The sequence below is a fragment of the Ambystoma mexicanum genome, chromosome 8, assembly GCF_040938575.1.
Source record: "Ambystoma mexicanum isolate Mex_15411 chromosome 8, UKY_AmexF1_1, whole genome shotgun sequence".
NCBI classification, from domain to species: Eukaryota; Metazoa; Chordata; class Amphibia; order Caudata; family Ambystomatidae; genus Ambystoma; species Ambystoma mexicanum.
The window spans coordinates 25,004,923-25,570,575 of record NC_090929.1 but is presented as its reverse complement, the minus strand read 5'-3'; the positions used below and the strand labels follow the sequence as shown (position 1 = coordinate 25,570,575).

The following is a 565,653-nucleotide window of genomic DNA, read 5'->3' as shown; positions in this document are numbered from 1 at the left end:
AGGGTATGAAGGAGTAAATCCGCAAATATGTGATCAACAAAACGTTGAAAGACTGAAGGGGCATTTGCTAGCCCAAAAGGCATCACCCGATACTCATAATGTCCGAAAGGCGTGCGGAAGGCTGTTTTCCACTCATCTCCACTTTTAATTCTGATCAGATGATATGCCCCTCTAAGGTCGAGTTTTGTAAAGATAGTTGCTCCTCGGACTGCTTCCAGAATGTCCTGGATAAGGGGCAGTGGGTATCGATCTTTGTATGTAACTTTGTTTAGGCCTCTATAATCGATGCAAGGGCGGAGCTCTTTACAATCTTTTTTGGGTATAAAGAAGAGTGAAGCACCTGCAGAACCTCTAGACTCTGTGATGAGACCATGACACAAGTTAGTTTGTAGGTATTCCTTTAAGGCAACCTTCTCGGAAATAGAAAGAGTGTACATGCGACCAAAGGGTACTTGCGCATCTGGTAGTAATTCGATAGAACAATCGTCTTTTCTGTGGGGTGGTAATTCCTTGTATTCATCATTTGAGAAAACAGAGCTGTACTTGTGGTAACATTCCGGTAGTAGATTCAGGTGGGATATGGTAGATAATACCGGGCTTTTGTCTGGGGATGCAGTTGTAGTATACAACCCCACCACCTCTTTGGGTAGGCAAGAATGCAAGCAGTGTTCGGAACCCAAAAATAATGTTCCTGCAGTCCAATTAATGAATGGGTTATGTTTAACAAGCCATGGGAGACCCAGTATGATTGGATAGTGAGCGGCTTTTATCAAATCGAATGATAATTCTTCTTCATGAGTAGAAATCTTCATGGTGAGAAAAGTTGTGTTTTCTTTAATGGGTCCTGATGATAAAGGATTTCCATCTACTCCTTCCACTGGCAGACTCAGGGTTTTAGTCACCCGGGGTATGTTGTTTCTGAATGCCCATTCGGAATCCATAAACAATCCCGCTGCACCACAATCTACTAAGGCAGGTATTTGTTGGATATGATTGTCTAGAAATTGTAGAGACACATTGATTACCACCATCTTATGGTGAGTTGAGGTTGTTTCCTGGGAACTTTGTACCAAAGACCCACTCATGGTTCCCTTCATGGGTGGGAGTTGTCGTTTCCCTGACGTCTAGGAGTAGTCAGGTGACAATCTTTTAGAACATGTTTACCGGAACCACAATACATGCATAAACCTAATGTTCTTCTTCTTTGTCTTTCTTCCGGTGTTAATGGTCCTCGAGCTATTCCCAATTGCATAGGTTCCCCTGATTCTTGGTTTTTACTGGTCCTTGTAATATCCGACTTGTAAGGTCCTAACAGTGGACGTGATTTCCCTTTCTTTCTTTCTAGATTTCTTTCTTGTATCCGGTAATCCATCTGGAGTACTAATGTAACCATTTCTGCAAAGTTATGAGGTCTAGGAACTCTAGAGACTTCATCTTTGAGTTCTTCACATAGGTTCCGACGAAATATGGTCAGGAGAGCATCATCAGCCCATGCCGTCTCATTGGCTAATTGTTTAAACTGTGTGATGAAAGTTAGGATATCAGTATTCCCTTGCTTCAGATCCAAGAGATTTTCTTGTGCTGAGACCACTAATTCTTTTCTCCCAAACATGGCTTGCAGACTATTGGTAAATCCGGCGTAAGAATCCATTAGCTGATTGTTGGTGGTGACTAATGGTGTGGCCCAGGCCAGGGCGCTGCCGGCGAGATTAGATATCAGAAAACTTACTTTAGCTCTATCGTTTGGGAAAAAAGAGGCTTTCAAAGTTATTTGCACCAAACAAGAATCCAAGAATTCTTTTAGTTTTTTAGGGTTGCCATCGTATTTTCCCATGGGTAATGATCCTGGAGGGATCTCTGCCCTGTTTGCAACCATTTGTCTCAATGTAGCATTTTCGTTTCTTAACATCTGTACTTCAGTACTGAGACTCTGCATGGCTGCCATTACTTGTTGCATCTGCTGTTCCATCTTTTGGGCGTCGCTTTCTGTTACAATTAGGTACTCACGAATGTCCGGAAACAGCAGAGGAGTAGAATAGCTCTGAGGTATATAGGTAATTCCCCCAAAGTGTTCAGAGGCCAGAGAACTGGACTCAGTGCACTCTGGGGGCAGTACCCTTGGGAAACCCTCGTGGGGAAGAAAACCCAATTGTGTCTCGTAGAGGATGGTGTCTTCCGAGTAGCTGTGGAAGAATGGTAAGTACTGCAGGCTGAAGGAGGAACGATTCCAGGAATCCGCTCGGGAAGAAGGGTCGAGGAGCAATGTAGAGGAAGTCGAGTGCAGCAGGCTTGTGGACGGAACGGTTCAGGAATCCGCTCGGCGAAAAGGAACTTGAGCAGCAACGTGGAAGGAAGTCCGGTCGAGCTCTATGTAGTAGGCAAGGAGAAAAGTAAGGAAGGAAGCGAGGAAGGAAGTAGAGTAGAAATGAACCGCACACGAGTGCACGGGGAACGAAGGCAAGAGGAGAAACGGAGAGAAAGTAAGGTAAGGAAAAGTAGAATAAGTTGAGACGGAACTCAGACAAAGTGCGCAGAGTGCAAAAGAGAGGATGAGAGGCTTAGAAAACCTCAGCGGTAGTATTGCAGAAAGTTAGAAAAAGCACCAGCGCGAAGCGAGGTGAAGCGAACAGAAGCGACGCGTCTGGCCCAACCATAGAGAGGAAGATATAGAATGGGCAGACGCGGTCGTCATGTTGGAAACAACTAGAACGGTAATCGTCGTGTGGTAATAGCGCTGATGAGCCGCCATCTTGAGTTCCATTGTTGGTATCTTGAATGACTCATTCTCCATTTCCGCCATGTGTGTCGAGTTGAATTCCTGACACCTTCTAACATAAAAGGGATTATTACTAATCAGTGCTCTGAGAAGGGTTAGGCGGCTGTAACATCTGTACAAAATGCCTGTTTGGCGAATGAAGACCCGTTGGTAGGTCCGTCAGGCCTAAATTCTAACGCCACTCTTCAACAAGGTGGGGAAAAGCAGACTAAGAAGACCAACAATATAAAGAAGTGTAATATCCATATAATTTGACTATACAGGAATCTTTATACAGGTGTGCCAGTCTTCTAGGGAATTGTATTAAGGACTTCTGCACCGACTCAACCAGGGGAAAATGCCTGATAGAGGTGCTTCAAACACACACATATTCTTTCCAATTATTACGCCTAGTCCTGTGGATGAAAAAGTAGACACAAGGGTTGAGGCTAAGGCCGCAGCGTTTGGATTGTCCAACGTTACGTATACACTGATCACAGATAATATTCAAACTGATTTATCATCATCAAGGGTCACTGACCAAAAGATTAGTATACCACGAGTTGACCAGTCCGAACTCTTGAAATTTGTCGTATAAATAGGAGAAAAGGCCAAACTTCTTAAGTAGGATGATAACATTATTGCCACTGAGAATGTCAACTAGTGCACAAACTGAAGAGATTAATACTGTACCTCTGGCACTCCCCAGTTGGTTATGCAGAGCCAGGATAGAGAAAGTCAAATATACACCAAGTTTGTTTACTAGTAGGACTCCCCCGATGCAGTCTGTCAATACTCAATGAGGGGAGATTTTATCCTCCTAATTTGACCTTTCTAAGTGGGATGACACAGAGAAATATGGGTCTAATCTCGCAGCTGTAGTTATCTACCCTGAAAGTTGAGGACAAATTGAACACTGAGGTCTCATCAGTAAGACATCAGTTGGCATACAAATAAAGGCCTGCTCCTTTTTCCCCTGGTGTGTCCAAACTGAATTTTAGGAGAAAGATCTGACCGAGCTGATAGGTATTCAATTGGGATTGCCAACAAGGGCTGATCAGCCCCTTATGAGGACAGTAAAGGAAGGGATGAGGATGAGCTCATTACAGTACGAAGTTCCCATGCTGGAAAGGTTGATTAAGAATCAAAATGTACTAACCCATAATTCTCAACTCTAAGTAAGTTAGGTAAGAGACATGGCCCCCTTAGAGATGGGAGGGGGGATATTCTGGGAGAAGATTATATTAGGGGCAAGAGATCAAACCACACAGATTTACCTTGCGCCTTGAAACACTTGTGTATAGGCGCGTTATAAATGCCATATCATATCGACTACAGGGGGAGTTGTAGAGAAAATGCTCCAAAGACTATGAAGGGGTGTTCGGACTCCTGATCCTCTGATTAAAAGCCCTGGGTTAAGTGTCTCTAAAGCGATGAATTCCGAGAGTAAAATCTATGGGTACACAACTGCTTTAGCTGGTGTGCCCATTGTACCACGCAAGTCTCATACAATGGTCTGAACCTTACAAGGCGATAAGTGTGGCAGTGTGTACATTTGAGGGAAAAAATAATTGTGTTTTGGGTTGTACTTTTTATTTATTGCTCTGATTTACCTATAACCTTTGCAGTAGATTGTCGTGTAATAGCATTACCACTTTGATTTATTTGTATTATGGACTGAAATAAATCTTTTTAAATAGAAGAAAACTGCATATATCATAGTGCTAAGAAAAAACGAGAGAACTGAGGCTTCACACGTGATATGAAAGAAAGAGACGGGAAAGGAGAGAGAGAGAAACCGAGAGGCACATAGTGAAACACTGACTTTAAGCAAGGTTGCACTTCATTATAAACTTCATGTGACTTGGAGGGTGTTGTGATAAGCTTCTAGGCGCTTGCAGTAACCTGCACTTGCACTAACCTACTGAGCTATCTTGTGTATATTAGAGCTTATTCGAAGCGTGGAGGAAAATGCTGAAATCAGCCAGGCCTCTCGAACTGGGTGAGCCCACATGCTTGTAAGGGGTTAACTGTGAAGGTCCTTCATGAAGACAAACATCTAGCCTTTGCAAGAGGCTCTACGCAGCCCTTGGGAGCCAGGCACAGCTTTGCACAGCTCTGCTCGTCTTCGCTCTGAGTCAGGTGCACTGATAACACAAGAATGCCAGGCCTTCCCCAAAACAACGTGCACAAAGCCTGTGAGCCGAGACTGGCTGTTTCCAGTCTTGTAACTTTCCAGGCGAAAACATGTTTACTGCCCGGAAGGATGAGCCCAGAAGCTTCTCGAAGAGCTGGTACGTCATAGTGATTGACATGCAGCCCCTAATAAGAGAACTATACCTGGGCCAGTGAGGGAGGGACTCATCTTGGGCTGTTGGTGAGACGCGTGGACGAAGAGTAACAGTGCCTGGACGACCAGCTGTGCACTTTCTGGGCCGAGACTCCTAGCATCACATCCCCGCTCTGGTGTAGGACTGTGGGGGGGGGCTTGGCCAGTCCTCCCCTCCTCTCTCGAGGATTGCCGGGCACCTGTAACGGCGAGATTTCCGGGTGTGATCTGATTGTAACGTCATCTACATTTTATAGGAGCGTAAGATAATAATTGCATATTCATCTCTGGCTGACAATTGATATTATCAGCTTGCACTTTTATTTCCATATTACTGTAAATTGCTGCTTAGTTCTCATTAGAAGCTATAGAAATAAATGCAAGCATCATGTATTCTGTGTGATTGGCTTTCTTCCAGACTGAGTTCATTGTGCTTCGTATAACCTTACTTGTGTGGGAAGGTGATTAGGAGTGATTTATTTGCACTAAGGGCTGATCCCAGGGGGGTGCGGATTCTCCTTTTTCACTACATTTGGTGTAGTCGGCAGGATTAACGAGCACAATGCCTTTCTGGAAAAAACAAGCAAAAGATTAATGCATTGTGGGAGATAGTGCACTCTGTCACATTCCAGGATGGCTGGCATCAAATGCTTGGTCGGGTTTGGCAGACATTTTGCATCGGTACTCGGCACCGAGGGCATGGGACATGCTTGAAAATGATGTTTCCCCGGTGGTAATTAGTGAGTGCTTGGAGAGTTTGCAGACGGGAGCTTAAAGCAGCAGGAAACATAGGCTGGTTATTCCTGCAGGCGCTCAGGAAGTTGCATGAGAATTAATTGCTTAAAGATGCGCAGATTCACAAATTAACTGATGAGATTTCCCTGCTCCAGGAGCAACAAATAATTATGAGAGAGACCCTTGAATCATCCGTTAAGCGGGCTGATCAGATGGAGGACAGATGTGCCTCCTTAGCTGTGCGTGTAGCCACGCACAAGCGCAGACAATGGCGGGGCAATCTGTCAAAGATAAGGATTCGCGCACTTATTGGGAAAGATGACTGGGACCCAAATTTATGGTCGGGTGAAGTTAGTGACAGCGAAACTGAACAAACATGTGACTGGGATAAATCTGTTGAAGTCAGGCTTGCAGAGTTAGACTGCTCTGACGAAGAGGAGCTGGAATGTGCTCCAAAGAAATGTGTTTATCCAGCGCGGCTGTTAATCACTAACAAGTCAAAAGGCCAAGCTGGCGGTGGAAACATTCAGAATACTAGAATTGTTCGTGATTATACACAGACTGAACTTTTAGATGTTGCCAAATTATTCAGACAGAAGGCAGGTGAAGCACTTCTGAAGTGGTATCTTCGTTTGTGGGATACGGGTGCCTATGCGATCTTCTTAACCCCTGAAGAACTTTTAAAGGTAGGTTCACTCACTACTAATATAATGCTGGGGCAGATAGTGCGCGGTGCTCTCGGGCAGCAAGGCTCGCATTCCTTGTTTAATTGGCTTCAGACTGCCCTATTGAATTTGTATGGGAGTCCGATGGATATGGAAGAGAATTGGGGCATTTGGGGATCAATAACAGAAGCAACAGATCAGCTTAGAGAGATGGGTTTACAGTGTGCACTGTACAGATTTTGCAAGGCCTGACATGGAGTTATTTACAGCTGGAATGCGTGCTCGCTTGCTGGGAAACGCTCCGAGCCATATGAAGGGAGCATTGCTTTCATTGCTGGGTCCAGCGTAAGGCAAACCCATTGGTGAAGTGGCACTTCTGTTAGGGCAATTAGAAGGGCTGGATGGGCGCAAAGTGGCACGCCTAGTGGCTGCGAGTAATGAACTGATACCATCAAGGTCACACGCATACAAATGTGGGTGGACCTGCTAAAAGCGGGAATTCCAAGGGAAGAGATAGACGGTAAACCCACACCTGTGCTGCTTGAGAAATGGAAGAAATTGAGAAAACAAGGATCAGGAAAAACTAAGCCCTCTGCACCCCCTGAAGAAGAGGTGTTGAAGCCCAAAGTGCGAGCAAAAGGTTACCCTGATTTAGCAAAGGACAAGTGGGAGGTCCCAGACCCCATTTTTGATTAAAGAGCTTGCTCTGTCTTTGATGTACGGTTAATAAAGAGAACCAGTCCCAGAGACAGACGCCCTTTTGTGCACTTACATTGTATTTGGATGAGAAAGTAAAACACGTCTTGGCTCTATTAGACACGGGAGCTGAGGTAACCATTTTGAATGGCAATCCCAGTAAATTATCTGGTCCCAGAGTCTTAGTCAATGGGTATGGGGGAGCAGAAACTGTTGCAAAAGCTTTTAATGTAAAAATGTCAATTGGCGAGGGATTGCCTTCAACAGCAAATGTCTTGATTGCAGATATACCGGAATATATCCATGGCATGGATGTGTTGTTGGGCAAAAGTGTGACTACAGATTTAGGTGAATTTGTTTTTGGCAATCGGAAGGTCCATGTGAGAGTTGTTAACCCTGTAGTGGTTGGGCCAAATGGTCCCCCTTGCATTTACTTCCTCCTGCTGAGCCAGTGTGCGTGAAACAGTACAGGTTGCCAGGAAGACATAAAGAGATCGGTGAAACTATTGAATCATTGGTAAAAGCTGGCATAATGAGGCCAGCAGTCAGTCCATTCAACTCGCCTGTCTGCCGCCCAGTTGGGGCGTGGCGTCTGACAATTGATTACCGCATTTTGAATAAGAAGGTGCCGCCCTTAGCTGCGGCGGTGCCAGACATCATTACTCTGATTGAAAACCTTACGAAAGAAGTGGGTGAATGGCATGTGGTCCTTGACCTGGCCAATGCATTTTTCTCCATTGATATTGACACTGAATCACAAGACCAATTTGCTATCACCTGGGGAGACAGACAATTTACCTTTACTAAATTGCCCCAGGGGTATTTGCATAGTCCCACTCTGTGTCATGGATTGATTGCCAGAGACTTAAAGATGGTGCAGTTGGATGATGTGTATGTTGCTCATTACATTGATGACATCATGCTGACCAGTGCTGAGAAAGAACATGTAGAAAAAGCTGCTGAAAAGTTGATCACACACATGCAAGACCAGGGGTGGGCCATAAATCGCAAAAAGGTACAGGGGCCCGCTCAAGAGGTGAAATATTTAGGTGCAATCTGGTCTGGGTCAGTAAAGAAAATTCCCGACCCTGTAATTGACATGGGTCAGCAGAAGGCTACACCATCAGATAAAAAAAGAGGCACAAAGATTTATTGGGTTAATGGGTTTCTGGAGAAACACATACCTCAATTAAGCCTGATACTGAAACCCATCTACAAAGTCACCAGAAAGAAAGATGATTTTACATGGGTCCTAGAGCAACAGTCTGTCTTTCAGCAGGCTAAGGACGCTTTGCAGAATTACATCACGCTGGGCCCCATGACAAAAACTGATCATTTTGAACTGGAAATTCTTGTCTACAATGATGTTGCTGTGTGGAGCTTGTGGCAAAAGCAAGGACAGAAAAGAGTGCCGCAAGGGTTCTGGTCAAGAAAGCTCACAGATCCTATGGCAAGATACACTCCGCTTGAGAAACAAGTTGCTGCAGTGTACTGGGCTCTAATTGAGACTGAAAGAATCACAGGGGAGCAACCAGTGACAATTTGCACAGAAATTCCGATCATGGGCTGGGTGCGCGACACTGCTGCAAGCGGAAAAAGTGGCAGAGCACAAGACGCCACTCATGTCAAGTGGAAATGGTATTTACAGCAACGTGCGAAAGCTGGCCGCACAGAGGTTTCCAGACTACAAGAACAAATGCTGGAGGCAGTGGATCTGGATGCGATGCCTGAACCAAACACCCCTGTGGCGTTGCCAGAATCTCCCTTCAAAGTCGCACCCGCCTATGATACAGAGGAAGAACAAAAATATGCATGGTTCACGGACGGCACCGCAAAGTATGATAAAGGGCAAAGACACTGGCAAGCTGTTGCATTCCAGCCACACCGAGAAACACTGCTGATGAGAGAAGATGTGGGAGGATCCAGTCAATATGCTGAACTGCAGGCGGTGGCCTCCGTGATTGAACAGGTGAAAGAGACAGAGACTGCATACATATACACGGACAGTTGGGCCACGTATCAAGGCCTGACGCATTGGGCACCGGTATGGAGAAGAGACGGCTGGCAGATCAAGAACACTTCAATCTGGGGAAGGCCGGACCTCTGGGAAGAGATGTGGTGCAAAGGTGAGAGGTGCAAAATCTGCATTGGGCATGTCGATGCACACATGCCCCCTGACACCTCACTGGCTGCCCTGTTCAACAACGAAGTGGATCAAATGGCAAAGATTTGCCCAGTGACAACACCTGAAGACGCTGAGGTATTGCAAGGAATGGCGGACTGGGCACACCAAACCTCAGGGCATCTAGGGCAAACAGGAACATATCAATGGGCTAAAAGGAAACAATTGCCCATTACCATGGATCAAGCCAGACAAGCTGCCTCACAATGTTCCGTGTGCTGCGAAGTGAAGCACTACCCTCTGGAGAGGAAGCCTCAAGGCCCTTTGAGAAGAGGTGAAAGAGCTGCTAGCGTATGGCAGTTTGACTACATTGGCCCTTTACCGCTCGAGAATGGAAAGCACTATGTGTTGACCATGGTAGACACATACTCTGGACTGCTGTTAGCTTATCCAGTCGCCCATGCAGATCAACGGGCTACCTTACAAGGCATGGAATACCTCATCAGACACTATGGCATCCCGGATGAAATCCAATCAGACCAAGGCAGCCATTTTGCTGGACACAATGTGCAAGACTGGGCGTTAGAACAAGGCATCAAATGCACACTGCACATCAGCCGGTACCCAGAATCCTCTGCTCTGGTGGAACGCAGCAATGGGCTGCTCAAGCAACAAATAAAGAAGCTAAGACTCATACTCTCAAGGGGTGGTCCAAACACCTGGCACAAGCGCTGTTTGAACTGAACAATCGTCCACTGGGAAACCACCAAACACCCTTTGTGAGACTGACAAGTGAGAAGGTAGAATCCACAAAGACTCTTATTGTGTGGAAAACCGACAAAGAAGCAAAGCTACCTGTGCAAGCCACTGCAGGCAGCATTGGGCTTGATCTATCTATCTGTGAGGATGATGTTATACCAGCGGGGCAAACCAAATCCATCTCGCTGGGTATTGGCATCAAATTGCCGGCTGGCGCTTATGGACGCATTGCTGCACGTTCCAGCCTGGCGAAAAAAGGCATTGACATTTTGGGAGGTGTGATTGATCCTGACTATAGAGAGACTGTTTCGGTACTCTTACATAACACTGGTACATCTGCAGTACCATTAACCAAATATGACCGAATTGCACAATTGATTTGCGAGCAAGCAGTTGTTCCCCTAGTGGTTGAAAGTAAGCAATCCCCAGACACTACACTGAGGGGGGAAGGAGGCTTCGGTAGCACGGGGAAAAGGGTGCGGGTTCACCATCCTAACAAAAAGCCTGAGGCTGGGGAAGTGTTAAGTCAAGGTGCTGGAAGTACTTATGTTGTACTTTTGCAAAATTCTGACATGCCTGTTTATATTCCCGCTACTAGGCTCACACCACAAACGTAGAGCAGTATGAAGGGGATCGGACTTACCTTGCTGTGGGTGCTCCTGGCCTGCCAAGCAAACGCTTTCTCTGTAAAGAATGGGTTGATGCAAGACGCTACATGGACTCTGAGAATCGCATGCACTACACCTGATGCTCCAGTCCTGCCTGTTAACTACAACCGCACCGTAACCTGTGAGAAAAGCGCTACAAATGAGTATCCACATGGAACTGCAAAAGTGATAACTTGGCATATTGTCGGACATCTTTTGTCACTGACCCATATGACTGGTGCTTATGGAATCTTAGGCCCAAACGTTTCAGTGAATGGATCCAATAATTTGTTTGATGTTTCATGTTTCTTCTGTCCCAAGAACTGCAGCGAGTGTACTCGCCAAGATTTTTTGGACTATAACTTGACTAAATGCATTTCATACCATTGTACTTTGAAACAGCCACTGCCGGTTGGTAGTATGGTGTTTGTATCTAAAACTGATATTGATATGGCAGGCATCCTACTTGGAGAATGGTTTTCTTCAAGTCACACAAAGTAGAAACTGTAAACATGCTAGATTTTCCAGTAGTTAGACAACATTTAAATTGCAAACACGTAATGCACGCCTCTATCATTACAGAGGTACACTTAGACATAGATTTATCACAAGGCAATGTTTCCTTAGTACTACCAAGCTGCTACAAATGGAGTCAATTTCTATGGCCCATCGCCAAATTGCGCGTAGCTAGGGGGTTAGATTCATTGATTGCGGGGGCAGCAGGAGTGAGGACGGGAGCTTTAAATGCTTTTGACATAGAAACTGTGCGCAATAAGTTTGCCACTATGGGTTCTGATACCAGCACCGCTATAAAACTCCTGGCCCAGTGGGGCCCATTGATAAGCCCTACCGCACAACACTGCTACAAGTATTGGCAATCAATGGAAATGGCAGAAATGTAGCTATGAATACATTTTTTCTGCCATAGGGCAGGTCAACAAGACTGCTAAAGACACGATGCATTTTATGGCAAACTTTGTTAAATCAGCAGGTGTTGGCTTTCCGCTCCGAATGGGGGCGACTATCCTCAACCCACTGGCACACAGAGCTACAGTTACCAGCAAACATATGGATTAAACCGCTTGCTTTTCATTGCATGAATAACACATGCCATGCTTTAATGCAAGTTAGTAGAACCGCTTATGCTTTAGAAATATGGTGTCCTTTTATAGTATTGCCTATAAAAATCAATGGTTCTTGGTGGGTGCCGCAAATACGAGGGGAATGGTTAGACAGCCAAAACTACACCATCCACAGTCACACCTGCATGCCCTGGGATCAGGGGTGGGTGTGTCCCCAAACTGGAAGGATTCCGGACCCATGCATGCATCCGTAGCAGGGGAGTGCACCTGGATGCAATACCACATTAATGGGACTGACATTTTCCAGATAGAGCAGCATAAAGCTTGCATAGTTACTAATCATTCCTTGCTTATTAACAATTACAGGTTATTAGGGAATCCTCAAGTATTTTCGTAGATCAGGTTGTAACTATCTTAGACATTGTTACTCACACCTTATATTCATTAACCCAGTGGTCTCACACTACTTTGCATGCCGAGTTCACGCATTTGCTTGACTGGACTCTACCCTATGGGGTGATTACTGCCCGGCTTCAAGCTATTAGACAATTTGCCCAAACTGCTTGGAAAGATTTCCAGACGCCAGCTACCTCAGTTATCTCTGCAGACTGCAAGCTGATGATAGACAGGAACCAATTAATCAAAACTGACCATCTGCAATCAGTTACTACTCACCACTGGTGGGATGTATTCACTGGATGGTCTCCCTCCTCCACTAAGCTGCTTAATATAATGCTGCATCCATTGCTGTGGCTGCTGATTTCCCAAACATTAATTCTTATCATTTTCATTGGGCTCTTGCGCAGAATGTCTTTCCTTTATACTAGAATGACTGCGCTAGAAAAACGCTTAATCGGCCTACAGCACACCATACATGCTTCTAAATCATGGAACTAAGTCAGCATTTTCAGGCCTCACTTCGAAAGGGGTGGAATGTCATGATAAGCTTCTAGGCGCTTGCAGTAACCTGCACTTGCACTAACCTACTGAGCTATCTTGTGTATATTAGAGCTTATTCGAAGCGTGGAGGAAAATGCTGAAATTTGCCAGGCCTCTCGAACTGGGTGAGTCCACATGCTTGTAAGGGGTTTACTGCGAAGGCCCTTCATGAAGACATAAACATCTAGCCTTTGCAAGAGGCTCTACGCAGCCCTTGGGAGCCAGGCACAGCTTTGCACAGCTCTGCTCGTCTTCGCTCTGTGAGTCAGGTGCACTGATAACACAAGAATGCCAGGCCTTCCCCAAAACAACGTGCACAAAGCCTGGGAGCCGAGACTGACTGTTTCCAGTCTTGTAATTTTCCAGACGAAACATGTTTACTGCCCGGAAGGATGAGCCCAGAAGCTTCTCGAAGAGCTGGTACGTCATAGTGATTGACGTGCAGCCCCTAATAAGAGAACTATACCTGGGCCAGTGAGGGAGGGACTCGTACCGTGCTGTTGGTGAGATGCGTGGACGAAGAACAGTGCCTGGACGACCAGCTGTGCACTACCTGGGCCGAGACTCCTAGCATCACATCCCCGCTCTGGTGTAGGACTGTGGGGGGCTTGGCCAGTCCTCCCCTCCTCTCTCGAGGAGTGCCGGGCACCTGTAGCGGTGAGGGTCCCGGGTGTGATCTGATCGTACCGTCATCTACATTTTATAGGAGTGTAAGATAATAATTGCATATTCATCTATGACTGACAATTGATATTATCAGCTTGCACTTTTACTCCCATATTACTGTAAATTGCTGCTTAGTTCCCATTAGACACTATAGAAATAAATGCAAGCATCATGTATTCTGTGTGATTGGGTTTCTTCCAGACTGAGTTCATTGTGCTTCGTATAACCTTACTTGTGTGGGAAGGTGATTAGGAGTGATTTATTTGCATTAAGGGCTGGTCCCAGGGGGGTGCTGGTTCTCCTTTTTCACTACAGAGGGTCATAAATAATGTCATAGAGGGCCGCATGTTGTGCACCAGTGATCTAAGCAATCAAGATCAACCAAATGTAAAAATTAACAAGATTGTTATCTCTAGTCTCTATGGTGACCGTTTGATGCTGTGTTTGAAAACGTTTTAGCAATTTTTGCAAACATTTCTAATTTGTAGCTGATTAGCTACGAGGATATAAAAAGGATAGAGTTTATTGATGATAGTAAAGTTGACAAAGTAATTCTATATGTCTCTCCTACGATCGTGGGTGATCTTATATTAAGAGAGGGCTCTTCACGGAGGCAATTGGGGTTTGAATTTTTTGAATATATCGATTCAAATCCTTTAACTAGGTTAGTTCCCTACGGTAAAGTACTCATGGAAATTACTACGACAATCAATAAAGGTGGCTCTAGTAACATTGTGGCCTTAACTACAACATGCGGAGCCATTGGCTATCTGTCTTTTATTAGTGGCCATAGAATTGTTATGTAACAGGAGAAATAGCTGTTGGAACAACCATTTCTCAATGGCTGTACCATTTCCGTTTAGGGGATCACCCGGATTGCAGGGAGTCCAGCAGGCGGTCTTTTGATAGCCATCGGTATGGGCCAAGCTTTGGAGACTAAGTTGGTGAATGCTGCCACTTATGGCATTTTAATGGTGGAACTCTCGTCGGGGAAGGAATCAGTATTACTCCTACGTCCCATCCCCTTTCCTCCATACTTGTGGGACATTCCGTCAATCGGGAAGGGACCAGAGCACTTTTAAAGCATCATAAAATTAACTAATTTGCCCTTTCATTTTTACGCGGGCCCGCCACACATGACCGCAGCCCCGCCTTCCTGAGCTCCGCCCAGTGTATCGCCCTTCAGTCCTTTTCTCCACGCGGTTGGGGTTGGATGCACTTGCATTTTAGGGAATAGTTTTCTTTTCGTTCCCTTATCCTTCATTTTCCTGCTCCGGTTCCACTGTCTTCTTTCTTCCGTCTATGGCGGAGAGTCTTTGATTCATGTCCTGTTCTTGGTGCGAACATTGTTTCGTGAGGGCGGATCCCGACTCTCTCTGCCTGGAGTGCTTGGGCCCAGAACACCGGTGGGACTCGTGCTTCTATTGCGACACAGCGTCGGCTTGTAAGGTGGGAGGAGGTGTTCCAGCGGATTCCTCCTCCACATTTACATTAGTTCTTTGAAGAAAAAGGAAGGAGTCGGTAAGTTTGTTCCTTTTTAGGGCACCTGGGCCAGGGGACTCCATCCCAGGGTCTTCAGGGTCCGGGAGGGCCCAGGTGGCTCTGGTACCAAGTATCACCCTGAAGTTGGCCGAAAGGGATCTAAACCGCACTCCAGAGTTTCCTCCGAGGTTCCCTGCGAAGTGGCTGCCAGGACCGGATATTCATCTGAGGTTCCCCTTTTGGGGGCTAAAGTTAAGCCCAGTACTTCTGGGGCTGTTGTCACTGGGGTCATTCCCTAGGTTTCCACATCTGGAACTGAATGTACTGAGCCTCGAGGTTCCTGTTAAGGTGACTAAATGTACCAGGGTTACCCCTGAGGAACCCCGTCTTGGGGCTATATCGAAGACCAACAAGATTGAGGTGCCCCCTTCGAGGGCTCTGGCTTCAGGGGGTGACCCTAAGCCTTCCCAGAGTCAGGCCTGTAGTCAAACCAATCTGGCTGAGGGTGCAAGAAGCCGGTTAAACACCTTTATTCTTCGATTAACGGCTCTGCCGATGTTCCCCCACTGGGGGCTAATTCATCAGCAGTCTGTAAGGGGTCACAGAAGCACTCTAGATCTGCTAGCACCGGCTCTGCCGAGGTTCCTTGTCATAAGGCTAAAATGGAACATAAGTCCCCTGAATCCCTTGAGGTGACCATGGCCTCACTGACACCTGTGACGCAGTTCACCTCAGGCGTTAACAAAATGGCGGTCCAACCCCCGGGGTCCATTGTGGCCATTTTGTCTACCTCTCTCACACCAACATTCACAACAGCTGGTACTGAGGGGCCTGTTTTTGGGGCTGAGAAACCTTTTCCACGTTTTGTGCATAATAACCTGTTCCGCCCTCCAATGGATTGGCGTGCTCAGTCTCCACTGCTGCACACAGTCTTGCTCACTCTTACGTCTGCTCCCTTGGTTAACGTGGATCCAGTTGGTGGAGGACCATCCTGAGGACCATCCTGGCAACCTTCCTGCAACCATCCTCTTCGCTATCCTGAGGATATGCCCCTTCAGAGCGGCCTCTACCGACTCCAGTACCTAAGCCTTCATCTGATGATGCGTATTTTGGCAAGTTTCAGATGCTTAGGCTCTCTGATCCATTGAAGGCATACTTTAAGGATTTATTCAAGGAAATTAATCCTAAGCCACCTGAACTGCCCCTGCTCTGGCAATACCTCTGCAGGTCCCGGTAGTGCCTCCTCCTCCACCACTTCCAGTGGAGCCCCCTCCTCCACTGCCTCCACTACCACATGTGCTAAAGGCTCCCCTTGCGCAGTCAACCCTGCCCTCAGGGCCTGAGTTTCCATGTGCGGTAGATCAGGATTCTATTCCCGCCGCATTGGATGAGGATCAAGCGGACCAGGATAGCGATGACCCGCCCTGCTCTATTAGAGCCTTTCACTACCGTTTTTTTATTCTGATGGCGTTGCTAGACATCCCAATACCCGAGCCTCCAGCTCCACAAGAAGGTGTACTTTCTGAAGCTTTCACTCTGTCTATACAGGAGCGCACTGGCCTGTTCCTTCAAAAGGATGTCCTGGCTGAAGCCCGCAAGGTCTGGGGAAAACCTCGTTCCAGGCAACACCTAATCAAGAAAATTGACGGTCGTTACAAGCTAAACACGTCTGAAGACATATCCTTGACTGCATGTCCACTCCCTTCATCAACGGTGGTGGCAACAGCTATGCTCCAGTCTAAGCCGTCCTCTACATCCTCCATTGCAGCGTCTAGGACCCTTTCCCAAGGAGGACAAGGTTTTTAACAACATTGAGGATAAAAGTATTTTCCAATTCAGCTCTCAGCTGTGTCAGGCTAATACCAAGCTTATCCGGTGGCTGCTAATGTGAAGCTGTGGAAGGAGCTTGCAGAGTTTCAGGAATATATTCCTTCTGATAGGCTCGAAGATTTTAACGGCGGCTTATCTGATGCCAGAGTTCTGGCGCAGGACCTGCTGGAGACTGCGGCCCATCATGTTGTCACTTCCGCTCTGGGCCTTATGGTTGGAGTAGACCTCTTTCGCCAAGCATGGCTGCATGCTACAAGTTCTCGATGGAGGTTCAGGACAAAGTACTTGATCTTCCTTTTGAAGTGAAGGAATTATTCCACTCCTCCACTGGTGAGGAACTCACCAAAACCAAGGCAAGCATGCAAACTGCTAAGTCACTGTCGGTCCTGGCCAAAACCCCAGCTAAGGCACCTTATACTGAGAGGTCGGGGTCTCAAACGAGGTCCTTCTCTGGTTTCAGAGGTTTTCAGGACTGCCGTGCGCTCCGGGCAGATGCTCCGGCTGGTGGCCCTCACAGCAAAGGCAAGGTGGCCAGTTTTTCTCTTGGTCAACAGCCTCCTCAGCAACGGGTGGTCTCCCCACCGATAAACCATCTAAATTATGATTTTCATCGGTCACACAAGACTCCGGTGGGAGGATGACTTTCGTCTCCTCTGGAGGCATAGCAGACCATCAAACAAGACCAATGTGTTTTGTCTGTCGGCGGTGGGCTTTCACTTGTCCCTCCACCCGCCCCACCCCTTCACCCTCCTCTTCAGCAGACTGGGTCGCCCTCCCTAGAACAGAGGTAGAGAAACTTCTAGACCTCAGAGCAGTGGAGCCTTTTCCCTTATGGAAGCAAGGGGAGGGCTATTACTCCCATCTGTTTACAGTGCCCAAACCTAACCAGGCTGGCCTGTGCACTATCCTCGACCTCTCCAATTTCAATCTCTTTCTACTCCAAGAGAAATTCTAGATGATTAAGCCCAGCCAGATAAAGTTCTCTCACTGGAAGGGTGATTGGCTAAGTGTGATAGACCTTCGGTATGCCTACATGCATATCCTCATCTGGAGCCCATATCTGCGGTTCTCTGTGGGAACGGAACACTTCCAGTATCGTGTGCTACCGTTTGGTCTCAGCTCAGCACCGTGTGTCTTTACGTAGAAGATGGTAGTCATCGCAGCATTCCTGCAGGGAGTTCATGTATATCCATACTTGGTTGATGGGCTCCTGCGCAGTCCTTGCCCACAAGCTGCTACGGCCAATCTTCAGTCACTCCTTCAGCTCCTGTTCCATCGTGGGCTGTCGATGACGGTCGCTAAAGACCTCCTCTTTCTGGGTACCTGACAAATGATGGGATTGCGGACCTTTCAACCACGTGCCAGTTCTTCCTGCAGCCCTCCCACATTTCAGCCTGGTGGTTCCAGAGACTCCTGGGCCTCATGGCCTCTTGCATGTTAGCTCTACCTCTTGCACACCTGAAAATGAGGCACACTCGGCTTGTTCCTCGGGGCTGCTGGTTCCAGGCTACGGATTCGGACTCCAAGATGATTCCAGTCCCATCCTGTCATGCGCCCCTTTTTTGTCAGACATTGGGACCGATGGAAACTTGGCCGCCATGGATTGTCCCACTATGTTTGGTACGTATTCTGGGTTGCGGTCTAGTCTTTTTTCAATATGGCCGCCCCCAGCATATTAGCATTCAGTTGCTGCCGGCTCGCTGCATTGCAACTGAAGTTTTTCGCTACCCTGCTGTTGTTACGCTCCTGGTCATTTCTCTTGGCTCTGCTGAGCCCTTCCTTTCCTTCTGGGCTCTCTCCGCCCCCCGCTACGTTCCTTCTCTTTCTCGTTCTCCTGTATGGCTCGCCGGGCTTGCTTGGCGCTTTCTCTCTGTCCCGCTCTCCCCTCGCTTTCTCTCCTCGCTTCGCTTTCTCCCTGGAAGGCCGCTGCGTTCTCGACTCTCCTCTCTGGTCGGACCGCTTCCTTTTTTGGCACTTTCTTCGCGCCCCCCTCTAGAGTCACAGCGCTTTCTCCCGGATTCCCTCCTTCAGTCCTTGCCCTCATGGTACACCGGCACTTACCTGTTCTGGGCCTTCGTGTTACTCACCAATCTTCAGGGTCTGCAGGATACCTTCTCTTCGGCAAGACGTCCGGTTTTTTTTTTGCCTGCTTGGCTTTTTCCCCGTTGTTCTATCATGGTTCCGGGGCCACTGGTTTACGGAAATTTCCGCAACCATTGTGGCGTCGTTCCGTGGTAGACTATCTCCTGAAAAAGAAATCATCCATCAAAGAAAGAAGGAAGAAGCTTCCCAAAGATATTTCCTCAGGTGAGGAGGAGGGGGAGGAGACAGAAGTGGGAAGTGACTTGGACATTACAGATGAATCCGAAATCTGTGACACATCCTGCATGATGGCGGATCTTCAGTTGTGGTCGTCCACCAGCAACCTTTCAGTGGGGGACCTCTTTCCAGGAGCCCTGCTCACAAGTAATGGTAATGGTTACTACAGACTCTTCCCTTCTGGGGTGGGGAGTGACACTGCGTCACCTCGAGGTGTACGTTGTGTGGACACCCCAAGACAGGCGGTCCCAGATCAATTACCTAGAGCTCCTGGCAGTTGTTCTGGCGCTCAAGGCTTTTCAACCCTCGATTACCAACAGTGTGGATCGAATTCGTACAGACAGTTCCATAGTGGTGGTAAACAGGGGGGCACCAAGTCGCCTCCTCTGGTGGACCTAGCTATCCAAATTTGGAATTGGCTATCCAGCACAATGTCTGGCTTCAAGCACTGCACATTCCAGGTCACATCAATGTGGTCGTAGGGAGGCGTGGCTAAGAAGCCATGCAGTAGGACACACTTCTAGGAGGCTCCTGCTGATCCAACATAAATCTGAGCAATAACTGAGCCAATACAGTGCGTTGTTGCACCTAAATGGAGACCTGCATCGATAAAGTAGCCAAGCATACAATGATCCAGGTTGCAGGTCTGAAAAAGGACGTCTGACCGAGAGCGGGCACCGGAGAGTCCGCTAGAAGCTTGCTCCCATCTTAGATTTAGGTTTAGATTAGGCGTTTTTCCAACCTACCTTTACAGTTTAATAAACATCCTTGAACTTGTGTCTGTCTTTACTGTTGCCACCATGAATTCCTTACAGTATCCAAATCTTTGTCACCCCCCTCAGGGTGCTTGCATTTCTGATGTATTCGTCCACACTCTAGGTCATGTAATTACATTCTCCCCTTGGGGTACAGAAGACCCAACGTCCCACATAATTCTTATGATCTCTTAGGTACAGGAATTTTGTTGCTTCAGGTGCCACAATACTTGCTTTCATGTGATTTCTAATGGTACTTTCAGTCTGTGCGTTGTCTTCTGTTTCATCCTTCACATCAATCATGATCTTCATTCCCACTGCTTTCTTTGTTGTTTTCTGGCATTGTCCAATAATTATCCTCATAACACAGAATCCAAACATTATCATCACCAATATTGCTCCAAGCAACCTGAACACATTTGTCATTCAGTCGGGAATCCATGCAAACAGAAATGAGAACCAATCGTCATCTCCAATAGCCTCTGTCTCTTCCATTTTCTTGTCCAGTTCTGTCAGCATTAATCACAGTCCCGTTCCCACCGTCATGGCATGGTGTGAAAGTACAAGCAAGAAGGCCAGACATTGGCGCGAACACCTCCTTCCATTGCTGTAAACATGTCGAGGACATACCTGTTCTGGAGGGTCATTAACCTTACGGCCCTCAACTCTTCCTTTATGCTGTTAAATCCTTTTATAGTGGCATTGAATGTCTGTAACAGCTCCCATCTGGTCTGGTTATCTGCAACCACTTGGCATTCACTACTTCTCATGACCCCGTATAGGCGCTGGTCATAGTTGCGCTGTCGGGGTATGCCCTGTGTATCTCACCTGCAGCAATACCCTCCCAAGATGGCCGTCCGTTCTATCCACTCCTTCAGGACATAAACCTCATCATTCAATGACAATGTCTCACCCTGGCTGATTTAGAATGCGGTATATCAGTAGTGTAAACTTGCTGCTCTACACGTCGCTACTCCTGTAACTGATGCTCCGAAGTTTATATTTAGGTACCTTTTTGTCTTGCTCTTACTCATTCTGATTCCCTTGTTCTGTGCTAACTTAGACTTATCATGCACGTCTCTCACGCTTCCCCGTCTTCAGGATTTCAACCTCGCCCTTCTGAACGGATCCAGCATCACGCCGTCGGAAAACTACCTTCCAAAGCTTCGTACTTCCAAGCCTCTGCAGAAGTCTCGCTTTCACCTGCGGGATGGTAAGTGTCCTCTGCGCAAGCCTTCCAATCTCCTCCCTGCATTTAGATCCCCACTGACTGTTTCCTTTCCTTTAGCCTCTGCCTCCTTCACGTGTGAGCACTCGCAATACCGCCTTCCTTCGGCTCAGAGAATTCACAGCAAACCAAACCGTGGAAGCAGTAAACAAACCTTAGCACAGGTTAGGACCCGATTTCTCCCATACATTCTGTCATTCTTATTCCTTCCCTACGTTAACCACATCTGTCTCTGCCTTGTAGTCCTTCAGACACCGCCTGCTTTGATGCCTATTGCGCAGCACCTTCTCACTATACCATCCATCTGAAGAAGCAGAGGAGACCCCAGACAACATTCAACTTACCTGAAGAGCTGCAACACACATCGCTCTCAATTCCTGACATCAGGGTTTTATACCCCAGAGGGTTTCCCTGGGTCCTCCGCTCCCCTCAGATCCTGTCACTCAGGCTGAGGGGCTCTGAGTTCCCGGGGGGATTGCTCTTACACAGCTGCTTCATTTGACCAGGTTAGTTTCATTTTCCATATGTCAGTATAATCTCAGAGCAAACTTTAACCCTCATGACACTACTGCTTGGAGTCCAGGCATAAATATAGATGTCATTATCATAGCAGTCTTGCTGAACAACTTGTGCTCATCCGGAATCTCACTGTAAGCTTCTATTGATTTAGCTGAGAAATAATTCTCTCTTCATTCGCTGGAGTGCAAGTGACCGTATTTTTCTTAAGTGCTCATCTACTTTTGCAAATCCATCGATATGCAGGTCGATCTGGGGAATCCCAGGGCTGGAACATGGATGAGTACAATAGAACACACTCTTCCCCAGTTTCTGGGCAACTTCATATGTGCTCTGGATCCATAGGCCCAATGTCGCTCCATTAGGACAGCAGTCCCTCTCCTCATTCCTGGGATATCAATTATGTTCTTGCAACCTATTCTCTCCAGCTCTGACTTTACCTTTGCCTCGAAAGCACATAGTTGCATTATTCAATGAGACTACAGCCACTGGTCCTGATTCATCATCCACCCATGTCAGGAGTTTAGAGTTTCTGTCCCATGACTTAGGCAGTCATCATTCACTTTCTGCACCTTGTGCATTGTTTCCTTCCTCAGTAGATGAGCTGCACAGGACAGCATCCCATCTTCCCATCCTTTGTTCATAATCACTTGTCCATAGATTAACAGCTGTGAGCGCTCGCAGCAGCCAGGCATTCCAGTCTTTTCAGTTTTGTCTGAGAAATGAATCCTCTTAATTTCTTCAACTATTACTTTGCCTTGTTCCACAGAAGGATACACAGGCATCTTGTCTGTCCATCCAGGTTCTTTTTCCATTTGCTTTGTCTTGATATAATCATCCTGGTATGGGAACGTCTGTCTTGATCGCCATGGCAGGTTTGTCCAGATCCCTTGGAACTGTCCTCTGGTAGTACATGCTGCTAGAAGGCTGAGGAACTTTGCATCATGTGCCGGTATCTCTTTTGAAATTAATGTTCTTACTGTACTCATGGCATAGGGGATGAGAGAGCAGGCATGACATAGCTCTCATCAGATGCTCTCTTACCCACCTTTTTCATATGCTGGTACCACATATTATTCCCCAAGTGAGCCGAATTATCAAGATAGGTATTTATCCCCTGGTTATCTTCTTCTGCGTCCCTCTTATGTCATGTGACATGGCCAAACAGGTCAAAGGAATGATCATCATTTGTATTTATACTGGGGAAAATCACATGTGTTGTGTTTTCAATTGAACCATCAAAATGATAAAGACTTTGGAATGTAAGATACAAAAAGAAGATAAGAAAGCACCTGCATATGTATATCAGGCATAAGAATCTAGACAAACATGTTGTGTGCCAGGCCATTTCTTGCTGATTTGCTAGCCTTCTTGCAACTGCAGTCTTTACTCCCGGAATCATTTTTAATACAAGTTTTCAAATCACATTCATAGTTGCACAATCTGCTTGATTATTGAAATCAAAAGCCTTCTTACAACTGTGTTGTTCTTTGGTTTTTGGAGAAAGGTGAGAATATGTTGTTATATAGACTTATAAAGCGCACGTACGCCTGAGGGCATTTTGGCGCTGATGAGGCAAAGATGGGGCAGACACAAATTAGAAGAGAAGAGTCTTCAGGGCTCGCCGGAATGCACAAAGTGACCATGGCAGTTGGTTCCATGCTTTTGCGGCTGCCACAGAAAAGGCACGACCGCCGGTCCGAGTCAGTCTAACCCGGGCGACCGATAGTAATAAAGCAGCCTGGGCCCGAAGGGGCGAGCAGGAACATTGTGAACCCATTTGTCCTGAATATATTCAGCTCCTACCTTGTAGAAGGCTTGGTGCACTAGGCACATAGATTTAAACAGGTTCCGTTTTTCAATCAGGAGTCAGTGTAGTTGTTTCAAGAGCGGTGACATATGAGTGCGAGCCGGAGGGTGCATGCCTACTCTGGCTGCTGCATTCTGAAGCATTTGAATGCGATTTATCAGATATTGTTGTTGGCCATAGTACAGCGAGTTACAATAGTCAGCCGTACTAAGAACCAATGTTGCTACCACAGGGGCATGAAAGTGACCAGGAATGAAGGGGAGAACCTTCCACAAAGTGCGCAATTTAAAATGACCGTATTTGCAGACTGCACCAACCTGCTCAGTCATAGCCAGAGAAGATGAAAACTTAACCCCCAGATTTCTCACTGCAGGGGACGGAGACGGAAACGGACCAAGAGAAGCCGGACAGAAATCGGGAGTCCAGTAAGTGAGAGGACTAGTCTTTCTGACCATCAGGACCTTTGTTTTGCTGCCGTTAAGTTTTAGTGAGTTGTTTGCCATCCAGGCACCCAAGTCCTCCAGACAGCTCCTGAGCCGGGCTGCGGTTGCAAGGCGGGAAAGATCCAATCAAACCAGGATCTGCGCATCATCCGCGTAGGAATAGAAGCGGAAGCCATGTGACATAATAAGGAGAAAGGGGTGAATATAAACGTTAAAAAGGATTGGTGACAGCGCAGATCCCTGCGGAACTCTGCAAGACAGTGCGATAGATTCAGAGCAAAAATGTGGCAGGAAGACTGACTGGGACCGGTTAGACAGAAAGGCTGCGAACCAGTTCAGTACCTGGCCTGGGAGAATATTAACATCTCTCTTAACGAGGGTAGGGTATGAATGAAGTATGAACATAAAAACTGCACCCACAACTCTGTGTGTCCTATTGGTTGGTGTCATATGTTATTTTTGCAATATATTGTCTCAAAATGAATCTGGGTATTTATCTCTCTTCCAGTTCTGAACGAAGGTTTGGCGCTTGGGCATAGTGCCGATGTGATTTTACTTTTTCAAAGAATCTGTAAAAAGTAAGTTTATGCTCTGGAATTCTCTGCAAGTCCATGCACTTCCTGCTACTATTTTAAGGAGTGTCCAATGAATTCCAGTCCAAAAGAAATGTTTTTTTTATCCCACACTGCTTTATCGTCCTTCTTGGCCATCAATCGAGTCTGCACACAGGGCAATTCTTCTTGTCTTGGTTCCCAGTCAGCAGGTACTAGAGGGAGGGTCTCGACTTTTTAGATTTTTACGTCACCCAAATGTAACCACGCTCTTCTTCCAGATACCTTAACTGCAGTAGGGTCAACGTCCTCAATTTGATATGGACCATTGAACCTTGGATCATGCCATCTGCGTGTAAAGCTTTTGATAAGCACTTGATTTCCAACATACAACTTTGGTGGTGGCAATAATTTGCTTGGATCAGTTGCTGGGCCACCCCCTTCCACGTTCCTCAACCCCTCCCTTCGATGCTTGACGTGATCTGAAATGAAACACTAGTAGTCATACATGTCAAATAATCGGGCATCTTGTCACCTAGAGTCTGCGCTACACATCACTTCTAACTCTAGACAGCTGCGTGAGGGGTGTCCCTGTTACTAATTCATGGGGCTTAAGGTGATGGTCTGAACCTGGCTGATAGAGCATACAAGGCTAGGGGTAGGCAGTATAGCCATCCCTTTTTCAAAGTTAATCTGATCTTTGCTATGCTTTCCCTGAGGAGCCTGCTGTGCCTCTCAAATATTGCGCTTGCCTCTGGGTGATATCAGTATCAGCAGAATACTTACCAGGTGCACAGAATATAGTAGCAGATTGGAATTCTCAATATCTGGTAGAATCCAGTGACTGGAGGCTACTCCCAGACGTCTTCGCGCAGATTCGGGAAATCTGGGGACCCATAGACACTGATCTATCCGCATCCAGGCTCAACACTCAGACTCCCAAGTTCTTCTGTTGGAGGATAGATCCAGCAGCAGCGGGGACGGTTGTATTCCTGCAACAGTGGACGGGAGTAGTCCACTACGCGTTCCTCCGTTCGTCATGCTGACAAGGGTACTAGCGAAAGTCTGCAGAGAACAGGCAGAGTTGGTGCTAGTAGTTCCGATATGGATGTCCCAGCCATGGTTTCCACTAGTGATGGAACTTTCCACAGATTTCCAGAGAGTGCTTGCCCACAGGAGCGACATTCTTCAGGGCCCGAGCAGCCAGCTTCACCCTCTAGTAGTAGAGGGCATCCTACACCTGATGGCATGCCGGGTTTCAGGCAACAATGGCAGCTGCCAGGCATTTTGCAACTTGTTGCCGACTGTATTGGGTACTCCTGGACGCCTTCCACCATCAGGAGCTATGGGCCGCGTGGAAGTGTTGGTTCATCTACTGCTCAAGTTTCGGTACTAATCCTGATTCGGCCCCTTTAGTACATGTACTGAACTTCTTTGCAGAGTGGTTCGGAGATGGTTGCACCTACAGGGTGATAGGCGTTTACAGGTCTGCTATCTCAGCAGGCCACGACAAAACAGAAGGGAGACCGATAGGGGAGTACCCAGCGGTCCTATGTATGCTAAAGGGAGTAAAAATACAGAAACCCCCAGAGCCCAAATACTCAGTACTCTGGGATGTGCAAGTAGTCTTTCAACTATTGCTAGCCTAGTTGGAAAATAGGGATCTTTCGCAGTCTCAGTTATCTGGGAAATTAGCCATGCTTCTATGTCTAATGGCTTGCAGAAGGGTATCGGACGTGAAAGCGCTGGAGATGGACAGAAAAATCTTCTTTCCGGAGGGAGTAGCCTTAAACGTGGCGAACAAGACTAAGTCGATTCAACGATTATTTCCTACCCATATTTCCCGAATAATAGCTAGCTGTGCGTAGGGCAATGTATTAAAGACTATGAGGTAGCCACACCACAGGTGAGGCCAAGAGGGGGCTCACCCAGCTTTTAATTGTGCGCAGGAAGCCTTTTCACGTAGTTGCAACAGCCACAGTTGCGAGATGGGTTAGAGAAGTGATGCACTGGGCAGTTTGACTTATCTCTGTTTGGTGTGCATTCACTGTGGGGTGCAATGGCATCTAGAGCTCTTTCTGCAGGGCTACCTTTGCAAGATATCATGAAGTCACCGATTGGTCTAACGAATCAACATTTAAGACATGTTATTTCAAGCCTGTCTCTCAGATAGCAAATAGAGTGATTGACAGCTTTGAACAAGCATAATGCTCGCGTCCTGTCTCGACATAGAATGAAGATTGCCCAGGCTTATAGCGCAGGATAGTCTTGATTCTATTAAAGACAAGGAGGCAAGCATTATAAGTCACCCCGATTACACAAGGGGTCGTATTGCAAAACTGTAATGATGAAGTTATGTATACACATGACCCACCCTTATGATAGCGTCTACGTTTGTTTCAGGAGATAAGCAGAAGGCAACCTGAGTGAGACCAGGGAGGAAGATCGTGATTAAGATCTGAGAGGATAACTCTTTGTCATTAGCTGGACAGAGTATCGGCACAGTGGAATGTTCAAGTTGATGAGTTGGTTCAAGTTGACTCTTTGGCTGCTAACTCCACTTTAACCGAACACCAACAAAGCAGAGTTGAGCTTACAAGGGGTCTTACTTATAGGCCAGGACACAGCCGGACTGGGCAGATGGGACAGCCCAGAACTACTCACGGCCCGAGGATTATGGGGATTGGTAGTTCCTAGAGACATTTTACCTTGGGATTAAAACTCTACTCCCTTTTTTGTGTTTTAGCCTCCAGAGGGGCTCATAGGAAACAAAAAATATGTTGTCTTAAAGATAAAATGTTATGAAGTTGAAATGCTGTGAGAGCAGTAATAAAGAAGAATAAGCATAATGCTTGCCTCATTGTCTTTAATAGAATCAAGACTACCCTGCGCTATAAGCCTGGGTAATCTTCATTGTGATTTCTGGATTTTTTTTGTGATAGGTATTTTGGTGCAGTTTTGCTTATGCATTTGTGGGTGATGGCCAGGGTTTTGAATAGGATGCGTTGTTTGATGGGTAGCCAATGGACCTTTCTTCTGGCGGCTGAGATCTGTTCATGTTTTGGGATGTGAAGCACTGCCCCGAGAGAGTCGTTTTGGATTACCTATAGTTTTTTAGGTTTTGAGCTGAGGTGCCTGCAAATAGAGCATTAAAGTAATCAAGTCTACACCCTATGAGGGTGCTGGCAATTGTGAGGCAGCTGGGATAGCTGTGGTCTACAGGGGTATCCCTACATATTTTCCCCACCAAAATTATTGCCGTACATATGGTCGTTTGTCTCGCCATAGGTGATATTTTTGGGGGGGATCATTTGTGGGAGCAGGGGTTGTGGGGGTGTCCCCCGCACATTTAATAATAATGCAGGGGTTGAAGCGTGTCGCACGCAGGGTCCACAGCTCAATATCGCTGCAAAAATATGGCAATATTTTTGCAGGGATATTAACAGATGGAACCCCTAAAGGCGTGGAGGAGTTCTGTTGTGTATGCAGCTGAGGAGGCAATGGCGCTGACCTGTCTGGAGACAGGATGGAGTCTAAATAGACGCCCAAGGTTTTTACAACAATGGACACTGGAATGGTGATTCCATCAATTGTGAATGTTTTGTAGTTAGCAACAAGTTTATTGAGGCTGGTCTGGGTGCCTATTAGTAGGATCTCAGTTTTCTCATCATTTAGGCATAGCATGTTGGAGGCCATCCATGCTTGGATTGTGTGGCAGATGGAGTTCAGTGTGGTGGGGTCAGCAGTGTGGTTGCATGTAATGGGGAAAGGATTTGTGTGTCGTCCGTGTTAGTATATGAAATTCCTAGGCTGTGCAGGATGTCAAAGAGGGGTTTGTGAATTTATTGTACAATGTTGGTGCGACACAAGATCCTTGGGGTACTTCGCACGAGATTGGAGTGGGTGGATCAGAGGCTAGGCCAGAGAAGACTCTGAACGATCTGTTGGGCACAATGTAATCCAGGACGTGCCTTGGTCTGAGAAGTGTGCTGCCGTGGTGAGGTGTTCGCAGAGTATGCAATGGTCTACCAGGTCGAATGCGGCCAACAGGTCCAGTAGGAGTATGAGGGAGATGTTGCCAGTGCCTTTGGCCTCATCGATCTGGTTTTCTAAGTGCAGGAGTGCTGATTCTATGCTGTGTCCTGGTCTCAAGCCAGATTGCCTTAGTCCTAAATAGGTTGTTGGTTTCCAGGAAGGATTGGATTTGGGTATATGCTACTCTGTAGAGTATTTTGAGGAGGAATGGGACGGTGGTGAGCGGGCAGTAATTAGTGGGGATGTCTGGAACTAGAGAGTTTTTTTTTTAGTAGGGTAAGGACCCATGCATCTTTGAGGATGGTGGGGACTTTGCAGGTAGCGAATGAGGTAATGATTAGGGCGCTGATTAATGGAACCAGTTCTGAGGCGCAATCTTTGATCAAAGTCGCTGGACATGTGTCTCATTGGCATCTTGTGGGTTTTAGGCTTTGGATAATGCAGAGGGTTTCTTGTACTGAGATGGGTTTGAAGTGGGAGGGTGGTGATGTCGGGAGTGAGCATGTTGTGTGAGAGGTGAGAGAGTTTTAAGCGTAAACCTTTTCTGGAGGGAGGTTATGTTTCCTAGCATAGCATTTTGGATGCTTATGCACCAAGACTTGTCTTTGGGGGTTGTGGGTGTTTCCAGTTCACATAGGATAGCAAACAGTTCTTGCCTTTTTGTAGGTTTTAGTTTTTAAACCTTTATTTAACATGCTTGACATTACAACAAGGAACGACGAGCATTCTTATACACACCATTCACCACTATCAACAGCATAGGTTCCGACAGTGTGACCACGCAGGGTCCTGAAAATAGGACTTGCATATTTTACAACATGGGGCTAGAGCTAGGAGACAGTTACAAGTTTACTGACAATGTTAATAATCAGGGGGTGGCAGAGTATCGCTACCTCCATCCTCGGCAGCAGATAAGTCTGAAAGGGGGCCCAAATGTTCCTAGGCCTACTCTTTGCCGGCCAACACAAATGAGGGGGGAGGTGTCCCAAAAGCAGTGATGGAGAGGAACTGTGAACTAGACCAAAACAATAGGGACCACACTGCTGTAGATTCAATTAAGAAATGACTTGGATGGCAACTTATTTAATGAGTGTACCAAAACGGTATCACTGAACCAACAAATTTAGGCTGCAGCAGACTCTGAAAGCAATCAGGATAGTCTCATAGTAAAAAAGTAAACGTATTTATTTTACAAAAAACATCATAGAGAATAAATAAATAAAGTCTTGTAAACAAATAAATAAACTGTTCTGTAGTTAAACAGTTGGACATTAACACATAAAAACAAAAGCAATGAACCTACTTCAGATAATAACAAACAATATAGACTGAAACGAAACAAAATGCCAAAGCTTGTATTCAGCCAGCACTCAAATTATTCAGGATACATTTTACAAAAATTTCGGGTTGGCAAGGTTTGCTTATTATTTTTAATTCCTTTGGTTGACAGGTCTGCCTACGTGTGCGTGTCATTACATAGAAAGTGACAAAAACATCAAACTAAATAGACATCTTCAACACGTTTCGGCAAAAGAGCCATCTGTCTGGCAAATGATTACAAGAAAGGATTTAAGTTGCCTTCCTCAGGGCGAGAAAACGCACAACTACTGGACCCTACTGTGCCCTCCACTATTAACACCGCAAATCGCAAGTAAAACATGATTCGATGGACAAAGGCCTGATACACTAGCAGCAGCATAAGATCTGCGATTTGCGGTGTTAATAGTGGAGGGCACAGTAGGGTCCAGTTGTTGTGCGTTTTCTCGCCCTGAGGAAGGCAACTTAAATCCTTTCTTGGAATCATTTGCCAGACAGGTGGCTCTTTTGCCGAAACGTGTTGAAGATGTCTATTTAGTTTGATGTTTTTGTCACTTTCTATGTAATGACACGCACACGTAGGCAGACCTGTCAACCAAAGGAATTAAAAAGAATAGAAACTTAGAGTGCTGGCTGAATATAAGCCAAAACTTAGAGTTGGCATTTTGTTTCTTTTCAGTCTATATAGTTTGTTATTATCTGAAGTAGGATCATTGTTTTTGTTTTTCTGTGTTAATGTCCAACTGTTTAACTACAGACTAGTTTATTTATTTGTTTACAAGACTGTCTTCTTTATTTATTTATTCTCTATGTTGTTTTCTGTAAAATAAATAAGTTCACTTTTTTACTATGAGACTATCCTGATTGCTTTCAGAGTCTGCTGCAGCCTAAATTTGTTGGTTCAGTGATACCGTTTTGGTACACTCATTAAATAGGTCATCGTCAAAGTAATTTCTTAATTGAATCTACAGCAGTGTGGACCCTATTGTTTTTGTCTACTCGTTGCCGGCTGCATGGTGGACCACCGCTCCTCAACATCTGAAGCCCAAGTTACAGCATGAAGCCAATGTTCCAAGGTGGGAGCCACAGGGCGCAACTATAATCGCAATATACGAGTTGCTAGCAACATACAGAGACCAGCCAACTTCCTGTAGCTCCGGCAAGTATGGGGAAACTCATGAAACAAGCATGACATTGGGGTCAGTGCAATAGTACTAGGAAGCATCCGTGATATAGCCTCACAAACTCCCTCCCAGAAGAAAGCAATTCTTGGACAAGACCAAAGCATGTGAATGTACCCCACACTGTCGGTGTTGCATCTAGGGCACTCAGAGGGCCGCCCTCCAGACATACGGTGCAGCCTAGCCGGGGTGTAGCAGTATATGTGTAACACTTGATCAACCGGAATCTTGAATTAAAGGATACCTCACGAGTGTGGGCGCACATGGATTCCCAGATCTCGTCAGATATGTCAATACCCAAATTTCTACTCCATGCTCCGCAGATCCTATATAGTGGTTGGCAAGCCCGTTCCTGAAGAAGTTGGTGGGGATTATTTCTAAGTGGTTTCTGCTTCTCGTACCAGGAGTTGCGGTGCAAGAGGGATTTGGTTTTCCGCTGAGTGAGCGGTGCCACAGTGTTAATGGCTGCCAGGATGGTTGTGTTATAGGTTTCCGCTGAGGTTGTAGTGTTGCCCGATACGTTTGCAGAAAGGGCAGTGATTTCTGATAGAAGAGATAGGATCTTAGTGGCTGTAATGTTTTGTATGTTGTGAGAGAAGCTGGGGAGCTTGATGTTGCTAGTGTTGGGGGGGTTCTTCTGAGTGGGTAGGGTGAATCTTATTACGTTGTGGTCTGAGATTATGCTGATAGGGCAGTTCATTGCGGCAATCGAGTCTAGTATCCATCCTTTGTGTGTTGAGCTGTGAAGGCATTGGATGAGCCCTGGTGCAGTCAATGCTTAGGGGATGGAGTGAGCATTGTTGTCATTGGTGTCATTGACACCCAGGTTCAGGTCGCCTAGGAGGAGAATTTGTGAGCCTGATTTGGTTTGAGTCGGTAGCAAGGATTTGCAGGATGTCCTCTTCAAAGGTGGAAATGGGGCCCGTAGCTCAAGAGATTATGTGAATAGATAGTGTTGAGGTGGGTGAGAGCGTGACATTGAGGGATAGTAGTTTGCTAGATGTGGGTGAGTCATTATTCATCTCCCTAAAGGTTAATGAGTGTTTGGCGATCAAGGCTATCCCTCCTCCTTTGGATTGGGTTCCATCTTTCCTGAATATTGCGTAATTCGGGTGGATGGCCAGTGATAGGGCTGGGCCGACGGCTGGGTGTAGCCAGGTCTCTGATATTGCTAGGAGATCGAGGTCTTTTGAGACGAGGTCTGCGATGGCTACGGCATATGCGGATAGAGATCTAGCATTGACTAAAGCACCTTTCAGAGAGGTGGTAGGTGCTGCTCTTTTTTTGGCATTTGGTTGCTGGTCTTTGTGGTTGTGTATATATAGGAAGTTGATGTGGGTGGGGGTTGTGTGATTGCACATGGGGAGATTGGTGACATTTCGGGGGCACTGTATAGAGTAGCTGATGTAAGATCAGGGGCGTCACGTAGGGTGACTGGCAGCATTTCAGTGGCATCACAAGGAACAGTTGGAACAATTGGCAGCATTACCGTTGCATCATATGGGACAGTTGGAACAAGTGGCAGCATTCCAGGGACATCACATGGAGCAGTTGGAACACTTTGCAGCATTACAGGGCATCATATGGAACAATTGGCAGCATTACAGGGGATTTTCATGGAGCAATTGACAGTATGTTTGACGCATCACATGGAGTATTTGGCAGTAATCCAGGGGTATCACATGGGGCGGTTGTCTGCATTTCAGGAGGATAGCATGGAGCAGATGGTAGTAATCCAGCGGCATCATGTATTGGGGTTGGCATGAAGTCAGGGGTGTCCCAGACGGTAGGCTTCATTTCTGGGGTGGTATATAGTGTAATTGGCATAATCTTGCACAAGGCATTTGCAGTCCCTTTGGGGGCATCATGCGGCGTAGTTTCAGTGGCGTCATATGAGGGGGTGTTCTCTTTACATCAAGTAGTGTGGGTGGGCGTGTGGCGTTGTGGTCATATTTGCTGCATGCGTTTTGGGTTGGTGGTTGAGTGGTATAGTGATAGAGGGTATAATCTCGTGCGTGCGTGAACGTGTGCCTTCCTTAGCCCAAGTGATGGTGCCCTGGTGCTGGGTGGCTGCTTGTGCGTAGCGTCAAGGCTTGCCCTTTGTAGAGGGTAGCATAATTTGGTGGTTGAGGGTTTGTAGGCTTGGCAGTAAGTCTCTTGGTATTACCCGGCAGAAGGCAGATGATGTGTTGTGTTTCAGGTGGTGTGAAAGGGCGGGTGGCAGGAAAGGGGTGATCAATGTAAGTACTGCAAAGAGTTTCAACACTAGAAAGCAGAGTGCCCACATCGGCCTCAGTATGACGGCCGAGGCAGAGAGCCAAGCAGAACAACAAGGTCCCTGCCTCCACTTCAGACCGATGGTTAGGATTGCCAAGAGGTCTCTGAACGTGCTGCATCACTTAAATCGACTGATCCTACTGTCATGTATGTTGATTATGTTGTTGCTGGTCAAAAGATTTAATGTTTGGTTGACACTGGAGCATCACGCGCCACACTAAAAGCCTCCGATTTTCTGCAAATGATGCATTCAGATGATGTTGTAAATGCTGTAGGTATAGGGGGGTACTCCAATCTTGAATTTCCTATCTTGTGTCCACTCTGCTTATAGTCACGACAGCTCCAATTTCTGCCCAACATTAATTTCTGCTGAATGCCTGCTGCCCTGTGAATTGGTTTGGGTTACATTTTTGTGCAGGCTAAGTTGTTCTATTTGCTTTTTTCCTGATGGTGTATACCTGGATAGTCCTGCTCACAGGGAACACAAGTTTCTGGCAGTATTACAGGAAATTACCCATTTGAACCCAGGAGAACGGACCAACACCCGTTTTCTGCAGGAACTGTTGGACCGAATCCCAGTCAAATTATGGTCCAGCCATGCAAATGACACTATGTATAAGGTTAATGCTAAGCCAACAAAACTACCCTAAATTCTACCAAGAAAAAGACTCTAGTTGCCCATGCAACCGAAATCTCTGACATTTTATTAACAGACAACTTAGACTTCTTGGCCATCTCAGAATCTTGGCTACATGACGCAGCAGGCCCTGCCCTATCGCTTGCAGTCCCTGAAAACTACACTATCCTGCGAGTAGATAGACACACCTCTCGAGGTGGAGGAATAGCAATTATAGCCAAGACCAACTTAGATTTGAGAATTGTGACAGCACCAACCATGAAATCCTGTGAATGCCTGTCGGTCAAAGTCGCCACGGCCAACTCACAAACGGTAAACATCTTCCTTATCTATAGGCCACCAGGTCCCATTGGAACCTTCTCGGAAGACATCTCTACGGCCTTGTCTAACAACCTAAAAAATATTACCCAAACACTAGTGTTAGGCGACTTCAATCTAGGCTATAATGATACCAAGGATACCCACTCTACTGTTATTGCTATGACTCTGCAAGAGCTTGGCTTCTCACAGAAAGTCAACTCACCTACACACAACAAAGGTTGAATCCTCGACTGGATTGCAGAATATAACTGAGGTAAATATCACGGCTATCCTTCTGCAGATCTGGACAGACCACCATCTCCTAGTATTCACACTAGCGACTAACCTAGCCACGGCCCTGCCCTCGATTACCCCTCCATCACTTACGATGAATAAAAAACTAATGACAGCTGAAAAACTACTGCCCCATATTATACCTAAACTCAATTCTATACTGGATAATATAGACCCTAACGCTCTAGTCGAACGTTACAACGAAGTCATGAATTCAGCCCTTGATAATATTGCAGCGCTGAAACTAAGGAATAGTAAACCTAAAAAACACCTTAACTCTTGGTTTACCCCACACTTAAAAAACCTGAGACTACTCAAAAGAAAGCTGGAAACGGCTTGGAGACTATCCCCATCAGCAGAAAATAAACTAAACCTTACCAAAGTCTCATCTCAATACAAGAAAGACATCCTCTTAGCCAAACAGGCAACTTATAACAACAGAATATCCCAATCCAAGTCTAGTGTTAAAGAACTGTTCATTATCCTGAAAGAACTGGAAACACCCATTGTACCACAAGAAAACTGTATCAAAGACAAAAAGTGGTGTTCCAGTATCCAACACGCCCTAACCAACAAAGTAGCCAACCTACAGACCAAAATTGCCCACAAGAAAGCCTCTCTAGCACCCCAAACGCCTCAGAGCATAGCTCCCCACCACATTACAAACAAGAAACACGTTTCAGCTTCTCAAAAGTATCGACCACCGAGGTGGAGAAGGTCATACTGGGACTTAAACCGTCCAATTGCAAAGGAGACCAATATCCGGCGCAACTTATCAAGGATGCCGCGAGAGAACTCTCTCCCTTCATAACCAAACTTATCAACTCGTCATTCACCACCGGTACTCTCCCGAATAACCTGAAAGAATCCTGGGTTCTGCCTCTACTGAAAAAGCAAACCCTTGACCCTGCCATTCCCACGAACTTCAGACCTATCGCAACTGTGCCATTTCTTCTAAAAATCTTAGATAAAGTGGCTTATATTCAAATACAGAATTTCTTGGAGTCTAACCTCCTCCTAGGATCTCGTCAATCTGGATTCCGCCCTCAACATGGCACCGAGACGGCCTTAATTGACCTTAAGGCCCAAATAGACGAGTTTAGAGACAAAGGCCAAGCAGCACTACTCCTCCTTCTAGACCTCTCGGCTGCATTCGACCTGGTCGACCATAAAGTCCTATGTAGTCACCTAGATTCCGCAGCCCACTTCTCTAAGGAGGCCATAACCTGGATCGAGTCTTTTCTGAATAACCGGACCATGAGAGTCTTCTCTCCCTCTGCCTCAGCAGACCCTATACCCATAACCTGTGGCGTTCCACAGGGATCCTGTTGGTCACCCACACTATACAACGTATTCACCAAGCCCCTCTTCGACGAAATGGACCATTTGGATATCGCCTATACTAACTATGCAGACGATACCCAAATCCTCCTTCCGCTTTCAGGAGATTACGCCGTTGATCTGGCTTTGGTGAATAGAATTTACAATATCGTTCAGGCATGGATGGCAACTCATGGTCTATGTCTGAACGATGACAAAACCGAGCTCATTATCCTAGACACCCCTACCCACTTAGCCAAATTTAGCCCAGATTATGCCAACTTCGCTATTGATGGTAATAACATAAAAGTAGCAAAGGAAGTGAAGACCCTAGGCTTCTACCTAGACACCACCATGAACTTCACTAAACAAGTTAACTCCCTTGCATCGGCTACTGCATATACATGCAAACTCATCAGAGCCAGTAAACCATTCCTCTCCACTGACAGTTGCCTCACGCTGGCTAGAGCCCTCATACTTTCCAAATTGGATTATTGTAATGCACTCTACATCGGAGCGAATAAACAAACCATCCATAAAATACAGGTTCTCTAGAACAATGCTGAGAGCAGCATTGAAGATCAATAGAAGTGAGCATATCTCCTCTACTAGAAGAGAATACAAATGGTTATCTACCCTTGATAAAATCAAACTCAAGACTGCCTCCCTTACCCACAAGTGCCTCAATAATAATGCACCACCCTACCTTACAGACAGAATTTGCAAACAAACATCCTCCAGACCGACGAGAATAGCTAACTCAGATTTTGACCAACTGGCTAAAAGAAAATGACAAATAAACTCAGACTAACACCCTCTCGATGCTCTGCTTCCTATCCTCTGCCTATGGAATCACCTACTTTGCACCAAGTCCACCTGGACAACTCTCCTAATGTACTGCGTCCACCTTACTCTATGCCACCTAACCATGCAACCTACATTGTATATATTGATATGCCACTGTCTAGTTTGTCCTGTATTTCTTGTACCCATGTAATCTCAGTGCATTCTCTTGCGATTATGTAATTTACTCTGTTTATACTGATGTGTTATTATATATGTAGGCCTGTTGGCCATGTAACTAAGTTTAATATATCCTTTCTGCTGCGCTCTGATGCTCGTGGATCTGGTGCGCATTATAAATAAATAAACAAACAAACAAACACTGCCATATGTACCTCTGCATCCTATCCTATTCCTCGACATGCTGAAAAAGGTATTTGCCCTGTAATAGAATCCCTACTCCAACAAAGTATTATTGTACCAACCCACAGTCCATGCAATATCCCTAGTTTGCCCACTAAGAAGCCAGGTAAAGAGGTTTATGGTTTCATTAAGGATTTGCGTGCAGTTACTGCTGCTGTGTGAAGTTTTTCCAGTTGTACCCAACTCAGCTACCCTTTTGTCATGCATTCCCTACTCAGCAAAGTACTTCACTGTTGTAGATTTGTGTGCAACATTTTTCTCCATACCCATACATCCCGACAGTCAGTACCTGTTTGCATTTAAGCTTAAATCCACTCAGTATACATTCAATAGGCTTCCAATGGGATACGTAGAAAGTCCTACTCTTGTTTCCCAAATTTTAAAGAAAGATATTGATTTGTTTCAGTTTCCAGCAGGGTTGAGGCTGCTGCAGTATGTAGAACTGCTCCTAGCCTCCCCCCTCCTTAGAAACCTGTGAGCAAGACTCACTTATTCGGTTGAAAGCGCTTGCTGAAAATGGTCATACGGCATAAAAAGACAAATTACAGTCATGCTGCCCTGTGTGCGATACCTGGGCCATGCGATTACTGGCGGGGGGGGGGGGGGGGAAGACATTTGGGCCCAGTATCAGATTGCAGCAATCCAGAAGGTCCTTAACCCCAGATCATGAAGCAGATGGAGGGGCTCCTTGGTATGGTAAGTTTCTGTAGGCAGTGGGTCCTGGGATCTGTATCCATACTTCAGCCCCTTCAGAATCTCACATGATTTAACACCAAAGTCTCTGCCATGGTCCCAGGAAGCAGAAGAGGCCTTTGTCCCCATTAAGCAAGCACTCGCAATGGCTGTGGCTATAGTTTTGCCGGATTATAGTAAACCCTTTGTGCTGTATTGCAACGGGTTTGCTCAAGGTATGTTGACTCAGTTACATGGTGATATGCACTGGCCAGAATCATACCACATCATCGCTTTAGATCCAGTATCTGTGGGACTCCCAGCTTGTCTGGTCCAGGGTCATCCTGTAACAACTGCGGTTCCCCTGCTGTGTTGTCATTATTGCTTAAAGGGAAGACACAGCATGTGTCAAATTCCTGTCTCACCCAATATGAAATGTTACTAATTTCTGCTGCCAATGTAACTTTGAATCGATGCACCGTTCTCCTCTTTGCTACCAACCCCAGAGGATAGGGGGATGCATGACTGTATGGTTGCCATGACGACACTCTTGTCACCCTGTGTTGATTTGTCTGATGTACCGCCGCAAAACTAGCCTATTTACAGGCTAACACAATCTATCGCATTGCAATAAAAAAAAGCTAAAACTTGTTATTTTGCGGAGCGCATTCTTCAGTCTCCTGCTCTACTAGAGAACTGTTTCGAGTTACGAAGGAGCTGACTACTCCTGGCTCCCTGAGACCGACTTTACCAACGCATTGGCTTCCCATCAGGAGCAAATCAAGTTTAAGGTTCTCTATCTCATTCACCGGTCTACTCACGACGTCAGGGCGAAATATTTACGTTCCAAACTAGTGCCCTATATTCCTGGCAGCCTACTACGCTCGAGAGGTCCATCTCTGCTATGTGTTCCTAAGTTTCGTCATGCTGAGTGGGAGGAAGATCTTTTACAGTCCTTGCCCCTATGCTATTTGATCTTTGAAATCTTTCTGAATATCTCGCTTTCTGAAAAGCTTTAAAATCTGTTTTAGTCCTTGCTGGTTAGTGGCTTCTCTCTTACCCTAGCACCTTGATGCCTCACGGTCTTTGTTGCGCTTTATAAATTGCCTATACAATACAATACAACCCTGACCTGATTGTTTTTGTTGCTGGATCTTGTAACCGTGTTCCAGAAACTGGGGAATGGGTTTCTGGGTATTCTGTGCCCCCCCCTCCCAATGCTGTTCTAGTAGCATATCGATTACCTATGGCAAAATCAGTGCAGGTCGCTGAACTCGTGGCTCGCACCCGTGCCTATACTCTGGCCTGAGATGGATCGGCTACGATCTACACCGACTCCAGGTACTCCCATGGGGTGGTCCACAACTAAATATGTACCCATTTTATTGAATGCATTGTTACTTCCTGCAGCTGTAGCTATTGTTAAATGCAGGGGACATGATCCCTCTCAGTCATTCATGGCTCAAGGAAATACAATAGCAGAGGGCGCAGCTCACTCAGCTGCCTTAAAAGGGTCTCTGCCTCCGAATGAATTTCTTGTTTGTGTGGCAGTTCCACTGTCACCTATCCCTTCCCTTGGCAGTCTTGCAATCCTCCAAGACCAAGTCCCAGAAGCTAAAAGGGTGACCTGGACTCAACAAGAATGCAAGGTGGGCCTAGAGTCCCAGTGGCATTCCCCAGATGGCCCCGTGGTGGCACCCAAAGTTCTCTTCCCCTACCTGCTGCATGAAGCTCACAGTTTAGCTCATTCAGGTAAAAATGCTATGATCACTTTATTGTATCAAGATTGGATGGCTCCTGGTTTAGCCTCTATGGTTTAGAGTTATTGTGAAAATTGTGTCATATGTCTAACATACAATGTTGGGAGCACGGAGCCCACAAACATAACTGCACATTCTGTACTGGAAGATCAATTTTTTTATGGTCAGACTTCATACAGCTCCTGGCCTGCATGACCAACGTTTACTGTTTGGTCCTTGTTGATGTGTTTTCTGGGAGGGTGGAGGCCTAACCTGTAGAAAACCAGACTCTGTTACAGTGGCTAAAAAGTTGTTTGCAGAGTTTATACCTTGGTTTGGATTGTCCCCTCAGTACTGACAGCGACTGAAGTACCCATTATACTGGAGAAGTGAGCAAAGCTTTAGGAATAACAAACAGTTCTGTTGCGCTTATCAACTGCCTTCTAGCACGCATGTAGAACGCCGGAATGGGGACCTTAAGTTGAGGCTGTCTAAAGTGTGTAAAGAGACGGGTTTGAAATGGCACTAAGCCTTGCCCCTGGATCTGTTTGCCATGTGCAACAACCCACAGTGTAAACACAAAATGTCTGCTCATGAAATCCTCACATGTCGTCTCATGTGAATGGGAACTGCACCTCCAGCAGTTCCTCATATTCAAAGCCTACCATTAGAGGATGATACTCTGATCCAATATTGTTGCATGTTAATTAAAACGGTCTGATCTCTCCATGCTTAGGTCCGTGAAGCACTGCTTGAACCGGCTACTGAACCCTGCCACCCTCTGCAGCCAGGGGATTGGGTCCTGGTGAAGGTTCACCAGCAGAAGTCTGTACTCCAGCTTAGGTGGTGTGGATCGTGCCAGGTCCTCCTAACCACAAACTCTGCAGTATAGTGTTCTGGGATCCGGGCTTGGATCCATGCAGCACACTGTTGCAAAGTCACCACGCCAGTTGATATCACCTCTGCAACAACTGCTCTTCCTAGGCTTGGCTTCACTCCATCACACTCTCCTCCACCAGTGACTCCCCAACCGTTTGCCAATGTCAGACTCTTCCTGTGTTGCTGTAACAGAACAGTCAGTACCAGAAGGCGCGGGTGCGACCCTCGATCAGCTAATATGCTCACATGCTGAACCAGGATATGCAGCTTCTGAATCTCTTCCACACAGTAAGGTCCTTGCGGGAGCTATTGCTAAGGCTCCTTTGTCACACAGTCGAAGTTCTGGAAGAAACAACCCCAATTCAGACCTCACTGTTGGCGTACCATCTCCAGTGTCTGACCTCTCTAGACCTCATAACGCAACCTGCAAAAAGTATGCTTTGCGATCCCCTGGAAAAGGACCCTTAGAGTCAATAGCTCTGAACAAAGGGGCAATTGGCAAGTCACTTGACCCTGGATTTGTCCCCTCAATGATGATGATTCCCCCCCCTGAGGTGGCGGTGTACTGGCAGCTACTAACCTGCAAGTTATGGCCCCTCCTGGTTTCATCTGTTGGCCATATTGTTTGTTATAAAGACCCTCATATGCACGCGACTCTGGTACCTTGGATAATTGCAGTTTGGACTTTTTAACCTTTGATCATAAACTGTGGGCCATGGATTTCCTTGCCCAGTAACTGATTCTTGGTGGAACATTTGAATGGTGATATTGTAAAGGAAAAATTGGGAAATGAAAATTGTATGTACTCCCTGTACCTGGCACTGTAATATTTTAGTGACTAGGCCCTGTAACCTAGCATGTATAAAGTGTGTTTCTTGCTTATGCAAGGCAGAGAGACTGTTGGATGTACTGTGCATGTCCTTGTAATGAAAGCCTTTAGCTTAGCTTGTTTGAATGCTTGCTTTCTCATCTCTCGCTTCTGTCAGATTTCCCTTTTGGCATAGGCAAGCAGGATCTAGGCTCTCGCTTTCTTAAGAATAGCGGCACAGGGGAGCAGAAGTTGTCATATTGCTAATGCTCTAACTTACCGCAAAGCATATGGGAACGGTGTGGGCACCTTGGCTGAGTTCCAACAGGCTAACCCCACGGATAATGGTACAGCGTCCTTTCATCGACAGACTTTGATTCAATGGGGTTTTTTACAAAAATCTTTCAATGAAAAAAAATAATCAGAAATTAGTAGGGGGTGGGAAAGTGCATATAGCAGGTGGAGGTCAGGAATAGAGAAAAAAACAATAGGGGACCTATGCATTCTGCTGAGGTAGTTAACGCGGCGGGCATAGGAAGGACTCTAACACCTCATCCGGTGTCCACTCTGCTTAAAGGTTACGATGGGTCCCATTTTCAACCAACATGCTTTTCTGCTGAGCCCTTGCTCCTCTGTGAATTTGTTTGGATTAGACTTGATACATAAGCTGAGTTGCTCTATTTACTGTTCCCCAGATGGTGTGTATCTTAACATTCTTGCACACAAGGTGCTTGTAGTATTACAGGAGATGAATCAGCCGGGCTCTGAGGACTGGCCTGCTACCTCCTGTCCACAGCTGGGGTTGTTAGAGAGGGTTCCCATCAAATGATGTCCATCCCATGCAACTGGTACTAGATATCTGGTGAATGCTGAACTAGTAAAAATCACCCTGAACCCTGCCAAGCCCTTGCCCTGTGTACCGCAGCATCCCATGTCCCAAAAGGCTGAAGAGAGTATTTGTCCTGTGATAGAATCCCTTCTCCAGCAAGGTATTATTGTCCCAACCCGCAGCCCCTGTAATACTCCTATTTTGCCTAATAAGAAACCAGGTAAAGAGGTTCATCATTTTATTCAGGACCTGCAAGCAGTTAACGTAACAGAACTGCCAGCTTTTTCCGGTTGTCCTCAATCCAGCTATGATTTCCGTATACAGTAATATATTTTACTGTTGTGGATTTGTGTTCAGCATTTTTATCTATACTTATACACCCCGACACTCAGTTTCTTCTCGCATTCACCAATAAATCAACTCTGTACACGCTCGAGGCTTCCAGTGGGGTACATGGAAAGCCCTACATTGGGCTCCCGGATTTTGAAGAAGAACCTGGATTCTGTACAGATTCTATGAGGGTGAATGCTGGTGAAATATGTAGATCATTTGCTCACTGGCTTCCCCTTCCTTCGAAGCATGTGAGGAAGAGACACTGGTTCTGTTGACCGCGCTTGCTGAAAAAGGTCACAAACATCTAAGGACAAATTACAGTGATGTCTGCCTCGGGCGCGGTATCTGGGCTGTGAGATTTCTGCAGGGGAAAGGAAAGTGTCCCAGGATCGTACAGCAACGTAGAAGGTCCGTAAGCCCCAAAGCAAGAAGCAGATGAGAGAGTTTCTTGGGATGGAATGTTTCTATAGAAAATGGGCCCTGGGTTTTATGTCCATAGTTAAGACCCTCCTAAACCTCACACATTCTTCGATCCTCGAACCCCTGCCATTGTCTCAGGAAGCCGAAGATGCCCTTTTCACCATTAAGCAACCACTCGCAATGGGTCCGGCTTTAGGTTTGCTGGATTATAGCAAGCCCTTTGTCTTGTTTTGTGACAAATGCAAGGGGTTTGCTCACAGTGACAAGCACCAGCCTGTATCTTAGCATAGTGTATCATTAGATCCAGTAGCCACAGGACTCCCAGCATGTCTGCGAACTGTAGCTGCTGCAGCACTATTGGTGGAGAACACAGACTCCTTGGTACAGGGCCATCTTTTGACAGTTTCTGTTTCTCATGCAGTATTGTCACTGTTACTTAAGGGAAAGGCACAGCATGTATCAAATTCCCACCGCACACACTATGGAAGTTGCTCATCTCTGCTGCCATTGTCACCATGAATCGTTGCTCCTTTCTGAACATTGCTTCACCGTTACCTACCCTGGAGGATGGGGAGCCCCATGACTGTCAGGTTGTTGTGGAAACACTTGTCTACCTGTGCGGACTTAACTGATGTAAGCTTGCTTAATCCTGATTCGATTCCGTTTGTGTGCCGAAAACAGGGGAATTGGTTTCAGGGTATTTTGTATGTAGCCCCCTGACGCCCCTGCTGTACTAGAAACATTCCGATTGCCCGTGGCTGTCAGCTGAAGTGGCCAGCACGTGGCTCTAACCCGTGTGTGTACTCTGGCACAGTGCAGATCAGCCACCATCTATACCGATTCCAGGTACGCCTGCGGGTGGTCCACGACTTCAGAGTTTTGTGGAACAGCATGGGTATTTAACATCCACAAGGACCTCAATGCTTAATGGAAAATATGTGTCAGCATTATTAGAGGCATTGTTACTCCACGCAGCATTAGCTATTGTGAAGTGTAAAGGGCATGATTCCTCAGTCATTTACAGCCCATGGAAATGACTTGGCCAATGGTGCAGTTCATTCAGCAGCCTTGAGGGGGCCCCTGGCTCCTAATGAATGTGTTGCAGTTCCACTGTCACCTATACCTTCCCTTGCCAGTCTGGCAATACACCAGGTTCAAGCCCCTGAAGCTGAAAAGGTGACTTGGACGCAATGTAAGTGTGTACTGGGAAAAGATTCCCTTTGGTTTTCCTCAGATTGCCTCCTGGTGGCACCCACGTTATCTCGCCCCTACTTAGTCTGTGAAGCTCGTGGTGCAATGATTGTACATTTACAAGGTTTAATGGCTCCTGGGTTAGCAACTATGGTTCAGAATCATTGCGAGAAGTGTATTATATGTTTTAACCACAATGTTTGGAGAGCTGTGACTACAAAGCGGTCTGCATGGCCTGTACCGGAGGGTCCATATTTTGTACACGTGCAGACAGACTTCATACAGCATCCCACATGCATGTATGTATTGTCTGGTCATAGTGTATGTGTTTTGTGGGTGGGTGGGTGGAGGCATATCTTTGTAGGAAAGCAGACGCATTCACTGTGGCCAAGAAATGATTAGCCGTATTTATCTCTCCCTTTGGATTGTCTTAGCGAGGTACTCACTTTATGGATCGTGTCATCAGGGAGGTGTGTAAAGCTTTAGGGAGAAGACAACACTTCCATTGTGCTTATGATCCTTGTCCCAGCACACATGTAGAACACCAAAATGGCAACCTTAAATTACAGCTGTCTAAACTGTGTAAGGAGACTGGGTTGAAATAATCCCATGCTCTGCCTCTGGTTTTGTTTGCTATGACAAACAATCCACAGCGTAAACATAGGTTGTCTTATTGGTCGCCGTATGAGAATTGGAACTGCACTCCCAGCAGTCCCCCATATTCAAAGTCTCTCACTACAGGATGACACCTTGATAAAATATTGTAGCACATTCATTAAAATTGTTCGATCTCTTCATGCTCCAGTTCGTGAAGCTCTCCCTGAGCTGGCTACCAGACCCTGCCACCCTCTGCTCCTAGGACACTGGGTCCTGGTGAAAGTTCATCAAAGAAAGTCTGCACTTCAGCAGAGGTGGCATGGCCCCTTTCAAGTTTTGTTAACTACCATCTCACTAGTGAAGTGCACCAGCATTCCAGCCTGGACTCGCACGGCAAATTGCTGCAAGGTCACCACCTCAGCTGATGACATCATCTCAACGATCTTCCATAGACTGGCTCCAGCTTCCCTGTGACCACTGCCACCAAGTGTCAGACATTTCGAGGGTTTCCTGGAACAGTGATAAGTATCGCACAGTGAGGGCATGGGTCCTCGATCAGATAGTATGTACAGTTACTAAACCAGGATCTGCAGCTGCTGAATCTTTTTTGCACAGGAAGGTCTCAGAGGGAGCTATTGATACAGCTCCTCCAGCAGGCAGTGGCTATTGATACAGCTCCTCCAGCAGGCGGTCGAGGCACGACACATAGGAACGAACGACACCGAGCCAGTTTCCTCTGTTGGCATACAACCTCCAGCAGCCGCTTCTGCTGGGCTTCACTACACAACCATCCAGAGGTATGCACTGTGATCCTGCAGAAGGATATCCAAGTCAGTAGTTCTGATCGAAGTCACAACTGGCCGATTTACTCACCTCTGGATTTGTCTTTCCAACGACGATGAGTCCCTCTGAGGAGGTAGTGCAATGGCGGAGAGCAGACCCAACTGCTGCTACGTCCCCAGCATGTGCAGGTTATGGACCTTGCTCCTATCACATTTGTCATGCATTTCGTTACCAGGACTCTGATATGTGTGTGGCTCTGCTATTATCATTGGTTGTAGTTTGGACAGGTAGGTGAATCTGCCGACCATAACCTGTGAGCCGTGGATTTCACTGCTATACGTAATAAGGAAGGTGGAACCCTGGAACATTGGTACTCACGGTGCTGCAGAGCATACAAATGTTGGACTGAAGGGCTGATCCAGAGAACAGTTTCAGCCTGGGTGTTGTACCTGATCAACCTCAATGAACTAGGAAAGGAACTTTGTATGCATCCCACAAACTATTGTCCCGAGGATGTGGCTCAAAGCCTGAAGAGGAAAATCGACAAATAGCAGCAGTGGTACGATGTTGTAGTAGAGTTCTGTTAGTATGTCTTTGGAATGTTGATATATATGCATTTTACGGTTATCAAGGCTTTTCTAACAACATGTCACAAGATGGACTGGCCTGCAGCCTAACCCTGGGTACACAGTGAAAACACATATTTGCACCTCCCCTGGCAGTATGCGTGTATCTTTAATGTGACTGACTATTGGTGTGTGCTCACGTGCCCCATCAGTTGTCACACCAATTCCCTATTGCACCAATCCCCTTTCAATGGGCGGGAACCTAAGCTTGGATCTCAAGTTGGTCTCTCAGTCGCAAGGCCGAAAACCATGTAGGGAGGCTCAGTCCCCCTTGGGATTCACGTGTTGTCCAAATTTCCCTGAGCCGAACTTGGTATACCGAAAACCCACAGCCCTTCACCTATCATCTATGGCTGTGGGTCTCCGATGTTATACTAACCAAGGGTCCGTGTTTATTGGAACCAGCAGATGCAATATTACTTGCCCATCAACCCTAGTGTGGTCATCAATTATGTTACGTTTGCCTTTAACTGGAATTTCACCTTTTCCCAGGCTGGATATGCTACTTATCCCAGAACATATTTCATCTGTGGATATAAGGCATACGGAACAAGTTACTTACCTGTAACTGTTGTTCTCCAGCATGGGTCTGGCATAGATTCACATGCTCATGAATATTCCCCGACGTCAGGCCGGGAATCCTCGGTAAAGAAAAAAATCAGTATCAGTTTTGTTTCTGATCTGTCTTTCTCAGCAGTAACCAATCACTGATCTCTCGGTCATACTGCCCCCAGCCAATGACTGCCCTCTACCTAAGTCCCTCCCCTGGCAGCCATCCTCAGATTTGGTAGCACGTAAAGTGGCAGTATGACCAAGTGAAGATCCGCATAGGGAAGGAGGGAGGGTTCGCATGTGAATCCATGCCAGACCCATGCTGGAGAACAACAGTTACAGGTAAGTAACTTGTTCCTTCTCCAGCATGGGGTCTGCCATGGATTCACATGCTCATGAATAGAAGAATACATAGCAGTATACACATGCACAACCACGGCGGGTGGCAACAGGCTCAACATTAAGCATCTCTTACCTCCTCACCAGGCTCACCTTAAGCGAACAGGTTGCGCAGCACTGCTTGGCCGACCCTGGACTCCTCCCTGGAGACCCGATCGACGCAGTAGATCCAGCAGGGGCACACCAGACAGGAAGGCCGTGGTAGCAGCGATCGCTCTGGTCGAATGGGCTCTCGGACGGCCGGGCAGCGGTCGGTTTGCCAACCGGTGACAGTGCATGATGCAGCCAGAGAGCCATCTGGAAATGGAAGCCTTCGAGAGAGCCTTCCCTTGATTCACAGGTCCAAAGTTCACAAACAGCTGTGATGTCTTCCGAAAACTCTTCGTGCGGTCCGCGTAGAACTTCAGCGCTCTAGCCACATCCAGTGAGTGCAAAGTCCTCTCAGCCGGAGACGAAGGCGACGGGAAGAAAACTGGCAACACCAAGGGCTCGTTGAGGTGGAAGTCCGACGGCACCTTGGGCATAAAGGAGGGGTGCGTCCTCAGCACCACTCTTGTGTCGTGAAAAGTCAAGTATGGAGGCTTGCAAGATAGGGCCTGGATCTCTCCCACTTGTCGTGCGGAGGTGATGGCCACAAGAAATGCTGTCTTCCACGACAGGAACTTCAACGGCACCGAATGCATAGGCTGGAATGGGGCCCCCATGAGCCTGGTCAGCACCACGTTGAGCTCCCACGCCGGGGCAGGGGCCTTCACCGGCGGGAACGATCGGAATAGTCCATTCATAAATTCCTTCACCAGGCGATGGGACCACAAGGATGCCCGTCCTGTAGTTCTGGTGTATCGGGAAATGGCAGCCAGATGTATCTTGATGGAGGCGTGAGCCAGTCCAGCTTTGGCCAGCGACAGTAGGTACGGCAATACTTGAGGGCCGTAATCCGCAGAGGGTTAATCTTCTGTGCACGGCACCAGACAGACAGAGAACCTCCTCCACTTATGTACATAGCATTTGAGAGTTGAGGACGCCCTTGCTTTTGCAAGAACCTCTCTGCAGTCAGCCGGGATATCGTATCCTCCAAACTCCAGTGCTGCAGGAGCCAAGCCTGCAAGTTCAGCGACTCCGGGTCGTGATGGAGAATGGCGCCTCCTTCTCTGGAGAGAAGATCCGCGTCCGTCGCCAGCTTGATAGGTGGGGACGCTGACAAGTCCAGAAGGTCCGGGAACCAGATCTGTCTCGGCCACGCCGGTGCAACGAGGATCATCCTGCACCTGGACCTCTTGAGCTGGTTGATGAGACGGAGCAGCAACGGCAACGGAGGGAACGCTTACAGGAACAGGCCGTCCCAAGGGAATGAGAAAGCATCGCCCATGCTCCTCGGTTGTGCGAACCTGCTGGCGAACCTCTGGCACTTGGAGTTCGTCGCCGTCGCGAACATGTCGATCTGGGGTTTGCCCGACCGTTGAAAGAGCCGATCCACCTGGTCCTGGCGTAGTTCCCACTTGTAGCACGAGCGCAGCCCCCTGCTGAGTGAGTCGGCAATGGTGTTTTTTATTCCTGCCAGGTGGAAGGGAACCAGAAACATCCCCTGGGCGACGGCCCAGTGCCACAGATCCTGGGCCTCCTTGGATAGGGCTGGGGATCTGGTGCCTCCCTCCTTCCGGATGTAGAACATCGTAGTGGTGTTGTCGGTGAAGATCCTCACCGCTTTGTCCTTGAGGGACGGAAGGAACGATTTGAGCGCCCAGAACACGGCTCGTAGCTCCAGGATGTTGATGTGAAGAGACCTCTCCTCCAGGTCCAGTGACGATAGGAAGTCACCCTCCTCCAGCTGTCCCAGCATGTGCTGGAGGGTGACCATCCTGAATTTCTGTGCCTTGATGTACCTGTTCAACCGACGCAGGTCCAGGATGGGGCGCCAACCGCCTGTCTTCTTTCTGACGAAGAAGTATCTTGAGTATACTCTGGAGCCCCAGAGCCTCTTGGGGACAAGCTCGATGGCACCCTTCTTGAGCATCACCCTTACCTCCAACAGCAGTTGAGGGATGTGATTCTCCTTCCTGGCCACGGGAGGAATGCGAGGACACTTCTTTTGAAATTCCAGCGAGTGTCCGCGGGCCAGGGTGTCTGTTAGGAAAGATTTCGTAATTGTAGGTAATTTTCCTTCCATGTGGCAACCCCTAAACTTTTTGCTGTTGTTTTCACCTTGTTCTTGACTTTGCCAGAGAAGTGCAGCCTTCTGCCGCACTCCTCTGGGCTTTCGCTCCTTTCTTACGGGGAAACTGACATGCCCTTAAGACAGTCAGTACCGGGGAACGCTGTTTCCCGTAGTTTCTTCTATCATGTTGCGGCTTTAGTGCAACATGACACAAGAGGGCACTGTAAGCTAAGTTACAGCTCTCTTGGGTCTCTAGCCTTCTACAGGCCCTAGATACTCTTTTAGGATGGTATTTGATCGGTGCAAGTCATTCAGGGACTCGAATGGTGGCAGCGATCGTTTTGTTTATTTTGAGCTCCTTTTGGCGTTCTGAGCACGTTTTTCGCACTGAACCCAAAATGGTGGCCTGGCTCCCAAAATGGCCAGACCACGAGGCTCCTTTGTCCTGTCCACTGACCGTCTTGCTCCCTTCACCTTCCCCAGGTCGAGCGACCCGGGGCCTTCCTTATTTGGGCATGTACTTTCCCGCGAAACGTGGTTGCTTTCGCGGGCTTCTACATGTCGTTTGTGTGCCTCCAGGGTGTGGGCTGGGATGTCTGGTCCCAATACACATCCTGGGTGCCAGAGAGTCTAGGGTGGTGTGAATGCCTGGGACCACCGTGGTCCGTGATTGGTCCACGTATGGTATGTGTGTTGATGAGCGGATCTCCCATTGGCTCCCCTCCGTTTTGGCGCGAAGGGAACCGTGGATAAGAGGGAGCTGGAAACACCACTACCATGTCGATCTCCTGAGTTCTCACGAACGAAGGAATACAGGAGCCAAGTATCCTGCAACCAAGAGGCTGGACCGAGGAATCGCTGGTGACCCGCTAAAGGAATCCTCCTTTGCACTGCTGTCGTCCTGTGAAACCCTTTCCTCCTTTGATCGAACCAGAAGGCCTGTACTGGTGCTTCGACCTTTGGAATAGCAGGAACAGCTATTCCCGGCGACTTCATCATCTCCTGCCAAGTAAGCCTTCGGAAGTGTCTCTGGGCCATCCAGTTGACTGACCAGCTTACAAGGGAGTCCTGCTCTGTAACTGCCGCCAGGTTGTGTTGTATTTCGAGTCCTTGTCACTCTCCCACGCTTCGTACACTTGGCGTTCCCAAGTCTGAAGGGAGGAGTGTACATTTGGCTCGAATACACACGGCCGCTCCGTTGTCCTGCTGCGGCAACAAACTGTGCTGGTTTCGTCGATTGGGACGTCTTTTTGCTCTACACGACTACGAGGCGTTCCCTGCTCTTCTGAACCTGCCAGCTGCTGAAACTAACGTGGAGAAGCCTGGGTCTGCTTGCTTCGGGGACCGGTGAGTAGTTTAGCTAGGAACTGGTCACCCTCCTGCAGTAGCCCATTGCTTTTCCCTGCTGTGTAAAAACAGCACCCTTTTGGCCGTACTCGCGCTCTGCTTCTGCCCGCTGTGGAGGCTGCGCTTGAGTTGCGGAACCTGTTCTCCTTCTGCTGTGCACTAACCCGAACTGCCTGACTTCCTCCGAAGAGCTTCTCCTTTTGCCCGTGGGCACCGGCGTGGCAGGTACTTTGAGCACAAGGCTCCACTCTTCGCAGGGCTCGGACTTCCATCTAGTTAGGTGCCTCTGAAGGCGAACTGAGTCTAAAGCGTTATCGCACTGCCTGTTTTCCTTCCCTTGCAGGTGGACTACACATTTCGTGCTTATAACGCTAGCGACTGTTGTATTTGTATATATATTGTGTTGATATGGTATGTGTTGGCTTAGTATTGTGATATTGTGATTTTCTCGCTACGGTCATTATTTTAAAGGCCTTAAAATAAATGTGTATCTATTTTTGATATAACAACTGTTTGGAGTAGTTTGTAAGCGCTCTTGCTTTGTGTGCTCATTGCGGGCTTTCAGTCACCCTCACCCCTCTTGAGACCTAGTCTTGACCGCCGCGATCGCTACCTTGATTGGTCTGGCTCGTCCAGAGGTTACCCTGTTCCAAGTAATTAGGTTGGCCTTCTGAACTTCTGCGCCACCAGGACAGAGTTCAGAAATCCGTCTTAACAGTGTCCAGCACCCAACCGTCGGTGGAGATGGACTCCCACACGCTGACGAACTTCGTCAGCCGGCCTCCCACCGGGGTGCTTCAGCGGGGGCCCGACACTACGGCCGGTTCAGTCCTGCTTGGAAGAGGCCTTGCCGCCTTGGCCTCCTTGCCGACGGCGGCGAGACCCTCCTTGCTTGCCGTGGCCTCTGTAGGCCTCCTGGGATGAGAAGCGACCGCCTGGCGGTAAGTAGAAGAGCCGCCGCTGGATCCCTTGGAGGCTCCCTGTCTGCCACCAGAGTTCCGAAAGGGCTGCCGTTGCTGAAGGACTCCTAGGGCACGGGCTGTTTCCGTGTCTGTCTTGATGGCCTGGAGGGACTCATCCACTGTCTTTCCAAACAGGTTGTTGCCGTCGAACGGCATGTCCAACACTCTGGTCTAGACGTCCTGGCGAAAGTCTGTTGCCTTGAGCCATCCTCTTCGTCGGAGGCAAACCCTGTTGCCCAGTTGGCGAAATCCAGTATCGGCAATGTCCGTTGCCACTGTTATGGCGTGATTCGACGCCACCTCTCCTTCCTGCAGAATCTGTAGGGCCTCCGCCCTCTTGTCGTCCGGTAGGAAGTCTAGCAGAGGAGCTATCTTGAACCAAAGCTCCCTGTCGTAACGGGTCACAATCGCTATGGCATTGGCCAACTTAATCATCGTCGCTGCCGCCGACGAGATGACTCGTCGTCCCATGGAGTCCAACTTCTTGCTTTCGCTGTCCGGCGGGGAAGTGGAAGTTGAAGCCGCCACACCCGCTGCTTTCTTCTTGGCCGCTGCCGAGACGACAGAGTCCGGCGTAGGCTGGGCCCTGAAGCACATGGGGGCGGCATCGGGGACCCGGTACTTCTTCTCGTAACTGACCCTCTTGGCGGGTGTCGTGGAAGGGTTCTTGAGGATAGCCAGCCCCTCGTCCGAGATGTCGTCGAGCAACGGCACCGCGAGGACCGTCTTTCTCTTGGCCTCTCGTCGTTGGTAAAGAAAACCTTCCTTTTTCTGTTCCTCAGGGCAGAGCTGGAAGAGCTCGGATGCCCTGGCTATCATGGCGTGAAAAGAGCCAATTTCGTCGGGCGGAGAGGTCAGAGGAGGGGGGGGGGGGATGATGACGGGATGTCCGTTGTGTCATCGCCGCCGCCGCCGTCGTCCGTCGCTGTATCCGTCGCCGTATCCTCCCGAGGGTCCGGCGAGGGGGATGAGGGGTCCACAGGCCTCGCGGGTACGAAGGGCGGAGCGGGGTGGACTCTCCTCCGCTTGTTCAGAGGGCTTCCCGACGGGCCTGGTTCTGGATCCTCCGTCGGAGTCCGTGGTAACCTCGTCCTTATCTCAGTACATAAGGATTGGATCACCAACAATATGGCCGCCGAGCTATCCTGGGGCTTGGGTAATGGCTGCGACGGACGGGATGGCTGCTCCACTGGGCCCTCGTCGTCACCATTGTCGCTATCTTCGATCACATCAGTGGGAACCTTCCCCTGGGATCGAACCTTCTCGAACCTCTCGTTGAGGCCTATGAACCTCTCGTTGAGGCCTTTCACGGTTTCCACCGGATCCTCCTCGGAGGCTGAATCCCGAGTCCGTAATGGCCACCGCCCCCCCCTCTTTTTCTGCCGGGGTCTTCACGGGGGTTTTAACGATGGTCTGGAAAGAGGATTCCCTCCACGGCGGCAGGGAAACACCAGGGCCGCTGCGACAACCTCGATAGAGGCCTTTGCCGGGTGGATCAAGGCCCTCACCACCTTAGTTGCGCTCACCGCCTTCGCTTTGGGGGGGGTGGGGTCATCGCCTCGCTCCCCCTCGGCTCCCTTCGAGATCGACCGGGGCCTCTTCAGGAGCTTACCCGGGTTCTCGGACTTCCTCTTCCCCGAACCAGAGTGCTGGCTCATGGTTGATCGTGCCGGGGAAGTCGCGCCCTGCCTGGCAGCCGAGGAGCCCGACCTTTCGGCGCTCCCGGTGCCCGCGGACTCGCGGTTCTTGGCCTTCTGTTGGGCCCCCGTCGCCGGGGCACCCTCACAGGACTTAGAAGACCGCTCAGACTTTTTCTTTGCCTTCTCACCTGCTGTGCCCTTCTCCAGCCAGGCGGCGAGGCGGGAACGACGATCTTGCTTGGTCCGTTCCGACAGGTTCTTGCAGAACGCACAGTCCTTCTCCACGTGCGTCTTGTCCTCATGAAGGCAGTAGAGACATCTAGAAGGATCGTCCTCCTTGAAAAGATTTTGCAATCCGCATCCTGGGCAGCTCCTGAACAGCTTGGATCCGGGCATCGAGCTTCCCTTGTCCTGGGCTATGTCCGTTGAGGTAGGCCACCGATCTTATGGAATCTTCCAAGAAGCGTAACTCGACGAAAACCTCACCCTTGAGGGGCGTAGAAGAATTCCAAAATGGGTCCCCATTATCGGAAGTAGAAACGGTGGAGCTTGAGGCTCGAATGACCGAAAAAATGAGAAGAATCACCTGAAAAAGCGCGAAAACACAGTAAAAGCTCGAGAGCTAAAACACGAGGACTCCCAACACTTGAACGTGCGGTAAAAATCTGAGGATGGCTGCCAGGGGAGGGGCTTAGGTAGAGGGCAGTCATTGGCTGGGGGCAGTATGACCCAGAAATCAGTGATTGGTTACTACTAAGAAAGACAGATCAGAAACGAAACTGATTTTTTCTTTACCGAGGATTCCCGGCCTGACGACAGGGAATATTCATGAGCATGTGAATCCATGCCAGACCCCATGCTGGAGAACTGTGGTTACCCATCAATTGGGGAGGGAGTTGCTACATGGGGTATGTTCTGCTTGTAGTGCGTCACACCCCTACACTCCCCACACCGGCTAGCCATAAGCAAAGCTTTTCATGGGAAGACTTGAAAGCAGGCCAGGGTTACCGGATACCAGCTCTAGAGATTAAAATAAATAGAAATCCGTTAACGCAGATCTCATTGTTGGTGGAGGATATCACCACTGTGACAGCCTCCTCCTAGTCTAGGCTGTCCCAGGAACAGGTAGCCCTCTGAACCATGGTTCTTCAGAACCGTATGGTGTTAGACATGGTTATGGACTCCGAGGGAGGCATCTGTGCAGCCGTAAAGCATGAGTGCTGCACTTTTATATCAGATTACATAAGCAATATCTCTGACATCATTACTCACATTTGGCACACTGTAAGCCTCCTGCACACTAGGCCGGAGGCGTCCTGGTCCTTTTGGACATGGATCAAGGGGCAACTGGGATCCATGAGTGCATTTAGCGGACAGATCCTGCCCGTAGGGGCTGTCTTGTCGGTCAATGTTGGGCAAAAGCCATTACTATTGGTTAAGCAACACCTGTTCTGAAGTGTCACAACCTGTTTCAAGTTATTTACTGTCATGTTGAAGAAGATAGAAAGTGTTACGACCTGATGGAATGTGATGTTTGCTCTTCTAGAGATGATTGTAATTCGACTAGAGTTAAGGTCTCATAGGAGGGGACTGTGGAGGTAAATTAAAATTGTATGAACTCCCCTTCCTGGCACTGCAGTATTATAGTGACTAGGCCCTGCAACCTACCATGTTTAAACAGTGTTTCTTGTACGAGGTAGAGACTGTAGTATATACTAGGCATGTCTTTGCCATGAACGCCTCTCGCCTCGTTTGTTGGAATGCCGCTTTCTCATCTCTTTCTTCTGACACATTTGGCTTCTGGCATAGGCAAGCGCGATTTAAGCATGTGCTCTGTTGGGCATATAGGTGACTTGGAGGGAAGGGGACACTCGGAATTTGTGTCTCGTCTGGCTGTTGGGTTCATGCTGTCACCACTTTCTACTAATCATGTTCACCAATCTACCAGAGTCATGAGTGTTCCCTTTTCCCTGACAATATGTACTTTTCTGCATCTTCACAGAGCCTACAAACTTTGAGCGGGAAGGTTTGGTCTGGTATACCTACTTTGCGCCGTACCTGCCTTAATGAACTAAATCGAACTTTGTCTTCTAGCCCCAAACCTTTGTGCTGATGGTACAACCGGTTTCCTGAACTTGGACATTCGAGGATTGCACTTAGTGCACATGATGTCGGAGTACATTTCTGTTATCATAGTCAGAATGTATTATTGCTTCACTGCAACTGTTGCCTTTCGCACCACCGGTCATGAAAATGACAGTCCCCCTGCACATCCCGGAGTTCACAATGAAAACACTTGCATCTCTCCTGGAGTATGTCTGTATTTTCTATCTCACTGATTGCTGGGTGTGTGCCAATTTGCCAAATGATTTATCCTCCAGGTTCCCCTATTGCACCCATCCCCTTTCATCGGGGGGATGTCTGTTTGGATATCAAGTTAGTTACCCAGTCGCAGGACCCTATAGGGACGTTCACTCCCCAGCAGTTGGTCTCCTATGCTTATACCAATTCAGGTCTTCTGTTCATGGCAGCTAGCAAATGTCATTATCTGTACGCCAACTCCAGTGTAGTGATCAATAAGGTTACATTTGCCTATGAATTTTTCATTCTCCCACTCCGGGTACGCTACATATTCCGGAACATATTTCATCTGTGGGGACAAAGCTTATTCCTGGCTACCCATTAATTGCGGAGGGAGTTGCTTTATGGGGTATATTCTGTCTGCAGTGCGTCATACTCCTACATTTCCTGCTCATTTCCATTTTAGGAGTAGCACCACCTAGGAAAACTAAAACTTTGTTGCAGGATGGGATATCTTATACCAGCCTACGGGATTAAGACAGAGACCATCCAACCCATTTTTCACGGTTAGTGGAGGATATTGTAAATGAAACTGCATCCTCAATGACTCTATCCTGAGAACAAGTAGCCATCTGAAATATAGTGCTTCAGAATCGTATGGCTCTAGACATTGTGGCCTTACAAGGAGGCATCTGCACAATCATGAGGAGCGAGTGCTGTACTTTCATACCAAGTTATTCAAGCAATTCTACGGATATCGTCACCCACGTTTGTGACACTAATCCTCCTTCACCCCAGTCCAGAGTCTTCCTGGACCTTTGGGTCCTGGATTGAAGGTCTATTGGGACCCCTGGCTGCATCTATTGGTCAGATCTTACTCATACCACTGGACATAATTCAAAGTCTGTCCCGTCTGTCAATGGTTTGTAAGTGTCTCCATTATCGGCTATACTGGGATGTGATATTTGTTCACCTAGAGATGTATGTAATGAGACTGGAGTGAAGGTCTCCTAGGAGGGGGCTGTGGGGAAAAGTTTGGGAATTTAAAATGCAATGTACTCCACTTGCACATTACTGCATTATAATATTGAGCAGACACTGCAAACTACCGTGTTTAAACCACTGTTTCTTGCTTGTGCGAGTCAAGGCTTTAGACTTTGCTGCACAGGTATTTGCAACAAAGGATCTTCGCTTAGTGTGTAGCTATGCATGCCTTCACATCTCTCACTTCTCTCTTTCGGCACATGTAAGTGTGTTTTAGGCTTTAATTTCCTAGGAAAAACAGAATTAGTAGCATTCTCGCCAGCATCGCAGCGGTGCAGATCTATACTCACCTTCACTAAATGTATCACAATATGCTGTCCTCCCTGATAACACTAACATGAAAGAACGCAGCTGGTATCAAAGGCTTGTATAGTGGGGCTTTGTTACCTGCTAGCAACATTGGTTCAGTACGAGTCCTTCCCCTATCTGGACCACCCCTTCCATTGAAATGCATGTGTTCCTTTGTGTATCGGAGAACGGTGCATAGAGGGAGAGTGATCTCACTTGCGCCGAAGTCTCGTACTGCCGTTGGTTTGTTTTTGTCCCGTTTTGCTTTTACGAATAAATTGTTAACTAATCCACCAGGATCGCCTCATTCTTTCAACCAAAGAATAGAATCGAAAGGACTGACCCTTCCATCTCTGAGAGGCCGAATGGAATCGCTGTGGTTGCCAAATCACTGCTCCCAACCATTTTGCAGCTGCTTCAAAACTCTGCAGCTTTTCCAAAATCTCATCAGCCTTTGAACCGAACAACTGTGAGACATCAAAAGGCATATCCACCAGCCTCGCCTCAACAGCCTGGGGCAAAACCAGGCATCTGCAGCCACGCAAACCTGCTTGTTACAGCGCTCGTCGCCATAGCACGACTAACACAATCTGAGGTGTCCAAACCAGCCTGCAGAGACTGGCACAAAGCATCTTTGCCATACTGCACAGTAGAGCCTTACCTTTCCTCACCCTCAGGAATGTGCTCTGCAGCCATTGCCACAACTTCCCACAAAGTTTATGAATACTTTGCTAGGGCGCAAGTAGCATTAACAGCTTTGAGTGCTATGCTACCTGCTGAAAAAACACCCTTTGCCCCAGGGCATCAAATCTTTTCTCATTACTATCTGGCGGGATTGTGGGATAACTGCCTTTGAGGTTGATGGGGCTGCCTGAACAACCAGACTTTCTGGAGATGAAAGTCTCAGCAGAAATTCTGGATCTACAGCCAAGGGCCTATACTTCTTAGTCAAGTTCTTATTTACTGCTGAGTAGCATCAGGCTTTTTTGCTCAGTGTCGTATGGAAAGGTAGAATAGGATCCTTTGGAGGGCCTTTATAAAGGAGGTTAGTAAGATCATCCTTCTCATATTCTGCAACCGGCCTGCTCCAGCCTAAATACAAGTCTGTCATGGCAAACTCCACTTCTGGAGAAGTATCCAGGTCACTGGTATCCTTCAAGATGTCCACCAGATATCCTAATCTTGACTCCACAGAGATTAACTTCTGGGAAATTTGGAGTGCCATATTCGAAACCAAACAGAGGGCTTCTCTCCTCCTCCACCTCAAATACAGCTTATCGACTTTAAAAAGTCCTTTTTTGATAAGGGCTTCTAAAACTTCAATTAATTGTTGTAAATCGATAGTTGTAGTGTAGGCTAGAACACAGTGCACCTGTGGAGCTGGGGTTCGGTACCAGGAATCTTTGACAGTTGTATAAACATATGTACAGCTCCAGTTATTCTTAGTGGTATATACAGTTGTACAGGGCTGGGACTGGACAAGGGGAGGGGGCACACCCACCGGCCATCCTCACATACCCACAGCTTGGCTCCAACTGTCACTCTTAGAACACTCACCAGAAGCACACACCAACATTCCACAAGCTGTCAGTCATTCCACTCCTGGATATTCTACAGTAGCACAGATGGCTGGAGAACGGACAAGACCACATAAACATCACAACCATAATCCATAGAGGATGTCGATGGCTTTGGCATCAAAGAACCAGATACCGATTCCTTCAACGGAGCAGAAGAGGAAGAAAGAGGAAGATGATGGCTTGAGTTGTCGAATCACTTGCCCCCCTCGAGGAAGTTTAGAAGACTTACTGCTTGGGCTCTAAAGGCACACAAGCAGAAGATTTTGTTGACGGCCTGTCGGCCTCACGAGGCACAATGGGGTCGGAAGCGTTTTTCAGTTCAGTGGAGGGGGTGGATGGTGCTGCCTTAGTGAACACATCTAACATTTTCAGGCGCAATTCCTCCGACTCAGCCTTTAAAGCAGATTTACCAGTTTCCTATCGGGTGAGGAGTCGGAGGAAGACGATCAGGACAGATTGTGATGCTTTCTAGATTTCTTATGTAAGAAGGATGAAGAGTGTCGGGATCTCGACCTATCACGGTTAGCATGTTTACTGCGGTTTTTAGCCCTGTGAGGTGAAACCTCCCTCCAGCTCATCGTCAGACGATCTCATCTTTGATGGGATAGTGGAAGGGGATTTGGACAAGGGCCTATCTAGGGCAAGTTTCCCCCTCTTCTCCTTTACGGTCATTGAAAGGCATGTGCCACAGTTGTCAACCTTATGGTCTACTCCTTAATTTGTCATGTCATCTTTGATATCCTGGGTGTTAGTCTTAGCAGTGCACGGTGGTGGCGCGAGTTATGGTTGCTTAGCTGACATAAAAGAAAGGGGCTAAAGGTGTGATGGCATCAATGACATGTGTGGTGGCATCTGTTATGGTCGGGGTGGTAGTGGTAGCAGTGGAGAGTGCTGATGGGAAAAATGGTTGATTAGCCTACCATAACTCCCGAATTTCAGGGGTCTTTAGATTTTACTTGTAATCATAACGTCCTTTTTACAATGTTTTTGTACAGAATGGCATAGGTTTTTAATAGGGCAACTTAACCATAACCTCCCTTTAACAAAGTTTTTTATGTAGTGAAAATATATATATATTATCTCAGGCACTTAAAGGCTGGCATGCAGATTCGGGCAGGGCATTGGAAACCTTCAGGAACTGGCAGAGTCCAAACCTCATACACTTAGTTAACCAGATACTGGTGAACTCCAGCAACTCAGACAGATACAATAGACAGTAACTTTCAAACTTCAGCCCTTTCAGAGATTTCCAATGCTCTTTTCTTTTGGTGCCAATAATGTATGCCTTCTCCACCCATTATTAATAACAGTATTTTGTAAGTAAGAGGCAGGTATGTGATTAAGTTGTAAGGCGATAGGTGGTTGTTTCCACTACCCTTTGTACAGTAACTTCACTAATCTCTTCATTTTATTTTTTTTATCATAGCCCTGCCACCTGCTCTGCAGTGCTGCCGGGGCAGAGCGAGTCCAATTGCTGTGCTTTTGATCCTCAATGGTACTTTGTACTTGTGGTGTATTCCAAATAGGCAGGAATGACTGCCCTGGAAGAGGGCCATCCAGGCCTGCAATAGCAGGTCATTGCTGGAAAGGGGGCCTGGAAGAGGGCCATCCAGGCCTGCAATAGCAGGTCATTGCTGGAAAGGGGGCCTGGAAGAGGGCCATCCAGGCCTGCAATAGCAGGTCATTGCTGGAAAGGGGGCCTGGAAGAGGGCCATCCAGGCCTGCAATAGCAGGTCATTGCTGGAAAGGGGGCCTGGAAGAGGGCAATCCAGGCCTGCAATAGCAGGTCATTGCTGGAAAGGGGGCCTGGAAGAGGGCCATCCAGGCCTGCAATAGCAGGTCATTGCTGGAAAGGGGGCCCGGAAGAGGGCAATCCAGGCCTGCAATAGCAGGTCATTGCTGGAAAGGGGTCTTGGAAAATCACTGCTTCCCAGAGTCTTTCTTGCACGCAAAGGTGCACACATCCAGGGCATCTAAGCGCACAGGTACACCTCATAGGCATTAGAACACTCACCTTTATAAGTGAGCAACCATGGGTGCTGGGTTTGAACCTCATATTGGATGTAATGATGTAAACCTTTAATCTTTGTTTAAACATTTTTATTTTGCCCATTTAAGGAAATAAGGGTATATATCACAGTGTAAAGCAAAACGGTTAATGCAGTTTGTAAGTGTATAAACACTTCAATATAGGCATTTACAACTTGGTGGCCAGGGTGTTGGTAGTCTATGGGATCTCAGACGTTTACCCTTTTGGGGCCCTTGTAGGGGAACATCATTAGTCACAATTCATAAATGTGCCCGACTCATCCTCCCCAGATAACCATGGCTTTTTTCCTTTTCATTTTCTCTGAAAGTGCATTTATCATGCGTTTGTTAAGCTAGACACTACTCTAACCGTGACTGTCTATTTTATGGTTTTTTTTAAAATGTATTTTTATTGTTTTTACAGTATAAAACATAATATACCTTAACCCACCCCCCTCCGGATGACATGCTCCTTGTTCCAATTGTTCTCGGGAGTGTCTGTGAGCTAAATATGTCTGTGATTCTGATGTTGTGCGGGCACCATTGTTCCATATAGTCTGATTGTAATATTCCAACCCCCCCCATGCCTTCAAGAAGGATCCATTCGAGCCCTGTACGTGGTGTGTGATCTTTTCCATGGCCATTTGTGATCAGACCTTCTGCAGCCACGTGTATATTAGTGGTGGGTCGTGCTTCTCCCAGTTTTGGGCGATCGTTGCCCACGCCGCTATGACCAGGCACATGAAAGTTCTCCATTGTGCCTTATTGTATTTCTTGGCCTGTTGCTCTTTCATTCTGAATAACCACATATTCTCCCCCAACTGGTCCGCCTCTGGGAACATCTTTTTCATTTCCGTTATCATTTCCGACCAGAATCCTTTGACCCCTCGGCAGTCCCACCATATGTGCCTCCACGTACCGGCTTCTGGGCAGCCCCTCCAGCAGCGGTCAGACGTTTCCGGGTACATGTTGTTAAGCCTCTCCGGTGTGTAGTGCCATTGGGTGACTATTTTTAATCCACATTTCCCTGGTCTGCACTGCTCGTGTTAGTTTAGGAATGCCAGCCCACAACGCCAGCCACTGGTGTTTGGGATTTCTTCCCCTAGTGTCCTTTCCCATCTTTTCATGTAAGCCCATTTTATTTCTTCACCTTGTGTATTGATAAAGTTGTAGAGTGAAGAGACTAGTTTCTTGGCTCCTGAGTTGGTTAGGATGTATTTTTCGAATGGCGTTAACTCCCTTGTGGCCGCCTGCGCAATCTCTGGCATTGTTAACCAATGTCTGAGTTGTTCGTATTTGTACCTGTCCGCCTTTTTCAGGTTCCACATGGTTTTACATTCTGTAAATGATCTTTCCCCAATTTTTTTGCATCCTGCATCTTACCATTTCTCGAAGGCCCCGTGCTCTTGTCCCGGTGGGAATTGAGGGTTCCTTCAGATGGCCGTGAATGGGGCGGTCACAGAGGTCATGATGCCCTTCCGTGTTTGTTCGTCCCAGGCGTTCAGTGTGGATTTCATGATTTCACTAATGCAGAGATTTGGGTGTCTATGTTGTTTGAGTTTCCATAGGACGTCTTCTAGCGGGGTTCTGGCGACCGCCCTGTCTTGGGTTACCCAGATCGTTTGTTGGTCATCCCCCAGCCATTCTTTCAGCACCCACAGTTGCGCTGCTTGGTAATATTTTCTGAAGTGTGGGAGTGACATTCCCCCCACTCTGACGTTTGTCGTGAGGACGGATCTTGCGACCCTTGGGGGCTTCTTATTCCAGATAAAGGACGATATTGTCTTTGACAGTGCCTTAAAGAATGAGTTTGGAATTGTTATTGGGAGGGCTTGGAAGTAGTACAACAGCTTGGGGAGAGTGTTAATTTTCACCGATTGGATTCTACCCCACCCATCAGCGGACACCATCGTTCCAGGTCCTTTTTCACTTTGGCAAGTAGTGGGGGGTAGTTTCCCTTGTATAGTAAGTCCACCCTGTGTGTGAGCGTAATACCCAGATACTTGATTCCCTCTTCCGCAATTGTTAGACCTAATGATCATGCCTCCCTTTCCAGTGCCTCTCTTTCCCCCGCTAAATGTAGTATTTCCGAGTTTTTCCTATTAATTTTTAGGCCCGAGATCTCCCCAAATGCCTCTAGCTCTTGTAAAGTATGTGGCAATGTCTTCCCCGGGTCCTCTAGGGCCAATAGCATATCGTCTGCATAGGCTATTACCTTGTGTTGTGTGCCTGCCATCGCTATCCCCCTTATTTGGGTAGTTTCCCTTATTTTGATTAATAGCAGCTCCATAAAGATGGCATATAGGAGGGGGGATAGCGGGCATCCCTGTTTAGTTCCCCTGGTGATCCTTACCCCATCTGTGACTTCCCCATTAATCGCTATTCTTATTGATGGGGAGGTGTAGTTGGCTTTAACCATATTTATGTAGTGGTCTCCAAATCCCATGTGCTCTAGTGTTTTAAATAGTATGGACCATTCCACCCGGTCAAAAGTTTTTTCGGCGTCTAGTGAGAGTAGTATTGCTGGCGTATGTGTAATGCCAACTTTTTCTATTAAGTGTATTAGTCTTCTTAGATTGTCATGCGTTTGCCTGCGGACAGTAGCGGGGATAACCTATCGGCCAGGATTCTCGTGTATATCTTAAGAGTCCAGATTTATCAATGCTATGGGATGTTATGAGCCAGGGAGAGAGGGGTCTTTGCCAGGTTTGTGGAATACCAGGACCTTTGCCTCATTCATGGATGGGGTTACGTTTCCGCTTTCCTTGAAGGTGTTTAATAGTCTTGTTAGAATTGGGGTGAGGATGTCCGCATATTTTTTTATAGAAGGGGTCCGTGAAGCCATCTAGGCCGGGTGCCTTGTTATATGGGCGTCCTGCTATTGCCTTCTTCACTTCTTCCGTTATCTGGGTTTCCAATGCTAATTTGTCCTCCTCTGATATTTTTAGGATGGGGAGAGAATGCAGGAATCTGTCTTGGTCACCCTCGTCCGGGTGGTCTGTCGCATATAATTTTTGCTAGAATGCCTTAAATGCCTCCCCTATATCCTTGGTGCGTGTTAGTGTCTCTCCTTGTGCGTTTTTGATGTTTCGAATGGTCATTGATTTTTGTTTTGCGGAGAGTTGTCTTGCTAGGTATCCGTCTGCCTTGTTGGCTTTGATATAGTATCTTTGCTTGAGGTAGAGGAGGGATTTCTACACCTTTTTGTTGCAGAGCAGTTCCATTTGCCCTTGCGAATGTCTCAACGCCTTCTTAAGGCTTCTGGTGGGGTGAGTCAATAGATCCAAGTTCTCTTTCCCAGCCATACCTCTGTTTGTCCTTAGTGGCTTTCAGAGCTATCAAATGTCCCCGGATTACTGCCTTGAACGCCTCCCATACTGTTCCCAGTGGTACGTCCCCTGTGTCGTTTTGTTCAAAATACTCTGTTATTTTGTCCCTTATTGCTTCTCCAGTCAGCGGGTCTAAGAGAAGATCCTGTGGTAGCCTCCACCGCCAGAGCCCTCCCCCCTTCCCTGGGGTCGATATATCCAGCCATAGCGGGGCGTGATCCGACAGTGCAATGAGACCTAGTTCCATTCCTTGAACCTTGTCCATCATCCCCACCGACACCCAGAAATAATCTATTCTCGACATCATGTTGTGTACATGTGAGTAGTATGTGAAGACGTTGTTTTGACCCTTCAGTTTCCTCCATGCATCGCACAGCGCCATCTGATCCATCTTTTGCTTGAGATGCTTGGACAGAGCACCCTGGCTTTGGGGTCCCCCCGCGCTCCTGTCTAGTCGTGGTGCCATGCCATATTCATATCACCCCCCAGTATTATCTCTCCCTTCGCAAACCCCTCCAATTTCCCCATCGTATCCCACAGGAGATCATCTTAGCCCGTGTTCAGTGCATATATTGATGCCAAAGTGAGCCTGATGGCGTCTAGCATAACATTAGCCAACGCGAGCCTGCCTTCCCTGTCTGTCTGTTTGTCTAAGAGTGTTGCGTCCACTCCCCCCTTTATTGCTATCATTACCCCTGCTCTTTTTTCCGTTGCATTTGATTGTGCCACTACATTGTGCCCTCTGAGACATACCTTCCTTCTATCCTGGGCTCTTATGTGTGTTTCCTGGAGGAACAGGATTTCCGCCTTCTCCCTCCTGAGCATATTCTCTACTTTTTTCCTCTTCACAGGGGAGTTCAGGCCCCTTACATTTAATGTTAATATTCCGATCTTCACCATTTCATCTAGTCCAGATTGGATGCCATATGAACCCGAGTGCAGTGATCCCAGCTATCTTCTGGAGTACCCCCCCCCCCACCATTCCCCCCCGAACACCCTAACTTCCCCCCCCCCCCAACCTTAAACGATAAACCAACTTTGATCCTGAGGAGGGCCCGGGTACCTATGGATGCTAGGGGTTGCGCCTATCGCTCCCTGCCCTCTGTGAGCTTGGGTTGAACTTTGCAGGGGGTCCTATACCCCGCATCTTCTTCAGACCTTAGTGCGTGTCCGTTCCTGAGCCCCAGCAGGGCCGCTGGGAGTTGCTATTTCCGAGTTCCTTCATTGAGTACCTCTCCAGGTTTCTGTGGTTGGAGACTGTCCCCTGCCGTCGCCTTGCATGGGTGTTTTCTCTACTCCACTGTTGCCGGTTTAGTGCTTCCCATTCCATTTAGTTTCTTTTTCTGCCGAGCCACTTCCCAACCTCTCTGCCTGTTTTGCTGTTCCCCCTTTGCCTTGGTGCCCCTGCTTACTGCCTCCTCTGCCTGTATGTCCATTATTTGGAGCCCTTCTTCACAGGTTGTCACTCTCCTTTGCTTTCCTTCCCACTCGAATAGCAGACCGAATGGGAATGTCCATTTGTAGCTTATTTCTTTTGTGACCAGCTCCCTTACCAGTGGGGCCATTTCTCTCCTCTTTAGAAGTGTCACTGATGCCAGGTCCTGGTATAGCTGAATGTCCACCCCATTCATTCTTATGTGGTCTACCTGCCTTGCTCGCCTTAGGATATGTTCTTTCTGTGGGTACGAGGAGAGGGCTACCAGCACGTCTCTAGGTCTTTCCCCAGGGGCGTCTGTTCTTTTTGGGCCCACTCTATGTACTCGGTCGATCCCTATGATGTCCGCTTCTTGTGCTTCAATTATGTCTCTGAACACTTCCTGTACCGCATTCTTAAGATCCTTATCCAAAACGGTCTCGAGCATATTTTTAATGCGGATATTAGATCTGCGGGACCTATTGGATTTCTAAGTTGTGGGTTAATCGCACTGTGTTCTTGCGTTTTGCTGTTCTGTAGTGCTTCGTCTTCTGCATTTTGTACAATTCTCTCAAGGGTGTCTGTCCTTTCTTCCAATTAGGCTACATCAAGTTTCAGATCTTGGATTACCTGCTTCATGTTGTTCCTCATTGTGGCAAATTGGTCTTGTAACATCGACATGAATTTGTCCTGCAGCTCCACGAACCAGGCGTGCATGTCGTCCCTTGACGGGGGTAGGTTGCACGAGTTGGGGGGGATCGAGTCAGTTGTGGGGTCTTCCTGTGTCCTTCCCCTGGTGGATACCGGGGTATCCGACGACCACATTTGAAGTATGCTCGAGTCTTGTTTGGCCAATTGTGGGTTCGGCTGGGTAACGCCCCCTTTCCCCTTCGCCTTGGACATTGCCCCAGTATCGTGGTGGTCTTGCAGGGTTTCTTCCACTCCTTTGTGGGGCGGCTGTGTTGTGCCTTCGAGGTAGTGCCTCTGCAGACCACTTCCTGTTTTGGTGAGTTGGACCTGCTTGGTGGTAAGCCTTTTGGCTTTATTGCCTTCTGTCTTGTGGAGGGCTAATATTCCCTCCAGCCTCCTGGGGGCCCCTGGCTTGAAAATCTATTCTGTTGGTAGTGGATCTGGGGGCATAGATTTTGTCTGGCTCTTCCCCTCTTATCCGCCCTGCCCCTCCTCTGCTTGAGGGTTCGGTGACTGGAGTGGGGGGAAAGGGGTATTTCCCCTGTTAGTGGCCTCCGTGGCCTTATGTGGTTCCACGGCGGGGATGGGGGGTATCTCCCACCCTGATTAGGTACTCCAGTGTTTTCTTTGCAGGGAGAGGGGGCTCTCACGTGTGGCTCCGCCTGAGCCTGTCGCTGGAGTCTCTCTGGATCTTGGTGTAATGCCCTGCTTCCTCCGCCTGCGCTTCTCCGCCTGCGCTCCTGGCCCCGTCCGCGGTGCCAGAGCGGGGTCTCCTTAGCCCCGAAGTGCTGTGTGTTGCTCCTTGTGGCAGCTCCTTGTTACTGGGGTCCCCACCTCGGGTTCCCCTGCACCTTCTGTCGCCCTCCTCCTCGGCGCGGGCCGCGCTTTTCTCGATGGGGGAGGGGCGGATCGTACGGAGTGTGTGCGCGGCCTCCTGTGCCTTCAGTTGGGCACCTTCACGGCCGCTGCATCCCCACAACCCTGTTGGGTTGTATGCCGCTTCACGATTGTGCCGATCCGTGTCCTCTGCTGAAGGGGTCCCAGTCACGGCCTCCTCATTCACCCTTGCCGCATGGGACAAGCTGCGATCCTCGGAGGTGGAGGGGTGTCTTGCTGGGGCAGCTCTGCCTCTGTTCGCTCCCCGGGGGCGATTTCTCTTTTCTACTGCGCCGGCAGCCTCTGGGGAGGATCAGCTGCAGTTTTTGGAGCAGGTACCATCGGAATCGGTGCTCCGTGTGGTGCTTCAGTGCGGCCCGACAGGAGCGAGACTCAAACACGTCTCCCTGCTCCGGCGGCCATCTTGGAATCCATCCATATATGTCTTTTTAAACTGTTAGATACACTGTAGCCAGCAGGCCTGATGAAATTACTTGCCGCCATGAAACAAGTCAACTCATTCCAAACTATTGAGGGGTTCTCTTATTACTGCCTCTGGTTGGACTACACAGTAAAGTACTCGGAATACACATATCTACTTACTTAACCATTCAACATAGTTTGCCAAGTAGGTATCATAGGACTAGTTTATACACTGTGCCTGAATAGTGTTCATTCTTGCACAACTCTAAAAATTTTACTACACATTGGAAGTATTTGACAGTAGCTTGGGAGCGTGTAGCCACTGAACATCAGTCCCCTCAACCATTTGCATTTAAGTGGAGGCAAGTGGTAAACCAAAGCTTCAGTAAAAGTCACTGGTCCCTAACCATAAAGGCCTCTTTGCAGTTGAGGTGGGGGCAGTGACAACCCTAAGTGGAGTGAGAGGCCAGCAAGCTGGGCTGAAAGTTTCTTGCTATGTTTTTGGGCGTACATCATTGCCAGTGCGCCGGCAAAGCAGAGTTTAGAAGCATTGCCTGGGAGCTGAGCAGCTGCACGAGCTGTATTGTTCAATCTTATCCACCAATGATCTCATATTTTTCCTCCCCATTATTCATTGTATTTTTGTGCAATGTCCGTCAGTATGTCCTCATTATTTCTGAGAAAGGTGGGCAAAGAAAACCCCACAAGACTCCTAGCATTATGTCACAGCAGGAAAATGAACATTTGCAAGATAATGATCATTCTTTTTGTATGAGGCATGACTAAGTTGTAAGGCATGGTACGTTGTCTATGGACAACTGCACAGTGTCCCCTCCACAAAGACCACAGCAAAGCCTACGGCTTTAAATGGTTGACCTGTACTTCGTGTAAGATGTAAAATGCTATTTTGTACACATGTTTACACAACTATTATGACTAAATGTAAAATAAAATAAAGATAATACAGAGTGCTGGTGGAGCTGCAGAACTAGCAACCAGGCTTGCTCCCGATTTTCCAAAGTGAAGTATCCAATCCTACACACTATCAATGCTGTGGTTGGGTTCCACGTGCTTAATCATATCCCTGCACTATTACCATCTTGGAGATGGCAATGGGTAGCCACACCACGTGACAGTAGATAATGCAACATGCTAGGCATTGATGAAAGCTTTCCCGGGCACTGTCGTTTGCATTTGGTGCCAGGAGAGGTGCAGTTACATTTCTTTCAGGGGTATATATAGAGTATGGGGGGATAAAGAAGAAATAAATGTTTGGGTGACGGCTCTCCAAGATGCAGGGTTTTCCATCATTGCAAAGGGTATATATTGCATGTTGGTCAATATCACTAATGTTGATCAATAATGTATGATCATCCAGTTGACACAATTACAGAAACCAGGATTGGGTGGGAACATTAAAGTAGGCTAAACCTAAACAACACAGTGCATACTAGCAGATCAATTTCTTATGAATTATTTATACACCCCCCCACCTCCACTTTCGCAGCAACTCCTTCTAGGGGTTGGCCGGCCACAACACATTAGCCTAGCCTAGTCTAATCTAGTCCTGGTTATTGGTTCCCTTTCTCTACCACCAATGCCCTATGTTGTGCAATAGAACATTTCTTGAAATACCCATTTTGCATTTCCCATGCCCACAGGTTGGGTACCATGCCCTTTAATTAAACATGTCCATACTGAGGCTATGCGTGGAGTGTTAAAGCCCACACTGGCATATCCAAGTATGGGATGGGATCGTTGTCCGCATACCCTTCCACCAATGCCTTTGTTATGTGGTGATCGGTTACACCATGTTTCACAGGGGGCCATCCCAGTGTGGGTTTACAACACCCTCTGCAATGTAGTAAACAACGGTACGAAAACTATTTGCAGGTCAGGAACAGTGGATTTGTTGCACGATCTCCTGGCGGAGAACAAGAGCCCAAACCACTACCCTTCAAACATACCCTGACAAGTCATTGCTGATGGGCATCAAATTTCAAATTCCTGTAAGAAGCTTGAGGGAGGAAAAAGCTGAATATAGCACAGTAAGGGAGAGTGTCCAGCAGATACAGGAGGATAGGTGATACGCCAGACTATGAGGGAGGAAAAAGCTGAATATAGCACAGTAAGGGAGAGTGTCCAGCAGATACAGGAGGATAGGTGATAAGCCAGACTAGAACCAAAGGCATTGAACAGAAAAGGGCAGGGAATGCAACTAGGAAACACATTTAGTTCCCAATTAGGGTGTACACAGAAGGAATGCATGGCTTCCTGTGTCGTCATGGGGAGTTCTAGCCTTCTGAGCAAGTTAGTATTACATTGCCTCACTCTGAATGCTCATGGGAAGGAGCAGCAGGTGTGGACCTCTGTGTCTGGACCCTAAAACACAACAAAGGGAAAAATGCTCACGACAGATGTTTGTATGAGTTCAGCAGTGCCTGCATTCTAAAACAGGAATCGGCACACCGATACCAAATACGGCACGACGGACAACACAGAAACATGGCAAAGGAAAGAGACAGAGCTTGCCCGCTGAGAACGCAGCAGCCAAACTCTGGACACAAGACCTAAGCACACATGAGGACAAGAACAATTATACAAACCTTCACAGAATGTCTCAGGAAAAGATCAGGAATGTTAGGAAGCAGAGTATTAGCAAGAGTACTGTAGACTAAGAACAAGAACAGTGTGTACTGAATGGCCTGGAATCAAAGAATTGTTAAATAGAAATGCAGGCTACAATCAAGTAAACGGCAGACAAACTGCGGAATAGAACCGAGGAAAGTAAGGACTGAAATGATGGACTAGAATATAAAGGACTGCAGCCAGGGAGCAAAGAGGCTGTAGGGCAGGGAACCGAGGCTCTGGAGCTGGAGCAAATGTTACAAATGCAGCACAATGGACAACACAAACACAACTAAGGAAAGGGGCAGACGGCCTACTGGGTACCCAGCAGCCAAACACTGGACCAAGGACTTTCACAGGAACAAATGAGGACAATATTACAAAAGTTCACAGAATATCTCAGGAAAAGACCAGGAAGGTGAAGTAAGGAACTAGTTACTTACCTGTAACTCCTGTTCTCCAGCATTGGTATCTTTCATACATTCACAGGCTGTTAATATTCCCCGTCGTTACACTGCGAACCCTCAGTAACAGAGAAGTTTATATTTAAACTGAAAACTTCGGTCACTTTAGTGCTCTATTGTAGTCTTTTTGGGTCATACAGCCCACAGCTAATTGTAAAGACCCCCATAGCCCCGCCCCTGGAGGCCATCTTCAGATGATTTTGGCATAGCGTACGTAACGTGGCAGTATGAGCCAAAGAAGAGCCAGCGGGGCAGGCGGGAGGGTACCAAGTGAATCTATGAAAGATACCAATGCCGAAGAACAGGAGTTACAGGTAAGTAACTGGCTCCTTTTCCAGCATTGGATCTTTCATAGGTTCAGATGCTGTGAATAGATAACAAAGCAGTACCATATTAATGGGTAGAGGCAAGCTCCATGAAGTAACACACACCACAGGAAACACTAACGTAACACATATAGATTACGCAGTACCACCCATCTGACATTCGATTCTGCGGCAGAATCCCTATTGATGCAGTAGAACTTAGTAAACATGTGCACCGACCTCCATGTCGCTGCCCTGCAGATGCCCAGCAGTGGGACACCAGAAAGGAAATCTGTAGTGGCGTCCATCGATCTGGTGGATTGAGCCCTGGGCCTGCCAGAGAGAGGCCTGCCAGCTTGTTGATGGTAGAAGGAAATGCGGGAGGAAATCCATCTGGCAATAGAAGGTTTAGACAGTGCTTTCCCAATGCCAGACGGACCAATCATCATGAAAAGCTGTCAAGTCTGCAATGACTAAGGTGTGCAAAGAGCCCTCCACCGGGGTAACCAGGACTCCAAAGAACACTGGCAACACAATAAACAGGTTCTTTAGAATGAAACGCAGATGGCACTGTGGGTACACATGAGGGGGTGTCTGTAGAACCACCTTGAATTTGTGGTACATTACATAGGGTGCTTTGCATGAGAGTGCTTGTAGTTCTCCCACCCGATGGGCAGAGGTGATGGCCACCAGGAAAGCGGTCTTCCAGGATAGGAATTTGAGTGCGCCCTTGTGCAATGGTTCAAAGGATGGCTTCATTGGGATGGAAAAGACCACGGTGAGCTCCCAATGCCAGCGTTGGTTGTTTGATTGGTGGAAAGAAATGAAAGAGCCCCTTGAAAAAAACTTTGATCAATCGCTGAGACCACAGTGAATGTAATGCAGGAGAACACGTGTATCTAGAGATTGCTGCTAAATGCCCCTTAAGGGAGGAGTGAGCCAAACCGGCGCGTGCCAGAGACAACAGATACGGCAGGATGTAGGCCGGTTGAATGGTTAAAGGATCCAGCTTCTTGGATTTGCACCATATTTTAAACCTCCTCCATTTGCTGCCGTAACAAGCAAACGTAGAGGGAGCGAAAGCCCCTGCTAGAACGTCCCTGCAGTCCTGAGGTAGCGGGATACAGCCACATTCTAGGAACACAGGAGCCAGGCCGTCAGGTTGTGGGAGGCTGGATCGTTGCGCTGAATTTCCCCTCTGTTCTTGGACAGTAGGTTGTGATGTGGGTAGAGTTTCATCGGGGGTGTGTGGAGGGGAGGGCAGAGGAGAGCTCCAGGAGGTTGGAGTACCAGAATTTCCTCGGCCATGCAGGGGCCACTAAGATCAGTTTGCACTGATGTTGTCTGAAGACACTTTGGATCTGTGCCACCAAAGGAATTGGTGGGAACTGTGATGAGCCAGGAATGAGACGCAGACACAGTGAGCTCATAGTTCTGGCTATAAATGGTTATTCAAGGGGGTTGCAAAAAGGCCTCACTATCCCTACTCTAGGAGGCATTTCCCTACCTCAACCAAAACTAAGGGTCTGCCTGTGTCCGAAATCCTCTCCTTGCCCTCACATTCTATAAAGAAACTTTAATATGTGAAGGATAATGTTGTTGGTGTGATAAGTGCCCAAACATTCAAGTGAAATGTATAACTCCACACAAATGTTCCCAATGGATAACGGTCACAGTTTCAGGGGACAACTCCTTTCCACAGGTTTCTCTTCAAGTCTCAACCCTGTAGCTCACCTGGCGTACTCCCATGCCAGGTTCTTTTCCACTTTGTCTAACTTTTTGCTTTCTGTCTTGATTTTGACTGCTGTATTCTCCTGCCAGGACTTCTTTATGCGATTTGTTTTGCACACTTGCAAACTTGACTTTGGCCTGGTGAACTTCCAGACCAGCCCTTTTCATATGTTTTACTTCATACAATTGCAAACTTGCTTTCACCTAGTTTACTCTCCTGTGCCAAGGCTTTTCATCTGATTTACTTTATACAACTGAGAATGTGCTTTTCTGTTGCATTCATCTGGTTTACTTTGCAAACTTGCTTTTCTCTCACATTTATTTGGCAAACTCTTTTGGGGTAATATTGGGTTTCACATTCCTTTTCATTCACTCCATAAATGTCTATCGTTCTTCGACAGGGCCCCAGTGTCCCATTCGGTCTCTAGGACTCACCAGTGTCGTGTGGCGACCATCGGTTCCTTCGCGGTAGACAGGAGGCAGCACTCAGATGTCCCATCTCCACCTCGTAAGCTCCCAGGCTTCACTGCACATCTACCACATCCTTTGCGGCTCCTGTTTCCCTCTGGGCTTTGGCACTGTTTGGGTGGCGGCGAGACTGCGTCCAAGTTCCTGTGGCCACTAGGAAGTTTCGTATTCCTTCCATCTCGTGTTTACTGCACAGCAGTCCTCGTTATCTTGTCTTCCTCCTGAGCCTGCCGACTCCACAGTTATCTTGACGTCCTTACAGTCCCTCGGTCAACACCGAAAGTGTTCGACTTTCCCAGGCAGTGTTCTCTCACTCCATGCTGGGTAATGCTTTTAAATGTCCTGGCACCTATCACACGCTCACAAATACTAGTGCGTCTCTGGTGCTTCTCATCCCTGGTGCTCTACATTACTCTAGTCAGCCTCCTCATCCCTGTATTTTTAGGTGTATGGGAATTGTAGGCAGTTCTTGCTGTCTTGTGTATATAGTATTGGAAGGTGTTACCAGTAGGTCTTATGGATGGTGGAGTTGAATCAACAAAATATGCCATCAAGGCCTGCAGAATGGAGGGGGGTATCCCTAAAAGGAAAAGGGGAACACCATGTCTCATCCAATGATGTATCACCCCTCTGACGAAACCCCCCCCGCCATATGATCCTCCCTCATATAGCCACCCCCAGGGTTAGGATCAGGTAGCAGCTGCCGTTCCCTGGCCACATGGGGAGAGGTTTCCCAAGGAGAAGAACAAGTTACTCTCTTACCTGGTAACGTTCTTTCGATGGGATGGTCCGACGACATATTCCATATCTATGACAGTAATCACCACAGCTGTGCTGCTTCGGAAAATCTTTCGGCGTCTGCGTCCTGCGTCGATGACGTCGTCCTCGAGGACCTCCTCCGACGGCCGACGTCACCAGATGTTATAAGTAGGACGCACGACGCCCGTAGCCTCAGTTGTAGTTTTTTCCCAGAACGCGTGGTACCAGTCTTCTGCCAGTCTGATACACAAAGCCTTGGGGAAACGTAAGCTGCAATCGCATAAGAAATTCTGTAGCGGGGTAGGCAGGGAGGGAGCGATATGGAATACGTCGTCGGACCATCCCATCGAAAGAACCTTACCAGGTAAGAGAGTAACTTGTTCTTCGAGGGGATTGGGTCCTCCGACGTATTCCATATCTATGACAGACTCCCAAAGCAGTACCAATGCAAGGAGGTGGGAAAAGAATTTAGAAAACAGAAATTTAGAATGCCCAATCAAATTGCGGGGTAAAGGACCGCCTTGCCAAAGGCCAGATCCTGCCCACGAATGGAATGGAGGGAGTAGTGACGTACAAAAGTATGTACCGAAGCCCAGGTAGCTGCATCACAGATGTTACGAATAGGAACACCCCTCTGTAGGGCAGTAGAGGCAGCCATACCCCTGGTAGAATGGGCCCGCAAGCCGACTGGTGGGTCCTTACCCGCCAAGCGGTAACACTCAGAGATAGCCAAAATAATCCAGCGAGACAAAGTCTGTTTCGTCACAGCTTGTCCCAAACGCTTTCCAGCGGAACCAATGAAGAGTTGATCGTCCACTCTGACCCGGGACATGCGTGAAATATAAAAGCTTGACGCTCTCCTAGGATCAAGCCTATGGAGCCTCTCCTCTTCCTTACCAGGATGTGGAGGAGGATAAAACGCCGGAAGAACAACCTTCTGGCCTAAATGAAATTCCAACACCACCTTCGGAAGAAAAGAAGGACGAACTCTAAGGACAACCCTGTCCTTATGAAACACAGTGAAGGGTGGCTTAACTGAAAGTGCCTGTAACTCACTCACTCTGCGAGCAGAAGTGACCGCAACCAAAAATACAGTTTTAAGAGTTAACAGTCTCAAAGGGCACGAATGCAGAGGCTCAAACGGAGCACCCATCAAAAACTTGAGAACAAGGTTCAAATCCCAACCGGGCACCAGGAAAGGTGACGGAGGGAACACATTAGTGAGCCCTTTCAGAAACTGAGAAATTAAAGGGATTTTAAAATAGGAACACTCTTCAGACGAGCCCTTAAATATGGACAGCGCCGCCAGGTAACCTTTAACGGTACCCCCACTTGCAGGCCCCTGTGGGCCAAAGAAAACAAAAAAAGACAGAACCATGGGAATGTCACATGCAAAAGGATCCACATTCTTAAGCCTGCACCAGTCGCAGAGCTTACGCCAACGGTACAGGGACTTTTGTTGCTGGCCGTCTGGCCGAGAGCAACACCTCCATCACTTCTTCAGGGAGGTCCCAATCCATATACCTCAACCTTTCAGAAACCAAGCGTGAAGGTTGAGGGATCTGACCTCTGGATGGAGAACCTGACACCCCCCCCCCCCCTCCCGTGAGAGTAGATCGTCTCGGTAGGGAAGACGACGTGGAGGGCAGATGGACAAGTCGAGAAGGTCCGGGTACCACGTCCTCCGGGCCCACGCCGGAGCAATGAGGATCATCCGGGAACCGAACCTCTGTAGCCTCTGCAGTACTTGCGGGATGACGGGGACTGGAGGAAACGCCTACAGCAGTGGGAACGACCACTCCACCACAAACGCGTCTCCTAAGGCTCCTTTTGGAGGAAATTCCTGCGAGCAGAACCTCTCACACTTCCGGTTGACACTGGAGGCGTCGGAATCCACTTGAGGGGTCCCCCACATGGCGAAGAACTCCAGGAGAATCTCCTGAGCCAACTCCCACTCGTGAGAGATCGCGCTCTGCCTGCTCAGAGCGTCCGCCGTTTCGTTTTCGTCTCCGGCCAGATGAACTGCCGAGATCAAAACTTCCTGCTCGATTGCCCAGAACCAGAGCTGCATCGCCTCCCTGCACAGTGGGATAGACCCTGCCGCCCCTTTTTGTTGAGGTAGTGCATGGCCACCATGTTGTCCGTCAAGATCAGGACATTCTTCCCTCGCACAGTCGGCAGAAAAGCCTTCAGGGCTAGTCTGACGGCCCTCAGCTCCAACAGATTGATATGGAGTCTGGACTCCGACGGAGACCAACGACTGCTGACTGCTAACTCGTTGTCATGAGCTCCCCATCCCATGAGGGATGCGTCCGTCACGATAGTCACCTCCGGCCAGGGTAGCCAAAATGGAGCCCCCTTCATCAGATTGTCTTTGACGGCCCACCATATAAGGTCCTGGGCGACCGAGGACGGCACCTGAACAGGGTCCGACATCCTGCCGGAGGACTGAGACCACTGGAGCTTGAGTGCCCATTGCAAAGATCTCATCCGCAACCTGGCCTCTGGCACCAGAAGAATGCAGGATGCCATGAGGCCGAGCAATCTCAAGAACTCGAACGCTGGGAGACTCTGGGCAAGCTGAAACTTGTGCACCATCTGCCGAATGTGATGAGCCCTCACCTGGGGAGGCGAACACTGCCCCAGGGATGTGTCGAGCACTGCTCCGATGTACTGGAGTTGGTGTCAGATGGGACTTCTTTAAGTTGAGGGAGAAGCCCAGCTTGTGGAGGGAGTGGCAGGTGACTGACAGATGATCCAGGACTTGCTCGGGAGAGCGCTCCCTGATCAACCAATCGTCCAGGTAGGGGTAGACGTGAATCCCCCCCTTTCCTGAGGTGCGCTGGCACTACTACCATGAGCTTGGTGAAGACCCTCGGGGCGGAGATCAATCCGAACGGCAGGACCCGAAACTGAAAATGCGAGTCGCCAACCGCGAACCTCAGGTAATTCTTGTGCTTTGGATGTATCGGCACATGAAAATAAGCGTCCTTGAGGTCGAGAGACACCAACCAGTCTCGAAGTTGAAGGGCCTGGAGGACTTGAGAAAGAGTAACCATCTTGAACTTGTCCTTCCTGAGGAGTTTGTTCAAACCGCGCAAGTCCATGATGGGTCTCAATCCCCTATCTTTCTTGGAAATCAAAAAATAAGGGGAATACCATCCCTTGTTCCTCTCCAGTTCAGGAACCAGTTCTATGGCGCCTTTCTCCAGCAGGGATTGAATTTCCTGCGCAAGGAGCAGATCCGGACTCTTCAAAGAGAGATTCCCCGGTGGATTGTCTTGAGGCCTCTGCCGGAAAGGAAGACGGTAGCCGTGGGTTATGATCTCCAGAACCCACACATCTGAAGTAATAGCGCGCCACTCTGCAAGATGCTGGACCAGCCTTCCCCCAACCGGCGAACCATGGGACATGGCCTCATGACTGAGCTGAAGCAGCTGCGGCGTTGCCTGAGGGCAAAGAGGCAACAGCCCGAGCAGCCTTGGCACCTCGAGTACCTTGTTTTCCACCTCTGGCACTCCTACGGTGGCCCCTTTGACTGGCAGCTCTTCTCGCTTTACCAAAGGACGAGTAATAACGAAAGGAATCTCCCCTCCATTGCTATCTCCTAGGACGAAAAGGCAGAGGTTGGCGAACTGCAGCACACAACGACTTTGCTCCAGCTTTGGAGGTCTGCAACCTCTCAAGGCTCTCGTCAGCCTTGCTGCCAAAAAGATGTTCCCCATCAAAGGGCATGTTGAGGAGCCAGGCCTGCACATCAAGAGCAAACCCCGACTTCCGCAACCACGCAAACCTGCGTATCACGGTGCTCGCCGCCATGGACCGGCTGATGCAATCTGCCATGTCCAAACCCGACTGAACGGCCTCACACATGGCGTCCTTACCATCCTGAACCATGGCAAGGAAACCATCCCATTCATCCCCTTCGGGGATATGTTCAGCCGTTAAGAAAACAGTTCCACAGAGTGTGCGTGAAACGTGACAAGGCACATACGGAGTTGGCCGCCTGAAGCGCCATAAACCCTGAAGAAAACACTATCTTCGCCCAGCCGTCAAAATGCTTGTCGTCCCTATCAGGAGGGATGGTAGGATACGACGGCTGCTTTGCCGGGGCCGTAGCCATCTGCACCACCAAACTCTCCGGAGTGGGGTGCTTGGTCAAGTAGCAGGGGTCGCTACTGGCTGGGCGGTATTTTCACGGCAAAGACTTGCCCACTGCCGGGAGACTCTCCGGAGCAGTCCAAGCCGCCGCTGCCGCCACCCTCCTCTGTAGAGCCATATGGAACAGCAGTACCGGGTCAGTTGGTGGACCTTGATCGAGGATATCCGTAGGATCATCCTGAAGAAAATCCCCTGGGGGAGCAGACCATCCCAAGTACTCGGTGACCCTGGACATAAGGTGCCAGTACGAGGAGTCGGCATGAGTGCCAGGCTCAGGCCTACAAAACTCCACCTCCGGAGAGGTGTCCAGCCCACTGGCATTGTGCAGGGATTGCTGCAGGTCTTCAATTTGGCTATGCCCCAAGAAAATCTCGTCCGGAACCGTATCCGGAACCATGCCATCATCAGAGCCCTCATCCACCTCCGAAATAAACTCAAGCTGGTGGAAAAAAGGCAAAGAATGCGGAACAAAGCCATGCTTGGCCTTTGCCAGAGCCGTTCTAGGCGGTTCCCCCGAACCCTGGGGAACCCCCGTCGAAACAGCCTCGAAAGGCGTCGAGTGAATCGGCTTTGATGCCGAATGCGGCGCCGACAGCATCGATGGCGTCGACACAGTCCTCGAGGCCGGGGCCCCGAGCGTGTTTCTCGACAGCCAGGGCGCCGACTACTTCTTCGAAGGCGAGGCCTCGAAAGAGTCCGTCGACGATCTCAGCGTCGACGTCTTCCTTGAAGACACCACAGGTTCAAACGGTCTCAAGCGCGTCGAGGACCGGGACCTGGACCAGGCATTACAAGAATGATTCCCCTTGTCCGAGCGGGACCTCTCCCGCGAATAGTGCCGACCACAAAAGCCCGAGGGCATGCGAGCAGTGTCTCTTGACCGATCACGACCGACCCCACTCGGAGGCGCAGACGGACCGGTGCCCTGCGATTCGAGAATCGCTAACATTTTCTTCCACAAGGAAGCCCATTCCACCGGTGTCGCATGCTTGGTGGGATAAGCGACCCGCCGACGGGCGGAGTCCTCGGAGGAGGACGGGGAAGGTGACCGATGACAGCGCTTCCGGGAGTGCCTCGAAGAGGTAGAGGAGTGGCGAGACCGACTCCGGGACCGAGACCCACTGGACTTCCAACGACTATCCGGAGAGTCGCCCCTCGAATCGTCTGTCGAAAGCCCCGCAGACCTTGACTTCCGTGGCTTGGACACCTTACCTACCGACAACAACTTCTTGCGCTCCCGCAAGGCTTTGGACGTGAGCGACTGGCAGTCGACACAGTCATCCGTGTCATGGGCCTCCCCGAGGCACCAGAGGCAGGCGTTGTGCGAGTCCGTCACCAACATCTTGGACCCACAGTCCCCGCACGTCTTAAAGCCCGGACGCGGGGTGGAAGATGAGGTAGACATCCTTCACGAAGAAGAAACTTCACAAAACAAACAGGTTCGAAAAACTGAGAAACAACAGAAACTCCAAAGAGTCGAGGCGCGCCGAGATTCCCGAAGCCAACACCTTCGCGGAAAAAACAGAACTGAGGCCACGGGCGTCGTGCATCCTTATAACATCTGGTGACATCGGCCGTTGGAGGAGGTCCTCGAGGACGGCGTATCGACGTCATCAACGTAGGACGCAGATGCCGAAAGATTTTCCGAAGCAGCACAGCTGTGGTGATTACCGTCATAGATATGGAATACGTCGGAGGACCCAATCCCCCCCGAAGTAGTGATTAGATCATCAGAGTCATTACAGAAGGCATAGAGTTACTTCCTCTTCCATGGGAATGAGAAGGCATCGCCCTGGACCTCTGGTGAGGAAACCGGCTGGCAAACACTCTGCATCATTTGTTGTTGTAGGTCGCAAAACAGTCTGTGTCTTTGGTTCCCCAGAGGTGGAAAACCTGTCTGAGCTGATACTCCTGTAACTCCCACTCATGACAGGAGCGAAGGGAATGCGCCAGGGTATTCTGCAGTCCTGGGAGGTAAAGAGGATTGAGAAACATGCAACGTTGCAACGCCCAGTGCCACAAGGCCTGTACTTCTGACGATAGGGAGGGAGATCTTGTTCCCCCTTGCTTAAATATGTAGAACATTGTGGTGGTGTTGTCTGTGAAGATTTGCATCACCTCTGCTTTGACTCTTTGAAGGAACGACTTGAGTGCCCAAAAGACGGCGCACAGGTCCAGGAGATGGATATGCAGAGTTGTCTCCTCCTCTGTCCAAAAGCCTCTGGCATGTAGGCTGTCTGATTGTGCACCCCAGCCGTGTAGGCAAGCGCCTGTTGTCACTGTGACTTGGTGAATGGGGAGACGAAAGGGGCACCCTGGACTATGAGAGCCTCAACTTACCATCAATGAAGTTGTGTTCTGAAGCATTGGTTCAGCTTTATCTGGTCTTGCCAGGACCCCGAAACCTGCTTCCAGTGAGCCTCGAGGAACTCATGCAGGGGCCACAGGTACAGCCTGCAGTGAGGTAGTAGATGGATGCAAGATGAAATCATGCCCAAAAAGGATTTGCTGTCTTGGCGTACAACGTTGCTCTCACCAACCAGTCGCCAAGATGCATTGATTTTATTTATTGTGCATTTGTAAAGTGCTTATACAACAAGAAATTGTGTTTCAAAGCACCCTCAGGTCAAAGAGGAGGGAACATGGGAACAAAGGCAAAAGAATAAACAGATTATATGGGGAAAAGGGGCAGTCCTACTAGGCCTAGTGAGCATTCAGAACGTGCAAGTGCAGGGAGAGAAGAGTTCCACAGAGGGAAGTGCCAAGGAGTTAGATGTGAGCAGGTGCAGTGATCACCTGCCATTAACAAGTGCAGGCCTGTGAAACACAAGCCAGTGGGTGCCAGAAGGCAAGTGCTGGGATGGTGCGGTAGGCTGAAGGCTGGGACCCAGAAGGGCACAAGGTCCCAGAACACCAATCTCAGCATGTGTGGGGTATTAGCACAGGAGTGAGAGGGGGAAGGCGGTGAAGAGGAAAATCCTGAGGAGCTTTCGGAGTTTAAAGAGGTCTAGCTCAAGACGAAGAGGAGGGGAAGGCTGTTCTAGAGCAGGGAGCCAGCCGAGGAGAGAGATCTGCCACCAGCTCAATGCTTAGAAAAGCACCCGACACGCGGAGAGTTGGAGCCAGAGGAGCGTACAGGTCTGGAAGGGACGATATTCAGTGAGAACAAGTTGTAGATAGAGTGGTCATCGGCCCCAGACAGCCTTATGGATAATGCAGAGGGATTTCAATTTGATCCTTGCAACAACCAGGAGGCAGTGAAGGGATTTTAGGGCGGAGACATACGGTCCCTGGGCTTGAGGCCAAGGACGAGTCTTGCAGCTCTATTCTGGACAAGATGGAGGGAACGGAGAGAGAAAGAGGGTAGATTAAGGAAGAGGCTGTTGCAGTAGTCAAGCCTAGAGAGTACCAGAGCTCTAGAGAGCTTCTGGGAAAAGTGAGGAAAGGAAGAATACCTCTGAGGAGGTGGAGATGAACATGGCCCTTCTTGGCTAGGTCCAAGATGTGAGGGAGGAAAGAGAGAGAGGAGTTGAAGAGGACGCCAAGGTTTCTGTCTTCAGATGCAGGAGAAGGGAGAGAGCCCATAGATGGTAGCCAGAGTGAAGGGAGGACAGAGGGCGTGGGGGTCCCAAAAGGAAGGCTCTCAGTCTTGCTGGCATTGTGGCAGAGATCCTTGGAGGCACACTAGGACTGAATAGCAGATAGGCAGCCGGGAATGGTAGAGGAAGAAAGGGGAGCATCAGAGGGCAGTTTGGAGAAGAGTTGGGTGTCTTCTGCATAACACTGGAAGTTAGGGGAGAAAGTGGCAATAAGTTGAGCAAACGGAGCAAGATAGACGTTGAAGAGCCAGGGTGAGAGGTTAGAGCCATGGGGAACGCCACAAGTGGAGATAGAGGCGGGATAGGAGAAAGAGCCCAGGATGGCCTGGGAGGGACAGTCCGTGAGGAAGGAGGTTAGCCAGTCCAGTGCCCGCTCCGAGATACCAAGGATATCATGGAGCCGTTTAATGAGGATGGAATGGTTGACTATCAAATGCAAAGGAGAGATCAAGTAGAATGAGGACAACAGGGGAGTTAGTGTCAAGAGATGCAAGCAGTTCTTCACAGGTGTTCAGAAGAGCAGGTTCCATACCTCTGGATGCTCAGAATCCAGATTGATGGTGGTGTAGGCAATCAACGAACTCAGTATGCTGGGACAGTTGGGGGTAGACCAGCTTTTCAAGGAGTTTCCCCAAGGAAGGGAGGGAGAGATAGGGCAGTAGTTAGCCAGACAAAAAGGGTGCGGGGGGTTGGTGGAAGGTTTATTCAGGAGGGGGCACACAAGAGAGTGCTTAAGTGAAAAGGTGAAGGAGCCAGTAGTAAGAGAGTGATTGCAGAAATCACACAAGGGAGCCGATGTTGTCCTCATTAGTTCTGGAAGAACAGGGTGAGACCTGTTTAGAAGAGACCTTCATAGAGCGGACAACCCTAGTCACCTCGTCCGGTGTGATAGGAGAGAAGGAGGAGGGGGGAAAGGCTGAGGGAGGTTGGGGTGCCAAGGCTGGCAGGGGGATGGAAGGAAGAAGGGAGAGAGCGGGGGGAGGTGTAGAGGGTGAGAAAGAGTGCTCAGGATGTCCTGAGTTTTTGCAGCTAAGTGCATGGCCAGTGAAGTGCATAGCCTCTGAAAGGGAAGGGGCGAGGTGGAGACTGCAGAAGGATTGGCTAGTTACTTGCATATTTTAAAGAGTTCAGCCATGTTGTTAGATGCTCCATAGACACAGGCCTGGACGTGGGCCGCCTTCTTAGACCAAATGGTGCAATGGTATTGCCTTTGGAGGAGGCGACAGGCTAGTTTGTCAGAGGATGAGCCAGTGGTCTGCCACTTCCGTTTTGCAGCTCTGCATTTGCACTTCAGGTCTACCAGATCGGAGTCGTACCAAGTGTTACACTTGGTGGCATGTTTCAGGCTGATCCTCATGACTGTGGTACGAACGTAGAATGTGTTCGAGATGGCAAGATGGAGGTTGCTAAGAGCAGTCAGAGGTAGAGTCTGTAGCAGAAGGGGAAGGTGGGACAAAGGTGGATGCCAAGGCAGAAACAAGTTCATCGGATGGATGTCTGAATGAGGTTGCCGGGCTGGGGAGGTGCGGCCAGAGAGTTGATAGGGCCCAGGTGGGAGGAGGGGGTGGTCTGACCAGGAGAGTGGAGCGATAAGTGGGGGAGAGAGAGATCTGTGTGGATAAAGCCATCCAGAGTGTGTCCATGCAAGTGGGTAGGACCAGTGGGGAGAATGGAGAGGGGGAGAGAGGTGCAGAGGTCACGGAAGAGAGTGGACGCCATGCACGAAGAGTCAAGGTGGATGTTGAATTCGCCCAGTAGAAGGAGTGCAGAAGAAGATGTCAGCAGAGAGAAGGAGAAATCAGCCCATTCAGAGAGGATCAAGGTGATAGAGCTAGGTGGCCTGTCAATAGTGGCAATGGTCAGGTAGGAGGTGGGAGAGATGACCAGCTTGCAGACCAGGCGATGATCTTGTAGCCATCAGGGAGAAGGAGACAAAAGCAGCGACTGAGCTGGCATTGAACCACATTTCGGTGAGAGCAAGGATATTGAGGTCAATATCTTCAAGGAGGAGGCAGGTTTCAGCAGAGTGTTTGATAGCAGAGCGAGCGTTAAGCATGGCTAGATGAAGCAGGTCTCTGCCTTTAAAGGTTTTCCGAGGAGGGGTAGCAGACGCGTGGTACACCAGTCGGAGGAGAGGGGGAGAGCGGAGCAAGGGGTAGCAGACGCAGGAAGGAAGCTGATGAAGGACAGCAGGCACGGTCAAAGTGGAGGAGGTTAGGTTGAGGGCCCTGAGGCATGGTAGTGCCATTGCGATAGACATTAATGATACACCTGGATGATGAGCAGCCCGCCAAGAGTACTTCCCATCTAGTGCGACCATTAATATGAGAGAGAGAGAGAGAGAGAGAGAGAGAGAGAGAGAGAGAGAGAGAGAGAGAGAGAGAGAGAGAGAGAGAGAGAGAGAGAGAGAGATATATATATATATATATATATATATATGCAGGTCCAGAGATCTGTAGAGGAGACAGAAAAGAGGGTATCAGTGACGATCTGTCTGGAAGTTGCGCTGATGGCTGTCCAGTCAAATGGTCGAAAACATTTGATCGAATGACCATTTGATCGATAGTCAAATGGTCGGAAAAATAAATGTCTAATTTTTTTATTTATTTATATATATTTATTTAGTTTGGGTTGGTAAAAAAATGTTTTTAATAAAGAAAAAAGGAGGCTGGGGGGGGGGGGGAACCCTCCAAAAAAAAAACAAAAAAACATTATTTCGACCCTTTTTTGAGACCATTTAACTGTCGATCAAAAGGCATTCGATCCTTTTGTTTTCGACCAGATGACCTACAACCGCGCTGATGTAGGTGTCTACAATGGGTAGGCCAGGGTTGGTGGGTCAGGAACTCTTTTTGAAATGTTTCCTTCCAGACTTTGTGAGGAAAGAAGGATAGGTGATAGTAAAGCAGTTAGAGTAGATAGACGAGATAGTGAGGGCCATAAGGTCGGTGGCAAGATAACGAAGTAGGATAGGAGTAACTGCACGGCACAGGCACAACTACCAGGCGGGCCTGGTAGCCAAAATGGGAAGAGCAAACAGAAGCAGTAGAAACAGATGTGTACAAAATTGAGTGTGTGGAGTTGTTAAACACACCTAGATTCAAAGAGGACCAAACAGAACACTATGCTATGCCAAAATGGGCGGTACAGTTGTTTAAACACACCTGGATGAGAAAATGCCCAAACAGCACACAAATGCAGTAAAAGGAGGTAATGAAGGTAATAAAAAGGAGAGCATACGGCATTCGTGATTTAGTGAATGGACATCAGGTAGTCGGCTAACTCACAGGTTTCTGCATTGGGAGGGCAAGGCTCCCGGAGAGTCACAAGTTCTTGGAGTATCCAGCTACATAATGGGGGACTTAGACAAGAGGTGATAGCTGCTGGAGAGTCGAGTGTTGCGGGGGGAGAAGGAGAGGGACTCTCCAAGCCCTCCAGGGCATGGACAGGCTCAGACAGGGCCCGGACAGGCTCAGACAGGGCCCTTAGATGTGGGCCTTCGTGTTGGGTGCAGGCTTCTTCATCTGTATGCTCCTGATTGGGCAAGAAAAAGGCATGTCAGGACAATCGTGTGCCTTGTGTATGGGGGTAAACCTGAATACCCCTTCTGCCGAGATGTGCTGCCACTGTGGGGCAGTTAGCATCCCGATCGGTAGAGCCTTGAACAGGCAGCAAAGGGGTGGCCGATGAAGAATGATGTGAAAGTAGGTGTCCTCAAAGTCTAGAGACACCATGAAGTCTAGGTGCTGCAGTTCTGATAGCACCTACTGTAGTGTGACCATCCGACAGGTTTGACCCCGTCTTTCTTTATTACCAGGAAGTATCTGGAGTACATTCCTTGACCTCGCTGTGTGTGCGGGACCCGCTGTATGGCTCCCCTTGGACAGCAGCTTTCTTGGCTGGGGGATGGTAGGTGGTCGCTTGATGAACCCCAGCGTATGTCCCTGCTGGATGAGGGATGGCACCCATTAGTCGGTGCTGATGTTTCTTCACACCTGGAGGAATTGTGATAGTCTGTCTTCTTTCCACTGGGGTGCTGAAGTGGGAGGGCATGACCATGGCCCGGTCAGGGCTGTTTGAATGATTGGCCCTTGAATTGTGAGGAGCAGCAGCGGCGTTGGTTGCTTCTATAGGACTGGAATGTATTCCTGTAGGTGTCTGAAGAGGCGGAAGTCGGTGTCAGATTCAATGTTTGGGCCAGTAGGAGGCGTGTGGGGCTCAGAAAACGCTAGTAAAGCATGTATTGAGATAAGGAACTACAATTCCTAGCAGCCTTGGGAGGGAATGGTAGTCCTTCCATGCACACGCTTCCCCAGCTGGTCCTAATCAGCAGGTCTATTTCCACTCCAGCCGCCCGTGGCCAGGTGCGGATTATTGAAGCGTTAGGCAGGAAGATTTCTCATTACATTGCCGACGCTGGAGGACTGCTGGCTACACTCCCGTGCCACGGGCAGTGATCCTGCATGCAAGAGGTTTTCTGAGGCAGCAGCACAGCTTCACACATGAGCGCAGAGAAACTGCAGCCCGGGTCCATGCGTTGAGGAGACGCTGCTGGGCATTTCACTGCATCACCGCGGGGCGCCCAGATAAGTACACACGTATTCTATGAGCTGGTGTTAATGTCTATCTATTTTCAAATGAAGCCTGATAAGGGTCCGGGGGAACTACTGGTGATACACGTGCAATTCATGAAAGGGCCAATGCCATTTTGTGCTGATTCAAGTAAGTGGCAATATGGATGTATTGAAGTTTAGGTTTCTAAATCTTGCTAAGAACATTATGTAGTTGGCAGAGGCATGCTAAAAACCTACCATGTATGATTTTTGAACTGTTTGAGAGACTAACGCATTAAGAGGTTCTGCTTAGGTTAGCAGCTTCTATGTTAACCATTTTTGGCTTTGCTTGCCCAAAGGGCCACGAGTATGTTTTGTTCATGTACGGTGACACCCTTGTTTGTTCCATTTGCTATGTTCAATGTGAGTTTGTGCACTTATGTTTTCATCAAGCTGATTACAGTTAAGACACTGCTACATGGCTGGAAAGTTGTAGTATGACGTGTTGGGTTACAGGTTTATGGTAAGAGTGAGGAGTCAGGCAGGTCAGGAGGTAGGATTTAAGGTTCTGCATATGTATGTTTTTTCCTATTTTCCCCCATACCTATCAAAATATGTTTGCCCTTAACCTCTTTCCGGTTTCCTTCATCTCCCCGTCCCTATCCACAGCTTCTCCCGAATTCCTCTTCCCCCATTGGCTGCCACGTGGTTCCCTGTTATTTCTGACATCAGGTGCCCGTGTCAACCATGGTGGGAGGGTCAAATCTATTTGGCTTCTGTGGTTTAAGGGTGACTGTTGATACTCTTACCCTCTGGTATTTCTGACAGTCGGTCCATTATAGGACGGTGACTGGTAGGAGGGACTGAATTCTTACGAAATCCTGGAGAAGCAGGATTTTCCACAATACAATGGAAAGGACTGGCACTTTTGTTGCAAGGTCCCCAGGGAGCGTGCTGTGTCCGTATCCGTATTGATAGTTTGCAGGGTTTCATCCATCTTTTTCCCCAAACAGGCCCACACCGTTGAAGGGTATGTCAAAAACTTTAGTTTGGACTTTGGAACAGAAGTTGGTAGCTTTCAACCATCCTTGTCGATGTGGAACAGCCCCATTTCTTAGCCGCCGAAAACCTGTGTCAGCAATGTCCACCAAGACTGATATGGCATGATCAGACGCTGCTTCCCCCTTGTGAAGCATGTCTAGCGCTTTCTGCTTCTCATCTTCTGGGAAGAACTGGAGAAAGAGCCCCAGCTTGAAACATAATTCTCGGTCATACATGAAGATGGCCATAGCATTAGCCGCCTTATATGGTGGTGGCAGCTATGGTGATGACCCTTTTCCCGAAAGCATTGAGGCATTTACCCTCCTTATCAGGTGGGACTGAGCAGGAGGAAGAAGGATTTTCATACCATTTCCGTGCCGCAGCAGAAACTACAGAGTCTGGTGTTGGTTGTGTTCTCAAGCAGGTGGGCGCCGACCCTGGGTCTCAGTACTTTGTTGAACCTCTCCTTCCTGGAAGGTGCGGAGGATGGGTTGGTCATGGTGAGAAAGCCCTCTTCCCATATGTCATCCAACAACGGTATAGCCAAGACAGACTTTCTGTGTTGCTCGCGCCTTTGATAAAGGAGACTATCCTTCTTTTGTTCTTCTGCCGCTAAACCAATCATATTAGTGGCTCTACCCAAAGTAGTGAAAGGAGCCAATCTCATCTGGCGGGGAATCCTGGCAGGGGCTTCCTCTGGTTCACCATCACCAGGAACAACATCATCGAACTCAACCGACATGTCCGTGGCATGGACGGATGCCTGTTGTTCTCGAGGGTCATCATCATCATCAGATTCTGTGCCCGACAATTGCAGTGGCCTTTGGAGACATTGGTCGTCTCTTGTGGTGCCAGAGGGAGCAGGAGTTCCACTGGGACCCAGCTGTGGAACTAATACCATCGGGGGTGGTGCAGATGGGCTCTGGTGAAACTCTGAAACAGGAGCTTTCAATGTGGCCAGGCTCTATTGGCCGGTGTTCCGACTGGGACAGGTGCCTCCTGGTGTGGTGCCTCCTTCCTGGCATGCTGGCATTACTAGAGGTGTTTCCTTTGGAGGGTGCATCTCCAATCCTAGGCTGGAAGGGCTTAACTCCCATTCTGAGGAAATTTTTTCGTGTCTCTGGAGGATAGCTAAGGGGCAATGTGCTCGCCTTGGAAGCAAGACGACACGGAGCAACACAGGTTCGATCACCGGGTCCAGGCTTAGAAACCTCTGGGTATTAAGCGCGTTATAAATAACCTATCATATATCATAACAGGCAATGGCTCCTCTTGAAGGTGGTCTCCAATAATGCCAGGGGGTTGCAGGTCTGCATCGGGGTTGGTCCCAAGGGCCAGGGGATGAGTTGGCTGTGGGAGTGCCACTGAAGCTGATGTTTTCAGCGGTAGAAGTGTAACAGATGCAGTTTTTGTTGTCAACAAGTTTGTGGCGGCACCTGTAGTAGTTGATGCAGGTTTTGCAGGCGTCAAGGTTTTAGAGGTCGTCGATGACGAGGTCTGCGTAGTGTCGATGACGACTGGGTCTTTGAGGCTGTCGACAATGAGGTCTTAGCAGATGGTGTGGTCGTGGACGGTGCAATTGTCATGGACGATGGGGTCAATGACATTTATTTATTGTGTAAGGCGCTTGTACATCAAAGTAAATTGTGTTGCAAAAATGTGAGTAGAGCCCTGGTCCTTAGACAATCAAGATGAGGAAACTGGCCCATCATGTGTGTGCAGTGTGTACGAACTTGGAGATTTAGACATTCTGGCGGATGTTGTCATGTGCAATGGGACACCTGCAGTGAGTGCTGAGGGGACCATCTTTCTGCTTTTTGATGGTTCCTCGTGCAATCTAGGCTTCCTCCTAGAGGTGGATTGCTGGGTAGATCCACCCTTCCTCAGGAAGCATGACTCAAAGCAGAGTCAGGGGCCCCACCGGTATCGTCAAGCCATGCCACCAGACAGACGCTCATGATGTTCCTGCAGGGTCTTATTCGAGAAGCACTGGCAAATCTCACACACTTCTATGACATGGTGTGGATGCAGGCAGTATTAGACACTTCTCATGGAAGTCTTCCACAAAGACATTCTTTAGGCCACATTGAGTGCAGGCCTTAAAAAGACCTTTCTTCCCGGCCTGAAGCATTTTAGTTGGCCCAAATGTTGAGGGTTCCGAAGACGGGGCTACAATGGGCGAGAAAGCAGCTGACAGACCGGAAACTCTGAGCAGGCGTCTTTGGATCGTCGATCTTGATCCAACATCGAAAACTTGTTGAAGTTATATTTTTTTATCACTAAGCATTATTCTAATGTAGAGAGAGATAAATTGAGGACTCCCAACACAAACATGTGCGGTAAACATCTGAAGATGGCCTGCAGGGGCAGAGCTAAGGCAGCCTTTACAATATGCTCTGGGCAGTATGACCTAAAATGACGACAATAGAGCACTAAAATGACTACGTTTTCAGTTTAAATGTAAACTGTTTTGTTACCGGGGATTCCCAGCCTAAAGACAGGGAATATTTATTGGATGTGAATCTATGAAAGATCCAGCGCTAGCGAAAGGTTGAAGACAGAAAACGGGAAGCTGAGTATTAATTAGCAAGAGCACGGCAAACTTTGAACAAGAACAATGTGGGCTGTAAGGACTGGAAAATATGGATTTCTAATGAAAGAGCTGCATAACAAAATGCAAATAACCAAGGAATAGCAGAAAATAGTGGTTAAAAGCAAGAGTGTCTGGAAAAATGCAAACTAGAATCAAGGAACAGCAGGAAATCAAGCAAGAGGGTCTGGGAAAATGCAAACTAGAATCAAGGAACAGCAGGAAATCAAGCAAGAGGGTTTGGGAAAATGCAAACTAGAATCAAGGAACAGCAGGAAATCAAACAAGAGGGTCTGGGAAAATGCAAACTAGAATCAAGGAACAGCAGGAAATCAAGCAAGAGGGTCTGGGAAAATGCAAACTAGAATCAAGGAACAGCAGGAATTCAAGCAAGAGGGTCTGGGAAAATGCAAACTAGAATCAAGGAACAGCAGGAAATCAAGCAAGAGGGTCTGGGAAAATGCAAACTAGAATCGAGGAACAGCAGGAAATCAAGCAAGAGGGTCTGGGAAAATGCAGACTAGAATCAAGGAACAGCAGGAAATCAAGCAAGAGGGTCTGGGAAAATGCAAACTAGAATCAAGGAGCAACAGGAAATCAAGCAAGAGGGTCTGGGAAAATGCAGACTAGAATCAAGGAACAGCAGGAATTCAAGCAAGAGGGTCTGGGAAAATGCAAACTAGAATCTAGGAACAGCAGGATTCAGCTAGTTAAATATTGAAACCCCACCCCGAGCTGAAACAGGCTAACTAGCTGCACCTGGACAGTAATCTTCCTCCTGCCTCTTCATATTATGTAAACATTTGAAGGCCGGCCAAGCGGGCAGCTTTTAATTCCACTCTAGGGAAGACAGTCTCTGCCGGGAGACATATGATCAAATTTGAGAGCTTGCAAACCAGCTAAAGGACCACTTTCCAAACCAGTTGTAGTTTACTAAATAGAAGATTGGAAAACCTCCACGCCCGCCGCCCCCCCCCCACGCTCCTGAAGCAATGAAACAACTACACACCACAATAATCGGAGATAAAGAAAAAAACAACAGCTTATGACTGACTCGGACTAGTGCCAGATCTACGTCAAAGTAGAAGCCTAGATTTGCAAACTTATTACTCCAAGGAAAGGAAAGGCCAGGAAGAGGGGCAGTGGACATGTTTCCCAAGTAGTTCCTGTTTTTAGATGCACTTCTGACTTGTAGTCATTCAGCTTTAGATGCTGTAGCAACATGTAATCTTTAATGGCCATCGCTAGGATGGTAAATCTGAAAACGCCCCTAATACTTGGTGGCTGCGGTCCAGGTTTTGAGGTACCTTCTGCTAAGGATGATCACCAAGATTTCTGCCACGTTTACCTTATTAGTACCCGGCGGGGGTGGGAGGCAGCCTCTCAGCCAATGAGGATGCTCGGAACGGGGGCATTAACAGCAGTAATCCCCCCGCTCCAAGCAGCCTTATGGCTTGAGGCCGCCATCTTCCCCCGCCAGGGAATGAGGTAAGTGGTGTACCACTTCCCCTTTCGCATCATCCCGCATCCACAGAATTCCCTCCTCGCCCACCATCCCACTTACCTTCGTTGAAGTCCATTTCGGGAGCAGACGCGCTGGGAACACTCTTCTGACCCCATCACGCCCGCTCCCAATCTGCGACCGGCCGTCATGGAAAGGAAGGAGGTACTACATGTACTTCTCATGTTTCCACGGCGGCCATTATCTTTGTTTACTTTTTTTTTTTAATTCAATGGCCGCCATGGAATGGGAAAATGGACTCTGCTTTCCCTTCTCCAGTGGCCATTTCTTTAAAAAAAAAATAGCTTCCAAGCATTTTGGAACAGAAAAAAATACTTTTAGTACCCCAGTCTTACGGGACGTGTACTAATAGCAATAGGCCCCAACAGGGGGGGCATTACCACTTCAGATAATACCCCTTGGCCTTCGTTATGGCCCTCGCTTTGCTCTGGCCTGTAACTATGGGCCCTGGTGAATTACCTGAAGTGGTAATGCCCCCCCCCCTGCTCGGGGCCTATTGTGTAATTACAGGTTACCAAGTTGATTCATTTAAGCATGCTCAGTTGTACGCTGCCCGCCAGTGTCTGGTCTTTGGTTTTTTGGCATCTGGTAATGGAGTAATTGTGTATCTGAACTCTTCCAACATCTATCCGATGCCGTTACTCTAGCAGGGGATCACCAAACATCTTGCTCTGGTATTCTGCTCACTTCCTATGTCTTTATTGTACAGCAGAAGGCTCTTACAATCCATGCAGACCTTTCTAGCCCTTCCCAAGCCGTCCATCGGGAGAAGTAGCAGCAATGAAGGGCTGGCCCTTTTCATCTAAACCCAAGGAAGGAGGAACTCAGTTACATCCGGTTTCTTGTGTAAACGCACCACTGTACAAACATTGGCCCATTTCCTATGAATGTGGATAAAAGTGCAAGCAACCATATAAAAATACACAGGAAAAAAGTGATGAAATAGCATAGGTGCCCCCCTGGTGAAGTCTACGAGATGAGAACATTCAGCGGTTTGGAGGAGAGCTCATTGGTATCCTGCAGCCAGTATACGATCACGCCCGTGCTCTTGAAATGGCACCGATCATTGGCAGGAGGAGACATTTCTAGTGTTTAGCCGACTCACTGAAATAAGACCCAAAACACACAATGCCCAAAAAACACAACTATCAGAATGCATGCTCTTTTGCTTTTGTTAAGTATAGCACCAAGGCGTACTGACTGCCCGTAAGAAGATTGGCACTGCAGTCCGCCACATCCACCAGAGTGAAAAGGAGAGAATCACTGGACAAATGATGCAGAACATTTCCATCAAAGGGAACGGCTGGTCAGTGCTCATTTCTGGAGCCAAAACAATGACAACCAGCAAACCAGACACCCGGTTGCTGCACTCACAGCAAGGTACAGTACAGGCTCTACTGTTTTGGCAGAGGCATGGTCTCCGGGCCAGGTTTGCCCTCAGTGGGTAGATGCTGCTAAAAACATCTCCAAAGAGGACTGGGTTTTATACAGCAAAAAACAAGCGTTTCTTGAGGGGCCTAGTAAGAAGACACTGCATTTAACACTAGGTCCAAATATAGAGGTCAATCCGTACTTACAACCAGCTTCAAAATTCAGTCTTTATTGTTTTTATGAATTGGCACTTCCATATCATCCAAACTCACATTTAAGAGATTTAAATATAGTTTATGGAGACAGACAAGACACATAAAACAGGCACACGACGCATACCCAGAGGTCTGGAAATCAGCACAACACGTCAAGAACCTCCAGAAGGGGGTTCTAGCCGGGATCATGTGGTGACTTCACATTAGAGTGCTGTAACATTTACACATCCGAAACGGCCACCCCATGACCCTTGAAGAGGAGGCTGGCATCACATGTGTTTACATTTCTGTAAGAGCTGCTGGTCTCGAAGGTTCATGCCTCTGGCATAGGTTTGAACCTCTCCATCAGAAGTGCATGAAGTGCTGTCGGGAGAGGGGGTCAGGAGGTGCATGGACCAAACTGAAAGCAAATGAACCACCCTTGAGTTTAGAGAACTCAGACGGTGGCAAACCTCTGCCTGGTCAGGTGGCCACAATGACTGGCCTGGTGTTGAAAGTGAACACCATTGGACTTTAGAAAGACACATTGTTGACCAAACACTATAGGACAATTGGGTCACTGTTCTGGACATCACCAGTTTGTGCCAGACACAAGAGATGGGTGAAGAAGAGAGCTCAGCACCCCTCGGAGGGGTGAACTGCTGAAGGTTGTCTGCTGATAGCCAAAACAGCCATGCACCAGAACCCATAAGTGAATACAAGTCTTACTCTGGCCCTGGTTTTCCTACTGTCAGAATGCCCTCAGCTGATCCGAAATGAAGTCAAAGCCCTTGAACATGTTCTGTTCCTGTGCAGTGAGCGGGCAGGAGTCATCGGGAGGCGTGAGGATCGGCTTCTGGGCAGTGAACTCTTCATCGAAGTGGCTGATGTCAGCAGGGTGGGTCAGACGAGGCACAAATGGAGGCTTCAGGTTCCGGGCGAGCAAGGCAACCCAGTCAATCTTCTGCCGGGGCGACAGATGACAAACATTACATGGCAGAAACAAAGGTTATTTACAGATCACAGCTCAAGCTCGCTCAAGTTCATTGGACCTTCTTTCCATTTACAACCCTTGGCAGAACTGTACAAGGGGACAGACTCTTCTATGCATCCCTCCAACAACAATGCAACTTCTCAACCCCTATGGCTGCCGATAAGATTTTGAGGTAGGAGTATTTTACTCCGTGTTTGGAAGTAGGAAGTACTAGCATTCTGCAGGGAAGTAAAAGGCAGTTCTCTCTGATCACTGGGTTAGATTTAGGCAAGTAAAAATACATTAATTTAAAAAACTTACTTTTATTTTATTGTACCATTTTTGTAACATGATTATGCCCAGTGCAAAGAGCTCATCTATATCACCTGGAAAGGGGGGGCTAGGGAACTCTAATGTCCAGGAGGAGCTACTGACTCCGCAATGCAACCCCTGGCAGCAGAACCACAGGGCTCCTCCAATCCTTTCTTTGGGGGATCCCAAAAGTGCAATCCTTCCAAAGCACGGCATGAGTAAAGCCTCCACATACCAGTAACTTACTTAAGAGAGGAGAACACAAAACCTCTTGGGCTCAGAGTTCAGTCCATTGCCAACAGGGAAGAATTGCCTCCCAACCCCTGCTTTGAGGTCGTTGTGCCAGAAAGCGTTTTTTTCTGGTTTGCAGTTCCATGCTGGGAGGGGGTGGGGTTCATGGAGAAGCAGGGGGAGCGAGATCTGACATTGAGCACGGACCAGACCCGGAAAGCAATTACTTGGTAGTAGAAAGGAAGACAGTACGCTATGATAAAGACCTATGATCAGACTACAGGATGGGGATGTGGTGACCCAGTGGGACGGGTGCCGCAACCCATTCCGAGATGTTTAGTGGATCCCCAGGCAACCAGTCCATCCCTAGTCCTGATTTCAAACCCCATAACTGTGGCCAGAAATGTCCCAAGAGTTAAGTCAGCAGATACATCCCTAAAGGACGAGAGGAGGAGAAACTGTGGGTGTCCAACGTTAGTTTTCTGGATGGCAGATAGATACACGAGTGTGGCTTACGGCACTGTGTGTGAGCCCCAGGTGGTGAAGTTGATATTGAATGACCTGAGATCTTACCAAGTCATACAGGGAAAGAAATGCCCATTTCATCCAATGACAGCAATGATCACAGCCTCCGTTCTAGATCCAAAATGGCAGATGAAGCGTCCATGACTTCAGGTCGCAGAGTCGCTAGGCAGGATGCAGGTCCGGTGAGGGCACTTGGCCAATCTATAGTTCCAATACCTAGCGCCCAATATCCGGGCACACGTTCCCTTTCCAGACATCTAATGGGCCATTACTCTATTAGAAATTCAGTGAGCTGTCCCGAGGACAAATAAAAGCAGGCCACCACAATGGTACCGTTTTGGGAGGTAGGAGCCTGTTCCGAGCAAAATGGCATGGCAGAGGAGTGAAGTTGGTTTTAGAGGGGAAGGCAGAAGGAGCAGTGGAGGGTGGAGGAGGGACGGTGAAGCTGTCATGATCTCTGCTTTCAAAAGATCAGGATTTGCCCGACTCCCTTGGATGCAGACCCATAACCCCGGTTCCGAGTGCCAGCCAGTCCCAATTGGGACCTTTTGGACCCTGTCCTGGCGCCAGTGGCACCAGGCTCATAAAGATGCCCAGTCCCAGCGCTGGAAGCGCCGGGTTCATAATGCTTGGGTGGACTTACCTGCAGCAGACCATGCTGCTTACTTACCTGCCAGTTGAACCCCTGATCCTCTTCTGTTTGGGACTACTTTTCCTGTTGGGTGGGGCAGGAGCCACTCCCTAGGTTAAGAACACTGGAACTCTTCTGGAAAGCAGGAACTCTTTTCTTACCTAGGCGTGGCTGTGCAAGGAGACACCTAAGCACTACAGGAGGCTATTTAAACCACACCCGATGGATGAATCTTGCTTTGTGTTATTCTGCATTCTCTGCAGCAGAACGCTCATCGTGTCTTCTGCTTCTGATCCTGGGCCTAAGGGAACAAAGGCTTACCATCCTGGAATTCAGTCTTCAGCAGCACCTGTAAAGACAAAGAAAGAACAGGTTAGCACTACGGTCTTCAGTGGCAGCGCATCTCTTACCTGGTCCATCGGCTGTCACCAACGCCTCGCGCTGCATTCCGGCATCTGAAAGACAAAGGCTTACCTACTCTTCACATGCTCCGGAGGTCTTCGCACTGCATTCCGGCATCTGAAAGACAAAAGCTTACCAGCTCTTTGCACGCTCCGGAGGCCTTTGGCGCTGCATCCCGCATCTGAAAGACAAAAGAAGGTGCGTTTAAAGACATTGGGCAACTTTATTACTCACGTGCCATTACTCCTTCCCACGCCGAATCCAGTGGGTATTCCAGCACCCTTCAGCTTCTCTAAAGCTCCGAATTTGTACCTGCAAGATAAAAGGGACAGTTAGTGCGCATCATGAAGCAGGCTACAAGCGCTTACTTACGTGCTTCCAGGCGCTTCTATTCCTCACGCGGGGTCGATCCTCAACTCTCATCAGCCCGCCATCGCCGGAACCCTGCAAAACAAGAGATATCATTACAAAAGACTTTTAAGACATTTGAAGTCCCCAGAACTTACCGTTCGTGCAGTTAACGACGGACAGCAGTCCTCTGAGGTCAAGAGGCCTGCACCCTTATCCAGTGAAGAAACTGGTTACGGCACCCTGCCCCGAGGCAGATGAAGAGCTTGGCGTTCACTTACCTAAGACATCTTACTCTTCGAGTCAGACATACAGTGCACAGAGGTCCAGCCCAAAGAGCCAACCGTGCGTTACACATCACCTTTGAAGATACGGCATTCACCCAGTCAAGACCGGCGCCTCTGCGGGAATCAGGTGAGCGTTACAGAACACAAAGCCTACCGCAAAACTCCCACCCAGGCGCTATGGAAACCTCGGATACCGACCAGCTAGTCCAGTTACTTGGGGAACTAAGAGCAGAAGTGCATGCAGCCCGTCAGGAAACGAATGCTCTAAGAAGGGAACTGATTATTTCCAAGGAGCGAACAGACGAATTCGCTAGACAATTGCTACAGTCACAAGCCGGACAAACTCCGTTACCCGCATCAGGGGCAAATCTTCCTTCAACATCCTCTACGAACCCAGTGCAGATCAACCTACCTGGGAATGTACCTCTGGCTCCGCCCGAACGATTTTCTGGTGACCCAAAGAGGTTTGCAGTATTTATTAATCAGTGCCGGTTGCACTTCTTATGCCGGCCAGCAGCCTTTCCAACTGATCGAGCTAAGGTAGCTTTCGTGCTTTCGTACCTTAGTGGCAATGCGGCAGACTGGTCGATCCCTCTAGTTAATCAAGATGATCCGGTTCTCCATGATTTTCAAGCTTTTCAGCTCAGTATGGAAAAACTGTTTGCAAGACATTCACAGGGGCAGGCCTTGGACAATGAGCTCCTTTCATTGCGACAGAGTAATCAAGACCTTTTGGCTTATATTGCGTCTTTCAACAGACTGATAGTGGAAACTCGATGGCCTGAGGACAAAAGGATTACGCTGTTTTATAGAGGTCTACGTGGAGAGCTCAAAGATGTGTTAGCCCAAGTAGTGAATCCCCCGCAAGACTGTTCGGACTATATTGACTTAGTCGTTCAAATTGACCACAGACTGCAGAACAGGAAGGCCGATCGTTCCAAGTTTGATGCTCGAGTATTTTCCAAACCACCAACTCCTACCAAAGGAGTAGACTCCGGGGAACCCATGCAAATAGGGGGCCTGAAAGGACCACTAACACAAAAGGAGCGGGAAAGGAGAAAACAGCTGCAATTATGCCTCTATTGCGGAAACTCGGGGCACTTTCTTCGAGACTGTCCAGTGAAACCAGCCAAGAAGGCAGTAGGAGCTGCAGTTACCAGGGTCACAAACTCTGAGCAGGGAAACGACCTCGCCCGACAAGAATAGATGTCCTCTTGCCGAGCGTTAAAACCAGTTCAGTGACCTCGCATTTCGTGATACCTATGGTCCTCATTAGCCCTGAACATCCGGATCGATTACATGCGATTGAAGCTTACGTCGACAGCGGTGCCATCGGCAATTATGTGGATCATGAAATGGTTTTGAGGATGAATCTGACTCTTTGTCCAAAGGCTGTAAAGGACGTCATTACTATGGTGGATGGTACGGAGATAGCCTCCGGACCAGTAACGCATACCACCCAAGAAGTGACGCTAGTAAGTCAAGATGGACACCATGAGAAGATCGTGTTCGATGTGATCAAGGCCCCTCAGTTCCAGATTATTCTAGGAATTCCTTGGTTAGAGAAGCACAATCCTCAGATCGATTGGCGAGCAAGAACGGTTCAGTTTCCAGAATGTGTCTCTACTTGTCACCCTCGACCTGGTGTTGCACTGGCAGCAATTTCCTCGGAGGCTCCCCAGTTACCTCCTGAATACCTAGAATTCCAAGATGTTTTCCGGAAGGATCAGGCTAACTCTCTACCTCCTCATAGGTCTTATGACTGCCAGATAGACCTGATACCTGGATCTACTTCTCCTTGTAGTAGAATTTATGCCCTCACCGAGCCTGAGAATCTTCACCTCCGACAATACCTGGATCAATACCTAGCGAATGGGTTTATTTGTCCTTCCAAGTCCCCTGCTTCCTCAGCTTTGTTCTTCGTTCCAAAAAAAGAAGGGGACCTTAGAACTTGTATAGATTATCGCGCCCTGAACCAGATCACCGTTAAGAATAGATATCCGTTACCTTTGATCCCTGAACTCCTGGACCAAGTCAGAAAAGCATGCATATATACAAAGCTGGATCTTAGAGGAGCCTACCACTTGGTACGAGCAAAAGAGGGCGATGAATGGAAGACGGCCTTCCGCACCAAGTATGGGCTATTTGAATATCAGGTCATGCCCTTCGTACTTTGCAATGCCCTGGCCGCCTTTCAATATTTTATGAACGATGTCCTCAGAGAGCTCATAGATGTGTGTGTTGTTGTTTACATTGACGACATCCTCGTTTATTCTTCATCGGAAACTGAACATCGGAAACACGTGAAAATGGTCCTCGAGAGATTGCGTCAACACAAACTTTTCGCTAAAATGGAAAAATGTGTTTTCAACGTGACTGAAGTTGAATTCTTGGGATTCATATTATCACCTAGCGGAGTGCGTATGGATTCAAAGAAGGTCGATGCAATTCTCAAATGGCCATCACCATCCTCCGTAAAAGGTGTTCAAAGCATGTTAGGCTTCGCTAACTTTTACCGCAGGTTTATCCCCGAATTCTCTCGAATAGTCCAGCCCATCACCGCCTTGTTAAAGAAAAACAAACGTTTTGAATGGTCTACCGAGGCGGAACAAGCTTTCCAGAATTTGAAGACTAGATTTATCTCTGCACCGATCTTAAAACATCCTCGCCCAGAACTCCCCTACATAGTTGAAACTGATGCTTCGAGCCTTGCCATGGGGGCAGTTCTATCACAAAAGGACCCAGTAACCAATCAGTTGCATCCCGTGGCATTTTGGTCCCGCAAATTCTCGCCTCCTGAAATCAATTACACTATTACTGATAAGGAACTTCTAGCTATCAAGTCCGCCTTTAAGGCTTGGCGGCATTATCTTCTGGGGGCCCGACACACCGTTACTGTGATTACAGATCACCGAAACCTGCAATATTTGAAAACCGCAAAAGCTCAATCCTCTAGGCAACTCCGTTGGGCACTATTCTTTGCCGAGTTTGACTTCATAATAACCTATCGACCTGGTACAAAAAACGGTAAAGCTGATGCCCTTTCTCGGATGGGAGTGGAAGAACATTTGATCAATCCTAAACCTGTACCTATTATTCCCGAACAAAGAATTCTAGGTGTAATCGCCACACAATCCATAGAGGAAGTTAAGGATAAAGCCAGGCTACTGGTAACTCCAGCAGACATACAGAATTGGCATCTGCAGGGAAAGGACTTTACGGTGAAGGACAACCTATTATATTTCCAAGAACGGTTATACCTGCCCAGCACAGATTTACAGAAAAAGGTAATCTCTTGTTATCACGATTCTTTAATGGAAGGACATCCCGGTATGACCAAGACCTCGAAAAAGATCAAGCGCTACTTCTGGTGGCCGTCTTGGAAAAAAGATATCAGAGACTTTATAATGTCCTGTGGAGTATGCGCCCAAAACAAGAGTCAAAAGGAAAAACCAGCCGGCCTCTTACGCCCTATTGACATCCCGCCTCGCCCTTGGCATACGCTTTCTATGGACTTCATCACCGATCTACCTCCATGCTCCGGATACAATACGATCCTAGTAATCGTGGACCTATTCTCCAAGATGGCGCATTTCATTCCACTCAAAGGCTTACCAACAGCAGCAACTCTGGCCCGAGAATTTCTCGAAAACATCGTCCGACTGCACGGTTTTCCTTCAGTTCTAATTTCGGATCGAGGTAGTCAATTTATTTCTCATTTTTGGCGAAGTTGCTGTCGGTCGGCTCAAATTGATGTGAGACTTTCGACCAGCCACCACCCTCAAACCGAAGGACAAACCGAGAGGACCAATCAAACTCTGGAACAGTATTTGCGCTGCATGCTACAACAAACTGAAAAAACTTGGAACGATATCCTTTGGATAGCCAAATATGCCTACAATAACTCTGTCCACTCGGGAACTGGGAAGACCCCGTTTTTTCTTTTATACGGTAATCACCCTCGAACCTCGGAGTTGGATCCACTCCAAGATCTTGGAACACCAGCAGTAGACCACCTGCATTCTACAATCACCCAAGCCTTTAAGGAAGCCGTTTCTCACCTTCAAAGGGCTAAAGAACAATACAAGAAAGGAGCAGACCAACATCGGAAGGAAGCCCCCCAATATCAAGTAGGAGATCAAGTCTGGTTATCCACCAAATATCTACCTCTAAAAGGACCACGCACATTCAACCCAAGATACCTTGGTCCCTATTCCATCACTACCATAGTAAATCCAGTAGCGGTCAAGTTGGACTTGCCCCCTCACATGAAGATACATCCGGTCTTCCACGTCTCTCTATTAAAACTTGTGCAACCTCAAACCCGACTAACTACATCTCCAAAACCTATTCTAGTTGATGGAGAACTCGAGTTTGAAGTCAAAACCATCCTGGATTCCAAGATCTCCAAATCTAAACTATTTTACCTGATTGACTGGAAAGGCTACGGTCCCCAAGAAAGATCCTGGGAACCTGCAGAATATGTCCACGCCCCTCGTCTAATCAAAAGATTTCATCGAACATTTCCTAACAAGCACAAACCCCCGGAGAAGCCCGGTTTGGGAGGGTATTGAGGGGGGGGTGCTGTCATGATCTCTGCTTCCAAAAGATCAGGACTTGCCCGACTCCCTTGGAAGCAGACCCATAGCCCCAGTTCCGAGTGCCAGCCAGTCCCAATTGGGACCTTTTGGACCCTGTCCTGGCGCCAGTGGCACCAGGCTCATAAAGATGCCCAGTCCCAGCGCTGGAAGCGCCGGGCTCATAATGCTTGGGTGGACTTACCTGCAGCAGACCATGCTGCTTACTTACCTGCCAGTTGAACCCCTGATCCTCTTCTGTTTGGGACTACTTTTCCTGTTGGGTGGGGCAGGAGCCACTCCCTAGGTTCAGAACACTGGAACTCTTCTGGAAAGCAGGAACTCTTTTCTTACCTAGGCGTGGCTGTGGAAGGAGACACCTAAGCACTACAGGAGGCTATTTAAACCACACCCGATGGATGAATCTTGCTTTGTGTTATTCTGCATTCTCTGCAGCAGAACGCTCATCGTGTCTTCTGCTTCTGATCCTGGGCCTAAGGGAACAAAGGCTTACCATCCTGGAATCCAGTCTTCAGCAGCACCTGTAAAGACAAAGAAAGAACAGGTTAGCACTACGGTCTTCAGTGGCAGCGCATCTCTTACCTAGTCCATCGGCTGTCACCAACGCCTCGCGCTGCATTCCGGCATCTGAAAGACAAAGGCTTACCTACTCTTTGCATGCTCCGGAGGTCTTCGCACTGCATTCTGGCATCTGAAAGACAAAAGCTTACCAGCTCTTCGCACGCTCCGGAGGCCTTCGGCGCTGCATCCCGCATCTGAAAGACAAAAGAAGGTGCGTTTAAAGACATTGGGCAACTTTATTACTCACGTGCCATTACTCCTTCCCACGCCGAATCCAGTGGGTATTCCAGCACCCTTCAGCTTCTCTAAAGCTCCGAACTTGTACCTGCAAGATAAAAGGGACAGTTAGTGCGCATCGTGAAGCAGGCTACAAGCGCTTACTTACGTGCTTCCAGGCGCTTCTATTCCTCACGCGGGTTCGATCCTCAACTCTCATCAGCCCGCCATCGCCGGAACCCTGCAAAACAAGAGATATCATTACAAAAGACTTTTAAGACATTTGAAGTCCCCAGAACTTACCGTTCGTGCAGTTAACGACAGACCGCAGTCCTCTGAGGTCAAGAGGCCTGCACCCTTATCCAGTGAAGAAACTGGTTACGGCACCCTGCCCCGAGGCAGATGGAGAGCTCGGCGTTCACTTACCTAAGACATCTTACTCTTCGAGTCAGACATACAGTGCACAGAGGTCCAGCCCAAAGAGCCAACCGTGTGTTACACATCACCTTTGAAGATACGGCATTCACCCAGTCAAGACCGGCGCCTCTGCGGGAATCAGGTGAGCGTTACAGAAACATGATGGCAATCGTCTACACAGAGGAGGGCTGGAGAATAAATGATCAAAGAGGTGGAGAGTGAAAATGAAAGCTTAGTGGAAGGAGAGCAGTGACAGTAACAGGAAGAGCAGAGGTGGAAGTAAGCCTGGTGCAGCAAAGAAAAGATGCAAGAGGATCGGAAGAGCAGAGGTGTAGAAAGGAGCCACGTGGCAATGAGGTCTTAGAGGAGGATGGCGGTAGAGAGATGGAGGAGGAGAGTAGTGAGGTGGAAAGTAGTGAGGAGGAGAAATTTGGGAAGGCAGGTCTCCGGATTTGTAACTCATCAACACAGCAGCTGTACCATGCCTGACCCAAATAATGGAGGAAGGAGGCAAATTCTGGGATTCACACCCCCTGCCAAGACAACCCACGAACTAAGAGTGGTGGTATCACGTTTTGCAGCAGTCCAAGGAAAGCAAGGGGATATCCAGACCTGAACCAACTAGGCCAGGACTAATAATACAAAACTGCCAAAGAAGGAAGGGTACACTTACAAACACTAGAGACTGAGTGTTTGCTTATGGGATGGCAGATTAACCCGAGCGGGAAGGGGTTACATCCACATCCTAAAATACTTCATTTTTGTTGCACCCGTTTTGTAAACACCCACCCCATAACTTCTTTGAACCCTAATCACTTATCAATAAACTGTTGTGAGCCTATTCCTATGCACTGTGTGGTCTACTCCTTGCCGGCCCTTGTAGAGAGAACTAACCTTCAGCACAGGGCCACTGAATTTCAGCCACAGTTTGAGCTGCCGCGATTTCATTAAATATTACTAAGCAGTCCAGCTACGGATCTTGGGGGAATGATGTACACCACAAAGACACTGATGGGGAAACTGACTTTGCACTTGCGATAAACTATATGTGGAAGGTTTTTCGGGTTCTCGAACAACATAGGCCAATTGGTCGGTAGATTAATACGTCACCAACTCAGTTATGGTGACAGAGGATAAACTCTCTCATTTCCACCTAGTAGTACGATTTCTGGGGTCCTGTACCCCAAGACAGACTCTGGCACAAAGTCCTGCAGGGAGAAGGATCTACGGTCATGGCTGGCGAGGAGAGATGGATAGGGGTCTCTGGCTCAGACTGAACGTATAGAAGACTCCTTCTCTTTCCCCTATTTAAGCTGACCATATCCCATTCCCCTTCCACCGTTCCGTCCAGCATAGGGCTCACCGGGCCTGCTGGAATCTTCCTCTGCTCGCTATCTATTATTAATGAAAAGTGCCTTACATCAAAGCACTGCACAAGGGAACAGAAATCGGTACAATAAATGATAGGTACATGGTCAAAAATATATCAAGAGGAAATATGAGGAGTCATTTATAACGCTCCTGTACACAAGGGTTTCTAGGTGCGACAAGACAGGGTAGGAAGACGTACAATCTTACAAGGCCTTCACGCAAGTGCAGGGGGGAGACGGAAGGGACAGGGGAAGTGCGGTCAGGGCAGCATTGAACTGAGTAAGTGCAGCCAGGGGAGCCAGCTCAGGGTAGTGCAAGGAGGAAGGGGACTCTAGGGGTACAGATAGAACCCCTAAGTGCGCTTAGGCCCGCTGGCAGTGCAGGTGCTTGTAGGTCATGGGGGAGCCTGGTCCCATGGAGTTCTGGTGCAAGCCATGTGACCAGTCAGCGCAGACAGGGGAGTCAGCAAGAAGAGAAAGCAGAAGCGAAAAGGAACGCCTTGAGCTGCTTCCGGAACCTGAGGTTGTCTTGCTAGAGTTAGGGGCAGGGAGGCCCTTCCAGAGGGTAGCCTGTGCAGAGGAGAGAGAGATCTACCCCCCCCCCACTCTCTGCCTGGAGAAGCGTCTGACCATCAGAGAGTCAGAGGTAGCTGAGCGAAGGGCTCAAGAAGGAAGATGTTTAGGAAGAGAAAGTTGGATGTAAGGAGTAAGATGCTCCTTAAGTTGAGTTTTAAACTGAGGAAAGGTAGAACAGAACAGCGACACCGATGTTAATGTTAGAGGACATTTGTACCGCGCACTATCACCACCGTAGTGGTCCCCTGGCGCTCTGGTGGCTCTGAAGAAAGGGGAGGAGAGGGGGTGGGTTAGTGGGAATAAGCTGGAAAAGTGCAAGAGAGCAGTGATGTGCTGTTGGCAGCCTCAGCCCGGTGGGTCCGTTGGCTGGGCTTGGGGTGTTTTATGGTCCGTAGTCGTGTGCTGTTGTGAAAGTCTATGTGTGGTTTGTTTTGTTGTTGCATTGTTGTGAAGTTTGTGCGGATTGCTGCGTTTTAGGTTTGTGGTTGTGTTTGGTTATAGTTTGAGAGGTGTATGCAGAGGGATGGAATTGTTAGTTGGTTGGTTAGTTGGCATTGCTGTCCTTGCAATTGTGGGATTCCATCTAGGTGCAGTACATGCTAACAGTCACATTTCTATCTAGATGCCGCGTAAGCTAAAGTTCAGAATTCTATACTAGAGTGGCACATGCCAACAGTCACATTTCTGTCTAGATGCGACGCAAGCTAGGGTTCAGAATCCTGAGTGTGGTGCATGCGGACAGTCACATTTCTATCTAGATGCGATGCAAGCTAGGTTCAGAATTCTAAGTGTGGTGCATGCGGACAGTCACATTTCTGTCTAGATGCGACGCAAGCTAGGTTCAGAATTCTAAGTGTGGTGCATGCGGACAGTCACATTTCTGTCTAGATGCGACGCAAGCTAGGTTCAGAATTCTAAGTGTGGTGCATGCGGACAGTCACATTTCTGTCTAGATGCGACGCAAGCTAGGGTTCAGAATCCTGAGTGTGGTGCATGCTAAGAATCACAGATGAAGAGCATCCCAATACTTTGGCACAAGCAAGGAAAAGGAACAGAACCTGGAAGGCGTACATGGAGCCTAAGGGGCATTGGACCGACAGATGAAATCGACTGAGACCGGAGTGTGCAGGTTGGAGTATAAAGAGAAATTAAAGAAGAAAGATAAGGAGGTGCAAGACCATTAGAGTATTTAAAGACTAAACAGAGGAACTGGTACCGTAGACGAGAGCTGGAAGAGATCCAGCAATGCGAAATCAAGGCGGGTCGAATAGAATCCCGGGGAGAAAAAGAGGAGAAGACGTACAGAGGAAATACAGATAGAAGAAAGGGGAGCAGGTCTGTATGCAGGAAGACCAAAAAGAATAGATGAGCAGAAAAAAGTCGATAAAAGATCGAAGAAGAAAGGAAGATCTTAGTAACATGAGTTGTAGGGAAAGGGCGAGACTTGCAGATGTTTACAGTTTATAGCGGCAGGAGTGAGATACAGTAGAAATGTGTGAAGAAAAAGATGAAGAGGAGACAAAGATTACTCTCAAGTTACAGGCAGTGGAAGAAAGAGCAATAGAAGAGGGGGGACGAAGATGGAAGGGGGAGAGTGCGGAGGGGGAAACATATTCATCTTTTATAACCCAGAGGTTGCGACCTCCTCTTGGCTATCTCCTGCTACCACCTCCACCCTCAAGGTTACCATCTTCTCCTGTACTGCTACCACCACGTCCTTCTGTTCTCCACTCTCCAACCTTGATGTCAACGTTTCTTTCTACTCTTCACTGCCACCTCCCCTGCTAGTTCTGTTTCTTCTGTCTTCAGTCCACACGCCGCTGCCATGTTTCCAACCTCCTTCAAAGATGAGCGTCTCGCTCCTGAAACCTGCAAGTGGCGCTGGCTGTATTTAATACTGTGTTCCCTCCTCCCCCAGGATGGGTCCTAACCGGAGGGTCTACACCTGTAAGTGCAGACTGGATGAGCACTGCAATTAACTTCCTTTAACACGCGCAGGGATAATTTGGGCACAAGGGTTCAGGGGCAGAACCCATCCCCGGCCCCTCCGCTAGCTTGGATTTTAAACTCACTCTTCCAACCCTCTCAGAGGGAACCCGCACCAAGCAAAGGCCTGCAATGTCTCAAGTATCTGGGTAAGTGATTGGGAATACAGAGGGTAAGTAAGCCCTTCGGTATTACTCAACTAGGTTGCGGGCATGGTGTGCGAACAAGATATGCTTCCCCCGAATGTGCACAGCATTCAGATTAAGAATCTCTATGGACCAAGAGTCTCGGACACCAAACAAAGTATCTGCAAAATCGAGTGTCACAGTCTCTGTGGGCCTTAAATGCAAGTTCCTTCTGCATGGCAGGCAAACTAGAAACACTAGTAGTGTTCTCCCAGATGAAGTTACCAAAAGAGTTACCCTCCAAGTTGGAGATTTGGGTCCGACTAATTTGTGTTTAAGAGTATCTCCGTTTGGGAGACCGAACCTCTCCACTAGCACATGGATTATTAGACTGGTCGAAGGCGGAAGCAGGGCTGTTATGCCCTTATTGTTTAATGGGGTGGCCAGGGTAGGACCCTTGTGAGAGGTATGTGATACGTCCATGTTACTGTCCTCTGCCATGTGTCAGGGACCTGGGAATTCTCTCCATGCCACCCCCAGGTCTAACATTGATTGGCTCTGAGGGACTCAGGGCATCCAGCCCCATTGGTCACTACAGTGGTCATTCCCAGCCCAGGAATTTCGTCTGAAGGGATAGATCAACCTTTTGCAAAGAAGTTCTGGCTTCAATTGAAAATATTCTAGGGATTCCTATCCAGCTGCCTTGACTGTGTGAGAATTGGCTAGGACGCATAGGACAATGTTGACACAACAGGTTAGGGCAGGGGGGCCATATTTATTGGCCAAATTGACAATTCGCTATTCTTTCTTTTTGAAGGCCACTTGAGACACCGTCCTGTATTATGGGTACACAAAACGGTTCCATGTGTTTATAACGACTGAAAAAATAAAATCTGTGGGAAAGCTTAGCAGATAATGTGCACAATTAACTTTGATCACTGCCACCTTGTGCTCTGAAGGGTGGGAGGCATATTTTGAACTATTAGTCAAAGGATCATATTATGTTATAATGTTCACAACGGTTACAAGTGTTAAATCGGTTTCAGTGATTTCTTCGGTAACCATTATTTGTACCCAGAGTTTGTTACATCAGGGGAGTAGGAGCTTAGCCAGGAAAGGAACTGAAAGGTTTTAGAAAGTATTGTAGAATGGGGTCCAGTTCTCTGGGTGAGGCCGGGTGATCAGATGGATTTTCTGATTCAGAGTGGCCATCCTATTCTGATGAACAGGGACCAACCCTAATGTCGAGCCAAACCATATCAAGGTAGTGTGACTGCAGAGCAAGGCCTAGAGTAGGAGGGCACAAGAGTGGTGAAGGGTTCGCTTAAATAGTCCTCCTAATTAGAATTAAAAATTATATAATAAAAGGACTCCTAATAATACAAGTTAGGCAGAATGTATACAAAAACAGTTATTTATTTAGGCCGCTGACAACTCTTAGCAATTAATAACCACATATACTATTACAATAATGTGACTAATCCCCGGATGTCGTCACTGCTTCAATGGGGGAAGACCCTTCCCATGAGACCAGGGAGGTGAGGCTGCTACCCGATAGTCCCCCTGGGGGTGGTACTCGCCGGAATCTTATGGGGAGGGAAACCCTGTATGGGACAAAGGCCGACACCTTGGGAGAAAGACAGTATAATTTCCTTACACCCAAACCTCCCTCACCATGTTACCCTGTACAGGACATAACAACCCCACACACTTTGATGCATGTCTGCAGAATAGACCATGTCACTTCCCCAAGAACCACTGAGACGAGGAATACATTGAGTACATGGATGACTATAGTACTGGGATGAGGAAGAAGTGCAGAGTCATTTGGAATAATCCACAGAACCATTACAAACGCACTCGTCAATTTGGTTCCTCAGATCGGAATGGAACATAAAAAGGAAAGAAGAAGGACTTGCTTAAAGGAGAAGCCCTCTCGGGAGGAAGCTGGAGATTTGGAACCTGGCAGCAGTAGAGGAGACAGGATGTTGACGGTACCAGGAGTGGGATGCTTACCCGCTGGTAGAGGCATTCCCGAGGCATCCGTCACAGACGAACACCTGAAAGGAGCAGAAGCCTGAGCCCCCACAGCCAGACAGGGAACCTGGAGCACGTGGAGAAGCTGAGACGTGTAGCTCAGAGGCTGGGAGTCAGCCCAGAGCTGCTGCAGTCCCTGGAAGCCACAGAGGGAATCCAAGAAGGCCCGAAGCACCCGCAAACCACCAAAGACTACCGGTAAAGTCTCCAGAGAGATCAGGGAGACCGGGGCAGTTGGCGGGACAGCTAAAAGAATGGAGAATCATGATGGTGAGCCTGGGACCAGCAGCCAGAAACCTAATCAAGGCATCCAAAAGTCATCTTCATAGTCACAGTACTTGACAGGATAGTGTACCAGGCTGGCTGTGACCAACGAAGAAGTAGTAAAACAAGAAAAACACAAGCGTAGAAAAGGCAAAACCCTGGGACTTGCTCACATATGAAGAGAGAGACAAAGCACTCTTCCTAGTCACAGTACCTGGCAGGACGGCTGTGAGAAGACCAGAGGAATTGTCATAGTCACAACATCTGGAGGAAACAGGAGCCAGGCTGACTGTGAAATATACCGGGGAGAAACCAAGGGAAAGAGAAGCAAAGTTCCCCAGTTGTTTTGTGGACATTTTTTCAGAACACTGAAAGAAAGAAGACCCTCACTAGACATTTGGAGGGTGAAACAACCTGGGGAGTAAGGTTGTTCTTTCTTTTGAAGTTTATTTGTTGCACCATTTTGGAACTTTGTTTTGTAAATTGGAAAAGAACTGAGACTAACGATGGTCCCCTTTTCACGTTAGTTTGAGTCCTTAGTGTGAGGGCTGGAAATAGGTTTTTTGGCACAACGGTGGACCCATTTCTTTGGACTATCCTGCCAGACTCCTTAGTATATTTTGAGGCAGGGAATACCCCAGACCCCTCTAGTATTAGGGACAGGAAGGCATTTCCCCAACCCTCATTTATTTAATAAGTCTTTCATGACAATCATGCCACCTGTGTGTGGGTCTCCTCCTTACACTAAACATACACCACTGTCATGTACACATTCACTTTAGGGGTGCCTGTTAGGGAGAATTCTCATTTTATAGATAATTTACCTTACCTAGTGAGTCCCTCAGCAGCTTTGCTGGATTTCTGGAGTTTATTTTTTCCACTTGGTAAGAGTGGGAGCTTTTCCCCTACTCTTACCTGTGTTTCTCTCTGTTTTTGTGATTGTGGACTCTGGAGTACACCACTTCAGTAGCCCCACTCTTTTGTGTGTTACATAGCACCTTCAGTGCAATGACACAGGGTTGTATTTTTGACTTCCCACCGACTCCATTTCTGGGGCTGACTACTGTCCCTCAGAAAAGGGTAAAGTTACCTAGTGAGTCCCTCAGCAGCTTTGCTGGATTTCTGGAGTTTACTTTTTCCACTTGGTAAGAGTGGGAGAAAAGGGTAAAGTTACCATTAACTTTACATAGTCATTTAACCACAGATCCAGTACACCCCATCTTACATGGAGTATTGGACAGGGTTAATTCTTAGCCCTTTTTTTCTGTGCCTCCCGGAGCATTGTTTCGCTCCCTTAACATTAAGACTTGGCTGGTGGCATTGGTATCTACCCTAATTTTCCTACTGCGATTATATTACATAACGTGGTATTGTTTTAGGCTATTTTAGTAGCCTCGAACTTTAAACCCGCTAGCCCAAATACTTTTTATTTCGGCTCCGGTTGGGTTTAAATCGCCATTTCTTTTTGTTAACATCCTTCTTGGGTCTTTCTTTGCGCAGCAAACCAGGTTTGCCTCCTTTGTTCGCCGACCTTTGGCGTCTGGGTGTCTAGGTGGGCTGAATGTGAGGGAGGGGTGCAGTCACTCCCTGCACACAGTTTCCTTGGAGACCCAAGTCGCACTTTGTGTTGATTGGGTGAGGTGGTTGTTCGGGCTGGACAACCCCCCCTGCTGAGTGATTCACAGCCAGGCTATGTGAATGGGGGATTTTGGCATAAAAGGCAGGACCCTTGGGCTAGAAGGCAGAGTTGCCACTGTAACTGCAAGGAACCGAAGAGAAGCAGACGGCTGCTGCAACCCCGAGACCCGGCGAAGCCCTGCTGCAGTCCTGAGCCATCTACCCTTAAACGACCAGAGAAGATCTAGCCCGGAGTCTTCTTCCCTTGAGCCTGGTGCGATCAACCAGCTTGTCTTTTCTTCAGTCAGAGCATCCTCTCCTGGGTCAAAATCACTGGTGTGCTGTAGTGGTCTGGATAGCCATCAGAAGAGCCCTCTCCTGATTTAAAGGAGCGCACCTTTTATTCATTGTTGTCTTTTTCGCTGCTGCTGGCCTCATCCCTGGGTAGTGCAGATCGCTCCAAACGTCGTCCTTCTTGTCCCCACGACTGAAGCCGCAGGAACCATGAGTCTGCAGGAACTACCAGGAACAACTGCCGTGGCACCAGCTTTTCTCCAACAGAATAAGGTACTGTGCACTTGGTCATTCTCTCCGTCTGACCAGCTGGAATCGGGGTGAACCCTTTTCCTCCACAAAGATTTGTTCTTTCTTCCCTCCTTCTTATAACTTTTCCTTCCATTTGACAATCTTTACGAACTCTTGGCATCTCGAGTCTCGAACTGTTCAACGTGTGATCCTCGGCAACTAAGCATCTGCTCCATTGACACTGGCGCAGGTCTATTGACTTTAATCTGTATCTTTGAACAGGTCCTCAAGTCTCCTCGTCTTAAAAAAGCATTGCCTTTGATTTTTATCCACTTTTCCCCTTGCTTGAAATTTTTAAGTACAAAGTGTGTTTTAACTTCGTGAGCATTTCTATCCGTGGGTACGCGTTAGTATCGCAACACTGGTCTGTCAAATCCTAATGTACTTACCTTGAATTACTGAAACAAGTGGAATCGATTGTGTGTAGTGTATTTTACGTGTGGTTTCGAATTTATAGGAAGTGAAGTGTTTTGTAACTGATGGTTTAAAAATAAATGAACTTATATTTTTTTACCTGAAACCTTGAGTCAGTGTTTGCTTGAGTCACAGTAATTGTGGTCCCTTTGTAATCTCTGCTACTGCTCATTTACTCTTGAGATAAGTCTGGCTGCTCAGCCATCGCTACCACTTTAACATAGTAGTACAGTGTTAGGAAGAATTCTCGGTTTAGGCTGAATTTCCTAACCTAGTGAGTCCCCGGATTTTTGGGGTTTATTTTTTTCTCCTGACAAGAGTGAGACTCTTTTACCCTCACTCTTGGACATGACTTGAGAGTGTTTCTGTGACTTACTATGTGCTTATGGGCTAGGGGGTAATTTTCCCCATAGGCCATCATTGGTTTTTGAATGTGTGTTACACAGCACCCTCAGTGCAGTAGCACAGGGGTGTCCTAGAGACCCCCAAACATAGACTCCACACCCTGGGATTCACTACTGTCTCCCTGGGTCTGTAAGGTTACCATTGACTTTACTAGTCTTAATTTAGGAACTTAACCAGTACAAACCATCTTACTGTGGAAGTACTGGTAGGGGCAATTAGATTGCCCCTGGGTCTGTTGTCGAGGGGGTACAGTCCCGTCCCCCCTCGCCGAGTTCTGGCTGGTGGCAGTGGATACCACGGAAATATTCCACCGGAATATTTCCCAATGGGATTTCCCATTGGTTTTTGATGCACCACTTTTTGGTGCAATGTTAAAGATACCGCCGGTTTATTTATTTAATATAAATTCACCGGTTGGGATTTTGTGCCAGAACTCGCCGCCAAAATGGCGTCTAGGTTCACTTCAGTAACCCTGAACCCGAGTCGAGCCTTTGTTCCACTTTTGGCGGGCTTCTGCACAGAAGCCCTCCAAAGTGGTGCCATTCTGTCTGGGTACCACAGGGGGTGTGGGGGGGGGGGGGGGGGGGTACGGTTTAAGGCACCCTGGACTGAGTTGCCTTGCCAACTCATGTCGCACTCTAGTGTGATTGGCCCAAGTGGTGAGCCACCCCGCTCACCACTTAGCATGTTTGAGTGACAGCTAGGCTGTATGAATGGGGGTTTGCTGCATAAAAGCAGGGTTTTTGGGACTGGTTCTTCAGAAGTCGCCACAGGACCTAAGAAGCCGAAGAGGGAGAAGCCGAGCCGACCTGCCAAGACGACACCACCGGTGAAGCCCTGCAGAACCGTCTCACCACTTTTCCCGACAACAGAGGAGATCTCCCGCCGGAGAGTCTTCTTCCCTTAACTGGTGGGGACAACCAGTTGCTGCCTTCTTTTCGCCGTCCAGAAGTATCTCGTGGCCGCCTTGCCTGTGCCAAGCACCCCGGCAACCGGGATACCACTTTTTACCTCAACCGCGAAAGAGGGGTAAAAATCCTTTGTGACCGGAAAACTCCACGGCTGGCCTCATCCCTGGTAGTGCAACGACCTGCAGCTTCCTCCACGTCGAGATCACCTCTTCCTCGGGACGACGCCGCGACTTGCACCCACTACCAGGAACGACTACCACCGCTAGAGGAATCTTTCCACTTTTAAAAGGTACTGTGTTCCGCCCGGCCTCCCTTGCCACCGATTGTACGGGGTAGATTTAGCCCTCGGCTTTCGAACCTGGGTAGGTCTGGGACACCCTAACTAAACTTTTCAGAACCGTAGGAAAACCTTTTCTCTCACCTGCAAAGACTTGTGACATTGTGTGATCTTGGGCACATTTTTCGCCTGGCTCCCTCTAAAGCGGCCCCCGAACTAATTCTCCTTGTTCCACTATTGACTGTCTTTGCTAACCTTATGTGAAAAGTGTTTCACCTTACTGCTCTCTTTATTTCTGCCTTTTCCCTCCCTTTTGGTAATACTTGTTGGAGTACCATCTAACGTTAAGCGCTCTCCTCTGGTTGGAAATAAGTGGGGTTAACTTAGAATTGTCCAACAAATAATTAGGGATGTACATATGAGTAATAGTAACTGTGTTTGACTTGCTTACCTTTTCTAATGTGCTAGTGTAATTTATGAGTGTGCCTTTAATAAATAAGTTTATACTTTTACACCTAGCTCTGGTCAGTGTTTGCTTGTGCTACTGTACCTCTGTATCTAGTGTGTATCCTCTGTATACTGCCTAACTCTTCTTGAGGGAAGTCTGACTGCTCAGCCACAGCTACCACAGTGAATCTGTGCGGTGCAGACTGCTACCAAGTGGGTTTACTGCCAACACCTGTAGACTTAAATCTTTTGCAGTGGTCCCAGAGGGAACTGCACAGGTTTCTGCCTAACATACAGGCTTGTACCAAAGGTGAACTTGTATTGCCACCTGTAGTCTTAATTGTGTGTAGTGGTCCCTAAGGGCACTGCACAGGATTCTGCCCAACGGTGCCCTGGCTATTTTACAGCACAGATCGGTATTAGAACACTTAGGTATCAGAGCAACTGAAGAAAGGCAAGTAACAACCAATTTAGAGAAGTCATATTTAAGGAGGAAAGGAATTGAAAGGCAATACACAACCTTATAAGTATAAGATTTTTCACTTAAAAGGTTCTTACCTTGCCAGAAGAGATGGGGACTGGTGCATTAGAGTTGCAAGTCCCAATAGAGCCATTTGCAGGGGGCTAGGAAACTTTAATGTAGTCTGAAGAAGTGGTGGCAATGCTTTGTGTTTCAAAGTTGTAGAACAACTGAAGTCAAGTTCATGGAAGACCCTCTCGCAATCCAACCACCTTAGGGGAAGCCCAGGAGAGGATCCTTGACCGGAACTCCACCGATTGCAGGCAGGTGGCAAGGTCAGGGCTTTGCACCTTTTAACCCTACAGAGGGTGTGGGGTAGGAACAGGTATGTTTGCGCAGACCCTGTACTCAGACCACTTCAGAAGTCCCTGAAATTGCTGAGCCACCATGTTACGTGTCTGGACTCTGTTGGAGCGTCTATGAGTTGCTAGTTTAGAGGTATTTCTGGCATCAGGATCTGGGCCCTGCTAGTTAGCAGGTCTGTGATCTGGTTCCTGGCACTGGATGACCCTGGCACGATGAACGAAGGGCTGCCACATTGTCAACACCCTCAGAAGATCCCCTGGGACACAATGCATGAGGAGATCCACAATGGCCACTGCAAAAAAATGGCAGAAGTTGCCCTTTGGCCCGGAAATAAAGAAGCTGGCCCTGCGAGACCCCATGCTGTGCTGGAGAGCTGCAACTGCAGGCGAGGCCTCTTGTTTCAAAAGTCAAGGGTCTGTGAAGTCTCAAGTTGAAACCGTTAGGGAAGATTTCTCTTGTAGCAACTTTCCCTCCATATTATTTAGACCCCCCGTCCCAAATGTTTTCCTTTTGTTATTGGACCTGCCCTGACATTTTACAGTGAAGTGAAGTATTCAGCTTCACTTCTCAGGCCTTTTGATAGTTTGTTATCGGGAAACAGATCAGTCCTTCAGACTATCAGTACTAGGAAACTGTTTCCCCTTTTTACCGGTTATGCAGTGCAGTGGGGATAATGTGTGCATCACCCTTTTACACTTGGGATTTATGGTTACTTTTGTATGCTCCTAAAGACAAGCTGGTGGCGGCAATTTAAGCTTTACCAACTTTGAATTATTTTTAGTATGCACATTTGCTTTTAAAGCATGTGGTTACTAAACGTCGCCACTGCCCTCAAATGGTTGCACCACGCGATTTTGTGCTTGTTCTTTGGCCATATTGTTTGGCCTTCTTAGGTCAGGAAACCCTTATATGGTCATCATTCGCCCCCCCCCGGGGGGGGGGGGTGGGGGGTGGGGTGTGTGTGTGTGTGTGTGTGTGTGTGTGTATATATATATATATATATATATATATATATATACACACCCAGGATGTCGGTGGTACTGTCTGGTTCCACGCCACATCTGGGGCGCCAGAGAGTCATGGGTGTGGGGCATGAGTGAGATCCACAGTGGTCCTTGATTGGACCACTGCTGGCTGTTTGAATGGTACAGATCCTCACCATTGGTGGGCTCGGACTTGCTTCCAGCCAGGATGAAGGGTAAGAAGAGGACTCCTGCAGCCACTTCTTCAAATCAGCCAAGAATCCTGTGTAAAACTAGCAGCCGTCTAAAGATCCGTGGATGTCTCCCGAAGAGGCCCAGCCTTCTTTCTTGTGATTGGCCAGGTGCAGCCCTGCTGGACTACCTGATCTGCAAAGGCTCCGAGCATTGCTTCAACCCTTGGACTGGTGGGACCAACCTGTCCCAATGCATTCACGAGGATCCAGCTGTCTTGAGCCTTCGGAAGTGTCCCTGGACCACCAGCTGGACTGACCACCTCTCCAGTGGGTTACCTCAGAAGAATCGTCTCTGGACCTTTGGTTCGCCAGCTCGTGCCACAAGTCACCTTCCTGCCAAGTTTCAGCATCCGGACTTCAAGGGATCCTGCACTGGAAGGCCTTCGACTGCGACTGGAGAGACGCCTGCCATCGTCGCTGTGTGGTGACTGTATGTAGAAGTCACTTCCCTGTGTCCAGTGAGGTGTCCAGAAGAGTCCTGCATTGATGAATCCTGCTTGCCCTCTTCACCAGGCGTTGCATCCTGCACAGAAGCCAACCAGAGAAATCCTCGGACCCGCAGACATCCTACACAACAGCAGGAAACACTACCTCAAGCAACCCCAAGTCGACCCATTCAGTCAGCTGGAAAAATTGGAGTCAGAGAGTAAGTAATTGCAATGCATTCACCTCCCCCTGTCCTCCGTAGAATAAACATTGGTTATTCCATTCCATCGTTTTTTGATCGCCAGATCGAAAAAATTGTTTCTAAGAGTTAGCAATATAATTTTACTGATCTGTGACATTGTTGACTATCTTCTGGAACATTTCACCACCACAAGAACTCTTCCTACATCAGCCTCTCTCTCCTAAGAAGAAGCATTGTGACTTTTGGGCAAGGCCCATACATAATAGGGATTGGACTTATAAAGTCAGGGCAATATTCTTGTGAACTGGTTTAATTCTAGTGCATAACTACGTACCTCCTTTTTGTTGTCTAAATTATTGTATGCATTTCTAAGAACCAAAGGGGACTGGATATATATATATATATATATATATATATTATATTTGATAATTGAGTATTGTGTTATATTACTACCTGCTTATTTCATTTCCTAGTTTGGATTTTGGGCCTAGAATAAATATAATATTTTTGTATTTACCTGTCTAAATTGAATTATTGTGTGCTTCACTGTGTGGATTCTTTGTGGACCCCTGACCCCACTCACTGTCTCCTTAGACTTAGTCTTGACCACTCTCCACACTTACCTTGATTGGGTTTGGCTAACCTCCGAGTTCCCCTGTTCACTACAACTAGAGTGACCTCCTAAAATCTTTCCAACAAGCCAGATTCTAGAAATCCATCTGAACAGTGACCGATGTAGCTCACAAGGAAGCGGTCAGCCCTCAGGATGGTTTTGGTATCCCCCCAAAGGCTTCTACGGCAGGTCTAGCGGGGGGTAGACTGGTTGTTCCCACTGGTACAGGGGAAGAAGCACAAATGAAGGTCGTCTGGAGATCAGCAAAGTAGCAGGGCTTCTTCTGGATGGTTGAAGACAATGCGAGTCCCCGGTCTTCAGCAGAATGCCCCCCTTCACATGGGTCATGGATCCATCGAAGAGTTGATGTATAGCTGCAAAAGTCCCCCCTTTTATCCCTGGGAAGCCCACCTACAGGTAGGACCTGCACCATTCAAACCAGCAGAGGCTGTTCAATCGGACAGCCTCTGACCACCACATCTACCCAGACATGGCTGCGGACCAGGACAAGAGCAAACCAGCCCCCACATCCGGCCACAAACATACACTGTTACCTTGCCTGGGAATGCTGATGCTTTGCCTGGGAAAGGGCTTATCTATGAATAATCTGGCCCTGGGAGGGCAGGAATAAGGCTAAAATACAAGATGGCGAAAGGACACAGGCAAAATCTCGTGGCACGGCCACTTTAGAGTATATGCTACGCTAAAAGGCAGTAAGTGGTAACATTCAAAAGTGCACGCGAGAATATAAAAAAACACAGTAGGAAAAGATCTGCTGCCACCAGTCTATCTTGGTCACATCATGCAAGTAACCACAAAGTGATATGCATCTCACTGTAAGGTGATGTGCGCAGTGGAAAATGACCAATGAATGACTTGAACGGAGGACAGCATCCCCCTACACTGATAGCCACTGAGACCCTAAAATAGAGGAACTTAGCAAGGCCAGTAAAGCAAAAAGGCTTTACTTGCTTCCAAAAGTCAAGACAGGTTCAAAACAGCAAACTGTTTGGAGCGTTGGGGGAGAGGAGGCTCAATAGATGTCTATGGCGTGAAACCAGTAAAAAGAACATCTTTCCTAACGCCGGGGTTCGACATTTATGGGGAGAGGAGATAGCATGGATCGTGTGGCACAGGTGGCAAGGGGACGGGCGATAGCATGGATCGCGTGGCACAGGTGGGAAGGGGACGGGCGATGGCATGGATCGCGTGGCCCAGGTGGGAAGGGGACAGGCGATGGCATGGATTGTGTGGCACAGGTGGGAAGGGGACGGGCGATAGCATGGATCGCGTGGCACAGGTGGCCAGGTTTTGCTGGCTGTCTTTATTGCTGATCTTATGAATACCAATAAGAAAAAGACAAACAAACAAAACATGTACATGCAGTCCTTGGATCTCTCCTACCTGAGGTTCATTATATGGTAAAGCAAGCAGATGTCGAGAAACGTAAGTGCACAATATCAAGTGGTGGCGCCGGCAGCCCATGTTTCCACCTGCTCTTCAGGGGAGACATGGTGGCCTCTATGAGGAATACGAGGGTGTCCTCACTTCTCTTCCCAAGTTAACTTCCTCCCAGGTGGCTGGGGAAATACCATTGCTTGAGGATCCCGACCCTAGTGGTGGATATGCGAGGGAGGATCACTTGCGGGAGGGGAAACTTGGGGAGAGAAGAGGAGGACCCAACAGATGAGCATTGGTATCCCCTTTTCCCTTTCCTATGGTAGAAAGTATCCCCCAGGTCTTTGTAGTGTATTGTGATCCCTTTCCTCTTGGCAAACTGCCTCCCAGAAACTCCACTTTAGTACTGAGACGAGGAAGAGGACTATGGGGCACACCTGCGGACCAACCAGGCATGACCCCATAATGGAGGGCTCCACGGTCAGGCAATGAAACTTAATGGCTCACACCTGAGCCTAATCAAAACATTTGGCAGGCATAAAAAACCTGCCAACTGAAGCAAGAGAGAGGATCTGGAGAGAGAGAGAAGCAGACTTGGAAGCCGTAGAGTGAAAGAAAGGAGCAGAGTGGGACAGAGCTGTGCCGAGCGGGAGCAAGAAGGATGTTCAGGCCAAAGGCTCCTGGTATCCCTCCTGTTTGGAGCACATCGCAGAGGCTGTGGGGCCATGCCGCCTCCCAAACACTACAAGGCTCCAGAAGCCTAACAGCGCTGTGATCAGCTATCGTCTGGGAGGGGCAGAGCAGTGTGCTTCTGAATGCCAGAAGAGCGAGCGGGGCTAGCTGAAACTGACCGCGGAAGAGCGGAACAAAACCCTGATGCAGAGCCGAGGAGCCCAAAGGAGTTGCCAAACCATACCAGTGAGTGTTGCGACGGGAGCACTCGGAACATGGCACTCTGGTCTGGCAAATATATGTGTCCGAATGCCAAACAGCCAGAGAAATGGTAGAGCTGGGGAAGGCAGACAATGTATCTTTATGAATACTGTATGAAACAAACACTACCTTGTCTAAAACAAGATTTGGCAACAGCCATTACGAGCTGTATGAAACAAACACTACCAAGAGCAAGTGGTAACTATGTGAGAACCATTAGCCAGAACCAATTAAAGTGTGAAACTAGTATGGGCCAGGGCCCTTTGAATGTCTGTGGCAAGGCAAGCTGGAGAACTGTGAAGCCGTGTGGGCAAGAGCCTATGAAGGAGCTTTCTAGGATATGCCTTGGGGAGAGAAGCCTGTAGAAAGCATGCTAATCAAGGAACTTTATGAGATAGCAAAGCCCAGTGGGTGAAAAGGACACCAACCAGAAAACCAGTTGCCTGACCTGTAGTGGGTGGACCGTGCGGTCCGACAACTGCATCTAGACAAGGTGTACCTACTGTCATAGTGAACTGTGTCATGAAGCTTGCGGAAAGAAATCTCTCAGACCTTGGAAGCTTGTATTATGAACTTCAAGAGAAGCTTGCATTTTGAACTTTAAGATAAACTTGTGTTGTGGTGCTCTAACAGGAGGGGCTGGGATGCACCCCCTGCCTACTGAAGATTATTCCTAAATTAAAGGCCCTCATTAGGACTCCGGCGGAAAACCATGTTGCTGTTAGCACCATGGTCGATGCCGGAGTCCGCCATGGCGGAATGGGGAATTACCACCCCATTCCAAGGTTGGCGGGGCAGTAATTCCCCATGCCACCATGGCCCTTCCCCATTCCCATTATTGCCCCGTAGGGCATAATGGGAATGGGGAAGGCGGTAAGTACGGTACCGCAAATTGCAGTACAGTACTTACCTCAAGAGTCCCTTTGCGGGCCCCTACTTTAACGGCTGGTCTAGACCAGCTGTTCAGATCAGGTCCCGCTAAGGGAGCCAACACCTTTTTACGGCGCCGTTACCCCTTTAACGCCAGGGTCCTAATGAGGGCCAAATACATTGAACCCCTTCTGGGGGCAAAAGGTTCTCGAGTCGCGAGGAAACCTACATCTTGGAGAACGGAACCCCTGAATGTCATTTGTTGAATTAAAAGAAACCTTATTTCAGACCGTCAGTCCTTTCAACGTGGATCCCTACACATTTTAGAGTTTAGAAGTGCGGGCATGGATAGGTTTTAGGCGCAGACAGACTTTTTATTTAGTTGGACTTCCTGACATAGACTGTCCTTAGTTGTTGTTTGGTAGGGAAATCCCACCTTAGGATAGGGCAAGATAGGCATTTAACCAACCCTTTTTAATTTCTAAATAAAAGTTTATAGCCAAAACCTTATCTTTGCATCTGTGTCCACTCACTGATGCCTTCAAACCTGATACCAACAGATGATTCCACAATGTGAAAGCTATAGACAGACAGACACAGACAGAGTTAAGGTCAGGCTATTATGCTTCAGAAGCACTGTCTAGTTATGGGACTGAAGTACATTCTGAATACATAGAAACCGTTGTCGTTGCAGAATTCTGGTGCCAATAAATGGCCTTAGCAGGGGTCGGCAAGCTACGGCTTTCCAGCGGTTTTGGACTACAACTCCAATGACGACTCATCATTGACTAGGCTGGGAAGGGCTTGTGGTAGTTGTATTCCAAATCATCTGGAGAGACAAAGGTTGCAGATCCCTGCCTAGAGTATACTTCCCAAGTGTAGGCGTCTCAATGACTTTTTTCCCCTATTAAAATTTTTTAAAACGCTTCAATTAACTCCTCAACCGAAAACATACTCCAACACAGGCCAGCCATCTTTACAAACTGCACTTTGTTTAACAAAGAAACACGTGTACAGCTTAGTGGTGCATGAACTTTGACTAGTCTTCTTTCCGATACCCTTTTAGGAAAACAAAGGATATACACTGGTAATTTTCTTTTTTTTAACACATTTTACTTGTTGGCTTTAAGAGCATTTTTCAAAACTCATACAATATTGGAATACATGACTACTAAGGATGCAAGGTGAAGAGGCCCTTTGCTGCTTTGCGTTGGCGTGAAGGAAATTCTGGCTAAGAGCCATCGGGTAAATGGAATGGGTTCCAGGCTTGAGCTAGGAGCCTCTCTCTCTTGGGCAGTGTCTTGAGGAACTTGAGAAACCAGCTGTTCCTGAGGCTGGCATTGACACTTGAGATGCTGGACCCCTGATTGCAACCAGCTCCGATCGGGAGATGCCACCAATTACAGCAAGTCTTCAACATCAATATAAATTTGGGGTACATAGAAACAAGCCCCCAACTGAGTAGCGTCTGATTATCTTTATGCACAAGTCTGGAAAGGAGAGCACAGAGTTTGCAATCCTACCTGAAAGAAGATATGCGCTTTGATCTCTTCTGCATCCCCTTCCCCACTCCCCAGCCTTCGCGTTGGGTCTTTGCGCAGGAGCTGGAAGACAGGAATAAAAAGCAGTGACATTAGTCTGAAAGATACAACCCCAGGAAGGAAGAACCAAGGCAACAACATTTCTCAAGAGAGATCGGGCTCATGCCACCGAACACCGTCTAATACTCTCCCCTCCACAAAGCTCTCAGTCGACTAAGAGGGAAAAATAACTTCAATGCTGGTGTGAACTGCCAACCCTGTGTCATCTGCGGATTTCTCACTAATAACCAGCAGAATATTGTGGGACACGCCCCATTCCTCCCATACACCACTGCCCCACCACAAGTTCTGGCTGCTTCTGTTTACGGCCCCCGTGTATAGGAGGCCTTTGGACTATCTAGAAGTGACTTTTAGGACCTCAGTACAAGTGTGCCGGTCCGGAAAATATGCCACTAATTCTGGCTCCGGCATTTTTCCGGCCCGGCACACTTCAAGTTTGTAGGTGGGGGCCTCAAATCTCCCAGCGGGCCTGACCAGCGGGGAGTTAAGGCCCCCACCGGCAAACAAATGCCCGGCAAACAAATCCCATGGGAATTTACCGTCACTCCGCTGCCTGTAATACCCTGGTAATACCGAGATATTGGGCAGCAGAGACGATAAAGGCAGGATTGCCGGTATCCCGGCGAGACACCGGCAAACTTGTAATCAGCCCCTCATAGTCTTGAAAAATGTGCGACTCGATCCAAAAAATTAAATAAATACACCTTTGAATGTCCACGATTTACTAGATACAATTAAGTTTGGTTTACAAAAACATTAAGATTTAAAAAATAATTTTACTAGCCTACAAAAATACACCTATTGCCATTGAGAATTATTTGTTTACTCACAAAAATAATTATTACTCCCAATTAAAAAAAACAGAGTAAAACATTCCATACCTAGGCAGTGGTTGTGGGTTGCTCGGGTGAGTTCAGAGGAGTAGGAAGTGGTAGACCAAGAGACCAGGAGGAGGAAAGACAGTGCACTGGAGTGGGGGGCGTTTTGGAAAGAAGGGGAGGTACTGTGTAGTGAGTGTAAAGTGGGTGAGTAGTAAAGAAAATGTTGAGTGAGTGGAAGGGGAGAGGGAGTGAAAGGGTAGTAGGGCTGAGAAGTGAGTAGTAGGAGAGGGAAGAGTAGCAGAGGAGAGAGAATTCACATTAGAGGGTGGAGGCAGAGATACGCATCTGAGGGACAGAGGAGGAAGAACCAGAACAGAAGGTGGGTAGAGATGGAGGGAGGAGCGGGAGGAGGGAGGAACAGGAGTGTAAGAACAGGGTGTGAAAGGAAGGAGACAGATTGGAGCTGGAGTGTCTGGAAGGCAAAAACCCCCAACCCTCTAGAACTAATCTCAACATGAGTCTAGAGGCAGCCTAGGAAGCCCTGTTAGGGAGAATTCTCATGAATGGCTGATTTCCCTTACCTAATGAGTCCCTCCGCAGCTTTGCTGGATTACTAGGGTTTATTTTTTTCACCTGGTAAGAGTGTGAGCCTTTTTTCCCACTCTTACATGTGTTTTGCTATGTGTACTTCTACTTTTGTGTGATCTTGGACACTCGAGCCTCAGCTACTCCATGTGCACCACTTTTTGTGTGTGTTACACAGCACCTTCAGTGCAGTGACACAGGGTTGTCTTTGAGACTTCCCACTGACTCTATATTTCTGTGGCTGACTACTGTCCCCCAGAAACAGGTAAAGTTGCCATTAACTTTATATAGTCACTTTAAACCACAGACCCAGTACACCCCATCTTACATGGGGTATTGTAAAGGGTTAACTCTTATCCCTTTTTGTCTGTGCCTCTTGGAGCCTTGTTTCGCTCCCTTAACATTAAGACTTGGCTGGTGGCAGTGGTATCTACCCTACCTTTTCTGCCGCGATTTTCTTATATAAACGTGGTAGTGTTTTAGGCTATTATATTAGCCTCGAACATAAACCCGCTTGACCAAATACATTTTATTTTGGCTCCAGCTGGGTTTATTCGCCATTTCTTTTTGTTAAAGTCTTTCTCGTGTTTCTCTCTGCGTGCCAAACCGGGAATGATTCCTTTGTTCGCCATCTTTTCGCGGGCTTCTGCATAGAAGCCCTCCTTAAGGCGCCTGAAAGTCTAGGTAGGCAGGATGTGAGGGAGGGATCTTCGGACCCCTGCCATGGGTTCCCTTGGTAACCCAAGTCGCACTCTTGTCTGATTGGCTAAGGGGACTGGCCTTGCCAGGCCAGCCACGCTGCTGTGTGATTGACAGCCAGGCTGTATGAATGGGGGAAAACTGCATAAAAAGCAGGTCTCTGGGACTGGAAAGACACAGTCGCCACTGGAACGAAAGAACCAACGAGGAACTGGAAGAAGAGGACCCCTAAAACGACTGAACCGCCCGGTGAAGCCCTGCTGCAGGTCCGAATCGCCAGAATCCGACAGAGAAGATCCTCCAGGAAACATATTCCCTTGAGCTGGTGGGACCAACCAGTTGGCCCAAACTACAAGCTAGGACCCCTCCTCTGGTCGAATTCGCTGTACAGAGCTACAGTGGGCCGGATAGCCAGGAAGGTCGGACCCTGCTTGGGTTTTAAGGAGCACACCTTTTATTTGTTGTTTTGCTCTGCTGCTGGTTTCTTCCCTGGGTGGCGCAGGACCCTCCAGTCTTCCTACTTTGTGTCAGTCTGACAGTCGCTTCAGGAACTGTGAGCCTGCAGGAACCACCAGGAACGTCCGCCGCAGCTACAGCTCCCTCTCCGTTTTAAGGTACTGTGCAAATCCGGTTGTCCCTTCGGTCAGCCGTGGTGAAAGTGTTTGAAATCTTTCTCCAATCCGAGGGCTTTTCCTTCTCTTCTATTTCAACTAACTTTTCTACCAACCAACCTCGCCCGGAATCTGTGCCACAAACTTTATCGCGAACTACCCTGAACTGTGTGATCTTGAGCAAAAGACTTTTGACCCATTGACTTTGGCCCTAAGCCTTTTCTAGCTGATCACCTCACTGTAGTCTCTCTTGTTCAATTGCCCTGAGTACTTACCTATTGGTTTTGCCTAATTTCTAATAGCTTTGTCTTTCCTTCACTTTTAAATTGCTGGAGTGCCATTTTGCTCCCACTTCATGTTGTGAGCTTAACTTGTGTGGAATTTAAGGGAAGTGGTGTGGTGGATTTATGATTGTGATTTTTAACTTGCTGAGAATAGTGAAATGTTATACAACTGTTGAGTAAATAAATATATATTCTTTTACTTCGATACCTTGAGTCAGTGTTTGCCTGAATCATAGTAATTGCTGTCCTTTATGTAACTATTTGCACTGCTCACTTACTCTTGAGACAGGTCTGGCTGCTCCGCTACTGCTACCACTGTGTAGTACTGGTGTGTACCAAAGGTGAAATTGTACTGTCACTTGTAGTCTTAATTGTGTGTAGTGTTCCCAAAGGGTACTGCATATAATTCTGCCTAACAAGCCCTCAAGGGAGATTAGACAGATAAGGCAGTAGCCTTTAGGCTCTCACTAACAGCAGGACAGAATTTAGATAGTCAAGGTTAAAAAACTCCAAATACTAACATGGGGACTAAGGGCGCCTGGATTAGGGAGGGCCCTGCGTCTTCTAGACGAGAGAGTGAGGGAAGGCCCTGAGAGCCCTTTCAAGCATTTCTAATAAAAACCTTTGAATTAGCTTTGGGAGTTGATACATTCTTAAGGCCACCTGTGCCAGAACGCGCTACTCTACGGCAAATCTCAGACTCTGTGTCCCAGAGGTTAACAGCCCGGCGCCAGACCCCACTCTGAGTGGCTGAGGATCTTGCCACAGGTTGACCATTTAGGAGGAATACAATGAATGAAGGTTTAAAAACCCTGATCAGTGGAAAAGTAAAAGCCTGCAAACTTGCTGAACTCCCACTGATGAGGGAATGTTTCTGCCTAGCCAGTTAACCAGTAGAAAGATTGTGGGCCACTGCGACCTCTGGTGTTTAAGGGGCCCAAGACCACCAGTCTACTATTTGTAGGCACCGCCGTCATGAATGAGGCCTCTTTGCTTGCGCAGTGGTATTGTCCATCAGAACTATTTTTACCTTCACGGTGGGCAGAAAGGATTCCATGATCAAGCAGATGGTCTTCAATTTCAGCTCATTTAAGCAGGAACGTCAATGCAGTGGGTGTCACAGATCATGTGCCGCCAGAGAGCCCAGTGCGGCTTCCTACCCATACTCTGAGGAATTGGTGGTGATATTGACCTAATGATCTGGAGGGGCAAAGGTGGTCCTAATCCGGAAAAAAGAACTCCCCGAACCACCTCTGCAACTCCTCTACAATGAGGCTCGTGATAGGGGAGTTGGTTGACAGGGAAGCCACTTCCTGGCTGTACAAGAAACTCACATACAGTCGAGTTCTGCACGTTCTCAGGCATGCCATGGACACTGTCTGCACAAGAGGTCACGATGCCCATAAATCTATGGTACCACCAAATTGTGCAAGAAAAGTGGGCCATGAAGTAAAGGTGCATTTGTTGGAATGTCAACACACACTCTCATATGAGAACGGCACAGCCTATTTGGACATCTAGAAAAGCTCCTCCAATGGATAGCCTCCAAGTGGGCATGCATTAAAACTCTGCGATCATAACAGGTTGAAAAGAACGAACACTTGGTGGACGAAGTCTGACGCTGCCAATAAGGGAACACACAGATTCCTTGACAGCTTAAGGCTGCAGCCACCATCACCATCATGGTGGTAATGGAGTGGAGCCTACCTCAGATTGCAGGAATTTCCTGCAAGGTTTCCAGATCGGGATATGAAAATATGCATATCCAGTTGATGACGCACAGACAAAACGCTTCTGAAGACCCAAGAGTGTGTATAACTCTTAAAAATGTCACATATTGTGAATCCCAAATGTTATTAGATTAGCATCTAAGGCCTAATAACAGATACAAATAACCCAAATAGATAAATGACCCGCAGTGACTTCAATTAAGTCTTTCTTGTAACTATCGTCATTTGCTCGCATCGGTTTTGAGGAATTATTGGTCATTCTTTCTTTTGGAACACTATTTCATCTCAATTACATTTGAGAGCACCCTTGCTTGGACCACTCGCTCCTAGTCCTGCCTCAACATTTCCATTGGGGCTGGGTGTGGACTTTGACAGGCCCTTGTTCTTCATCTGCAGCTGTTCTTTGTATTCCTACTTGTGTGTTTAGGATCATTGTATCGCTCCGTGACCCACAATCAGTTCAGCTCCGTGACCCACAATCAGTTGGGCTTCGGCTCATGGATCAAAGGTCCAACATTCTCTAGAACCGCTGGGTAATGCAGCACAACAGACCTGGACCCTCACGCTGTCACCACATTGCTTTGCGGTCGGGATGAGGATCTTCAGTTCTAATGCAGTGTTTGCATTTCACCAAAGAACATTTCTCACAGAAGCTAAAATGTTCTAGCGTGGTCACCTGTGTCCAGAGAACACGGTTCCAGAAGTCTTGTGGATTATGTATGTGCCCTTTGGCAAACAGCAGGCAGCCATGTTTCTGTAGAGCAGTGGTATCCTCCAGCCTATCCTCAATGAACTCAATGTTGTTTATTTTTTCTGCTATTTGAACTGAGTGGCCTGCAGATCCTGGGATGTTACTCGGGGGCTTCTCTGCAACTTCGTGGATGGTTTGTAGATTTGTGGTTGAAGAGAGTTTTGTAGGACTATCGCTACGGGGGGTGACTGTGTTCATGTATTGCTCCATTCGTAGACTAACCAGTCTGACAGTGGATTGATGGAGCCCCAAGTCTTTCGAATTTCTGTTTTTTTTGCCATTCAAGACCGATTAACACCACTACCTGCTTTTCTGAGGCCCCCAGAGATTTACTTTGAACGTGGCATGATGTGTTTCCACGCTGCTGCGAGGCGAAGGCCAAACAGTCAAGTTTCTGATCTTTACACAAGGTAGTTCCTACCAACCCCACCCCATATGATATACCAAACAGTTTTAACATGGCTAACTATCTACTTTGAAATAATAGACAGGTTTGCATATACTTTTACCCATAGCCTGATTCTTAATTACTCATTGTTTGTCTAATTCACTCATCATTGTGTTTTGAAAAGACGTGGGATTGGACCAGAGGGGTACTCCCGCCACAGATCTCCAAGCAGGTACGGGGCGGCAGGGAGCGGGCTGTGATTCCAGTGCACTGCCACATGGATCGATGCAACACTTGCCCTGTGAAATGTGCTGTCAATCACAAGAACACACAAAAGAAGACATCAGGCGTAGCACCCCATGGAACAAAGAGCAGGGACCACAAGCCGGCAGAGGGACCACAAGCCGGCTGAGGGACCACAAGCCGGCAGAGAAAGACTAGGAGCAGATCATGAAGAAAGCCCCACACATTCCAGGAAGGGAACCCCACTGTACCGGCTAGCAGATGGAATTATTGCTATTAAATGACCGCCCGAAGTGGGATGCAGTAAGATCTGGGGTACTACAGTAGCTACCTTTGTGCGGGAAGAACAACTTGTCTTTCACCCAGGAATGGGTATATGTGCATTCAGTCCTGGCACATAGATAATGTCCAGGAGAGATGACCCTGGAGAAGACCCAGGCAGCTGGCAGCTGTGCTGAGGCTGAAGGGTGGTTCATTGATACTGGACGCCATCCAGCACAAAAAAGAGGGCACTGTGATGGGGAGGCTTCAAACCCTTTATTGCCGCATAGTAGAGCCCTGATGAGTGAGGGGATGACCACTGTGACTGCTTGGACACAACTAAAAGTCTGGGTCTTCTGCGTATCCCACTCTTTGTTAAAGGACCAATGGACCTGCTGTACAGCATCACATGGAAGGTCAAGGGCCATTTCTTGGGCCTACTGGAGGAGCTTTGTTGACTTGTTAAATAGTCGCTACAAGATTGCCAGCAGGATTTCTAACAGGAACATTTCTTATTTTAATTGAAAAGAAGGGGAAGATATGCGCAGAAATGTCTCAAGCCTGTCCATGTAAGAGCAGAGTAGTCCTCAGGGGAACCATTAAATATGATTTTATGGCTGGAACCGTCAGGACAGTACAAAACATGGCTTCTTCACCGTCATCTCATCGTTGGAAGAACCCCTCCTCCAGATGCAATGGAACCCTGTACCAGGTGTATGAGACCCACTGGGATGGAGTGCATGGGCTCACAGGATTAGTGGAGTTGAGCAGGCCCAGGCTGTGGAAACTAGTGTGGCTCTGGGATCCGGTACAACAAAGAATACCTGGGAACGGGGAAGCTGCCCCTGGAAAAAGGGGACCACTCTAAGTGGGAGGGTACATATGAACATTAAATATCACTGGTGCTGCACAGGCAGCGATCCGGCATGGAGGCATCCGTGGACGGGTCTTTGGGGCAGTCCTCCTACAGGTAATTCTAAAGCACGCCCCCGCCCTTCATCTCTCAAGTAGGGCATGATAGGCACCCTGCACATCGACACTCTTCAGGTTTTGGGCGCTGCTTTGAGTGGTTCAAAAGAATAGTGCCTTATTGCCACCACAGCTTCGGCCTGACTGGGTGGATGTGGACAGGAAGGAGAAGGAGGAGCAGGACCCACCGATGGTCTTCAAATCCACAAAAGTTACTTCAGCAAAAAGCTTTGTCAGTAGACACATGCACACTCCCATGTGCTCGGCCCTCAAAGGCTCTTTGGCATCAGTGATGGACTCGCTGGAGGCCTCAGGAGAAGACCTAATGAACTGCTCTGATGACGCCTCAGGTAATGCCCTGGTGAAAGATCTAATCAATGTAGGCTTCACGGCTTCTTCACGCCTGCTCATGAAATGCAGTGTAGACCTCTGCTCGATCTCACCTGGCCTAACAGATCACGCTTAAGGGATACACCTACAGTGACTAACTTCACATTTTATTGTGGATATAAGATGCAGAGACTAATATTTGTAGATTCTTCACAGTATAGATGGCTGCATTTTGTGCTGAATCGTCAGATTGTTGCTGGAAACCAAGATGATGCACCTTGACTCTCAGCCAGAAGGAAGACCACCATGATGATACGCGGAAACGCAACACACTGGTGATTTAAAGACAAATCCACCGTAATCACACGTAGGCTTCAGCGGCTAAGTAACCCTTTTGGGACTTGGAAAATAGAAACAAACACCTGGCTTCAAGCAGCTGCTTCTGAGCACTGAACGAATCAAAACACTTGCAACTGTTAGATTTGTGTGCCTTTTGGTGGGCTTTGCACTGGAGTAACTTACTTTAATGCACACCCGAAATGTGTTAACGAAATTTCTGCATCTTCGAAAAGGCTTTTGGAGCACCTAGATGTGCATCTTTCAATATGGACTAGAATATGGGTTTTCATTGTGGGCCTATGGATGTAACCTGAGTTTCGCAAAGGCCTGGTTTGGGTATTTCTGCTGCAGGACTGCTGGATTTTGTATTATATAATAGCACCAATCCATCTACTCTGTAAAGCCTACAGAAAGGAAGCTGCACGGATTTATCAGACAAAGGTCTTATAAAATCTCAGCAATGCATGAAATGTACAGTGAATGCTTCCAAATAGGTAGGACCACATTTGAAACAAAGATGCACTGTAGTTTGACAGGCAAGCATGCTTTGTGGATTCATACCACGCACCACCGCAATTTCTATTGTCTTCACGCACACTCGTGGATCTGAAAGGGAACATGGACGTGGGATGGTTAGGAGAGGAGAGAAAAAGACGAGGCCTTGTGCTTGTGCTTGGCTGCTGGTGAGCGTAGAACAAGGAGTAACTGGCGTCTGTGCATGTGTGATTTCTAGGTGGATTGTGGTGTGCACACCGCAGGTGTATTGTTTTCAGATGGAGACATCCGTTGGTTGACTTGGCAGGGTGTTTGCGTTAATTGGTTACGTTTGTACAATGGTTAGAGAGATGTGGTGTTTTGGAGTGTTTTAATGAAGATGGCTTCTCTAGCCATTTCGTCTCTGCCACCTGCCGGGGATTAAAAAAGTTCAAGAAAGTTTGTCCATAGTATTTGACAGGACGAAGCCAAAGGTGCTCTCATGTTTACAGTGAAAGGTAAGCAGTGCTTGCTTACAGGTCACAGGCAAGAGATCTGCGGCAACCATCCAGCTGGGGGTGCTTGCTTACAGGTCACAGGCAAGAGATCTGCGGCAACCATCCAGCTAGGGGTGCTTGCTTACAGGTCACAGGCAGCAGATATGATAGTTTTTACATATAGCGCCTATACACAATGTGTTTCAAAGCGCTTAATGGCAAGGGAGGAACTAGGGAAAATACGACATTCTTACAGGCCATGAACAGTAAGGATGTGAAATTAACTACAACCGTAAGGGTTGGGGGAGCGACAGACGAGGTAGCTATCATACTAGGTCCAGGGACAATTCTGATAGAGTAAGTGCATAGAAGAAAGTAAGGGGAGGAGATAGGAAAAAGGGAGAGGGGAGGGGAGGAGAGAACAGAGAGTAAGCAGGCAAAAACAGTGGAGAAGCTAGAGGGAAGAGCGAATACAATTGCAGGAGTCAGTAGTAACACAATGGTGCAAGCTAGGATACAAGATTAAGATGGGAACAGCATGATTCAGGGCTACCATGAGTACAAGATGCAAAAGAAGTTCACCATGAGAGTTGAGAAAGGGTGACGCACCGTGAATCAATGAAGTCCATAAAAGTAAAATCCAGCAATGTGGCAACCATCCAGCTGGGGGTGCTTGTTTACAGGTCATAGGCAGGAGATCTGTGGCAACCATCCAGCTGGGGGTGCTTGTTTACAGGTCACAGGCAGGAGATCTGTGGCAACCATCCAGCTGGGGGTGCTTGTTTACAGGCAGGAGATCTGTGGCAACCATCCAGCTGGGGGTGCTTGTTTACAGGTCACAGGCAGGAGATCTGTGGCAACCATCCAGCTGGGGGTGCTTGTTTACAGGTCACAGGCAGGAGATCTGTGGCAACCATTCAGCTGGGGGTGCTTGCGTACAGGTCACAGGAATTGTATGTCAAAGGTTCGAAAACAAAAGGCTCAAATGCCTTTTTTTCAACAGCAAAATGACCGAAAAAAAGTTTGAATTTTTTTTTATGGGAGCCCCCCCAAACCCCGGTTTTCTTTTTATAAATAACTTTTTATGTACACTAAACGTTTAAAAATGAGACTTTTTTCCCCGTCATTTTGGATTCGAACAAAAAGGTAATTCGATCCTTTTATAGGGACCCTACTATAGGGAAGTCAGTCTCTCTCCCCCTCTCCCTCGGCATACCACGCACTTAGGGGCTGTAACTGTAACCCCTACAGCAGCAGCCCCCCTTCCCCCGTGACTACTTGCACTTATCCAAAGCCACGCTGCAATTACTCAGAGCCATGCTTCCGTGATCGCACTCCCCCCTCTACCCTTTCCCTGCTTTTTCCCCCTCGCCCTCCCCCCTGCACTTCTCTTGTTGCACTTGCACGATCCAAACGTCACAAGGCCTAGTAAGATCATTTGTCTCATCTTCACTCTGCCCCCCGCCCTGGTCTTGTGGCGCCTAGAAACACGTGTGTACAGGCGCGTTATAAATATCTCATCATAGATCACCAGAAGCCAAGAGAATCCCATGGTCTCATCCAAATTGACCCGAGACATTGGTTCTCCATCCCTGATGGCAGAGTGAAGATGGCGGCACCTGAAGCTTCTCCGAGTATCTCAGCATTAATGATTGTACTGCCAGGGGTGATCCTTCAGGGACATCACCCACCATAGGAAAGAAAGTGCTGAGTTCCAAAGATCCTCACTGTCAGCATCTTTTGATTGGTTGCATATGGGCACTGGACCTGTTTCGGACCATACACTGACTGTAGGCATTGACCATATTCCCAGAGTCCTCTCAGATGTTGGAGGGATGGGTCTTAGTAACACTTGATGCCGATTGACTTCCCCATTGTTAGGACAGTTTTTAAGTCCGACCCAGACCTTATGAAAATATAGCTTAGGCAATACAGAATCTCCAAAGTATAAGGCTGTAACACCTGAGATATTTGGGTAGCGTTTACAAAGCAGCCAGGCTTATCTTGGGAGAAAGAGAGAGGGCTGTAGCTTGGTACAAAGAAATTGTAGTATACATATGGTCCAAAGAAACACTGAAACACTAGGTTTTGGAAAAATAATGGTTTCATTTATATAAAAGGTATATCATAACTCGAACACAATTATAAAAACCAGCTCAATACATATGATATGGAAAGGTGAGTCAAATCTAAATTAACACATTTAGAAGGGCATTAAGCCATTCTTGGGGAGCAAAACCAGTAGTTAGACTTTTAGAATACAGTATATAATTTAAGGGAGGCAGACCCTACAATGTTATGCAGTTACAAGAATCTGATACACGTATACACCATGCAACATATGTAATTTCTTCAGAATGGATACAGTTACCAATATTACTTTTCAAAACACAGTTCAAAGGTAAGTAAATAATTTATATACTTTTCAGAGGGGCAGACAGTTACTCATGGACAAGTAAGAACTTGGTAGGACTGTTTTAATAATGGTAGTAGCTATTTTCAAGTTAATTAAAACCCTATTGGTACATAAACTATAACACAATTTCTAATACAGGAATAGTCAGGTACACAAATAATTCTTTTCAGAAGAGTGGGACACAATTCTAAGTTAAGTAAGAATGCTAGAAGACTTTTCAGAGGGTCAGTATGCAACTGTAGGATAAGTAAGAACACTCAGACTATTTTAGAAGTGCACTAAGCAGTTCTGGGTTAGCAAACCCAATGGTACACTTGAAGAATGGCAGTATGCTATTCAAGGTGAGTAAACCTTATTTGTAACCTTTTACACTCATTCAGTTTCAGAATAATAAAACAATACCAACTCAATTAGTGAAACACAATTACAAGGTAATTAAATAACCTATTATACTTTTACGAATGGCATTCGCTCGAGATCGCAAGCGCGTTGCCGGCATCCCTTCAGCACTCCGCTGCAAGGGAGACATTAGACGCAACAATGCCCGGCTCACTGACCACATGAGTGGAAGAATCGGAGGCACTCGACACTGAGCAGAAGCGGGCGTGCACCGGTCGGATCCTGTCACTGGTGCAGGCTACCAGTGAGGCGGGAGACAGAGGCCCCAGCTGAAGCCTGACACAGCCCAGTGACATGCACTGGTGGCTGGCCCACGGTGAGGGCGGAGCAGACCTGGAAGGCTGGGCAAGATGCGCCGACCTCACCCACCAGCCCCATTGCTCGCCTGGAGGCAGCTGCCGCTCCCGGTGAATGCACGTTGGAACCCACGAAGATGCCTGTACCCCGAACCAGGGGCGGGCTCTGCACGCTGCGCTCCACTGAGGACCACTGAATGGCTGCGACCCAGGAGGCTGTAACTGATCCCATTTCCTCTCAGACCAGGGAACAGTACACAGCCCAAGAAACTGCTCCTGCAGATCCCATATGATGCCCTACGTTTTTCTACTGGAGAGCTAGGAACGGGCAGGTTAGCGGTGGAGGTGGTGCCTGCCCACTGGCCAAACATTTGTCCATCATGTTTGGATGCTGTCCTGAGCGCACATGGTGACCATTAAGATATGATCTGGCTGTCTGGGGACAGGGCGGAAAAGCTCTTAGAGTTGAGGTTTGCCCGCATCTGGAACGAGCAGGGAGCCACCCTCCGGAATGGCCCCCGCACCAGGGACCTAAATTTGGAGCGCGACATCCTGTGAGGCGCTTGAGCCCATATGACCAAAGATTGGGATCAGCTAGCCAATTTCTTGCAACGGCCAGGCGCATTTATAGAGCAGTGGGCAGAGTATGTCCACAACGCAACCACAACACAGCGCAGTCAGTCCCAAAGGGCGGCAGAGATGAAGACCCTGAATCAACGCACACAGGAGACTAACCTGGCAGTCCATGATGTGGCGAAAGAGCTTAAAGACAAAAATCAGTGCCTCAATGCCCAACCACCGATAATGAGCAGCGGATCAGCACACATCCCAAAGCCGACTGCAGAGGCGTGTCACTGCGTTATCATGGTACGCTCCTTGAACTTTCAACACATGGTCTGCATGGCGAATGCGTACCGCAAACATGGCCCGATCGGGCTAGACGCCACCCAGGCATAGCTGTTTAATGATTTTTTTGGTGACGGTGTCCAGACGATGGCGAGAGTTCAACCCTATCTTTGAGGCACTCCGAGGATCCTTGCACCGGTACTACCTGAAGTTCCTGGCGGTGTGGTGCTTCAATTACAGGGCAGCTGGCACTCTTGACTCACCCACGGCAGCTTGGCAGTTTCTTGCTGCCCATGATACCCCAGGCCCTGAGGCTATTCTCCCCCCACCCCCCCCTCTATACTAATTCTTCTTCCTCCATGGATGAGACCTCTGATCAGCGTCCGATGGGAGAGAAGCCGCAATGGGAGAAGAAGAGGAACCGGTGACCCAACGGCACCTTGTGCAGAGCGGCAGGGGGCCACCACCTTGACAGGTCTGATGCAATGGATCACTGTTTCTCCTTTGGCACCCCTACCGCGGTCACCACCATGCCCGCTTGTGTATGCAGAGGCGGACTGTCCTAGAGGGCCATTATCGGTGGAGATCCGCTCAGGGGAGTTTCAGGGCTGCCTACCGAACCTTACTCGCACCTAACTTAACTGAACCTGGGTATGACTCGCTGGCGAAGCTCCTGAGAAGCAGCTCGCCATACCCCCCTAGCTGTGGTTCCAACTGCTTTTGACCACATTTTGGCGCATTGTCATTAACGGATCGTGTGTGAAGTCTATGGCCCCCATCGACCACTGATCCTGCATTGTGCATGCTGTCTTATAGCGCTCACCACTCAGGGGCCGAATGTTTACACGTTTTATTTGGGTTTGGTTATCTTTTCTTGCTACACGGGGGAGGAGCGCCGGGTAATGTGTGCATGGTGCAAGGGAGGGCTGTGAAGGCCTTTGGGCTAGTGTGGGCCACTGGAGGGTGGGTATGGGAGGTTCTTGGGTGGGGTCGGGGGGGACTGCTGGGTGAGGTATCAGCGATCTTGTCAGAGATTACCACATGGCGATCAGCTTGTTGGCGGGGACGGTAAGAGGCCGCCAGGGATGGGGAAATAGTCCAGATTCACCTCAATTACCCTGAATATTCAGGGGTTGAGTGACCTGATTAAGCAGCGTTGGATGTTAAATTTGAAGTGGGATGAGGGGGGGCGATATTGTTTTTCTTCAAGAGACCCATCTGGGCCATGGCTGGGTAGTGCAAGCATTTCACACCCCTACTACCACAAAAGAGGCATCTCTATTCTCATTCAGAAACTATTCCCCTTCTCACCGTTGCACACACAAGCAGACCCGGAGGGATGCTGCCTGCTTGTGAGGAGGGTGATCGTCCAGCAATGCATTACCCGCGGACACAGTGTCGGAGCCCTGAAGCAACTAACCTGAGACAGCGGACTGCCTGGAGTTTGTTGGCCACCCATACTAGCCACAGAACGAGAGAACAAGAGGATGCAGTGACCAGAGCAGCAGAGAAAGGAACACGCTCAGGTTCAAGTGCTGTGCACCCCCAGCTTGGTACACATCCACATTCTTTAGCCACTTGCCCTCCCAAACTGGGCCGCCTTGTCCACTTGACCTCTTGTCCCCTCTGCTATTCTGACCGGAGCCCTTGGCGCCAGTAGCAGTCCCGGCTAAATTCAGATCCTAGCAGTGAGCGTATTCCACATCCTGCTGTAGAGTCAAACACGGTCAGTGTGCTGTAAACTGCAATGGGGTAGGAGGGGGCAGTGGCGGCCCATGTTCTTCTCGTGCGAGGTGCGAGCTTGCCCTGGGAGTGTGTGGCGAGTGACTCACTGGTGTAGGGGAAGCACGGAATTGCCACTATAAGTGAGGGTGTTTTGGCCTTTCCTTTTTGGCCTCCGGGCATTCGCCCCCCTGACCTACAGAGCTGCAGTTTCTTCCTAATCGCCTCATTGGGCAATGGTGGTCACAGCCGCATCAGCCGCTATACCTGCCCTACAACCCCCCCCCCCCTTATGATATGGCTTACGCAGCTCCACGGCTGCAAGAGGGAAGCAGGGGCGTAGTCCAACCACTTTAGCCCAAAAAAACATCATGGGCTTCTTTAATAAAGCACTGACAGCATTGCACAACCACCATAGAGTCTCAAGTGAGGAGCAATTTGGTCAACTCCTTTACCATCGACAATAATGGGTCCCTCCTAGATATGTGTGAAAACTTCAGGTGGAAATCATTGGGACTCGACCTCTCGGCAGGGGTGGAGCTCCCAGTGACCAACCTTTCAGCTTCCCCCGATCTGGCCAAATTTGCTGCCAAAACCCCTCCTTCGGACAATGACAATGAGGATACTGATTTGGATGGAGTGACAGAGGACAGCGTGGCAAATAGCTCTGTAAGCTCTGGGGAGGAGGTTTATGGTCCATTGCAAGCTATTCAGTCTATTGAGGCCAAATTGGAAGCCCTACTTACGTTGGTCACAGAATTGGCTGAAAATCAAACTAACACCACCTCGCTTGTGGGTGAGGTCCTACAGCAACTGGCTTTTGGTGTCTCCTCCCAAGGGAAAACGCCCAGCTTTTGGAATAAAATGGGCAGCTCTGAGACCTTGGGGCCCAAACCCTCCAAATTAAGCCTATTTTGCGGTGACCGGGGGTAGAAAAAACAACCAAGGAACCAGCCACTGAACAAGGTACTGTCAACATTGTTGCCTATTCCAAGGACCATGCGTCGGAAGTACTTTGGTCTGAGCTGTCAATGCTGAATAGTCCTGTAGGAGTGAGCCCCGACAAAGTGGATGGCAGTCCCCAACCAATGCATGCATCTAAAACCCAGGGGGTTCAGTTAGCCGGTCTTGGGCCACCCGAACCTAAAGATAATCCTAAGCATGTTCAGGGATATTACACTATTACAAATGAGTCGGTGGATGGCATGGTATGGCGGGTCCATTTACGCTGCCCCTTAGATGGCTGGGTCACCGCCCCTGGGGGCAAGAGGATGGCAGAGTGTTTGAGGTCGGAGCAAGCCTGTAAGGAGCCTGTACAGAGGGTAAAGGTCAATGTCAATCAAAATCGTATTCTTCAGCCAAACACCAGTGTGTCCACCATTCCATCAAAGTCCACACCGTCTGATAAGGGCTCTAGCAGCAGGGGAACGGAAACAAGATCTGGTGAGAGATGGGCATCGGCCGATGAGCAAAACCATCGGCTTATTGGAGGATGCTTACATGTGGCAAAGTCTATACAGTGTACTGACAGGATTAACTTGACCTGTCTAAGGTCGGATTCAGCTAAGCTGAATAATATACAGGAATTCAACCACACGAGAGATAAAAATCATCTATCATCTTGGCTCAGTTTGGTTGAATCGACAACAAGGTAGAGACCAGTTTCGGCAAGGGCAGGTTAATGGGTCTCAGCCTTGGAGTCTACATATATGACAATTGTTGAAAGATGCCCTACCGATTCCAGCTCCTTTCTAAACCGAACGCGATTATTCTAACTTTTCAGTTTAATCCCAGCGCTTGATAATTTGACCAACACTGACATTTCATCTCTTGAACTGCCCAGAGTAGGTAGTCTTACCAATTGGGTAATGGCGACGACAGCCACTAGCAAAGCAGTGGAGATGATCTGCCAGCATACTGATGATTTCACTGAACTTGGTATTGAGGTGGCTATTTTCAGACCTTTTTAAGCACTGGAAGCTGAATATGATTTGAGACCAAAGGGCCTTGGGAGTGCCCCTCATACTGCCACCTCAAAAAGTCACAGATAAGCAATGGTGATCGAGTTGCTGGCACATGGTTAAACATTTCTCCCAACATACATTGACATAAGCCTTCCTCTCCTACAATACGTTTTATTTCCTGGAACTCACAAGGAGATTGTTCTTTCTTGTCACACAGCGAGGGCCAGGCTCATCTGATGAATGCTAACATTTTCTCCTACAGGAGACTTCATTGATGAGCACGTTTGATCTAAATGGCCTAAAGGCGGTCTTTGCATGGGCACTGAGTCTGCATATAATTTCAAACCTCACACGGCAGGTGGGTACACAGTAACCTTCTGTTTGGGGTCATGCACAACTCCCCTTTCCACACACGTCCCACATTGTTGATGTCTATTTTAAATTTCTTTTTAAAAAAAATTATACTTGATTCAACTATTTTAGTAGTTTTTACAAGTTTTGTCTCTCTATGACCGCCTGAACGGTGGCTGTACCGCTTCCCTTAAGACCACAGCTACAAATATCCTACGGGAGTGCCACGCCATCGACCACAAGGGTTCCATTATTTTGGCAGGAGATTTCAATATGGATTGTGTGGCTGACACAGCTCTGGGTCATGTGAGGGTCTCCAAGGCCTAACGGGGTAAACTGGGAGGGGACTGGTGTGACGTCCTTGCAGAATTCGATATGACTGCTTTGCTCCCGAAGGAAAGGGGCTATAGGCCTACATAGTCCAATGGACCATACAAAAGCAGAATGGACTGTTTTCATCAATGTCATGCGGAACCGTAACCCGGCCCTCAAGGCATGCCCAACCAAACTCAGTGCCAATGCAATCCTTTCTATGGAGTTATCCTGTTCTGGCAAGCCTAAGGCCAAAATTAACAGCTAACCCTGTGGTTAATCATTAGGGTAATTGCCTTCGCTGGACGGCCGCCAGTATCAGAAAGTTCAATAGTATGGTGACCAAAAATGATAAATACCAAGTGGAGAGGCTAGAGGCTCATGACTGGCAACTTGATCGCTTGGTCAGCATGTTCAGCTGTGCCCAGGGTAGACACCTCCTACGGTGGAGACCCAGTCCCACGCCTGGTGGAATCTATGACGTGGAAATTGCAAACATCAAGAGGTCAGCCCCGAGGGTAATTCGCCGAAATAATAATCTAGAAGCTCCTGAGAGAAGGGCAGAGAGCCGCATTCTTAGATCCCAACACAAGCAATGGCTATGTAGCCATAGTCGTGGCACCACCAACGCAAATTGGTCCTACATTAACAGACTGATCTTCACCAATGGTTCTAAGGAATTTTGGTATGTGATAAATTTTGCTTTGGCTGGTGCCTTTATGAGGAAAATTCCATCTATTCACGATGGGGTTTGGGCTTCCCATATAAAAAAAAGATCTATTGGGACCCTAAAGAAGTCTTTGATAAAGTTCCCAAAAATTCTATGACTGTATCTCTGATATCGCAACAATGTAAAGAGACAGATTATGTGGGACTTATTGGTACAAGGAAATAATCCTGTACAGTAGGGCCTGATGGCATGAACAAATGGCAATTAAGGCTGACCCTGTTCTTTGGGCCAACCGATTTCACTCCTTTTTTGGTCATGTCTGTGAAACAGGATTAATTCCCGAGACCTGGCTTCCCTCTATTTTGGTCTTGGTCCACAAAATTGCCCCTCCCCCACCCCCTGAGAGATCCCTATGAACGATCGTATGCTCGCGATGTTAGACTGCTCCTCGGAAATGTTTGCGAGCATATTGTTGGAACATACAACTTCCTGGGTTACTGGAAAGGGACTTCTTCAATTCTCTGAAACAGGTTTTAGAAAGAACTAACACTTCCCACCCTATCTGGCTATACAGACGCCTATTTCAGATTACTGGCAATATCCCGACTCCCAACTCTATATATGTTCTGTGGATTATTCTGGGGCCTTTGATAGTGTCATACGCAGCTGTCTCTGGAAGAAGCTACCCAGTTGGGGTATTGATCCCCCCCTCCTTTATTTCCTTGAACGGTTATATTCCGATACGAAAATCTGAATTTGTTTATTTCAGGAGAGGGTGTTATCCAAACTGTACCCTACAAACAAAGGGTTGAAACAGGGTTGTGCCTTAGCAACCCTGCTGTACAATCTGTATGAGGCCGATTTTCACAAACATCTTGAACGGCTCGGAAATAATCATCCTCCCACCTGTGGTAACAAGAGTCTGCACTGCCTTACATATGTCGATGACACGGCAATACTGGCCAGAACCCCGATTGATCTTCAACGATCATTGGATGCTCTTTCTCAGTACGCCAAAACAAATGGCATTTTCATAAACGCCCATAAAACTCAGATTGTCCTCTTTGGGAAGAAGGCTTCAAAAAATAAAAACTTTACCTGGCGGGTGGGCGACCACCCTATTGAGTGTACCGATGAGTACACATATTTGGGGCGTTTACTTACAGAACAATCGCTTCTCCACACACGTGTCAAATAATATTCAGACTAGGGCCTGGAAGAAGTGGTTGGTTCTGAGGACGACTTAAATAAGATTGGCGGAGGTTCCAACGAGGCCAAGGTTTGAGCTTGTAGGATGTCTATCGTACCCACTATACTTATGGCCTAGAGATCGATCCTGAATGCTCCATTAAGTGGCTGGTGACCCTAGAGGCCAACATATTACATTCCCTCTTGAGCCTACCTTGCGCCTCCCATGTGGAGTTTATCAGACGGGAGCTGGGTCTCCCATCCCTCTTGGCCTGTTGGAAAATCTCTGCGTGTAGACTTTGGGCCAATATCACCTATCCCGAGAGGAATAGCAACTCTCTGCTATGGTTAGCTATGGCCCACCAGGTGAGTAGTCCTTGCAGCTGCTGGTTTGAGTTGGATTGTATGGTCAGAAGCCATTTAATTGAAATTGGGGTGGATAACCTACCCCTTACCCCCAGCTACCTTCATTGATTTCCACTTGTCTCACCATGTGAAAAGGACGATAGAATGGGTCACTTACCAGTCACTTACCTATCTGGCAGGTAAAGCCAAGTATGAGAAATACACTTACCAAGATAATTTCCTCGATGAACCCCGTGGTTACCTTACTAAGTGCCACTCTCCCCCTCTCATACGATTTATGTTATATATCTGAGAGGCGAACAGTTGCCAGTCTTTGCCAACACAGGTGCCTGTACTGGGATGCCTAGGGAGGAAGGTTTATTCAGGATATTTAATCGAGATATTGAAACTGCGTGACATGTGCTCACCAATTGAAGCCTCTTCACTAACTTTTATTCTAAAAGTTGTGTGAAATTTGATGATTACGGGTCTGACTAATTTTGGAGTGCCATATATTGCGCCGAAGCCGACTGCATGCCACATGTGGAACCACATCAAGCACATGCTTAGCTGACCGATTAACCGACTTTAAATGGCGAGCTCCTTCCTTTCCCCCTCTCGATGAACTCATATTGATGTATTTTTACATTTCTCTTTTGTATTACAGCTTTTTAACCCGGATGCGTTTTCCTATTAGGTGGTTTTATAACGTGATGGCCACTTTTATTTATTGAATGCTATGGATTCATTCGATATTCATGCCTTTATTTTATAAGTTATGTTATCTGTTAAGCTTAAATGTCAGTGCGTGAAAGGTTGCATTACCAATGCACAATAAAGTTCAAACATTCTTTTTTTTAAAATTACCATTTTGATCATTTATGGCCTGACGGACGCCAACTATGGGTTTTTCTTGCATGTTTCCATGCAGGGTGCGCCAGACATGAGCCCACTCACGTTTATAGGGGGGGCACCTCATTGTCGCCCTCTCGCCCAGCTGTGACAAAAAACCCTCTCCTCCCACCTGTGAGGCCCTTCCCCAAAAAACACAGACACTCTGGCTTCTGATGGAAGAACTATGCTTGTGATATGCGTGGAGAGAGCTCCACCCAAAGCAGAGGAACTTTTCCTTCTACTCAAACCACCATGGGAGCTATGCTCGTCTTGACTACTAGCTACTAGGCTCCTCAATGTTGGCCAAAGTGGACCGGTGCGAAATTCGTTCCATCACAACCTCGGACCATGGTCCGGTGGTTTTACAAGCATTGCTCCTGGCAGTGTGCACCGGCAGGCCCCATTGTGGATGCTGAATCTGGCGGCACTGCAATATGCAGACTACACGGAGCATCTGGGTGACCACATCGACTGCTTCTGGGATGAAAACTTAACAGTGGGCCTTACGGCGCTAAGATGCTGGGACGCCTTTAAGGCGGTACTTAGGGGGCATTGCATTACAGAATGGGCATACAAATTGAAGACTTGGAGACAGCGCTAGCAGCAGCTCAAGGCGCAGCTTCTGACTTTGGAGAAGGCGCATAAGGCTTCTCAGAACCGCTATCTGTTGGAAAAGATTCAACGCTGTTGGGATGATCTAAAAGAAATTGCACCACACTGCAGGCGCAGACGTTTTCTCCAGATGTGCCCAATCTTTCTTTGAATTCAACAATCAACCACTGAGACCACTGGCCGTATTGCTGCAGGGCCGACAAAGGGCGCAGCTCATAGATGCAGTTAAAGATGGCTCAGGCTGCCTGGTATCCGATACCAAAGCGATTAATGATCGCTTTGTAGTTTTACTGCCAACTGTACGTGGATCCTCCGGCTCTCGTGCCGGTGTCCATCCACGATTTTCTGGCAAAACTTAAGCTACCCACGGTGACGGCGGAGGAACTATCCAAACTGAACGCACCTCTTGAGGAGGGGGAGGTTGTGGTGTCGATCATGAAGCTAACTGGAGGGAAGGCCACTGGTCCTGGCAGTCTCCCGATCGATTTATAAAAGGCGCTGGCAGACAATCTGGCCCCATAGCTTGCCTCTGTATTCAATAAGGCAAGGGAGTCAGGGGTGCTGCCTGGCTCGTTGCTGCTTGCTAATATTGTCATGTTCCCTAAACAAGGAAAGATTTGACCGGGTGTGCTGTGTATAGGCCAATCTCGCTTATTAACAGTGATGCAAATATTTTGACTAAGTGTTTGGCTAGCTGCTTAGACCCACTTCTCCCCAGTCTAGTCCACCCAGATCAGATGGGTATTATCTGTGGGTGGCACTCGTGCGATAATCTGAGGCAGTTGCTCAACCTGGTGGCCATGGTAGCCAACTGGGAGGACTTTCTCTTTGCCCTCAAAGCTGAGAAGGCCTTCGATAAGGTCAGTTGGACCTATATGTTTACTGTGTTACAGGCTTTCGACATCAGGGGATACTTCTTGGATATGGTCAAGCTGCGACATACCGACCCCTCTAGCGTCGGTGGTCACCAATGGCTATACGTCGGCTCAGTCTTGGCTGTTTTGTAGTACGTGACGGGGCTGCCCCCTGTCGTCCTCCCATATGCCCTAGCTATAGGATGACTTGCAGCCAGGATTAAACGAGATGGGGAGGTGGAGGGCATCATTAGGGTGGGGAAGGAACACTGCACATCTCTATGTGGACGATGTTCTCCTGTATCTCGCTCGGTGGCGGCATAACACCCTTCAGATCCAATTCATCCTACAGAGCTTTGGGGAAACAGCTGGCTACAAGGTTAATTACGATAAATCAGAGATAATGTCATTCCGGATGGATATTCGCTGGGATCCAGGGGCGTTGCTCCATTCAAGTTACAGATGCAGTCCATCAAATATTTGGGAATACGCATTAACCGCTCGGTGCGCTCCCTGGCGAAGGACAACTACCCAGCATTATTAGTAAATATACAGGCGGAACATGAACAAAAATGGAACTCCCGATCACTTTCCCTACAGGGGAGGGTTAATGTGGTGAACATGAATGTTCTCCCCAAATTGGTATTCCCGGCACAAATGATTTCTTATCCTATGCCTCACGGGATGAGATGCACCCGTGATAGTCTTATCGGGAAATGTAATCTGGCGGTAAGAAGGCCAAACTGAAATATGAATGGCTCTCCATGTCGGACTCTTATCTAGCAGCGCAGGCCTGCTGCGTCAAACGGTGGCTGAACCCTGAATGAGAGGGCCAGTTGGCACGCATCCGAATTGGCGGTTCTGCGACCCATCACGCTTCGGGAGATGGTGGCCCTTCTGTTGGCATGCATCCGGCTTCATATAACCTTGCATCCCATAGTCGGTCCATCGCTAAAAGCCTGGTCGCTGCTACTTAGGAAGACTGGGGTAGATGTTAAGTCGTTCCCGGGGTGGCTCAGCCTGGGGGCACTTTTCAGGACCAGTGAGGAAGGGAGGGGACGATAGCCGGACCCTGGTGCATGGCGGCAGGTCCGCATAACAGACTTATTTGAGGAAGGGGTCCCCTTACCCTTCACCGAGGCTAGGGCGGTATTGGACCTACCAAAAGCTGCTTGGTCAGAACACAGGGCGGTGCTCTCGTGATCCGTGCTCAGGGTACTAAGGCCACATTTACCCGCTTTCCCTCGAACTGAGAGTTGGAACTTCAGAACAACCAGTTGAAGTGTCCTAAATTGAGTGTCTTCTACCAACTCAGCATCCTGAATAACGTGGGAACGAATAGGGTTATTAGCTGAGCAATTTGCAGTTGAGTTAGACACCAAGCTGGATTGCAGGGATATCTACTCCTCCTCTCCGAATAATGAGGTAACAGAGCGATCCAATACAAAATCATTCAAATGTTCTATTATATTCCAACAAGATGGCCGCAATAAAAGTTGTGTCATCGGCTCACTGCTGGTGAGGGTGTGGGATACGGTGCACGCTGGGTCACATGTGTTGGTCTTGCCCTGTGGTACAGATGCTTTGGGGGAGATCCGGAGCACTGTGGGGACAATACCAGGGGTAACCTTGGCTCTTGAACCTAAAGCTATGATTGTTGATATGGAGGTGGAAAATTGCCATTTTGACGGCAATGTGGGGAAGCTACTGCATACTCTGCTATTCGCTGCCCGGAAAGCCATTCTGGTTAACTGGAAACTGCCAGACGTCCCACTCATGAACGCTTGGGAGCGTTTGGTGTTCAGCCTTGGAGGGACAGGCAAATGTCAATAGCCAAGGCATGGAAAGGGCGCAACACCTTTGGGACTTGTATGAACAGTACACCTGAAGGACAAGGTCATCAGCGCGATTGGTATGGTGGGGGTACATCTGGGGTGTGACCGGTGCAAAGGGTAAGGAGAATGGGACTTGCTGCTGAAGGACTCTATGACAAACATGTGGGCCTGTTGGCGATGGATAATTGTACTGTGTGTGGATGGGTTGGAATCTCACTATGGCCTCGGCCCCTGAATAGGTGCTGGGAACCTCCAGCCTGTGTCAATTTGGACATATTTGGTCTTATTCAGATGGATCTGCATTATGCTTAACTTTCTTAGGGCCTCATCTTAAGTTGGGCCGAGCAGTAAAAATGCAGCACCAATGCTATTATTGCTGCATTACCGCTCCGCCCAACTAGGAGTTAAATGTGGCAAGTTTCCGCCCATTTGCACAGCTATTCCCGCGGCGCAAATTGAGCCACAGTAATAGCGTCGAAAATGTGCCAACACCGATGACCCTCTTTGTGTATTCACTGCCCTGATCCTCCCTAGGGGTTTTCCTTTGTTTTTTTCCTTCGTTTTTTCTCTTGTTACTGGTTTACTTGTCTATGTTGTGATTCATGGGTACGATGATTTTGATTTCAATAAAAAAGATTTTTTTTTTTAAAGGATGGCATTCAGCAATTCACAGGTAAGAACTTTAGGACACTTTTTTAACTTATCCTATTTTAGAGATCCAGTTACAACACTAACACCTTTAGCAATTAAGTACCTAACACTTGTGATCTTTTCAATCAGAGGCTTATACTTTTAAAGTCCTTCTCTATTCGAGGCCATGGGTTTTCTCAGAGGCAGAAGAGACCCTAGTGGTTAAGGAGCCAGCTGCAGGCAGGTCAGGATGAGGCTCAGATGCAGGAAAGTCAGAGTTCCAGGGGATATCTACTTCAGCAAGTAAGTACAGACTTCAGAGTTAGTAGAGAGTGTTCAGGGACTTCATAGAAGGCTCCCTAGATGTGTTTCAGCGTTCGGCATGGGCGAACGGTCTGGGCAAACTCCCAAACACACGAATCACCCACTCAGCCACAGAAGAAGACTTAAGGTAGTTGTTACCCAAGCCAACACGGTTCCTCAGCAGAGATGAAAAGCTCCTGGACGGATGCCTACACGATGCAGCAGCACAGGACTTGGTCCGTGGATTCTTGTTCTGGTGACGAAAGAAACTGACAATGGTTGGGTACTTGCAGCAGCAGTGGACAGAGAGGCTCTCAACAAAGGAATCGCCAATGCTTTTCACGGCTCTGTGGTTTTGGTGCGCTTTTACAGGAACCAGATGAAGACCAAATATGGCCGGTCAGATTCTCTTCACTCTCTCGGCCCATCACAACGGTGAGGAGACTTCAGGGATTCGAATCGTGTCTCTGGAGGACCAGCATGAGTCCACCAAAGTTTCAGCAAGAATATGACTTCGGAAGACGTTGCACAGCACTCTGGCTCAAGGTCTCCTGGTATTGGCGGTTTACAGCCCAGCAAGGTCGTAGCACATCGAGGGATGGCTCGTTTTGAAGGTCGTCTCAAGACGGGCGTTTCACCAGCCTCTGGGTAAGGGTCGTCATCTTCAGGACCCCCAGGTCGCTTGGAAGGAAGGGTTAAAACAGGCTCCGGTTACACAGTAGGCTCTCCGGTCACTGGAATCAGTTACAGCCAGAGTTTCTTCATCTTCCTCTTCAGATTCAACTCCAGTGGTCGAATTGCCTTCAGCTTCCAGAATCAGAGTTTTCTCCAGGAACCCACACACAACTTCTGTAAACTCTCCCTGCAGTTTACAGAAAGAGGCGTCTGGCTGTCCAATCAGGACAGCCAACCCCCCAGTAGAAAGAGGGTTCCTGTCAGGCACACTGGAAGTCAAAGGGCTCCAGGGGTTCAGACTCTTCCATCACATCCTGCCTTCAGACACACTGGAACCTTGCCAGGAAACACAAAGGGTTCCTACCGAAGACAAAACTTCAAACTCCCCCACCTAGGACAGCAGAGGAAGACCCAAGAAAGGACAAGCATACTGAAAATGGTAAAAAAAAAAGAAGGACGCCACCATTCTAGCAGAAGGAACAAGTTACTTACCTGTAACTGTTGTTCTCCAGCATGGGACTGGCATGGATTCACATGCTCAAGAATATTCCCCGTCATCAGGCTGGGAATCCTCAGTATAGAAAAATCAGTATCAGTTTCGTTTCTGATCTGTCTTTCGTAGTAGTAACCAATCACTGATCTCTGCGTCATACTGACCACAGCCAATGACTGCCATCTCCCTAAGCCCCGCCTCTGGCAGCCATCTTCAGATTTGGTAGCACGTGAAGTGGCAGTATGACCAAGTGAAGAGCCGCAGAGGGGTAGGCGGGAGGGTTCGCATGTGAATCCATGCCAGACCCATGCTGGAGAACAACAGTTAGGTCTGGCATGGATTCACATGCTCATGAATAAAATAATACATAGCAGAACACACATGCACAACCACGGGAGGTGGCAAAGGCTCAACATTAAGCATTACATCCAAAACTCAACATTAAGCAATTCTTACCTCCTCACCAGGCTCACCTTAGGCGAACAGTTTGCGCAGCACTGCTTGGCCGACCCTGGACTCCTCCCTGGAATCCCGGTCGACGCAGTAGAATTTCGTGAAAGTGTGCGTCGACCTCCACGTAGCAGCCCTGCAGATGTCCAGCAGGGGCACACCAGATAGGAACGCCGTGGTAGCTGCAATCTCTCTGGTGGAATGGGCTCTCGGATGGCCAGGCAGCGGTCGGTTTGCCAACCGATGACAGTACATGATACAGCCGGAGAGCCATCTGGAAATGGAAGCCTTCGAGAGAGCCTTCCCTTGATTGACAGGTCCAAAGTTCACAAAAAGTTGTGACGTCTTCCGAAAACTCTTTGTGCGGTCCACGTAGAACTTCAGCGCTCTAGCCACATCCAGCGAGTGCAAAGTCCTTTCAGCCGGCGACAAAGGCGACGGCGAGAAAACAGGCAACACCAAGGGTTCGTTGAGGTGGAAGTCCGACAGCACCTTGGGCATGAAGGAGGGGTGCGTCCGGAGCACTGCCCTCGTGTCGTGAAAAGTCAAGTACGGGGGCTTGCAGGAAAGGGCCTGGATCTCTCCCACCCGTCGTGCGGAGGTGATGGTCACAAGAAACGCTGTTTTCCATGACAAGAACTTCAACAGAGCTGAGTGCAGAGGCTCGAACGGAGGTCCCATGAGCTTGGTCAACACCACGTTGAGCTCCCACGCCGGGGCCGGAGCCTTCACCGGCGGGAACCATCTGAACAGTCCCTTCATGAATTCTTTCACCAGACGATGAGACCACAAAGACATCCGTCCCGTGGTTCTGGTGTATCGGGGGATCGCAGCAAGATGAATCTTGATGGAAGCGTGCGCCAGTCCAGCCTTGGCCAGCGTCAGCAGGTACGGCAGTACTTGAGCCGTAATCCGTAGAGGGTTAATCTTCTGTGCTTGTCACCAGACAAAAAACCTCTTCCATTTATGTCCGTAGCATTTAAGAGTTGAGGACGCCCTGGCCTTTGCAAGAACCTCTCTGCAGTCGGCCGGTATGCCGTAACCTCCAAACTCTAACGCTGCAGGAGCCAGGCCTGTAAGTTCAGCGACTTCGGGTCGTGATGGAGGATGGCGCCTCCTTCCCTGGAGAGAAGATCCGCGTCCACTGGCAGCTTGAATGACGGGGACGCTGACCAGTCCAGAAGGTCCGGGAACCATATCAGCCTCGGCCACGCAGGCGCGACGAGGATCATCCTGCCCCGTGACCTCTTGAGCTGGTTGATGATCCGGATCAGCAACGGCAATGGAGGGAACGCATATAGGAACAGGCCCTCCCAGGGGAACGAGAAAGCATCGCCCATGCTCCTCGGCTGGGGAAACCTGCAGGCGAACCTCCGGCACTTGGAGTTCGTCGCCATCGTGAACAGATCGATCTGGGGTGTGCGCCACCATCAGAAGAAGCGGTCCACTAGATCCTGTCGTAGTTCCCACTCGTGGCACGAGCGCAGCTCTCTGCTGAGCGAGTCGGCGATGGTGTTTTTTATTCCTGCCAGATGAAACGGCACCAGAAATATCCCTTGGGCCCAATGCCACAGGTCCTGCGCCTCTTTGGACAGGGCTGGGGATCTGGTACCGCCCTGCTTCCTGATGTAGAACATGGTGGTAGTGTTGTTGGTGAAGTTCCTCGCCACCTTGCCCTTGAGGGACGGAAGAAAAGATCTGAGGGCCCAAAACACTGCATGGATCTCCAGGACGTTGATATGGAGGGACTTCTCCGTCGGCAGCCAAAGGCCCCTCGCGTGCAGATTTTCGGTGTGCGCTCCCCACCCTTCCAGGGAGGCATCCGTGGTCACGGTCTTCTGGTGGCCCGGGGTCTGGAAGTCCATGCCCGCCGTCAGATGCGCGTGGGTGCCCCACCACCCGATCGCTCATCGGAAGCTCTCGTCAAGTGTGATCCTGTCCTCTAAGCTGCCCGTCGTATGGATCCAGCGCGCGTCCAGGAACGCCTGTAACGGGCGCATCCGAAGCCTGCACAGGCGGATGAGATAAATGCAAGAAGACATCATTCGGAGGAGGGATTTGATGGACCCCACCGTGGCCGCGTCCGCAACCAGCATCCACTGCACCTTGCCCAAGATGGCCCTCGTCCTTTCCTCCGACGGAGAGGCCAGAAGCGCCACTGTGTCGAGTTTCGCTCCCAGAAACAGTGCGTCTTGCGCGGGTTCCAGGTGGGACTTGGCATAGTTTATGGAGAATCCCAGGTCCGTGAGTAGTTGGACGGTCCTCGCCGTGTGCTCCGCAGCAAGCTCCTTTGTCTTTGCTCGGATGAGCCAGTCGTCCAGGTAGAGGTAGACGTGGATCCCCTCCAGGCGCAGCCGCGCCGCCACCGGTGCGAGGCACTTGGTGAACACCCTGGGTGCCGACCTCAATCCGAATGGAAGGGCTCTGAACTGGTAGTGACGCCCTTGGACCACGAATCTGAGAAACTTTCGGTGTCCCTTTAGGATGGGGATATGGAAGTAGGCATCCTCCAAATCCAACGACTACAGGAAATCGCCCTCCTCCAGCTGACCCAGGACGTGCTGGAGAGTGACCATCCAGAACTTCTGCGCCTTGACGAATTTGTTCAGTCGTCGTAGGTCCAGGATGGGACGCCATCCTCCTGTCTTCTTCTTCACGAGGAAGTATCTTGAGTAAACTCCGGAGCCCCGAAGCCTCTTTGGGACGAGCTCGATGGCGCCTTTCTTGAGCATCGCCTTTACCTCCAAGAGAAGTTGAGGGACGTGATGTTCCTTCCTGGCCACGGGGGGGGACGCGCGGGCACTTCTTTAGAAACTCGAGCACGTGACCCTGGGCCAGGGCGTCCAGCACCCAACGGTCGGTGGAGATGGACTCCCACACGCTGACCAAGTTCGCCAGCCGGCCTCCCACCGGGATGCTTCGGTGGGGGCCCGACCCCACGGTCGGTTCAGTCCTGCTTCGACGAGGCTTTGCCGCCTTGTCCTCCCTGGCGACGACAGCGGGGTCCGCCCGACTTGCCTCGTCCCCTGTAGGCTTCCTGTGACGACGAACAGGCCGCTTGACGGTAGGTGGAATATCCGCCGCCGGAACCTTTGGAGGCACCCTGCTTGCCTCCGGCGCTCCGAAAGGGCGGCCGTCGTTGCTGGAGAACACCAAGAGCCCGGGCCGTCTCCGTGTCCATCTTGATGGTTTGTAGGGAATCGTCCACTGTTTTCCCAAACATGTTAATCCCGTCGAATGGCATGTCCAGTACTCTGGTCTGCACGTCCTGCCGGAAGTCCGTTGCTTTGAGCCATCCACGCAGTCTAAGGCACTCGCCGTTGCCCAACTGGCGAAATCCAGTGTCAGCGATGTCCGTCGCTATCGTAATGGCGTGGTCCGACGCCACTTCTCCTTCCTGCAAGATCTCTAGGGCCTCAGCCCTCTTGTCATCCGGTAGGAAGTCCAGCAGGGGGGCGATCTTGTACCACAACTCCCTGTCGTAGCGGGCTACGATAGCTAAGGCGTTGGCAGCCTTAATCATCGTCGCTGCTGATGAGATGACTCTGCGTCCCATCGTGTCCAATTTCTTTCCCTCGCCGTCCGGTGGGGAGGTTGACGTAGAGGCCGAAGCCCCCCCGCTTTCTTCCTGGCCGCCGCGGAGACGACCGAGTCCGGGGTCAGCTGTGCCCGAAGGCACAAGGGGGCCACGTCCGGGACCCGTACTTCTTCTCGTACCGATCCCTTCTCGCAGGCGTTGTGGATGGGTTCTTGAGGAGGGCGAGACACTCATCCCAGATATCGTCCAGTAGAGGTACAGCGAGGACCGTCTTCCTCTTGGCCTCGCGTCGTTGAAGGAAACCTTCCTTCTTCTCTTCCGGGCAGAGCTGGAAAAGCTTGGATGCCCTGGCGATCATGGCATGAAACGATCCAATCTCGTCGGGCGGGGAAGCCTGGGGAGGAGGTGACGACGGAAGATCCTCGTCGTAAACCTCGTCGTCTGTACCCGTCGCGGCCGTGTCCGTCCCCTTATCATCCCCACGGGTCGTGGACGGGGAGGAGGGCTGAGCAGGGCGCGATGGTTGAAAAGGAGGTGGAGGATGAATCCTTCTTCTCTTAGGAGGAGGGTTCCCAGAAGGGCCTGGCTCCGGGTCCCCCATCGGGAGCGGTTCCTCCGTTGGTGGTAACGGCAATCTCGTCCTTATCGCCGAGCATAAGGACTGTATAGCCAACAAAATGGCCGCCGAGTTGTCTTGCGGCACTGGTTGAGGGGATTCCGACGGGCGGTCAGGAGCCTCGTCGGCACCCTCGATGTTCTCGTCGTCTCCTATGTCGGGATCCCTCCCGACGGGCTGGTCTTCCACGCCAATGCCGTGGCTTAAGACTTCGATCAGCTCCTCTTCAGAGGTTGAGGCCGAATCCACGACGACCTCCTGCCCCCCCCTTTTTGTTCTCCGGAGGTTTCACCGGGGTCCTGTCGATGGGCTTGAAAGAGGACTCCCTCCGCGGTGGCAGGGAGACTGAGCCCCAAAGTCGCCTCCACTGGTGTAGCCTCCACAGGCTGAGCCAGGGCCGCCGCGACTGTCTCGATAGAGGCCTTGGCAGGGTGGATCAAGGCTTTCACCACCTTAGGTGCGCTCACCGCCTTCTCCTTGGGGGGAGGGTGACCACCTCGCTCCCCCTCCGATGGGGCCTTCGAGCTCGACCGGGGTCTCTCCAGGAGCTTTGCCGGGTGCTCGGCCTTCCTCTTACCCGAGCCAGAGCGTTGGCTCGTGGTTGATAGCGCCAGGGAGGATGCGCCCTGCCTGGCAACCGTAGAGCCCGACCGTTCGGCGCTCCCGGTGCCAGCAGACTCACGGTGCTTGGCCTTCTGTTGGGCCCCCGCCGCCGGGGTGCCCTCAAAGGTCTTAGAAGACCACTCGGACTTCTTCTTCTATTTCTCGCCTGATGGGCTTTTCCCTTTCAGTCAGTTGGCGAGACGCAGATGGCGGTCCTTCATGGTCCGCTCCGACATATTGCCGCAAAACGCACAGTCCTTCTCCACATGCGTCTTGCCCTCATGAAGGCAGTAGAGGCAAAGGGAGTGTTCGTCCTCCTTAAAGACATTCTGAAGCTGGCATCCAGGGCAGACCCTGAACAGCTTTCCGGGCGTCGAGCTTCCCTTCTCCTGGGCCATGTCCGAGATGGGCCTGAGAAACTTCTGGAGTCCTCCAAAAGTGTGGCTCGACGAAATCTTCACCCTTGAGGGGCGTAGAGGAATCCGACACGGGTCCCAGTTGATCGGATAAAGAAACGGTGGAGCTTGAGGCTCTTTTGACCGAAAAAAATAGAGAATTTTCCTATGAAAAAGCGTGAAAATGCACTACAGCTCGAGAGCAATAGCACAAGGATCCCAACACATGAACGTGCTGTAAAAATCTGAAGATGGCTGCCAGAGGCGGGGCTTAGGGAGATGGCAGTCATTGGCTGTGGTCAGTATGACGCAGAGATCAGTGATTGGTTACTACTACGAAAGACAGATCAGAAACGAAACTGATACTGATTTTTCTTTACCAAGGATTCCCAGCCTGACGACGGGGAATATTCATGAGCATGTGAATCCATGCCAGACCCCATGCTGGAGAATGATGCCCCTTCTGTGCATTATCACAGCTGGATTGACAGCCGTGTAATAGTAACTAAAAAGTAATTAAAGTTGATACACTGCCGCCAGCCATAAAGGGTTACCTTGCCATAGTAACAGAAATGTTACTATGTCAGTGAGAAAAGGGATATCATGTATATCCCCAGGACTCCAAATAAAGTGGGGTGTGCTTGTCTCACATATAAAATGTAAAGGGGATGGGAATCCCCCTTTATCCTTGGGAACAGTAGTAGTTCACCCAAGGCACATTAAAGCGAAAATACAAAGGGAAGCCCCAAAGGCACTTCAGCAACACTGCCCATAAGGTGCTGTGCACTGCTATAGGGAAATACGTAAAGCCCAAAAGTTATAGGGAACTATATATCCAAACATACACTATGGAGAGACATAGAAAAGTCACCCATAAGAAGAGTAAAAGAAAGGGTGAGAGGGCAAAAGATCCCCACTCACCCAGAAACCAAGCGAAAATAATCACCAAGTCCAGTAAAATGTTCAGGTGTTGACACAGGTAAGGAAGAGTTATCAGTGCTCCAGATAAGATTTTTTTTTAAAATCTCTTTTTTATTCATGTTTTCCAATAGTAATTGCCAAAGTGCGCATAGGAGATCAGTCTTCTAATGAATTACTGAAGCTGCTAGGTCAAGCGAGGCACGCAGCTTGTCAAAATAATTTCATTGGTGAACTACTAACCTTCACCAAAAGGTACCTATCGGATCTGGGTTTATATTTGGAGGTGTTTGAAACCCATACTGATTATGAAAAAGTCATCAAAAGTAAGGCACGGCAACTGGATTGGGCAGGTAGCATCGAGAACTGCATAAATTGAAAAGATGCAGGGAACATTCGCTCCAAAGCTTTAAAGGTGGGGTGCCACATAGCTACCCAACTAAATGCTCTAGCCCAGAGCGCAGGCGTTTCACAAAGCAGCTCCGCCTCAATATCCTGCAGACTAAAGAATATGTCAGTCATTGGCAAAATGTTATATTACAGGATGAGCAATGTAGCTGCTGTAATATGGAGCCAGAGACCTGCCGACACATATTGACCCCCTGTCCCGTTCTAACGTTATATTATAGAAGGGGGTATGGAAGATTTGTCAGCTCACTACGATGTTTCTCGTTGTTCACAGATTTTCAGCACGTGGATCCACTCTTGCAGTGAGGGAGGTTGAGCCCTCATTTTAGCGATCAATGTCCTTGCGACCACCGAGGCCATGACAAGACGTTTCCTCGAAAAAAGGCAAGCAGCCAAGCTATTGCCGTGTTGCGTGGACAATCTGGGCCCATCCTGCCCATGGTATCATACGCACCCTACCAGAATGTTTGTATATAACAACATTCCCACACCATGTGTATATAGTCAGCAAGATCAAAATGACATCTGGGACAGGTGGAGGGTCTCTCTGGGTAGCATCTGTGAAGTCTGGCAGGGGAGTAATAAGACTGGTGTATACATTTAAATGTGTCAAACGGAACCTGGAATTAAGAGATCTCTTTCGGGTCAGCTCACAAATCACCTGCCACTGGGGCTCTGTTGGGGGTGTATCCAGTACCCTGTCCCGCCTAGCCCTAAACAATCTGGGGGATGTTGGCCACATGGCCTTAACAAGCTTATATAATGCTGAGACCACCCCACTCATTGGAGGAGGGGTTAGTCACAAACTGGCCCAGCAGTGAGGTGGGAGGCTTCCAGGGGAACCCGTCCCAGCTGCCACAGAGGATCTCACGTAACCCAGATAAGATTTTAAAGTTGGGAGTAAAAATGTAAGTCCAATTCCGAAAGGGAGTATTTTTATAAGTGTGTAAAAATGTTTAAACTGGAAAACAGAAATGTTTTTGTAATACATATTTCTTTGCACCTAGTTATTCATGCACATTAAAAGATACAGGTTTACTTCTTCCGATCAGGCAGGAATTCTAGCAATTTCTTTCTGTGGCACTGCATCCACTGCTAGTCTAAACAGATCTATGGAGCTGTGTGAGTGAAAGCAGGGGCACATGGTCGTATGTGTTTGTTTCCCATTTTTTGTTGTAAGTATTTTTACTCCCCGATTTACTTTTTTGGGAGTATTCGCCTATTTTTAGGGAATAAAAGTGGATGATACACCTCTTATCTGTAGGGCTGAAAATCATATTAATGAAAATCTTACCCAACACCCATGACCGCCAATGTGAAACCTCTGGGACGCCACAAACTGCACAAGTATGGCATGGACTGCCACAAGTCCAGGGCATACGCGATAGCAGGGGGGGGGGGGGGGACTTTGGGACAGAACAATGTCTACGCGGGGAAGGTCCTACACAGAGAAGCTGGAGGTTTTGCAGAGGCCTCAGATCTTCAAGGCACTGGACGTACTTCGCTAGCAATGATCAGAGTTACTTTAAAGCTTTATTGAGGTGTAACAGAAGAACACCCTAATGAAGGGGGATTGGGAGGTGGGAGGGGGGAATCATTCCATACTAGAAATCCCAGATACAAGCCTGCATTGAAGCCATGACCGGTACAGCAGCTTAGCAAGAAATAAGCCAGTAGAGAAGAACAGAAACTTTACCCTTGGCAGAACAAGCTGCCATGACTCACTGGCTCTGCTAAGGCCTCGGGTGCTACTATTTTCATAACCTCCCTGGAGCCCCTGCAGTAATTCATGGAAAGAGCATGGTCCGCGTCCTTGCATCATTCCTCCACTGCTGCGAAGCACCTTGAACAATGCTGCGTTCCATCCTAGATCTGCCTAGCAGGAATAAAGTGGCTTGCTATGGCCATCAAGGAAAGAAAACATAAAAGGGTGATAAAAGATGAATGCCTTAAAGCAGAAGAGCACATGTTATTGCAGTGCATTCTGGGAACCATCTTGCTCTGAAGTCCGCTTCAACAGGAAATAACATACTTGAGACAGGTTTATGTTCATGGATGGTACATTTTAGCACTTAATTGTTGCAACATGTCAAGAGAAATTGTTCCTAAATAAGGGGCCTAGGTTTCTACACCACAGCTGGGACAGAATCCTACAGCATATCAAACCGGGGAGCATCCGTTCCATCCACACAATCCTGAGTGCAGGGGTAGATCCCTGAGGGGCAGCCAAGAGTGGGTGCCTGCCATTACCTTGCGAATCACACCAATCGCCTCCAAGGACAGGCAGCGCGGATATCGCACCTCCTCATTCACGATGCTATCAAAGACTTCTTCCTCGTCATCACCAGGGAAAGGCGACTAGAAAAGAGAAGATTGCCATCAGATCAGTGAAAATCACTCTTCCTAGTAACAAACTTGCCAAACATGTGATACCATATTCCTCATTATCCCAGAATACATTGCTCATGCAAATGATTGGCACTGGTCCATCGATGAGAAGAGTGAATCGCAATGTGTGGACGAATAGTCACATGTGGGGTGATGACCGGGATGGATTATTGGTCTTGGGGACTGTCCCACCAGAGTGACTTGTACTCCTAGTACGTTGCCCCTCTTAATCTCAACTAATGAGCTATTGCCTGTGGTGCTCCTAGAGACTGGACAAGCCTGGGTGCATGTCGGGATCACCTTCTAGCTTCCAGAACTGAAGTCTCGACGTGTCTCTGTCTGCACCAAATATCAGGTGCTGGAGCTGCAGGGAGGGATTGTGCACTGAAGCGGTTCCAGGTATTTACCAGTCCCGCTGACCCTTGCTCATGCGAGTTCTGATTCCAGGCATCGGACACACAATTGCTGTGTATGCCCAAATGACCCCGGCAAGTGTCATTGACTGCATACATGATCAGGAACAGCGCATTATTAAAGTAGGAGGCGGAATCTAGCATAACAGGAAGGGAACATCACACCAAGATCCCAAAACAGCATTGTCTGGGGAGATTGGTACCCTGCAACCAAACTTGAAGATACAGAACCATTTCTTGAAACTATGCGAGGGTGTATTTATAGCAATAAATATAAAGGTTTTCTTTGAAAAACGTCTGAAAGCATTTTACAATGTCCCTGGGTTGGGATTGGTTGCTCCCAATACCGACCTGAGGGGCATTAGTGTTGGATGCCTATTGTTACCCCTGCTGATTTCTACTGCATAACACAGACCAGAATTTAAGGACTGATACCTTACATTCACTATTTCTTGATGCTTCCTGAACTGTGGAACACATCTCTTAAGAAATCAGGAGACAGAGGCGTGCAAGGCCACCTTTGTAAACACACTAAAGGTACAGCTGGCCTTTCCCAAACTGGTCCTAAGAAATGCCTAAACATTCCCACTGCCAGATCTGAGGACTCAACAACTGACAGGGTTCAAAATTGATGGGGGCTGGGAGCCATTCACCTCCTGCTTTTGGCCTAGATGAGCCTGATTAGCTTGAAACCAACTGCTAACGGGAGCTCCTTTTGGCCACGGCCGTGCACACACGTTCACAAACACCACCGCACCCCCGACCCCCCCCATGTGGATTTAACTCTGTGCAATTATGACAATCCATAAATCAGCACTAGGACACCGTTTTGCATCATTTAAAGAACAAGGGGTCATAAATAATGGACAAAGTGATATGTTTGCGTCTCATGTAGTAGTTCCCCTTGTCACTGGTTAATGCTGGATACCCAGGAACTGCCGTTAGCTCCTGCTTATCCAATCTAGGAGCGTGAAAAGGTGGGAGGGTCCTCACCTCACCAACCATCATCTCGTATATCAGCACGCCAAGGCCCCACCAGTCCACAGCACGTGTGTAGGAGGCATCCGTCAAGACTTCTGGAGCCAGGAATTCTGGGGTGCCACAGAATGTGCTAGTGTGATCCCCAAAACCCATCCCTGTGGAGAAAAGAGCACAATGAAACACCCATAGCATGACAAGTACATGTGTCAAGCACTGCACAAGCCAATCGGAATAGATAGACCTTGCTTACAGACCCATAACCATCCACTGCAAGGATCCCACCCTTATAGAGCCCAGAATCTCTCCTCGGTCTTTCCCATCCTAAATACACAGACCATCCTTACAAAGCAATTAACCTCCTCACCATGGTCCACCATATATACACAGGCCCTGCTTCTGGAGCCCAGACCTTTCCTGGGCTGTCCCCTTCCGGTATGCAGAGACCACCCTCCCAGAGCCCACACAGGGCTGCCCACTCCTGTATACATAGACTAACTTGCAATCCTCCCATCCCAGGTACCCAGACCCCCCTCCACAGTGGGTGGCCCTTCCTGTATGAAGCGTCCATCCTGCCACGGCCCAGACCCCTACCCAAGATGTGCTCTACTGTATGCAGACACCATAACTCTCCAATCGGATCTCTGCCTGTATGCAGAGACCATCTCTGCCAGAGACCGCAACCCCTCCACTGGGAGCTCTGCCTGTATGCAGAAACCATCTCTGCCAGAGACCAGAACCCTCCAGTGGGATCTCTCCCTGTATGCAGAGACCAGAACCGTCCAGTGGGATCTCTGCATGTATGCAGAGAACATCTTTGCCAGAGACCAGAACCCTCCAGTGGGATCTCTGCCTCTATGCAGGGACCAGAACCCTCCAGTCCGATCTCTCCCTGTATGCAGAGACCAGAACCGTCCAGTGGGATCTCTGCATGTATGCAGGGACCATCTCTGCTAGAGACCAGAACCCCCCCAGTGGGATCTCTGCCTCTATGCAGAGACCATCTTTGCCAGAGACCAGAAACCTCTGCCTGTATGCAGAGACCATCTCTGCCAGAGACAATAACCCTCCTGTGGGATCTCTCCCTGTATGCAGAGACCAGAACCGTCCATGTATGCAGAGAACATCTCTGCCAGAGACCAGAACTGTCCAGTGGGATCTCTGCATGTATGCAGAGAACATCTCTGCCAGAGACCATAACCCTCCAGTCGGATCTCTGCCTGTATGCAGAGACCATCTCTGCCAGAGACCATAACCCTCCAGTCGGATCTCTGCCTGTATGCAGAGACCATCTCTGCCAGAGACCGGAACCCCTCCATTGGGAGCTCTGCCTGTATGCACAGACCATCTGCCCAGGCCACTGACTGTTCCCCTAGGCTGGGTGATCGTGTATGCACAGACCATCTTCTCAGAGCCCAGAGCTGTCCCATACTCCATGTCTGCATCCTCCACCCACAGCTCAGGCTGCTCTCCTGCATGCACAGACCACCCGCCCAGAGCTCTCCCCCAGCTGTCCCATACTCCACATCTGCATTCTCCACCCATGACCTCTCTCTGCATGCACAGACCATCAACTCAAAGCCCAGAGCCCTCCCAGAGCTGTCCCAAACTCCATGTCTGCATCCTCCCACCCACAGCTCAGACCGCTCTCGCATCCTCCACCCACAGCTCAGACCGCTCTCGTGCATGCACCGACCATCTACTCAAAGCCCAGAGCCCGCCCAGAGCCCTCCCCGAGCTATCCCATACTCCACGTCTGCATCCTCCAATCACAGCTCAGACCGCTCTCCTGCATGCACAGAACATCTGACCAAAGCCTGTCCCTACAGAGGATGTCTCCGCCAGAAAGCACATACCTTCCTTACAGAGTCCAAAATCTGCTATCTTCACGAAGCCTTCACCGTCCATGAGAAGGTTATCCATCTTCAGATCCCTAGAAAGAAGAAGCCAAGATAGGATTGATCTACACCATCCACACGGCATGCACGGTGCACGCGCTGCCCTTCTTCAGGTCTCAGAACTCAATGCATAAGCTTTTCTATTCACCCCTTTGACATGTGTCCCGTTGTACCTTGTCAACATATTACATATGCTGCACATTCTTCACTCGTCCCTCTGAGGTTAGTGTGCACCTGTTGCCCTTTCACTGGTCTGTGAATGGTCATCCTATTTCAAGCAGTGTGATTGGCTGCTGCTGTGCTCACATCATGCAACGTAGTGTCACCCCTCTACGCCTCACATGCAGCGCGGTGTCCTTAGCTTTACCCGTGCTCACCCCATTTGATGTAGAATCATTGGTCACTGCTGTGTTCAGCTCAATGCAGCATCAATGGTCACTGTTGTGCACTTTGTGGAAAGTGTAGTGCACTATTTCTCAGTGTAAATGTTCGCTGCTGGTGTGCTCACCTCATCCTGCACACTGGCTGCAGCCCACATTCAATCACTCAGACTACCCATCCCATCACAGAAGGGTACTGCAGAGCACACACCCCTGGACTGTGCACTGAACATAAGCCCTGGCTTCAGTAGATGCCTTGTAGTGCTGCTTACAGTGTAATGAACCCAGCACCGCCCACTCAGATCTCACCTGTAAATAATGTTCTTTTCGTGCAGGAACTGGAGTCCCAGAATAACACATGCCGAATAGAACCTAAGAACAAGAAGGGCCAAAAATCACACATGCCCAAAACATGAAGCAAAACCTGTAATCGCTTGAAGTCCCAGTATCAGAATTCCTGGCTTTACTCAGCAGAAGGCTCTCAAATGTGCACACAAAGAGTTGCCTCAATTGAGCTCTCCAATATGCAGAAATGTTCAAAACGCACAAAGACGAGAAGAGCTCAGAACAAGACCATTAGACATTATGTAGAGGAAGACCTCCATGTACAGAAAAGTACCAGGATAGAAGCTAGGAGGAAACATTTGCAATACCTAAAACCTAGAATTATTCTTTGAGTGAAGTTCACAAAATAACACAGGAAATGAGCCATATACAACCCATTCTCCCACTTCGTGTGGGGTGGTCGATCCTTCAGAGCGGTGACCACCCCACACCCACCATTGACCTTGCTACTGGATTCAAAGATAATCTACTCTGATATCCTGAGCTGGGCAGATGAATCCATTATCAAAAGGAGCGCCACCTTTCCTAACGCCATCTTCCTTGAAACAAAACCCACATGTGACCCAGTTGTGCCACATTTCTGGTGTCAATCATCCTCATAGAATAGCTCTTAAAACAATGGAGCAGCAATTCCCACCCGGCCAGAAGGCGGCACTGCCCGTCAATGATGTACCGTTTCAGGGAACACTGGGGATTGTACTTGTACTTAGATAGTGTGCATTTCTCTGTAAATGGGACAGAGGCATCTCCTTGTTGCCCGTGCGGGTGCAGGAAACGGACACTCTGGGACACCAGCATGGCATCTGGCACCCAAGCTTCCTGGAGGCAGGTATTGCTTTCAGAAGTACAGGTCCTCTCTGAAGTCAGGTCTTCTGTCAAGCCGATCAATGCTTCCTGATCAAGCCGCCTAGGCTGCAGTGCCCCTTACCTTGCATGACGGTATGGTTCACCCTTGATCGTCTCTGAGATATGGGAGATTAAATCATTGTTTTTGTTTTACAGAAATCTCAAAGCAAAGTCCATAAGAACAATTTCACGTCTTTGTAGCAATTAGCATGTAGCACACAAACCCGTTGTCTGTGCGGCCCTGCACATGAATGTGGAAGCATTCAAAGTCTAGGCATGCGTGCCGCTTGGGCACCAAACTCCCCATCTAGGCCAAGGAGCTACTCTACCAGAGGGCAAGCACACACTCCCCTTTGTAGGTTAGTCCTCTAAAGAAACAGGAGATGGTAAGCCGAGGACCCCTTCAAGAGAGGCAGTCCCTTTGTTAAAGACCTAAACGTGGCCATCAGCCCCATTAGGAGAGGGGAAAAAAAGCACCCAAACCGGACGGGAAATGAACTTTGGAATTTTCCCAGCATAAAACGGATAAAGAGAAGAGGCAAACTTACCTAAATCACCATCTAAACTTTGAATGAAAGATAATAATAGGGTGATGATACAAATGTACCTACCACTTGACAAAGGTGACCGAGGGCCAAGTTAGGAATTTGAAAGTAAAAGGGAGAGACCTGTGATTGACTCATTGAGAAATTAATTTTTCTTTGGACAACTAGCGCTGACCATAGTAACCATATTAACAGGATTGCCCTGAAGAAGAACCAAAGGCTTCAAACACATGTTGCAAGAATGTGGGACGAATCAATTGATATAAAATATAACACTACTTTAGGTTCTACTGCAAGACATTATTTTTTTATTACTGTACTAATACGAGGCCTCTATCAACTCGTTGGACATGAATAGTAATAGGCGGAGCGCAGTTGGAGTACCCCAGAATAAACCTGTGATCCACTGGTGTAAGGGTGCAGAAGTAGACTAGGGACACAACAGTGTCATGCTTGTTGGCACAAACTTTTATTTAACAGAAAATAAGGAAGAACCCTACCTGTCCCTATACCCAAGAGGGGTTTTCCCTGCCTCAAATAAAACTAAGGATGGCGTTGGAATGTCAGTCAACAAACAAATAGTCCACTGTCCTAGAGGTACCAAACCTATTTCCGTCCCTTACAGTTCAAAATAATAAAGTAGGCTACACCCTGACTCCAAAAGGGCGGCTTCCTTCGTCTGGATGATTTTTAAGCAGTTTGTGAATGATGGGGGAATATCTTTAATCCCCTAGCATAGGCTTTTTTGTATTGTTCCACAGAGAGGGTGAGGAGGTCTCTCTTCCCCAGAACTTCTCATGAGATTTGCTTATAGTGCCATAAACAAGATTGGGATGGTGTCTCCCTTCCCCAAGCCTTTCTTAGATCTTTCAATAGTATCACTATTATCTAGATTTCTACCAATGGATATATGTTCCTTCCTCTGGTCTTCTCATAACTTGTGCCAAAGGATATCTTTCTTTTCCCCCGGTCTTCTGTTGACTTTGGTTAGAGAATCTTTCCCTCTTCGTTTGTTCTTCTGTCTTTTGCCAAAGGATATCTTACTCACCCCTTTGTCTTCTATTCTCGGTATGTGGGTCCTAGACCCCGTTCTCAGCTTAGTAATGTCTCTCACTTAAGCCCAGCTCACTATTCTATCAGGCGTTATCTTGCATTTACAACTCTCAACTTCTCAATATTCGGGTCTGTGAGAAACCAGAAGGTCTCTCACCCGCTAGTCCCTGGGGATCTGTCATCCAGGTGGCCAGGACACGGCCATCACTTTTGGATCCAGTTCCTGGGGGGTGGAACAGTGCAGGAGGATCACCTCTTCATGGAGAGGGAGTGGGGTACTGGGTGGTGAGATGCAGTATCCCCTTCCCTGTAACACCTTTACCCCATTCTACCAGGTAGGATATTTTGGAACTGTGCCCACCTCACTTTTACAACACAAACCCTTTCACACGGACAGCCTGCTATGAGAGAAAACAGACCCGAGCAGTATACCTGATGTGTCCCAATACAATACTCAGACGAGGTCAGGCAATTACTGACCAGCACACACACCCGGCTTCCATTAAGCTTCCCCACACGGATAAAACAAGGAGGACTAGAGCACACACTGAGCGAGGCAAAGCACACGAGGAAACAGCAGTTTCGTGATGGCAGCTGAACGAAAGAAGAAAGACAGCAACACTTAAGGGGATTGCAAAGAGGGAGGTTCCCTTGACCTTTTCGACAAGGAACCATTACTTTCCATAGACCTCGAGAATCGAAAAAATAAGACCAGGAAACCAGGCTAAATAATCCTACATTGTGTGTCGGAGATACCCAGCGCCCTCCCGCATCAATAATCAAAGCGGGGAGAATTGGCAGCTGCCGTGGCACTGTCCTTGGCTCCAAGAACAAAGCAGCATCAGTGAAATCAACACAGCCGGTGAGTTGGGGAGACCGATACAAGACCGGTCTGTGTTGAAACCAAGGTTGCAAGCAGCAACATTGTATGGCGAACGCTGGAACGAACATTGTTAAAATGCGTGTGTTAAGAGATGCAAGTAAAGTAAACTGCTGATGAGTGATTTTTTTAAAATTGAAATGTATTGAGATTTTCTAAATCATGCAAATGGAACATTCCAAAACAGTATTCGAAGAATGAACAGTTCAAGTAAAACATGTGTGAAACATTTTCCCTTCCCCAGTAAAAAAAGAACGCCCATACTTTAAACAGTTAACTTTTTCATCCTCCCGCCCCCTTCTACCCTAGAACATTGTTCCCTCCTCTCCCTTGAGTCCACAACATATACAATCCCAAAATAGTGGGAGGAGACTTGTTTGGTGCACGTTATAACACATCAAGTATTTACACTGACATCGATTGTTTAGACATAGGGTCCTCCAAGTTTGTCATATGTCTTTTCCATTGCAACAGGTTAGGGTGTTCTCCCCAGGGGGAGAGGGTGCGGTCATTCAGTTTCACTTCACATTTTACTGATTGGTTCCCAGCATGTACTTACAAACAAAGTCCCCCCCATAGTGTGTCACATTGGGCCGATTCCCAGTGCAGGGTTGCAGTGATTTTTCCCATAACGTATATGTTTGCTGCAACATTAATCCATTCGCCCTTGCTTGGTGTTTGTTTGGACTTCCATTTGATGACTAGAGTGGCCCGGGCCGCCAATAATAGGTGGGCTGCCAGGCCCTTGGTTTTCTCCCTTTCATCTTCGCATTGCTCGAATCCGAAGAGAACTAGGAAGGGGTCTGCGGATCTTGGATCTGCCCCAGGACCTCACTCCAATAGATCTTAATTCTGGTGCAGTGCCAGCAATCTGCTATTGCTCCACATTTACTCCAGCATAGTGGAGTCAGTGATTGGAACATCCTCGAGAGCCTGAGGGTGTCGTATTGCCACATGTGTAGTAATTTGATCACATGTAGCTTGTATTGGCAGGCTATAGAGACTTTAGGGGCAGCTCTTCACATCCTGACCCACATGCTCGGGTCAATTTCTTCACCAAAATCCCTCTACCATCTGTTCTTTAATTGGGATGTGAAGCCCTTTCCCGCTTCAACCAATTCCCTGTACATAGCGGCTATTAGGCCCTTCATTTCAGTCCCGGAGTTTAGGAGTTTCTCAAAGGGGGCGAGTTCTCTATCCACTTTATCCTTCCATTCTGCCCTTGTAGAACACCCTTAATCTGCAAAAAGTGGAATACAGAGAGAGGGTTCAGCCCAAGATTCTCGCCCACTTCATAAATCGAAAGAAAAGTTAAATTTTTCCAGAGCGGATCTGCCCTCTCTAGGCCCGTTTCAAACCAGGGTTGAAATCTATCCTAATTAGGAATATTCTCTCCAATACCGGGGGCCCATAGGTAACTCAGAGGGGACGGCCATGAGGTTATTCCCTGCATATCCTTTCTCTCCCTCCATATTTGCCAAATGTTTCCCAATATTGGATGATTCCTTAATCTTCGCACTAATTTGTTTCTCGGGACCATTAGCCATTCAGAGACCGTTGCCGCAGAGAGATAGTGGTTGTCCATTGCCACCCAATGAGGTTCTTTACAGTTACGTAGGTGGGGAATCAAGATTCATAGCTGGGTAGCTTTTTAATATTTCCTCAGGTCCGGGAGTCCCATTCCCCCTTTATCTTTCAGTAGTGTTAAAGTGTCATACGCCACTCTCGCCTTTTTACCTTCCCATAGAAACTTTACTACAGCCCTTTTGGCCTTGTCAAAGAAGGAGTTCTGTATTTGTGTGGGGAGCATTTAGAAGGGATAGAGAAAGCGAGGAAGACACGCCATTTTTATCGCGTTAAGTCTACCCATCCAAGATATCGTAAGTTTGCTCCATTTGGCTATGTCTGCTTGGAACTTCAGGAGGAGGGGTGGAAAATTGGCTTCATAAAGCTTGGAAACGTCTCTCGTGACCTGGATGCCTAGGTATTTTAGCTGGACGCTTTCCAGAATAAGGCCCAGAGGGGAGAGCCTGTCTACATCCTCTTGTGTGTTTTCGTGTAGGAGAAACAAGATTGATTGATTTTGAAACCCGATAGGGTACCGTATTCTTGAATCAGCTGGAGTGCTCCGGAGACCGAGGAGGTGGGATTCGAAATGCGCAGAAGTAAGTCGTCTGTGTACAAGGCTTCTTTATACTCCGTGGTTCCCAACTTGAGTCCCTCGACCTGGGGATCGTCTCTCAGTTTCTGGGCTAGGGGTTCCACAGAGAGAGCAAATAGGATGGCTGAGAGAGGGCATCCCTGTCGCGTTCCTCTACCTAGTTCGAACCAGCAGGAGTATTCACCATTGACAAAGACTGATGCCTTGGGAAGGACAAGTTACTTTCTTACTTGTTAACGTTCTTTCGATGGGATGGTCCGACGACGTATTCCTTATCTATGACAGGTAATCACCACAGCTGTGCTGCTTCTGAAACTTTTTTCGGCGTCTGCGTCCTGCGTCGATGACGTCCCCCGACGTCCGACGTCATCCAATGTGATAAGTAGGACGCACGACGCCCGTAGCCTCAGTTGTAGTTTTTTCCCCCCAGAAAGTGTGACATTAGTCTACTGCCAGTCGGACACAAAGCCTTGCGGAACGTAAGCTGCAATCGCAAAAGAAATTCTGCAGCGGGGAAGGTAGGAAGGGAGCGATATGGAATACGTCGTCGGACCATCCCATCGAAAGAATGTTACCAGGTAAGAAAGTAACTTGTTCTTCGAGGGGATTGGGTCCTCCGACGTATTCCATATCTATGACAGACTCCCAAAGCAGTACCAGAGCAAGGAGGAGGGAAAGAATTTAGAATCAAAATTTAGAATTGCCAATCAAATAGTGCAAAGGACCGCCTTGCCAAAGGCCAGATCCTGTCCTCGGATGGAATCGAGGGAATAGTGACGTACAAATGTATGTACTGAAGCCCAGGTGGCTGCATCACAGATGTTGCGAATAGGAACACCCCTCTGCAGGGCAGTAGATGCAGCCATACCCCTGGTAGAATGGGCCCGCAAGCCAGCCGGTGGGTCTTTACCCGCCAAGCGATAACACTCCGAGATGGCCAAAATAATTCAGTGAGACAAAGTCTGTTTCATCACAGCTTGTCCCAAACGCTTTCCAGCGTAACCAATAAACAGTTGATCGTCCACTCTGACCCGGGACATGTGTGAAACATAAAAGCTTAAAGCTCTCCTAGGATCAAGCCTATGGAGCCTCTCCTCTTCTTTACCAGGATGTGGAGGAGGATAGAACGCCGGAAGAACAACCTTCTGGCTCAAATGAAATTCCGAAACCACCTTCGGAAGAAAAGAAAGACGAACTCTAAGGACAACCCTGTCCTTGTGAAATACAGTGAAGGGTGGCTTAATTGAAAGTGCCTGTAACTCACTCACTCTGCGAGCGGAAGTAACCGCAACTAAAAACACAGTTTTCAGAGTTAACAGCCTCAAAGGGCAAAAATGTAAAGGCTCAAACGGAGCACCCATAAGAAACTTAAGAACAAGGTTTAAATCCCAACCGGGCACCAGGAAAGGTGACGGAGGGAACACATTAGTGAGCCCTTTCAGAAACTTTGAAATTAAAGGGATTTTAAAGTAGGAACACTCTTCAGACGAGCGCTTAAAGATGGATAGCGCCGCCAGGTAACCTTTAATGGTACCCACTTGCAAATCCCTGTGGGCCAAAGAAAGTAAAAAGGACAGAACCATGTGGATGTCGCATGCAAAAGGATCCACATTCTGAACTCTGCACCAGTCGCAGAACTTACGCCAATGGCAACGGTACAGAGACTTTGTTGCTGGCCGTCGGGCCGAGAGCAACACCTCCATCACGTCTTCAGGGAGGTCCCAATCCTTATACCTCAACCTTTCAGAAGCCAAGCGTGAAGGTTGAGGGATCAGACCTCTGGATGGAGAACCTGATCCCCCTCCCGTGAGAGCAGATCGTCTCGGTAGGGAAGACGACGTGGAGGACAGATGGACAAGTCGAGAAGGTCCGGGTACCACGTCCTCCGAGCCCACGCCGGAGCAATGAGGATCATCTGGGAACCGAACTTCTGTAACCTCCGCAGCACTTGCGGGATGACGGGGACTGGAGGAAACGCGTACAGCAGTGGGAATGACCACTCCACCACAAACGCGTCTCCTAAGGCTCCTTTTGGAGGAAATTCCCGCGAGCAGAACCTCTCGCACTTCCGGTTGACACTGGAGGCGAAGAGATCCACTTGAGGGGTCCCCCAAAAGGCGAAGATCTCCAGGAGAATCTCCTGAGCCAACTCCCACCCGTGAGAGATCGTGCTCTGCCTGCTCAGAGCGTCCGCCGTCCCGTTTTCATCTCCGGCCAGATGAACTGCCGAGATCGAAACTTCCTGCTGGATGGCCCAGAACTCGAGCTGAATCGCCTCTCTGCACAGTGGAAGTGTCCCTGCCCCCCACCTTTTTGTTGAGGTAGTGCATGGCCACTGTGTTGTCCGTCAGGATCAGGACATTCTTTCCTCGCACAGTCGGCAGAAAAGCCTTCAGGGCTAGCCTGACGGCCCTCAGCTCCAACAGATTGATATGGAGTCTGGACTCCGGAGACCAACGACCGCTGACTGTCAGCTCGTTGGCATGAGCTCCCCACCCCGTGAGGGATGCATCCGTCACGATCGTCACCTTCGGCCAGGGAAGCCAAAACGGACCCCCCTTCATCAAGTTGCCTTCGACGGCCCACCACAGAAGGTCCTGGGCGACCGAGGGCGGCACCTGAACCGGGTACGACATCCTGCCGGAGGACTGCGATCATTGCATCTTGAGTGCCCACTGCAAAGATCTCATCCGCAGGCGAGCCTCTGGCACCAGAAGAATGCAGGATGCCATGAGGCCGAGCAACCTCAAGAACACGAACGCTGGGAGCGTCTGGGCATGATGAAACTTGTGTACCATCTGCTGAATGTGAAGAGCCCTCACCTTGGAAGGAAAACACTGCCCCAGGGAAGTGTCGAGCACTGCTCCGAAGTACTGGAGCCGCTGTGTTGGCGTCAAATGGGACTTCTTTAAATTGAGGGAGAAGCCCAGCCTGTGAAGGGAGTGGCAGGTGACGGACAGATGATCCAGGACTTGCTCGGGAGAGCTCCCCCTGATCAACCAATCGTCCAGGTAGGGGTAGACGTGAATCCCCCCTTTGCACGAGATGCGCTGCCACCACCACCATGAGCTTGGTGAAAACCCTCGGGGCGGAGGTCAATCCGAACGGCAGGACCTGAAACTGAAAGTGCGAGTAGCCAACCGCAAACCTCAGGTACTTCTTGTGCTTGGGATGGATCGGCACATGGAAGTAAGCATCCTTGAGGTCGAGAGACACCAACCAGTCCTGAAGCTGAAGGGCCTCGAGGACTTGAGAGAGAGTAACCATCTTGAACTTGTCTCTCCTGAGGAGTTTGTTCAAACCGGGCAAGTCCATGATGGGTCTCAATCCCCCCTCTTTCTTCGAAATCAAAAAATAAGGGGAATACCATCCCTTGTTCCTCTCCGCTACAGGCACCAGTTCTATGGTGCCTTTCTCCAGCAGGGCTTGAATTTCCTGCGCAAGGAGCGGATCCGGACTCTTCAAAGAGAGGTTCCCTGGTGGATTGTCGTGAGGCCTCTGCCGAAAGGGAAGACAGTAGCCGTGGGTTATGATCTCCAGAACCCACACATCTGAAGTAATGGCACGCCACTCTACAAGATGCTGCGCCAGCCTTCCCCCAACCGGCGAACCATGGGACATGGCCTCATGACTGAGTGGTAGCGGCTGTGGCGTTACCTGAGGGCAAAGAGGCAACTGCCCAAGCGGCCTTGGCACCACGGGTAACCTGTCGTCCACCTCTGGTACCCCTGCATTGGCCTCTTTGACTGCTAGCTCCTCTCGCTTTACGGAAGGACGAGTAACAGCGAAAGGAACCACCCCTCCATTGCTGTCCCCTAGGACAAAAAGGCAGAGGTTGGCGAACTGCAGCGCCCAACGACTTCGCTGCAGCTTTGGAGGTCTGCAACCTCTCAAGGCTCTCGTCAGCCTTGCTGCCAAAAAGGTGTTCACCGTCAAAGGGCATGTTGAGGAGCCAGGACTGCACATCAGGAGCAAACCCCGACTTCCGCAACCACGCAAACCTGTGTATCACGGTGCTCGCGCCATGGACCTGCTGACGCATTCAGCCATGTCCAAACCCGACTGAACGGACTCACACATGGCATCCTTACCATCCTGGACCATAGCAAGGAAACCATCCCGTTTCTCCCCTTCGGGAATATGTTCAGCCGCTAACGCAACACAGTTCCACAGAGTGTGTGTGAAACGAGACAAGGCACATATGGAGTTGGCCGCCTGAAGCGCCATACCACCCGAAGAAAACTCTTTCTTCGCCCAGCCATCAAAACGTTTGTCGTCCCTATCAGGAGGGATGGTAGGGTACGACGCCTGCTTTGCCGGGGCCGTGGCCGCCTGCACCACCAAACTCTCCGGAGTGGGGTGCCTGGTCAAGTAGCAGGGGTCGCTACTGGCTGGACGGTATTTTCACGACAAGGATCTGCCCACCGCCGGGAGACTCTCCGGAGCAGTCCAAGCCGCCGCCGCCACCCTTCTCTGTAGAGCCATATGAAACGGCAGTACCGGGTCAGTTGGGGGACCAACATCAAGGATGTCCGTGAGAACATCCTGCACAAACTCCCCTGGGGGAGCAGACCATCCCAAGTACTCGGAGACCCTAGCCATAAGGCGCCGGTACGAGGAATCGGCATGAGAGCCAGGCTCAGGCCTACAAAACTCCACCTCCGGAGAGGTGTCCAGTCCACTGGCATCATGCAGTGACTGCCTCAAATCGTCAAATTGGCTATGGCCCGAGACCATCTCATCTGGAACCTGACTAGGAACCAGGCCATCAGAATCCTCATCCACCTCCGAAATATATTCCAGGTCGTGAAAAGAAGGCACCCGAGAGTGGTTGCTCTTAACCAGAGCCTTTCAAGGGGGTTCCCCTCCATGCCACGGGGTACCTCCGACACCCCGGCCTCGAAAGGCGTCGAGTGAATCGGCGCCGGCATCGAGAGAACAGGCATCGGCGCCGAGAGGATCGGCGTCGACGTCAGATGCAGCGTCGCCGGCATCGACGGCGTCCACACAGTCCTCGAAGCCGGAGTTCCGAGCGTGTCCTTCAACGACCTGAGCGTCGACGGCTTCAACGACTTCCTCGGAGCCTCGAGAAAGCCCGTCGACGCCCTCGACGCCTCAGGCGTCTATGTCTTCCTCGAAGACATCACAGGTGCACACGGTCTCAAACGCGTCGAGGACCGGGACCTGGAACGAGTACGTCGAGAATGAGTCCCCTTGTCCGAACAGGACCTCTCCTGTGACTCGTGCCGACCACTCCTGCGAGCGGTGTCTCTCGACCTCTCATGGCCAACGCCACTCGGGGGCGCGGACGGTTTAGTACCCTGCGACTCGAGAATCGCCAGCATTTTCTTCCCGAAGGAAGCCCATTCCTCCGGCGCCGCAAGGCTGGTGGGGTAAGCGAGGTGCCGGGCAGCGTCCTCAGAAGAGGACCTGGAAGACGACTGCTGTCGGCGCTTCCGAGAATGCCTCGAAGAAGCCGAGGAGTGGCGAGACCGACTCCTAGAAGGAGGCCCACGAGACTTCCGACGACGACGCAGCGAGTCACCTCTCGAATCATCCGTCGCAGACTTCGACTTCCGGGGCTCAGACACCCGACCTACCGACAACTTCTTCTTACATTCCCGTAAGGCTTTGGACGTGAGCGACTGGCAGTCGATAAGAGTCATCCGTGTCGTGGGCCTCCCCGAGGCACCAGAGGCAGGCGTCGTGCGAGTCCGTCACCGACATATTGGACCCACACTCCCCGCACTTCTTGAAGCCCGGACGCGGGGTCGAAGACGAAGTACAAGACATCTTCTTACGAAGGATTTTCTCACAAAAACGAACAGGTTCGGAGAACCAAGAAGAACAGAACTCCAGAGAGTCGAGGCGTAACCGAGATTCATGAAGCAACACGTTCGCGGAAAAAACGGAACTGAGGCTACGGGCGTCGTGCGTCCTACATATCACATCAGATGACGTCGGAGGAGGTCCTCGACGACGACGCAGGAGGCGAAAAAAGTTTCCGAAGCAGCACAGCTGTGGTGATTACCTGTCATAGGTATGGAATACGTCAGAGGACCCAATCCCCTCAAAATATATATACTGCCTGGCCCCCCCCCCCCTCTAAACTTCGGACCTATTCCCGCTTTGCACAGTACTGCCTTCAGGAAGCCCCACTCCACCCTGTCGAAAGCTTTCTCTGCATCAATTGAGAGGAGAGCAGGGTCATTCTCCATGTTTTGGGATTCATTAATTAAATGTAGGGTCTTCCTCATAGTGTCGGCTCCTTGTCTGCCCAGTATGAAACCGATCTGATCAGAATGTGTTAGTCGCGGCACGTAGGTCTCTGGTCGGGCTGCCAGGATTCTGGTATACATCTTGGCGTCAATGTTAAGAAAGGATATTGGGCGATACGAACCACATTGCCTAGGGTCCCGACCTTCTTTGGGGATCACCGTGACCAGGGCTCAGACAAAAGAGTCTGGGGCTTTACCGGTGTCTAAAGAGAAATGTTTTATAGAATCCAACAGAGGCCATCTTCACTGGGGGATTTGCCCAGTGATAGACTTTTGACCGCATTTTCGACCTCCTCTTCCGTTATCGGGCTCTCTAACACACAACTTTCATCATGTAATATTCGCAGAATTTTAACGGAGGACCATTATCGGTCAGTCTGGGGTTCCCTGAGGTTGGTTTCGGATCTATACAGGGTCTCATAGAATGTGGCAAAGGCCTCCGGGGGTTTTATGTGCATTGGTTACAGGTTGTAGGTCAAAGGGTCGAATGCAATTGTTTCGAACCAAAAGGACCGAAAAAAAAAAGTTGAATGTACGTGTTTTTTGTGTGTTTTTTTTTTCCCGGTCCTTTTGTTTCGAAACTATTGTATTCGACCCTTTGACCGGACACCTTGGTTACAATATGGTTACAATATGGGAGGTGTACTGGTTTTGTATTTCCAGCACCTTCCGCTCTGTCCATTGGGCACGTAACTTGGCAGCTAGCAGAGAGTCAGCCTTATCTCCTTACTCATAGAACTTCAGCCTTAAGAGCTGCAGTTTCCAGGCTATCATTCCATGTTCAAGAAGGCAGAGTTCTTCTCTATTTTTCTTTGCCTCCAGGATCTTATCTACTTTCCCAGTTTCCTCCCCCCTCGCCTCCCCATCTAGGCGATGAATCTCCTTCCTGAGTTTATTTTCAATCAGGTGTCTTTCCCTTTTCTTGCGAGCCCCCTCTCTAATCAGGACTCCCCGCCAGGTCACTTTCCCTGCTTCCCACACTATTAGGTTGGAGACTTCCCCGTTATTATTCGCCTTAAAATATTTGGTGATTTCAGTTTCCATCTCAGCTTTAAAGACTGGGTCTTTCCAGAGTGTCTCATTGCACCGCCAACGGCCTCCTTTCCTGGGCAATTTTTCCCATTCTATGTCAGCCGTAACCATGTCATGATCTGACCAGGTGATAGGTACGATATCGGACGATAACATTTCCTCCGTTGAATATATGTAGTCAATCCTATAGTGAAGGTATTATGCGGCGTGGAATAGAAGGTAAACCCCTGATCTTCTGGGTGGAGTCGCTGCCACGTGTCTCTCAGGCCATATATATCAAACATGTTTGCAACTTCCCTACGCCCTCCTCCTGCGTTTCCCTATTTTCCACTTTCCTATCTATGTTGGGGTCTGCCCACATATTAAAGTCACCTCCCAAGAGGACAGGTCTGGTCGCTTCTAGCATCATTTTGGGAACTGTGTTGGCTAGAAATCTTGCCTGTCCCGTATTGAGGGCGTATAGGGCTGCGAGTGTGATGTTTGCCTTTCCGACAGTGCCAGCAACAAGTAAGGCCCGGCCTTCAACATCACTCCACGTTTTATTGGTCATGAAGCCCAGTCCCTGAATGAATAACCCTACACCTCCCTTCCTCAGAGGTCCGGAGCCCCAGAATTCTATCCCAGTTCGCACCCCCAGGATTATATGCTCCTTCCCTTTGGCGTATTTTGTTTCCTGCAGAATTCACAGTTTATTAAGGATCTCTTTGTCGGTGAATTAAGACCCTTGACTAATGTCCCCCACCCTGAGGAGGCCTCCCGCCTGTTGGTCTATATCACCCACCCTTCGTCTTCATACGTTTCAGAGGACCCATCTACTTTATTTGACGCTGTGTGGATGTGTGTGTGAACCGTGTGCGCCCCCTTGCAAGTCTCCACAAGGAATCTCTTCCCAACCTACCCCCCCTTTCCCCCTCCCTCTCCATCCCCCCTCCCGTCCCCATCCTTGGTTAGTGGCATCCGATATGGATCGGATGGAAATGTCGATCCAACGTCGGACCACCAGTGGGAACCGTTATCTCACAGTCCGTATTCAAAGAACATTCTCAATAACATTTGAGCACCCCCCTCCCTGTCCAGTGAAATATAACATTAACTCTATAAAAGGATATATGGTGTCTCATATAACTCCGTGGCCCATCGTCAGCAGATTGTTCGCGCCCCCCCTTCGAGGAGGAGCAGCCTGACGGCGGCTCTGCTCTTCATGTTCGAAGCCCAAGCGGTTCGGGTCGTCTGGGTTTTATCGGTCTGTCCATCTTCGTATCTCGGAAACCCCTGTGCAGAATTCTGTCTAGTCTGTCCATTTCTTCATTTATCGGTGTGTGACATTGCCTCGTCTATATTTCCTTGATCCCTTTACTCTTTTCCTTCGTGGTCCTAAGCATTCCCATCGTCTCCCATTCTGTCCAGCTTCTTCTTGGTCTCCTCTCTCTGAACGTGTCCCCAAGAGTTCAGCGATACAATCACGAATCTCCCGTTCCGATTTCAGTCGTATTTTCCTGCTCCTGTGTTCAAATGAAAGGGAGAAGGGGTAACCCCATCTATATCGAGTTCCTTGTTTCTTGAGCCATTTCGTCAGAGGGCCGCACATACGGCTCAAGGCCAGAGTAAATGAGGAAAAATCCTGGAAAATGGTGATCTGGGCTACCCCAAGAGTGAGTGGGCCTCCGGTCCTGGCTTTCTCAAGGATCCTGACTTTATCCTGGTACCTGTGGAACCTGGCAAGGACTGATCTTGGGCCACCAGTTGGCCCTCCGGCCCCATGTATCCTCTCCGTTTTAGGCTCATCTATGTCTTCGTCTGTTACCAAAATTTTAATGATGTCGTGAATCGTTTTCCTGAGGTCTCCCTCGCTTTTGCCTTCGTGTTCAGGGATGCCAAAAAAGCATAGATTATTTCTTCTCTCTCAATTTTCCAAATCGTCAATTTTTAGTCGGAATTCCTCCTCCCTTTGCTCTATTTCTTTTATTCGTAAGTCCATTTGGGTTTCAAGGGTATCTATGGAGGCTTGATTGTTTGACACCTTCAAGTCTCTCTTCAATGTTGTCCATTCGCTGTGTTAGCTTATCTATTTTTCCACCTAAGTTGGCACCCGTGTTCTTTATCTCATTCAGTAGAGCAGCAATGTTTCCATTTGTTGCCACTGCTCCTGCCTCAGAGGTATCCATTATCACTTTTTTCGTGCTGCCTGCGGCCAGTGACGTTGGGGAGTAGGCGTATTTTGCCAATTTCACCTTAACGTCCATGTAGTGTCTGCTGCAGTGGAGAAAGCACTCGCCCGATGCCAGGGGGCCAAACCCTCTGTGCAATACTCTGTGCCAGTGGGTTCAGACTGATTCCAGGCGTGATGAAGTGTTTGGGGTGTCTATGTGAGTTGAGGGCCGGTCAGCGGCACACGGGCCACTACAATTCACTTTGTGCAGTTTCCGCACCACAGACAGTGGAGGGTTGCTCTTTTATTCTTGTAGCCCTCCGCCATGCGTTCTCGTCCTGCTATGATCCAAGGGGGTCCCTCCACATTATCTGAAGTGTAGTCTCCTGACACCCTGCGTGGTTGGGGTTTTTGAGTTAGACCTTCTGTTTTATGTTCGCCCCTTGAGTTAGGCAGTGTGTGGAGCAATCACGGGTTTTGGGAGGGCAGTCCTGTGCTCTCACTCTGCCTATAAATTATCTGTCCTTAATTGTGGAGTTATTCCCTTGTGTCCGAGACTTAGTAGGGTGTGCCCTTAGGATGAAATGTCCCCAGGCTTATACCGTACTGACTTGTGGCGCAGTGCACCGCGGTAGCCCGTGGTAGGGAGGGTCAAGCTGTGCCTTTAGGGCTATTGTTAGGTGGTATTCTCCAGGTATCAGGAGTCGTGGTGTCTACTTCCTAGCATTATCCGCTCTGGTGTTGCATCCCATTGCAGAGTGGCGCTCTTCCTGTCTTTTGGGTGTGCATCAGCGGGGGTGCATGTGCGCGTTGGGGAGTCTGTCGCCTGCAAGCTCCAGCCAGCGCCCCCGCCGTGAGTGCCGGCCCGCTCTCGCTCATAGAGCACTTTCCACCCAGGGCCCCGTAGGGTTCATTGCCTCTGTACTCACTTTTCATTGCAGTGCGGGGGCCAGCACTGCGTGTTCTGGACGGCCTCAAGGACCGTCGCGGTGTCCGTTCCTTCTTTTAAGTGGTGGCCTTCACTCGTTCGCGGGTGTCCTGGGTGAACACATGGCTGGCTGGGGTCGATGGGGATGTCCCTTCACTGCTCCAGCTCCTCCGGATAGGGCGTCTAGCTTCTACTCACGTGTCACGCACCCTGTCCAGCACACCGCGTAGGTGGGTCTCGAGGCGGCACACGGGTTGCTGCTGGCGTTGCTATGCAGGGAAGACTGGGCTTGCTGAGCGCCCGGGGCACCTTTCCAGTGACTCCTTTTGCCACCCAATGGTTTTGCTTTCTTCTGGTCTCAGTCGCCGAAGGGAGGCCAGCGGTCCACACTCCACCAGGATCACGGGAAGATCCATGCCGCTCACTGCCTATAGGCGGAGCAGAGTGGGGCTCTGAGTTCCCTAGGGGCTCACTTGCGGCGCATTCCGGACCCCACTGGGAAGTACTCCCCTATCCTTGCGACGAAGAGTCGAACCTCACAGTTCAGGTTTCACAACGAGGGGGTGTATGTAGAGGGGGCCTACCAGAGCGTTTCCAATGCGGATGGTCCCGACATTCAGTATGTCTGGCAACGTGTATGAGTTTCCGTGCATGACCGGTGCAGTTTCACTTTCGTTTGTTCACCGCTATCATGCCTCCATCTTCACTCTGTGATTTCTTCCCCTTTCCTGCACCGATTTCACCTGAGTTTTCTCTCGCTTATGGGGGACACCTTCATGCACCACCTGTTTGGTTTTCGTCCAGTGGGGGGATCCTGAAGTGGGGGCTCAAGCCGCTTCACGGACCCTCTGAGGGAGAGCTCACACAGAGGAGGAACTCACCCGTGCGCCCCCTGGTGGCCAGTCCCTGGTTGAACTTTAAAAGTAAGATGCAATATCTTTGACAGAGTGGTCCGGCAGCATGTGGGTGCTCAATCAAAGGTCTCTATAGGGTATCCAGCTGAAAAGTGGAAAAAGTGAGGAAAAGGTTATATCAAGAAGAAAACAAGTAATTGTGAATCCAAGTGGTCCTGCAACAGGTCAAGCAAAATCCCGCGCACAGTTGAAAGCCTTCGATTTGGATGAAGGAGGGAAAGTTTGGAAAAGTAGATACATTTGGTCTGAGCCCAGCGGAGGGAGACCAATTGAATACTTTGTGTCAAAGTGGGTCCGAGCCCGGCCGAAGGGGGACCTGGGGTGAACAGTAAATCACCTGAGAGAAGTTAGAAAGGAACTTTAATGTTTGTCGTGTTGCATCAGGCCCTCTGAAATAAGAGACTTTGAATAGCAAAGAGACTTTGGCACAGAAGGCCCTGATGTTGAGGTATTTAACTGCATCCTCGTGCTAGAGAAGCCAGAGAGTGTGCTAGTGTGCCGCTTTGTCCTGTGCTGAAAACGTGTGGAAGGGACGCCAACCGCTCAACTATCCTGACATATCATTTCTTGAACACTTTTCTTTTGCATAACATTGTTTCCCACACTATTTGTATTTAGAAGGATTCGCAATAGGTTTATTAGTATAAGCCCTTTTATTTTGACAAGACTCTACTAGGACTGCTTTATTATTATTTGATGGTTGTAGCTTGCTCCCATCTTTAGATTTAGGATTAGATGGGCATTTTTCAAACCCAATTGAAGTTCAGTAAACACCCTTGAACTCAGATCACGTGTCTGTCTTACTGTTTGATACCATGCTTTCCTTACAGGTCCCAGACCTGCTTTTTGGGTTTATAGTGTCTTTCGATCAGGCCCGGTTCATTATCTTGCCAGGCATTCCCTTGCATGTATGATTCTCCAATGTTCTCAATATTTGGGTCCCAGACCACCTGCTTAGGTTTACAGTGTCTTTTAAATCAGGCCCGGTTCACTATCCTGCAAGGCCTCTGGGTGTTCTCCCACCCAATGTCATTATTTTATCTCTCTGCTTGGTCCCACTGGGACGAGGAAGATGGTTCTGCACGTCCTCCGAACCACAGCCTCTACGGTCTCCCCAGGGCCTTCCTGGCCCCCATCTCTGTACCTTCCAACTGGGTCTGCCAGGGTTCTGGCCCTTGGCAACCCCCGGAAAGCTTCTCTAGCTATCCCCTGGGCTCTCGCGGTCTGCTCTCTGTGGCTGCGCCACTCTGGTTTCTCCCCACACGTCGGGTTCCGCCTGAACCACTTGAATGGCTGCCTTCCTGCAACCATACGTCAGGTTCCCCAGCATCCGCCAACTTTTCAGACCCTGCATTTCCTCTCCAGGCATTTGGGTCTGCAGCACGTCCTATCTGCACTTCTCTCCCCAGCTCGATGCTCCTCCGGGACAGGACTAGCACTGAAAAGAGTGTCAGGTCTGGGTTCAGGTTAGGGTCTGATTAGGTACTTTTGGCAATTTCTAAATCATCATTTATTATTTTATTTTTTCTTTCTGTTTTCCTTTTGGGTTGAAAGCATAACTGTTTATTCTGGGTAATGGGCACAAGTTGGTTTGGGCCTTGACGATTTGTTTCCAGAAGGAGAGTTCTCCAATCCATCATGGTGGAGATGGTGCTGGGTGCAGATTGATGCTTGATGTCCAAACAGGCATTATAAATTGCCTTTCATTGTCCAGTGAAGATCAGCAAGGTCCTGTTTAGTGTTTGCTCCAGAGTTTTAGGCTAAGTAACACGTTTTCTGAAAATAAAGTATTGGAGGAAGATCATCTACTTGACAGACACCTCCGTGGGACAAGGCACTGCGAAATATTGGTGTGGGCGCAGCGTTTCTAATAAAAGCAGAGACTGAAGCTTTAATTAAGAAAAGACTTCCAAGTGTTCAGTTACTAATTTTCAATGTATTATAAAAGCTTAGGTATTTTCTTAATTGTATATGGTTCACAAAAAACCTTTACATTGCAAGTATTAAAATAGATCAAGAAACCATCTTTTACAATTCCCATATCACCACAGGAATAACATTTAAAAGAAAAAGAAAAGAAGAAAAAAAGGAAACAAAAATACATAGTATTACATAGATCACAAGATATATATAAATTGTCTTACAAAAGTAAAAATTCAGTAAACCATGCTGGAGAAAAGGTACAAAGGTCACATATGTCACGGCAATATAATTTGAGAATAACACGTTTAAAGTGGTATTCAGGTCTGATGCTATAGCCGGCCCTAGAAGCAGTATTTGTGCTAAAGATTACATCTATAACATCAACTGCATAGGGGCCTATAAATCCTCTTTGAGGGCCACTGGAGCTAAAACCTGCAGGGTGTTATCCTGTTCATTAAACAGATTCACGGATTTGATAAATGAGGCTAATGCCAAAAAAGTGATACATCGAGACTATATATAATCGTCATCCCCTTCAATCCCCATTTTGCAAACTTAGATAGATAGATCATTGTTTTTTCACGTAAGCCGGACATGAAAATAATAAATGCTTCATGGTTTCAATTTCCCCCACCTTCTCATAGAATCGGCAGAATGGGTTAGTCTTCGTTTTTCCTTCTAAATAGCACCTCACGGGTTGCAAGAAGTTCCAGCGTAGCTTGAGAAGGATTGCCTGGAGGCGTTGGTTCGGGAATTGCATAAGGAGAGGTGGGATAACAATAGGTTTTTTATGTACCCGCTGTAAGTGGCTCAAAGAGGGAATATGAATGGAATTTAATCCATCGTTACAATCCAATCCTTCTCATATAACAGTCGCTTTACCTTATTAGGGTTTGTTACCAAAGTCTTTGTATCCGAGTCAAGATCACAGAGTTTGGTCACAAACATCCTGAATAGTAGCCATGTACTTACTGGGATCTTTCCCAGAGCCACACTGATGGACCAGTTTGCCCAAGTCAACAACAATGTATTCTGCAAAGGGGCAATCAGGCTACCTTTCCTGTTCCCTCCCAGATTCTCTGTACGTCTCTGGCCTCTCACTTCTCCACTTAAACTCAGGACATCCTGTCCTCTATCTCCTCTTCGTCTCTCGGCCCCCCTTTGGCCATCTCTCCCTCGCCTCCTCCTTTCTCCCCTTTGTCTCTAACAACACAATGAGGTTTCTAGACAAGTCCGATCTATGAAAGTGTCGTCCAAACAGGTGCTCCCCTGTTCCTCCAGAACCATCAAGGACTATATTGACATCCTCACTTCAGCCTTGGCCGATTTCTGTGATCACTCTTTCGCCACTGGAACATTCTCCTCTACCCTTAAGCACTCCCTTGTGCACCCCCTCCTCAAGAAGCCGTCTGCTGACCCTACCTGCCTGGAAAACTATCGCCCGATCTCCATCAGCCCTTTTATGGGCAAACTTTTGGAAAAGCTGTCCATCTCCCAGCTTATTCTCCACACTGAATCCGTTGGTTGCCTCCATGACTATCAGTCTGGCTTCAGAGCTGCCAGTCATGGAAACTGCTCTTTTGAACACCTGTGAAGATCTGCTCTCTAACCTCGATTCCAGTGCTCTCCTCATCCTCCTTTGACCTTTCCTCTGCTTTCGAAAATGGTCAATCGTGCCACACTGATCAACAGACTGTGTGAATCTGGGCATCACGGATCAGACCCTGGCATGGTTGACCTTTCTCTTGGACCGCCCCTCCCAGGTTCAACTTGGTCCCTTTCTCTCAGCCACCTCTCTCTCTACCTGTGGCGTAAACCAAAGCTCTATCCTCTCACCCTGGTTTTTCAACCTGTACTTGGCCCCCAGGCCCAAACATGATCTCTACCTTCTCCTCTAACTTTCAGTGTTATGCAGACGACACTCCGCTTTTCTTCAGGCTCTCCTCAGACTCCTCTCTCGCTCATTCCTGACTATCTGTCATTCCTCATTGGTGCACCACCAGCGATCTCTGCCTTAATGCCAGTAAGACAGAGATCCTTCTCATTGGGACCCCTGCTCTTGCTTTCCCTCCCTCGTTCTGGCCCCCCACCTTGGGCCCTCTTCCTTCGCCTTCCTGTGAGGCAAAAACCCTTGGTGTCCTCTTCGACTCCACTGTCACTCTCTCTTCCTCACATCTCAGACGTCTCCAAGAAGTCCCACTGCCATTTGCACATCTTCAAAGGGGCACTTCCCTTTCTCACTTTACCCCAGAAGCTCACAGTCTCTGGAGTCCTGGTTATCTATAGGCTGACCTACTGCAACAGCCTCTTTCTCAATCTACCTTCCTCGAGTCTCTGCCATCTGTAACTAATCCAGAAAAGGACTGCGAGACTTGCCCTTGGCCTCAAGCCCTGGGATCATATCTCTCCAGCCCTGAAATCTCTTCATTGGCTCCCAGTGGCTGCAAGTATTAAATTCAAGACCCTGTGCATTGTTCACAAGGCTTTCTGGGGCCAGGGTCCAAAATGCCTTCAACTCACCCTCCGTAAATACCTTCCCACTCGTGTTCTTCGCTCCTCCACCTCCAACTCCCTCAGGGTCAGTCGCTTCTCCATGCAACGAGTTGGGGGTAGATCTCTCTCCGCAGCTGGGGCCTGCCTCTGGAACCCTTTACGTCCCACCTTGCTGGCTGCACTACTAGTCGTTTGTATCCCTTGCTCAGCCCTTCCCACCTCTCCCCTCTCCCCTCTCCTTTGCACTTCCCCCTTCCCTCTCCCTGCACTTGTGCGTTCTCAATGTCACTGGGCCTAGTAAGATCACTGTTTTGTTCCCCCTTGTTCCCCTCCCTTGCCTCGTCGTGCTCTGAAACACTTGTGTATGAGTGCGATACAAATAAAATATCATATCATCCTCCTGTATTGCACCAGACTGGCCTCCTCCTGACCGTTGCAAACAAGGTTGCTCTTCCTCTCAGACCTCATGATGTTCCAATACAGGTATTGCAGTGGCCTTGCTTAAAGTATTCACTGGTCTGGGTTTTGCTAGGCCCCAGATTATCAGTGTTCACTTAATCAGGGGTTTAAGCAATAAGTGCACCAAGTCTCGCTACGACCTGGGGTTCAGTGTGCACTTGACCATGACTCCCCACAACTTGGGGTTCAGCATTCACTTGACCAGGTCTCACCACAACCTGGGGTTCAGCTTTCAGCCTTCACTTGCCGACGTCTCCTGTACCTGGGGCTTGCGTGATACACTTATATCAAGGCTCGGGAAGACACTTCCTCCTGCAAAGCCACCAACTTCTTTCATGTGCCGTATTTAAAGCTCCTCCAGGAAGCAGTGAGAAATTCCTTCTCCTATTTCCTTTTTATTGTGGTCTCTCCTCCAGATGCCCCTGCCATGCTGAATGGACTTTTCCAGCACCTTTGATAGGGATTATAAACCTGCACTCTTTGAATCTGTCCTGCTGACTGGTAGGGCTTATTAAACTTTTATTTCCTGTTTTGGGATTGAGCATTTTAGAATGACATTTCACATACGTTAAAATGATCCACTCCGCGGTTAATGGTTAAGCTATTCCCATATCCCTGATACTCGGCTACGTATGCGATGCGTGATGTTGCCGCCATCTTGGAAGTCCTTTCAGGTGTGCTCACTGGTATTCTTCAGTTATGGGAGCATGATCAGAAAATTACTGCAGTGTCTGCTCCTTACTACCTACATCAAAGTTGCTCTATTCCGCTCCATTGAACATCAGACACATTTGGGCACTTTTACCTTTTTTAATCATAAAATCCATATTTCGGTTAATATTTACGTTTGAGGTTTGCTGACTCGAGGCATGGTTTAAGAACACTTCGTTTTGGGGGTTTGCTTTTAGATGATTGTGAAAATGGGATTTCTCAGGTTACTGATAACTGGCTCTTTGAGAGATCGAACCACCCAGGTAGGGGTCTGAATGCTCCTTTTGAGGATTCTCAAGCACCCATGATGGAGTACCACACATTGGTGAGGGCAAGCCAACAGAATCCCACCCCAGCCACCCTGTGGGAGGCTCATCGGGTAGGGGGCGTGACCAACCGAGAACCCAGCGGCTCGCCCCCTCACAGGGTAATGGGGTGGGGGGGCTCGCCACACTAATGACTCCAGTGATTTCTGTTGATCCTCCATCACACGCAGGTGAAAGGCACATGGAGTGAAAAGGCACATGGAACAGGTCAGCATCTGCTGGGGATTCCTCACATTCTGAGCAGCTGGAATAATTCAGACACTAGTGAAAGGTCTTGTAATATCCTTTTTAAAACCTGCCTCCTTGACATCAATGTGAAAAGAGTGCAATGGGATTCATCAAACAATAAATAGTTCAAACAGACCTTTCACAATACACTCTTTTTCAATGAAAACCCACCAGCTTATTTAATGCCAGTCAACACTCATGCTGCTTCATAGAGCTGTAAACCCGGTTTGAACAAGGTCATTATTTTAACAGCATAGTTGGAAGACAGTACTCCAAAAAAATGGCAGACTAAGAAGTCCAATCAATTCCCACATGGATGGTCAGATTTAATGTCTGGTCCTTGGTCCCACATATCAGATGACACACTCACAAAATAGATCACATGACAAAAAGCACCTCTTGTTCCATGATATCCTAAGACCCACCCCAATACATTAACACACTGATGAATCCAGTGGAGACATTACGGCTTCCCCGACGGCGACCTCCTCCAAGCTGCTACCTGGTCCTGACCCTGGGGGTGGATCACATGGGAAGAGACAACTACCGGGGAGACACTGACTTCATTGGACACTGTATTGCCCTCTTTCCCATGAGGAGGATTCTCAAATACCAGAGTTCTTAATGGCCAATTTTCATTCTGGTCAGGCCCCCACCTTTGACCCAAACTCACACATCACCTTTTGTTTCTACTGTGTCTTGTGAGGGGTCAAAAATGAGAGGCAGACAAAACGGTGTCGTTTTCTCAATGTTTGCCATATTTATTAAAAGTAAAGATAGGGGTGAGATAAAAGCCCATCTGTTCCTATCCTAACAAGAATGTTCCCACCTAGCGAACTAAAACTAAGGAAAGATGACCCTGTGGCCTCACACTGACATATATAACCAAAGTGTATAAGGTAAATGTATCTGGTTTCATTTCTGTACCCCCACTCAAAGCCCCCCATGATGCTTATATGTTGGGAGCCAGAGTGTGAGACACGTGCAGTACCAGTGAAAATACCTATACCGAAAAGAATCTTGGAAGTAAGGTTCTCATTGAGGAAGCCATATAAGCATTCACGACGATATGATGGCCATTTGAATGAAATCCCGGAAGAAGTGTGAAAACTGAGCAAAAGAGAAGCCTGGTGACGTCATACAGAGCATAGCTGACACACCCAGAAGAAGAGGCTGAGGACCATGGACATTCTATAGGTTGAAAAGAAGGAGGTGTTAAAGATGAACAACATTTCGGGCTCGAGATGAAGATGCTACAGAAATAATGAAGATATCAAGTCATTTTACAATTGTGCAGAAGCAGTAACGCAAGTAAACAAAGTATTCAGAAAGGCTAGCTATGCAGTGAATAGATTGCCGCGATGCACCAACGTACATGCATAGGAATGTATGGACTATGGATGATCCCACAATGCACTTTAGCAGAGCTAGACCCAGTGAAAAGAAAGGCTTTCAGTGGGTCGCAGTTGGGAAGCAATCGACATTCAGAGGTGAATCAAAGAAAAGCTTAGTTGGCCCAGCACCAGGAAGACAAGACCACCGTGAACCTGAATGTTTGTACAGTAGTTACAGAACGTGTGAAAAGAACAAAACTCCTGTCTTAGAGTAAGTAGAGTAAGAGTGAGAAAGTTGAAGACTTCAGAGGTTCATCATTTAATAGTATTTTAAACGCAGAAAGGCTCTAAAACATGGTCTGCAGTCAAGTGGATGGATATGATTGGTTATTTATAAACGCACTTAATACCCAGAGGTTTCTAAGCGCGGACCCGAGGATCGAACCTGTGTTGCCCCGTGTCGTTTTGCTTCTAAGATACTTAGATACTAGGTTGGGCTGTATCGAAACCAAGAGACAAGAGTATGCCTATACTCCCTCTTATTCTCAGTCGCAGAGAACATTTCCTAGGCCAAGTTCAAAGCCTTAATTGACTGGCAAACTGCAAGAGTGATGATTGATGACAGACTAATTGGTGGGAAGCTATGGTTATGGCCAGCCCACCAGCACCTGGATGTTAGCCTGCGTGCTGTTTGCGTAGGTGGAATATTACAGAGTACAACAAGGGAGCCAACGAATTACAGAGGGACACGTAGTAGAGAGTCCTGTAGTTTGTATAACCAACGTGACGTGTATTTGATGACGTTCATAGTGACCAGCACTAGAAGAGGGCTTAGTTGCCCCACCTAGAGCCCCAATCCCCTTCCCTAGCAAGTATGGAACGTATACCTAGAGGTTCCTGTAATCCCATCACATCCCCAAGTAGGTTTTGGTAGTTTGCAACGTAGATTGACATCAATGATGATGAGTTTTTAGTATGTAAGCTATGTTTTTTATGAAATGCATCAAGTGAGAAGATTGAGCATGTTCGTTGAGGTTTGTTAAACTCAGTTTTAAATAATTGATATTAAAACAGACACACTTTTCCAACTTCCGGAGTCAGTTTGATTATTGATGTTGGAGTATATTCTGCATCCCCATCTATCTCAAAGTATTGTTACCTCGTCTTAAAGGGCTTGTGTTGGATACACAAGTTCAAAACTATGCAAAAGTTCAAACTTATAGTACTCCTGGTGACCAGGGTTTGGTTCCCTTCCCCTGAATCAATGCAGGAAGACCTTTGATGCAGGAAGACTAGTTCTGATCCAATAAAGTTCTATTCAGTTCAATGAAAAGTATCTTTTCCATCCAATAGGTCCTTCAGATTGGTAAAGTGAATGTCTTTTTCACAAAACACTTGTTCAAAACCAAAGCAACTGTTTCCACCACAACCACAATTATTCATCTGCTGAAATACTTTTCAGCACAGCACAACAAATGTCTTTTCTTATACAACAGTTTGTCAGGATGATAAAGTTATTAGTTTCTTTCCGCAACACCTTTTTATGACAACCACATTTCTTCAAAGCAACTGTTTGTTTCCTGGTTTACTGGCCTGCCAGGACTAACTATAAGGCCTGTTGCAATCAACCACGAAATAGCTTTTAATCCAGCATTAAAACAAGACAAAGGAAGACCAAAATCTGGCCTGATTACGCTAGTCAAAAGTGGAACGAACATGCACCTGAGCTCCTCAAAAAATCCCTCTCCTTACATCCAAACATCGACAATAGAAATTGGAAAGGATGACACTTGCCAGGGTCAAAAGATCTTTATTATAAATCTATACTGGCAACACAGTGCGTCAGATGAATCTGACTTTCTCGTTCAGATACGTAACACAATTGATTCAAGGGAAAGAGAGGAAAAAGGAGCCAAGATTATATTATGTGGTAATCTCAACATGACTTCTCTTCATCTGGAAGATGGCAGAAAACCCGTAAAGATCCTTATTTGATTAAATCAGTTTGGATTGAGGAAATGGATGCAAGGAAAATGCTACTCCTGAATGTAAATGTAGATCAACCACCTAGGTATACTTGGAGTAATGGAAGACAGCATTCCATTCTGGATTACATCTATGTCTCAGAGTCACTTATTGGGCAAATAACAGCTCTAAACATTACTGAGATGAAACAAAGCGATCATAATCTGGTAATAGCAACCATAAATGGATATCATCGTAAGAAAAAGGACCGTTGGCAAATCCCGATTACAGTTGAACCAGGAAGACACTTCGGGTGAACGAAAAGAAAATCTCAGAAATGGCAAACGCTTTGGAAAGAGCCAGATCTGATGGACCTGATAATGTTGAGGAATACACGGCTTTGCTTGAGCAATATACGGAGAAAGTTAGTGGAAATAAAAAGCTGAATTTTAACCACCAACATAGATATGATCAAGAAATAGTTCAGAAAAAACGTGAACTGCGAAAAAACAAAAGACTACTAAAGAGGGAAGGAAAACCGGAATGGTGGATTGAATTTAACAAAAGTAAAAAAGCATATAAAAGCTGGTTAAGATCGCACAAACATAATATGCTGCAACATGATGCTGAGGTCATGTTAGGATTAATGTTGAATAGGAACTTAAGTAAGTTCTGGACACTCAAAGAACGTTGATGCACCCCAAAGAGCACTTCTGTCAAGTCTAGTGTCTGAATCTCAATGGATTACTCATTTTACGAAGCAGTTTTGTAAACAATCTGAATGCGACTACAAACAACTTGAAGTAATGAAAGACTGGAGCTTTGAAATCTTAGATGATGATATTTTAAAGAACATAAAAGATCTTTGTTCCTCTAGAGCCCCTGGCCCGGACGGGCTCACAAATTCCCTCCTTAAACAACATCCAGAAGCATGGGGAAAAATTCTGCTATAACTTCTTCCTGACCATCCAAGCGAATAAGAGGGTTCCGGACTCTTGGAAGAAGAGCATTATTGTTCCCGTATTTAAAAAAGGAGATTGAACTAAGCCCAGGAATTTTAGGCCAATAGCATTACTCAACGTAGTGGGAAAGATCTTCTCTACACAGATTCTAAATCAGGTTGTCCACTGGATAAAGGAAACAAAGGCATATGACACAAGACAAACAGGGATTGTAAAGGGAGTTGGGTGTTCTCTAAACCTGTTGATGTTAAATATCGTAAAGAGGGAAGCAATTAAAACGACTATCAAGATCTATGTACCATTTGTTGACTTAGCATATGCTTTCGACAGTGTGGATCGACAAATCCTGTGGCAAAAATTAGAGCTCTATGATTGCCTGAAAAGGCTTACAACGGCAATCCATGCCTTGCACTCAGAGACATCGTTCAGAATCAGGCTAAACCAAGCTGGTCTACTTTCGGCTGCAATTCTGACAATAAGGGGCATAAAGCAGGGATGTCCCCTTGGAGCTACCCTATTCAACTTGCTAATCTCTGACGTAGATAAAGCCCTGTCGGAAACTCGATCCTTCCCCCCCCTAAGATCAATGGGAGAGAACTAGGGCATATGGTCTATGCAGATGACATGGTCTTGTTAGATCGAACGCCTATTGGCTTACAGCGGAAACTGACTGCTCTTAAATCTTACACCGAAAAAAATTGATTAATCATTAATCCAAGTAAAACAGAGATGTTGGTCTTACAAAACCTGAGGTGTATTAACCGGAAAAAAAATCTGAAAGAACATTAGTGGCACATAGGGAATGACCGAGTTGAGTGTGCCAAACAGATACTATACTTGGGTGTAGCCATCAACTCAAACATAATTGAGGAGCCTATGCTACAAAGAATAAGGCGGAAATGCAGAATGCTGACGGCCCAAGGTGCCATCATTAACAGAATATATGGCAAATTCAGCTTAAAGCCGGTCATGGAATTTTATCGAGCTATAGTGATTCCATCACATTTCTTTGCAGCCGACACCATGCTGAGCTGCACATTTAAAATATGGTCCTGGTGTGAGAACATTTTTTTGGTCAACGATTCTACGACTACCGAAGGGGACACCGATTGCTTGTCTCAGATATGAACTCGCTATGCTCTCGATAAACGCAAGAATTCAGTGGAACACCTTGACCTTATATCGGAAGATCATGGGCGCTGAGGATTTACCACAGTTCCGAATACTAGAACCCAGAAGTCATCAAGGAACAATTTCAATTTTTGAACAATGGAAAGAGTCCTGTGCAAAAACACTAAATTTCCTGGCATCCGATATAGATATGTTAATTTAGAACCCAGTTAATGTTAAACGGAAACTATGGGATCAGGATTGGTTCGAAACAGCTGAACAAAGAAGATGCCATAGATGTATGAAACATGCTCCCCAGAAGACCGAGAATGTCATAAGTTACCAAATTACTTAATGCGATTTCCCTCTAAGAGTAAGAGAAGAAATCTTATGATGTTTCGCTTAAATCTTTACCGTACCAAAGAGAAGATTAATATTTGGTGCAAAACTCCAATCGATGATGATCAATGTCGTTTTTGTGAAACTTCCAATGAATCATTAAAACACTTGGTCATACATTGCACAAACTTCAAGGAACCGAGGCTGAGAATTTTCGGGAAAGTAATCGGATTAAAGTCCTGCCAAAATACGGAAGACGTCTGGAGCCTACTGAATGAAGGAGGAAATAAGTGATGTTTGCATTAACATTCCTCTTAGAAGAAATTGAAAGAAACTTGAGTAGCTCCGAAGAGCGACATCTAAAATAAGACAGATTCAAAGACTCTGATGCCTTTTTCCTTCTTTCTTTTTTCTACTCTTTTCTTCTTCTTTTTCTGTTTTTAGTTTTCTGTGGATTCATTTTTAAAGTTTGTAATTAACTAAATGAAAATAAAAATAAAAAAACTAAATACAACTGGTCCCTTTCCTGGTTAATTTGCCTGCCATGAAGAAAAACTCCAACAACTATAAATGGTCTCTTCTGCTAGTGGCACACTGTTTGCCTGGCTCTCTGTAATCTCTTGACTGTTGGCAATGTGGGTTACAGATTTCCCTAAACTGGTGTCTCATGTAAGGAGAATTGTGCCCCTGTTGCATTCTTATATCCTCTTCAGAGTTTCTTGGCTCTTGGCAAAGTGGGTTACAAGATTCCCCAATCTGGTATCTCATGAAAGGAGAATTGCGCCTGTGTTGCCTTTTTATTCTACTTGTTCGGCATTCAAAACATTCTTTAACTATTAATTGTTCTGCTTAGAGCGCCCCCGCGTTACCTCTCTTTTTAGGCCAACTCACTGGCTTCTTTCAGCGTGTCTGCGTCACTCCTTGATGCTGCGGTGTATTACTATTGAGGACAGGGCTTCAATCCCGTTGACAGATCTCATGTGGCTGCTGTCACCTGCACAGCCCTTCTCTGGAGCTCCACAGGCTCCGTCGGGTCTCTGCATCCTCCAGCACATCTGAGCGACTCGCATTGAGTTGGGAGCATGTCTCCCGCACAGCTGGGCTTTTCTCTGTGCCGTCTGCCACGATTCTGCTTCCTGCTGCATGTACTCTGCAAAACCACAGGCCTCCTGTTCCTGTATCAGCTGGTGCTTTATCTCCTGCTTCAACTTACACTGCTTTTAGTCCTTCAGTGGCTCTCCGGACTTCATCGTTTTTTTTCGCGACTGCTTCTGCTACTCCCTCCTGCACCTGTGGATCATTCCCCCATTTAAATGTCCCACTTAGGTAATTTTAATTGAAACAATTAGACTGCACAGTCTTCTCAGTAGCATCACTGAACATCATTAAGTCTTTGCTCCTCTTCCTCGGCCCAGTACCATAGGCATTATGGATATTGAAGTCCATAGTGGTTTTAAGTTCTCCATGTCTATTCATTCTGGTTAATTTGTGAACTGAAAGTTATCAGAGCTAGGAGGTGTTATTTGAAAGATATGTTGCCTTGACATTGGGGTTAAGATTTCTACCCAAGACAAGAATTGTGATAATTAGAGGATGCCACATTCGATTCATGAATTCCCAAGGTACAAAGATTATTCTGTTTAGGTGACTTTTCATAGAATGTTTTTTGGGTTTTCTCACGGGAGGGACTTGTACAGTGACAGCATGCCATTAGATATTTGGGAATTATAGGATCCTCATCCTCGTAAGAGGAGAATCGCTGACCCACCCAAGGGAGTCGCCATTTTACCCCGACAGCCATCTCCTAACATTTGATCCTCCCTCATGACGCCAACCCCAGGCTTGGGATCAGGGAGCAGCTGCCTTTCCTTGGCCACATGGGAGGAGATCTTGGGCTGGGGTTCAGTGATGACTCTGCAGGATTCATCACAGACCTCAGTTGAAACCTCTGAGAAAAACCACCCAAAAGCTAAAAGACCCAAGACATCAATGGACTCCAACTCCCATAACCACTCAGGTACTAGGAGGAGGAGGAGGGAGTTTGTGCAAAATGACAGGAGCTTGGTGTACAACATGCAGACTAGTTGTTTTATGAATCCCTCTGTGTGCACAACATTTAAAAATGGCAACTGCACTGTCGGAAGGGAGAGTGCAGGAGAGGATGTCAAACCTCACGCTGAGGCTCACGAATGCGGAACCCTGGAAATCCACCGGGACAAGGAGAGAGAAGCCACATGCAAACAAGGAGAGCTGTGGAGATGCGGGGAGCCGAGTAGGAGCTCCTGGCGAGTGAGCCGTTCGCAGCAGCAGCGTTCTGAAATTCCAGACCGAGCAAGATAGCTGGCTTGTGACTGCGGAGCCGCATAGCATGCTGGGTGAGTGCCCGTACACTCCAAAGTGGAAAGCAGCTGCAGGAGCTACACGGCGAAGGCACGAACAGCGTTCCGACAAAAACACACCACCAAGTACTTGAACAATATGAGATTGCTGGTGTAGAAAATGCCCAAAACCTATTTAAATACAATCAAGAAAAAGTACAAAAACAAAACCGAAACAAATATAGATGCATGAGATGCCAGTGTGGGGAAAGAGTTATTCAATGAAAAGGACATTTGAATGCAGACGAGGCAAAGCATAAAAGCGAACTCCAATCAAGTACATATAAATAAAATGCCAATGTGGGGAAGAAGTTGGAAGTGAGAAAAAGATAAGTCCTCATGGTATGTGCTATTGTGGTATAGCCAAAGAACTGTGAAGTTAAATAATGATACATGGCAGGGGAGTATACCAGGTGACCCAGAAAACCATAAAAGTTGTCCTGGCAGGTGAGTACACCAGGCAGCTAAAATTGATTGAAGATCCCTGGCAGGGGAGTACACCAGGTGATCTATTGGGTTATGTTTATGGAATTTATATAGCGCTTTAAGCCAAAGCACTTTACAATATAACAACAGGTACAAAAGTAAGAGAAGCAAATTTACAAACGTTAACAGGTCATTAGAACAATAAGTAGAACTATTTACAAGGGGGGGAGAGGGCGGAGGGAGGGTAGCGGAGGGGGTTGCAAGAAACACTCCAGAAAAATTACTACATGTTTAAACAAGACCTTTGTGAGTCCAACAAAGGAAGAGATGCTCTTTGCCATTCTATCAAGAACCAGGGGAAGGAGACCAACCTCTCTGTCCAGGGATCTATAACTTGGAGAACAGTTTAGTTGGAATCAATTTTGATACTTTTGGCTTGAAACACTTTTTGCTAATATCAAGTCAGAGATATTTCCTTGCACCCTTTGTGTTTTGCTCATAGTGCGAGGTTCAGGTTAGGACGTTTTGGACACAAGGACAGTTTTCGTTATAGACTTCCTGACATAGACAGATTCTTAGTTTTTAGTTCATAGGTAGGTAAACCCTCCTTAGCATAAGGCGAGAGGTATTTTTCCAACCCATTTTCTTTAAATAAATCTCTTCTTGTTAAAACATGCCCTTCTTGAGTGCTGCTCTTATTTCTGACTTCTCACAACGCACTCTCCTCAAATGGACCCGATATCCCCAATACACCTAGAACAAAATGTGTTTTCTTTGGAAATCTCACTCACAGTGATAATTTGAACCACAATAATCAGACAATTCTGAATTCACTCATCAGAGAAAGAATCCAGGCAGGTTTTTACTGCCAATACCGGAGAGAACAGACAACACATGCCCATACCCGCTCATATCCAGCCATGTTTCATAACTCACTCACCCAACAGATCATTGTGCTTATTTCATCTCAAAACTAAGCTCACGCTCCCTCCTGATCCCCACTTATTTTCCTCTGCTTCCCCCAAAAGCTGGAACCTCACTCACCTAGCAGAGGATTCTGGGAAAACATCAGAGTTAATGTGGATGAGAAGGTCACCACCTGGTGTGTATTCCATCAGGAAGCAGGCATGGCTTGGGGTCTGGAAACAGGCAAATATATGAACCAGGAACGGGTGACGAGACGCTGTGACCAATTCAAAGATCCGCTTCTCACAAATAAGGCTGAAAGGAGACAAGAGAAGCCGTGTCAGAACCTTTTGGGCAACAACAGTAGCAGGTAGAAGGCAGACAAAGGATTTACAATTCAACACAGGAGTTTGAACAGATCATTACTGTCGCAAAACGGCCACCAGACAGGACTCGCCATTTATTTATTGCAGATTATGCTAAAAATCCATATACACAATAATTATCTGTGAACGAGAGGTGAGAGCAAGAAAGGGCTTTCAAGATTTTCTAAGAAATTGTAAACAACAGGAATGGACGATGATAAATGAGATTCTTTTCCTGTAAGCGCTATTGGCCAATCAGTGCTCTCTTAGGGATGACTACAGTTGACCACCCTGGCTAAAGAGAAGATTTAGAGCCAGGGCCTGGACCAAAGTACTGATTGGAGAGGTTTATCAAGCTCTGATAAACCTCTCTTTCCAATGGGATAATGGGGCCTCTTGGAAGTGCTTGTTTGTTTCAGTTCTGCCATAGCCTTGTGGCAAAGTTAAATGCCTGCAATGGCGGCCCTCAGGAGAACGGCTGTTTAGTTGAAGAATACGCTGCGATGGAGAATCCTGCCTTGATCTGTAAGACTGTAGAGACCCCAAAGGATCGACAGTTGCCCTCTCCTCCACTGAGCAGCAGCTAAAAGGTCCTCTGTGGATTTAGAGTGTTCCACCAGCGCTGATGATGTATGCAAATAAAAGGTACTGTCTCCACACTTGTTGATGCCCAACGCTGAGCGTTTTATTTGAGCCACGCTGTTTAGTTTACCTATAAGCAGACATGTGTTTCATGCTATGCATAGCGCCTTTTCAAGGCAACACGTTTACCAAGCAAGATGCAAACTGAAAAAACAGCATGATAACTAGAGTGGAGGGAAAAAAAAGGAGGGGAGGAGAAAAAGCATGGAATTATGTGAAGGAGTTTTGGCGTCTCAAGCCCCTGCCATTGATGTTCTATGGAGCACCCATCTCATGGTACCTTTTGTCATCAACAAAGCAACTTGCATGACCCCGACTCAAAAAGGGCAAGCTGCCATCAACAGGAAACCTTGAAAAGGCTCAACATAGACAAACGTATAACACTAATGTAGGACACCAAGCCAAACCTACAAGAATCAGACCACTGACCCCCTGGGGAAAATTATAGTGATGCTCCAGAATTGAGCACAACCCCCTTCCACAATCTATTCAAGCTAATCTCAGCAACAGAGTTTAAAAAAACTGGTAAAAGAAAGTAACTCCCCAGCACACGCCTGCCCCTCGGACAGCTACAAAGCAATCCTTGCCAAAGGAAAGCAACGCCTGTGCAGTAATTTCGCAAAGTGATCAAATCTTCAATGAAACAAATTGTACTGTGATCTGTCTAGATACCCTACTTTAAAGCACACTTCCAAAATACTAGAAGAAATCTAGATGACCCGACTAACTACTGACCAATCTCCAATATACCATACCCAGCTGAAATCCTGGAAAGCAATGCATACCACCAAGCTCTGGAACACGTACAGTCCAACATCATCCAAGATCAACCACAAGTAGGGTCCCGACCAATGAAGGGAATGGGGCCATTCGAGAAGAACGTCAAATCATGCAGTCTAACATCACCACCGCCCTCATACTTTCTCGATTCTATACATGCCTCTGCACAAAGCATCAGACCAAGGAACAATTGCTCTCCCTTCTTGGTGACATCTGCACATTTGCTCAGTAATTTCAACTTGTGGACTAACAATGACCTTGACCTAGAAGCACCATCTCTTACGACTGCTCTAGGGGTTCTGGGTATTTCTCAGCATGTCAAAACTGCTACACATAGAGAAGGTAGTACCCTTGATTGAGTTCTGAGCCATATCATTGACATTTCACCCATTGAGTTTACTGCGTGACCCTGGTCTCAGCACTAATTCATCTCTTTTAATCTATGATTCCTATCGATCTTTCTGTATTCCAGTGCATCACCTAGAAAAACAAAAAAGGTCAGGAACGAAGCATTAAAATAAAATCACAGCTGATGCCCTTGCAGCTGTGGCATTACCACAGTTTTCTAGAGTATCCCCAATCGCTGGTGGTAATAACCTGGTCATGCACTACCAAGAGAGTATTCGTGCTCTGGCTCCGAAACATGTCAAATCCATGAAAGATGGATTCAAGAAAAATCTGTAGTTTAACACAGACATTATCACGTACAGGAAAATGAAACAAACGTCTGAACGTGCTTGGCGGAAAAAACCCTGTTACACAACTGTGCTTTCATATAGGAAGGCTGTGGCGAATTATAAAGGTTATATTTTTATAGCCAAACAGGCCAATTATAATGTGAGTATCTCGGAGGCTACGTCAGGTTCAAGGGAACTTTTTGTAATCCTGCGTGAACTAAAAGGAAAGTTGCCTCTTAGGTCAAAGATGAATTGAATAAGAAAATATCATCTCCTCAACAATCGACAATTGCTACTGTAGAAAGTGTCCTCTTCCCCGGTTGCATCTCTGGTGTTTACTGGAGTGTGCTTATCAGAGGAGCCTAAGTTTACCTTTAAGCAGGTAACAGAGAGTGAAGTTCTCACTATTGTGAAAGGTCTGAAACCCACCACATGATTGGGAGACTCATGCCCAGCTACCATCATTAAAGACTCTTTAGACCTCCCTGTTCCATGGAATACCAGGATTGTTAATGCATCCTTCACCGAGACATGGGTGCCTGACAATCTTAAGGATGGTGGTAACAGGAGGGACAGCCCAGTAACGGGCAGGACTTGTGGGCTGAAAATCAACATAAATAAGGGGGGGCGTCCTACCCTCCAAAATGTGATTGCAATAATTTCTTGCTAAAAATTATTCAAACCTTTATGAGAATATCAGTTGATCAAAACCAGGTTTGTATCACTAAGAAAAATCCATTAATACACATAATATAGTAACATCCACCTATTTTATTTGGCTGTAGATTTAAGTTAAAGTTTTAAAGTATAAAGTGACAAACAATACATACACACAAATATAGTAATGTGGACAGTGCAAAACCTATATCTGATTGAGTTTATACAATTTCATAAATACAATCAATCCTGTATGGTTATTTTGGATTTGCTGGTACATTCAGCAGAACATGAATAAACAGTGCATCCAATGGGTTACAGATCCAGTCAAATGTTAATGTGTCCACTGTAATCCATATGTAACCATGAACTCATGTATCAGTTGCTATCACAACACAGGTAGTTCTAGTGTGTACACGATTCCAAACATAATGCACTGGGAACACGAGTTAAAGATGCATACACTGCATAATTATCCACACTTGTGTTCTGGTGTGCTCATCACTCAGTAACAGAAAAGACAAAAAGTGTCCTAGGGGGCTGCCTATTTAAGTTTAAATTAATGCAGAGTCCCAAGATTCTAGTGCGAGAACCCCTTAGGGGTAAGATGGAGACCTATAGGCAAGGTCTACCAAAGCCTGGCAAAGGGGTGACCAAAGGACTGGTCTAGAAGTTCATGTGGTCCAAAATCAGGGCAACACCTGCGGGGGAAGCAGTGACCACTGACGTTTCGGCTCAGCTGGCCGAGAGCCTCTTAGGGAGAATTCTCTGTAAAGGCTAATTTCCCAAACCTAGTGAGTCCCCCAGCAGCTTTGCTGGATTTTTGGGGTTTATTTTTTTCTCCTGCTAAGAGTGAGACTCCTTTACTCCCACTCTTAAACATGATTTGAGGTGTTCCTTTGTCTTTCCATGTGTTGTATGGGCTATGGGGTCTTTTATTCCATAGGGGCTCGTGTTTTTGATGTGGGTTACACAGCACCCTCTGTGCCGTAACCCAGGGACCCCCCAACATAGACTCCATACCCTGGGACTGACTACTGTCTCCCAGGGCATGTAAAATCACCATTGGCTTTACTAGTCCAAAATTATGAATAGAAACCAGTACAAACCATTATATTGTGGACGTACTGGTCGGGGCAATTCGATTGCCCCGGGGTCTGTTGTTCGAGGGGGGCACGTCTCCGTCCCCCCTGATCGAGTTTTGGCTGGTGGCAGTGGATACTACTTTTTATATTCGACCGCGAATATATCTCTATGGGATTTTCCCATTGTTCGAGGCTACCAACTTTAATTATTTAATTCCTATAGCCTCGAACATACCGCCGGTTTATTTATTTAATATTAATTCACCGGTTGGTATTTTTTGCCAGAACTCGATTCTAAAATGGCGTTTGTGTTCTCTTCTGTGACTCCAACCCAAGTCGAGCCCTTTGTTCCACTTTTTGGCAGGCTTCTCCACAGAAGCCTCCAAAAGTGGTGCCACTCTGTCTGGGTACCACAGGGGGTATGGGAGGGGGTTTAGGCACCCTGGACTGAGTTGCCTTGGCAACTCAGGTCGCACTCTTGTGTAGATTGGCCAAGTGGTAGCATGTATGATTGACAGCTAGGCTGAATGAATGGGGGTTTGCTGCATAAAAGCAGGGCTTTGGGGACAGGAACTTCAGAAGTCGCACAGGACCTAAGAATCCGAGGAGGGAGAAGCTGAGCCGACCTGCAACGACGACACCACCAGTGGAGCCCTGCTGAACTGTCTCACCACTTTTCCCGACGACAGAGGAGATCTCCAGTCTGGAGAGTCTTCTTCCTTTGACTGGTGGGGATAACCAGTTTTGCCTTCTTTTCACCTTCCTGGAGCATCTCGTGGCCGCCTTGCCCGTGCCAAGCACCCCGGCAACCGGAATACCACGGCTTACCACTACCGCGAAGAGAAGGGTAGTACCTTTTAACCGAAGAACTCTGCGGCTGGTTTCTTCCCTGGCAGTGCAACAACCTTCATCTTTCCTCCACGGCGAGACCTCTTCCTCTGGACGAAACACCGACTTGCACCCGCTGCCAGGAACAACTGCCCCCGCTGGAGCTTCCTTCCCACTTAAGGTACTGTGTCCCGCCTGGCTTCCCTTGCGACAGATCGTTCAGGTTGACAGTAAACCCTCGACTTTCTAACCTGGGCTGGCCTGGGACGACCTAGCTAACTTTTCCTGACTTTAATTTCATTATTTGTGTGAGAACTATCTACAAGACTCTTTGGACATAACCCCACTGTGTGAACCTGGACCCCTTCTGCTTGCTCTCTCCAAGAGTGGGCCTTGCAATCGACTTCCTTGCTCTCCAGTAGAACTCTGCCTATCCTGCCTTACTGTGGTTCTTTAAAAAGTATTGAAATTTGTGTGCTTCAATAACTCTGCCTTTTTCCCTCCCTTTTTAGTGCCATCTTATGTTAAGCGCTCACCTCTGTCTGAAAATAAGTGATGTTTCTCATTAAGACTTGTCTAATAAGTAATTAGGGTTGTATGTATATAATAGTGACCGTGTGCTGAATTTACTTACCTCTTTGTGCTAGTGTAATTTGCAAGTGTGTCTTTAAATAAATAATTCTAGACTTTTACACCAAAGCTCTGGTCAGTGTTTGCTTGTGCTACTGTATCTCTGTACCTATTGTGTATACTCTATATACTGCCTAACTCTTCTTGAGGGAAGTCTGACTGCTGAGCCACAGCTACCAAGCGAAGGTAGCTGTCTGTGTGGTACAGACTGCTACCAAGTGGGTTTACTGCCAAACACCCGTAGTCTTAAATCTTTTGCAGTGGTCCCTAAGGGAACTGCACAGGTTTCTGCCTAACAGAGCCTTCTTCTAGGGCCAAGTATTAGTAGGTCTCCCTGGAGGTGGGACATATAAATGCAGGGTGTTAGGCATGTAACTTGGGTGTGCATTAACAGATACAACACAAAGGTTAAAAACCAATTACTTAGATTAAAAAGGAAGTGAAATGCAGCTATTCCTGCATTCCTGTGACTGACCTTTGAAGGAGCTTCTGAATAATCGGCTCAAGAATTGTGGAGTGGAGAACCTGTGAAGAATGTTCATGTGAGAATGGGGGCATCCTCACCCTTGCAGGCACAAGCAAATGAGTATGGCCTGGTGAAAAAAGGGGGGGGTTGAGGGGTGTGAAACAGTCTATGGGATGAATATGTAGACAGTAGTACATGAGCAGGACAATAATAGGCCCTGATCATTACCTAGAAGTCAGGAGAAAGTTTAAATGGCTCCATATGCTGGCTCTGTGTGAATCCGAGTACTGGCAAGGACCACTGTCGCCCTGTGAAAAGGGAGGAAAGGGCAAATCCTGTGTATGAGAAGGAGCGGCTTGGGGTCTGCGTGCCTCGTTAGGGCCCGTGTGAATCGGGATCTAGTGATTATCTTTCACGTATGGAGGGGCCGAATGGCTGCGGCTTGTGTTTGGCGTCCTAATCGTCCAGCGAAGAAAAGAAGCTGTACGTGCCGGGAATGGTGCGCATGAGACGAGTGGCTTAGGGTGGTATGCACGCTGTGGTTGGCATTTGGTAGCCATGGATACCACTCGACAGCACGGGGACTGTGTACTTCCTATATGCATGACAGAAGTATGGACTGTATGGTGCATGTAGCATCTGTAAAATGCCCAAGGTTTCAGAGATGCTATAAATGTGGTAAACAGCAGACCTCGGGGGTGTGTATGCTCCAATGGGCTAATGGAGAGTGATGTGGGTAGGCATCGATCTCAGGATACACATAAGTCACTAAAGGGGTAGAGGGTGAGATCACATGTAGTACCCCTGGGGAAGGGCTTCATTCCTTTGTTGGTCACTTGGAGTTTAAAGATCCACCAAGACTCTTCAAAATTCAGGGCATTGATGATATTGGATGTATCTAGTACTTTATCAATCACCCACCATGTAAATGTGTCTGGTCCATGCTGAAATTCCATGAAGTGGGATACAAGTGGTGCCGTATGGGATTTGCACCGAATCCTAGACCTGTGTTCTCCTATCCTCTTATGTACGGGTCTGGATGTTTGCCCGACATAAAGGAGGCCATAGGGGCATTGGACGATTTGCAGTTGGTAAAGTGTCTAAGTTCCCAGTTCTTGCCGTCAATGGGGAAGGAATTACGTTTTTTGGTTTGTCTACATGCGGTACAGCTGCCACATGGATGATGGCCCCTAATTTCACACATATTCCAGAGGGAGGATCTGGTTTTTTTTCGTGGGTGAGAAAATCTTTGATATTCTTGGATCTTCTTAATACCATCCTTGGTAGAGGTTCCGCTGGGAGGCCAAGTTGGACTAAGGGCCAAAATTTCTTGATCATGCCCTCCAGTTTGGATGTAGTAGAGCCAAACGTGGAGACGCAGGCCATAATATTTTCATTGGCGGTGCCATGTTGTTTGGGTACGAGTAGTGTTTCTCTAGGCATATACAATGCTCTCTTCATTGTATTTTTGAATCTTTTTTCGGGTATCCCCTGTCTTCCAATTTGTATTGTAGACTGGTGGCATGTGTTTTGAATTCTCCGATTTCTGTACAGTTCCTGCGAATCCTGAGAAATTGACCAAAGGGGAGGTTGTCGCGTAAGTTTTTGGGATGATGACTCCTGTAATGTAGTATTGTGTTTCTGTCAGTTGCTTTTTTTTATAGATGGAGCATTCTAACTGGTTGTTCCTGGCAGTGATGTTGAGGTCCAGGAACTTAATGTTCATATTGCTGTTGTTGATGGTAAACTGTATTTCCTGGGTTCGGCCATTAATCCAGTTGAAGAAGCTCTCTTGGTCCCGATTTTGACCCTTCCAAATAAAGATATCATCATCAATATATCTGTGCCACAGGAAGATGTTCTCACGGAATGGATTATCCATTATGAGCACATAGCTTTGGTCGTACTCTGCCATGTAAATGATGGCCATACTGGGGGCAAAGACAGCCCCCATGGCTGTCCTGCATGTTTGTAAATAGAAAATCTCGTTAAACGAGAAGTAGTTATTGGTCAGAGCTAGATCAAGTAACAACAATGAAATTCACTGGCACCCTTCCTTTCGGTCATGTGTTGTGTGAGATGTTTTATGCCCTCAACTGCACTGACCTGGGGTATGCTGGTGTATAGACTTTTTATGTCCATGGTGACCAGCTGGTTTTCCATTTCGTCAAAGGGTTGGTGTTCAAATATGGAGATGATTGCCATAGTATCCCTGAGATACGAAGGGGTTTTTTGACAACGATTTTAAGAAATAGTCATGACCTTTCCCACCGGTTCCAGGATGGAGCACACTCCGAGACTATAGGTCTACCTGGTGGTGTGATGCTGTTTTTATGTAATTTGGGGAGAGCATAGAAGGCCGGAATTCCCCCCTCCGTGGTGTTGAGAAATGCTTCTTTTTCCGATATCCAATCATGCTCTAAGGCATATCTGGTTGCCTCCTGTATTTTGGTTTTGATGCTTGATGTGGGATCTTTTTTCAATGTCTTGTAGTTTGTTTTCTTCATTTAACAGTGCCATCACCATTTCATTGTATTGATTGGTGTTTTGTACAACAATCCCTCCCCCTTTGTCGGCTGCTTTGATGACGAGGGTGGTATTGTCTGCAAGTGTTTTGAGAGCTTTGCGTTCCCCTTTAGTCAAATTTTGCCTCTCATGTTCCGGGTCGATTGCAGTTTCTTGAGTTCTTGTCGGATACATTTTTCAAAGGAGACAATGGAAGGTGGAATTTTGTTGTCTCTAGGGTTAAAGTCTGATTTGGGTCTCAATCCTGTGTCCTTTGGTGGTTCCAGACATTATTTGTCTTTAAAAAAGACTTTTCTCCTGATGGAACGGAAGAAATTGGAGGGTTCACGATTTAATTTAAACTAATCCGTGTGGTTGGTTGGGACAAAAGAGAGGCCTTTGGCCAAAAGCGATGTTTCATCCTTGGTAAGAGGAGTGCCTGATAGATTGAAAATAAGAATAATTTCTAATGTCTCCAATTGCTCCTCCGTCTCCGACTGGGTTGGTTCCACTGTGGATAGTTGAAGAAGGGTATTTGTGGTGATTGTGGCGGGCCCCAGTACCCTCCTCTGGTACCCCGTTGGCCTAAAAAAGGCATCATGGGGGGTGGTTGAAATTGTCCACGGTTGGAATATCTGCCTCTTGACTGTAGTTGGTCATCAGCCGATGAGTCTGAGCTGGAGTTGTCTGAAAAGGACACCCCTTTGCGTCTGTTTCTGGTCACCCTCTCCTTGTCTGGCTGTTCTTTCTTTTTCTTTATTATCTTTGTAATCTGCAGAGAGGTAAGGATAGACATGTTCAATTTTGAAATGTATGTCGTCTTTGGCCAGTTTTTTGTGTTTTTCTCCAGAGTCATGGATAAGAAGGTGTCCAATGTGTTATCTATGTGCAACAAGTTACTTACCTGTAACTGTTGTTCTCCAGCATGGGTCTGGCATGGATTCACATGCTCATGAATATTCCCCGTCATCAGGCCGGGAATCCTCGGTATAGAAAAAAAATCAGTATCAGTTTCGTTTCTGATCTGTCTTTCTTAGTAGTAACCAATCACTGGTCTCTGGGTCATACTGCCCTCAGCCAATGACTGCCCTCTCCCTAAGCCCCGCCTCTAGCAGCCATCCTCAGATATGGTGCACGTAAAGTGGCAGTATGACCAAGTGAAGAGCCGCAGAGGGGTAGGCGGGAGGGTTCGCATGTGAATCCATGCCAGACTCATGCTGGAGAACAACAGTTACAGGTAACTTGTTCCTTCTCCAGCATGGGGTCTGGCATGGATTCACATGCTCATGAATAAGAGAATACATAGCAGAACACACATGCACAACCACGGGAGGTGGCAACAGGCTCAAGATTAAGCAATACAACAACTCAACATTAAGCAACTCTTACCTCCTCACCAGGCTCACCTTAGGCGAACAGGTTGCGCAGCACTGCTTGGCCGACCCTGGACTCCTCCCTGGAGTCCCGATCGATGCAGTAGAATCTTGTGAAGGTGTGCGTCGACCTCCACATTGCAGCCCTGCAGATGTCCAGCAGGGGCACACCAGACAGGAACGCCGTGGTAGCAGCGATCGCTCTGGTCGAATGGGCTCTCGGACGGCCGGGCAGCGGTCGGTTTGCCAACCGGTGACAGTGCATGATGCAGCCAGAGAGCCATCTGGAAATGGAAGTCTTCGAGAGAGCCTTCCCTTGATTCACAGTCCCTAAGTTCACAAACAGCTGTGACGTCTTCCGAAAACTCTTCGTGCGGTCCACGTAGAACTTCAGCGCTCTAGCTACATCCAGCGAGTGCAAAGTCCTCTCGGCCGGCGACGGGAAGAAAACTGGCAACACCAAGGGCTCGTTGAGGTGGAAGTCCGACGGCACTTTGGGCATAAAGGAGGGGTGTGTCCTCAGCACCACCCTCGTGTCATGGAAAGTCAAGTATGGAGGCTTGTAAGATAGGGCCTGGATCTCTCCCACTCGTCGTGCAGAGGTGATGGCCACGAGGAAAGCTGTCTTCCATGACAGGAACTTCAAAGGCGCCGAATGCATAGGCTCGAATGGGGCCCCCCCTGAGCCTGGTCAGCACCACATTATGCTCCCACGCCAGGGAAGGAGCCTTCACCGGCGGGAATGATCGGAATAGTCCCTTCATGAATTCTTTCACCAGGCGATGAAACCACAAGGACGCCCGTCCTGTAGTCCTGGTATATCGGGAGATTGCAGCCAGATGTATTTTGATGGAGGCGTGAGCCAGTCCAGCTTTGGCCAGCGACAGTAGGTACGGCAGTACTCGAGGGGCCATAATCCGCAGAGGGTTAATTTTCTGTGCACGGCACCAGACAGAGAACCTCTTCCATTTATGTCCGTAGCACTTGAGAGTTGAGGACGCCCTGGCCTTTGCAAGAACCTCTCTGCAGTCGGCCGGAATGTCGTACCCTCCAAACTCTAGTGCTGCAGGAGCCAGGCCTGCAAGTTCAGCGACTCTGGGTTGTGGTGAAGAATGGCGCCTCCTTCTCTAGAAAGAAGGTCTGCGTCTGTCGGCAGCTTGACTGGTGGGGACGTTGACAAGTCCAGAAGGTCCGGGAACCAGATCTGTCTCGGCCACGCCGGTGCGACGAGGATCATCCTGCACCGGGACCTCTTGAGCTGGTTGATGAGCCGGAGCAGCAACGGCAGCGGAGGGAACGCATAAAGAAATAGGCCGTCCCAGGGGAATGAGAAAGCATCGCCCATGCTCCTCGGCTAGGGGAACCTGCTGGCGAACCTCCGGCACTTGGAATTCGTCACCGTCGTGAAGAGATCGATATGGGGTTCGCCCCATCGTCGGAAGAGTCGATCCACTTGATCCTGGCGTAGTTCCCATTCGTGGCACGAGCGCAGCTCCCTGCTGAGTGAGCCGGCGATCGTGTTTTTTATTCCTGCCAGATGAAGAGGCACCAGAAACATCCCCTGGGCGACGGCCCAATGCCACAGATCCTGGGCTTCCTTGGATAGGGCAGGGGACCTGGTTCCGCCCTGCTTCCGGATGTAGAACATCGTGGTGGTGTTGGTGAAGATCCTCACCACCTTGCCCTTGAGGGACGGAAGAAAGGACCTGAGGGCCCAGAACACTGCGCGGAGCTCCAAGATGTTGATGTGGAGAGACTTCTCTGGGAGCCAAAGGCCTCTCGCGTGCTGATCACCGGAGTGCGCTCCCCAACCTTCCAGGGAGGCGTCCGTCATCACCGTCACCTGGTGAGCTGGGGTCTGAAAGTCCGTGCCTGCCGACAGATGGGAGTGGGTACCCCACCACCTGATCGCCTGATGGAACGTCTCGTTGAGAGGGATCCTGTCCTCGAAGCTGCCCGTCGACTGGACACAGCGGGCGTCGGGGAACTCTTGTAAGGGGCGCATCCGAAATCTGGTGCACCAGATAAATGCAGGAGGACATCATCCCGAGGAGGGATTTGATAGATTTTGCCCTGGCCATGTCCGTGGCCAGCAGACGCTGCACCTTGCCCAGAATGGTCCTGGTCCTTTCCTCCGACAGCGAGGCCAGCCGCGCCACTGTGTCGAGCTTGGCACCCAGAAACAGGGCGACGGAACCAGGTGGGATTTTGGAAAGTTGATGGAGAATCCCAGGTCCGTGAGCAGCTGGACGGTCTTCGCAGTGTGCTCCACGGCGAGCTCCCTTGTCCTTGCCCGGATGAGCCAGTCGTCCAGGTAGGGGTAGACGTGGATCCCCTGTAGGCACAGCCGCGCCGCCACCGGTGCGAGGCACTTGGTGAACACCCTGGGTGCCGACTTCAATCCGAACGGGAGGGCTTTGAACTGGTAGTGCCGCCCTTGGACCACGAACCTGAGGAACATTCGGTGTCTTTTTAGAATGGGGATGTGGAAGTACGCATTCTCCAAGTCCAACGATGACAGGAAATCGCCCTCCTCCAGCTGTCCCAGCACGTGCTGGAGGGTGACCATACAGAACTTCTGTGCCTTGATGTACTTGTTCAGTCGTCGTAGGTTCAGGATGGGGCACCATCCTCCTGTCTTCTTTTTTACGAGGAAGTACCTTGAGTAAACTCTGGAGCCCGAAGCCTCTTTGGGACGAGCTCGATGGCATCCTTCTTGAGCATCACCCTTAATTCCAACAGTAGTTGAGGGACGTGATTTTCCTTCCTGGCCACGGGTGGAACGCGAGGACACTTCTTCTGAAACTCGAGGGCGTGCCCTTGGGCCAGGGCATCCAGCACCCAACCGTCAGTGGAGATGGACTCCCACACGCTGACGAACCTCGCCAGCAGGCCTCCCACCAGGGTGCTTCGGCGGGGGCCCGACCCCACGGTCAGATCAATCTTGTTTGGAGGCCACCTTGCCTCCTTGACCTCCCTGACTTGCCGCGTCCCCTGTAGGCTTCCTGGGACCAAGATCTTGCCGCTTGGCGGTACGTGGAGGAAGCACTGCCAGATCCCTTGGAGGCACCTTGTCTGCCTCCAGAGCTCCGAAAGGACGGCCGTCGTTGTTGGAGCACTCCCAGTGCCCGGGCAGTCTCTGTGTCTGTCTTGATGGCCTGAAGGGACTCATCAACCGCCTTCCCAAACAGGTTGTTCCCGTCGAAGGGCATGTCCAAAACCTTGGTTTGTACGTCCTGGTGGAAATCTGTGGCCTTGAGCCATCCTCGTCGTCTCAAGCAAACGCCGTTGCCCAAATGACGGAAACCGGTGTCGGCGATGTCCGTTGCCACCGTGATGGGGTGATCCGAAGCAATCTCACCCTCCTGTAGGATTTCAAGGGCCTCAGCCCTTTTGGCGTCCGGAAGGAAGTCCAACAGAGGGGCGATTTTGAACCACAACTCCCTGTCGTAGCGGGCTACGATAGCCAGGGCGTTGGCCGCCTCGATAGTCGTCGCTGCGGATGAGATGATCCGCCGTCCCATTGTGTCCAACTTCCTGCCCTCGCCGTCCGGCGGGGAAGTTAATGTCGAGGCCGATGCCCCCCCCCAGCTTTCTTCTTTGCCGCCGCCGAGACGACCGAATCCGGGGTAGGTTGCGCCCGAAGGCACAACGGGGCAGCGTCAGGGACCCGGTATTTCTTCTCGTACCGGTCCCTCTTTGCCGGCCCCGTGGCAGGGTTCTTGTGGAGGGCGAGCCCCTCATCCCAGATGTCATCAAGAAGCGGTACGGCGAGGACCGTCTTCCTTTTAGCCTTGCGCCGTTGGTAAAGGAACCCTTCCTTCTTCTCTTCTGGGCAGAGCTGGAAGAGCTCGGATGCCCTGGAAATCATGGCATGAAAGGATCCAATCTCGTCGGGCGGGGACGCCCGAGCAGGGGGCGACGGGGGACACGTCCCGTCGTCGCCTCCGTCGTCATCTGTACCTGTCGTAGCTGTGTCCGTGCCTGTATCATCCCCGTGAGTAGTAGACCGGGGGAAGGCAGAGCAGGTCGCAGACGTGGGAGAGGTGGCGTAGGATGCGTAGTCCTCTTCTTATGCGGTGGACTTTCTGAAGGTCCTGGCTCCGGTTCCCCCGTCGGGTCTGGCTCAGGGACCTCCGTCGGGGGGAGGGGCAACCTTGTCCTCATCTCCGAACATAAGGACTGAATCGCTGACAAAATGACACCGAAGTGTCCTGCGGCTCCGGAAACGACGGGCGCGAGGGCTCTTGAGGAGCCTTGTCGGCGACCCTGTCGCTCTCGTCGTCGCCCTCGTCGGGATCCCTCCCGATGGGCTGGGTCTCTTCCATGACTTCGATGAGCTCTTTTTTAGAGGTCGTGTCGGTATCCACGATGGCCATCAGCCCCTCCCCCACCTTTTCCAACGAGGACTTCGTGGGGATCTTCTCAATGGGCTTGAAAGACGACTCCCTCCGCGGTGGCAGGGAGCCTCTGGGTCCTGAGGGCGCCTCCACTGGTGTAGCCTCCACAGGCTGAGCGAGGGCCGCGGCGACATCCTCAATCGAGGTCTTAGCAGGGTGAATTATGGCCATTGTCACCTTCTGGACGCCTGGGACCTTCACCTTGGGGGGAGGGTCCGAGCCTCGCTCCCCCTCTGCCGGAATCTTCGAGATCGACCGGGGCCCCTTCAGAAGCTTCGCCGGGTTCTCGGACTTCCTCTTACCCGAGCCAGAGCTTTGGCTCGTGGTTAATGGCGCCGGGGAGGATGCACCATGCCTGGCAGCCAAGGAGCCCGACCGTTCGGCGCTCCCGGTGCCTACGGACTCACGGTGCTTAGCCTTTTGTTGGGCCCCCGTCACCGGGGCGCCCTCACAGGACTTAGAAGACCGCTCAGACTTCTTTTTCTTCTTCTCGCCTGACGGGCTCTTCCCTTCCAGCCAGTTGGCGAGACGGAGGTGGCGATCCTTCATGGTCCGCTCCGACATGTTCCCACAAAACGCGCAGTCCTTCTCCGTGTGCGTCTTGTCCTCATGGAGACAGAGGCATAACGAATGCTCGTCCTCCTTGAAAACTTCTGAAGCTGGCATCCAGGACAGGTCCTGAACAGCTTCCCGGGCATCGAGCTTCCTTTCTCCTGGGCCATGTCCGGGATAGGCATCGGAACTTCTGGAATCCTCCAAAAGCGTAACTCGACGAAATCTTCACCCTTGAGGGGCGTAGAAAACTCCGAAACAGATCCCCGTTGATCGGATGTAGAAACGGTGGAGCTTGAGGCTCTATTTAACCGAAAAATGAGAAAAATCTCCTAAAAAAGCGCGAAAACGCAGCAAAAGCTCGAGAGCTACAGCACGAGGACTCCCAACACTTGAACGTGCGGTAAAATTCTGAGGATGGCTGCCAGAGGCGGGGCTTAGGGAGAGGGCAGTCATTGGCTGGGGGCAGTATGACCCAGAGACCAGTGATTGGTTACTACTAAGAAAGACAGATCAGAAACGAAACTGATACTGATTTTTTTTTCTATACCGAGGATTCCCGGTCTGACGACGGGGAATATTCATGAGCATGTGAATCCATGCCAGACCCCATGCTGGAGAAACTTTGAGTTTATCCCGTGCATTTGTTATGGTATCATCACTAAGAAATTTGGTTTCTTCTGTTTTGAGATCTTTCAGCATCTGTGTATGTATTCTCTGTGCTGTCATAATTGTAAGTGCCATCAAATCTCTACTGCACTTGGTCGTTATCTTGTTGAAATCCAACATATACATCAACCAGGAATAAGGCAGGCTCATTGCGTACCACCAAACCTAGGAGTACCATGTTTACTCTAAGATATTCTCGTAAAAAGTGTCTGTGCACCTCCGTTCTGAAACACGTTTTCTTTAAATTTAGGAGGTCATCCCCCGTGGCAGTGGAGGCTAAATGTAGTTGTGTTCCTTCCATATTGAATATGGTAGGGCCTTGGATGATATCATTGATCTGGTCTTCTGAGAAACTAAGTGTGTGTTCCATGGTGGTGTCCTGGTGTATAGACCGGGGTAGAGAGGGTCAGTCAGCGGGAATGGGGGCTATGTAAAAGGCTAGTCGCGCTGTGAAAATGTAACACATAGGATGTGAAAGGAAAGACCTATGTAAGGGTCCCTATTATAGCAAGCGCTATATCTCTGACTGTGGTAATAGGAGGGACAGCCCAGTAACGGGCAGGACTTATGGACTGAAAATCAACATAAATAAGGGGGCGTCCTACCCTCCAAAATGTGATTGGAATCAACCTTTACAAGAAGATGCTTGAGGGAGCTTAATCAGTTATTGCATAATCGATTGTGCATCTGCCAGGGGTTGAATTTAAAGTTAACTTAGTGGGTCACATGCAGAGCTCAGTGGTTGCCTGGTGTGACATCCGGCAAAAGCCTGGAGCAGAATTCCGTAGGTCACTTAACAAATGGATTAAGTTTCATTTCTGAAGAACCTGGTTCGAAGAGTCAGAGAGCCAGAAGAAGTCTGCTGTAGAGCTTCAGATTAATGTAAGGAGACACCCCATAAATGGCTCACTCACATGTTACGGATGGGCACAAACAGGTAAGCAGAGAGGTCAAGCAGGGGTACAGAGCTGGACATGGGTGAAAAAGAAGTGGCAATAAATCCACAGAACACAGCTCTCTGAGCCAGGCAGAGCATCTACAAATAATTTCTTTCTGCAGTGGCAGGAAGTTCAGGCGTTGGAGTGCTGAGGAGATACGGTCAAAATCATGAAATAGCCGGGGTTCGCACTCCCTAGGAGCTTCATACCAACTATCTAGTAATGGCAGTATGATATATTGAATTGGTATAACTGAGCTGGGAATTTAGTGAGGTTAAGAGTGCATGGACACACTGAAGGGAACCTAGTAAGGTGGGGGAGGGAAGGATCGACTGATCTGCCTTCAAGCAACAGTGTAGTAACTTCTTCCCGTTGCTTACTGATCTTGTCAGCGCTATTCTGTGTTGTGATGGCAGTGGGATCATGTCTTGGTTGGAGCTGTGTACCAGGGGTTTTCCATGTATATGCACTTGTATTGGCATTAAATCTATAGAAATTGGGGTCCATGTATGTGCAGAGGCACCTATCAGGGAGCGATGAATTGCGCAATTTATTCCTTGTACGAACCCAAGGTTTCCTCAGAGGGTCTGCCCAAGTGTTGAGACTTTGCACTCACTCACTTGGGGGCCATTTCTTTATCAATCCAGGTTTCCTGCGGAACGAAGAACTATCACATTTCAGGAAGTCTGCACTTTGTGTTTCAATTCAAATAGACATGATTCTGTGCCCTGGATATTTCAACTAGTGGCTGTGAAAGACTTCCTGGTTGTGGCACATGCACAAGCGTGCACAAATAAACAATAGAGCCGGCAGTAGAGCTCGCAGTGGGAAGGTCACTTAGGGCTGTGAAATGCAGAAAATGTACATATATTTATAAAACACTCCTGCCCATGCAATCTTGTTAACTATTTAAATAATATTAATCTTTGAGCTCCTTATACACTCGCCTTACAAGCAGGGAAGGCTAACCACTTTCCCCTACTGCCTCACTGTAGACTCCTCCACCCTGGACGCTCCCACGCCCCTACCCCTCAGTGAAAATGACTCACCCTCCACATCGAATCTCCTTAGTTGCAGACTTCTTGTTATAGCAGAGCCCTCCTCTCCACTATAAACTCCTCACACTTGCAGGTTTCCCGGGACTGCAGTATAGGCTCCACGTTCTTGTACCTCGCACTAAAGTCACCTCCTCTTACAGAACCCCAAGCCTAAGCTGATTTAGAAACACGACAATGTCACATCGAGAGCTTACCCGTCCACCTCGTCCCGGGTGACCATGTCTCGTTTTTTCAGTGCTTTGATGGCAAACATCTTCCCCGTAATCTTGTATTCAGCCAGAATCACCTGTAAAGTAGGAACATACACCAGTCAGGACCAGTTTGCATAGGCCGTGGTAGCCGTAGCCCCACCACTTCCCATCAATGCCGCAGCAGGACCAGTGGCTCGCTTCACTCATTCATTCATTAACAGGGCAAGAATAAATATCAAATGACTTAACTCTGGGAATGTTCTTTCTGATGCACAGGTGCTTCCTCCTGCGGAATGACGGCAGACTGAATCCAGAAATATCTAACCCCACACTGCAGTTCCACCCCATTTCCCACACGGTGCCATGGAAAGAGCACACGGCAGGTTGCCAGTAATCGAAGCATTGAACTGACCGAAGGGTAGATGCGAGCACGATGAGAAACGCCTGGGTGAAGAGGTGGAAGAGCGTATCCATCAGAAAGACTCACTGATTCATCATCTTTTGGAGACTTCCCAAGCAACAACATAAATCAGAATGGGGTTGGGGGACAATAAAATGCAAAGAATAGAACAGATACCCTAATTCAGACTACAGCGTGGCAACCAGTCCAGTGCAGGCATTCTCACCAGCACAAAAAAGTTCACAAAGCAACGCGTGGCTAATGTGATGTATAGATGGAGGACCAGCAAAGGAACACTCAGTTTTCAGGCAGAAGAGGATATCTGCCCCCTCGTCAAAGCAGGCCGCCCAGTCCTTTCAGAACCTCCTTGTTCACCATAGCCTAGCTAGTCTTGATGGGCATGACAACCAAACCAGACCTGGTCTAATTGATAATGGCCTTGCCCTTCCAGGGATCAGCAAATGCAAAACAGTTGGTAGCCTCTCTGGTAAGTCTTGGACCGTGACTTGCAACCCAAGTGTCCCCTTCGGCTCAAGGCGATAAAACCACTCCTCCACCGGAGAGGGATGTGGAAGTGGAAATAACACAAGATGCATCTTTTGAGACAGATAAAACTCTAAGAACACTTTTGGAAGATAAGATTGCTTTACTTGCAAAGACAACCTTTTTGTGGAGAACAACAGGAAAGGAGGGTCAGGACAAGATGCCTACCTCTGAAACACATGGCTTGCAGGCAGAAGTGGCAGGTACAGGCCCTGCCAGGGAGGCAAAGGGGCTGAGAATTCATCCACTGAAAGGAGGTGCCATCATGAACACCAAAATAAAATACATTCCCAGAAAGGAAGACAAGGCTGCAGAGGGCAAGATTTAACCAACCTTTCCAAAAACAACATAACCAACCATGAGGACAAGTCCAAAACAATAGCTGCGGCGCAGGCGAACCATTGCCTGCTGAAGGCGAGCCGCTTGTCGTCACATGGCCACAACTGGAAGGAGTGAGTTCAAGGATCGAAGGCAGTGTGAGGTAAAAAGGCAAGAGCTTTGGTGGCAAAGAACCAAAGACAAGCAAAGGAAATTCAGACCCAAAGCCTGCATGAAGCTGCCAGAGCACATTGGTGGTGCACACTCTTGGATGGAGCGAGAGACAATGGAGATGCACCAGCCACAGGACCCACTTAACACTGCACTACTGCTCACACAGGAGTAGAGGTGTATCCAACTAAGATGTCAGGGAGAAACGAGGTGCGAGACGGATGCTGTTAGTTCTGATGTTACATCTGGGGTCCTCCTTCACGTGGTCATTTGTTCCACAAGCCACACAAGACCCACTGGGTCTTGAGACATAGGGAGGCTTTCTGTAACCAGAGCTATGCTTGGGAGGATAACCCCCACTATTCTGAACATTCTCATGGGACTTACCCTTACTATGCTTTTTGTGGCCCTTATGGAGGACGATTTATCAGTACCCCACCCTCTATAACTTGGTGCCTCCCCCCCTCCCCCACCCCCACCCGCTTACCAGGAGCAGGCCTGTCCTTAAAGCACACTCAGTGTGACACCCACAAATCTGCTGCACTAGACAGCTTCTTAGGATCTATCTCCTTTGAATCAGCCAAGTGCTGCCTAAACTCAGGGGATCAAGATGCCTTCTTTCTTTTCTTTTCAAGTATTGGGCAGGGGTCTTCTCAAACTTCAGGACCAGAGTTTGCCTCAGTTTCACAAAGTCTTTTCTGTAAGCCTTTGACACTTCCATAATGGCACTGCAGCCAGAATTGGGTAGTCGACTGAGCAACCATGCAATCTTATCAGCATCCACAACTTCTTGCACTTCACATGCATACTCAAATGCAGTTAACCAATGCATGTCGTCATTCTTGTCATCATACATACTAAGCAGATCTTTTGGAAGCCTTGGATGAGAGGAGAAGTCAGACCCAGGGGCAACGCACTAGATATTGATATTTTATTTGTATCACGCACATACCCAAGTGTTTCAGAGCGCGACAAGGCAAGGGAAGGGAACAAGGGAGAACAAAACAACTATCTTACAAAACCCAGTAACACTGAGAACGCACAAGTGCAGGGGAGACGGAAGGGGGAAAAGTGCAGGAGGGCTGGTGGGAAATGGAAAATGCTCAGCAAAGGATAAAAACAATAACAAGTGGTAGTGCAGCCAGCAAGTGGTAGGTTTAAGGCACAGACTTGGGGTGTCTGATTAGTGCAGAAAAAGGGGGGGGTGGGGCGGAGGGTTACAGGTACAGACCCAAGTGCAAGGGCTGCAAGGGTTGCCAGGAGGCAGTACGGGTGCATGGCAGGGTTGGCAATTAGCGGGGGCTGAAATCAGAGGGTAACCAGGTGGACAATGGCAAGCAGAACAGATCAGCAGGGAAGAGAAGGCAGAAGCAAAGAGGAAGGTCTTGAGGTGCTTTCGGAACCGGAATTGGTTCTCCTCAAGTTTCAGCGTGGCATTGAGGCTGTTCCAGAGCTACTCCCAGCTCGTTTCTTTGAGAAACTACTGACCCTGAGGGAGTTGGAGGAGCCAAGAGAGCTCGAGGCAGGAAGGTATTTACAGAGGGAGGGTTGACAATATTTTGGACCCATGCCCCAGAAAGCCTTGTGGACAATGCAAAGGGTCTTGAATTTAATCCTTGCAGCCACTGGGATCCAGTGAAGAGATTTCAGGGCTGGAGAGATACGATCCCAGAGCTTGAGGCCAAGGACAAGTCTTGCTGTCCTGTTTTGGATGAGTTGCAAAGGGCGGAGAGTAGAAGCAGGTAGATTTAGAAAGTGGCTTTTGCAGTAGTCCAACCTAGAGAGAACCAGGGCTCGAGAGACAGTGAGCTTCTGGGGGAAGGAGAGGAAAAGCAGACTACCTCTGAGAAGATGCAGTTGGAAGTTGGCAGAAAGGGAAAGCGTGGAGTCGAAGATGACCCCGAAGTTCTTAGCCTCACAGGTGGGTGAAGGAGAAGGGTCAAGGGAGACCGGCCAGAGAATGACAGGAAAGGAGGGTGAAGGTGTGCCGATGAAGAGAATCTCTCTTTTGCTGGCATTAAGGCAGAGATCATTTGGCGGCACACCACACCTGAATAGCGGACAGACAATCCGAGATGAGAGAAGAGAAGCCTGAAAATGACTTGAGCGTCATCCACATTGCACTGAAAATTGGAGCAGAGAGCAGCAATGCGATGGGCGAGAGTTGCCACGTATTGGTTGAAAAGGCAGGGTGAGAGGTTAGACCCACCTGGGGAACAGCACAGGTAGATAGAGATATAGAGGAAAGGAAGGACCCAAGTTGGACCTGGGGGGGTCGATCAGAGAGATCTAGGTTGTGTGTGAAGTGAGAAACCTGAATGGGTCTCACCTGCTAATTCCCGGGGATCTGTCATCCAGGTGGCCAGGACACGGCCATCACTTTTGGATCTAGTTCCTGGGGGCAGGGGAAGCCAGTGCAGGAGGATCACTTGGATGAGGGATCTTCGGGGAGTGCGACACTGTATGGTGAGACGCGGTATCCCTTTTCCCCATCCTACCAGGTATTATACTTAGGAACCCCAACCCCTTTCCCGACACTAACACTTCCTCACAGACAGCTCACCTTGAGAGAAAATGGACTAACACCAGAGTCGTATACCCGACATGTCCCAATAAAATGGTCAGGCAAGGTCAGGCAATTACTGATCATTATGCACACCTGACTTCCATCACACTTTCCCACATGGATAAAAGGCGGAGCACGAAAGCACACTCTGAGCAAGGCAAAGCATACAAGGAAGCAGCATTTCCAAGATGGCAGTTTAATACAAGGAGGAAGGCGGCGAGAACAGAGAGGGTTTCAAGGAGGAAAGTGCCCTTGACCTTTTCAGACCGTTACTTTCGTGAACTTTGGAAAATAAGAAACCTAAGACCCTTCTTTGCTTCTGCTGATTGGTGCTCAACTCCCTCCCAAAAGTGTCTCTTGAGAAAGTCTCTGTCTGGAAATCTAAAGTTGTCATCTTTCAATATAGTTCAAACAAAAACTGTGTTTTCCTGAAGTTTCCCACAAAATCCAAAAGAAAAAGAATATTCCTCTTAGCACTCTAGGCCTCACCTTTCCAACACATTACCAGTTCATGTTATGTAACAAGTGCATAAAGGATAACCTCACGATTTCTTCGACAACGAGTGGCTGAACTCCGATAGCTCAGTACTCTGATCTTGTAACTCTTCCAACTTTCCTTCCCCTGATCTTTGTCCACACTTCCTTTTCAGTTGATCTGCTTCCTTCTTCTTCGCTCGGGTGCTGTGGTTCAGCCCAGTTAGTCTGCCGCTTCGGTTGCTGCACAGTCTCTCTCTCCCGATGGGAATCCCCAGAGTTCATCAAATCGGCAGAATTTCTTCACCCACCACGTATGTGTTGTGGTCCTGCCTCTAGTTGATCTTAGCCTGTGTGGCAGCAGTGTCTCCCTGCTGCTGGTCCCTTTTCAGCAGTTGTTGGCTTCCCCTACAAGTAAGAGGCTTGTTCCTTATATGCTCTGGCTGGTAATGAGAGAGATTTCTATTGGTCTTGGACTTTCAGTTTAATGGAGGGGTCCACAACTAAACCCAGCATTGTTAAAGGGCCCACTTGGTTAACAAGGTCATCAACTTGATATATGCAATAACGCTGCTGGATATGGGGTTTAAGATTGATGGTACAGATTGCTTCACATGGGGGTCCTTGTGCCCAAAGGGGAGAGGAGGTTCACCCCCAGTGAGAGCACTCTTGCCCAATCCCCTGGGGAGTGTTTTGTGTAGAGTCTTTACCTCCCTAATCTGAAAAGGAGTGGCTCCCCTCGGGGAAAAGGGACACATTCCCTGGATTTGTCATAGGAATTAGACTCCCATACAGGGAGAGGAGGCACGATACCAAACCCAACCTACAGAACAGCCCAAGTGGAAATGCTGGCCTGAGGGCCCGCAACCCCCCCCCCCCCCCACCCCCCCCCCCCCCCCGACTCTTGCTTCTGCCCAGACCTCATGTACAACGGCATCCAAGCCTTGAGCAAAGGGTCTCCTGGGAACCTGAGCAACCGAGATGAGAAGCAGACTGCATCCAAAGACACCACAAAAGACGTGCAGTGCCACTGAAACCCCTGCATGAGTGACAGATATTTCAGGAATAGGACCCAGGAGAGAGGTTTGCCTTTATTGGAAACCACCAGTAAGCCATGCTGCCCCATCTTTAGTTAAACTGGTTGAGACCTGGAAACGACATCCCCTGAGAGTTCCCTGTAGTGGCAAAGGTGATGCCATACAGGCTGAGGGAGGTGCTTTGGGTATTTGCGTAGACTATTTGAAGACACACTGGGGCCATCCTCAATGAATACTTGTGTGAAGATTGTCAACTGTTGTCTGTGCTCTATGGAACCCACTCATTTCCACGACAGGGGGCCAATAAGAAAGCAATGTCTCTAGAATGAGGTCTCTTGCACTTCTTTACAGTCCACTCCGTAACCAGGCAAGCTCCCATTCCTGCTGCATGGTGGTCATGACTAACGCCAAAGCTGAGGGGCAACACATTTCCCTGTTACGGAATACGGGGGTCACCTTACTGTGCTCATATGGTCTTTGCAGGGATAATCTAGCAAGATTCACTGCTGTGAGCCGGACAACAAACCAAGAGCCGGTGCAGATCCAAAACCACGATTTGTCACTAGAGATCAAGGAGCTAGTGAAACATTGCAGGCTTCGGGAGGGGCATCATTAGATCGAGCATGTATGTGATCAGAACCGAGGAGGCAAGATCCTGGACCCATGAACTGTGCCTGTGGCTGCCCAGGGCTGAATCCAACTGTGTTCCCAACCTCCGTCTCTTGTTAAATTGAAGGTACGTCTCACCAGTCCCTGCTGCCAGTGTACCATTCTTTGGAAATGCAATGTTTTGATGTGCTGGCAAGAGGCAAGAAGAGGCTGGGGGAGCCATACACATAAAAACCACTCGGAAGACACAGGTAAGAGACGTCCGGTAGGTACCGAATGGCTCTCCCACCGCTCCATATTGACCAACATATGACGGTCCGTTGTTGAGGTTGAATTCTACCATCAGCTCCTGCCTAGCTCACTATAAAGAGATTCTGGCAATCTTATTCCGGTTATAGTTTGGCATGCAGGAATGCCATACTATGTAAAGTGCAGCCCTGGCATGTCAAGGGTCTGCCGGTGTCCAGTTACAGTACCTAATACAAAAGGATAGAATGCCAAAGGGTCAACTCAATTTGACCTAAAACCAAAGGGTCGATTTTTTTTTTTTTTTTTAAATATATTTTGTTTTGGGTTTCTGTTTTTGAGAAAAAAAGTGGTTTTACCACAAAAATGGGTGTTCAGGGGGGATCCCCCCCAAAAAAGGAAAAAAAAACAAATATTCGACCCTTTGGTTTTAGGTCCTTTTAATTTGACCCTTTTGGCATTCGATCCTATGCATTAGAAACTATTACCAATAACCAGGTCTGTCATCATGGGTCAGGTGCAGTATCTTAAAACTTGAGAAATGTCACAGATCACTGGCATGGCCCCTATATGTATTCATGGGCAGGCGCTGCCAATAATGCAAAGCGCATCCCCAAGCTTCAGAAACGCAGTCTCGTACCAGTGAATGCCTCCTATGCATGGCAATGCCACCATGTATAAAATCCAGTCTCACATGCCTAGGTGCTGCCATTGAATGCAAGGGCCCCATCAATGCTACATACGCCCAGTCAATACTTCATATGCCTGGAAAACTCAGTGTAGCCGGTGCTGCCATTTTAGGACAACCTCAGTCACAAAAGCATCAGAAATTAAAACTGATTCAGATTAAGAAAATCATTTCATGTAATGCAGAACCCCAAGAGCAGCAGAAGACTTCAAACCCAGAAACGGTGAGTATGGAGAGGAGGGTGACAGAGAGAGGGAGGAGGAGAGAGGGAGAGAAGGAGAGGACAGAGGAGGAGAGGGAGAGAGATAGGGAATGGGGAGAGGAGGGAAACGGGCAGAGAGAGGAGGAGAGAGAGAGAGAGGAGGGGAAGGGAAGAAGAGAGGAGGGTGAGGGAGGGGGGGAGGAGTGGAGGGAGGGGGAGATGGAGAGGAGGAGAGCAGGAGAGGGAGGCAGGGGGAGGGAGAGAGAGAGGGAAAGGTAGGGGGAGAGGGAGAGGAAGGGGAGGGAGGATGGAACAGAGGGAGTAGTGAGGAGGAGAGAAAGGGGGAGAGGGGGAGAGGGTGACAGAGGGGGTGAGAGGAGAAGCGAAGGAGAGGGGGAGAGCAGGAGAAGGAGAGAGGGGATAGAGCGGAGGAGAGCGGGAGAGGGAGAGGGAGAAAAGAGGAGAGAGTAGGGGGCAGAGGGGGGAGGGGTACATCATTATGTGTTTAGGATGCCTAGCAATGCCATGCTTTGCAATATGCCTGCACTGAACTTTCTCCCCAACTTAGAGACCCTGTTGAGTCTAAAGATAGAAGATTCAGCAATGCGTAACTGGCCTGGACACAATCTGGTCATCTTCCACATTCAGATGCGGTCATCTCCTGCAACCAGACTTTTCCCACATCCTCGAACCTTACTCCTCAAGCCGTCACAACCTCCCTGCCCACAATTTCCATTCTCCACACACACACTCTTCTCTCACAACTTCTGTCACCACACTCGTCTCTTCCACAGCTTCTCCTGCATCACATCCTCTCCTGTACCTTTTCATCTGTGACCAGCACTCATCTCACACGGCCATCCTGGCCTCACCTTTCCAAAGTGACCTCGTCCGAGTACAGAGATGCAGGAGAAATCGTCCAGCTGCAGCGCCTGCCTCCTGTGGATAAACAGCCAGAGTTATCCCAGCAATCCCATGGGTTTGTCACCTAGAACCTCAAGAGTGTTGCTCCCATAACCACATGTGGGCCATCCCAACCAAATGGAGCTTGCCCCCGAATCAAAGATGTGTATTCCCAAAATACAAGGGGAGTGTGCTTGAAATGAACCCCAAATCCAAAAGAGGGATTCCCCCAAATTAAGGCTGTGCCCCTAAATCAAATGAAGCTTCCACCAAAACAAAGGATTGTGAACCGCCGAAAACACACCAACAGCAGTGTGTCCTTCGACCAGCCAAGGGAGCGTGACCCTAAACCCAAGGGCTAGTCAAAGAATGAAAACAGGCCACAGTGGGGCCGCCGGCTGTTGCATTTTAAGCCACACTCAGTAACTCCACTCCTCAGCATTTGATGGACTTCCAAGGAGCACTAAGGGCTTGTACAGAGGAAGCAAACCTTCGGAAAACACTCTACAGAAACATACTTAATGCATGCTCATAGGAGAACTTCTATATTGAACTCAAAAGATGAAGCCCAGGAGTAACCCTGCTGGCGATCAAGGCCTGCTCGTGTAACATTCCGGCAGCCTTTAGGAGAACTTCAGTAGATCTAGCCCAGGGGTAGCCCTGCTGGCGATCAAGGCCTGCTCGGGTAACATTCCGGCAGCCTTTAGGAGAACTTCAATAGATCTAGCCCAGGGGTAGCCCTGCTGGCGATCAAGGCCTGCTCCTGTACCATTCCGGTAGCCTTTAGGAGAACTTCAATAAATCTAGCCCAGGGGTAGTCCTGCTGGTGATCCAGGCCTGCACCTGTAAAATTCCAGCAGCATTTAGGAGAACCTGAGGTTCGACAGATCTACCTCAGGGGTAGCCCTGCTGGCGATCAAGACATGAGCCTTTAAATACTTACGAAACCTGAGGATGCTCTAGTACCCTTGGAGATCTACCCAGCAAGTTGCCCTACTAGAAGTGTAATGCTCCTCTAAGTAGGGTAACTGTACTAGGAGAGTCTACCCTACAAATAACTCTAATGTGTAATCAGACAGAAAGCCCTTCTGTTCCACGCATGAGAAAACTGCATAAGAACAGCACTCCTGAAAGATTCATTTAACCTGGGAAATGGTTCTGCTGTCCTGACAGAAAGAAAACTGCACTCTGTATAGCTCTGCTACCAGAGATCTGAACCTGATAATGGTGGGCCAATTGGGAGTTTGCGGACTTAGGATGACAGTTCTCAGAAAAGGACAGTTGAGCCTGTAAACTGTATAAAACATGAGTGATGGCTCAGATGTCTGAGGCCTGAGAGTTCTACGCCTGGGAAAGCTCTCCTGTCTGAGACCTGCACATGTAAAATCTGTGTAACCTGAGGAACAGATATAGCAAAACATTCTAAAATAAAATCTCAATACCCGCTCTGATAGCTCCGGGGGCCTCGTTCCAAACCCTGCAGCCTATTGATCTCAAATACTGCCCTATTATTTCTGTGTGCTTTCCATCCGAGCCCAGATCACCTCCAATCTTAGCCTCAGCCACCCTGTGCCCCTAATCCAGGTCCTGACATTTACACTCATCCGCGAATAGCACTTTGATATTTCCTTGGATCGCAATAAATGCCTCAACATTTCCTGCCACACTGACCCCCAAAGTCTACACTCCCTGTGGCCTCAACCCCCAGACCCAATGAAACCTGGTGGTCTCGACCCCAAGTCCCCAATGAAACCTGGTGGCATCGACCCCAAGCCCCAATGAAACTTGGTGGCCTCAGCCCCAAGTCCCCAATGAAACCTGGTGGTCTCGACCCCAAACCCCAATGAAACTTTGTGGCCTCAGCCCCAAGCCCCAATGAAACCTGGTGGCCTCAACCCCAAGCCCCATTGAAACCTGGTGGCCTCAATCCCAAGCCATAATGAAACCTGGTGGCCTCAACCCCAAGCCCCCAATGAAACCTGGTGGTCTCAACCCCAAGCCCCAATGAAACCTGGTGGCCTCAACCCCACGCCCCAATGAAACCTGGTGGCCTCAACCCCCAAGCCCCAATGAAACCTGGTGGCCTCAACCCCCAAGCCCCAATGAAACCTGGTGGCCTAAACCCCAAGCCCCAATGAAACCTGGTGGCCTCAATTCCAAACCCTAATGAAACCTGGTGGCCTCAACCCCAAACCCCAATGAAACCTGGTGGCCTCAACCCCAAACCCCAATGAAACCTGGTGGCCTCAACCCCAAACCCCAATGAAACCTGGTGGCCTCAAACCCAAGGAATCCCTGCAGCCTCAATCCCCAGCCCTGATGAATCCCAGTGGCCTCAACCCCTCGCACGATGAATCCTGGTGGCCTTGAATACTTGCCTTGATGAATCCTGGTGGCCTTGAATACTTGCCTTGATGAATCCCAGTGGCCTCAATCCCCAGCCCTGATGAATCCCGGTGGCCTTAACCCCAGCCCTGAAAAATGCTGTGGCCGCATACCCAAACCCAATGATTCCGGTGGCCTCAGCATCAGCTCCGATTAATCTGGTTGGCCTCAACCCAAGCCTTGGTGAATCCCAGTGGCCTCACACCCCAGCCCCGATGAAGTCACGGGGCCTCACTCCCAGGCATGATAAATCTGGTTGGCCACAACCAAAGCCCTGTGGCTTCAAGCCCAGCCCTAATAAGCCCTGTGGCTGCAACCCCAAACCTGATGAATCCCAGTGGCCTCAACCCCAGCCCTGACAAAAACCCTTTCACCTCAATCCCTGCCCTGACATTCCTTCCAGCCCAGTCACAATAGTTCATGAGATAGGAACCTTTGCCGGGGTTGTCCATGTGGCCTCAACTTCACCTACACTTATTCACGTGGCCAAGTCCAAACCCCAAACCTGCTAATCCCTGTGGCCTCAAATGCAGCCCTGATGGTTCCTGGGGCTTTTGCCTCAGTGGAGAAGGCCCAAAATGACCAGAACTCCAGCTACAAGCACCCCAAGGTTTACATCCTAGCCCTCTTACCTGGAGTACGTCTGCTTTTCTGCTGTGCTTGAGCTCGTCTTTTCAGCCAAGTTTGGTCTTTTTGAAACCTGAAAAATGTTACAATTAGATTCAAAGAAATGGATGCTTATTCATACAGAAAACAAACTAACTATACACCCCTACCCCTACCCGTGTGAGGATGCAAACATATCAGGTTCTCTTCCAATTACGAGGGATGCAGCATTTCCAAGTCCACCCCAAATCCACTTTTGGCACTAATCTAGAGTAGTCTTCGACGACCTTTTTACAGACACTGAGCTGGGCATTATGCGGGACATAAGAAGCGAAGGAGTGACGCTAGTTTACACATCGCCCCCCTTTGCATCAAAGAGATTGGCAGTGTGTGCTAATATTCGAGATTAACACATGTATACTTTGTACATTATATTCTATCAAATCTGTCACAATGTCTGTGTATTGGGTGCTGGGAATGCGCACAGCCCTTTACACAGACATCCACTCTCTAGTGAGGCCCAGATCAGCGCTTTGACCTTTTCTTCCTGCACATCTTCGTGCTCTGGTCGTTGTCTCTCTTCTGAGTCACATTGACTACTGTTAACTCTTCGTTCCTGGCTCAATCCCTCTACCTTATTCGCCAGCTGCAGCTCGGGTCGCAACTGGCACTTCTTATGGTTGTCACATTTCCCCGGTGCTTGTGAAGCAAATTGAAGTCACGTTCATATGCTTAGTTCACTGTGCTTTCTCTGGTCCGGGCCTGAATATTTGCAGGACAAGTTTGTTCCCAATATTCCTGGGTGCTCTCTTCTCTCCCAGGATGCTAGTCTGATTTCTGTCCCACGCTTTCAGTTAAACAGGATCTCTGTTGCTGCAAGTTGTGGAACTTTTGCCACTCCCTCTTAGGGCGGTCGAGAATCACTTTCAGTTTAAGTGCTCCTTGAAAACCCTGTTATTTAAGGTCTTTATTATTCTGGTTCTATCTGTTGTGCCCTGTGGTGTATGTGCGCTATACAAATGAATACAACATAACATCCTTACACTGTGCACATCTGTTCTACAATTCTGGCAAAAATGGGACTCTGTTGTGGTTTTTTGAAAAAAGAAACAGAACAGATGTATCATAATAGTGACAGATGTGGAGACGTCACAGAGGGTGCGGGGAGTGAAGGCTGAATACTAATCAGTATTCAAATTGCGGGCCATTACCAGTGTGTAAGGTCTGCATTTTGAATCCTTCGATTGGCTTTGGTGTCCGTCCCAGGCACTAAGGCGCAAAATGACTGTTAAAAAGGAATGTTGCCTATAAACTTAGTTCCATGCAGCCAGAGGGGTGCACTTTATGCTAATTCAGCCCTTTAAAGGCCAATCAGTGTGGGTGGTGTAAGGATTAATGTTGCTTGCTGACGGAATATTAGAGAGTGCCGAGTGGCCTCAGGGCACTGGCGTGAGAGGTAAGTGACTGGGTATTGCAGGGAGTGACAAAGGGCATTTGAACGAGTGAGGATTGTGAGGAACCAGGAATATGAGACAGAGGATTTACGTTTGTTGGCATAAACATTGATTGAAAATAAAAGTGGGGTTGGGAAATGCCTCACTGTCACCTGGTAGAGGCATTTCCTTACCTAAGCAAAAACAAAGGATCTGTCCGATGTCAAGATGTCCAAAGCAAAAATGTACTGTGTCTGAAATACTATTCTGGCCCTTGCATCCTAAAATTAATTCTAATGTGAAAAGGGAAAGGTGTATGGCTTGTAAAGTGTACAAATGTTCAAAAAGAAAAGGCGCAGGTCAAACACAAGAAAAGCTCCAAACGAATAAAGTTCACAATTCTAGAGGACGGTCCCGTTCCCCTGGATTTCTCTTCAGTGTTCTTTAAACTTTAAGGGTGTGTCTCCTTGGGTTTCTCTTGCTCAATGAAACAACTTGCAGACAAAACAACTTGGCTATCAGTTTTAATTTTCAATAGGATACCTGGTGTACTCTCCTGCCAAGTTTCTTCTCCTCTTTCAATATCATTTTTACCACAGTCTTTGGTTGTTTCTGATGTGACCTTCTCAAGACTTCCTCATGCAATTTGTTTTACACATTGTCCAATTTAACTTTGCCTGATACACTCACTTGTCAGGTCTTTTCTCAGGCGTCAATATCTTAGATTCCATTTGTTAGGTCTCTTCAAGAAGTACAGAGTCTCATATTCCTTTCCATATACTTCATTTAAGGTTATTTGCCTTCTGTAGGTTTGCTGAAATGCGGCAGTATCACAGTTTCCCATTGGTAAACTCACCTGCAGTGTGCGTCGGCTCTAACACGGCAGGCCTGCTGCAGCTCTCCAGCATCCCGTTCCTTCATCTTGTGCTTGCCGTTCTACTCGGCAGCTTCTGTGTCCCTCGCACTTTTCACTTGTCTGCTCTGGGTATCTCTGGCGTTGAGTGGCGAGAAGGCTGCCCGTAGGTCCTTGCGTACACCAGGAAGTCTTCTCTTCCTTTCCTTTCGTGGCATGCCAGCAGTGGACCTGTCTTTGCAGTGTGCTCTCCTGAGTCTCTTCCGTGAGCCGGTTGGCGCCACGGACCTCTTGACAGCGCAGCGCTCCCTCGGCCAACATCAAGAGCAAGCGATTCACCCAGCCAGCATCTCCTGTCTGTCAGCGGATTCCCTAGTTTAAATATGCCACCATCAATTATGTTCTTACAACCACTAGAGCGCGGCTTGCCCTTCTGATCTTCATTACTCGGCTCAGTTTGCTCATCGCAGTATTTTGCTAATCAGGGAAGGGGGAAGTCAGTTTTAAATGACTTTTATGCAGAGTAGGGGAAAGTATTCTTAGGAGTCTTCCTGGGTGGGTGAGGAGAGTCATGACAACATACTATTAAGGTATGAGGAATGGAAGTGGTATCCCTAACAGAAAAGGGAAGACACCACACCTTGTCCACTGATGCCATAACGCTCGCCTGAGGGTTGCCAACCCTCATATAACTGCCCCCAGGGTCAGGATCAGGTAGCGGCTGCCGTTCCCTAGCCACAGGGGGAGAGGTCACTGTTGGGAAAGGAGTGATAACAGAATCGCATTCATCACAAAGTACTGGATGACAAACTGTCTGAGCGAGTGCCAAGTGACAGGACACTGGAATGAGTGCTTAATGACAGGATGTCTGAGTTACAAAGGGTATTGGAGCGAGTGCTGCAAGAGTCAGTGGTACTCCAGAAACCAAATTCTTCAAGGGTTGAGGGAACCCTTCCTGCTTCCCAACTTGTACCATGATACCGATTGCCTCAGATGCGCTGTGGAAGATAGGAGTGTTGCACTGGGGAAGCGGTGAGGTGTGTGGCAGCCAGGGCATGAACAGACAGCCCAAAGCCAACGTCTCAAGGGGCAGCAGAAACACTAGGGCATTGAGCAGATGCCCATCAGGCTTTATAGAAGAGCATACTGGATGCTCCGCTCTTGGAGACATTGTCAGGATGATGATGATGTTCTCTAGACGTGGAAGCAGCATCACCAGCCTGGTGCTCTGCATCATCTGGACGTGGTCCAGACATTAAACTCCTTTCTACCTTAGCCAAGATCGTGATATGCTTTGGGATCATCAGTTTACCGTGCCAGTCACTCCCAGCACTTGGGCCATTGCCATAACTCCTTGACTTGAGCACCACCTCTGCCTATGCCATCTTCTATGCCTAAATCATCTTCTATGATTCCAGTTCCCATTTTCCCTCCTCGTGTGTCTTTCCTCCTCCACGCCTCTCCACACTCTGTTCCTCACCTCCTTCCCCATTACCTTTTTTTCTCCTTAAACTCTCCCCAACTCTCCTGGTCACAACAACCGGTTATCCTCCCCGTGCAAGATTTCTTTGATGTTCCTTTTAGCCGCCTTCACTGAATATTGTCTCAACATCCTCTTTATTTCACCCTTCACACCAGTCAACTGTTTCTCCTCTCTTCTTTCTTCCTCCTGGTAACTCCTCTCACCCTCCTTCCCCCTCCCCTGCACTCCACTCCCCTTTTCTTCTCTTCAGTTGTGCTCTTCTCCTCCTGGTAGTGCAACACAGGTATTCCTTGTGGAAAAAGTGGAAATTCCACAAGTGAATTACCATTTTTCCCTTGCCAACATGGCTGCCCTCTGATTCATTCTATCCATCTCCTTTCTCCGGTCTAGTGTTTTTCAAAATGGCAGCCAATCCCTTTAAACTCTCAGTGCTCAGCAGATGGCGCGTTACTTCAAAGCTGACTACTAGCACTCTGCCGGTTAGAACTCTACCGGTCAGAATTTCTGGTAAGTGCCGTTCTTTCTTCAATTCTGCACCTCCACTTCTTTCTTGAGCCTATTCCTACTCCTATTCTACTTTCCTGGGCCCTCTCACAGCTACTCCTATCTTGCTTTCCTTTCGGGGACTCGATACTTTCAAAGGAGATTCTATGAGCTCGCAAACCTCCCCTGGACACTTGCGTCATTCACAATTACACCCATTTGTGTTCGTCGTGCCGCATGTGGGGACTAACCAATTCAGTGCACCATGGTCTCTCTCATGCCGCCTACAGCGTACCCTACTGCACGTACAAACCATTAATGATATTCTCTGTGCTGTGTTCTTGAGAGCTCATCATCAATGCAGATAAACATTTCCGCAATCCGTGTGTTGCGAGCCACTGGTTCATCTTCTAAGTATTGCGCTGCTGTTTCTGTGCATTTCACAAGACTTGAGAACTCTTAAAACTCATGCTTTATTATCAAGGCCATCTACCTATTATGCAACTCGTTCTTAGGATCTACAATACGCAACTCATGCATCAGTTTCCGGTTAAAGCGCAACACGTGCACCTTTCCTCCAGTTTAAAAGATTGAGATTCTTCCTACCGTAAGCACAAATATCTAACCACCTGGGATTCTTCCCACAATATCCATACCACCATACTTATCCCTATATCCCAGTTCCAATCTAAAACCCTTTTTTATTTGATTTAGTTTTTGGTTCCTTCGTGATAGAAGACCTCCTGGTGTTCGCGCGCATGCAAGGAAACTTCACCACTGCATCCACGGTGTATAAAACAGCGATTCGAGAAACTAAAAAGGGAAACTACAACAACAGAATCTCGAACACCAATTCTAGCACCAAGGAATTATTCACCATCCTCGAAGAATTGGAAAATCCTATAGCTGCACCAGACACCTGCATAAAAGATGCTCGCTGGTGTGCTAATATTGAAAAGGCTCTACTAAACAAAATTGCACTACTGCAAGCCAAATTCGAAGCCAAAAAATCCAGCCTACTATCCGCCAACAAATTCGGCAATCTAAATAGCCAACAACCCGCGCCGCCCACACAAGCCAAAGCCTTCAAATTATCCCCAGTCACTAGTTCAGAAGTATAGTCCATCATTAAAAGTCTCAGGCCATCCAAATGCCAAGGAGACATTTGCCCAGCTTCAATCATAAAAGAAGGAGCGAAAGAATGTGCCCCCTTCATCATCACCTTCATAAATGCTTCCTTCGCCTCCTGCTCTGTGCCCAAAAACCTCAAGGACGCCTGGGTCATGCCCTTGCTCAAAAAGCCTAGCCTCGATCCCAACATTCCCACTAACTACCGACCAATAACCAGAGTGCCCTTTCTCTTAAAAATCTTGGCCAATGCAGCCTATGTCCAAATCCACAACAACCTTCTAGGCCTCAGACAATCCGGGTTTCACCCCAGACATGGGACGGACACAAACCCATTGCATTTTAAAATCCAAATGGACGAGGCAAGAGACAATGGAAAACCTGCCTTACTCCTCCTACTGGACTTGTCGGCAGGGTTCGATCTAGTCGATCACAAAATCCTAACCAACCATCTAACCATAGCAGCCGCCTTTTCCAACAAAGCAGCAGTTTGGGTCAATTCCTTCCTCTCCGACAGATCCATGAAGGTTTTCTCCCCTACTGGTTCAGCCGACCTGGCCCCCATTTCATGTGGAGTCCCACAAGGCTCCTGCATCTACCCCACCCTATACAATATATTCACAAAGCTCCTATTTGACCTCCTAGATGACCTTGGTGTATCATATACTAGCTACGCTGATGAACACGCAAATTCTCATCACACTCAGTGACTATCAAACAGACTCCACTCTCCTAAATAATATCTACAGCAAAATTCAGTCCTGGATGGCCATGCATGGACTATGTCTCAACAACGATAAAACTGAGTTACTACTCATTGGATCAAAATTGAGACTTAACAAACATGGCCCTAATTATTCCTCCTTCAACATTGATGGCAATCTCATCAAAGTGGACAATGATGCCAAAACCTTAGCCTTTTACCTCGATTCGGCTTTAACCCTACAAAGACAAGTTAACTCCACCTCATCCACAACAGCCTACAAATCAAAACTAATAAATGCCTGCAGACCCGTTTTGTCCACTAGCAGCTGCACCCCCCTTGCAAGAGCCCCGATATTGTCCAAATTGGACTATTGCAACACCCTCTACCTCTGCACCACGCTTCTACAAGTACTGCAAAACAATGCCCTCCGAACTGCAATAAACATTCCATGGCCCCATCATATTTCACAAATCCGACGCAACACGAACCGGCTCCCTATCCAAGATGGAGTCACGTTCAGAACACTCATGATCACCCATAAGTGCCTAACCAACTCTGACCGACAAATTCTCCAGGAACTAAACCATCAGACCGACCAGAGACATTTATACACACTTCCTCAGCATTCCCAAATTCAGGCTGTCCAAAGCAGGAGGTTCCAGCTTCCCTGTGCTTGCAGCCAAGGCCTGGAACAAGCTACCTCTGGCTCTAAGATCAGACCCTATGTTCCTCGCCTTGCGACACAAAGTGAAATCCTGGCTATTCCCACAAGCCAACTAATTACCACCTGGCACTTGTGTCACTCCGCAGGTCTCCTGTACATTCCTGTGTATTACCCATGCCATTACTGTATTCCTTTCATACCTCGTGTTGTTCATTATCTTGCTCATTAATGTAATTCCTATTGGATGCGTTCTGCAAACATGCTGTTCCTCGAGTAAAGCGCCCAGATACCCTCGGGCTCGCTGTGCTATATAAGCAAATAAAACAAACAAACAAAACAAAATCCCTTTCCACCTTCATTCTGAAGTCAGCTCTAATTAACAGCTTCCACTCTGCAAGGGTTTCTTTCCCAGGAGGGTTTCCCCTACTGGACCCGTGTTCCTGAATTATCATTTCGGGTTCCTAGGTGTAGTGGGGAAGGCTCCCCACAAACATCTCTCTGTACCTCTCGCTCTGTATTTAGACCTCCATTACATGCAGAGAAACCCCCAAATCACTCTTTCAATGGACGATTTACACACAGACGAGGCCTTGGCTTCCAGGCCTTAGTAATGAACTCTGACATAGTGGCCCCCCTCTCCCCGACATAGTGGTCCCCCATGCCTCAATGCCCCGCTCTATAAAGGAGCTATACACATGACCCATGTGCTCCACGCACACACACACACGCACGCACGCACGCTCTTACTGGCGATTGAACTGGTGTGTGGCAGACATCTTCAGCATCAGCTGGGAGGAACAGACGTGGTGGCTTCCGGGGCGGTTTCACAGATGAATCATCATTAAAAGTTAATTTCATGACGGCAAAGTCACTGCGTGTAGAAAACATATAGACATTCATGAAACCAAACAGAACAAGCACCTGTTTTGAGAGCTGCTTCCCCTCCGACCCCCTCAGAGAATGGGAAATGCAGAGCTGAATCAGCAAGAATGTGCCAGTGCGTCCTCATACAGGGCCTGGATCTGTGCAGAGAAGGGCACAGGCTTAAGGAACCTAGAACCAGAAGACAGTGATGGACCCAGAATGCACCTGTGTAGCAGCACGCCGGGTCTACTCAGTGCAGGGAGTGATACTAATCAGAACTAGGGGATGAAACGGGCAATGCATCAGGGAGAGGGGGATGAAAAGGCTCTGTGCAAAGAAGGGCGCAGGCTGAAGAAAGCTAGAACCAGAAGACAGTGATGGACCCAGAATGCACCTGTGTAGCAGCACGCCGGGTCTACTCAGTGCAGGGAGTGATACTAATCAGAACTAGGGGATGAAACGGGCAATGCATCAGGGAGAGGGGGATGAAAAGGCTCTGTGCAAAGAAGGGCGCAGGCTGAAGGAAGCTAGAACCAGAAGACAGTGATGGACCCAGAATGCACCTGTGCAGCAACACCTGTGCAGCAGGGTCTACTCAGGGCAGGGAGCGGTACTAATCAGAACTAGGGGATGAAACGGGCAATGCATCAGGGAGAGGGGGATGCATCAGGGAGAGGGGGATGACAAGGCTCTGTGCAAAGAAGGGCGCAGGCTGAAGGAAGCTAGAACCAGAAGACAGTGATGGACCCAGAATGCACCTGTGCAGCAACACCTGTGCAGCTGGGTCTACTCAGGGCAGGGAGCGATACTAATCAGAACTAGGGGATGAAACGGGCAATGCATCAGGGAGAGGGGGATGAAAAGGCTCTGTGCAAAGAAGGGCGCAGGCTGAAGAAAGCTAGAACCAGAAGACAGTGATGGACCCAGAATGCACCTGTGCAGCAACACCTGTGCAGCTGGGTCTACTCAGGGCAGGGAGCGATACTAATCAGAACTAGGGGATGAAACGGGCAATGCATCAGGGAGAGGGGGATGAAAAGGAGGAACACAGACATTCCTGGCCTGTATTTTAACAACAGTTCTCTAGCTTTGGTGTTCCTGGGATTGCCCGGCTTCGATTTTTCCCAATCATCATGATGGAAATCCTCCAGGCTTTGTGTACACAGTAGAAGCTTTGGCAGAGCCAACAGGTCTGGCTTCTGCAAGTGTTCAGTGCATTTTACATGTTTAAGCAGAACATGCAAGCAGGCTAAAGGGCCGGTGGTCATGTGGCTAAGCATTACGTGAGTCCCTAACCTTTTCTGGCTAAATAAAATACTTAAACCTTTTAAATTAGCTTTTGAGGTGCACAGCCTTTTAGAGCAGCCAATAAAATACAGTTGGTCTCTGTACCATGGAACGATCAATAACATGATCAAACACCTGAAAGCCTTAATTAGCCTGGGCTGTACGTGCAACAGAAGGGTGAAGCCTGAACTATGAGTTTACTACAGGGCCAAAGGCAGGTATTTACCAATGAGCCATAGAAAAGAGGCGTACAAGGTATAGGGCGCCTGGTGGGCGAGAGCCAGCATAGGAGCAAGAAGGGACTATTGTGCTGTACCAAGAACCAGCATCAGTCTACCAGCCATGCAAAGAGGGCACTGAAGGAGGAGGAGGAGGAGGAGAAAAAAGGACAAGGACAGCCGGGAAGGGTCAGAGGGGCCACCGAAAAGGGCGAGAGGGCAACAGAAGGATTAAAGACTAGAATGAAGGAGAACTTTGTCAAAGGACTAGGATTATGATGAAGGACTACGAGGAAGGTGAAAGACTAAAGGGAAGGTGAAAGACTAAAGGGAAGGTGAAAGACTAAAGGGAAGGTGAAAGACTGTGTTAAAGGAGACACTATAAAGAAGGTGAAAAGACTGCGAGGAAGGAAGGTGAAAGGCTGCGAGGAAGGAAGGTGAAAGGCTGCGAGGAAGGAAGGTGAAAGACTGCGAGGAAGGAAGGTGAAAGACTGCGAGGAAGGAAGGAGAAAGACTGCGAGGAAGGAAGGAGAAAGACTGCGAGGAAGGAAGGAGAAAGACTGCGAGGAAGGGGACAGGCTGCGAGGAAGGGGACAGACTGCGAGGAAGGGGACAGACTGCGAGGAAGGGGACACAATGATCTGTGATGCAGACAATGCATGCCAATAGCACTGTTCTTTGCCACGTCAACCCAACATGTCTACTTCTCAACACTCTCTGCTACTTAGCAATGCATGTGCAAAGCCAAAGCCACCTTTACACAGTAGCCCATCCACCTCATTTGTCTGTATTAGCAGCCAGAGTGAATACGTTATTCCATCGGAGATGCCACAAGAGTGCCCTTTCCAACATCTGGGCGGCAGCTGCATTGCACAAGGCTGGGGGAAACGATGGGGAGCTGCACTCACAGGTCTGTGCTGTATTTTCCAAGGAAGGGAGTTCCTTGGAGTCAGATGTTTTCAAATCGATTATCTGGGAGGTCGGGCAATGGGTATCCTCGGTCAGAAATGTAAATTCCTTAGAACGCCGCCTCCTCTTGGGCCTTGGCTCTGAAGCCCTCCTAGAAGCAGTAGCACTCTGTAGGCGCCCTACTGGGGGGGGGGGCGCTTCTATGCAGACTATTCTTATGCAGAGCGGCCGCAGCTGCTTCCAGGCTTCTCGAGGGAGTGCTCTTCTCACGCGCTACCAGCTGGGCATGAGGCAGAACCTACCCATCTAGTAATCACAAATCCCGGATGAAAATAGCAGGCGCTTCAGCAATAAACATGATCCCTGTCTGGAGGACTGGGTACCTGGAAGGAGGTCACGCAACGGAAGAGCAGAACTCAGGACTCTTTCCCCCACCCACAGCCGGTGTCCACCTGAGCACAGCCCCGAGGCACCACACAGGGCCTGAGAGGAGAGCGGTTCTAGAACCCTGCTTTAGACTATAAAGGTGCTAACTGCACCTCTGCAGAGGCTGCTGCACACACAGGTTTGTTGACCTTTCAAGTACTACTATCGAGGCCTGCGAGCAAGACTTGCAGGGACCAAAGCCAGATGTGGGTGGTTGAGGGAATGGGTCCCGGATTCCACAGGTGAGAGGATGCTCCTGACTGGAAGCAGACTGATAACACTGCTTCTGAATTCCCTTTTCAATCAAGAGTTTGCCTCCTTTTATTTAAAAAAAACTTTAAGTTGGGTTTATAGTAGAGCCGTGACAGGAGGAGATCAAACGTTTGCTGAGCAAAAACTTCCCGTCTGCATCTTCTCCAGACTGATCCAAAAGGGAGGTTCTCCCAGTGGCCATGAACAGCAGGGGAACCAATGCGCCTTCCGAAGAATCCAAGGGTCTTCTGCTCCCAGAAATGGCTTTTGTTGTTGCTCTCTGCAAAGAGCCAGCATGAACAGGCAGGTGTAAGGGACACAAGGAGCATTGGGGTGCAAGACAGAGTCCTGCTGGTGAATAAGACAGTTGCATCGTGAAACTCCCTGGTCCTAATTAACCCGCTAGAGTCTGACTGCACTTCCCAGACCTGCGACATCTGCCTCTGGGTGGCTGGTACTCTCCAGCACTCGCTAGAGTCGGACAGCCCTTCCCAGGCCTGCGACATCTGCCTCTGGGTGGCTGGTACTCTCCAGCACTCGCTAGAGTCTGACTCCAGTTCCCAGACCTGCGACATCTGCCTCTGGGTGGCTGTCACTCTCCAGCACTCGCTAGAGTCTGACTGCACGTCCCAGACCTGCGACATCTGCCTCTGGGTGGCTGGTACTCTCCAGCACTCGCTTGAGTCGGACAGCACTTCCCAGGCCTGCGACATCTGCCTCTGGGTGGCTGGTACTCTCCAGCACTCGCTAGAGTCGGACTCCACATCCCAGACCTGCGACATCTGCCTCTGGGTGGCTGTCACTCTCCTGCGACATCTGCCTCTGGGTGGCTGTCACTCTCCAGCACTCGCTAGAGTCGGACTCCACTTCCCAGACCTGCGACATCTGCCTACGGGTAGCTGGTACTCCCCAGCACTCGCTAGAGTCTGACTGCCCTTCCCAGAGCTGCGGCATCTGCCTCTGGGTGGCTGGTACTCTCCAGCACTCGCTAGAGTCGGACAATCCTTCCCAGACCTGCGACATCTGCCTCTGGGTGGCTGGTACTCCCCAGCACTCGCTAGAGTCTGACTGCACGTCCCAGACTTGCGACATCTGCCTCTGGGTGGCTGTCACTCTCCAGCACTCGCTAGAGTCGGACAGCCCTTCCCAGACCTGCGACATCTGCCTCTGGGTGGCTGGTACTCTCCAGCACTCGCTAGAGTCGGACTCCACTTCCCAGACCTGCGACATCTGCCTACGGGTAGCTGGTACTCTCCAGCACTCGCTAGAGTCTGACTGCACTTCTCAGACCTGCGACATCTGCCTCTGGGTAGCTGGTACTCTCCAGCACTCGCTAGAGTCTGACTGCACGTCCCAGACCTGCGACATCTGCCTCGGGGTGGCTGGTACTCTCCAGCACTCGCTAGAGTCGGACAGCCCTTCCCAGACCTGCGACATCTGCCTCTGGGTGGCTGGTACTCTCCAGCACTCGCTAGAGTCGGACAGCCCGTCCCAGACCTGCGACATCTGCCTCTGGGTGGCTGGTACTCCCCAGCACTCGCTAGAGTCTGACTGCACGTCCCAGACCTGCGACATCTGCCTCTGGGTGGCTGGTACTCTCCAGCACTCGCTAGAGTCTGACTGCACGTCCCAGACCTGCGACATCTGCCTCTGGGTGGCTGGTACTCTTCAGCACTCGCTAGAGTCTGACTGCACGTCCCAGACCTGCGACATCTGCCTCTGGGTGGCTGGTACTCTCCAGCACTCGCTAGAGTCGGACTGCACGTCCCAGACCTGCGACATCTGCCTCTGGGTGGCTGGTACTCCCCAGCACTCGCTAGAGTCTGACTGCACGTCCCAGACCTGCGACATCTGCCTCTGGGTGGCTGGTACTCTCCAGCACTCGCTAGAGTCTGACTGCACGTCCCAGACCTGCGACATCTGCCTCTGGGTGGCTGGTACTCTCCAGCACTCGCTAGAGTCTGACTGCACTTCCCAGACCTGCGACATCTGCCTCTGGGTGGCTGGTACTCTCCAGCACTCGCTAGAGTCTGACTGCACTTCCCAGACCTGCGACATCTGCTTCTGGGTGGCTGGTACTCTCCAGCACTCGCTAGAGTCTTTGAGTCGGACAGCACTTCCCAGGCCTGCGACATCTGCCTCTGGGTGGCTGGTACTCTCCAGCACTCGCTAGAGTCGGACTCCACTTCCCAGACCTGCGACATCTGCCTCTGGGTGGCTGTCACTCTGCAGCACTCGCTAGAGTCGGACAGCCCTTCCCAGACCTGCGACATCTGCCTCTGGGTGGCTGTCACTCTGCAGCACTCGCTAGAGTCGGACAGCCCTTCCCAGACCTGCGACATCTGCCTCTGGGTGGCTGGTACTCCCCAGCACTCGCTAGAGTCGGACTGCACGTCCCAGACCTGCGACATCTGCCTCTGGGTGGCTGGTACTCTCCAGCACTCGCTAGGGTCGGATTGCACTTCCCAGACCTGCGACATCTGCCTCTGGGTGGCTGGTACTCTCCAGCACTCGCTAGAGACTGACTGCACTTCCCAGACCTGCGACATCTGCCTCTGGGTGGCTGGTACTCTCCAGCACTCGCTAGAGACTGACTGCACTTCTCAGACCTGCGACATCTGCCTCTGGGTAGCTGGTACTCTCCAGCACTCGCTAGAGACTGACTGCACTTCTCAGACCTACGACATCTGCCTCTGGGTGGCTGTCACTCTGCAGCACTTTCTCAAGTGGCTCTTCCGTAGACTAACTTGCCTGTAGATCTTTATTGCCATTGCAACCAACGTTGAATTACCAGCGAATGGCCACCACTGCCATTGAACTACAGCCTTGTGAGGACCAAAGAGTTGACGGCTAGAGATCAGAGACCCACAAGGTTCCCCAACATTTTGCAGCCCCACAGAGAGCCACTAGAAAATAACAGAACTGCGTCCCAATTTCTAACGCTGGCCATATACTTAACATTGTGGGTATCATAATCAGAAGCGGTACCTTCCACAGAAAGTCAGAAGTGGGCCTGCCTCTCAAATTTATTTCTATATGGTTGAGCGGTTACATATCCCAAGAACCCTCAGGTTACAACGCACCCAAACAGAATCCTGGACTGCCCGATCAACGGTACCACTAGGTGAGCAAGGGAAAGCTTCAGGTGCACCTTGCTATCTAGCTCTGGGTCAGTGACTCCCACACCTTCAACAAAGAGGCAAGAAGCCACCCAGCCCTGTAGCAGCCTACCGGATCACGACAATAGGGGATGAGAACCTTGCTATCTAGCTCTGGGTCAGTGACTCCCACACCTTCAACAAAGAGGCAAGAAGCCACCCAGCCCTGTAGCAGCCTACCGGATCACGACAATGGGGGATGAGAACCTTGCTATCTAGCTCTGGGTCCGTGACTCCCAAACCTTCAACAAAGAGGCAAGAAGCCACCCAGCCCTGTAGCAGTCTACCGGATCACAACAATGGGGGATGAGAACCTTGCTATCTAGCTCTGGGTCAGTGACTCCCACACCTTCAACAAAGAGGCAAGAAGCCACCCAGCCCTGTAGCAGCCTACCGGATCACAACAATGGGGGATGAGAACCTTGCTATCTAGCTCTGGGTCAGTGACTCCCAAACCTTCAACAAAGAGGCAAGAAGCCACCCAGCCCTGTAGCAGCCTACCGGATCACGACAATGGGGGATGGGAACCTTGCTATCTAGCTCTGGGTCCGTGACTCCCAAACCTTCAACAAAGAGGCGAGAAGCCACCCAGCCCTGTAGCAGCCTACCGGATCACGACAATGGGGGATGAGAACCTTGCTATCTAGCTCTGGGTTCGTGACTCCCACACCTTCAACAAAGAGGCAAGAAGCCACCCAGCCCTGTAGCAGCCTACCGGATCACGACAATGGGGGATGAGAACCTTGCTATCTAGCTCTGGGTCAGTGACTCCCAAACCTTCAACAAAGAGGCAAGAAGCCACCCAGCCCTGTAGCAGCTTACCGGATCACGACAATGGGGGATGAGAACCTTGCTATCTAGCTCTGGGTCAGTGACTCCCACACCTTCAACAAAGAGGCAAGAAGCCACCTAGCCCTGTAGCAGCCTACCGGATCATAACAATGGGGGATGGAACCTTGCTATCTAGCTCTGGGTCAGTGACTCCCACACCTTCAACAAAGAGGCAAGAAGCCACCCACCCCTGTAGCAGCCTACCGGATCACGACAATGGGGGATGAGAACCTTGCTATCTAGCTCTGGGTCAGTGACTCCCAAACCTTCAACAAAGAGGCAAGAAGCCACGCAGCCCTGTAGCAGCCTACCGGATCACGAGAATGGGGGATGAGAACCTTGCTATCTAGCTCTGGGTCAGTGACTCCCAAACCTTCAACAAAGAGGCAAGAAGCCACCCAGCCCTTTAGCAGCCTACAAGATCACGTTAATGGGGGATGAGAACCTTGCTATCTAGCTCTGGGTCCGTGACTCCCAAACCTTCAACAAAGAGGCAAGAAGCCACCCAGCCCTGTAGCAGCCTACACGATCACGTCAATGGGGGATGAGAACCTTGCTATCTAGCTCTGGGTCAGTGACTCCCAAACCTTCAACAAAGAGGCGAGAAGCCACCCAGCCCTGTAGCAGCCTACCGGATCACGACAATGGGGGATGGGAACCTTGCTATCTAGCTCTGGGTCCGTGACTCCCAAACCTTCAACAAAGAGGCGAGAAGCGACCCAGCCCTGTAGCAGCCTACCGGATCACGACAATAGGGGATGAGAACCTTGCTATCTAGCTCTGGGTCAGTGACTCCCACACCTTAAACAAAGAAGCAAGTGTAACGCTCACCTGATTCCCGTAGAGGCGCCGGTCTTGACTGGGCGTATACCGTATCTTCAAAGGTGATGTGTAACACACGGCTGGCTCTTTGGGCTGGACCTCTGTGCACTGTATGTCTGACTTGAAGGGTAAGATGTCTGCAGATAGAGAATATGGGATTAAGGAACTAGGTTATTGAATGTCTCTCTCTTCTTCCCTTTCTCTTCTCCTGTAGAACCCCAAAGGTTAACACTCTCACCTTAGGTAAGTGAACGCCATGCTCTCCATCTGCCTCGGGGCAGGGTGCTGTAACCAGTTTCTTCACTGGATAAGGGGAGCAGGCCTCTTGACTTCAGAGGACTGCTGTCCGTCGTTTACTGCACGAACGGTAAGTTTCGAGTAATTCTAATGTCTTTAAAGTCTTTAGTAATAATGTTTCTTGTTTTGCAGGGTTCCGGCGATGGCGGATGACGGGCTGAAGTGAGTTGAAGATGGAGCTCGTGTAATGAATAGAAGCGCCTGGAAGAACGTAAGTAAGCGCTTGTTGCCTGCTTCACGATGCGCTCTAACTGTCTTTTTATTTTGCAGGTACAAGTTCGGAACGGCTGCAGGGTGCCGGAATACCCACTGGGTTAGATGTGGAAAGGAGTAATGGCACGTGAGTATTAAAGTTCCCCAATGTCTTTAAACTCACCTTGTTTTGTCTTTCAGATGCGGGATGCAGCGCCGAAGGCCTCCGGAGCGTGCGAAGAGTTGGTAAGCTTTTGTCTTTCAGATGCCGGAATGCAGCGCGAGGCGTTGGTGACAGCCGATGGACCAGGTAAGTGAAGAGCTGTCACTGAAGACCGTAATGCTAACCTGTTCTTTCTTGTCTTTATAGGTGTTGCTGAAGACTGGATTCAGGATGGTAAGCCTTTTTCTTAGGCCCAGGATCAGATGCAGAAGACACGATGAGCGTTCTGCTGCAGAGGATGCAGAATAACGCAAAGCAAGATTCATCCATCGGGTGTGGTTTAAATAGCCTCCTGTAGTGCTTAGGTGTCTCCTTCCACAGCCATGCCCATGTAAGAAAAGAGTTCCTGCTTTCCAGAAGAGTTCCAGTGTTCTGAATCTAGGGAGTGGCTCCTGCCCCACCCAACAGGAAAAGTAGTTCCAAACAGAAGAGGATCAGAGGCTCAACTGGCAGGCAAGTAAGCAGCATGGTCTGCTGCAGGTAAGTCCACCCAAGCATTATGAGCCCGGCGCTTCCAGCGCTGGGACTGGGCATATTTATGAGCCTGGTGCCACTGGCGCCAGGACTGGGTCCAAAAGGTCCCAATTGGGACTGGTTGGCACTCGGAACCTGGGTTATAGATCTGCTTCCAAGGGAGTTGGGAAAACCCTGACCTTTTGGAAGCAGAGATCATGACAGTACCCCCCCTCAAGGCCCCTCCCAAACCGGGCTTCTCCGGGGGTTTTGGCTTGTCAGGAAATGTTCGGTGAAATCTTTTGATTAGGCGAGGAGCGTGGACATATTCAGCAGGTTCCCAGGATCTCTCTTGGGGGCCGTAGCCTTTCCAGTCAATTAGGTAAAATAGTTTAGATTTGGAGATCTTGGAGTCCAGAATGCTTTTGACTTCAAACTCGAGTTCTCCATCAACTAGGATAGGTTTTGGAGATTTAGTTAGTCGGGTTTGAGGTTGCACGGGTTTTAATAGAGAGACGTGGAAGACCGGATGTATCTTCATGTGCGGGGGCAAGTCCAACTTGACCGCTACTGGGTTTACTATGGTAGTGATGGAATAGGGACCAAGGTATCTTGGGTTGAATGTGCGTGGCCCTTTTAGAGGTAGATATTTGGTGGATAACCAGACTTGATCCCCTACTTGATATTGAGGGGCTTCCTTCCGATGTTGATCTGCTCCTTTCTTGTATTGTTCTTTAGCCCTTTGAAGGTGAGAAACAGCTTCCTTGAAGGCTTGGGTGATTGTAGAATGCAGGTAGTCTACTTCTGGTGTTTCAAGATCTTGGAGGGGATCCAACTCCGAGGTTCGAGGGTGACTGCCGTACAAAAGAAAAAACGGGGTTTTCCCAGTTCCCGAATGGACAGAGTTATTGTAGGCATATTCGGCTATCCAAAGGATGTCTTTCCAAGTTTTTTCAGTTTGTTGCAGCATGCAGCGTAAATACTGTTCCAGAGTTTGATTGGTCCGCTCAGTTTGTCCGTCAGTCTGAGGGTGGTGACTGGTCGATAGTCTCACATCAATTTGAGCCGACCGACAGCAACTTCGCCAAAAATGAGAAATAAATTGACTACCTCGATCCGAAATTAGAACCGAAGGAAAACCGTGCAGTCGGACGATGTTTTCGAGAAATTCTCGGGCCAGAGTTGCTGCTGTTGGCAAGCCTTTGAGCGGAATGAAATGCGCCATCTTGGAGAATAAGTCCACGATTACTAGAATCGTATTGTATCCGGAGCATGGAGGTAGATCGGTGATGAAGTCCATAGAAAGCGTATGCCAAGGGCGAGGTGGGATGTCAATAGGGCGTAAGAGGCCTGCTGGTCTTTCCTTTTGACTCTTGTTTTGGGCGCATACTCCACAGGACATTATAAAGTCTCTGATATCTTTTTTCCAAGACGGCCACCAGAAGTAGCGCTTGATCTTTTCTGAGGTCTTGGCCATACCGGGATGTCCTTCCATTAAAGAATCGTGATAACAAGAGATTACTTTTTTCTGTAAATCTGTGCTGGGTAGGTATAATCGTTCTTGGAAATACAATAAGTTGTCCTTTGCTGCAAAGTCCTTTCCCTGCAGATGCCAATTCTGTATGTCTGCTGGAGTTACAAGTTGCCTGGCTTTATCCTTAACTTCCTCTATGGATTCTGTGGCGATTACACCCAGAATTCTTTGTTCGGGAATGATTGGTACAGGTTTAGGGTTGATCAAGTGTTCTTCCACTCCCATCCGAGAAAGGGCATCAGCTTTACCGTTCTTTGTACCAGGTCGATAGGTAATTATGAAGTCAAACTCGGCAAAGAATAATGCCCAACGGAGTTGTCTAGAGGATTGGGCTTTTGCGGTTTTCAAATATTGCAGGTTTCGGTGATCCGTAATCACAGTAACGGTGTGTCGGGACCCCAGCAGATAATGCCGCCAAGCCTTAAAAGGCAGACTTGATAGCCAGAAGTTCCTTGTCAGTAATCGTGTAATTGATTTCAGGAGGCGAGAATTTGCGGGACCAAAATGCCACGGGATGCAACTGATTGGTTACCGGGTCCTTTTGTGATAGAACTGCCCCCATGGCAAGGCTTGAAGCATCAGTTTCCACGATGTAGGGGAGTTCGGGGCGAGGGCGTTTTAAGATTGGTGCAGAGATAAATTTAGTCTTCAAATCCTGGAAAGCTTGTTCCGCCTCGGTAGACCATTCAAAACGTTTGTTTTTCTTTAACAAGGCAGTGATGGGCTGGACTATTCGAGAGAATTCGGGGATAAACCTGCGGTAAAAGTTAGCGAAGCCTAACATGCTTTGCACACCTTTTACGGAGGATGGTGATGGCCATTTGAGAACTGCATCGACCTTCTTTGAATCCATACGCACTCCGCCAGGTGATAATATGAATCCCAAGAATTCAACTTCAGTCACGTTGAAAACACATTTTTCCAACTTAGCGAAAAGTTTGTGTTGACGCAATCTTTCGAGGACCATTTTCACGTGTTTCCGATGTTCAGATTCCGATGAAGAATAAACGAGGATGTCGTCAATGTAAACAACAACACACACATCTATGAGCTCTCTGAGGACATCGTTCATAAAATATTGAAAGGCGGCCGGGGCATTGCAAAGTCCGAAGGGCATGACCTGATATTCAAATAGCCCATACTTGGTGCGGAAGGCCGTCTTCCATTCATCGCCCTCTTTTACTCGTACCAAGTGGTAAGCTCCTCTAAGATCCAGCTTTGTATATATGCATGCTTTTCTGACTTGGTCCAGGAGTTCAGGGATCAAAGGTAACAGATATCTATTCTTAACGGTGATCTGGTTCAGGGAGCGATAATCTATACAAGTTCTAAGGTCTCCTTCCTTTTTTGGAACGAAGAACAAAGCTGAAGAAGCAGGGGACTTGGAAGGACGAATAAACCCATTTGCCAGGTATTGATCCAGGTATTGTCGAAGGTGAAGGTTCTCAGGCTCGGTGAGGGCATAAATTCTACTACAAGGAGGAGTAGATCCAGGTATCAGGTCTATCTGGCAGTCATAAGACCTATGAGGAGGTAGAGAGTTAGCCTGATCCTTCCGGAAAACATCTTGGTATTCTAGGTATTCGGGAGGTAACTGGGGAGTCTCTGAAGAAATTGCTGCCAGTGCAACACCAGGTGGAGGGTGACAAGTAGAGACACATTCTGGAAACTGGACCGTTCTTGCTCGCCAATCGATCAGAGGATTGTGTTTCTCTAACCAAGGTATTCCTAGAATAATCTGAAACTGAGGGGCCTTGATCACATCGAACACGATCTTCTCATGGTGTCCATCTTGACTTACTAGCGTCACCTCTTGAGTGGTATGCATTACTGGCCCGGAGGCTATCTCCGTACCATCCACCGTAGTAATGACGTCCTTTACAGCCTTGGGACAAAGAGTTAGATTCATCTTCAAAACCATTTCATGATCCACATAATTGCCGATGGCACCGCTGTCGACGTAAGCTTCAATTGCATGTAATCGATCCGGATTATCAGGGCTAATGAGGACCATAGGTATCACGAAATGCGAGGTCACAGAACTGGTTTTCACGCTCGGCAAGAGGACCTCTATTCTTGTCAGGCGAGGTCGTTTCCCTGCTCAGAGTTTGTAACTTTGGTAACTGCAGCTCCTACTGCCTTCTTGGCAGGTTTCACCGGACAGTCTCGAAGAAAGGGCCCTGAGTTTCCGCAATAGAGGCATAATTGCAACTGTTTTCTCCTTTCCCGCTCCTTTTGTGTTAGAGGACCTTTCAGACCCCCTATTTGCATGGGTTCCCTGGAGTCTACTCCTTTGGAAGGAGTTGGCGGTTTGGAAAATACTCGAGCATCAAACTTGGAACGATCGGCCTTCCTGTTCTGCAGTGTGTGATCTATTTGAACGACTAAGTCTATATAGTCCGAACAATCTTGTGGGGGATTCACTACTTGGGCTAACACATCTTTGAGCTCTCCACGTAGACCTCTATAAAACAGCGTAATCCTTTTGTCCTCAGGCCATTGAGTTTCCACTATCAGTCTGTTGAAAGACGCAATATAAGCCAAAAGGTCTTGATTACCTTGTCGCAACGAAAGAAGCTCATTGTCCAAGGCCTGCCCCTGTGAATGTCTTGCGAACAGTTTTTCCATAGTGAGCTGAAAAGCTTGAAAATCATGGAGGACCGGATCATCTTGATTTACTAGAGGGATCGACCAGTCTGCCGCATTGCCACTAAGGTACGAAAGCACGAAAGCTACTTTAGCTTGATCAGTTGGAAAGGCTGCTCGCCGGCATAAGAAATGCAACCGGCACTGATTGATAAATACTGCAAACCTCTTTGGGTCACCAGAAAATCGTTCGGGCGGAGCCAGAGGTACATTCCCAGGTAGGTTGATCTGCACTGGATTCATAGAGGATGTAGAAGGAAGATTTCCCCCAGATGCGGGTAACGGGGTCTGTCCGGCTTGTGACTGTAGCAATTGTCTAGCGAGATCATCTGTTCGCTCCTTGGAAATAATCAGTTCCCTTCTTAGAGCGTTCGTTTCCTGACGGGCTGCATGCACTTCTGCCCTTAGTTCCCCAAGTAACTGGGCTAGCTGGTCGGTATCCGAGGTTTCCATAGCGCCTGGACGGGAGTTTTGTGGTAGGCTTTGCGTTCTGTAACGCTCACCTGATTCCCGTAGAGGCGCCGGTCTTGACTGGGCGTATACCGTATCTTCAAAGGTGATGTGTAACACACGGCTGGCTCTTTGGGCTGGACCTCTGTGCACTGTATGTCTGACTCGAAGGGTAAGATGTCTGCAGATAGAGAATATGGGATTAAGGAACTGGGTTATTGAATGTCTCTCTCTTCTTCCCTTTCTCTTCTCCTGTAGAACCCCAAAGGTTAACGCTCTCACCTTAGGTAAGTGAACGCTGTGCTCTCCATCTGCCTCAGGGCAGGGTGCTGTAACCAGTTTCTTCACTGGATAAGGGGAGCAGGCCTCTTGACTTCAGAGGACTGCTGTCCGTCGTTTACTGCACGAACGGTAAGTTTCGAGTAATTCTAATGTCTTTAAAGTCTTTAGTAATAATGTTTCTTGTTTTGCAGGGTTCCGGCGATGGCGGATGACGGGCTGAAGTGAGTTGAAGATGGAGCTCGTGTAATGAATAGAAGCGCCTGGAAGCACGTAAGTAAGCGCTTGTTGCCTGCTTCACGATGCGCTCTAACTGTCTTTTTATTTTGCAGGTACAAGTTCGGAGTGGCTGCAGGGTGCCGGAATACCCACTGGGTTAGATGTGGAAAGGAGTAATGGCACGTGAGTATTAAAGTTCCCCAATGTCTTTAAACGCACCTTGTTTTGTCTTTCAGATGCGGGATGCAGCGCCGGAGGCCTCCGGAGCGTGCGAAGAGTTGGTAAACGTTTGCCTTTCAGATGCCGGAATGCAGCGCGAGGCGTTGGTGACAGCCGATGGACCAGGTAAGTGAAGAGCTGTCACTGAAGACCGTAATGCTAACCTGTTCTTTCTTGTCTTTATAGGTGTTGCTGAAGACTGGATTCAGGATGGTAAGCCTTTTTCCTTAGGCCCAGGATCAGATGCAGAAGACACGATGAGCGTTCTGCTGCAGAGGATGCAGAATAACGCAAAGCAAGATTCATCCATCGGGTGTGGTTTAAATAGCCTCCTGTAGTGCTTAGGTGTCTCCTTCCACAGCCATGCCTATGTAAGAAAAGAGTTCCTGCTTTCCAGAAGAGTTTCAGTGTTCTGAATCTAGGGAGTGGCTCCTGCCCCACCCAACAGGAAAAGTAGTTCCAAACAGAAGAGGATCAGAGGCTCAACTGGCAGGCAAGTAAGCAGCATGGTCTGCTGCCGGTAAGCCCACCCAAGCATTATGAGCCCGGCGCTTCCAGCGCTGGGACTGGGCATATTTATGAGCCTGGTGCCACTGGCGCCAGGACTGGGTCCAAAAGGTCCCAATTGGGACTGGTTGGCACTCGGAACCTGGGTTATGGATCTGCTTCCAAGGGAGTTGGGAAAACCCTGACCTTTTGGAAGCAGAGATCATGACAGCAAGAAGCCACCCAGCCCTGTAGCAGTCTACCGGATCACGACAATGGGGGATGAGAACCTTGCTATCTAGCTCTGGGTCAGTGACTCCCACACCTTCAACAAAGAGGCAAGAAGCCACCCAGCCCTGTAGCAGCTTACCGGAGCACGACAATGGGGAATGAGAACCTTGCTATCTAGATCTGGGTCCGTGACTCCCAAACCTTCAACAAAGAGGCAAGAAGCCACCCAGCCCTGTAGCAGACTACCGGATCACGACAATGGGGGATGAGAACCTTGCTATCTAGCTCTGGGTCAGTGACTCCCACACCTTCAACAAAGAGGCGAGAAGCCACCCAGCCCTGTAGCAGCCTACCGGATCACGACAATGGGGGATGAGAACCTTGCTATCTAGCTCTGGGTCCGTGACTCCCACACATTCAACAAAGAGGCGAGAAGCCACCCAGCCCTGTAGCAGCCTACCGGATCACGACAATGGGGGATAAGAACCTTGCTATCTAAGCTCTGGGTCAGTGACTCCCACACCTTCAACAAAGAGACGAGAAGCCACCCAGCCCTGCAGCAGCCTACCGGATCACAACAATGGGGGATGAGAACCTTGCTAACTAGGTCTGGGTCAGTGACTCCCACACCTTCAACAAAAAGGCAAGAAGCCACCCAGCCCTGTAGCAGCCTACAAGACCACGACAATGGGGGATGAGAACCTTGCTATCTAGCTTTGGGTCAGTGACTCCCACACCTTCAACAAAGAGGCGAGAAGCCACCCAGCCCTGTAGCAGCCTACCGGATCACGACAATGGGGGATGGGAACCTTGCTATCTAGCTCTGGGTCCGTGATTCCCAAACCTTCAACAAAGAGGCGAGAAGCCACCCAGCCCTTTAACAGCCTACCGGATCACGACAATAGGGGATGAGAACCTTGCTATCTAGCTCTGGGTCAGTGACTCCCAAACCTTCAACAAAGAGGCAAGAAGCCACCCAGCCCTGTAGCAGCCTACCGGATCACGACAATGGGGGATGAGAACCTTGCTATCTAGCTCTGGGTCCGTGACTCCCAAACCTTCAAAAAAGAGGCAAGAAGCCACCCAGCCCTGTAGCACCCTACAAGATCACGACAATGGGGGATGAGAACCTTGCTATCTAGCTCTGGGTCCGTGACTCCCAAACCTTCAACAAAGAGGCAATAAGCCACCCAGCCCTGTAGCAGCCTACCGGATCACGACAATGGGGGATGAGAACCTTGCTTTCTAGCTCTGGGTCCGTGTCTCCCAAACCTTCAACAAAGAGGCGAGAAGCCACCCAGCCCTGTAGCAGCCTACCGGATCACGACAATGGGGAATGAGAACCTTGCTATCTAGCTCTGGATCCGTGACTCCCAAACCTTCAACAAAGAGGCGAGAAGCCACCCAGCCCTGCAGCAGCCTACCGGATCACAACAATGGGGGATGAGAACCTTGCTATCTAGCTCTGGGTCAGTGACTCCCACACATTCAACAAAGAGGTGAGAAGCCACCCAGCCCTGTAGCAGCCTACCGGATCACGACAATGGGGGATGAGAACCTTGCTATTTAGCTCTGGGTCAGTGACTCCCACACCCTTCAACAAAGAGGTAAGAAGCCCCCCAGCCCTGTAGCAGCCTACCGGATCACGACAATGGGGGATGAGAACCTTGCTATTTAGCTCTGGGTCAGTGACTCCCACACCCTTCAACAAAGAGGTAAGAAGCCCCCCAGCCCTGTAGCAGCCTACCGGATCACGACAATGGGGATGAGAACCTTGCTATCTAGCTCTGGGTCAATGACTCCCACACCTTCAACAAAGAGGCAAGAAGCCACCCAGCCCTGTAGCAGCCTACCGGATCACGACAATGGGGGATGAGAACCTTGCTATCTAGCTCTGGGTCAGTGACTCCCACACCTTCAACAAAGAGGCAAGAAGCCACCCAGCCCTGTAGCAGCCTACAAGATCACGACAATGGGGGATGAGAACCTTGCTATCTAGCTCTGGGTCAGTGACTCCCACACCTTCAACAAAGAGGCAAGAAGCCACCCAGCCCTGTAGCAGCCTACAAGATCACGACAATGGGGGATGAGAACCTTGCTATCTAGCTCTGGGTCAGTGACTCCCACACCTTCAACAAAGAGGTGAGAAGCCACCCATCCCTGTAGCAGCCTACAAGATCACGACAATGGGGGATGAGAACCTTGCTATATAGCTCTGGGTCAGTGACTCCCACACCGTCAACAAAGAGGTGAGAAGCCACCCAGCCCTGTAGCAGCCTACAAGATCACGACAATGGGGGATGAGAACCTTGCTATCTAGCTCTGGGTCAGTGACGCCCACATCTTCAAGAAAGAGGCGAGAAGCCACCCAGCCCTGTAGCAGCCTAGCGAATCACGGCAATGGGGGATGAGAACCACGTTGTGGCAATAGTGAATACTTGTTTTATTCTTTATTGTGTAATGGTTTATTTCAAACCTTTCACAAAACACTATACAAAATGTCTACTTCCATTCAAATTCTTAAGAACAATAACATTACAGAATTCATATAACTTAATAACGATGTTAAAACTATATATAACACATTGTGCTACAAGATCATACAAAATACCATCTAGTAAAATTCATTCTTTCGTCCCCTAACTCGACAACATCATTATTACCTTAAATATTTCATCAATACATCTCAATGCGGCTATAGATATCTCAAATTACAGTGAGGAGTCAGGAATGATACTATGACACAAGTTGAACATGATTTTGGCTAATGACTTTCATTAGACCATAAAAAGGGGTTAGGAAAAGTCTGCGCTGTCCCTGCACAAGTGGAGTTTCCCTACCTAAACTCAAACTTAAGGATCTGCCAGTGTCAGAATGTCGAAAACAAAACTGTCCTGTGTTAAAAGTACTAGTCTGACACTCACAGTCTAAACAAATGAATTCTAAGGTGGAAAGGATAATGTCTTTGACCTTGAGTGCTTTGTAAAAATGTTAAAAGAAAGGAAAAATGTATAACTCCCACAAAAAGAAATCTATCAACGATGGGTATCCTTGCTCTAAAGGGTCCTTCCTTTGCCCTGGAATCTTCATCACTTTCTTGGGTTATAAATAAAAGTTCTTGATGTTCCCTTAAGTCAACAACAAAAGTTATCTTTAAACTGATTGCCTTTCTTTTTATGTGTGACCATGATACCTGGTTTACTCTCCTGCCAGGGTTTTTGTTCCCAAGTCCCTTATACCAACACAGCCTGCCGGCTAGTTCTTGTGTTGTATTTACTTTCAACTTACCTGGTGTATTTTCCCAAACTGGAATTCTTTTACAGATTTGCAACTGCCTGGTATACTCCCCTGCCAGGCTTCTTAAAAACACAAACTTGTAATTGCCTGGTATACTCTCCTGGCAGGGATTCCCTCAAATGTGAGCTCCTGCTCACTTTCCCATCCTTTTATGGTTCAGCTTTTTAACCCCACTGGCTAATATACTTGGTTTCTTATTTATGGCCTCTTTAGTGTCTCTCTCATATGCTTGCAACATGCATTGCCAAACGTGACAGCCTTTCCTCTTTGAAAACTGCTCTTTCAGTCTTCCGCTCTCTGGTATATTAACCCATTCCTTTTCTCCCTCTCCCTTGATTTACCTATGGGTAATGATTTCAGTTTGGCGTGGCCGCCAATATGCCCCTGTGTTCCCTCTGTCCCTCGGTGGACTAACTGGTTCTTGATGCGTTTCTCGTTTCATCTCTGGCCTGCTGGTGTCGGTCTCCTGCTGCGTTCTGCTTCACAACCATTTCTCTGCCGTTTTCCTGCTTCTGGAGGCTTCCGCTGCGCTAGTCTGCTTCTTATGGGACTCCGGTAAGCAAAGTGCTGTTCTTCAACACTGGCGAACGCACAGAAGCCCTCGACTGGCTTCTGCCATTCTCAATGTGCTTTCGGCAGCCTTCTCTCTTCTGCTGCCCTAGCCGGTTGGCTCCAACAACATCCTCCCAGATGATCCTTCACATGGAAAGGAGCAACTTGCTCCTGCCAGAAGCTTCTCTGCCTTCATTGTTTCAGTAAATGAAATGTTTTGGACACAGGAGTGTGCTCGCTGCCACTAGAGCACTGCCTGTGCTTCTGGATTGCTGTGCTCTGCATTACTCTGCTCCTCTTCCTCGTCCCAGCGTATTTCATAATTTTACCAGGCCGGATAGATTCTGAGGGTTGAGCTTTGGGGTGTAACAAAAGATGTGTACTACTCTCAATCCGTGGAAGAGGGAAGGTGTTACAATAGGCTATTAGGGCACGGGGAATCCGAGATGTATCTTTAGAAAGGAAAGGGGGATACCATGTCTCACCCAATGATACCATAAACCTCTCCCGGGGATTGCCTCCCCGCATATGATCCTCCCTCATATCAGGTAGCGGCTGCCGTCCCCTGGCCACATGGGGGGAGGCCATCAACGGGAAAGAAGTGATGAAATCATCAGATTCATCACACATTAGTTTAACCAGAAACGATTCGGCAAAACATGTGTTTCGCATTATAGGTCACATTCTAAATCTATTGACCTATAGTGAGCTTCTTCAGGGTTTAATCTTCAGTCAAAAATGGTTTTATTATTTAAATAATTCATAGGTGCAAGGTGGAGAAAGAGTTCAGTTTACAGCATGCGCAACTCATTGCTGTACTAGAGACATCCAGGTGCCCTGGCATGAAGACGGGCCATCTCAGAGGTCTGTAGGGCATTACATTGCTACCTCCTGCCTCCCTTAATCACCTTACTTCAGAAGAGAGGTGACCTTTAGGCAGAGAGAATCCAGCAGATTTATGGAGGAAAAGGAAAAGGAAGCATGAAGCATTGACCTGAAACAGTAGATGTGTTTGAGAACAGTTCAGAAGACACAGAATATGACCACACATAGCACATAGAGGCGATTAACCTTGCAAAGAATGCTATGTATACACACAGACACACACTCACAAGCTTACCTGGGAGACTCTAAAGGAGGACTGAGGAAGGCCATACCCGAAGGTGTAAAGGAGCCATTTGGCTGGTTGGAGACAGGAATGGGAGGACTCAACGTGGTCATGGAGCTGCAGGGCGGGAGGATGTTCATCATAAGGCGCCCCCAGGTGGCGATGTTAATGTTCATCTGTGCAGCCCGTAGAAAATCCTTCCCTGGGAGGAAGAGAGGAGTTAAGGGAGCTCAGTAAGCAGGGGCTCCAAGGGCCACCAAACTTACATACTTCTATTAACTCACATCACTCAAGTGTAGACCTAAAGACAGGACTAGGCCTTTTAGCACAGTTTGTGATTCAAGCTTTCCAAGATTATGAAATAATTTTCTGCGGTCAACAAATCAATTCCCCCCCCCCAGATTTCTTGTGCATTTTAACTTTATGTTACATTCCTCATGTTTTAAGCTGTTGCACATCAGCTTTGCAGGGACTGTCACAATAGAACGTGTGGCTGTGCTACATACAACAAACTAATACACAGACACCCCTTAAGAAAGGCATGGAAGTAACTCTTCAGCCTCCAAGGTCGAATCACAAAACTCTGTGGCACCACAAAAGGTGTTCGACCACTAATTGGGCACGCAGTATTTGCATACTGAAACAGTAGGTAGTGACTCATTCCTGTGCTGGAGGCTAAGGGGTGACGCTGGGCTGACCCTGGGGGCAGGGAACTGCCCCCACTCCCAGGGAGGCACTACAACGCATCCCCCCCATGGCTCTGCACGTGCTTCGCCTCATGGCAATTTCCCACCATACAATTGCACAACTTTGGGTTAAGTAGAAAGTGTCACACTGATAGGAGATACAAACGGAAGTGGTTCACAAAGTGACCAGCCACAACCACAAAACAAATCCTACCGTTGAGAACCGCTGGTTCAGCCAGACGCGCACATTCACAAAAGGGGCTTTCATGTTTTTTTAGTGTCCATGCGAGCCTGAGAAATCTATACTAATAGTCCGTTTAACAACAGGGGGAAACCTGCACTTGCAGGTTGCATGGGTTTCTGCACTCCGTGGTCTAAAGCCAAAATGGCAGAAAGCAAACATGTGCCCCACCAGCCCCATCAAGGACAGCTGTACAAATTGTAGTTCCCATGACCCCCATACCACCCATGGCCTGTAGTTCCCATGTCCCCATGCCCTGTAGTTCCCATGCCCCCCCATTCCCCTATACCATGTAGTTCCCATGTCCCCCATACCCCCATGCCCTGTAGTTGCCATGCCCCCATTCCCTGTAGTTCCCATGCCCCCATATCCCTCATGCCCTGTAGTTCCCATGCCCCCATCCCCCATAGTTCCCATGCCCCCCCATGCCCTATAGTTCCCATGCCCCCATCCCCCCATGCCCTGTAGTTCCCATGCCCCCCATACCATGTAGTTCCCATGCCCCCATGCCCTGTAGTTCCCATGCCCCCATGCCCTGTAGTTCCCATGGCCCCCATACCATGTAGTTCCCATGTCTCCCATACCCCCATGCCCTGTAGTTCCCATGCCCTGTAGTTCCCATGCCCCCATTCACCCATACCATGTAGTTCCCATGTCCCCCATTCCCCCATGCCCTGTAGTTCCCATTCCCCCATACCCTCCCATGCCCCGTAGTTCCCATGCCCCCATGCCCTGTAGTTCCCCATGCCCCCATGCCCTGTAGTTCCCATGCCCTGTAGTTCCCATGCCCCCCATACTCCCCCATGCCCTGTAGTTCCCATGCCCCCCATACCCACCATGCCCTGTAGTTCCCATGCCCCCCATACCGCCCATGTCCTGTAGTTCCCATGCCCCCCCCATGCCCCTGTAGTTCCCATGCCCACCATGCCCTGTAGTTCCCATGCCCCATTCCCTTTAGTTCCCATGCCCCCCATACCGCCCATGGCCTGTAGTTCCCATGCCCCCCATTCCCCCATGCCCTGTAGTTCCCATGCCCCCCATACCCTCAATGCCCACCATGCCCTGTAGTTCCCATGCCCCCATGCCCTGTAGTTCCCATGCCCCCCATGCCCTCCATGCCCCGTAGTTCCCATGCCCCCATGCCCTGTAGTTCCCATGCCCCCATTCCCCCTTGCCCTGTAGTTCCCATGCCCCCCATGCCCTGTAGTTCCCATGCCCCCCTATTCCCCATACCATGTAGTTCCCATGCCCCCATACCCCCATGCCATGTAGTTCCCATGCCCCCATGCCCTGTAGTTCCCATGCCCCCATACCCCATGCCATGTAGTTCCCATGCCCCCCATACCCCATGACATGTAGTTCCCATGCCCCCCATACCTCCCATGCCCTGTAGTTCCCGTGCCCCCCATACCTCCCATGCCCTGTAGTTCCCATGCCCCATTCCCCCTTGCCCTGTAGTTCCCATGCCCCCATTCCCCCTTGCCCCCTTGCCCTGTAGTGCTCATGCCCCCATACCCCCATTCCCCCATGCCCTGCAGTTCCCATGCCCCACCATACGCCTCATGCCCTGTAGTTCCCACGCCCCCCCATTCCACCATGCCCTGTAGTTCCCATCCCCTCCATACCCCCCATGCCCTGTAGTTCCCATGCCCTATAGTTCCCATGCCCCCTCATACCCTGTAGTTCCCATTCCCCCATACCCCCATGCCCTGTAGTTCCCATGTCCCCCATTCCCCCATGCCCTGTAGTTCCCTTGTCCCCCATGCCCTGTAGTTCCCATGCCCCCCACCCCCCCCATGCCATGTAGTTCCCATGCCCCCCATTCCCCCATGCCCTGTAGTTCCCATGCCCCCATTCCCTCCATGCCCTGTAGTTCCCATGCCCCCATACCATGTAGTTCCCATGCCCCCCATTCCCCTATACCATGTAGTTCCCATGTCCCCCATTCCCCCATGCCCTGTAGTTCCCATGCCCCCCATACCCCCATTCCCCCATGCCCTGTAGTTCCCATGCCCCATGCCCCCATGCCCTGTAGGTCCCATGCCCCATTCCCCCATGCCATGTAGTTCCCATGCCCCCATTCCTCCATGCCCTGAACAAGATTACATGCTCAAGATAAATTAACACGGTGAGATCTAAGGGGACCTTGAGCCAGGAGCCAGTGTGGGTATTAGGAGTGTGGAGAAGGAGTTGGACGGGTTGCAGTAGGTCAAGGGGAAAGGGACAGAGCGAGCAAGTGAGAGACAGAGATGGACACTGATTCAAGGCAGCGTGGGTAGAGACAGGTGGAAGGAGGAACAGTAGGGAATAGGTGGAGTAGAGGAAAGAAGAGGAATGGAGTGGGTGAAAGGAGGAGCAGTGTAGGGAATAAGTGGAGTAGAGGAAAGAAGAGGAATGAGTGCGTGCAAGGAGGAGCAGTGTAGGGAATAAGTGGAGTAGAGGAAAGAAGAGGAATGAAGTGGGTGAAAGGAGGAGCAGTGTAGGGACTAGGTGGAGTAGAGGAAAGAAGAGGAATGAAGTGGTTGAAAGGAGGAACAGGCGTGGGAATGGAGTCAGAGTTCCACCTGCGATCAAGGAGGACACATAGACCCTCTCTCATTTATGTAATTTATGATACGTAAAAGATTGGGCAACTCGGAATAGATAGAAGTCTATCTTCAGTGAGGTTTCGTTTTCTTGCCCTCAGAAACCTCCATGTCGTTCAATGCATTTTCGTTGGCTTTCCAGGCTGCAGAGCCAAGGGTCCCAGTCTATATGGTTCCACTGGAGCGGATATGTTGGCTTACCAGGCTGCAGAGCCAAGGGTCCCAGTCTATACGGTTCCACTGGAGGAGATGTGTGGCTTTCCAGGCTGCAGACCCAAGGGTCCCAGTCTATATGGTTCCACTGAAGCAGATGTGTTGGCTTTCCAGGCTGCAGACCCAAGGGTCCCAGTCTATACGGTTCCACTGAAGCAGATGTGTGGCTTTCCAGGCTGCAGAGCCAAGGGTCCCAGTCTATATGGTTCCACTGGAGCGGATATGTTGGCTTACCAGGCTGCAGAGCCAAGGGTCCCAGTCTATACGGTTCCACTGGAGGAGATGTGTGGCTTTCCAGGCTGCAGACCCAAGGGTCCCAGTCTATATGGTTCCACTGGAGCGGATATGTTGGCTTACCAGGCTGCAGAGCCAAGGGTCCCAGTCTATACGGTTCCACTGGAGTGGATGTGTTGGCTTTCCAGGCTGCAGAGCCAAGGGTCCCAGTCTATATGGTTCCACTGGAGCGGATATGTTGGCTTACCAGGCTGCAGAGCCAAGGGTCCCAGTCTATACGGTTCCACTGGAGGAGATGTGTGGCTTTCCAGGCTGCAGACCCAAGGGTCCCAGTCTATATGGTTCCACTGAAGCAGATGTGTTGGCTTTCCAGGCTGCAGACCCAAGGGTCCCAGTCTATACGGTTCCACTGGAGCGGATGTGTTGGCTTTCCAGGCTGCTGAGTCAAGGGTCCCAGTCTATATGGTTCCACTGGAGTGTAGGTGTTGGCTTTCCAGGCTGCAGAGCCAAGGGTCCCAGTCTATACGGTTCCACTGGAGCAGAAGTGTTGGCTTTCCAGGCTGCAGACCCAAGCGTCCCAGTCTATATGGTTCCGCTGGAGCGGATGTGTGGCTTTCCAGGCTGCAGAGCCAAGGGTCCCAGTCTATACGGTTCCACTGGAGCGGATGTCATGGCTTTCCAGGCAGCAGAGGCAAAGGTCCCAGTGTATATGGTTCCACTGGAGTGGATGTGTTGGCTTTCCAGGCTGCAGAGCCAAGGGCCCCAGTCTATATGGTTCCACTGGAGCGGATGTGTTGGCTTTCCAGGCTGCAGAGCCAAGGGTCCCAGTCTATATGGTTCCACTGGAGCGGATATGTTGGCTTACCAGGCTGCAGAGCCAAGGGTCCCAGTCTATACGGTTCCACTGGAGGAGATGTGTGGCTTTCCAGGCTGCAGACCCAAGGGTCCCAGTCTATATGGTTCCACTGGAGCAGATGTGTTGGCTTTCCAGGCTGCAGAGCCAAGGGTCCCAGTCTATATGGTTCCACTGGAGCGGATATGTTGGCTTACCAGGCTGCAGAGCCAAGGGTCCCAGTCTATACGGTTCCACTGGAGGAGATGTGTGGCTTTCCAGGCTGCAGACCCAAGGGTCCCAGTCTATATGGTTCCACTGAAGCAGATGTGTTGGCTTTCCAGGCTGCAGACCCAAGGGTCCCAGTCTATACGGTTCCACTGGAGCGGATGTGTTGGCTTTCCAGGCTGCTGAGTCAAGGGTCCCAGTCTATATGGTTCCACTGGAGTGGAGGTGTTGGCTTTCCAGGCTGCAGAGCCAAGGGTCCCAGTCTATACGGTTCCACTGGAGCAGAAGTGTTGGCTTTCCAGGCTGCAGACCCAAGCGTCCCAGTCTATATGGTTCCGCTGGAGCGGATGTGTGGCTTTCCAGGCTGCAGAGCCAAGGGTCCCAGTCTATACCGTTCCACTGGAGCGGATGTCATGGCTTTCCAGGCAGCAGAGGCAAAGGTCCCAGTGTATATGGTTCCACTGGAGCAGATGTGTTGGCTTTCCAGGCTGCAGAGCCGGGGGTCCCAGTCTATATGGTTCCACTGGAGCAGATGTGTGGCTTTCCAGGCTGCTGAGACAAAGGTCACAGTCTATATGGTTCCAATGGAGTGGATGTGTTGGCTTACCAGGCTGCAGAGCCAAGGGTCCCAGTCTATATGGTTCCACTGGAGTGGATATGTTGGCTTACCAGGCTGCAGAGCAAAGGGTCCCAGTCTATACGGTTCCACTGGAGATGTGTGGCTTTCCAGGCTGCAGACCCAAGGGTCCCAGTCTATATGGTTCCACTGGAGCAGATGTGTTGGCTTTCCAGGCTGCAGAGCCAAGGGTCCCAGTCTATATGGTTCCACTGGAGCGGATATGTTGGCTTACCAGGCTGCAGAGCCAAGGGTCCCAGTCTATACGGTTCCACTGGAGGAGATGTGTGGCTTTCCAGGCTGCAGACCCAAGGGTCCCAGTCTATATGGTTCCACTGAAGCAGATGTGTTGGCTTTCCAGGCTGCAGACCCAAGGGTCCCAGTCTATACGGTTCCACTGGAGCGGATGTGTTGGCTTTCCAGGCTGCTGAGTCAAGGGTCCCAGTCTATATGGTTCCACTGGAGTGGAGGTGTTGGCTTTCCAGGCTGCAGAGCCAAGGGTCCCAGTCTATACGGTTCCACTGGAGCAGAAGTGTTGGCTTTCCAGGCTGCAGACCCAAGCGTCCCAGTCTATATGGTTCCGCTGGAGCGGATGTGTGGCTTTCCAGGCTGCAGAGCCAAGGGTCCCAGTCTATACCGTTCCACTGGAGCGGATGTCATGGCTTTCCAGGCAGCAGAGGCAAAGGTCCCAGTGTATATGGTTCCACTGGAGCAGATGTGTTGGCTTTCCAGGCTGCAGAGCCGGGGGTCCCAGTCTATATGGTTCCACTGGAGCAGATGTGTGGCTTTCCAGGCTGCTGAGACAAAGGTCACAGTCTATATGGTTCCACTGGAGTGGATGTGTTGGCTTACCAGGCTGCAGAGCCAAGGGTCCCAGTCTATATGGTTCCACTGGAGTGGATGTGTTGGCTTACCAGGCTGCAGAGCCAAGGGTCCCAGTCTATATGGTTCCACTGGAGTGGATGTGTTGTCTTACCAGGCTGCAGAGCCAAGGGTCCCAGTCTATATGGTTCCACTGGAGTGGATGTGTTGGCTTTCCAGGCTGCAGAGCCAAGGGTCCCAGTCTATACGGTTCCACTGGAGCAGATGTGTTGGCTTTCCAGGCTGCAGAGCCAAGGGTCCCATTCTATACGGTTCCACTGGAGTGGATGTGTTGGCTTACCAGGCTGCAGAGCCAAGGGTCCCAGTCTATACCGTTCCACTGGAGCAGATGTGTTGGCTTTCCAGGCTACAGAGCCAAAGGGTCCCAGTCTATACGGTTCCACTGGAGCGGATGTGTTGGCTTTCTAGGCTGCAGAGCCAAGGGTCCCAGTCTATACGGCTCCACTGGAGCGGATGTGTGGGCTTTCTAGGCTGCAGAGCCAAGGGTCCCAGTCTATACGGTTCCACTGGAGCGGATGTGTTGGCTTTCCAGGCTGCAGAGCCAAGGGTCCCAATCTATACCATTCCACTGGAGCAGAGCCAAAGGGTCCCAGTCTATACGGTTCCACTAGAGCAGATGTGTGGCTTTCCAGGCTGCAGAGCCAAGGGTCCCAGTCTATACGGTTCCACTGGAGTGGATGCGTTGGCTTTCCAGGCTGCAGAGCCACATGTCCCAGTCTATATGGTTCCACTGGAGCAGATGTGTGGCTTCCCAGGCTGCAGACCCAAGGGTCCCAGTCTATATGGTTCCACTGAACCGGATGTGTTGGCTTTCCAGGCTGCAGAGCCACATGTCCCAGTCTATATGGTTCCACTGGAGCGGATTTGTTGGCTTTCCAGGCTGCAGAGCCAAGGGTCCCATCTATATGGTTGCACTGGAGCGGATGTGTTGGCTTTCCAGGCTGCAGAGCCAAGGGTCCCAGTCTATATGGTTCCACTGGAGCAGATATGTTGGCTTTCCAGGCTGCAGAGCCAAGGGTCCCAGTCTATATGGTTCCGCTGGAGGGGATGTCTTGCCTTTCCAGGCTGCAGAGCCAAGGGCCCCAGTCTATACGGTTCCACTGGAGCGGATGTGTTGGCTTTCCAGGCTGCAGAGCCAAGGGTCCCAGTCTATATGGTTCCGCTGGAGGGGATGTCTTGCCTTTCCAGGCTGCAGAGCCAAGGGCCCCAGTCTATACGGTTCCACTGGAGCGGATGTGTTGGCTTTCCAGGCTGCAGAGCCAAGGGTCCCAGTCTATATGGTTCCACTGGAGCAGAAGTGTTGGCTTTCCAGGCTGCAGAGCCAAAGGTCCCAGTCTATATGGTTCCTCTGGAGCGGATGTTTTGGCTTTCCAGGCTGCAGACCCAAGCGTCCCAGTCTATATGGTTCCACTGGAGCGGATGTGTTGGCTTTCCAGGCTGCAGAGCCAAGGGTCCCAGTCTATACGGTTCCAATGGAGTGGATGCATTGGCTTTCCAGGTTGCAGATCAAAAGGCTCCCAAGTCTATACGGTTCCACTGGAGCAGATGTGTTGGCTTTCCAGGATGCAGAGCCAAGGGACCCAGTCGATACGTTTCTAGAGGATTTCCTCATCCCCTCCGGTGTTGCAGGCTCTATAGCTTCCTGAGCCCTTCTTCTGAGCTACTTGCAGGCTTTCGGGATCCAGTACCGAATGATAGTCTTATCAGCAGCTGTGCCAATGGGCACAGCCCACAAAGATAGAGAGGGACCTTGTGGGTCACTCTTGATCTTCCTCTCACCATCGGTCTCATTGTGACTCATCTGACCCCGCTCAACCCTCCTCCCACTGCCTGGTCTTGACTAGGACCAACCAGGCGCATAGGAACTTGCTTGTTCTTGCTGTGGAAGGTTGCCCAGGGCAATGCCAGTGGTTCAGATTCATGCAAAACCTTCCACCCATCACTTTTGTGCTTACAGTGTGTCTCACAAGAGGGTATTCCCAGAACGTGGGTCCTTTGCTCGCTGCGCCATAGGGAAGCAAGCTGCACCTCACTGAAGAGGCCCAACAAGGCCGAAACATGTCTGGGGTTGCTTGTGTTTCCGTGTAGAGGGGACTTGGCCTAGCAGTTCGGGTTGGGCTGCGACCATTGGTGGCAGTACCTGATTGATTTGCATATGGCTGGACCCCTTTTGCAATGTCGCAGACGGGCTAAAAAACGATGGTGTGGAAGGTTGCCCAGAGCAATGTCAGTGGTACAGATTCATTCAAAACCTTCCACCCATCACTTTTTGTGCTTACTGTTCTTGCTACCTAGGCCTGCCTCCTATTCACCCAGTTCCTTAATACACAACATTCAGGGGGCGAGTTCCTTTTGCGCTCTTGATGTTGGTCTCCGTCTTCTTTTTGCACGCTTGCTAACTTTTCCTCGGAGTTCTTTTCTTGTTCTCTTTGAGATCGGCCACCCCAGTGATACTTATCCTCTGTCACAATCGGCTCCTGCTAAGCCCTACCCCTGTCCATAGATTTCAACTCCCATGTTCTCATATTATTCTCTCCTCATGTTCTCACCTCTTCTCTCTCTTCCTCCTGCCATTACCAACTCCACTCAGGGTACCACCTTCCTCTATCCATGTTCACTCCCCGATGTCGCCACCTCCTCCATTTTCTTAATCTCTACCACCTCCTGTTCTCCGACAACCCATGATGATATCACCTCCTCAGTTCCAACCAGCTTCTCCTTTTCACTCTCACCTTTGATGTATCACCTCCTCCTGCGTTCCCTTGCTGCCGCCTCTCTTCGACCTCTGCTTCTTCTACCACTCTACAGTCTTTAGCCTTCTGCAAACACTAGCCTCCTATCCTACAGATTTACCCTAAGCAACCGGTAATCCGTGCCTTTGTACAATGTTCCCTCCTCCCTCTGGGCGGGATTCCCAGTGAGGGTCTGCACCTCTGCTTGGTAGTTGAGTGAAGGTTAGGAGTGGCTGTTCTGTGAGGCCACCTGGTACAAGTTTGGCCTTAAGGGGCTGGATCTACCTTATTAAAGGGATGTCCGCCATTTTGGACGTTAATTCTTGCTCTCCGACCCTGCCGGTTGCTGCTTGTACTCAGTTTGAGGATCCAGTGTTTATAGCGTATGGCGTGGCAACTGGAAATACGTTAGAAAATCTTGCTGAACAGATTGTTTTCGATGTTTCCTTGTGAATGCAGGTTAAGAGCAATGTTGTATTCCGGGTGCTATTACCTCTTGCCAGGGATCAATGTGACATTGGTTTCCTGCACTGAATCTGCAGTGCTTGGGGCATTTCAAAGGGGCAACGGTGTGTCAGCTGGACAACAGAGTACCACACACGCCTCACAGAATTTATAAAATAAATTACTTTTAGTGTCAAACAAAGGTGCTTGTATCACTCGCTACCATGGCTCCTTTCCCCTTAAGGGCGAAAGCTTTCTAAATGATGGTCAGAGGTTTGAGCTCATTTATAAAGCGCTTTAGGCTCTCAATACTGAATGAGATTCACAGACATTGCACTGCAGGTTTGCACAATGGATTAGTGTGGGATTAGCTTCTCCAGGGTTTCTCTGTCCTACTATGCTGATGGCTGAGGAATCTTCAGGCCCCCAAGTCTTGTCTGTGATGGGCCCCAGCCATGTGATATGATATGATATATGATATGATAAGGCAATTGTAACGCGCCTATACACAAGTGTTTCAAGGCGCGACGAGGCGGGGGGGGAACAAGGGGAGACAGACAACGATCTTACTAGGCCAGGTGTCATTCAGATCGCGCAAGTGCAAGGGTAGAGGGGAAGGGAAAAGTGCATGGGGGAAAGGGAGAGGGGAAAGTGCAGTACAGGGTTATTAGCATACAGCATACAGGATAAATAAGAAGGGCCAGCTGGTGGCAAGTGCGAGGTAAGTGCAGACAAGTGCTGGGAAGGGGGGCTGTATGGATACAGACACAGTCCCGTAGTGCAGGGGTTGCCGTGGAGGCAGTGCAGGGGAGAGTGGCTGGGCCGAGAACGGTGAATGGCCCAGTTGCAGATTCAGTGCAGTTTCAGTAGTATTAGCAGGGGAGAGGGGGAGAGAAAGCGGAGGCAAAGAGGAAGGTTTTGAGGTGCTTCCGGAACCGCAGCTGGTTCTCCTATAGTTTCAGTGAGGTAGGAAGGCTGTTCCAGAGGGAGGCCCCTGCAGTGGAAAGAGATCTGCCCCCAACTCGTTGTTTGGAGAAGCGGCTGACCCTGGGGGAGTTGGAGGCGGATGAGCGAAGAGCTCGAGAAGGAAGATATTTAGGAAGAGAGAGTTGAAGGTATTTTGGCCCAAGGCCCCAGACGGCGTTGTGGACAATGCAGAGGGTTTTGAACTTGATCCTCGCAGTCACTGGGAGCCAGTGTAGTGATTTCAATCCTGGAGAGATACGGTCCCTGGGCTTGAGGCCAAGGACAAGTCTTGCAGTCCTGTTCTGGATGAGTTGCAAAGGGCGGAGAGTAGAGGCGGGCAGATTAAGATAGAGGCTGTTACAGTAGTCCAGCTTAGAGAGAACCAGGGCTCTAGAGACAGTGAGCTTCTGGGGGAAGGAGAGGAAAGGAAGGATACCTCTGAGGAGGTGTAGCTGGTAGTGTGACTTCTTAGATACGTCGGATATGTGAGGAGAGAAGGAGAGTGTGGAGTCAAAGATGACCCCAAGGTTTTTTGCCTTGCATGTAGGAGCAGGAAGAGGGCCCAGAGAGGCCGGCCAGAGAGCTGCAGGGAAGGAGGGAGTGGGAGTGCCGATGAGTAGAATTCTCAGTCTTACTGGCATTAAGGCAGAGTTCGTTGGCGGCACACCATTCCTGGATAGCAGAAAGACAGTCAGAGATGAGGGAAGGAGAAGAGGAGGCCGAGGGTAGCCTGAAAATGAGTTGGGTATCATCCGCATAGGACTGAAAGTAGGGGCAGAGAGCGGCGATGTGGTGGGCGAGAAGTGCCAGATACTGGTTGAACAGCCAGGGAGAGAGGTTAGATCCCTGGGGGACACCACAGGTAGAGAAGAAGATGTCAGAGAGGAAAGACCCCAGTTGGACCTGGTAGGGTTGATTTTAGAGGAAAGAGGTCAGCCACGTCAGAGCCTGACCAGTGATACCGAGGTTATCACGGAGACGGTTGAGCAGGATGGTATGGTTGACAGTATCAAAGGCAGAAGAGAGATCAAGCAAAATGAGAACACATGGAATGTTAGAGTCAAAGTTCGAGAGCAGGTCCTCACGGATGTTCAGGAGAGCAGTTTCCGTGCTTCTGGCAGCTCTGAAGCCAGACTGATGGTCATGAAGACTACCAACACATGCAGCATGGAGATTAAGCTGGGAGATGGCCAGTTTCTCCAGGAGCTTGCCCAGGAAGGGAGTGATAGAGATTGGGCAGGAAGGGTCGGAAGAGGGTTTCTTAAGAAGGGGGTGAACAAGGGAGTGCTTAAGGGGGGAAGGGAAGACTTCAGAGGCGAAGGAGCGATTGCAGAAGTCAGCAAGGGCAGGAGCCAAGGAGTCAATGTGGTCCTTGATAGTTTTGGAGGAACAGGGGTGGACCTGTTTTGACGAGACTTTCATAGATCGGACTTGTCTTGAAACCTCGTCAGCAGAAAAAAGGGGAAAGGAAGAGAAGGAGAGAGGAGGGGTGGCTGCAGAAGAGCCAGAGGAAGGGCAGGGAATAGAGGGGGGGAGGTTATAGGAGGAGAGTGAGGACAGGATGTCCTGAGTTTTTGAAATGAAGTGAGAGGCCAGTGCCGTGCAGAGGGCCTGGGAGGGGACAGGAGAGGTAGAGACTGCAGCAGGGTTGGCCAGCTCCTTGCAGATTTTAAAGAGTTCGGCCGAATTGTTAGATGCCGCAGAGATGCGGGCTTGGATAAGGGCTCTCTTCTTGGTGAGAACGGAGAGCCGGTATTGCCTTTGGAGCAGGCGACAGGCCAGTTTGTCAGAGGATGAACATGAAGCACGCCATTTCCTCTCTGCCACCCTGCACTTGCGTTTAAGGGTGACGAGATCCGAGTCATACCAGGAGTTACATTTGGCTTTGGGCTTCAGGCGGATTCTCATGACGGGGGCAAGGATATCAAGAGTATCAGATATAGCAGAGTGGAGAGGGCTGTATCAGGGTGGGAGTCAGCCGAAGGGGGAGGAGGGGGCAAGAAGGTGGCAGCGAAAGCCTCAACTGACACGCGCTTCATGGGTCGGATGACCGAGAAGGAAGGTGGCAGTGATGGGGGTGGCTTTGCCTGTGGGGTAGGGAAGGTGAGGTGGGAGGAGAGGAGAAAGTGATCACTCCAGGAGAGAGGAGTGGAGAGAGGGACAGAGAGGGGAAGGTCAGAAGAGATCAGGGCATCAAGAGTGTGCCCTGCAGAATGAGTCGGCCCAGACGGGAGAATAGAGAGTGAGAGAGAGTCGCAGAGGTTGCGAAAGAGTCCAGAGGGGGGACAGGAGGCATCCAGGTGGATGTTGAAGTCTCCAAGAAAGAGGAGTTGAGTGGTTGAGGACAGGAGTGAGGAGGAGAGGTCTGCCCACTCGGAGAGGAAGGAGGAAATTTGACCAGGTGGCCGATAGATAGTAGCCACGGTAAGGGAATGGCTAGGAGAGAGAGAGAGAGTCGGCAGACAAGACATTCAAAAGAGGAGTAGGTCTGCATGGGAGTAACAGTGGCAGGAATCCACTCAGGGAAGATAAGGGCCACACCTCCCCCCACACGGTTGGGCCTGGGCACAGAGAGGATCTTGTAACCGTCGGGTAGGAGTGTGTCAAAGCTGGTGACAGAGCTGGCCGTGAACCATGTCTCAGTGAGACCGAGTACGTCAAGGTCAAGTTCCTCAAGAAGGCGGCAGATATCAGAGGAATGTTTGACGGCAGAGCGAGAGTTAAGAGTGGCAATGTGGAGAAGTTTGCCATCTTTGAAGGATTTCCGGGGAGGGGTACAGATCAGAGGTACGCCCTGCGGAGGTGAAGAAGGAGCACGAGAGGGGGTGGGGAGGGAGGGAAGAGGCAAGTTAGTCGAGGACAGAGGAGGGGGCACAGCAGGAGAAGAAAGGAAGTTGATGAGGCGTGGGAAGCGTCTATCGAAGAGGTGAAGGTTGGCCTGAGGGCCTTGGACCAAGAAGGTCCCGTTAGCATAGACATTAATGATGGCCTTAGAGGAGTGGAAGGAAGCCAAGAGGACATCCCAACGGGTGCCACCATAAATGGGAGAAGAGGAGAAAGGAGAGAGCACAGAGACCATATGAAGGGTCCATAGGTCAGGAGAAGGCACGAAAAAGAGGATGTCAGTGAGAGTTACCTTGGAGGAGGCACTAGTGTAGGTGTCAGCGATAGGGAGGCCTGGGTTGGAGACGAGGATGTCCTTTTTAAACATTTTCCTACCAGATTTAGTGAGGAGAGCAGGATAGTCAATGAAGAAGCAGTTAGAAAAGATTGGTGAGATAGAGAGCACCATAGAATAGGAGGGAGTGGGTGGGGGAAGACAGGACAAGCGCAAGCGGACAGGAAGAGAGCGGCAGGCGTTAGTTTACCACAAATTCAGAACATAGTAAGCGTATCAGGTACACAGTGGAGAGGCCACCTAAGTTTGAAAATCCTGCAGAGAGAGAAAAAACCCTAGTTTACCACAAATTCAGAACACAAAGAAGTGTAGCCGCACTGCGAGGAAGTGAACAGGTAGGGGTGGGGTGGGCCGAGGGAGCAGGTGGAGCTCACAAGATGAAGCGGTGGAATGGCCCTGGCGTCCCCTGCGGACACCTGCAACACACCGGGAGCCGCAAAGGAGGGAGCCGCCCTTTGCCTAAGTGATTGGTACCAAGATGGATCTTCCCCATATCACCCCTGGGCCCTACACCCACTGGCAGACGGTGACACCTAGCCAGACCCCACAACCAGGTCAGGGACTTTAGGTCACAGGAGGAATAAAGGGGAAACGCTGAACGGAAAGGAGGAATGGCAGGGGAGTGAACAGAAAAAAAGCAGAAAACTGAAGTGTATGAAGAAGAGCCGAACGAAAAGGAGAAGTAAAAGGAGGAAAGGGAAGGGTGGAGGAAGCAATACCACTGGGAGGTAGGGGTGGAGCAGAGTGGAGAAGTTACAGGAACGAGTTGCTGGGTAATAGAGGATGGAGGACTAAGAGGAGAGACGGAGAAAGAAAACGGATGAGTAAAGAAGAACAAAGTAGAGAAGATGGTAGAAAAGTTGAATGGGAAAACTCGCCAAGATTCTAATAAGTCATGAACTAGTAACCAAATCCTGGGCAGCAGTTCAGGGGTTTTAAGAGGTAGAGGAGATTGATCTGCACTACGATGGGGGACAGGAAATCCTGGTGTCGAACCACAGCATAAGAGTCCGACATCAGAGCAGAGTCCAGATGACCAAATCCAAGGTTTCAACAAAAGAGCAGGAAAGCGACACACAGACAGTTACAGATCATGCCAAGAAAGATTGCACGAGCTGTCATGAAAGCAGCAAAGGGACACTTAAAACCCTGTAGAAGATTGTGAGTGACTGTTTGCTGGCAAAGTGGGCGGAGGTATGCAGGAGAGCGGGACACGACTACAGTCCGGAGACAAGTGATAAATTTGTCCCCTTTCCTGAAGATTCATACACCTTAACCTTAGTAAAGATTAATCATCTATTGTTCTGTTTGATAAACACTGCAAACCATATATCTTGACAAAGTTGTTTGCCGATCCCTCCGCTGTGACAGGGGCACGTTTTGGAAAACTGGTAATTACTAGAATTTTGAGAAAGAGGGAAGTGACTGAAATCCTGGCCCCAAAACACACCAAAACTCACAGCTGTGCACAAACATGCTTGCTTCGTTTTACACCGCTTTCAGGAGCACAAACGTTTCCTACCTTTTTGCTTGGCGAAAATGCGCTTCTGTCTCTGAAGTCTGGGCCGTCGTTTGATGATAGGGTTACAGAACTTCACCTGCAAGAGCAGTCAAATGAGTGAATCTGGGGCAATGGCTTTCTGGGTCAGTCGCCCTTTGTTACACCCCTTAGTTGGCATCTTTATTTCTCGTGCAGCTCCACCCTTCATCTCAATGCTTGCATAAAATCACTCACTTCCCCCCCTCACTTTGCAAATTCCCCTTTACACAGTTTTTTCTCCAGTCTTCTTGAGACCAACATGAAACCCTCTTCCATCCTTCCTCTATTCTTACCACCCACCTCATTCTCGTTATCCCTAGCGCAGCCTGGCATTCTGCTGCACCCTGGCATTCTGCGTATCAGTCTGTGATTCCCCCCACCCCTCAGGAGCCAATAGCCCTGCAGCTGCCATGCCGGTCTCCATCGCCCTGGTCCCATCTCTCCACTACCCACTCATTTCTTAATAATGTATCAGCATTTACCTCCGCATAGAGCATGCCCTGCGGCTCCAGGTTCAGACACAATCCATGACGCTCGTTATCCAGGAAATCTTCCAGTCGTACAAACTTGAGCCCACAAAGCTCCCTCCAATCCCGCCAGTGTACAGCAATCTCCAGCTCCCTGGACTGCAAGAGCAAGGAGGAACATGCATAAGAAACACACAAGCACCTGCCAGTAATCCTCCACCTGCTCCCGATTGACAGACCATTTAGTGGTGAGAGGGCACACATCTTACCCGATCCAACTCAATGCTGAATTTCTGGTCCCAGACTTGACTGTTTGGCAGTCCCCAACTTGTCTGGCCGACCCTCTTGTTATCCACCTTAAGAACAACACGGATCTCCCCTGATGGAAGAGAGGCAGGGAGTGTGAGTGAGAGACAAACACCTGAAAAAGCAGGATACACATGGTGCCAAAGAAAAAGTTTACATCCAGAGATGGGTGCAAGACCAAAAGTCCCCATGCTGCCGTTTTGGCACAAGGCTTTTCAGACCTTGGTCAATGAGCCCTCATTTGAGTCATCGTCGGGGACACAAATACTAAATGTGCCCCCAGAGAAAGCCTAAGCTCTTCAGAGTACAGTCAGGGTACAGTGTCCACACATTGCCTGGTTGCATGGCCTCAACTGGTGGCTGGAAGCCTGCTGCGATGAACAAATGACTTACCTTTTGGTAATGTTCTTTCTGATGGATGTTCCTCCCACGGATTCCTCACCTATGATATCCCTATCCCAGAGCAGCTGTTCTTCAGACATCTATCCCTGCCAGAGGGCACAGCGCGGCTCCGCCCGACTCCTATACATGCCCCACACTGGGCAGGACGTCGGGCCCAGTGTATATATAGACACGCCAATCTCTGCGACCTCAGTTAAACCCCTTTTCTCTAGCACTCAGATGCTGAAGGAACGCAGATCCGATGGCGTACTAGTTGTCCACCATGGGGGCAGGTACAGAGGGCAATGAGGAATCTGTGAGACACATCCATCAGAAAGAACATTACTGAGAGGAAAGTAATTTGTGCTTCCAATGGATTCCTTCCTCTCACAGATACCTAATCTATGATCAACTCTCAAAGTAGTACATAAACCTGGAGGAGGGGAAAAAGCAAGGACAGCACCTAAGCCCAAAAACTCTGGAGGACTGCTCTAAAAAAAGGGCACCCTGGCAGGCAAGGGAATCCAAGCAGTAATGCTTGCAGACATGTGCAGAGATGGCCACGTTGCTGCCTGGCAAATGCCCAGGACTGGAACTTGCCCTCTGCAGGGTCGAGGAGGCAGCCATTAATTTGTTAGAATGAGCTGCGAGACCCTCAGGCCAGATCGTAGCTTTCCAAGATGCAGGGAATGATCCACCTTGACGGGGTCTGTTTGGTCACAGCCCGGCCAGCGTGAGCACCAGCGTAACCAATGGAAAACTGGTCACCTTTCCTAGTGTGACTAGTCTGATAGACATAATAGCTGAGGGCCCACACCGGGTCCAGCCAATGGAATATGCCGAGGAAGGGGGCGGCGGAGGAAGAAACACAGGAAGATGGATCAGAGAAAACCTTTGGAAGAAAGGAAGGTCTCACTCACAAAGTCACCTTTTCACTGAAAAAAAAACAAACAGGGAGGTTTAACAGACAATGCCTGGAGTTGCTCATTCGCCGTGTGGAAGTGATAGCAACTAGGAAAATTACCTTAAGGGTGAGCAATCTAATAGAATAGAAATGAAGGGGCATAAAAGGAGCTCCCATCACGAAGAAAGTCAAAACCAAATTCAGATCCCACGCTGGAAACAAACTGGCGCGGAGGAAACAGGTCACACAACTGTGAAAACAAGAAAATAATATGAGGCAGGGTAACCAAAAAGGAAACACACCAAACACAGGTTACAAAGGAACATACAAAGTACTTTATTTTATACTGAATCCAGTTACAAAAGGACAGAACAAAATTCAGATAGCTATCGACCCTCAGTACAACACAGCGAACTCCGGCGTGGTTCGGTGTGCTCAGTGAGTGCAAATATTCATTGAAACAGTCAGGCTTTTATACATTTCTCCAGCCTGTTGCCCAGCCATTCTGCAGGTTAACCATTCCATAAATAAGTTACTGCTCTAGGGACCCTTGCCAGGTCAAATCTAGTTCATCTTAGGTTTATACATTAACAAGAAGAAATGGTAATAATGTATGCTCTAGGCCTAACATTACAATGCGGGACTTAGTTTATACAATGTAGTTAAGCAGGTGTTCTCATTCAATTATAGATCAGTTTCGGTGATACAGGTAATCCATTGCACACAGGTCAGCAGAAGGACAAAGTCTCAGCTCATGACAAGTGGCCTGCAGGCAAGTTATACATTATCTGTACAGAGGTCATGACAATCGAGTTCTGTTCTGAATAACATAGGCTACCATTTTAGCTCACATGGTGACTTTATAGAGCAAGAAAACCTAAAATGGCGGCTTGTCCCAAAACAGTTTACATGGTTTCTAAGGTCAGGACCTTGCAATGCGAGTTTATTCACATGTAGTGTATAAGCAGCTTGTTAGCAGCTTGGCGTAGGCCAATATACATATATTCATAGCAATAGGAGGCACGATATAATTTCTAGTTTGACAAACCCTCCTTTTGGCCTATGCCAAGTGCTAAACTACTTCTGATCTCCCTGCAAATAACTCCATGTGTCATCGTCCATACACCCTGAATAGCTGTCAGAAATATCTATCGCCATTAGATCTTTTACTAAGATCTCTTTCAGTACATACTCCTTAGAGGTTTTATCCGGGGCATACACTTTATGTCCTATTGTACCTATCGCCTGAGCGCAACATCCCCCTAGCATTGAACATATACTTGGTAGACATTGGATACAACAACAAAGAAATAGCAGAATTCCCAAAATAATCAGCAAGACTGAAAGCACTTTCCAACCCCAAGACCGCAAGAAGTCCCAGAACCAAGCGCTAAGATCCCAATTTCCTTCGGGAACATGCACTTCTGAACTAAGAATGTGCAGATTCTGTATTGCCTTAAAAATTGTCGGCGAGGAATCTGGTACGAAAACACAGCAAGCGGACCCCACTAATTTGCATACTCCACCTCGTTCTGCCAGAATGACATCTAATGCCATCCGATTTTGGAGTGCTACCAATCTTATTGCTTTTTGTTCTAGTGTCATATTGTAGAGTATGTCCGTGGTCCGGTTGATCGTTCTCTCCAGTACCCTTGCTAATCCCCTAATGTTCTCAGAGTTTGTTATTTGTCCCCAAAAGGGCACAACTGATTTTGCTACATCTCCCAATACTTGCCCAGGTGTATCTCCATTCTTGTCCTGCCGTGGGCGAGCCTTAGAAGCCTCCAATGTACTAGCTACAAATACCCCGGGTAACCGGATTCCTAAATAACAGGTTCCCTGCCAATGCTTGGGCAACCAGGGAAATGCTAAACTACCACAAACAAAATAAACAGGCCCCCCTACATACAGAGGCCTGTTTTCTCCAGTCAAATTTACAATGTTCATACAACCTTCAAAATCTCCCATTGGCCGAGTGCCATTTCTTTGTACACAAAAGGGGACCGAGTAAGGGCTATGATTTATAGAGTAAGAAGGAGGCACGGCGTCCTTATTGCCTATCGGAGCCATTTTAAAGGAAATTAAAGTTTGAAAAGGAAGAGACAGTTTATCAGACGCCCTAATAGAAGCGAAATTAGGTTTACTTATATTTGCAAAAAGCGAGCATCCCAGGGGAGTTAATTCATGTTTCTCGAAATCATTCAAATTAGTTCCATCAAAGTTCCCTGAGATGCTATCATTCCAACGGCCAAAGAATCGTGCTCTAAGAAAGGCATAGCAAGCAGTCGTTAAAGGTAAAGGTTGAATATACCATCCCAGTCTCTTGTTCCCATGTTGCGGTAAATGAGTGCAAATCCAACAATTACTCTTATTAAAAATGGCATGCTTTGCATTCATTACTATCATTAGAGTGTTATTATGATACTTTTGTCTATGTTGGGAGTCTCTAGGGGACAGAGTGTGAAGGTGTACAGAGGGAGTCAAAGCAGTCGGTACAATCTCGGTCGGTAGTAAAGGTTTTAGAGGATAGATTTCTTCAAAGTACCAAAGTCCTACAGCAGTAATTGCAAAAATAACAATTATCGTTATCAAAACACAGCAGTACGTTTTCGGGGCCCAGGCACATTGTTCATTGTCCAAGTTGGTCACCCCCTTATTCACAAGTCCAGTGCGGGGAGCAGCAGTGGAGGTGGCAGGCATTGTAGTTCCTCAATCGACGACCCCAATGTTGGTTGCTGGCGACGCTACGATCGCGCGATTTCTTAGTCCTTCCCCAACCCTAGCCAGCAGAATCCCTTTTTTTTGCTTTTGTTCAACAGAAACTTTCTTATACAAAGGAAAACTTTCAATCACTTCTCTTTCTCAAATGCACGGAAAAACCTGTGCCGTAGTTCTATTTTCCTCGTCGAAGGTTGTACCTGGTGGTACCCAAGATTGTTTGGTCCGAAAATAAGGTGTCGTCACTTCCTGAGGGAAGCGACGTATCGGAGGCGACGGAAGTCGCAGAGCTTGAAACAGTATTTTCCGGAAGTGATTTTTCAGAAGAGTGCGGAGACGAAATGGACTGTTCCAAGCTCCACGGGCTCAGAAAAATTCTCTGACGCACTCACAGCGCTGTTTGCTACTCCAAGATCAGGGACTGTAGCATCAGCGAGGGGTTCTGCTTCTTCTGTAACGTGTGGCGTCGGGTGAGGAAGTTTTTTAACATGTGTCGCGTGGATCCAGTGTTTCTTTCCAGCCGCCCGCACTGCTGCCCGAGTGACGAACAGCACCTGGTAGGGACCCTTCCAACGAGGAGCGAGACAGGAAGACATTTCGTAGGCCTTCACTAGGACCCAACTTCCAGGCTGTATATCGTGCCCTGGGCCCGTGAACCGTACAGGTAAAGCTGAAAACACCTGGTGATAAATGAAATACAGGTTTTTAGTTAACTGGTTACAGTTGTCGGAGAGAAGTACATTTTCTACATCGCGCAATGCGCAGCTTTTAGACAAACCCCAAATATTAGCAGGTCTCCCCATTACCACCTCAAAGGGAGAGAGCCCAGTCTTAGTTTGAGGGGTTGTCCGCATTGAAAGTAACACGATCGGTAAGGCGTCCGGCCATTTTAGTTTGGTGCCGGCACACGTCTTAGCGAGCTTGTTTTTTATGATACCATTGTGTCTTTCCACTAATCCGGCGCTCTGAGCATGTCTGGCCGAATGGAATCGTTTGTCAATTTGCAATGCCGTACATATCTGTAGAATTACAGCAGCGATAAAATGCGGACCATTATCCGACCAGATAACTCTCGGCAAACCGAACCGTGGGAAGAATTCCTTTAACATGGTCTTTGCAGTGGTCATGGCTGTAGCGTCTTTAACAGGGAAAGCCTCGACACACTTACTAAAGGCACAAATGACCACAAGGACATATTTTAGATTGTTACATCGCTCCATTTCAATAAAGTCAAAGTGAATCACTTCAAACGGGACAGAAGGAGGCCCAAAGCTACCTTTTGGAGTTGCTGTCCCCTTTCCCACATTGTGTTGTAGGCAAATCATGCAATTTTGAACATAATGCTGGGCAATTTTTGAAATCTTATCATTTACCCAGACTTTCCTCTAACATTCTCTTGATCTGTTGAGTGCACACATGTGTGGGACCGTGTGCCATGGTAACCATCATTACTATATAGGCATTAGGAAGCAACCATTTCCCTTCAATCATGTCCACCCAACACCCATCATCATCGAGTTTCCTCAAGCCCTCAGCCCACCTCTTGGATTCTTCTAATGTGGCATCGGCTTGGATATCCCGTACAGACCCAACAACCTCATCCATTGCATAGGCATCTACAGTCTCCCTTGAAACATACATCTCCGTGAAGAGATCAGAGGCAGTTTGTCTAGCTATTTGATCAGCGAAAGCATTCCCTTTCCCTACATCATCTATAATCTTGCGATGTGCTGCGCACTTAATGATTGCTAACTGACTAGGGAGCGCAAGCGCTGAAAGCAATTGTACTATCAGGGAGCCATGTTGGATCTTGGTGCCATGCGAAGTTAAAAACCCTCTCTCTGACCAAAGTCTCCCAAAGTTGTGAGCCACCCCAAAGGCATACTGGCTATCAGTATATATGTTTACTGTTAGCCCTTCGGAAAGCTCACAAGCTCGAGTCAATGCTATAATCTCTGCGGCCTGCGTTTGGTCTCCACAACCGTACTCAATGTAGTGATTGCATAAGCAGCTGTGGATGTAACATCCAGTAGTTTGAAGCAGAAGCCATCACAAAACAGCTCCCCTTGTGGGTTATCCAAAGGAGTGTCCCTCAAATCAACTCTGCCTTTTGTATCTTGTTCAGTAGTATACAGGCAGTCATGTGACTCTTCGTCACCGCAAACAGTATTTTGCGGGAAAGGTAGGAGTTCAGCCGGATTAAGAACGCAGCACCTCATAATTTGAATGTGGGGAGCAAACAAGATTAATTCATATCTTGTCAGTTGTGCGGAAGTGAGGTGTTGCGTTTGGTTCAATAGAATATCTACAGAGTGAGGCACCATCAGGGTTAAATCATGGCCTAGGACCATTCCCTCACTCTGTTTTACAGACGCAGCAGCAGCGACAGCGCGCAAACATCTTGGCAAAGCGCATGCAACAGGATCAAGGGCGGAAGAGTAGTAACCGCATGGCCTATTCTTCCCTCCATGTTCCTGCGTTAATACAACCAAAGCACATCCATCACATTCATGCACAAACAACACAAAGGCCTTCTCATAGTTCAGTGTGCCCAAAACTGGCGCCGAACATAATGCAGTCTTGAGCAACTCGAATGAATGTTGATGCTCCGTATTCCATGGCAATGGCGAAGAAATACCCTTCTTCATCAAGGCCAACATCGGTTTTATCACTAGTGAGAAGTTTGGGATCCATAACCTACAGTAAGAAGCCATACCTATCAAGGCTCTAACTTCCTTTTGTGTATTTGGGACAGACATGCCAGAAATGTGTTTTATTCTTTCAGGTGTCAATCTTCTTCCCTCCTTTGACAGGAGATAGCCTAAATAGGCGACCTCCTGGCAACAATATTGAAACTTTTTTGAGCGAAGCTTTGTGACCATGCTTAGCTAGATGGATGAGCAACAACACAGTGCCCTCTTTACAAGAGCTCTCAGAGTCAGCGGCTAAAAGCAAATCATCAACATATTGAAGCAATGTACAAGTAGGGGGCAATCCAAGGGTATCAAGCTGCTCTTTCAAAGCCCTACTATAAATACTAGGACTCTCAGTATAACCTTGAGGTGCACGAGTAAATGTGAATGAGCGTCCCCCTAAGGTGAACGCGAACAAGTATCTACTATCCTCATGTATAGGAATACTGAAGAAAGCATTCTTTAGGTCCACAACACTGAAGTGAGTAGCCGTAGCTGGAATCATGGTTAATATTGTCGTCACATCAGGCACAATTGGAAATTGCGGAGCGACAACCTTATTAATGGCACGTAAATCAATTATAAAACTAAATGGAATTGCATTATCACTTTTTTGTACACGGGTAAAATCGGACTATTGCACAAACTTCCTGCAATATCTTCAATCACCCCACGATGCACAAAATCGGAAACAATGCTCTTCAAAGCTCGCTCGCCTTCAACTGAGATCTTATACTGTGGGATACGTGGCAGCTTAATTCCATGTTTCAAAACTATTTTAACAGGCTCAATCTGCAAAACACCGACATCATTGTCATCAACTGCCCACAAACACTCTGGTACATTACTGAATTCTAGCTGCAAAGGTCTAGTCAAGAATTGCGAAACAGAACATTGCTGTGGTGAAATCGTCAAACACACTCCATCAGAAGAACAATGAATTACCGCATTTAATTCCTTCAACAGATTCAACCCCAGCAAATTCTCTCCACAATTCGAAGTCAAGAGAAATGGACAGTGGTCCGTAAAGGGACCCAAAGAAATAGGTACCGGTGAAGAAACCGGACAAACAACTGGTGTGCCAGAAAACCCTACAGAAACATTGTTTTGCCCTGACAGTGGAATGTTTGGAACCAGAGAATGATCAATGGAGCACCTCTGTGCTCCAGTGTCTATCAAAAATTGATGTTTCCTATTTCCCACTACCATTTCAACGTAGGGACCTTTCTGATTAACGGGAATAGGTGTAGGTTCCAAACCCTGCTTCGGGCAATCCTAACGAAACAAAATATCATCAAAAGGAAGCTCTTCAGATAGATATGCAGCAGAAGGATGATCAAATATGTTTCTAGTATCCACACTCGAAGTCTGATTATCCTGTGAAAAAGGTTGTTGGGGATCCTGCGAAACCTGGCCTCTACCAGGGCCCCCTACACCCGGGCGACCTCTGGATCGTCTACCCATATTTCCAAATGTGTTATTCGACCTCTGTCGAAGGACGGGGCATTGTGCACGCCAATGACCCTCCTGGTGACAATAGGCACACTGGTTAATATTCACAGGACCCAATGGCACATTCCCTTGTGGAACATACTGACCTCTAATCTGCGAACTACCCCCTCTGGGGCCTCTAACAATTTGCTGTAACAATACTTTAGTCTTCAAATCACCTTTTCTCTTCTCGACTCTATCTTTTTCATTATTGACACGGTTCTCGTAGTACTGAGCCATGTGCAGTACTTCTGATTGGGATTTCGCCTGCCAAGTGCTCTCAAAAGACATAATTTCTGACTGGATGTCAGGCAGCAATCCACGTACAAATTTGTCCACAAATAATCTTTTCCCAGACTCTGTGCCTAAGTCTTGTCCACTGAAATCCGAGAATACCTGTTCGAACCGATTAAAGAACTCGGTAGCACCCTCAGATTTTCCTTGGACACAGGCCGTAAGCTTGTCCCAAATAATTCTCTTTTCGGGGATTATAGTTTTCAGTTTTGCAATGATTCTGTCAGGCAAAGTTAGTATCACCTGAGGTGGTCTCTCACCAGCTGGCCTTTCCCCATCAAGCCTAACTATGTTAGCCCATGTATCTCCCAACCCTGGTACATCGTCTATAGTTCTAACTTGTTTCCACAAATCTACAGGCAGGAGTACAGGGAATAGCAAATCAATGTCGCCTAGGGTAAACACTGAGGACTGCAAAACGGACTATCTCTTTATAGAACCCTGTCGGATTTTTCCTAATGTCAGGAATAGTTTGTCTAATAGTATTCACTTCCTTTCGTGAAAACGGGACGTGAACAAACTGCGATACATAATGTGCAGGAATGTCCACTGCAGGTGTACCTGCTGCAGCATTAGCAGGAATCTCAACCTTTGGGACAAATGTCGGAGGAACCTCTCTCATAGGCAACTGAGATGTAGGCAACTCCGAACGCTTACTAAGCAACAGAGCTAAGTCGAGCGCTAAAGCAGTTGAAGAAGTGTCAAGTGAAAAAGCTCACTTATAAATGCTCAATAACTCTGGGACAACTAACCTTTCTCTTTAAACATTCATCCTGCAGGTACTGTACCATTACCTGTATCACTTTCCTCTGCATTTCTAGCGTATATTGACTGTATGTGTCATATACCTCAACTGGAGTTATCGATATGTCTGAAATCCATCTAATCGCATCTTTTGTACAAATTCACACCTCCTCAGATGTCGATTTACGACACGGAAGAAATCGTTTCTGTACATACATACTTTCTTCTTCGTCATCCTCATTCCGTAACCTTTCCAACTCCTTCCTATACTGAAATATCCTCTCAACATGCTCATGTACCTTCTCCACAGTGTCTCTTGAAAACGCTAAGGTATTCAGGTCCCTCAACCCTTGTGGGAGGTCTGCATTATTTAATTTACCCCACATTACACATAAATGAATCCCTAAACCTTCAATGAAAACATTTTTCTCAGGAAAATTATCTATATTAGAAAGTGTGGCAAGAACATTAACTCGATCATCTCTCTCCATACAATGCTTAGCCCTTGCAAACAAATCCTGTTTCTTTTCTGTAGGAACAGTATTACGAGTAACAATCCTCGACCCCGCACCCTGATCAACTACAAGCGGTACAGAACTACTTGGGAGTGAGGGGTCAGGCAAATTCAATGGAGGTACTATTACAGGTGCAATGGGAAGAGGCAGAGGAGCAGGTGGAGGAACAACAACCGGAGGAATAGGAACAACAGGCTGAGCAGGAAGAGCAGGAATAACAGCAGGAAGAGGTACAGCAGGAGGAAGAGGAACATACGGAGGTGGTGCAGAGGCACCAGGCCTTCGTTCATTTAACAATTTGTCGATAAACTCATCAGAAACATGAAGATCTTTAGAAGGATAGATTTTCTGAATACCGAGTGAGAAAGCCCTGTCCATATTCCTAACCGACTTAGACTGTTTGTCCTGATCATATAACAACACCTTTTCAGCATTTGTTTTATGACGGCGCGCATGTTTTTCCCTACTTTTAAGCTGCTGCAACGCTTCTCTTTTCCAATTTTGCAAAACATCAAATGCTGCAGGTCTGGCCGCCTTTTTTTTAACAAGACTGACTCTAAATATTCAATACGAGGGATCTCAAAACTACCATTGACTGGCCACTGAAGTTCGGAGGCATGTCTGGTTTGTCTGTGCCAAATTTTATTAAATACTACACTTCCAATGCCATGCTTACAGTACATAGTACATGCCGGTGACCCCTCCTGTGGTGCCGGATGGCTAAATTCCAAAGATTGTCTATCGCTGCGGAATAATGACCTAAAGCAGCTAGACAATTTCCCAGGCATTTGTCAAATACTCGGTATTACCTGGTCAATAATTGTGTCTGCAGATACAATGCGCCAAATTCCAATTGTCAGGGTTGAATTAAGAGTCGGGTAACGACTCACCTGACCAAACCTAAGGAGGACCGATCGGTTTACAAAGGACTTACCTAACGAATTTTACCTTGTGTATGGTGATTTCGGCAAATCTGCCCGCCTCAAAAAATTGACCCTCGTCAAGATGCCGTCTCAGACCACACAGCTATCGTCCAGGGAACGGATTGTGCAGCGCTGCTGCGGCGTCTCGTTCAGTCGGGCCCGTTATGTCGCACCGTCCGATCCCGGTCCGATAGCGTGCGTCAACCTTCAATAATCCGGCATCAATCTTGAGGGTCCCTATTCCGGGCGCCAACTGTGAAAACAAGGAAATAATATGAGGCAAGTAACCAAAAAGGAAACACACCAAACACAGGTTACAAAGGAACATACAAAGTACTTTATTTTATACTGAATCCAGTTACAAAAGGACAGAACAAAATTCAGATAGCTATCGACCCTCAGTACAACACAGCGAACACCGGCGTGGTTCGGTGTGCTCAGTGAGTGCAAATATTCATTGAAACAGTCAGGCTTTTATACATTTCTCCAGCCTGTTGACCAGCCTTTCTGCAGGTTAACCATTCCATAAATAAGTTACTGCTCTAGGGTCCCTTGCCAGGTCAAATCTAGTTCATCTTAGGTTTATACATTAACAAGAAGAAATGGTAATAATGTATGCTCTAGGCCTAACATTACAATGCGGGACTTAGTTTATACAATGTAGTTAAGCAGGTGTTCTCATTCAATTATAGATCAGTTTCGGTGATACAGGTAATCCATTGCACACAGGTCAGCAGAAGGACAAGGTCTCAGCTCATGACAAGTGGCCTGCAGGCAAGTTATACATTAGCTGTACAGAGGTCATGACAATCGAGTTCTGTTCTGAATAACATAGGCTACTATTTTAGCTCACATGGTGACTTTATAGAGCAAGAAAACCTAAAATGGCGGCTTGACCCAAAATGACAGTTTACATGGTTTCTAAGGTCAGGACCTTGCAATGCGAGTTTATTCACATGTAGTTTATAAGCAGCTTGTTAGCAGCTTGGCGTAGGCCAATATACATATATTCGTAGCAATAGGAGGCACGATATAATTTCTAGTTTGACACAACCACCACATGAACTGCATAACAGTGGGGATTGTGAAGCATGAGCCCTCTTTTAGGAAACTCATGAAAACTGAAATAGCGGTGAGGTATCCCTATACGGTGCCAATCTGTCGGCCCGCCTGTACCAAAGAAAGTCCAAAACAGGGGACAAAGGACAGGACAGAGGGTCCAGATCCCTCTCCCGGCACCAAACCGGATATGAATACCTCCTGCAGGCATAAAATGACTGTGGCAGAACTCTAAGCTGAAAGGACAACATCCAGGATGTTGTTCAACAAGTCCCAGTGCTCGTTTCTCAGGCTCTCAGTAGCCAAGCATGAAGGTTCAGGCTCCTGAGGTTCGGGTGGAGCACCCACCCCGCCGACTGGAAGAGCAAGTCGACTCTCTCCGGAAGGTGCCAGGGAGGACGGATGGACATATACAACAACTCTGGATACCACGTCCTCTGAGCCCAGTCTGCAGTGATCAGGATCAATGTGGTTCTGAACAGGTGCAATCTCCTGATAACCAGCGGAATGATGGGGATCTGTGGGAATGCATAAAGGTGGTGGAATGACCACTTGGCTATTAATGCGTCTCCCAGAGCTCCCAGATGAGGACATTCCCTAGAACAGAAATACTCCCATTTCCTGTTGACACTGGAAGAGAAGAGGTCCACTTGAGGAGCCCCCTAAAAGGAGAAGATCTCCTCCAGAACTTCCTGACAGAGCTCCCACTTGTGGGAGGCCGAAGTTGTTCTGCCTAAGGCATCTGTTGTGACATTCTCTCGTCCGCCCATATGAGCCGCTATCAGAGAGACAATATTGTTCTCCAGAACCACTGTCGCATTGCTTCTGTGCACAGAGGCAAGGACCCTACACCAGCCCTCTTGTTGAGGCAGTGCATGTCCACTGTGTTGTCTGTCAGAACGAGTACGGTCTTGCGTTTCACAGAGGGGAGGAAGGTGAATAGGGCCAGGCAGATCTCCTTCAACTCCAGCAATTTGATGTGTTACCAAGACTCTGCAGAAGACCAATGACCGAGGATATCCAATTTGCCCTAGCCAATAAAATAGCTACTCTACATAATAAAATCTCATGCAAAAAAATTGGCTTAAATGATCCCCTCACCCCCAGTACCACTGACAAGGCTAGCAGAGACGAATCCATGTGATTCAATTTCACCAAGGTCTCCATCCTTGAAGTGGAAAGAATTATTCTGTCCCTCAAACCTTCGAATTGTCAGGGAGACCTATGCCCTGCACAGCTTATCAAGGATGCCGCCCGTGATCTATCCCCATTCATCACCAAACTCATTAATGCATCCTTTACGACGGGCATTTTTCCCACTAACCTTAAACAATCATGGGTACTCCCACTCCTAAAAAAACCCACCCTTGACCCATCCACACCCACTAATTATAGACCTATCACTACTGTGCCCTTCCTTCTAAAAATCTTGGATAAGGTAGCATACACTCAAATTCAAAAACACTTGGAACAACATCATCTTCTAGGAGCTAGGCAATCAAGTTTCCGCCCCCAGCACGGCACAGAAACTGCCCTCATCGACTTGAAGACCCAAATCGACGAGCTTAAAGACAATGGGAAATCAGCATTCTAGATCTCTCAGCTGCCTTCGATTTAGTCGACCACACCATCCTCTGCAAGCACCTAAATACTGCAGCACACTTCTCTGAGGAAGCGGTTACCTGGATTAGATCCTTCTTAAATGGCAGAACAATGAGGGTCTTCTCGCCGCTAGCTGCTGCAGACCCCATACCCCTTACCTGCGGGGTGCGCCAGGGTTCCTGTGTTTCGCCGACACTCTAACATCTTCATTAAGCCCCTTTTCGATGATCTGGACCATCTCGGTATCACCTACACTAATTATGCAGATGATACCCAGATCCTCCTCCCCCTTTACGGGGATTATGAAAAGGATTTGACCTTGGTGAACAGAGTGTATATCATCATCCAGGCATGAATGGCCACACAAGGTCTATGCCTGAATGATGATAAAGCCAAACCCATTATCCTGGGCACCCAGACTAACTTAAAAAAACTAGGTCCTAATTATTCATAATTTATAATTGATGGCAACACCATAAAAGTAGAGCACGAGGTAAAAACACTTAGTTTCTATCTCGACTCTCACCTCTCATTCACTAAACAGGTCAACTCATTAGCATCTGCCACAGCCTACACGTGCAAACTGATACGTACTGGCAAACCTTTCCTATCTGAAAGCAGTTGCATTACCCTAGCCAGAGCCCTCCTCCTCTCACGACTGCGCTATTGTAATGCCCTCTACCTAGGAGCTTCCAAAGCCATTATCAAAAGAATCCAAATCTTACAAAATAATGCCCTTCGAGCAGCCCTAGCCATCTCCAGAAGAGACCATATATCCGAGACTAGCTGACAGAACAACTAGCTACCAACCTACAACAAAGTCATCCTAAAAACTCTATTGTTGACACACAAATCACTTAACAATGCTGCACCCATCTACCTGGCTGAGAGATTTCATAAGCAAACTTCCACTAGACCAGTAAGACTTATCAATAAAGATTGCCTTGTTATAACTAGCTTCAAACGATCCACAATTGGAGGTAATAGCTTCCCAGTGAAAGCGTCCCAATTCTGGAACACCTTGCCTCCCAGCTTCAGAACAGACCAAACTTATCACAAGTTTAGAGCCAACACCATCATTTGGTTAAAATCCAACTACCAGCTTTCCTAAACCCTTCGCCTACTGCTACAACCACAACAGCGTGCAACCAACGATCCCCTGGACTCTATTTTTTTATATATATCCCTGTGTCCATACTCGCCCACTGCACATCATGTTTTGTACATATGCCTTCTCTGTATATAATTTATCACGTGTTTGTATCCTGTATAACTGTGTGTAACTAAGCTTCGCATATACGTGTAATTGCTGCGCCCTGTTACCCCCGGGTATGATGCGCATTATAAATTATAAACAAACAAAAAAAAAAAAAACAATGTCCGATCACTGTCAGTTCCGACAGCTGAGCACCCCAGCCAGATAGAGATGCGTCCATCTTGTGTCATAGGCCATCTTACAAGGGTTCTATGTCATTTCATCGACACTCGTTTTTACGACTGGTGTTTTTACAAAGAGTAAAAACACCCATCGTAAAAACGGGCGTTAATGAAAGGAAGTCGTACCCCTGCAAAATCCTGAGCCATACTGTAATAGATCTGACATGTGGCCCTGAAACTGCGACCACTGGCAACGAAGAAGTCACTGCAGCAATCTCCTGCACAGCCTCGCCTCCGACACGACAAGGATGCCGGTGCCATGAGGCCCAGAAGGTGCAGAAAGGCAGAGGCTGGTACCCATACCTAGGACTGGAAGATTGTCACCATCAAAGTATGTTTGCCACTCTGTTCTCAGGTGGGAAGGCCCTGCCCAGGCGAATGTTCAAGACCGCTCCGATAAATCGAAGGAACTGGGATGGTGAAACTTGAGACTTTTTGAAGTCCAGGGAAAAGCCCAAATTAGGCATCAGAGTGCATGCATGAAGTAGATGCTCCAACACTAGAGCTGGAGAGCAAGCTCGTATGAGCCAATCATCCAGGAACGGAAAGACATGAATGCCCTCCCTCCTGAGGCGAGCTGCCATCACTGCTAGCAGCTTGGTGAAAACCCTCGGGCCGAAGAAAGGCAGGACCACAAACCTCAGGTACTTCCTGTGCTTTCGATAAAATCGGCACATGGAAGTAGGCCTCCTGGAAATCTAGTGAGACCAACCGGGTCTGCAGATTGAGGGATTTCAGGATCCGGGCAAGAGAGTGACCATTTTGAACTTGTCCTTCTGCAGGAACAGGCTAAGCAGCCGCAGATCCAGAGTGGGACGTAAGCTCCAGTCTTTCTTTGGCACCAGAAAATAGGTGGAGTAGCACCCCCTCCCTCGTTCTGAGCGTGGTACCAGTTTGATCACGCTCTTTGAAAGAAGCGGATGGATCTCCTTCAAAAGGATGGAAACTGTCTTCCTATAACCTCTAGTGACTAAATTACGGGTGACAGATCTGATGCAGGGAATAACAATGGCAGGAGAGGCGCACAAAACAATCGCTGTCACAGATGATATGCCGTTAGCATCATCAGATCTGGAAAACTCCTTGCCAGCGCTCATGAAGAAGTTGGAAGTATTTGGGGCATTATCTGGACTAACGATTAACAGACAGAAATAATCCGGAGGCAATGGATAGGCTGGGGTCTACAACTCTACAACACATTTAAAAATCGCGGAAAAAGGAATTGCATATTTGGGCATAATACTAACAAAAACGATAGGGAAAATGTATGGGGCAAACTACCCACAAATGTTGGCAAAAATTCAAACGGACCTTATGAAATGGAACCCCCTGACAATAACATGATGGGGACGAATGATGGCAATAAAGATGGTGATAGTGTTGAAATGATTATATTACTTCCAAGCACTGCCTATTAGGGTTCCAAAGATTTTCTTCAGATCCCTGAAGAGAGCCATAACGTCATACATTTGGAAAAGGAAACCCCCAAGGGTATCTATGTGTACATCAACGGCCCCAAGGAATCGAGGGGGTCTAGCACTCTCCCTCCATTTCCACAAATACTACGAGGCTGCCCAACTATGGGTGGTGAAAGAATGTTTAGCAGACGACCAACAAAGAATATGGGCCCAACAAGACAGGGCGGTAGCGGGATCTTCCCTCTCGGGGCTTATGTGGTTGAATAAACAGCATATACACCCAAATATCAAGAAAAGTGAGATTATTGGGGTAGGGGTGGACGTATGGGATCAGGCAATTGAGCAAAGAGCCTCAACGGTAAACGCATCTCCATTTTATCCACTGTTCGGATATCCGGATTTTCAGCCGGGAATGGAAAAAGGGGCATTCAAAGCTTGGACGGGGGTGGGATGCCAGAAGATATAGGATATGTACCGGGGCAGGCCCTGAGGACCTGTGAGGAATGCATGCACAATATGGGCTAACAGAGAGGGATAGTTTTACATATAACCAATTGAAACATAGGTTAGTTACCCCAACGATTAAGGAGGCAGCCACAAAGCAGCTGAGCCCTATTGAAGAATACATAACGACTCACACGGGCACAAGAAGCTTGGTATGAAACTTCTATAAGTACTTAAACGACCACAAAGAAATAGTTCATTCGAAGTATATGAAAAAATGGGAAGGGACGCTGGGGGAAGCCATTCCAAGAAGACAGTGGGAACATGTGTACACCCGAGAGAATTCACGCAATGTTTCCCTTGGCATCAGATCTATGCTGAGGGGCAGGGGGGGTGGTTAAGTTGCTGGGGAACTGGAGACATATTTGGTGGAGCTGCCCGGTTCTACAATCATATTGGGTCGGGGTGAAGAGGCAGATGCAGGAGCTGTTTCAGGGAATGGAGGTATTAGGGGAAAGGGTATGGATGTTTGGGATGCGGGATCCAGGGACGAAAATGTATACTAAAATGCAGAAACAGGGATTTATGACCCTCCTGATAGCAGCCTGGTTGGTGATAGCGCAACCGCGGAAACAGCAATCAGCACCCACGACTGACTACAGAAAGTGTGGAGCTTTGTCTCACTGGAATGGGCAACATAAGATCCAGGGAGACCAGGATACCTTAAAAATAGACTGACGGCAGATATTGGTGTATCTACAAAGTAAATGTATGCTACAATGATGTTCCCATAAGATCAGGGTAATGGACATGTTATAAATCCAACGGAATAAAGGAAGACTAATGGAAAGTTCTCACTCCGGCGAGGGGGGAGTGGGGAGGGTTGAGGGTTCAATATATTATGTAATATGTGATCTATGGCTGGGGGACCATGGTCTGGAGGATGCTGCTCGAAAGGGAAACAGTATCCAAAACAAAAAAGGGGGGGTTCTGGGAGTCTCTCTAGCAGCACGAACACAGCCCATTGACTTGTTCTTGGGTGGATGGCCCCCGGGAGAGTCTCAACCAAGTCTTTAGCTCACTGTCCCTTTCACAGAGAAGAAATATCCCTGCATATCAGTCTTTGTCCTACCCATGGGCAGTCCAGCACTGAAATGCTAGGCAATTCTCCTCTGTACCAACAGCAACCCCATACACGTGTTTCAGCCATTGTTTGCAGTGTACCCTACCTGTCAGGGAAGGAACTTGAGAACGGTTGCCTCTGAGACCAGAGATGTCAACCCACGGTACTGAGCCGTCACTGCACATACATGCTCAAGGAACTTTTAAGAGATCTACAGTACATTCAACATAGACATCCGTGTGGATGTTCCTTTATTCAAAGTAATGCTGTATGACTCTATGCTCCTGCCTACCTCCTTGCCTCCAGAACGCTTGCCTGGATTTACAGATCACTGCGGCCCTTAGCTAATGAGGCAAACGGACAGACTTTTTACATGAGTTTGCGAAGGCGACACTGGCTCCTGAACAGAAAAAAAAATGTATCTGAAAACACAGACCACTACACTACAGGGGTCTTGAAACACAGGGCAGAAAAGCTCATCAGCTGCAGGGGCTAGAAACATAGGGTGGCAAACCAAATCCACCCACCTACAATGAACAGGAACAAATGGCGAACAAAGGCCACCAGCTGCAGGAGAAAGTAACAGTGTGGAAAAACTGAACACCATGTTCAGAAGCAGGAAACACAAGGTTGCAACCCAGGACTACCACCTAGAGGGCAAACAACACAGGGCAATAAACCATGAGCACCACATGCAGTGGCAGTAAACGGTGCAAAAGAAAAGCTTGTCTGTGGAGGAAGGTAACGGTGTCCAAAAATGGAATATGTTACTCACCATAGCGCCTCCAAAACTTCAGGTCCCTCAGGATCCCTTCATTGACCCCAACTCTACTCCTCCTTCCCCACAAAGCTCCCTCAACAGTCCTAGTGTGGGGGCCAGTCTCTGGCCCACAGCTCTTACATGCTCTGGATTCTTCCCACCTCCCTTCCTCTAGTGCAAGAACTCAAGTTTAGCCAGGAAGAGGGTGTGTAAAGGTATTACCAGAGGAGCTCAGCAATAGGGACCAATACTCTATGGAATGTTTTCGAGCTCGGCGTTCGGCTTTAGCATAGTGCACTACGAGGACCCATAGACTGCGGCCCACCTTCAATGGCAGCTTGTTCAGTCTTAACAAGAGAACAGGTCCATGCATCCTGGGCTTTGGAGGGCTTCGATCTTCAGGAAGAGAGGATGGATGACTGCCACTAAGAGAAAGCAATGCCAGAGCCCCGGCACAGCTTCACGATTACCAGTCGGGGCAAGAGTGAGGCTCATGGGAAGGCCGAGTGGGAACCCACTGCTTATGCTGAAAGTCCACAGAGAGCTCTAGAGAAAGGCACATTTGAGAGTTTCTGGTTGGTAAGAAGATTGTGGGCAACCCCCAAAAAGCTACCACCAGCCCACCAAAAGAACTGTCAAGGGTTGTGTCACACAGGAACGGACTGTTCCATACAACTGGGTGAAAACCTCCCATCAGATTACATTTACTTGCTGGGAGAACATTCCCCCAATTATGGTTAAACCCCAGTTCATTCAATAGTAACATCCCTTAATGCAAAAGTGACACAATTAAAACCACCTGATTAAATCCTGCTTGGAGGAAGGGAAGGAGCGGGTTTGATGCAGAGAATCCTGTGAGGATTTGGGGAAGCTGCCAAAGAGCTGCTGTGGCTGCTGCTGCACCACAGATGGCTGCGTGGCTCTCCCGGCTCCTTTCACAACAAGCAGTTACTGTGGCTTGGCCGGTCAAAAGGCTGAAGCTGACGACCCAAGTCTACCAGCTTATGTGGACTAATGAGACGGGATCTGGCATACAGGGATAACGCCAGCGGTTTGTCACCAAAGGCATGCACACTGGTATCTGCAAAGGAACATCTGTTGACGTTGGTGGTAGCTAGACCATGGAGAGAATCCGAGAGACACCACCTGTCTGGGCTGTGATGGAGGAATGCACAAAACCATAGCATGAGTGACAGAGAAATATGCATTATAAATCCATATGCCCCGAATCAGGACACAGCAACATACTTCAAGACCCTATACAATAAAGTGAGCTTGCATCTGGGAGGGCCGGTGATCTGGGGAGGGGATTTTAACTGCACACTAAACCCGAAGGCAGATATGTCAGATGATAAACAAGTCAAGCCCGCCCCTCCTGCCAGGGCCCTGCATACACTGTTGACAGACTTCAGGCTAGAGGATATATGGAGGGTGCACCACCCACAAGACAGACAATATTCGCATTACTCGGCCCCACAGAATCTATACACAAGACTAGATTACATCTTTGCCACGCAGTAGGTGATGGCAGAAATGGTACAGACGGAATATAAGGCAAGGGTCTTATCGGACCACTCGCCTCTGTCTGGTCCTAACATGGCAATACCGACCAACAAGGGCCAGGATCCCCACGTGACGACTCAGAGCCGAAGCATTAAAAGATACAATGTTCAGGGAGGATTTGAGAGAAGAAATCATAAGTTATTTTGAGACTAACACCGGCAGTGTTGAGTCGGCCGGCACACTATGGGAGGCCTTCAAAGTGGTGGTTAGAGGGATAGCCATGGCCAAGTCTAGAGGGCTGCAGGGAGGCATATTAAGGGAACTGCAGAAGGCTGACACCAAGCTAGAAACAGCCCTGGGTAGGAGAGGTAGCACTAAGGAGGGCGCAGAAACTATAAGCCAACTGCAACAAGAGTGTGCAGAACACTGGGAAAGACTATGTAATCTGAACTATAAAAAGTATGTAGAGAGGCAACATGCGGGAGGAGACAAGCCAGGAAGGATGTTGGCATGGCTGTACAAAAGCAAGACACCCAGACCCGTGATTAGAGCAATAACGGGGGGAGGACGGGCAAATAGTGGACACCCAAGAGGGCGTAAACCAAGAGTTCCTTGAATACTATCAAAGATTTTACGGGGACGAAGGAAGAAGCGACAGCAGGGAGATAATTGACATACTGGAAGACATAGGTATGCCACGAATATCCGCGGAGGAGCGAGAGGTCCTAGGTGCCCCAATCGCTCTAGAGGAACTAGAAGAGGTGGTAATACAACAACCTACTAGTAAGACCCCGGGGGCTGATGGACTTCCGAGTGAGTTTTATAAAACGTATAGAAAAGCGGTGCTTCCCCCCCTCTGTTAGCAACGCTAAACGAGGCATTCGAAACTGGGCGGCTACCAGAATCCCTAAGAGAGCTGATAATTATTCCACTACCCAAGCCCAATAAACCAGGCAAGGACTGTGGGTAGTTTAGACCGCTATCAATGCTGAACCAGGATAGCAAACTGCTTACGGCAGTGTTGCAAACAGAATGAAACGGATAATCAATAAACTAATACACCCCGACCAAACAGGATATGTCCCGCGCAGGCACATATCAGACAACCTCAGGCGACTTCACAGGGTTATAGAGCATACAAAAGGGGATTCAGGAGAGATGGCAATAGTGTCGCTGGATGCAATAAAAGCCTTTGACTCAGTCAAATGGCCATGGCTGACTGCAGTTCTGACCAACTATGGGATAGGGCCGGGGTACCTCAGATGGGTCAAACTGCTATATAGTGCACCGCTAGCCAGGGTCAAGATGGGGGCGATCATCTCGGAAAGATGGCAACTGAGTAGGGGTACTAGGCAAGGATGCCTTTGGTCCCCGAGCTGTATATCTTAGCATTGGAGCCCCTGGCGATATACCTGCGGCAGCAGTATGATGTAATAGTGATTAGCATCAAAGGGGAGCCGCACTTGGGTCTCGCTATATGCAGACGACATGCGGATGTATTTACGATACCCTGAAGAAAACGTCCAATATATCCTGGGGGTGATGGAGCGATTTGCGTCGCTATCTGGCATAGCAGTGAACCCTAGAAATTCATGCATATTCCCGCTGGGGAGGTATGTGGGAGTCCCACTGGATAGATTAACAATCTTGCAAATACCATGGCAGTCAAACACGTTCACATACCTGGGAACAGACATTTATCACACGGTAGAGGCAGAACACTAGCATACCACTGAGAAAGCGGTAAAGAACATCGAAAATAGTATGAGGTTCTGGGCCAAGCTCCCCCTGGCAATGATGGGAAGAGGGGCGCTGCTTAAGATGGTGGTATTGCCGAGATTGTTACATTTGTTTGGGAACATACCATACCTGATACCGAGGAGATTCTTTATCAAGCTACAGAGCATATGCAGAGAATTCCTATGGCACGGGACAAGGAATAGAATTGCCCTTTGGAAGTTGCAGAACACGCACAATAAGGGGGGTATAAAACTGCCAAATTATGAGATTTACTACCTAGCTAGCCAACTACATGTGGCCAAATGGTTATCGGAAGACCCGACCTCAGAATCAAGATTGTTGAGACTAGAGTGTGCCCCGTATTTTCTGAGAGAAATGATATGGCTGCCCATGTCAGAAGTGATAGAGCGCTCAAAGATGTTGGTACTGGGATGGAAGATGTGGCGCAGAGCTTGTCAGGCCGTGGAGAATCCTGCCCCGTGTTCTCCACAAGTGCCGCTGGTCGCATTGATGGGAGGGGATGGACAACTACTGAAGTCGATTAGGAGGCACTGGGAACCGGCAGGAATTGTAACAATGGGAGATGTATGGCATGAAGGAGCGATAAAGGCACTTGGGACATTGGTGGAGTAAATGGGGTTACATGAAGGGCAATATTGAAAGTACAACAGAATGGTGCGGCGGATCAGAGATACATGGTCGGAAATAACACTAGAAGAGCAACCGGATGCCGCCATAGAAACGATATATGATATAGCAGAAGGAGGGCATGAGATATCCAGACTCTATGAACTAATGATGTCCAAGGTGGGGAAGGAAGCGGTACAATTGAGATTTGACTGGGAAGAAGAGGCTGGGATACCCATGAGCAACGGGATGTGGGAGCGGGCCCAAGGGTACCATAAGAAAGTATCTAGGAACGCGAGGTTACAGCAAATACAGCTATACATAACCCACAGGGCATATATGACACCCCAGAGGATAGCTAAATTAAAAAATGCAGGGAGACAAACATGCCCCAAATGTCGGGAGGAAAATGCGGGGATGACGCATATGTTCTGGGCATGCCCTGAAATTGGGAAATTCTGTGGAGAAGTAGCCCACCGGCTAGAGGAGAAAGGGATCAAAATAGATGTTGAATCAGTGTGGGCATGCTTGGTAGGGGGATTCCCTAGGCCACGCCATTTAAATCATGTAAGTAAATTAAAGGACTTGGCATACATACTTGCCAAGCGTAGAATTGCCATGGGATGGAAGGCATGCAACAGACCTAGGATAGAAGTTTGGTGGAAAGATCTACAGAAATGGACAAGCTGAGACCCCAGTGTGGCAGGAGGCGGGCAACAGTGGAGGGGAGGAAGAGGCAGGAACCCTGACATCCTGGAGACATTTAGTGGCCACACTGAACGGGCCCACCCAGGACTGGTCGAGCGACCAGGACTCTGCCGAGGACACAGAAAAGGGAACCCCTTCAGAAGAAGCCGATGTGGACTGCGAAGTGAAGTAGGGGGGGTGGGCGCAGGGCAAGCAGTAGACACTGAATGACATATGCACATTTCGGATTGTTAAATAAGCACTGCAAGGTTTTGTTGTTTGTGTTTGTTGGAATAAAACCAATAAAAATTGTATTAAAAAAAAACATAGCATGAGAGCTTCATCAGTCAGGTGAGGTAAGGGGGCAATACACGACACTGGAATTAGAGCTTGATTACCAGAAGAGTTCTACAGCCATATAGGACCCTTAAGCGCCTGCAATCTCCTTAAAATGGCTGGACGTATCCAGGTTCCTGTGTCTAGCATGGGTCCTTTTCAATGCCAGAGGGTTGCGTACAATACGTCTCCAAGTAGTCACTAGTAAGAGGGCTACCGTTGAGACTAATAACAGCTTCTCTGATTCCCTGAGAACTATAAAGCCAGTTCTACCAGCTGGGGAATGGCCATCATGTCATATCCATCATATCATGCCAGAAGCCTCCATCGCTGCCCTCCTTCCATTATAGGGACATCTGTCACAAGGAGTTGTATCTGATGAAATGTGCCAATGGCAACGCATATGGTCTCGGGGTATTTAGCTTTACGTCGCCTCCATACGATTTTTCCCCACTCCTGTGGCTCACAGAGGTGTAAGACGCAACTCAATATGGCACCCTACCACTGTGTCATGGCACCAAATGTGTTTTTCTCAAACGGCAAAAACCATGTTCTAATGGATCAAATTACACTCTTTACCACATGGATAAACCTAATAGTATATATAACAAAAAAAGAGTGTAAACACCGTACAATATACCACAGAGGTGACAAACGCCAGGAATCGTATATTCCCGAATATACTTGTTCATACATTAATTTATTAATTATAACTCTCTTAAAATGATCACATTACATAAAATTCATAGTTAAACACATAATATATAAAACATCAAAAGACTGTACTTCACAAAACACATACAAATCCCGAATATGGGTTGATTCTGCTGGTCTGTAAATTGACTCCGTGTGGAACTCCACACTGGAGAAATTTCTCTTTTAACTAGGTTTTATTGGTCCTTGCTCAGTAACCCAACTTGTACAAGTTTCTGTCCTAGAAACACAGGTTAATGTGGGACATTCATCAGGGGTAAAGTGATGTGTTTTTTTTCCTCTCAAAGGTGATGATGATTCCTTCTACCACTTTCTTGCAGCCATAGAATTTCTAAAATTGACTCCCTGTGGAATAAAACAAAATCTATTACTAATTTTGTACGGCTGTTTGTATTTTATAATATAGACTACAAACATCAGCACCCTGATCCAAAAAAAGGATGTAAGAGTATATATTTATTTACATACCTTATCAATTGTGGTAATAACTTCCACGACAACGCCAAATTTATGGTATTGATAAAAGCGACTTCCAAATGGTTTAGAGAAGGTCGCTCCAAAAACTTCATCTCAAGTTCTACAAAGACACATAGGGAAAAAATATTTTTATGGAGAAAAATATATTTTTTTTTATATAGGTAAGAATTCAAGGATTGGCTTCAAAATGATATAGGAACTTAGCATGGTCCTCTATATTTCTTTATAAAATACCCAAATCTTACTTACCGATCCTTTAATCAGATCGGTGCTTTAGGATAAGAATTAGCCTCCATCTTGAAGGATGTTGATTAAATGAACGGAAGAAACTTCCTGTAGAATGAAAACACAGGAGAAAAGGTTTGGGTCTAGGAGTCTATAGGTACAAAGTTTTTCTACATAATGTCCATAAATACTATTTCTGAAATTTTTATTTCAAAGTCTAGATTTCAAAAAGAGAGTTTTTTGCCTGTCCCAATGTGTATACTTTATGCATTAGGGAAAAAGATTTCAAACTACACCCAGGTTCTAAGGGTCGAGATAGATAATCTGCCTGCTGTTGATTTTCTAATGGCAGTTTCTCATCATATAAAGAGTGTCAAGTCCTCCTTACCTTAACAGGAAAAAGAAAGGAGAAAGAAATTAGAAAGAAATTCCGGCCACAGAACAGGTTCCAGTTACATCTGTGCCGTTTTTGAGAGGAAAAAGGGCCGCCTTTTAAATCCCCAATCTGTGGCGTCTCACGTGACGCGATGACATCACCCGCACCAAGGAACGCGCAATGGCGTCAGCACGCCATGTGCAGTGACGCCATAACGTTCCGCGCCATAATGGCGTCCGCCAAAATAATTAGGGCAAAAAAACAGCAATAAATTGGGAAAGAAACAGGGTAAGGTACAACCTCACTTCCTAGATTTGCTGGGAAATATAGAGAGGAGCGGAGCCTAGTCGTGGAAGGGAAAGAAAGGGAAAAGAAAAACCAGAGGCTAGACACAACCAGCTTCATAGTTGCCCTTGAAGCCAAATAATGAAGGTAAAAATACCATAGCAGAGTTCATTAAACTCACCCCAAAAGCTGTTTATAAAAGATACATCTTATTTGGGAAATTTTTAGAAGGTCACTGTTCACTATACCCCCACAGGCGGAAGGGGGGGTTTTGGACAACAGCATAGTCAACCAAGGGCTAAGTAAGGTTGTAAAATGAAAAACATACAGATATAGGAACATAGACGCCTCTTGATATTCCAATAAACTAAGTAACAAGAATGACTGTAGAAAAAAGGAGAAACGTTAAGCATTATGCCACTCTACATTATCATTCAAACCACAAATATGACTTTTTGTTTGGAAAATTAGTTTTTGTTCCAGACTCAAGAGTTTCTTGTTGATCAAATTTTGTGTTTTACCTCTCATATGTTTTAGAATTGTCCAATTAAAGTCTGTACATTTATGATTTTTTTCTAAAAAGTGTTTGACGAGTGGTGCTTGTTCTACCTTGTTCCTAATGCAGCTTTTATGCTCAGTCATTCTTATTTTACACTTGCGATTAGTTTTTCCAATGTAGATGTATTGACACGGGCATTTGATGACATATATCACATTCTCTGTATTGCAGTTAGTATGCTCAGTAATGTTCCATTCTTTTTTAAGACCTAAGTCTACTTTAACAGCTTTTCTGGTCTGTGCACACATGCTACATTTGCCACATGGGTGGTGTCCTACTACTGGAGGTAAATTCCACAATCTTGTCTTCTGTACACCTTTATTTTCATTGTTTCCAATGTCATTCCTCATCACCAAGTTGCGTATGGTGGTACTTTTCTTGAATGCTACTAGTGGTTTCATTTTCTCCTTTGGCATCACCTTTTGCCAATTTTTATTGATGATGCCTTTGATCTTATAGGATAAATTGCTATAAGTGTTCACGAACACTAAAGGGCTCTCCTTACGTGTCCTGTTCTGGTGTAATTGTTGATCAAGGAGGGCTTCTCTGTTATTGTTGAACGCCCTCCTTGCAGCATCTTTAACTAAACGTTTCGGGTATCCTCGATTTGTAAGTTTAGTAATCAATTTATTGGCACCTTCCTCGTATGACTCTAGTACTACTGTTTTTCTTAATACGAAGAAATTGACCAAAAGGCAAATTATTTTTGACATGTTGGGCATGATGACTAGTGAAATGAAGAAGAGCATTTCTATCTGTCTCTTTGTTATAAGGTTTAACCAAAAGGGTGCCTTGGTGATGATATATCGAGATGTCTAGAAAGTTCACCATGTCATTACTCATGTTCATTGAAAATTTGAGGTACCTGTTTTGTTAATTCAACCATGTGTTGAATTCATTGGCCTCTTCTGCGTTACCCTTCCAAATGACAAAAATGTTGTCTATATAGCGTAGCCAACATATTATGTTGTCTTGAAAAGGGTTGAGACTACGATATATGACTGTTTCCTCAAACATGTTGACATATAAATTGGCTAATTTCGGTGCCATGGCGGCACCCATAGCGGTCCCTTCAATTTGTACATAAAATTGGCCCATGAATTGAAAAAAATTGTTTGTCAAGGCCATCTCCGTACACCATTTTATAAAAGAATTGGAGACAGGATGATCGTCTTCTCTTTTGAGGAGGGTTTCTTCTACAACTTCGAGGGTAGCTCGTTGGGGTATGTTGGTATATAGAGCTTGTATATCCAGACATAATAGTAGATTAATATCTGGGTTGAACTGACTGCCCTCAATTCTAGTTATGGCATCAGTAGTGTCTTTCACGTAGCTCTTCATGCTGGGTATAAACGGGCGAAGATAGCAATCCACATACTTGGATAAAGGTTCCAATAATGAATTAATCCCAGAGACTATGGGTCTCCCGGGAGGATTCCTTAAGTTTTTATGGATTTTGGGGAGTATATAGAAGATTGGAATTCTGCCATTCTCTCTAACAAGATATTCTCCTTCTTGTTTACTAATAAGTTTTAGATCCACTGCTTTGGTCACTTTATCTCTGATGATCGTAAGTAGTTCATTGCTAGGATCACTATTTTCTTATAGTGGTTAGTATTGGACAGTAAATTCAAGCATTCTTCCACATATTGAGTTCTATCCAGAACTACTATCGCGCCCCCTGTCGGCTTGTCGGATGATAATATTGGGATTCGACCCTAGAGATTTTAAGGTACTTAGTTCATTTTTACTTAGGTTAGAATGGCTAGGGATGCCCCTCGATTCCAGAGCACTTAAATCTTCCAATACTTTCCTTTCAAACACAATGGATTCAGGAGAGTAAGAGGAAGGAGGGGCACAGAAAGTTGAATGATTTCTTAGGCCACTACAATTTTCTGAACCATTAAAGGTATTCTTTTCAAAAAATTCTTTCAGGTGGATTTTTCTCATAAATTGTTGGAATTCCACTCTAAACTCAAAGGGATTATGGTATTTAGATATAACATAGTTCAAACCTTTGTTCAGCACAAATTTTTCATGTTCAGTTAAAGTGGTAGCAGACAGATTAACTACCAACCCCTGTGACTCCGGGTCTGCATCCGGTCTGTGGTCCATTGTCTTTGTCCATTGCCTCTTTCTAAAAAAGGCTGCCTTTGGCCATTTCTACCCGGATTGTTACCTCTTGCACCTTTTCCTCTGTTAGGTCTATTCTCACCTTCACCTTCATTGCTTTTCCCACTCGATCCGGTTCTACTGTATTCATCGTTATCATCGGATCCTGCACTAGAGCTATATGAGGTATTTCTGAATCGCACTCTACGGTTATGTTGGTTGGAATTTTGCCCGGGTTTCGGGTCCCCTATTTTATAATCTTTGTTGGTGTAGATGAACGCTTTCTCATGAGAAAAATTCTGTACATCTTTCTTCATGCGTTTCACTCGTTCTGTAATAGTTTCCGTTTTGGTTGAATGAACAAAACAGGTACCTCAAATTTTCAATGAACAAGAGTAATGACATGGTGAACTTTCTAGACATCTCGATATATCATCACCAAGGCACCCTTTTGGTTAAACCTTATAACAAAGAGACAGATAGAAATGCTCTTCTTCATTTCACTAGTCATCATGCCCAACATGTCAAAAATAATTTGCCTTTTGGTCAATTTCTTCGTATTAAGAAAAACAGTAGTACTAGAGTCATACGAGGAAGGTGCCAATAAATTGATTACTAAACTTACAAATCGAGGATACCCGAAACGTTTAGTTAAAGATGCTGCAAGGAGGGCGTTCAACAATAACAGAGAAGCCCTCCTTGATCAACAATTACACCAGAACAGGACACGACACGTAAGGAGAGCCCTTTAGTGTTCGTGAACACTTATAGCAATTTATCCTATAAGATCAAAGGCATCATCAATAAAAATTGGCAAAAGGTGATGCCAAAGGAGAAAATGAAACCACTAGTAGCATTCAAGAAAAGTACCACTATACGCAACTTGGTGATGAGGAATGACATTGGAAACAATGAAAATAAAGGTGTACAGCAGACAAGATTGTGGAATTTACCTCCAGTAGTAGGACACCACCCATGTGGCAAACGTAGCATGTGTGCACAGACCAGAAAAGCTGTTAAAGTAGACTTAGGTCTTAAAAAAGAATGGAACATTACTGAGCATACTAACTGCAATACAGAGAATGTGATATATGTCATCAAATGCCCGTATCAATACATCTACATTGGAAAAACTAATCGCAAGTGTAAAATAAGAATGACTGAGCATAAAAGCTGCATTAGGAACAAGGTAGAACAAGCACCACTCGTCAAACACTTTTTAGAAAAAAATCATAAATGTACAGACTTTAATTGGACAATTCGAAAACATATGAGAGGTAAAACACAAAATTTGATCAACAAGAAACTCTCGAGTCTGGAACAAAAACTCATTTTCCAAACAAAAAGTCATATTTGTGGTTTGAATGATAATGTAGAGTGGCATAATGCTTAACGTTTCTCCTTTTTTCTACAGTCATTCTTGTTACTTAGTTTATTGGAATATCAAGAGGCGACTATGTTCCTATATCTGTATGTTTTTCATTTTACAACCTTACTTAGCCCTTGGTTGACTATGCTGTTGTCCAAAAACCCCCCTTCCGCCTGTGGGGGTATAGTGAACAGTGACCTTCTAAAAATTTCCCAAATAAGATGTATCTTTTATAAACAGCTTTTGGGGTGAGTTTAATAAACTCTGCTATGGTATTTTTACCTTCATTATTTGGCTTCAAGGGCAACTATGAAGCTGGTTGTGTCCAGCCTCTGGTTTTTCTTTTCCCTTTCTTTCCCTTCCACGACTAGGCTCCGCTCCTCTCTATATTTCCCAGCAAATCTAGGGAGTGAGGTTGTACCTTACCCTGTTTCTTTCCCAATTTATTGCTTTTTTTTTTTGCCCTAATTATTTTGGCGGACGCCATTATGGCACGGAACGTTATGGCGTCACTGCACATGGCGTGATGACGCCATCGCGCGTTCCTTGGTGCGGGTGATGTCATCGCGTCACGTGAGACGCCACAGATTGGGGATTTAAAAGGCGGCCCTTTTTCCTCTCAAAAACGGCACAGATGTAACTGGAACCTGTTCTGTGGCCGGAATTTCTTTCTAATTTCTTTCTCCTTTCTTTTTCCTGTTAAGGTAAGGAGGACTTGACACTCTTTATATGAGAAACTGCCATTAGAAAATCAACAGCAGGCAGATTATCTATCTCGACCCTTAGAACCTGGGTGTAGTTTGAAATCTTTTTCCCTAATGCATAAAGTATACACATTGGGACAGGCAAAAAACTCTCTTTTTGAAATCTAGACTTTGAAATAAAAATTTCAGAAATAGTATTTATGGACATTATGTAGAAAAACTTTGTACCCATAGACTCCTAGACCCAAACCTTTTCTCCTGTGTTTTCATTCTACAGGAAGTTTCTTCCGTTCATTTAATCAACATCCTTCAAGATGGAGGCTAATTCTTATCCTAAAGCACCGATCTAATTAAAGGATCGGTAAGTAAGATTTGGGTATTTTATAAAGAAATATAGAGGACCATGCTAAGTTCCTATATCATTTTGAAGCCAAACCTTGAATTCTTACCTATAAAAAAAAAAAAAAAAAAAAAAAATATTTTTCTCCATAAAAATATTTTTTCCCTATGTGTCTTTGTAGAACTTGAGATGAAGTTTTTGGAGCGACCGTCTCTAAACCATTTGGAAGTCGCTTTTATCAATACCATAAATTTGGCGTTGTCGTGGAAGTTATTACCACAATTGATAAGGTATGTAAATAAATATATACTCTTACACCCTTTTTTTGGATCAGGGTGCTGATGTTTGTAGTCTATATTATAAGATACAAACAGCCGTACAAAATTAGTAATAGATTTTGTTTTATTCCACAGGGAGTCAATTTTAGAAATTCTATGGCTGCAAGAAAGTGGTAGAAGGAATCATCATCACCTTTGAGAGGAAAAAAAATCACATATCACTTTACCCCTGATGAATGTCCCACATTAACCTGTGTTTCTAGGACAGAAACTTGTACAAGTTGGGTTACTGAGCAAGGACCAATAAAACCTAGTTAAAAGAGAAATTTCTCCAGTGTGGAGTTCCACACGGAGTCAATTTACAGACCAGCAGAATCAACCCATATTCGGGATTTGTATGTGTTTTGTGAAGTACAGTCTTTTGATGTTTTATATATTATGTGTTTAACTATGAATTTTATGTAATGTGATCATTTTAAGAGAGTTATAATTAATAAATTAATGTATGAACAAGTATATTCGGGAATATACGATTCCTGGCGTTTGTCACCTCTGTGGTATATTGTACGGTGTTTACACTCTTTTTTTGTTATATATACTATATGGCACCAAATGTGATCACAGTTTTTCCTCCCATAGCTCCAACATACCAGATTTTTTCATAGCTTGACCTACTATTTCACTTTATCTACTTTGACATTAATGGCCTCTCGCGTGGTAGCCATTTTGGGGCGTTTCTGTGTACGATCATAATAAAAAGGAATGGCTAATTACCAACTGCACTCCAACACCATTGATCACTAGTTGCAACATAAACTTCATGTGTGTCTCAGGTAGTTGCCTCCAACTTATAGTTCCAGCATATACTTTGAACCCTGTAGAGCAGCAGCTGTTCTTCCAGCTGTTCTTCCAGCTGCCCTCCTAACTTAAAACCGGCCTTCAGTTCGCCGAGGTACATGGAGCCCGCATTACCCTGGCAGACCTTGCAATGCTCGAAATCAGAATTACAACTGGCAAGTATCAAGGTGGACTAGAGCAGCAGACAGAAAGTCATTGTATTGCCAGGCAACCATGGGAAGACTCATTTCTTAAACTACTTCATAGTTAATGGCATTTCATTTGGAACAATATTCCTCAGACAACAATGCACCGAAAAACATCAAGGAGCAACAGTTCCTTTCTGCACAAGCTCAGAACGCAATAAAAATATTCATGGGCATTCCAGGTCCACAAACTTAACTAACTCTCTGCACAGTCGACAAATGCCACAATCTCTCTTGTACCAGCTCAGGTGCGACAGAGACCCAACTATGGCAGAATGCAGCTGGATTCTTGTCCGTTGCTGTCCTTTCGGCCATGCTTCTATGGCTTAACACATTTGCTAATAACAGTTAACCTTGTAGTGGTTGCAAACATCTTCTCTGTGGCCTAAGCTCACAGCTAGAACTCCAGGAAACAGAAAGGACACTGTAATTACACTTTCTCAGAGTCAACAACTGCCAAATGCATAGTGGAGACCACTTGAGTCATCCTCAAGAGGCGAAAAGGACTTGCTGGAGGCTGGAAACGCAAACTGAAGATCATCCCCAAGACATCCTTTGCTAAAGGCCACTTACATTGGCATAATGTAAACTAGTAAACCTGTGCATGCCAAGGAGCTGTTGCGTTTCAGTGACCATGGCTAATCGACAGAGCTGGACCTAGCATACAACCCATGTGTGTGTGGTACATGTACTGTAACTTAAGTAGCAAAAGGGTGTGGGAGCCCCTCTACTGAGCTCGAACATGGGTCAAATACCCGGTTTTATGGAATTTCTTCCACTCGGGAGGGTCTACAACCATGTTTAGCTCGCTGCCCCCTTCACAGAGGAGACCTGTCCGTTGGTGACTTAAGTAGCTCTAGCACAGCACGCACCTCTTTGTGCAAACTTGCAAGAAAAGAGGATGGGAGATTAATTGTTGGCATGACAGAGAGTAAAGCAGATTAGGAGCCATGGGTTTTGATGTGTGCAGGCTGGAAGTACCAGCGTGCTGGTATGATTCTATCAGTTTTTTTCCCGAGGGGATTATACAAGGTTGATCAATTGGAAGTCGGCATTGCAAGACTGGGATTCCTGCTAGTGTGGGGGGCATGGGATGATGGGTCAAAAGAAACTAGCAGTAGCATTGCTCTTTTAATGTGGTGTGTTTGATCACTGCCATATGCGAGTAGTATTCATTGATAAGAGATGGAGATAAGTCAGTCAGTGGGGTGGAGGCTAGAGGGGATTGCTTATATTTTGGGTCCAGTATTATTGTTTTGAAGGCACTCAAAATGTTGCGCTGTCATCTCAAAATGCTAAGTTCTTACGGTTCCATTTCCATGTAAAACAGCAGAAGGAGAGAGACCCGCATGAGTGATCTCCCAAATTCCCAGCGGATGCATTGTGTGAAGTGGATGAGTGATCTCCCGAATTCCCAGCGGATGCATTGTGTGCAGTGGATGAGTGATCTCCCGAATTGCCAGCGGATGCATTGTGTGCAGTGGATGAGTGATCTCCCGAATTCCCAGCGGATGCATTGTGTGCAGTGGATGAGTGATCTCCCAAATTCCCAGCGGATGCATTGTGTGCAGTGGATGAATGATCTCCGGAATTCCCAGCGGATGCATTGTGTGCAGTGGATGAGTGATCTCCCGAATTCCCAGCGGATGCATTGTGTGCAGTGGATGAGTGATCTCCCGAATTCCCAGCGGATACATTGTGTGCAGTGGATGAGTGATCTCCCGAATTCCCAGCGGATGCATTGTGTGCAGTGGATGAGTGATCTCCCGAATTCCACGTGGTATGGCCTGATAGTTACAAACATCCAAGAATATTTCATTTGGCCAATGTCTCATGGGATGGCAAATCGGTAGGTATTGTCTGAGCTGCTTAAGTCTGCCTGTGACGGGCACTGTGATGGGGTGTCATTTAAACAGCCATGTTTTCAGGGATGTTCTGAAGGCTAGGTGGTTTTCGTCTGTGCACAGACGTTTGTGGATGGAGTTCCAGAGCGGGGTTGAGAGAAAAAAGGCTCAGTGGCATTTCTCATTATAGCTTGCTATTGTTACAAAGTCTGCGTCGAAGCGTTTTGGCTGGCGTATAGGGGACCAATTTGCACATGGTGGATTCCATGCCACTGACCTGAAAAGGGCGATGACCTATGCATGGGTCAGGGGCCAGTGGAGCATTCAGGGCTGGGCTGATGTTTTCGAAGTCTGGAAGAAGTTTAGTATTTTGGACTCTGTTCAGTACATGCTCTAGCTAGTGGCTGTCGGAGTAGTCTAGTCTTCAGTACTAGTGCACAGACTGCCCTGGTTCTATTCGTAAAGGCCAGGCACGGCATGATGTCCCTTGCAGACTTGAAAGAGGCAGCTTTTTAAGACTGCTTTAACCTGTGGATTTAGCAGAGGGCACTCTCCATCAGGAGCCTGAAGTTTTCGACTTACCCCCGACAGTGGGCAGGTTCCCATTTCTTCAAACCAAGGAATTGATGTGGGGTTTGAGGCTGTGGTGCCGCAAATTATCAATCCAGCTTTGGATGGATATGATACGATATGGCATTCATAACGCGCCTGTGCACAAGTGTTTCTAGGCGCGACAAGACAAAGAGGGGGAAACAAAGGGAGGGCAAAATAACGATCTTACTAGGCTTTGTGTCATTCAGATCGTGCAAGTGCGGGGATGACACCAGTCTATCTGTCGCCATCTATGAGTCGACATGCGCAAGGCATGTGTGCCAAGACCGGTTACGTATGCCTGTAAGCCTGTAGATCTGGGCACCCTCTCCATAGCTGAAACATGTAAGGCATGAGTTAGTGATAAGTTCCAAAAGGGGATCATGCAGATTTTGGGGAGAAAGGCTGGTTCCTTGGGCTACTCTGAAGGTGAGGGTGTGGGGACATGAACTGAAAGGAGCCACGTGTGTTTTCTTTCGGTGAGGAATGCTGTGATCCAGCGTAATGCAGTTCCTTTAAAGTCACCAATTTATTTTAGCAGATTGTCTTGTCGAAGAGTATTGAATGCGCCACAGATAACCAGTAGGGCAAGTGCATGTGGTGAGTGAGTGACAGCGTTGTTTTTCAGCCCATCCCATATAGGGGATCGTAGATTCTGTTCTCCTCGTTGGTCAGAAACTGTGGTGACTCGTGTAGGAGGTTGGTGCTTTCCAGGTGCTCCCAAAGCGGTTTGTAAATAAACATTGAAGATTTTTGTGGTGAAGGCTATGTTGGAGATTTTGGTAGTTTGCTGGGTCACTGGTGTAAGCTGTGGGCTTTTTTGAGAAGAGGCTTGATGGAGGTAACGTCTTGTTCAATAGATGAGTTGAGGAGGGATTGGGAATCCTTTAATATTTGTGCTGGTTTGGTTTGTGCTCAAAGGAACCTCTACAGAAGCCCCCCTGCCACTACAGCTCTTACTGGTGTGCTGCCGCCCATGGAAATCAGGGCTGGGATGCTTTTTAAGCACCCCATTCTGATCCCAGGGTGATTCATCGCCCTTAAAATTATCAAGAAGAAGAGTGTTCTAAAAGAATCCAGCGAAACCTCGCAATTGCACTCAATTTGGAGAGAGAGGAGAAAAAACATCTAATGGAGTCCCCGTTAGAACTACTACTAGTAAAGGCCTCCATTCACGTTCAGAAGGCCCGCAGGTCTTCCATGGGCCCTTCTGATTTACAACCTACGTGCCGCAGACTATTACGGAGACTCCCATATTGAACCAGAAGAGCTTAGGAGTGGAAGAGGGTGTGGTGAGCATTGAGAAGGTGACCTCCAAGGAGACCCACTCAGACTCGGTGGCCTGCTCAAAAGACTCTCTGGATCCACAGGTCACAGCTGTCAACATGAAGACAAAAGAAGTGTTAACCCTCAGAGCCTGTCAAATCACTTGGGGAAGGAGGGGTCTCCAGCCAAATCAGCTGCCAAGGAAGTGGTGGCAAAAGAAAGTGCTGGGCCCCATGATCCATTGCCGAACTTCCAAAAGAGGAAAAAACATAAAAGGCTGGAAGCAACCAACAAAACTGAATTATTTGCCAGGAAACCGAAGAATAAGACAGCAGTCAAGACCAAGAAGAGATCTAATGGCTCATAGGCTTTCCTAAGGAGCCTTGCAACCCCCACCTTGAATGACATGAATAGCAGAGGGAGCATCTTGATGCCTAGGAGGCGGCCCAAGGCCAAGGAGAGGCTAAAGCTATCGAAAAAGAGGGTCTCCTCTTACTGTTGATAGAAGGCAACTCCGGTTTCGAGGATGAGGCAGACTTCAACCTGTCTCTTCTGACGGTCCACGCGGATTAACATAGAACGATCTGAAGCACAGTTCCAGACATTGGAAGAGCGAAGGAGATCAATTGTCCTCAAAAGGCCTCCTCTTTTTGCCCCTCCATAAAATAGAAAGGAAGGGACTACAAAGCGGAACCACACTAAGGTGGGAACAGTGCTGAAAGAAGAGCCCATTAACTTCTTAAAGTTTGAAAAACGTGGAAAAAGAGGAGCAAGTACACAAGATGACAAGATACTCCCTCTCAAATTAAGATTAGAAAGGCTCCTCCATTTTAAGGACAGGCTGATTCTGAATTTGGTAAACGCCAGGAAGCGGTTCCATCAGGGGCGTTGCTAAGGGGGGGGGCTAAGGGGGCTATAGCCCCTGATCTTTTGGTTGTAGCCCCGGATAGAATCTCAGGAGCTACAGCCAAAAGACTAGCTATCCCCCAGTCCCAACAGTTCCGACATCAGCGTACCCCCTGGGTTCCATCATGTCCCTGCCTTCCATTTCCTCAGCTCAGAGGACATAACAATTGTTGATTTTGCTAACGGGCGACAGACGAACAATGTGATTTTGCACCTAAACTCGAGGGGTGCGAAATCTTCCCTCTTAAGGCGAGCCCACCTGTTGCATCCGTGGGGCTTCGACCTCACAGAGCTTATGACACAAGAAAGATCGTAGGAGTGTCGGCACCCCCTTCAAAGTCAGCCAAAAGCCAGTTCAGTGAAAGCAAAAAGGTCAGCCTACAAACAGGCCACAAGTGTTTCCCACCTCAACCATGGTAAAACACTAGTAGCGGCCCACGAGTGTGATGACACAGGTTCTAATAGCCCCATATTGACATGGTAAGGTCCCCTCAAAATGACGCTCGACACCCGCTTCCATGGAGATCGGAGGATTATTTCTATACAATGCAAAGACAAATTTGAAGGGAAAAGGGAACAACAAAAAAAGGAGAAGGAACAGAGCTAACAGCGAGTGCAAGGATGGACTTTTGGAACACAAGAGGGTTCTCCGACCTGGCTACAGACCAAGACATCACTTCGGGAGAAATAGACATCCTTTGCCTGCAAGAGACGTGGCAGTCCATCTCGCCAGTCTATGACGCTACAGCCCCGACATCAACCCAGCCCTCATTGGGCCAATAGGCAGGCCATCTGCAGGCCTTTTAACAGTGATAATAAATGGAAGGGGTCTCTCTGTGGTGGATTCTATATGCCCCAACAGTTTTAGTCAGGCCACTTGTGTAAGAGCAGGAGGGCCACCACCGGGCAGCCATATTTGGCTACTTATTATAAACATCTATTTAAACCCCATGGGGATTGAATTGAGCAAGTTTCTACATGTGTTTATTGATGTCATCTGATTTCCCCAGCAAATATCCGATTAATTCAATCTGTGCGGGTGGTGACCTTAAGGCGCCTTGTTTGTCCAGAGGGGGGTGGGGGAGATTGACGAGATGGGGAGACAAAGGGACCCAGAAACAAGAGGGCTTTGGCTTGGTTGGAGTTAATGGAAGCCAACGACTTGCACATGGTAAATGGCCATGGTGAGGTTGACCGTCCCCTCGGCAGCAACCTGGACAAATGGGGTGTATTCCTCCATCTTGGACTATGTTCTTGTCTGCCCCAATTTAAACAAATGGGTCACTCAAGAATCTACCCAAATAAATGCATCGATCCGTCCTTTTTGTCTATACGAGAGAGAGACCACTTTGTGAAACGAGCTATGGCAGTACCCTCTGTAAGTCTATAACGGATATAACCGATTGAGACTCAAGAGGGAAGATGCTAGAACTCTAGATTCAAACCTCGCAAACCTACAGACTGGAAAAGAGGGAGAGAATTACGTCTATTTGCTAGCTGAATTTAGAGCCACATACACTTTGAAAGTTTTGGGTTTGCGTCACGGCCATAGCTATGATGCTGAAATGGCTAGAGAAAAAATAAGCTGAGAAGAAATATAGGACATCTGAAACAGGGGGAGGACATAAGCAACTTAAGAGGAAACAAAAATTCAGAAACTGGTCGGCAGCTCACAGGGCTAAAATGCTGCAGTTAGATCCAGAGGTTATTGAAATGGTTTGCTTGGAATGTGGGTTTCGCGCGCTCTGCCTACTTCAATTAGGGAAACTAATGGTTAGCGTGAAATCAGTTCAAAATTGCCTCAGAGTAAGTTTTCCAACGGATGATTGTCATTGAGTCTGCCGACACGCGTTTCGACCTTAGTCGTCCTCAAGGCTTACAGAGAAATCAGAATGCCATATAGCAATACATCCAAGTTACAAATATATAAAACGATAACATAAAACAGGAATGTGCATAATAGTTGCATGGCATGGAGGATTTATGGAAAGAATTGTTGAATGAACAGATGGTAAATATATTAAGGTCAAATGGTTACATACCCATGAGTATTTCATCAACGGAGGGTAGTGCAGAAGCGGGAAAAACAAAACAAAGGTACATTTTCATAAGCATAATTAAGTCACTGTGTATTTTTGTAACATTGGTTACCATAGCCTTAAGGGCGTGATGCACCTTACCCACATCTTAGCTACTATGTGCCTTAAAGACGTATGTTAATGCTGTTAAAAGCGTGCTCCCTATGTTTGCATCAGTGCTCACCAATAGGTAAAATATTGTTTAGTGTTTGAGGTAGCCTGGTACCAAATGGGTATGATAATAGCTTATCCCCATCAGTTGGCTCGATTGAGTTGTGAATTTAAAACCAGGACACCCTGTGCGATCACCCGTCCAGCAACGATGTGAATCAGAGTCAGATGGTAACTCACCCTTATTCATCTGAGCTCGATATATAAACCTGATGGTATGGAGTAAATAAATAAGTAAAGTAACTCGTATAGCCTATTTTGTTCTGGACAATGCATAAAAAGTGATACAGGATAATTGTATAGCCTACCATAATTGGCTCAGGTGCGCCGTTGCAACTCTGGTATCTTAGATATAATGCTGGTAGCCATTACGTGGATTCAACTCTTTTTAAACAATAGGACCATGAGAGTCTTCTCACAGTCTGCAGCTGCTGACCCCATACCGATCACCTGTGGTGTGCCCCAAGGTTCGTGTGTATCCCCAACTTTGTATAAGATTTGTACAAAGCCTGTTTGATGAACTGGGCCGTCTGGGTGTCACCTACACGAACTACGCAGATGACACTCAGATTCTCCTACCTTTTACAGGCATCTATGACAGATGTACGACTTGGAACGAAATCTACACAATCATTCAGGCATGGATGGCCTTACATGGCCTCTGCCTGAATGATGACAAAACAGAACTCCTCCTTGTGGGTTCACCTGCCAACATAAACAAAATGAGTCCGAACTATACCACCGTCAATATAGACAGGAGTAACATCCCAATAGCCAAAGAAGTAAAAACATTGGGTTTCTATCTCGACCCTACATCTAACTTAAACAAACAAGTGAACATGACTGCCTCAGCTACCGCCTCTATGGGCTAGTAGACCACCGCTATCAACAGAAAGCTGCCTTACACTAGCAGGAGCACTTATATTGTCTAAACTGGACTACTGTAATGGTCTCTACTTGGGTGCCAATAAGTCTGTGCTTAACAAACCACATATAATGCAGAACAATTCGCTTAGAGCTGCATTAAATATACAGAGAAGAGAGCACATTTCAGTAACAAGACAACACTACAAATGGCTCTCCATAAAAGAAAAGATCAAACTCAAAACCTTGCGCCACACCTTCAAAGCACTGAACCATACAGCCCCACCTTACCTCCTGAAAAATTAACTCCGAGAACATCCACTCGAATCACTAGATCATCTAACACATGTAGCTTGGTGATTCCTAGATACAACCTAGAAAGAGATGGAGGATCTAGTTCCCCGGTCATGGCTGCCCAACTGTGGAACGCCCTCCGACCTGCCATCAAATCAACTCAATTATTCTCCAATTTCAGGAGAAATGTCATTTCCTGGTTACTCAGCAAGAACTAGACAACAGCAACTTAGAGCCTTCAACTTCAGGACATCTTCCTTGACTACCCCATATCTGCCTTTACTGCTTCCTCACACCTGCTCTGCCTATATTCTAGCCACTTAGTAAACAATTGTTTCTCTACAAGATCCTCTCTCCGTGCCAGGTCCAACTGCTCTGGAGGGGGTGCAGCCCTGGTCTTCCCAGAGTGGATTCCTGCCTCTGTCACTCCTATGCAGGCCTAATCCTCTTTTGAATGCCTCGTCTGCAGGCTCTCTCACTCTCCCCTAGCCATGCCCTTACTGTGGCTACTCTCTATCGACCACCTGGTCAAATAATCTCCTTCCCCTCTGAGTGGGCGGGCCTCTCCTCCTCACTCCTGGCCTCAACCACTCAACTCCTCCTTCTTCTTGGAGACTTCAACATCCACCTGGATGCCTCCTGTCCTCCCTCTGGACTCTTTCAAGACCTCTGCAACTCTCACTCACTATTCTCCCCTCTGGCCCAACCCACTCTGCAGGGCACACACTGGATGTTCTGATCACCTCAGACCTTCCCCTTTCTGTCCCTCTCTCCACTCCTCTCTCCTGCAGTGATCACTTTCTCCTCTCCTCCCACCTCACCATCCCTACCCCTCAAGCCACGCCACTTCCGTCACTGCCACCCACCTTCCCGGTCATCCGACCCATGAAGCGCGTATCAGTTGAGGCTTTCGCCGCCACCTTCTCACCACCGCCCACCCCCTCTGGCTGACTCTCACCCTGACACAGCCCTCTCCACGCTCCACTCTGCTATATCTGATACTCTTTATATCCTTGCCCCGGTCATGAGAATCTGCCTCAAGCCCAAAGCCAAGTGCAACTCCAGGTCCGACTCTGACCTCGTCACCCTTAAACGCAAGTGCAGGGTGGCCGAGAGGAAATGGCGCGCTTCATGCACATCCTCTGACAAACTGTCCTGCCGCCTGCTCCAAAGGCAATACCGGCTCTCTGTCCTAACCAAGAAGAGAGCCCATATCCAAGCCTGCGTCTCTGCAGCATCAAACAACTCGGCCGAACTCTTTCAAATCTGCAAGGAACTGGCCAATCCTGCTGCAGTCTCTACCTCCCCTGTCCCTTCCCAGGCTCTCTGTACGGCACTGACTTCTCACTTCATCTCTAAAAAACTCAGGACATCCTGTCCTCACTCTCCTCCTATCCCCTCCCTCCCTCTACTCCCTGCTCTTCCTCTGGCCCTTCTGCAGCCACTTCTCCTCCCTCCTTCTCTTTCTTTCCCCTGTTCTCCTCAGACAAGGTTTCTAGACAAGTTTGAAAACTATCAAGGACCACATCGACTCCCTGGCTCCTTCCCTGGCTGATTTCTGCAATCACTCCGTCATCACTGGAGTCTTCCCTTCCCCCCTCAAGCACTGCCTTGTGCACCCTCTTCTTAAGAAACCCTCTGCCGATCCCTCCTGCCCAGCAAACTATCGCCCAATCTCCATCACTCCTTTCCTGGGCAAGCTCCTGGGGAAACTGGCCATCTCCCAGCTTAATCTCCCCACTGAATCTGTTAGTTGTCTTCAAGACCATCAGTCTGGCTTCAGAGCTGCCAGAAGCAAGGAAACTGCTCTCCCGAACATCCGTGAAGACCTGCTCTCCAACCTTGACTCCAACACCCCTTGCGTCCTCATCCTGCTTGATCTCTCTTCAGCCTTTGAAACTGTCAACCATGCAATCCTGCTCAACCGTCTCCGCGATAACCTGGGTATCACTGGTCAGGCTCTGGCGTGGCTGACTTCTTTCCTTTCTGACCGACCCTCCCAGGTCCAACTTGGGTCCTTCCCCTCCGCTATCATCTTCTCTACCTGTGGTGTCCCCCAGGGGTCTAACCTCTCTCCCTGGCTGTTCAACCAATACCTGGCACTCCTTGCCCACCGCATCGCCGCTCTCTGCCCCAACTTTCAGTGCAATGTGGATAACACCCAGCACATTTTCAGACTACCCTCGGCCTCCTCCTCCCCTTCCCTCATCTCTGACTGTCTGTCTGCTATCCAGGAGTGGTGTGCCGACAATGACCTCTGCTTAATGCCAGTAAAACAGATTCTCCTCATCGGCACACCTGCTCCCTCCTTTCCTGTAGCTCTCTGGCCGGCCTCTCTTGGCCCTCTTCCTGCTCCCACCTGCAAGGCTAAAAACCTTGGGGTCATCTTCGACTCCACACTCTCCTTCTCTCCTCGCATCTCTAATGCCTCTAAGAAGTCAGACTACCAGCTGCACCTCCTCAGAGGTATTCTTCCTTTCCTCTCCTTCCCCCAGAAGCTGTCTCCAGAGCTCTGGTTCTCTCCGGGCTGGACTATTGCAACAGCCTCTTTCTAAATCTGCTTGCTTCTACTCTCCGCCCTCTGCAACTCATCCAGAACAGGACTGCAAGACTTGTCCTTGGCCTCAAGCCCAGGCATCGTATCTATCTAGGACTGAAATCTCTGCACTGGCTCCCAGTGGCTGCGAGGATTAAGTTCAAAACCCTCTGCATCGTCCACAAGACCTTCTGGGGCCTCAATACCTTGAACTCTCTCTTGCAAAATATCTTCCTTCTCGAGTCCTTCGCTCATCTGCCTCCAACTCCCTCACGGTCAGACGCTTCTCCAAGCAACGAGTTGGTGATAGATCCCTTTCCTCAGCTGGTGCCTCCCTCTGGAACAGCCTCCCTGCCTCCCTTAAACCTGAGGAGAACCATCTCGGTTCCGGTAGCACCTCAAAACCTTTCTCTTTGCTTCTGCTTTTTCTCCTCCTCTCCTCTGCTGACCTCCTTGCTGTAACCAGAACTGCACTGGCTACCTGAACACCCTCTGATCTCAGGCCCCGGTCCCTCCCCCACCAGCGTCACACACCTGCATTGCCCGCCTGGCAACCCCAGCACTGGGGACCGTTTCTGTAACCTTCCAGTCCCCCTACCAGCCGTTGACACCTGATGTTCGGCACTTGCCACATGCCGCCCGTTACTTTACTTATTGTTATTATCTATTCCCATGTACTGCACTGTCCCTGCCCCCTTCCCGCGCAATTGCGTGATCTGAATGACACCTGGCCTAGTAGGATCGTTGTCTGTCCTCCCTTGCCTCGTCACGCCTTGAAACATTTTTGTATAGGCGCGTTATAAATGCCATATCATATCATACACTCGTTATGCCTGTATTCTAGCCATTTAGTAACTTACATATCCACAAGTAACTGTATAATCACTGACTTTTGCCTGTAACCTTCACTTATAACCTATTTGTATATGACTTTGACTTTAATGTCTATGTAAGACCAAACTGTATTTAACCATTATGCCTATGTCTGTAACAACTTACCTGTTTTAAGAGCGTCCAGATACCTCAGGGTGAGGTGCCCTATATAAATAAATAAAATAAACAAAAAAAACACAATTGTGTTGTTACTTTGTCTTATTCTATCTGCGTGAGATGGTGAGAAAGATTTGAATGTACTAGGTCGCTTGTCATTTAGAGACCATCAATATTAAAGAAAAGAACATCTTTAGTGGTTCCCTTTCCATGAATGAATAAATTATTTGGTGATTTGATTTTGTACTCTGGACGGTATTGTGTTACATACCCGAAACAACTTAACATTGCAAATTCTTGACCTGTGACAATGAAACAGGATAAACGTTTAAATATCGAGGTTCTTCTCTGTGTCCATGTGGATTAGCATTAAGTGCTGCACCGAAATTGAGACTAATCTCACTTACCATTGTCATGTCGAGATCCTGGGGTTAAATCCCTCTGGCGTTGCGCACGATAGTACGGATTGACGCCATTTTACTTGTTGTGATGGTGCCCTCGTGCGTGTGACATCACACGCACATTGATGCTAGAGCGCGCAGCGTCACAGACCGAGCGCACATGACGTCACATATTAACAAAGCTCGGGTATGATTCACGTTGTTGTCATTGAAATTGCTATCTAGGTGATTATCTATTGCATATTGAAGTGGCTTCTGCCAACAACATTATTCACTGAAAATGTTGTCTTTTGCACTAATAAGAACAGTAGCCACGTGAATCTTAATCATTATATGTAGAACAGTTACAATGTACATTCTGTTACACAATAGTCTGCTATAAATGTTGTTTAATTAATTGGATTTAAGCACATGTGAAAACTTGCAATAATATATCGGACTGCTTGCCTCTATGCATGCCCTATTGTTATTGTCCGTTATGTATGTTTAAAAGTAACCGTTGAGAATAAATATTCCAAACATTGGTACTGGATTACTCAATCTATGTGTAAACTGTACATTGTGACGGTCAGAGTGGATATTAGAATTGAATGATTATAGTAAGTATATCCCAAATATGAGTAAGTGGCCTGACAGTGACTTCAGTCGTTAGATACGAGCTAGGCCTTATTACACTGCATGCGAAAGCGGTCTGGAAGTCGTTATTTCGCAAATGTTTACTGGTGCCCCCCCACCCCCACTTCGCCATTTGAAATCCTTAGCAAAGAGATGGGTAGGACAGAGCCGTTTATTCTGGAACTATGGGAGGGCCAGTATAGAGCTTCGTTAGAATCGTTGGACTAACACAGAGGTCTTGCAGACCAACCCCGATTAAATAAATCTGGGAGCAAGACTGGATTAAAACCATAGAGGACAGAAACACCGATTGGATGCAATCAGCTCTGGGCAATGAAACTAAGGCCCGTGGCATAAGACAGCGATATCTAGAGCTATTCCCCTCCCCGTGGTATAGGACCCAGTTCATGAGATTAAGGCTCAACCTGTTCCTTGCTAACAAACCCCTGAAGAGCTATGGCATATCGAATGGGAAGAACTGGGTATAGGACCCAGTTCATGAGATTAAGGCTCAACCTGTTCCTCGCTAACAAACCCCTGAAGAGCTGTGGCATATTGAATGGGCATATCGAATGGGAAGAACTGGATATAGGACCCAGTTCATGAGATTAAGCCTGAAGAGCTGTGGCATATCGAATGGGAAGAACTGGGTATAGGACCCAGTTCATGAGATTAAGGCTGACGAGCTATGGCATATCGAATGGGAAGAACTGGGTATAGGACCCAGTTCATGAGATTAAGGTTGAAGAGCTATGGCATATCGAATGGGAAGAACTGGGTATAGGACCAAGTTCATGAGATTAAGGCTGAAGAGCTATGGCATATCGAATGGGAAGAACTGGGTATAGGACCCAGTTCATGAGACTAAGGCTGAAGAGCTATGGCATATCGAATGGGAAGAACTGGGTATAGGACCCAGTTCATGAGATTAAGGCTGAAGAGCTATGGCATATCGAATGGGAAGAACTGAAGATTTTGCAAAGGTGAGGGCCAAGTTGAAACTCTGCGGCATGTTCTGGTATGTTGTAGGCGTCTGACGGAAATTAGAACAAATCGCTTAGGAGGCTGCATAAAAAAAGTCATTGCGAGGAGGCCGAAAGCTTCTGGTCGCGTCTTATGGGCGGTGAAGACTTTCCTATAATCTTTGCTTCGAAACAGATTCTGAAGGGATTTTTTCATATGTAAAATAGGGGTGGATCATGATTGCAGAATGGGTTCCTCTTCCTACACTCTTTTCTTCTCCTTGTGGTGAGTGGTGGGGACCAATGGCCGTCGGGATGAAATTGTGTGGAATATATATTGTAAAGTTCTAAGAGGTTTTGATAAAGATTTGCAGTAAGCTATGCAATCAATAATAAAAAATAAAAAATAAAATGTTTTGGGAGTTTGCTGGTGGCAGCTGTATTCTGTTTCTGTTTTGGCTACACCACGGCTGTAGTCCATTTTGTTTCTTCTTTTTTACCACATTGGTAGCAAGATGGTCTTATATGGAAGCCACGTGGATACGAAGAGTCGACCACGAGGAATATTTTATTGATGTGGGCTCACCCTGAGCTACCAAAGGCCTCCTCGGTTTCGGTCTAAGCCAGTTTAAATCGACTTAGGGACTCGCACATTCCAATTATCATCCTAGCTGGGAGTGTCTGTATGGTTTGGAAGTTTTCATAGCCAGCCCGGATTGGCTGGCCCCCAAGCCAAGTGCGCTGCATGGATGGAGATTAGTGGACACGCTTAGCCAGCCCCTAAGTGAATGTGTACATAGTGGGAGACCCTGTTCATTTCTCGGGCTCGGTTCTTGATCTCACCTGAAGACTACTGAGGAGATGGTTGGCTGCGGAGGGTCCTTGTGTGGCCACACTGACTGTGTCCCTGGTCCTTTTTCCTCCCCCGCAGCTCAACATCTCCCTTCTCGAGGAACCCACCTTGCCTCTCCCAGCGTTCCTGGCTGGATTGTCCAGCTGTCCTCGTTGGACTCCACCTCACCTGTGGGTCCAGATTGCTCCTGTGAGTCCTGCTCTGCTATCCTGAAACTTGAGTGGCTGCTTGCTTGCTACTCACTCTGTTGATCATGGGAGATCTTGGATCGCCCCAAGACGTTGTCCTCATGGTGTGACAATTCCTGTTGCCCGACTTTACTCTTAGCAATACTGACTGGCCTAACTCATTGACTGCATCCTGGCTGCACAGTGGGTTCAAGTCACAGCGACTAGGGACCCCCGACCATTGCAAACCAGACATAATCCTGACCCTAAAACAGACCTATTCTCCAGCCATTCCTGGACCATTTCTTCAAGCAGCCAGCAGCCATGATTTGGAAGTTGTCCCAATCCTCATGATCTGTTTGAAGAGGGAGCACATGAGGGATGGCCATTCTTCGGGTGCTTCTTTCAGCATCATGTTTGTTATGCCATCCGGGCCCGGGGCTCTGGATCTACTTGCTTCATTAATTAGGGACCAGCCTCCCCCTCTGCCCTGGGTTGACCCTGATCGGCACGCTCATATTTAGCAAATGATTTGTCATAATGGGCTAGCCATTTGTTCTCTGGCACCATGTTTGACAATGGCGTGGTTTTTCCGTTGCCCTGTTGAATAAGCAGTTCCACTGGCTCTTCTCGTTATCGTTGCGAGGGTCATGAGAGTTAGACCCCGATTTCCTCCCACAAGGAGCTCATAGCTCAGGTTGCAGAGGGGTTTCTGGCCTCCCCACTCTCTGCTGAATGCAACTATGTTGTGCAATTGTGAGCCTGTGCTCAATCTTCAACTAGCTCTCCCCAGCCTCTGGCAAGTCTTCTGTGGGGGTCCCCAGCCTCCCAAGCCTGCCGATTACTCCTCCGGTTGTACCTATGGTTTGAGAGTAAAACGTATCTAGCTTTTACCCATAAACGTGGCAGCGCTATTGGGTTTGTCATTTTATACCTAGAGGAGAACCTTTAGAAACTCCTGAAAAGCGAGTGAACTAGGTATTTATCTGGCCTGTGCCATTTGCACACGCCCCACTGCAATCCCCAGGTCCCTGGGGAGACATGGAACAGTCGTGCCAGTCTAGCATGTACCTGCGATTTGGAACATTGTTTAGAAGAATAAATCACCACAGTTCACTCGAACATTGAATAACACAAGGAAACTGTAGCCAACTCTGGTTGGATGTGTGAGGTACCAGTAGTGAGGCTCGGACACAAGGGTTGCATATTTTGGGGTATAGACCTATTGATCAAGGAAGGTTGGGGGGGGGAAGGCCTCGCTATCTCTAAATCTAAGAGGGTTTTCTCTGCCTCAAAGGACTAGTGAGTCCACAAATATAAAGTCTGTCCCAGTCACGTCCCCAAAACCCATCTCTGTCCCTCACCCTATAAACTATCAAACTGGTGCCAGGGTGATATCACTCTAAAGAAATGAGTGTTCATCAGGGTAACAAAAATGTTCTCAGCCAGGTGGGCTTCACAGGAACGTCATTTTACCAAAATGCCAGGGGTAGCGCAAGTGGCATAACATGACCCTTGACCTCTGATGACATCACAGGAAGTGATGATATTTGCATTCATGCTGTGAGTACTGCAGGCTGCTCTTGCGCATTCCCAGCTAGCTAGACCTATCCCCCATACCCTTCCTGTTGCTACAGTACTGGGTATGAGCTGCACAGACAACCCTGCCTCTGAACCCCATAATTCATGCATTCTTCACTAATGGACTGCCAACCTGTTTTTGATGGAGGCTTCATAGTTTTTCCTGTATCCCTGTTATTTCACCAGCCAACGAGATCGAGATTCCAGGTGCAGAAAGCTTTGGCACATTTAGCTGTATTTAAAACCTCCCATTTCAGGTGGAACACATATCTGCTCTTGGCACTGCCTCTTTGTGAAGTTGCCCAGGGGTAGCAAGGACAGGTGTAGGGGTAGCAGAGGGGAAGCTAGGAGTAGCAGCTCCTAGCCCTGGCAACCCCCAAATGACGTCCCATTTGGCTTCCAAAGGAATCAAAAAAATAATGTCCCAATAGTAGGGTGTTGCTGCTTTCCCCTGGACTTCTCTTATCATACAAAACAAATGATTCTCCAAAATGTACAATACATTCTCAGTCCTAGGGTTCTAAACCCCTTTTTTTCCAAGCCTTCTTTTTGGGTGCGAATCCCAGACTTGGAATACTTGAGGGGCTTTGGTGTACTCTCCTGCCAAGACCCAGTCATCTTATATATTGTCTTTCTTTTTATATAGGGCTCCAGCCCTTGTTATTTCTGATTATCTTTAGGGTACCAGACCCTTTTTATCCTTGGTCTCTCCTTTGGGTGCGGGTCCCAGACTCGCAATTGAACCTTCTGTGAGTTTGGTTTAGTCTCCTGCCAAACGTGCCTTTCCTCGTTTCCAATCTTGCTTTCACGCATAGTCTCAGACTCCCTTATACTTTCTACTCCATATGGGTGCGGGTCCCAGACTCGCAATTGTTGTCTGCGATAGCCTGGTTCACTCTCATGTCAAGCTACGTTTTCACTTGTCGTACACTTGTCATGCATTTATTAATGACTGGGGTATTTACCCTGCTTCTCCATTATTTCTCTTAGTGTATCAGTCCAAAATATTCTCTTACCCACCTTCAGTCGTTTCTGTGCTTCACCCGGCTTTCCCCGGACCTCCTGTCAATTCCAACCAGCCTGCGTACCTTCGATTTCGGTTTGCGTCTTCTGGATGTCAGCATTCCGCCTCGAGGCTCTTGTAACCCTTGCACTTGTTCTTCTGCAGCTACCTGCTCCCTTCTCGCGGTCTGCTCTCGCTTCACCGTTGCTGTGGATGCAGAATGACGCCCCTGCACCTAATCGGTACGTAAGGTTTGGAATAGGAGGCTCCTGTGCTATGCTTGCTTCCTTTCGCAGAAAACTGCATCTCGTATCCGTGTCAGTCTCACGTCTATGTTCTCTGCTTCACAGCGGACAGCTTTGCTTTCCCGGCAATATATAGCCGGAGGAATTCTCCTCTGGCTTTCAGCTGCGTTACATTTAAACTCCCGCATTGGGAAAAGGAGTTGTCTTGAACCAATCAGATTTGTAAAAGGACTGGACTGCTCACTTCAGTTTACCAGAGTGATCTTTATCCTCACAGTCCTTTCCTTTGTTTCGCTATATGGATTCAGATCGATCTTTAGTCTTGTGAGGAAGAAATCGTATCAACAGTAGACAGACACAAAAAGATGCATGTTTTCAAAAACCTTTATTTTGTGATGTCGAAGGATTGGGAGAATTCCTAGCTGGCCCTAATTCTATAATGGGAGCAGTCTCTACCATTAAACAAAAGAAAACAAGTCCAAGTCAGTTCAGTCAAATAAACTGTCTGTGTTATAAGCCTAACCTTGCCCTCAGTCTTAAATAACGAATGTGGAAATGGGAATATGCTTCAAAAGAAAATAGTGTTTCAACAGGAAAGTCAAAATGGCGTTGATAAGCAGGTGACCACTCCATTTCCCCAAGTTCAAGGCACAGGGTCTCAAAAGTTAAGAAAAGGATAGGTGGATGGCACAGTTCTCTCAATGTGGCACACTTTGGCTTGCTGGTACGATTCAACAGCTAATTCTTGAGCATCAAGCGTTTCTCAGTTCAAAACAGTCTCTTTAGGCTTCCTTGCCTTGAATCAAAGATACGGTTCAACACTTTCTCAAATAGACCCCTCAGGTTTCCCTTACCCAAGTCTGGGTCTTTCTGAACACTTTCACTTTGGTACAATTCACTCCGTCTTCCCTCCTTAGGGCTCAAGCCTGTCTTGGCTGTTAACAGTTCACTTTGTAATTTACTCAGGTTCTCAATGTTCACTTTGTAGGGTTCCCTTCCCCACGTTTCTCCTCATCATCTCATTAGTGTCGAAGACTTTCGAGACTGCACAGTTTTTAAGATACTCCTTATGCAAGACCACTTTGATGTCCCGTTCAATTTGATTCACAGTACACACGCTATTTCTCAAAATACTAAAGCTTTCTGGTATTTGCAGTTCTTTTCACAAACTTTCATAGGGGTCTATTTGGCTTGGCTCACGCCTTCTATTTCTTTATTAACACGCTTTCAAAATATTTCACAGCTTTCTTTCTTTAGCCTTGCACCACAGTCCAAACACATTTCACAGACTTTCGATAATGCGATTCACCTCTGCAGGACCACTATGCTACTTTGTAATAACGTGCATTACTTTTAACAATCGAATCCTTCGCACGATTATCATTATTCGCATAGCTTTCGCTTGATACAGTTACGCTCGTTTGCAACACAAACCAGACTGGTTTCATTTGGTAACTCGCCAGTTGTGTTCATCTCGGTTCTTTCTTCGTTGCCTTGAAAGCGACTATCAAGGTCTTTACCAACGACCCCTCTGCTCCTCACCAATTCTGTCTTTCACCCGGGAGGGGAACAGTCAAACTTGGAATACGTAAAAGGAAGGCTCTCTCCATATACTTGGCTGCACTTTGCAAACCCTTTTGGCCTCTTGGAAATACGGTTAGTTCACCTGGCTTTCTTTCACTCCTCTCATCATTCGAACAGCACCTTGGCCTTCCGATTTCCGCAGTCTGGTTTGCAGAAGCTCAGGAATAGCTGTTCCTTCTCGTACCCAGCCTTGCAGAGTGTGACTGTGTGCGCCACCTTTTATTCTCACACGGATAACTAATGTATGGCAGGTGTGTGTGATTGGAAAGGAGTGCCTGTCCCTGCCTGGCTTCGTTAATGGGACAGGGCCATTACACAAAGTGCTAGGGGTAATCTTCATAGCCTCAATCCTCATCTTCTTCGGCTCAGTTGCTTTGTCAGCATAGAGAGGGTAAGGAGCATGGCAGCTGTATTGTCCCAGAACATAGTTAGGGATATGGGTTTGACATTGGTTCGTAAAAGGGGCATACCATGTCTCACCATCGGGTGCCTCTTCCCCCCAATCCCCGAGGACCCACCCCCTCACCCAGGTGATCCTCCATCGCGTGTCCGCCCCAAGGGTCAGAATGCAAAGGGGATGGCCCTTCCCTGGCCACCTGAGTTCAGGATCCCTAGGGATTAGGTTGTGAAACACCCTCTGGTTTTTCACAGTCTGAATGAATTAGTTGGATTGGTTTCACAATAAAACATATCAGTTCTATCAGGACAGATGGAAGGGGCATGTAATGCCTGAAAAGGGTCAGCAGGGTTATACCTGCGTGCTTTCGACGCTTTATAAATACATAAATAAATAAAATATACAGCGTCTCTTGAAGGTCATCCCCAGTCCTATCATGGGCTGCCCTTCCCAGATGAACCTCCCCCAGTGCACTGCTCCCCAGGGCGATTAGTGTACTAGGGACGCACAGGCCTGGGGAGTGAGGGGGTGTGTGTGTGGGGGAGGGGAGTGAGGCATGTGTGGGGGGGTTGTGTGGGTTGTGGAGGGTCAGAAGGAGACAGACTAGGTTTTTCCATCTTCAACAACAAGGTTTTATTCAAATCTTAAGAAATATGCCTCAAGTTCCCTCAACTATGGGTTTCCAAACCTGACACAACTAACCAGGGTGCTCGTTGTCAGTTGTGAAGCCTAAATAATAGTCTGTCCTCGTCCAAAACTAGGCTACTCTGACCCTACCACTAATGCAAAATAACTAAAGTCCAGGAGAATGGCTCCCTTCTCCTGGGGCTGCTTTATAAGCAAGTTATTCTCAATTTAAGCTTTTAAATAGTTCTTGGTGATCACCTGCAACAGTTCCTTCAATTCACTTTGGGGACTTTTCCAATTCCCTGGCTACACCTTCCCATGACTTTGTAAGATTCTTTACAGGTTTACAGGTGCTCTTTTTCCTCAGAGTTCTTTCAATCTGTCTTTTTCATCAGATATACTTGAAAGTCTCTCTTTCACCCCGATACCCAAACAATCTTCTTATCGTTACAGTTCTCAATCGTGTTATCGCTTTCCTTTTCACTGAGATGAGTTTTATGATCCCAGTGATGATTCTCACTCTTCTCTGGTTTGGTCTTCCACTGGGATGAGTAAGATCGGCCCAATAGTGCTCCTTACTCTTCTCATTACTTTGTCTCTCACTGGGACGGGTATGATGGGCCCAGTAATAAATCTCACTCTGCTGGTTACTTGGCTTCCCACTAGGATGAGTAGGATTGTCCCAATAATGTTTCTCACTCTTTTCCTTACTTTGTCTCCCACTTGGGACGAATATGGTGGGGCCAGTAATGATTCTCACTCTTCTGGTTCCTCTGCGTCTTACCAAGACGAGTAGGAGTATCATATTAGTTCTATTCGCTAACCTGCCAGGTCTCCCACTCTTCCAGTTAGCTTCCTGGTCTTGGGACTGCCTCAGCGGGTTGGTAGTCCGTCTGACAGACTCTTCTCCCTGGGTCAGGACGATAAGTTTGGTATTCTCGTCCTCTCTCCTTGACACCCTTCACAGTGTCATGTTGTGTCTGGCTCCTCTGCCGGCGGAGTGTTCCCCAATGCCTTCTCTTCACTCCTTCACGGCATGGTCTTGCTTGGCTTTTCAGAGCCTTGCTCCCAAATGGTGCAGTTTCTTCCGTCAATTCTTATGACATTGTACTGGGGCCCTCCCTGAGTAACGTTGCAGTCCTCCTCCTGTGTTGGACTGGTGCTCATTATTATTCCCTTTGTTTTGTCCGTTGCATACCAGACAGGTACTTTTCTTCATATGGCACATCACAGTAGCAGATGTATAATGGTTCTTCCTGTCTTCTCGCAACAGGATTCATCAAGTTGGGTTGTTGAGTGAGTTGGACAGGGAGTTCCTCATCAGAAAGGGAGTCCTTGTGTCTCTGGGGGAAGTCGCTTCCGGCGAGTCCTGCTCGCCTCTAACCCCAGAGAGGGTATCCCGTAGCGGGCCCACCTTCCTAGCCTCACAAAGAAAGGCTCCCCCCTAGGGAGAAGTGACGAAATCCCGCGATTCGTCACGGTGTGTTTGTAAGGGGTCAGGGAAGGTATGTGTGTGGGAGAGTGAAGTATGGGGGTTTGTGTGTGGGGAGAAAGGTAGTGATATGGGGTGTGTGGTGGGGGGGTACAAACGTGTGTTTTGTACCAGCCCATACCCTCCTAATAGTAAAGCCTGACTGTTCAGCCACACTACCAAGTGTGAGAGTTGGTACTAACTTGAGGGATACCCTGCTATTTCACCAAGGATAGGATTGCTTAAACCTCTCCAGAGAGGGCTGCGGAAAAATCTTCCCTAACAATTAGCAACCACAACCGATAGGTTATCTGTGAAAGAGGGATTGTATTAGGGTGGTCTGTAGATACGAAATAAGTTCAGTGTAGAAGTGTGACGTGGTAGAACAGAGTAGGAGAAATGATTTGCAGTTGAGAATGTTGCCAGAGGCAGGCATGTGCAATTCCTCCTCTTTCTTGGCAAGTTCAAACATATAGTTCGGGGCATGGCCTTGCGTTTAACAGCAAAGTAATCCTCTGATTACCAGATGATCTGCTTTCTCATCACTTAATGTTGTGTACGACTGTGGAGTGTTCGGCTATAGAGCGGGAGTTCATGAGAAGGCACCTGGTGCAGATAGTTTCTTTGTAGCTCCCAACACTTGTGTGGCTTACCCAGGTTCTTCCTTCTCTGGAGGAATGAATCCTCAGGAGATTTTCATTCATCGAACAACAGAGCAGGTTCTTGCATTCAGGGTGATGACAGGTTATGCTGAACATACAGGCCAAGGCCGTCCAACCCTCAGGTGGAAAGAAGGGAGGCTTCATCCACAGCAAATACCTGCATATCGAAGGATACATTTTTATACCTCAACCAAACAAATCAGCTTCTGGGTACAAAACCTAGAAGGGGTCTCCTCTTTCAGATTCTTTTTAGAGAGCATACAGAAGCTAGAAAGGGGTTCCCTGCATCAGATTCTTTTTATAGCGCATACAGATGCTAGAAAGGGACTCATGCATCAGATTCTTTTTAGAGTGAATACAGAAGCTAGAAAGGGGTTCCCTGCATCAGATTATGTATAGAGCGCATACAGAAGCTAGAAAGGGACTCGTGCATCAGATTCTTTTTAGAGCGCATACAGAAGCTAGAAGGGGTTCCCTGCATCAGATTCTTTTCAGAGAACATACAGAAGCTAGAAGCGGGTTCCGACATCAGATTCTTTTAGCATACATAAGCTAGAAGGAGATTCCCTGCATCAGATTCTTTTTAGAGCGCATACAGAAGCTAGAAGGGGTTCCCTGCATCAGATTCTTTTCAGAGAACATACAGAAGCTAGAACCGGGTTCCGACATCAGTTTCTTTTAGCATACTGAAGCTCCAAGGGGGTTCCCTGCATCAGATTCTTTTTAGAGCGCATACAGAAGCTAGAAGGGGGTTCCTGCATCAGATTCTTTTTCTAGCGCATACAGAAGCTAGAAGGGGGTTCCCTGCATCAGATTCTTTTTAGAGCTCATACAGAAGCTAGAAGGGGTTTCCCTGCATCAGATTCTTTTTGGAGAGCAATTGAGAAAGACCTTATTTGAGGGGAGTTGGTAACTGGATCTGTTGGAAAATTCTAAATTGGTTTCAGAAGAGGATAACGTGGGTCTGCATTTGTCTCATGTGGATACTGAGCCAAGATCATTCCGTCATTCTCTATCTCCCGATACACGGCCACTTTCTCCCTAAGGTCACCCGCCCTCCGATATCTACCTATCCCCAATCTCCCTATGCCCTTCTCCAAGTTCATACGAGTTTCTTCCCTGACTTATGAAGTGAGGGTTCGGACCCCATCCCTGAGCATAGAGGGGACACTGCCAGATGGGATAGGTCTTCCACTAATGCCTTCGCTCTGGAGAAATTTATGACCCACCAACAATTCCATAGCCCCTCAGCCTTATACATGAAGGAACACAACCAGACTGGTATTCCTCAAACCACTTTCTTCAGATCAGTGCCCAAGCTGTGTAGGTCTTCCGTGTTACTAATAACCCCATGGGAGCCGGCGAGGCAGCAAGGAATCTGGCCCAACGATATCCCAAGGATAAGGCAAAGACAAACACAGACTATCTCGCCATACATGGGCCCCCATACACCAGCAAGGACCCTCCTGCTCATCCAGTCGCATCCAGGTAGAACGAATGGTGAAAAGAGAAGACACATACAAAGCACATACCAGTGGTGTCCGTATACCAGCAGCAAATCTCGCAGATGAACACTCACTCACTCACAAGACTACAAAGATTATCAATAGAGACTCAGATATACCCCACCATCCCACGGGACACTGTATGCCTACTGGGACCCTCATGTGTGCTTACCACGAGGCTTGAGGAAGAGCAGCAGACCAGCCAATAATGCAGGGTCGCTTATGTACAATCGGACATGCTTTGGGGCATGCTGGAGGAGAAAAAGGTCCATGGTAGCTGGACCGGTAACAGTGGCTGGAGGAGAGCTATGGCGCAGACTCCAGACACAGGACTTCTACCAGGCCACAAGTTGAAGGACAGGTCTTTTAAAGTCTCTGGAAGATGGAGGATAGCCATCTGCCAATTAGGTGACCTGACTCAACGGAAAAACAGGATAATCTGTCCCAGGGAATTGGAGAAAGGCACATTCCGGGAGAGGCCTATAAAAGGTCTTGGACTCAGTTGCAAGAGGGCAAGCATGCAATGAAGGGGACTGAGCCAGAGAAGGATGCTGCAGTGAGCCAATTACACTACCAGGTCTACTTACTGATGCTACTGATCCTGGAAGCTGCAACAGTGAAATCCAAGGCACCAGATATCCAGATTATTCAAAAATTCAGCGCCAGAGGAGCGGAAAGGCTAGTCAGCTGCAGTGGCCAGTGATTCAGGGCTAAACGGAAAAGGTGGGCACCACAGGATGAGCTAAATAATAACAATAATTTCAGTGTCTGCTGTGCAGGTAGTTCGAATTACAAGGAGCTGACTGAAGAAAGTCCAGAGACACCTGGACCCAAAAGACTGTCACACAAGGAAAACTGAATGAAAAAACACTCAGCTAGTCAGTCGCTCACATACTGTAGCTCATAAAGGGGTTACTGTTAAATTTAGCAAAAGTTCAAGAACGTAACCATACGTTTCAATTTTCTTTGGCAGGCTTTATGCTTTAAAGTAGAATCAGAATGTTTAGTGTGTTTTAACAAATGGGTGATTTAATTTTTGAATAAAAAAGGAGGCTAGCTGTAGCCTGTAAGTGTCAATGGCTCTTGTGTCAATGTATGTCGTAGTCAACTACTCCTTAGTCAGGGCTGAGCCCTATTTGTGAATACAGTGAGTCTTACAATGATTTTATACTAAATCCATACAATTGCATAAATAGACAATGTCCAATGGGTAATGAAAATTGCAATGAAAATACAGTAAAAGTAATGTACATACCCCAATTCCATTGCGAAGAAGAACGGAAAGTGGAAAAGAAGAAAAGAACACAATGTAATAATGTACAGCTATGCACCAAATACCTATTCAATCAGAGTTAAAATGTACCTCAATCTTGTGACCAACTGGTCATAGGTGCCACGATTTTGTAAAAAGTGTCATAAATGTCCTTATTCCAGCTGTCTAGAAATATATCAAATACATATATATAAGTAAAACATAAAGTTGATCTAAATGAACGTTATCCGTATGTGAGCGGAAAACGTTTATCTGCACAACCTGTGTAGGTGAGTAGAATCAAACAACTGCGCACAAGGGCACGTGATGTGTTGTATGTGTCTCTACGGAGGGACAGATTCAACGTTCTGAAAAAAATAGCATCATGGATATGAAACTAAGAGTCACATGAAGTATGAAGTTCTCCTTATGGAATGCCTAGCCGCCGCTTACCTCTCGCTAGTGTGTTTCAAATTCGGAAAAGGGGAACAGGTGCGTGAACGCACTTGGAAAGAGTTATGAACCATTGTCATGGTGCCTGCGAAGACGCCTGGTGCTGGCCACACCAGTGGGTGTGTCCCCACCCGAGGCGTCTGGCGTCCTAACCCCTCCACAAGTGGAGAGGTTGGGACGTGCAGAATGCCAAAAATCGGTTGAGAGTAAACTTCTGAACTTGAAAAAGGTAGAAATCTCAATTCTACTAACTACTGTTAAAATGAGATCGAATGATACAAACTGGGGATCAATAGGCTACGTATCTCTCGGCGAGCCTCTGTTGGAGACTACTCCCACACTGACGCTTACACCAGTGTGTCCATGGCAACGCTGTCTAACTTGAGGATCTAAAATGCAACAGTGTTTTCGAGCTGAGTGGCAATTAGGACAAAGTTTAGCTACGCAATGTATTCTCAAACATTTGCAAATTACATGTATCATCTCTGGAGTAAAGACAGCAATGGGAGTAAATCAAGGTACTGTCTGAACCGCACTCAAGATGTTTACAATCAAGCAGCAAATATATCACAATGCTGCTGTAATATACCTGGAAATAAGGATACCACCATGTAGTCACAAGGTCTAATGCCACATACCCCGATAGGAGTTCTACTAATCGGAATAACTTCAATGAGGGATGCACCAGATAAAATCAGAGTCCTGTTCTTAATAATCACAGCTACATAAAATGAACAAAAACACTAACAGTATTCCTGAGAAAAATGTATACAATAAAAGTCCTGCTCGTAGACATGGTATAATTCTACGATGATGGACTCGATCATTGGGGTACCGTGAAGTCATGTTGTGTAATGTCACACATAGTGTTCAGAGATCTACTCATGTGCATAACTATGATTGGATGTCAGCAAAACACCATAAGAGTCCTGCTTTTGAGCATAATAACATGCAATCGATAATCATGGGCGAAATATGTGCAATCAGAATCCTGCTCTTAAGTAGAACTACATTTGTGGAAGAACCAAACACAATCGATGATCATTGTAAAAATGTGTGCAACAGGTCTCTCTAGAGAGACAATGTGGTTCAATGGATCAAATGTAACAGAGGAAATTAATTTCTTCATTCATACCATTAAGGTGGGGGGGGCGGGGAGTGACCCCAGGCGGTCAATCCAAAAGGTTTTGTCTCCTGTCGAGTTTCAGGTTGATGTCCTCAAGGGGATCGTTCATGCTCTCAACCTCCAGAATTTGGAACCTTATTTTTGAAAGATTGTGTCTCTTTTCGATCCAATGTCTTGCCACCGCAAAGTTCATATTTGAGTTCCTGATGCACGATCTGTGCTCGTTCCATCTGGTTTTGGCCATATGTTTCGACTTGCCTGTGTAATATAGCCAACAGGGGCATTTGATGGCGTAGATAATGTTACTGCAGTCACATGTTCCGTAGCTCTGAAGTTTAATTTTCTGGTATGTACGAGGACGATTGATCGTTTTACCTTTATTGATGAAACCACAGTTAGCACAATGCAGGTAGGGAAAGTGCCAGTTCGTTTAGTGATAGGTTCCTTAATTGGTGGCTTTCTTGAGACTAGTTCATCCCTGAAGTTTCTACTGCTTTGGTAGGTGAATATAGGTGGTTCCTTAAATAGATGCTGTACTCTTACATCACATGTTAAAATTTCCCAGTTCTTTTTGATGATATTCTTGATGTGATAGCTTTGTAGCGAACACTTGGAAACATAGACCAGTGGAGAGGTACCCTTGGTTTCTTTCTTTTGGGATAACAGGGTTTTTCGGTCTAAAACGTTTATCCTAGTGGCAGCTTTCTCAATATCTGTACCTTTATAACCTTGTGCAAGGAATGTATTGCCCATTTCAAAGTTTTCCTTGATGTAGACCTCTGGGTCACAAGCTATCCGTTTGACGCGGAGTAACTGACTGAAAGGCAAATTTTGGATCAAGCTTGGCTGATGGAAACTTAAACGATGAAGCAAATTGTTCCCATGATATGATATGATATGGCATTTGTAACGCGCCTATACACAAGTGTTTAATCAGTGTCCTTCCTATATAAGTTGGTACTCTATCCATTGGTGTCCTTTGTGATATTCACATCAAGGAAGTGTATCTCAGTGGTAGAGGTTTTGTGGGTAAATTGTATCCTACGATCCATACTATTGAGATGAAAAACTCCTTGAGGTCCGTTTCTGTGCCGGACCAGATGCTGAATATATCGTCTATATACCTGATCCATAAGTGGATGTTTTTTTTCCCCAAGTGTTGTGTGACAGTACATGATCTGTTTCAATTTTGAACATAAAACAGTTGGCATAAGTTGGTGCCATGGTGACTCTGACTGAATAGGTATTTGGTGCATAGCTGTACATTACATTATTGTGTTGTTCTTTCTTTTTTTCCACTTTCCATTCTGCTGCGCATTGGAATTGGGGTATGTACATTACGTTTACTGTATTTTCATTGCATTTTCATTTACCCATTGGGCATAGTCTATTTATGCAATTGTATGGATTTAGTCTAAGATCATTGTAAAACTCACTGTATTCACAAATAGGTCTTAGCCCTGACGAAGGAGTAGTTGACTCTGAAATGCATTGGCACAGGAGCCCTTGACACAGACGCTACAGCAGGCCTCCTTGTCTGTTAAAAAATGTAATCACCCATTTGTTCTGAATCTACTTTAAAGCATGAAGCCAGCCGAAGAAAATTGCAACCTATTTTTAGTTCTTGAACTTTCGCTAAATTTTACAGTAACCCCTTATGAGTACAGTATGTGAGCGACTGTCTAGCCAAGTTGTTTTTTCCTTCAGTTTTCCCTGTGTGGCAGTGATTCAGGGCTCCCATGTCGCCCTCAGGCACAGTATCCGGTTTCCAAGTATGGGCTTGACTTGGAGAGAAATCCTGCTAGAGCAGAGCCAGCCACGGAAGGAGGACAGGGAAGGAGAGTTCAGCAGTGTGGTATCAGAAATCAAGGCAGCATAGCCTCTGCAGCCTCCCAAGTGAGCGAGTGCCTGGCGTCCTGTGGTGAAGATTCTCAGGTCAATTTGACTCGGAAGAACACGCAATGCAGGTACAATCAGACACTTTAGGGAGACAAGGCCTTTGAGCAGGAGCTGGGATCCAGTTGAGGATTCATTTCGAGGGACTCAATTTTATTTTCCCAAACATACATTTCTAAATCAACCCTAGCCGCACACAAATACATGCAAGAGCTGACGGGCACAGCCGCACCAGAAGATGGTAGTCGTAGGCATTTAAGGTAAGTACAACGGGCGGGTCAATGTCTATAGTCTTGACGGGAGGGAGCAAGGAAGCAAAGGTAAGTGCATTTGTATGGATGCGCGTGCATGTATAGCATAAAAGGGAGGGGGCGGGTCAATGTCTCTAGCATTGAACGGAGGGAGCAGGGGAGCAAAGGTAAGTGTGTTTGTGTCTGTGGTGGGGGGAATGTTTTTGGCAGAGAACGAAGGGGGCTGAGGGAGTAAAGGGAGTTTCTGGGCTGAAAATCCCAGATTTAAAGGAAATGATTGCCAGATCGGGAGAAGATTGGGGCAGATGGGTGGTTTGTCCTGGCTGGTGGGTTTGGAAGTGGTGGGGGTAAAACCCCCTGAAATGGTCATAATCCCACATGTTAAGGCCACACAAAAATCGGCAGGGATAGATTGCCTTTTTTGCATGCGGCATTCAATATGCAGGATTCTCACACAGAAACGAAGGACGCCACTAGGGGTTCCTTCTGGTCATCTTTGGAAAGGCAGAGTTTCATTGTCTGATTCTGGTCCTGATCTCCGATCCTTCCTTGAGCAGCGAGACTTCCAGAGTGCAGGTTCGGAGCTCCAGCTGGTGAGAAGGTGAGCATGCAAGGGTGTCTGCTTTGATCCCCTTCGGAAGCCAGTGAGCAGACGCTGCACCCAGTCGCGTCCCCAAACAGGGGGGTTGTCAGCCAGTGGCAGACCACCCGTCCAAGCATGCATTCTGGAAAGGTCTTCCATAAAGAAATGAATCCACAATGTTCCAGATAGGAACCTGGAGATGCACCAGCGAGATCCGGTTGCAGGCTGGCTACATCCTCCAGTGTTGGGAGACACCCCCAGTGGCCAAAGGTGGACACCTCTTTTCTGTCACACACAGGGAGAATGAATAGTCAGGTGACTCCGCAGGTCTTCGAGGAGAAAAACTACAACCTCCATTTTGATGACTGGGCGAGAGGGTCAAAAAGGGACCCAGCCAGGTAAAATGGAGTCCACCCAGAGCAACCATTTTATACGCGGGTGATAAAGCCACCACCAGCATAGCAACATCACTAACAGAGAGAGGGTACTCTCCCTGGGAGAAGCCGTACCCTGGCCTTAGGACTCATAAGGACTCTTAGAGCCTGGCTCGGAGAAAAACAAGTCACAAATCCAGACAAGCCAGCAAAACGTACAAAGAGGGAATAACAAGCTATAAAATGTTGAGTTTGTGCCTAACAGTGGGGGGCGGGGGAAGGCATCACATATGTGCCTAACAGTGGAGGGATCACATACCATGGTTACCATAAAGGTTGCTCCATTTTCTCACAAGTACTCTCCTCGAAGGTGGGAAGCTGAAATGTTACCCTTGTTGGGTATTAAGCATCTCTCACCTCCCAACACACAAATCATCTCTTCTTAATTGCTCAGTTATTAATGTCACACCTTTCAATTTGAAACTATGAATCTGGGCGAAAATGTCCACTGACCCAGTGAAATAACTGTGGGAGCGGCCACTGGCATAGAATGCATTCGCAATGTATACAAGCTTTTGAAGACATAAGCACCCATCCCTGCCAACGTGGGATCAGTAGGGGAAGATGTATACTCTACTCACTGCACGGTTCGTCCTGTCGCGGCTGGCGGCCTGTTGAATTCGGAGGGTGCAGCCCCAATGCTGCCCGAGTCTTGATTGTGTGTCTGGAGTCAATGGGGCTACCATGTGATGAAGGCAGGGTGGGCACGCGCGACCGGCCAGGCACCATCTCCAAGAGGTCCTGGCAGCCCAGGATACGGACAGCCAAAGTCCCTGCAAGGGAGGAAGAAAGGACAGACAAATAGAGCCCATTACTGAAGGGGAAGAGAAAGCCGGGGCACTCAGAGCTAGAAAAGGGACTACCTTTGCAATGGAAGCGCACAGCCTCATGCAAGAGGTCCAGTGCAGTGGATCATAATCCAGGGTCTAGAGGATGATCAGCAAAACAGAAAGACATGAAAGGCAAGACAGCAGAGTGACACAGTGACAAAAATCCCACACAAGAGATGAAGCGTGGTAAGTCCACGGAAAAGGCACAGAAGCACAAAGCAATCGCAGGGGTTAGAACATGGCCACCTGCACAGACAGGTAGCATGGGTGGAAGAGGAGCAAAGCCACACACAGGCAAAACACTTTAGGGCTAAAGATCCCTGCACAGACAGAAAAGCGCAAGACTAGTCACATGCAGAGACCTCTCCGATCAGCACATCTGCAATGATCACAAGCATACGAGATAAACTACCAGTGAAGTGAAAGTTTACAGCCACTCCTGCAACATAAAGCTATGGCCACAGGAAGCAGGTGTACAACTACGAATACAGAGAAAGGGTGCAGCCATGTGTGGAGAGGCAGCACCCCAGCACACAGGCAATCATCCCAATGGCTGAAGAGGGCCTGGCTAACCAGTACATAGGGAAACAGCTATGGGTGGAGAGAGCATGCTTCAGAACACTGCAAGGAGCCCAGCACGCGTCCACTAGTGGACAGGAACAGAGGGGGAATGCACAAATGCACTGCTCACAGGGTCAGAGAGACCCTACAGCCAGTGTGGAGAAAGAGCACAGAGACCCTGCTCCCAGGGGACCGGCTAGTCGTAGACACATAGTGTTACCTTTATGTTGATTTTGGAGCCCCCCCCCACCTCCCGAATCATAGGCATGCTTCTATTCCCACTCAATGCTCTGCTACATAGTGGGTGGGCTGAAGCTTTCTTCTATACTGCCCCTCGTTATATGAGTGTGGCACGAGGTAATAGCGATACAGCGCCATTCCTCCCTGTGTAGCGCTGTGCCTTCTGCAGTTGCCGAATTCTAGCCGTCCATACAGGCACTTGTCCATTGATAGAGCGACCGGTAGGAGGATATTGGTAAGAGGCGAGGAGCATATGACTCGGAGTGACCATTAAATTACCGCCCATTCTCCAGTGTCTACCCCTGCCAGTGTCTGGCTTTCTCCTACTGCCAACCCTGTGGGCCGCTTCCAAAGCAGAAATGGACACAAAGGAGGAGGCGGCTTCTTCAGCTGGCCACGCGTGCAAGGAAACCCATTTCAGAGGGCAACTTGGCCAACTGAGAAGAGCCTCTGGAGGATACATCAAGGATGTTAACGCCAGCAGAGAAGTCATGTGATGGCAAAGGGGACTCTTCCCTCCCCAACCAGCTATCCTGGTTCCATACATATGTGTGAGTCACGGTGTCTACAGCATGCAAGAGGCCACCTCAGCTCTCACATAACATGCACAGAGACTCCGGGGGAGAGGAGTCGTAATAAGCGAGAAATGCACAAAGGCCAATCCATGCTACAATGGTGGCCTTCAAGGCTGGTGGTACTGCTCTGCGCCACCATATGTGGCAGAGGTGGGAAGAGTCCTCTTTCATTCCTGTTCAAAGGGAAACACAGGACATGCAGATTATAAAGCATTAACCTCGGCCAAGATGTAACGCTCACCTGATTCCCGCAGAGGCGCCGGTCTTGACTGGGCGAATACCGTATCTTCAAAGGTGATGTGTAACGCACGGTTGGCTCTTTGGGCTGGACCTCTGTGCACTGTATGTCTGACTCGAAGAGTAAGATGTCTGCAGATAGAAAATATGGGATTAATGAACTGGGGTTATTGGGTGTCTATCTTCTTCCCCTTCTCTTCTCCTGTAGAACCCCAAAGGTTAACGCTCTCACCTTAGGTAAGTGAACGCCGAGCTCTCCATCTGCCTCGGGGCAGGGTGCCGTAACCAGTTTCTTCACTGGATAAGGGTGCAGGCCTCTTGACCTCAGAGGACTGCTGTCCGTCGTTTACTGCACGAACGGTAAGTTACGAGTATTTCAAATGTCTTTAAAAGTCTTTTGTAATGATGTCTCTTGTTTTGCAGGGTTCCGGCGATGGCGGATGACGGGCTGAAGTGAGTTGAGGATGGAACCCGTGTGAGGAATAGAAGCGCCTGGAAGCACGTAAGTAAGAGCTTGTTGCCTGCTTCACGATGCGCACTAACTGTCCTTTTATCTTGCAGGTACAAGTTCGGAGCTGCTGAAGGGTGCCGGAATACCCACTGGGTTCGGCGTGGGAAGGAGTACTGGCACGTGAGTAATAAATTTACCCAATGTCTTTAAACGCACCTTCTTTTGTCTTTCAGATGCGGGATGCAGCGCCGAAGGCCTCCGGAGCGTGCGAAGAGTTGGTAAGCTTTTGTCTTTCAGATGCCGGAATGCAGTGTGAAGACCTCCGGAGCACGCGAAGAGTAGGTAAGCCTTTGTCTTTCAGATGCCGGAATGCAGCGCGAGGCGTTGGTGACAGCCGATGGACCAGGTAAGAGAAGCGCTGTCACTGAAGACCGTAATGCTAACCTGTTCTTTCTTGTCTTTATAGGTGTTGCTGAAGACTGGATTCAGGATGGTAAGCCTTTTTCCCTTAGGCCCAGGATCAGATGCAGAAGACACGATGAGCGTTCTGCTGCAGAGGATGCAGAATAACGCAAAGCAAGATTCATCCATCGGGTGTGGTTTAAAAAGCCTCCTGTAGTGCTTAGGTGTCTCCTTCCACAGCCTCGCCTAGGTAAGAAAAGAGTTCCTGCTTTCCAGAAGAGTTCCAGTGTTCTGAACCTAGGGAGTGGCTCCTGCCCCACCCAACAGGAAAAGTAGTCCCAAACAGAAGAGGATTAGAGGCTCAACTGGCAGGTAAGTAAACAGCATGGTCTGCTGCAGGTAAGTCCACCCAAGCATTATGAGTCCGGCGCTTCCAGCGCTGGTACTGGGCATATTTATGAGCCTGGTGCCACTGGCGCCAGGACAGGGTCCAAAAGGTCCCAATTGGGACTGGTTGGCACTCGGAACCTGGGTTATGGGTCTGCTTCCAAGGGAGTTGGGTAAGTCCTGACCTTTTGGAAGCAGAGATCATGACACAAGATGCACGCGGACATGTTACCAATGAGGAGAAACTCTGACAAAATGGGAATGTGTCCCAACACCATGGTTGGATTGGAAACAGTAAATGGTTCGCAGGTAAACTGCTGGATTTTCATTTAGGTGTCTGATGAGTGATGTTATCACCACAAGTCAGGTTTGCAAGAAAGCAGGCTAGCAGTACTTACAGGCATACTCCTAAACAGCAATGCATCAAACGACATAGTAAGAAGCAGAGGAAGGCCCAAGAGGTGAGGTCTTTGGACTTTGAATGACGCAGCAAAGCATTTACGAAGCTGTTCCCATAAGCCGCAAGTGTTTTGCATTGCTCGGCGGGATAGGACGTTCCTTTAACGTATGTATTAATCCAAGGTCAGAACCAAACTTGGAGAAGCAGTCGGACGTGGAGAAAAGTTTTCACTGTGCTTGAACACCTGGAAAAGTCTTGGAATGAAAAATGCAAGGTAAACGGAAGGTGGCGTTCCTCTTACCAATTGAGCATGAATTCAATAGCCAGAGGATCAGTGTTCTTGGGATCCAAAGAGCAACGTCTAGGCCTTTGTCATTCCTTCGACCACATACAGGTTGATCAGAGGGAAGACCCAAGTCTGTAAGGTGCAAGGGTGGGGAGAGGGGCTTTGCTTCAATTTCAGTGTTTGGGATGCTGTTGAGGCGATGGCTGATCTGGACACTGCAAACCGCTGTAATATGAACTGTGCCGAACCATGCGGTCCGATTCCTACACCTCGACACAGCTACCAGCCAATGGGCAGAGAGCCTGCATGCATGTTCTGCTTTTATATGAGGGGGGGCTGGCGTATTGCCTGTGCTGACCAACACTGCTGCACCGTGAGCACAGATGGTGGCGGGTGGGAGGGTGAACCTTAAAGCTGGATGATGGGCTCAGGGTCTGGTAACTTGCACATAAGGAGCTCTTGGAAAAACAAATCACTGCAACACTCTCTCCTCAGAAGCGGGAAGAACATTTTGGCATGGTCGCTTCGCACGGGGGAATAAGAGGGGGCATTACGCATAGGAAAGAGTGGTGCACTAATAAGTTGAGGGCCGCCATCACAACTGTAGTATAAGATCTAGAGATTGAAGTCTCCGCTGGAGCGCGTCTTAGTGGCCCAGAAGCTGGTTACAGTGTCGCTAGATGAACCTGAAGCAGGTTTCAGCTGTAGGTGGACACGGGGCAGGGAGGGACACACTGAGGTGCACAAACATCTCTGGAACTGCAGAACTGCTCATTGAAAGCGATTCATTGGGTCTGGAACAGCGGCCGTAAAGAACAGAAGAAAGGCTGCTTAAAATGGCGCATAAGAAAATAATGGCTTCAGCTGGTCCCAAGGACACCATGACAATCCCACATTTAATATGGTCCAAAGAGGTAAATGCACAGGACAGCTTCTCTTAAGCCAATACCATAGGTACCAAAAGACCTGTACTTTTAGACGGCAGAGAAGAACAAGTTACTTACCCCTGGTAACGTTCCTTCGATTGGATAGACTCCCAAAGCAGTAATAATTTGGTGGTGGGAGTACGAATTTACATTTTTGTTCTAATCATGGACTGAATGAAGGACTGCTTTTGCAAATTGTCCTTTCTGAATGGAAGAGGAGTCCAGACAGTAATGTCTCACAAAGGTATGGATAGACGACCAAGTGGCCGCTGAACAAATGTCTTTGATGAGCAGCAGAGGTTTCCATGCCCCTTGTGGAATGTGCTCTTACGCCTTCTGGCGTATTCCGGAATATGGTTTGTTTAGTAACAGGAAGACCCAATTTGGGGCCAGTAAAGCCAATGAATAATAGGTCATTTTGGTGGAATGTTGCCATTCTGGATATACAAAAACAGAGAGCCCTTTTTTGGTCCAGTCTATGGAATCTTTCCTCCTCCTTCCCCGGATGGGGAGATGGATAGACAGTTGATAAAGTAATTTGTTGCGACAAGTGGAAGTCGGAGACTACCTTTGGTAAGAAGGAAGGTTTCACCTTGGGAATAACTGTCTTTATGGAAAACTGTATGAGGAGGCTTAAAGGACAGGGTCTGCAACTCGCTTACCCTGTGGGCTGACGTTATTGCAATAAGCAAAACAGTTTTTAATGTCAACAATCTTAATGGGCATGAGTGTAGAGGCTCAAAAGGAATACATGTTAAACATCTTAACACCAGCTTAAGATCCCATACCGGTACATTGAATGGAACTGGTGAAAATACATTAGTAAGGTCTTTTAAGAATTGAACAATCAGGCGGAATCTTAAAATATCAGTCCTCCTCAGAAGAGCGCTTGAAAATAGACTGCTACGCCAGGTGACCCTTAATCGTTCCAATCTGGAGCCCCAGATTTGCCAAATGTAACAAGAAGGAAAGCACCATTGGTGTGCCACAGAGAAAGGGTTCCACATTTGTATCCCTGTAGCAGCTGCTGAGCTTGTTCCGACGGCAGCGGTACATTGATATTGATATTTTATTTATATCTCGCTTGTACAAAGTGTTTCAGAGAGCAACGAGGCAAGGGAGGGGGGAAAAAGGGAGAACAAAACAACGATCCTACTAAGACCAATGACATTGAGAACACGCAAGTGCATGGCAGAGGGAAAGGGGAAAGTGCATGGGAAGGGGGGAGAAGTGGAAAGTGCTGAGCAAAGGAATACAAATAAATAAATCAATAAATAATAAAAAAGCAACAAACAGTGGTAGTGCAGCCAGTGAGTGGCAAGTGCTGGGTTTAAGGCAACAGACAGGGTGTGTCTGATAAGGGCAGGAAAAAAGGGGGGCTGTAGGGTTACAGATATATTAGAGAGAATTCTCTGTTTGGGCTGAATTTCCTAACCTAGTGAGTCCCCCAGCAGCTTTGCTGGATTTTTGGGGTTTATTTTTTTTCTCCTGCCAAGAGTGAGACTCTTTTACCCTCACTCTTGGACATGATTTGAGTGTGTTTCTTTGAATCTAGAAGTGTTTGATGGGCTATGGGGTCTTTTACTCCATAGGGCTTCATGTGTTTTTGTGATGTGTGTTACACAGCACCCTCAGTGCAGTAACACAGGGGTGTCATAGTGGCCCCCCAGTATAGACTCCATACCATGGGACTGACTACTGTCTCCCAGGGCATGTAAAGTCACCATTGACTTTACTAGTCTTAAATTCTGAACAGAACTACTGCAAACCATCATATTGTGGACGTACTGGCTGGGGCAATTCGATTGCCCCAGGGTCTGTTAGTCGAGGGGGCACGTCTCCGTCCCCCCTGATCGAGTTTTGGCTGGTGGCAGTGGATACTACTTTTTATATTCAACCGCAAATATTTTCCTATGGGATTTCCCATTGTTTTAGGCTACTATCTTTATTTAATTATTTACGGTAGCCTCGAACATACCGCTGGTTTATTTAATTAATATTAATTCTCCGGTTGGTATTTTTTGTCAAAACTTGATTCTAAAATGGCGTTTGTGTTCTCTTCTGTGACTCCAACCCAAGTCGAGCCCTTTGTTCCACCTTTTGGCGGGCTTCTCCACAGAAGTCCTCCAAAGTGGTGCCACTCTGTCTGGGGTACTTAGGAGAGGTGGAGGGGAATTTAGGCACCCTGGGCTGAGTTGCCTAGGTAACTCAAGTCGCACTCCATCCTGATTGGCCCAAGTGGTGAGCCGGCCGGCTCACCACTTGGCATGTTTGAGTGACAGCTAGGCTGAGTGAATGGGGGTTTGCTGCATAAAAGCAGGGCTTTGGGGACTGGAACTTCAGAAATCACCACAGGACCTAAGAATCCAACGAGGGAGAAGCCGAGCCGACCTGCCACGACACCACCACCGGTGGAGCCCTGCTGGACCGTCTCACCACTTTTCCCAACGACAGAGGAGATCTCCCGCCGGAGAGTCTTCTTCCTTTGACTGGTGGGGATAACCAGTTTCACCGTCTTTTCGCCTTCCCGACGTACCTCGTGGCCGCCTTGCCTGTGCCAAGCACCCCGGCAACCGGGATACCACGTTTTCCCACGATCGCGAAACAAAGGTACCACCTTTAACCGGAAAACTCCACGGCTGGTTTCTTCCCTGGTAGTGCAACGACCTTCATCGTTCCTCCAAGTCGAGATCTTCTCTTCCCCTGGACGACGACGCAACTTGCACCCACTACCAGGAACAACTGCCACCGCTGGAGGATCCTTCCCACTTAAGGTACTGTGTCCCGCCTGGCTTCCCTTGCTACCGACTGTACGGGGTAGATTTAGTCCCCGGCTTTCGAACCTGGGTTAGCTTGTGACACCCTGGCTAAACTTTCCTAAGCCTCTCTAAACTCTTTTTGAACCCTCTGCAAGACTTTAAGCCTAGTGTAACTGTGTGATCTTGGGCGCATTTGTGCTCTGCTCTCTCTAAGAGTGGGCCCAGCCTTTGGACTTTGGCTCACCAGTGACTTTTGCTCTTCTGCCTTGCTAACAGTGTTCCTGAATCTTAGAGTGGTGTACCTTTCCATATTCTGTCTTTTTCCCTCCCTTTCTAACAAACCTATTGGAGTGCCATCTAGTTAAGCGCTCACCTCTGTATGAAAATAAGTGGTGTTTTACAGTGACTTATCTGATAAGGAAAAAGGGGTGTATATATTACAATAGTAACTGTGTTTAGAATATTTTACAATAAGAGTGCTGGAGTGTTTCAAACAGTGTGTTTTTAAATAAATGATTATATACTTTGATAGCAAAGCTCTGGTCAGTGTCTGCTTGTATTATTGTATCCGAGTGCCTATTGTGTATACTTTACATACTGCCTAACTCTTCTTGAGGGAAGTCTGACTGCTCAGCCACAGCTACCAGGTAAATCTGGGTGGTACAGACTGCTACCAAGTGGGTTTACTGCTAACACCTGTAGTCCTAAATCTTTTGCAGTGTTAAGGGAACTGCACAGGTTTCTGCCTAACAAGATACAGAACCCAGTTCAAGGGATTGCCAAGAGGCAGTGCAGGTGGGTGGCAGGGTGAGCAGGTACGTGGGCCCGAAAGTCAGAGGGTAACCAGGTGCACGATGCCAAGACAGGAACAGATCAGCAGGGCAGAGGGGGAGCATAGGGAGAAGAAAAGAGGAAGGTCTTGAGGTGCTTCCGGAACCGGAGATGGTTCTCAAGTTTCAGAGCGGCAGGGAGGCTGTTCGAGAGGGAGGTACAAGCCAAAGACAGATCTACCCCCAGCTCGTTTCTTTGAAAAATGAGTGACCCTGAGGGAGTTAGAGGAGCAAAAAGATCGGGAGGGAAGGTATTTACGGAGGGACAGCTGAAGGTATTTTAGACCCAGGCCCCAGAAAGCCTTGTGGACAATGCAAAGGGTTTTGAATTTAATCCTTGCAGCCAGTCGAGAGATTTCAGGGCTGGAGAGATACGATCCCAGGGCTTGAGGCCAAGGACAAGTCTTGAGGTCCTGATTTGGATAAGTTGCAAAGGGCTGAGAGTAGAAGCAGGTCAATTTAGAAAGAGGTTGTTGCAATAATCCAACCTAGAGAGAACCAGGGCTCGAGAGACAGTGAGCGTCTTGGGGGGGAGGGGGGACTTTGTTGCTGGCCTTCTGGCTGAAAGCAAAATCTCCATTACGTCATCCGGGAGGTCCCAATCCTTGTATCTCAGCCTCTCAGAAACCAAGCGTGAAGGCTGAGTGTTTTGACCTCTGGATGGAAAACCCGACCTTCCTCCTGCGATAGAAGATCCTCTCTTTGTGGAAGACGTATTGGAGGGCAGATGGACATGTCCAAAAGGTCCGGGTACCACGTCCTCCTGGCCCAATCCGGAGCAATTAGGATCATGGATTTTCCAAACTTTCTCAACCTCCTGATCACATGAGGAATGACTGGGACTGGAGGAAACACATAAAGGAGTGGAGATACCCAGTCCACCACAAACGCGTCACCTAGAGCTCGGAGGAGTACTTCCTGCCTGATCTAGTTCCCACGCGTGGGAGACTGCTCTGCCTGCTCAGAGCGTCTATCGTTTTGTTCCTTCTTGAATTGCCCAGAACCAGAGCTGCATTGCCTCTTAGCACAGTGGTGGTGATCTTACGCCTCCTCTCTTGTTGAGGTAGTACATGGCCACTGTGTTGTCCGTCATTATCAGGACATTATTTCCCCACACAGAGGGCAGAAAGGCCTTCAGCGTTAATCTGACTGCCCTCAGCTACAAAAGGTTGATGTGGAGTTTGGACTCCGATGGAGACCAACGACCGCTGATTGTCAGATCGTTGGTGTGGACTCCCAAACCCACGAGTGAGGCACCCATCACTAACGTTATCTGCTGCCAAAAAGATTCTCCCTTGAGAATGTTGTCTTTCCAAGCCCTGCACAGAAGGTACTGAGAGACTCTGCTCGGAACTTGCAGGTGGTCTGACATTCTGCCTGAAAACTGGGACCATTGAGTCCTGAGCGCCCATTGGAGGGATCTCATTCTCAGACGAGCCTCTGGAACCAGGAAAATGCAGGATGCCATGAGACTGAGCAACCTCAAAAGAATCAGAGGCCGGAAGCTGCTGGGCACTCTGGAATTCGAATTCGGTAACCATCTGCAGAATGTGTTGCGCTCTCTCCTCAGGTGGCGAGGTTTTTCCAGAGGAAGCATCCAGGACTGCGCCAATGAATTGGAGTTTTTGAGATGGTATCATGTGGGACCTCTTGTAATTGAGGGAGAAGCCCAGTCTGTGGAGAGAGTGGCAGGTTGCACTGTGATGTTCCAGGGCTTGTTCAGGTGAACACCACCACGGCCATCAACTTTGTGAAAACCCTCGGGCAGAGGTCAGCCCGAATGGCAGAACTCAAAAGTGATAGTGAGAACCACCAACCACGAACCTCAGGTACTTTCTGTGCTTGAGATGGATCGGCACATGAAAGTAAGCATCCTGAGGGTCCAATGATACCAACCAGTCTTGGAGCTGGAGAGCCTGAAGGATTTGGGAAAGGGTTACCATCTTGAACTTGTCCTTGCTGAGGAACCTGTTGAAGTTTCTTAAATCCAAGATGGGTCTTGATCCTCTGTCCTTCTTTGGGATTAGGAAGTAAGGGGAGTACCAACCCTTGTTCCTCTCCGCTGCAGATACATGTTCTATTGCACCTTTCTCTAGCAGGGTCAACATTTCCTGCACAAGGAGCGCATTCGGAAATTTGAAAGAGTTGTTCCCTGGTGGATGCTCTTGAGGCCTTCTTTAGAAATATAGGCAGTAAACTTGGGCTACAGCTTCCAGTGCCCAAGCATCTGAAGTAATGGCCCGCCAATCGTTCAGATGCTGAGTAATTCTGCCTCCCACTGGGTTCCTGTGAGTCAAGGCCTCCGAGTGGTTTTGAGGCAGCTGAAGCAGCGACTGAGGGTAAAGCTGCTGCTGCTTGGGTTGGCTTAGCACCTCTCCCTCGTCCACCACGAGGGAATCTTCTCTGACCTCTTGGACTGGTTTGTCTTCTTCCTCTTCCAATTTCTTTTCGCAGGTTTTTTTTAGCGCAAATTTTTTATTGAAAGAAACCCATCAAATTTTTTTGGGGGGTTAAAAAATTATATATATATATATATATATATATATATATATATATATATATATATATATGGGACGTGGGTTTTTGGTAATAGATATAAACTGAAACGGAATGGGGGGACCATCCCCCACCCCCCCAACAAAAAACAAAAAAATTGGCTCGGTTTCTTAGATAAAATATTTGCAGTAAAAAAAAACATGAAAAAACATCCCGCGATAAAATGACATGGAACCTTATAAAGAACTGAAAGCCCGTGGGCATCGGGGCGCTGAGACAAAGACACGAAAGACAGTCCATAAAACGTGGTACAAAGCTCAGGGAGCCAATGTCAAGAAGAAAAGGAGAACAGAATCATATTCCGAGAGGGATGTGGGCAGAAGATTTCAGGATTAGGCCGCTTTGATGGTAAAACATTTTTCAAGGCCTTTTTTTCCCGATTTATATCTTGGGAATCTGATCCATCTTTTTCTCGTGGATCGCATATCCCTGCTTGGCACATATAGTGGGATGCGGATTTTAAGATATCGTGGGCCCATGCCATATATGCACTTGTGAGTCAGCGACATGGTCATGCACAGCCAGCCAATGGAGGGTTTTTTCTGTGCTGCGTGATGTGTTCATGTTTCACGAGTTTGTTTACAACGCGCACAGTATTATTTTTTGTTAGCTGGCATTTGCTATGGTTAGGTTCCGAGGCTCCCGCCAGTAGGGAATTACAACTTAGACAATATGGTGGCGCGGGCGATAGTGGCTGCATTCATCTGCGACACATATGGTTGAATGTTTCTTAGGAGGTGGAGAGTGTAGTGGCAGCTTTTAGTGATTTGATTCACATGCGCATCCGATGCTAATGATGCTTCCAAGGGGATTCCAAGGGTTTGCACTTTCTCTTGTACCTGATGCTGCTGGTACCTATTTGAAATTTAGAGTATTCAATCTTTAGTTTGTTACGTGAGGCTTGGGAGCCAAAAATCCGGAGCTCTTTTTTGTCCCCATTTATACAGAGCCAATGGTTGGACATCCAATTCTCAATGAGGTGGTATGTGGCTGTTAGTTTAGCTGCGTCCTTCGCATAATCACCCGTGACTTTGGGGACCAATTGCGTGTCATCTGCATAATTCGAGAAGAACACGCCCATGTTGTCTAATAGGTCACAAAGAGGTCTAATGTAAAGGTTGAAAAATAGCAGGGACAAACTAGCCCAGATAGGGAACTTAGGGGAGCTTGGTTCTCCCCAGTGAATGCGAGCTTCCCTGCTCGAGACGAAAGGTAGAAACCAATCGAGACCTTGTGCGAGTGTTTTCTTCAGAGTGCCAAGATCAGAGGCGGTGCATACATCCAATAAGGTCAGCATACACAAGTTACATTCTTCGATAAGTTGTAACATGTGTGAATGCAGATCTAATAGCGTGGTCTCTGTACTAAAATTAGATCTAAATGCTGACTGCTTGAAGTAAATAATGTTTTCAGTTTTAATGAAAGACTGGTATTGTTTGTATGCTGCGTTATGGAGGATTTTTAAAAGGATGTTGCAGTTTGTAATAAGATTCTTTGAGTCTTTGGGGTCCAATTTGGGCTTTTTTTGCATAGGTGTGATTTCAACATACCAGTGGGTACTTTTCCATCCCGAAAGGATGCATTAGTAAATCTGATTAAGAAAGGTGCGAATAGTTCTTTGTGAGAGAGAATTCTTTTGGAGGGGGCAATGTTCTCAGAGCACTATCATGTCACTTGTTTCTAACTTGGTGAACGTAAAGGTGTGGTTTATCGAGTCAGCTGTCTTACATTTTTTAGGACTAGAGGTGATATTTTACGATCTATTCTCCAATCGTACTCTCTGGATTTTAGCTCTTGCCTTGATGATTTTATCATTCAAGCGGCTTGGACTTTAATCGTGTCTTTCGTGGTGGGTGTGAATGGTATTTGAAGGGCATTAGGTTTCTCGAGGGATTTCATGATCTCAAACAGTTTTCTCTAGCTGTTTGAGGCTTTTTTAAACCATTTGTTAAACCATTTTTGGTGTGTTGCGGTCTCGCGTACGATGCCCGGAACCAAGGGACCACAGACATATGATGCGGGGTGTTAGGCAGAAACCTGTGCAGTTCCCTCTGGGACCACTGCAAAAGATTTAGGCCTACAGGTGTTTGGCAGTAAACCCACTTGGTAGCAGTCTGTACCACACAGATTCACTTGGTAGCTGTGGCTGAGCAGTCAGACTTCCCTCAAGAAGAGTTAGGCAGTATACAGAGTATTCACAATAGGTCAAGAGAACACAGTAGAACAAGTAAACGCTGACCAGGGCTTGGTGTAAAAGAGATATAATTATTTATTTAAACCCACATCTAGAAAAACACACAGGCACTAATAGTAAGCAATTCAAAAACACGGTCACTAAAAGATATGCACTCCCTTAAAAGAATATTTAGACAAGTCGTAAGTAAAGCCCCACTTATTTTCAGACAGCGGTGAACGCTTAACGTAGATGGCACTCTAATAATTCGTTTTAAAAAGAGAGGAGAGCAGAGAATAAGTTGAAACAGATCCCAACACTTTTACAAGAACATAACAAGAGAGGAAGGCAAAGTAACACCGTGAATTCAGAGTCAGTAGGCTGGATCTGCTTTAAGAGGATCGAAACGAAATGTGTCCAAGGTCACACGGTTGCAGTGCACAAAAGTCTTGTAAAGGTTCAAAAAGGAGTTGGACCAAAGAAAGGGACCAGTTAGAGGGTCAAGGCGGCCAGCCCAGTCCAGACGGTTAAGGGGTTATTACCTTGTAGCAATCTTTAGAAAGGGAGGCCTGGCGGACACGGTACCTTAAGTGGTGAGAACACTCCAGTGGGGGCAGTTGTTCCTGGCAGCGGATGCAAGTCGGTGCTTCGGCCGGGGGAAGGGAGGATCTCGTCGTGGAGGAAGACAGGAGTCCGTTGCACTGTCAGGGAAGAAACCAGCCGTGGAGTTTCTCAGGTACAAGGAGCGGTCCGTTGATTCGCGGTTAAGTGGTGAGTGGCTATCCGGCCGCCGGGGTGCTTGGCACGGGCAGATCGACCACAATCCGGGCTGGGGTGCGAAGAGAAGAAGGTAAAACTGGTTGTGCCCACCAGTCAGGGGAAGAAGCCTCTCCAGCCGGGAGATCTTCTCTGTCGTCGGGAAGTGGTGAGTCGGTTCCACAGGGCTCCACCGGTGGTGTCATCGTGGTAGGTCGGCTCAGCTTCTCCCTAGTCGGATTCTCAGGTCCTGTGGCGACTTCTGAAGTTCCAGTCCCCAAAGCCCTGCTTTTATGCAGCATACCCCCATTCACTCAGCCTAGCAGTCCATCAATACCCCCATTCACTCAGCCTAGCTGTCAATCAAACATGCTAAGTGGTGAGCCGGCCAGCTCACCACTTGGGCCAATCACACAAGAGTGCGACTTGAGTTACCAAGGTAACTCAGTCCAGGGTGCCTACACCCCCTCCCACACCTCTTGTGGTACCCAGAGTGGCACCACTTTTGGAGGCTTCAGTGGAGAAGCCCGCCAAAAAGTGGAACAAAGGGCTCGACTTGGGTTGGAGTCACAGAAGAGAACACAAACGCCATTTTAGAAACGAGTCTTGGCAAAAAATACCAACCGGCGAATTAATATTAAATAAATAAACCGGCGGTATGTTCGAGGCTATGAGAATTAAATAATTAAAGTTGGTAACCTCGAACAATGGGAAAATCCCATAGGAAAATATTCGCGGTCGACTATAGGTAGTAGTTTCCACTGCCACCAGCCAAAACTCGATCAGGGGGGACGGAGACGTGCCCCCTCGACTAACAGACCCCGGGGCAATCGAATGGCCCCGACCAGTACGTCCACAATATGATGGTTTGTACTGGTTTCTGTTAATAATTTGGGACTTGTAAAGCCAATGGTGACTTTACATGCCCTGGGAGACAGTAGTCAGTCCCAGGGTATGGAGTCTATACTGGGGAGTCACTATGACACCCCTGTGTTACTGCACTGAGGGTGCTGTGTAACACACATCACAAAAACACATGAAGCCCTATGGAGTAAAAGACCCCATAGCCCATTAAACACATCTAGAGTCAAAGACACACTCAAATCATGTCCAAGAGTGAGGGTAAAAGACTCTCACTCTTGGCAGGAGAAAATAATAAACCCCAAAAATCCAGCAAAGCTGCTGGGGGACTCACTAGGTTAGGAAATTCAGCCTAAAGAGAGAATTCTCCCTAACATAGGGGTCAGTGATCGACATCTTCGATCCACAGTCTTCTTTAAGCCCAATTTAGGCGTCGATGGTGCAACGAAGAAGACATTTTCTAAACAAAAATAACTAGTGATTTCACAGAAGAACCGAGGCGTGCCGTAATTCTCTCGAAGCGTTAGCTCGGAAAACGGAACTGAAGCCAACGGACGATGCGTGTGCTCCTTATACTGATGACGTCGACAGCCGAATTAAGGCCCTCGAGGGACATCGACTCGATGAGAATGCACACAGCGCCCCCTGTTGAATAACATTTCCGAAGCACCTGGAGGGAGAATGATCATAAGATGAGGGATATGTGGGAGGAGACAATCCGTTCAAAAGGCATCTAATATTTGGGTAAAATCCCCATGGAGCAATATTTAAAATGTGGGTCTTCAACAACAGCAGCAGCACTTAAGATTGAACGTGAGCTTCAGGACCGAGGTCTGGAGTGTGCCTGAAGCAGGTCCACGACACACAACTGGACAGATTGGCACCAGCCTGAGTAAACATGTTTTACTCCTCCAGAAGAAAAAGAGGTTCAGATACCAGAGGTCCGATTGAGGGATGCATCATTCCTGCAGCTTTTCCGACTAGCACACCAGGTCTAGTAGTCACTGCACCCCTTAAAGGGCTCCACAGAGGACATGGCAGCATTGCCTGAAGGGGGCAGTAGAACTCTTAAATAATATCTTGACTAAAAAGGACACCCTCGGACAAACCGGTCATGTGATTCGCAGCCATGCCTTAGGGGTGGTGTGCTGCTATGCCATGAGGGGGTAGTGTGTTTCTGCTCCTTCAACATAAGTGAATGGGAAAGAATTCCAATGTTGAGGAATAGGTTTTGGCTCGGGTGGACGCAGCTGTTGCACCTTGGGTTTAGTCTCTTGTTTGACCTCACATCAGAGGACGAGATACCCGCAGACAGCCAATGGTGAAAGATAACTTTTGCCCTGAATTATTTAAGGGCTTTTATTAATTGGGGAGAAGATGAATGGTCATGATATTCATGGCACTAAGTGACTTTGGAGTCCAAAAAACCTTCACCCTTAAACGCAGGTCCATGACCTTCAGTATGCCGGGTAGTATCCAACAAACTGGTGCATAAAGCAGTAGCTAGTGTGTGTGTCTGCTGTGTGCCTGCTGTGTGCCTGCTGTGTGTGCCTGCTGTGTGTGCCTGCTGTGTGTGCCTGCTGTGTGCCTGCTGTGTGCCTGCAGCTCTGTGCTGGCTCAGGTTCATCCTAAAAGTGCTCTTTTCCTGATGGGCTCCAAGGAGTTGAATAGCACAGCTCGGTTGATCCAGAACAGCATTAGCACAACACCACCTACTTCGAAGGTTGTAAAGCCACGCACCACGAAGGACTTCAAATCTTGGGAAAAGGAGGGTATCCTTTAAGGATGGACGTAAGTAAAAGAGCGACTGCCTGAGTCACACAGGATCACCTCATTGTGCCCTCCATGTGAAGACTTCCCCTCATCAGTGGCAGTAGCAAGGCAACTAGAGTAAACCTCCCCATTATGTGTAGAGATACCACTACTTCCAGGAGGCCTGTCGAAAGCAGTAAACGCTATTTCCTTGCACGTGCACGGAATCATCATGGTCTCCATCATCCGTGCCCATGTCTGGTTTGGACCACCCAGTCTTTCATTCACATCCAGGGAACGCAAGGTCGGTATGGCCTGGTTGGCCGGTACCTGTGCTTCTTTAGGCTCCTGCTGTTTTGCGGACATCTATACTGAGGGCTTGTTCCCTGATGAACCAGAGCCATCAGGCCTGTGTTTAAACTCGATATTCTGGAGTTCTAAGAAGGTACCAAACGTGAGAACGAAAGAGGACGAAAGAGGACAACATTCGGTGACTGACACAGCGACACCAGTATCTATAGACGCCTTAGTGTGGTTCCTTGCAGAAATGCATTGATGGCACACAGTTGGAACCAGCATAGTGTGACAGAACTCTGAGCACAAGTGCTCCACCTTCACTCCACCCGGATTTAGAGAGACTGCATTTCTAGAGAAGTGACGGAAAATAAGCAGTACGGTGCCTGCACAGAAAATAAATCCTAAACGATAAGCAGCACTGGGGCTGCTAAAGTGACTTCTCCAGGCCTAACAGAAGAAGCAAGAGGTTGGAAAGTTTGCACTTTGTGCTTCTTTTTGAGTTTGGGGGTACGAACGTGCATCACATAGTCTGAAGGGGACTTTTCAGTCAAGAAGAGACCTTTGAAGGACTTCAAATATTGGGCAAAGGAAGACTTTCCTTCAGGATGGCTGCAAGTCGAAGAGAAACTGCATGAAACAGACATGGTCGCCTCATTGTGCCCTGCCAAGTGCACCAGGCATTAGGGTAAGGGTGAAGCATATGCACTCAACTCTCCTGCTTGATGTGGTTTCAGGAGATTAAAAACCAAGGTCTACCTGGGATTGCAAGGAGGCGAGTTACAGCTGCCCCCACAGTGCAGCCATTTCTAAACTAATCACAAGGACTGATGCCCTGTGGTGGGTAGCACTGGCAAGGTGAGAAGACCAAAATCCAAAGCAACTGACATCGCAAATACTCCTGCACACAGGGGAAGAGGAGCTCAACCAACGGGTGCTCTCAGGTAGGTGGTTTGGGAGGAGGCTAAGTCTTGGGACATGCTTAACGAAGAGTGTCTCAAGAATCAAATCATGAAATACTCCTTGACCCCACACAACAGAATGGATGAAGCTGGAATAAGTGGCTCTAGTCCATATAAGCGATGGGTATGAAATCTGGACCAATGCCTAGTGTTACATGCAGGAGGAGTGTTTCTGCGTGGCAGTTCAAGCACCTTTTGCCTGCGCCACTGAACTTGCCTCCAACTTATTTTGGCATAAGTTAAGTCAGGGCTTTCTAGAGGTACAGGAAAGACCTAGACTCTGAATATGTAGCAGTAGACTGCTATAGACATACTTCAAAGCTCGCATACGCAGACAAATCATATATGAAACTAAATGGCTGTCCTTTAAAAGTAGACACAGTAACTTTATGGGTCGGTGGTGGTAAATGTTTGTGCCACAAAGCACATAGTTGAGCCTTGAGCATTGCAGCATAAGCCACTCAAATCAGAGAATGGAACTGGAGCAACACTGCAGGATGAAAAGGCTCCACACAAAAGGAATTTACTTACCTGTAACTCTTGTTCTCCAGCATGGGGTCTTACATGGATTCATGTGCTCATGAATTTTCCCCGTCAACAGGCTGGGAATTCTCGGTTACAAATAAAAGTTCATCTGTGAGCTAATAACTACATGTCGCTTGTATAGCCTATTGCTGTCTCTTTGGGTCATACTGCCCCAACCAATGACATCTGTCCTCCTTAGCTCCACCCCTAGTGGCCATATTCATATTTGATTGTGCATGTAAAGTGGAAGTAGGAACCAAGAGAGCCAAGAGGGGAAGTAGGGAGGGATTGCACCTGAATCCATGCAAGACCCATGCTGGAGAACAAGAGTTACAGGTAAGTAACTTGTTCCTTTCTCAGCATGGGGTCTTACATGGATTCAGATGCTCATGAATCCAATTACACAGCAGTACACTTATACAATCACGGGAGGCAATACACTTACCACTGGAACAGACTCTCCTCATGCAAACAGGTTGTGTAGCACTGCTTGTCTGAACACAAGATCTCTCCCTGGAATCCCTGTTGACACAGTAGAATCTCAGGAAGGTGTGAGTAGACCTCCACGTAGCAGCCCTACAGCATGGGAACACCAGAGAGGACGCTGTCGTCGACACAATGGCTCTAGTGCAGTGGGCCCTCGGTCAGCCTGTTAACGACCTGCTGGCCAGCTGACCGCAATACTTGGTACAGCCAGAGAGCCACCTGGAGATGGAAGCCTTGAACAAGGCTTTCCCATGTCCATTGGTCCAAAAATGACAAAATGTTGAGAAGTATTTCAAAAGTCATTTGTGCGTTCAACATAGAATTTCAAAGAACGCGCAACGTCCAGTAAATGCAAAGATCTTTCAGCAGGTGAACAAGGGTTTGCAAAGAAAATTGGTAGAACCACAGGCTCGTTCAAATGAAAGTCTGACGGGATCATTGGCATAAAGGAAGGAGAGGTTCGTGGAACAAAAAATATGGAGGTTTACAAGAGAGAACCTGTATTTCCCTAACCCACCTGCCAGAGGTGATAGCCACCAGGAAGGTGGTCTTCCAAGACAGAAACTTCAAGGGGGCCCAATGCATAGGTACAAATGTTGACCCCATCAGGTTGGACAGCACCACATTCAGTTCCCACGCAGGGGCAGGAGCCTTCCCCGGAGGTAACGTTCTGAAGAAGCCATTGAGGAAATCCCCAATGAGCCTGTGCGACCACAGGGAGAGTTTGCCCGGAGCACGGGTGTACTGGGAAACTGCAGTGAGGTGTACCTTGATGGATGCATGGCCAAGGCCAGACCTGGCTAATAGGCTATACAAGCAACATGCAGTTTGTCGCTTAAAGGTAAACTGCTTTTTGTTACCCAGGATTCCCAGCCTGACAAAAGGGAATATTCATGAGCATTTGAATCCATGTAAGACCCCATGCTGGAGAAATAAAGAACCCACAGCTAGCAAAAGGAAACAGGTCCACAACGATCTACAGAAAACATGGAACTGATGCAGGTGTGCAGTGTACTGTGTGCACTGCGCATGCATGGTGTCTTATCGGGGGTGTGCAGCTTTGAGACTCATTCCAGTCCTGCCGCTATGAGGCATGCCTCCCAATGCTTGACAATAGGAAGGTACCAAAATGACAATTAAGATGTATTCATGTGCAGAGACTACACAAATACAACAATGACAGGACAGAGACAACAAAAAAACAGAAACTGATGCCACTTGTGGAGAGACGGCACTAAACACAGATCCTGTGAGCCGGGGAATGACTACAGCGAAGTGCAGATATGGGAGCCTTACCCCGTATAGTCATAACCTAGGGCAGGTGTTGACTCCCTCTGTATTTTGAACTAACTTGCATTAGCCCTAGCCAGCATAGTAGTCGATTGCAAGGGATCATTGGAGTCTTAGTAAAACAATATCTGGAAAGTCACAGGTTGCAAACCCCTGCTCTAGTGGTTTGTGAATAGCCATCATTATACACCGAGATTGCAACAATGTGCAAGAAGCTTATCCAAATAGCAGCAGAGTGACTTCCAGCACAAAGATTACAGCCCATGTAGAGAGTGAAGAGACAGCAAAGAGACATTGAAGATTGCATGCAAAGACAGTAGAAACACTGCCACCGAGTGGCATCATAAGGAAGCAAGACACGTCAACAAGAAGTCTTTAAAGGCATAACCTTCTCCTGCCAGGGTACCTGTGAGGGCGGTGGCCTTGATCAGCATGGTCAGCGGCTGGCACAGGTATGGTGTGCTGCCAAGCCTCAGTAGAGACGACTTGGCCTGTGATAGCTCCTCCCTAATAACAGTGCGCTTCAGGTGGTCTGGTGGCAGCATTTCAAGGCAGCGTTCCAGGGAAAGCCTCAAGAGGTCCATCTTCTGAGAAGATTCATGCAGCCGAGACTGAGCCTACAAGAGATCAAACAATGGTGTAGCACCAATGACAAAACACCTGATTGCTGCTTCCTGTACACGCTGCTCGGCCAGTCCTCTTTGTCCATTTTCTCCCCCTTGATAAGATTACATTCTTGTTGTTTAAGTACACAAATTCCATCAACTCTTTGGGTTGTGGGTAAATCTGTTCAAACACTTAAAGCTTTGTGAGTGGTTTAATTAGCACATCTGAAAACACAATCCAAGGAATACAGGACTTGCGATTCCCATCGGAACTTTCAATATGCGCCTCTCGACGCAAGGAGTTTATCACAGGTCCATGTGGTATAATGTATATTAGAAAAATGACCCAAACAGTTCAAGAATTAATCTTTGAACATAAAAGTGAAATAATCCCAGGCCAGTGACTACAGATCGATAACTAACCCAGGCGACCCCGAATCCCAGGCTGGTCACTAGAGATCGATACCCAACCCAGGTGCCCCTGAATCCCAGGCTGGTCACTAGAGATCGATACCCAACCCAGGTGCCCCTGAATCCCAGGCTGATCACTAGAAATCAATACCTAACCCAGGTGCCCCTGAATCCCAGGCTGGTCACTAGAGATCAAAACCTAACCTAGGCGCCCCTGAATCCCAGGCTGGTCACTAAAGAGCGATACCTAACCCAGGCGTACCTGAATCCCAGGCTGGTCACTAGAAATCCATACCTGACCCCAGCATCCCTGAATCCCAGGCTGGTCACTAGAGATCGATACCTAACCCAGGTGTCCCCGAATCCCAGGCTGGTCACTAGAGAGCGATACCCAACCCAGGCATCCCTGAATCCCTGGCTGGTCACTACAGATCGATAACTAACCCAGGCATACCCGAATCCCAGGCTGGTCACTACAGATCGATAACTAACCCAGGCATACCCGAATCCCAGGCTGGTCACTAGAGATCGATAACTAACCCAGGTGTCCCTGAATCCCAGTCTGGTCACTAGAGATCGATACCTAACCCAGGCATCCCTGAATCCCAGGCTGGTCACTAGAGATCGATACCCAATCCAGGCATCCCTGAATCCCAGGCTGGTCAGTAGAGATCGATACCTAACCCAGGCATCCCTGAATCCCTGGCTGGTCACTACAGATCGATAACTAACCCAGGCATACCCGAATCCCTGGCTGGTCACTACAGATCGATAACTAACCCAGATGTCCCTGAATCCCAGTCTGGTCACTAGAGATCGATACCTAAGCCAGGCGTCCCTGAATCCCAGGCTGGTCACTACACATCAATACCTAACCCAGGCATCCCTGAATCCCAGGCTGGTCACTAGAGATGGATACCTAACCCAGGCATCCCTGAATCCCAGGCTGGTCAGTAGAGATCAATACCTAACCCAGGCATCCCTGAATCCCTGGCTGGTCACTACAGATCGATAACTAACCCAGGCATACCCGAATCCCAGGCTGGTCACTACAGATCGATAACTAACCCAGGCATACCCGAATCCCAGGCTGCAGATACCAACCCCTCTTGACAAGGTCAGCTTACTGACCATGCCCACCACCCCCCTTCAGTCACCAAGACTTCAGGACGACTGGAAAAAGATTCTCGGGAGCCATAGATGTAATGCCCTCCAACCCTGAAGGAAATGGCCAACTGGTTGAATGTTCCTCCTGGGCAGGAGTGCTACTTGACACGCCCCTCTCCTGATACAGCAAGTACTGTGACACGAACTGCAGGGAGAAAAACAAGAGCAGGAATGAGAAGGCAAGGACACAAGAGCAGATACTTGGAGTTTCAAAGGCGAACACAAACGCCATTTTAAAACCGAGTCCTGGCAAAAAGACCCAACCGGGGAATAAATATTAAATAAATAACCCAGCGGTATCTTTAACATTGCACCAAAAAGTTGTACGTTTAAAATGAATGGGAAAATCCCATAGGAAATATTCCGGTGGAATATTTTGCGTGGTATCCACTGCCACCAGCCAGAAACTCGACAAGGGGGGACTGGACAGTGCCCTCTTGGAAAACAGACCCTTGGGCAATCGAATTACCCCTACCAGTACTTCCACAATATGATGGTTTATACTGGTTCTGTTCACAATTTGAGACTAGTAAAGCCAATGGTGACTTTACACGCCCTGGGAGACAGTAGTCAGTCCCAGGGTACGGAGTCTATGTTTGGGGGTCACTATGACACCCCTGTGTTACTGCAATGAGGGTGCTGTGTAACACATATACCAAAAACACATGAAGCCCTATGGAGTTAAAAAACCCATAGCCCCTAAAAACACATTGAAAGATAAAGGAACACCTCAAATCATGTCTAAGAGTGGGAGTAAAAAGAATCTCACTCTTAGCAGGAGAAAAAAATATAACCCCAAAACTCCAGCAAAGCTGCTGGGGGACTCACTAGGTTTGGGAAATTAGCCTTAACAGAGAATTCTCCCTAACGACGACCATAGGCGATATTTTTAGTGGGGATAATATTAGGGTTTTTTGGGAGCAGGGGTTGCGGGGGTCCCCCACCGCTCCTTTTAAAATAATACAGGGGGTGTGCCCCCGCAGGTTCCATGGTTTAATATTGCAGTAAAAATATGGCAATATTTTTGCAGGGATATTAACACAAGGAACCCTGGTGATGTCAGTAGGCTAGTAGACCATCATACTTAATCTTATTATATGTAACAAAACAAGGTCAAGCACCTGATGAGTCTGCTAAAGGGATCAAATAATAAACCAAGAAGAGCAACGTAATTCTCTAAGAAGTGAATTCAGTGGTTCAGGAACACTGCAAGAACAAAGGCAACATTGCTATGGGGTTTTTTCTATGCTCCTTCGATATTTCCCTTCCGGCGTCTGGTGCAGTGCGTAGTGCTGTGGATTAGAGAAAAGGTCCTAGCCGCACTGACACGCACTGTGTCAGAATCCGGAAGCACCACCGCCTCGGATGTCGGGACCTCGCGATCCCAAGGTGAAGGCTTGTCTCACCGTGCTCCCAACCTCCAGGGCAATCAAGTAAGTCACTTGGAAGGGAAATGGCTTTCCTGTGTGTCTGCACAGGCTTGGATTTCTGGGTGGCCACCGGTTCCTAACAGCATGCCCCCTCTGGACCCCCCTACACCTGGAAGAGCGACTTTAGACAGGGGACCAGGTTTTCGGAGGGTGCCTTGCATGGAAATGATCCACTAAACGTGGAGCCATGATGTGCGCCCAAGCTCTTTCTTCCACACTATAACCCTTCCAGTGGACCAAGTATTTCAGGGAGTGTTGACACCAACAGGAATCAATGATACATTTGACCTCATTCACCCTGTGGTCCTACCGGAGGAAGACCCTGTGTCATGGATCTGGGGTAAACATTGGACGTCCGGAAGTGTTTCAATAGGGTACCATGAAATACTGGATGTATCATGTAATCATTTTGGTAGTTTCAAAGCCATAGCCACGGAATTAAGCACACAAGAGATCTTACCAGGGCCTATATACAATGGGGTTTGATCTTCTTGCTACATGCCAGGAGTTCGATATGGTTAGTAGCTAACCAGACCACGTAATTGAGCTTGTAAACCGCGGCTGGTTATCTCTTTTTGTCAGCATACAACCAGGCTCATTCTTAAGTGGTTTGAAGATGGATTGTTGCTTTCTCAAAGCCATGATCTAATTGTTCTAGAAAACATGTGGCTGCTCGGACTGGGCTGGACGGGAGTATGTACAGGAATGGAAGTTGGATAGCTGGATGGAGACTGTGGAGTGCTGGAGGAAGGAGTCCGACAAAGGGGTGGCATGGTATGAACACTTCTTTATTAAATGAAAAAAGAGAAGAAGGCCTAACTCTCCCTATTCTAAAAGGTATTCCCTGCCCAACTTAGAAATACTAAGGTGCTCGTTGTCGGGTGGTTGTCCAAAAGAAAGTCCTCCCCTCTGTCCAAAACTACCCAACTCTAGTCCTACCACTATAGATACAAACAACATAAAGAACCCCAGGGGAATGACTCCCCTCTTCTGCTTCACTGGTATCCACCTTAGTGATTGTGTTGGACAAATCTAAATCTTCACTAAGTGTTTGTGTTCCACAAAGATGTAGAATACCAGGAGGATGACTCCCTCCTCCTAGTCCAATGGTTAAGCGTCTTGACAATATCTTTGGCAACCGCTGCCCAAATGTCTGAATCAACAAAACTGTACTGGGAGTTCAGAAGAATGACTCCCTTTTCCTGATTCACTTGACTTTTGATGACAGTATTTCTTAAGAGTTCTTATTAAGCTTTGTAATTCTCTCCAGGCTTTCTCCAGAGTTAATTTAAGTGTTCCTGCTTAATTTTTCTTACTGTTACAATAAGTATTGTGGTGTGGGAGATCACTCCCGAGCCGTTGGTTTTCTTTGCCAGAGTTACTGAGATGAGGGAGATCACTCAATTCTTTGATCAGCTTTACAGGAATTACTCAGACGAGGAATATTGCTCCTGATGCATTCATTATCCTTGCGCAAGCCCCTACTGTAGTTCCAGTGACCTTTTTCTTCCTGAGCCCACTTTGACAGTTCTTCCTGTGATGTTGGGGCCACTCTTTCCTCGCATCTCTATAGCCCGCTTCGGTTCTGTTGCTCCCTGCGAGGTCCTCTTGCTTTTTACCACCCCTATGGGGAATATTGAATAACAGCCTCACTTCCCTAGACTCACAGGGAAGGGCTAGTGGCGTAATCCCATGATTCATCACAAGACCCTGTGAGAGATGGAAAGGGGTATCTTGGATAGAGGAAACAAAATAATCGTATGCATATTCAGCCAAAGGGAGTAACTTTGTCCATTCTTTCTATTGTCTGATGGTTTGATTGTCTCTTTCACTCTGACCATCGCTTTGGGGGCGATAGGCTGTGGGGAAATTCAACTGGACCTATAATCCTTTACTGATTGCCTTTCAGAACGAGGATATGAACTGTGTGCCACAATCTGGGATCAGTGCCTTGGGAAGCCCATGGAGACAGAAAATGTTTTGGATTAAACACCTTGCTAGCAGAGGGTCCGAAGGTACTTCTGGTAGAGCTATAAAGTGGGCCATCTTGGTGAATGAGTAAACGACAGCGAGTATTATGGTTTATCCAACGTCCGGTATGTACTTGATAAAATCCATGGAACAGGTGTGCCATGGTCCATCAGGAATGGTGAGAGGATGTAATAATCCCATTGGATGTTGCCAGAGTCTTGTCTCTAGCACATCCTTTACATCCTATATCAGTCTTCAGTGTTCTTCATATTGTTCCTCTAAGCATACCTTTGGATCTCTTCTAAGGCTTTTCATACTCCAAAATGTCCAGCTGCAGGAATATTGTGACAATAATGTAACAAAATGTGTTGACTAGCCCGGGTGGGTAGCAACAATTTCTGGTTGTGAAACAGTAAGCCTTGTTCTTCGGTATTAATGGGTGGTTATTATAGAAACGTCTTCTTAAGTGTGGGGACACTCTGTAATGCATCTTCATACGTGACTAATAAGGGATTGGTAGCAGAAATGATCTTGTCTGCAGGAACAAAAGGAATGCCTTCTGTTTCTTCAGTGAATTCTTTATAGGCTCTGGATAGAGCATCTGCTTTGGTGTTTTGATTGCCTGGTTTGAATGGGACAAAATCGAATCTGGAGAAAAATTGATCCATCAGTTTTATCTTTGGTTAATTGATTGGGCGGTCTTTAGAAAACCTAGATTCCTATGGCAAGTGAATACTGTTATGGGGCGCTTGGCTCCTTCCAGCAGAGGTCTCCAATTGAGGAAGGCTTCTTTTATGGTGGGGAGTTGTTTTTCCAATATACTGTAGTTCTTTTCAGCTGGTTTGGAAGTACGAGAATAGTAAACCAGAGGATGAGATTTTTTGGAACAAGGGTCCGTTTGGAGCAGGAGGGCGCCAAGAGCGTTAGTTGGAGGCATCGGTTTCCACAATTTAGGGAAGGTTCGGATCATGGAGATGGAGGATGGGTGAAGTAAATAGATCCTTGAAGGCCACAAAGGCCTTTTCTGAATTGCATTCATAAGGAACGCCTTTCTTAAGGAGATGAGTTAAAGGCTACAGTATCTTGGAGTCATTTGTGATTAATCTCCTGCAAAAATGATCAAATCGCAAAAATCACTGCAGTTCCTTAACTGATCCGAGACACGGCCAATCCACTACTGCTGTTTTTTACAAGGATCAATTCCTATGCCCTCCGGGGTTATTATGTACCCCCAAAATAGGCAATGCGCCTTTCATGGAACTCACATTGAGGGTTTCGCATGGAACAGATATACCCCAAGGCGTTCTAGGACTTCTTTGACGTGGCATACATTTTCTTGGTAGGTGTTTGAAAATAATCAATGGATATGCTCCAAATACATCACAATGGAAACACCCAGAATGCCTCGAAAGATGCTGTTCAGAAAGTACTGGAAAACAGCAGGAACATTGCATAGCCAAAAGGCATTATGAGGTTTTCATAGTGGCTGTACCGAGTTCTGAAAGCTGATTTCCATTCTTCTGCTTTAGCCATTCTGACTAGATTGTACGGCCATTTTAGATCTAGCTTGGTGTAAATGAAACTGTTCTTAGCTTTGTCCAGAAGAATCAGGATGAGGGGCAGAGGATAAAGATACTTGATTGGGATTGAATTCAACTAGTGATAGTCCACACGTGTGCAGAGTTCTGTTTCATCCGTCTTAGGTAAAAATTAAAATACAACATCAGAGTTCCACCCAGGGAAGTGGAATGTCCAATTAATCGTTTTTGAAGATTGTTCTCTATATACTTTTTACGATCACATTTTCCTTCTCTGATAAAGCATAGGTTCATCCGATTGGTATTTTGGCTCCAGGAAGGAGTTTGATGCAAAAGTCGTAGTCCTGATGGGGAAGAAATTTATCGGCTTCTTTGGAATCAAAAACATTGAGACACTCAAAATAGTCAGACGGCAGTGTAGCTTTCACCACAAATGCTCTTTGTCGGGTATCCTGATAGGGTGTCATCTTAACTGAACATAGGGTAGGAAGCTGCAATAGGGAACATTCGGGAGGATATTGTGACCTTTGGGAACCTGACCGTGATTCTTCCAATCTATAGATGGATTGTGTTTTTATAGCCAGGGGGTACCCAGAATAACCTGAAAGTGCGGGGCTGCTCTAGAGTCAAAGCACAGATCACGGACATATCCTCAGTGTGAAAAGAAATATGGCTGGAAAGGAGATGTGAACCATCGACCGATAAAATGTGTTCAGATTTGAGTTTTGGTCTCATCGGAATAACCTTCAGTTGAGCAAATGAAATGTCTATGAAATGTCCTGTTGCTCTGCTGTCAATGAGAAATAAAACTTCCTATTTTGGTTTCTTAAAGACAAATCTACTATAATGAAAATAATCAGTAATCAGTGGATTGGTTGGGCATGATAGAAGACAGAAACTTGAAGATGTTTGCTCGCCACCTGATCTCTTATTGGAGTGAGAGCTCCAGCGTTTTCTGGAATGGGGGGGGGCTTTTGGGATAAGCTCTCCCAGAATGCCCTGCATCACAAAAAAAACAGAGATGCAAACACGGTCTATGTTCCCTTTCTTCAGGGGTAACTGGCCCTCTTGTACTTCTCAATTGAATGGGTTCTAATTCACTGGAAGGGTGGACTTCCCAGAGAGTAGGTCTACGAACATCTGTCTCCGCTCACCTTTCCGTTGGTTTGCTATGTACTCTCAGTGTTTCTTGTGCAGCAACCACTTGGCTTAGGGAATCTTTTGATTCCTTCTTTAATCCTTTATAAAAGATGGTTATCTGGGCATCATCGGCCCAAGTGGTTTAAGGCCCCAACCCTTTGAAGTGGGCGAAGTACATATGGAGGTCACTGCTTGTAAGTAACTCCAATCAAGCAATCCCACTAAGTCAGTGCCTTGTCTGGGATGCCCAAGGGAAGCCCTTATTTATATATTTTTATGGCAAGTTATAATCTGGATGATGAACCCTTGTATAACACCCCTCTCTCAGAATCCCCCCGACCCCGCTGAGCCAAGAAGTAGGTTTGTTTTGCAAATTTAAAAGGTTTATTTGAAAAAACAATATATATATATATCACACTTTTATAATAAATTAATAATTGATATCACAGATATGAATATAATGTTGATCAACAATGGGTAATCTGACACTAGCACACCTCTTTACAATCAATGAGGAGTTGGTATAGGATGGATAAGGCAGAGAAAATACTTTTATGGTTTCAAGGGAAAAGCAATGAGGAATGAAATGCAGTACAGAAATAACTTGATATGATTTTAGCAAAAGATAATATAATCACTTTTTCTCTGGCAATTCACCCCCCCCCCTACGCAATGTAAGAAATGGAAGGAGGAGCACACAGTTCTCAGGAATGCAATGAAATACAATACGAAAATTCAGTTCCCCCCCAGCAAGCTTAGAGGAAAACAGGTAGAAGTTTGAAAAACAGGCCCCAAAACGCTTTGAATGTGATGACAATGAAGTGAGAAATGTGCTAAAAATGCTTTTAATTTCCTCTAGAGGTTCAGGGTGGGTGATATCTAGTTTATATTAGTTCAGGCTCACTTTAGCAATGCTCTATGAGTAACTAGCAGGTTAAAACGAATTTTAGCAAAGGAAAGCTAGGAGCTGCTGATTTTTACACGTGGCTGTAATTGTGCAAAATGTCAAATCGCGGCAAATTTAATCGCGAAAAGGTTTGTTGGAAAGCCTAGAATCTTAGCTTTAAGATGACAGTTAAAACTCGCTCCTAGCACAAACGGTTCCGGAGATACGGCCGATTTAGTCAAGGTAGTTTTTCGGATTTGAAATTTTAAAGCTCAGAATGACAGATGAGTTTCAGTTTTAAAGATGACAGAATGACACGATTCTAGGAGGCAGTTCTAATAGGCTAAAATAGTTTGGATTAGATTATTTTAAACTAAGAGATTGGTTTTGGCACAGTGAGTACTCACACTATATTTTTGAAATAAGCCGTCAAGGTCTGGTCAGGTTGGACGGGACTTCCGGCGGGTGGTTCTGAAGTCCCGGCTATCTGGGTCAGCTCTGCTCTCTGGGTCTGTCAAGCACCGGTTTTGCTCACAACGGTCTGGTTTGTGGTTCTCTCTGGTTCCGGATACAGCACTGCTTTCTGGATACTGCTACAGGTTCTCGCAAAAATTCTTGGCAAAAATTCAAACAGCTCGCCCGGCTGTTGAATAGTTTGGTTGGTTTTTAGGCCTGCTGAAGAGGATTCAGCTTGTGGATTCAGGCCTCTCTGCTACAAATTCTGGAGTTAATTTCTGCTACAGGTTCTGGAGATTGATGAATTTGAAGTCTGGATCTCTGGATGTGAAGTCTGAAGTCTCCCGGCAAAGCGTCCTGCAAGAAAGTGGAAAGTGAATCTCCCTACCTGTCCTGCACTGGCTGCTTTTATGTGTTTAGAAAGTGGGTGTGTGCGTGGCATAACTGAGCCTGCCCCTCTCTACTTGTCATTGGCCCAATTCTCCCCTCTCCCATGATTGGGGGAAGGAAATGGATTGTCATCATGAGGTCTGTTTATGGGTCAGAGGATCCTCCCCTGCTCAATTTGCCCACAAATCTATATTTGATTCAAATACATATTTCCCAGATACACAAGTGGTTGACATTACATGTACATATTACAGATGAATTAAGACAGGTCTCTGTTCAAGCCCCATGTTCCTGCGAGCTGGGATTCTGAAATGACAACATTTTGCGCTTTTTGGTCGGTTTACCAATATCGGACATTTACCAAAAATTACACAAATGTGCGCAAGGAGTATGGACATTAATTGATGAAGTGTCAGATTTTTAACATGCAGACATTTGGAGTAAGACCCTATTTTCCGCTAGCAACCCCCCAGAATACACCACAGGGTCCTAACACCTCTTAAAATGTGCACCGAAAAATCCCAAGAATAATGATATTATTTATATAATTTTGACCAGTCCGCACTATGAGTTATCTATCTTTTTAAAATTATGCCCTGGTCAAAAAGGGGGGTGGCTTCCCACATCACATGGTGGATTAACTGGTTTATCCACTTCCCCCAAGCTCAGCTTGCTAGCAGAGGCTCTGCCCCTCCCAGTTTCTCCCAAGAGGAAGCCATTTTACGACCCCCCAATATAACATTTGCCTGAGCCCAGCACAGGGCTTTGTTCAACTTCCTGCAGTCCCCAGGTGCTCCTCCCCTAACCCACTCAGAGAGGTGTCATCTCCTTTTGGTGGGGGCAGCAGGATGCAGCCAGGCCTGGGAAGAGTGGCTGAGCAGGTTTCTCCTGTCGGGGGTAGTTGTCAGGCAGAATTCAGCTAAATGTCACTTTAGTTCCCAGTTTTCTACATTCAAATCCAACTTACATGCAGCTATTTTTTATATATACATTAAATAATTACTTCCTTCAAGTCATTTCAGAATATAGTTTTACATTGTATCCACCTCTTAGCAAGTCTTTCCTTGGCCTGGTTTGGGTTCATCTGTTCAGTTTTACACAAAAGTCTGGTGGTTTTAAAATGCTGGCTTTCTGATAGTGGTGAGCACCGGTATTGCATCCATTTTTGACATTAAGAAAATTAATTCCCCACAGTTCTGGGTTGCTTTTGGCAATCAGCATTGCCATTCCCAATGGTTTCAGGCTACTGTGTGTGTAAGCCCAATGGTGGTTTTAGGCAGTGCCCTCCTGTGCACACAACATAGGCAAACATGGGTGGCAGCCTATTCTTCATGTTTTCCCTGTGCACTCTCTGGGGAGTTCTGGCCATCATGATGTTTTCAATGCCAGCAACGCACAGTTTTATGGTAGGGCTTGGATGCATGGGTAAAAACATCCCACAAGCCATCTTGGCGTATTTCAAGCAATTAATTGCGTACAGATTGACCAACGTATTGTCGGTCAAACATGACCTGAAAGGCTTCTAAGCAACCAGTATAATCCTACAGTAGTGGGCACTACTTAACACACGGTCGCACAATGAAAATGCCTCCGATATCCATGATTTTATCATTGATAATGAGCTAGGTTTAATGTTCCTGACCGAAACCTGGATTTCCCAGACTAGTGGACGCATGATAAACCTTGCGGCCCTAGTTGGCTATACCATTTATTGCCAAAACAGAAACAACAGGGAAGGGGGGTGGGGGTTTTTCCAATTATAGCAATAAACTACATCTCCCTACATAAATCTTACAGCCTTTGTAGCGGCAGTGAGTTTCTCCACCTCAAATTAATTCCCACCCCCGCAGTTGTGTAAACCTCATCTTGATCTATCGCCCACCAGTTGCCATGGATACCATCAATGACAAAATCTCACATCTCCTGCCAAATCTGAAAGGAACCAACAGTTCGGAGACCTTAACCGTTGGCGAGGAGATCCCCTAGACAAAGGGGCTATCTTGCTTGTGTCTATTTTAAATAATATTGATATGTTTTGAATTCTGACCCTACCACTATCAAAGGGAATATCCTTGTCTGGACTGGATTGTTACAAGAAATCTTAAAAGTCCAGATAATCAATGCCACACCTTGCATCTGGTCTGACCACTTTACGATTAATTTCGATGTCTACCTTCATACACCCATACCTAAGTTACCTAATCCTCCCAAACGAATCACCATTCGTAATTTGAAGATGGTCTTACCTTCCGACCTACAAGAATGCATCACAAATACTATGTCTTCCACCTCAGCACTAGACGCCCCCGACTTGCCTATTGAGACCTTTAATGCCAACTTTAATCTTTTCCTGGACAAGCTCGCCCCTCTTAAAACACAGGCTATTCGGAACAATCCCAACCAACAAACATGGTTCTCATCTGAATTAATATCCTTGAAAACCAAAAAAAGAAGAGCAGGGAGATGCTGGCTTACATGCCCATCGCCCGACAACAGAAATGCATGGAAAACCCTCGAGAAACCCTATAAGGACACGATCCTCGAGTCGAAAAAGAATTTCTATGATGAGCAAATCTCTGAGGCCAATAATAAATCTAGGAAACTGTTTGAAATACTAAAACTCCTTGAGAAAACCAAAGTCCAACTGACGCCATTTATACCATCCAACATAGACTACACCAAAATTCAACTAGCCTTTCAGGAAAAAATACTCAAGGCAAAGGACAAAACTCAAGATCAGATCACTGCTTGAATAAACTCATTGAGTCTATTCTCGCAACTCATCGATTCCTCTCTTCCCTAATCCCCGGGTCAAACAGAAGTGTGCACTACCTTTAATTTCATTCAAGTAACCACTACAGAACTACTAAAAACCCTAAGTACCATGAGCCCGTCTGCAGACCCAGACAATGCGTCCTCCCTGCCCCCCCCCGAAAATAATTTTAGACAACAAGAGCATTTTCTCTCCGATTCTTCATCAATGCCTCCTTCCGCACAAACACAGTCCCTCATTGCATCAACATTTTTTCCATCATGGATCTCCTGAAAAAAACAGGATTAGACCCAAATGATGCAGCAAATCTGAGGCCTATCACCAACTGCAACTTCTTTCTGAAGGTTTCAGACAAAGAAGCCACTCGTCAGATTCAGACTTTCATTGAATCTATCAATATACTACATCCGAGACAATACGGCTTCTGTCCCGCTCATAGCGCAGAGACAGCTCTTATTGACCTTCAGTCCCACATACCAAGTCTTACGGACCAGGGTAAGTCCGTCCTTCTGGTCCTATTGGACCTCTCGGCCGCGTCTGACTTGCTGGACCAATAGCGACTCAAACACCTTAAGGAATACCTGACATTGTTCAAAAATTACATGCAAGTGGGTCCACTCCTTTTTGACAGGGAGACCATCAAGAGTCTGCTGTGGGTACGCCACCTCGGACCCCACTCTGACCACCTGCAGGGTGCCGCAAGGGGCCTGTATGTCCCGGATATTGTTCAACCTGTACATCATATCCCTATGCAGTCTCCTGGAGGAATCTGGTGTATTCTGGACAAACTAAGCAGAGGACACTCAACTGGTCCTGGAGGTCACGGGGACTATGTTACTGATAGTCAGAACCTTCATAACATCTATAACCTAGTGGATTTGTGGATGGTGGATAACTGGATGTGCCTCAATAAGGGCAAAACAGACCTACTCGTCTTTGGCTCCCCACAATCAAGAGCCAAACTCATTGCCTGTTTTCAGTCCTTCTCCATCCAGGACTGCAACATCCAAGTAAAAGTACAAATCAAAACACTTGGCGTGCAAACCAACTGCTTTGAGTGCAGAATCCCATGTGAGTCTGGTCACTAAAAACTGCGCATACCACCTTAAATTGCTCAGGAACATTTGCCCGTACCTCACCGAGGATAACTCTGCCACAATCGCCTGGGCATCCATTCTATCTAGAATAGACTGCGGCAGTGCGCTATTGGTGGGTGATGATAAGAGAAGCATCCAGAGACTGCAAATCATCCATGAAGCCGCTGTTCGGATTGTTAAAAAGGTTCCGAGAAGGAACCACATCTCAACCGACCGGCAGGGACTGCACTGGCTCCCTGTCGTGGCTTTGTGTACAAAGAGGTCACCTTACTACACAAGTGCCTCTATGGGAAATCCCCAAGTTACTTGAAATCAATTACCTCTTGGTATGAGCCCTTACTATCTCCCAGATTGACGAACACCAAGCTCATCGTCTGTCCCACTTTCAAAAGATCAAAAGGACTTGGTAGGTCCTTTGCAAACTGTTCGGCCAAAATCTGGAACAGCCTCCCTGTAACACTGCGCTTAGACGCGTACATCAGGAATGTCTACAGGTTAAAAAACCTGAAGACATTCTTCTTTGAATAACCCTAGACCTCTTGTTCCGCTTCTACTCCTTCTTGCCTCCCATATCCCGTGATCTTTTGGTTGTCTTGCGTGTATATGTGCGCCCTGATGCCCTTGGGCTACGGCTCGTTATAAATAAATACAATTTGAAATGTCAAATTGATGTCTTATTGAAATAGATTGAAATCTTCAGTTGTGGAATGGATATCCACGACACATGTTTTGCCACCTGGATCTGGCTCATTAGGAGGAAAATAGATCTACCTTAATTCTGCTTTCATTTAGATTGTGGATAGTATCAGTAATATCCTGATGTAGTTGATTTTTGCATCTAATTGAAGGTCTGGAACCCTGCTTTTGAAGATCTCATATTCCCCATTACGCGCGCAATCGAAAGCCGATCATAATCGAGAATAGACCCGTTATGAGAAATGCACTTGTGTAGGATTGGTTGATCCAGCTCCACTTCCCGGCATTGCCATAGTCAGAACCCAAATAATTCTGTGGGCTTGGCTCGCTTGTGTCTGCTTGTGCCAATTCATGGCATCAACCAGTAATTCGGGTATAAACGTGCCTGGTGCTGAACGCCAGATGGTATCTGGAGAGGTTTCGGGATGTCATGAGGAAGTTGCAGTTGTGCAGCGCCAGCTTCTGTGGGTTTTTATCCCAAAAGAATGATAGGAGACTGCTGTCAATTTCCTTTGCCATAGGCACCACAGACAGAGTGAAGTTTATACTCTGTGGTACAGCTATTCAAAATTAATATGAGAAAATAAGAGTGCCAATTGGGGCTGATAAGATCACAGGCCCAAACACACAAGGGAGGATGTATACCATGATGCACAGAGATTATACCAAAAAATCCACTGAGTCTGATGAAGCATGGAAGATTCTCCCTGCTCAGTGGAAGGAGAGATTAGCCTTCCTGGAATCCTGCTTTCTCTGCCGCACAGAAGAAATACCTACCATCCTATTCAGCCAACAGAGAAACATGCCATGCAACTATGGACATGGAAAGCCCTTTCTGCAAGGAGACGGAAAGTCCTGATCGCAGGGATGGCCCAACGGGCTTCACTGAAGAGGATGAAGAAGTCTGGAAACGCTATCTAGAGCTGAATGCTGAAGGAAGAGATCTGCATAGACTCCATTGCAGTTTAGAAACGCGAGGGCCACTGGCAACTAGGCCAGGAATGCTATGAGAGGGTACAGAGTATGCAAGAGTGACCTTTCTGCACACAATTGCCAAACGCCCATAGAAGAACAAGTTACTTTCTTACCTGATAACGTTCTTTCGATGGCATGTTCCAACGACATATTGCACATCTATGACAGGTAATCACCACAGCTGTGCTGCTTCGGAAACATTTTCAGCGTCTGCATCCTGTGTCGATACGCTGTCCTCAAGAGTCTCCGTCGAGCCGACATCACCACGTGTTATAAGTAGGACGCACGACGCCCGTAGCCTCAGTTGTAGTTTTTTCCCAGAACGTGTCGCACCAATCTTCTGCCAGTATGACTACAGAAAGCCTTGCGGAAACAGAAGCTGCAATCGCATAAGAAATTCTGTAGAGGGGCAGGTTGGGAGGGTTCGATGTGGAATACATCGTCGGAACATCCCATCGAAAGAACGTTACCAGGTAAGAAAGTAACTTGTTCTTCGAAGGGATTGGTTCCTCCGACGTATTCCACATCTATGACAGACTCCCAAAGCAGTACCAACGTAAGGAGGTGGGAAAAGAATTTTAGAATGCCCAATTACATTGCAGAATAGAGGACCGCCTTGCCAAAGGCCAAATCTTGCCCATCGATAGAATCCAAGGAGTAGTGTATGACAAAAGTATGGACAGAGGCCCATGTGGCTGCTTCACAAATGTTACGAATGAGAACACCCCTCTGCAGGGCAGTAGAGGCAGCCACACCTCTAGTAGAATGGGCCTGTAAGCCTACAGGAGGGTCATTACCCGCCAAGCGGTAACATTCAGAAATTGTCAAGATAATCCATCTAGACAAAGTCTGTTTAGTAACAGCTTGTCCCAAACGCCTTCCAGCGTATCCTACAAAGAGCTGATCGTCCACTCTGACCCAGGACATCCGCGAGAAGTAGAAACTTAAAGCTCTCCTAGGATCCAACCTATGGAGCCTATCCTCTTCTTTACCAGGATGCAGAGGAGGATAGAACTCCGGAAGAATGACCTTCTGGCTTAAATGAAATTCCAACACAACTTTTGGAAGAAAATAAGGACGAACCCTAAGGACAACCCTGTCCTTCTGGAACACTGTGAAGGGTGGCTTAACGGAAAGTGCCTGCAACTCACTCACTCTGCGAGCAGAAGTGACCGCAACTAAAAATACAGTTTTCAAGGTCAACAGTCTCAAAGGACAAGAATGTAAAGGCTCAAACTGAGCTCCCATTAAGAATTTTAGAACCAGGTTTAAATCCCAACCTTGCACCTGGAAAGGTTACAGTGAGAACACATTAGTGAGCCCTTTCAGAAACTGAGAAATCAAAGGAATTTTAAAATAAGAACACTTCTCAGACGAGCGTTTAAATATGGACAGCGCTGCCAGGTAACCTTTAATGGTACCCACTTGCAGACCCTTGTGGGCTAACGAAAGCAAAAAAGACAGAACCACAGGAATGGCACATGAAAAAGGATCCCCATTCTTAACCCTGCACCAGTCGCAGAACCTTCTCCAACGGCAACGGTACAGGGACTTCGTTGCAGGCCTCCTAGCCGAAAGCAACACCTCCATCATGTCTTCAGGGAGGTCCCAATCCTTATACCGCAACCTTTCAGAAGCCAAGCATGAAGGTTGAGGGACTTGACCTCTGGATGGAGAACCTAACCCCCCTCCCGTGAGAGCAGATCGTCTCGGTAGGGAAGACGGCGTGGAGGGCAGATGGACATGTCGAGAAGGTCCGGGTACCACGTTCTCCTGGTCCATGCCGGAGCAATGAGGATCATTCGGGAACCGAACCTCCGTGGCACTTGCGGAATGACGGGGACTGGAGGAAACGCGTACAGCAGTGGAAAGGACCACTCCCCTACGAACGCGTCCCCTCAGGCTCCTCTTGGAGGAAATTCCTGCAAGCAGAATCTTTTGCACTTCCGGTTGACACTGGTGGCAAAGAGATCCATTTATGGGGTCCCCCAAAGGGTGAAGATCTCCATTAGAATCTCTTGAGCCAGCTCCCACTCGTGAGAGACCGTGCTCTGCCTGCTCAGAGCGTCCGCCGCCGTGTTTTCGTCTCCGGCCAGAGGAACTGCCGAGATCGAAATTTCCTGCTGAATGACCCAGAACCAGAGCTGCATCGCCTCCCTGCACAGGGGAAGTGACCCTGCCCCCACCTTTTTGTTGAGGTAGTGCATGGCCACTGTGTTGTCCGTCAGAATCAGGACATTCTTTCCTCGCACAGTCGGCAGAAAAGCCTTCAGGGCTAGCCTGACGGCCCTCAGCTCCAACTGATTGCTATGGAGTCTGGACTCCGACAGAGACCAACAACAGCGGTCTGTCAACTCGTTGGCATGAGCTCCCCATCCCATGGAGGGAAGCGTCCGTCACGATCGTCACCTCCAGCCAGGGTAGCCAAAATGGAGCCCCCTTCATCAGATTGCCTTTGACGGCCCACCACAGAAGATCCTGGGCGACCGAGGGCGGCACCTGAACTGGATCCGACATCCTGCCAGAGGACTGTGACCACTGTATCTTGAGAGCCCACTGCAGAGATCTCATCTGCAGCCTGGCCTCTGGCACCAGGAGAATGCAGGATGCCATGAGGCCGAGCAACGTCAAGAACTCGAACGCCTGGAGACTCTGGGCATGTTAAAACTTGTTCACCATCTGCAGAATGTGATGAGCCCTCACCTGGGGAGGAAAGACGGGATGTGTTGAGCACTGCTCCGATGTACTGGAGCCGCTGGGTAGGTGTCAAGTGGGACTTCTTTAAGTTGAGGGAGAAGCCCAGCTTGTGAAGGGAGTGGCAGGTGACTGACAGATGATCAAGGACTTGCTTGGGAGAGCGGGCCCTGATCAACCAATCGTCCAGGTAGGGGTAGACGTGAATCCCCCCTTTCCTGAGATATGCTGCCACCACCACCATGAGCTTGGCGAAGACCTTCGGGCAGAGGTCAATCCGAACGGGAGGACCTGAAACTGAAAGTGAGAATCGCCAACCGCGAACCTCAAGTACTTCTTGTGCTTGGGACGAATCGGCACATGAAAGTAAGTGTCCTTGAGGTCGAGAGACACCAACCAGTCCTGAAGTTGAAGGGCCTGGAGGACTTGAGAGGGAGTAACCATCTTGAACTTGTCCTTCCTGAGGAGCTTGTTCAAACCACAAGTCCATGATGGGTCTCAATCCCCCGTCTTTTTTCCGGATCAAATAATATGGGGAATACCATCCCTTGTTCCTCTCCGCTACAGGCACCAGTTCTATGGCGCCTTTCTCCAGCAGGGATTCGATTTCCTACGCAAGGAGCGGATCCGGACTCTTCAAAGAGAGATTCCCTGGTGGATTGTCGTGAGGCCTCTGCCGGATAGGAAGACAGTGGCCGTGGGCTATGATCTCCAGAACCCACACATCTGAAGTAATGGCACGCCATTCTACAAGATGCTGCGCCAGCCTTCCCCCAACCGGCGAACCATGGGACATGGCCTAATGACTGAGCTGAAGCGGCTGCGGCAGTGCCAGAGTACCTTGTTTTCCACCTCTGGTACTCCTACTTTGGCCCCTTTGACTGGCCGCTCCCTTCAACCTACCAAAAGACAAGTAGTATCGAAAGGAACCACCCCTCCATTGCTGTCCCCTAGGACAAAAAGGCAGAGGTTGGCAGACTGCAAAGCTCAACAACTTTGCTGCAGCTTTGGAGGTCTGCAACCTCTCAAGGCTCTTGTCAGCCTTGCTGCCAAAAAGATGTACATCATCAAAGGGCATGTTGAGAAGCCGAGCTTGTACGTCAGGAGCAAACCCGACTTCCGCAACCACGCAAATCTGCGCATTACGTTGCTCACCACCATGGACCGGCTGACACAGTGCCATGTCCAAACCCGACTGAACGGATTCACACATGGCATCCTTGCCATCCTGAATGAGGGCAAGAAAACCATCCCGTTCCTCCCCCTTCGGGAATAAACTGTCAAAGACACACAATTCCACAGAGTGTGAGTGAAACGTGCTAAGGCACACACAGAGTTGCCTGCCTGTAAAAGCCATACCCCCTGAAGAGAACACTTTCTTCGCCCAGCCATCAAAACATTTATTGTCCGTATAAGGAGGGATGGTAGGGTACGACGCCTGCTTTGCCGGGGCCGCAGCCGCCTGCACCACCAAACTCTCCGGAGTGGGATGTGTCGTCAAGTAGCAGGGGTTGCTACTGGCTGGACGGTATTTCTTCAGCAACGACTTGCCCACTGCCGGGAGACTCTCCGGAGCAGCCCAAGCCACCGCCACCCTTCTCTGTAAAGCCATATGAAATGGCAGCACCGGGTCAGTGGGTGGACCTTGGTCAAGGATATCAGTCAGGTCATACTGCAGAAAATCCACTGGTGGCACAGACCACTCCAAGTACCCCGTCACCCTCGACATGAGATGCCGGTATGAAGACTCGGCGTGCGTGCCAGGCTTAGGCCTACCAAACTCAACCTCCGGAGAGGTGTGCAGACCACTGGCGTGGTCCAAAGACTGACGCAGGTCTTCCACCTGGCTATGACCAGACAACCGTTCGTCAGGAACCAAACCTTCATCAGACCCTTCATCCACCTCAGAGATGTAATCCAGAGGCTGGAATAAGTCCCTGGATGAAGGCACAGAAAAAGGTTCAAATACAGACCTCAATGACTTCTTCGGGGCCTTCCTCAGCGTTTCCACCGATGCAAGGGGTACCTCCAGCAAAGCCTCCACAAAAGGCGTCGAGGGCTTCGACGGAATCGGAGTCGAGCGTGGCGCAGATGGCTTCTACACAGGCCTCGAGGGCAGTGCCCCGAGCGTGTCCTTCGACGGACATGGCGCCGATGGCGTCAATGTCTTCTTAGAAGACCTCACATGTTCTGCCGGCGCCGTGGACCGGGACCTGTAGTGGGCATGGCTAGAGCGATCCACCTTGTCCGATCGGGACCTCAAAGGCTCTCGAGCCGAGCCCGAAGGTGAGCGAACGGTGGCCCTAGCACGTTCCGTACTGGCTTCTTTCGAAGGCGCGGACGGAACAGAGCCCTGCGATTGGAAAATCGCCATCATCTCCATACGAAATGCATCCCATTCCGCAGGAGAAGAATGCTTGTTGGGACAAGCAACCCGTAGTCTGGCGGAGTCCCCGGACGAGGACAGGGAAGGCGACCGGTGACAGCGTTTCCGCGAATGCCTCGAAGAGGCAGAGGAATGGCGGGACCCACTACGGGACCGAGACCCCCCAGGACTTACGCCAACGTCTCGGAGAGTCGCCCCTCGAATCGTCAGTCGAAAGCCCCGCGGATTTCGACTTTTGGGGGTTTGGAAACCCTACCTACAGTCAGCTTCTTCTTCCGCTCCCGCCAGGCCTTCGACATTAACGACTGGCAATCGTCACAGTCATCAGTGGCGTGGTCCTCGCTGAGGCACCAGAGGCAGATGTCGTGCGGGTCCGTAAGGACATCTTGGAACCGCAATCCTGACACTTCTTGAATCCCGACCGCGGGGTAGAAGAAGAAGACATGATATCTTTTTCACAAAACACCAAGTTCGAAGAATCGATAAAAGTAACAGAAGAACCGAGGCACGCCGAGATCTCCGAAGCGAACACGTTTGCTGAAAAAAACACGTTTGCTGAAAAAACGGAACTGAGGCTACGGCGTCGTGCGTCCTACTTATAACATCCGGTAACGTCGGCTCGACGGAGGCCCTCGAGGACAGCGGATCGACGTCATCGACGCAGAAAAATTTTCCGAAGCAGCACAGCTGTGGCGATTACCTGTCATAGATGTGGAATACGTCGGAGGAACCAATCCCTTCAAACATTGTTTTAGTGTGGATTGTTTAAAGAAGTACCACCTCTCAGCATGGATGCCAGCCCCCCCCCCACCCACCCGGAACACTCACCTCAGCCAGTACTTTCCGATCCTGCACCTTGCGACCCCCCAGCAGCTTCACCACATTCTTGGCGCCCTCGGAAACAGCAGATTCCACACGCAGGTGATGGCGCAACTCCTCGAGCCGCAGCTCCAGGGGACTGAAGGGGGGGTGCAGCTTGACTAACATGGGAGGAAGAGAAAATGGTTACTCAGGGCAGAAATTATGCCACAGCAACAGGTTATTCTTCTATATCCCCAAGGTGACCCTAATTCAAGAGGCTGAGCTTGGCAGGAGTTCCCAGGCTACAACATGCAAACACATTAAGCATCAATTTTACAGCACGCAGGGGGGGGGGGGGTCGTTGGTTGAGGATCACCACAGGGCAACTCGATACAAAGCTAAATGGATAATTGGCCAAAAGCTCAGCATCTCAGCCCCGGATCTGGGCAGGGGCTCCTGGGTCCATGCAGAGCCTCACAGCTCAGGTGCAGGTGTTTAATAGGGATGTGCAGGGTTCTCATGGCACATAAACCCTCTACTATCCAATGCAAAGCTTACCTGCTGCAAAGACACGCACAGACAATCACTACATGTGTGTGCTATTACGTTTAACAACCCACCCCCCTCCCCACCTATTGGAGGGGCGTTCTGATGCACATAACCCGGAGGATCTCCCCACAATCTCCCCCCGCACTCCCCAAGTCCTCCACACCACCACTGAGCTTACTTCACAAACAGCTTCCAAGCACTCTGATTCCCAAGGTTGTAAATGGATCCACAGTGTGCACTACCCTCCTCCTCCCCCCCCCATGCTGGGTTCCTCTCACTGCTGGAGCCTCATGAATGACTCCTCCCAGTGACAGGATGTGCCTTACTCAGGGAATCCCCAGTCTCCTTTCCAGGTGCATATTACCTTGCTTGTGAACAACCCTTACTGCTGCAATGCACCGTCTGCACCGATGGATGGAGCCTCAAAGTGCACATTATCTGTGGAGTGCCACGGCTCCTCCCATTTCAGAAGCCTCCAGGTACTCATTGCCTGTGAACCTGGTGCCTCCGGGTACTCATCACCCGGGAACCGGTGCCTCATCACCTGTGAACCTGGTGCCTCCAGGTACTCATTACTTGTGGAATCCCATTGCTCCTCCTGCTGATGGCCCTTGTGAGCATTGACTGTGGATTCCCCAGGCTCCTCCCATTTCTGAGCTTCCCTGGTTACATTAGCTGTGAAATTCACTGGTTATTCCCACTGATGCAGGAGCACTGTGCCCTGTAATCCACTGGCTCCTCCCATTTATGGAGACTCCAGTTGCAATTTGATTTTGGGTTTGGTTTTTACAGCGCACTCCTGTCTCGCTGAAGGAACCTTGGTGCTGACAGTTTGTGCAAAGAATGTGCAACTGTAGTCAAAAGACAGAAATGCTTCAGAACTACCAACAGGATCCATGATGGGGAGCAGGGAAGAGAACCAATGGCATGACATTGAATCTTTGAGCAGGACATTACTTTGTTTGTTTGTTTGTTTATTTATTTGGTAATGCTCTCTGAGCCCGTGAGAGCCTCTGGGGTCACCTTACCTGTGGATTCCCCAGGCTCATCCTGCACACCTGCACTCTGGGTCACCTTCACAATCTGCATCCGGATCAGCTCCATCTTAATCTTGCTGTCCAGAAGCATCTGCTGAGCCGTCTGCAAGAGCTTACGATCCTAAGAATTAGAGAAGAAATAAGATACCCAAAGCAGCCAATCTAAAAAGAGGTCAATGACGCCCCATGGAAAGTAGCTACAAGCCTGACAGAGCTGCAAACCAGAAGATGGTTCTATGAGAAAACATTAGATTTGTACTCTAGTGTGCCCGTGGTGAGCCGGTAGACTCCGGTCCCTGGGGATTGGAGGTGAAGCAAAGCAACCTGTAGAGGCCCGGTCCCTGGGGTGTGGAGGTGAAGCGAAGCACCCTGTACAGGGCCAGTCCCTGAGGTGTGGAGGTGGAGCGAAGCACCCTGTATGGGCCTGGTCCCTGGGAGGGGGGGTGAAGCGAAGCACCCTGTACAGGCCTGGTCCCTGGGCTGTGGAAGTGAAGCACCCTGTACAGACCCAGTCCCCGGGGGGGTGAAGTGAAGCACTCTGTATAGGCCCAGTCCCTGGGGGTGAAGTGAAGCACCCTGTACAGACCTGGGGTTTGGAGGTGAAGCGAAGCACCCTGTACAGGCACGGTCCCTGGGGTGTGGAGGTGAAGCACCCTGTACAGGCACGGTCCCTGGGGGTTGGGTGAAATGAAGCACCCTGTAAAGGCACAGTCCCTGGGGTGTGGAGGTGAAGCGAAGCACCCTGTACAGGCCCGGCTCCTGTGGTGTGGAGGTAGCGAAGCTGTACAGGCCCGGTCCCTGGGGGGGTGAAGTGAAGCAACGTGTACAGCCCCGGTTCCAGGGGTGTGGAGGTGAAGCGAAACACCCTGTAACAGGCCCGGCTCCTGGGGTGTGGAGGTGAAGCAAAGCACCCTGTACAGGCCCGGTCCCAGGGGTGTGGAGGTGAAGCAAAGCACCCTGTACAGGCCCGGTCCCTGGGCTGTGGAAGTGAAGCACCCTGTACAGACCCAGTCCCTGGGGGGGTTAAGTGAAGCACTCTGTATTGGCCCAGTCCCTGGGGGTGAAGTGAAGCACCCTGTACAGACCTGGTACAGGCACGGTCCCTGGGGTGTGGAGGTGAAGCACCCTGTACAGGCACGGTCCCTGGGGGTTGGGTGAAATGAAGCACCCTGTACAGGCACGGTCCCTGGGGGTTGGGTGAAATGAAGCACCCTGTACAGGCACAGTCCCTGGGGTGTGGAGGTGAAGCGAAGCACCCTGTACAGGCCCGGCTCCTGGGGTGTGGAGGTAGCAAAGCTGTACAGGCCCGGTCCCTGGGGGGGTGAAGTGAAGCACCCTGTACAGGCACAGTCCCTGGGGGTGGGGTGAAGCGAAGCATCCTGTACAGGTACAGTCCCTGGGGTGTTGAGGTGAAGGGAAGCACCCTGTACAGGCCCGGTCCCTGGGGTGTGGAGGTGAAGCGAAGCACCCTGTACAGGCACCGGTCCCTGGGGTGTGGAGGTGAAGCACCCTGTACAGGCACCGGTCCCAGGGGTGTGGAGGTAGCGAAGCTGTACAGGCCCGGTCCCTGGGGTGGGGGAGTGAAGTGAAGCACCGTGTACAGGACCGGTCCCAGGGGTGTGGAGGTGAAGCGCGCACACACACACTAAGGGGGACACTGTATTCATCATAAATAATCTATTAAAAATACAGAAGACTCCTTGAAATGTAATAACGCAAAATAGAAAAACACATTTTTCACAACCAATACAGACATAGCACAATGCAGAGATTTCAATATCATTAATGTGTCTTGTTGCACAATGGCACACAATAATTATGCCAATATGCACATATAACCGTGGTCCTGAATTAAAATTGGGTCCAGTAGAGTTTCTCCAGAAACTGGGTCCTTCAACCCTGCCTTCTGTAGGTGGACTCCAAATTTCTGGTGGTGCCAAACATCTTTCAGAGTTTGTACATCCCCAAAAGATATTATAGTCAGAGGTGGGGTCCAAACACACAGATCATCCACGTAAGGAGGTCAAAACGTAAACCAATATATAGGTCCTCTTTGACATCCAATTACATAATTGAAAATGGAGATACTTAGGCGCGCACTCTGGTTCCCAGTCAGATTTACCTGCTACAGCATCATTTAGTATTCTCCTCCAAACCTTTTCTTGACTATCAATCATCAGGGAGGCTATTTTCCTTTTCCTTTTCCTTTTCAGGTGTCTGGTTAATTCTTAGTCAGAGGTGGGGTCCAAACACACAGATCATCCACGTAAGGAGGTCAAAACGTAAACCTGTATATAGGTGTCCTCTTTGACATCCAATTACATAATTGAGCAGGAGACAAAATGTAATTTCTATATTAAAACTGGTGGATCGACTGCATATCCTCCGAGGACTGCAGTCATATGTCCTTCGGAACCCAAAGCACTAGCAATATTCCATGGTCTGGGCAGAGGGGGAGGAGGGGAGAGGGCAGGTGATCAGTGTGGGTCACTGCATCCCACCAGCACTGTTTGCAATCTCATCCTTGTGAACGCCAACGCCGGGAGGATCACACCGACTTCAGAGTCTACAGACCAAGGAGTTCTGATGCAGACACTGGCCAATGCTCAATCCACTGGCTTTAAAAGAACCCTATGCCTATGCCAGTGCACGATTGGCCCTCGTAAAAGGTAGGCAAGGCGTCAATGCATTTAATAGGCCAGTATTTTGAGATGAGAAAGACTCTGGGAGCATTCTTGACTTTTCACCGTAGGTATCAGAGCCAACTACAAAGTCAAAGGTCAAGAGGGAATTTGCGGTACCACTTTATGCCCGCTTACGACGTGGTGACGGGTAGTCCATATTAAACTGCTGGCGGTTTGCGAGGTAGGACTTGAACCAGCGTAGGACAAGATTGCTCATCGCCACGCGCCGATGAAGGATGTCCGTGAGTGCCTTGTGATTTTGTAATTGACTCTTATGCCTATGCTGAAGAGTCAAAAATGTGTCGAAAGAGGCAGAGATCAAGTAGAACCTGGAGGCAGCGGTGGCCATACTCAAGGATGTTGAGGGCGTCGCCAACCACCTGTCTGGTTGCTGTCTATGTGCTGCATCTGGTCTACCCGGATTGGTAGGTTTGGAGGAGATTGTTGGTGTTGATGTGTTGCTGCAGCTGTGCGGCTACCGCTTTCTCAATGTTACCGAGGAAGGGAAGATGGGTGATGGGGTGATAGTTACCTGGGTTGTCGGGATCCAGAGTGTGTTTCTTTAGTAGAGGGAGGATTTGTCCTGTTTTTAGGGTCAATGGTATCTTAGGTTAGGCAGCTGTTGATGATCTCCAGGTAGAGAAGGAGAGCTTCTGCTGGGAAGGTTTTGAGAATGGATGCTGGCGGGATGTCTGTGTATGATGTGGCTTTGAGGGCAGCCAGGATTTCTACCAGGTCTTCTGTAGAGAGTATCTTCAATGTTGTCCAGGGTGTGGAGATTTCACAAGGAGGGATGTGAGGTGGGCCTGTGGAGGCACAGCTGGAGTCTATGTGCTATTAGGGAGAATTCTCATTCTATGGCTAAATTTCCCTTACCTATAGAGTCCCCCAGCAGCTTTGCTGGATTTGAAGGGTTTGTTTTTTTCTCCTGCTAAGAGTGAGACTCTTTCTGCCATTCTTAGACATTTTTTTGCTATGTGTGTTCTAGGCTATTTTTGAATTTAATGTCTATGGGGTTTCTCTCACCTCCATAGGAACCATCTTTATTCACATGTGTTTCACAACACCCTCTGTGCAGTGACACAGGGGTGTCATAGCAACCCCCAAACATAGACTCCATACCCTGGGACTGACTACTGTCTCCCAGGGCATGTAAAGTCCCCATTGACCCTTACTAGTCATTTTTTGGGAACTAAACCAGTACAACCCATCTTACTATGGAGGTACTGGGAAGGGTTAATAGTTTTTCCCTTAGGTTCCATTTTCGAGAGGGTACCGTACAGTCCCTCTCTCAAAAGTTTCTGGCTGATGGCAGTGGTTACTACCGTAAATATTCGACCGCAAATATTTTCCTATGGGATTTTCCCATTGTTCGAGGCTACCACATTTTCTGACAGCCTCTAACATACCGCCGGTGTACTTTAATATTACCTTTACGCCGGTAGGTTTTATTTGCCAGAACTTTAATATAACTTCTTTCTCGTGTCTTTCTCTAAACTCCTAACCCAGGTCGGGGATCTTTTGTTTGTCCTTTTGGCGGGCTTCTGCCAAGAAGCCCTCCTTTCGGCGCCACTGAGTCTGGGGTGGGTCCATTGTGTGAGAGGGGGAGTAGGACCTCTGGACAGGGTTGACCCATGTCGCACTCTATCCTGATAGGTTGGAGGGTCTCCCGCCAAGATGACCACTTCACTGTGTGATTGACAGCTAGGCTGTATGAATGGGGCTCTTTTTGCATAAAAGCGGAGGACTGGAAGAGCAAGACGCTGCCACTGGAACTAAGAAGCCAAAGACATCTGCAACGACTGAACCACCGACGAGAGAAGATCTTCATCTGCAAGAGCCTTCTTCCCTTGAGCTGGTGGAGCCAACCAGTTTGCCAATCGCCTTCCCAAACCTGCTTTGGTCGAAATCGCCAGTACCCTGTAGTCGGAGGCCGGATAGCCAGGCACCCGTCCACCCGGACCACGATTTAAAGGAGCGTACCTTTTATTCGTCGGGCAGCACCGCAGCTGGTTTCATCCCTGGGTAGTGCAGTACCTCGAACCTTCCTCCACGGAGAGAGCCTCTCTTCCTCTGCTGGATCCCCCGAACTGCAGGAACTACCAGGAACAGCCGCCACCACAGGAGCCACTTCTTCATTTATAAGGTACAGTGTTCCGCCAGGCCGCCCTTTCTGCGTGGTAGAGTTAAAGGTGTTTTAAATCCTTTTCCTACCTGTTGGGTTGGCCGCCCCTCTCTCTGAACATTGTCTTTCACCTTCTGCATCCACCTTTTCAAAATCGTTAACCAAAGACTTGACTGCAGCTACAAGAACATTTTGCTCCTGGGCCCTTGCCCTGTACCACTGACTCTGGAACAGGCCTACTGACTCTGGCTAAATTTGTTAGAACTGCCTTCACTAGATTACTTCTCAACTAGAACTGTGTTGGTGCACCTACTTCTTATAACCACCCCTTCCTCCACACTTTTAAACCTTGTGAAGTGCCATTTTGCTCAGTTTCCATTTAAGTATTTGCTATACTGATGCACTGCTGTGCCTAAACTGGTTCACAAACTCATGGGAAGTGTTGCTGGGGCCTGTAAGAAGATATTTCTATATGACTTGCGTTTTCCCTCCCTTGTAAGAAATTGCTAGAGTGCAATTTGTGTTTGGTTTCCACTGTGCCATTTTGCTCAGTTTTCCCTCTTGCTCAAACTTGTCTACAATTTAACTAGGGAGTTGTGTATACTTTCCTTGACTGAATGTAACTTGCTTAAGAACTGTGATAAATGCGTTTTACTAGTAGTGTATAAAATAAATATATATTCCTTTTTAATACAAAGCTTTGGTCAGTGTTTCCTTGTTCCAAAGTGCTGAAGGCCTATTGTGTAAACCCTGAATACTGCTCATCTCCCTCTTGAGAGAAGTCTGACTGCTCAGCCACAAACTAAATCTTTGTGGTACAGACGGATACCAAAGGGGATTTCTTGCTCTGACCTGTAGTCCTAATCTTCTGTAGTGCTCCCCAAGGGAACTGCACAGGATTCTGTCTAACACTGGTGGCAGCGGTAGAATAAAAGTATTGGATTTACATTTTAGAGTTCAGCTAGCACCTTGGTTCAAATAACCACAAGGCTAACTATCACAAAAAGTTTATTTTAAACAAAGTCAAAAATATGGAAAGTTACAGCCAGGAGACCCTCCTTACTAATACTGCTGATTATTTAAGGGATCTGTGTAGACAGAAAGGTCTTCCTGTCAAAGGCAAGAAATTAGAAATGATTGATAGACCGTTAGAGAAACAAAGTCTGGATAGTGGTGCTGTAGTGTCTACTACTCCAGCAAATGCAGCAAACATCGAGGAGGATAATCTTGAAAATGTTATTGCTGAAGCAGATGAGGAAGGAGGAGGATAACAATGTCACCCCCTCTGGTCCTCTACCTGCTCAAAGGCCTCAACCTGTGGCTACTGGACCTTTACCAGGTCCCACGTTAAGTCCTGAATTTATCTCTCTAGAAAAAAATGAGACTTCAACTAGAATTCAAATGAATTAGTGCCCAAACTGAACAGAGACATCAAGAACTAAGGCTCAAAGAAATGGAGCTCAATCATGAGCTTGAGATGAATAAATTGTCTTTGGAAAATGCTTCTCTCCCCGAATCTTCTAGATCTTCCAGTCCAAAAAGACCCTGGAAGCCTAAAGAGATTGTGGGTATGTATGAACCTAAGTTGGATGTATTAGATTAGCTTGCTATGTTTGAATACAATCATGGGCTCCAGGATATCACAGGGAATCAGTTGATCCCTTGGTTATTCTCTAGGCTCCCCCCTGTTGCATCTGATGTGGTAATGGAGTTGGGGGAGGTGGATAGGATGGATTATTAATGTGTAAAGCTAGATTTGGGAAGACTCCTTCCCAGTACCTTAAGAGGTTAAGGACCCTCAAAAAGCTTGATAGTACCCATTGGGCTACCTGGGTGAATGAGTGTTTGAAGAACTTAGAGGGATGGATTAAGGGTCATAGAGTTAACACTTATGACGGAATGAGAAATCTTGTAATGGAGTCTATCTATGATTCCTGCTCTACTGAGCTCAGACAGCACTTGGCTGATTCAAAAGAACTAGATTCTAAGAAGCTGGCTAAGGCTTCTGACTTGTGGGTTGCCAACAGGGCTACTCACAAGAATTCAGGGGTAACTCAGAAAAAGGATGAGGGAAAGGAGCCTAAAAAAGACAACAAAGAGCATTCAAATAATTCCACTTCAAAAGAGGCCCCCAAACAAAATTCTAAGGGTAAACCCCAAGGGAAACCTAATCAGAATAGTGTACCTTCTGGTCCCATACCAGGAGGAGGTCAGAACAAGCCACCATTCATAAAGACATTTGGAAAATGTTATGTTTGTGGCTGATCATGTGAAAGGGGATCCCAGATGTAAGGGTAAACCATCAGGGGTCCACACTGTCTCCTTAGCCTTCGCTCCAGAGGAGGAAGTACATATGGCCAGTGGAAACTTTCAACTACTAGCTGAAGACCCCATTGGAGTCTCAGCTAGTGTATCTTTAGTATCCCTAGGGTTGTGGGAACAACAGAATTTAGATGTGTATAATTCTATCCCTCCTAATACTAAAGAGTATTATAAAGTCCTAGTCAATGGTCAGGAGACCCCTGCCGTTAGAGACACTGGGGCCAGCATAACTGTGGTGGACAAATCTTTTTTCAAGGTGGAGGATGTTGCTAAGGCACCCAAACGCCTCACCAAGTTAGCTGGAGGGCCTGTGCAGATGCTTCCCCAATTACCAGTTCTCATCCAGTGCAATGAAATGACTGTCAGGATACCTGTGAGTGTACAATCTGAAGTACCAGGAAGGGTGCTGCTGGGCAATGACCTGAAAGATCTGGGAGTAGTGTCAAGTATGTTAAGTGACTTCAATTCAGCAACCCCACTAAGTCAGTGCCTCGTCTGGGACGCCCAAGGGAAGCCCTTATTTATATATTTTTATGACAAGTTATAATCTGGATGATAAACCCTTATATAACGCCCCTCTCTTTGAATCCCCCTGACCTCACTGAGCCAAGAAGTAGGTTTGTTTTGCAATTTAAAAGGTTTATTGAGAAAGTAAACAATATATATATATCACACTTTTATGAATAAATTAATATTTGATAGCACACTTAGGCATATGACAGTGATCAACAATGGATGATGTTACACTAGCACACTGATTTAATTACTTAGGAGTTAGTATAGGAAGGATAAGGTAGCTGAGAATACCTTTATGATTTCAAGGAAATGCAATGATGAATAAAATTGCAGTACAGAAATAAACTGATAGGGTTTCACAAGAGATAATATGTTCACTTTTCCCCTTGTGGCAATTCACTCCCCCCCCCCATGCAATATAAGGAGATGGAAGTAAAGCACACAGTTTTCAGGAATACAATCACAATACAATATGAATTTCAGTTCCCCCCTAGCAAACTTAGAGAAACAGGGATGGTTTTAAACACAGGCAAAAGTACTTTTAAATGTGGTATGCAAAGAAGGGAAAAATATGCTAAAAATGATTTCAATTCCCTGTAGGAGGTTCAGGGTAGGTGATAGCTATTTAAGATTAGTTCAAGTCACACTGGCAATGATTCAGGAATCATTATCAGAGGGAAAACGGATTTCAGCAGTTGCGAGCAAAAGACGGCTATTTTTGACAGGAGCTAATTTTTCAATTCGCAGCAATTTAGTCGCGTGCGTCGAGCGCGATTACGGTATAACTATAAGGAATAGAAAGTCGGTTCAAAAGATACGGACGATTTTGTGGAGATAGATTTTCAGAAATGAAATTAAAGTTTCAGAATGACAGATGCGCTGTGGAAGGTTTTGGATCAACAGGATGGATACACAATTCTATCATGCAGTTCTAGATAGGTGGAAATGGTTTGAATTAGATTATTTTAAACTAAGAGATTGGTTTGCACAGTTCTCAGGATACTCACTCCTAATTTTGGAAGGAATGGGCCTCGTCACGGATCTGGTCAACAGGTTGGACTGGACTTCTGGCGGGTGATTCTGAAGTCACAGCTCTCTGGGTCAGCTCTGCTCTGCTGGTCTGGATCTCTGGTTCTGCTGGTCTGGATCAAGTAGATTCTGGATACAGCACTGCTTTCTGGGTACTGGCACAAGGTTCTAGCCAGAATCAAACAGCTTGCCCGGCTGTTGAATAGTTTGGTTAGGTTTGCTGGATGCTGAGGCCTCTGAAAAGGATTCAGCTTTTGGACTAGGCCTCTCTGCTGCAAGTTCTGAAATCTGGAGTCTGGTTTTCTAAGTTCTGGAGATGGTCCTTCTGGATATTATCTGGTCCGGCAAAATGCTTCGCAAGTAAATGGAAAGTGAGTGTGTTGCCTGTCCAAAGCAGTCTCTTTTTATGTGTTTTGAAAATGGGTGTGTGCGTGGGCATAACTAAGCCTGCCCCTCACAACTTATTGGCCAAGTCCTCCTCTCTCCCTTGATTGTGGAAGGAATGGAGTGGCATTGGGCATCAATTTTATGGCATACAGAAAAAACAAGCCCCTTGTCAATTTGCACACAAATCTATTTTTGATCCAAATACATATTTATCTATGTACCATTTTTCTAATATAAGTCCAGTTAACATATTTTCTGTAGCACCAAACCATCCGATCCCCGTCTTTGTAAGATGTCGTGTCCACTTATGACAGAATTCTGCCCTTTTCATCAAGAACACAACCTCTAAACTTTTCCAGAATTTACACAAACATGCACAAGGAATATGGGCATCAGATGATAAAGTGTCAGATTTTTAACATATAGACATTCAGAGTAATAACTTATTTTCCGCTACTACCCCTCCCCCCCCAGAACATACCACAGATTTCTAACACCTCTTAAAATGTGCACAGAAAAATCTCAAGAATAATGGAATAATGATATTAATTATATAATTTTGACAAGTCCGTACTATGAATTATCCATCTTTTTTAAATTATGCTCTGGCCCAGAGGGGTGTGGTTTCCCAAAGCACATGGTGGAATTTACTGGTTTGTCCACTTCCTCCAACTCAGGTTGCTCACAGAGGCACTGCTCCTCCCAGTTTCTTCCAAGAGGAAGCCATTTATGACCCCCCCCCTAATTTAACATTTGCTTGAGCCAAGGAAAGCTCATTGTTCTGTTTCACTGCTCCCAGGTGCTCCTCCCCTGATTCAATCAGAGAGGTGTAATCTCCTTTTGGTGGTAACAGCAGAAGGCAGCCAGGCCTGCGAATGCAGTGGCTGGGCAAGTTTCAACTCCTGTCGGGGGTGGTTGCCGGGCAGAATTCAATCTCTTCAAGCCAGGCTTCAGCCAAATGTCACTTTTGTTCCAGTTTTCTTCATTCAAATCAAACTTACAATTTTTACACATGCAGCTAGAACGCTGATTCCAAGTTCAAAACTCTGACCTTTAAACCGTTGCAACCTATGTGACACTCAAAAGTAGGTCACTCATTTATTTTAAACATTTCGATTTTAGTAGTTTTAAATCCAATTTCAGTTAAGCTGCTGACATCCACAGCTCAGCCAGTTTTGTTATAAACATTGCTTTGGGCTCTTTCCAGATTTTGTATGCACACAAGACTACATTCTGCCAAATGTCTGCTGGTGTTCAGTGAGATTTTTGAATATCTTGCAATGTTTAAAATAGGCATTTTTAGCTTGCATTTTAGAGAAACAAAGGTGATTTCAAAGCGCTTTTTGAGCTAACAGGCACTGCTGCTTTTCCTTTGGCACCACGTTTCACTCATGGCGCTTCTGGCCCACCACGCTCGCCCTGGTGGGTGACAGGTTAGGCAACCATTTTGGTGTGCGCAAAACTGCGCGGTTTTCCTGGATTCTGGCGCAAATGTGGGCTTTTTGGCCATCTTGGATTTTCTAAGCCCACAACACCAAATGTTGCAGCTTAATAACTTGAACGTGGGTCAAGACACCCAACAAGTACTCCCAGACCTCCTAGTAAGAGATTACAGGAGCTTACCAGACCTGCAGGGGAGAGGAACTTGGAGGGGCTCTCCTGATTGATTGATTTATTTATTTATAGAGCGCTTTACACCAAGGCGCTGTACAATGGAACAACAAAATACAAAAAACCAACAGCACTTAACAATGGGAGCAAAATTTACATGTTGAATCATTCAACAAAACAGTGCAAAGAGCAATTAACTTAGGGGGGTAGAAAGGGGAGAGGGAAGAGGTGGGGGGGAGTAGGAGTTCGACAGGGTGAGGGAAAATGGAAGAGGATGAGAGAGGAGTAGGAGAGGGGAAGAGAGGAATCAGGTGAGAGGGGAAGTTTTCAAGGAGGAGGGATTTAAGAGAAGTGCGAAATGAGGCGAAGGTCGTGGTAGAGCGGATTGTGAGATGGAGTGAGTTCCAGTGCAGAGGTGCAAGGAGTTGGAATGAGCGGAAACGGGAGGAAGCGCAGGGGGAAGGAGGAACAGTGAGGAGGAAATGGTCAGTGAAGGGGGCGGGATGTGGAGTAGAAGGAGAGAAGGGAGGAGAGATAAGGAGGAGCAAGACCATGGAGGGATTTGAAGACAAGGCAGAGAAAGTAGAATTTAAGCTGTGAGTGGAAAGGTAGCCAGCCAAGGTAAGAGAGCGAGGAAGAGATGGAGTCACGGGAGGTAAGGAGACAGAGGATACGGACAGCAGAGTGGTATATGGATTTAAGAGGGGCAAGTTGAGATGCGGGAAGTCCAAAGATTAGAGATTAGAGAAGAGCAGTAGAAGAGGCGGGAGAAGATGAGAGAGGAAATTAGGAGTTTGGTGGCGTGGAATGTGAGGGAGGAATGGATTTTGCGTTTATTGTAGAGGTGGTATCGGCAGGTGCGGGAGTTGAGTGAAATGTGTTGTGAGAAGGTGAGAGAGGAATCAAAAAGAACACCTAGATTACGAGCTTGGAGGGAGATTGGGAGATTAGAGGGAGGAAAGTGAATGAAAGGAGGAGGGGAGGGAGGGGGGGGGAGAGAATTAGAGGGGAAGAAAAGGACTTTGGTTTTATCGGTGTTAAGAGAAAGAAAGCGGGAGGACATCCAGTTCTTGATAGCAGTGAGGCAGGAGGAGAGTTTAAGGTGGAGGTCAGGTGAAAAGGAGGAGAAAGAAAGAAAAAGTTGAGTATCGTCAGCATAGAAGTGATGGGAAATGCCAAACGAGGGGAGATGACAGGGGCAATGAGAGAGGTGTAAAGAGAGAAAAGGAAAGGACCAAGTACAGAGCCTTGAGGAACACCGTAGATAAGAGGAAAGGAAGGAGAGGACTGGCCTCCCCACGAAACAGCAAAAGAACGGGTGGAGAGGTAGGAAGATAGCCATTTTAGAACAGGGCCTTTAAATCCGAAGGAGGAAAGAGTATGGAGTAGTAGTGGATGATCGACAGTGTCAAAAGCTGCAGAGAGATCAAGTAGAATAAGGATAGAGGATTGCTTAGCATGACGAGCAGAGAGAAGTGAGTTAAGGATAGAGGTGAGAGCAGTTTCAGTGGAATGTTTGGGACGGAAGCCAGATTGGAGGGGAGGAAGGAGAGAGGAAGAAGTAACAAAGGATGAGAGTTGAGAGTAGGCAATGTGCTCAAGAAGCTTAGAAAGGAAAGGTAGAAGAGAGGTCTGTAATTAGCAGTGAGAAGTGGATCGGCGGAGGGTTTCTTTAGAATAGGAATAATCATTGCATGTTTGAACGTAGAGGGAAAGGTTGATGAGGAGAGGCAGGAGTTGAAGAAGGTGGTAAGGTAAGAGATAAGAAGAGGGTAGATCTTGGGGGTAAGAACGGAGGGGAGAGGGTCGGAGGGGGCAGACATGGGGTGGGCTTTGGATAGAAGGGAGGAGACTTCAGAAGGGGAAACAGGTGAGAAGATGGACATAGTAGAAGAGGGAGGAGAGGGGGAGTCAGAGAGGGAGTTAATTTTTTGCCAGAGTGTGAGGATTTTGGAGGAGAAAAAAATTGGCAAAGTCAGAAGGAGAGAGTGTGGAGTTGGTTGAGGGATCAGGAGTTGGAGGAGAGAGAAGACGGGAGAGAGTTTGAAAAATCCGACGAGGGTGGGAGGCTTGAGACTGGAGAAGGTTAGAGTAGTAGGAGGATTTAGCTGCTGCAAGACAAGAGTTGTAAAGTGTGTGGTAAGAAAAGTAAGAAGTTTGATTAGAAAGCGAGGGAGTTTTGAGCCAGAGTCTCTCTAACCGCCGGAGAAGGCGCCGCATAGAACAGAGACAGGAGGTAAGCCAGTGTTGAGAAGGCTTCCGAGTAGGACAAAAGAAAGAAAGAGGGTAAAGTTGATTTAGGGCAGAGGAGATAGAAGAGGAGAGGGAAGAGAGAGCATTGTCTGCAGAGAGTAGAGCAAAGTCATGGGGAGATGGAAGAGAAGCTGAACAAGTGTCAGAAAAGAGGGTAGCGTCAAAATTACGAAGGTCACAACGCGAGTAGATTGGAGGGGAGGGATTAGCAGTAGTGTAGTGCGAGAGAGGAGATAGTGAGAATGAGAGTAAAGCATGGTCTGAGAGACAGGAAGAGAAGAGACAGGGGAGGAGGGATAGGAGGAATTGAGGATGAGGTCAAGAGTTGACCCAGAGGAATAAGTAGGGAATGAGGGAAGGGGGGAGAGGAGGTAGGAGTCGAGGATGGAGAGGAGGGGAGAGGATTGAGGGGGAAGAAGGAAGATGGATATTAAAGTCACCGAGTACACTTAGAGGAGAGGGGGAGGGAGAGATGCAAGAGGAGGTGATCTAGGTCTTCATAGAAGGAAGAGAGAGGGCCAGGGGGGCCATAGATTATCAGGAAGGAAATAGGGTGGGGAGTGGAGAAGGACTTGTAGAGGAATTCAAAGGAAGGGAAAGAGGGGAGAGTTGGAGAAGAAGAGGAGGAGATATATTTGGGTTGGTACAGGAGACCGACGCCTCTGCCACGGCCAGAGGGGAGGGGGGTGTGAATGAAGGAGGAAGAGAAGGTCGTCAAGGATGCGGGGACAGAGGTGTTATGAGGGAGAATCCAGGTTTCAGTAAGACAGAGGAAATGAAGGTTGAGGCAAAAGAATAAATCAAGGGTAGCTGCAGTTTTATTATAGATAGATCTGGCGTTCCAGAGAGCAGTGTTCATGAGGGCAGAGTGGTTGGCAGTGGGGGTAAAGAAGGTTAGGGCGGTGAGAGAAGGACTGGGGGTAATTGGAGGAGCAGGGGTGATGATAGTGAAGAGGACTAGGCATTAGGACTAGGAGGAGAGAGGCGAGAAGAAGGGAAAGGGGAAGGAGGAAGGGTGGAGAGAGGGGGGAGAGTGAGGTGGAAGGGAGTTATGGAAGATCGCATACCAAAGGACAAGGAGAGGGACAAGTAGAGAAAGGACCGTAGTTGTAGGAGTTAGGAATGTGGCGGGTAGAGACCAGTATGACAGTTACAGAAGGGGGAGGAAGTGGGCAATGAAGGACCAGGAGAGAAGGGGGAGTGGAAAGTGACAGGAGGGGATACGGGATGGCGCCAAAGGTGGTCACGAGTCCAGTGATTAAAGTTGGCAGGTAAGGACAGTGGAGACAGGGGGAGCAAGCACACAGAATAGAAATTGGAGTAGTCCAGGTACAGAATGGCGCCAAAAGTGGACGCGGGGCCAGTGATGAGAGGTGGCCCGGAAGGAGCTAGAAGCGTCAGAGGGAGCAGGCACTCGAAACTGCAGTTGGAGGAGTCCAGGTGCTTGGGGCAGGAAAATGAGGTGGTAATTTTGGACAGCTGCCAGGTGATCACGGGATCAGAATTGAGAGATGACCTGCAGGAACCTCTAGAGGCAGAGGGAGTAGATACTAGCAGATATGGTTGGAGGAGACCAAACGTGTTGTTGAACAAACACACTGCCGGCGGGCCGGACCGATGTAGGTGTAGACCCACAGATGCTGCAGGTTCACAAGTTGATAAGGTAGCCCAAGCAGGACCTCATATGGTGAAGGAGGAGCAGGGGCACACAGAGCCTCCTCGTTTCAGTCTGGACACAGGAAGGGTGAGAGGCAGCTGTCGGTCTCCGGAGGTCCCAATGCCAGTCGCACGGTTGGCTGCAGGGTCACCCGGGTCCAGTGTGTTGTAAAAGGGCTCCGGGGGCAGCGAGGAGTGAAGAGGGGGCTGCGGATACACCCGGACCCCGTGTGCAGCAGAAGGGGCTCCGGGGGCAGCGTAGAGTGGAGAGAGGCGGCTGCCGTTTCACCCGGACCTCGTGTGTTGCGGGAGGGGCTCCGGTGGCAGCGTACAGTGGAGAGAGGCGGCTGCCGTTTCACCCGGACCCCGTGTGTTGCGGGAGGGTCTCTGGGGTAGCGTGGAGTGAAGAGGCTGCCGCGGAATCACCCAGACCCTGTGTGAAGCAGGAGGGGCTCCAGGGGCAGCGTGGGGTAGAGAGGCGGCTGCCGCTTCGTCCGGACCACATGTGATGCAGGAGGGGCTCCGGGGGCAGCGGTTAGGGAGAATTCTCTGTAAAGGCTAATTTCCCAAACCTAGTGAGTCCCCCAGCAGCTTTGCTGGATTTTGTGGGGTTTATTTTTTTCTCCTGCTAAGAGCGAGGCTCTTTTTCTCCTACTCTTAGACATGATTTGAGGTGTTCCTTTGACCTTGAATGTGTTTTATGGGATATGGGGTCTTTTACCCCATAGGGCTTCATGTGTTTTTGGTATGTGGGTTACACAGCACCCTCCGTGCCGTAACCCAGGGGTGTCGTAGCGACCCCCAAACATAGACTCCATACCCTGGGACTGACTGTCTCCCAGGGCATGTAAAGTCACCATTGGCTTTACTAGTCCCAAATTATGAACAGAAACCAGTACAAACCATCATATTGTGGACGTACTGGTCGGGGCAATTCGATTGCCCCAGGGTCTATTGTTCGAGGGGGCACGTCTCCGTCCCCCCTGATCGTGTTTTGGCTGGTGGCAGTGGATACTACTTTTTATATTCGACTGCAAATATTTTCCTATGGGATTTTCCCATTGTTCGAGGCTACCACTTTTTAATATAGCCTCGAACATACCGCCAGTTTATTAAATTAATATAAAATCACCGGTTGGGATTTATTGCCGAAACTCAGTTCCAAAATGGCATTTGTGTTCGCTTCTGTGACTCCAACCCAAGTCGGGCCCTTTGTTCCACTTTTTGGTGGGCTTCTCCACAGAAGCCTCCAAAAGTGGTGCCACTCTGTCTGGGTGCCACAGGGGATGTGGGAGGGGGTTTAGGCACCCTGGACTTAGTTGCCTTGGCAACTCAAGTCGCACTCTTGTGTGATTGGCCCAAGTGGTGAGCCGCCCAGCTCACCACTTAGCATGTTTGATTGACAGCTAGGCTGAATGAATGGGGGTTTGCTGCATAAAAGCAAGGCTTTGGGGACTGGAACTTCAGAAGTCGCCACAGGACCTGAAGAATCCGAAGACTGAGAAGCTGAGCCGACCTGCAACGACGACACCACCGGTGGAGCCCTGCTGAACCGTCTCAACACTTTTCCCGACAACAGAGGAGATCTCCAGTCCGGAGAGTCTTCTTCCTTTGACTGGTGGGGTTAACCAGTTTGCCCGTCTTTTCGCCTTCCCGGATCATCTCGTGGCCACCTTGCCTGTGCCAAGCACCCGGGCAACCGGGATACCACGGTTTTTCCACCACCGCGAATAAAAGGGCCTTACCTTTTAACCGGAGAACTCTGCGGCTGGTTTCTTCCCTCGCAGTGCAACGACCTTCAGCTTTCCTCCACGTCGAGACCATCTCTTCCTCTGGACGACACCGTGACTTGCACCTTCTGCCAGGAACAACTGCCCCTGCTGGAGGATCCTCTCCACTTTGAAGGTACTGTGTCCGCCTGGCCTCCCTCGCAATGGTCTGTGTGGGGTGACTCTTAAAGCTTCCACTTACCACTTGGGTTGGCCCTAGGCTGGCTAACTGAACTTTTCTGAGAAGATTTAATTCTTTTCTGAACTCCCTGCAAGACTTTGAGACTTTTAAAACTGTGTGATCTTGGGCGCATTGGTGCTCTGTTCTCTCAAAGAGGGAGCCTGGCCACTGAACTTTTTGCCCACAAGTAGACTTGACTTCGTGCCTTGCTGGGTGCTTCTAAAGTATTGTGTTGTGTGCTTTTCCTAATTTCTGCTTTTTCCCTCCCTTCTTCTTAACTTATTGGAGTGCCATCTTTAGTTAAGGGCTCACCTCTGTCTGGAAATAAGTGGTGTTAACTAAGACTTGTCTAATAAGGAATAAGGGATGTACATCTAGTAATAGTGACTGTGTGTTGAATTTACTTACCTCTTTTTGTGCCAGTGTAAATTACAAGTGTGTCTTTAAATAAATAATTATATACTTTTACACCAAAGCTCTGGTCTTGAGGTCCCGATGCAGGCTCCGCGGACGGCTGCAAATTCACACGGGCCCGTATTGTGAAGAAGGGGCTCCAGGGCAACGTGCGGCGTGGTGGCTGGTAAAAAAGGCCCAGAGTGGAGGCTCCGGGAGTTGGAGCCGGCGCCAGGCGTGTCACGGGAGGAGGAGAGGACAGACGTTCAGGATGTCCGCAGGGCGGGAAGGATATCGTAGGGTCGGCCTACGGCAGAGTAGGAGAAGGCTGTCCCACGTCTCAACTCGAAAAAACACAAGGCGGATCCGATTTCTGTTGGCAATGCCGTCGGAGGAGCTCCAGTAGTTAAGGAACAGGAACGTAGGAAGAAAAGGGGTAAAATTGCTGTTTAAATTGTTTTGAATTTAAAATGATTCAGCCTGAATGAGGAGACGCTGGCTCAGGCCGCCATGCTCATGCGCCCTCATCCTGAGGAGATGATTGAAAAAGAAATCACTCCTACTCTACTGGAGTTACTAACTGCTATTTTAAGCAACCAGAAGCAAAGGGGAAACCCAAGACTTCCAAGAAGAAACCAGCAGAAAGCACTCCAGTGCTGCCAACCAGGAAATATCCTGGGTTGTCAAAAATCACACCTGTGATTCCTCCTCCAGCTGAGGCTGAGAGTGAGGTACAATCCTGTGTGGTTGAACTAGAGCCTGACGACTCGGATCTAGGAGGAGGCCAGGAACTCATTGGAGATCTTGGCCCTGTGGACCATCCTGAGCTGCAGTCTTTACTGGCAGACGGTGGCCCCAACAGGGCAGACTTCAGTAGGGGACAAAGAGAATGTCCAACGCTGGAAGGTCTTCGCCACCAGGCAGCTTCTCAGCTTGAAGGGCAAGAGCCTGGGAAGTATAGGTTACACTGGGAAGATGGCCCTTCTATAGTGAACCGAGAGAGTCATTCCCTGGAGACTACAAGAGACTTGATGTGCCCCAAGAAAAGTGACACCAATTCTTGCAACTAGCCCGTGAGATACCTTTGGCTGGTCACTTGAGTTTCAAGAAGACCAAGGAAAGGCTCTCTCTCTACTTTTATTGGCCTAAAATGGGGGCTGAGGTAGATAAGTACTGCAAGAGTTTCCACACTGTATTGCTCTCCCCTGAAAAGTGCACGGAACAACCATAAATCACCAATGCAATTATACAGCAAATACTTCAACCCATAAACAGACAGACACAATAACTCACAGCCACGCACTCTTTAGAAGATAATCAGCTCTTTACGGCTATTTATTCAAAGATTACAAGTACATAGAAATAACTCATAAAACTAATATGGACATAGATCACAGAAGAAAAGTAAAGAAGTCAAAAAGAAATACATCACTGAGCGTAAAATAATTCCTCATTTCGTCCAGAAGCGGCTGGAAGACCCCAGGGACAGCCAGGCCGAGAGTGCCACAGCTCACAGGAAGGCGAGACGGAGCGTCCTTCTCTGGCTGAAGTCACACCTGACTCCCTCCGGGTTTCCGCATATATAGACACTCCACAAAGGGGAGTCAATTCTCAAACTTTCTGGAAATTGCACCTGTGCAGTTGAGGAACAGCCGTCGGTTGCCAGCTGGGTCAATCGAGAGCTCCCCCCAAGGAACGCAGGGCCTCCCTGCTCTAAAAACACACTCCACGGAGAACAGTAGCAAGCCATAACAACATTAGCTTTCCCAGCAGAAATGGCCTTGACTGCATACCAAGTTTGGAAAAGCATGTTTGTCTCAGCACTATGAATCTAACACTTCAGCAAAATGTGTGCAGCCTTTCACTGCGGAGTGAAGTAAATATCCAACATGGCTCCGAGCTCTCCCAGAATGCATTGCGCACCCGCGACGTTTTGAATCAAGCATAACACACACTGGCCAAACTTCTGGTAAAAGTGGCTCCAAGAACGTGGCACCTTTAGTGCCTCTCCCTGTGGTGGGAGTACCATTTGAGAGGGTAGGAATCGACATTGTTGGTCCCCTTGATCCTCCAACCTCTTCAGGCAACAGGTTTATCCTTGTTGTAGTAGACCATGGTACTAGGTACCCTGAAGCAATTCCTATGAGGACTGTTACAGCTCAGGCTGTAGCCAAGGCCCTCCTTGGTATTTTTTTTTTACCAGGGTTGGGTTTCCTAAGGAGATCATATCCGACAGGGGGTCACATTTTATGTCCCACTACATGAAGGTTATGTGGAAAAACTGTGGAGTTACCTACAAGTTCTCAACAGCATACCACCCTCAGACAAATGGGTTGGTCGAAAGGTTTAGCAGAACCATGAAGAGCATGATAGGAACTTTAGAGGATCCCCTTAAGAAAAAATGGGATCTCCTACTGCCATGCCTTCTCTTTGCATATAGAGAAGTCCCTCAGGAGGAAGTGGGTTACAGTCCCTTTGAACTTCTCTATGGCCATCCGGTCAGTGGTCCATTGGCCCTGATCAAGGAGGGGTTGGAGAGTGCTCCTTCCACCACGCCAGTCAGAGTCACCGACTATGTGATAGGACTCCAGAGGAGAATGTCACACATGATGGCTAGCCAAGTGATAACTTGAAAGCAGGTCAGGCTCTGGTTAAGCATTGGCATGACCAGAAAGCAAATATGGTTGAGATTGCTCAAGACCAGCTAGTTCTTGTTATGGTCCCAACAAGGCAGAGCGCCTTGCAGGACAAATGGATGGAACCCTTCAAGGTTGTGGGAAAACTTGGAGAGGTGAACTATCTGGTGGACTTAGGCAATCCTAAAGAGGCTCCTAGAGCCTTTCACACCAATCGTCTAAAAGCGTATATCTTGAGACCAGAACTGGGAGCTTTGCTTCTAGCTTCAGCTCAAGAGGAGGAGGAGAGTGAACCTCTACCTGATGACCTCAGAGGCAAACCTTTAGATGAGAAAATAGAAGGAGTTAATCTCTCTTCTAATCTGACACCTGAGCAACAGGAGGAATGCACAGTTTTGTTAAATCAATTTGCCCCTCTGTTTTCTCTAGCACCAGGCTTGACCCCTTGGGGCCAGCATGATATCAATACTGGTGACTGTTTACCTGTCAAAAGCAGGGGTTACAGGATGTCATATAATGTAAGAACCCACATCAAAGGAGAGGTCAACAAGATGCTTGATCTCGGGGTAATAGAACCCTCTACTAGTCCATGGTCTAGCCCAGTTGTGTTAGTACCAAAGGCAGGATCCAAAGAGTTGAGATTCTGTGTGGACTATAGAGCTCCAAATGCAGTCACTAAGACTGATGCCCATCCTTTGCCAAGGACAGATGAGCTGGTGGATAGACTTGGTTCAGCCAAATTCCTCAGCACATTTGATCTCACGTCAGGCTATTGGCAAATAGCCCTGACTGACCATGCCAAGGAGAAAACTGCGTTCTCCATCCCAGTTGGCTTATACCAGTTTAAGGTTATGCCTTTTGGATTAAAGAATGCACCTGCTACATTCCAAAGGATGATTAATCAGGTTCTGAAGGGGATGGAGGATTTTGGCATGGCATATTTGGATGACATTGCAGTGTTCAGCCCTACTTGGAAAGAACATGTTGACCACCTAGGATATGTTTTGCAGGCTCTTGAACATGCCCGTCTGACTATAAAAGCAAGTAAATGCCAAATTGGTCAGAGTAAAGTGGTCTACGTTGGGCATGAGGTAGGAGGTGGCGAGATAAGTCCTTTGCTCAGCAAGATTGAAGCTGTGCAAAATTGGACAACCCCTTCTACTCAAACCCAAGTGAGAGCCTTCCTAGGGCTCACTGGGTATTACAGGAATTTCATTGCGAACTATGGATCCATAGCTTCTCCACTGAATGTAATCTCCTCTCCAAAGTTCCCTAAAAAGATCAAATGGAATGAGGAGTGCAATTCGGCCTTTGAAAGCCTGAAGAAAGCCCTTTGTCAAGCTCCAGTTGTCAGAGCTGCTGACTACCACCAACCCTTCATTGTACAAACAGATGCTTCCAATATAGGTATAGGTGCAGTACTCAGTCAACTGGATGAGAAAGGTAGGGAGCACCCCATTTGCTTCATCAGTAGGAAGCTGAAGGAACCTGAAACAAGGTGGGCAACTATTGAGAGAGAATGTTTTGCCATCGTGTGGGCTTTGAAGAAGTTTAGACCATACTTGTATGGATCTACTTTCATCATTCAAACAGACCACCAACCCAGGAGATGGTTGATGCAAATGAAAGAGGAAAAACACAAAACTGCTAAAATGGTCAATCTGTCTCCAAGGGTTTGATTTTACCATTGAGCACAGGTCAGGATGCCACCACCAAAATGCTGATGGTCTCTCTAGGATGTTTAGAACCGACTAGAGGTAAGACTCATCCAGGAGTGGATTAGATCCTCCTGTCCCTTAGTCTGGTGGCTGGGGGGGGGTGGGGGGGGGAGTGGCGAGTCCCCCAGCAGCTTTGCTGGATTTGAAGGGTGTGTTTTTTTCTCCTGCTAAGAGTGAAACTCTTTCTCCCACTCTTAGACATTTTTTTGCTATGTGTGTTCTAGGCTATTTTTGTGTTTAATGTCTATGGGGTTTCTCTCACCTCCATAGGAACCATCTTTATTCACATGTGTTACACAGCACCCTCCGGTCAGTGACACAGGGGTGTCATAGCGACCCCCAAACATAGACTCCATACCCTGGGACTGACTGTCTCCCAGGGCATGTAAAGTCCACATTGACTTTATGTCATGCATGGTAGACATATTACCTCTGGACCTGGAACACCGTCTTCACACAGAACGGGTTATACTCAGAACTGCTAAGCCTTTTTATATTCTAAATGGAGGTTTTTTGATATCTTTCCTGGAAAACAACGTTTGCATTATTCACGTTGTTGAATTCACATGATTCAGGATAATCACGTGTATTACTGCATTAAGTTTATAAGCAGCGTGGAGACGTCGATCGCTGCTTCTGATTGAACCAACATGGCGTTTTGGTAGCTGAAACTTTGATCTGTGCCCTCGCATCTCTTCAGTTACATCTTTGACTTTCTCCTGCACGTTTCTTTCACACGAAAACTCCTGGAGCTGCATTCAAGAAGTTACGGCAGCTTTTCCTGTTCGCGTGCATTTTTCTACACGTTACATTCGGCAGTCGTCCATTAGAAGACCAACGGACGGCGTTTTTCTTCACACGCAAGTTCTGGCAGTCCTGTCTGCGTGTACTTCAGTCGCGTGTATAAACACACGCAGGTTCCTGATATGTTCAAGTGTGGCTTTCCAGGTTGGATGCAAGTTTGGAGCGTGTAAAAGCACCCGCGATTTCCTTAATTCTTCAAGCGCGGCTGTCCTGGCTGCATGGACTTTGTCGCGTGTAAAATCACACGCGGATGTTTGAAATCACCACGTGATGCTTTCCTGGCTGCGTGTAAGTTTGTCGCGTGTAATTCTCATGCGGTTTCCTGAACTCTTCAAGTGCGGCTGTTCTGGCTGCATGTACTTTGGTGCGTGTAAAAACACATGCTGTTTCTGGAACTCTTTAAACGTGCAATTCCACACGCAAGTGGTGTTTCGTTTTCGATTTATCCCTGGCACCTGTGATGAGATAACAGGTGGACTGCATTTCATCATTTCTGTTCTACGTGGGAAAAGAAGTATTGCCGACAACTGTTTATTTGAAGGTGATTGTGAACAGTACTTTGGACGCTATCCTGTGGTGCACCAACCCGGTATCTAGCGTGAGCCTCGTGCCATTCGGGATAAGTTTCCCTTACTTTGTCGTCGTCTCAATTCCTGGACTTCTTCAGACACTTGTTGGCGGAGCCTCCAATACTAAGTCTACAGGTTAGTGTTGAACTAGGTGCTATTGCTGTGCTATTAGTGAGAGTTTTAGTTGGGGCATGTTCTCATTATACCTTATTGTATCCTAGGCTGACTTCCAATGATGTTCCCACGCCCTTTCCAGTTATCCCTCTCTCTGCCTGTTTTATTAGTCAGAGTTGTATCATTTGGAAGGTCTAATTTTGTCTTCACTACTATCAAGCCGTGTATTTCCAGGAACCGGAAGAGCCCTATCAATTGTATCCTTTATCGTTACCTTTATCCTTTTTCATAAGATTCTTGGGTGATTTATGACACTTTACTAGTACATTTTTGGGAACTAAACCAGTACAACCCATCTTACTATGGAGGTACTGGGAAGGGTTAATAGTTGTTCCCTTATGTTCATTTTCGAGAGGGTACTGTACAGTCCCTCTCTCAAAAGTTTCTGGCTGGTGGCAGTGGTTACTACCGTAAATATTCGACCGCAAATATTTTCCTATGGGATTTTCCCATTGTTCGAGGCTACCACATTTTCTGACAGCCTATAACATATCGCCGGTATATTTTAATATTAACTTTATGCCGGTAGGTTTTATTTGCCAGAACTTTATAACTTCTTTCTCGTGTCTTTCTCTAAACTCCTAACCCAGGTCGGGGATCCTTTGTTCGTCCTTTTGGTGGGCTTCTGCCAAGAAGCCCTCCTTTCGGCACCACTGATTCTGGGGTGGGTCCATTATGTGAGAGAGGGAGTAGGACCCCTGGACAGGGTTGCCTCAGCAACCCATGTTGGACTCTATCCTGATAGGCTGGAGGGTCTCCCGCCAAGATGACCACTCCACTGTGTGAGTGACAGCTAGGCTGTATGAATGGGGCTCTTTTTGCATAAAAGCAGGGTCGTTAGGACTGTTAGTGCAAGAAGTCGCCACTGGAACTAAGAAGCCAAAGAGGAGAGAGGCCAAAGACATCAGCAACGACTGAACCACTGGTGAAGCCCTGCTGCAGCGTCTCACCACTTTTCTCCACACGACAAAAGAAGATCTTCTGCAAGAGCCTTCAACCCTTGAGCTGGTGGGGCCAACCAGTTTGCCAATCGCCTTCCCGGACCTGCCTTGGTCGAATCGCCAGTACCCTGTACTTGGAGACCGGATAGCCAGGCACCCGTCCACCCGGACCACGATTTAAAGGAGCGTACCTTTTATTCGTCGGGCAGCACCGTGGCTGGTTTCATCCCTGGGTAGTGCAGTACCTCCAACCTTCCTTCACGACGAGAGCCTCTCTTCCTCTGCTGGATCCCCCGAACTGCAGGAACTACCAGGAACAACTGCCACCGCAGGAGCCACTTCTTCGTTTATAAGGTACAGCGTTCCACCAGGCCGCCCTTTCTGCGTGGTAGAGCTAAAGGTGTTTTAAATCCTTTTCCTACCTGTTGGGTTGGCCGCCCCTCTCTCTGAACATTGTCTTTCACCTTCTGCATCCACCTTTTCAAAATCGTTAACCAAAGACTTGAATGCAGCTACAAGAACATTTTGCTCCTGGGCCCTTGCCCTGTACCACTGACTCTGGCACAGGCCTACTGACTCTGGCTAAATTTGTTAGAACTGCCTTCACTAGATTACTTCTCAACTAGAACTGTGTTGGTGCACCTACTTCTTATAACCACCCCTTCCTCCCCACTTTTAAACCTTGTGAAGTGCCAGTTTGCTCAGTTTTCATTTAAGTATTTGCTATACTGATGTACTGCCATGCCTAAACTGGTTCACAAACTCATGGGAAGTGTTGCTGGGGCCTCTAAGAAGATATTTCTATATGACTTGCGTTTTCCCTCCCTTGTAAGAAATTGATAGAGTGCCATTTGTGTTTGGTTTCCACTGTGCCGTTTTGCTCAGTTTTCCCTCTTGCTCAAACTTGTCTACAATTTAACTAGGGAGTTGTGTATACTCTTTGACTGAATTTAACTTGCTTAAGAACTGTGATAAATGTGTTTTACTAGTAGTGTATAAAATACATATATATTCCTTTTTAATACAAAGTTTTGGTCAGTGGTTCCTTGTTCCAAAGTGTTGAAGGCCTATTGTGTAAACCCTGTATACTGCTCATCTCCCTCTTGAGATAGGTCTGACTGTTCAGCCACAGCTACCAACTAAATCTTTGTGGTACAGACTGATACCAAAGGGGATTTCTTGCTCTCACCTGTAGTCCTAATCTTCTGTTGCGACCCCTAAGGGAACTGCACAGGATTCTGCCTAACATGTGCTGATGAATCTTGCCTATTTTGTCAATGAAGATGTTGATGGCGGTGGATTTTTCAATTGAGTGTGGTATGCCAGGGTTGGGTAGCAGGTTGATGCAGTGTCTGACCGATTTGAAAAGGGCTCCGTTTTTGTTGTCGGCTTCTGCTATGGTGTTCTGATAGTAGGAGGCCTTGGATGTGCTGATTAGCTGACAGCGGGTTGCTCAGCGTTCCTTGAGGACCACTAGGTTGGATGCGGTCCTGGAGCTGTACTAGGTTTTCTCTCATTTCCCAATGACTCATTTGCTGAGGTGGAGTTCTTGTGTGTACCAGGGTGTTGGCGGTTTCGGTTTGCAGGTGTGTTATTTCAGAGGCACGTGTCTGTCAATGGAAGCTGAGAGGGTGGCATTGAGTGCTTCCAGTAGAAAGTTGCAGTTAGTTTGGGGGTGTTCGGTCCATGTGAGGTGGAGGTTGGAAGGTCTTCCACCAGGAATGTCTTGAAGGACATGTGGCTCCACTGGTGATGCTGCTGTGCAGCGAGGGTAAGACCTGCCGGAGCTTCAGGTGGTGTAGCGGTCCGCTGTCTGGGTCATTGACGAGGCAGCTCCCAATAGTGGAAGAGAGAGATGTGTCCAGCTCAGGTAGTGCAGGACTGAGATGAACCACTCAGTGCCAACATTACATTTGATTGCTTTTGGGTTATAGGTCTGCTCTTGTGCTTTGGTTAGCAGGAACAAGCCTCAGGTGTTTCTACCTCTTCCTACAAGGTTTCCTGGGAGCCGTGGCTATGCAAGGTGCCGCAGACTCAGAAAGACTCACTGGGTCAACGGAAGAGCTCACCGGTTCTCTGCGTGCTCTTGTCTGTATATTTCCGGTGTCCATAGATACTTGGATCTGCTTCGGCTGTCAGAGGAGTTCTTGCAAGAAAAAGTGCAAGACTCAATAGAGCTTCCCAACGATCCCTCTTTGGGTGGACCTCGTCTGTGCTTTATCTCACATGCCCAAGTTAAAGAAGAGACACTCCATTTATATGGGAGATTATGGGGATGGGGACGAACACCTCCAAAATTACTGGAAGTGAACGTATTCACCCCCCTCTTTCTCAAGTAAGAGTTCAGGCTTGAATCCCAGAGACCTTGAACATCAGCTCATGTCAGCCCTCACTCCACGATGCAGGCAATAGCCCGACTCTATAAAGCAACATCTGTAGTCCATGGACTCCATCGTAGGTGCAGTCCGGCCATTGGACTCTACTCCATGTACACAGAGATTCCTTGTAGAGACACCCTTGGGATACAGCAGGCTGCACCGCACTGGAATGAAGCAAATGATGCTACCAACCAGTGCAGCCCACACAGTCAGATAAGCGGAGGGAGTCTCATAGGGAAATAGCAGATGTGGTGTACTCTGAGCACGTGGCACTTACAAGTGCTCAAATGGAATGAATAAGCCTTTCAGGGGAAATAGAGGGGAATGGACGAAACTTCACAACTCACAGGAATGGGTTTTTAACCAGGATTTGCAGTTGCATTGAGGGCCAGAGAGAACACAGGGTACATATAAGGAAGCTGCACCTCAAAACAGCTTGAAGGGCTTGGAAAGGGGCAGAGAGGACAAGGCCAACTCTATTGAAAGAAAAGAGTGTGGATTAAAGGACCACCTGATCCAGTCTGTATACATTCACAAGGAGTAGATCCTTTCAGATTACTTTTTGCATCCAGAAACTTCTTCAAGGATAGTCGACAAGGGGTCCATTCTCGGTAAGACCCCCTCACTGCTCCCCCAGTGGGTGTGGAGGTGAAAGTTTAAAACACAGGCAGTCACTTAAACACTGGACCCCCTTCGCTAGTAACTTTGCATTGGCTTGTACTGACAGCATTCATGCACCTTTTTTTTTCTTTAGGTTTTACAAAATAAATCCTATTAGTGTTTCCAGAAGTCTCTTTCTGTGTAAGGATTTCTCATTATGAAAAAATGAAACACTTATTTTTGGGGAAAAAACAAGTTCATGGTGGCGCTTGATCAGCTAAGATGTTTGCTCTACTCTTCGGCCCATGAACAAAGGGGGTGACTGCAAACATTCGCACATATCGTTGACTATGTTGAGAAGTAGGGTGGCTCGAAGTGCTCAAGGGTGGGTTCCCCCATTCTAACTCCCAGCAAATACCCATATGGTCCCAAGCGGATGTTGCCTAAAGCGAGAGGCACCTTCTGACAATGGTCACACATATTCCAGGGCATACGTTAGCAACACCAGGGGGCGCATGAGCATGGCTGCCTGAGCCGGCGTTTCCTCATTCAGGCTGAATCATTTTTATACTAAAACAGTTTAAACTGCAATTCTACAGTTTTCCTTTCTCCGTTCCTGCTACTCACCTTCTGGGGCCTCTTTGGCTGCATTTTCCGCAAAAATCGGATCCGCCTTGTATGACATCGACTCCATTATCGGGACGGCCTCCTCCAGTCTCGGGACGGCCTCCTCCCGCTCTTTCATCGGTCCGATCCTTCAGGAGCCTTCCCGCCTTGCCGACATCCCAGGCGGCTGTCGTCTCCTACCGCCTTGCACCAACGCCTGCGGCGCCCCCTGGATCCTCCGCCCGCCCTGTAAAGCTCCCGGACTCCCTCTCCTGGTTCGGGTCGGGGTGCAGCTGGGGCCGCCCACAGGGCCGGCGCTGGAGTCTCCTGGCTGCGGCCTAGACGGGCTCCTCCCGCGCTACCTTCGGGCCGGCTCTGCGGGATCCTTCCCGCCTTGCTGTCATCTCGGGCAGCAGTCGTCCTCTCCTTCCACTACACACCCGGCCTCAGCGGCGGCCCTTGGATCCTCCGCCCACCCTGCGCAGCCCCCGGACTCCTCTCCTGGTTCAGGGTCTGAGTGCGGCTGCGGCCGCCCATGGTACCAGCATCTGAGCGGCGTCAGAGTCTCTCCTGGCTGCCAGTCCCTGCGCAGCCAGCCAACCTGTGCAGCCTCTGGACCCCCCCCCTCCTGGTGCGGGATCTGGGAGCGGCTGCAGCCGTCCAGAGAGCCTGCATCGGACCAGCGTAGGAGTCTCTCCCGGCTGACAGACCCTGCACTGCCCCTGGAGCCTGCCTTCTTCGCACCAGATCCAGACCTCTTTCGCACATGGGATCCTGGTGACCAATGAGGATTGGACCCGAAACCTCTGTGCACCCGATTCAGCCCCCGGAGCCCCTCTCCTTAGATCAGGGTCTGGATGCAGCTGCAGCCATCCACGCGACCTGCAACCATTGACCAGCTTTATGATCTCTCATGACCACCGTGCTCCACTCATCCCCTGGAGCCCCTCTCTGCCACACGGGCTCTGGACCCTCCTTTTCCTCACACGGGGTCCCGGAGGACCTGCATTGCTGCTGAGCCTCCACTGCACTATGCAGGGTCCGATCTGGCCTGGACAGCTCTGTGTGTCCACTCTGCGGCTCATCTACCAACCCCTTCTCCACTCTACGGGGTCCTGGTGAGCCTTCTGTCACTTACAGACCCTGAGTCGGACCCTCCTCGAGCCTCCATTTATCTCCTGCTCTCACTGTACCCGGGTGGAGCCGGGGCGGCAGTGAGCGTCCCTTTTGCAGCCCTAATGTGTTCTGCTTCTTGCTGACCCCTCCTTCCTTTTCACTTCCCCAACACTAACAAGCCTGCAGCAGTGCCCAGATCAATCAGCGGATCTCCTGGGTCGTCCTCCTTCCGTGTCTGGGCTGTGTCGGGCCTGCACTGTGAGTCCCCTCCGTGGTTCTGAGGTGCCCCGCCTCCCCAACGGCCCCCTTCCCCACTACGCAGAGCCTTGGTGAGCCTCCACCCACACCTGGAACCAGCTTTAGGACTTCCTGAGTAACCACCTTACCAACGACTGATCTTTTGCCCCTGGGTTGTGGTCAGCTCTCTTTACTCTACTCTGATTCCACTACCTACAGCGGTCCTCTGGTCTCCCCCATCCATCGCCTGGAGTACCTACTCCTTTGACTTTCTGAGCTCCTGCTGATCATCTCTCTGCACTAGACCTGTAACCACCTTGTAAACTGTTTGCTCACTCACAGGCGCATCGGCCCATATCAGCTACTCTTTTTCTTACCTCATGCGCCTCTTCTCTTCCAGCCACGACCTGAGTGCCTACTCCCTCTGACCCTATTGTTTCCCGCCGATCATCCCTCAGCTTTGAGCCCGTGACCTCCTTGCTACAATTCAGAACTACCACCTCATTTCCGGCCTCAAGCACCTGGACTCCTCCAAGCACAATCTCGAGAACCTACACCCTCTGATTTTTTTGACTCCTTCAAGCTGTCTCTCACCACTGTCTTTAGTCCACCTTGGATGCCATCCCCAATTTGGACTTCCCAACTTGAATCCCCTACACCTGCTCCCACTGACCCTAAGCGATCTGCCATATCTCCCTTCCACCTCTCCTTCCCTCCTCCCCCCACCCCCTCCATTCCCCCTCCTCCTCTCCCTTCTACTCTCCTCTGTCCTCCTTATGCCTAGTCCCCTTCACTATCCTCTCCCCCACTCCCCCAGCCACTCCCCTTCCCCTTCCCCTTCCCACCGTCCTTACCTTCTCTACCCCCCCCCCCACTGCCAACCACGCTGCCTTCATGAACATTGCTCTCTGGAACGCCAGATCCATCTGTAACAAAACCGCAGCTACCCTTGATCTATTCTTCCGTCTCTGATTTACTGAAACCTGGATTTCTCCTCATAACACCTCTGTCCCTGCTTCCTTAACAACCTCCTCTTCCCCTTTCCTCCATACCCCCCGCCCCTCTGGCCGTGGTAGTGGCGTTGGTCTCCTGTACCATTCCAAATACATCTCCTCCTCTTCTTCCCCAACTCTCCCCTCTTTCCCTTCCTTCGAATTCCTATACAAGTCATTCTCCTCTCCTCACCCTATTTCCTTCCTGATCATCTATCGTCCCCCTGGTCCTCTCTCCTCCTTAGATGACCTAGATCACCTCCTCTCACTTATTTCTCCCTCCCCCTCTCCTCTAACTGTACTTGGTGACTTTAATATTCATCTTCCCTCTCCCCCCCAATCTTCTCCCCTCCTCTCCATCCTTGATTCTTACCTCCTCTCCCCCCTTCCTTCATCCCCGACGCACTCCTCTGGTTCCACTCTTGATCTCATCTTTAACTCCTCCCATCAATCCTCCCCTGTCTCTTCTCTTCCTGTTTATCTCTCTGACCATGCCTTACTCTCGTTCTCCCTTTCTCCTCTCTCACCCCCCACTAAGTCTAATCCTTTCCCTCCGATCTACTCACGTCGTTGACCTGCATGATTTCGACACTACCCTCTTCTCTGACACTTGCTCTTCTTCTCATCCATCTCTCCAAGACTTTGCACTACTCTATCCCGACAACGCTCTTTCTTCCCTCTCATCCTCTATCACTGCTACCCTTGACCATCTCTACCCCCTTTCTCTCTTCCGCCCTACTCAAAAACCTTCTCAACCCTGGCTTACTTCCCATCTCCGCTCTATGCGACGCCTTCTCAGACGATTAGAGACTCTCTGGCTCAAAGCTCCCTCGCTTTCAAACCAATCCTCCTACTTCGCCTACCACGCACTTTACAACTCTTGCCTTGCAACGGCCAAATCCTCCTACTACTCTAAACTTCTTCAGTCTCAAGCCTCCCATCCTCGTCAGATTTTTCAAACTCTTTCCCGCCTTCTATCTCCTCCCACTCCTGATCCCTCATCCAATTCCACACTTTCTCCCTCCGATTTTGCCAACTACTTTTCCTCCAAAATCATCACAATCAGGCAAAAAATTAACCCCCTCTCTGACTCCCTCCCTCCTCCTCCCCCCTTTCCTCCCTCTTCCATCATGTCTGTCTTCTCAGCCGTTTCCCCTTCTGATGTCTCCTCTCTTCTTTCCAAAGCCCACCCCACGTCCGCCCCCTCTAACCCTCTCCCCTCCGCTCTCATCCCTAAGATTTATCCTCTCATTATCCCTTACCTTACCACTTTCTTCAACTCCTGCCCCTCCTCATCTACCTTTCCCTCTGCCTTCAAACATGCAACGATTATTCCTATTCTTAAGAAACCCTCTGCTAATCCACTGCTCACTGCTAACTACAGACCTATTTCTCTTCTGCCTTTCCTTTCTAAACTCCTTGAACGCCTTGCCTACTCTCAACTCTCTTCCTTTGTCTCTACTTCCTCTCTCCTTCCTCCTTTCCAATCTGGCTTCCATCCCAAACATTTCACTGAAACTGCTCTCACCTATATTCTCAACTCACCCCTCTCTGCTTGTCACACTAAGGAATCCTCTATTCTTATTCTCCTTGATCTCTCTGCCGCTTTTGACACTGTCGATCACCCACTCCTGCTCCTCACTCTATCCTCCTTTGGGTTCAATGGCCCCGTTCTAAAATGGCTATCCTCTTACCGTTCTGCCCATTCCTTTGCTGTTTCATGGGGAGGCCAGACCTCTCCTTCCTTCCCTCTAAATTACGGTGTTCCTCAAGGCTCTGTACTTGGTCCATTCCTCTTCTTTCTTTACACCTCCCTCATCGCCCCTGTTATCTCCTCCTTTGGCATCTCCCATCATTTCTATGCTGATGATACTCAACTCTTTCTCTCCTTCTCCTCTTTCACACCTGACCTCCATCTTAAACTCTCCTCTTGTCTCACAGCCATCAAGAACTGGATGTCCTCCTGCTTTCTTTCCCTCAACACTGATAAAACCGAAGTCCTTTTCTTCCCCTCTAATACTCTTTCCCCTCCCTCTCCTCCCCCTTTTATCCACTTTCCTCCCTCCGATCTCCCCATCTCCACCCATGCTCGCAATCTAGGCGTTCTATTTGACTCCTCTCTCTCCTTCTCGCAACACATTTCACTCACCTCCCGCACCTGCCGATACCACCTCTACAATATTCGCAAAATCTGCCCCTCTCTCACATTCCACGCTACCAAACTACTAATCTCCTCGCTCATTTTTCCCGCCTCGCTCATTTTTTCCCGCCTCTTCTACTGCTAATCTCTAATCTTCCGACTTCCCTCTTCTCAGCTTGCCCCTCTTAAATCCATACACCATTCTGCCATTCGTACCCTTTGTCTCCTTACCTCCCGCGGCTCCATCTCCTCTTCGCTCTCTCACCTTGGCTGGCTACCTTTCCACCTACAACTAAAATTCCACTTTCTCTGCCTTGTTTTCAAATCCCTCCATGGTCTTGCTCCTCCTTATCTCTCCTCCCTTCTCTCCTTCTACTCCCCCTCTCGCTCCCTTCATTCCGCTGACCACTTCCTTCTCACTGTACCTCCTTCCCCCTGCGCTTCCTCCCGGTTCTGCTCCTTCCACCTTCTTGCTCCTCTGCACTGGAACTCTCTCCCCCTCCCAATCCGCTCTTCCTCTATCCTCACTTAATTTCGCACTTCCCTTAAATCCCTCCTTCTCCATTCCCCACCTTGAAGGTCCCCCCCACCCTCTCTACTCCCCCCGTTTCACCCCTCTTCTAATTCCTCTCTCCCCTCTCCCATTACATTCTTTCTCCCTTCCTTCTACGCTAATTCTATCCTTCTCCTGCCCCCCTCAGCGCTCCTATTCCCACTCCTTTCCCCCCCTCTCAGTTAATTGCTCTTTGCACTGTTTTGTAGAATGATTCAAGTTGTAATCTTGCTCACAATGTTAATTGTTATTATTTCTCTGTATTTGTTGTTCCATTGTACAGCGCCTTGGTGTAAGGCGCCCAATAAATAAATAAATAAATAAATAAATCTATTTTGACGCTCCAGCCAGTAGACTGCAATAGTTTACTGGCTGGCACCTCGCAAGCCAATCCCCATTTCTTTCAGGTCTCCCAAAATGGCACTGTTTGCGCTATTCATGGCCTATCAAGACGGGACCATGTAGCCAAAGCCAAAAGGAAGCTGCACCGGCTTCCAATAAAACATAGGATTACCCACAAGATCCTTACACTATCCTATAAATGCTGGAGAGATTCTGCCCCAAAATATCTGGAAGATCGCCCACCCGCTTGCTGTGAGGTACACCTTCCTCACTATCTTCAATCTGACCGTCCCAAGGGCTTCTGATTGGATACCTGGTGCTTTTCTTGCTCCTATTGCGAGCCGGCAGGCGATCAGAGCCGGCCCACCAACACTAAGGCATACCAACACCAAGGCTTCTATCCTGCCTGTCCTAAGCCTGTCATGAGCTGTCGGAGCAAGGGGCCACGGACGCTGCCCTAGGATCCAGATACCCTTACAGCATGCATCTGGGTGAGTGTTTTCTAAGCGCTCTGTAGGCACATCACTTACCTGTTACTTGTACGCTCTTACGTCGGACTGCCTTGAACATTTGACTTTCACTGAACTTGCATCGTTGTGCTCTCCGTGCCCAATATAGCTGCCTTACATTTCCTATGTTCACAGTTACCATTGGCTGCCCACTAATTGTATGCACAATAACTACCATTCTTATACCAATTGCATAGCCTCTCAGCTCTGTATGCTCTGCATGTTATAGCGTCTTCTAAAAATGTCTTTGTACTACTGGCTAAACGGAACTCTAATGCACTGATTGCCTATGACTTTGCTTCGTGCCTCGTGTACACGGGCCTGCGATTTTCACCAGGGCCCATCCTCTGTACATCCTCAGTGCACATTTCAGAGCTAACCCCTAGTACTGCTAATCACTGTACCCCCCCAGTCATTACGCACTTGTTACTTTGTACCTGTACACCGTACATATACTCACTGCGTCCCCTGCTCACCTGTAACTACACTCAGTCATTGGTAGCTATATGCACCTATTATGCCTGCTCTGGAATTCTGTGTCTCACAATGTTTACTCTCTGCTTAGCATTTGCACTTCGGAGGCTGCTTAGGTCTTTTTGTGTGTGACCACATTTGATCATTGCTAAACACCTCTACTCACTGTGCCAGCCCAGGCCATTACATGTCGCATGTAACAGCTAATCAATATTAGACATTGACAGACTCATCTTACCACATTAGGTTGCTAGCCATTATCTGCTGTACATTTTCCCGGTTTGCCTAGCATAACTACTAGCTGACTCCCCAGAGCACAATGTATTGTGCCATTAGACCACACCTGCATTCCCTAGCCTCACACGCCTGCACCTTAAAGTTTACACCTCGACTTAACCTTCAACCTGCCTCCTACGCACTGCTCACCTTCCTTGCCCTACTTGGCACACAGCTTTATCACACTATTGCCCGACACCACTCACCATCTTCAACCACAATGCTCAAAACCATGCTGCCCACATTGGTTGCCAACTTACCAGGTGCACCTCTGTCATGTGACACAACTCTGGCTAACACTTACTTAAATGCACCTGCCCTTTGGCTACAACACTTCACCACCAAACCTACCCCCAACCAACCATGCCCCTTTAGCACCAGGAATGCCAGGCTTGGCTCTCGCCTTTACAATAGCAACGCACCAACTGTCACGCATAAACATATACTGCCTCTTCAGACTACACCTAACCCCCTGAAGCAACCTTGTGACACTTCTGTTAGAAACCAAAGACTAGCCTCCAGATGCCATCACTGGTCCTATCATATGAACATCCCTAATATGGAAAAAACCAAAAACACCACTTCGCCTCTGGCACCAACAACTGTTGTAACCCCCACTGATAACCATCCCAACATCATGACTAAACTCAAAGGTGCACTTATTAACGCACGCTCTGTCTCGGCCCACGTCTTAGAAACGACAGAAAACCTAGACTTCCTAGCTATCACGGAAACCTGGCTGCACGCGGCCTCAGGGCCTGCCCTGACCTTAGCCATCCCTGACAATTACTCCCTTATTAGATGTGATAGGGACATTAACCAAACTAAAGGGGGAGGATTAGCATTTATTTTCAAGAGCTCGCTCAATCTTAGAGTGGCCAACACACTGCAACTGCCTTCTGCTGAACTACTCTCCATTAAACTACCGATTTCTCCCAATCACACAGCCTCAGTGCTTCTCATATACTGGCCACCCGGCCCCACTTCCACATTTGCTGAGGACATCTCATCTATCCTAGCCTCCAGCATTAAGCCAAAATCGCAAATCATCATACTTGGCGACTTTAATCTGGGATACAAGGACACAAATGACACCAAAGCCAATGACATAGCCACTGTTCTGTCCGACTTTGGCCTCACCCAACATGTGAACGAACCCACTCATATCAAGGGACGTACCCTCGATTGGGTCTCAGACATGAACTGTGCCCTAAAGGTAACCTCTGTGACACCTTGAGCTTGGTCGGATCACTACAATATAATATTCTCCATTAACTCCAGCCCACCCATTGACAATCCCAACATTGCACCACCTACACCTCTACTCGAAACAAGGAGGATATCACGGTCGAGAAACTACTCCCCCTTATCCTCCCGTTACTGAACCCGACCTCCTCCACTTGCTCAGACCCTACTGCCCTCCTTGACACCTACAACTGCGCCATGCTAAAAGCCATTGACATATTGCCCATCTCAAACTACGCAAACAAAAACCTTGCAAACATCTTAATTCATGGTTCACCCCACACCTACGTGAACTACGCAAAGCAAAAAGAATAGCCGAGTCACATTGGAAAAGCTCACCTACTCTCGCCAATAGAGATAACCTTACAGCCGCCTCCATCCCCTACAAAGAAGCTATCCTAACAGCCAAAAAAGAAGTGTACAACATCAGGATCACACAAGCTCAATCCAACACCAAGGAACTCTTCAAGATCCTTAAGGAACTAGAGTCCCCAGTAGCTCCATTGGAGACATGCACCCCGGACGCTGAATGGTCATCCAATGTACAAAAAGCACTTCTAAACAAAATTGCCTTGCTCCAAGCTAAAATCAATAGCAAAAAAAGCCTCTTTTCGGATTCAGCGGGTAACCCCCAGTTCTACAATACCCCCGCTCCAAAGCATTCATTCAAACCCTTCTCCTTCTCACCCCTCTCCATCAAGGAAGTTGAAAACATCATTATGAAACTTAAGCCTTCCAACTGCCAAGGAGACGCCTGCCCCGCGCCGGTCGTAAAGGAAGCAGCTCATGACCTTGCACCTTTCATTACCGCCTTTATCAATTCTTCCTTCAAATCGGGCACAGTACCTGAAAACCTGAAGGATGCATGGGTCATCCCCTTAATCAAAAAACCCAACCTTGACCCCAGCAATCCTACCAACTACAGGCCAATCACGACGGTACTTACCTACTTAAAATTCTGGATGATGCAGCCTATCTCCAAATCCAGGATTACTTGGAGACCAACAACTTACTAGGGCTTAGACAATCTGGCTGGGACAGCCCTGATCGACTTAAAAACCCAAGTAGAGGACTTGAAAGACAAGGGCAGACTAGCTCTTTTGCTCCTTCTTCACCTCTCTGCCGCATTTGATTTGGTCGATCACCAAATCCTCTGCCATCACCTCAAGATAGGCGCCCACTTTTCTGCCGCAGCTACTTCATGGATCAGCTCCTTTCTGGCAAATAGATCTATGAGGGTCTTTTCCGCCTCTGCCGCAGCCGATCCAGCACTTGTCCCTTGCGGAGTCCCGCAGGGCTCCTGCGTATCGCCAACGTTGTACAACTCTTTGATATTCTTGACTATCTGGGTGTCTCTTACACGAATTATGCTGACGACACCCAGATACTCATCCCTATCACTGGCGACTATGTAACTGATGTCAACGCACTTAACTCAGTCTATTCAGTCATCCAGGCCTGGATGGCACACCACGGGCTCTGCCTTAACATTGAGAAAACAGAGTTACTCATCCTAGGCTCTCAGCCTAAACTCACTAAACTTGACCCTTAATATAACGCCTTCATTATTGATGGAAATGTCATTAAAGTCACCAACGTCACGAAAACACTTGGAATCTACCTAGACTCCACGCTCTCTCTCAACAGACAAACCAACTCAGTAGCCTCAGCCTCATCGTACATATGTAAGCTCATCACAGCTTGTCACCCCTTCCTCACTACTGACAATTGCCTGATACTAGCCAGAACTCCCATCATGTCTAAAATTGATTATTGTAACGCCCTCTACTTAGGGACTAGTCAAAGAAACCTTGATAAACTTCAGGTCACCCAAAACAATGCCATTAGGGCGGCCCTCAATATCCCCAGGCGCTCACACATTTCCTCCACTAGACACAACCTACACTGGCTACCGATTACATTCCGTATTTCACTCAAAACACTTGTTCTAACACACAAGGCACAAAACAATGCTGCACATGCTTACTTGTCCTCGCGCTTTACACAACATACAGAATCTAGACCACTGAGATCAGCACAGGTGCACACATTAACCATCCCTAGCTTTAAGCTTCAGACAGCTAGGGGCTTGAGTTTCCCAGTCCTGGCTGCTAAGTTGTGGAATTCCCTTTCCAATGTTCTCAGGAATGTACCAGTCACCCAATCCTTCAAAATCAGAACTAAACGTTGGCTTCATGCACAAGATGCATTGACCTCCACCTTATAATTATCACAGCGGTCACCTTCAGTCAGGACTCCCACTGTACATACTGTATATTTGACCTCGCTGCCAGTCCGTGCATTATCTATGATCTCTTTTACTATTCTTGCTGTAAATCTTGTATATATAGTGTAATGCAATATGTGTACCTATCTCTGTAACACTACTCTGTAACTACCTTTCTAAACATGCGCCCTGATGCCCTCGGGCAGGTTGCGCAATACAAATAAACAAATACAAATACAAGGTGAACCAGCCGGAACATCTACTGTGCTCTCGGGACAATCTTAAAATGGCTCAACGAGGGTACGAGCTGATTAGATTTGGCAGTACAATCTTTGACAACCAGGCTCTCCTAGCATGGAATGCTCTCCCAGTATCGATAAGATCAGCAGACACAATCTGGAACCCGGCTGAAGTGCCACTTTCGGCAGCGTTCTCCTCCCTCGGCACGGACCATCCTGTCCATTTTGTATATGTATTTACGGTTTTTGTGCGCGTTCAGGCCCAAGGGCACGGGGCGCTCTATACAAATTTAATACTAATATATGATGCATTTTAACAGAGTTTTCTATCGCTTTTGTTTGGGGTTCAAGAAGTCTATTGAATTAAGGACTGGCACCAAAGGGGGCAACTAGGTTTTAATGGCCATGTTCTCCCGCAATATAACTCAATCAAGGCCATAAGGCGTGAAAACACAGAATGACTGAAAGGCATATTCATGAAAATTGCATGCAACTGCAGAAAGATGGGGTACCTCTTACCCGAGACGCTCCATTGGAATACATCTGGATCATGTTCTCTGCTCCCTGTTTGACCTTCATCTCGATGTGGAGCTGCTTCTTTAACGCTCTGATTCGCCCTTTTATAGGGTTTGGGTTCTGTTCCCACAGACAGGGGTCTGGCGACACTGCATCATCTGTAAAAGAAAGAGAATATTGTAAAAGCCCCAGTCAAGTCCAACCTGCCACTACCCCCCCCGCACGAGAGGAAGGATAACACCAGGGTGCGCAGGACACTAGCCATCGGCAGAATTACCAGCCCACCATACCTTCCTTGAACTACTGGTAGCAGTCCACTGCCAGCTGAAGTCTACTCTTGATCCCCTAGTTTCCCTCCAGGTATCATCTGCAAGGACCCTCCTCTAGGCAAAGTGTGATATCCTGCTGTTGGCTCCTCCTACTTCCATCATTGATATAAATGCACTGCTCCACTTTCTGCCCACTGCCTTACCGCAGAGTATGGTAATCCTGCCTGCTGTCCTTTCCTGCTTCTTCTGTTAATGGTATCAATCTCACTGTTTGCTGTACCCTCTCCCCCACCCTTAAGAGGGGACCTCCCAGCATGATGTGCCCACTTCCCCACCCCTGTGATGTGACCTCCCTGCATCCTGTGCCCTCTTCCCCACGACGCTTCCTACCTGGTCTGCTCTCCTCCATGGACACCAAGCGTGCATTGAGCTCCTGCAGCTCCCAGTGCAGCTGCTGCAGCTTGCGGTTGCAGCACTTGAGCTGGGTCTCGACGTTGCCCAGGCTCTTCTTGTCGGTGGTGGCCTTGCGCAGGTTTTCAGCTCCTTCCTTTATCTTCAGCTCCTTCTGGATCTCCCGTCTGAGATGGTCTTTGGCGTCTTCGAGTCTGTGCTGGAAGAGTGGGTCCAGGAGGTCTGCCCCATTGCTCAGTTCCTGGAGGAGAGCGCTCTGGAGAGGAAGTGCGGGTTAGAGCCTTTGAAAATAATAACAGGACCGTCATGGGCTAGTCATTCCAATGTACTGATGTCCACATGTCCAAGAGCACTCACACAACCAATATACAACTCCTCCCATGAGCCGTCCTCCCACACGTGAGTTCAGCGGACATATCTTCATGCCCTAGACCTTGGAGTACTGAATTCCCCCCAAACCCCCCATACTCCCTCCCACAGGCGATGCAGTGAATACCAGATCTCTTGCCTACCAACCACTCACACTCCACACTCCACTTAGCATCCTGCACGGCACACAATGCAGACCCGCAACGTCTAGTATTGAGGACCTGCCATTTCACAGCACCAAAGACTTTCTTGTGTGAGGACAAGGATCTGTGGCCTCATCCATCAGAAACCTATCTGTCAAGGTACAATTCCTCCTACCACTTGGACCACTTCGAACAAACCCCTCCAACTTCCCCAGACAGTTGAACAAGCTCACAAAGTGCCATATTTAAGAGTCCAAGCATCGTCCACGACTGAAGAATAAGGATGTTGAATAATGAAGCGATCTCTGTTTTCAGACACTAGAGATTCCAAACCATCTGCACTGCTGGAGACACCGCCTGTCACTTGGTCGGAGGGGAGAGGGGTTTAAACCGAGACCATTGCTGCCCTGCTCCAAGCCATGAAGGCTGGTGGAATCACAAGGGCAGAACATCCCCTCTCAGAGTGGTAAACAGTGAGTCGAAATTCATACTGTGCAAAGGACCCTTCATCGTTTCCCCATTTGGTGCCCCTCAAATGCTGTAGAATAGATCAATATGGACGAGGAAAGCTCTAGACAAGTCGGGTTGGGGGGGCAGAAAGGCACTGCCAGAGATGTGCTCTAGCTCTGCTGTGGATGGCAAGGCATGGAAACCCGCAGATGGAGACACACAGGAAATACCTTTATTCTAAGGAATAGGGTGAATGGAAGATTGCACTCCTGGAGCCGCGTTCACTACATGGGAGGTGCTCATGGCAATCTAAGGACATTCTGGTTGTGTCTATGTATTCCGCTCACTAAGAGTATCTGTGGTCAACCAACCAAGGTACACCTCATAGGAAGGTTTGCAGAAATTCAAAAGTCAGTACAACATATTAAATAAACAGACAGTCCACAATGAACCATCACAAATAATACTTTATCTTATTGTTGTCCAATATGGAAGAACAATGGAGAGCCACAGGTCAAGTCCCAGAAGACTTGACAAAATGATCATGAGTGGTCTCTAGTTCATTATGGGGTAAACTAGGTTGAAGCGCAATCACAGGTCTAGTCTCTGCACAGGAATCCACGAATCTTGCCCGCAGACGTCAGGGGAGTCATTGTTACTCAAAGTCTCCTTCTTCACTGTTGTTAAATTGTGGCAACAAACCTTTCTCCCCGGTTGCCAGAATTCACAATTGCGATGTCAGGTCTGCTTTATTATTATTGTATTAAGAACGGACCTAGCTTCAAGAAGCATTTTACAGAGGTAAAAACAGAACAGATATACAACGGGGGGTGGGATACAGAGGAGTGATACAGCTGTACTGGGTGGCAGGGAAGAGGGGCGGGTAGCGTCTAACAGGTCAGGTGTCACAAGGGGCGATGTGATGGCCTAGGTGCTGGGGCAGAGAAATTCCTTGAAGAGGTGGGTCTTGAGTTCTTTTCTGAATTGTAGGAGCGTGGGGGCGAATCTGATGCCGACAGGGGGGGGAGGTGGAGGTTTCAAAGTCTTGGGGCATAGGCAGTGAAGGCTTGTTTTCTGGTCCTTCCCTTTTTGAAGTGGCAGATTTCAAGTCTGCATGTGTCCTGGCTTCTGGTGGTGCGCTGTCCGCCGGAGATGCTGCGTTTCTCTGTGAGGTAGCTGGGTGACTTGGCGATGACTGTCTTATAGAAGATGCAGCAAAACCTACAGGCCATATTGTCTCATGAATGTAGACACCAAAGTGTACGCTAAGATCATAGCGAACAGACTACTGCCCTTGATGCCCTCCCTCATACACCAGGTCCAGGCTGGCTTTATACCGGGGAGATCTACGTCCCTGAATCTTTGGCAGCTGTTTAATGTTATGGCCGGAATATCGCCAGCGGCTCATCGGTGGTGGTAGCCTTGGATACGCAAAAAGCGTTTGACATGGTATCCTGCTCATTCCTCTTTGTCATGCTGCATAAATGTAATATGGGAGAGCACATAATCCTGCATATTAAACTTCTGTACAGACCACTGACCTCCAATGTCCGCGTCAATGTGGTACAGTCTAAGCCATTCCAACTCAGCAGGGGGACACGTCACGACTGCCTGCTGTTGCCCATACTATTTGCTCTGGCAATCGAGCCCATGGAGAGTTTGATATAGCACCTCCATAGGAAGCGGGCTATTCGGATAGCGGGACAGCCAGAGATCATCTTGCTTTAACGAAGAGGACATGTTGTTTCATGTCTGCGGCCCCCCAAACTAACCTGAACCCCATCATGGAGGACATTACTTACATTGGCCACTAGTGCGGGTTCACAGTGAACTATGCTAAATCCAAAGTATTCCCCTTGACTGACGGCACAACCCAAACTCAGGGAAAGTTACCTCTACAATGGGCCCCAGTCAGGTTTAAATGTGTGATTGTCCTGGTCTCCAGGGACAGAATCACACTTATGGCTGGTTCAATATGCTCACACAAAAATGGGGCAGTGGTTGTGGCTGCCGATGTCACTGACGGGCCGGTTGGCTCCGATTAAGATGGTTCTGGTGCCCAAGTTCCTATATATTTTTGTTAATGTGCCACTGTGGCGGGGGAAGCGGTTCTCTCAAGAATTACAGGTTGCTATGTCTAGATTTCTGTGGCACTCTGGGGCCGTTAGGTAAAAACAAGAGGCCTGGCGAACCCCTACATAGGGGGTTTACTAACCTTCACATCTGTGAAGATCTGCTCTCCAACCTTGACTCTAACATTCCCTCTGTCCTCGATCTCTCTTCTGCCTTCGACACGGTGAACCATACCATCCTGCTCCACTGTCTCTGTGAAAAGCTGGGTATCACTGATCAGGCTCTGGCCTGGCTGACCTCTTTCCTCTCAGATCCACCATCCCAGGTCCAACTCGGTCCTTCCCATCATCTATCTCCCTCTCTACCTGTGGTGTTCCCCAAGGGTCTAAACTCTAGCCCTGGCTTTTCAACCAATACCTGGCAACTCTCGCCCACTTCATTGCCATTTTCTGTTCAAACTCCCAATGCTACGCGGATGACAACTTATTTTCAGGCTGCCCTTGGCCACCTGCTCTCCTTCTCTCATCTCGGATTGCCTAACTGCCATTCAAGATTGGTGTGCCACCAATGATCTTTGTTTGAATGCCAACAAGACTGGAGATCCTCCTCATTGGTACACCTTCACCATCCTTTCCCTCACTCTCTGGCCGGCCTCCCTTGGCCCTCCTCGTACCGCCACCTGCGAGGCTAAGAACCTCGGGGTCATCTTCGACTCCACACTTTGCTTCTTCGCACAGATCTCTGACGTCGCTAAAAAGTCTAACTTCCTACTGCACCTCCTCAGAGGTACTCTGCCTTTGCTCTCCTTCTCTCAGAACTTACTGTCTCCCAAGCTCTGGTACTCTCCGGGTTGAACTATTGTAACAGCCTCTTACTAAATCTTCCTGCTTCTACTTTCCGCCCTCTGCAACTAATCCAGAACAGGACTGCAAGATGTGTCCTTGGCCTCAAGCCCTGGGATCGTATCTCTCCAGCTCTGAAATCTCTTCACTGGCTCCAAGTGGATGCAAGGATTAAATTCCAAACCCTCTGCATTGTCCACAAGGCTTTCTGGGGCCTGGGTCCAAAATACCTTCAGCTATCCCTCCGCAAATACCTCCCCTCTCGATCTCTTCGCTCCTCTAACTCCCTCAGGGTATGTCGTTTTTCAAAGAAAAGAGCTGGGGCAGATCTCCGTCTTCGGCTGGGGCCTCACTTTGGAACATCTCCTTGCAAACCTGAAACTTGAGGAGAACTATCTCCGGTTCCAGAAACACCTCAAGACCTTCCTCTTTGCCTCTGCCCCTTGGCCACCCTCTCCCCTGCTAATATGTTCGCTCACGGCATTGTGCACCTGGCCACCCTCTGTCCTCAGGGCCCAGGTACCCGCTCACCCTGCCACCCTCCCGCACTGACTCCGGGCCACCCCTTTCACTGGGGTCTGTATCTCTACCCATACAGCCCCCCCTTTTTCTTCCTGCACATATCAGACATACCCTGTCTGCTGCCTTAAACCCAGCACTTGGCACTTGCTCGCTGCACTACCACTGTTTGTTGCCTTTATTATTCATTTATTTATTATTTATCTGTTTCGCCTTTGCTCAGCACATTCCACTTCTCTCCCCTTCCATGCACTTTTCCCCTACCCCTCTCCCATGCACTTGCGAGTTGTCACTGGGCCTAGTAAGATCGTTGTTTTGTTCTCCCCTGTTCCCCTCCCTTGCCTTGTCGCGCTCTGAAACATGTGTATGAGTGCGATATAAATAAAATATCAATATCAATACTGGTTGGCAGTCCAAGGGCAATACGCAACGTCTTGGAACAGGATTGATGAGCTTCCGCCACAAAACTCTGCAGCAGGGAATGCCGTATTGAGGTTGCGGATAGGATTACGGCCCATTTGATCCTGTGCGGACAACACTATTAGGGTGGAGAGCTATTTTTGCCCGCATTGGTGCGGACAATCAGTATTATGGTTCGCTACCGCTCTGGAATTTCCCTGCTTTAACCTCAACATGGGACATATCGATGAGGTTGCATTTGCATAGATTGGGATACCACACAGTAGGGAATCGGTTCCCGGAAGGGAGGTTTTTGACACCACACACCTGGCGGGACAGCCATAAAGGAGCGCCTGCGGAGCTACTTCAGCTCTACAGACTGCTGGCTGCTGTACAGAATTGATGGGCATGTTACCCGATAGAGCCCCCCCCCCGGAGAATAAACTGCTTGTCCTTATTTTCCACCCTTCTAGAGGTGACGCCAGTGGGTGAAAAGGGATCCTGTGGGAAGTGGGCAGCAGAACCGAAGGATAATAGGGGACCCAAGTGGGTGAAGATGGATCTTGGGGCAAGTGGGTGGCGGAATGGGAGTTGGATATAGAAGGTTATGTGTGTGTTTACTAAAACAGCGTCAATGAAGACGAGGATGAAAGTGATCCAATATAAAACAAGGTCAATGACGAGGAGGATGAAACTGGTCCAATATAAAACAGCGTCAATGAAGAGGATAAAACTGATCCAATATAAAACAGCGTCAATGAAGAGGAGGATGAAACTGATCCAATATAAAACAGCGTCAATGAAGACGAGGATGAAACTGATGCAATATAAAACAGCGTCAATGAAGACGAGGATGAAACTGATCCAATATAAAACAGCGTCAATGAAGACGAGGATGAAACTGATACAATATAAAACAGCGTCAATGAAGAGGAGGATGAAACTGATCCAATATATGCTGAAACGGGGACTACATATTCTGCTGCCCGAGGTGCAGGGGTGCAGATGCTGGATATGGACATGTCCTCTGGGCTGACCCCCAGCCTAAGCAGTTCTGGGAACAAGTCCTTGCTCTACTAACCACCACAATTGAAAGGCTGCTGGAGAAGACACCCATGAGTGCGCCATTTGGTATGTGAGGGTGGGAACACACCCACGGAGAGATACTGGAGGTCTTTCTTGAATATTGCATGCATGGTTGCCAAGAGGTGCATTTCCTGAAAATAGAAATATAGACGCCGCTAAGTGAGCAGGACCTGGCTGAGAGAACTGACAATGCAGCCGATCTCATCCCACCCAAAAGACATATGGGGAGCTTTCCGGACATACCTTGCCAGAGACCAGTGGGGCGCATTCTTGATTAAAGGGATGATGCCTGGAGCCTGTGTGTTATTCCTAGGCCCAGTGATCAGGAGTGTAACGCTTCTGCTGGGACACAACTTCAGAAGAACACGTATGATTTGTGCTTGCCAGGATGGCATCTGGCTCCCTGACCTAAATCGGTATTCTGAGAACCTGAGAACACCAAGCCATGCACAGTGTCAGATTCTAGCACAGAGGCAACCACATAAGAAGGGCTTTGGATGAACGCCTATGGGAACTACAGGTTTACCTACAACAGACCAAGGCAGTCTAGAAACTTCTGTAGAATCAACGGTGCCCAGTCAGGATAAGTGAAGCCGCCTGGTTACTCCTACCAGTGCCATGCCAATGCTAGTCTCTGCAAGTTCCCCAGAGTACGTCATCCTCTGCGGGGATATAGGACAGGTAACTCCCTGAGCCAGTGGATAATGGACCCAGGGCAATATGGGGGGGTCCTCACATGGTCCCCGGAGCTTTGGCAGGGCCTATGGCGCAGTGCAGAACCACACTGCTCATTGGTTAGCGTACGTGAGTGAGACACAGTGTTCTCTGTGGGATAGAGGTGGCGAGTGACTTTGTGGCTGGCTAGTAGCTTGCACCTCTCCAGCATACAGCATATAGGAATATCCCACACTGCACCACGAGCGCCCCATCCTTCCGCAAGGGCACAACTAGGATAGGGGAAGTTTCTTGTGTCGATATTGACTTGCAAACCCTTGTGTGCACCCCAAGTGTCCAATTACTGGCATGTGACTTGGGAACGTCCTTGTGTCAATCTCCTCCCATCAAGTGTCAGTCGTGTGTGAATAGAAAGCGTGTTAAGATGCAGCTCCCTTGCAAATAGAAAGCACGTTAAGATGCAGTTGCCTTGTGAGTAGAAAGCGTGTTAAGATGCAGCTCCCTAGGGAGTAGAAAGCGTGTTAAAATGCAGCTCCCTTGTGAACATAAAGCGCGTCAAGATGCAGTTCCCTTGCGAATAGAAAGCATGTTAAGATCTAGCTCCCTTGTGAGTAGAAAGCGTGTTACGATGCAGTTCCCTCGTGAGTAAAAAGCTTGTTTAGATGCAGCTCCCTTGTGAGTAGAAAGCTTGTTAAGATGCCGTTCCCCTGTGAGTAGAGCGCTTAAGATGCAGTTCCCCTGTGAGTAGAAAGCTTTTTAAGATGCAGTTCCCCTGTGAGTAGACCGCTTAAGATGCGGTTCCCTTGTGAGTAGAAAGCTTGCTAAGATGCAGCTCCCTTATGAGTAGAAAGCTTGATAAAATGCAGCTCCCTTGTGAGTAGAAAGCTTGATAAAATGCAGCTCCCTTGTGAGTAGAAAGCGTGTTAAGATGCAGCTCCCTTGTAAGTAGAAACCGTGTTAAGATGCAGCTCCCTAGTGAGTAGAAAGCTTGTTAAAATGCAGCTCCTTTGTGAGTAGAAAGGACGTTAAAATGCAGTTCCATTGTGAGCAGAGAGCTGAAGATGCAGCTCCCTTGTGAGTAGAAAGCTTAAGATGCAGCTCCCTTCTGAGTAGAAAGCTTGTTAAGATGCAGCTCCCTTGTGAGTTGAAAGCTTGTTAAGATGCAGTTCCCTTGTGAGTAGAAAGCGTGTAAAGATGCAGCTCCCTTGGGAGTAGAAAGCGCCTAATGTGAGTAGAAAGCGCGTTAAGATGCAGTTCCCTTGCGAATAGAAAGCGCGTTAAGATGCAGCTCCCTTGTGAGTAGAAAGCGTGTTAAGATGCAGCTCCCTAGGGAGTAGAAAGCGCGTCAAGATGCAGTTCCCTTGCGAATAGAAAGCGCGTTAAGATGCAGCTCCCTTGTGAGTAGAAAGCGTGTTAAGATGCAGCTCCCTAGTGAGTAGAAACCATGTTAAGATGCAGCTCCCTAGTGAGTAGAAACGTGTTAAGATGCAGTTACCGTGTGAGTAGAAAGCTTGTTAAGATGCAGTTCCCTGAGTAGAAGGCGCTTTAAGATGCAGCTCCCTTCTGAGTAGAAAGCGCATCTTGCGAGTAGAAAGCGCGTTGAAATGCAGCTCCCTTGCGAGTAGAACGCGTCTTAAGATGCAGATCCCTTAAGAGTAGAAGGGGCGTTAAGATGCAGTTCCCTTGTGAGTAGAAAGCCCCTTAAGATGCAGATCCCTTCTGAGTAGAAAGCTTGTTAAGATGCAGTTCCCTTGTGTGTAGAAGGTGCGTTAAGATGCAGCTCCCTTCTGAATAGAAAGTGCATCTTGTAAGTAGAAAGTGTGTTAAAATGCAGCTCCCTTGCGAGTAGAACGCGTCTTAAGATGCAGATCCCTTGAGAGTAGAAAGCGCATTAAGATGCAGTTCCCTTGTGAGTAGAAAGCGCGTTAAAATGCAGTTCCCTTGCGAGTAGAAAGCTTGTTAAGATGCATCTCCCTTACGAGTAGAAAGCGCGTTAAGATGCAGCTCCCTTGTGCGTAGAAAGCGCGTTAAGATGCAGTTCTCTTGCGAGTAGAAAGCGTGTTAAAATGCATCTCCCTTGTGAGTAGAAAGCGCATTAAGATGCAGTTCCCTTGTGAGTAGAAAGCGCGTTAAAATGCAGTTCCCTCGTGAGTAGAAAGCGTATTAAGATGCAGTTCCCTTGTGAGTAGAAAGCGCGTTAAGATGCAGTTTCCTTGTGAGTAGAAAGCGTATCAAGATGCAGTTCCCTTGTGAGTATGAAGCGTGTTAAGATGCAGTTCCCTTGTGAGTAGAAAGCTTGTTAAGATGCAGCTCTCTTGGGAGTAGAAAGCGCATTAAAATGCAGCTCCCTTGTGAGTAGAAAGCATGTTAAGATGCAGATACCTTGGGAGAAGAAAGTGGGTTAAGATGCAGTTCCCCTGTGAGTAGAAAGCGCCTTAAGATGCAGTTCCCTTGTGAGTAGAAAGCTTGTTAAGATGCAGCTCCCTTGTGAGTAGAAAGCATGTTAAGATGCAGTTACCTTGTGAGTAGAAAGCGCGTTAAGATGCAGCTCCCTTGTGAGTAGAAAGCGCGCTTAGATGCAGTTCCCTTCTGAGTAGAAAGCGCATCTTGTGAGTAGAAAGGGCGTTGAAATGCAGCTGCCTTGCGAGTTGTTGAGATGCAGATCCCTTTTGAGTAGAAAGCGCGTTAAGATGCAGTTCCCTTGTGAGTAGAAAGCGCGTTAAGATGCAGTTCTCTTGCGAGTAGAAAGCGTGTTAAGATGCATCTCCCTTGTGAGTAGAAAGCCCGCTTAGATGCAGTTCCCTTGTGAGTAGAAAGCGCGTTAAAATGCAGTTCCCTTGTGAGTAGAAAGCGTATTAAGATGCAGTTCCCTTGTGAGTATGAAGCGTGTAAAGATGCAGTTCCCTTGTGAGTAGAAAGAGTATTAAGATACAGTTCCCTTGAGTATGAAGCGTGTTAAGATGCAGTTCCCTTGTGAGTAGAAAGCGCATTAAAATGCAGCTCCCTTGGGAGTAGAAAGCGCCTTAAGATGCAGCTCACTTCTGAGTAGAAAGCACATCTTGTAAGTAGAAAGCGCGTTAAAATGCAGCTCCCTTGTGAGTAGAAAGCGTTTTAAGATGCAGTTCCCTTGTGAGTAGAAAGCGTGTTAAGATGCAGTTCCCTTGTGAGTAGAAAGCTTGTTAAGATGCAGTTCCCTTGTGAGTAGAAAGCTTGTTAAGATGCAGCTTACCTGGGAGTAGAAAGCACGTCTTGTGAGTAGAAAGCGTGTAAAGATGCAGCTCGCTTGTGAGTAGAAAGCGTGTTAAGATGCAGCTCCCTAGTGAGTAGAAAGCTTGTAACGATGCAGCTCCATTGTGAGTAGAAAGCGCATTAAAATGCAGCTCCCTAGTGAGTAGAAAGCGTGTTAAGATGCAGTTCCCTTGTGAGTATAAAGCGTGTTAAGATGCAGTTCCCTTGCGAGTATAAAGCGTGTTAAGATGCATTTCCCTTGTGAGTAGAAAGCTTAAGATGCAGCTCCCTTGTGAGTAGAAAGCCTGTTCTGATGCAGCTCCCTTGTGAGTAGAAAGCGTGTCTTGTGAGTAGAAAGCATGTTAAGATGCATCTCCCTTGTGAGTAGAAAGCGTGTTAAGATGCAGCTCCCTAGTGAGTAGAAAGCGTGTAACGATGCAGCACCCTAGTGAGTAGAAACCGTGTTAAGATGCAGTTCCCTTGTGAGTAGAAAGCTTGTTAAGATGTGTTTCCCTTGTGAGTAGAAAGAGCTTTAAGATGCAGTTCCCTTGCGAGTAGAAAGTGTGGTAAGATGCAGCTCCCTTCTGAGTAGAAAGCACATCTTGTGAGTAGAAAGCGCTTTAAAATGCAGCTCCCTTTTGAGTAAAAAGCACGTCTTGTGAGTAGAAAGCGTGTTATGATGCAGCTCCCTTGTGAGTAGAAAGCGTGTCTTGTGAGCAGAAAGCGCGTTAAGATGCAGTTCCCTTGTGAGTAGAAAGCTTGTTAAGATGCATTTCCCTGGTCAGTAGAAAGAGCGTTAAGATGCAGCACCCTTGTGAGTAGAAAGCGTGTTAAGATGCAGTTCCCTTGTGAGTAGAAAGCCTGTTAAGATGCAGTTCCCTTGTGAGTAGAAAGCTTGTTAAGATGCAGTTCCCTTGTGAGTAGAAAGCTTGTTAAGATGCAGTTCCCTTGCGAGTAGAAAGCGCGTTAAGATGCAGTTCCCTTGTGAGTAGAAAGCGTATTAAGATGCAGTTCCCTTGTGAGTAGAAAGCGTTTTAAGATGCAGTTCCCTTGTGAGTAGAAAGCGTGTTAAGATGCAGTTCCCTTGTGAGTAGAAAGCTTGTTAAGATGCAGCTCCATTGCGAGTAGAAAGCGTGTTAAGATGCAGCTCCCTAGTGAGTAGAAAGCATGTTAAGATGCAGTTCCCTTGTGAGTAGAAAGCTTGTTAAGATGCAGCTTCCTTGGGAGTAGATAGCGCGTCTTGTGAGTAGAAAGCGTGTAAAGATGCAGCTCGCTTGTGAGTAGAAAGCGTGTTAAGATGCAGCTCCCTAGTGAGTAGAAAGCTTGTAACGATGCAGCTCCATTGTGAGTAGAAAGCGCATTAAAATGCAGCTCCCTAGTGAGTAGAAAGCGCGTTAAGATGCAGTTCCCTTGTGAGTATAAAGCGTGTTAAGATGCATTTCCCTTGTGAGTAGAAAGCTTAAGATGCAGCTCCCTTGTGAGTAGAAAGCATGTTAAGATGCAGTTCCCTTGTGAGTAGAAAGCGCGTCTTGTGAGTAGAAAGCCTGTTATGATGCAGCTCCCTTGTGAGTAGAAAGCGTGTCTTGTGAGTAGAAAGCATGTTAAGATGCATCTCCCTTGTGAGTAGAAAGCGTGTTAAGATGCAGCTCCCTAGTGAGTAGAAAGCGTGTTAAGATGCAGCTCCCTAGTGAGTAGAAACCGTGTTAAGATGCGTTTCCCTTGTGAGTAGAAAGAGCGTTAAGATGCAGTTCCCTTGCGAGTAGAAAGTGTGGTAAGATGCAGCTCCCTTCTGAGTAGAAAGCACATCTTGTGAGTAGAAAGCGCTTTAAAATGCAGCTCCCTTTTGAGTAAAAAGCACGTCTTGTGAGTAGAAAGCGTGTTATGATGCAGCTCCCTTGTGAGTAGAAAGCGTGTCTTGTGAGTAGAAAGCGCGTTAAGATGCAGTTCCCTTGTGAGTAGAAAGCGCGTTAAGATGCAGTTCCCTTGTGAGTAGAAAGCTTGTTAAGATGCATTTCCCTTGTCAGTAGAAAGAGCGTTAAGATGCAGCACCCTTGTGAGTAGAAAGCGTGTTAAGATGCAGTTCCCTTGTGAGTAGAAAGCCTGTTAAGATGCAGTTCCCTTGTGAGTAGAAAGCTTGTTAAGATGCAGTTCCCTTGTGAGTAGAAAGCTTGTTAAGATGCAGTTCCCTTGCGAGTAGAAAGCGCGTTAAGATGCAGTTCCCTTGTGAGTAGAAAGCGTATTAAGATGCAGTTCCCTTGTGAGCATGAAGCGTGTTAAGATGCAGTTCCCTTGTGAGTAGAAAGCGTGTAAAGATGCAGCTCCCTAGTGAGTAGAAAGCGTGTAACGATGCAGCGTCCTAGTGAGTAGAAAGCGTGTTAAGATGTAGTTCCCTTGTGAGTAGAAAGCGCATTAAAATGCAGCTCCATTGTGAGCAGAAAGCATGTTAAGATGCAGCTTCCTTGTGAGTAGAAAGCGTGTTAAGATGCAGTTCCCTTATGAGTTGAAAGCTTGTTAAGATGCATTTCCCTTGTGAGTAGAAAGCACATCTTGTGAGTAGAAAGCACGTTAAGATGCAGCTCCCTTGTGAGTAGAAAGCACGTTAAGATGCAGTTCCCTTGTGAGTATAAAGCGTGTTAAGATGCATTTCCCTTGTGAGTAGAAAGCTTAAGATGCAGCTCCCTTGTGAGTAGAAAGCATGTTAAGATGCAGTTCCCTTGTGAGTAGAAAGCGCGTCTTGTGAGTAGAAAGCCTGTTATGATGCAGCTCCCTTGTGAGTAGAAAGCGTGTCTTGTGAGTAGAAAGCATGTTAAGATGCATCTCCCTTGTGAGTAGAAAGCGTGTTAAGATGCAGCTCCCTAGTGAGTAGAAAGCGTGTAACGATGCAGCACCCTAGTGAGTAGAAACCGTGTTAAGATGCAGTTCCCTTGTGAGTAGACAGCTTGTTAAGATGCGTTTCCCTTGTGAGTAGAAAGAGCGTTAAGATGCAGTTCCCTTGCGAGTAGAAAGTGTGGTAAGATGCAGCTCCCTTCTGAGTAGAAAGCACATCTTGTGAGTAGAAAGCGCTTTAAAATGCAGCTCCCTTTTGAGTAAAAAGCACGTCTTGTGAGTAGAAAGCGTGTTATGATGCAGCTCCCTTGTGAGTAGAAAGCGTGTCTTGTGAGTAGAAAGCGCGTTAAGATGCAGTTCCCTTGTGAGTAGAAAGCTTGTTAAGATGCATTTCCCTTGTCAGTAGAAAGAGCGTTAAGATGCAGCACCCTTGTGAGTAGAAAGCGTGTTAAGATGCAGTTCCCTTGTGAGTAGAAAGCCTGTTAAGATGCAGTTCCCTTGTGAGTAGAAAGCTTATTAAGATGCAGTTCCCTTGTGAGTAGAAAGCTTGTTAAGATGCAGTTCCCTTGCGAGTAGAAAGCGCGTTAAGATGCAGTTCCCTTGTGAGTAGAAAGCGTATTAAGATGCAGTTCCCTTGTGAGCATGAAGCGTGTTAAGATGCAGTTCCCTTGTGAGTAGAAAGCGTGTAAAGATGCAGCTCCCTAGTGAGTAGAAAGCGTGTAACGATGCAGCGTCCTAGTGAGTAGAAAGCGTGTTAAGATGTAGTTCCCTTGTGAGTAGAAAGCGCATTAAAATGCAGCTCCATTGTGAGCAGAAAGCATGTTAAGATGCAGCTTCCTTGTGAGTAGAAAGCGTGTTAAGATGCAGTTCCCTTATGAGTTGAAAGCTTGTTAAGATGCATTTCCCTTGTGAGTAGAAAGCACATCTTGTGAGTAGAAAGCACGTTAAGATGCAGCTCCCTTGTGAGTAGAAAGCATGTTAAGATGCAGTTCCCTTGTGAGTAGAAAGCGCGTTAAGATGCAGTTCCCTTGTGAGTAGAAAGCGCGTTAAGATGCAGTTCCCTTGTGAGTAGAAAGGGTGTTAAGATGCAGCTCCCTTGTGAGTAGAAAGCATGTTAAGATGCAGCTCCCTTGTGAGTAGAAAGCGTGTCTTGTGAGCAGAAAGCATGTTAAGATGCAGCTCCCTTGTGAGTAGAAAGCGTGTTAAGATGCAGTTCCCTTGTGAGTAGAAAGCGCGTTAAGATGCAGTTCCCTTGTGAGTAGAAAGCATGTTAAGATGCAGTTCCCTTGCGACAAAAGCATGTTAAGATGCAGCTCCCTTGTGAGTAGAAAGTGTGTTAAGATGCAGCTCCCTTGCGAGTAGAAGCATGTTAAGATGCAGTTCCCTTGTGAGTAGAAAGCGCGTTAAGATGCAGTTCCCTTGTGAATAGAAATCGTGTAAAGATGCAGCTCCCTTGTGAGTAGAAAGCGTGTTAAGATGCAGTTCCCTTGTCAGTAGAAGGCGCGTTAAGATGCAGCTCCCTTGCGAGTAGAAAGCTTAAGATGCAGCTCGCTTGCGAGTAGAAAGCTTGTTAAGATGCAGTTCCCTTGTGAGTAGAAAGCGTGTAAAGATGCATCTCCCTTGTGAGTAGAAAGCGTGTTAAGATGCAGTTCCCTTGTGAGTAGAAAGCAGGTTAAGATGCAACTCCCTAGTGAGTAGAAAGCGTGTTAAGAGGTAGTTCCCTTGTGAGTAGAAAGCTTGTTAAGATGCAGCTCCCTTGGGAGTGGAAAGCGCGTCTTGTGAGAAGAAAGCGTGCTAAAATGCAGTTCCCATGTTAGTAGAAAGCGCGTCTTGTGAGTAGAAAGCACGTTAAAATGGAGCTCCCTTGTGAGTAGAAAGCTTAAGATGCAATTCCCTTGCGAGTAGAAAGCGCGTTAAGATGCATTTCCCTTGTGAGTAGAAAGCGTATTAAGAGGCAGTTCCCTTGTGAGCATGAAGCGTGTTAAAATGCAGCTCCCTTGTGAGCATGAAGCGTGTTAAGATGCAGTTCCCTTGTGAGTAGAAAGCACGTTAAGATGTAGTTCCCTTGTGAGTAGAAAGCGTGTAAAGATGCAGCTCCCTTGTGAGTAGAAAGCGTGTTAAGATGCAGCTCCCTTGTGAGTAGAAAGCTTGTGAAGATGCAGCTCCATTGTGAGTAGAAAGCGAGTTAAGATGCAGTTCCCTTGTGAGTAGAAAGCGTGTTAAGATGCAGTTCCCTTGTGAGTAGAAAGCGTATTAAGATGCAGTTCCCTTGTGAGTATGAAGCGTGTTAAGATGCAGTTCCCTTGTGAGTAGAAAGCGTGTTAAGATGCAGTTCCCTTGTGAGTAGAAAGTGTATTAAGATGCAGTTCCCTTGTGAGTATGAAGCGTGTTAAGATGCAGCTCCCTTGTGAGTAGAAAGCGTGTTAAGATGCAGTTCCCTTGTGAGTAGAAAGCGTGTTAAGATGCAGTTCCCTTGTGAGTAGAAAGCTTGTTAAGATGCAGCTCCATTGCGAGTAGAAAGCGTGTTAAGATGCAGCTCCCTAGTGAGTAGAAAGCGTGTTAAGATGCAGTTCCCTTGTGAGTAGAAAGCTTGTTAAGATGCAGCTCCCTTGTGAGTAGAAAGCATGTTAAGATGCAGTTCCCTTGTGAGTATGAAGCGTGTTAAGATGCATTTCCCTTGTGAGTAGAAAGCGTGTTAAGATGCAGTTCCCTTGTGAGTAGAAAGCATGTTAAGATGCAGTTCCCTTGTGAGTAGAAAGCGCGTCTTGTGAGTAGAAAGCCTGTTATGATGCAGCTCCCTTGTGAGTAGAAAGCCCCTTAAGATGCAGATCCCTTGTGAGTAGAAAGCATGTTAAGATGCAGTTCCCTTGTGAGTATGAAGCGTGTTAAGATGCATTTCCCTTGTGAGTAGAAAGCGTGTTAAGATGCAGTTCCCTTGTGAGTAGAAAGCATGTTAAGATGCAGTTCCCTTGTGAGTAGAAAGCGCGTCTTGTGAGTAGAAAGCCTGTTATGATGCAGCTCCCTTGTGAGTAGAAAGCCCCTTAAGATGCAGCTCCCTTCTGAGTAGAAAGCGTGTTAAAATGCAGCTCCCTTGCGAGTAGAACGCGTCTTAAGATGCAGATCCCTTGAGAGTAGAAAGCGCATTAAGATGCAGTTCCCTTGTGAGTAGAAAGCGCGTTAAAATGCAGTTCCCTTGCGAGTAGAAAGCTTGTTAAAATGCATCTCCCTTGTGAGTAGAAAGCGCATTAAGATGCAGTTCCCTTGTGAGTAGAAAGCGCGTTAAAATGCAGTTCCCTCGTGAGTAGAAAGCGTATTAAGATGCAGTTCCCTTGTGAGTAGAAAGCGCGTTAAGATGCAGTTTCCTTGTGAGTAGAAAGCGTATCAAGATGCAGTTCCCTTGTGAGTATGAAGCGTGTTAAGATGCAGTTCCCTTGTGAGTAGAAAGCATGTTAAGATGCAGATCCCTTGGGAGAAGAAAGTGGGTTAAGATGCAGTTCCCCTGTGAGTAGAAAGCGCCTTAAGATGCAGTTCCCATGTGAGTAGAAAGCATGTTAAGATGCAGTTACCTTGTGAGTAGAAAGCGCGTTAAGATGCAGCTCCCTTGAGTAGAAAGTGTGTTAAGATGCAGTTCCCTTGTGAGTAGAAGGCGCTTTAAGATGCAGCTCCCTTCTGAGTAGAAAGCGCATCTTGTAAGTAGAAAGGGCGTTGAAATGCAGCTGCCTTGCGAGTTGTTGAGATGCATCTCCCTTGTGAGTAAAAAGCGCGCTTAGATGCAGTTCCCTTGTGAGTAGAAAGCGCGTTAAAATGCAGTTCCCTTGTGAGTAGAAAGCGTATTAAGATGCAGTTCCCTTGTGAGTATGAAGCGTGTAAAGATGCAGTTCCCTTGTGAGTAGAAAGAGCATTAAGATGCAGTTCCCTTGAGTATGAAGCGTGTTAAGATGCAGTTCCCTTGTGAGTAGAAAGCGCATTAAAATGCAGCTCCCTTGGGAGTAGAAAGCGCCTTAAGATGCAGCTCCCTTCTGAGTAGAAAGCACATCTTGTAAGTAGAAAGCGCATTAAAATGCAGCTCCCTTGTGAGTAGAAAGCGTTTTAAGATGCAGTTCCCTTGTGAGTAGAAAGCGTGTTAAGATGCAGTTCCCTTGTGAGTAGAAAGCTTGTTAAGATGCAGCTCCATTGCGAGTAGAAAGCGTGTTAAGATGCAGCTCCCTAGTGAGTAGAAAGTGTGTTAAGATGCAGTTCCCTTGTGAGTAGAAAGCTTGTTAAGATGCAGCTTCCCTGGGAGTAGAAAGCACGTCTTGTGAGTAGAAAGCGTGTAAAGATGCAGCTCGCTTGTGAGTAGAAAGCGTGTTAAGATGCAGCTCCCTAGTGAGTAGAAAGCTTGTAACGATGCAGCTCCATTGTGAGTAGAAAGCGCATTAAAATGCAGCTCCCTAGTGAGTAGAAAGCGTGTTAAGATGCAGTTCCCTTGTGAGTATAAAGCGTGTTAAGATGCAGTTCCCTTGTGAGTATAAAGCGTGTTAAGATGCATTTCCCTTGTGAGTAGAAAGCTTAAGATGCAGCTCCCTTGTGAGTAGAAAGCCTGTTATGATGCAGCTCCCTTGTGAGTAGAAAGCGTGTCTTGTGAGTAGAAAGCATGTTAAGATGCATCTCCCTTGTGAGTAGAAAGCGTGTTAAGATGCAGCTCCCTAGTGAGTAGAAAGCGTGTAACGATGCAGCACCCTAGTGAGTAGAAACCGTGTTAAGATGCAGTTCCCTTGTGAGTAGAAAGCTTGTTAAGATGCGTTTCCCTTGTGAGTAGAAAGAGCGTTAAGATGCAGTTCCCTTGCGAGTAGAAAGTGTGGTAAGATGCAGCTCCCTTCTGAGTAGAAAGCACATCTTGTGAGTAGAAAGCGCTTTAAAATGCAGCTCCCTTTTGAGTAAAAAGCACGTCTTGTGAGTAGAAAGCATGTTAAGATGCATCTCCCTTGTGAGTAGAAAGCGTGTTATGATGCAGCTCCCTTGTGAGTAGAAAGCGTGTCTTGTGAGTAGAAAGCATGTTAAGATGCATCTCCCTTGTGAGTAGAAAGCGTGTTATGATGCAGCTCCCTTGTGAGTAGAAAGCGTGTCTTGTGAGCAGAAAGCGCGTTAAGATGCAGTTCCCTTGTGAGTAGAAAGCTTGTTAAGATGCATTTCCCTTGTCAGTAGAAAGAGCGTTAAGATGCAGCACCCTTCTGAGTAGAAAGCGTGTTAAGATGCAGTTCCCTTGTGAGTAGAAAGCCTGTTAAGATGCAGTTCCCTTGCGAGTAGAAAGCGCGTTAAGATGCAGTTCCCTTGTGAGTAGAAAGCGTATTAAGATGCAGTTCCCTTGTGAGTAGAAAGCGTTTTAAGATGCAGTTCCCTTGCGAGTAGAAAGCGTGTTAAGATGCAGTTCCCTTGTGAGTAGAAAGCGTGTTAAGATGCAGTTCCCTTGTGAGTAGAAAGCTTGTTAAGATGCAGCTCCATTGCGAGTAGAAAGCTTGTTAAGATGCAGCTCCCTAGTGAGTAGAAAGCGTGTTAAGATGCAGTTCCCTTGTGAGTAGAAAGCTTGTTAAGATGCAGCTTCCTTGGGAGTAGATAGCGCGTCTTGTGAGTAGAAAGCGTGTAAAGATGCAGCTCGCTTGTGAGTAGAAAGCGTGTTAAGATGCAGCTCCCTAGTGAGTAGAAAGCTTGTAACGATGCAGCTCCATTGTGAGTAGAAAGCGCATTAAAATGCAGCTCCCTAGTGAGTAGAAAGCGTGTTAAGATGCAGTTCCCTTGTGAGTATAAAGCGTGTTAAGATGCATTTCCCTTGTGAGTAGAAAGCTTAAGATGCAGCTCCCTTGTGAGTAGAAAGCATGTTAAGATGCAGTTCCCTTGTGAGTAGAAAGCTTAAGATGCAGCTCCATTGTGAGTAGAAAGCATGTTAAGATGCAGTTCCCTTGTGAGTAGAAAGCGCGTCTTGTGAGTAGAAAGCCTGTTATGATGCAGCTCCCTTGTGAGTAGAAAGCGTGTCTTGTGAGTAGAAAGCATGTTAAGATGCATCTCCCTTGTGAGTAGAAAGCGTGTTAAGATGCAGCTCCCTAGTGAGTAGAAAGCGTGTAACGATGCAGCACCCTAGTGAGTAGAAACCGTGTTAAGATGCAGTTCCCTTGTGAGTAGACAGCTTGTTAAGATGCGTTTCCCTTGTGAGTAGAAAGCACATCTTGTGAGTAGAAAGCGCTTTAAAATGCAGCTCCCTTTTGAGTAAAAAGCGCGTCTTGTGAGTAGAAAGCGTGTTATGATGCAGCTCCCTTGTGAGTAGAAAGCGTGTCTTGTGAGTAGAAAGCGCGTTAAGATGCAGTTCCCTTGTGAGTAGAAAGCTTGTTAAGATGCATTTCCCTTGTCAGTAGAAAGAGCGTTAAGATGCAGCACCCTTGTGAGTAGAAAGCGTGTTAAGATGCAGTTCCCTTGTGAGTAGAAAGCTTGTTAAGATGCAGTTCCCTTGTGAGTAGAAAGCTTAAGATGCAGTTCCCTTGCGAGTAGAAAGCGCGTTAAGATGCAGTTCCCTTGTGAGCATGAAGCGTGTTAAGATGCAGTTCCCTTGTGAGTAGAAAGCGTGTAAAGATGCAGCTCCCTAGTGAGTAGAAAGCGTGTAACGATGCAGCATCCTAGTGAGTAGAAAGCGTGTTAAGATGTAGTTCCCTTAAGAGTAGAAAGCGCATTAAAATGCAGCTCCATTGTGAGCAGAAAGAGCGTTAAGATGCAGCTTCCTTGTGAGTAGAAAGCGTGTTAAGATGCAGTTCCCTTATGAGTTGAAAGCTTGTTAAGATGCATTTCCCTTGTGAGTAGAAAGCTTGTTAAGATGCAGCTCCCTTGAGTAGAAAGCATGTTAAGATGCAGTTCCCTTCTGAGTAGAAAGCACATCTTGTGAGTAGAAAGCACGTTAAGATGCAGCTCCCTTGTGAGTAGAAAGCACGTCAAGATGCAGTTCCCTTGTGAGTAGAAAGCGCGTTAAGATGCAGTTCCCTTGTGAGTAGAAAGCGTGTTAAGATGCAGCTCCCTTGTGAGTAGAAAGCATGTTAAGATGCAGCTCCCTTGTGAGTAGAAAGCGTGTCTTGTGAGCAGAAAGCATGTTAAGATGCAGCTCCCTTGTGAGTAGAAAGCGTGTTAAGATGCAGTTCCCTTGTGAGTAGAAAGCGCGTTAAGATGCAGTTCCCTTGTGAGTAGAAAGCATGTTAAGATGCAGTTCCCTTGCGACAAAAGCATGTTAAGATGCAGCTCCCTTGTGAGTAGAAAGTGTGTTAAGATGCAGCTCCCTTGCGAGTAGAAAGCATGTTAAGATGCAGTTCCCTTGTGAGTAGAAAGCGCGTTAAGATGCAGTTCCCTTGTGAGTAGAAATCGTGTAAAGATGCAGCTCCCTTGTGAGTAGAAAGCGTGTTAAGATGCAGTTCCCTTGTCAGTAGAAGGCGCGTTAAGATGCAGCTCCCTTGCGAGTAGAAAGCTTAAGATGCAGCTCGCTTGCGAGTAGAAAGCTTGTTAAGATGCAGTTCCCTTGTGAGTAGAAAGCGTGTAAAGATGCATCTCCCTTGTGAGTAGAAAGCGTGTTAAGATGCAGTTCCCTTGTGAGTAGAAAGCAGGTTAAGATGCAGCTCCCTAGTGAGTAGAAAGCGTGTTAAGAGGTAGTTCCCTTGTGAGTAGAAAGCTTGTTAAGATGCAGCTCCCTTGGGAGTGGAAAGCGCGTCTTGTGAGAAGAAAGCGTGCCAAAATGCAGTTCCCATGTTAGTAGAAAGCGCGTCTTGTGAGTAGAAAGCACGTTAAAATGGAGCTCCCTTGTGAGTAGAAAGCTTAAGATGCAATTCCCTTGCGAGTAGAAAGCGCGTTAAGATGCAGTTCCCTTGTGAGTAGAAAGCGTATTAAGATGCAGTTCCCTTGTGAGCATGAAGCGTGTTAAGATGCAGCTCCCTTGTGAGTAGAAAGCATGTTAAGATGCAGTTCCCTTGTGAGTAGAAAGCACGTTAAGATGTAGTTCCCTTGTGAGTAGAAAGCGTGTAAAGATGCAGCTCCCTTGTGAGTAGAAAGCGTGTTAAGATGCAGTTCCCTTGTGAGTAGAAAGCATGTTAAGATGCAGTTCCCTTGTGAGTAGAAAGCGCGTCTTGTGAGTAGAAAGCCTGTTATGATGCAGCTCCCTTGTGAGTAGAAAGCGTGTCTTGTGAGTAGAAAGCATGTTATGATGCATCTCCCTTGCGAGTAGAAAGCGTGTTAAGATGCAGCTCCCTAGTGAGTAGAAAGCGTGTAACGATGCAGCACCCTAGTGAGTAGAAACCGTGTTAAGATGCAGTTCCCTTGTGAGTAGAAAGCTTGTTAAGATGCAGTTCCCTTGCGAGTAGAAAGTGTGGTAAGATGCAGCTCCCTTCTGAGTAGAAAGCACATCTTGTGAGTAGAAAGCGCTTTAAAATGCAGCTCCCTTTTGAGTAAAAAGCGCGTCTTGTGAGTAGAAAGCGTGTTATGATGCAGCTCCCTTGTGAGTAGAAAGCGTGTCTTGTGAGTAGAAAGCGCGTTAAAATGCAGTTCCCTTGTGAGTAGAAAGCTTGTTAAGATGCATTTCCCTTGTCAGTAGAAAGAGCGTTAAGATGCAGCACCCTTGTGAGTAGAAAGCGTGTTAAGATGCAGTTCCCTTGTGAGTAGAAAGCCTGTTAAGATGCAGTTCCCTTGTGAGTAGATGCAGTTCCCTTGTGAGTAGAAAGCTTGTTAAGATGCAATTCCCTTGCGAGTAGAAAGCGCGTTAAGATGCAGCTCCCTTGTGAGTAGAAAGCATGTTAAGATGCAGTTCCCTTGTGAGTAGAAAGCACGTTAAGATGTAGTTCCCTTGAGAGTAGAAAGCGTGTAAAGATGCAGCTCCCTTGTGAGTAGAAAGCGTGTAAAGATGCAGCTCCCTTGTGAGTAGAAAGCGTGTTAAGATGCAGCTCCCTTGTGAGTAGAAAGCGTGTTAAGATGCAGCTCCCTTGTGAGTAGAAAGCTTGTGAAGATGCAGCTCCATTGTGAGTAGAAAGCGAGTTAAGATGCAGTTCCCTTGTGAGTAGAAAGCGTGTTAAGATGCAGTTCCCTTGTGAGTAGAAAGTGTATTAAGATGCAGTTCCCTTGTGAGTATGAAGCGTGTTAAGATGCAGTTCCCTTGTGAGTAGAAAGCGTGTTAAGATGCAGTTCCCTTGTGAGTAGAAAGCGTATTAAGATGCAGTTCCCTTGTGAGTATGAAGCGTGTTAAGATGCAGTTCCCTTGTGAGTAGAAAGCGTGTAAAGATGCATCTCCCTTGTGAGTAGAAAGCGTGTTAAGATGCAGCTCCCTAGTGAGTAGAAAGCGTGTAACGATGCAGCACCCTAGTGAGTAGAAACCGTGTTAAGATGCAGTTCCCTTGTGAGTAGAAAGCTTGTGAAGATGCAGCTCCCTTGTGAGTAGAAATCGTGTTAAAATATAATTCCCTTGTGAGTAGAAAGCGTGTTAAAATGCAGTTCCCTTGTGAGTAGAAAGCGTGTTAAGATGCAGTTCCCTTGTGAGTAGAAAGCTTGTGAAGATGCAGCTTCCTTGTGCGTAGAAAGCGTGTTAAGATGCAGTTCCCTTGTGAGTAGAAAGCGTGTTAAAATGCAGTTGCCTTGAGAGTAGAAAGCGCATTAAAATGCAGCTCCATTGTGAGCAGAAAGCATGTTAAGATGCAGTTCTCTTGCGAGTAGAAAGCGTGTTAAAATGCATCTCCCTTGTGAGTAGAAAGCACATTAAGATGCAGTTCCCTTGTGAGTAGAAAGCGCGTTAAAATGCAGTTCCCTCGTGAGTAGAAAGCGTATTAAGATGCAGTTCCCTTGTGAGTAGAAAGCGCGTTAAGATGCAGTTTCCTTGTGAGTAGAAAGCGTATCAAGATGCAGTTCCCTTGTGAGTATGAAGCGTGTTAAGATGCAGTTCCCTTGTGAGTAGAAATCTTGTTAAGATGCAGTTCTCTTGGGAGTAGAAAGCGCATTAAAATGCAGCTCCCTTGTGAGTAGAAAGCATGTTAAGATGCAGATCCCTTGGGAGAAGAAAGTGGGTTAAGATGCAGTTCCCCTGTGAGTAGAAAGCGCCTTAAGATGCAGTTCCCTTGTGAGTAGAAAGCTTGTTAAGATGCAGCTCCCTTGTGAGTAGAAAGCATGTTAAGATGAAGTTACCTTGTGAGTAGAAAGCGCGTTAAGATGCAGCTCCCTTGAGTAGAAAGTGTGTTAAGATGCAGTTCCCTTGTGAGTAGAGAGCTTGTTAAGATGCAGTTCCCTTGTGAGTAGAAAGCTTGTTAAGATGCAGCTTCCTTGGGAGTAGAAAGCACGTCTTGTGAGTAGAAAGCGTGTAAAGATGCAGCTCGCTTGTGAGTAGAAAGCGTGTTAAGATGCAGCTCCCTAGTGAGTAGAAAGCTTGTAACGATGCAGCTCCATTGTGAGTAGAAAGCGCATTAAAATGCAGCTCCCTAGTGAGTAGAAAGCGTGTTAAGATGCAGTTCCCTTGTGAGTATAAAGCGTGTTAAGATGCATTTCCCTTGTGAGTAGAAAGCTTAAGATGCAGCTCCCTTGTGAGTAGAAAGCCTGTTATGATGCAGCTCCCTTGTGAGTAGAAAGCGTGTCCTGTGAGTAGAAAGCATGTTAAGATGCATCTCCCTTGTGAGTAGAAAGCGTGTTAAGATGCAGCTCCCTAGTGAGTAGAAAGCGTGTAACGATGCAGCACCCTAGTGAGTAGAAACCGTGTTAAGATGCAGTTCCCTTGTGAGTAGAAAGCTTGTTAAGATGCGTTTCCCTTGTGAGTAGAAAGAGCGTTAAGATGCAGTTCCCTTGCGAGTAGAAAGTGTGGTAAGATGCAGCTCCCTTCTGAGTAGAAAGCACATTTTGTGAGTAGAAAGCGTGTTATGATGCAGCTCCCTTGTGAGTAGAAAGCGTGTCTTGCGAGTAGAAAGCGCGTTAAGATGCAGTTCCCTTGTGAGTAGAAAGCTTGTTAAGATGCATTTCCCTTGTCAGTAGAAAGAGCGTTAAGATGCAGCACCCTTGTGAGTAGAAAGCGTGTTAAGATGCAGTTCCCTTGTGAGTAGAAAGCCTGTTAAGATGCAGTTCCCTTGTGAGTAGAAAGCTTGTTAAGATGCAGTTCCCTTGTGAGTAGAAAGCTTAAGATGCAGTTCCCTTGCGAGTAGAAAGCGCGTTAAGATGCAGTTCCCTTGTGAGTAGAAAGCATTAAGATGCAGTTCCCTTGTGAGCATGAAGCGTGTTAAGATGCAGTTCCCTTGTGAGTAGAAAGCGTGTAACGATGCAGCGTCCTAGTGAGTAGAAAGCGTGTTAAGATGTAGTTCCCTTGTGAGTAGAAAGCGCATTAAAATGCAGCTCCATTGTGAGCAGAAAGCATGTTAAGATGCAGCTTCCTTGTGAGTAGAAAGCGTGTTAAGATGCAGTTCCCTTATGAGTTGAAAGCTTGTTAAGATTTATTTCCCTTGTGAGTAGAAAGCTTGTTAAGATGCAGCTCCCTTGAGTAGAAAGCATGTTAAGATGCAGTTCCCTTCTGAGTAGAAAGCACATCTTGTGAGTAGAAAGCACGTTAAGATGCAGCTCCCTTGTGAGTAGAAAGCACGTCAAGATGCAGTTCCCTTGTGAGTAGAAAGCGCGTTAAGATGCAGTTCCCTTGTGAGTAGAAAGCGCGTTAAGATGCAGTTCCCTTGTGAGTAGAAAGGGTGTTAAGATGCAGCTCCCTTGTGAGTAGAAAGCATGTTAAGATGCAGCTCCCTTGTGAGTAGAAAGCGTGTCTTGTGAGCAGAAAGATTGTTAAGATGCAGCTCCCTTGTGAGTAGAAAGCGTGTTAAGATGCAGTTCCCTTGTGAGTAGAAAGCGCGTTAAGATGCAGTTCCCTTGTGAGTAGAAAGCATGTTAAGATGCAGTTCCCTTGCGACAAAAGCATGTTAAGATGCAGCTCCCTTGTGAGTAGAAAGTGTGTTAAGATGCAGCTCCCTTGCGAGTAGAAAGCATGTTAAGATGCAGTTCCCTTGTGAGTAGAAAGCGCGTTAAGATGCAGTTCCCTTGTGAGTAGAAATCGTGTAAAGATGCAGCTCCCTTGTGAGTAGAAAGCGTGTTAAGATGCAGTTCCCTTGTCAGTAGAAGGCGCGTTAAGATGCAGCTCCCTTGCGAGTAGAAAGCTTAAGATGCAGCTCGCTTGCGAGTAGAAAGCTTGTTAAGATGCAGTTCCCTTGTGAGTAGAAAGCGTGTAAAGATGCATCTCCCTTGTGAGTAGAAAGCGTGTTAAGATGCAGTTCCCTTGTGAGTAGAAAGCAGGTTAAGATGCAGCTCCCTAGTGAGTAAAAAGCGTGTTAAGAGGTAGTTCCCTTGTGAGTGGAAAGCTTGTTAAGATGCAGCTCCCTTGGGAGTGGAAAGCGCGTCTTGTGAGAAGAAAGCGTGCTAAAATGCAGTTCCCATGTTAGTAGAAAGCGCGTCTTGTGAGTAGAAAGCACGTTAAAATGGAGCTCCCTTGTGAGTAGAAAGCTTAAGATGCAATTCCCTTGCGAGTAGAAAGCGCGTTAAGATGCAGTTCCCTTGTGAGTAGAAAGCGTGTAAAGATGCAGCTCCCTTGTGAGTAGAAAGCGTGTTAAGATGCAGCTCCCTTGTGAGTAGAAAGCTTGTGAAGATGCAGCTCCATTGTGAGTAGAAAGCGAGTTAAGATGCAGTTCCCTTGTGAGTAGAAAGCGTGTTAAGATGCAGTTCCCTTGTGAGTAGAAAGTGTATTAAGATGCAGTTCCCTTGTGAGTATGAAGCGTGTTAAGATGCAGCTCCCTTGTGCGTAGAAAGCGTGTTAAGATGCAGTTCCCTTGTGAGTAGAAAGCTTGTTAAGATGCAGCTCCATTGCGAGTAGAAAGCGTGTTAAGATGCAGCTCCCTAGTGAGTAGAAAGCGTGTAACGATGCAGCACCCTAGTGAGTAGAAACCGTGTTAAGATGCAGTTCCCTTGTGAGTAGAAAGCGCGTCTTGTGAGTAGAAAGCCTGTTATGATGCAGCTCCCTTGTGAATAGAAAGCGTGTCTTGTGAGTAGAAAGCATGTTAAGAAGCATCTCCCTTGTGAGTAGAAAGCGTGTTAAGATGCAGCTCCCTAGTGAGTAGAAAGCGTGTAACGATGCAGCACCCTAGTGAGTAGAAACCGTGTTAAGATGCAGTTCCCTTGTGAGTAGAAAGCTTGTTAAGATGCAGTTCCCTTGCGAGTAGAAAGTGTGGTAAGATGCAGCTCCCTTCTGAGTAGAAAGCACATCTTGTGAGTAGAAAGCGCTTTAAAATGCAGCTCCCTTTTGAGTAAAACGCGCGTCTTGTGAGTAGAAAGCGTGTTATGATGCAGCTCCCTTGTGAGTAGAAAGCGTGTCTTGTGAGTAGAAAGCGTGTTAAAATGCAGTTCCCTTGTGAGTAGAAAGCTTGTTAAGATGCATTTCCCTTGTCAGTAGAAAGAGCGTTAAGATGCAGCACCCTTGTGAGTAGAAAGCGTGTTAAGATGCAGTTCCCTTGCGAGTAGAAAGCTTGTTAAAATGCAGTTCCCTTGTGAGTAGAAAGCTTGTTAAGATGCAATTCCCTTGCGAGTAGAAAGCGCGTTAAGATGCAGTTCCCTTGTGAGTAGAAAGCGTATTAAGATGCAGTTCCCTTGTGAGCATGAAGAGTGTTAAGATGCAGTTCCCTTGTGAGTAGAAAGCGTGTAAAGATGCAGCTCCCTAGTGAGTAGAAAGCGTGTAACGCTGCAGCGTCCTAGTGAGTAGAAACCGTATTAAGATGCAGTTCCCTTGTGAGTAGAAAGCATGTTAACATGTAGTTCCCTTGTGAGTAGAAAGCGCATTAAAATGCAGCTCCATTGTGAGCAGAAAGCATGTTAAGATGCAGCTTCCTTGTGAGTAGAAAGCGTGTTAAGATGCAGTTCCCTTAGGAGTAGAAAGCTTGTTAAGATGCATTTCCTTTGTGAGTAGAAAGCTTGTTAAGATGCAGCTCCCTTGAGTAGAAAGCATGTTAAGATGCAGTTCCCTTCTGAGTAGAAAGCACATCTTGTGAGTAGAAAGCATGTTAAGATGCAGTTCCCTTGTGAGTAGAAAGCATGTTAAGATGCAGTTCCCTTGGGAGTAGAAAGCGCGTTAAGATGCAGTTCCCTTGTGAGTAGAAAGGGTGTTAAGATGCAGCTCCCTTGTGAGTAGAAAGCATGTTAAGATGCAGTTCCCTTGTGAGTAGAAAGCGTGTTAAGATGCAGCTCCCTTGTGAGTAGAAAGCGTGTTAAGATGCAGCTCCCTTGTGAGTCAAAAGCGCGTTAAGATGCAGTTCCCTTGTGAGTAAAAAGCATGTTAAGATGCAGTTCCCTTGCGAAGAAAGCGTGTTAAGATGCAGCTCCCTTGTGAGTAGAAAGTGTGTTAAGATGCAGTTCCCTTGTGAGTAGAAAGCTTGTTAAGATGCAGTTCCCTTGCGAGTAGAAATCGTGTAAAGATGCAGCTCCCTTGTGAGTAGAAAGCGTGTTAAGATGCAGCTCCCTTGTGAGTAGAAAGCTTGTTAAGATGCAGTTCCCTTGTGAGTAGAAATCGTGTAAAGATGCAGCTCCCTTGTGAGTAGAAAGCGTGTCTTGTGAGCAGAAAGCATGTTAAGATGCAGCTCCCTTGTGATTAGAAAGCGTGTTAAGATGCAGTTCCCTTGCGACGAAAGCGTGTTAAGATGCAGCTCCCTTGTGAGTAGAAAGTGTGTTAAGATGCAGTTCCCTTGTGAGTAGAAAGCTTGTTAAGATGCAGTTCCCTTGTGAGTAGAAATCGTGTAAAGATGCAGCTCCCTTGTGAGTAGAAAGCGTGTTAAGATGCAGTTCCCTTGTCAGTAGAAAGCGTGTAAAGATGCATCTCCCTTGTGAGTAGAAAGCGTGTTAAGATGCAGCTCCCTTGTGAGTAGAAAGCAGGTTAAGATGCAGCTCCCTTGTGAGTAGAAAGCGTGTTAAGATGCAGCTCCCTTGGGAGTAGAAAGCGCGTCTTGTGAGTAGAAAGCGTACTAAAATGCAGTTCCCATGTTAGTAGAAAGCGCGTCTTGTGAGTAGAAAGCACGTTAAAATGGAGCTCCCTTGTGAGTAGAAAGTGTGTAAAGATGCAGCTCCCTTGTGAGCAGAAAGCGTGTTAAGATGCAGCTCCCTTGTGAGTATAACGCGTGTAACGATGCAGCTCCATTGTGAGTAGAAAGCGTGTTAAGATGCAGCTCCCTAGTGAGTAGAAAGTGTGTTAAGATGCAGTTCCCTTGTGAGTAGAAAGCTTGTGAAGATGCAGCTCCATTGTGAGTAGAAAGCGAGTTAAAATGTAGTTCCCTTGCGAGTAGAAAGCGCATTAAAATGCAGCTCAATTGTGAGTAGAAAGTGTGCTAAGATGCAGCTTCCTTGTGAGTAGAAAGCGTGATAAGATGCAGTTCCCTTGTAAATAGAAAGCGTGTTAAGATGCAGTTCCCTTGTGAGTAGAAAGCTTAAGATGCAGCTCCCTTGTGAGTAGAAAGCGTGTTAAGATGCAGTTCCCTTGTGAGTAGAAGGCTTGTTAAGATGCATTTCCCTTGCGAGTAGAAAGCTTAAGATGCAGTTCCCTTGTGAGTAGAAAGCGTGTAAAGATGCAGCTCCCTTGTGAGTGGAAAGTGTGTTGAGATGCAGTTCCCTTGTGAGTCGAAAGCTTGTTGAGATGCACCTCCCTTGTGAGTAGAAAGCATGTTAAGATGCAGCTCCCTTGTGAGTAGAAAGCGTGTTAAGATTCAGTTCCCTTGTGAGTAGACAGCGCGTCTTGTGAGTAGAAAGTGCATTAAAATGCAGCTCCCTTGTGAGTATAAAGCGCGTTAAGATGCCGTTCCCTTGTGAGTAGAAAAAGTGTAAAGATGCAGTTCCCTTGTGAGTAGAAAGCTTGTTAAGATGCAGCTCCTTGTGAGTAGAAATCGTGTTAAGATGTAGTTCCCTTGTGAGTAGACAGCACGTCTTGTGAGTAGAAAGCGTGTTAAGATGCAGTTCCCCTTGTGAGTAGAAAGCATGTTAAGATGCAGTTCCCTTGCGAGTAGACAGCGCGTCTTGTGAGTAGAAAGTGTGTAAAGATGCAGTTCCCTTGTGAGTAGAAGGCGCGTTAAGATGCCGTTCCCTTGTGAGTAGAAAGCGTGTTAAGGTGCCGTTCGCTTGTGAGTAGAAAGCGTGTTAAGGTGCCGTTCGCTTGTGAGTAGACAGCACGTCTTGTGAGTGGAAAGCATGTTAAGATGCAGCTCCCTTGTGAGTAGAAAGCTTGTTAAGATGCGGTTCCCTTGTGAGTAGAAAGCGCGTTAAGATGCAGCTCCCTTGTGAGTAGAAAGCGTGTTAAGATGCAGTTCCCTTGTGCGTAGAAAGCGTGTTAAGATGCAGTTCCCTTGTGAGTAGAAAGCGTGTCTTGTGAGTAGAAAGCGTGTTAAGATGCAGTTCCCTGGGGAAGGGATGAGTAGAAAGTAGGCAGTGTTGGGAACAGTGCCATCTCCGCTGTGGCCACCAGAGGGCGCCGCAGGATCATGTGAGGCGGGTCCAGGTCGCAGTGTGGAGGGGGACAGCACTGGGACCTGCTGCAAGTTCCCAGCCCCCACACACAAGGCCTTCTGGATCTGTGGGGGCTGGCCGGGGGGGGCCTCTAGTGGGGGGGTCTCGGGGCCTGATGTACGGTGCAGGCTGTGGGAAACCATACAGAATGCAGGGCAGATTTAAGGGAACGCTGCGGGGGGGGGGGGGGGGGGAAGGGGCGGGGGGGGGGGGTTGGGAGTCAGAGTTTGCAGGGGTGCAGTTGACGGCCATCACAAAGTGCAGCATTAACGTTAGGGCCAAATGTTTCATGCATTGGACCCTGTCGCCAATGTAAAAGGGGAGGCCGTGTGCAGCCTGGCAAAGTCCCATCAGGTGGGGGCCGTGGCCCGAGGGGGGGGGGGGCGGCACTTCTCTACTCGCCGGACTAGTCACCCCCACACTAGTTTCCATTGCACGCAGATTGGTTCACACCCTGCACACTGCACATGGGTCTCCCTACCCTGTGCATTCAGTACCTGGGGGGCCTGCCCCCCCCACACTCCCGCACAGCAACCTCATGCGGGTGGAACCGAATGGCGGCTACTTCCGCCCACACCAGAGGGCATGGCACGTGGCCAGGTGCAGCCCATTCCACTGAGCTAGCGCTTGGAAGTCGGTGCAAAGCATGGGCAGCTCAATGGCGCGCGTCATGTTTTGCATATTCTTGCAGGGGGTGGGGTGTTAACTGCCGGCGAGGAGGGTATCAGCATATACCTAGAGCTGCAGATCCACTGGCCCCCGAAATGCCCCAGCAGCGGGTCACCATGGCCACCCATGTAGACCCCGTTCCTGAGGCTAGGGGGCACCTACATCCTCCCTAGAAGTCCCCCCCCCCGCGGCCCATCACACACACCACACCAGAGAGAATGCTCTGAATTCCATGCCACTATATCACCCTATTCACACCCTATTCAAAGACCTCTACTGTCCCCATTGCGTGCCAGCAGCTTACCCAAGGGGGCCGCCCCCCAGGGAAGAAAGAAACTGCTTCTCTTTCATCAGCAAGGCATGCCACCTACCTAGGGTACTCCAAATACTTGCACCGATATGGTTAAACAAGGTACACGGATGTCCCCCAGGTGCCATCTCATCCTTTGATTAAGACATCACCCATCTCCTAACCCAAAATACCAAACCGGGTTCTCGGATCATTCTATCAGGCGACCTTAATCTAGGTCTACACGATCCCGATGATACAAATGCCACTACATTAGATAATACTGTTGCACAACCGGGGTTTAAACAACACATTGCAAACCTACCCAGGACAAAGCTGGAACGCTGGATTGGTTGGCTGACCTTAATTACTCTACCTCAATACTTAACAACGCACCATGTGCATGGTCTGATCACCACTGTGTCACATTTTCTATACAGACAGGCACCCACTATTCCCCACACTGCCCTGGCCCCCCAATCTTTATCTAGGAACAAACAAAACATTTCTCTAGATAACCTTCTCCCACAGGCCACTACTACACCCCATCACCGATCCTGCCCACCATACAGACCTGGGTCCTCACGCCCTAGAAGACCTCTACAACACCACCAAGGAGCAAGCCCTTAATCAAATCGTTCCGCTAAAATTAAAGGCCGAACCTGCCGCTCATCTAAACAAATGGTTCTCCGATGATCTAAAAGCACTTCGGAACGCTAAAAGATCTTCCGAAGCCAACTGGAGAAAATCCCCCTCAGCCCTTACCAAGAAATGTTTCTCCATGGCGGCGGCATCCTACAAAGCCGCCATTACGAATACTAAAAGAGAGATCTTTAATACCCAAATTCAGAACGCCAAAGCGGTACAAAAGAGCTATTCTCTATCTTAAGAGAACTGGAAACACCCGCACCGCCCCCTGTTGACTGTACCAAAGACAAAGCCTGGTGCATCAACACCCAGAAAGCTCTCTCAGACAAGATAGCCTCGTTACAAAATCGAGATAATAAAAAAAAGAACAGCCTTCCTCCTAACGCTCACCCACTCACCCCACCCACCACTCACCTGCCTGCCTGCATGCATGCATGCATGCCTGCCCACCTTTCCACTTCTCACCGGTAACTACAGAGGACGTGGTAAACATAATAGCAGGGCTTAAACTTTCTAATTGCCAGGGCGATACCTGCTCAGCTCCAATCATCAAGGATGGGGCTAATGAATTAGCTCCCTTCACCACCACCTTGAATAATGCTTCTTTTTTATTTTGATAATTTTTATTGTATAAATATTAATTCTGATACAGGTATCAACAAGTTACAGACTTTGAATGCAACAAGAACAATTAAGAATAACATTGAATGATTGAGGTCAATTGTACAAGTACTTCAATATAAATAATTAATTTGTTAAGTTCACTTACATTTTTGTATGAACTAAAGTTGGTATTAACAGCATAACTATAACCGGTTGTGTTGGAATTGAAGTAACTCTAGTCTGTAAAGAGTGATTTATATGTGGTGAATATATAGGTAAGGGGGGAGACGTACAGGGAGAGAGACACTAGACATACAAGGACTAGGAGGGTGGGGCGGGGAAATGGGTATATTAGAAAATGTTATCAAAATAATTATTTCAAATATTGCTTAGTTATGGCATTTCAGTTTGAGCATAGACATATGGATAGTGATGAAGACATAAAAGTGTAAATTCATGTACCATGAGCAGTTGCATTGAAACAGTTGAGATACTTGGTGAAATAAAGCCATTTAGCATTATATTTTGGAATTGTGTTCAGATTATTGGTCATGCACATTTCCAGTTTATGAGTATAACAAATAGTATTCCACCAAACTCTTGCAGAAAGCAAACTAGAGTCTTTCCAGTTAGCCGTAATGCATTTTAAAGCTACACAGATGAATAGATCATATAGTCTAGCAGGATCAAATGGAATATACGTTGTGCTGGCTATACTTCCTAAAAATATGTTAACAATGGAGAAAGGCACATCGACATAGAATATACATTTAAGAAATTTCCAAATTTCCTGCCAGAATCTAACAATATATGAACATTCGAAAAACATATGCATATACGTAGCGGGAGATATACCTCAAGACCAACATTTTGCATCATACTTTGGATTAGACTTAGCCAGTTTGGCCGAAGTAATAAATGCTCTATGAATGCAGAAATAATAGTGTTGTGAAATGTTTACTGACACAGATATTTGTTTAATTTTGGAAAACAAGCGGAGCCAAATATCATCTTCAAATATGTAGCCTAAATCGAGTTCCCATTTCTGGCGGATAGTACAAAACTTAAAAGTTGAGGTGAGCAAATTGTATATTTTAGAGGCACTAACTTCGCTGACCATGGTAAGGTGCATTAGTCTAAGGGTATCTGGAGGGAGAATTGCATTGGAAAATTGGTCGAGTGCATCAAGACAGGAATTAATTAAGTTATTATAAAATTAAAAATCTTTCTTAGGTACCTTAAATGTGGTAGAGAGTTGCTGGAAGGAGAGGATGTGCGGGTCATCTATAATATGTTGAATGAATCGGATACCTTTTTGAATCCATGTTTTGCGATTAAGGATCTTATTAATTACAATGTTCTTATTATGCCATAATAACGGGGAAAGATGCTTATTGGGGCTCATAGTGTGTGGAAAAAGAAAGGTTTGTAGAGCAGAAACTGATGCTTTAATAGGATCCAAAATCTTTTTAGATGAGTATTTAAATATGTATATATAATCTGTGATATGTGGTAGAACTACTTGTTTTTCTAATGTACACCAAGTCGGGATATCAGCGGATATGGGATCCATGAACCATTGACGAGATTCTGTTATAAGAAATGCAGAGTGATATGACTTAAAGTCAGGGAATCTGACTCCTCCCATATCATATGGAGCTTTTAGTTTCGTCAGAGCAATTCTTTTACTTTTTCCTTTTTTCCCACAGGAAGTTAAGTAGTATGGAGTAAATGGATTTGAAAAAGGAAAGGGATAAAGGGACGGAGAGAAGCTGCAAATAGTATAGAATTATGGGAGTAAGCATCATCTTGATGGTATCTAAGCGCCCCCACCAGGAGAGGTAAAGTGGAGACCATTTGGATGTCAGATCCTTAAGGGTACTCAGTAATGTTTCAGTATTGAGTTTGATAGTATTTGGGAAAGTTGGTGCAAAACGAAGACCTAAATATTTAACAGAGCTGCTGCACCATTTAAGGCCAAAAGTGTCAATTTCGTGTTTAAGACAGTATGAATTTAAGGGCATAATTTCTGATTTCTGTGTATTTAGTTTGTATCCTGAGACCAGACCGAATTGCGATAGTGCACTCAGGAGGTTGGGAATGCGGCGTTTAGGGTTTTTAATTAGAATAAGTATATCATCCGCATATGCGGCTATTTTATTTATTGCGGCACCGACTTGAATTCCCGGGATGTTTTTATTAGATCTTATTAATTCTAGTAGCGGTTCAAGAGAGAGGACGTATAGTAATGGTGAGAAGGGGCAGCTTTGACGCGTTCCTCTAAGTAAGGGGAAAGAGGCGGAGGTCTGACCATTTAAGTAGATAGCGGATTTGGGGGCAGAGTAAAGAAGTTTAACAAGTGAAATACATTTTTCACCACAACCATGCCAACGTAGAGTTTGAAACATACAATTCCAATCGACGGGATCAAAAGCTTTTTCCGCATCTAGTGCAATGGCCGCATAGCCTTGAGTGTCCTATTTGTCATTGGCTGCTAGGTTAATGGCATTTAGTAAGAGTCTGGCGTTAGAGGATATGTTACGTCTCTTTACATAACCGGTTTGGTCTTGTTTGACTAGATTCGGAAGTGAGGATTCAATCCTGTTAGCAAGTATTTTGGCAAAAAGGGGAGAGGGAGCTAGAGAGCCATCCAAGATGGCTGCCTCCTAGAGAGCTCCGTGTGGCTCTCCATTAATCCTGCGTCATCCTCCCCTCTGCGGTGTCCGTATCTCCCACGACTACGGCCAGGTGCTTTCAGGAGGTGCCGACGAACATTTTGAGCCCAAAATCGTCTCTGGAGGCAGACCAACGGCCGAGTCCCGACCTGGCCAGCTAGGCCTGCCGCTCAGGCCGGCAGCGAGCCTCGAGCGGTGGAGGGGATCGAGAGAGAGAGAGGTGCAGAGCGCCCCATCGAAGCCCGAGTGGCGGCATCGGAGTAACTCCCGACACCCAGAGCCAGCGGAGTCCCGTGGGAGTGCAAGGCTGGACCACGTCAAACAGCGGGTAGACGTGCGCGCCGGTGGCGCCAAGAGACACACAGTCTCCGTCCCTGCAACAGCCCGGCCAAAGCTAAAGAAGAAGTGCGACTAACAGCGGTGCTCACGCCGAGCACCCAGGTAGGAGCTCCCCCCAGCGTGCGCAAGCGGGCTCCCCGATCCGTCGGTCTACGGACGACCTGCGCTTCCGTCACAGTCATCGGTCGTCGAGGGAGGCGCAGCAGGAAGTGCCACACCAGCAACCCGTCCCCAACGCTCAACCAGCTGTCTCCCCTCCGTACGAGGGCGGCACCCGACACACTCCGGGCTTCCTCGAACTGCGAGAACACCGAGGCCCACCCCCAAGGCGGAGCGGAGCAGAACACGCAGCGACAGGGGGATACCACCATCATCCCCCACAACCACAGCGAAAGCCACAGTGATCAGCCCATTTGGCCGAGGCCTTCACTGTCAATCCGCCGAGAAACAGTACCACGTCTAGGGGTCCGGGCTACGACACAAGACCATACGGGGCTCGCCGACCGGCGACATATCCCCTCACACCAGGGCCCGGGGAAAAACCCAGCAGCTCATAACCAGACTACCTGCAGCCTGGGGAGCACAACGACCCTGTCGGAGAACCTCAGAGGAAGCAGAAGATAGTTCAAAATGGGGAAACCAGACAAATCCCAAAAGAAACTGAACTTTGAGTCTGGCTCCACCAGCAAACCGCAAACTGAAGCGAGCGGAGCAACGTTACCAACACACACCATGTCCCGGCCAGAAGAGCAATTTCCTAGCTTCGATATCAGGGAAATTCTGATGGACCTCAAAGCTGGAATTGGTGACTTAGGCAGTAAACTTGATAACTTATCATCTAAAGTAGACCTGCTCCAACATCGCCTCGACAAACACGCCGATAGACTAGACACAGTCGAGCAACGAGTATCCGACCTGGACGACGGCGCAACAGGCCTTAACGCAAGAGTCACCGCCCTCGAGTCCCAGATGAAAGCAGTCTGCGCCAAGAATGAAGACTTAGAGGGTCGCTCACGAAGGAATAACATCCGAATCATCGGAGTCAGAGAACAACAACTTCGAACGAAAATGGAGGACCATGTCGAACAGATCTGCATAGATCTCTTCGGGAAAGAACTTCTCTCCAAATTGTTTGTAGTTGAACGAGCCCACAGAATTCCGAACACCAGACCAATCCCAGGCGCAACTCCACGGCCGATCATTGCAAAACTATTAAACTATAAAGATAGAGATAGAGATGCGATACGTACAGCAGCCAGAGAAAAAGGGGAACTGCAATACGACGGAGACCCAATCCAGTTCTTCCCAGATTTCTCCCCTACCGTTCAAACTCTGAGGCGCTCCTTCACGACAGTTAAGAGAAGACTGCAAGATAACCAGATACTTTACTCAATGCTCTACCCAGCAAAGCTTTGCATTCAACATGAAGGGAAAGCCCTCTTCTTCCACACACCCGAGGAAGCCAGCGACTACCTTGATCACGCCGGCTGCAGATCCGCCGCTAATAACCCCAGACCGCAGCGTGAACACCAAAGACGCAGAGATCCACCATAAGGTTCGACCCGGGCTCCTAAGGGAACAGGATTCATAGCCCCGGCACCTATGCATAAACCTAATACCGCAGAGACTCAATTCCAGGGCGTTGGAGAGCCACCCGCCCCTCTCGGGAGGCACAAGCGCCCCAAGCACAGCAACCCTTACAGTTTAGTTATGAAGAGGGAACCTCGCGGGTCAGTTGGGGGTTGCCCGCGCGCGGGAGGGAAGTCACAGTTGCCACACCACCTCCAGTTGAGGTGCGCATCCTCACCTTCGTTTAGCCGTGAAGAGCGGCCAAGTAATGCTCCACCAGTTCCACGCCGTCCTCCGGCCCTGCATCCCCTTCGCTCGCCACCATCTCCACCTCTCCGTCCATCCAACAATTCGCCTGGCAAGACCATAGAGAACAAAAAACGGATCAATATAGACCCTGAAACGTTCCATTCAAAATCATAACCTGGAACATAAGAGGAGGCAACATCCCATCTAAAACCAGGAAAATCCTCCAGTACCTTAGAAGACACGAAGTCGACGTGGCCATGCTTCAAGAAACTCACTTACTCCCAGGGAAGGATCATCAGTGGGCCAAGAGCTGGGGTTGCCATAGATACTTCGCCTCGTACTCATCTTACTCCAGAGGAGTCGCGATTTTAATACACAAGAAGACCAGCTTCCGGCTAGTTCACACCACAAAAGACAACGAGGGGAGAACTCTCCTGGTGAGCGGCATTATAGCAGGCCAGAAAATCACCTTTGTTAACTCGTATGCACCAAACATAGACGGCCCCGACAGCTTCAGCTGGGTACTATCCCGTTTATCATCCCAAGAACCTGCGACCATAATCTGGGGCGGAGACATGAATACAGTGCTGGACCCGGTGAGAGACAGATCAAGAGCAACCCCACAACCACCATCCAAAGCCAGCCTCCAAATAAAAGAAATCTGCAAGGCATTCAATCTGACGGATGCCTGGAGAACGTCTAAAGGGGAGCTGCGTGAATATACTTTCCACTCCGCCGTACACAACTCGAGTTCCAGGATCGACTATCTGTTCACCTCCGGGAACGGCCCATGGACCAGCGGCCCGTGCGATATCCTTCCAAGAACTCTCTCAGACCACTCCCCGGTAACTCTCGTTCTAAACCCAGCACACCCCAAACCCCCCCTACAAAGGTGGCGTTTCAAAACAGGCTCAATGCGGGACGAGGTATTCGCTGCCGAACTAAGAGAAGAAATTGCGTTGTTCCTCGAAGTTAACACTGGATCAGTGGCCTCACCAAGCACACTGTGGGAAACCCTAAAGTGTTTTGTCAGAGGGGTCTGCCACGCCAAAGAAAATGGCATACTGAAACTCATACGACGAGAGCTAACAACTTGTGAAGAGAATCTAAAACAACTTGAACTCCAGCGCTCCAACACAACCAACCCGAACATACCAGTCGCCCTGAGGAAAGAGCTGCAGAAATTCAGTAACGCAGCGGAGCGGGAAGAGAAATTTTTGAATCGCAACAGACTAGTCAGACAATACGGCGAAGGTCAAAAATCAGGCGCCCTCCTGGCAAACCTGGTCAAGGCACACAACAATCAATCACCAATAGAAAGGATTCGGGCAAGGCAGGGACACTTCGTCCACACCGATGAAGACATAGCGGAGGAATTCAGGCTCTTCTATCAGGACCTATACAGCAACAGTCACAACAGCGACCCGCAAGTTGCGTTGGAGTACCTCGAAGATGCAGAGTTGTACTGGGTCGAGCACTCCCTGCGGGAACCACTGAACGACCTAATCACTCAAGAGGAGATCACAGAAGCCATCAAAACCCTCCCTAGCTCAAAAGCTCCTGGCCCGGACGGCCTAACAGGGTAATTTTATAAAGCCTTCGCCATCACCCTCGCCCCCCTTCTGGCGGCGGTGTATGCCGAGGCACTTGAAAAAGCGATACTTCCCCACTCCTCTCGTGAAGCCAATGTCATCCTTCTACACAAACCAGGCAAGCCACCGGAGGACTGTGCATCGTACAGGCCCATTTCCCTTCTCAATCTCGACAACAAAATACTTGCAAAGGTGCTTACCAACAGGCTACTACCATTGATGCCCACCCTCGTCCTGGCTGATCAGGCAGGCTTCATCCCAGGCCGTAACACGACCTTCGGCATCAGGAGGCTGTTCAGCGTTATCGAAGCACTAGATCCATCAACTCAAGCAATAGCGGTCCTCCTCGACGCCGAAAAGGCATTCGACTCGGTGGAATGGCCGTTTATGTTCGCTACACTCACCAGAATGGGCCTAGGATCCCGTTTTATCAAACTAGTATCGTTATTGTACAACGAGCCGCGCTCCAACATCATCCTAGGTACGGCAAAATCGGCTCCAGTGATACTCCAGCGGGGCACCAGACAAGGCTGCCCACTCTCAGCATTGATCTTCGCCCTGGTGATGGAACCGCTGGCCTCCATCCTAAGAGAACACCGACAACGAAGAGGACTCGTTATTGGACCACACAAGCTCATCATATCCCTCTACGCGGACGACGTGGTCCTAGTCGTTCGAGACCCCGAGGTGAACCTGAACCCAGTCATGAGGGAAGTAATCAAATTTGGGACTGCCTCCGGACTAAAAATCAATCAATCAAAGCCCATAATATTCCCGCTGACCCCAGCCACCAAACCCTTCGAAGATGACTTCCATTTCACATGGAAAACGTCTAATGTTCGATATCTGGGAATCCAAATGTCCCTGAACTACCACGAGGTGTTCCGCGACAATTACGAAGAGGTGACCAAAGCCCTCCAGGATAAAGTGACTAGTTGGAAGACCCTACCACTAACGCTCTGGGGAAGAGTTTCCCTGGTCAAGATGGTGATCCTACCAAAATTACTCTACCTGTTCACCAACATTCCAATATTCTTTCCTCAATCTTATCTGAAGAGACTAAAAAGCATGGTCCTCGAACTACTGTGGGCAGACAAACCGGCCAGAGTGGCGTATGCAACACTAACACTTCCAGTGGCGAGCGGTGGCCTCGCCCTCCCAGACCTGGAAAAGTACTTTTGGGCAGCGCAAGCGCAATTTCTCAGTCACTGGTATGCCTCCCACATAATCAGACCGCACGTTCAGGTGGAAAGGGCGCTAGCAACTCCGAACCTGTTAACCGCAGTCATCTTCAGTCAAATTCCCGTCCCCAACTCCACTCTGAACGTAATGCTGTCAACATATAGAGTTTGGCTGAAACTGGCCCAAAGGTACGGGGTAAAAACGAGATACTCTCCCGTTGCCTGTTAAATTCATTCCAGGAGTTCCGCTCACGTCGGAAAAAGTATTTCATCAGTGGGCCGACAAACTGAAAATTGTGACTCTGGGGGATCTCTTCACAGAGGACGGCTTTATAACGCCGCAACAAGCAAAATCAAAAGGCGGTAACACAGCACTCGATGTATTCCTCTATTTCAGGACCCGATACACGTTTCAAGCGCTCCTACCAGACTTCCCTCGTCAGCCACAGACCTGGCAATTACTACACAACGCCATTCAAGCACAAGGTGAAGGCAAGCTGGTGTCACAAATCTACAGAGCTATTGTCACTGAAACATCACCTAAACTCTTCCAAGCAAAGATCAGATCGGAAAGGTCCCTGCACAGTACAATATCCGAGGAGGACTGGACCTGCAGCCTGAAGCAGACGCAAAAAATCGCCCTCAACTCACGCTTTAAACTAATCCATTTTAACTTTCTACACCAGACCTATTACACACCAGCGAAAGCAAACAAGCACCGCCCTGAAACAGCCGCTAAATGTGAAAGATGTGGAGAGTATTCAGCAGATTTCGTCCATTTGGCATGGGATTGCCCCGAAATAACACCGTTCTGGAACCGGGTCTTGGAGACAACGGCAGCAATAGTGGGAGAGGCGATACAACCAAGCCAGACAGCGGCCTTGTTGGGCATGACTAGGCTGCTCTCTGCCCCGACAAGGAAACTGACGGGTCTTCTGCTGACACTGGCCAGGAGGAGAGTGGCCATGTCCTGGGGCCGAGGCCCCCCCCCCATCATTTATCGCCTGGCGCAAAGACATCCTTTATTGCCACGATGTAGGAACAGACTTTGTCAAACATCTTCCCCTGCATGCCCGACCTCCAGACATCTGGGGTCCGCTGATATCATTTTTGCTAAAAGAATCAGAAGACGACTCGACCAACCAACCAGATGCCGCAGACACAGAAGAAAAGTCACAGTGAAGACACAGAATTAACAGCACCAGTTCCATGCTAGATCGACTTGGAACCAGGACGGCACAAACTGTTGAACTATGGGCCGAACCGGGGGTGGGGGGAGAGAGGACGGGTGGTGGGACACGGCGCAGAGTTAAGTCCACCCTAATCTAGGTGTGTATTTGTTCTTATGTCTTTATAGAATATCAAAAAAACTAAAAATAAAGGTTTTTAAAAAAAAAGTATTTTGGCAAAAATGTTGCTTTCGATATTAATAAGGGAAATGGGTTGATAGTTGCTTGGAAGAGTAGGGTCCTTGTCAGGTTTTGGGAAAACAATAAGTAAAGCTTCACAAAAGGATCCGGAGGAGCATTTTTGTGAAATAAAATATGAAAAAAAAATTTTAAGTTTAGGTGTTAAAACTTGGGAAAATATACTATTGAATTTGGTGGATAGTCCATCAGGGCTGGGTGCTTTACCTTTTCCGAGGCTATGGATGGCTTTGGTAATCTCGATGGAGGTGATATCATTTTCAAGATGAGAAAGATCAATTTCAGGATAAGAGGTTCGACTGATGTTGTTCAAAAAGGAATCAATGTTTTCTCTGGAAATAGCACATTCTGGAGTAAAGAGATCAGTATAGAATTTTCTAAAGCATTCTAGTATTTCATCAGATCGATGATGCGTTGTTCCACATTTATCTTGAATGTGAGAGATTTGAACTTTTTCTTTTTTGGTTTTTAAATAAGAAGCCAGCATTTTACCTGCCTTATTAGAAGTTTGATAGATCTTTGTTTTGTATTTAAGAATGGTACCTGCCGCCAACTCTGTGATTTCTTTATTGATTTCAAAGCGTATTTTGATTACTTGTCGTAAGTTTGCTGAATTAGTGTCTGTATAGTAGTGTTGGCCTGCAAGAGTAAGTTTAGCATATAGATCATCCAGATGTTTTTTCCTAGTTTTTTTATTCTTGCCTGAGAGGGCCATTATATGACCTCTAAGGGCCGCTTTGAAAGCATCCCAGTTATTGACAGTGGAGGTATCTTGGTCCTGGTTATCATTGAAATATTGTTGAATGAAGGTGTTGATGGATTGAATAGAGTTTGAATAATTTAAAAGGAAATTATTAAGTTTCCATCTGGAAGCACCTTTGTTCATATCTGTTAGGGAAAAGGAAGTGATGACCGGAGCGTGATCAGAAATAATAATATTGGATATTTTGGAGTCTATAATGGATCCAGATAGGGTCTTAGTAGCAAAAATATAGTCAAGACGTGATCATGCGTTATGAGGAGGGGAATGGAAAGTGTAATCCAAATGTGAAGGATGAGAAATTCTCCAGGAGTCAATAAGTCCTGTTTCTCCTAGGCAGTTTATAAAGGATTTTTGAGTTTTTTTGGGTTTAAACATGCAGCTGGATTTTCAATCTAAAAATGGGTCAAGAACCTGATTGACATCACCACACATTATCAAATTGGTGAAGTTATTTTTCAGAATCATTTGTTTGATATTGTTCCAAAAGGAGGGATCTGGTAAAGTAGGTCCATATATGTTGAGAATTGATACGTGTGTCATGTCAATAAGCAGTTTTACCCAAACCCATCTTCCATTTGTATCAGCATCTTGGGCAAGAACTTTATAGGGTTGTTTTTTACTAATTAGTATAGCTACGCCATTTTTCTTGGATATAGCTGGACTAGAAATCACCTCCTTCACCCACTGAGACTTAGGTTTCATTGTTTCTTTGAGGGATAAGTGTGTTTCTTGTAGGCACGCTACTGTCGGTTTAAATTTGTTCAAGTGAGACAATACTTTACATCTTTTCATAGGATTTTTACAGCCCTTGATGTTCCATGTTATGCATTTAAAGATCATTTAGTTAGAGAAAAATTGATGTTCATACATCTTATAGCTATAGTACAGTAATAAGCATATAACATTTGTCATTTGGTTGAAAATATGTATACCCAAATATTTGAATAGAAGGAAGAAACATTGGGGATCAGGAAGGGGAAAAGGGGGTTCGATCAAAACTTGGCGGGGAGTATGCCTTATTGAAAGAGTGATTTTAGAGATCAAACAGGACATGAGAAGATGAGTTGGCTGGGGGTATAAATAGGGGATAGGAAACGCCTTCTGGGTCGCTAACTAGAAAAAGAAGTGACCACTAGTGGAAGAGGGACCCAAAAGAGCGCCCACCCCACATAGTAAATATCAATGTAATGTCATAGCATTAGGTAAATAGATACATATACGTATAGGAGTCAAGTGATTAAGATTCGGTTTCAAATAGTAAGTGATGTTGAGGCCACCGCTGGAGCGGAGATGTCCATATTTTCATTCTTAATGGATTATATGAAGAGCCTTAAGTCTGCGGGATCATCAAAGACTGCAGAGCGTCCTTCATGTGTAACTTTAAAGGAGCATGGGTGGAACAAACCATACCGGACATTGAGTTGTTTAAGAGCAGGACGGAATGCCAAAAAGACTTTTCTTCTTTGTGCTGTACTTCTTGCCACATCCTGTGAGATAAATATCTTACTGCCATGCCAAATTAGAGATTTACGTTCTTTAACTGTGGAAATAATAAGTTGTATTTGAGAGTATTCCAAGAGGTAAAATATTAGAGTTCTTGGTGTCTGACGTGATGAGGGAGAGGCTGAGGGTTGACCAATCCTATGGGCTCGTTGTATATTAAAAATAGTTTCCAAAGGCAAATGTAGTATGGCCGGTGAGAATTTTTGTAGGAAGACAATGGGGTCAGTACCCTCAGCTACTTCAGGAAGGCCAGAGATGCGTAGGTTATTGCGCCTGCTGCAATTTTCTAAATCTTCATTATGCTTTTGAAGTTCTTTAATGGATTTCTCCATTTGTGCAACTTTAGGAGATATATCTTCAAGCACGCTGATTCTTTTCTCAGCCTCTTCTACTCTGTTGTTAACACCAATCCACCTTTCATCAAGTTGCTGTAGCTTAGCATTTGTGTTTTCAATGAAGGGTTTAAGTGCCCTAATTTCAGCAAGAATGGCTTCAATGGCTGGGTCCGAGAGCCCTGTTGGAGGTGGTGAGTCACTTTTGGGTCTTTTCAGAGTAGATGAGGAGGAGGTAGCATCTTTGACAGAGGCGCCACTTTTTTGGTTGGCTTTGCTGGTTGCCATCTTTAAGCAAATGTTAACAAGTATAATCTGTTCTGGCGTATAACTCCTTATAGCAGTTCTTTATGATGATTTGTAGTATATAATTATTACTTCCATATTATTGTTCAGGCTTTACTCAGACCAAGTGAGACCAAATAATGGAAAAGCTCTGAATAATAAGGCATATACTACTGGAGATTCCCATAGATATGTTGTTTAGGACTGTAAACCATAAAGAGAGGTTTGAACCTGTATAGCTGTAGGGTTACCGCAGTTGGTTGATTGTAACCCAGTCTGACTGTACTGTGTTGGAATGTTGGAACGACAAAGAATGGTTGTAGTGCAAAATTTAGGAGGAGAGAAGAGTCTTTGCTGGAGGGAGACTGAGTGACGTGTTATGTATTATATCTTAATACATGGTATGCCTTAGGTTGTGGCCTGGTGGCCCTTTCACTTTTTTTTTCCCAGTATCCTTAGTGAGGTTTAAGATAAGCGTTGACTTTATAATTATTCCAGCCCTTCTTTTTTTTTCTTTTATATTAACACATTAAAAATATGTATATATTTTTTTTATAAACTTCTCCTTAAATATATGTTCATATAATAATCAGTCGCTTTAAGTTTGCTTTCTTACTGTTTTTTTTTTTCATCCAGTCTCCCAGCAGGTGGCGTGTTCATGAGAGGAAGCTGCGTGTCTGGGCCCAGTCCGGGGAGTCAGTTGATACAGCGTGCCGCTCCTCTCCTCACGAGGGGCGGTACGCGTTCTGTTATACGTCCGCTTTGGAAGCTGAAGAGAGGAGCTGCAAAGTGTGAGACGTTTCTGCACTTCGGAGCCGCGGGAGAAATCACCGAGTTGATGCAGGATGTCGGCGGCGCTCAACAGGAAGATTAAGGTAAGTTAAGAAAATGTAATATTTAACCTAAATGCTTTTTATATAATATGTGGGGTGGAGCCGATCTTCTAGGCCGCCATCTTGCCTCGGCACCAAGCCACGCCCCCAATGCTTCTTTTAAAGACTGCCAAGTACCCAATAATCTCAAAGACGCATGGGTCATGCCTCTCCTCAAAAAACCCAACTTGGACCCAAACATACCGAGAAATTACCATCTCATACCAACGGTCCATTTCCTCTTAAAGATACTAGATCGAGTAGAGTAGCCTATCTACAAATTCAACAACACCTTTAAGTCAATAACCTCTTGGGCTTGAGACAATCTGGCTTCCGACCCAGGCATGGAACGGAAACAGCCCTCTTAAGATTTAAAAATCCAAATGGATGAAGCTAGAGACAAAAGGTAATCTGGCCATCCTGCTCCTCCTGGACCTATCACCGGCATTGGACCTTGTCGACCCCCAAATTCTCTCCAAACGCCTCTCCACCGCTGCAGCTTTCTCCCCCAACACCATCAGCTGGATACAATCCTTCCACAATGACAGAACCACCAGAGTCTTCACCCCCACAGCGACGGCCGAGCCAATTCCCATCCTATGTAGAGTCCCACAAGGGTCATGTACCTCACCTATGCTTTATAACATATTTACAAAGTTATTATTCGACCGTCTTGATAACCTGCAGAGGACACTCAGGTCCTCATCTCACTCACTGACTGCTATGAAAAAGATTCTGAGAAACTAAACGAAATCCATATGGAAATTCAGGCATGGATGGCAACTCATAGCCTCTGCCTGAATGACAACAAGACGGAATTCCTGATTGTCAGTAGTGAAGCCCAACTTAATAAACTTGACACTAGGTACAAGACTTAACGTTGACGGCAATATTAGCAAGGTAGCCAAAGAGGTGAAAACCCTTGGTGTATACTTCGACTCTACCCTCTCTCTCAAAAAACAAGTGAACTCCACAGCCTCCTTGACAGCTTACACCAACTAATCAACGCCTGCAAACCTTTTTCATCCACTAACAGCTGCCTCACATTAGCTAGGGTTCTGATCTTGTCAAAACTGGATGTTAGGCAGAATTGCATGCAGTACCCTCTGGGACCACCACATACAACTAGGGTTACAGGTATAAGCAAAATCAACCTTTGGTATAAGTCTGTACCACACAGTTTTTGGTAGCGAGCTGAACAGCCAGGCTTATCTCAAGAGGGAATGTGAGCAGTACAAGAGGTTACACAGAAGTCTTACAATGACAGTGGTTCAAGCAGACACACTCACTGTTTCTTGGTAAAACTCTTATTAATTTATTACACAGTCATTTAGAAAACATTCACTAGAAGGAGGCAAATTAATATTATACACAAACACACTTCAGTACCAAACCAATAAGTTTCTGAGTAGATTAGGCTCCCCTGAAATAGGAGCAAGATGGCATTTCAGTCACTTTAAATAGGAGTAAAAAGGCACAAGTAAAAAAAAATAGATCACAAATACTTTCTTAGGCAGTGCAAATAGTTTCAGTTCACTGGAGGACTCGATTCAGTTCAATAGGCCTAGGCCAAAGTCAATAGGCTAGTGTCTTGGATAGGAAAGAGCAGTTCTTGTAGTAAATGCTAAAGTCGTTGCCAAAGTTCTCAGAAGTAGTTTGTACGAAAAAGAATCATATGTTGGGTCACAAGCTGATTAGGCCTGCAAGTTGGGAAAGTTTCATGAACTTTCACCGCGAGAGGTAAGTTCTCTCAATCGGCTTGGCACAGTCCCTTAATATGAAGAAAAGATGCAGCAAAAGACGTTGGTTCCTGGCAGTTCCTGCAGATCTCACTGTTCCTTAACCTCAGTCGTGGGGACAAGAGGGAGGACGTCAGGGGACTCCTGCACTGCACAGGGACTGGTCAAACAAGCTGGCAAATGGAAGATCTTCGGTTCGAATAGCTGTAGTCAAGCACACAAGCTGGGGCCTATCCCACTGGTTAAACTTAACCAGCTCCGAGAATGGTATCCAGGTGGCTTACGAGTTGATTGGTCCCACCAACTGAAAGGAGAAGTCGTCCTTGAAGGGGCTTCTCTGTCGAGATGAACTTGGCAAATCAGACCTGCAACAGGGCTTCACAGGGCACACCAATGGTCTAGGAGTTGCAGCAGCCATCCTCGTCCAGCTCGTCTTCGGTTCTTTCGTTCCAGTGGTCAAATCTGCCTTCCAAGCCAAGAGAATCGCCTTTTAAACAGTTTTCTCCCTTTCATTCCAGCCTAGCTGTCACTCACCCATAGGGATGTAACGGTGTAACGGTATACCGTTAAAGATACCGTGAACCACTTAATTGACCAATAATAACCGTCACATTGTTTATACCGGTATACCGTTAAGTGTGCTTTTCAGTCTGATTTGGAAAGGCTGCAGAAAGCAAGTGCTGCGCAGTCTTGGTCTTGCACTGTTGGATGTGCCATCTGCCAAGTAGTTTCAGTTGGAGCAGTTTTTAATGCCATTCCATAAACCACACGTGCCTGACACAATCAATATGTTAGCAATAGGAAGAATAAATACAGTGCCAAGAAGGAAAAGGGTTTACTTTGGGATGGCGGATTTGGGGTTTATGTATTTTTAATGGATAATGTTTGCTAAACATATGACAATGGGGGATTTCCCTGGTTCTATCATTGAATTTACATATAAGTCACACTGCAAGATTCACTCATCTCTGTGGGTATGTTAGGGAGAATTCTCTGTTTAGGCTGAATTTCCCTACCTAGTGAGTCCCCCAGCAGCTTTGCTGGATTTCTGGGGTTTCTTTTTTTCTCCTGCCAAGAGTGAGACTCTTTTACCCTCACTCTTGGACATGTTGAAGTGTGTTCTCTTGGTTAAACCTTGTGTTGAATGGGCTATGGGGTCTTTTACCCCATAGGGCCTCATGTATTTTTGTGATGTGGGTTACATAGCACCCTCTGTGCCGTGACCCAGGGGTGTCCTAGGGACTCCCCAACATAGACTCCATACCCTGGGACTGACTACTGTCTCCCAGGGCATGTAAAGTCACCAAAGACTTTGCTAGTCTTGAATCCTGAACAGAACCAGTACAAACCATCATATTGTGGACGTACTGGCTGGGGCAATTCGATTGCCCCAGGGTCTGTTAGTCGAGGGGGCACGTCTCCGTCCCCCCTGATCGAGTTTTGGCTGGTGGCAGTGGAAACTACTTTTTATATTCGACCGCGAATATTTCCCTATGGGATTTCCCATTGTTTTAGGCTAACACATTTAATTATTTATTTACGGTAGCCTTAAACATACCGCCGGTTTATATATTTATTTTTATAACTCCGGTTGGGACTTTTTGCCAAAACTTGATGCTAAAATGGCGTTGGTGTTCGCCTCTGTAACTCTGACCCAAAGTGGAGCCCTTTGTTCCACTTTTGGCGGGCTTCTCCACAGAAGCCCTCCAAAGTGGTGCCACTCTGTCTGGGGTACTTAGGAGGGGTGGAGGGGGATTTAGGCACCCTGGACTGAGTTACCTTGGTAACTCAAGTCGCACTCCGTCCTGATTGGCCCAAGTGGTGAGCCGGCCGGCTCACCACTTAGCATGTTTGAGTGACAGCTAGGCTGGGTGAATGGGGGTTTGCTGCATAAAAGCAGGGCTTTGGGGACTGGAACTTCAGAAGTCGCCACAGGACCAAGAATCCGACGAGGGAAGAGCTGAGCCGACCTGCTTCGACGACACCACCCGGTGGAGCCCTGCTGAACTGTCTCACCACTTTTCCCGACGACCGAGGAGAACTCTTAACGGAGTGGCTCCTTCCCTTGACTGGTGGGGACAACCAGTTTTCGCCTTCTTTTCGCTTCTCGAGGTATCTCGTGGCCGCCTTGCCAGTGCCAAGCACCCCGGCAACCGGAACCCCACCACTTTTACCCCAACCACGAAAGTCGGTACAACCCTTTAACCGGAGGACTCCGCGGCTGGTTTCTTCCCGGGCAGTGCAACGACCTTCTTCTTCTGCTCTTCAGCGAGAACTTCTTCTTCCCTGACCGACGTCGAGCCTTGCTGCCACTGCCTGGAACAACTGCCACCGCTGGAGGACCCTTTTCGCTTAAGGTACCGTGTTCCGCCTGGCTTCCCTTGCCACCGACTGTACGGGGTAGATTTAGCCCCCGGCTTTCGAACCTGGGAGTGCCTGGAACACCCTGGCTAAACTTTCTAAGCCACTCTAACCTCTTTCTAACTCTTTGCAAGACTTTGAATCCCTAATAACAGTGTGATCTTGGGCACATTTTCGCTCCGGCTACTCTAAGAGTGGGCCCTGCCTAGTGACTTTTGCTCACCTGTGACTTTGTGCTTCTTTGAGCCTATTGCAAGTGTTCTGGACCTTAGAGTGGTGTGTTTAACCTATTTCTGTTTCTTTTATCCCTTTCTTGAACCTACTAGAGTGTCATCTGACGTTAAGCACTCACCTCTGTTTTAATTATGTGGTGTTAACTTAGAGTTGTCTAGATAGGAGTAAGGGTGGGAACTGCTTTCATTATAACTGTGTTTAGAGTGTTTTTACTATACTTTGCTAGAGTGTTTTCAACTTATGTGTTCTTAAAAATAAATAACTATATACTTTTGAAACCAAGCTCTGGTCAGTGTTTGCTTGTGCTATTGTGTCTGAGTACATATTGTGTATACTTTGCATACTGCCTAACTCTTCTTGAGGGAAGTCTGACTGCTCAGCCACAGCTACCAGGTAAATCTGGGCGGTGCGGACTGCTACCAAGTGGGTTTACTGCTATACCTGTAGTCTTAAATCTTTTGCAGTGTTCCCCAAGGGAACTGCACAGGTTTCTGCCTAACACTGGTGTACAGCGGTGGGATTTGTATTGAGTATACATTTTATTGTGCTTTAGATACCTTAGTGCAACTAACCACAAAGCTTAGCACTGTAAAAAGTAATCCTCTAACATGTCAGTTATAGAAAGCTATAGTCAAGAGTCCCTTGCAGCCAAAACTGCTGATTGTTTAAGAGTGCTCTGTAAACATAAGGATCTCCTGACTAAGGGCAAGAAAATGGAGCTGATTGAAAGATTGTTGGCTAACCAAAGTCTGGGTGATGGTTCAGAGGAACCTACCACTCCAGCAACTGTAGATGACAGTATTGAAGTTAACATGGAGGAAAATGTTGATGATTCTGAGGAAGAGTCAGAAGAGGAGGGTGAGGCTGTTGTAACTGTCCCCCCTAGGCCTCTGCCTGCTCTACCTGCTGTACCTACTGGACCTTTACCAGGTCCCACTTTTAGTCCTCAGTACTTTGAACTGGAGAAAATGAAGCTAGAATTGGAGTATAAGAAACTTAATGCTCAAACTGACAAAGAACTAAGGCTAAGGGAAATGGAGCTCAAGTATGACTTAGAAATGAAGAAATTATCTGTTGAGAATGTTTCTCTCTCTGGCTCCTCTAGAAGTTCCAGTCCTAAAAGACCCCGGATGCCTAAAGAATTGATTGGTATGTATGAGCCTAAGTTGGATGTGTTGGATTGGTTGTCTCTGTTTGAATATAATCATGGGCTCCAGAACATCACAGGAAATGACTTACTCACCTGGTTGTTCTCTAGGCTTCCCCCTGTTGCAACTGATGTGGTAATGGAGATGGGGGAGGAGGATAGGAAGGACTATGAATGTGTGAAACTAGCTTTGATAGCTAGGTTTGGGAAGACCCCTTCCCAGTATCTTAAGAGGTTTAGGAACCTCAAAAAGCATGATGGTACCCCTTGGGCTACCTGGGTGAGTGAATGTTTGAAAAACTTAGAGGGATGGATTAAGGGTTACAAGGTGAACACTTATGAAGGTATGAAGAATTTGTTTATGTTGGAGACTATTTATGATGCCTGCTCTCCTGAGCTCAGACAACACTTGGCTGATTCCAGGGAATTGGATTCCCGGAAACTAGCTAAGGCTGCTGACTTGTGGGTTGCCAACAGGGCCACTCACAAGGATTCTGGGGTAACTCAGAAGAAGGATGGGGAGAAACAGTCTAAAAAGGACTCCAAAGAGAATTCTAATACTACAAATTCCAAAGAGGGCCCCAAACAAAACTATAAGGGTAAGCCACAGGGGAAACCAAATCAGGCTAGTGTACCTCCTGGTCCCAGACCAGAAGGAGGTCAGAACAAGCCTCCATTCCAGCGAGCCTTTGGCTCATGCTTTGTTTGTAAGGCTACTGACCATGTGAAAGGAGATCCCAGATGTAAGGGTAAACCTTCAGGGGTCCAGCTTGCCTCCTTAGCCTTCGCTCCAGAAGAGGAAGTACATATGGCAAGTGGAAACTTTCTATTACTAGCTGATGAACCCACTGGAGTCTCAGCTAGTGTTTCTTTAGTCTCTCTGGGGTTGTGGGAACAACAGAATTTAGATGTCTATAACTCTATCCCAGATAATACTAAAGGGTATTATAAGGACAGTGTCCAGGTGAATGGTCAGGAGACTACTGCCATTAGGGACACTGGAGCCAGCATAACTGTGGTGGATGAATCATTTTTCAAGGCAGAGGATGTTGCTAAGGCACCCAAATGCCTCACCAAGTTAGCTGGTGGGCCTGTGCAGATGTGTCCCCAGTTACCAGTTCTCATCCAATGTAATGATATGGCTGTAAAAACACCTGTCAGTGTACAATGTGAAGTGCCAGGTAGGGTTCTGTTGGGTAATGACCTCAAAGCTCTTGGAGTTGTATCTCATACCCCCAGACCTCCTAGCAAAAGGTTCCAGGAACTCACAAAACCTGCAAGAGAGAAAACCCTGAGAGGGTTATCTCAGGAGATGATGACAGAAATCACTCCTCTCCCACTGGAGCAACTTACTGCAGTAACTACCAGATCAGGAGCAAAGGGGCAACCCAAGACTCCTAGGAAAAAGCCAGCAGCAAGCACTCCAGTGCTTCCAACAAGGACTTCCCCTAGGTTGTCCAAAGTTACACCTGTAACTCCACCTCCAGCTGAGGCTGAGAGGGAGGTACAACCCTGTGTGGTTGAGCTAGACTCTGAGGAAGAGCTAGAAGGAGGCCCCAACCTTATTGGAGATTTGGACCCTGAGGACCATCCTGAGCTGCAGTCTTTACTGGCAGAAGGTGGGCCTAGCAGGGCAGCTTTTCGTAAGGGGCAAAGAGAATGTCCAACTCTGGAAGGTCTCCGCCACCAGGCAGCTTCTCAAGCTGATGGGCAAGAGCCTGGGAAGTATAGGTTGCACTGGGAAGATGGCCTCTTCTACAGTGAACCCACTGAGTCTGAACCTGGAGACTACAAACGCCTTGTAGTCCCACAAGAGAACAGACAACAGTTCTTACAACTAGCCCATGAGATACCTTTGGCTGGTCACTTGAGTTTCAAGAAGACCAAGGAAAGGCTCTCACTCTACTTTTATTGGCCAAAGATGGGGGCTGAAGTAGATAGATATTGTAAGAGCTGCCATACCTGCCAGACTTCTGGTAAGGTTGGTTCCAAGAATGTGGCACCTTTAGTGCCTCTCCCAGTTGTGGGAGTCCCATTTGAGAGGGTAGGGATTGACATTGTTGGTCCCCTTGATCCTCCAACCTCCTCAGGCAACAGGTTTATACTTGTTGTAGTAGACCATGCTACTAGGTACCCTGAGGCAATTCCTATGAGGACTGTTACAGCTCCGGCTGTGGCTAAGGCCCTCCTTGGTATTTTTACCAGGGTTGGGTTTCCTAAGGAGGTAATCTCTGACAGGGGGTCAAACTTTATGTCCCACTACATGAAAGCCATGTGGAAAACCTGTGGAGTTACCTACAAGTTCTCAACCGCATACCACCCTCAGACAAACGGGTTGGTTGAAAGGTTTAACAGAACCATGAAGAGCATGATAGGTGCTTTAGAAGAACCCCTTAAGAAAAAGTGGGACCTTCTACTGCCATGCCTTCTCTTTGCTTATAGAGAAGTCCCTCAGGAGGGAGTAGGTTATTCTCCCTTTGAGCTTCTCTATGGCCATCCCGTCAGAGGTCCATTGGCCCTGATTAAGGAGGGATTGGAAGGTGCTCCTCCCCTCAAGCCAGTCAGAGTGACTGACTATGTGATAGGTCTCCGGAGGAGAATGTCACACATGATGGCAGAAGCAAGTGACAACTTGAAAGCTGGTCAAGCCCTGGTCAAACATTGGCACGACCAGAAGGCTAACATGGTGGAGTTTACTCAAGACCAGCTAGTTCTAGTTATGCTCCCAACAAGGCAGAGGGCCTTGCAAGACAAATGGATGGGACCCTTCAAGGTTGTGGGAAAACTTGGAGAGGTCAACTATCTGGTGGATCTGGGCAGACCCAGGGAAGCTCCTAGAGTCTTCCACACCAACCGACTAAAAGCATACATCTCCAGACCTGATGTAGGAGCCTTGCTTCTAGCTTCAGCTGCAGAGGAGGAAGAGAGTGAATCTCTCCCTGATCTCCTCAGAGGTGTGCCTTTAGATGAAAAAGTTGAAGGAGTCAATCTCTCTTCAGACCTGACACCTGAGCAACAAGAGGAGTGCAAATCTATGTTAAATCAGTTTGCCTCCCTGTTCTCACTGTCACCAGGCTTGACCCCTTGGGGCCAGCATGAGATACTCACTGGTGACTGTCTGCCAGTCAAAAGCAGAGGATACAGAATGTCAGAACATATCAGAGCCCACATCAAAGGAGAGGTCAAGAAGATGCTTGATCTCGGGGTAATAGAGCCCTCTACTAGTCCATGGTCTAGCCCAGTTGTGTTAGTACCAAAGGCAGGATCCAAAGACTTGAGATTCTGTGTGGACTATAGAGCTCTAAATGCAGTCACCAAGACTGATGCCCACCCTTTGCCCAGGACAGATGAGTTGGTGGATAAACTTGGTGCAGCCAAGTACCTCAGCACATTTGACCTGACGTCAGGCTATTGGCAAATAGCCCTGACAGACCATGCCAAGGAGAAAACTGCATTTTCAACCCCCGTTGGCTTGTACCAGTTTAAGGTCATGCCTTTTGGACTAAAAAATGCACCTGCCACATTCCAAAGGATGGTGAACCAAGTTCTGGCTGGGATGGAAGATTTCTGCATGGCATACTTGGATGACATTGCAGTCTTCAGCCACTCCTGGGAAGAACATGTGAACCACCTAGGACATGTGTTGCAGGCTCTGGAACAGGCCCATTTGACAATCAAAGCCAGTAAGTGCCAGATTGGTCAAAGTAAAGTGGTCTACCTTGGACATGAGGTAGGAGGTGGAGAAATAAGGCCTTTGCCCAGCAAGATTGAAGCTGTGCAAAATTGGACAACACCAACTACTCAAACCCAAGTGAGAGCTTTTCTAGGCCTCACTGGATATTACAGGAATTTCATTGAGAACTATGGGACCATAGCTTCTCCACTGAATGTAATCTCCTCTCCCAAATTCCCTAAAAAGGTAAAATGGAATGAGGAGTGCAATCAGGCCTTTGAAAAACTGAAGAGAGCTCTTTGCCAAGCTCCAGTATTGAGAGCTCCTGACTACCACCAACCTTTCATTGTACAAACTGATGCTTCCAATGTAGGTATAGGTGCAGTTCTAAGCCAACTGGATGAGAAGGGTAGGGAGCACCCCATTTGCTTCATCAGTAGGAAACTGAAGGATCCTGAGACAAGGTGGGCAACTATCGAAAGAGAATGCTTTGCTATTGTGTGGGCACTGAAGAAGTTTAGGCCATACTTGTATGGTTCTACTTTTGTTATTCAGACTGACCACCAACCCTTGAGATGGTTAATGCAAATGAAAGGGGAAAATCCAAAACTATTGAGATGGTCAATCTGCCTGCAAGGGTTTGATTTCACCATTGAGCACAGGTCAGGGTGTCACCATCAAAATGCTGATGGACTCTCTAGGATGTATATCATCGACTAGAGGTATGAGGTTCATCCAGGAGTGGATTAAATCCTCCTGTCCCTTAGTCTGGGGGGGGCGAGTGTTAGGGAGAATTCTCTGTTTAGGCTGAATTTCCCTACCTAGTGAGTCCCCCAGCAGCTTTGCTGGATTTCTGGGGTTTCTTTTTTTCTCCTGCCAAGAGTGAGACTCTTTTACCCTCACTCTTGGACATGTTGAAGTGTGTTCTCTTGGTTAAACCTTGTGTTGAATGGGCTATGGGGTCTTTTACCCCATAGGGCCTCATGTATTTTTGTGATGTGGGTTACACAGCACCCTCTGTGCCGTGACCCAGGGGTGTCCTAGGGACTCCCCAACATAGACTCCATACCCTGGGACTGACTACTGTCTCCCAGGGCATGTAAAGTCACCAAAGACTTTGCTAGTCTTGAATCCTGAACAGAACCAGTACAAACCATCATATTGTGGACGTACTGGCTGGGGCAATTCGATTGCCCCAGGGTCTGTTAGTCGAGGGGGCACGTCTCCGTCCCCCCTGATCGAGTTTTGGCTGGTGGCAGTGGAAACTACTTTTTATATTCGACCGCGAATATTTCCCTATGGGATTTCCCATTGTTTTAGGCCAACACATTTAATTATTTATTTACGGTAGCCTTAAACATACCGCCGGTTTATATATTTATTTTTATAACTCCGGTTGGGACTTTTTGCCAAAACTTGATGCTAAAATGGCGTTGGTGTTCGCCTCTGTAACTCTGACCCAAAGTGGAGCCCTTTGTTCCACTTTTGGCGGGCTTCTCCACAGAAGCCCTCCAAAGTGGTGCCACTCTGTCTGGGGTACTTAGGAGGGGTGGAGGGGGATTTAGGCACCCTGGACTGAGTTACCTTGGTAACTCAAGTCGCACTCCGTCCTGATTGGCCCAAGTGGTGAGCCGGCCGGCTCACCACTTAGCATGTTTGAGTGACAGCTAGGCTGGGTGAATGGGGGTTTGCTGCATAAAAGCAGGGCTTTGGGGACTGGAACTTCAGAAGTCGCCACAGGACCAAGAATCCGACGAGGGAAGAGCTGAGCCGACCTGCTTCGACGACACCACCCGGTGGAGCCCTGCTGAACTGTCTCACCACTTTTCCCGACGACCGAGGAGAACTCTTAACGGAGTGGCTCCTTCCCTTGACTGGTGGGGACAACCAGTTTTCGCCTTCTTTTCGCTTCTCGAGGTATCTCGTGGCCGCCTTGCCAGTGCCAAGCACCCCGGCAACCGGAACCCCACCACTTTTACCCCAACCACGAAAGTCGGTACAACCCTTTAACCGGAGGACTCCGCGGCTGGTTTCTTCCCGGGCAGTGCAACGACCTTCTTCTTCTGCTCTTCAGCGAGAACAACTTCTTCCCTGACCGACGTCGAGCCTTGCTGCCACTGCCTGGAACAACTGCCACCGCTGGAGGACCCTTTTCGCTTAAGGTACCGTGTTCCGCCTGGCTTCCCTTGCCACCGACTGTACGGGGTAGATTTAGCCCCCGGCTTTCGAACCTGGGAGTGCCTGGAACACCCTGGCTAAACTTTCTAAGCCACTCTAACCTCTTTCTAACTCTTTGCAAGACTTTGAATCCCTAATAACAGTGTGATCTTGGGCACATTTTCGCTCCGGCTACTCTAAGAGTGGGCCCTGCCTAGTGACTTTTGCTCACCTGTGACTTTGTGCTTCTTTGAGCCTATTGCAAGTGTTCTGGACCTTAGAGTGGTGTGTTTAACCTATTTCTGTTTCTTTTATCCCTTTCTTGAACCTACTAGAGTGTCATCTGACGTTAAGCACTCACCTCTGTTTTAATTATGTGGTGTTAACTTAGAGTTGTCTAGATAGGAGTAAGGGTGGGAACTGCTTTCATTATAACTGTGTTTAGAGTGTTTTTACTATACTTTGCTAGAGTGTTTTCAACTTATGTGTTCTTAAAAATAAATAACTATATACTTTTGAAACCAAGCTCTGGTCAGTGTTTGCTTGTGCTATTGTGTCTGAGTACATATTGTGTATACTTTGCATACTGCCTAACTCTTCTTGAGGGAAGTCTGACTGCTCAGCCACAGCTACCAGGTAAATCTGGGTGGTGCGGACTGCTACCAAGTGGGTTTACTGCTATACCTGTAGTCTTAAATCTTTTGCAGTGTTCCCCAAGGGAACTGCACAGGTTTCTGCCTAACAGGGTATTCACTGCTGCCATACCAAAGGTGACATGTCCGTGTTTACTGAACACCTTTTGGCCCGCAAGTAAATTAAAGGCTGTCACATAAAGAGAGAGTGCGTGTGTGTGTGTTCATGCACACACGCGTATACTACCATCAGCCTCGATTGATCTGTGGCGTGCAGGTTATCAAGATGGCAACTAGTTCATCTTCACCAGTAGCCAGTGGGGGAGTCAAAAGCCTAAATGACCACGTAAGAAAAGCTATTAAGTTTGCTTTGCCAGTCGCAGCAGGGCTCTCCCCTCCTCCTCTCCACACGTGTGTTTGTGTTTGGTGGAAGCAAGGGGTGACATTTCAGTGGAAAGTATGTTTGAAAAGCCCAATTCTGTTCCTGGGTGCCTGGTTTTGTTTGTGATGATAAATCTGACAGTTTATGACCTTTTAGAAAATATTTGTTAAGATTTGTTAACTCCACCTGCTATACCGCGATAACCATGATATACCGTCATTTGGCAAGACGGTTATCGTACCGTCATAAAACTAATACCATGACACCCCTACTCACCCAGCAGGGTGGCTGTCCTTGCCGGACAGTCAGCCAGCCAATCACACCAGAGTGCATTTGGGTCTAAGCACAGGGAGTTTCAGGCACCTCCCTCACTGCCTGCCCACCCCAGACACTCAGGCGCCAGACGTGGTCTTCAGTCCTGAAGCCAGTCAAGGCGTAAGAACAAAGGGACCATGATTCCAAGATGGCGGCGGTGGTGTGAGGACGCATCGCCCGAGCTCCCGCATCACATCGTATACACAGCACGTAAAAGCAGCAACAAAGCTGAAACTGCCCTCCCAGGGAAGCGTGTGCTGTGGAGGAAACTCCCTAAACCCGAGTGGCCGCCGCAACAGCTCGGCTGCAGCCGCCGGATCCGGACGAGGGAAGAGGAGCCCAGGGCCCTGCCACCCGCGGGATAGGAAGCAGGCACGGTGCCAAGGGACTGACGTAGGCGGAGGCCCCAGTGCCCCCCGGGCGACATTACGAGGAAGCGGCCATAGGAGCGGGGCGGCGGGGGTGCCGGACTCGGTGCGCCGGTCCCGGGAGAAGCAGGGCTGCGGCCCCCCACGATAGAAGAGGAGCCGCGACCCTGCACATTGGGATTCAAATAAGAGGCCCGGTCCGCGGGTGCCAGAGAGAACGCTGCATCGGCGTGGTGGCTGAGCCGTCTGCGGGGAGGAGCTGCAGCGGTGTGCAGCCAGACGGACAGCAGGATTGGCGCCGGACGAGCTTGGCCCCCGGAACTGCGGCTGGGCGCAGCCCAGGATAAGAGGACGCTTCTCCCCGCCCGGGGTGGAGATCCGGCCCCAGACCGGCGCTCTTCAAGTTTGGCAGCCAAGTAAGTGGGGGGGTGGTGGGGGGCCAAGGATCAGTGCTAGTGAAGGAGGGGCCCCCTGCACCCCCCGACAGTTGTGACAGTGACTGGTTGGAGCCCGAACGCCGGGTGTGGGGGTAGCCCCCCCTAACAAGTTGGGATCTGTCAGAGGGCCCTGAGGTCGGGTGCCCCCTCCACCATCAATATACTCCAGTGACCCTGGGCTCCCTTGGGCTCCAGGGGCCGGGTCGAGACCCCTCAATCGCCAGGGGGCAAGCCCCCAAACTGCTGTCTCATGCCTAACTGGCACTGCAGAAGCACTCGCCCAGACACTCCAAAGGGGCAGGTTCGGTCCCAAAATAATCGCCGGAATCCATATTGTTCAACAGCAGAGGGTGCCACCCGCCTGGAGGTCCCCCGCGTCCAAGCAAGATGTCCAGAAGTAAGGGATGGCGAAAAAGCCTCAGAAGGGGTCACTGGCCCAGATATGGGCCAAGGAACTTGGAGATCAGAGATCCCAGGACCCTAAAGACGGGGCCACGCCGCCGGCCTCGATCACCACCCAAGAACTGCAAGATCAGCCTGTAACACAATCACTACTCAGGACCCTTCTTGGGGAAATCGTAGAGAAAATCACAGAAGCAGGGCAGAAACAGATGGACGCGCTTAGGGACGACCTGGCCGAGGGCCTGCAAGATATAAAGAGGGACCTCAACAAAATGGAAGAGAGAGTGGACATGAACGAGAGGGCTATCCAGGATCTGTCAGAAGACGCACGGAAAGTGGCCTCCCTCTTGGAAACCTTAGCTACTGCAACACATAACCTCAAATTGTGGGCGGAGGACTTGGAGAATAGGTCCAGAAGGTCCAATATAAGGGTTAGATCCTTGCCGGAAGCAGTCCAAGATCGGGATCTGGCCGAAACTTTGAAATCAATATTCAGAGACATCATGGAAGCGGACCCGATAGAGGACATCAAGTTCGACAGGGTCCACCGGGTGGAGCCGAAGCGTCAGGAACCAGGAGTGAGACCACGGGACATACTGGTGGCGTTCCATAGTTACACTAAAAAAGAGAGGATCCTGCAAGCTGCCAGGAAGGCGGGCCAGATAACCCACAATGTGAAGAAATCCAGTTCTACCAAGATTTATCTCAAATTACCCTGAACAGGAGGCGGGGCATGGCCCGATCCTGGCTCATCTAAGAGAAAATCAAGTGCGTTATAGGTGGCTCCATCCATTTGCCCTCAGCTTTATGTGGCAGAGGAAGAACCAGAGAATTACGACCTGTGACCAGGGAGTAGCTTTGCTAGGCCTCGAGGACGACACACCTGAGCCAAGAGCGTCCCCGACTGGGCGGGCAGTATCACGGAAGCCATGGGAATGGTCAGAGGTGGGCCCAAAGAAAACAAGGAGAGAGCGCAAGCAACCCCAGCGCAGATCTCCCGTCCAGGTCCCAGACAGGGGAGACCAACCAGGAAACGGGGACATACAAGGAAATTGAGGCGCATGTTCAATATCTCTGTGCCGACCCTGGGGAGGGCATACACAGGTTGAAACATATGTACGTTCAAAAGTATCAGAGGCGATTGCCTACACAAGTGCGGGATGCAACGGTAGGGAGGGAGGGACTCGACATCTTGGAATGGGAAGGGGAGTTCCCGCAAATCTCACGGGGGAAGTTTCTAGGTTTGTTATTGTGTCGGGCTCTCGTTGGGTTGTCATGGGAGGGGGTTTTGGGGGAGGCAGAGGAGGGAGGGAGAAGATCCAAGGTTCAGGTCTGGATGGGTTACGCAGCGGCCCACGAATGGACTGCACACGTCGAGGAGCTTCCGGCGAAGGGCTCATGGGGCACAACTGGGCTAACCAGGTCTCTCATAACCTTTACATATGGCTGCCACGGAGGCACTGCGAGTGCTTTCACTAAATGTGAATGGCCTCAATTCCCCGGTTAAGAGGAAGAAAGTTGAGAGGTTCCTCATACGGGAACACCCCCATGTAGTGGCTATGCAGGAGACCCATGTGCACACTAGAGACACCCATAGGATAAGATTGCGGGGTTATTCTCGTGTAGTACAGGCCAAATAAGCCAGCAAGAAGGGGGGAGTCCTAATAGCCTTGAGAGATGGGATTGATCTGACCATCGGAGACACGCAGAAGGATAACCAAGGCAGATACTTAGCAGTGATACTCCAGGGAAAGGGGGAGTCCTTCACGGTGGCAATTCTGTATGCTCCAAACCAAGCCCAAGACTCTTATATACAAAACACCGTCACACGCCTAGAGAAATTCGCGAAGGCAAATATCCTCCTACTAGGGGGCTTCAATATAGCCTGGGACCCCGTCGAAGACAGGTGCTCCACCTCATGGGGCCCACAGGGGGGACCATCAGGGGACCTGGTGAAGAAAATGAGAGACCTGGCCCTGGTTGATGCACGGCGAGAACTGTACGGAGATGCGGTAGGATACACCTATTCACATGCACATAGGTCACATTCGCGGATAGATTATGCTTGGATTTCTAAACCATTGTTGGGCAGAGCCATAGCCTTGGAACTAGGGGCAATCACCCTCGGGGACCACTCTCCACTTACCCTTTCAATAGCCAGACCAAAGGGCTCCCCAGGGATTTGGAAGTGGAGATACCCTACTCCGCTGTTCAGGGATCCAGTCCTGGTCAAGGAAATAGAGGATGGAGTTCTGGATTACACCACACACAATAACTGGGAAGACACGATCCCCCAAAACTGGTGGGACGCCCTCAAAGTCACCATTAGGGGCAGGATCATAGCCATCAAGGCCAGAAGGGAAAGGGAGCTGAGATTGGAGGAGCAACAACTAGAAGCTAGACTCAAGAAGGTCATGACTCGTATGGGGGATAAGATGTCAGCAGCCACTAAGAGGGAATACAGGGCAGTGAGGGGTCAGTTGAACCTTATACAGACTAAGGCGGCCGAAATAAATCTCCTAAGGCTGCGTCAAAGGTTCTACAACAGAGGCAATAAGGCAGACCGCTTGCTGGCCAGAAAGCTAAGGAAGGAGGCAGGGGATAAAACAATCTTGAAAATAAAGGGGCAGACAGGGGTCCTCCTTACTAAGAATCCAGATATCGAGGCAGAATTTTGAACATTTTACTCAGACCTCTATAGATCAGGAGAACCTACTGGGGCGGATCAGGAGGCCTATCTGAGCCAAGCGGGGTGCAGATGGATTTCTCGGGAGGATAGGGAAGCGCTGGAGCTGGAGATCAATACGGATGAGGTCAGGAGGGTGATCAACAACCTACCGCCCAGCAAAGCCCCAGGCCCTGATGGGTTCGTATCCGAATTTTATAAGACACAAAGAAGTCTTAATGCCTATTCTCACCAAACTGTTCAACTGCATAGGCTCCACAGGAACTCTCCCTAACTCGATGAATGAAGCCAAAGTCATTTTAATACACAAGAAGGGCAAAGACCAGACCGACTGTGCTTCCTACCGCCCAATAGCTTTAATAAACGTAGATGCCAAAATACACACCAAGGTCCTGGCCAACCGTCTTGAATCAGTCCTCCCCAAACTAATACACTCTGACCAGTCAGGGTTTATTAAAGGCAGTCAAACATCGGATAATGTTAGAAGACTGGCCCACCTGGTCGAAAAGGCACAGAAAAAGTACATTCCAGCCCTTCTCTTGGCCATTGATGCCGAGAAGGCATTTGACCGGGATGAATGGGGATTCCTGTTTGCGGCAATGCGCAAAATGGGGTTTGGCCCGAGCTTCATCGTGCGAGTAAAGGCAAATTACTGTAACCCGATAATCCGACTAGCAATAAACGGCGAAATATCATCCCCGGTTCGGGTGGGAAGGGGCTGCCCGATGTCACCACTCCTCTACGCCCTTCACCTGGAACCATTTCTGGAGACAGTAAGAGCGGCCGAGGATATAGAGGGGATCCCGTTTGGAGGAGAGGAACACAAGATCGCGGCCTTTGCAGATGATATGATTTTGTCACTTTCTAAGCCGATCACCTCCCTGCTAGCAGTTGCAAGGGAGTTGAACAGATTCGCCCATGTTGGAGGCCTAAAAATCAGTGCCCACAAGTCTGCGGCGCTCCCACTCACCCTGTCACCTAGCGAGGTCCAGGACTTCAAGAAGGCTTATAACTACAGGTGGGTTGACTCTTCACTAAAGTATTTGGGAATTCACCTGACCAAGAACACAGGGGAATTATACAAGGCAAACATCCCTCCGCTCCTTCAGAAAGTGAAATCGAAACTGGTGGACTGGGACCTTTAGAAATCTCATGGCTGGGCAGAATCAACGCCCTGAAGATGACAATCTTGCCCTGCTCATCTATCATTTCTCGGCTCTCCCGGTCCGAGTCCTTGCGACTTTCTTTATGACCTTACAAAAAAATAACCAGTTGCTTTGCCTGGAATCAAAAGCGTCCGAGACTGGCGGCTTCCCTCATGAAAGCTTTGTTCGACGGGGGGGGGCAGACTTTAGGGTATACTATCTTGCAGCCAGATTAGAGTCATCAGAGACTGGCAAAGAAACGACAGAGGGAAGGTGTGGAGGCGGATGGATAGAGCGGTGGTGGGGAAGGACTTGAGGGAGTTCTGTGGGTGCCAAAGCAGGATAGGCCTCCATGCATGTATTGCAGTGATATAACTACAGGCGTGGCATGGGATGAAGCCATTAGCAGAGCACACATTACCACTTTCCCATCCCCGTAAACGCCCTTACATGGGAACCCACAGTTCACCCCAGCAGTTAACAACACGCTGACCTTTGCTCCGTGGTTCCAGGGAGGCTGCCGGATGGTGCGGGATATGTTGGACAGGGGAGAGGTGAAAACATTTGAGCAGTGCAAGAAGGATTTTGGCTTAGGGGAAAAGCAGAGATTTTCCTATCTCCAGATCAGGCACTGGGTCTCTCAGCAGACGCTTAAGCAGGCGGGCTCACGCTCCCTCACCCAATTCAAAAAGTATTTAGACACTGACACGGCAGATAAGGTGGTGGTATCGTCCATTTATAAACTCATCAAAAGGCAGGAAGATTTGAAATCGAGGAAGTATATGGTCAAATGGGAGCAGGATGTAGGGTCGGCCAAAGAGGAGCAGGAATGGGTAAAGCTGTGGTCTCAGATCCCGAAACTTGCCAGATCCATCCAAATTCGGGAGATCTGGCTGAAGCTGATGCTGAGGTGGCACCTAACCCCATCCAGGTTAAACCAAATTTACCCCAATGTGTCGGAGCTGTGTTGGAGGGAATGTAGCGGAGTGGGCTCCTGGGTGCATGACTGGTGGGAATGTCCCAAGATTGACACATTTTGGTTGCAGGTCCGGGGGGGGGGTGGAGTTGTTCCCTTTTGTTTCACTGAAAATTGTTAATAAAAATGTACTGGAAAAAAGTACAAAGGGACCAAACTTGGTTTGGCGCGCAGAGATAAACTCTAGAAGGACCTTTCCAAAAAGAAACTGAAAAAAAGACCGGGACCTATTTTAACAAAGGGCTTAAGGCGCCATCTTGAAAAACATGGCTCCTGCAATTTTTAGCTACCGGTGTTCGCGGTCGAGAAAAATCATGGTAGTTCGTTGTAAAACCACTGCCAAAAAAGGTAGCATTTGACTGCTACATGAGTTTCTAGACACAGGGGTACTAGGTAACCCCTCCAGCAATCTACAGGAAGATAGTGTGTGCTGGGTCTAGGAATTTAAAAAGATTAGTAAAGTCAATTTAACCTTACATTCTCTGGGAAACAGTAGTGTATCCCAGAGTAGGTATTTAAACCTTTTGGAAGTCTAAAGGACATCCTTGTGTCACTGCACTGAAGGTGCTGTGTAACACACACGAAAGGATGATGCCTATGGAGTTATCTAAAACTCCATAATCAAAAAACACAAGAGTAAAACACACATCAAAATACATGAGAGTGGGAAAAAAGGCTCACTCTTTCCGGGTAAAAAAATCAAGTCCTCAAAAATCCAGCATAGTTGCTGGGGGTCTCTAAGGTGATGGGAATGAGCACATTTATGAGAATTCTCCCTAACACTCGTCCCCCCGAGACTAAGGGACAGGAGGATTTAATCCACCACAGGATGAATCTTCTTACTCCAGTCGGTCAAACATTCTGGAGAAACCATCAGCATTTTGGCGATTACACCCTGACCTGTGTTCAATGGTAAAATCAAACCCCTGTAGGCTGGTTGACCATGTTAACAATTTAGGATTCCCCCCTTCATCTGCATTAATCATTTCAAGGTTGGGTGGTCAGTCTGAATCCCAAAAGTAGATCCATACACGTATGGTCTAAACTTCTTGAGTGACCACACAATAGCAAAACATTCTCTTTCAATGGTTGCCCACCTTGTTTCTGGTTCCTTCAGCTTTATGCTGATGAAGCAAATGGGGTGCTCCCTACCTTTCTCATCCAGCTGACTCAGTACTGCACTGATACCTGTATTGGAAGCATCTGTTTGCACAAATTAAGGTTTGGCTGTAGTCAGGAGCTCTTAAGACTTGAGCTTGACAAAGGGCTTTGAATCCTTCCAATGCCTTGGTGCATTCCTCATTCCACCTGACCTTTTTAGGAAATTTGGGTGAGGAGATCACATTCAAGGGAGAAACTATGGCCCTATAGTTCTCTATGAAGTTCCTATAACAACCATTGAGACCCAAGAAGGCTCTCATTTGGGCTTGAGTAGTAAGGGTGGCCCATTCTTTTACAGCTTGTACTTTGCTATGCAATGGCCTTTTTTCACCTCCTCCTACCTCATGCCCAAGGTAGACCCCTTTGCTCTGACCAATGACACATTTACTTGCCTTTATGGTCAGATGGACCTGCTCAAGATCCTGCAAAACATATCCTAAGTAGTCAACATGTTCGCCAAGTAGAGCTGAACACTGCAATGTCATCCAAGTATGCCATGAAGAAGTCCTCTATCCCATTCAGAACTTGATTAACCATCCTTTGGAATGTTGTAGGTGCATTCCTAAATCCAAAAGGCATTACCTTAAACTAGTAGAGGCCTGACGGAGTTGAAAATGCAGTTTTCTCCTTGGCATGGTCTGTCAGAGCTATTTGCCAATAGCTTGACATTAGATCAAATGTACTGAGGTACTTGGCTGAACCAAGCTTGTCCACCAGCTCATCTGTCCTAGGTAAAGGATGGGCATCAGTCTTAGGGACTGCATTTAGAGCTCTATAGTCCACACAGAATCTCAACTCCTTGGATTCTGCCTTTGGCACTAGTACAACTGGACTAGACCATGGACTGGTAGAGGGGTCTATTACCCCCAAGATCAAGCATCTTGTTGACCTCTTCCTTTATGTGGGTTCTTACATGATCTGACATCCTCATCCTGTAACCTCTACTTTTAACAGGTAAACAGTTACCAGTAAGAATATCATGCTGGCCCCAAGGGGTCAAGCCTGGTGATAGTGAAAACAGGGAGGCAAACGGGTTTAACAGAAACGTGCACTCCTTCGGTTGTTCCAGTGTCAGATTAGAAGAGAGATTAACTCCTATTTTCTCATCTAAAGGTTGTCCCCTGAGGAGATCAGGTAGAGGATCACTCTCTTCCTCCTCTTGAGCTGAAGCTAGAAGCAAAGCTCCCACTTCTAGTCTTGAGACATAAGCTTTTAGACGGTTGGTGTGAAAGACCCTGGGGGCCTCCTTAGGATTGCCTAAATCCAACAGATAATTGACCTCTCTAAGTTTCCCCACAACCTTGAAGGGTCCAATCCATTGTTCTGTAAGGCCCTCTGCCTTGTAGGTACATAACTAAAACTTGCTGGTCTTGAATAAATGTCATGATTCCTGCCCCTCATGTCCCCAGCCCTCCAAGATGTCAGGCTGGAGCCAGGCCACGATCACCTACATGGCCCTCAAGGGCCTCTCCATCCCTCCAAAGACCCACTTGGAGTCAGACTTGGCGCTTGTGGCACCAAACTCGCTCACTCCCATAAGATAACATTGAGGATTGGACTTGTAGTGCATTGATGGGGACAAGGTGGATGCCCCCACATATTTCTGTTCCCAGAACTGCATGTGTAATCTAGTAGTTTGGGTGTGGTTCAACCCAGAGACACCTTGGATACCCAGAGACTATTTAAGCCACGCCCAGGCTGAGAAACATGCTTTTTCATGGTAGTTCGTTGTAAAACCACTGCCACCAGCCATTTCGATAGGAAAGGGTAGCATTTGACTGCTACATGAGTTTCTAGACACATGGGATATTAGGTAACCCACCCCCCCAGCACTCTATAGGAAGATAGTGTGTGCTGGGCCTAGGAATTTAAAAAGACCAGTAAAGTCAATTTAACCTTACATTCTCTGTAAAACAGTAGTTTATCCCAGGGAAGGTATTTAAACCTTTTGGAAAACTAAAAGACATCCTTGTGTCACTGCATTGAAGGTGCTGTGTAACTCACACGAAAAGATGATGCCTATGAAGTTATCTACAACTCCATAATCAAAGAACACAAGAGTAAAACGCACATCAAAATACATAAAAGAGCGGGATTCCAAGATGGCCGCCGGCGGTGGAGGTCGTGTCTAGATCGCGCTCCCGGCGGGCCCAAGACAAAAAAGCACATTAATGGCGCAGTTCCGAGGATTCTCGCACAGGACCCACCGCCGCAGCACCCCAGTACCTGAGGTTCGGTAGCGAGCAGAGATTGACTCGGCAATACCCCCTCCAGTGAGTCAGCCCGCCGAGAGAAGCGACCGCCCCTCCCCCTCCGAGGGAGGCCAGCTCGGCTCAGAAGGGGAGACAGCGCAGAGTGCCGACGGCAGTAGTGAGCACCAGAGACCCTGGGGGGGTGGGGCTCTGTCCCCGGCTGTCACAGGGAGGAAAGTAAAGCAGCTCCGGTGCGCAGGGGAGCACGCGAGCATCACACGAGCCACCGGAGGTGCTGTGTTGGAAGCAGAGCGGCAGCGGGAGCACCAGAGCACTGGCCGGGCGGGGTAATACCACTCCGACAATCAAGCGGGCCAGGGAGGCCCCCCCATCTCCACATAACAATACTAAGAAAATAAGGCAGAGGGGGAGGCCGTGGCTCCACGGGAGTGATCTCAAGTCTCCATCATAACTGCGGGCAACTCCCACAACCAGGGAGGACACAAGAGAGACCTTACTACCCAACTCCATACGAGACAGATCTATGCACACTAAAGGGGCGCAGGGGCCCTGGTAGCAATAACATAACAAGTAGAAACAATACCAGAAGATACGAGGGGGACCGCATAAGCAGTCACACCACTACCCCCCTGTGAGGTATCCAGGAGTGGCACCAGACTCTCATAAGCTAGAAAAATGTCACAGGCAAAGGGGAAAGGGGGCACCTCACAGCCCACGCAGCAATCCCACAAACAGGACACAAGTCTGCTCCAAATGTGGTCCTCGGACGCAGGGGCGATCCCAAAAGACAGGCAAGTGAAGAGCCCACAACGGACATAAACCCCCCAAACCAGAGCACTCTTCCGCCCTCAAAGGACGATATGCGGTCCTGGTTCATGTCCACAGTCCAGGACCAATTTGCCTCTATGAGGAATGAGATGAAGCAGGTGGTACAGGAGCTGAAATCAGATGTGGTCAAACTGGAGGAAAGGACAGACACCGTGGAGAGAATAGTACAAAATATAGAAGAGGAAGCGAAACAAAACAGTGAAACACAAGAACACCTGATTAGACTCACCCATAACCTAGAAATACAGTGCGAGGATCTGGAGAACCGTTCCCGTAGATCCAACATTCGCAATAATTTTGTGCCTGAAACGGTCACGGATAAAGATCTCAAGGTGTCGATACAAGAGGTATTCAGAGATATAGTCGAGGCAAAAGATTCAGCGGACATAGGGATAGACAGAATCCACAGGATAGGGCCAAAAAGAACTGGTGCCCCAGGGGAGAGACCAAGGGACGTTTTAGCGTCACTTACATCCTACCCACAAAAGGAACTGATCCTAAGGAAATCGAGGCAGCTAGATCACATAAGGATGAACGGAGTGGACATTCAATTGTACCAGGATCTGGCCTCGGCGACACTCTTAAAAAGAAGGGAAATGGCCCCACTAGTGAGGAATTGGTGAAGAAAGAAATTAGATACAAATAGACATTCCCCTTCGGTTTACTATTTGAGTGGGAGGGCAAGCAGAGGAGAGTGACCACCTGGGAGGAAGGCCTTCATATAATGGACATGCAAATGGAAGAAACGGACGCGAGAGTTGACAGGACGAAAAGGGGACCAGCACAAAAGGCCAAGAGGATGGGAAGAAGTGCGACAAAAGAAGAAATCGAATGGATGGGGGAAAGCGGTGTAACCTTCAGGGGACCATTAAAGAGATGTATTATGGTATGACGGCTCATTCGTCCGACGGAAAGGGCAGAGGAGGAAGAATTAGTAAACATCGGAACACCATGTAATCAGAGGCCCGGTGGGGGAATGGGAACACCACCGCAGAGGTCGGAGGATGGCGCAGGGTTTAGGACTCCCCGCACAGCTAATCCAGAGTCATGAGAGGGCAGGGAGCGAGGGGCAGAACGCCCTAGCATCCATAGGGGCCCGGTCCTCCTCAGGATAGAAGTTACATTTTTGTTCACAGTTGAGGGGGAGTTGGATGGTTGGGGGGTGAGAATCTCCGGAAGAGGTCACAACAGGCGGGTACAAAGGCTGAAGCAGTAGATTAGACGGGATCGGGAAGCTCAGAATCTATTCACAAAACGTAAGGGGGCTGAACTCGCCAGTGAAAAGGAAAAAAATGGAGGCCATGGTAAGAAGGGAAAAGGCGGACATTCTGCTCCATCCAGGAGACACATATTAAGGCCAAGGACAAAAAGAAAGTAAACCTCAGAGGCTATACGATTTGGGCGCAGGCGAATGCTGGGGAAAAAAGAGCAGGAGTGATGATCGCAGCAAAAGTGGGTCTGGTGGCAAACCTCTTAGATACTTGAGTGGACAGGGAAGGGAGGTTTGCATTTGTCAATATATCAATAGAAGGTCATAGGTTCACCCTAGTGGCACTTTACTCGTTGAATACGGGGCAAGATGGATTCCTTAGAGACACCCTGGGGAAACTTGAGGAATTTGCAAAGGGCGAGATAATACTTGGAGGAGATCTGAACTTGGCTTGGCAACCCAATCTGGACAGGAGTGCGGGGGGAACGCAGGCGCATGGGTCCCCATCCAAACAACTTAAACAAAGGATGGAACAAATGGCATTATGGGATGCCTGGAGAGAATTGAAGGGACAAGACAGCGGATTCACATACTACTTGCACGTGCATAACACAATGTCGAGGATAGACTATTTTTGGGTGTCAGTGGGACTGGTTGGGAGGATCCAGGGGGGGTCGAAAAGGGATCTATAGCGCTATCAGATCATGCCCCGTTATGGCTCGATATTCAGACCCCCGGAAGGGGGAGAGGCCTCTGGAGATGGAGATTGCCGTCCGACATTCTAACGGACCAGGTACTGGGGGAGGAACTAGGACAAAATTAAAGAATTATTTGAGCTAAATGACAATGGAGAAGTCCCACTGGGGTCAGTATGGGAGGCCTTTAAGGCAGTTACTAGGGGTCATATAATAGCGCTAAAGGCCGCCAAAGATTAACAGCATCAGGAATGGGAAAGAGCGCTTGAGAAGAAATTAACAGAAATTCAACAAACCATCCCACAAGAAGCCTGAAGAAAGCTATGAAACATGTGCAGGGACAATTAGAGATGCTCCGCACCAAAAAAGCAGAGAAATCATTCCTCTACCTAAACAATGGTACTATATCAGGGCCAATAAGGCGGACAAATTCCTAGCGAGACAACTCAGGGAAAAACAGAAGAAAATGATGATATTGAACATCAAAGACGCACAAGGAAAGCCTCATACGAATACAAAGGATATAGGGGATGCTTTTAAGGCTTACTATCAAGAACTGTATGCAACAGAGCACCCGGATGAAGAGAAACAAGACAGGTTTCTACAATCCATCCCCATACTGACTAAAGCAGAATAGGATAAGCAGGCCCTGGAATCTAAGATTACAGAAGAAGAGGTCAGCAAGGCAATAAAGTGCCTCCCAATTTCCAAGGCACCTGGCCCAGACGGCTTTACGGCCCTGTTTTACAAAAAATATGCAGATACATTAGTTCCGGTCCTGACAAGGCTTCTCGATACATTCAAAGACCGTGGTAACGTAACACCATCCATGAAAGAAGCGAAAGTCCTCGTGTTCCACAAAACAGGTAAAGACCCCACTCTCCCGGGCTCATATCGTCCGATAGCCCTAATAAATCTGGATGCAAAAATGTACACGAAGGTGCTGGCGGCCAGACCATCACCCCTCCTCTCGACCCTAATAAACACAGATCAATCAGGCTTCATCCCTGGTAGGCAAACACATGACAATTTAAGAAGAGTAACCCATCTGATAGAAAAAATAGGCATTACCCAAACACCAGCAATATTACTCTCCTTGGACGCCGAAAAGGCATTCGACCATGTAGAATAGTCTATCCTTTTCAAAACACTGAAGCACATGGGGCTCGAGGAACATTTCATAAACATGGTAAAAGCTAATTACAACTCCCCAGAGATTAGAATAGCCATAAATGGAGAAGTCACGGACAGGGTGCAGATCTCAAGGGGTACGAAGCAGGGCTGCCCCCTCTCACCTCTCCTATATGCCATATTTTTGGAACCCCTTCTAATTAAGATAAGGGAACTCGAGTAGGTAAGGGGGATAGAGATGGCGGGCAGGCAACATAAAGTTATTGCATACGCGGACAACATACTGCTTGCCTTGGAAGACCCTGGGATCTCTCTACCAAGAACCATAGAAACACGAAGAATTTGGGTGGGGGGGGGGGCTCTGGCCTGAAGATCAGAGATTATGCTCCTTGCTGGGAACAAGGAGTCACTAGAAACAGTGGCGGGCCAGCTAAGTCTAAAAACAGTACAGGAGGGCATCAAATATCTAGGTGTGACACTTACACACAGGGTGGACAAGATCTATAAGAGTAATTACACACCCCTTCTGGCTAGAGTCAAGAAGGACCTAGAAAGATGGTGCCCGCTTAGAATCTCTTGGTGGGGAAGAATCCAATCAGTTAAAATGAATATACTCATTTAGAGGTTCTCTACTATCTCCACGCTCTCGCTCTCCCAGTGTCAGTCCCCGATTCCTTCTTCAAAGCTCTCTCCAAAACCATATCGCAATTTGTGTGGAACAAGAAACCTCAGAGGGTCGCCAGAGCCATTCTCACGGCACCGACAAAGGCCGGCGAAATGTCCCTTCCCCACTTTAAGAAATACTATCAGGCTGCCCAACTTTGGGTCCTGAAGGAATGGATGCGGGAGGACCAACAGACGATTTGGGACCTACTGTGGAAGTATAAACACCACAGACACCTGAACCTTCGAGTAAGCGAGGTCATGAGAATTACCTTAAACGCCTGGGACGACCAAACCAGAAAGGGAATCATGACCACCCCATTGGCCCCCTTCACGCCCATCTGCAGGAACCCACAGTTCCCACCAGGACAGGAGCCAGCGGTTTTGAAAAGTGGGAAGCAGCAGGATGCAGAAAAATCGGTGAAATGATCCAAGACAAAGAAATACAAACTTTTGCGGGCTGTAAAAATATGTGGAAGCTAATAGAAGCGGATAGATATAAATATGAGCAGTTAAAGCACTGGCTGAGTACACCAGAGGTCTTCCAGGCGGCCACGAGGGACCTCACACCATTTGAGATGTATATAATAAGCAACCCAGGTGACAAAAAGCTGGTGTCTACACTGCACAACTTCATCTGCACACCAGAAGAGGAAGTCAAATGGACTTACATGAGGAGACGGGAAGCCACGCTAGGGGAAGAAATTGTCAGGCAGCAATGGGAGGAACTGTGGGCAGGCATCCCCATACTCACCATAGTTGTCCAAACCAGAGAAATGTGGCTGAAAATAATCACTCAATGGCATTATACCCCAGAGAGGCGCGGGTCAATGTACCCGGATACGTCGGACCGTTGTTGGAGGGGGTGTCCGGTCGCAGGAACCTGGAGTCATATCCGGTGGGAGTGTCGGGGAGCGAAGGGCTTCTGGAAAGAAGTGCAAACGGAAGTGACAAAAATATTCCCAGAGGCAGGCCAAATGGGGGTGAGGGTGTGGTTGTGCGGATTCAAAGACCCACATGCGAAGAGACTCCACAAAGCACAATGGAGGAGCTTTATGGGCCTGGTCATCGCGGCATGGGCAACGATAGCCCAAAGCTGGAAGAAACGAGACCCACCACTGGCATACACATGGCTGCAAAAGGTGTGGTCCCAAATGACCATGGAAAAGATCACGAACCATCTCCAGGACCAGAACAACTCCTTCATGAAGGAATGGGGTTCAGTGTTGGAATACCTGAAATCAGACTATATGGAACAATGGTGTCCACACAACATCAAAATATCGGACATATACAGCACGTAAAAGTTCCCGAACTGGAAAATCAATGAGGACCCGAACTCTTCCGGGGGGTGGGAAATAGTTGGGGAGAATACTTGTGGTGATGTTTATTGTTCTGTAAAAAACAAAAATACGTTTAAAAAAAAATACATGAAAGACTGGGAAAAGGGGCTTACACTTTTTCCAGGTAATAAATCAAGTCCTCCAAAATCCAGCAAAGTTGCTGGGGGTCTCTAAGGTGAAGGGAATGAGCAGATTTATGAGAATACTGCCTAACACTGGATTATTGGAATACCCTATTTATAGGCTCTACGGAGCACAACTTGAATAGATTACAAGTTCTCGAGAAAAACGCCCTTCGATGAATATACCGCGCTCCAGTCATAGATCATCCTTCAGACGTGACTCACTCTGGCTACCAGTACGGGATTGAATCAAACTACGTTCACTCGTCATTACTCATAAATGGCTGACCAATACAGTCCCCCAATACTTAACTGACAAGCTCTCAAGACATTCCTCTACCGGACTCATTAGATCATCCCACCTACACTGCCTCAATAGACCCACGTATAATCTAAAAACGGCAGGAGGCTCAAGCTTCCCAGTGCTAGTAGCCAAATGTTGGAACTCCCTTCCCACTTCCATCAGAGCCTAACCATCTTTTTGGACCTTTAGATCTAGGGTAATTGTAGCAATATACCGTTACTTGCCATCCGATCCTCATTACGAGATCCTCAGCCTGGCACTATAACTCAAACTTGCGGCTAGACCTCTTGTAGTAACTGTACATTCTGTAAATTTTTGTATGGACACACGCAAGCTGTCTTGTCTTTGTAATGGGTTTAATGCTTTTCTTCTTTGTAAATTCCTTGTATGTATACTGTAACTCTACGACTTGTGAATTGATATGTATCTGTAACTATGTAACCAAGCTAAAGCACCTCGCTACCTGACGGTTAAGTGCGCTATAGAAATAAAAAACGACCCTAAGCTAAACTTTAATGCTTCCCACATTTTGTGCCACCTTACACTAGGGTAACCTGGCACAAAATAGGGACAGTAGAGTTCTTTCAACAGGATGAGAAAGTGACGAGTATACCTATCACACATGGAATTAAATGCATTCCAATGTGTGTGCACTTTAGGATACCCTCCCCTGCAACCCTGCTAGGGATAGACACTGCAGAGTACACATGCCCTTCTACCCCTGTGCTGACTGCTCTGCAGGGGGAGCTTCCCTTGCAGCCCTGCTAGGGCTAGACACTGCAGAATACACATGCCCTTCTACCCCTGTGCTGACTGCTCTGCAGGGGGAGCTTCCCTCGCAGCCCTGTTAGGGCTAGACACTGCAGAATACACATGCCCTTCTACCCATGTGCTGACTGCTCTGCAGGGGGAGCTTCCCTTGCAGCCCTGCTAGCGCTAGACACTGCAGAGTACACATGCCCTCCTACCCCTGTGCTGACTGCTCTGCAGGGGGAGCTTCCCTCGCAGCCCTGCTAGGGCTAGACACTGCAGAGTACACATGCCCTCTTACCCCTGTGCTGACTGCTCTGCAGGGGGAGCTTCCCTCGCAGCTCTGCTAGGGATAGACACTGCAGAGTACACATGCCCTTCTAACCCTGTGCTGACTGCTCTGCAGGGTGACCTTCTCCTGCAGCCCTGCAGAATACACATGCCCTCCTATCCCTGTGCTGACTGCTCTGCAGGGGGAGCTTCCCTCGCAGCCCTGCTAGGGCTAGACACTGCAGAGTACACATGCCCTTTTTATTGTGTTTTAGCCAAAGAAAAAGCAAAATTATGACTTAACACATCAAATACATCAAAAGCTCTTTAGGTATAAAACAGGATAGAATGCGCAATATTAAAGACAGCAGATCCATACAATATATGATAAAAAAGAAAAGAAGGAATCCAAAAGTAAAAACGCATTTCTTGGAGCAATCCAAAATCCTGACGCGATAAAACTAGTATCTAATAAAAGCAGTTCACAAAACTCAACAAAGAGCATCATAGCAGCGAGAAAAAGAAAACTCAGAGAACAGAAAGAGCACTAAGTCTCAAACTCAAACAGTAGATAGAAGAAAGACCAAACCGAAAGGATAGACAACCCAGCAGAAGGGCACATATATTCAAGACAAAAGAATAATCATTGCTGGAGCATCTACTCTCACTTTACTGGTGTTCCCTTCTTCCCCCAAGATTTGGATCCTTACGTAGAGTAACAACTTCAGCTGTAAGAAAGGTTTCATTTCCCGAGGCTAATCTTTCCCAAAACGCATCAGAATTCTGGAGACCTTATATTGTGAAAAAAATCTTTGGAATCTTGGCATTCTAAGATTCCTAGTTCCTACACATTTAGACAACAGATGTTGAAGTGATTGTCTTTCTGATACATCACATTTATCACAGATGTCAGTAGGGTATTTAGCTTTCTCTCCGATATATAGAATTTCTAAAGTTGGCAGAAGATTTAATCCGGATCTCAAAGATTCCGATCTTTATGTTGGATTTGACGATTTCTTTAGGTAGGGCGATAGAAAAGACCTGGGCATGTCTATCAATGTGAGAGATGATATTTTTGCTAGGTCTCATTGTATCTATAGTTCTTATCCAATCCATTCTTTTTTATACATTCTTTGACTTTTCCAGGATTTTGGATAAGGAGTTCGATTGTACAGTCTGAGTGAACCAGAATTTCATTACACTTAGATTTTAATTTGTTCAGGAACATATTGTCTGCTCTTATTATTAGTGATGCCACATCCTCATATAAAGAGGATTTAGGGGATCTAGAATTCACCTGTACATGGAGACCCATTTCCATTGCATCCACGCCAACAAAGAAATCAAAACCAATTCATATCTAAGACAAACTATGGGGACACAATTGCAAGAGTGGGGGTTCTCTCTTCCAAAGTTTTGCTTCAATTTTGTCCCAGTCTATATCAAAAGATAGTGGGTTCGACTCTAGGCCAAATAGAATAATAGGGACAACTTTTCCAATATAAAATTTCAATGCGGGCAGAATAGAAAATGTGCAAAATTGTGAGCAAATCTTTTTCATTTGTGACCCCAAATATAGAGTAGAAAGAAGATGGTTTTTAGTCGGGAAAGCTCTAATATCAGAACCCAAATAAGTTACCTCATTTACAGTTTCAATTGTTAACTTAGCCAATTCCCAGGTAAAGGATTTTATTACTCTCTTAGGATATTTAAAGACCAGTACTTCGGATTTATTTTAATTGATTTTTAAAACATTTTGTTGTGCATATTCAGCTAGAGCAGATAATAGACGCTGCAGCCCGACTTGAGAATGGTCTAAAACCACAATATCGTCGGCATACGCCAACCAGTTTATTTTGTTATTACCGACTTTCGGAGTAATCAAACCAATCTCCTTCAACCATTGATACAAATCAGATATAAAGAGAATAAAGAGAAAGGGCACGCTCAGACATCCTTGACGCACTCCTCTTTCAATATTAATGGAGTCGGACAAGTTCCCTGATCTGGAGATTCTAACTCTCATGGTCGAGTTATTGAGTTATTTCCTGAGCTTCAAAAACGTGGGCTGGTCCGGTTAGGAAGAAAGGTGCACGGAGTAGCGAAGGCGACGGTCGTCTGTCGCCTTTGCTACTCCGGGCACCTTTCTTCCTAACCGGACCAGAACGGCTATCCAGCCACCTGGCACCCTTAATTGGGCAGTAAGGAAATAACTCAATTGGCCTTGAAAAAGACTAAGGTTGAAATGCGCGTCGGCTGTGTAATATGTCAATATGTGAAAACTGGCACCTCTACGTTTAAGATTGTATTTCATTAGTGCTGTTTAACTAAGGAAATAAAACAAATCACTTGTTCAACACCAAACAAATCTGACTCATCCATTACCTGACAAAGTGGCTTAACTAGCGAACACCGGACTATTTAATCCAACCAGCGCCTATAGGTCCACAGTTTGTCAAACCCCACAATCTGTCTTCACAATCAGGAACCCTAGAGTTGGTTCCTTGACAAACCAGGACTTAGGCTGCAGGCTGACACAGTAATCCAACGAACAAGGAGTGCGCAGGAGAGAGGGAGTTCCGCTTTTCAAAAACTCCATCCATGCTCAAACTACTCCCTCTTAAAACCTGTCTGCTGTTTTGGAATTATATCTTTTAGCTTAGCCCAGTTCTCTAACTCACCTAATATCAAACCAGCAAAGATTTTACTGTCAGCATCTAGAAGTGAAATCGGGTAATAATTAGAAGCTGCCAATCGATCTCCTCTTTTATAAATCGGGATAACAATAGAAGTTCTCCAAGATTGAGGACTTTTTTCTAGTGATGATTATATTATCAAAAAGAATTTGTAGAACCCTTGTCCATACCTACGTGTTAATTTTTAAGATTGCATTGCTGATTCCATTGGGTCCCACCGCCCTTGAGGAAGAAGATTTATTTATGAAATCTTGAATATCTTCGCTGGTAAAAGCTAGAGACCACTTTGAATTCACTTCTATTTTAGTTTCAAGGATGTCTGAAGGTCCGTAGACCTTGGAGAAGTGTTCCATCCACATCTGTTCTTGAATAATTGTGTTTTGGTTGCGATTAATCAGATTGTTCACTGACCCAATGATTGTCTAGAAATTTCTCGAGTTTCTCAGACTTGAAGAATTTAACATTTCTTCACCACCACGCTGTATTATCATGTACCTATGGGATTGAATCCAATTTCTATATTTGTTATTTAAAGATCTCAATTGATCTTAAAATTCCTTTGGATCATTTGCTGTTTTTTTTTTTTTTAAAGTACCTTTTGACGTCTTTTAAGCCTTTTATTCTCTTGGATGAATGCATCAAAAGAATGTTTATAGGCCAGATTGTGTTTGGAAACAGAATGTTTCGGAGGATTCAGATCCCATAGGAAGTTGATAAAACTAACAGGTTCACAGCATTTCGTAAGTTGTTGAACAGTCAGATGTTTGACAGTATTATCCAATTTATAAGTGAGCGTTCGCCCACCTCTATTGAACCTCCTTATTTGGTTCCCAGTAGTATTTACAAATTATTCCTGGGTATAAATAGGAGCTGAATGATCAAATTTAGAACTCAAAACAGCTTCCAACATAGCATGATCGTTTGAATTGCCCTCAGAGATATTCAATTGAACACAACTGTCAAAGATTCTTTTAGAGACAAAAATATAGTCGATCGTCGAGTAGGACTCACTCCTCTGCCAAGTAGGAGCACTCGGGATATCATCCCTGACATTTCCATTGACCATCCACAAATCCCACTCCCTCATAAAATTGGTCCAAACAAATCCATTTCTGGTTTTAAATTTACATTTCTCTGAACTCAGATTTTGTTGTAATGTATTGTGTGTTAAAATCGCCTACTATTATAATTTCATCTGTCGGAAATTGGGATGAGTACTCTATTAGGAGATCTGATAGGTTTTGCAGAAACTCTAGTAATGGGTATATCAGGGGGTTCCAATAAACATTAACTACTATCCAACTCGACCCGGTCTCAGACCCACATTTTCAAACTCTCACCACCAAAATACCCTGAGTATCATTTGAGAGCAATTTTGAAGTTAGAAAAATGCCATTCCGACAAGCAATTAACAAGCCCCTACTAGGCCCCCCACCCCCAAACCCAGTGCCAACTGCTGGTACGTTGAAAACCTATCGATACCCAGAGCAGATGTTAACCACTTTTCCTGGAACAATAGTAAATCAAAGTTTTGAAAGATGTAGCTCCTTTTAGACTCCTCAGAGAAGGAAGTATACCCCTTTGTTTTCCAAGAGAGTGTTCAGATCTGATGCCTGACTAAGGTTTGTTGGAGGAATACCCATTTTAAGAAATACTTGACATATTATTTCTGGCACTATCTTCCACATATTTGTGAATGGAATGGCATCTCTGACCGTACGCCTCTGCTCCCAGTCTTTCTTCACCCCCATAATCATCTCTAGTCCCAGTCTTGACTTTAAGACCAATTCAGCGATATTTCTGTTGGGACTATATGGAAAACTCACTAATTCTATATCGGATGATGAGAGGTACTTTAAGACCGGGATGGACTTCATCTCCGAGAGAATTGTTGAGCGATTTAGAGGTAGTTTTCCATTAGTGTTAAAGATCTTTCTCAATAAGTAAACTTTCAGCTCAGAGGTCTGGTCCTGGGGTTTCAAAGTTACTTGCTTGGGATCATAGTTTTTACTCAATGCTATTGGGTTAGGGGTTTCTCCATTGTACCGATTTCTATTATCAACTCCCACGGTGTTCTGTTGTAATGACGGCGATTTGTCTTCACATTTTGGGTTTTGTTGAACCTCTCCGGCTTGCTGATTTGAAACACCTATAGAGATTTTCTCTCTTTCCCAAGCTTCCAAGTTAGCATTTCCCAAAATTTGGGACTCTGATTATCGAACTTTCGGGAATATTGGTGCATGTTTCCGCAAGGGACTCCTCATTTTATTTTTCTGTTTCGAATTCAGAAAGATTGCAGCAATCTTTCTAGGTGGCTGAATTGACTCTGTTTGAATCCTCCCCATTGTCGTTTTTGTCACTTCTGTAATATTCGTGGGGATCTCCATTGTGGATTCCTTGTCTGTAGTAGTCCCCTTATGATTTTTCCCTTTCCCATGATTCAATCCCTTTGTTTTTTCTATTTTCTCTTCATCAACAGTCACTACTTTCACATTTTTAATGAAGCGATTGGTGTCTATGCTCCGATATTTCTTTTTTCGTTTAGTTTGTTCATTTCTATCACTGGAATTTCATTCTGTCCTCTGTTCATTCCTTCCCTCCGCTTTTTAGTCTTTCCATTTAGTTTCTTCTTCTGTGTTACTTCCCCTTCCTCTAGAACTGAAGAAACATTTACTTTGGGAACTTGATTAGTATCTTTTGGAGAGACCTCATGTTCTGCCATTTGCGCCAATCGTATAAATTCTCCCATTGCTGAGGCTGACAGGGGGTATCATTCACCATGCTATTTGAATTGCTATTGGGCAGAGGCACTGCGCCACTCCGGCTACCGCCTTGAGGAGAACCTTCCAGTTTCAAGGACAGAGACCTTAGCTCCTCCTTTGCCCCCACTCCACTGTTCAGTCAAGGTATACATTTTTTCCAATTGAGCCTTGGCAGTTGAGCAACATTCCGCCAATGTTTCCCCCACTGAATCGTTGACTGCAGATTTTAAAGCAACCATATTGGTCTCATTTATTTCCAAATCTTTCGTGATCTCTAGAAGAATTCCTGAGTGCTGTTGCACTTCTAGCTTCAAGTTTTCAAACACTTTAACTAGAGAACTTAACACGAAAATTAAAGCCATTATCGGGGGAGGACATAGTTCTTGCGTTTTATTCAAGTCTAATGGTTTATCCTTTAGAGGTGGACTCATTTTTCTCTGAGGTGATTTCACTCTGGGTCCTTTCACTCCCTGGTCATTCTCCCAGGCCACCGATATTGCATTAAGTTCATAGGACGAATCTGCAGGGATTAAATTCTCCATCTCCAGCAGATCCTCATCGAGCATGTCAATGTTGGTTGTGACTTGCTCCGTGTAACTTCCCAATCGTTGAGCGGGACCATATTCACCATTTAGCTGATCCGTCCCACAGTCCTCTGCTAGATCCACTGATCCTAATGGGAAGTGATCCAAGATAGCATTGTTCATTGTTGTAGTAGTTAGAGCATAGTTTAAGTTAGCTGACAGCAGATCTCTTATGGGCTGGTTAAGCGGGGTTGATTCCCAAGTTTCTTTTCTGGTCGCCCCAGTGGACCGTGCAAAACCTGAGCCCGCAGGTTGTTGAGTGTCTGTAGGATAGACACTATGCATAGGATAAAAGCCACCTCCCCCCGAGTTACAGGGTCTGAGGGCGGGTTTCTCCACCATATTTCTATTTTTTTTCATTAGCATGTTTTAAATGGTCTGGTTTGATGGAAAAAAGACCTTTTTCTAGTGGGGCACTCCGGAGATTATAAACATTGGACATTTTCTCTGTTCGCCACAAATGTTTTTTCAGACACTCAATCCCGGAGACCCAATACAATTTTACTTTGATCTCGTTTGTTTTAGAGCATAGCTTCACCAAACACTGCACATGGATCAAAGGCTGTCAGCCCGCAGTCCCTGCTGAACTGTGCTGACGAGAAAAATTAGTCATAAGACGAGGTATGCATCAAAAGAAAAGCCTGTACAGGGCAATTACAATGTGTTTAAGCAAAACTCGTGGAAGCAGAAACTGAATCCCACAACGGTCCCGAGGCAATAATGAAACTAATTGCTCAGACACTAGTTATCGAGCAGTAGACACAGGCACAATCAATACAAGTTTCAAAAACATGTATTTAATATTTTATTTGGGTTGGTAGAAATCCTAAATGGCTCCAACTCTAAAATGGGAGTAGTATCAACCATTAAACAAATACATCCAAGTCAGTCTGATCAAAATAAAAATGCCTATCGCAGCGTACGTGGCTTCAGAAATGACCTGGCTGTTGGGCTGATGTGCCGTCTGCCCTCTTCTTTCTGTTTGCCACATTTTGTCTGACTCTACTGGGACCCACGGATATGCAGCATTGACGAGTTGCTAAGAGGAAGTGGGACTTCCCGCAACTTGTCTAAAGCGCGTGCTTCTGCTCAAAGAACGCACGCTCGATTGGCTACTCCCACTCCCCCGGACACTCCCCCCCCCCCCTTGCCACACCCCCAGCACAAGTCGGAAATCAGCCACAAAAGCACTGGATACGCACATTGCACGCACCGTAAGTGGCTTCAGAAGTGACTTGGCTGTTGGGCTGATTAGCTGCCTGCCCTCTTCTCTCCGTTTGCCACGTTTTGTCTGACTCTACTGGGACCCACGGACACGTGGCATCGACGAGTCGCCTAGAGGAAGTGCGACTTCCCGCAACTTGTCTAAAGCGCGTGCTTCTGCTCAAACAAGTAAATCTACTGGACTGTGCTTGCGCACACTTATGTTTCTGCCCACTTACTCTGTTTGTGTTGGTGCTTCTTCTTCCCAGCTACGGGACTGTAGGTAACATACTTCCTGTGTTTGATTGTTAGCAGCGCACGCTCGATTGGCTACTCCCACTCCCCTGGACACCCCCTTGCCACGCCCCCAGCACAAGCCGGAAATCAGCCACAAAAGCACTGGGTATGCGCATCGTAAGGGGCTTCAGAAGTGACCTGGCTGTTGGGGTGAGTGGTGTGTTTCCCTTTACATAACTACTATTAGTGGCCTTTAGTCCTGGTACTGGAGCACGCCATTACTTTGTAAACTCTCGCTTTGCCTGCGTGCCCAGCACCTAGATCATGGCATCTGGATTACGCAGCGGCCGTTTAAAGGAATTGCCTGCTTTGTCAATATTGAATGTGGATGAATTACTTTGCTCTGGCAACACTGCTTTTCAGAGCGCTCAGAGATTCTTTTGCATTCTAATTTAAGCATGGAGCTTAAAAATGAAAATACGATAGAAAATCCTCCTCAAGATCCGGCTTCTGCATTGAACGAGGCTCAGGAGGACTTTCCCGACTCTTGCACCAACGCTAACCTCAGTAACATTCCGAATGGTACCTTGAATATAGGGGAGTTTCCTGTTTCCAAGGGTGTGGGTGATGAAAAACCTTCCGTTATGGAGGCGCAGTCTCCGGAGGTCCCGAATTCTCCGACATCATCCTTGTTGGAAAGTGGGACTGATAATGATACGTCTGGAGTAGGGTCTAAGGCACTTATTGAATTAAATAAGTTCATCACTGATTCAATTGGTGTATTAACTCCCCTGGTCCATCGTACATTTATTTTTGATCAGCCTATCTATACACCAGTTTGTGAGTTCTCACATCCCTGTGAATTTACACACAAAGTAGTGGATTCCAAAAGCTCAATTAATTTGAATAAGTTACATCATGAAGGATGGGATAACTTAAAAGGCCCCCCTGGGGATCTTTCAAAGATGAACTTCACAAATCAAGACTTTAAACGTGACTTGCAGCATGAGACAGCGCGCACTGACCCGCTCCAGAATTCTGACCCGCTGAGTCCTTATTCATTTCCTGTTATAATTAGAATTCTTGATTTACTTGACAAAGGACATGATTTCACCCACTTAGAAATATGGGAGTTAAAGGTGGTATCTAATGAGATTCTGCAAAAACGTAATCGTCTTGAAGGTTTCATGATGGCAATAAACTCAAATCCCCCAGCAAATTGTCTGCATGTTCTACCGGACCATCATTTAGGTCTTATAAATGAAAGATTGACTCTTGTGGATTAGCAGACTCAACACTCTGATCTGATGATACCTGATGTGGTTGGGGAAAGTAGACCCTCCTTACCCATTAGACTTGCAACGCAATCTTTCTCTTGAATTGAGCTCAATCCAACAACAGGACAAGTAGCTTCCATGTCTCCCCCGCCAAGTCAGGAGGTAGAAACTCCTGGTAGCCCCTCTGTTCTCGTTAAAATAATCGAACAGTCCGAACAAGAAGGGGCCTCTACTCAGATAGCAAAGGAAAAGCCGGGTTTCTGTCGCGTCGTGCAAAATAAAATCCATTTTAGGGCAGTCAACCGCGCGGAGAAACGCAGGAAGGATAATGCGAATGCAGGTAAACCATCTGCAAAACTGAACCCTATGCCCCACGACGACGATATTATTGATGTCGAACAGCTCTCTGAGGAGAGTCGTGCGCTTCGGTTACCAAATCAACTCTCGCAAATATATGGGAATGTGCCTCCCCTTTCTTGTGATACAAATAAAGGGAAACGTGTCAAACAAACTCTTCCGTCTAAATTAGAGAATCTTGAAAGCACTAAGGGCAAAGCATCCCTTGTTAATGCCCAATCAGTCCATCCCCAATCTCTCCTTAAAGAGAATGAGAAAATGCAGAGAAACATGACAAACTACTATCCAAAGGTCAGTGTAAGGTGTGGCACTAAGCATGCTAACGTGCGGGGCAAATTGGCAGCGACTAATGAGGCTGTTCTTGGTGTTAATCCCAAGGTGATTTCCCCTACTCATAACTTGAGGGCTAATACTGGTGTTTCGTATGCTGAAGCAACCAGTTCAATACATAGAACATCTAATAGTAAACATCCACTCACCAAAAATGATTATGTCATTATTAGTGGCCCAGGCAAATGTCGAGCACTCCCTTGCTTAGAAGGGAAAAAAAGCCCCATCAGTCCTGGAGGGCTCGGGAACTATAGGGAATGATCAATCATGCGCACTAACTACGACTTTTACGGATCACCTCTCATGTGATAACATCTCTACTAGAGCTCCCCACGGTCCGATCCCCCCAACCATGCAAATAGACCTTCTAATCCACCTACCTATGCAAATATTATTCAGTCTTTAAACTCAGAGGTCGAATGTGGTTTATTATCACCTCTAACACTAGTTAAACAATTAAATTTACATGGGGTGGAACAATGTAATCTGAAAGAAGTGGTGGCTGTTGGACTTCTCAACGATAATCCACCTAATGTTCCCTCTGATAGAGTGCTGGAAGTAGGGGGTCATGCCCCTGTATTACATGACATGGAATTATCATCGAGGTCCGGTGGACATGTTGAGGGTTTAACTGTCGTATTGGGTCATCCTGCATCTCCTGCTGATCCTTCAAACCCGATACACCACGGAGTCCAGCCCAAACCTATAAATAAGGAATTAGATCAAACGAACCATGAATATAACCTCATTGGACTGGATGGGAATGTTGATGCGTTACGTGGTGAAGGGTTCAACCGTAGTTACTTTATGGACTTGATTGCTCGCATTCCTTCAATGCATATTCTCACGAGTGCGGATTTTGAGAGGATCTCCCTCGCACGTATACATAATCTTCGAATGCTTTGCTACGTGTCTAATGTCAATGTATTGAAATACATTTGGGGATTTAGAGCGGACCTATTTGAGATGGGTTTTCACTTATATACATTTAATTGTGAGGTAGCAGCGGATGCGTTTCTGCAAATGCCCTGTCCTGCATTGAAGACGGTTGAGCCGACCACACATGGAGCATTAGATGGCACTTCTGCTGAACAAAAATGTATAACCCAGTTGCTTGCAATTACTGCAGGCATGCAGGAATTGGCCTGGGTGGAACCACTCCTGCGCCCAATTTCTAGCATCACAAATTGTCCAACTTCGACTTAGCTAGTGAGGAAACCCGGCCTTGATATTATTTCATGGAATTCATGTGGACACCTGTCGCTCCATAGGTGGTTGGCTTCTTCCATTAACAAAATAAAATTGGATATGGTCTTACTCCAAGAAACTATGAGCACACATGGTGTAACGCTTGAAGGTTTTAATACATATTGCAGTCATGCAACTAAGGGTTTAGAAGGCCGCCCCATGCGGTTAATAATCACATTAAATGTAAAGTTGTTATTATGTACTCTTCCCCAAACGTTCTTGCAGTGGAAATAGATCTTTATAAGAAACCTGAAGATCCCATAATTGTACTACCATTATATTGGAATCCACTAAAAGTATCACTGGAGGACATGCCCGACGATCTAGATTTATGCCTTGAGAACATCTCTATCCAAAGGCCGATGTGTAAAATCATTATTGGTGGCGATTTTAATTCGATGTGTATAGCTAGGAATGGGGAAGTGAGTCAGCACCTAAGCGTGGGAAAGCGTTTAGCGCAGATGCAAGGTAATAGATGGATCTCATACTTTGACAGCTGGGAGATATCTTTTGTAAAATGCTCAGAAGCATGCAATAATTACACATGGAGTCGAGGGAATTCGGTCTCAATGATTGACTTCTTTGCAATCTACAATACACTGATGCATTTAGTGGAACCAGTATTGATCCATCCGATAACCTCAGGTGACCATGCACCGATCCACCTACATAGGGTAATGCCCCTCCATCTGTCATAATGTGATTAATTTACTCACTCTAACTGAAACCGATCGTCCTAACATCTCGATCAGGTGGAATCCTGCTTTATGTCATAAAATAACTGAAAAGGTGCGGAGTGAATTTTCTGACACAATAACCCAACAAAGGTCAGTGTGTCATCTCGATGAAAAAAAAAAAACAAGTGACATTGTTGCCCATGTAATAAATACTTTACAGGCCAAAACTGTATCTAAACGAACCTTACTTCCACTACAATATGACGTAGAGATTCAATTATTAAAACGCAATAAAAATAAAGAACTTTGTGTCATTAAATCTGCTGTAAACAACCTTCAGCAATATTTGTATGTAAAAGGTGTATGCTCCTAACATACAAATATAAACTGAAGTTTTTACATATTACCAAACAAAATAACCTCAACTGTGAGCTTATAAGAAAGATATGTAAACATGACTCTAAAGCTATATGGGCTGTAATACGCAATCCCCATATGCCCTTAGTAGCAAGTAACGAGAACTTCATACCCGCACAAACATGGGTAAAATACATATCTGAAAAATGTTCTCGCCCCTTGCGTTTTGATGGTATCGAAACCAATGTGGATCCTCTTTTGAAGTGGGAATGCTTTAGTTGGACCAAGCAAGATATTATTTGGGCAAAAGAGGCTTTCTCACTCCAAAGCCCCTGGTCCCGATGGAATCCCCCCGTATGTATACAAGGCGGACCCCACATTATGGGCCTCCATTCGCCAGATTAAATTTGATCTAATTTTACGAATAGGGAATACGCTTGAACAATGGGTGAAATCCATAATAGTTCCCATATATAAAAAAGGAAACCTGAGTGATCCCCATAACTATCGATCGCTATCCCTAGTTGATACCAGCGCCAAAATATTTGCGAGTTTAGTCCTCCATGAGCTTGATAAATTCATATCACAGAACAAAACATTTTCTAAAGCCCAGATTGGATTTAGGAAGGACATGGGGACTACTCTCTCAATGCAACTTTAATGTCACATATTGTAGATGGTACCAAAAAGAAGGGAGCAAATCCCGTATACATTGCGAGCATTGATATGTCTTCTGCGTTTGATACAGTGGTGAGGGAGCTGTACTCATTTTGTGGATCATGAGGCAATATACTTTCCCCGCTTACATGGTCAGAATCACCAGAGATGGAACCACCACTGAGCCCATTAAAACATCCATTGGACTGAAACTGGGATGCAACCTTGCAGCGACTCTTTTTAATTCATACTTAAGTGACTTTGAGAATGTATGGATTGCAATGGGAATGTAACCAGCAAGAATAGGCAGTCTCGGATTACACTGGCTTGCATTTGCCGAGGATTTAATTATCATGGATACCACACCGGCAGGATTGCAAGCCAAGTTGAATGTATTTGAGAAATGTGCCTATGATTTGAACTTAACGCCAAACGTAGGAAAAACAAGCATTTTGGTTCTTCATGCAGGAAAGAAATTGAAATCATTTAAATGGAAATTAGGTGAGCTTGTGGTGCAGCAATTGCCCGAGATATGCCACCTAGGGTATCATTTGAGTAGTAATTCTTCAATGCAATTATGGAAGGAAAGGTTGAACCCAAAAAGCACGCCCCCTGGCGAGTCAGATGAAAATATATATATTTTTTAAAATATTGTCGATTTTCTCTAATTGCGCTAAGGGATTTCCTAATTATGAAAGTTCAGGCGGTCCTAATTTACATATTAGATATGTATCTGTTTGATTTGAGTGAATACTTGGATTCGCTCCAGGGGCGGCTATTGAAAGGTGCCTTGGATCTTGCACTATCGATACCAAACTGCGTAATCCGGCATGAGTTGGGATTTATATCACTCTCATGTAGGGTTCTATTGCGTTCTTTGTGCAATTATGCAAAAATACTAAATCCTTCTACTAATTGCCTATACAAAGATCTGCAAGTTGTAATGAAAGCAAACACTGTGCAGCCGGTTAATCTATACCAAAAACGAATGCAAGATGTATTAAATAGTTTATTAGTATCTCATGATGATCTGTGTTTCAGACCTGCTTTTGTAAAAAAAAAAACAAAAAAAAAAAACGGGCTTCAAAAAAAGACTGGATTGACACTCTTGACCAACTGAAACAATATGGTACCTTTGTGGAATATGCCAAGTTTACGCACAAGAGACTGCCCTGCTGCCAGTATATTTACATTTTCCCCTGCATGTCCACAAGATCCTATTACATCCACTTCAAATTGAACCAGTTCCGGACTAAGGAACTGGTGCCGTCACTGGGCTGGTCTGTCCCCGAGCATGCAACTTAAGAACTGTAGATTTCCAGACTGTAATGAGCCTGATGAAACGTTAAGGCATCTAGTCCTAGCGTGCCCTCAGCTCAAAATAGCTGGTACTAACTTTATTATGAAATTTGTGAATGCCGATTTTACAGACTGCACTGTATTTTTATGGGAAAGGTTTATGAATGTAATCAGAACCCATTAATCTTTGCACTAGTTCCGCTTTTAAGGATTATAGAAAAAGATCTTCAATTGTATGTATAACAACTAAGAAAAAGAAAATGAAGAACCTTGTATTTTCAGATTTCTGGATGCTTCTGAAGAAAAATCATTGTGAATGTATGAATAATTACTATGAAAAAGAGTACGATGAATTGTATTTTAAAGTTTTGTATGAAAAATTAGGATTCTAGCCAGAGGTTTTAAAAAGAAGAATGTTGGTTATGTTTTAGTGGTAAATTGCATACGTGTAATATGCAAATGGATTTTGTTTGTTTGTTCCTTTTGTTTTAATGATTCTTTCATAAAGAATTGTAAAGGTTTTTAATTTAACCAAATACAAATAAAAAAATAAAAAGAAAGGCCTATACTACGAAAACCTAATCTTGCTCTCCTTCTCAAATTGAAAAATGTGTTAAGGTAACACAAGAAGAAATAATAGTCTAAAAAAGAAATGTCAGAATGGCTTCAGTATCAACTCCCTTCCCCAGGTTCAAAGGCATGGGGTCTAGGTGGATGGCACAATTCAATCAGTTAGCACAGTCTGGCCTACTGGTACAATTCTCAACAAACGGGGTCTAGCACTGGAATACAGAACATCAAAACAGATTCTGAGCCTAATCTGTAATCAACAAGAATGGGTTGCTTAATTGAGTTATCCCATCATTGTTGGTCCGCTTTAGCCGCACTCGTAGCAACAATGTACGAATAAAATATCATTTAAGAGAAATAATCAAATGAAAGCAATTATTGATGAGTGTTGATCTTGGCCCAGTGCTGTTCCGTGAATTCAATTATTAGCTCGTGTGGATCACTCAATCTTGAAGTCAAGTGGGTGTAATTGGTTTTATTGGAGGCCAAACAAGCGTAAGATAAACAGTATGCACACATGCATGGGATGAAATAATTGTGTGTTAGAATTATGACTGGGGAATCGGCCACCAGGGGGCGCACGGATGAGTCTCCTCTCCGTGTGAGCTCCGCAACTGAGGTCCGGGAAGTGGCTGTGAGCCCCCACTTTGTGACCCCCCCCCCCAAGGTTGATTGCGGAGCCAAAGACGTCGGAAGGTGTCCCCCTCACCTGGGAAAAAACCCGTGGAAAATCGGAGGACATTTCGCTGGGAAATCAATGTACACGTTCCGAGGCCCTGGACGTGCGCACCTACAATCCGAAACTATACACCCGTGGCAGCACGGACAATCGAGGAGGAGGCTGAATTGCGCAGCAGTCCCTGCACGGAACTTGGCCTTGGGAGAGGGACCCGCTTCAGGCTTTTGCTCTGCGCGGCGAGGAGCGCCTTCCTGGACCCCGTTCGTCTTCCTGCCCATTTGTCGAGGACGGATTTCTCGGGCTGGCGCCTGCATCCGTGCTGGTGACGGCGCGGGCGGGACCTCGTCGAGTCTCCCTCGGTGGATGAAGGTAGGCGGCTGCCCCTCCTTTATCCTCCACGGGCTTCAGCCAAGTACGAGATTGCCCCGCGCCACGTTGGGAAGCCCAGAAGGCCCACAATCGGGCAGCCGGTGCATCGGAGCTCCCTCCCCTTTCCCATTCCTGATGAAGGCGGCGCGGCAGGCGCGGCGTGAGAGTTCCTCCCATTTCCACGGTGCCGAGGCCCAGTGAACGCAGAGACGGCCCCGAAAGAAGTGCCCACGCATCCAAAGGAACGCTCACCGCCCCCCCTCTCGGAGTGCTTGCACGCCACAGCCGCGCGCTCGGGGGTCAGGGGAGAGGAAAAGGAGAGTGGGTGAAACCTACTCACGGCATAGAGCAGCATAAGGTTTGAAAGGGGATAGACCACAGCAGGCCCAACGTGGTGGGTTCCCCAGTACATTCGGAATACATCTGATGCACACCCCACATGTGAAGTGGCTCAGCTAACGGCTGTTCCTGGAGCGAACCGCATAATACCTACTAGCTACCACCACCCAGGAAATATTTAGACATGCAGGAAGGCCACCCGGGCTGAGGGTAAGGCCCCCATGACAGGGGCGTGTGCCTCCTCAGGTAAATCACCCACTATCGAAGGCACACTTTGCACTCCAGAATCAAAGGATTTATAACGTACGCAGGCCGCCTGCAATCAAAAATGGTGAAAAGTCTACTTCTTGAGGACGGAGACTGTGGTCTGAACATCGCCACGGAGAAACTACTGGTGAGTCCTCCGGCATAAGCTATAATGTTGCGGTTACTACGTAGCAGGGGGTAATAGCGGATCTTCCCTGGGCAACGAAGGACTGAGGGTTGGGCCCCCGTTTGACAGGGCGTGTGCCCTCCTCAGACCCTACACACACCTCCAAGCTTGCCGGATCAAAGAACGCGATCCCAGCTCTCTGCCCGGAGTGGCCCTTTCAAGTGGGGAATAGCTGTGGTCGCCGTGTCCTGCTCACGATCTGCTGTCCCTCTCCCTGGAAGTAAAAGGAATCAAGTGGTCCATGTGAACACGAGGAGCGTTCCCTGTTGCGGAGGCTTTTTGGTGTACCTTACCCTACGCCACGATTGGCCGCCGTGGGACAAAATATCGCTAGCACAAGCGCAATACTGTCCAAAGACCATACTCGCGCTATTACTTCCCAAAACCCAGCTGAGAATCACCTTCCATGGACCCTAAGGGTAAACTGGCGAGATACAAGTTTACTCCGACCTCTAGACCTCCAAAGCCCTTCATCAAGTCCGAAAAGTCAATGGCAGGGTCTGAGACAGCCGCGACCAAGGCGGACGTCGCCGACCTACTTACTGAGCTGAAAGGCATGAGAGCGGATATCGGTAGCAAAATAGATAAGATCACGCAAAGGATGGATAAAATGGACGACAGGCTGGAACAGGTCGAATATAATCAGACATCCCTGAACACTCTGGAGGCACAACTGGATCACCGCATTGCGGAAATAGAACATAGAGAAGAGGAGATGCGTCTCACGGTCGATGACCTCGAAAACAGGGAGCGTCGAAACAACATTCGTGTCTTCGGTGTGCCCGAGAGAGAGGGCGAAACCGAACTTGATCTAAAACAAACACTACACACCATTCTGAAGCTCCTCTTCAAGGACGACTCAGTAGACGAACCTAGAATTGACCGTATTCACAGAGCGGGAGGCAGACCTGGAGGCCCAAGATCGGTGCTAGCTCGTTTTCACAATTATGCTGACAGAGCACAAATCTTGGAAAAGGCCAGAAACATCCCTCAACTTTTATTAGAAGACTCCAATATTTCACTCTACCAGGACTTATCATCTCTCACGTTGGCTATGAGGAAAAAGTGCTCCCCGATCACGAAGATACCGTTGGGGCTATCCGTTCTCTCTCACCTTCGAGTGGGAAGGCTCGCCAATGAGACTTGTCTCGGAAAAAGACGTCGCTGACTGTATAACGGACCTGATAGGCCCCCAGGGGGAAGATCCCCCCCTTGATGACTTGAAAAGAGTGGAGGGCGAATGGAAAACCAAGGGTCCGCGGCGGAGAAGGATTCAAGGATCTAGGAAATTCCGGAGGATGAACAACTCCCAGGACATGGAGCATTGACTTGAGCCTAGAGTGTCTTGTCACGCCACATACTCCAAATAATGATGGGACAATGGCATGGCGGAAGCTAGGCACTAGATCGTCACCCGACGCTGGTTGAACTAACCCAGTTCACTTAAAGGGGCAATAATCCTCAACCTATGCCATTGGTAAATTCGATTCGAGGGTCAGAACACATACCCGAATGTTTAATTCTATTCATACAGGTATCAAAATTGGACTACTATGCGTGGGTTGCCTGATAGACTTATGTGGTGGGGCAGACATTGGTCCGATGCTTAAAGTGGAGGTCAGAAGTTGTATTAACAAATTGGTTTTACGGTATTATGGAATTGCTTTTGTGGGGATCGGCACTCCTATTTTTGACTTGTTGATGTTGATATATGAGCAAAAGGTTTGGGGCTCACAGTTATATATGCTTTTATTATGATAGGACCGCTTGTTTTGCGGTCTCCACTGGTGGTCCGAGTTCGACTGGGTGATTTTAACCCGGGCGGGTCGGGCGCCGAATGCATGGGGGTTAGGGGGGGGGAGGGGAAGGGGGGATGAGCGGGAGACACATTATTTGTTATAATCCAGACCTGGGGGGCGCAATGACACGAGATGGGTACATAAAGGGGCATTGTACGTCCTGGGCAGGTTGGCCTTTGATCCATACAGGGCTAACTAAGACCCACTTCATAGAAAATGAACCACATATTGCAATACTAGTCATGACACGGGCTGCGAAGCAGACGAACCGGCCACTTACAAACTCATCCAAAACTTAGGATGGCACCTACATTCTGTAAAGACACGTTACGCATTTGCACACTTAATGTCAAAGGTTTGAACTCTCCCGTGAAGAGATCTATGGTGGCCAGGGAATTCAAGAGATCGAATATAGATATTTTGTTCCTCCAGGAAACGAGATATCGAAAGGGTGAGGAGAGAATGATTCCATCACGGGAGGTCGGACCCGTTCATTGGAGCTCTGGTATTCTAAAAAAGGCAGGAGTAGGGATCCTGATTCGCAAAAGCCTTCGGTTCACAATTCTTGACACATGGATGGATAGGGAGGGGAGGGCTCTCATAGTCGTTGGAAACATACGGGGCACAATAGTCACACTCGCCACGCTCTATGCACCGAACCAAGGGCAAAATAGGTTTCTCCACAAAATCACTGAGAAGGTTTTTGGCATGGCCAAGGGTCACACGGTCCTCGGTGGGGATTTTAATACCTGGATGGATAGTTCAATGGACAGACAGACCAAGGCCGATGCAGTAGATCCACCCAGCACTCGGAATGAAGCAGACATTAAATTAACCCTTGACCTTTATGGCCTCGTTGATAGCTGGCGTCATTTGCATCCGACGGAAAGAGGCTTTACTTTCCACTCCCTCCCCCATGACACACTTACGCGCATCGATTACATTTTTCTCTCTGATGGCCTCCTCCGCATGATGCATGTGGCCACTATATACCCCTCTGCGTGGACTGATCACGATATGGTTATGGTGGATATACTCTGGAATGAACTGGCCCCCCGGAACTCTAAATGGAGATGTAACGATTCCTTATGGGCAGACTCGGTCTTCAGGGAAACCTTGGAAACCGAGATCGAGCAATTCTTTGTTACTAATGATACAGGGGACGTAGGGAAGGCGTCAGTGTGGGAGGCTGCCAAGGCTACCTGGAGGGGGATTCTCATGCGGGAAGGTGCCTGCAAAAAAAGAGAGCGTGCCTTGATAGAGAAAGGCATTAGGGAAAGGCTTGGTACGGCTCAGGGCCTCGCACAGTCCTCTCCATCTGAGAGACCCAGGTATATAGCTGAAGCTAAACAACTCAGAGAAGAGCTGAAAATACTAATTGCGGGTAAGACAGCCCAGACCCTACAATACCTCAAACAAAAATACTATGAGAAGGGCGACAAGGCCGATGCCCTGCTGGCGGCTCGTCTCCGTGCACAGAAAGCGGAGAGGTGGGTTGACCTAATCGAGAGGACAGATGGCACTCTCACGGACATGACGGTGACCTCCCCCGAGGACATACAGGAAGCATTTGCCTACTTCTACGAAGATCTATATATGTGTGGCCCCCCCCCCCCAGTGGGCAGTATAGACACATACCTTAAGGAGGCGCAGACCCCCACACTCACGACCACGGAGGCCGACTCCCTTGATATGCCAGTCACAGAGGAGGAGGTTGCAGAAGCTATCAAGAGGTTGAAAACGGGGAAGGCCCCTGGGGATGACGGATTCACCCCTGGTTTCTATAAAACATTCTCCACCCTCATTTCCCCCTTTCTGGCATCCCTGTTTAACTCTATTTTTGACACGGGCCAAGCACCTCCGTCCTCCTCTCAAGCCCTCCTTGCTGTTATTCCGAATGGAGGTCGTGACCCAAAATATTGCAGTTCTTATCGCCCCATCTCTCTCCTCAACATCGACGCTAAGGTATATGCCAGAGTCATTGCGGCTCGGCTTGAAACACATCTCCCTAGGTTAATACACTCTGACCAAGTTGGCTTTGTTCTTGGAAGGCAGGGCGCGGACACAATGAGGAAAACACTTCATTTACTTCATGAAGCACAAGAAATGGGAGGGGATCCATCACTTTTGTCGTTAGATGCCGAGAAGGCTTTCGACAGGGTATCATGGAGCTTTTTGGAAAGGGTATTGGTATCGAACGGGCTTGGACCGAAACTTCGCTGCACCATTAAAGCGCTATACAGTTCCCCCACGACATCAGTGACGGTGAACGGAGGCTATTCTCGTTGGTTTCCCCTTGAAAGGGGGACGAGGCAGGGCTGCCCATTGTCAGCGATTTTATTTGTATTGTCACTTGAGCCGCTGGCGCAAAAATTAAGACACGACAGTAGGGTAAAAGGCATCACAGTAGGCGATCGGGAATACAAACTGGGCCTATGATATTTTATTGCACCTAACTGACCCCTTAGACTCGGTCCCGGCCGCGCTCGCTATAATTGAAGAATACGGTGAGTTGGCTGGCCTAAAAATTAATACAGGGAAATCTGTCCTCCTCCCGATCGACAAAAGTAGAGATTCCGAGGTCGAACGCTTTGCCCCCCTGGGAGTGAAAGTCAGTCTCACCACACTCCGATACTTGGGCATTAACGTCACTCGTGACTTGGGATCCCTATATGAAGCCAACTGCCCTCCATTGTCACTTACCCTGCAAAAAGATATACAAAGGTGGTCCAAGCTCACCATCTCCTGGCTAGGTCGTTTAAATGCTATCAAAATGGTCTTTCTCCCTAAGATATTATACCTCTTTCAAATGCTTCCCATCAAAATGCCCCCGGAATATTTTACAGACACGAGAAAATTGTTACTAGCCTTCCTGTGGCGCGGTCAAAAGCGCAGAATCCCGAGATCCCTGCTCCAGCTTCGTAAAGACAATGCAGGGGTGGGCCTTCCGGACTTAGAGACATATTACAGGGCGGCTCAACTTAGGGTCCTTGTCCCTCATTTCAGACAGTGGTTAGAGCCACAATGGATAGCGCTAGATAACTATCACCTCCGTCCCTTTATTTTATGTGAATGGCTATGGGTCCCTGGGCCCCAATTACGTAACAGCGTCAAATCTCACCCCATTATAGGTACGATATGGTCAATATGGAAACCAGGCAGGAAAATGGTGGGGGTTACGACATGGCCCTCTCCTCTGGGTCATCTTTGGTCCCCGGGGATCCGGGACGCAATCCCTGAACCGGGTAGTTATGAAACCTGGTACCAAGCGGGGTTAGAGAGGGCAGGCCAGGCCAACTATGGCGCAATGGCGCTTTTATAACCATTCAAGAGCTCCAGGAGGCGCTCGGCATAGGCACGCTCTCGGTCTTCCTGTATTTGAGACTCAAGGGGGTAACGACAAGACCGATATGGAGAGAACAATTACAGAGGGATCTCACCCCATTTGAAAGGATCCTTGACTTATGCACGGGCTCCAGGGGTCTGATAAGTGCAATGTACCTGGCAACATTGAGGTCGATATTACACCCTCACTGGCGCTCAAGAGCAGATGGGAATCAGATATGGGCAGGCAAATCTCTCAAAAATTATGGCTACAAATATGCAGACGAACGGCGAAGTCATCCATATCTTGTCAGTATAAATTACATGCCGTCAAGTTACTGTATAGATGGCAGTATGATCCAGTTCGGCTCGCCAAAATGTACCAGGGGGTAAGCCCCTACTGCTGGAGGGGCTGCGGGATGCGGGCTGATTACTGGCATATGTGGTGGGGATGTGCATTGGTTCAGACCTACTGGTCAGAGGTCCTTAGCTGGATCAAGGATCTAGATGATGATGTAAGGGAGGGGCTCCCGCTGTTCATCCTATTTGGCCTGACTGAGACAGAGGATAAGGTCGTGAAAGCACCCGAAATGGTGCATGGTCTGTTGCTGGCCGCACGCGCCTGCCTCACTATGGTATGGAAAAGATCCACGCTCCCCACCAAAACTGAATGGCTGGGGGTTGCCCTCAGCATCTACAGAATGGAATGCCTGACTGCTGCTTTACACGGGGATCGTACTGTTGTTGAGAACGCCTTGTCTGAATTCCGTGCCAAATATATACTGTGAAGTGATTGTGTGCAATACACTGTTGAGTTTCGTGTCAATTTCGTTAATGACAGACGGTGTCTGCTCTGCCGGTGCATTGGGGCATGTTGTTACTATCTGCCCGAAGTCATGAGTTTAAGGTTGGTTCACTGGTATTGTTTATTCCTGTTTTTCCTCCCAGGTCAGATATTTCGAGAGGGGGGAAGGGGGTGGGGTAGGAAAAAAAAAAAAAAGGGTGGGTCTTGTTGACGTTATTGGTTGAATATGTGACTCTCAGAGAATCTACAGGCGTTGCATGAGAATATTATTTGCTATCATCGTTCTCTCTTTTTTTTGGTTCAGAGATGTTATCTGCTGTACATGGCTGTCGAACCTTTACAAAACCAATAAAATTTGAATTTAAAAAAAAAAGAATTATGACTGGAGTAAAGTCCTTAAATAAGCAGATAATTACATATACACTTGACTAAGAAAAATTAACAAACACGTATAATACAAATTGCCCAAATAAATTTCAGTCTCTGGAGAGGGCAAGAACCAATAAAAAAGAAACACACACAATCGTCTCCTGAGGAATTCCAGACAGTCGGTATTGAAATATTTCAAGTCCAAATAGGAATTCCAGACCTTGAGTAATGAGATGCCGAGGTGAAAATCAGGCTGAGGTACAGAGGAAGGAAGGAATGTAATACATGTTGGGCTTGGGAGATGTATTGTATACGCAACTGTCGAAGCCTCAAAGAAAGGCATATATGATTCTTGGCGTGGCAGCTCTCTTGCTTATTCCCCCAAAGATGGAAACAGGCACAGGCCCCCACAGAACAAGAACGGTTAGCAAAGATTTGGCACTATGTCTCATTGGAGTGGGTGACATATGTGGTTCAAGGGGACCAGAAGAGGTTTAAGGTAGAGTGGGACCTAGCATTGGATTTCCTCCATAAAGACTATCTAGTGAACTGGTGTCGACAGAGAATCCGTTTGTTAGAGTTGTTTTGAGAATTGGATTATGTATATTACAGTACAATAATGGGACAAAATGTATCAATTAACAGCTGTTTGGGAGTGGGAGGGGGTAGGGGAAGGGATGTTTATGTCAAACTTCCACTTGCTTCATCCTGCCGCATCTCCTGCAACCATCTCCTCTCGCCCTCTACTTGCTTCATCCTGCAACCATCTGCTCACGCCCTCTACTTGCTTCATGCTGCAACCATCTCCTCTTTCCCTCGACTTGCTTCATCCTGCCTCATCTCCTGCAACCATCTGCTCTCGCCCTCTACTTGCTTCATCCTGCCGCATCTCCTGCAACCATCTGCTCTCACCCTCTACTTGCTTCATCCTGCCACATCTCCTGCAACCATCTGCTCTCACCCTCTACTTACTTCATCATGCAACCATCTGCTCTCGCCATCTACTTGCTTCATGTTGCAACCATCCCCTCACCCTCTACTTGCTTCATCCTGCCTCATCTCCTGCAAACATCTGCTGTCGCCCTCTACTTGCTTCATGCTGTCTTACTTAAGTCATTCAGATGCCCCCCGAACCTTGCCCTCTTTCTGGTGGCTACCCCTGTGCTCTCCTTTAAGGGCTAAGTACCCACCTCGCTAGCGCTAGAGCCCTTCTCCCCGGGCTCTGCCCTCCTCACCAGGAGATCTTCCTACTCTGCAAATCTCTAGCTGCTTTCTCTGCTGCTTCTGTCCACCCCTCGACCCTGCAGTTCCCCTACCACCCTCACTCTTTCCGGTACTTCTATAGACTCCCCCTTGTTAGTGGCTCTCCTACTCTGTGGTTTATCCACCTCTAGTCTGGGGTTGTTAAGGTATACCAGTATGACTATTTATATATTCTAACAATAGCCATCACTTCTTTTATTCTGCTTTACTGTTCGTTATCGCCTTTTGCTGTCAGGGACGGTGATTTGTTGTAAAGTAATAAAGCCAAGACAGCAGTGCTAATGCACTGTAGGAATGTTAGCAAAATGTTTTCACTTGAAAGGTAAACATCGCCGGTGACCGAGATCACGTGCAACAAGCCAGAACGCGGCAGATACGGAGTGAGGGACCTTGAGGACAGTTGTGTCCCGATGCTCCTCCTGCCAAGTGAGGAACCAGCTCCTGAACTGCAGCCTGCATCTTAAGCAGGCCTCCCTACTCGCAGAGCGTAATGCCATGGCTGAATGTAAGCCTTGTGGGAGCTCTAGCAAGTGAGAGGGTGTAAATACCATGTACTGCGATGACAGTGCAGTGACGTCAACTGCACTGATCCTACAAGACTGAACTGTGAGTACCAGCTCCACCCCCCTGCTGTGTAAGGTGTCCAATAAACGCCTTAACCCCCATCCAGTGTCCTGTGCTCATTGGTGCCACCACATAATGAGCGACGAGGAACAGAAAAAAACAGTGCTGAGACCATGCAAGGCACCACAACACTGCCTGCTTTCCTCCAGTCCCCCGGCAGGCCTGCCATTCCATGGCAACAATGGACGCCACTATTTTCCACATATTTGGAGGCGGTGGAGGCACAGGCACAGGATATTCACCAGCCAGGAAAAAGGCCATTCTACTGAATGCCATGGGGGTTGAAGGGCAATGCAAATTTGCGGACCTGAAGGCTGAACTTCCCAGAGACTAATGCGGTCTACAAGGAAGCGATTTGTCGCATTATTAAGAGGTTCTCCAACAAGGAAACATGGTCCGACACAGTCTTAAGTTATACACAAGAAAACAAGACGGTACGGAGCCGGTTGACAATTACATCACCCGCATGAGAGTACTGGCAGCCCTGTTCAGATTTGGGGACAATGTGGAGCAGGTCATTTGTGACATGTTGGTGGTACACACAAATTCCCGTATAGTCCAGGATAAGTACATACAGGAGAAGGAGCTTGAGCTGGACAAAGCTATCCACATAGCAAGAGCCGAAGAGGAAACGTCAAGCAGGCGCAGAGAAGTTGTCAGACACTCGCCTGCACCCAAAATGGCAGCTGTGCGATGGTAGGGGCGCAGAGACAGGCAGTCACAAGAATGTACCAAAGAGAAGTCACCCAGGTGGAGAGATTTCCAAAAATGTTACAGATGTGCGAGCACCAAGCATCTGGCCAATTATAGAGACTGTCCCGCAAGGAACAAAGAGTGCTCCAGGTGCATGCGATTTGGTCACATTGCGGTAGCCTGCACGTGGCGGGAAAAGAAAGTCACCCACATCGAAGGAGACAGAGGAACGAGCGATGGGGAGAACCAGGCGAAAGTCCAGTGGTGAACATGGTAAACTAGTCTTGTGCCAGAAGAGAAAAAACCCAAAGCATACTGAAGGTGGACGAATACGAAACATGCGTCATGGCTGACTCGGGGTCAGACCAACCATCCTCCCCATCCAGACATACAAAAACATCGTAGGAAGTGACTTGGTTGAGATTAGAAGCACCAGGCAAACGCCCATAATGTTCGGGGGAGCCACCGTGGACCTCCTAGGATACATCAAAGCTAAACTCAAGTTTAAGGGCAGATTCACCACAACGAAAGTCTACTTTCTCAACCGAAGGTCCCGCAGTGCTGGGATGGGACAACCAACACAAATTGAGTATTCGGTTAGAACCCAGCACTGATGAACAAGTGCTGCTGGTCTCCTCAGGAGGAGGGTCAGATCTGAGAAGTGGCTTCCCCTTGCTGTTCTCTGAAACAACCAGGAAATATAAAAAAAGAAAATTAGGTTCACAAAATACACCCAAAACCCAACGCTGTGCCAGTAAAACACAAGGTCAGACCTGTTCCAGTGATGGCGAAGTCAGCTCTGGAATCCCAGCTTCGCAAGATTGTCGATGAGGGCACAACTGAGACCGTCGAATCCTCTGAATGGCTAACCCCGGTGGTCCTTAGTTAAAAGAAGTCCTCAAACGACTTGAGAGTATGAACAGACCTACGCAGACTCAACTTGGAGGTGGTCACAGACAGTTTTCCCTTGCCCAGCATTAACGTTGCCCAGCATTCTTCTTAAGAAACCCTCTGCCGACCCCTCCTGCCTGGCTACCTATCGCCCGATCTCCATAACTCCCTTCCTGGGCAAGCTCCTGGAGAAACTGCCATCTCCCAGCTCAATCTCCACGCTGAATCTGTTGGTTGTCTTCATGACCATCAGTCTGGCTTCAGAGCTGCCAGAAGCACAGAACCTGCTCTCTTGAACATCTGTGAAGACCTGCTCACCAACCTCGACTCTAACACCCCTTGCGTTCTTATCTTGCTTGATCTCTCTTCTGCCTTTGACACGGTCAACCATGCCATCTTGCTCAACCGTCTACATGATAACCTGGGTATCACTGGTCAGGCTCTGGCGTGGCTGACTTCTTTCCTCTCCGACCGACCCTCCCAGGTCCAACTGGGGTCCTTCCTCTGCGACATCTTTTTCTCTACCTGTGGTGTCCCCCAGGGATCTAACCTCTCTCCCTGGCTGTTCAACCAATACCTGGCACTCCGTGCCCACCGCATCGCCACCCTCTGTCCCAACTTTCAGTGCTATGCGGATGATACCCAGATCATTTTCAGGCTACCCTCAGCCTCCTCCTCTCCTTCCCTCATCTCTGACTGGTGGGCCACCAACGACCTCTGTCTTAATGCCAGTAAGACTGAGACTCTACTCATCGGCACACCCACTCCCTCCTTCCCTGCAGCTCTCTGGCCGGCCTCACTTGGCCCTCCTCCCACTCCCACCTGCAAGGCTAAAAACCTCGGGGTCATCTTCGACTCTGCACTCTCCTTCTCCCCTCACATCTCCGACGTCTCCAAGAAGTCACACTACCAGCTGCACCTCCTTAGAGGTATTCTTCCTTTCCTCTCCTTCCCCCAGAAGCTCACTGTCTCCAGAGCCCTGGTCCTCTCCAAGCTGGACTACTGTAACAGCCTCTATCTAAATCTGCCTGCCTCTACTCTCTGCCCTCTGCAATTTATCCAGAACAGGACTGCAAGACTTGTCCTTGGCCTCAAGCCCAGGGACCATATCTCTCCAGGATTGAAATCTCTGCACTGGCTCCCAGTGGCTGCGAGGATTAAGTTCAAAACCCTCTGCATTGTACACAAGGCCTTCTGGGGTCTGGGACCGAAATACCTTCAACTCTCTCTACCTAAATATCTCCCTTCTCGAGCTCTTCGCTCATCTGCCTCCAACTCCCTTAGGGTCAGTCGCTTCTCCAAGCAACGAGTTGGTGGCAGATTACTCTCTTCAGCAGGGGCCTCTCTCTGGAACCGCCTTCCTGCATCCCTGAAACTTGAGGAGAACCATCTCCGGTTCCGGAAACACCTCAAAACCTTCCTCTTTGCTTCTGCTTTCTCTCCTCCTCTCCCTTGCTGAATTCCTGACCGAAATTGCACTGGCTACCTGGCCACCCTTTTGATCTCTGGCCAGGCCCCATACAAAGGCCCTGTTTTGCGCCCTGTTCGGCGCTTCGGAGGCGCGGCGCGGCCTACCCCCTTGTCCCTCCCTCCCGAAGATATCCTGCAAGGAACCCTGCCTTCTGCAAGGACGGACCCACACAACCAGGGTAAGCCCGAGGGCTCTTTTCCGGCACCTCTAGCGGGAACCCAGAAAACTGCACGCTTTAGACTTATTTGGCACTCTCTAACAAAGGCCCCTATGCAACCCCTGTTGTACTTCGGTAGTTGGGCTGTTTAACCCCTTCCCTCTACCTTGCAGCTCTATTGCACAAGGTTAACCTGACATCAGACCTCACCTGATTTGTGACTCAATTCGTGTTGTGCCTTATAGTCGCCAATAGACTACAATTGACCTGTGCCTCAATCTGTGCTGTACCCTATGGTTGCCATTAGACTTTACCTGATTTGTGCCTCAATTTGTGTTGTGCCTTATGGTCGCCAATAGACTACAGTTGACCTGTGCCTCAATCTGTGCTGTACCCTATGGTTGCCATTAGACTTTACCTGATTTGTGCCTCAATTTGTGTTGTGCCTTATGGTCGCCAATAGACTACAGTTAACCTTTGCCTTAATCTGTGCTGCTGCAGATAGTACTTCACCTGACTTGTGCCCCTGCCCTATGGTTGTCATTAGGTATAACACTGCCCTAGCCACTTTATATACTTCAATGTGCTTCTAGTCGCCCTGACACACTTAGGTGACACACTACCTAGCTAGCCTTCTACACTTGCCTATTTTGCCACCGCTTTGCCCACATAGAACCTAGCCTGGTTCTCGCCTAGATCACCTAACTGCCAATATACAGGTCTCTTTACAGACTGCTCAGACCTCTCTGGCACCGAACCACCAGCTACACGCCCTTGCATGCAACCTAGTCCACGCCCTTAGTTGAACCTGGACTTGCCCACCCTCTCATCCCTGTCCACTACCAGAATGAAAATCACCCATTACCAATCTCTACACATTGCCCTGAGCCTCCTTACCACCATGGCATTTGCAACCGCGGACTCACACCCTGCTAAAGACAGAAACATGAGACTGAGGGCAAGACTGTCCTGTCTTCATGAACCATCTTCCTACCACAATCACAGAGGATATATCGATCTAGCAAACAAACGTTCGCAATACCCCAAACCTACCACCCCTCGCCCTGTTCCTATATCTACTAACCAGCCACCGTCACAAAGAGTTGCCCCCACTAAAAATAAACAACCCCCCTCGACTCAACCAACTAGTACCTTATCAATAATTGGATCTCTCATTAATGCAAGATCCATGGTCGCCCATGCTACTGAGATCTCGGACACCCTAACTAATGAAAACTTAGACCTATTAGTCATAACCGAAACATGGCTCCATGACGCAGCTGGCCCTGCCATCATGCTAGCTATACCAGACGGCTACCAACTACTAAGAGTCGATAGACCTAACACTAAAGGTGGCGGCCTAGCCATCATTCATAAAGCTACCTTACCTACCAAACTAGCTACTACCCTGATATTCTCATCTTGTGAACTCCTTACTGCCAAATTGCACCTCTCTTGCAACCGGACTCTCACCTTGCATGTTATCTACAGACCTCCTGGACCATTGGGAACCTTTGAAGACGACATAACCAGTATCATAACCAACAACACTAAAGACCATGCTCAAATACTATTACTGGGAGACTTTAACCTGGGCTTTAATGACAGCAACGACAAACATGCCCTATCTGTCGCCTCACTCCTGAATGACTACGCCCTATCTCAAAAAGTCTCCTCTCCTACTCATGCCAAAGGTAGAACCCTAGACTGGGTTGCTGATCGGAACTGTAACATCAGTATTACCAACATAATACCACAATCCTGGACTGACCACCACTTAATTGTATTCAATGCCTCACTAGACCTTATCCGGCCCAAACCTATACTCATGGCCCCGCCACTGCCCACCAGAAGTAAAAAAGACATCACATCAGAACAACTCCTACCCCACCTTCTCCCTACTCTCAATAACTTAGACAACATCACAGACCCTACGTTGCTTGTAGAAGCTTATAACAGCTCTATGATCAAGGCACTTGACTCGATTGCCCCTACCAAGCTGCGCAAAAGCAAACAACTCTGTCACCTTAACAACTGGTTCACGCCATACCTGAAAGACCTTAGAATCCAAAAAAGAAAGTTGCAATCTATCTGGCAACACTCACCCACTGAGGAGAACAAAACCAAATTAGCCACCCTCGCCAAACAGTATAAAAAGGAAATCATAAGCACTAAAAGAAACACCTTCAATGACAGAATCTCCAAAGCCAAATCAGACACTAAGGAGCTATTTTCCATCCTCCGTGAAATGGAAACACCCATAACCCCACCTGACAACATTCCTAAAAACAAGCCCTGGTGCACTAATATACAAAATGCCCTGGCGGGTAAAATCAGCCTGCTCCAATCTAAAATTGCTAACAAAAAAGCTTCCTTGCTCCTGCCTACAGAACCCATATTGCAACCTCAGCTCCTCCCAAACCAATCTAACACCCCTCACCCATTTAGCTTCAGAAAAATATCCATATTGGAGACAGAAAAAATCATACTATCTCTAAAACCCTCCAACTGTAAAGGTGACAACTGTCCGGCCCAAATTATAAAAGATGCAGCTCGAGACCTAGCACCCTTCATTTCGAAACTCATTAATGCATCCTTTAAGTCTAATCTAGTACCTAAAAACCTCAAACAATCTTGGGTGCTTCCCTTGCTAAAAAAACAAACACTTGACCCTGCTATACCAACTAACTACAGACCCATCACTACTGTCCCTTTCTTACTTAAAATTATAGACAGAGTAGCATACCTGCAAATCCAGGACTACTTAGAAACTAACAATTTACTAGGATCACGGCAATCCGGCTTCCGTCCCCTTCATGGCACTGAAACAGCCTTGATTGACCTCAAGACCCAAATTGACGAGTTGAAGGACAATGGTAAAACAGCGATGCTACTCCTCCTTGACCTATCTGCGGCCTTCGACTTGGTAGATCATGCAGTCTTATGCAATCACCTAAGCTCAGCCGCTCATTTCTCAAGTGATGCCATAACCTGGGTACAATCCTTCCTTGCAAACCGGACAATGAGAGTCTTCTCCCCCTCAGCAGCCGCTGATCCCATACAAGTTTCATGCGGTGTCCCCCAAGGATCATGTGTTTCTCCGACGATGTATAACATCTTTACTAAGCCCCTGTTTGATAAGCTGGACAGACTGGGTGTTGTCTACACTAATTACGCAGATGACACTCAGATTCTAATCCCCCTTTCGGGTAACTTCTTGGAAGACACGGACTTAGTAAATAAGATATATCTCCTCATTCAGGCTTGGATGGCATCCCATGGCCTCTGCCTGAACGACGACAAGACTGAGCTACTGATCATTGGCTCAGCGTTGGCTATCAAAAAACTTGACCCTAACTATGCCTCATTTAACATCGACAATAACGTCATCAAAGTGATGCCTGCAGTCAAAACCCTCGGGTTTATCTTGACTCAACGCTCACCTTCAAAAAACAAACGAACTCTCTAGCATCCTCCACGGCATATACTTGCAAATTGATCCGAGCATGTAGACCTTTTCTAACTGAGACTAGCTGCATCACATTAGCCAATGCCCTCATCATATCCAAGCTGGATTACTGCAATGCCCTCTATGCAGGCTCCAACAAGTATATCCTTGACAAACTACAAACTCTCCAAAATAACGCTATCAGAGTAGCTTTAAATATTCCTAACAGAGCCCACATCTCCACCTTTAGGAAAAATATCCATTGGCTAAAAATCAAAGACAGGATCACCCTCAAAATACTCTCCCTCAGCTCCAAATGTCTTAACAACATTGCCCCCCCCCCCCTTATCTGGCCAATAGAATCCACAGGAGAACCTCAAACCGTCCCACTAGACTGACCAACGCCTTCACCTTAGTGATGCCTAGATACAAAAAGAGTACAGCCGGCGGCTCTAGTTTCCCAATCATAGCTGCGCAAACTTGGAACAAACTCCCTTTGGATCTCAGACTGGACCAACCTTACTCTAGTTTCAGGCGAAAAGTCCTCACTTGGATCCATGCCAATGACACTTAGCTTGACCTTCCCCTCCCACATAGACACTAGACGTCTGCAACCAGCTGAATGACATCCGATCAACTAGACTGAACCGTAGTTCCGCATTTTTTCTTCTTTTCCTTCTGCTTTCCTTCTATACTTACCTTTGATCTATCGTGAACTGTATAAACTGCACTTTTCTTGATTTAACTGCGAACTGCATAAATTGTATTTCTCCTGTAACTAAGTTCTTAAGTAATCTTGTACTGTTTGCGCCCAGCTACCCCTTCGGGTTTGGTTGTGCGCTATACCAAATAAACAAACAAACAAACAAACAATTACCCACCTGCACTGCCTCCCTGGCAACCCCTGCACTTGGGGACCTTTTTCTGTATCCCTTTAGTTCCCCCCCCTTCTAGCACTTACGTCTGCACTTCCTTGCACTTGCCACTAGCTGGCTATTTATGTGTCATATTTATTCCACTTCCCATGTACTGCACTTCCCCTCTCCCTTCCCCCTTCACACTTTTCCTTTTTCCCCCCCTTCCCTTGCACTTGCGCGATCTGAATGACACCTGGCCTAGTAGGATCGTTGTTTGTCCTCCCAATGCCCCCCCCCCCTTGCCTCGTCGCGCCTTGAAACACTTGTGTATAGGCGCAATATCATATCATATATCATAACGTAATAATCCTGATGATGAAGAAAGCAAAAATCTTCTCAAAGCTCGGCATGCGTGACGTATATCATCAGATAGATCTGCACAATACCTTATGTCCTCTAACAGCATTCCTCATGGCGTTCGGCACTTTTCAATACACGCGCATGCCGTTCGGTTTGTCGTAAGCCGCTTCAGCACTCCAAAGGATGATGAACTCACTGCTCCAAGGCATCGACAACATGGCATATTTCCAGGACGACATTGTGGTATACGCAAAGGACGCGAAAACCCACAATGGGAGTGCTGAGAGAAGTCCTCAGCAAGCTACAGAGTGCAGGAGTTTTGCCTACGCTTTCAGAAATGTATGTTTGGAGCGCACAAAGTGGACTATCTGTGCTACCGGATCTCGAATGAAGGGGTGAGCCCTAAGAAAAATGTACTTCAAGCCATTGTTGATGCCCCAGCCCCAACCTCAAAGGATGAGCTCTGGTCGTTCTTTGGGTTTTCAGAATATTATGCAAAGTTTGTTCCCAGATTTTTCAAGAACATGTCTCTCTTGAGAGAGCTGCTGAGGAAAGGAGCAGAGTACAAGTGGGACTCACAGCAAGTTGTTGCCTTCACCGAAATCAAAAATAGTATTCTGCATGCCCAGTGTTTGAAACCATTTAACCTTGAATGGGAAACATGCATAACAACGGATGCCAGTGCCTTAGGCTGGGGCGCCACCCTCACACAAAAAAGGGGGGATACCGAAAATATAGTTGCCTTTGCGGCCAGAGCACTGTCTGATTCAGAGAAAAAGTACTCCACGGTCCAGAAGGAGATGCTGGTGTGTGCCAGGGACGTGGAGTCATATGTTTGGGGAACCAATTTCGGCCTGGTCATCGACCACAAACCCTTTGTGGACACGTTGAGCCCCGGGGGCGCAAAGACAGCAACAATTGCGGCCAAAGTGTATGCGTACAAGATCACCCATATGGCCAGCTGGAAGAACCCGCAAGCTGACTGCATGTACAGATTACTGGATCAGAGAACCCTAGGCACCACCTTCCTGGAAGACTAATGCGTGGTGCCATCCACAGGAGACCTAAGAAATAAGAACTTCATGGATATGAGCGAGTCGCACTGGCAGGAGGAAATGAAACATGATGATGCCCTGGGAAGAGTAGCAGAATGGGCCGCACGGGTGGCCCAACGAGAGAACAATCCCAGAAGTTATGTGACCGTATTGGAAGGTCAACAATGAGATCGTAGAAATGGATGGCCTAGTGATGAGAGGCGACCAAGTAATTCCTCCAAGAGGCATGCGCAAGGTCATACTATGTAGAGACCATGTGGGTCATCTGGGCAGCAATATGACAAAGCTGAGTTTGCGACGCATACTGGTGGCCCGCCATGGATCAAGAAGTGATGATTGAGAGGCGCCATAAATGTGCAAAAAGCGACAAATGGCTAAAAGTCAGACAAGCACCCATGACACCAACATAAATTCCCAGCTGGTGTATGGCACAAAACAGGTCTGGACTTCATTGGCCCGTTACAAGGAATGTCGAGCGACAACAGCTATGGGGTAGTCATGGTGGACTACCTTTCCATGTGGGTAGAAGTAGAATTTGTGCGAGACATTGCCACAGTCATTGCAGTGCTCAACTCCGTCTTCCAAAGAGAAAGACTGCCAAAAGAGATTGCGACGGACATGGAGTTCAATTAGTTTCAAGAGACATAGAAAATGTTCTCAAGAAGCACAACATCCAGCAATTGAGAGCGAGCCTGTATCACCCACAAGCAAACATGCTGGTAGAAAGGGTGAACCGAAGGAGCTCTACAACTGGCATGGGCATCGGGCACGAACCCCTATAAAACAGTCAAAGAGGACGTGGCGGAGCACCAGTGATACCCAATGCCATTACGGGTGTGTCGCCGTTTCAGATACTAAGAGGGAGCATCCACACTAGTACCACCTTGGCTAAACATCAGCAGACAGGACCACGACATTGACATGAGTGAAATTGTGTTTAGAATACAGAAGAGCAAAGAGACCATGAAATCACAGAGCAACAAGCGCAGAGCAGCATATCACACGGAGGATAAGGAAGGGGACCTAGTGAAGCTACGCCTGCCCACAAAGACACCCTAAGGGGGTCCAAGTACAGCCAAGTCATTGAAATCACACGGAAAGGCACCAATCACGTCTATACCAGTGATGGGAAAAGGTGAAGCCTAGATGGGCGGCTGTGTACAAGAAAAAGGCGTCACCAGTCCGCCCTTCCATGGGAATCTGAGATGGCTATGACCCATCGGGATCAAACGTCGGCCCTCAACAGCATGAGAGGGAAGTCAGGGAAGAAGGAAAAACAAAGTTAGAGCGTCTTTATGAGCCCCCCTCCCTCGACGAGAGACCTACACTAAGAAGCGACCCCAGCGACATCTCGCAACATCATTCTCCCAAGGCAGCCATTGACCAGAATCGACCCCAACGTGAAAGAAGAAAGCCATCCAAGTTCACAGACTTCGTCATGGACTAGGACGAAGCATTTCCAACGAAAGGTGTGAGAGGACCTGATATGCGGCATCTCAGGGAGCCCGAGATCATGTGCGGGAAGCACGCAATGAGCCGGAAGGTGGCAGGCACGGGCGAGGGACCAGCTGCTGAACTGCAGCCTGCACCTTAAGCAGGTGCCTCTACTTGCAGAGCGTAAGGGCATGGCTGAATGTAAGCCCTGTGGGAGCCCTAAGAGGGTGTAAATTCCATGTACTGTGATGACAGTGCAGTGAAGCCAACTGCACTGATCCTACAAGACTGAACTGTGAGTACCAGCTCCACCCCCCTGCTGTTTAAGGTGTCCAATAAACATCTAAACCCCCATCCAGTGTCCTGTACTCACTGGGGCCACCACATGGGCCTTCTCAAAATAGTGAGCTTGTCATACATCTGGTTCCGTTACGGCTGGTAATTGTAATTTCTGTAAATGCAGAAGTAAGCACAGAGGCTTTTTTTTTACTTTGGATTTAAAGTGTGCTTCCTGGTTTATTCAATTAATTACAAAAGTGTTAGAAAGAGCATTCGCACATGGGGAAGGGCCATTAGCCAATTAGGTGGCTGGACCAGCGGGTGAGAATATACATTCTCTGCCTGCTGTTCCAGCCACAGGAGGACCTTCCCCGGGTCACGCCATTTTTTTAAAATGTGGTGAGGCAACAGGGAAACTCTCCCCGTTGCCTCCCCACTCCACCACCTCCCCAATCCTCTTCCCCTACCCCTTCCTGTCTCCCTCCCCACTTGCCTGCAGGACCGAAGCTTTATGTTCTGGTCCTTCGCACCTCCTGCTCGGGGCTGGCGGGCCGTTACCAACCATGTCCACCACCCCAACCCCACCGGGGTGTAAAAGCCATATTCACCTGCAGAAAGCTTTGGAAATATTTCAATAACAGGATTTCAAGTTCCACTATTTCACTATTCTCCTCATTGTTTTTATCTATTGCAAAATAAGGGTGCTAAATGATTTTAACCACAATGACCAGATACAATTACGAATTATTTATGGTGTTTTGTTTAGTACCATTTTAATATTATTCGAAGATTGGGTGAGTAAAGTATTCTGAAGGAGGCCACGAAATTGAGCAAAACATTAGTGGCATGTGGCGGGGAACTGATCAAAATAATCTGACAATTTCTTACGTTCAAGTAGCCATAATCATTACTATTTAAAAACATTTGTAAATTACGGTTTTATAATTATAAACAGAGGGCATATATTAAAGTTGTAAGTTACCAGTAAGTCTTGTTGCCACCTCAATGCAAACACACAGTACACCACTTCTGATTTGTGAAGAGCCAAATATCACCAGCTAATGGCTAGTGCACATTTTGCACCCTGAAGGATACCGCTTGACACAAGTTTGCAAGATGTGTTTACTTGGCGTTGCATTTCACATGAAAGTGGTATGATCGTGCCAGGTAGCACGTTGCGCCTCTTGGCCACACAATATATCCTTGGCGTTCATGTTTATAAGGAGGAAGGCAATCGCTGCTGAGAAGTAGGAGTCCCTGGAGTGCAGCCCTGTGATGCCACCTGATGCCCCTAACAAGGGATCATACATGCCCTCCAGGGATTATGCCCTCACATTTCTAGACTAACCCTCGCAGAAAGTTAGTTGAGAGTTGGGTAATATGAACTTCTGATATGTATAGTGCCGTGCCAGGCCAGGGAAGAGAAACGGCGTCAATAGTGTTTCAGTGGGTGCTACCTTCATCAGTGCTGGGAAGGAGGCCTTCTATGTGACACTTGCTGATCAATTCTAACTAGTAAATACTTGCTACAGAGAACAAAGATGTACATTGGAATTTTTGGTGATTTGTGTAACACTTGTGCAATACTGTGATAAGAGTGCTACACCATCCCCTTGCGGGCAGATTATCCAATCAGTGCAGTGACATCCCTACTCAAGCCACTCCCTCCCCTCCCTAGTAGTAGCCACTTGACTCTCATGATCTTACCCGCTCTTTGCCCTACACTCAAGTTATCGACAGCGGTGGTATGTACACCCCTGCCTACCCTCTCCTATGGCTCTACCCCCTTCTCTAGGGGCTTGGTATAATCCTACCTTTTGAGGTTCCGCCCGACCCCTTTTGAGGTTCTGTCACCACTAACGGTCCAAACCCCACAACCTCCGGAGGTTCTGCCTAGAGATGGGAGAGTCTGGTGAGGTTTGGTCCATCTCGCGCCAGACAGCTGGCCATACATAAATAAACAAGGGAACACATCTTGTTTGGACCCATTAAAGTGATGGCACTGTTCCCTACCGCAGTGTTCAAAGCCATTGTTCATCTCACCAAGCTCTCTTGCTGGGCCTTTCTACCCAGATGCACAAGCCCATTAGAATAACTGGGCTTAAGCTCCATCTCGCAACAATCCACCCCCGACTTTCTGAGCTGCCCTCACAGGCCCCGCAACTCGCAACAAAAAGACAGGGTGCCGGCCGTCAACAGTGTCCAGGATGCCGGCGTCAACAGTGTTCGTCCACAAGTGTCCAGGATGCCGCCATCAACAGTGTCTAGGATGCCGGCGTCAACAGTGTTCGTCCACAAGTGTCCAGGATGCTGGCCGTCAACAGGGTCCAGGATGGATGCCGGCTGTCAACAGGGACCAGGATGGATGCCGGCCGTCAACAGTGTCCACGAAGGATGCCGGCCGTCAACAGGGTGCTGGCCGTCAACAGGGTCCAGGATGGATCCTGGCCGTCAACAGGGTGCAAGATGGATGCTGGCCGTCAACAGGGTGCTGGTCGTTAACAGGGTGCAGGATGCTGGTTGTTAGCAGGGTGCCAGCCGTCAACAGGGTGCAGGGTGCTGGCCGTCAACAGGGTGCAGGGTGCCGGCCGTAAACCATGTCCAGGAAGGATGCCGGCCGTAAACCGTGTCCAGGAAGGATGCCGGCCGTAAACCGTGTCCAGGATGGATCCTGGCCGTCAACAGAGTCCAAGATGGATGCTGGCCGTCAACAGGGTGCAGGATGCCGGCCGTAAACCGTGTCCAGGAAGGATGCCGGCCGTAAACCGTGTCCAGGAAGGATGCCGGCCGTAAACCGTGTCCAGGAAGGATGCCGGCCGTAAACCGTGTCCAGGAAGGATGCCGGCCGTCAACCGTGTCCAGGAAGGATGCCGGCCGTCAACCGTGTCCAGGAAGGATGCCGGCCGTCAACCGTGTCCACGAAGGATGCCGGCCGTCAACAGTGTCCACGAAGGATGCCGGCCGTCAACAGTGTCCACGAAGGATGCCGGCCGTCAACAGTGTCCACGAAGGATGCCGGCCGTCAACAGTGTCCACGAAGGATGCCGGCCGTCCGTCAACAGTGTCCACGAAGGATGCCGGCCGTCAACAGTGTCCACGAAGGATGCCGGCCGTCAACAGTGTCCACGAAGGATGCCGGCCGTCAACAGTGTCCACGAAGGATGCCGGCCGTCAACAGTGTGCACCTCGTTTACAGGATGCAGCTTGTTTACAGGGCGCAGAATACTAGTCATTAACAGTGTACAGGATGTGAATTTTTATGGGTGCATTTCCAGTTCAAAGTCCGAGACAATGGGTCACAAAATGAAACTCTTAGTGCACAGGGCTGGGGTGGCTGGCAGTTGTGTGGATCGTCGACACCAGCAGCTGCCAGTAGTTGCTTTCCACTCCCCATGGCAAGTCAACTCTCGTGTTTGGCAACGTGTAGAACACAGTGAAAGCACAATGGGTGATATGTAGCGGGCAAAAGGCTAGAGAGTACGTGTCATGCAATGGGCGATATGTGTTAGGGAGAATTCTCAGAAATGTGCTAATTCCCTTCACCTTAGAGACCCCCAGCAACTTTGCTGAATTTTGAGGACTTGATTTTTTTCCGGGAGAAAGAGGGACCCTTTTTTCCCCACTCTCTCATGTGTTTTGAAATGTGTTTTACTCTTGTGTTTTCTTTGGTTATGGAGTTTTAGACAACTCCACAGGCATCATCTTTTCATTTGTGTCACACAGCACCCTCAGTGCAGTGGCACAGGGAAGCCTTTTCAGGCTTCCCAAGGTTTATCTTCCTATAGAATGCTGGAGGTGTTGCCTAGCACTCAGGTAATAGTCAAATGTTACCCTTTCCTCTCAAAATGGCTGGTGGCAGTGGTTTTACAATGAACTACCATGATTATTCCCGACCGCGAACATCGGTAGCGTTAAATCACAGGAGCCATGTTTTTCAAGATGGCGTCTGAGCCACCTTTGTTTAAACAGGTCACAGTTTTCTTTTTTCGCCATTTCTTTGTGGAAAGGTCATTCTAGAGTTTTTCTCTGCGCGCCAAACCAGGTTTGGTTCCTTTATTCATTCGCCTTTGGCGGGCTTCAGGACTAAAGACCGCCTCTGGCCCCCGAGTGTCTGGGGTGGGCAGGAAGTGAGGGAGGTGCCAGAAACTCCCTGTGCTTAGTCTCTTAGGAGACCCAAATGCACGCTGGTATGATTGGCTGGCTGACTGTCCGGCAAGGACAGCCACACTGCTGGGTGAGTAACAGCTAGGCTGGAATGAATGGGAGAGAACTAAATAAAAGGCGAGTCTCTTGGCTTGGAAGGCAGAGTCGACCACTGGAACGAAAGAATCGAAGACGAGCTTGAAGAGGACAGCTGCTGCAACTCCTGGACTGTTGGTTTGACCGGAGAAGCCCTGCTACAGGTCCGTATCACTAAGTTCATCTCGGCAGAGAAGCCCTGCAAGGACGACTTCTCCCTTTGAGTTGGTGGGACCAGTGCTCCAGATAAGATTTTGAGGTGGGAGTATTTACTACCTATTTTAAAAATTTGAGAGTAAATGTGATTTTAAGAGAGTAAAAATTATTTTTCTCCTTTGAAAGAGAGTAAAATATATGTGACATCCAGCCAACGTGTGCAAAAACTGTATGGAAATCATTACCTAGCGGCAGCTTCCTGCATTGTGACAGAATAGACCTTTCATTATTTCTCTAAGGTCTGGCCATTCTATCTCTACTGTATATATTTAAATGGTCAAAACACAAAAACCTAGCCAATTACATAGTAAAGCAAGCATGAATTGTATTGTGTGTTTTGAGGTATGGTAGCAGAATTGTCTTTTGATGTTAAATGAAAGTCCTCATTTCCTGGAGCTATTACTACCTAATGGTATGCCAATGTTATGATACAACAGTGCAGAGAGGCAAGGACTCCATGCTGAATTATTAATCTAATCTCATGGTCAAATAGTTATTTATATAGCACTTTTGGCAAAGCACTGCACATAGAAAATATTTATCACAATTATCACCAAACCGAAGTCGGTACTCCTTTATCGACCTTGAAAGGATGAAAGGCTGAGTAGGCCTTGCCTGGATTTGAACCTGCAACCTACCAATCACACACAGATGCAGCAACAAGTGTTTAACCGGCTGAGCTATATTATTGGCTAACTTTCTTTAGAGGTCGGTTAACTGAGTATCGACTTAGGTATAATAATCACAGTGCCTAGATGTTGGACAAACCACGTATGAAGCGCTACATACAGTTAAATACCCATTTGGATTATCACAGGGACAGGTTTTGCTGAGTTTCCATTTCAATTACAAATGTAACTATCTGGAGAGTCAGGTTTTGGATGTTTTAATTGTGGTCTTGAAGATTAGAGAGGCTAGAACACCTGCCTGCGATTGGTGTAATGACAATCACTCAACCTTGAGCAAAGACTCAGTTGCCACTGACCATTTATAGTGATGTATCCCATTGAATGCAAGGTTGAATGGATGTAAACTAGACAGCGCTTAGTCACCATTTTACACACTGTTTTTATAATTAGTGTGCGCATTAAATTATAAGTGTAAAACGGATCTGCCTCTGCATGATTATGCGGACAGCACAGGAACTCTGAAAAATACAATTGTGCAATACTAGTTTGCCTTCACTGGAAAAAAGCATAATGTTACAAAATATGAATTCTCAATTTTACAATCCTAAAATGCTAGGAAAATAAATATGCACAGTGCTTCTGTTAGCTCCATGAGCAGCAACACAGCAGAAGATGAATGGAACTAAACCATAACTTTTATCACAGTGTGCAGTTTCTTTTTGCTAAAGGCTTAAATATATTCTGTTTCAGAGGCGTTTAACCATGGCTTGCAATTACATCCATGTAGATTAAAATTAAAAGAAGCCTTCTGGCTTCTGTCAAGTTACCTGACCTGTGCACTGCCCTCTGCACTAAACTTGTGTGTAAATGTACACAGGAAAATAATAAAGCTGTCGTATTTACAAGATTTTCCTGCGTAAAAAGGCCTTGTACGCACCTTATCTGGAGGCATGGGTGGGACCAATCAACTCAACACTAAGCCACCTAGATACCATTCTCGGAGCTGATTGTATTTTTCTCAGAGTGATGCAGGAAACTGAATAACCAGGGAGAGGGACACCAGTCTGTATGCTTTACTACAGCTACCGGAATCAGAGAATTGCCATTTGCCAGCTTTTTTACGAGTCCCTGTGCAGTTCAGGAGTCCCCTGACGTACTCCCTCTTGTCCCCACGACTGAGGCTCAGGAACAGCGACATCTTCAGGAACAGAAGTCTTCAGCTGCATTTTTTTTCTTCATTTGTAAGGTACTGTAAAACGAGACAGAGTACTTACCTCTCGCGGTGAAAGTGCTTGAAACTTTTGCAACTAGCAGGCCTAATCAGCTTGTGACCCAACATATAATTCTTCTCGTTACAAACTACTTCTGAGAATTCTACAGGGACTTTACCGTTTACTTACCAGAACCGTTTTTTATCCTATCCAAGTTATCCTATCCAAGACTTTAGCCCATTGACTTTGGCCTAGCCTATTGAATTGAATTGACTCTTCTGGTGAACGCAAAGTATCTGCACTGCCTAAGAAATTGTAATCGTTTTAATGCCATTTTGCTCCTCCTTCAAAGTAGTCTGAATGCCTCAGAAACTTAACAAGTATAGTACTGAGGTATATTTGTGCATGATATTTAACTGCCTCCTCCTAGTGAATGTTTTATGACTGACTGAATAAATGAACAAGTGTTTAACCAAGAAACCTTGAGTGTAAGAGTTTATTTGAACACCTGTGATTGTAGACCTCTGTGTAACAACATTACTGCTCACATTCCCTCTTGAGATAAGCCTGGCTGCTCAGCTCCGCTACCAAAAACTGTGTAGTACAGACTTATACCAAAGGTTGGTTTTGGTTACACCTGTAGTCATAGTTGTGTGCAGTGGTCCCAAGGGGTACTGCATACAAACTCTGCCTAACAATATGTACCAGGCAAAAGCCTAGAGAGTGCATGTCATGTGGACGCTTGAGGGGAGCCAGTATACCAGTGAGGACCCCGCCAGAAGCTGCATGCTCTGTGTTCAGGAGGCGTGTGTCCACCGTTTTACTATGACTCCATTTTAGAGTTATTGACATGAAGGAAGGAAATGTGTCATTGGAATTTGGTTGCAAGATTTTAAAAGTTGGCTTGTCTAAATAAAATATAAACAGCGTGCCAAAGATCTATGGCACCTGCTTACCGGGGGGGGCGGGGAGGATTGACACCCAAAAGCCATTTCAGCTGCTCTTCATCAAATCCTTTTTTTTCGATCCATGATTTATATCCATGTCTCCTAGGTGGCAAGCAGGCTGGCTTGGCTGAAGCTTGATGGGTACCTATATAGAATAGTGACCATGGTTTGGCTGAAGCTTGGGGGGTACCTATATAGAATAGTGACCATGTTTTGGCTGAAGCTTGGGGGGGTACCTATATAGAATGGTGACCATGGCTTGGCTGAAGCTTGGGGGTTACCTATATAGAATAGTGACCATGGCTTGGCTGAAGCTTGGGGGGTACTTATATAGAATAGTGACCATGGCTTGGCTGAAGCTTGGGGGTACCTATATAGAATAGTGACCATGGCTTGGCTGAAGCTTGGGGGGTACCTATATAGAATAGTGACCATGGCTTGGCTGAAGCTTGGGGGGTACCTATATAGAATAGTGACCATGGCTTGGCTGAAGCTTGGGGGGTACCTATATAGAATAGTGACCATGGCTTGGCTGAAGCTTGGGGGGTACGTATATAGAATGGTGACCATGGCTTGGCTGAAGCTTGGGGGGTACCTATATAGAATGGTGACCATGGCTTGGCTGAAGCTTGGGGGTACCTATATAGAATAGTGACCATGGCTTGGCTGAAGCTTGGATGGTACCTATATAGAATAGTGACCATGGCGTGGCTACAGCTTGGGGGGTACCTATATAGAAAAGTGACCATGGCTTGGCTGAAGCTTGGGGTGTACCTATATAGAAAAGTGACCATGGCTTGGCTGAAGCTTGGGGTGTACCTATATAGAAAAGTGACCATGGCTTGGCTGAAGCTTGGGGGGTACCTATATAGAATAGTGACCATGGCTTAGCTGAAGCTTGGGGGGGTACCTATATAGAATAGTGACCATGGCTTGGCTGAAGCTTGGGGGGTACCTATATAGAATAGTGACCATGGCTTGGCTGAAGGGGTACCTATATAGAATAGTGGACATGGCTTGGCTGAAGGGATACCTATATAGAATAGTGGACATGGCGTGGCTGAAGCTTGAGGGGTACCTATATAGAATAGTGACCATGGCGTGGCTGAAGCTTGAGGGGTACCTATATAGAATAGTGGCCATGGCGTGGCTGAAGCTTGAGGGTACCTATATAGAATAGTGGCCATGGCTTGGCTGAAGGGGTACCTATATAGAATAGTGGCCATGGCTTGGCTGAAGCTTGAGGGGTACCTATATAGAATAGTGGCCATGGCTTGGCTGAAGCTTGAGGGGTACCTATATAGAATAGTGGCCATGGCTTGGCTGAAAGGGTACCTATATAGAATAGTGGCCATGGCTTGGCTGAAGCTTGAGGGGTACCTATATAGAATAGTGTCCATGGCTTGGCTGAAGCTTGAGGGGTACCTATATAGAATAGTGACCATGGCTTGGCTGAAGCTTGAGGGATACCTATATAGAATAGTGGCCATGGCTTGGCTGAAAGGGTACTTATATAGAATAGTGGCCATGGCTTGGCTGAAGCTTGAGGGGTACCTATATAGAATAGTGTCCATGGCTTGGCTGAAGCTTGAGGGGTACCTATATAGAATAGTGACCATGGCTTGGCTGAAGCTTGAGGGGTACCTATATAGAATAGTGGCCATGGCTTGGCTGAAGCTTGAGGGGTACCTATATAGAATAGTGGCCATGGCTTGGCTGAAGCTTGAGGGGTACCTATATAGAATAGTGGCCATGGCTTGGCTGAAGCTTGGGGGGTACCTATATAGAATAGTGGCCATGGCTTGGCTGAAGCTTGGGGGGTACCTATATAGAATAGTGACCATGGCTTGGCTGTAGCTTGGGGGGTACCTATATAGAATAGTGACTATGGCTTGGCTGAAGCTTGAGGGGTACCTATATAGAATAGTGACCATGGCTTGGCTGAAAAACAGAGCCACTAAGGGGTACCTTTATAGAATAGAGAACACATACATTTTACACCAGCGAGTTGCCACTTGGCAACAGCGATTGAATGCCAGAGCCGCCTACTGACTGACTGTTGCTTAAGGTGTGAAGAAGAGGTACCCTTCTTCAGGGCACGGATTCAGTTGTCGGGGAACTCTTCTCTGAATGCGGAGCTCAGAATCATGCTACAGTGCAGCCTGACATGCACGCACTAAAGCCGCCACCACACACCTCAGCATTAGCATCCACCAATACACACCTGCACACTGTCTTTGAACCCTATCAGGTTTGGGCAAAGTCACAGACCAAATTTGTTTATTTTATTTTTATTGTATTTAGTTTTTGAATATTAGTAAGGCGCCTATACAACAAATGGTGTTTCAAGGCACCACAAATCAGAAAAAGGGGGGAAACAAGGGGGAAATACAATAATGGCCCTACCAGGCCTTGTGACGTACAGATTGTGCAAGTGCAGTAACAAGAAGTGCGAGGAACTGGGGGGTAGGAGGGTGTAGTAGGAGTGCCGGGCTGCAGGAAATGCGAAGTTCTAGGGTTGGAAGGGAAGTGCAGGGTAAAGAGGAGCGAGTGCAAGTGAAAAAAGGGGGGGTGGAGGACTCGGGGGCAGGGGGGATAGGCGGAAAGAGGGCCACAGGGGCTAGGCGAGTGCTAAAATGAGGCCAGGAGTTCAAGTACCAGGAGGGGGGGTGCACTGGGCGGTGGGGCGCTGTAGCACTCAGAGGAAACCAGGCAGCCAGTTACTACGGCAGACAGGGAAGGAACAGGAGAAAAGAAGTGTCTTGAGAAGCTTCCAGAACAAGCCTGAGCGGGGCAGGGAGACCATCCCAGAGGGAGGCTCCTGCGTAGGAGAGAGATCTACCCCCTACTCTATGCTTAGAGAAGCGTTGGAGCTAGAAGACAGAAGGGCTCTAGCATGGAGGTATTTAGGGAGAGAGAGTTGGATGTAGCGGGGTCCCAGGCCCCAGAAAACCTTGTGGACGATGCAGAGTGTTTTGAACTTGATCCACACAGCAACTGGGAGCCAGTGGAGAGATTTTATGGCTATAGAGATGCAGTCCCTGCACCTGAGGTCAAGGATAATTGACTAATTTGACCCTAGTTCTCACAAATATTCCTCGGAGTGAGAACGGGAAGGGCGACACATGCAAGTAAGTTTGCCCTAAAACCACAAGGTCTCTGAATGTGGCCCTGCCCCAGCTATTTAATATGATAGGGACCCTCCCCAAAGTGTGGGTCTTGTTGCATCCCTGTTTCTACCCGAGTGAATGGCTTTGAGGGTCACGCCAGTCCCACTGGCTCGGCTCTTGCCATGAACTCTCTAGTGTTGCCAGTAGTGTTCCTGCCACCATCAATTGGGTCTGCAGCCAACCCTCGGGTGATTCCGTCCTACCTATTTCTGCCCCCCCCCCTTTTTAGGCCACGAGCTGCCTTGCTCTGTACTTCTGCACACCCCTCCCTGCCCCACGTACTGCGTGTGCCCTCGTGCCCAGATGACCAGACTGCCCAGCTTTCCTCCCAATGTAGTGGTTGCCCTGTAGCCTTTGATGCTCCATCCAATGTGTCTGCCCCCCTTCGTGGTAGCATAATACGTGCCAGCGAGCCCCACTCCATTAGTCCAGTCCTGAATAAACTGTGCATTCTGGCACAGTAACCATTATATGGCCAGGACTACAAGTCCCATAATGCAAAGCTAGAGCCAGGACTGGGCAATGGAATGGGGGCATGTAGGGTAATGCCCAGCCACAAGCAATCCTTCCCCCATTTCTAATAGTCTCCACCGCCCAGTCCTGAATAGCCCCCAGCGGCCCCCTCTGGGTGCAGGTCCCTCTCTCTCTCCCCCCCCCCCCGGGTACCGGCCCCCTCTGGGTGCAGGCCCCTCTCTCTCTCTCTCTCTCTCTCTCTCTCTCTCTCTCTCTCACTCCCCCCCCCCCCGTGTCCCCAGCCTCTCACCTGGGGCGGGGCCCCGGCCATGTCCCCCCCCTGGCGGCCGGGCTGCGGCTCCTGCTCTCACTTCCGGGGTCTTTTCAAAACTTGAACTTCCCGGGAAGAGAAACTGGTGCAAGGAACCTAGCAAAAGAAGCCCCCCTCGCCGCGAGAAACAAGCCCGAAACAAGCCCCGCCCACACAAGGCCGGCACTGGGCGGCACGAGTGAGGCGCGCGGGCGGGCGGCCAGCGGGGCTGGGGACGTCGTTCCGCCATTCCTCAACCCAAGCGTTCCCCGGCCAGAGTCGCGCTGCGCCAGAACATGATTTTCTTGGGCACTAGTGGAAAAGTGGCCCACAGTTGCAAATGCCAAGACGTTCTTTTTGTGACACTGTTTGAATCAGTGGTGGAAATGGCGAAAATCTAAAGGGAGATCCAGGAAAGGGGGGCTGGGGGGAGGCGTGGAGTTTGGAGGGGAGGGGGCAGAGTTCAGAGGGTCCAAGCTGGCAGTTGGACTTGCTTAAAGGAAATGTTCAAAATAATAGTTTTAAAATGGTGCAATTTCTTTCATGATGCTTCTTTCCAAACTCAACACTGTACACCAATTCCACTTCAAATCACTTCCTTGGCAGTGGTATATTAGGCAAGATTGTATGTAATAACCCTGTGGGAGACTGCACCCGCCCTGTCCTCTTGGCAATGGGTAACCCAACCTCATAGCTCTCAACTCAGCCGCTTTTGGCTGGTATCACCCGCCTTGAAAGCAGATGAGTCACCCGCCAAGTCCTTCATACGCCCATTCACTTCTATGGGCCTCTCACCCGCCAAAAAGAAAATCTGGTGTTTTCACCCGCCATGCTGACAAAAAAGGTTGGGAGCTATGCAACCTTTGGTATAGGCCTGTACTACACAAGTTGGTAGAGTTACTGAGCAGCCAGGCCTATCTCAAGAGGGGTCAATGTGAGCTGCAGGGTTGTAACAGAGTTTCACAGTGACCAGTATCCAAATAACACTTATACTCAAGGTTTCTTGATTAAAATGATGATTAATTTAACAGTCAGTTTTAAAATAAACCTTCTTTAGAAGGGAGCAATATGCAACACTTAAATACACTCCAAAAATACACTCCTTCAGTTCACTTAAGTAAGTAGCTACCCTTTTGGGAGGACACACGGATACTTCCTACAACCTGAGTTGACATCAATAGTAAGGACACTGGACATTAATATATCACTTTTCACACATAAATGTAATACTGAAGTTATGGCAAAAAGGTTAGGGAAGGTAACGATGGTTAACAAGTTTCTGAAACAGGTAAGCACTTTAGAATCCCCCAATGCAATGTAGGTTAACCCTTTCCCAGCTATACAAGTAAGGTATGTGTGACTTTTTGGACGGACAAATTAACACAAAGTAGGAGGGTAAGAAGAGTCTGCAGGGAGCCAGGAAAGCGAATGTCAATTGAGCGCAGTCTAGGGGCGCTGAGGCACTTCTTGAAGATGGCACAAAAGTCTTGCACAATGTTAAAGAGAGTTTTGTTGTAAAAAGAATCACTGTTGGGCCACAAGCAGGGAGGCTTGTGAAGGGCAAAGCTGCAAGCAACTCTGCCAAGGGCAGCCAATGCAAGTCTCCAGTGGGAGCAAGCAAGCTACACACAACAAGAGGCAAGTACCCCTAGTTACACAGTACCTTGAGTCTGAAGAACAGGTTCCAGCTGGCTTCTGTTCCTGTTGTAGTACCGCAGGTCCTGTTGTTCCTGGGCCTCAGTCATGGGGACAAGAGGGAGGACGTCTGGGGACTACTGCACTACGATTTGAAGGTTGGCAGCAGCAATGGGCACAATTGAGATCAGCAGCACTTTGCGGTTTCAGCTACTCGCAAATAGCACCACCACGGTTCTTGGACACGTTGTGGACTTTCTTTGCTTCTGGGGTCCAGCACTCTGTTGAGGTAGCTCAGGCTTGGTTAGTCCTGCTTCAAGGGAGTCCAGAGGATCTTACTGGTGCTCGGGTCCGGCTTAAAGGCGATCCACTTGATTCTGGTGTTCCTGTCCCCTGGCACTCGGTTCCTGCAGCAGCAATGAAGTACAGCCAGCAGAGAGAGGGGTTCCAGTCGAGTACATCTTTGGGCTGATTGGTCCCACCAACCCAAGGGGAGATGTTGTCCTTTCCAGGCTTCTCTAGTCGATTAGAAATTCAGAGCTTCAGCACAGCAGCAGGGCTTCACCCGGCAAACCAACGGTCCAGGAGGGTGCAGCAAGCTTCTCTTCCAGTTTCTTCTTCGGTTTCTTCGTCCAGTGGTCAACTCTGCCTTCCTTGCAAAACACTTCACCTTTTATGCAAGTCTCTCCCATTCATTCACAGCCTAGCTGTCACGCACACAGCAGGGTGGCTGTCCTCCAAGGATAGCCAGATGGTCAATCACCACCTTTGGGTGCATTCCTGTAACCAAGGAGACTAAGCACTGGAAGTTTCGGGAACCCCCCTTGCTTAATGCCCTTCCAGACATGCTGGAGCCAGAGACAGGCTTCACCAGTGAATCCTGCCAAAGAGAAAATGAACAAAGGGACCAAACCTGGTTTGGTGCACAGAGTACATCTCAAGTAGGACCTTTCCAACAAGAAATGGCGAAAAAAGAATACCAGAGCCATTTTGATAAAATGGGCACCCATGGGTGCAATACTGCAGCTGCGAATGCAGCCCACAGTAAAAACGCACAATGGTAGGAAAAAGTAAACCACAGCCACCAGCCATTAATTGTAGAAAGGGTAACATAAAAATGTTACATGAGAAGGTTGACAAAGGGAATACTAAGTAACCCCTCCAGCACTCTATGTAAGATAGTGGGTGCTGGGTCTACAAAGAGAAAAAGGTAAGTAAAGTCAATTTCACTTTACTCCTCTTGTAAACAGTAGTTTATCCAAAAGAAGGTATTTAAACCTTAGCCGAAATCCAAAGGATTTCTCTGTGACACTGCACCAGGGGTGCTGTGTGTCACAATGTAAAAAGATGATGCCAATGGAGTTTGTCAGACTCCAAAACCAAAAGAAACACAGGGTTCAAATCAAATAAAAATACATGAGAGAGGAGGGGCGTGGCTTGGAGCGCCATCGATGTGGTCGCTCCTCTGAGGCCGCCCGTGGGATGTCCGCCGCCGCCGTCGAATTCTGGTGGTTCTAGGCGGGGTTTCGAGTCGCTAATGCCATCTACAGCGACCGGAACCGACATGGCATAACCTGGCTAAATATCGTCTTCGACCGTGGCGGCGTTCTACTAGAAATTTGAAGCTGAACTCCTCTCCCACACCCGACGGACGAAACTAAGATGGCCGCCATTCCGGGGCTCAGCAGCACGCTCCGCACCTCCCGATAGCGGCACCTTGGGAGGCAGAAGAACCGGAGAGGGGGAGCGGTACCTAATATAGAAACCCTTGATTTCGGTTGGGCGGCCTGGATTCCTCCTGGGTTGCTACCGAGAGCAGGCCTCCACTCCTCCCCCCGCTTTGCAGAACGACTGGACCACTGCGGCCATCTTGGATCAGCTCTGCCGAAGTCCTGCCGAAGTCCTTCTCCCCGTTTCACCCTTCCTGGGGCGCCCCTGCCCACCCACCTATACCTGAGCGGGAGCGAAGGCCAGGGTGACGGAGTTCTCCAGTTGTGAGCAACATGTCGAGACAAACGAAGGCGAGCAAAGGCACGGACATCTCCGCCATGTTTACGGCTACGGAGAAACCCAAGAAACAGGAACCTCCCAAACTGACCCCACAGAAGCAGCAAGAGGACAGGGGCGAGCTTGCCACTAAAGGAGACCTGATAGCCTTCATGGCGGACATCAAGTCCGAGTTCCGCGCTTGCCTCTCGGAACTCGCCACCAAAGTTGATCAAACAGATCAGAGAGTCACGGAACTTGAGCAGAGGTTTGGAGAGATCGAAGATCATGCCCAGGAGCACACCACCGCTATGGGGGAAATGCAAAAATCGATCGATTCCCTACAGCACAAATGCGAGATTATGGAATTCAAACAGGAAGATCTCGAAAATAGGTCCCGGCGCAATAATCTCCGCATCCGGGGCATTCCATCCTCCGTCCCCGATAACAAGCTAGCGGACTACGTGGCAAATTTCTTTGAGGCTCTACTTCCAGATCTGGACAAATCGCAGCTCATATTGGACCGCACCCACAGGCTTCGCCAGCGCCGCGGGACAGATTCGGACCCCATTCCAGACGTGATCACCAGGGTCCACTTCTTTACAACGAAAGAAGCGATATCAGCGATCAGCCGCCAAGGTGAAGAGATCACTTTCCAGGGCACCCCTCTTCAAATCTACCAGGACCTTTCGCCACTTACGCTCCAGAAAAGAAGAGCACTTCGGCCTCTAACATTATTCCTCCAGGAGCAACAGATCCGGTACAGATGGCTGTTCCCGACAGCTCTTCAATTCACATATAAGGGCACCCTACGCCGAATCAGCCACCTGGAAGATGCGGAGAAAATCTTGCATCCGACCGCTCCCCGGGACCCTTCCACGCCACTCTTGGAGGGGACTGAGAACCCTGGTCCGCCTCCCTCCCCAAAAGCTAAACGCACGCCTTGGTCGTCGACACAACGAAATAACAAGAATTGATGCCTCCAAGGCTCCGTCATCGAGCTAGCCGGGACACAGATATGCTCGTTTGAATTAGAACCCGCTATCTATTTGCCATCCTCTTTTAAGTACACGACGGCGGCGGGGCATTCCCATGGCTCATACCCACCCCAAGGATACTTTCCATCTTCTGTTCCTTGGGAACCCACAGTATGGGACAATTGGCCCTGTTGGCCTTAGGTATGACCGTACTGACAAAGTCGGTCTACCTCCCTGTTAAAGTTGCGATCCCCCGTTGGGATTTCGCGTTAAAACCTCAAGTGCAGAATGATTTTGTGAGTGCTTCCATCAGTCATGGCAGTTGATCCTCCACCCCAGGACCCCCCCCCCCTAACGCAGGGAACGGAGAGTGAGCCTTCAGAGGACCTTCAGTCGCTTCGGATCCTCTCCCTGAATGTTAATGGCTTGAATTCTCCCAACAAGCGAAAGGCAATTCTGTTAAAACTTCGCGACGAGGAAGCTGCGATCGCTATGCTTCAAGAGACCCATCTGTTGCCCGCTGATGTACCCCGCCTTCGGTCTCGGCTATTTCCGCTTCAATTCTTTGCCTCCGGCACAAGCAAAAAAGGAGGCACGGCGATTCTCTTCAGGAAAGACTTGAACCCACAGATTCTGGAAACAAAGACATGCCCAGAAGGCCGATTTATAGCGATCAAATGTCTCCTGATGGGAGACTTGTACACTCTCGTTTCAGTATACGCCCCCAACTCTGGACAATCACATTTTTATGACGCCTTGGGCACATCGCTCGCCAACTTCGTGGAGGGCCAAACGATCGTCGGTGGGGATTTCAACGGGGTTCCTGACCCCACTAAAGACCGATCACACCCCCCGACCCCAGGCGACTTCGCCCAAGCACTTAGCCTCCTTCGTCTCTTTAGGACCCTGGAGATAATAGATTCATGGCGGGTGTTTCACCCTGATGAAAAGGACTTCTCCTTTTACTCATATGTCCACCGCACCTTCTCAAGGATTGACCTATTCCTGATTTCACCTCATACGTTCCCCTCAGTTAAGAAGGTCACTATCGGCACAAGAGCGATCTCCGACCACGCCCCAGTGCTCCTGGAACTTCGGGTTCAGAACCCTGACCCCACCACCCCGCGCAAATGGATGCTATACGACCCAATCCTCAACGACATGGCCACCAGAGACAAGATCGCAATGGAAATAAAGAACTTCTTTGTGGAAAACCCGGCCTCAGACACCTCATTAGCAAACAACTGGGACGCCATGAAGGCAGTAATCAGGGGCTCCCTGATATCCCAGGGTGCGGCCTACCATCGAGATAGACGACGAACCCGGACGGCCCTGGAGCTTGAATTGAGAGAGGCCGAGGCACTCCACAAGGAGAAAGGCTGGTCCCCCAGAACACAACGGGCCATACGCACGGCACGGAAAAGACTGGAAGCCCACTACGCGGAACAAACCGCCCAACTAATGGCGAAGGTCAAACAGTCGTATTATGCGAAGGGCAACAAAGCAAATAGGTTCCTGGTGGCCAAGCTAGCCAAGCAGAGACGCAGCATCGCGATCATGGGCCTGCGAGATACCAACGGGGCCATACTATACTCAGAACCCGAGAAGCAACGCCTCGCAATTGAGCACTTGGCCCAAATCATGAAGGCAACCCCACGAGACTTAGCACAACAGAAGGAATACCTTCGGCAGGCAGAGGTGCCCCAGCTCTCCGACGCAATGAGAGATGAATTGGAGGAGCCCATCACGGGGGAGGAAATTGAGGATGCCATCAAATCTCTCAAAACACGGGCCCCTGGCCCGGATGGCTTCTCAACCAGGTTCTACAAGCTATTCAGGTCGCAACTGACCCCCCATCTCACCACCCTATTCAACTCCTTCAGGGAAACGGGGGCGGTGACCCCATCGATGCAGGAATCAACCACCATCCTTTTGCCCAAACCTGGAAAGGATCCAAGATGCATAACCTCGTATAGACCCATCGCACTCTTGAACATAGATGCGAACATTTACTCGAAAATTTTGGCGACCCGCTTGAATCGCATCCTGCCGAACATCATCCATCCAGACCAGGCTGGGTTTATCCGGCATCGGACCGCAGGCGATAATATCCGGAGAACCCTGAATCTGGTGGACCTCGCCTCCCGGAACGCCCAAAAACTAATCCTGGTGGCCCTCGATGCAGCTAAGGCGTTTGATAGGGTGGATTGGACGTTTATGGAACACACTTTAGGGGCCTTCGGCTTCGGACCGGCGTTCCGGACGATGGTGCTGGCCAACTATGATCGACCTACAACAAGCCTGAGGATCAACGGCCACTTCTCGGCCCCAATCCCCTTGTCACGCGGGACTCGGCAGGGTTGCCCGTTGTCGCCCTTACTTTTTGCACTCACCATGGAGCCCTTCGCACAAAAAATTAGGCGGAATGACCAAATCGAGGGCATAACAAGCGGCCCTTCACATCATAAACTTGCCCTATATGCGGATGACATCTTACTTACAATCTCGGAGGCCCCCTCATCGCTTGAACATGCGATTCGCGAAATCACCAGCTATGGCGAAGTCTCGGGCTTCACCATAAACTTTGATAAATCTTCCGCCTTGGGCATTGGCCTCACCCCAGCAGAGCGAGAACCGTTGACTAGGATGTGCCCGATAGTATGGGAAAGAAGTGCCATCCCCTATTTGGGGGTTTACATTCCGGCGGACCCAAAAGAGACGTACAAGTCCAATTTTCCCCGATTTTTCAAGGAACTGGAGGGCGACTTGAAGCGATGGGGGACCCAGGAGATTTCGCTGCTTGGACGCATCACGGCATGCAAGATGAACCTTCTCCCGAGATTTTTATACATATGCGCCTCACTGCCAGTGGCAATCCCCACGCCGATTCTCCGAGGGATCCAGAGGAAAATGCTGAACTTTATCTGGAGAGGTAAGAAAGCGAGAATCCCTCTCAGAACTATGTTGGGGAGTCCCAAACTGGGGGGTCTAGGGGTTCCAGACCTTCAGGCCTACAGAGCGGCAGCCCAACTGGCCCGGGTCCAGGCCTGGCAAAATACGACAGACCGCCCGAGATGGGTGGAGCTGAAACAGTCGCGGACCCCCCTGCCTCTGCGATTTCTGCCACACATCCCGCCCCCCCTCAGGTCCCATGGGGGAGAGCTCCTGCTTTCGACCAAACACACCCTCAGCACTTGGGACTGGGCGCTGAAACGAAAGGGAGTGCCAAGAGGACTGAGCCCACACTCCCCGGTCTTTCTTAACCCAATGTTCGCACCGGGCATGCATCCCCGCAATTTCCGAAATTGGACCAAAGGCGGGCTAGAAACTATAGACCAGCTGTATACAGGGGAGAAACCACTCACTTTCGCCCAATGTAAGGAGAAGTTCCAACTTCGGGAATGTGACAGATTTTCTTACATCCAACTACGCCACTGGTGCTCACACCCCCAAACCTGGCAAGCAGCGACCCGTCCTCCCACTGCCCTGGAACTTACCCTAGGAGACCTTCCGACCCGAGGCAGCGTATCCACCCTCTACAGACGCTTCTTAAGCGACTTCCTAACCACAAGAACCCGATGTATGGCCCAATGGGAAGCGGACCTGGGACACCCGATAGAGGATCAAACCTGGGTGGACATATGGACCCGGACACATACCGCATCCACCTGCATCACCAACAGAGAATGCGCATACAAAATCATGCTGCGGTGGTACTATTCGCCCCTCAGACTCCACCATATGAACCCCCAGATAGACCACGCTTGCTGGAGAGGATGCGGCCTCCCTGGCTCTTTCTTTCATATGTGGTGGGACTGCCCGAAGATCCGACCATTCTGGAAAGCTTGTCTAGAGTCTATTTCGCTGATTACCGGAACAATGATTCCCTTGAAACCAGAACCGATCCTGTTAGGAGCTCCAATTCCCGGGATCTACCCGCGCTCCGGACCCAGAGCGAAATTATTGACTCAGTGCCTACTGGCAGGAAAAACGGTGGTGGCCCGAACCTGGAAAGCTCCGGAAGGCCCCCACATTGCCCAATGGTGGACCAAAGTATGGGACATACTGATAGCGGAGAAGGTAACGGCAGCACGAGCGGGGATGCTACATCGTTTTCGGAACATCTGGGCCCCAGTCCTGGAATTCGACCAGCGCTTCCCCGCCCTGACCTATAAGCCCGCCAGAGCCCTCTGGATAGTGACGAACCAGGAGAGCCCGGAGGAAGACTCATGACCGCTGAGGCTCCAGCCGGACCGCCCAGGCGGGAGGAGCCCGCTGGCAAAGACTGTGGGACTGATAACCCAGGGAGGAGGATAGAGAAAGAAGACACAGGGGGGGGGTCTAAAGACTGGGGGTCAACTTGCTGAGATAATCTGTGCATATAATGTCTGTAGTTATCATTCTGCCTTGATTTAAAATAAACAAAGTTAAAAAAAAAAAAATACATGAGAGAGTGGGAAAAGGTCTCACTCTCTCCAGGATAAAAATTAAAAATCCTAACGTCCAGCAAAAGAGCTGGGGGTCTCTAAGGTAGAAGGGAATTCGCACAGAAATTAGAATTCTCCCTAACATGGTTCACCCAAAATACTGGCGGTAATGCAGTGATTTTTAGTACATTAAGGTATCCATAAGGATGTACAGTAGAAGGCGACCATGGTAACTGAACAGGTTGAGAGACCGTTGCTGAAATTTTATAAATTCAAAACTGGTTGTTAATCGTAAGACTTTTTGCAATTCCTTATAATAAAAAAAACAATGCTATAAAATGTATTTGGCCAGGAAATGGGTTTAGGGTGGCTGTGGGGGTGCTTCTGCCCCTGTAGTGAAAATCCAAAGTTGGCACCCATGAACCCACAGTTTATTTTCCTAATAACTGGTGTCAGCACAACAGAAGCATTTATTTGTGATTAACCAGTTTAACAAGCATATAACATCTTCATAAATATAACCTTTGATAAAACACAAAGGAAAGGGCACATAACTATTTGTGTGGTAGTCCGATGAAATAAAATACATTTCAAAGAAAACTAGTGGACTGGTGAATGCAAGGAGCATTTTTGAGTTTGGAAATAACTTTTTTCTATGAAAGTGTAAAATGTACATTTGGAAAACAATAGTGTGCCTGACATGTAGAAAGCCTACTTTCAACCGTGATGCCCCCTCCCAGTTATATCATGGCCCATTGATTCCCATGGTGTTGCTTTCAGGCCAGAAGAAAGAAAACGGGCAAAGCAAATAGAACGAGGACACATGTGAATGACGGCCGGTGAAAGGAGCACAGATCAGATCACTGAGCCCCAGCTTCCCCAGGTGAAGCTGGGGGCTCGTTATAGCCTGGTCAGGGCTGAGGCAGGCTGAGTCCCAAGATCCAGCCAGACATCTGATGCCGGATCTTGGACCTGACCAGCACTGGTTTGAAAAGTAACAAGGGGGAGTTTTTTTATGAAGTGTGTGATGCAAATTGTGCATTTTCAAGAATATTCATTTAGCAACACTGATCAAAACTACTAGCCGCAAAGTGAATTAACTAATAAAACTGGCCCAAATTGGGCAAATAAGTGGCCCACTTTGACCAAAAAAACTGGCCCACACCAGCGATTTGTGGTTTTGGTCAGTCATGGTCCTATTGCCCTATAGCCTAGTCCAAGCCTGCTTGAAGCTACTTCATAGCACTATATGAGTGGGCCAAAAGGGCAGATGCGGCGTGGATGAAAGGGTGTCTAGGGGTCATTGGAAATGATGTGTTTGATGGCATTCCTTCTAAAGTGTAGGTAAGGTTGGGCTGCTCTCAAATGTTTAGGTTGTGAATTCCAAGATTTAGCAGCCTTCACTGGAAAACTGTTGCCATCAATCGTAGTAAACGTATATCTTGGTACTACCAAGCAATTGGCGTTACCAACTTTAGTTTGTCTAGTTGGTCTAGTAGAAGTTCTTTTAAGTAGTTTGTCCATTAGGTAGCTAGGGGCAATGTTGTTTAAGGCTTTGTGGGTCAGTGAAATCATTTTTAGCTGTATTTTGTTATCAGTGGAGAGCCATTTATGTTGGCGTCTGATGGAGGAGATGTGTACTCTTTTCTTTATGCCAAGCGCTGCTCTCAAAGCGTTATTTTGTAGTGTTTGTAGTCTCTGGATAGTAATTTTTTTAGCGCCGCTGTAGAGGGCATTGCAGTAGTCAATTCTAGAAAGTATTAAGGCTCTGGCCAAGATCATACAACTGTCGTTAGAAAGGAATGGCTTGCCAGCTCTAATCAACTTGCAAGTGTAGGCAGTGGTGGAGGCCAGAGATTTTAGTTGGTTGTCAAAGGACAAGGTGGAGTCAAGGGTTTTTACTTCCTTGGAAACCTTGATGATATTTCCATCAATATTGAATGAGGAATATTCCTGGCCTAGTTTGTTAATGTTAGCGTGCGTGCCCAGTATTATCAACTCTGTCTTATCATCGTTCAGGCATAGGCCATGGGTGGCCATCCATGCCTGGATGATAAGATATACCCTATTCACCAACTCCATGTCCTTACTATGATCCCCAGAAAGTGGGAGGAGAATCTGAGTATCATCTGCATAGTTGGTGTAGGTGATACCCAGAAGGTCCAGATCGTCAAACGGGATTGGTGAAAATGTTGTATAGAGTTGGCGAGACAGAAGAGCTCTGAGGAACACCACACAAGATGGTGATGGGGTCCGCAGCTGCCGATGGGGAGAATACTCTCATGGTCCTCTCACTCAGGAAAGATTCTAACCATCAGGAGAGAAGTGAGCTGCAGAGTCCAGGTGTCTATATAGGACCTTGTGATCCACAAGATCAAATGCAGCTGAGAGATCAAGTAGGAGCAGAAGTGCTGTCCTCCCTTTGTCTCTCAACTCATCAATTAGGGTTTTTAAATCAATTAAAGCAGTCTCCGTTCCGTGTAGTGGACGGAAGCCAGATTGTCTAGCTTCTAGGAGCTTGTTCAGTTCAAGGTGTTTTTGGATCTGGATGTAAGCAGCTTTGACAACACAAAGCAGTGATAGGTCAACTACCCCTTCCTTTAGCCCCTGAGACACAAAACGACCAGATCCAAGAAAATCTAGGTTCCTCAAAGATTTTAACAACCCACAATTATATCACTTAGAAAAAATATAATCATTGATGGAGCAGACGCCTAGGACTGGTTAACATGGCCGGTTTGGCGAGAACAGTTGGTGTATCATCATAATAATGGACGGAACCAATGATCCTCTGAAGAAATTAAAGCCACGCTAGCATGGTTCTTCCATGGAGACAGTCCACTAATGACCTGCCTCAAACAGACCCCTAAGGTATGGTGAACAAACACATCCTGCCATTTAAGCATCCGCTAAGGAGCCAGTTGAGATTCAGATACATTTCAAAAAGGTCTTCTCCGCACACGTCCCAAAGCAATCTGAGCCATAGACAGATCGCAATAGGAGCACCTGGGAAGGTATTGACTACTTGTTTGAACAAACTTGTTTTTTTGTCCTGAAGACGGCCACTACCAACTAAACCAACGGCACTGAGAGAGTGATGAGTGATAAAGGCCGAAACATATGTTGACTTTATATTAGGAAATCTGTATCTTCTTTTCCTATCTCTCAATTAACATCTAGCATCCAACAAGGGGTCTTCTGTAGATTATACTTTTGTATACCTCTGATTGGCATTTAGAACAACATAGAGTGGTTGTAAAAAACCTACACTAAATGAACAACTAACAACTGCCCCTCTAGATTTTTGTGACATGCATGAATGCAGGAGGGATCAGAAGAAGTGAAATAATGAAGTGTGTCAACAGTATCTTATACTGTCTTCCCTTTTTTAAGAATTATTTTTGTGTTTTTTTGTCTCTGTTCCTATTCATGATGAAAGGTTATGTGCTACCACCTCTTTTAGATTGTAAGTGCCTAGCACATTTTTGGTTATTTTAGTCTGTTATGTACAGGACTTTGTTTTAGTCCTTTAAAAGTTTTTGGCATAAAATGCATACAAAATAAATGATTATATTTTTTCTAAGTGATGAGATTGTGGGTTGTTAAAATCTTTGAGGAACCTAGATTTTCTTGGATCAGGTTGTTTTGTGTCTCAGGGACTAAAGGAAGGGGTAGTTGACCTATCACTGCTTTGTGTTGTCATATTTTCCTCCCATATGATAGAGTCGACCCCCGACATTAAAAAAAATGGGAATGCCCATTCTTTACTAATATCGCTGTAAGCAGCTTTGTCCTGTATTTTAAGTAGGAATGGTACCGTGGTAATAGGGCGGTAGTTGGTCGGGATAAGAGGGTCTAGTGTCTGCTTCTTAAGGAGTGGGAGCACCCAGGAATGTTTTAAGTTGGCAGGGATGGTGCCTAATGCAAAGGAAGCATTAATCAATTTGGAGATGAATGGTGATAGGTCTCTGGCAGTGTCTTTTATTAACTGTGCTGGGCAAATATCACCTTTACAGTTGGAGGGTTTGAGCAAGAGAATTATTTTTTCTACCTCTATAGGAGAAGTAGAATTTATTATTATGCGCCGTAGGTGAGTTACTAGGCGGCGGGATATTGGTCATGTGCTGTAAATTCAGCGTTTCTTTTTTTTTGCTGTATTTTGTTTTGGAGTGTGCTTATTTTATTTGCTAGCGCATGTTGGATATCTGCACACCAGGACTTGTCCTTAGTAACTGTATCGTGTGTGGCTACTGGTGACTCTAGTTCTTTCAGTATGGAAAAAAGCTCCTTCATACTAGAGTTGGAATTGGCAATGCCTTCATCATAAGAATTCCGTTTTTCCAAGCAGACTTCATTTTTATAATGCGAGGAAATGGAGGTTAGTTTTACTTTATTTTCGTTGGATGGGCATAGTCTCCAAGTAGTTTGACTTTTTCTTTTTAGGAGGCGTAGGTCTCTTAATTGTGGTGTAAACCATTTATTTAGGTGGGCTTTGGGTTTACTTGTCCTAAGTTTAAGAGGGACGATCTTGTCCAATGTGGTGATCATGATATTATTGTATTCATGGACTAGAGTGCTAGGCTCTAGATTTTCTGGCAGTGCATTTAGAATGGGTCGGATGGCTGGGATTACATTATCCACTGTAATACTCCTTTTGTTTCTGGTTAAGCATGGTGGTGCTAACAGCGGGGCCATAGGAACTGGTGTGGAGGTTAATAGGTTGAAGGGCACAAGTGAGTGGTCTGTCCAAGATTGAGGAGAGATGGAAGAGATGGTAGCTATGCAGTTATAATCCGCCCACCAGTCCAATGTTCTCCCCTTCAAATGGGTGGGTTTGTTGACTGTTTGAGACAGACCTGGTGCATTGATGGTATTGGCTATATCTGGGGCTTGTTTAGCCATTGGATAATTGAAGCCTTTGTTAAAATCCCCTAGTAAGGAGTAGTTGAGAAGTCAGTTTGAGGTTGTTGGTGATTATACTATGCAAATCCTCCTCAAAGGTACCGAGAGGACCTGGAGGTCTGTATATTAGATGAATGGTAAGTGATTGTGTGTTGTTTATCTGGAGTTTAGCAGAAAGGTATTCACAGGATTGCAAAGTTTGAGTAGGAGCTAGTCTAAGGGAAAGGCTCAATTTGGAAATAATGGCAATTCCACCGCCTCGGGAGCCATCTCGGTCTTGTCTAGTTATAGTGTAACCATCAGACTGAAGAAATCAATGTGCTGGTAGAAATAAATCTGCCAGCACATTGATTTCTTCAGTCTGTTTAAACAGCCGACCAGCTTTAACCGCAATTGCGAAGCCTTCAGAGTACATTTTGGGCATTGTCCCTTCAGCTTAAATTTCAAGCTCTATCCCTATTAAGCCTCAGATGAAGAGCCGTGGAAGGCTCGAAACACGTGTTAGGCTGTTGCTTGTACTAAACCTTGGACTTTAAAAGCTGTTCTTTCATACAAATCACTTGGACTCCCGATTTTTATTTTGCTATACTTGGCGCAGTGAAACTGGCACTTGTTTGTGTTGCAATTTTACCTTGCAAGGAATGGAATACCTCATCAGGCATTATGGCATTCCGGATGAAATCCAGTCAGATCAAGGCAGCCATTTTGCTGGACACAATGTGCAGAACGGGGCGCTAAAACAAGGCATCAAATGGACACTGCACATCAATCGATACCCAGAATCCTCTGCTCTGGTGGAACGCAGCAATGGGCTGCTCAAGCAACAAATAAAGAAACTGACTAAGACTCACACTCTCAAGGGGTGGTCCAAACACCTGGCACAAGCACTGTTTGAACTGAATAATCGTCCATTGGGAAACCGGCAGACACCCTTTGTGAGACTGACAAGTGAGAAAGTGGAATTCACAAAGACTCTTATTGTGTGGAAAACAGACAAAGAAGCAAAGCTACCTGTGCAAGCCACGCAGGTAGCATTGGACTTGATTTAGCTACCTATGAAGATGATGTCATACCAGCGGGGCAAACTAAATCCATATCACTGGGTATTGGCATCAAATTGCCGGCTGGCACTTATGGACGCATTGCTGCACGATCCAGCCTGGCGAAAAAAGGCATTGACATTTTGGGAGGTGTGATTGATCCTGATTATAGAGGGGCTGTTTCGGTACTGTTACATAACGCTGGTACATCTGCAGTACCATTAACCAAATAGGACCGAATTGCACAATTGATTTGTGAGCAAGCAGTTGTTCCCCTAGTGGTAGAAAGTATGCAATCCCCAGACACTACACTGAGGGGGGAAGGAGGCTTCGGTAGCACGGGGAAAAAGGTGTGGGTTCACCATCCAAACAAAAAGCCTGAGGCTGGGGAAATGTTAAGTCAAGGTGTTGGAAGTACTTATGTTGTACTATTGCAAAATTCTGACATGCCTGTTTATATTCCCGCTACTAGGCTTACACCACAAACCTAGAGCAGTATGAAGGGGATGGGACTTGCCTTGCTGTAGGTGTTCCTGGCCTGCCAAGCAAACGCTTTCTCTGTAAAGAATGGGTTGATGCAAGACGCTACATGGACTCTGAGAATCGCATGCACTACACCTGGTACTCCAGTCCTGCGTGACAACTACAACCGGACCGTAACCTGTGAGAAAAACGCTACAAATGAGTATCCACATGGAACTGCAAGAGTTCTGGCTTGGCACATTGTCGGGCATCTTTTGTCACTGACTCATATGACTGGCGCTTATGAAATCTTAGGCCCAAATGTTTCAGTGAATGGATCCAATAATGTGTTTGATGTGTCATGTTTCTTCTGCCCCAAGAACTGCAGCAAGTGTACTTGCCAAGATTCTTTGGACTATAACTTGACTAAATGCATTTCATACAATTGTGCATTGAAACAGCCACTGCCAGATGGTAGTATGGTGTTTGTATCTAAAACTAATATTGCATATGGTAGGCATCCCACTTGGAGAATGGTGTTCTTCAAATCACACAAAGTAGAAACTGTGAACATGCTAGATTTTCCAGTAGTAAGACAGCATTTAAATTGCAAAAACGTAATGCACGCCTCTATCATTAAAGAGGTACACTTAGACATAGATTTATCACGAGGCAATGTTTCCTTATTACTACCAAGCTGCTACAAATGGAGTTAATTTCTATGGCCCATTGCCAAATTGCGCGTGCGTAGCTAGGGGGTTAGATTCATTGATTGCGGGAGCAGCGGGGGTGGGAACATGAGCTTTAAATGCTTTTGACATAGAAACTGTGCGCAATAAATTTGCCACTATGGGTTCTGATGCCAGCGCCGCTAAAAAACTTCTGGCCCAGTGGGGCCCATTGATAAGCCTACCCTACGAAACACTGCTACAAGTATTGGCAACCACTGGAGATGGCAGAATTTTAGCTATGAAGACATTTTCTCTACCATAGGGCAGGTCAACAAGACTGCTAAAGACAAACGATGCATTTTATGGCAAACTTTGTTAAATCAGCAGGTGTTGGCTTTTCGCTCCGAATGGGGGCGACTATCCTCAACCCACTGGCACACAGAGCTACAGTTACCAGCAAACATATGGATTAAACCGCTTGCTTTTGATTACATGAATAACACATGCCACGCTTTAATGCAAGTTAGTAGAACCGCTTTTGCTTTAGAAATATGGTGTCCTTTTATAGTCTTGCCTATGAAAATAAATGGTTCCTGGTGGGTTCCGCAGATACGAGGGGAATGGTTAGACAGCCAAAACTACACCATCCACAGTCACACCTGCATGCCCTGGGATCAGGGGTGGGTGTGTCCCCTAAATGGGAGGGTTCCGGACCCATGCATACATTCCGTAGCAGGGGAGCGCACCTGGATGCAATACCACATTAATGGGACTGACATTTTCCAGATGGATCAGCATAAAGCTTGCATAGTTACTAATCATTCCTTGCTTATTAACAATTACAGGTTATTAGGGAATCCTAAAGTATTTTGCGAAGATCAGGTTGTGACTATCTTAGACATTGTTACTCACACCTTATATTCCTTAACCCAGTGGTCTCACACTACTTTGCATGCCGAGCTCACGCATCTGCTTAACTGGACTCTACCCTATGGGTTGATTACTGCCCGGCTTCAAGCTATTAGACAATTTGCCCAAACTGCTTGGAAAGATTTCCAGACGCTAGCTACCTCAGTTATCTCTGCAGACTGCAAGCTGATGATAGACAGGAACCAATTAATCAAAACTGCTGACCATCTGCAATCGGTTACTACTCACCACTGGTGGGATGTATTCACTGGATGGTCTCCCTCCTCCACTAAGCTGCTTAATATAATGCTGCATCCATTGCTGTGGCTGCTGATTTCCCTAATATTGATTGCTATAGTTTTTATTGGGCTCTCGCGCAGGATGACATTTCTCTATAATAGAATGACTGCGCTGGGAAAATGTTTGATCGGCCTACAGCACACTGTACATGCTTCTAAACCATGGCACTGAGTCAGCATTTTCAGGCCTCACTTTGAAAGGGGTGGAATGTCATGAAAAGCCTCTAGGTGCTTGCAGTAACCTGCACTTGCATTAACCTATTGAGCTATGTTGCGTGTATTTAGAGCTTATTCGAAGCATGGAGAAAAATGCTGAACCAGCCAGGCCTCTCGAACTCAGTGAGCCAGCATGCTTGCGAGGGGTTAACTGCAAAGGCCCTTCTTGAAGACATAAACATCTAGCTTTGCAAGAAGCTCTGCGCAGCCTTTAGGAGCCAGGCACAGCCTTGCTCGTCTTCGCTCTGCGAGTCAGGTGCACTGATAACACAGGAATGTAAGGCCTTCCCAAAACAACGTACACAGAGCCTGGGAGCCAAGACTGGCTGTTTCCAGTCTTGTAACTTTCCAGGTGAAAACATGTTTTGCCGCATAAAGGATGGACCCAGAAGATTCTCTAAGAGCTAGTGCGTCATAGTGATTAACATACAGCCCCTAATAAGAGAACTTTACCTGGGCCAGCTAGGGAGGGTCTCATCCTGGGCTGTTTGTGAGACGCGCGCATGGAAAAGAACAGCGCCTGGACGACCAGCCGTGCACTAGAGGGCCGAGACTCCTAGCATCACATCCCTGCTCTGGTGCAGGCCTGTGGGGGGCTTGGCAGTCCCCCCTCCCTTCTCGAGGGGTGCCAGGCACTTTGAGTGGCAAGGGTCCTGGGTGTGATTCGATCGTATCTCCATCCACGATACCTAGGAGCATAAAATCAATAATTGCATATTCATCTGTGACTGACAATTGGGATCATCCAGCTAGCACTTTCATTCCCATATTATTGTAAAATGCTGCTTAGTTCTCATTAGACACTGTACTAATAAATGCAAGCATCAAATTTTCTGTGTGATTGGCTTTCTTCCAGACTGAGTTCACTGTGCTTCGCATAGATACTTACTTGTGTGAGAGGGTGATTATGAGTGATTTTATTGCACTAAGGGCTGGTCCCAGGGAAGTGCGGGTTTTCCCTTTTCACTACAGGTTCTACGAAGCATCTCGGAAGAGAGGCCATGTCTATCCTGTTGTCTTGCTGCAAACTCGTCGTCGGAAAGGTCGCTACCGATGGCCATTTCCCATAGCCGACCATGGAAGTCGTCAATGCTTTCCTTGTGGGCATTGTCTTGCCTGGCTGATTTTGAAGCGTTCAAAGTCTGGGCTTAGTTGGGGCTTGAATTTTCTTGTTAGGACAGCTATCTCAGTCTCATAGTCGTCTTCCGTGCCTCGGTTTGGGAACGCGTTGAAGAGTCTCAACACCATGGTGCCAAGGTTGAACATGAGGAACATCGTTTTTTCTTCCCTGACTGTGCTTTTGTGTGATTTTAGGCTCATTTCAAATTGCTGGACCCATAGCTCTGAGAGGAATGCCGCACGGGGGCCAAAAGGCTTGAATGGCTTCTTGAACGTGCCCTGCGTGGTATCTAACCACCTGCTGGTGTCTGGGTTGTGGTTCTGTGGCCTGGCAGGTGTCGCAGCTGCCATGATGTGGTTTCATGCAGGTGTTGGCGGAGCTGGGTTCCCAGGGAAAGCATGTTTGTTTGTCAGGGTGTGACTCCCTCACAGTAAGGACTGGCTCTTGGTGGGCTAGGCCGTATTTGGCAGTGTTGTGTCACCTTAAACTTGTGCTGGGCAGTGTGCTGCTCCTGGTGGCTCTGCAGGGTAGATGTCTTGCCTGCAGACATATGGTATGGGCCTGAGTGGCCAGTAATGAGTTTCTGTCTTTCTCCCTGGTGGCCTCACCCGGCCACGTCATCATATACATCACATGGTCATCAAAGTGGAGGGTCCATTCTCCTTGGATTGCTTGGACTGTCATTGCCTCCTTCTTCGGTTGACCCCACAATCTTTAGGAAGAAGCTGGAATTTCTCGTTACTATCGCTCAGTCATCTGAGACCGTGATCATAGTTCCCTTGGTCTTTATCACCTCCACCTGGGTCGGCTCATGGGGTAGGGACATTTTCCATTTCGGGTGTCTGGACCGTATTAGCATTCTGTCCCCTACCTCCAGACTTTGATCCCATAATCCCATCCTGATGTTTTCCCTCTCATTAGCTCTCTTCCTCTTTCGAGCACATGGTCATCATTGATCATGCCAGGGCTGCAGAATGAGTGATCCGGCAACAGTCCCGTTGGGCATCGCCGGAAGAGCACATCCGTAGGTAGTACACCAGTTGATCAGTGGGGAGTGGTGCGATACTCTGAAAAAAACTGGTACAGGGCTCGCCGTTCACATTCACCTTGTCCGTGCTTAGTTGCTAAATATTTTATTTAGGGTCCACATCATCCTCTCCCCCTCACCGTTTGCTCTAGGCCACAACTGTGTCACCTATTGATGTCATACCCCCAGGCTCTGGAGATACTCGGAGGGTTCTCCGCTTTGGAAGGGTGGGCCATTGTCTGCGCACAGCTCGGCAGGAAGCCCACAGGTGGCAAATATATTTTCTAGAACAGGCACTACATCTTAAAGCGAGGTGGATTCTATGAATTCTACCTCTGGATACCTTGACCATTGGTCCACCAGGACCATGAAGTGTGTGTCTTGGCAGATGGACCCAAAGTCCATGTGTACAGTTCCCTAGGAAATGTTGCTCCGGTCCATAGATTCGATGTAGGGTTCTCTCTGGTATGGCATTGCCGCTTGACACGACACAAATACACAAATTCCTCTACTTCGAGGTCTGGAAACCAGGCTTTCCCCCGGAGTCGTACTGTAGTTTTGGCCACTCCCTAATGGCTTCTGTGGCTCCTGTGGGCAAGCTCCAACACTCTAGGCACTAGACTAGAGGGGATAACCATTTCGACCCTCTAAGGACCAGGCTGTTGTCCATAAATGTTAGTTCAGCTCGCACACGCCACATTTGTTCAAGCACCGTTTTTGCATCCTGTGTGCGCCCATATAGTTTTTCTAGAACTCTTTTCCATTCTCTTCAGGAAGCATTCATCGTTTGCGGACGCCTCCCTTATATCATCAATGGACATGGATATGGGCGTTGCGGCCGATGTGAAGGTTTGTAGACTTTCTTCTGTCTCCCTTTCCTCATAGGCTCCCCCTTGCCTCCTCGCCTATGTGGGGTGTCCGCCGTGTTAGCATTCTCCGGGCGGAATACCAGCTCAAGGTCATATTCTTGCAAGGCGAGTAGCCACTTCTAGATGCGAGCAAGAGGTTTGGAGGACGAGCCAACCATGATCGGATAAGCGGTTTGTGGTCAGTGACCACTGTCACTGACTTGCCATAGACATGAATGTGGAAGTGTCTGCAGCTCCAGAGTACAGCTAAGGCCTCACACTCTATTTGTGAATATCTCTGTTCTGTAGCAACTGGATGGGCATGCACGCAGTTGTCTGGCTGCATCAACACAGCCCCAAGACCAAACGGGCTGGCGTCCACAATGATCTCTGCCTTCCTATTCGGATCAAAGAAGACCATAGTATCTTCTGCTGTAAACGCCTTTGCTCTGTTCCAGGGCAGGATATTTTCTCATACAGTCCTTCTTAATTTAATTGTTCATTTATAATGCGCTTAATACCAGAGATTGGTTTCTAAGCGCGGAGTGGGATTCAAACCTGTGTGGTGCTGCATTGTCTTGCTTTCAAGACAAACACCATGCCCCGGAGCTATCCCCCTCCCCAAATCTCTTCGTGAGATTATGAAGGGGCTCAGACAGGGTGGCCAGGTTATGTATGAATCTTCTATAGTACGTGACCATACCAAGAAAGCTACGCACTTCAGATGCGTTAGACAGGGCCCCAGCCTTCTGGATGTCTTTTACTTTTGCAGGGTCAGGAGAAATCCTGTTTTCCTGAAGAAGAAAAATGAAGAACTCAATTTTCTTTTGTAAGAACATTTGTCCTTATGCAAAGTGAGTCACAGCTGCTGGATGCATCTTAAGAGGATCCTCAACCTTTCCAAGTGTTTCTGTTCAGAGCTGGAGTGGACCATGATGTCATTGCTTATATTGATGGCTCCCTTTAGCCCTGCCAACGCCCAGCGGATCATGTTCTGAAACACCTCTACGGCCGAGGAAATGCCAAACTTAAGGCGCTTGTACCTATATAGCCCTAGGTGTGTGGTAAACGTAGTATGCAGCGGGAGGCCAAGCCAGATGGTGATAGCCTGACCTTAAGAATTGTAGAAGAATTTTGACCCCTGTAAGTCAGCTGGAATGTCATTGAGCGTTGGGGTGATGTATCTTTCCCTTTTTATTGCTCTGTTTGGGAGATGCATTTCTACACATATACGAATGGAGTCCTGTTTGTTTGTTTTTTTGTTTGTTTATTATTATTCATAATGCGCATCATACCCGGGGGTAACAGGGCGCAGCAATTACACGTAAATGCAAAGCTTAGTTACACACAGTTATACAGGATACAAACAAGTGGTAAATTATATACAGAGAAGGCATATGTACAAAACATGATGTGCAGTGGGCGAACGTATGGACACAGGGATATATATATATATACAAAAATAGAGTCCAGGGGATCGTTAATTGCACACTGTTGTTGTAGCAGTAGGCGAAGGGTTTAGGAATGCTGGTTGTTGGATTATAACCAAATGATGGTGTTGGCTCTAAACTTGTGATAAGTTTGGTCTGTTCTAAGGCTGGGAGGCAAGGTGTTCCATAACTTAATAGTTTGGGTTTACTGTAAATTACAATCAGAGAGACCAACGGGGTCTGCCCTTCCAATTCTTCGATGATGTCCATGTTAACCTCACACGAGGAAGAGAGTATCAACACTCTCCCCTGAACCACAGATTCCAAATCGATTCGACCCTCACACCGTGGTTGGCACGGGCGCTTGAATGTCAAGACCACAGGTAGCCACGTGGCAGCCAATGGGGGGAAGAGGAATTAGGGAGAGGTTGTGGATGGGGTGGGGGAAGTTAGGGAAACCTGCTTGGATAGGTAAGGGGGAGCGTAGGAAAAAATACACATACATGAATAACCTGACGCAGTCCTGCAACCCTACTCCTAGCTGACCCCTACTAAGCTCCTAACCTCCTGTACCTAAGACATGCCGCGATAATCATGTACCTTTCCTCCCCCTTGAGAACACATATCTAGGAAAACCAAACATATAACATGAAACATGAACAACACTTAGCAAGCCAGATGGAACACACTGGGATACTTTCCCAAATGAACGTATAGACGCATGGCCACATTGTGAAAAGAACGACCGGTGGGGGGTGTCTGTACTTCTGCTCTCTATATGATAGAGGAGAGGCACAGAGGACCCCAGCCAAGATTCTCTAATACGGTAGCAATGGACGAGCAATCAAGGCCTAGCTTCTCAGGAGGTGATGTAGGCTGGTTCTTAAGTACAGTGTACCCCAAGCCCCCACAAAGGAATGTCCACACACTGTATTGGTTAGAACACAATCTTTATATAATCAATAGTCAAGGTTATGTACATTTATCACAATAACTCACTTTGTACTCCGGAAAATCAACAATGGCAAATATATACAATTCTAAAGTGGTACCACCCTTTGTATTAGATCTTATCAAAGTGCATCAACAATACTGTAACAATGTCACACAGATCAATAGAGTGAAACCAGCAATAGAGAGAGGAGAGAAAATAAGATGGTTGAGCAATAGTCAGAATGCTGGCCCCTACCACTAGGCACAGTTCTGTGTGGAGGTCCCCCCACCTGGGCAACCTGTAAAATAAAGATATAGCACAAGCCCAGTCCATATATTGTTCTGCAAGTCTTATTCCCTCCTATAATGTTTTTACCCCCCAATGTACCTGGTGGAGTCGAGTTCTTCGAAGAGGCGTCGACAGATCCTTCTTGAGCGACCCCCTTTCAAGCGGGAGTCACGGATCGTCGAGAGGCGTCGAGAAACGTCGAGGAACTCGGTGTTCGGCGACAGGGAATCGACGGCCCTTCTTGAATGCCTTCCCTTTCAAGCGGGAGGCACGGGGCGTCGAACGTCCGTCGACAAACAAGGTAGAACTGCGTCGATGAGGCGGCAGCTTCGTCCGAGCGGTGCTCGTCGGCGTCGGAGCGTCGGCGTCCTGCAAGGCAGAGGCGTGCGGGGCACCTCAGTGACAATAGTTCTGGACCGCAAAGATTGTGGAGACGGAGGCCCAGCAAGGGCGTCGAGTCGTTCGAGTCTTTGTGGTCTTCGGGTGGCGGGAAACCTACCGGCAGGTTTCTCCTCGGCGCGTTGGTCGTCGACTTTCTCCGGCAGGATAAAGCGGTCGATGGTGCGGACGAGGGAGTCCTTCGATTCGAATGTTCTTAGGCAAAGGAGCAGACGGCTCCGGTCGTCGGCGGCACGGCGTGAAGTGGTTCCCACGGCTGGGCAACACAACTTCGACGGGCCTCCAGCGGTTACACAAACCTGTGAACCCTGGTCGACGGCAATGGACTTCGACGGCATCGATGTCCGGGTGCTTCACTTCGATCTCCTCGGCGGTCCCGTCTCGGGTCGGCAGCCTTTCGAGGGTCTGTCTTCCAGGGCACTTCGGCGAAGATGGAGCGGTGCTCGATGGTCCCTCGGAGCACGGGAAGAGGGCTCCTTACCAGGTCCTCTCTCGGGTCAGTCTTCGACGATTTTGGCAGCCTTCGGATCGGTCGAAGCAAATGCCACAGCAAGTCTTCTTCTTCCAGCTGGACGTCGAGGATCAGCAGTTCCAGTTACTCTTAGAGTGGAGACTCAGCTCCAGAACGCTTCTGAACGCTTCTGAACGTTCCTGAACCCCTCTACCAGTGATGAGAGGTCCCCAGACATACTATTCTGTCTCTCATCCACACTGCTGGCACACACTCAGCAGCCAATCATACAGAGGGGCATTCATGCAGTCAGTCAGCCAATCAGGCACACAGTGCATTCAGGCCACACTCTTCCCTTTCAGACACTCACAACAAGGAATGTGGATTGGGACAAGTACCCAGCCATTCAACACTACACACTGCATTCAGGCCAGTTTCGGGCAGGGCTGTCTCAGTCTTTGTCTCTCATGCCAGAAACCAGACAACCACAACAAGGAGTGTATATTGGTCACACACTCCATTCACCCAGGTCCCACCCACAGGAGGTACCCACAACATACAGTCACTGGGAAGGCTCCAGTCAGTCTAGCTGGGCCTTCACAACAACACCATATATGGAACTTCCACCCAACAGCCAGTCAGGGGGAAGGGACAGAGTCAGGGCTTCCCAGGACTTTGGGAAAACAAGATAACAGGCTATAGAAAGCAAGAGGCCACAGGGGCCATCTTGTTTTCTATCAGGAATCAACTGATCCCAATGGCAGGGCCTGGGTATCCCAAAATGGAGGACACCCAGAGCACCTGTCAAATTCAGCATGGAGCTGCCACCACCCCATACCCTGCTCTGTGGGCCACCCACAGGTGCCCAAAAACATACACTAGGGGCACAGGGTTGTACCCCTACCCATGGGTGCCATAAGGGCATCCCATGGGTCTGTTCACCAAACCAAAAGAGAGAGCTGCACTGCCAGGGGTCCCACATGGACTCCTGGGCAGAAAACATGACAGAATACACGATAAAAAGCAGAAAAGGACAAGGATTCAGAGGCCCTGTCCCTCTGATGCATTTCCAGCATCACAGTCGCCCCCCCCAGACTGAGGTGGAGGGTGTCTAATCTCCCACGGGATAGACACCCTCATCCAGACAGTCAACATACCTTCTAGAAAGGCCATCTGCATTATCGTGACTCTTCCCTAGTCTGTGTTCTATGGTGAAGTCTAGCCCCTGCAGGCTAATGGACCACCTGAGCAATTTCGGATTCTCACCCTTCATCTGCATAAGCCACTTCAGGGGCTTATGATCTGTTTGGACCTTGAAGGTAGACCCCGTAAGGTAGGGCCTAAAACGCCTAAGGCTCCAAACTATGCTAAAACACTCCTTTTCAACAGTAGCCCACCTACGTTCTCTACCCTTGAGTTGTCTACTGATGAATATGATAGGATGTTCTCTCCCTTTGTCATCTAACTGGGACAAGACAGCTCCAATTCCGGTGTCGCAGGCATCCGTCTGGACGATAAAGGGTCGGCTGTAGTCAGGCGCACACAACACAGGTGCCTTACACAGACTTTCTTTCAAGCCATCAAAGGCCCTCTGACAGTCTTCGGTCCAATTAACCTTCCTAGGCTGTTTGGGTGAAGTTGGAGCTGTCAGGGGTGCAGCTATCGTTCCATAGTCTGCCATGAAATTGCGATAGTACCCAGTGAGGCCCAAAAAGGCTCTCACCTGGGTTTGAGTAGTGGGAGTCTCCCAGTTCTGTACATCCTGTACTTTACTGGAGAGAGGTTGGATTTGACCCCCTCCTACCTCATGACCAAGATAGGTAACTTTCCCCTGAGCTATCTGGCACTTGGTGGCCTTGATAGTGAGGTTAGCCCTTTTCAAGGCCTGCAACACCTTATCCAGATGTGTCAAATGCTCTTCCCAGGTGGAACTGTAGACGGCAATGTCGTCTAAGTAAGCCACACAAAAGGCTTCCAGCCCACTGAGCGCATGGTTGACCAATCTCGGGAAGGTGGCAGGGGCATTCTTCAACCCAAAAGGCATGACCCTAAACTGGTAGAGTCCCTCAGGTGTGGAGAATGCCGTCTTTTCCTTGGCATGGTCCGTCAGAGCTATTTGCCAATAGCCTGAGGTAAGGTCAAAGGTGCTCACAAATTTGGCAGCACCTATGGTGTCCACGAGCTCATCAGCCCTGGGCAATGGGTGCGCGTCAGTTTTGGTGACGGCATTGACTCCTCGGTAGTCCACACAGAACCTCCAAATCCTTGGTACCCGCCGGGGAACTTGCCTTGGGGACAAGGGACTGGTTGAGGGTTCAATAACACCCAGATCCAACATCTTGGTGACCTCAGCCTGGATGTGGTTCTTGACGGTATTTGACATACGGTAGCACCTGCTTTTGACAGGCACACTGTCACCAGTGTCAATTTCATGCCTTCACCACGGTGTAAGGCCTGGAGTCAGTGAAAACAGAGAGGCATACTGTTGGAGCAAAGCCCTGCAGGCCCTCTGTTGCTCTGTTGTCAAATCTGGAGAGAGATGTACTCCCTCCACTGAGCCATCCTGAGGGTTGCTATGCAGCAAATCAGGAAGGGGCTCACTCTCATCCTCTTCTTGCCCTGAAGCTAGCAAGAGACATGAGACTTCTGCTCGCGGGTGGAAAGGCTTGAGCCTGTTGACATGGAATATCTGAGGGGCTACCCCAGAGGCTCCCATGTCAACCAGATAATTGACTAATTCATACACTCATACTGTCCCCTTTCTTCCGCACTCAGCTTCAGAATACAGTCATATCCAGTTTGAGGCACTCTGCTTAACAAACACTTAGCCCAATCTCTTTTATCAACATCATGAATCGCACAAGCCATTTCAAACGCTTCAATCCATTGGAGGATATCTGAACCCTCCACAAATACACCAACCAAATCTTTCATAAACTTGGTGGCTGGGGACCTGACACTCTCACTGGTTTTAGCTGAAGTCTCCACTCTAGTTCTCTCTAGCTGGATTCTCTGACATTCAGTGTCCTGGCTCTTGAGTTCAAGGTCCTTATTTCTGAGTTCAAGATCCCTATTCTTGAGCTCCACTTGTTGAGCCAACTCCTCTTTCTTAAGTTCAGCATCTATTTCCAACTTGCGGTATTCAAAGGCCAATTTCATCCTTAATAACTCAAGCTCCAAGGAATTGCTGGGGTTTGGAACAGAGGCAGCAGGAATGGCGGCATTCCCAGAAACAGATTCAGCAGAAACCCCAGGGGCAGAGTCCTCATTGGTTGCATTCCCCCCCTCATCAAGAGTTTCACCTTCAGTCTGGTAGTCCACCAGGGCAGCTATCAGCTCAGTCCTAGACTTATCCACAAAGTCTAACTCCCTGGCTTCACAAGCACTCTGGAGAACCTCCAAGCTCATCCGAGTCAATTTGCCATTTGCAATAGACTCCATTGTTTGTAATGCAGTTATCTTGTACACAACTAAACCTTAATTTAATAAAGTGCGGATATCCTTTGTAAGTGGCACGGTTATACACTGATTCTTAAAACCATAAGCATCCCACCGCTTGCCACCAGTGTGAAAAGAACGACCGGTGGGGGGTGTCTGTACTTCTGCTCTCTATATGGTAGAGGAGAGGCACAGAGGACCCCAGCCAAGATTCTCTAATACGGTAGCAATGGACGAGCAATCAAGGCCTAGCTTCTCAGGAGGTGATGCAGGCTGGTTCTTAAGTACAGTGTACCCCAAGCCCCCACAAAGGAATGTCCACACACTGTATTGGTTAGAACACAATCTTTATATAATCAATAGTCAAGGTTATGTACACTTATCACAATAACTCACTTTGTACTCCGGAAAATCAACAATGGCAAATATATACAATTCTAAAGTGGTACCACCCTTTGTATTAGATCTTATCAAAGTGCATCAACAATACTGTAACAATGTCACACAGATCAATAGAGTGAAACCAGCAATAGAGAGAGGAGAGAAAATAAGATGGTTGAGCAATAGGTAGAATACTGGCCCCTACCACTAGGCACAGTTCTGTGTGGAGGTCCCCCCACCTGGGCAACCTGTAAAATAAAGATATAGCACAAGCCCAGTCCATATATTGTTCTGCAAGTCTTATTCCCTCCTATAATGTTTTTACCCCCCCAATGTGCCTGGTGGAGTCGAGTTCTTCGAAGAGGCGTCGACAGATCCTTCTTGAGCGACCCCCTTTCAAGCGGGAGTCACGGATCGTCGAGAGGCGTCGAGAAACGTCGAGGAACTTGAAGCGGGAGGCACGGGGCGTCGAACGTCCGTCGACAAACAAGGTAGAACGGCGTCGATGAGGCGGCAGCTTCGGCCGAGCGGTGCGCGTCGGAGCGTTGGCGTCCTGCAAGGCAGAGGCGTGCGGGGCACCTCGGTAACAATAGTTCTGGACCGCAAAGATTGTGGAGACGGAGGCCCAGCAAGGGCATCGAGTCGTTCGAGTCTTTGTGGTCTTCGGGTGGCGGGAAACCCACCGGCAGGTTTCTCCTCGGCGCGTTGGTCGTCCTCGACTTTCTCCGGCAGGATAAAGCGGTCAACGGTGCGGATGAGGGAGTCCTTCGTTTCGAATGTTCTTAGGCAAAGGAGCGGACGGCTCCGGTCGTCGGCGGCACGGCGTCAAGTGGTTCCCACGGCTGGGCAACACAACTTTGACGGGCCTCCAGCGGTTACACAAACCTGTGAACCCTGGTCGACGGCAATGGACTTCGACGGCGTCGATGTCCGGGTGCTTCACTACGATCTCCTCGGTGGTCCCGTCTCGGGTCGGCAGCCTTTCGAGGGTCTGTCTTCCAGGGCGCTTCGGCGAAGATGGAGCGGTGCTCGATGGTCCCTCGGAGCACGGGAAGAGGGTGCCTTACCAGGTCCTCTCTCGGGTCAGTCTTCGACGATTTTGGCAACCTTCGGATCGGTCGAAGCAAATGCCACAGCAAGTCTTCTTCTTCCAGCTGGACGTCGAGGATCAGCAGTTCCAGTTACTCTTAGAGTGGAGTCTCAGCTCCAGAATGCTTCTGAACGCTTCTGAACGTTCCTGAACCCCTCTACCAGTGGTGAGAGGTCCCCAGATATACTATTCTGTCTCTCATCCACACTGCTGGCACACATTCAGCAGCCAATCATACAGAGGGGCATTCATGCAGTCAGTCAGCCAATCAGGCACACAGTGCATTCAGGCCACACTCCTCCATTCAACACTACACACTGCATTCAGGCCAGTTTCGGGCAGGGCTGTCTCAGTCTTTGTCTCTCATGCCAGAAACCAGACAACCACAACAAGGAGTGTATATTGGTCACACACTCCATTCACCAAGGTCCCACCCACAGGAGGTACCCACAACATACAGTCACTGGGAAGGCTCCAGTCAGTCTAGCTGGGCCTTCACAACAACACCATATATGGAACTTCCACCCAACAGCCAGTCAGGGGGAAGGGACAGAGTCAGGGCTTCCCAGGACTTTGGGAAAACAAGATAACAGGCTATAGAAAGCAAGAGGCCACAGGGGCCATCTTGTTTTCTATCAGGAATCAACTGATCCCAATGGCAGGGCCTGGGTATCCCAAAATGGAGGACACCCAGAGCACCTGTCAAATTCAGCATGGAGCTGCCACCAGCCCATACCCTGCTCTGTGGGCCACCCACAGGTGCCCAAAAACATACACTAGGGGCACAGGGTTGTACCCCTACCCATGGGTGCCATAAGGGTATCCCATGGGTCTGTTCACCAAACCAAAAGAGAGAGCTGCACTGCCAGGGGTCCCACATGGACTCCTGGGCAGAAAACATGACAGAACACACGATAAAAAGCAGAAAAGGACAAGGATTCAGAGGCCCTGTCCCTCTGATGCATTTCCAGCATCACACACATGGGCAAGCAAAGCAAACATGACATGAACATAAATCAGCTTTCAAGCCGGAACATGAATGGCCTTAATACTGTCCGGTGTAACTGACACGTCTTATCTGAGCACACACGCCTTAATAACTCACATTAGTAACCTTTTTCTTGCAGCAGACCCATAGCCCCTTTTGTCGTCTTTTCCCGACTCAGAGCGTGTTGATTTAAACAAACACATTTTCCCTTCTTAGGAGCGTGTCCATAGAAAAACAGTGTTTTTGATTTGTTCCCCTAACTCTATAGGAGTTTCTCCAGGGTTCAGTCTGAGGTTCCTTCCTATGTCTATAAAATTGTCAGTTTGTCCTACTCTTTTTGCAGGAGTACTTCATTAATATATGCAAAAGTAGTGTCCCCTTGAAGATTAAGTAATTGATATGTTTGAAATTCACTTTTGAGAAGATTTTTAAATGATCATACCATCTAAACTGTACTGCCAATCGTTCGAAAGTTGAGAAAAAAATTCCCTAGGTCCTCACCTTCTAGGTACGGTTGCAGAATACTTGAGGCAACAGGGGTTTGGCATGCATGGCAATCAACTGTTCCAAACCTGACTGGAGACGGGTTTCTGCTTGCATCTGATTGGCCGCTAATTGGGCTAATGCGTCTTCAACGGAGACCATATTTATATGGGGTATTAAGGTTCGGTCTGATTCTTGTCCTGACTCTGAGGGGGAAAAGACGGATTCAACTTCTTCTTCTTCTTGGGGTTGGATTAAAAAAATGTGGGTTCTTCGATATCTGAACCAGATTGGAGTGTAGTGGATCGAAGGTTTAGATATGTCAATGGTAAGGCAGGGGTGGAAGGGGAACTACCTGCTAGGACGGATTTCCCTTTAAGGACGGATTCCAGGGTACTACGAGGGGATCTTATCTTCAGGACTATATGGTCCCATTGTTGTAAATGATAATGGGAAATGGGTAAAGTGTCAAGTAACAGTTGAGACTGAAAAAAACAGTCTTGCTCTCTAAAGGGGATGTGAGCTTGTAAGAAAAGGGCCTTCTTTATGGTATGGATTTGGTCTGAGGCGTCAACATTGACAATTCGTTTTTCACCGACTGGTGCTTAAACAATAATTAACATGGGTCTGTCAACTTTTACCAATTGAATCACATCCCACCCCAGAGACCATATGTAAGGAAGGCATGGTATCACTATTAGACACAGACACAATGGATACAAGTTTCGAAAACCTTTATTGGGTATTTCAGTTGGGTTGGTAGAATCCCTAACTGGCCCCAACTCTAGAATGGGAGTAATCCCGACCATTAAATAAATAGCAAACAGTCCAAGTCAGTCTAGTCAAAATAAAAAGGCCTATACTAAAAAAACTAAAACAAAAACTCCTTCTCAAAATGACAAAGGTGTTAAGGGAATACAAAAGGAAAATAGTGTCTGAAAAGAAATGTCATAATGGCTTAAATAATGACTCCTTTCCCCACGTTCAGCACCAGAGGATCTAGAGAGTTTTTTCAGTCTTGCACACTTTGGCTTACTGGTACAAATTTAACAGTTCAGGCTTGGGCTTCAAGCTTCTGGTAGTTCCATCACTTCCTTAGGCTTTGTCTGCCTTTTCACAACTATACATTTCCACTTTGGACCTTTACTTTCCCACAATCCAACACAGTCTTCCCTCCGTTGGGCTCGAGCCTGTCTTTCATCTTTTTCTTTATCACACAATTCTGCGCAGGCTTCCTCCCTCCGACGGGCTTGAGCCTGTCTTTCACCTTTCACTTTATCGCACAGTTCTGCACAGGCTTCCCTCTGCCGGGGTCAAGCCTGTCTTTCACCTGCCACTTTATCACACAGGTCTGGGCAGGCTTCCCTCTGCCGGGCTTGAGCCTGTCTGTCACCTTCCACTTTCTCACACAGTTCTGCACAGGCTTCCCTCTGCCTGGCTTAAGCCTGTCTTTCTCTTTGTGCGGTTACCTTCCGTGCGTTTTGTCTCAGGTGTCCTTTCACTGTCGATGTCACAAGCTTCTTTCTTTCTCACCTTTTTCTCCTTGCTTGCGGTCTTCCGGGATGAGGTTTCTTTCTTCTTCACCGACCGTGACTTGTATAAACTGGAACGCGAGTCCTTGGGTTCCATCGTGGGAGCCGGCTGCAAGCCGGTAGCGTTCGATTTCCAGGAACAATGTCAATTAATCCAGGAAGGAGGATATAGGAAGGTAAGGTTTGGAGGGGTTCTAGGAACTAGGAAGGAAAGATAGTATACACGATAGAGCAGAGAGCGAACTCGAACAACGTCTAGTAACTCGTAGGGGTAGAGTTGAGACGCGCGGAGCCGCCGGGGCGTGCCTGTTTTCTAGGAAGCTGGAGACTGCACGCAAAGGCTAGAGCACAGCGGTTCTGATTCGTCGGACATCTTGGATGAGTTGCAGAGTTTATGCCGCGATGCATCATGGACCATGAAGTCCAGAAGGGCCGGATTCGGCTATTCATGACAGTATGACTCCTCCCGAGCCCGGACCCACCAGGTTTGCTCGGGTGTATTCGATGAAACCTCTGCAGTAGACGGGGGGCATTCATGTTAAAGACCGGTTCCCTAGTACGGTCGCTGGGTGGGTAGCCCTTCCACTCTACTAAATATTGTAGTTGGCCTCGTCTATATCTGGAATCACACATCCTGGAGACTTCGAACTCAACCTGATCACTGATGAGCACAGGATTAGGTCTAGGAATAGTCTGATTGGATTGTACATATGGTTTCAATAAGGAGGTGTGAAAGACCGGATGTATTCTTTTCCAGGATTCGGGGAGCTGAAGTCGATATGCCACTGGGTTAATGATCTCCCCTTGATGGTGAAAGGTCCGTAATACCTTGGAGCCAGTTTATTGGGCCGTAGATGTCGAGAGAAAGAGCTTGGAGGATAGCCAGACTTCATCCTCTATTGAATAGGAAGGGCTATGTCTCGGCTTGGCAGCTGCATATCGTTTTACAGCTATCCTGGCCTTTTCCAGGTGTTCCTTAGCATTCCTGTGAACGTTTACCAATGTTTCAATCCAGGAATCAACTGCGGGAACCCGGGTTGGATGTGGCAAAACTGATGGTAATACTGAAGGATGGAACCCTTGACTGCAGAAGAATGGACTTGTCTTGATGGCCGAATGGTCGGAATTATTGTAAGCAAATTCGGCTACGGGAATCAATAGCGACCAATCATCCTGGACCTTGCTCGCAAAACAGCGGAGATATTGTTCTAGTGTCTGGTTGACTCTTTCTGTGACCCCATTGGTTTGGGGATGGTAACCTGATGACAATGCCCGCTGTATGCCTAGTATTTGGAATAGTTGCTTCCAGAACTGGGAAATATACTGAGGACCTCTGTCGGAGATGATCTTGGAAGGCAATCCATGGAGCCTAAATATGTGTTTGATAAATATCTCAGCAAGTTCAAGTGAGGAGGGTAGTTTAAACAGTGGTGTGAAGTGGGCTGTATGGCTAAACAAATCAATAGTAACCATTATAGTTGTATAACCCCGGGATGGTGGTAATTCTACAATAAAATCTGTGGCAATGATCTCCCAAGGACGTGTTGGTAATGTAGGTTGATGCAGAAGACCGGCAGGTTTTCTATTGCCATGTTTGTTTTGATTGCACACAGCACAGGATTGGATGTAGGTTTTCAGATCCGTAATCATTATTGGCCACCAGAATTGTCTCTGTATTAGATGAAGGGTAGTAGTAATGCCTCGATGTCCTGAATGAAAGGTGTCATGACAAAGATTCATGATTTTATCTCTCAGTCCTTGTGTAGGGATGACTAGCCATTTGTCCTTGAAGAGATAACCATCCTCAGTATCAGAGGCGTTGCTAGGGGGTGGCTAAGGGGGCTATAGCCCTTGATCTTTTGGTTGTAGCCCCGGATAGAATCTCAGGAGCTACAACCAAAAGTCTAGCTAGCCCCCAGTCCCGACAGTTCAGACATCAGCGTAGCCCCGGGTCTTTTCTAGACCTAGCAACACCCCTACTTAGTATTCAAGTTCCATTGATTGTCCAGGGTGTGTTCTTTCCAGAGATCAGAAGAAGTTGTTTGAGCATGAATGTCTTCCAGGAGAAGATTAGCTTGTGCCACAAACACGGCTTTAGGAAACATCTTGGGAAAGGCCCTGGCTTCAACAGGTTCATAGTCAGGACATCTGGACAAGGCATCTGCGACGATGTTATTGATTCCAGGAAGATGGTTAATATACTGTGATACTTCTAATGGTTAGATTGTATGAATTAATAAGAATCAAGAGACTTCAGTCAGTAAGTAGTTTTCTTTGGACTGAAAGAGAGCCCAATTCTTTATTAACAGAATTCTTTCTTTTCAGAAAAACCATAAAAAGGATACTTCTGCTTCCGTGTTCAACAATTCCTCATGGGAAGGATCGTCTCGTCTGATACACCAGGTTTATAAGGGTAAGTTCTACTCAAAATTCTCCTTAATGTCCTTTCTTTAGTTATCTTGGTCTTACTTCTGTCTTTGCCTCTTTTCTTTATTCTTTACTTGTATTTCTGGTTATCTTCCATTTATTCTATTTGATCTTCTTGTCTTTTTCTGTTTAGCTCGTAACTAGGCTGATAAAGTTTATTAGTCCTCGTTTTCCCCTCAGACTTCGAGCGTTTTACCCTTTGTCTCTCTTTAAACTTGCAGAGCTTTAGTTGGCTTGAAAATTTCTCAATCACACTGCTGGCGTCTGCTTCCCTTCAAAAGTTTTTTTCTTTTAAAAAAAATGCCTCTTACGGATCAAAAAAAATGTTCGTAGGGTTGGACTCCTCCTTATTGATACCACTCCGCCCTTTTAAAAATTCCCTGCCCCTTTTGAGGTTAACTTATCCAGTTCTCTCTCCTTACCGACTTCCCTATGCTTCTCAGCCCTTGACTCCTCCTTATGATACGGAGTGGTTACCTTTTGAGTGGCATCTTCCCCTTTTCCACTCGATCGGTGAACGAAGGCTCATCCGCTGCTCCTCCTCTTCCGAATCTCCAACCTTCACTTCTCGTCCTGAAGACCGTCTCTTTCCCTCCTTCACTCCGCAGGCAGGAGCAGCTTGCAGCGGTCTGCGCCTTCTCACAACACGGTACGCGGCACCAACCTTCACTTCTCGTCGTGAAGACCGTCTCTTTTCTCTCTTTCGCTCCGCAGGCGGGAGCAGCTCGCAGCGGTCCGCGCCTCCTCACAACACGATACGCGGCACCAATTAACTATTTTTGAACGTTTAACTTAACTATGCGCAACGGCGCAACGGGACTCTGGTAATCTCCTCTTCCAACCGTTAACCTAATACGCCCAGCTGAGACCGTTGGGCTCGACCTTCTCCTCGTCGTCCACCGTTTCCTAGGGAACGAAAAACAGTGTTAGAGGAAAGGTGCTACATGCTTGCATCTCCATGTCAGTAAGACTTTATGGTCCGGCTTGGATTACATGGAAGCAGTTTCTGTAATAAGACATCCACATTGTCACACCCCCTCTACTAAACCCTTACGATCGGGAAGGGTTTCTGCCCTGGATAGATAATCAGCTTGTGTTAGGAAAACCCCTAGAACTCTTTGGAAACATTGGAAGATTCACCATCATCGGCGCACACAGTGGAATTCAAGATGGCGTCTGTTGGATCACGTTTCTACTACCTGACGGTGCAGGTCTAGTTTCGCACTCAGTTCCACCTGATCACTCCTACTTAAACCCAGAATCACTAAAACACTCTGCGTTGCTACTCGCTCCCGTGTATGCATTGCTTTCCATCTGTGTTTCCCTACCTTTCACCGCTCGGCTGTTGCCGTGCTAGCTGCTCGCAGCACCTTTTTCTCCGCTCAGCGGCTGCCAACCCTGACAGTTCGCTGTTTCTTTTTTCCACACGGCTTGCCGTGCTAGCTAATCCTAGCCCTGCTCGGCATCCTTTACTCCGCTTCGGCTGCGGCCACTTCGGTACTCACCGTTTCTGGTTCACTTACTTCTCTCAGCCTCTTTCCTCCTTCCGCCGTCGGCCTCTCGCAACCGCGGCTCCTCTCCTCCTGCTGTCACTTTGTGCTTCTCCTCGTCTTCCTCTGAGTCACGTCTCTCGTGAGTCTGCTCTCCTTCTCCTGGTATCAACAGGGTTTCCCAGGCATCTTACCTTGGATTATTCGTGCTCCGCTTCCTGACGTCAAGTGTACAGCAAGTTATTTTTCTACGTCTTCATTAATCATACGAACTTCCGTTCCAATCAATCGGGACCTGTCTGGATCTGGGTTTTCTTCCCCTCGAGGGTTTCCCAGGGGGTGGCCCCCTGGGTGCACAGAGTACTACTCACGGTCTCTGGACTCCCGGGGGGACGTCTCTCTACTCTTCAAACATCCTGATAAAGCCCGAAGATTCGTGAGTGGCTTATCAAAAAGTGTGGTGTTGAAACAGATTGTAAGAGATAGCAACGCCATGGAACAACAGATACAGCAGCTGGTAGCGGCTGTACAAAATCTCAATACCGAGATGCAAACCCTGCGCAATGAAAACACCATGCTTCGTCAAGTAGTACACTCAAGAATCGAATTGCCTCCAGGTCCCCTCCCTATGGGGAAATATGATGGCAACCCCAAAAAACTAAAAGAATTCATCGACTCTTGTACGGTACAATTTACATTGAAACCGGCCTTTTTTCCTAACGACCGGTCCAAGGTCAGCTTCATGATATCCAACCTATCAGGGAGCGCTCTGGCTTGGGCCACACCCCTGGTGACCACTAACAATCAACTCTTAGATTCTATTGCTGGATTCTCCAATAGCATACAAGCCATGTTTGGACGCAGAGAAATAGTGGTATCTGCACAAGAAAACCTCTTAGACCTGAAACAAGGAACAATGGAAATTCTGGCGTACATCACTCAGTTCAAGCAACTGGCACATGAAACAGCCTGGGCAGATGACGCTCTCATTACTATTTTTAGGAGAAACGTAAACGAAGACTTGAAGGACGAACTGTCTCGAGTACCTCGCCCGCATAACCTTGCAGAGATGGTTACGCTCGTTCTACAGATGGATTATAGAATCCAAGAAAGGAATTTAGAAAGGAAGAAGGGAAAAGCCAAAGGACCTCCTCCAAATGTACGAAGCGAATTTACCAAGACCTCACGAACCCATGAGGAAGAACCCATGCAAATAGGAATCACTAGAGGTCCTCTTACCTCAGAAGAGA

General features: G+C 47.8%; 1 protein-coding gene across 2 annotated transcripts; it reads right to left on the bottom strand.

The window, feature by feature from the left end:
* Positions 1–92,195: 92,195 nt before the first annotated feature.
* PKN3 (protein kinase N3) lies at positions 92,196–528,687 on the bottom strand. Of its 2 annotated transcripts, XM_069609180.1 has the most exons (22): positions 528,554–528,687; positions 408,975–409,251; positions 408,319–408,473; positions 370,089–370,218; positions 368,539–368,690; positions 347,502–347,712; positions 327,138–327,329; positions 265,031–265,140; positions 264,777–264,920; positions 264,277–264,352; positions 248,930–249,119; positions 228,712–228,835; positions 221,241–221,308; positions 218,193–218,259; positions 210,070–210,161; positions 192,389–192,565; positions 159,869–159,931; positions 159,138–159,214; positions 157,297–157,439; positions 155,753–155,860; positions 120,710–120,790; positions 92,196–93,151 (listed from the first exon to the last, which is right to left on the bottom strand). In XM_069609180.1, exons 1-22 carry the CDS (start codon positions 528,572–528,574, stop codon positions 92,939–92,941), a joined length of 2,871 nt encoding a protein of 956 aa, XP_069465281.1. In that variant the 5' UTR covers positions 528,575–528,687; the 3' UTR covers positions 92,196–92,938. The 2 variants fall into 2 exon arrangements, with proteins under 2 accessions (XP_069465281.1, XP_069465282.1); XM_069609181.1 differs by lacking the exon at positions 159,869–159,931 and having other exon boundaries at positions 92,790–93,151.
* Between the last annotated feature and the right edge of the window lie 36,966 nt (positions 528,688–565,653).

Excerpts from the sequence above, each read along its gene's own strand:
- PKN3 (XM_069609180.1), bottom strand. The coding sequence starts at position 528,574 with ATGGCCGGGGCCCCGCCCCAG. Across the intron at positions 228,836-248,929 it reads CCTCCTTTAGAGTCTCCCAG|TGACTTTGCCGTCATGAAAT; the intron begins GTAAGCTTGTGA and ends TTCTACACGCAG. Across the intron at positions 155,861-157,296 it reads ACGAGATGATGGTTGGTGAG|TCGCCTTTCCCTGGTGATGA; the intron begins GTGAGGACCCTC and ends TCTCTTTTCTAG.